This window comes from Podarcis raffonei, chromosome 14 (genome assembly GCF_027172205.1).
Source record: "Podarcis raffonei isolate rPodRaf1 chromosome 14, rPodRaf1.pri, whole genome shotgun sequence".
NCBI lineage: Eukaryota > Metazoa > Chordata > Lepidosauria > Squamata > Lacertidae > Podarcis > Podarcis raffonei.
The window spans coordinates 12493868-13070583 of NC_070615.1; the positions used below are offsets into that span (position 1 = coordinate 12493868).

Genomic DNA, 576716 nt, shown 5'->3' on the forward strand with positions numbered 1-576716 from the left:
TGTGGATTTAATATGTATTTTATGAGGAAATACAGATCTAAATTGTACAAAAGGATTTTTTAAAAATCATTAATGAAGAAATGTACCTGCATAAAATTGTGGAGGGTAGAAAAGGTGAAAGTAGCATAGGTTAGAGAACGGTACCGATTTGACTGTCCTGCAGTTGCCCCTCTATTTCAGTTGAAATTGGTTATGCCAAACTATTTCCACTAAATCAGGTGTGTGGGGGTCCTTTGGCTCACCAGATCCTGCTGAACTGCAACTCCTTGTATCTCTGGAGCTGATGGGAGTTGAAGTTCAGCAGCCTTTGGAGGCCCCAAGGCTCCCATGCCTGTGCTAAAAACATGTGTGATCTTGTGGGAAACTAGCAAAAAATATATATCAGGGTGGGACAGGCCTTTTGAAACATAATTCAGAATTATTAGGAAAGTGGACCTAGCCTCTTGGTAAATTTTTGGTTGGGCAAAGAATTCACTGAACTTTAGATGGGGCTTATTTAGCCATTGGGCCAACTACAATGTGTCTTAGAAAGAGAGGCTAGCTTTTACGGGTCTCAAATTCCCTTAAATATGTGCTTCTTGAACCTCCATCCCCACCCACCCTGATAATCCACACTGCCAATACAAATAATGTTGCAGATATTAATATTGCACAGTTTGAAGCTACTGGAAGTGTACGTTCTTACTCCTTTGAGAAGAAATCATTGTCCAGACCCATAAAGATACTATTCAAATTTTACTAGCAGAACTCTTCAAAGTAAAACCGAAAAATAAAAAATAAAATAAGCATCAAGTACACATCCAAAAATGTGAATACAATATCTCGTGCTGTCCAGCACAGGCTCAGTATCTAAGAAATAAAAGATTCCAAAAATCTAAACTGTGTGTCTCTCCTATTCTGGCCTGCTTTAGCTTGCCTCTAGCCCCAGGCTTTTGCAACTCTTGGAGAACCATTTACATGCATTGTTCTCCCTGTGGTGTTCAGAGAGTCTGAAAACCAGGCAACTCCCTTCAAAATGGAGATTTGCAACTCAGTCTCTTCATCACATGATCTAAGATTACAACACTCACATGTTAGCTACTAGAGAACAATTAACAGTTATTCATTAACTAGTTAGGGCAGGCACCTCCAGATTTTTGGGGGGGATTACACCTCCCATCATCCCTAGCTAACAGGACCAGTGGTCAGGGATGATGGGAATTGTAGTCCCAAAACATCTGGAGGGCCGAGTTTGGGGATGCCTTAGAAATAACTCTACTTGCTTTCAGTGCAGCCTCATGGGAAATCCCCATGTTAGCAACCCTTCATTAATACCCATTCCAATTCCAGTAAATTAAACAATATACTTGACAAATAACAGCTTCAGAAGAAGGATTTTCCTACAGCAAGATTTCCCCACTCCATGCCTGCTTTGATCTCATTAATTATCAGCTGGTGCTAGTTGCTTTTATATATACACCAATATATACGTATATACGTATATACAAAACTGTAACATTAAGTTGCAAGTCACATTCCGTGTCTAGTTTCTTCCTAAGTATGGCTACCTCCCTGCAGCTACATATTAAGGACAGCTAGGAAGGGTGGTTGGTGGCATCTCTTTGCCTCTTGAGGAACATAGGACCAGTGATTTTTTTCTAGGGGGACAAAGGGGTACACATACCCCTAAACATTTTGTGAATCTAAGTTTGGCCTCATTGAGGGGCAGTATTTCAATATAAGTAGGAAAATAAGAGTAGTACCCCTAAACATTTTTTTAGAAAAAAGCACTGCATAGGACGCACCGCTATACTGAGTTAGGCCCTTGCTCCATTCAGATCATAGGTTGTTTTTAGTTGCCACTGCCCTTATGGTTCATTTAAAAATATTTTTCTGGGAATATAAGGGAAGTTCTTTGATCTTGGTCACTAAGAGTTCATATTTGCCCATCAGTTGGGCAGCATGATGTACCCAGTTTTTAAGGGGTAATCCATTCAAGAGCTCAATCAGGCATTTTTTTGGTAGCCTAGTGTTGAATTCTAAACCAGTAGCAGAGGATTCTTTTATCTATTTGGCTCTCTATGCTCAACATACGAGTTTCCAACCTGACCATGGCAGATTGCACGTCTTTGGGTAAACCTAAAAGGACTCTTAAAAAATAATTCTGTGGGGGTTCCAAACCAGAGACCTTTGAGGTACCCCAAACCTCTGCACCATATAAAATCTGGGTCATTGTTTCCATCCAGATCAGTACTGTCAGCAGTGTCTGGAAGTGGCTTTCAAGGCTTTCTGATGGGGGCCTTTCCCAGGCCTACCTGCAGCAGTGGAGTGCAGTCGGTGGACTAGAGGAACTAGGCTAGTCCTCTAAATGTTCCCCGGTGCCTCCTTCCCAAAGCCCAGGAAGCTTCAGCCCAGCTTAGGGAAGGAGGCACGATGCTCAGCACATGACGACAGGATGTCAAGAAGTCACACGTGTGATGTCACCACCATCCTCAGTCCCCCATGCAAGCTGGTGCCTCTGGCCCTAACTGCTCCCCAATGAAACATTTCACTGCACGCCACTGACCTGAAAAAGCCAGGGATTGAAGCTAGAGCTGTGGCCCTTCCCGAAAACATGTGCCTGTGTGGGCCAGTGTTTCACATTAGAGGCAGCAGTCTAACTTTCCCTGAATCTGACCATTAATTGAGTTTCCCCCTAAACTGATTTTTGATTTTTGATTTTATTGTTATTCATGTTTTATACCATATTTTATACTGTTTTTTTTGTTGTATCACAATTAAGTGTTTTAATTTTGTTGTTAGCTGCCTGAGCCTGGTTTTCTGAACCGGGAAGGGCGGAGTATAAATAAAAAATTATTATTATTTATTATTATATTCCCACCACCCCTCCCCGCCTTTCCCAATGGCAGTGCAGAGCGAATTGTGTGGCAAGTTGAACGAAGTTGAATAAAGGCACTTGAGACCAGTATTTTAGGTTAATGGGCTAAAAAAAGGCCACAACTTTATTGGTTACAGGTGATGAGCGGTATTGGCTCAGGCATTGGGCCTAACCGACCATATCTGACTCCCCCCCCCCCGTCTGTGCAGAGTGCATGAAGGGTTAACCACCAGTAGGGGGAGTCCTGCTGATGCACATCAACTAGGAGCTCCCCCAGAGCCACCAATAGGGGTCGTGCCTTAGGCCCTAGCCTCCCCAGGCTTCAGACAGGGCCATGCCCCCATAATCCTTTAACGGAATACCCTTCAATGGGGGGGGGAGGCAATGGCGCTACCCCCCCTCTCTTCTCCAGCAATATTCCAATGACTAGCCGCCAAACCTTACAAAGCTGTGGCGATTTGCTACGAGGTAGGCGAAAACCAAGTAGCAGAGCCAATTTGCAAAGCTGGAAAAAATCCTACCAGGCCCCTCAATGGCGACCAACCAGAGTCCATAGCAAGGTCAAGAGATGAAATATAGTGATACCTTGGGTTACATACGCTTCAGGTTACAGACACTTCAGGTTACAGACTCCGCTAATCCAGAAATAGTACCTCGGGTTAAGAACTTTGCTTCAGGATGAGAACAGAAATCATGCTCCAGCGGCGCGGCAGCAGCAGGAGGCCGCATTAGCTAAAGTGGTGCTTCAGGTTAAGAACAGTTCAGGTTAAGAACAGACCTCTAGAACGAATTACCGTATTTTTTTGCTCTATAAGACGCACCAGACCACAAGACGCACCTAGTTTTTGGAGGAGGAAAACAAGAAAAAAAATATTCTGAATCTCAAAAGCCAGAACAGCAAAGGGATCACTGCGCAGTGAAAGCAGTAATCCCTCTTGCTGTTCTGGCTTCTGGGATAGCTGTGCAGCCTGCATTCGCTCCATAAGACGCGCACACATTTCTCCTTACTTTTTAGGAGGGAAAAAGTGAGTCTTATAGAGCAAAAAAATACGGTAAGTACTTAACCAGAGCTACCACTGTAATCTAAAGGGTGGGAGGGTGGGAAAACCAGAGCAGCTGGAAGTGCGAAAAGGGGTGAGATTCCCGCTGCGTCCTGCTTAAATCAAGCAGGCCACACCCCCAGAGCAATCAGCTTGTTTGCCTGGGCAGTGATGCAGGCGGGAATCCCCCCAATCGTGCAGGGCTGACCACACCCCTGTGCATGTGAGGGGGTCGTGAGTGCTTGTAACCCCACCTCCTGCTAAGGCGGAAGTGGTTTAACACTTCACCCAGGAGGCAAAGTTCTAATTTCCAAAAGTTGTGCAGATAATTTCCATTAGCGTGCTCTCTCACATATACACACACTCTCCAACTAATTACAAGAAACAGTTTAAAGCAGGCACCCTATAAGATGATGGAAATGCTGTATCCGAGGGCTGTTAGAAGGAACATCACATCCCGAAATAACCCAACCCCCCTTTGAATGACTCCGGCAGAATAACCAGTTAATTATGTGTTTCCAGAAAAAGAGCTATGTCGATTTAAAGGTATATTCTCTACACCCCCTCCCCAATAGCACCCTGGAGTTGGTCATAAATAGGAGCGGTAGATTGCATTATGCAAAGCCATTGTGAAGAACAGACATTGCTGCCGTTCAAAGTGGGTATTTAGGATGTATAATAGCAGTGTCACTTTTGTCATAGCATCCAAGAGATGGGTTAGATTAAATGCAAGGGAAAAGCTATTAGTGCCAAAAAGGTTTTCCCCACCTACCACCGCCATTCCTTTTCTTACTGGATCTTATAGCTGACGCTGATGCTTTTAAGTAAAAAAATGTCCCTGCGCTGATGAGGAAAAGGAAGCTGGAAGTCATCGGAGAACAATCAAATATGGTAAGTGGCTGCTAGGTGCTGTCGTTTTGCTGAGCAAAGGTGAAAATTTGCAACACCGGAGCTAAGACAAATGCGACTCGAAGCTGGAGGATGTAGCAAGCTGGATCCATTTTGATGGGTGTGATCCACTGCCTGTTTTCCAAACCAGGCCTGGAACATATCTAAGAGGAACGGAACACACTGATTTCAACAAAGAAGCCTCTTCCTATGGCGTTGCTCCTCTGTGTAATGGGATCCCCATCTGTCTAAGCCAAAGGTGAGGCACCTCTGGCCTGCAGGCCAAACGCAGCCCTCCAGGCCTCTCCAGGCAGCCCTCAGCACTTTCCTCAGGCCATGACTGCACTCTCAATGTCATATCCCGTCCTTCGAGGCCATGCTCCTCGCTGACCCTGTTCTGCAACCTCGACAGCTGCTTTTGCCTGACAAGAATTTGTTCTTCTGCTGTGATCATGCTTTTTGCTTGCCTAGACAGAGGATGGAGGGCGTGTTTGCATTTGGATGCAAGATAGGGACGCAGGTGGCACCGTGGTCTAAACCACAGAGCCTAGGACTTGCCGATCAGAAGGTCGGTGGTTCGAATCCCCGCGACGGGGTGAGCTCCCGTTGCTCAGGCCCTGTTCCTGCCAACCTAGCAGTTCGAAAGCACGTCAAAGTGCAAGTAAATAAATAGGTACTGCTCTGGAGGGAAGGTAAACAGCATTTCCGTGCGCTGCTCTGGTTCGCCAGAAGCAGCTTAGTCATCCTGGCCACATGACCCAGAAGCTGTCTGCACAAACGCCAGCTCCCTCGGCCAGTAAAGTGAGATGAGCGCTGCAACCCCAGAGTCATCCAAGACTGGACCTAATGGTCAGGGGTCCCTTTACTTTTACCTTTAAGGATACAGATACTTCTGGCTTTTGCATGACTGGAATGCAACCTACCAGTGGAGGGGGGTGCATTAGGGCAAATGGGGCACTGCCCCACCAACCTCATGCAACCTCTTAGTCCGCCCCCAGCCAGGAGATGGCACTGGCAGTCAGCGTCCTCCCCATTAAGTTCAGTTTTGCACTTGTTGGCTCCTTGTCATCTGCTCTAACTCCACCTACCGTTGAGCTCCCTGCTATACATCCTACTGGTCCATCAGTCGCTACCACTGTAGCCTACAGTGCAATGAGTCTCTTTAGGATCTTGAAGTGTAGCTTCACATAGAGCATGGGTAGGCAAGCTAAGGTCCGGGGGCTGGATCCAGCCCAATCACCTTCTAAATCTGGCCTGCGGACGATCCGGGAATCAGCATGTTTTTAAAGGTGTAGAATGTGTCCTTTTATTTAAAATGTATCTCTGGGTTATTTGTGGGGCATAGGAATTCATTCATTTTTGGATCTGGCCCTTTCCATTCTAGTATGTGGCCCCTAGATTGTTGCTTCTGGGCAAAAAGTTTCACACCCCCTGATTTAAGGCTTATTGCACTGAGTGGAAGAAGTCCCACTGAGCTTAGGATCTGTAACTGTGCTTAGGATCATAGCCCAAATGGATCAGTTTTAAATGATTAGCCACTCTGAGGACTGCTCAGAGTTGAAGAGCGGGATATAAAAATATAAAAGGAGTAGACAGGTAGACTAAAATACATGCCTGCTAAAATATCTTCATTTCTTTTGTGTGTTTCACACCTTTAGGAACATTCTGTATCCAAATGTTGCAAATATACCTAGGTGTTCTGATTGTGGGTGGGTTTGTTTTTCCCTTTCAAAGACAGAAAGAAAACACCTGTTTAGGAACCAATTCTGAACTCAAGGAACTATCGGTCCTAATTAATGAACAGCTATGGGATGCTCATTTAAGTCAAATCAGCGAGGCTTGAAGACCAAACTTGGAATGTAAATGATGCAATCAAGTTTTGATTCATTCTGCCATGCTACCTAGAGAAGGACAATTCAATTCAAATCAAAACTTCTTGTCAAATTTGCATTTATGAATGCTTCAGTGTACGCTGTAGCATAACTGTTGCCTTATTTTAGAAAGAAGTGTGGGGTGTGCCATTTAAAAGCAATGTTGCTTAACCATGCAAGCTTTGCTTAATTGCTTGTCTAGCAGTTTTCTTCAAAGTCATGCAATCCTTACATCTGTCTTCAACTTCCCCCTTATTCCAGATGATGGAGTTGGAATCATCACTGCAGTAAACATCACTCACAGCAACACAAGCTTGTCTCCATTGTTTGCCATATTTTGCACCTCTTATTGCATGGACAGGCGGAGTCCCCCAAACCCTGGGCAGCCCCCCCTCATGTGGAATAACGACTCAAGACAACATGCTATGGGATTAAATTGGCCACAACTTTATTATATTTCAGATGTGGGTAGACCTTGGCTCAGGCATTGGGCGTTTATCCCTCCTGGTCCCCAGCTGGGGATCTGGGTAACATCAGGGTTATCCAGTGTGTGGGGGAGATGGGCTTGCTCTGGAGAGCATATCTTCAAGCAGAGATAGCCGCCCCCGTTACGCCGCCGCTGCAGGGGAGAGCAATGACGACCTCTCAAAGCCTCCCCTCAAAAACCCCTTTAACAGGGAACACTGGTATCGCCGCTGCAAAGAGCAAGGGGGCGTGGGTCACCGCTTCACGCCCCCCCCCATTCAGGAAGATAGACTAAAGGATTCCGCCCAAGGCCTGATACCGCCAAAGTTGTGATGTTTTGCTACGGGAAAGGCAAAACCTGCCAATGCAGGGGAATTCCTTTCTGGCCCTTCAACAGCGACCTTGACGTAGCATCGCCCGCATACCTGTGAAGAAAAGGTTAACCTGCAAAATAAGTCTTAACTGAGGGTGGGTAGGGTAGGAGAAGCTCTGGAGCCAACTGAAGATTCCCAGGTAAGATCCTCCCTCTATTGTGTGGGCAGGTGGTCCCTCCCCTACCTGGCCTGGTCACCTTGGCAACGCTTCCCCAGGCAGGATTGGACAACTGACTGAGGTAGGCGGAGACCTCCAGATATCCCACCTGGGGGAAGGCGAAGCCAAGCCTGTGCTAATGGAGCCACACAGGGTCCAGGGGCTGCGCTAGTCCACGCAAAGGGCACCCCCATTTAATGTGGGGAGCGGTCATTCTGCTTGGACTAAACTAATGCATTCTATGTCAGGGGTCAGCAAACTTTTTCAGCAGGGGGCTGGTCCAGTGTGTCCCTCAGACCTTGGGGGTGGGGCCGGACCCTGTTCTTGACTTCTGTCAACTGAACATCTGAAGGCAACAGAGCAAGGAGACCCATCTCAGAGGATGACTGCAAGTGTGTAGATTGGTTGATGTGGGCAAAAGCATCCCTTCCTGCAACCTGATTACCTGGCACCAACTGCTTACATCAATGTCTCGTGATTTCTAGTTTTTCAACACCTTCTTCCATCTCTGTGGCTGCTCCCAGATTTTGGAACTCCCTTCCTAGAGATGCTAGACTGGCTCTTTGTCCTTTCACTGGGAACTGACTGGTTGTTGTTGTTTTTAGAATGCTTTTAATGAAGCTGTGCTGTTTTTATTGCTTTTATTATCTGTATTTTAATAGATTTGATTTTTTATGATGCTTTAATTCTATTATAATTTTATTACATTTTAATAATTTTCTTTCTCTCCCCCCCCCTTTTTTTGTATTTTATCTATGTTGTTCAAATGTAAGCCACCTTGAGTCCGAGTCTGGGGGAAAGGTGGGATATTCATCATCATCATCATCATCATGGATCCAGCGCAGCTGTTTACCAGCTCCATCTGGTATGCAGGCTGAGACCCTACCTGCCTTCAGACTGTCTCACCAGAGTGGTGCATGCTCTAGTTATATCCCGCTTGGACTACTGCAATGCTCTCTATGTGGGGCTACCTTTGAAGGTGACCCGGAAACTGCAATTAATTCAGAATGCGGCAGCTAGACTGGTGACTGGGAGTGGCTGCTGGGACCACATAACACCGGTTCTGAGAGATCTGCATTGGCTCCCAGTATGTTTCTGAGCACAATTCAAAGTGTTGGTGCTGACCTTTAAAGCCCTAAATGGCCTCAGCCCAGTATACCTGAAGGAGCATCTCCACCCCCATCGTTCAGCCCGGACACTAAGGTCCAGCTCTGAAGGCCTTCTGGCAGTTTCTTCCCTGAGAGAAGCAAAGCTACAGGGAACCAGGCAGAGGGCCTTCTCAGTGGTGGCACCAGCCCTTTGGAACGCCCTCCCATCAGATGTCAAGGAAAAAATGAACTACCTGACATTTAGAAGATATCTGAAGGCAGCCTTGTTTAGGGAAGTTTTTAATGTGTGATATTTTAATGTATTTTTAATCTTTTAGGAAGCCGCCCAGAGTGGCTGGGGAAACCCAGCCAGAAGGGCAGCGTACAAATAATAAATGATTATTATTAATATTATTTCTTTTTTCCCCTTTTTGTGTTTTATCCATGTTTTTAAATGTAAGCACCTTGAGTTCCACTCTGGGGAAAATATTTTTTCTTCTTCTTCTTTGCAATCTTTTTTATTCAGTTTTACACTACAGGTTTAAATTCAAACAATAAACATCCTCATCCTCATTTAGGATTCCCTGAATCCTTAGACTCCTGTTCACCTTTCCATGGTTTCCATTTTCAATCTCTTTTGACTGCATCACCTATTTTCTCTATTTTTCTTAGATAAGCCATTTTTACATTAGTTTTTAGTACATTGCATGCGTTACTCAAATCCTGCCAAAACAATTTAGTTGTTTACAATGTTCTCTTAAATAAGTTATAAATTTTTCCCATTCCTTATTAAAGTTCCTCTCTTCCTGGTCTCTGATTTTCCCGGTCATTTTGCCATTTCGGCGTAGTCCATCATCTTCATCAACCATTCTTCTCTGGTTGGAACTTTATCTCCTTTCCATTTCTAGACTTGATTTTTCAAAACAAAAATGAAAATGTTCTTTTTTTCCCCAGATTCCCCCCCCCCCAAAAAAAAATATGTCTGGTCAACAAAAGATACATACACAGCACATAAGCCAGCATCAACTCCCTTATGATCCATCCTCTAGACTTTAAGCAAGATCAATTGAGCTGGATGAGGAGGATAATTGACACTGCCCTTTAAAATGTGCAAAGTGGTTCACAATCATTATCTTTCTGGATCTTTACAACATTTCATTGATGGAGGTGCTATTAAAGTCTGTCCGCTTTCAGGGGTTTTTTGGGTTTTTTTTAACAGGTGGAGGGAGAGGCATAATGAGCCATCTTTCTCCTTCTGAAAACTCACCAATGATTTACATAATGGAAGGCTGGGGGGAAAAGCTCTTCCGGAAGTAGTTTTCATACACCCACTCTCACACACACATCATTTTAAATAATTCAGTGTGAAGGTTAAAATGCTGAGGAACCATTACTACATATAATCATTCATGTAACCAAAGTGAAAACCCCATTGTCTTCTTAGAGGAGGGTTAGAGGTGGCAAACAGAGGGAATAGACAGAAAGCGCTGTAGACCATCTATCTCTTGGCCTGATTGCTCTTTTGCGGATCAATTCTTAAATGCAAGCAGCACACACAAAAAGCATGTGCTTTAAGTGTTACATTTGCTATAAATCTTTGTCTGGCACGCATTAGGAAATCTGAAAAGGCAAGCTGAATCCCCACTATTCAATACCTTTAACCATTTATGAACAGCAGATTAATATTTGACTAAGCCATGCTATAAAGAACAGCAAGAGAACTAACCTTGCCAACTCAGAGAAAGCAAAGGATCGCTAGCTTGATGATTTAGCCTCTAACAGCCCATCCAAGACATCTGTTTTATCATGTATTCATGATGATTGGCACTCATGACAGTATCAGGCCAGTTGTACAACACAATCACACTTTCAATATCCTTTTCTCTTGCAAAGGGCTTTTTTTTTCCTGGTGGAGGGGTTCATACTGCTATGTTTCCAATTAGTGCACATCCCATAACTTCCTGCAGAAATCCTGCAACTTTTTATACCACAATCTGAAGAAGACCTGTTAGTTGTCCCCAGGCATTTAGTTGACAGGTCCCACATGCGTTGGAACACTCTTCCAGCAGAGATAGTGCAGGCATGATCACTTTTCATTTTCAGATGTCTCTTGAAGACTTTCTTATGCCAACATGCCTTTGAAGCCATTTACAATTTTTTTTCCTGATACAGGCACTCACTGTACTGATTATTTGCATTGTTTAATAATGGGGTTTGGGAGTTTATCATTGTAAACTTCCCTAAGTATAGAAATACTTAAATGAATGTTTCTGGGTTTGGGTGTTCCCCCCCCACACCATTTCTGGGTACCACTATGGTGCAAAAGTGTCCCTTCTGATGGCAATAATGCAGAATTATTGCAGAGCAACTCATAAAACAGAAGGATGTGTGGATGATCCTTCTTGGTAGTGGCACCCGCCCTGTGGAACACCCTCCCATCAGATGTCAAGGAAATAAACAACTACCTGACTTTTAGAAAACATCTGAAGGCAGCCCTGTTTAGGGAAGTTTTTTATGCTTGATGTATTTATCGTGTTTTTAATATTCTATTGGGAACTGCCCAGAGTGGGCAGATAGGTGGGGTATAAATATATTATTATTATTATTATTATTATTATTATTATTATTATTATTATTATATTATTATTATTATTATTATTATTATTATTATTATTATTATTATTATTCTACCACCGCTATTGCACTATTAGGGACGTGGGTGGCACTGTGGTCTAAACCACTGAGCCTTTGGGCTTGCCAATCAAAAGGTCAGCAGTTTGAATCCCCGCGATAGGGTGAGCTCCTGTTGCTCGATCCCAGATCCTGCCATCCCAGCAGTTCAAAAGCACGCCAAAAGTGCAAGTAGATTAATAGGTACCACTCCGGCGGGAAGGTAAATGGCATTTCTGTGCGCTGCTCTGGTGTCAGTGTTTTGTTGCTCCAGAAGTGGCTTAGTCATGCTGCCCACATGACCCAGGAAAACTGTCTGCGGAGCAGACAAACGCCAGCTCCCTCGGCCTGTAAAGTGAGATGAGCACCACAACCCCAGAGTCCTTCATGACTGGACTTAACTGTCAGGGGTCCCTTTACCTTTATTGCACTATTATTGAGGCAGGATGCAGTCACATGGCAGTTTATTCCATTTTCACGACATTTCCCGAACTGCTCATTTCCATATTACACTTAAGTTTTCTTGTGATATATTATGGTATGTATCACCACCCTGTGAGCTGTGATTCCACACACACACACCCAGACGCTAACAGAGAAATCAGCTCCAAACTTGCACGAAATTCCACTACAGTTACAGAAGTGGTTTTTATGTCATGTGAGAGCTCAAATATACTGTAATGCAGAACTTAACAGTTAGGGGAAGTCATGAAAATGGAATAAACTGCCATGTGAATGCAGCCTCAATGACATGTTGCAGAATATTCCTGGGGGTGGGGACACCCGTCTGGAGGAGCCCCAAGTGCCACAAAACATGAGATGGTATTGTAAGACAGTAACTACAACGTGATGGAAGATGTCTGTAAATGGAGCATGCTAAAGCAGGGGTAGAAAGCCATGGAACTGCAGGTGATGATGATGATGATGATTAATTTTATTGGTTTACAAAAGTATGAGCTGGATTATAAAGAAGGCTAATCGCCGAAGAATTGATACTTTTGAATTATGATGCTGGAGGAGACGCTTGAGAATCCCATGGACTGCAAGAAGATCAAACATGTCCATTCTGAAGGAAATCAGCCCTGAGTGCTCACTGGAATGACAGATCATGAAGCTGAGGCTCCAGTACTTTGGCCACCTCATGAGAAGAGAAGACTCCCTGGAAAAGACCCTGATGTTGGGAAAGATTGAGGGCACAAGGAGAAGGGGACAACAGAGGACAAGATGGTTGGACAGTGTTCTCGAAGCTACCAGCATGTGTTTGACCAAACTGCGGGAGGCAGTGGAAGACAGGAGTGCCTGGCGTGCTCTGGTCCATGGGGTCACGAAGAGTCAGACACGACTAAATGACTAAACAACAACAACAACAACAACAACAACAAAAAGTATGAGCAATGCCTCTCGCTTTTTTTTCAAGTAACATTTTTACAGATCAGTTTCATTTGTTGAGACATTAGTGTTATATTAGGAAGAAAAGGGGAAAAGGAAGTGATGGGGAGAAAGGTGAGTGGGGGTGGGGTCAGGTGGCAATGTTTCTGTTTTACTTAATATATGTGAGGGGTTTTGTGTCAGCGTCGCTTGTGCAGGTTCTCTTCTATTCATTTGTGTTCCTTTGGTGGTGAGACAGGTTGGGGTTGGCCTAGGCTGTGGTTGTTCATTTGTGATTGGCTGTGATGATCTTTGTTTTCATGTGTGAGTGGGATGGGTGGGTGTTTGGATCAGGTTAGCCATATTTATTCGTATGCTGTTGGTGGATTTTTTGTCGTTGTCTTGTTGGGCTGTGTGTGTGATAAAGGGGAGCCATTCCAGGTGTTGTTGAACTCCAACTCCCGTCAGCCCCAAGAAGTATGATCAATGGCCAGAGATGATGGGAGCTGTAGTCAAGCCATATCTGGAGGGATAACGGTTTACCACTCTTGTGCTGATTTATTTGTCAAGATCTATATGCTGCTTAATTGACAAAAAAATAAATAAGTGCTTTACAGTGTGGAGCACTTAAATGGGATGGTTGTAAACAACTCAGATGCATGTCATGATTCATAATGGTTGCGATCTAACAGTTAAGTGTTTAGGTCCATGCATAGATCTCACAAGCACTAGAACCAATAGGTTCCTAACGGAAATGCAAGGCAGCTTTAAAAGAGCCCAGTGGAGGGACCAGAAGAATCATATCCTCTAAGCAGAGCCTCTAATAAACCATAGAGGGACCCTAATCTCCCTGGAGTCCAATGCTATAGTGCACTTACCCAAGTAGTTATTGCAGACCTGTCAGCCCTGGTGAAATATAGTCCCTTCCTGTTATCGTGCTGCCATTGCGAGTCATTTTGCAAGCGCCTAATTGTTTCTTGCTGATGGAAGAACTCCAGGAATACAGCCTTTTTAATTGGCTCCATTTCCCCCCATTTATTTGTATACAAGTGTCACACACACACACACACACACACACACACACCATTGGGGGAGAATAATTACAAGATTTCTGACAGTAACATGAAGACTCCAAGTACCCCAAATCTCCTTCTTGATCCCAAAGCCCAAAACCAGGAGGACCAGAACCACCAATGCATCTAGAGCCAGCTTGCTTGTGAGGCTGGACAAAATGTGTGTAGTACAGTCAGCTACCTTCTGATGGGGCCCTGTTGTATGAGGTTGACAGGTTAGACCTCCTTTACTCATCTCATCTTCTAGGATCAACCCACCAGTGGTGGGAAGCCTCAGACCGTGGCCCTCCATGCCTTTCTGTCTGACCCTAAGAATCCTTTCACAGGCCACACACCCTTCCCAGGCCTACTGTACAAATGTAACATTAAATAAATTGTGCTGCACACTTTTAACTCCGACTGAACATACAGAAAAACTTTCTGATAGTAAGAGCTGTTTGACAGTGGAACAGTCTCCCTTGGGAGGTTGTGGACGCTCCTTCCTTGGAGGTTTTTAAGCAGAGGTTGGATGGCCATTGTAATGGATGCTTTAGCTGAGATTCCTACGTTGCAGGGGGTTGGACTAGATGACCCTTGGGGTCCCTTCCAGCCTTACAATTCTATGATTCTATGACTCTGGCAAGTGACCTACAGAAGGTTGCCCAGAAGGGAAAGTAGCTTTTAGACTGAAAAAGCTTCCCTGCTCCTGCAGCAAGGTAATGAGTATGCCACAGGCTTATATAAAAACAAACTGTCTGTAGGCACAGCTCTGTCTAAACAGATGTAATGTCAAGGAGCAGTTGAAAGCTCAGCAAAAAAATGGAGGTACTTTTCCACAATGACACAAACTAAACTAAAAAGATTGCTTCAGCTCAGCTCTAGGTTTATTTATGATGTCCTGCACTCACTGTTTCACAACAGCATCGTGGAGTCAGCAGGATATCTCATGCAGATAGCAGTGCCTAGGAACTTGTGTGTTGTAGTTCCGATGTGGAGCTATGGTTCGAGTGCTGGACTAGGTCATGGGAAGCCGGGGTTCGAATCCCCCCTCAGTCATGAAACTAACTGGTTGACCCTGTGTGAATAAAATGAGGAAGGGGAAACCATGTACACCACCTTGCGTTCCCTGCAAGAAAAGCAGAATATAAATTAAATAAAGAGTTTTATCCAACACAGTTGTATCCAAGTCACTTAGTAGTATACTTGTCCTGCTGGCGAATCTTTTGCACCAGCAGAAGATTGTTGCGCAAGTGAATACCTAAGCAAGTTGCTCATAACTTTGCTTTGCAAGAGATTGTGCAATCTGTTGCACAATAAATTCCCACCAGTGGAACTGTTGCTCTGAAGTCCTCTGTTGGGTAACATTAAAACTTACCTTTCCACTAGCACAAGAGCCCTTGTGCTAGTGGAAAGAGAACATGGGACACAGCCCAAAATAAATAAGATATGAAATTGGGAGAGGGAGATCATTAGAATGGATGTCAGCATGTAAGGTTAACAGAGGTCTGCTCTTAGATATATTTGATGTTTCTGTACCTCTATTTAGGAACTCCATCCCAACAGAGATGTATGAACACGTTTGCTATAATCCTTTAGCAAAGCACCTCTGCTGGACTGTGATGAGCCAGGGCAGAAGGTGAGAGAAGAGCTTGTTACCAGTTTTTCCTTCTTTTTCCTCATTGGTTGCTCTTAAAAAAACAAAAAAACAAAAACCAACTACTGTATGCTCAGATTCAGAGCCAATATAGCTGGTCCCTTGTTCTTGAATGAGGAATTTGGGGACTTACTATCCTCAGAACAAGGGACGCGGGTGGCGCTGTGGGTTAAACCACAGAGCCTAGGACTTGCCGATCAGAAGGTCAGTGGTTCGAATCCCAACAGTGGAGAGTCCCAACATCTAGTTTGGTATTGTCTTCAAAAAGAGTGGGGAACCTTTTTTCAGTTTGAGCACCACATTCCCTTGTAGGCATCCATCTGGATGCTGCATGACAATTGTGAGTGGAGCCAGAGGCAAAAGTGGGTAGACTCTTATCTTTTTACAGGGGGGTACATTCCAGCCAAAGGGACGCGGGTGGCGCTGTGGGTTAAACCACAGAGCCTAAGGCTTGCCGATTAGAAGGTCGGTGGTTCGAGTCCCTGCGATGGAGTGAGCTCCCATTGCTCGGTCCCTGCCCCTGCCAACCTAGCAGTTTGAAAGCACGTCAAAGTGCAAGTAGACAAATAGGTACTGCTCCGGCAGGAAGGTAAACGGCGTTTCCGTACGCTGCTCTGGTTCACCAGAAGTGGCTTAGTCATGCTGGCCACATGACCCGGAAGCTGTACGTCGGCTCCCTCGGCCTGTAAAGCGTGATGAGCGCTGCAACCCCAAAGTCGGTCATGACTGGACCTAATGGTCAGGGGTCCCTTTACCTTTATCCTCAGAACACCAAGGGCAGATTGGCAATGGTGGCAATGCTTTCCATCAGTGTCCCAGGAAGACCTTGTACCTTTCTGACTGCAGAACTCTCTCTTTGTGACTGTGGACAGGAAGGTCCACATCCTCCAGTGGCCACCAAACCACCCTTCCCAGAAGCTGAGGATTTCTTCCTGAACTGGTTTTCTGGGTTGCTCATTTTGCGTCTGCTACCTAGCAGCTGTTAAGGTCTGTGGCTCAGTACTAGAGCAAATGCTTTGCATGTAGACAGTCCAAGGCTGTTCCCAAGCAGTTCCTGGTAGGGCTGGGAGAGAACCCTGCCAGAAATCTGGAAGACCTTTGCTGGTCCAACAGAGTAGACAATACTGCGCTAGACAGAACAATGGTCAGAGTCAATATAAGACAGTTTCCTATGTTCCTAATGGTATTGCTTTCTGATTTTATTGCTTTTTATGTTTTTAGTATACTGGTTATTTTTTTAATGGGACTTTGCTAAGCTGCCATTTATGGCAATTATGGCAGAAAGGTACCATGTGTTGAAGTCCTGTTGACTTACCACATGATGGCCGCTGCTGCATATTGAACAAGTCACTCTGCTTATTTCATAGTTGGCTTCCACTGGAGGCCATTTAATTGACTGCTGCTTGAGGACATACCTGGCAGCTGTACAGCTCTTTAGATAGGGGATAAAAAAATAACGCATCACACCCGACAGGTGCAAATATAAAGAACCTGAAGTTTAAGTTGCTTATATACCGTGTTTTTCCGCCTATAAGCCCCCCCCCCATGTATAAAACACCCCCTGTTTTGGGGGACTCAGGTTTAAGAAAATGTGGGGAGATGTATCCATGTATAAGACACCCCCTAATTTTTGACATTATTTTTTAGGGGGGAAACCTAGTCTTATACACAGAAAAAAACGGTATATTTGCTCAGATTCTCCTATATTTTAGATTTAAAAGAAACTTATTTCCACCTGAAATCTTGTGTGTGTGTGTGTGTGTGTGCGCGCACAGACACATTCTATGGCTTTATATAAATCACAAGGATCAATGTATATCCATACTTGGTTTGGCTTTTCAATTACAGACATGGTGCTAAACCAGTCCACAGGCTGTTCTGCTTAATAAACATATCCCCAGCTTTTCCATATTATCACACTAATGTTTTTCACTTTTTATCTGCAAGGGAAAATTGAATTTCGTCTTGGTATCTGGTTTCCCAGCTAGTGGGTTGTCTACTTTTAACGGGTGCATGTTAGTCTGCTTTCAGCCATCTTGGCCTTCATAAAACATAGGTGGCATCTCCTGTCATGCCTTTGCAATTTTATGTCATCTCCAGAAAACGCCTTCATATAAACTAACTTCATATCCAGCCAGTTGCTTGAGAGAGAGACAGAGAGAGAGAGAGCAAAGGTGGTATATATCAGCATTTACAACCTGAAATTTATTACTGGTTACTGAATTTTAAAACAGGATTTTGCGGTTACTTGCTCTTTCAATGGCATTTAACATCTTGAGCAGGAAAACAGGCTTTGCCTGACTCTTCTGTATACTTTCCTTATCTGTACTGCGCAAAATTATATTCAGGATGATATTGCATTACAAAGTATTACCTTTTTTTTCAAATGGATGGAAGGATGCCTGGCTTTCAGTGATGCTCAGCCACACACCTGATTTTCTGGACACTCAAAATGGACCAGATTTTATTTTTTCTGATCAGGACTCTGCATCTTGCATTTGCAAAAGAACTGGCAAGGAAGTCAGAGAGGTGGGGTCAAACAAGCACAAAATCTAATGCAAAAAGCCCTACAAAGGTCAGAAGCTTTCGCTTTTCAAGTTCACTGCAAGAGCCTAGATGGTCGGTTGGTTAGAATGTGGTGCTTATATGTGTGATGCCAAGGTTGTAGGTTTGATCCCCATAAGGGACAGCTGCATATCCCTGCATTGCAAGAGGTTGGACTAGATGATCCTTAGGTTTCCTTCCAACTCTATGAATCTATTATTCAAGATAATGTCCATAAGCAGAGTTTGAGCAGATAAACAGGTGCTTTGAAAACAAAACAAACAGTGGATTGTTGGTCTGAAGCAGGCAGTGTCTCCCTGATCTCCCTTTAGACTCACTATGTATTCAAAAGGAGCCTCCGAATTTCATTGTAAGATAGGGAGTTGGGAGGGATATTCTTGAAAAAGGAATGCCAAAATGGGTGACAGGATAGTCAGAAAAAGAAAGAAGAGGAAAGGAGGAAGTAAGATTTGAAAAGGAATAATGGAGGGACCTGGATATCAGAAAGATATCTGGAATAGTTGCCCCAGCTATGAAGCCTGTTACTGCTATACATGCCATTGGCTTGTATATCGAGCCTGTTTACTATTATTATTATTATTATTATTATTATTATTATTATTATTATTATTATTAATAGCAGTGGTGGTAACAGTAGTATGTATTTAGTTTATATCCCACCCTTCCTCCCAAAGGTATCCAGGGCAGCAAGCACTCTAATACCAATAACATAACAACATTCTGAAAACAGGTTTTTTATTTTTTAAAAATTCTCTCAACCAGCAATTTCAGGGTTGCTAGGAACAGTTTCTTTCAGCCATCAAATTTCTGGATAAGCAGGAATGCTTTTTAGATTCCTCATGTAAGCCAATAATGAGAGGGAGGCAAGACACCTCTCCAGGGAGGGCATCTCACAAATGGAGAACCACTACTGTGAAGACCCCATCATGGGCCAATGCCACTTAGCTAGACCCCAGTGTTGGCACCACCACCAAGGTTTCACCTGTCAATGGCAGGGTCCAATATAGTTGATATTGAAGAAGGGGCTCTTTTAGGTACTTGCGGTCCCAAGCAGTTTAGTCCTTTATAAGCTAGTACAAACACCTAGTTATGAGGCATCAGCTCAAGTGCCAAAAGACTCTTCTGGGCCCCAGGCTTCTGCCTGGAGAACATTCAACTGCCTTTGTATCCTAAGGAAATGCAGGGCGGTGATGCAGAGAGGAAGAAAGGACCAGTTCCTTGTAATATGTGCATTCCTTGCAACATCTTTCACTCTTTTTTCGATGTTCAGAAGTGAGTGCCACTGTAATGCAGCCAAAACAGCACTGTCCACACACAAAAAGCTATCACTAGGCTCAGGAAAACACCAGGGTTTGTAGAAGTACAAAATAAATTGATAACACCCCCCAGCGCATGCTCACACACAGTCCCAAAACTGACTGAGCATACACAATCTGGATAGGAGGGTCAAATGGAAAACCAGGAGGGACGAAGGCGGAACGGAATACTGTATCCTGCACAGGAGTACTCCATGCTGCAACATTTTGTTTCAGATCCCTCTTGTTGCTAAGTTCGCATGAGCTCTGGTTTTGAAAAGGGGTTCCAAGGCAGAGCTATAACCCACAAGCCCCGTGTTGCATGTCTGCAGAGAGATGACTCTGCATCATGCTAAACATTGGCTAGGCAACAACAAATTCAGCTGGTTGTGATTATCCAAGCCTGCTACTTAAAATAATCTTTTTTCATTTGACAATTTATTAGGATTAATCTCCTTTCTGAATCAAAGCACGATCCACAGTTGGCACTGTACAAGCACTAGATCGCAAGGTCCTGGGAATGAGAGCTACACAGAAAAAAAAGAGGGGATGAGTTCTGCAGGACCAGAGACAGCTCCCAGTAGGAGCCGCTTCTTCTGCAAGACAGACATTTACCAGAATCCAAGGTTGCGTTCCAGCCCAGCGAAAGCCCTCTAAGAGGATTTGGGGAGAGTTGCCCAGAGGAGAGTTTTGAGGACCAAGGTACATGGCATATATAGTGTACAGAGGGCTTTTGGGGAACACACAACCATAAGACAACTATAGCCTATCTCCATTGACAGAAACATTATGCTTCTGAACACCAGTTGCTGGGAATCACAAGAGGAGAGAAGGCTGCTGCACTCATGCCCTGCTTGCAGACTTTCCATATTGCCACTGTGAGAACAGGATGAAGGGCCAAATGGATGGACATTTGCCTGATCCAGATGGGCTCTTCTTATAACCTTAAGAAGAGGCCTGGTGGATCAAACCTAGGGCCAATCTCGGCCAGCATCGTGTTTCCAATGTTGTTGTTGTTGTTGTTTAGTCATTTAGTCGTGTCCGACTCTTCGTGACCCCATGGACCAGAGCATGCCAGGCCCTCCTGTCTTCCACTGCCTCCCGCAGTTTGGTCAAACTCATGCTGGTAGCTTCGAGAACACTGTCCAACCATCTCGTCCGCTGTCGTCCCCTTCTCCTTGTGCCCTCCATCTTTCCCAACATCAGGGTCTTTTCCATGGAGTCTTCTCTTCTCATGAGGTGGCCAAAGTATTGGAGCCTTAGCTTCACGATCTGTCCTTCCAGTGAGCACTCAGGGCATTTTCAAGGGGGGGTTGCAGCACGGCTGAAAAGAGTTAAAAAAACCTCTCCCCATCACACAGTGGAACTCATCCGGATCACACACCTGCATCTGGCACCTTTTTAAGGAGAAAACAGGCCTATACAATACCCAATTACACATTTAACGTGTAGTTTGGCAGTCAGTGCTAGGGGAGTGAAACAGAGTCTTTTTGCTACAAATGGAAATTACAATTGAGACAGGCGTTGGACCAGAGTTTTGGGCTGGCATCTGGAAGGCTAGGGGTTTGGGGATTTGGATCAGCTGTGAATTCCTTCGGTTTACTTTCAGTGAGATACCAGTTCTTAGTCTCCCCCACCCCAATCTGTGGATTCAGAATGATTACAGCCAACCACACATGGCTGTTGCGAGAATGAATAGAACATTATGTTATATATCTATATATCTCCCCAAATCCATTTTGGATTTAAGCCAGCATAATCCAACAGACTTAAATGGGATATAGCTTGCTGTGCACACATACTGGGGAGTAAGCACCAGTGAGCACTGTGGGACTTACTGCCTAATAAGCCTGATAAGATTGGGTTGAGGGTGGTTTAAATCCAAGCACTCTGCTTGAACGGTTTTGGAGATCAGGCCCCTGGGCTGCTCAGCTGTTAAACAACCCAAAATACAATTGTCAGTGTTTACTTCTTTATCAGTGGAGGCATTTTGTCATGCGTTTGACTCCGCCGAAGCAAATGTGTGAAACAACAGCACTTGCAGTTTCTCGTGGCAGAAAATGTACCATCCAGTGGCCTTGGTCCTAAAACATTTTGATTTAACAACACACCCCACCAATGCTGATGGCCCTTCCAATTAAGACTGCCATCCCATGCAAAGCTGCCCACACCTTAAGATCTCCCATCAGGTGCCCTTGTCTGGGTATCACTCAACCACATTATCTGATGTATCCATCAAGTAGAAACCAATACTTTTTCTAAGGCAACTACTAAGCACAATCCATATACAGTGGAACCTCGGTTTTTGAACGTAATCCATTCCGGAAGACCGTTTGACTTCCGAAACGTTCGAAAACCAAAAATCAAAGGGCTGCCTGCAATTTCAATGGCGGGGGGAGGAGAAACGCGCTTTGGGAGCCGTTTGAGTTCCCAAAAACGTTCAAAAACCAGAACACTTACTTCCAGGTTTTCGGCATTCGGGAGCCGAAATGTTCCAAAACGGAGTGTTTGGGAACCGAGGTTTGACTGTAGCACTTTAGGTACCAAGTTGAGAATTTTTAATGACCTGGCTCAACGGTAACTGCTGAGATTTTAGCTGCTTGCCTTTCTTCCAAGGAGCTTGAGGCAGCATACATAAGTAACCACCCATATTTTATCATTGTAACAACCTGGTGGGGAAGGTTAGGCTGAGAGTTCATGACTGGCCCAATGAGCTTTAGGATCGATAGGGGATTAGAATAGGGGCCAGCTCAGTAATAGCCTGATACAACCAGTCAAGCCTTTCAGAAATTCAACAACTGTGGCCAGTGGCGTAGCGTGGGGGGTGCCAGGGGTGCCGGCCGCACCGGGCGCAACATCTGGGGGGGCGCAAGTCCAGAGGGCCCAGCCGCGTCGTGCCCTCGGCCCGCCCCTATTGTCAGAGCGGCCGGCCAGCCTCCGCCTGCTCCTACCTTGCCCACCCGAGGACTGCGGCAGCGCCCGCCCCCGTGGCCACCTACCCCCACCTCGCCCATTGGCTTGCCTCCCTCGGCCCCGCCTCTCTCCGATGGCCGCGGGGGTGTCCTGCTCGGCGCCGGTGCCTTTTTTCAGGAAGTAGGGAGGCTGGACGGGGAGGTGGGGTCGGAAGCGGGCCGGGGTCGTAGCCAAAAGGGCTGCGCCGGCCGGCAAAGGGCCGGGGAAAGTTTGGAGAGGAGAAACGCACCGTCATGATTTCCCGGTGGAAGCGGCAGGATTAGGGATGGCGAAGCGTAATTACGCACGAATTTCGCTGGGTGAGAGCTTCGGGGATCGATCGGCGGAAATGGGAATCAATTGGAATATGAGAAAGAGAGAGAGAGAGGGACCATCATTCATAGGCATAGATTTGTAGGGTTAGGGGGCGCAAATCCACGGGTTAGGGGGCGCAAATTACTTGCCTTGCCCCAGGTGCTGACAACCCACGCTACGCCGCTGACTGTGGCTTTCCACCATTGCACTCTCTCTCTCTCTCTCTTTCTCTCTCTCTCTCTCTCTCTCTCTCTCTCTCTCTCACACACACACACACACACACACACACACAATATTCCCACATCTCAGACTGGTATTCTTTTATTATGCATTTTAATTGTGGTTGTTTATATGTGAATGACTATGTAACTGGCTTTTATACTTGTAAACTGCTTAGAAGGGTATTTTGGCAGCAAATGACATCTAAATAAATAAGGGCTGTGGTTCAGTGGTAGGACATCTGACTTGCATGCAGAAGGCCCGAAATTCAATCCTCGGCATCATCAGGCAGGGCTTGGATAAACTCCTGCCTGGAACCCTGAAGAGCCTCTGCCAGTTAGTGTGCTGAGGTAGAGAGACCAATGGTCTGATTCAGTATAAGCTGGTTTCTTGTGTTCCTAAGTAAAAAATGTAATTATTCCTCAGGACCCACTGTACCTCTGGTGATTAAGACAGGGTGGGGGAGAATCATTTCAAGTGCTCTTGAAATACCATCTCTACTTTGCTGTGTTGGGATGTGGGTGGCGCTGTGGGTCCTGAGGAGCCTAGGACTTGCCGATCAGAAGGTCGGCGGTTCAAATCCCCGCGACGGGGTGAGCTCCCGTTGCTCAGTCCCTGCTCCTGCCAACCTAGCAGTTTGAATGCATGTCAAAGTGGAAGTAGATAAAGAGGTACCGCTCCAGCGAGAAGGTAAATGGTGTTTCCGTGCGCTGCTCTGCTTCACCAGAAGCGGCTTAATCATGCTGGCCACACGACCCGGAAGCTGTAAGCAGACTCCCTCGGCCAGTAAAGCAAGATGAGCACCGCAACCCCAGAGTCGGACACGACTGGACCTAATGGTCAGGGGTCCCTTTACCTTTACCTTACTTTGCCGTGTTAGTTTTGAACATGTCTAAGAAACAGACTTTGGAACTTTGTGCTATGAATCTTACCCCTCTCCTTGGACTTTTGTGCTCTCCACAAACCTGGAATATTCAACCCCCCTCCCCCCCCCTTGCTTCCTCTGTCCACAAACGCTGCTTTCAATCCAGATTTTATCATCTACCGCTTCTGAACCCACATGTGGATTTTCTGGCAGTGTGTACTACAAAGCAGCTGTAACCCAGCAGCCTTGAGTCCCAATTGCCTTTGTACTTTGCAATAGAGTAATACATTTTACACACCGAAACACAGATCCAGCTGGAATCTGTCATTCTCCCCACCACCACCCCACATTTGCCCATGAGAACAAGGAAGGGGGTGGGGAGAAAAAGGGAAGCCTCCCAAGTTTGAACTGAACAGGAAGCTTAGCACAGCACAGAGCGAAGCGAGCAAAACAATTCATTTTTAAAGAGGAAAATCTCTGCTTGATACCTTTCCCCCACAGCTAAGGCAAACCACTTCTTTATTGATTGCTGAAGAGCATTTGCAGTGTCAGCTGGGGATGGGAACTGGGGGAAAGGGGGTGGGGAGGGAGAGTTGCTTGGAGTCAAGAGGCTGTTGAATATCCCGAGATGGGGAGGAGGCAGTAAGTCAATGCACCCTCATTATGGATGGTGTCCCTAAGCCTCAGAGGAATAAAAAACCGGAGTGAATTGGATTGCATTACAGAGAGGGCAAAAGAGACATAGAAGGACTGGAAAAGACAAAGGAAGGGGAGGAGGCTCAGGGGAACCGCAAGGATTTGAAGAAGCAAACAAAAAAACCCTCAACACACCCTAGTATATGATTAGAGGAGGGCAAGGGAAAGCAAACAATAGGTGAGAAACTCGGGGGGGGGCACAGGAAGGAGGAAGGAGCGGTTGAAGGGATTGTAGGGCATGTGGTGCTTCTCAGAAGAACATCTGGAGGACAAAGGCTTCTAGAAGATTAGAAAAGAAATTAAAGGTAAAGGGAGAACAAGGAGATAAGGGTTCCCCATGGATCTAAGGGGAAGATAGCGCAGTTCAATAGGAAATAGATGCCACTCTGATATGAAGACAAGGTAAGCCACACTATGCCATGCCAAGGCAGGCTGAATTTGCAGGCTCCTGAAGAGGAACTTGTGGGCTTCTCTGGGGGAGGGCTGTGGCTCAGTGGCAGAGCTTCTGCCTTGGAGGCAGAAGGTCCCAGGTTCAATCCCTGCATCTCCAGTGGTCTGAAGACTTCTGATAGCCATCATCATTAGACATACAGACTGCATATATTAATCTAGACATTTAAATTAGGAATGATAGCATCTTCTTGTTATTGCCAGCTAGCAATGCCTTTATCTCTCCATCCATTTCTCTTTGTTATGTTTGCAAGTAAAAATTCTTAATGAAATAACGGGCAGCATCGAGCTCCATTTAGCTCAGACGCATCCATTTCTGTCAAGAATCTGAATACTTGTTTGTGGCAAAACACAAGGTGATTTAACAGCCTGGAAGGCCCATCTAGAACCCAGAAGTACGATCTTGAAAGAAGATGACAGCCCGTGGATTTTTCATCAGGCTCAATTTACACTTGTGATGTTCATGCAAAAATCCTTTTTGTTTTGTATGAGTCAAGTTCTCTGAAGTCCACAGGCTTTAAGGCAGCAATCTACTAGACACACCTTTTCTTTTTCATTTTTGGAGGGGGAGCCATTTAAACACCAAAGGGACTTACTTCTGAGTAGGCATGAGCAACATTACATTGTAAGCCCATGGATTTCCAAAGGCTTGATTGTCTCTTCTTCAGGGCTGGCCCAAGACATTTTGGCACCTGAGGCGAACCACAAAATGGCATCCCTGCTCCCCGCAGTCTGAAGACTGAAGGGTGAAGAGTGAAGATTGGCAACAAGGATGGAATAAAGATCTACATTGGGACATGCAGTGAAGCCCCTGTGGATCCTGATGCCTGAAGCAGTTGTCTCACCTTGCCACATAAGTGGGCTGGTCCTGCTCTCCTTTTCTGCCTGTAGGCACCTCCAACTTTGCCCATGGCTGGGTCCCAGTACAGCCAATGGCCGACGATGGTGGTAGACATAGGAACGAGCCATGGCTCACTGGCAAAGCACCCACCTTGCAAGCATGAGCCCGAGGGGCACAAATTAAGTCAGTTCACTTTGAAGGGACTTGGCTCGGGGTAAGAACTTCTGTTTTGCACACAGAAGCTCCCAGGTGATAGAGATTCCTGTCTGAAACCCTGGTGAGCCACTGCTAGTCTATGCAGACCTAGATGGACCCCTGGACAGCTCATGGTGCTGATGATGCCAAGGTTGCAGGTTCGATCCCCATGTGGGACAGCTGCATATTCCCGCATTGCAGGGGGTTGGACTAGATCCGTGGTTCCCAATGTGGGGCACACGCCCCACAGGGGGGCAATTTGATTTTTAAGGGGGCAGTTTGGAAGCTTGTACTAGCCTTAAGGTTTCCTCCACAGGAATAGGAGTTCACTTTTTTAATAATAAGAATGATGTGGGTGGGGTGGGAAATAAGGATTTTAGAGATGCTTAGGTGGAGCATAATAGGGACGCGGGTGGCGCTGTGGGTTAAACCACAGAGCCTAGGACTTGCTGATCAGAAGGTCGGCAGTTTGAATCCCCGTGATGGGGTGAGCTCCTGTTGCTCGGTCTCTGCTCCTGCCAACCTAGCAGTTCGAAAGCACGTCCAAGTGCAAGTAGGTAAATAGGTACCGCTCCGGCGGGAAGGTAGACGGCGTTTCCGTGAGCTGCTCTGGTTCACCAGAAGCGGCTTAGTCATGCTGGCCACATGACCCGGAAGCTGTACACCGGTTCCCTCGGCTAGTAAAGCGAGATGAGCGCCGCAACCCCAGAGTCGGTCACAACTGGATCTAATGTTCGGGGTCCCTTTACCTTTACTAGGTGGAGCATGGCCAAAAAAAGGTTGGGGACCACTGGATTGGTGATCCTCAGGGTCCCTTCCAACCTTACAGTTCTAGGGTTACGTTTCATGACCAATGCTCAGGATATTGCAGCATTCCGATGTCTGGAGGGCCACGCGTCCCCCACAGCTGCAATAAGAGGACCTTAAATCGCCCCTCACTGCGTATGTTCGTGTGTGGGTGTCTCGAGCACGTTTCGCAGCCGGATCCGAATCGAATCCACCTGCGTCCAGAGCTTGACGCGCGCCTAACTCGCGCAACCTTAGGAGCGGGCGGGCGAGGGAGAGCGCATGAGAGGTTGGGGTCTCCTGGCCGCGCGCGCGCCCGCTCGCCTGCCTGCCTCCCTCCTCGCCGGGAGCCGCCAGGCAGCCGCGAATGGCTGTGGGAGGGCCGAGGAGGCGGGCTCGGCTGAAGTGAAACCGCGAGGGGAGTTTGGCGCGGGCGGAGAGCCTCTTCGCCGCCAGCGGAGACAGACCTCGCCGGGCGGTCGGGGAAAACGACCCAACGACGCGGGGAGCGGAGCGAGAGCGAGGCCGGCTCCCCGTCGCGGCTGCCGCTGCTTCCCTTCCCTCGCTGCCGTCGGGGCTTCCAGGCGGACTTGGCCAGCCGGTGAGGCAGCGCTGTGGGTGTGGCCGGTGGCGGGTTGGCACCTGGGTCTATTCTTACGTGGGAATGCTCGCTAGAAGCGTTTGGACGGGGACCGGCGGGGGGGGGTGTCTTCTCTAAACGCGAATCAGCCGCGCTCACGAAGAGGGCCAAAGTGTTTTTATGCCGGACTCGGGCTGGGCGGCGTCTCCATATCCAGACGAGCTCGCCCGGGTCTACTCGGAAGTAAGTCCAATGGGACTGGCTCCCGCGTAAGCTTCGGTCCCATTTGCCGCAAAACTGAACAACCCACGCGCGATTTTAATAAGACGAACCCCCCCAACAAAAAATCCCTCGGTTCTTTTCTCAGCGTGACCCCCCCGCCCCATTTCTTTTCTCCTTTGTGATTGTTTCACTCTCTCTTTTCGCAGCCGTGTTATTCTTGCCCTTCCAAGAAGCTGTTGGGAGACGTTTTGTCTCCTTTCCAGACTTTACCAGCCATGATTTGTGCATCTTGCGTGAAGAGGGAGGGATGGGGGGGGTCGCTGTGGCTTCTCAACCTTCCCTTCCTCTCCGCTGCATCTGGAAACTATAGGACGCTGCATATAGAACACGTTGCATAGTATATACCATAATAATATCTGCTAGTAATTGACTCATAGTGGGGAAACGTCTAGCTTATTTTTAAGTGGGGAGGGAACAAAAAGAAGTGTCTCTGCTTGTGGGGGGCGAGGTGGGGTTTTTTGTTTTTGTTTTTTTGCACATTTTATAGCATCTCTAATTACAAAAACCTCCACCCTCCCTAATGCTGTGTTGCTGGCTCCCATGTCTGTGCACTGTTTTCAGCCAGGCAGTTCCTTCTAATAAATCTTCTGTGCTTTCTTCCTCCTTTCTTGCAATTCTTTTAAAGATGTTTCCACTTTCCAATTACTCTCCCAGCTGGGTACTCGGCAGCTCTATGGTTGATAGGCTGAAGAATTCTTATTCTCTCTTCTTCCTGCACGCCACCCCCCCCCCCCACGCGCCTTCCCCACCTCCTCTGGTGGTTTTCACTTCTCACATTCCCCATCCCTTCGAAGAACCCTGGAGATGGGCTGTTAAAGGTCTCTTCCCTCCCCTGACTGCCCCCATCCCCCAAAGCTTAAAGGGAGAGAAGCTCTTAGTTCAGACATAATCAATACTGCCTTCGCATCACATGTTCAACCATTCCAAATAGGGTGTGACTGAGAACACCCATTGGACAGTGTTCCCTTGCTGTTAACCCACAATTCTATTGCCTCTGTTACTTTGTCTTTGTATTCAGCCGAACGTGGTATTGGACCAAAATATTGCAGAAACGATTACACAACCCAGCATGTCTGCACAAAGTGACAGTGTCTGTGACTGCCACAGGACTTCCAATCCAACCAAACTGCCCTTCTGGGACATATATATTTTTTGAGTTTGACAGTTGTGGATGGAGTTGCTAAGCTCGCTGGTCTACTGAGGCGGAGAGTTCCTAAGCCGGCCTTCCTCCCTAGAGAGATGCAGTACATCAGAACATCTCTGTTGAAAGTCCCAGCTTGATTTCAAAGGGGAAATTTAGCTTGTGGGGGTGTGTGGCTGCAAGTGAGCTGTTAACTTTATACGGAGAATGGCGGTGGGAGGATAACACCGCTGGAGGTTGCCCTTAACATGGGAAATAAATACATTACAATTCACAGAGGGGTGATTTTGTTCATTTTTGTTGTAGCACCTTAAAGACCCAAGTGATTTATGTTGGCAGAAGCCTTTCTGTAGGGTTGGTGAAGTAGATTCTAGTCCATGAATGCTGATGCCATAATGAATGTGTTTAGTCTTTTGGGTGTTCTCCATACCGTTTGAAGTATTTCACAGGAGTTAAAGCTTCTTTTATTTTATTTTTTTCAAAGCTTGCATGTATGCACACTTTGATTCTTTTGTGGTGGCTGTTCTCTAACACCTCCTCTACTATCACCCTTTATTGGTTATCTAAATCCTCTGATTTCTTAACAGTCCAAGCTGAGTACCGCTTAAAACTGGTTAGAAATTGTATGCATTTGGGTGGTTTCCATTTTCACTGCCATTCTTACTTTAAAATCACAGCGTTTGGTTGACTTGCTATTGATCTTCTTTCGGTGTCTGTCCGGGCCCTGCATTCGTACTGCTTGAATGTAACAATAACATGGATTCTTTTTCAAGTGGATTTTGATTAGGAGAGAAACTGGGACATAAATGCATATGACTACCCAGCCTGAATGACCTTTTGACTTCCGAATTTCCAGCTTTAAATGCAAAATGGACTTGTCTAGCTTTTATTTCTGTTTGCTGTCTTTCTCTCTCTCTCTCTCTCTCTCTCTCTCTAAAATAGGAAAATTCAGTCAGCAAATTCTGTACATCTTTCGAGAATGTGGTGTAGCTGCATCTGATCAAAACACTTAGACTTGTCAACTAACAGTGCTTAGTACTTGTGTTATAAACTACGTTTTAAAGAAAGCATTCATTTTACTTAAATCCAGTCATTGCAGATATCTCCATATTTATGTATATGTTAGGTTGCTACAATCCTTTTCCCTTGGAGAAATTCCCATTGAACTCAATAGATATTATCCCCCCTCAGTTGATTCCACTGTAAAAACTGCAATTCAGTGCATACTGATAAGGATATCATTACAACGGGACTCAGTGAGTTGTACTTCTGTGTAGATGAGTTTAGGATTGCATTGCACAGAAAGACATGTAGAGGCTTATAAAATGATGCATCTTGTGGGGAAAGTGGATAGAGAGACATTCCGCCCCTCTCTCATGATACTAGAATGCCAAGTGGTTGTCCAAATTGATTGACAGTAGATCTGGGCAGATGAAAGTCATTTGTAATGGGTTTATAGGTGATGTGATGGCAGCTAGCTTAGGCAGCTGTAAAAGGTGGTTGGCCCAACTTATGAAAGAGGCTAGGGAGTGAGCACCACTGAATGAATGCATTGGACAGGTCAGTGTCAGTAACCTCCATTGGGATAGTCTGTGAAAGCTTACACCCAGGTTGAATGCGTTCGACTAGTCTTGTGAAAATGAAGAAATTCTGTACATTAGTTAGACTGAACTGGAAGAAATTTGGCCCTAGGAGTCTTCATAAGAGAGATGTTTCCAGATGAAGAACTGTGAGAGGAGAGAGGCTTTGCCAGCCATCAGGCAATGGCTTTTCCCACCTGTCTTGCCCCACCCTCCAGCCCTAAGAGCCTTTCCCAGACCATGACTTTGAGAACAGTAGAAGCAGTTGTGAAAAGGGATATTTTTTAAAAAATGATTTTATAAATTTTGTGTCCCCATTTCTCAATTTGACCCTTTTAGATGGTTTTCCATGCTTTGTGGTATTTTATGCATTGTGGTTGGTTGTTATTTTTATTGATTATAGTTTAGTAAGTCTTTTTTGTAATTGTATACTGTTTATTGTTTGCTGATATTTTATTTTACTGTTTACTATTCTAATGGATTGTTGAATATCGCTTTCTTTGATACAAGTTGTTTATTTAAAAGTTAAATTTTTATTAAGATTTACTGTAGTGGATCAGATTGTTTTCAGGTGTGTGCTTTCTGCTGTCTATTTTGTTGTTTCTTCAGCTTGTAAACTGCCTTGTGTATAGTAATATAGAAAGGCGAGATACAAATTAAAAGTGAAATGAAAAGAAAATATAGTTTGCTGTTTTGCAGCAGCAGACTAACAGAAGTCAAGCACACTGTGACTCTGACCTCATCTGCCCTTTCCATTTCAAGCAGTCGTATACCACTTTAAAAAGCCATGGCTCCCCCTCGACACCTGACAAAGAATTCTGGGAACTGTAGGTTGTTAGCGGTGCCAAGAGTTATTCGGAGACCCCCATTCCCCTCATAGAGTTACAGTTCCCAACGTGTTTTAACAACCAATCCTTCTTTTTAAGGAGCTCCAGGAATGGTAGCTCTGTGAGGCTAGTTGGGGTGTCCCACCAACTCTCAGGGACGCGGGTGGCGCTGTGGATTAAACCACAGAGCCTAGGGCTTGCCGATCAGAAGGTCAGCGGTTCAAATCCCCGCGATGGGGTGAGCTCCCATTGTTCGGTCCCTTCTCCTGCCAACCTAGCAGTTCGAAAGCACGTCAAAGTGCAAGTAGATAAATAGGTACCGCTCCGGCGGGAAGGTAAACGGCGTTTCTGTGTGCAGCTCTGGTTCACCAAAAGCAGCTTAGTCATGCTGGCCACATGACCCGGAAGCTGTCTGCGGACAAATGCCGGCTCCCTTGGCCTATAAAGCGAGATGAGCGCTGCAACCCCAGAGTCAGTCACGATGGTTAGGGGTCCCTTTACCTTTACCTTTAACTCTCAGCACCTTAAATAAAGACAGCTCCCAGGATTCTTTGGGGAAAGCCAGGAATGTTTGAAGTGGCATGGTACTGCTTTTAAGTGTATAGTGCAGAAGCTGCCTTAATTGCATAGGATCACATCTTTATCAACAGGTTCTTCAGAGGCTATCTGGAACCTCTGTGCCAGGGGTGGAGAACCTTTCCGAGTCCAGTGGCTGCACTCTCTGCTGGGCAAGCTTTTGTAGCCACTTGCCAGTAGAGAGCAGAGCCAGAGGCCAAAGGAGGTGGAGTGATAAATATAAACATTGTGTTCATACCGTAGAATTGTTTCTAAGCATCCTCACACGTTCTGCTCCATCTACCATCCAGGCAAGCAAGAGTTGTGATCAGAATTCAAGGATACTTTCCAACTTGGCAAACCCCCCCCACACCATTCAAAGCACATGAATTAAGGCGGGTGAGGGACATGGCCTCTTGAAGGAGGGTTTGGCTGGGGGCGGGATGTGTCCTGGAGAGAGTTTCTAAGGCCAGATAAAGAGGCATGAAGGGCAGAGCATTTGGGAAGGAGCTGAATTGGTGTCCCCATGTCCCTTGCAACCTTTGCAAGGACATCTCCTTGATCCTTAAAAAGAAGGATTGGTTGTTAAAATACTTTGGGAACTGTAACTCTGTGAGGGGAATGGGGTTCTCCGAATAACTCTTGGCACCGTTAACAACCTACAGTTCCCAGAATTCTTTGTCAGGTGTTGAGGGGGAGCCATGGCTGTTTAAAGTGGTATAAGACTGCTTGAAATGGAAAGTGCAGATGAGGTCAGAGTCACAGTGTGCTCGACTTCTGTTAGTCTGCTGCAGCGAAACAGCAAACAATATTTTCAGTGCCTCTCCCCACATCCCTTCAACCAGCCACCCAAAGAATTGGAGGAGCAGCCAAGGGAGTGACTAGGTGGCAAGGTGGAGAAGCACAATTTCTGCCCCCCCGTCTGCATTGTTGGCAGAAGTCAACCTGGCCAACTCCTATGCCTCTGATAAAGGGCTATGCTTGACAACTAGGCTCCTGGACATATGCATTGTGCCCCTGTATGGTATGCCAGTTGTGTGGTCCGAGGGGTGAAAGAGAGGGATATGAAAGAGATTTTGCCTTAAGGGCTCTGTTTGTGGGGTCCCTGGAGGTATCTAGCTAGCCACTCTGGAATACAATATGCTGGTCTAATCCAGTAGGACTCTACTTTCATGTTCTATCAAGGCACTCGTTGGCTATATATATAGTACCTGCTTTGCTTTAGAAGCGTTGCAGAATTGAATGTTCTCACACCATCCATAGCTGTGCACTTCAGGGTTCTGAAGCACTTTTGTTATCATTCTTGTAGCAGCCCTGCAATTTCAGCCAATGTTGTTCCCTTCAGATTGCATGATGGGGGAAAGTATCTGAACCTGAGAGAATAGTGACTGGCATGAGGGCCACCTAGTGATTTCGTGGCTGAAGAGAGATTTGAACTCTGTTCCCAGATCTTTCCATGATATCCTATGCATGTTTCCTCAGAAATAAGCTGTTCTGTGCCCAGTGAAGTTTGCTCCCTAGAACGTGTGTTTAGGATTTCTGTCTTAACTCAGTGTTCTCATGTTGAGAGCAGGAAAAGTGCCTTTGCTGAAACAGTTACTGGATTTGTGCTTCTGTTTGAAGAAAGGAACCATTGTTGACTTTCATTATCTAGCAGCCACGGGGAGATTGACAGGTTACAAATTGCCAATCCATAAAGGATTTGAGCAGGAGATAGTTTTATTACTTATTAAATTATATACGCAAAAGTGTTCATTTTTTGGCCATTATGTTGTCTGCTCCTAATTGAACTCACTGAGATAATTAGCAGATCCCAGGCAATCACAAGTTCTGCTATTCATATGGTCAATTGACACTTAAAAACAAACAAACCATTGCACAATTCAAACAGGTAAGCCTGCGAATAATCACTTCTTCCTGCTTTCCCTGGGACATATTATGAAACACAGCCTGCTTTTGTGGATAGCAAGGCAGTTGTTGATTTCACCCTGGGCCAATGTGATATAGTAGTTAGTCTGTTGGATTGGGATCTGGGAGGCCGTGTGATTCAAACCCTGCTCAGCCATGAAGCTCTCTGGGAAATCATGAGGCATTCATAGTCTCACATCCTAACCTAATTTGTTGGGTTCTTGTGAGGATGGGAAGTGGAGAACAATGTATGCCTCCATAAGTAAAAAGGTAAAGGTACCCCTGCCTGTTCGGGCCAGTCTTGCCAGACTCTAGGGTTGTGCGCTCATCTCACTCTATAGGCCGGGAGCCAGTACCTCACTATATTTCTTTATTGTTACATTTTATTGTGATAATAATAAAAGAAACACTCCTTGTTCCCTCACCCAACCATTTTATCCTTGCATCAACCTGCAAGGGGGGGGGCAAGGCTAAGAAAATGTATCAGGGTTCAAAATGCTTCACAGTGTAGACCTACATATGTCTATTTTGAAGTCAGCCATTGGGTTCATTGAGGCTTTGTTGTTGTTGTTTAGTCGTTTAGTCGTGTCCGACTTTTCATGACCCCATGGACCAGAGCACGCCAGGCACTCCTGTCTTCCACTGTCTCCCGCAGTTTGATCAAACTCATGCTGGTAGCTTCGAGAACACCATCCAACCATCTTGTCCTCTGTCGTCCCCTTCTCCTTGTGCCCTCCATCTTTCTCAACATCAGGGTCTTTTCCAGGGAGCCTTCTCTTCTTGTGAGGTGGCCATTGAGGCTTACTCCCAGGTAAATAGGATGGCAGCCGTGCTGCATTTCAATTCTCAGTAGAGCTTGTTGGCTCCAATCCAACACTTGAACCACTACAGTCCGTGAGAATTTCCTAAGCCTCTTCTTTCTTGATGAATAGCCTGGTTCTCATACCTGGAACTAAAAATAAAGCAGATTCTGTCTCTTATATCTTAAAAGCAGAGGCTGGAATCCCTGGTCAAACTTTACTTGGATGTAAGCCCCATTGAGGCTGTTTACTTATTATTCTTTATGTCCCACTTTTGCTCCAAGAAGTTCAAGGATGCTTCTCCCCATTGCCATTTTATCCTCACAGCAACCCTGTAAGGGAGATTAGTCTGAAGGACTGTGACTGGCCCAACGTAAGCTGGTCAGCTTGCATACTTGTATGGTGTCAGAGCCATAACTGGAGAGACTGCTGTGCCCTTGGCAGCCCTTGGCATGAACTGTATCTCTGCCCCAACCCTACCCCCCCAAAAAAAATCATTTTACCACAATAGCCACATTGGAAACTAATACATTTTACACAACCTACAGTAAGTAATGGGACACAGGTGGCGCTGTGGGTTAAACCACAGAGCCTAGGGCTTGCCGATCAGAAGGTCGGCGGTTCGAATCCCCGTGACGGGGTGAGCTCCTGCTGCTCGGTCCCAGCTCCTGCCAACCTAGCAGTTTGAAAGCACGTCAAAGTGCAAGTAGATAAATAGGTACCACTCCAGCGGGAAGGTAAACGGCGTTTCCGTTCGCTGCTCTGGTTCGTCAGAAGTGGCTTAGTCATGCTGGCCACATGACCCGGAAGCTGTACGCTGGCTCCCTTGGCCAATAAAGCGAGATGAGCGCCGCAACCCCAGAGTTGGTCACGACTGGACCTAATGGTCAGCGGTCCCTTAACCTTTACCTTACTGTAAGTACTCAGAAGCATCCAGAGTGAGGGTGAGGCGGGGAGGAAGGGTGAAAAAAAATGCACAAATTGTGCGAAATGCACAAATGTCACAATTGTGCAAAGGGGACAGGAATCTTTTCTTGTGTTTGATCTTGCCGCAACGGTGGTGGCTCGGTGGTGCACCCATGTACGTCACACACTCCATAGTCTCCAGCAGTCTGCCTTCATACCACCTTGCCATTTTTCCCACTGCTCAGCTCCCAGCTCTTGTTTAAACTCACAACCTTACACAGGTCACTGGAGGCAGATTTCTGGGGTGATTTTTTTTTGCAAAAAAACAAAAGACAAACAAACCACCTCTGCCACTGTGTGTAGTGCTTTGCAGAGTCCTTGCCCTAAAGAGTTTACAACCTGAAATTCAGCACAAAGGAAACAATGGAAGGAAATATTGGGAGGGATTAGATAGAGAAGCAATATATGCTTGTTTCTGTTCCTGCCTGGACTGATGGAATCACCCAGTGACTTTGGCCTCATCTGCACCATACATTTAAAGCACTGTTAGATCACTTTTAATGGTTATGGTTTTGTCAAAAGTGTCCCGGGAACTATAATTGTTTAAGGGAGCTGAGAGTTGCTAGGAGACCCCTCACATAGCTACAATTGCCAGCGCCCTTGACAAACTAGTTACCAGGATTCTTGGGAGAGAAACCATGACTGTTATACTACTGTTTGTGGAGGTGATCCGAGCCTACAGTAGATTGAAGGAACTAAGGCAGCGGTTCTCAACCTGTGGGTCCCCAGATGTTGTTGGACTGCAACTCCCATCATCCCTGAGCTCTGGCCTTGCTAGCTAGGAGTGATGGGAGTTGTAGTTCAACAACATCTGGGAACCCACAGGTTGAGAAAGGCTGAACTAAGGGCTGGTGCTAACTTTTCATAGAAATGTTGGGTTTTGAGAAGGGGTATGATGGAAGTAAGAGATGTAATGTCCCACAGGTGTTTTGGGAAGCAGCTCCAAACACACTGGGCAAGAGACTTTTGGATGACTGAGGATTATTCATTGATTACTTAATTTTTTTACTGATTAGTATATTAAAATATCTCTGAGTGGGGTACAAAAAACTGAAGCAGCAGCAGCAGCAGGCAACTTCAAAAAACTTCAAAAATACACAGTTGCATAAAAAATGTTTCATTGAGACAAAATTGCTAGTATATATAAATCAATATAAATTCATTTTCATTCTGACACACCCTCCCTTTCAGCCTATGGGCAAAACAATTTATTTATTTAAATTGAAATACTACCCTTCATCTGTAGATCTCAGGGTGGTTCGCAATATAATATTACAATATTTTTTAAAAAACACAAAATACATAATAAAAATAAGTACAAAAACAAATCAATAATCCTTCCCCATCCCAGAACACATTTAAAAGGGCATGGGATGCCAATCAGCCAAAGCTAGACCTGGTCTCCATTCTTATTTATATAAATACAGGGTTGTTAAGTTGAAATTAATGGGTCTGTGTTATTCATGCGTATTAAGTTCAGTGGGTCTACTCTAAGTAGGACTAGTATTGGATGCAACCCATGGTACTGGTTAATATAAGCAAACCAAACACAAAATCTCTCCTCCTCTCTCCTCCCCAAACACTAGCAACCTTGAATCAGAGGTCAGAGTAATAAGAAAATGAATGTGAGCAAACCTTGCATTCATTTCCAGGCAGTTCGGGTCTGGAAGCTTTCTGTTGAGCATGCCGAGACTGTTGCACCAGGGCGTGGAGGAAGAGCTCTGGTGCTGATTAAATCTGCTTAAGAGCAGAGGGCATGTCACATACACAAAGAGAGGTCGGGATTAACTAAATGAGAATGCTGACTGTTTCTTTTGACCTTGCAAAATCCAGCGAGGTGCTGATTTTCAAGGGCATCTGAGAAAAATTTAAGTGAGCCGGTTGCCAGGATTGCAAAGGTGGTAGAATTCTTTATGAAATAGATTGTTAAAGCAATTTATTTAATGCTTCATTTTAACTTGCAGGTATTCTTAAAATAATAATCATCATCTGCTTTTATTTGTGTAAAACATAATCCTTCTGATCTAAAGGTCCCGCTGGGTAGCACTATACAGTGTGAACAATATCTGCATGCCTGGCAATAGGAGGATTGATGGAGAAATTTGATTCAGTACACATAAAAAGCCAAATCTGTCAAATTCATACTTCCCAAAACAATATGTGAAACAGAAGCACAGCTGTCCTTCAAAATTTGCACTTTATCTGAATTTTGCGATGCAGTTCTCCAATCACTGTTTACAGAAGTGCATAACTTAAGGGTAAAGGTAAAGGTAAAGGGACCCCTGACCATTAGGTCCAGTCGTGGCCGACTCTGGGGTTGCGGCACTCATCTCGCTTTATTGGCCGAGGGAGCTGGCGTACAGCTTCTGGGTCATGTGGCCAGCATGACTAAGCCGCTTCTGGCAAACCAGAGTAGCACACAAAAATGCCATTTATCTTCCCACTGGAGCGGTACCTATTTATCTATTTGACGTGCTTTCGAACTGCTAGGTTGGCAGGAGCAGGGACCGAGCAACAGGAGCTCACCCCATCGTGGGGATTCGAACCACTGACCTTCTGATCAGCAAGTCCTAGGCTCTGTGGTTTAACCCACAGCGCCACCTGCACCCCCAACTTAAGGGTAGTCGTCCATAAAAATGAATATATTGGTGAAAATGACACACAAAAGTCCATTATATTATGGAACATTATTTGCAAAAGCATGTGCATCAGTCAGAGCTGTCTACAAAACATGACCATTAAGAGCAATTCGCACTGAAATGCTGGTGAATTTTCACGAGGACTTTTTAATGCAAATTGCTGCAAAAGGTGGAAAACTGAATTTAAAATTGAAAAAAATAGAACCAAAATTGACAGATACTTCCGTCCCCAGGGTAGAATAGCTTCTCCACAAGTGCAACAGCTTGTTGTTAGCAGCCTGTTCTTGTGGGCGAGATAATAATCTTTAAATTCCCATGTAGTAAGTAAATGGGATATTTTGTTGTTATTGTTGATTATTTAGATTTCTTTCCCACCTGTCATCATGATGGAAAACTAATCCTAACCCTAACCCAGGCTAATTGCAACAATTTAAAAATACAGTTGGTTAAAATCAATAACAGTCCAGTGAGTATGGTGGGCTCTAATATATAGTTTTTACAGGATTGGGTAAAGAGCTGTGTCTTCATCTTAGGGCAGAAACTGCACAGTGAAGGTGCCTTCTGTGGGGAAGGGGCTGCCACAAAGAATGTCCTCTCTTGGGCTGCCATGTCCTGAACTTCTAAAGGTGGTGACCAGAGGTCAATGAGGATAGGAACTGGAGTCCCAACACCATCAGGGGAACACCAGGTTAAAAAAGGCTGTCATATACAATCTTTTCAGATGTTTCCTTAAAACATTCTTAGAGCATGCACCTTGGGTCATAGCTCAGTAGTAGACTGCATTATTCATATGATTGTTGTTGTTTAGTCGTTTAGTTGTGTCTGACTCTTCGTGACCCCATGGACCAGAGCACACCAGGCACTCCTGTCTTCCACTGCCTCCCGCAGTTTGGTCAAACTCATGCTGGTAGCTTCTTTACAGCATTGGACTTTCCTTTCGTTTCCAGGCATATCCACAACTGAGCGTCCTTTCGGTTTTGGCCCAGCCGCCTCATCAGCTCTGAATCTACTTGTACTTGTCCTCCGCTCTTCCTCAGTAGCACGTTGGGCGCCTTCCGACCTGAGGGGCTCATCTTCCAGCATCATAACTTTTATATGCCTGTTGTCTTTGTCCATGGAGTTTTGTTGGCAGGGATACTGGAGTGGCTTGCCGGTTCCTGCTCCAGGTGGATCACGTTTGGTCAAAACTCTCCACTATGACCTGTCCATCTTGGGTGGCCCTGCACAACATAGCTCATAGCTTCTCTGAGTTATTCAAGCCCCTTCGCCACGGCAAGGCAGTGATCCATAAAGGGGGATTTATATGATAGAATCCTAGAATTGTAGAGTTGAAAGGGACTGTGAGGGCCATCTAGTCCAACCCCTTGCAATGTATGAATCTTTTGCCCAACGTGGGGCTTGAAGCCACAACCCTGAGATCAAGAGTCTTATGGTTTACCAACTGAGCTTAATCCCTGTCACTTATAGTTAAAGTATATTCAGCCTTTTGAAATAACAGTTCAATTATGCATTTGCAGCAAAAGAGCTTCTCTCCCATTTGCAAAATGCTCTTGATGGAATTTGTTACTTGCTTAATCCATAGCCACAGATGTCATACAATGCAATGATAGAGCGGGGCAAGACAGCTAATGGTTTGGTTCCACTTGCAACCATTTTGCTTGTTTTATAACTGTCACAGTTTTATCTGGTTTGGTTTTTTTAATTGTATCTTACGATGTTGTAACTTTGTGGGACCTTGCAATGAAATGCAAAATCAATCAATCAATCAAACAAACAAACGAATAGCAAATAAACACAGGGTTGCTATATTGTCGGGTTTTACCTACCGGTGTCCATTTGCGCCATGTTCAGGCCCAGATTCCCAGTGACCATTAAAGACAGAATGCTCGTCTTTAGTCTATGTAGAACCAGTGGTATGCACCTATTCAGGATTACATACTGGGTCTTTTTTTCTGTCTGATCAGAAAGGCTTAGTGCAGGTTACAATATCAAACCAAATCCCCTCTCAAGTAGCAAAGCTTATACCATTGTTACAAATGAAATTTTGGTGGCCACCCGGGCTAAGGTGGTAGGATGCTTAAGGTTACCAATGGCTGAGTGAGATCTGAACTAGGGACTCCTTTACTTCCAGCTTATTTTCTGAACCACTGAGAACAGAGCCAAACTATTGGTCAGTTGTGCTCAGTGTTGTCAACACTGACTGGTGCTACCACTGAGCTATGATCCTTCCTCTATCAGTGCTACACTACCTAGCTTTGCTAATTCATCTCATTGCCCGGCTTTTCTGTTTCCTGGCTCTGTGCACCTTACTCCCTATGCCCCAGGGATGTGGGTCTTTTTAGTGTCCAAGAGGAGAGACAGAGGGGTCAGAGGTGGCAGTAGAAGACCCAAACACCCACCTCCTGGCGTCAAGCTGTTACAGCTTGCATCTCTCTCTCAGCTTTGGGATGCTTAAAAGGACCTGCAGTCTTAGGTGTGGAAGGGAGAATTTGTTATTTCATGGGGGGCATCAAAGGAGCCTCTGTGTTGTATTATTATTTTTATCTAAGCTGTGTTGGATGATTCTTCAGGATTGAGAGGTCAGCTGGACATCAGATAAATAAATACCGCTATTAATTCCAACTTGGAAATACATTTTATAAAAGCATTGGGGTTGTTGTGCAATGCTTGTATCTCCCTTTTGCTCTTAATATCCTCCTCTCTCTCCCCTCCCCATTTTCTCTTAGTATCTCAGAGATCATAATATTTTATTCTCTTTCCTCTTTATTTACTCTCCCTTTTAATGCCATCTTCTAGTGTGCCCTACATTATGATTCCTCTTTGGTGCATCAGGCAATTCTTGGACGTTCTGAATATATTATTCCTACTGATCGTTATTTCATTTTCAATCTAATCAATTCCAAATCCAATGTTCCATTTGCTCCCAGGTTCCCATAGCTAACTTGATCAATTCTTTCTTCTGTTGCTCAATCAATCATGACTTGGGTCATCCTTCCAGTCCTTGAACAACATTAATTACATAGGAACCGTATCCAATATAGCCAACCATTCCTCACTGCGACTTTCCCACCGTGCACAATTAAGGACAAGTTAATGGCGTGATGGGACTGAACAAAGGGTGCCATGGTGTGATGGTGACTTGAGTCGCATTGATGCTTTGGACAGCTTCATAGTTATTTTCAACATCTGGTGCTTATTTTATGATTGATTGGCCACATTCCCTTATGGACATCCTTGTGGGGTCTGCATGTCAGTGTGGGCAGAGGCAAAAGTGAGTGAAGAACTAATGCAAAACTTCCCTTTGCGTGGCTGGAATGAAGCCTGCTGTGCAGTCAGAAAGACATCTCCCGCTATCTGGTCAAGCAAGAGGCAGCATCACAGTTCTGTGACATATTCCAGACAGGCTAAAGCGCTTAAGGAGGCGGTGGAGCAGGGCTTGTGAGGGATATGCTCAGGGGAGAATCGTGAGGGCCAGGCGGCCCTAAAACCAGAGGTTCCACACCCCTGTGTCAGCAGATAATATCCCATAATGCCATGTTAACCTTGGGCATGCCTTGTATGTATCTTTACTAGAAACGATAAACCAGAACAGACATTATTGCAATGCGCACAATTGCTCTATAAACAACAATATGACTTTGCTTCATTTGAGGAAATGGGTGAAAACTAATTAATGCTGATACTATCTTGCTCGCTTTGGGGGATTAGCGAGAACAGCACAGTATACTATTATGATGAAAAATACTGTGGTACATAAAATGGTGTGAATTAAGTGTGAGTGGCTGGGAGCGCCAGTTACAGAAATGTAGGGGAGCAAAATGGTGAGTTTTTAGAAATTACACAGGCCATGTAAACCACATTGTCTTGACCCTAAGCTTAAACAGTTCCCAATAGGGATACAGATAGATATTGTATATAGGTTGACCCTTGGGAGTTCTGTAGGACTATGGGGAAAGTGCAGCACACCAGGAACGGAGGAGGTATCACATGCAAATAGTGGAGGTTTGGGCCTTGTTAGAACTGTAGGTGAGCAAGGGGTCTGGCATTCAATAGTTACCGTATTTTTTGCACCATAACACTCACTTTTTTCCTCCTAGAAAGTAAGGGGAAATGTCTGTGCGTGTTATGGAGGGAATGCCTACGGGTGGCATGCCTACGGATTTTCCTCCTCTAAAAACTACGTGCGTGTTATGGTCGGGTGCATGTTATAGAGCGAAAAATACGGTACCTATTGATGGAGGAGGAGCAAAACGAAGCAGTTCCTTGATTTGTCCCTCTGATCTATGGCAACATGGGCAAAGTTGGGTCCAAGACCCAGTGATGGTTTTAGTGGTGGAATCTCTGAAAGTTATGAAGAATCTGTTTCTGCTTCCTGCCATGCAGATCCAGCTGGCCTTCAGACTTCCTTTGCCGGAAAGGCCCAGAGTTCTCCTACCTAGTACTTGGTTCCATCCTGGGCTCCTTAAGGTGGGAAGATTTCTTTCAGGAGACTCTGGCTTGTGCTTCCTTGCAAGGATCCTGCCTATCCAAAAAGTGTGTGTGTGTGTGTGTGTGTGTGTGTACACATACACACATGTCTGAGAAGCAAGGAGATGTGGAACTGAAATAAGGGGGTTTAGCTAGGCAGAAGGAAAAAATGTTTTCTGTCCACAAGGTTGGAGCAAGCTTGGAAAAGAATCACGCAGAGCTGTCTTCTGGAAAGAAGGATGGGCTGTGGAACAGCCTGAGTGGAAAAGATTGAGCTATTTCCATACCACCCTTCATCCAATGATCACAGGGTGGCTTACCATATAAAAACACAAAAATACATAACATAGTAACAAACAAAATCCAGCCCTCCTCCCAGCTACTGAGAGATATCTATTTATAGCAGGCATGGCCAAACTTGGCCCTCCAGTTGTTTTGGGACTACAATTCCCATTATCCCTGACCACTGGTCCTGTTAGCTAGGGATGATGGGAGTTGTAGTCCCAAACCAGCCTGAGGGCCAAGTTTCGGCATGCCTGATTTATAGGAAAGAGGCTTCCTGATGCGTATTAGCTCTAACACAGAAGGCAATCTCCTGAAGGACAGGGCTGGGTGACAGGGACATTTCATGGTAATTTAGCCAAAGTACTGAGTTTTTACAGTTGTACCAGTCCATCCTTCATGCTGCATAGTGGATGAGTAGTCATGAGGGTTGTCTGGCCAGTCACAGCCAGGTGACTGAAAGGTCTTTCACAGAGAATAGTGGAGGCATTTCCCCAAAAATGTAAATTGAGACTTAGTCCAGTCACTGGGAGAAGTGCTTTCTGAAGGATGCCTTATTGCTACTGTCCAGGGTTAACGAATGTTAAGTAAAGCCATCTTCTTGCATTCAATATGGCAGAGGTTCAAGGGAATGACTAATTCGTTTTGCACTGAGGTGATCCACTATGCATATATGTCGTCGCAGGGAAATTTATCTGTGCAGCAGCTACTATGGAGAGGATATCTGGTACAAACCAATAGTGCTTCCTCCAAGGACATGATGCCTTCAAGGCTTGAGCTTTGCTTATTAGTGCCATGCTTATTGCTCAGAACAAAGCCAAAAACATCACATGGATCCAGGGGATGATGTGCAGAATTCCAGCTGAACTGAGCTTCTCTGTAGCAATGGCTGGCTGGGGTCCTGTGCATGGCATGGCTCCCAAGCTTGGCAAGGAGTAGAGGTGAGATGGCAGAAATGTCATCCTAATATCCCACCAGCCAGGCAGCACCGGTCCTAATGCTACTTAGTGTGAGATAAACATGAAATGGCAGTAAACTGCCAGTGGCTGATATTGCTATTAGCTGATTTAGTACAATTGCTAAGACTAAAATTATGTGTCAGAAAATCCCTGGTTTGAGTCTTCTCTCTGTGCATTCTCTTGGACTCCCTCCCATTTGCAGTACGATGCTAATAATAAGCAGTAATAATTGCTGATTTGGCATAATGGCTAAGAGATGGATCAATGCATTGGGAAATCCCTTCCTTGAATCTTGTCTTTGCACTTGCACTCAGCCTCCCTCCCCTTGGTAGTATAGTGGCAATAGTAATAAATAATTAGAGCTGATTTAGCTAAGTGAATAATCTATGTTTCGGGAAATCCCTGGCTTTCATATTGTGTCAAAACGTCTTTTCTGTTGGTATTAGTACTAGTCTGTCTTGTTTATGTTGCATCTAGTGCTGGGCAGAAGTGTTCCGGCTCAGTGACTTTCACTAAAAAAAGGCAAAGGATGGAGAGGGGGATACCCCAAAGATTGGATTGATCTTAGGAGAAGTTCTAATGGATGTATCCAAAGTAGTGCTAAGTTGAAATCACTTAGCAGTATACTGATGGCAAAACATTTTATGCTAGTGAAATGTTGTAAGAAGAAGAAGAAGAGTTTGGATTTGATATCTCGCCTTTCACTCCCTTTAAGGAGTCTCAAAGCGGCTAACTTTCTCCTTTCCCTTCCTCCCCCACAACAAACACTCTGTGAGGTGAGTGGGGCTGAGAGACTTCAGAGAAGTGTGACTGGCCCAAGGTCACCCAGCAGCTGCATGTGGAGGAGCGGAGACGCGAACCCGGTTCCCCAGATTACGAGACTACCGCTCTTAACCACTACACCACACTAAGCAGGTTTCTGGCAACTTCATTGCACAAGAAATTGCACATTCAGTTGCACAATGAGTTTCTGCTTGCTGGTGCATTACATCCACCCATTGTACAACATTATAACTCACCTGTCCATTAGTGCGAGAGCCCTTGTGCTAGTGGACAGGGAACATTGGGTTACTTTTAAAAGTGGGTGACTAAGGTTCTCTCTCTCTCTCCCTCCCTCCCTCTCTCCCTCCCTCCCTCTTCCCCTTTCCCCCTCTCTTTTATCAGAAAAGCACCTTATCACTTCAAGCCATAACTTGGCTGCTCTCAGCAGCTCTGGCTTCCCTGGGGTATTCTTGGCGGGGGAGAAGGGAGATGGTTGCCTTCATTGGCCAATGGGCGCCAATCTGTCCCCACAATAATATCTCTGGGAACAATGCTGCTTCCTGAGTTAGTATCACTCTCACTGGTGTATTCTGCCCTGTAGCTTCTCTATCTGAAATACAGCATGCTTAATCCATCTAGAGGAGCTCCTGTGCCTCTAAATTCCATCTGCTTTGGCCAAAAGTTGAAAAGGTTACGGCCTTTCTTTTCTTCATTGTAGTGAATTCCTCACCCTTTATATTCCTCATTGCAGTGAATAAGGAGCATGGAGTCTTATTCTATACAAAGTAGATATTGCAAACTTTACCCTGCAGTAAAGCAATGCCATTTCGTGCCTCTATGGATCTTGTCACATAATTCAAGCCGTGCTTTGCTAAAATGTCATGTCAGTGCCCTGAAAAATACAAGCAGCATTGAAAAAGATGATAGCTGAGATGGTTCTTGTGCCAGATAAAAAGGACACATGCTTAAGTCATATAGGGTTGAGTGTACGTTCTCTGTCCCGATATTGTTACATGAATACAGTGGTACCTCGGGTTAAGAACTTAATTTGTTCTGGAGGTCCGTTCTTAACCTGAAACTGTTCTTAGCCTGAGGCACCACTGTAGCTAATGGGGCCTCCCACTGCCACTGTGCCGCCGCTGCACGGTTTCTGTTCTCATTCTGAAGCAAAGTTCTTAACCCGAGGTACTATTTCTGGGTTAGTGGAGTCTGTAACCTGAAGTGTCTTTAACCTGAAGTGTCTGTAACCCGAGGTATCACTGTATAGGAGTAAAGGAACACAGGAAGCTGTCTTAATATGAGCCAGACCATTGGTTTATCTAGCTCCGTGTCATCTGATGGACAGTGGCTTTCCAGGGTTTGGGGCAGGAGACTCAGCACTACCTGGAGATGCCAGGATTGAACCAGAGGCCTTCTGCTTGCAAGACAGATGTTCTACCATTGACCTATGGTCCCTGCATTCTGCTTTGCTCGCCTTCCTGTTTAACTCGGAGAACTTCTTAACATAATTTCAACACTGATGTGCGTATGCACAATTTACCTGCAGTTTTCATCTTTCATTCCCTCCCCCTTTCTCCTCACAGGCTACTGATGCGTCCGTGTGCACCTAACAGACATTGAACGAAACAGTACAAAAAAGGCACCTTGATGTGATCGCTGAAAACTGCGTGCACAGAACAGTCTGAACAAAGTTCAGCACTTGAGAACAGAAGAATGGCGGATAGCTAAAGGGTTGGTGTCACTCTGGAAAAGAGATCAGGTAATTTTATATATATATAAAAAAACCCTGAAGTCCTCAGCGAATTGGGGATGGGGAGAATGTCATAAGCATCCTTAAAATCACTGCCTTTCCCCTTTAAAATGTACGCATAGGCAGTCAGTGGGAAAGGGTGAACCTGCTGCTTGCATACATTTCTAAAATGAGAAGGTGGTGGTGTGGCTTGGCGTACATGCACACACCCTTTATATCTGATTTAATACACGTGTCAGTGGGATAAAATGTGAGGGTTAAAACACACACCCACAAACACTCACCTGCACTGAGATCCTTGGAAGAAGGGGCAGAACAAGCATGTACCGTATTTTTCGCTATGTAAGATGCACCAGACCACAAGACACACCTAGTTTTTGGAGGAGGAAAACAAGAAATAAAATATTCTGAATCTCAGAAGCCAAACAGAAAGAGGGATCACTGGGCAGTGAAAGCAGCAATCCCTCTTGCTGTTCTGGCTTCTGGGATAGCTGTGCAGCCTGCATTCACTCCATAAGACGCACACATATTTCCCCTTACTTTTTAGGAGGGAAAAAGTGAGTCTTATAGAGCAAAAAATACGGTAATTAAATCAACCAGTCATTGTCCTTTTGGAAGGAGATGCCAGGAACTGAATCTGGGACTTTCTGTATGCAGTTTGTGTGCTCTGCTATTGAGGTACACTATTTCTTTTTCAGGCTGAGCAACTGGTGTGTTTGAGGGGGGCACACATATGCACGCGCGTGCACACACACACACTCTCTCTCACTCTCCTTGACCAATGATGCCTCTGTCATGTTACTGTACTTTCATCTCTCTCTAAAAAAGTTATCAGTTGTCTCCATCATTAGGGGTTTTTTTTTTGTCATTTAAAAATTGGCAGTCATCCTGAGGCTGCTTCCCATATTGTGGCTTCTCCTGCCGGCTGCATGTTTAGTTTTTAAGTGGTGGAAAAGCTCCAGGGAAATTGATCTGTCTTCCAGCCCCAAACTCATGGAAAGATGAACATCTGGCAGTAACGGATGTGGGCAACCAGCCGGAAAGGATCCTGGTGTTCCATCCTGTTCCTGCCAGGTATAGGAATAAACATCCTAATCCACAGCACTTTCAGCTGTTGAATTTCGCCAAAAACGCTTTTGCAATGTCCTGTTGGTGTTGCAAGGACGCCGTCTTCCACATTGGATGGGACTGTTCCTAATTACTGGTTTCTTGGCAAGTCCAGTATTAAGATGGTGGGGTGGGTGGGATTTTAAGACTATAAACTTAGGGCACACATGAGCATCAAACTGATGGTGCAATAGGCAAGCTATTGTGAACACTGGAACAAATAGGTTTAGTATCTCAAGTAAACGTGGCCTGAAATTTTCATCTCACCAGTGGTTTTCTTTGGGAAAGGTTTTGGAAGGGGTCTGGTGAAAGGGAGGGTAAATAAATTGATGAGGAAGGGAGAAAGCTCCTAATTTTCTTCAAGTGAGGGCGAGGGTTTTCTGAAATAAGCAGGTGTAGTAACTCCCCACGAAAAAAATTAAACAAAAAAATGTATCCAGTTGCAAGTCAGTGTGGGTCTTCATGTTCCCATAACTCACCCTGGGAGCAGTGTTGCAAGAAGACATAAGGTCCCTGCAGATGTTCCTTTTATTGTGCAATCATGATTATTTGTGCCCATCACGGCAATCCCTCTTTTCAATACTGTTTACACTTGCAAAAGTTTTTGGGTGGACATACTGCTTGGTTTCCAACTGGTGCGTCCCTGCTGAAATCCTTTGGCGTCTCATACAACCAATTTGTTGTTGTTGGGGTTTTGTCCTGCTTTTGTTGCACTCTAGTGCAAGAGTTCCTGTCCGGATGGCAATAATGTGCCAACACGGGGAAGCATTGCAGAACAACTAAAGCAGAGTGATGTGTGGGCAGTCCAGTATCAGTCCCCCACTATTGTGGCGTGTTGCAGAATCCACCCACGAAACCCCACCACCACTCTGAAGGGGCTCATAGGAAGCAATATTGGGGGATGACTGCTTCCAGGCTGCTACTTGTTGTGAAGATAATAAGAGCCTGCTGGATCAGGCCAGGGGCTCACCTACTGCAACATCTTGTTCTTACATTGACCAGCCAGATGCCTGTGAGATGCCTTCAAACAGGACTTGAGTAAAACAGCACTCTCTTGCAATTTCCAGAATCACAGAATTCTAGAGTTGGAAGGGACCACAAGGGTCATCTAGTCCAACCCTTGCAATTCAGGAATATTTTGCCTAACATGGGAGTCAAACCCACGACCCCGAGATCAAGAGTCTCATGCTCTGCTAGCTGAGCTACCAAGTATTCAGGTGCATGCCACCTCCAACTGTAGAGGTAGAATGTATCCGCCAGGTTAGTAGCCATTGATAGCAACTGCAAATTTGTTGAATCGTCTTTCAAAGCCATCCAAGTTGGTTGCCATGACTACCTCTTCTGTCAGCAAATTCCGTAGTGTTAACTTTCTTTTCTTTCAAAGTCTTTCGACACTTGGCTTCCTTGTTATGCTCACAAGCTTTACTCTATCCACTTCTTCTACACCATGAAAAAATTTATACACTTCTATTGCGTCTCATATTACTCACCTTTTCTCTAAACTAAAAAGTCCCAAATTCCTCACAGGGGAGCTGTTCCATATCCTTGATCATTCTGGTTGCCCTTTTCTGAACTTCTTCCAACTCTACAGAATCCCCCCTTTTTCTTTTTCGAGATAGCGAGAGATCTTTCTTCTAAAAAAAGGAAAAGAAGAGCTACTGTCATTGTTTACCCCAGTAAACCTCCCTAAATTTTTTTTTAGCGCCCTGCACAGCCCACATGCCCAAATAGCTGAAATCTCCACCCACTTCCACAATTTGCAAAGATTTTCCCCTCCCTGCTCCAAACCTCCAACTAACTTCCTGCTTTCTGCTGTGCTGGCTGAGGCTGATGGGAGTTGTAGTCTTAAACATCCAGAGAGCGCCAGGTTGGGTAAGGCTGAAGTAAGCACTTGGGAATGTTCTGTGTGATTTGAGCAAGACTCAGCAAATACATGTGCATTTGGGGAAGAGGTTGAGGTGTGTGACATCAACAGCCAAGGATTTGGCAGTTTGTATTCTAGCTGAAATGTGTGGGGTTTTTTTTCTAAATTATTTATTATTTAAATTTATTACCTACCCTTTGACCCTAAGGTCCCAGGATGGATTGCAACAATTTAAAACACATTATTTATTTATTTTTAAATACAATCTAAAAGTAACATTGATAAAGAGCAACACAAGTTTTTGCAATTACTTTTAAAATTCCAATCTTTCTGCATTTAAAATCTTCATTTTTATTAAAATTGAGATTTCCTCTCCTATGTCATGGGATGCATCCGGTAGGGAAATGGTTTGGTAACATATCATATTATTTTATGCTTGAAAGTGAGATGGAGTAAGAATCCAAAACATCTAAATCTCCCCAAACCTATTTATCCGAGAGAATAGCATTTTGTGTTTTTATGCATGTAATCAAGTTTGCTATCTCTCCCCACACACCCAGCTTTGATTCACTCATCTCATTATTTGCTGCCTCTGAAACTTTACTTAGTTCCATTTATCCCCAAATTGGGGTGGTGGTTGTTCTTTCTCTGTGCTTAAAACTTGCAGAGATTGCTTTCTAAGTAGACTCTTTAATTTTTGCGTGCAACAGAAGGAGGAATGCGGCTCGTTTGGCTTTCTGCTTGCTTCTTAAGTGAAATGGTGCGCCTCCCTTCCTCCTCTTGTATTGCGTTTAATGTGCGGCAGCATGTCGCTCAACAGATGTGCCTGCACTCGGAGCTCTGCTGAACGCGTTGTCACAGTTTTTACACTCTGGCAGACAGTTCGACACTGGGAAAAAAACAGTGGCTGTCAAATGAATTTTCTTGATTGCTTTGCCGGATGTGCAAAGTAGTTTTTAAAATGTCATAATTACCTCTCTAAAGAAGAGGAGGAGAAAAGCCAATAATCTCCCTCCTCATTTTCATTTGGGTAGAAGAGAAATAATCTAAAGTTAGCTGGCATGTTTGCAGAAATGAAATCCTCTAATAAGTAAGGCTATCAACCAGATTTATAATTTATCTGATTTGTTGTTGTTTAGTCATTTAGTCGTGTCCAAGACTTCATGACTCCATGGACCAGAGCATGCCAGGCACTCCTGTCTTCCACTGCCTCCCGCAGTTTGGTCAAACTCATGTTATTAGTAACTTCGAGAACACTGTCCAACCATTTCATCCTCTGTTGTCCCCTTCTTTTTGTGCCCTCAATCTTTCCCAACATCAGGGTCTTTTCCAGGGAGTCTTCTCTTCTCATGAGGTGGCCAAAGTATTGGAGCTTCAGGATCTGTCCTTCCAGTGAGCACTCAGGGCTGATTTCCTTCAGAATGGATAGGTTTCATCTTCTTGCAGTCCATGGGACTCTCAAGAGTCTCCTCCAGCACCATTATTCAAAAGCATCAATTCTTCGGCGATCATGGTCCAGCTCTCGCTTCCATACATCACTACTGGGAAAACCATAGCTTTAACTATACGGACCTTTGTTGGCAAGGTGATGCCTCTGCTTTTTAAGATGCTGTCTAGGTTTGTCATTGCTTTTCTCCCAAGCAGGCTTATTTTAATTTCATGACTGCTGTAACCATCTGCATGTTTATTTAATCCAGGGTTTCACAAAGTGGTTAGTGATGACCCCCTGGGGTTGATAGGACCATGAAGGGGGCGGGATAAAGACCTAGAGGTCAAAAGGAGGGGGTCAAAAAGAGCCCTGTGGTGGAAAAGAGGTTTATGAAATGAGCCTCAGAATTCAAGAGCATGGACATGTACAGAGTGCACCTCCTTTGCCTGTGATGAACCAATGTATTTTTAATTTTCATTTATTTTCCATCTTTCCCTTAGAACCAGGACACAATGTATTTAATAAGACAAAATCCACAATACACTTCTCAGGCCATGCTGCTTTATTGTTAAACAGTTGTATAAGGTGCAGAGTTTCACTTTTTAAGGTAATTATATATGTTGATTAGATATTGATATTTCTCGAGTTAATTTCATTTACATTGCTAAGAATTTGGGTGTGGGGTCAACGACCACATTATACGCTCATCAAGAGGACAATGAATGCAGAAGTTTAGGAAATCCTGGTTTATATGTACTAACATTAAATAACAATGAACATTTTAAAGACAGAGTGTTAGCATCCTGTTAATCTGGGATTCCTTTTTTAGTTTATTAAAACTGTTTTTGATTGATGGACCTAGCTGATTAAAGACTGCAGCCCTAGCAACAAACAAAACTTAGAAAATGCTGAGCAGTAGTTTTAATCCCAGCAGTCTGCAGTTTACGAAGATGAATATGCATAAGAAAAGGTCATTTTCAACTTCAGGATAAGATGGCCAACAGACTTTTTGGCAGTTCTGAAAAGCACCTTCCTTTATTTTTAATTCATGCAGAAATGTTGACTTGCTTGTTCGGACTGGACTCGCTATGTATGTCCCTCAGTGGCATTGCCATCTAGCCAAATCAGATTTGACTCTGGATCATTATGAAATCCCATTTACTCAGATGCTTGAAAAGGGAGGATCAGCCGGGGCGCTAATCCAGAAAGGATCAGCACCTGGGACAGGGGTGGTGATGGAACTGAAACAGCAGACAATTCATAGAGCAGTGAACGTTTGCATGTAGAGACCCTGAAAACACCCCCTCATCAAAGAGTGAGCCAGAAGGACATGGATATTAGGTTAATGTTATTGGGCAAAATTTGGCCACAATTTTATTGGTTACAGAATGTGATCGGTATTGGCTTAGGCATTGGAATTCACCCGACTATATCTGACTCTTTTTCTTTTTCTTTTCTTTTTTTGCTGTTTGCTAAAGCCCTTTTTATTTATCAGGCAGACTGTTTTTACAGTACAACTTGTCAGTCTCGTTCACTTATTGTTTTACAGTAGTGTTTTGTGAAGCTGTAATTTTTAAATGTTGCAAGCCTCCATGAGTTGCGCTTTGGTGCTAGAGGGGTGGGGTATAAAGCAAATAAATAAATTTGCTATGTTACCCTTGCCCTGGAGCCAGGGTCATGTCTATTAAACTCTAACCAGTGCTTTCCCCTCTTCCATAACTGGGAGATCTTGCAATCATTCTGATGATTTACAGAAATTCCTCGTCAGCAATAGGAAAGTGCCACTGGCTTAGATCCTTGAATTATGGCTTTGCTTCAGTTCTTTCTAGGGATGCAGGGGAGAGATTCAATTTAGTGTGCATTTAAAGGGACACTTGGCTAATCATGGGATGCGGGTGGCGCTGTGGGTTAAACCACAGAGCCTAGGACTTGCTGATCTGAAGGTCGGCGGTTCGAATCCCCGCAACGGGGTGAGCTCCTGTTGTTCGGTCCCTGCTCCTGCCAACCTAGCAGAAAGCACGTCAAAGTGGAAGTAGATAAATAGGTACTGCTCCGGCGGGAAGGTAAACGGCGTTTCTGTGTGCTGCTCTGGTTCACCAGAAGCGGCTTAGTCATGCTGGCCACATGACCCGGAAGCTGTACGCTGGCTCCCTCGGCCAATAAAGTGAGATGAGCACTGCAACCCCAGAGTTGTCTGCGACTGGACCTAACGGTCAGGGGTCCCTTTACCTTGGCTAATCTATCCTCTCCCATACCATACACAAACCAAAGCACAACCATCCTTTGAAATGTACACGCCTCTGAATTTTGAAGGTCAGTTCTCTGGCCAAGTCATATGTACAAAGAAGCATAGTCTAGGGCAGTGGTTACCAAACTTTTTCAGGTTACTGCCCCCTTGGTTCCATAAACTCATCCCCAGTGCTCCCAACCCTGTAAAGAGGATTACTCAGAATAGCAGTTTGCATGACCTACTAAGGAAGATAATTCAAAACAGTGACAATTAATTGCACATTTATTCAAAATCCAATTAAAACTATTTAGTTTAATTAATTCAGCAAAATGGATTAACTTGATCCAGTGATACCGGCTTTTCCAAGTCTGGCAATCATTTACCGCCCACTTTGCAAACCACTATACTAAAGTGTGCAAATAAATGCATTATTTAGTGAAAATGACATATACACATATGCATTATATTAGAGAAAATTGCTTTGCAAAGTTGTATACATAGCCCAAACTACATAGAGTAATGTGTGTGTGTGTGTGTGTGTGTGTGGTAGGAGAAATTTGTACTAAGATGATTTTGCATTTTCATGAGGACTTAAAAAAAATCAGAAACTGATGTAGAAATGTGGAGAACAGAAGTTAAGATTTGAAAAATGAAAAACAGAGAGAAACCAAAATTGACAGATTGACCTATCCCTAGGGCTGTCGTGTATGGATTTTTATTACTGTTGATTATTTGCTTTGGAACATTCCCAAGTTCCTACACAAAATGTGAATTATTGTTATTGGGTTTTTTAAAAAGTCAGCAGAAAACCCTTTTTTGGTCTCCACCAGAAGGCTGAAGAAGGTCCCTCGCCTGCTTTGGGTGGGTGGGGAACGCACACGAAATGGACAAGAAAGTTCACAAGGAGGTAATGAAAACATTCTTAAGCCTCGTGTCTCTTACCAGGAGGTGTCACTGCAGTTCAGTAGGAACTCGAGAGACAAAATAGCTAATGCTGTCATCAGAGCTGTATTTTCTATCATATGCTGTTCTGGTGGTACAGCAAATGTCACCTCTGCTCCATCCTGAAAAACACACACAAGTAGTTTTTTAAAAGTATTTAATAGCAGAGAGGGCTCAAAGAATGAGATCCCGCTTACATAATCAGCTGAAATGGTGGTGATCATGAGATACATTTCTAATAAACATGCCTCTTTGTGTAGGTTCTCTATTGCTATTTGGTGAGGGCAGAAGAAGATACTAACACAAGCATGTGACTGACACTGAGAAAAATAGCCTTATGTTCAATTATCTTCCCCCATTTGCTGTACAGTGGTACCTCGGTTTACGAACTTAATCCGTTCCGGAAGTCCGTTCTTAAACCAAAACCGTTCTTAAACCAAGGTGCACTTTCCTTAATGAGGCCTCCCACCACCAGTGCCCTTCCACCATTCGGATTCCATTCTTAGACCCAGGTAAAGTTTGCAAACCTGGACGCTACTTTTGGTTTTGCGGAGTTCGTAAACCGAATGGTTCGTAAACTGAATAGTTCGTAAACAAGGCTGTTCTTAAACTGAGGTACCACTGTAATTGTCTTCTCTCTGCCTCCCTAAAGAGCAGGCAGTCGTGTGGAGTGGGATGTACCAAAACCCATAAGGTGGTGACGCACGAAACATTTAAGTGTAGTTATGCCTGAACATTACACAGAAAGATCCAAAACTAAGACTTTGTCAAAAATGTATAACTTGCTGCTGAAATGGAACACTCAGGATGAGACGGTTAAATCTGTAATGATTAAATGGGCACAAGACGTTGGACATAATATCATGTTTGCTGACTGGGAACAGTTGTGGACCACCGGGATTAAATTCACGGCATGTAATGCCTTAAGAGAGAATATTATGAAAATGATATACAGGTGGTACATGACCCCAGTCAAGCTTGCAAAAATCTATCATTTGCCCGACAATAAATGTTGGAAATGTAAGGAAAATGAAGGTACATTCTTTCACCTTTGGTGGACGTGCCCTAGGATTAAGGCTTTCTGGGAAATGATATATAATGAATTGAAAAAGGTATTTAAATATACCTTCTTGAAAAAACCAGAGGCCTTTCTCTTGGGCATGTCTGGCCAAGTGGTGCCAAAGAAGGACAGAACTTTTTTTATGTATGCTACAACAGCAGCAAGAATACTCATCGCAAAGTATTGGAAGTCGCAAGATTTACCCACTCTGGAAGAATGGCAGATGAAATTGATTGAATGTATGGGATTGGCAGAAATGACGAGCAGAATCCGTGACCAGGGAGAAGAGTCGGCTGAAGAAGATTGGAAAAAATTTAAGGACTATTTACAGAAATATTGTAAAAGTAAAGAAAGTTAGATGGTGTTGGACTGAAATTGAGAGGTTTCTAGCTGTAATGATACAAAGGAACATAGATGGGGGGAAAAAGGGTTTGAAAAATAAGGTAATGTTACAAGCTGTAACGCTTTAAATGAAGGATTTGCTGAACAAATAACCTTAATCGGGATACAAGAAGGAGAAGTATGAGGAGGTCTGAGAAATTTGTTATTTAAAAGTATGGTTTATGAATTTCATGCTTTTTTAAATGTTTTTGTTTGTTCTGTTTTTGTTTGTTTGTTTAAAAAATTGGAAAATCTAATAAATATTCTTTTTTTAAAAAAAGAACATTACACAGAAAGAACAGATAAAGAAGAAAGAGAGGAAAGCATCGAATACAAAGAGAGGCTGCATAGAAACCATACATTTAAAGGACATGGCTTCCTCCCCAAGAATATTGGAAACTGTAGTTAACCCCATGAAGAGGTACAGTTCCTAGGACCCTCAGCAAACTATATTTCCCAGTATTCTTTTGGGGGAAGCAATGTGCTTTAAATGTATGGTGTGTATGCACCGAGAGAGAGAGAGTGGGAGCGAAACACCCAGGACAAGCCTTGAAATGGTACTGAAACCTTCCTTGTTCACACTGAAAATGACAATTTATTTTCTTTAAAAAAAATCATAATGCAAAATGTATGTAATATACAAAGTCACTAATTACTTATTATATACAGCACGTGATGAGAATTTTATGAGATTTAAAAATTTGATTTCTTATTTGTTCTTTGAGTACCCTGTGGAAGATTTCCCCCTGAAACACATTGAGAGAGAGAGAGAGAGTTTATGTTATTGAGTGTTGTAAACATAAGAAATAAAATAATAGAATAATCAAAATAAAACCAGGTTTAAAACAAACAGGAGCTGCTGGCAGAAACATGTATTCAGCAAATAAACAAGTAGAGTACTATTAACTTAAATAAACTTAAAATCCCTGCTGCAATAAGTGTGGTCAAGCAGGGAGGGAGTTCCCTATAATTTTCTGTTTTGAAGCATGCCTCAATGTTGTTTATTTTGTCCTTGCATACATAGAGAGAATGCAACGTCATTGCACCTTTTTTGGCATCTTTCTTGTGTCCAATGTAATCTCTAGCTCCACACTAAGAAATCTGTATTTGTGGTGGCAGTTTCAGCACAACCAAAGGTGATGAACTATTGCAAGCAGAGTGGTGTCAGTTGGGTGCATGTGTCTGGAGAATGGGCCCAAACATCCTTGCTTAAGAGGGGAGCCAGAGTGACAACAAAGTTTCTGTTGGAAGTGCTACAGAAGGGATCATTCAGTTTTTAACTTAAGGGTTAATTAAGTTGTCAATAAGTCAGCTAACCAAGGGGGTTGGTGGAGCTGGTGCTTAGCAGGCATGTAGAGCAGCATGATGTTTGCATGATATGTGCCCTGATTGGCTGTGTAGTTCTGAGGGTGTTTTCCTGCTATGTATAAGGATTTAAGTTAGACAGACAAAAGCTCTTTGTTCCTTTCTCCTCGAATTATATGCTGTTTTTGTTCAGATTTCCTCAACAAAGTCATTATTAGGACTCCTTTTATCTCTGGACTCTGCATTATTCAAGGGACTCTGCTAACACATCCGACTTGCAAAGGCTTCAAAAGCACCATGCTGAAAAGTGGATTGTGATGTGTTGCAGAGAGTCATTATTTGGACATGTGTTGCTAAAACTCTTTTGAAGTTCGTTCAGTATTCCAGTACATCCTAAAGGGAACTTCCGTTGCAGTGGTGTGAGAGCATGCTGGCTCCGGTGGGAATAGAGAACAAAGGGCTGTATTGACTCCATTAGGCCAGGTGAGCGAGCGGCCACTTGCCAGACCTTGCAACAAAAGAGTCTCTGATGGCTTGCCTGGTGGTTGTGAGGATGTCTCATCCTCCCCCCCAAAAATGAAGACATTATTAGGATGTGCTTAAAGACCACAAGAGAGGTGGCCACGTGAAGTTCTCGGGGAAGGAGATTACAAAGTTGTGGGACCGCCTTTTCCCTTACCAACCTTAGTGGTGAGCTTAAGAGCAGAGCCTGATTTTCGGACCTGGGCATATGATGGTCCTTCAAATAAGCTGTTTGCACACTGTTCAGGCTTCAAAGATTATCGCTTGTATTTGAACCTGTAAATGGATCAACAATGGAACTGATGCAGGAATAGTGTGATATGATGAGACTGCCTAGCTCCCACAGATAAAGCTCAACAATGGCTTGCAGGGTGGGGCAATCACCAGGTTCCTGGCTGGTGGGTCCTTGTTGCTTACTGGGAGAGGTGAGGTGGTGGGGAGGTTTGCGCAGTGCATGACCTACCCACCTGGCATGTAAAAGTGACCCACCTTCTCAGAAAGCAGTGTAGCTATTCCACTGCATCTGGAAAGCTGCTTCTGGAAACCATGGTCTGGAAGCCCCTTCAAACCTTGGCTGAAAAAGCCTAGATTGCACATTTAACTGAAGTTTCCCCATGTGCATGTAGAATCATAGAATCATAGAGTTGGAAGAGACCACAAGGGCCATCGAGTCCAACCCCCTGCCAAGCAGGAAACACCATCAGAGCACTCCTGACATATGGTTGTCAAGCCTCTGCTTAAAGACCTCCAAAGAAGGAGACTCCACCACACTCCTTGGCAGCAAATTCCACTGTCGAACAGCTCTTACTGTCAGGAAGTTCTTCCTAATGTTTAGGTGGAATCTTCTTTCCTGCAGTTTGGATCCATTGCTCCGTGTCCGCTTCTCTGGAGCAGCAGAAAACAACCTTTCTCCCTCCTCTATGTGACATCCTTTTATATATTTGAACATGGCTATCATATCACCCCTTAACCTCCTTTTCTCCAGGCTAAACATGCCCAGCTCCCTTAGCCGTTCCTCATAAGGCATCATTTCCTGGCCTTTGACCATTTTGGTTGCCCTCCTCTGGACACGTTCCAGTTTGTCAGTGTCCTTCTTGAACTGTGGAGCCCAGAACTGGACACAGTACTCCAGGTGAGGTCTGACCAGAGCAGAATACAGTGGCACTATTACTTCCCTTGATCTAGATGCTATACTCCTATTGATGCAGCCCAGAATTGCATTGGCTTTTTTAGCTGCCGCGTCACACTGTTGGCTCATGTCAAGTTTGTGGTCAACCAAGACAACCAAGATGTGAACAATGAAACAATGGTCCTTATACAGTGGTACCTCGGGTTACATATGCTTCAGGTTACATACGCTTCAGGTTATAGACTCCGCTAACCCAGAAATAGTACCTTGGGTACTCTTCAGGATGAGAACAGAAATCGTGCTCCGGTGGCGCGGCAGCAGCAGGAGGCCCCATTAGCTAAAGTGGTGCTTCAGGTTAAGAACAGTTTCAGGTTAAGAATGGACCTCTGGAACAAATTAAGTACTTAACCCAAGGTCCCACTGTACTGGCTTGTTTGGAAGCCATGAACAATAATTTAAGAACCAATGTCCCCACTGTGGAAGGATGTGTGGATCCAGAATTGGCCTCCACAGTCACTTACGGACTCATTGTTAAAACCGTGTTTATGGAAGACCATCTTACTTGGCTATGAGTGATCGCCAAAGAAGAAGAAGAAGCTGTCCGGTTCCTGAGATTTTGGGGGGAGGCTCTTCTCCCTCACAGGACATGGGAGAGGGCTTTCTTGGTGGCTGCTCCCTCCTTGTTCTTCTGCTGACAGGTAAAGATCTTCTTGTTCCAACATGCTTTTGGAAACTGACTGCTTTTAATGAGAAGGCTGATGTTTGTGTTGTGAGTGTCTGTATGTTTTTAACAGATCATTTTAAATTCTGTTTATGTTTAATTGTTTTTAAATGACCCCCTTATGCTTTTAGCTGCTCTTATGTTATTTGTTAGCTGCCTCGAGTCCCAGTCATGAAAAAAGGTGGATCATAAATATATTATAATAATTGCTTAGGATTCAGCTCTTGATCAGTTGCTCATACAAAGGGAGGAACAGCGTGTTTGAGTGCTGATGCAGAGCTCTCATGCATCGTCTGCCACAAGTCAGGATTTTTGACTTTGCATTCTGTGCAAACAGGGCCACTGCCTTCCCAGGATTTATAGCGAGTCTAGAGCAAGGGAGTGTCTCCGATTCAGTCCTTGGTGGTGTTTGCGACACTGCTAATGCCAGCCTAACATCCTTTCTGTCACAGTTAGGATTCATAAAATATAAAAGCTGCTCTCTTTGCAGCGGCATCAACAACAACAAAATGTCTTTCAGAAGGCTGTCTATTTATATAGCTTTACAATATCTGATGGAAGTTTTTATGTTCTTTGTGAAATGAAAAATACCTAATAAAAGAAGTGTGAAATCTGGAATGATTTCAGTTTCTATTTTGGCTCTTTGGTTTATAACATAGTATATTTCTCTGCTTTAATACTGCTTTTCTTCTTGACCTGCCGAAAGTCATTCAATGGGGCATCTTTTTTTAATAGTGGTGTCTACTGGATTTTCTGCCATTGGTCTGTAAATATTCTGCAAATGTTTATCTTGGTACATCGTTATTCGTAAATGCTTCTAGTTCCTTTATTTTTAATCAACAGACCTTGCTGTTGCATGTAATGTTGGATGGCTTTTCTGCAATTTTAGCAAATCTTATTACAGTTAAGTCAATAGTCATATATAAATCAATTATACTAGGTAGGATCATAAGGAGTTATAACTATTATAGATCTAATGTTATGGATTTTAAGCTTCATATCCAGTTCTGAGTGTAACCAGTGGAAGCACGAATTTGTTGTGGTATTTGCAAAGCTTTCTTATTAAGCTTTCGTGTTTCTTCAACACTTGTATAAATCACTCATATCAAACAGATATGTATAAACAGCCCTGTTGGGTCAGGACAGTGGTCCATGTAGTTCATCATCCTACATCTTTCCTCAGTAATGGACTGGATGAGAACCAACAAGCTGAAGTTCAATCCAGATAAGACTGAGATGCCCTTGACTAGATGGTTGGAAAGTTGACTGCTCTTGATGGGGCTACACTCCCCATCCAAGCTACACAAATAGCTAGGATGAAGTTCTGGATCCTTTGCTGTCACTTAAGGCTCAGGTGGCCTCAATGGCATGGAATACCTTCCATCAGCTTTGGCTTGAGGCCCAGCTTGACCCCTATCTGGACCAGGATAGCCTAACTTCTGTCATCTATGCTCTGTAAGCTCTAGGTTAGATTACCACAACATGTTATACATGGGGCTGGTGCAGAAATCAGCGGCCGCTGGGATGAGACAGTTTGAGCATATGAAGAACGATCATGATACAGCTACACACCAAAGTGCAAGAAGACCTTTCCTTTCCCTTTCTCTCTCTTTTTTGCTTAGACAAGGGTCAACTGAAACAGAAAGCTCTTTTATTTTTCTTCCCACCCAGGAGAATCCAGTGGGCAGCCGGGTGTGTGGAATCGGTCCGGGGCCTGAAGGTGCTTTTATTGAGACAATGTCACCTGCAGTTCAGTGGTTCACCACATGGGGAGCTGCACATGGGTCCAGCAGTTCCTGAGATGAGGAAAGTAATGGAGAAATCCAGAAAAGATAGACCTATCAGCAACTTTTAGCAATGGTGGTTAAATAGAACCTCCAAACTTGAAGGCAGTATACAGTGGTGCCCCGCAAGACGAAAATAATCCGTTCTGCGGGAGCCTTCGTCTTGCAGGGATTTTCGTCTTGCGGAGCTCCGCTGTCAGCAGATCAGCTGATAAGCGGTAAAACAGCTGATAAGCGGCTTAGCGGCTTTTAGTGCTTAGCGGATTAGCGGATAAGCGGCAATTTAGAGATAAGGAGCTTAGCGCCTTTCAGAAAAGGCAAAAAAAAAAGGGAGACCACGGAAAAAAATTTGTTTTGCGAGTAAGCCCCATAGAAAAAAGTCTTGCGAAGCAGAAAAAATGTCGGAAAGCTCTTTCGTCTTGCGGGTTTTTCGTTTAGCGGGGCATTCGTCTAGCGGGGTACCACTGTACCTCTGAATATCAGAAACAGGAGGCAAAACAGATGAGGATTGCTGCCCTTCTGTCCTGCATCTGAGTTTCCCAGCGGCAGCATGCTGAACTACAAGGGCCTTTGGTCTGAGACAGCACGGCCTGCCTTGTAAGAAACCTTTGTTCAAATTCCTGCTGCAAGTGAAGGGGCTAACCACAGTCTCAGACTAGCCTATCTCAGTGGGCTGTAGTAAACTCCAGGAAGGAAATACTTCATCACATACTTCTTAGGTGTTCTTGAGTGCCACTACAACACTAGGAAGGGTGGAGATCCTGACAGATGTGCCCTATGGCTAAGAACCATTGCCTCAGGGAAGGGGGGACTCCACTCTCCCAAGCCCCAGCCAGCATGACCAATGGTCAGGGATGATGGGACTGTAGTCCAGCAACATCTAGAGAGCCACAGGTTCCTCATCCCTGTATCACACCCTCTCTATCCCCTGATTTCTGGTCTGTGACCTTAATAAATCCATCCACCCGTTCATTCATTCTCCATCCCGTGAAACTTTTTGTTTGGCTAGGTTGGCTTGGGTTTTAGCTCTGGCTTAGCTGTAGTCCTACAATGGTGTCTCTAGATCAGCAGAGCTATGATAGTCTTTTTAGTAAAGCTAGAACAGATTGGAAGCTCTTAAGCTACACCGCTCACCCCCATGGCTGAAGTGTGTGTGGGGGGGAATAATGACCCCTTCACTCAGCTGACCTTTGGTCATTTTTTTGTTTTAGGTTTCCCAGATGCCCTTAAAAAGAAAAAGAAGGATCTATGAACAGGGCTTGAAGCTTTGGATTAATCCTCAAAACACCAGAAGGGGAAATGTAAATAGATTCAAACTGACAGTCTCTGGGAGCATAGGAGTACATAAGCTTGATGTGCGTCTGTATCATTCCTGTGCTCTCTGTGGATCTTCTTGGCCCTTTACCCTTTGCTGGCTTACAAGCTGGGGGCATATGCCTGGATGTGAGTGTAGCATGGCAACTACTTTGCTCTTAAAACTTGATTCAGCTGATGCTTCGTGGCACACTTTGCACGCCATCAAAAGGTCTCACTGCACTGCTTTGTTTCAATGCAACACAATCGCTTAGTGCAATGAAACAGTTTTCTATTTCTTTAGCTGAGTGGTGGCCATCCTCCACGGTCTCCTGGATGCAACTTTTGGCAGCATACACGCCGTACATTGTTAGCACATCACTTCTCCCAAAGAATTATGGGAATGGTGGTTTCACACAGAGCGAGCTATAGTTCCTAGCACCCTTGCCAAATACAGTTCCCAGGATTCGTGGGGGAAACTGTGTGCTTTAAATTCATTTTGTAAATGCAGCTTTTGTCTTTCTATGGTAGGGAAGTCCTTGTCTTTTATGGCCCTCCAGATGATGTTGATCTCAAACACCCATCAGTCAAGCCAACATAGTCAATAGCCAGGGATGATGGGAGTTGTAGTTCAGCAATGTTTGGAGGGCCACAGATTCCCCGTCCCAGTTCTATGGAGAGCAGACCCTCCAAGTGTCCCTATTTTCCAGGGACAGTTCTGGATTTACAGAAGCCATCCCAGTTTCTGATTTGACCCAGGAATGCCCCACTTTTCCTTAGGATATCCCTATTTCCATCAGAGAAATGTTGGTGGGTATGGAGTTACCTGACCACCGAGCCATCTGAAGGCAGGTGTGTATAGGGAAGTCTTGTAATGTTTTGTGTTTTATTATGTTTTGATATGTTAGAAGCCACCCAGAGTGGCTGGGGCAACCCTGTCAGATGGGTGGGGTATACCGTATTTTTCCATGTATCAGATTATGGTTTTTGCTATAAAAAAGGGAGAAAAATGGGAGTCGTCTTGTACACAGATGATTGTCTTATACACAGGTTTTTTGCTTGGGTGGGCTGGAGCCTATATTCGGTGGGGCAATCGGGGGTTGTGGTTTGCCCGCTCGGACAAAAAAAGCTTAACAACTTTGAGGGCAATTGCCCCCCAAAAAAGCTCAAGAACTTTCTGCTGCTGCTTCTGATCGCCCCTGAAGATGGCGCTTTCTCAGTAGCTGTCACTGTTTGACAGCTACCACCGTGGCAGCAGCGAGATGCTCAGCTCCCCCATTCAAACCCCAGGCAGCAGCAGGAGAAGGAGGACAAGGAGCAAAATCCTTCGCCAACCCAAGCGCTGCTGCCATAAGTATCCAAACAAACCCCTGTGTTGCAAAGAGAACGTCACCAATGTCTAGGCAACACGATCACCATATACATACGTAATAGACAATCTTTATAGAAATTCCTTCAAACCATAAGAAGTACAAAATGAAATCTTTAGTCTCAAAGTCTCTGGAAATCTTTAAATGAAGCGAGATACCAAACTTTGTACAATGAAAGACAAGCTGTGAAGCTTTGTGTATTCAGCAAATATGATGTCCAACGCTGAGCAGTGATTCCAGGATATTGACCACTGATTCATAGAATTCTTTGTCAGTGTGGTGGGAGGATATAGAATTGCTTCATAAGCCCATCTTATTTCCAATGAATGTATGTAAATGAGACTAAATCAGCCAGCCGGCCAGTGTGGTTTTGGCAACCCTAGTTTAAAATATTGTTTTCTTAATTTTGGGTTCAAAAAATAGGGGGCGTCTTATACATGGGGGCGTCTCGTACATGGGAAAATACGGTAAATAGAAAAATTGTGGTGTTGATGACGTTGATGGATTAGGACGGGCATGTCCAACTCCCAAGAGACTGCAATCTACTCCCAGTATAAAAAAACTAGCAGTGATCTATCCATTGTCATTGGAGGGAAGAAGAGCGTGCGTGGGGTGGGTGGATTGCACAGAGTTGTTAAGCCTTTTTGGGGGGAGGATTGCACAGAATTTTTTAAGCTTTTTGTACACGATAAAGATCCCGCAATCTACCAGGATCAGCTGGGGATCTACCAGTAGATCGCAATCTCTTGGTTGGACATCCCTGGAATAGGACATCCCTGTTTTCATCAGCAAGGGACGCGGGTGGCGCTGTGGGTTAAACCACAGAGCCTAGGACTTGCCGATCGGAAGGTTGGCGGTTCGAATCCCCGCGACGGGGTGAGCTCCCGTTGCTCGGTCCCAGCTCCTGCCAACCTAGCAGTTCGAAAGCACATCAAAGTGCAAGTAGATAAATAGGTACCGCTCCGGCGGGAAGGTAAATGGCGTTTCCGTGCGCTGCTCTGGTTCGCCAGAAGTGGCTTAGTCATGCTGGCCACATGACCCGAAAGCTGTACACCGGCTCCCTTGGCCAGTAAAGCGAGATGAGCGCCGCAACCCCAGAGTCGGTCACGACTGGACCTAATGGTCAGGGGTCCCTTTACCTTTATTTTCATCAGAGAAATGTTGGAGGGTATGTGGATCGAGCCAGCTCTGTAGGAGTCATGGAACCACCCTGTATGGATGCTGCTGTCTTTGGGGACCGAGTGCTAAGTCCTAATAGCACTTCCTCTCCTGAACTAAACAGATCTTTAAGGATAGCAGAGAGAATTGGACCTCCACGAACAGCCTGCATAAAGCCAGTTCATGCAGACACTGACCTTTAGGGGGAAATGTACGGGCTATTCATTTAAGCTCTCTGGTGTGGTGTGGAGATGTTAATTCTGTGACCTGGTGCCTCTGTGTGTGACACTTTTACAGTTTGCGCAATCATGTATAGCATCAGGGGAGTGGGGTGCTGCTGATCAAGAAGCACAACTCCAAAGTAATGCTTGACACCGGAGTCACCTGGGCCATTTAGGTCTTGAATTGCAGCATATATCTTTGCACTACAGCCATTTTAAGCAGCTGCTTAAATCATTGTTGCAATGAGACAGGTCTGAGTGACTAGCGGGTAGAAATGGTGCCTGCTGGTATGCAGCGTGTCCTCAAGACAATGCCTTTTTACGGTGAGAAGATTCTCCATCTTCCCTTATCTGGTCCATCTGTTTTGTAGGAAGTGCATACAATTTGCCATTGCTTTATGATTTATATCCAAACAACGTTTAAGCGTCTCTGTCTGCTTTGGAACGATACTTAAGGTATTTTATTTTTTTAAGAGCAGTACATATTACACAGGAAATTTCATAGGAATAAATAGTGAGGGTGAGAGACGTGTATTAATATCAATATCTCTCCTACGCCTGGAGTGTACAAGCTGTAACAAAAGATGTTTAGTATTGTCCTGTAGACTAATTTTTTCCAGGTGAAAGGATGATATTTGCAAGGCTTTGTGCATGAGAGATTGGGACTGGGGGTGGGGTGGGGGTGGGGCAGAGAAGTGCTTCTCTTTCTGCCAGACTGATGGCCAAACCAGTCTGGAGCCTTTGCAAGAGTTCACTATGACCTTGGTTTTTGAATGCACTTTGTGGATTACGGTGAGCCAAATTATGTTTGATATCCAATACTAACTTTCATTTTGGAGAAAAGGCAGCAATGTCCCCATCTGGCCCTGATCCAGGACATGCTCCTGATGTAAGATCAGGGCCCAGCACTGGTTTTCTGCTGAAAATTTATTATAATTATAAAATTTATTATATTATAATTATAATTATTATCATCCAAGGCAGTTGTGGGGCAGTGGTGGCCATAAACATCAAGGAGGGTGTCAGTTAGCCCCCCCCCAACACATAGACACACAGACACCACAAGCAAAACTTAGGACCCTCTTTCGCCTCTTGTGATATATCAGTTATAGGCCACCTTGAATTTGATTTTTTTGTCACAGAAAGGTGGGGTATAAATAACTAAAGGCGAACGGCGGGGGTTACTGCCATTCTCCTGATGTTACTGGACTCCAAGTTCCATCTGTTAGGTAGTGGGTGAACTAATCAGACAACACAGTGATTCTTCAGACAGCTCTTGTTTATTCACAGGCCAGAACAGAACTGAACAGAAGGGTTCAGCCAACTTGCTTATATAGAGCTCAACTACAAAGCAACAGTAACAACTTTCTGTAACTATCCAATCATAGAATGCCACTTTCAATTCCTTATTTGCATATGCGGACCTGAATGAAAACTATCTACAGTATCCCCCTGCTGGCCCAGGGTGAGAACTTCAGTACATAACACTATCAGGCCCAGACATCATGGCCAGTGGTCATGGATGATAGGATTTGTAATTTAACAGCATCTCCAAGGAGCCGAGGGGTCTTCACCCCCCCCATAAAATATTTGAGCCCCTCTCCCCTACATTGTTGGGCCTTGCCATTCAAATGGTGTGTGCATGGGACATCATGTGATTGATTATGTTGGGCGGGGCTTGCCTGCCCCCCCATGTTTTATTCAAGTTGGCACCACTGACCTTTGCTATAATTTTTTATTAAAATGTTGTTTTATTTGCACATTTTAGATCATAGAATAAAAACAAAAAGAGCCAGGAAAGTCTACCTAGACTGTGCTCAGGCTTGGAACTGGTCCTTACATAAGTGTTAATGGGAGACAAAAATACCATCCCTCCCCAAAAGCTCACTTGCAGGAGTCACCTTCACCCCTGCTCAGCTTTCCCACGGGCACTGCCTTAAAACAGTCTCCTGTTGTTGTTGTTTAGTCATTTAGTCATGTCTGACTCTTTGTGACCCCGTGGACCAGAGCGCACCAAGCACTCCTGTCTTCCACTGCCTCCCACAGTTTGGTCAAACTCATGCTGGTAGCTTCGAGAACACCGCCCAACCATCTCGTCCTCTGTCGTCCCCTTCTCCTTGTGCCCTCCATCTTTCCCAACATCAGGGTCTTTTCCAGCGAGTCTTCTCTTCTCATGAGGTGGCCAAAGTATTGGAGCCTCAGCTTCAGGATCTGTCCTTCCAGTGAGCACTCAGGGCTGATTTCCTTAGGAATGGATAGGTTTGATCTTCTTGCAGTCCATGGGACTCTCAAGAGTCACCACCAGCACCATAATTCAAAACAGTCTCCTAGGCAGAGGAATTGAGATGCTTCTTCGTTGATCAACCTAGGAACCAATGGACCTTGTTTCACCACGAAGCTTCCTGGGTCGCCTTAGTTCATGTCTCTTTCACACTTGGCCTATCTTCATAGGCTTGACTAAAAATGATATCCCAGCCTGGTGGACTATGGAAATATGACGTCCTGAGCAAGGCTGCCCTTAAGACCTGGTGTGTTCACCTTGACGGACATAATGGCCAGTGTTTGCATGTTGAATTCACATATCCAAGGCTCCCGTAGAAGGGAGGGATAAATTTCCCCCAAACGCTGTCTCTGAGGAGCCATGGAATGCAGCTATTTACATGCCCCAAAGAGTGCTTCTGTCATATATGTCAATTAAATCCCACCTGCCTGTGCTTAAATAATTCTGGTTATTCTGCGGTTATATTTAAATAAAGATAACCTTTCCACCATTACTCTTTCTCTCCCGCCTTCTTCCATTGTGCGTTGGCAACAGGCACGCTGCAGGCTTATTGTCGGCTGATATTAGGATTCCACATTAGTTATAAGGAATTACAGTATTTAAATCCCCAGGCAATAAATCACTTGTTCTCTCCCACCTTGCCCTGTAACCACTTATTTTATCCTTTTTTATAGTAGCACAACTCTGTTTAAGAGGATTATTGCTGAAGTTAATTCTTCTTAAACATCCTCTCTGTCACTGATACACCACCCTTTCTAAAGGAAATTTAGGTGCTGCGAAATTGTAGAGGTTTGTAAAAGTTAAATAATGGTGGTTTCAGAAGTAATAGCTGACTGTACATGCAATGTCTGAGGGGGCATTTGTATATCTTCAGTCGCTGTACATCTTTAAGTAGCGACACACACTATGAAGTCTATTTCAGGTGGATTAAGATCTGCCTCAGGTATATTATCGGTAATGTTGGGTTGAACAACTCTACCAGAAAAGAAGGATAATCTGTCCTCAGAGGCATTACATGGGGTGCCTTATTGCTCTTAAGAGATGTAATGGGGTCCTTTCCCCCCCCCAAATATATATCACAAAACAACCACCTTTCTTCTATTTATTGTAGGCTTTGACAGAAGTGTGACAATTACAGTAAGTGCTAAAAATAGCCTACCTGTGTTTTTGCTGCAGACTAGAAAGCCTTTTTTTTTTTTTTTGGTTTGTTATTTAGTTGCATTTGGGGGAAGGAGTGGAGTGGAATGCACAAAGTCCAGAGCAGAGGCCCTCTTTCGAATCTTTAAATTGCAAACAAAGGGCAAGAAAAGCAGCATGTGCTAAAAGCATTTGCTGTTACCTTCTCTTCTATGTCTCACGCAAACTGCAAGACATGGTCTTTTGCCAAAGTCTCTCTTATTCATACAAATGCTTTATAAAACAAAGGAATCTGTGGCTTCGACATGTGCATCTAATAAAGGAAAAGGTAAAGGGACCCCTGACCATTTGGTCCAGTCGTGACTGACTCTGGGGTTGTGGCCCTCATCTCGCTTTATTGGCCGAGGGAGCCGGGGTACAGCTTCCAGGTCATGTGGCCAGCATGACTAAGCTGCTTCTGGTAAACCAGAGCAGCGCACGGAAACGCCGTTTACCTTCTCGCTGGAGAAGTACCTATTTATCTACTTGCACTTTGAGGTGCTTTAGAAGTGCTAGGTTGGCAGGAGCTGGGACAGAGCAACGGGAGCTCACCCCATCGCAGGGATTCGAACCGCCGACCTTCTGATTGGCAAGTTCTAGGCTCTGTGGTTTAACCCACAGCGCCACCCGCGTCCCGTGCATCTAATACAGCTTCGTAAAAATGACGAGAGACACATTTGCTCTTGGGTTTATGGGACACGGGTTTGGGTACATAGGAACTTGGGAAATTCCTTTATACCAGGCCAAACCTGGGAATTGTCTTGTATCAGGTTAGATTGTTTGTCCTCCTGGCCCTGCACTGGGCCTGGAAACTAACTGGCAACCACTGCAGTTGGGCCAGTATTGGAGTCTCAAACCGTCTTGCCCCGGTGAATAAGCTGGCTGCTGAATTTGCACCAGCTGAAGTTTCCAAACTGTCTTCAGAGGTAGCGCTATGTATAATGTCTTACAGTAAACTAGCCTAGAGGTTGCCAGAGAATAGACAACAGAAGTTAGGCTATCCCTGTCCAAATAGCTGATGGAAGGCAGTCCATGCTACTAGGGCTACCTGAGCCTCAGGTGACAGCAAAGGATCCAGAAGTAACCCCAAACTATATGCCCGCTCCTTCAGAGGGAGTGTAACCACATAAAGCTTGGTGGATCAGGGGGATGCTGTGGACATAGTGTATCTTGATTTCAGCAAGGCTTTTGACAAAGTCACCATGATATTCTTGTGAGGAAGCTGGTAAAATATGGGCTAGACAAGGTAACTGTTATGTGGATTTGTAGCTGGTTGACTGACCGAACCCAAGTAATACTCATTAATGGTTCATACAGACACACACACACACTTTTTTTAACATATCATTTCCAACAATCATTTAACATAAATTCTTATCTTTTACAATATTTTAGACTTCCATCAACAACCTCTGAAGATTTTCCATTCTTTATCACTTATTCTGCATTTCTTAATTTCTCTATTTCTTTTAATTATCGTTAACTAGTAATTTTCTTCATAATCTTCCTTGCAATATTTCACATAATCCTCCTTACAGAACTTCTTGCAGTCCTACTAGTGTAATCTGTTTATTACAATTGCTTTTTAGATAGTTCAAATATTTACTCCGGTCTTCTAGGAATCTCTGGTCCTGCAGGTTTCGAATCCTTCCTGTTAATTTGTCTAATTCTGCATAGTCCATTAATTTCATTTGCCACTCTTCTTTTGTCAGTAATTCTTCTTATTTCCATTTCTGTGCCAATAATTTTCTTGCTGCCGTTATTGCATATAAAAACATTTTACAATCCTGTCTGTCAATGTCCTCCCCTACAATGCCCAGTAAAAATTCTTCTGGTTTTTTAATAAATGTATATTTCAACATCTTTTTCATCTCATTGTATATCATTTCCCAGAAGTTTTTCACTTTCTTACATTCCCACCACATGTGATAAAAAGTTCCTTCTTTTTCTTTACATCTACATTAATGGTTCCTAGTCATCCCAGGAAAAAGTTACAAGTGGGGTGCTGCAGGGTTCCATCCTGCGCCCGTTGTTGTTCAATGTCTTTATAAATGTCTTGGATGAAGGAATTGAGGGGATGATCATCAAATTTGCAGATAACACCAAACTGGGAGGGGTGCAAGACAGAATAAGGGTGCAAAATGACCTTAACAGATTGGAGAACTGAGCCCAAACTAGCAAAATGAATTTCACTAGGGACAAATCTAAGGTTAGGCAGGAAGAACCAGCTGCACAAATGTAATATGTGGGGGGGGGGGACGGCACTTGGCTTACTAGTAGTACATCCAAAACCTTTGCTGGTCTTGGGTGGAGGAAGGATTTTCGTATCACCTACCACCATATCCTTTTAAAACTGGAGATGCCAGAGATCGAACTTGAGACTTCCGGGTTAGCGCCAGCGCTGAATGGCGGATTTCTCCCGGAGCTCCGGGAGAGATCTGCTTCGCGGGTTCGGGTCTTGTTGCTCACGGCGGAGCAAAGACCCTTAAAAGTCACAGGCGCGTAGCCTGTGAACCGGAGACTCGGCGGGCACCTTTGCCCCCCCCCCGACGTTGTGAAATAGCCTTTTTAAAGGCTATAGATCAGCGGAGGGGTGCGTGGAGCGGTGCTGAGAGTCGCTTTCACCCAGCCTGCGAAGCGAAGCCGCGTCGCCATCAGCGGAGAGCGCTGACTTCTTCCGAAGATTTTGGACTAAAAGAGAGCAACTTTCCGTGAGTAGGATTGAGTTTGCATTACAAATTGGACGTAAAAATTAATGAATTTGGGCACCGAGACGGATAAGTACTAAAAAGGAAGTCTGCTTACCGTCCTGCAGCAAGATTAAAGCGAAAGACAGTGAAGCTGTAACTTCTGACAGGAGCTTTTATGAGCCAAGAAACCCAACACCAAGCAAAGAACTCCCCCCCAAAAGGCAGGGGAGGGGGGGAAGAAGGCTTTAAAGAGATTTCCTGCCTAATTTAAAGGAGATTGAACTGATTACCGCTGCTTATCTACCTGGGGGTCGGACTGCCGGAGGAAAGACACCGGCTAAGGACGGTTGCTACAAATAAGGTTAGAAAGTAACTGACATATAGACTTTGGTTACTCTCAACTTGAAACATCGTATTTGGTTACATAGTAAGTCATTTGCAGGACACTTTTAATTTGGATCTTTTACAAAGTAAGGGACTTGGAGGGCTTTTGCTTTTTGGAAGTGTGGGAACAATTTAAAGTTCAGAAACTGATTTTGCGCCCTCTAGAGGATTTGGTCAGCTTCAGGAACTAAGTGGAATTTAAAACCTGAGAACTTTTTATTGTTGACAGTTTAAGAGTGTGGGAATGACCTTGAACGAAAGACTTTGTTATGGCAGATGGTAAACAGAAAGAAGATCCACAAGAAACAACTTTGAGATCTGGTAGACAATACAAAGTGGACTCTTCTATGCAAAGAAGGGCCTCTGTATCAGGGGCCCCGGGAACTGCAGCTGCAACAAAGGCAAGAGTGAAAACAATGTCTTCAGAAGATGCGTTTACAAAGGCCTTGGGAAAAATAAGTGATTCCTTAGAGGAATTAAAGAAGCAAGGTGCTGAAACAAATAAGAAAATTGAAGAAATCTCTGGGAAAATTGATTTGAATACAAAAAGTATAACTGACCTTGGAAATAAAGTGAACTCTAATGCAGAAGCAATTGGGAAACTATTGGAAGATTCATCTACAACGCGAAAGATAGCCGAAGAAGCTAAGGAAATTGCGACTGCTGTTGAAGGGAAACTTCCACCGGTGTACAGGAAATTGGATGAGTATGAACTGACACTTTCTATGCAGGATATGCTACGCAAGGAGAAAAACCTAAGGATTAGACTTGTGCCGGAAAAAGAAGGAGACAACTTGGTGGATTATTTGACAAAAGAGTTTTCTGACTTTTGGAAGCAAGATTTGAAAGAAGAAGAGCTCAAAATTGAGAGTGCATTTAGGTTGGGAACAAGGCAGAAGAAGAATAGACCCAGAGACTGCTTGATAACTCTAAGATCCAAAGAAGAGAGGGATAAAATATTGAACCTGCATTATCAAACAACCCTTCGGATTGAGGACTCTTATATTGAGATTTTTAAAGACATCCCTAAAAGTATCTTGGATGCAAGAGGTCCTTATAAGGATTTGGTGACACTACTGAAGAGGAACTACATACTATTCAGGTGGGAGTTTCCCCAAGGCTTGTCTTTTAAATACAAAGGCAAGAAAAGAAGAATAAAAACAGTGAGTGATAAAGACAAGTTCTTGGGAGAACACGAAGAAGACCTACAGAAAGAGACCCATCCAGGAGAAGGACATCCTTCAAGATTAGACAAAGACATAGAACCACCGACAAAGGACGAACAACAATTGGGAGCTGTAGGAGGAATTAAATAACCCCATCATGGCTTTGCAACTTCTAACTTGGAATTGTAATGGTCTAAACAACCCCCGAAAAAGAAAAAATATATTTCATGCTTTAAAGAAAGATCATTTGGACTTGATTTGTTTACAAGAGACCCATGTGACAAGAGCACATAGAAAATTGTTAATAAATAAGAGACTGGGACAAGAATTTATATCTTCAGATAAAGTAAAAAAGAGAGGAGTGGTGATCTACGTAAAGGAAAATTTGCAGCCGAAACAAATCTTTAAAGATGACCAAGGAAGATATTTGGCAATTGAAATTCAATTTCAAGGAGAAAAATTTCTGATAGTGGGGGTGTATGCACCAAATGAAGGGAAAACAGAATTCTTTAAGAAGTTGCATGAGACTTTAACGGACTATATGGACTATAAATTGATTATGATGGGAGACATGAATGGAGTAGTTTCAACAAATATGGACAAAGCACAAAGACAGGTAGTCACAAAAGATGGAAGACTACCAAAAACTTTTTTTGAAATGACTGACAACATGGATTTGATTGACATTTGGAGAACAAAACACCCACTAGAGAGAGAGGGAACCTTCTTTTCTGAAGCCAAAATGACATGGACTAGGATAGACCAAATTTGGGTGACTAGCGGTATGGCGTCGAAGATAAAGAAAGTGGAAATCTGCCCAAAAACTCTCTCCGACCATAATGCAGTAAAGATGGTGATGAAGCAAACAACAACTGGCTCTTTCAGATGGAGAATGAATGACACCTTATTTAGAGACGAGGAGATCTGTAAAAAGGCCCAAAAAACCCTGAAAGATTATTTTGAAATTAATCTAAGGACTAAAGTAGAAAAAAGAATAGTATGGGACGCAAGCAAAGCCGTGATGAGAGGGTTTTTGATACAACAAAATACATTAAAGAGAAGAAAGCAAAATGAGAGGAAGGAGAAAATTCTGGATAAGATAAAAGAAGGGGAAAGGAAATTAAGATTGAAGCCAAAATCGCAAGAGATTCTAAGAGAAATTAAATTGTACCAAACACAATATATGGAACTGATGAATCAAGAAATAGAATGGAAAATTAAACAAATGAGACAGAAGTCTTTTGAATCTGCAGACAAATGTGGCAAGTTATTGGCTTGGCAAATAAAGAAGAGACAAAAACTCAACACGGTAACAAACTTAGAAGTGGAAGGAAAGAACATATGCAACCCAGTAGAAATTAGGAATTGTTTTCAGAACTACTTTAGACAATTGTATACACAAGGGCCGCAGAATGAAACAGATATACAACAATTCCTCGAGAAAAATGGGCTGAAAAAGATTTCGCAGGAAAGTAAGACAATTTTGAATCAGGAGATATCAATACAGGAAATAGAAGATGCCATTCAAAACATGACGTTGGGCAAATCACCTGGACCAGATGGACTGACTTCCAAATATTACAAAGTTTTGAAGGAAGGACTTATACAACCTTTGAAGGAAGTCTGTAATGAGATCATGAAGGGGAAAAGGGCACCCGATACGTGGAGAGAGGCCTACATTACACTTATACCAAAGACAGAGACTGAAAAGACCCAACTTAAGAACTACCGACCCATCTCCTTACTAAATGTGGATTACAAAATCTTTGCTGATGTTTTAGCAAAGAGACTGAAAAGAGTTTTGATGGAGGAGATTCATGGGGACCAAGCGGGCTTTCTTCCGAAAAGGCATTTGTCGGACAATGTAAGGAATATAATTGACATTTTGGAGAAGTTGGAAGTGAATATAAACACTAAGGCTGTTTTGATATTTGTGGATGCCGAGAAAGCCTTTGACAACATTTCTTGGAGTTTTATGTTGAAGAACCTCCGGGGGATGGGGGTAGGCCAAGGGTTTGAAAATGGTATAGGTGCAATATATTCTGAACAGAAAGCAAAATTAATTGTAAATAATGTTGTAACAGAAGAGTTTAAGATTGAAAAAGGGACACGACAGGGGTGCCCTATTTCCCCATTACTTTTTATATCGGTCCTTGAGGTTTTGCTTAATATGATCAGGAGGGACCAGTTGGTTAAAGGCATTCAGGTCGGAGTCAAACAATACAAATTGAGAGCATTTGCAGATGACTTGGTACTTACATTACAGGAGCCAGAAGCTAGCACGAAAAGAGTTTTGGAAATAATCCAAGAGTTTGGTCAATTGGCAGGATTTAAATTGAATAAGTTAAAGACTAAGGTATTGGAGAAAAACCTAACACAGATTGAAAAAGAAAGGTTTCAGAATGAGACGGGGTTGACTGTGGCTAAAAAAGTGAAATATTTGGGTGTGAACATGACAGCTAAGAATGTGAATTTATTTAAAGACAATTATGAAAAAACTTGGACAGAAGTGAAAAAAGATCTAGAAATATGGTCAAACTTGAAGCTTTCCTTGTTAGGTCGAATTGCAGTTATAAAAATGAATGTTTTGCCAAGAATGTTGTTTTTGTTTCAAACATTACAAATAATGGATAAAATGGACTGTTTCAAGAAGTGGCAGAAAGATATATCTAAATTTGTCTGGCAGGGCAAGAAGCCCAGAATAAAATTTAAGATATTAACGGATTCAAAGGAAAGAGGGGGGTTTGCCCTGCCAGACTTTAAATTGTACTATGAAGCGGCAGCTTTCTGCTGGCTAAAAGAATGGCTGCTTCTTGAAAACACAGACATTTTGGATTTGGAAGGATTTAACAATATTTTTGGGTGGCATGCATATTTGTGGTATGACAAGGTTAAAGCGCATAAAAGTTTCAAAAACCATATTGTCAGAAAAGCACTGCTGAATGTCTGGGTTAAATATAAGGACTTGCTGGAAAATAAGACTCCAAGATGGTTATCACCAATGGAAGCTAAGGCAGTTAAAAAGCTAAATATGGAGTCGAAATGGCCAAGATATTGGGAAATCTTGGAAAAGGAAGGGGACAAACTGAGATTGCAGAGTTTTGAAAAATTAAAAGGGAAGGTGAGAGATTGGTTACATTATCATCAAATAAATGAAGTGTTTAAACTAGACAGAAAAATAGGCTTCCAGGTGGAAAAATCAAAATTAGAGACTGAACTGTTAGAATCCAGTACTAAGAATTTGTCAAAAATGTATGATCTGCTGCTGAAATGGAATACACAAGATGAAATGGTAAAATCAAGTATGATTAAATGGGCTCAGGACATTGGTCATAACATCATGTTTGCTGATTGGGAAAAGTTGTGGACCACCGGGTTGAAGTTTACGGCGTGTAACGCCTTAAGAGAAAATATAATGAAAATGATTTATAGGTGGTACATAACCCCAGTCAAGCTTGCAAAGATCTATCACTTGCCTGATAATAAATGTTGGAAATGTAAAGAAAAGGAAGGTACATTCTTTCACCTCTGGTGGACGTGCCCGAAGATTAAGGCATTCTGGGAAATGATTTATAACGAACTGAAAAAGGTATTTAAATATACTTTCCCCAAGAAACCAGAGGCCTTCCTCTTGGGTATTGTCGGCCAGGGGGTGTTAAAGACAGATACAACTTTTTTTATGTATGCTACAACAGCAGCTAGAATACTTATTGCAAAGTACTGGAAGACACAGGATCTACCCACACTGGAAGAATGGCAGATGAAGGTGATGGACTATATGAGCTTGGCAGAGATGACGAGCAGAATCCGAGACCAGGGAAGAGAAGCGGCGGAAGAAGAATGGAAAAAGTTCAAGGACTATTTAAAGAAATATTATAAAATTGGAGACAGTTAGAATGATGTTGGATTAAAACAAATGGTTACTATCAGTAATGGTTATGATAAAGAGAATAAGGGTGATTAGCATAAATTTATAATAAAATAAGGCTAGATTTCGCTGAACAACTGTAAGAATTTGGAATACAGAAACGGGAAGTAAGAGGAGGTCGAGGAAGTAAGGTTTAGAAATTGGGTTATGAAATGGTACTTGTTTTATGTTTTATTATTGTTGAATGTTTGTTCATGTATGTTCTGTTTCTGTTATATAAAAAATTGTTCAATAAAAATATTATGAAAAAAAAAAAAAAAACAGAGATCGAACTTGAAAATTAAATTGACTAGAACTGAATGAAAGGAGGATCTGGGATACTTCCGTACACCATTGGGACTGCAATACAGGGACACAGGAAGCTGCTTTTATATTGAATCAGACCACTCATCCATCTAACTCAGCACTGTCATCAGTGACCGCAGTGGCTCTCTGGGGCTTCAGATAGGAATTTTCCCCAGCCCTACCTGGAGATGCCAGGGACAGATTATGGGATGTTCTGCATGCAAAGCAGATGCTCTGCTGCTACACTGTGACCCTTCGCTGAATAACTTCTTTCCAATATCTGCAGTGGCAAGTCAACCTGCCAGATTGCCACAGCGTTCTCTACCTCTGCATAGCTCCAGTGCCTTGGTATTGCTTAAATTATGTGTGTTCAGTAGTTATACCTGGAGATGTAACAATTTGGGCACCCTGCAGTTTGTTTGCAGCACAAAAGAAAAGAATGAATGGCCCCTCCATACTTTTTTTTTATTGATATAAACCATCATATCCGTGGCAAATTAGTATTAACTACGTAGGAGTTTTGCTGAGCAAAGTGGTTTTTCTTTAAATTGTAGTCATGCTTGTGTGCTCCTTTTTAAATTCAAAGTGTATATAATTGAGGTTCATAATACGAGTTCTTTCACTCCTTTGCCCTTGAAGATTAGAGGGGGTGAAACACTTCTGGTACTTTCTTAAGAGAACATTTCAGTGCTATTTGTGAAACAAACAAACTGAGGATATTTTGAGGAAAGCGTGAACACTCTCGTGATTCAGGTATTATTCTTATTTCAAGGTAGCATGCATAGTTCTCTTCTTGCCCGTATTATCATCACAACCCCCCTATGAGGTAGTTTAGACTGAGAGACAGTGACTGACCCAAATCACCCTGGTGAGCTTCATGGCTAAGTTTGTATTTGAACTCTGGTCTCCCAGTTCCTAATCCAACACACTAACTGCTACACCATACTGGCAAGTATGACGAGTGTCAATCTTTCTGTACAGATTAAAATCTGATGAGTTCACATGACCGGTTCAAATAACAAGTATATTTCACCTGACATTTTTCTGATTAAAAATGTGACCAATTTCAGATACAGCCAGCTAACATAATGGGCAAAACAAAGCAATAGGTTGTCAGAACTCCGCTCGGCCAAGCCGATAGGGCCTCATCTTCCTCCGAGCCGAGTTTTTGAAATCGCCTCCGACATGTTTAATGACCTGAGCCTTTGATAAGGCCTCAAGCACATTCTATCCAGCAGGGTTCCCAGCACAGGGAAGAGACGAGAGGTTTGGCTACATTGTAAAGAGTTTTATTTCTAAACTACGCAGAACAGAAAAGACATCCTCTCTCTATGAAAGCAGAGAGCAACTGAACAAAGGAACAAAGGAAACAGGAAACCACTAACGTCACATCCCGTTTCCCTTTCCGTGAGACTGCAAGGTCTCTGGAATGTAAACAGAGTTCTGTGACTCCCGGCAGCTGCTCAGTGAGAAACAGAAACTAACAGTTGTTTGCACGATTGCAAGTCAGAAGTGGTAGCATTTGGGGGGGGGGACAGAGGAGGCTAGAGACCTACCCGCCCAAGAATGATTGCCCCCGGGGTTGATCAGACAAAAAAGTCTGCTCCTGTAAGTCAAAATGACAAAGAAGAGCAAGGCTTCCTTTCTGTTTCCACACTTCGCCAGGGTGGCATTGCCCCGTGGCAAGTATTTTATTCATTTATTTATTACTGCAATTATATCCCACCTTTCCTCCAAGTAGCCCAAAGTGGTTCACCCTGCCACTACCAGTTTTAATCCCCAGACTCTCCAGGTACAGTTGATAAAAATCTGGAGAGCCAGTTCCAATCAATATCAAACTTACTGAGCTGCATAGACCAGCAATCTGTATGAGGCAGTTTCCTATATCCCCAATCAGGTAAGGCAGAGAATTTTGGCTTGGGTAGCAAGGCCAGGCAAGGTGTACTATAAAACCTGGATTAGCAGTTAGGGTTTCAAGAAGGCTGGAGAAGAGGAGTCACCCCTGTGGCTCACCTCCAGCATTTTTCTTTTTGCTGATGTTAGAAGAGGGAGCCAGCTGTATGCCAGGTAGCCTGTGGTTGATTTTTCCCCTATTTGAATTTATAAATATATGTTCTGTAACCTGACTTCTTTCCCCACCCCTGCTAAGCACAGACTTGCTTCTCAGGAAGCATGCATAGGGTTGTGCCTTTAAATATGCAATGTTTGATGCTTAGCGGTTTGCCAGAGGCCCTTAAGAATTGCTCCGTCATTTCTGAATCACGTCGCCTCTTGGGGAGTGAAGAAATGGTTAAGAGTTTGTAATGGACAGAGCATAATTAGGTGTGGCGCATCATGCTGGTTCTCTGCTTTGCCTCAGCTACTTCTTCTAATTCATTTACAGAACAAATGGCGGCATCCCTCCTCCATGGCGCTTAGGAGGGACTCACATGCTGCTAAGTGCATGAGGCGCTAAGAGGGCTTTTTTGTTGGGTCGTGCAGAATTGGGAAAAGAAGAAGGGGGACGTAATCCCTGGAGATTAGGGCAGGTTGTGGAAAAGCTGCCCTCCAAGGAAGATTGTCACAGCAGCATGTGGCGGCGGCCTTTTCTTTAAGTGTGAAGTGAATACATGGACAAGGTTCTCAAAGAGCATTATCTGGAAGTAGCTTTTCTAATGGCTCTACGCTGCCCTGGAAATCCTTCTCATACCTGCGTTTAGGGACACGTGCCAAATGTATGGCTTCAGAGCTAAAATCTTTTACAGGACCTGATGCAGTGTGCAAGTTTTAAAAGTGGGATTTGATTCCAATTTAGAGGTATGTGGTACCTCAGGTTAAGAACTTAATTCGTTCTGGAGGTCCGTTCTTAACTTGAAACTGTTCTTAATCTGAAGTACCACTTTAGCTAATGGGGCCTCCCGCTGCCACCGTGTGATTTCTGTTCTCACCCTGAGGTAAAGTTCCTAACCCGAGGTACTATTTCTGGGTTAGCGGAGTCTGTAACCTGAAGCGTCTGTAACCTGAGGTACCACTGTATTTATGTGTTTGTGTATTGTGTACACACACACACAGTTACAGTGGTACTTTGGGTTACAGATGCTTCAGGTTACAGACGCTTCAGGTTACAGACTCTGCTAACCCATAAATAGTACCTCAGGTTAAGAACTTTGCTTCAGGATGAGAACAGAAATCATGCTCCGGCGGTGCGGCAGCAGCAGGAGGCCCCATTAGCTAAAGTGGTGCTTCAGGTTAAGAACAGTTTCAGGTTAAGAACGGACCTCCGGAATGAATTAAGTACGTAACCAGAGGTACCACTGTAATACATAATGACAGTAATTTCCCAACTCCCCTCCCCCCATGGACCGCTTCAGGTTATTGCTGGACTGCTTAATGATTTTTCTACTTGTTGTAGCAATTGCAGTGTACGATGCTTTCCACTGTTTTGCCATTTGAATGCTATAGAAATCAAATGGCAACACGGTGAAATAAAAGAAGCAATGAAAGTGCCATTAAAAATCAGTATGAATATTTAATGTAAGGAATGTGCCATCCTCCCATCTTCAACCACTAACGCACTGACATGCCATGGTCTGCCTCAATGAAGCTCAAGGACCTCTGGTGGACCATTGACCACTGCTTGGAAACTCGTGGCATATGGTATATTATGCTGCAGTAAAGGCAGTGTTTAACTATCTCAGTCCCTCTGAGCTCACAAGCCCACAGCTCCTTGTATAATACGATATCCAGTGATACGCTATCCAATAATGTAATGATTTAGGGCAGCGCCCACACTTGGCTGTACTATTCCAGCACTTGCTGGAAGCCTTCATGCATAAGGCAAGCCTGACCAGGCGTGTAAATTTGACGTGTACTTTAATATGTAATTTTGTTTTAGAATGTACTAACAGCTTCATACTTGGCCTTGCTCTGGAATTCTAAGCCACAACCACAGAACTGCACCCATGGAAATCAGAGACAAAAATCAGTGCAGTTTTGAAAGCTTCAGCCCGCCATCTTGATTCCATGCAGTGTCCAATTGTATTCTAACTTAGACAAAAACTTTTGATATCTTAAGAGGGGTTCAAATGCATTGTGAACAAACAACTTTCCAAAATATATGGTACATATATTTTAAACTGCAATTTTTTTTATATTTTGGAAATTTTTCAGTTAAGTTGTTTCTGACAAATTATTTTATCTGTAACTTTAATGTGAATTTTATGTAAAATTCTGATCGATTTTTGATTATTGAATAGTTTGTAAACCCCGTCAGAACACTGCTTCATGTCCAGTTCCTGTTGAAGAGAATGTGGCAGAATCTGGGTCCTGAGTTTGTTTGTTTCTTTGTTTTAATGTCTGTCGTTATTGAAAATGCTTCCTTAGATTTTGAAACAAATGACGACTGCAAGGACCTATCCCAGCTTCCTTGTGGGTCCATAATAAATCCTAAAAATGTAATGGTGAACAAATCTTTTGGTCAGATGTTGCAAAGGTCTGATAATCAGTAGGCTGTATTTCAGCTAAGTCCTACTCAGAGTAGGCCTAGTGAAATTAATGGAGTTCAGTAACTTTATTAATTTCTGTGAATCAACTGAGTAGGGCTAGCATGGGCTATGGCCCAGTATCTTTGACCATTGGAATAAAACAGATTTCACCTTCTTATTTCCCAAGGGAGGACATATTTTACTGATATGCCAGAAATGCAATATACTTCCACTGCTCATAGAAGCACCTTCCCCCCACTAAATATAACAAGTTAGAAATATATCCTTCAAAGATAAAAATCACAGCCAATAGGTTCCAGCTGAAAAGCAGGCCTGAAATAGAAACAGTTTCTGTCCTTAAGAAATTTCTGCTGATGGCACATATTTGGGCACACCAAGTATTTTGTGCGCACACGCAAAGAGAGATTGTTTGGTAAATGGCACAACTCTCTCAGGTCTTGCAGAATTAAATCAGATTTTATATTCAGATTCAACTTATTTGAATAGTGAAATGTGTTGGGTGTTAATTAACCTAGCTGAGAAGATTCAGCTGTGGTCTAATTATAGTATGAGAAACATCATTCATTTTGTTCTTACTTGTAGCATCCCGAATGTCACCAATAGTGTGTGTGCAAACACACACACACACACACACACACACACCCCACATATAATTTGACTTCCATGTAGGGCAGCCACTTATTCATTGTCAAAAGAAAAAAAACGCATCACCAAACAAGAGAACAAAAGAGAAGATAGATTTGTTGTGTGTGTGTGTGTGTGTGTGTGTGTGTGTGTGTGTGTGTGTAATGTAGGGAAGCAAATTTTAGAAATAGTCACTGTAATTTAAATAGAAATACAGCATATCTTCTCACACTGGGGCAGGCTGTGCCCTGAGTTCCCCCTCAGTCTGCTACCCCTTTACAGTGGTACCTCTGTTTTTGATCATAAGCTGTTCCGGAAGTCCGTTTGACTTCCGAAACGTTCGAAAACTCTGGATCAAAGGGCTGTCAGCAAGTTCAATGGGGAAAAAATGAAAAACGCACCTCGGAAGCCATTCGACTTCCAAGGCGTGTTCGAAAATGGAAGCATTCACTTCTGGGTTTTCAGTGTTCGGCTTCCGAAACATTTGGCAACTTAAGTCATCTCTAGTGGACTTCTCTTGACATTAATAAAATAAAATGTTATTATTAACAAGAGACTAGGGCCCTGCGGGACTTGACATCTTTCCGCAGGGCCTGCAAGACAGAGCTGTTCCACCAGGCCTTTGGCCAAGGCACAGCCTGACCCCCTCCTTTGGTAATCCTCACAGAACTCTAGCCCAATGGTTGCCATTAATTTGATTTTGAATTGATTTTAGAATGAATTGATTTTAGAATGCTGTATTACTTTTACTGTTGTTAGCTGCTCTGAGCCCAGCTTCAGCTGGGGAGGGCGGAATAAAATAAAATTTTATTATATTATAAATTTTATAAATTATTATTATTATTATTGTTATTATTACCTCCACCCATTTCCAGCAGGCTTGCCTGTTGTCAAAAGAGGACAGAGAGCCACTTGCTATTCTAAGCACTCACCATACCCCATAAGTTGCCTTGCTCTAGGGGTATTGTGGGTAATTCAGATGACCGCCCCATTCAGCTGTCCCTAGATAAAGGTTTTCTTCCCTTTCTCATCACATTAGAACTCAATGACATCCACTGAAGTTGAATGTTGACCAGCCACGTTTGCTATTACAGGGAATATGGTGTGAAAACTAAACCTGGCTCTGCAGTCTCCGAGCCCAACTCATTAACTTACTAGACCACTTATGGTCTGCCTAAGCCGTTCAGTTCTGTTCAATATGCAACTGCTTCAATCACAGCTGCTTTCAGTTGGTTAACACTGAAGCCAGTATATTCTCCCGCTTACGGAACCTTTTTTTTATGCAGGCGGTGAACTTATACGTTGGGAGGTTGCAATAATATTTCCGATGGTTATACTGCCTAATGCTACTTGAAAGAATTCAGCTTGAGTCAGGCAGTTAGCCATATTTGCTTGAAATATTGCTCGCAAACCACAAATCACGGTTGTTTCTTTGAAATGGAAGGGAATCCTAACCAGTAGCAAAAAGGCTATTATACCCATTCAGCAGCATAGTTGAAGCTCTGTCTCTTGTGACCCAATATGATTTATCATGCATGTTCAGGAATAACTCTTCTTGATATATATCTTGCTTTCTATTAGGGGACTGCTATTTTATTCTGGATCGTTGATGTGGTCTAGTTCAGCTATATATTTATTAGGAGTGGATTTGAACACCTTCACAAATAAACTAAAAGTCTGGTTTGCTTGTCTGGGCTTTGTGTGATTTCATGAAAGATGCAACCTCTTTTACCACGCCTGCCTGTCTGCTTGTTACCATACCCAGGTCTTCTCCTGGTGAAACAGGAATAATTATGGGAGGGGAGGAGGGGAAATGGAGCCATATAATATTATCAAAACATTTATCAAAGCGCTCTGCATATTAGTCAAGTGCAAATTAGTGCAAGTACTTTTTTCCTAATCACAGCTGCTATCAGGAGCCATAGTAGTAATGGCAGATAATTCGCAGCACTATTGTGTGGGAGAAAACAGTTATTTTAGTGAGCCTTGATTGAACGTTCACTTTAATTTCCTGCATTTTGCTCTGTGCAAACGGCTCTCAAAATGAAATGAAACACCTTTGTCATTATAGATAGGACTGCCTTAAGTGGGAAACCTGTGGGCCTCCGGATATTGTGGGCACCCAACTCTCATCACCTCCAGGGGGCTTGGCCAGTGGCCAGGGATGATAGGAGTTGGGTGCCAACAATATCTGGAGGGCTACAGTTTTCCCATCCCCGCTGTACAGTTGAGCCTCTGATTGGATAGGCATAGAGTTGCATCATAAAAAATACCTTATGTTAAGTTGTGGGTGAACAGATCAGACGACACAGCAATTCTTCAAACAGCTCTTGTTTATTCACAGACCCACAACAGAACTGAACTGAAGGGTTCAGCCAGCCTGCTTATATAGAGCTCCACTAGAATGCAACAGTAACCACTTTCTGTAACTATCCAATCACTGAACATCACTTTCAATTCCTTATTTGCATATGTGGAGTGAAAACTACAGTATCCCCCTGCTGGCCCAGGGTGAGAACAGTACATAACACCTTATTTGGTGTGATCCTGCTACTGAGTCTACTCTGAAGTAAGCCCCACTGAGTTCAGTGAGAGTTACTCCCGGGGAAGTGTGCCTGTATCATTGATAGGGACCTTGTGGGCCTCTGCATATTGTTGGATCCAGCTCCCATCAGCCCCAGCAAGCAAGGCACAATGGTTAGGAATAATGGGGGCAAACAACATCTGGAGGGCCGCAGGTTCCCCACCCCGTTAAATAGGGTGGCAGCCATAGATGTCTAATATCATTTCTGACCTCCTTCATTGTCCCTGCCTCTTTTGGATATATAATATCTCGCAACTGTCCTGGAAAAAATGGAACATCCCGTCTCCCCTCCCTGTGAGAGCATGGCGGCCATTTTGGGAGCCATGTCCTTGCATGATTTTGGGACACGTTCTCACCCCGAAAAATGTGCTTTCCGCCCCAAGGCTACAATCTTACATGTGTCACGTGAGTCACATGGGAGTGCAGCCCCGGAAGATGGGGTTCCGGTTTCCTCCCGCTTTGTGTGGGAAAGAAGAAGGTTGGGGAGGAGTGGGAACTTTTTTGTATGAAGCTGATGTGAGTTGATAGACCCACACATGCTACTGGAATTGCAGAGTTGGCACAGGCAATTGAAACATTGGGAGTGGGGGAGAGATTGCATCTAAGTACAATTAAGAAGGAGTTGGTGATAACCTAAAGAAAGAGCCGCATGTTCCTATTTATATATTCCCTACCCGCCCTCCCAGTTGCTCCTCCAACTTTTTTTTTTAATGGTTTGCACATAGGCACATGCATAATAGATGCACTCGTAGTATGCTGAGAAAATTAGTCATTTAAGTACTCCATATAATTAAGTACCACATTTATCCAGCGGACCAGAAGGGTTCTTAATTATACACATTACTTTTAACAAAGCAGGAAAGGCCTAAATGTAAAGATTTTAAAGAGGTACGCATCTGTTGGAGGAAAGACAAGTACTGCTGCAATCCCGGGACAGATTTCTAAAAAAAGTAATTAGCAGGGTCTGTGCCCTCTGACATCATCTCCTCTGTCGCCTTCTGTCTTGGCCATTAAATTTTTTACAACTCCATATTTTAGAACAGGGAGGGGAAAATGTTGCAAATGATGCTGTTTGACTCCAACTCCCATCATCCCTGACTACGCTGGCTGGGGTTGATGGGAGTTGGAGTCTACCAAAACCTTGAAGGCCATAACTTCTACATCTCTGCTGGAGAGAGAAGAGCCCAAGCTTTCTTGGGTGGATGAAGGAAGGGGTCTGATGTGAGGTGTCCTGCATGTTTGATTTTGATTTATTTATTTTTTTGAAAATTTGAGCTTGAACCAGTCTTGAGAGGGAAGATTGGTGAATCCTGTGACTCACTGATAAACAGAAGGTGATTTTGTGTGTGTGTGTTAATTGAAATGCTGGTTTCAGAGGATTGAAGGGAGATGTCTGGAGATCTTACTTAGCACCCCTCATGTTACATTGGTCATGCTTTTTAAAAGCTATGGAGGCCTGATCCAGAACATGCCCCATCTTCAACAGAAGTATAGTGTCCAGATCAGGGGAAGTAATAGTACCACTGTATTCTGCCTTGGTCAGACAACACCTGGGATACTGTATCCAGTTACGGGACCAGAATTTAAGAAGGATGTTGACAAGCTGGAACATGTGCAGAGAAGGGCAACCAAGATCATCAAAGGTCTGGAAACTAAGCCTAACAAGGAGTGCTTGAAAGAGCTGGGTATGTTTAGCCTGCAAAAGAGGAGACTGAGAGGAGATACAATAGCCATCTTCAGATATCTTAAGGGCAGTCCCATGGAAGAGGGAGCATGCTTGTTTTCTCCTGCTCTGGAGGGTAGGACTCAAACCAATGGCTTCAAGTTACAAGAAAGGAGATTCCGACTAAATATTCGAAAAAACTTTCTGATAGTAAGAGCTGTTCAGCAGTGGAACAGACTCCCGTGAGAAATGGTAGACTCTCCTTCCTTGGAGGTTTTTAGTAAGAGATTGGATGGCCATCTGTCATGGATGCTTTAGTTGAGATTCCTGCATTGCTGGGGGTTGGACTAGATGACCCTTGGGTCCCTTCCAACTCTATGATTCAGCCCATGCCAGTTTCTTGCTGAAAATCCCACCCCTGCCCGCAGTTGCTGCTTGCCCCCAGAAGACAGGACAGGGCCATTTTTAGCAGGAAACTGGCAGCTCCTTTTCCTGCTTTTTCATAATTCATCCATGTGCTTTTCAAAGAATTACTTTCTTTTCTCCATCCTGAATCGCCAGCATTCAGCTTCTTTGAATGTCCATGTTATGAGAGAGGGAGAAAACCTTTTCTCTATACACTTTCTTCATACCATGCATAATTTCATACACTTCTATCATTTCTCCTTGAGCTTGCCTTTTCTCTAATGCTGCTACAGCCATTCCTTTTAGGGGTATTGCTCCATCCCCTTGTTAATTTTTGGCTGCCCTTAGCTTTGTCCCTTAGCTTTTTCTTTGGGAGAAAAGCAATGACAAACCTAGACAGCATCTTAAAAAGTAGAGACATCACCTTGCCAACAAAGGTCCGTATAGTAAAAGCTATGGTTTTCCCAGTAGTGATGTATGGAAGTGAGAGCTGGACCACAAAGAAGGCTGATTGCCAAGGAATTGATGCTTTTGAATTATGGTGCTGGAGGAGACTCTTGAGAGTCCCATGGACTGCAAGAAGAACAAACCTATCTATTCTGAAGGAAATCAGCTCTGAGTGCTCACTGGAAGGACAGATCGTGGAGCTGAGGCTCCAATACTTTGGCCACCTCATGAGAAGAGAAGACTCCCTGGGAAAGACCCTGATGTTGGGAAAGATGAAGGGCACAAGGAGAAGGGGGTGACAGAGGACGAGATAGTTGGATAGTGTTCTCGAAGCTACCAGCATTAGTTTGACCAAACTGCGGGAGGCAGTGGAAGACAGAAGTGCCTGGCGTGCTCTGGTCCATGGGGTCACGAAGAGTCCGACACGACTAAACGACTAAACAACAACAACAACAACAGCTTTGTCCAACACTGCAGCATCATTTTCAAGGTGAGGCAACCAACCAGAAAAATTCCAAATGCAGTATTCCAAAGCAGAAAGCCGTAAATTTGCACAATGGCATTGTGATATTCACAGTTTTATTTTGGATTCCTTTCCTAGTGATCCTGAGCATGGAATTTCATCAAGCTTTCCACTACGACCTCAAGGTCTCATTGCTAATCGGTCATCACGAGTTCAGCCTCCTTGAGTGAAAATGTAAAATTAAGATTATTATTTTTTGCCCTGACATGGTTCTCTCCATCCCACCAGGTTTTCCATTATGCCTACTATATCAGTGCTGTCCTCTAAGACGAAGCTTCCCACCTTGTCCGTCTGGTCCATCTTGACTCTCAGAAGCATCTAACATAACCTTATAAACACTTATATACAGTGTTTCTCTTCAGCTGCTTTTGGCACACAAGCTTTGGCCTGCAGATTTGGCACTGTGTAATGTTGGAACACCTGGGCCAGGGATGAGAATAATATAACAGGTAGCTTGGCTCTGAGAGCTGCGAGGTAATAAATACGGTACTTGGATCTTCAGAAAACTCTCTTCATCAATCTCCACTAAAGCTTAAGTTTAAAACACAACACTGAGATGACCTTCTCCTATATCAGTGAGTCATGAGGACTCGGCAGTCTTCAAAAATTTCAAAACAAGAAAGACATACTTGATCACACCAGACTCCCTCCCTCCCTTCCTTCTTTCCTCTGCTCCTGAACTGGTGGTGGCCCATTCACCCAAGGTGGCCATCTTCCAGTGGCTACAGGTTTCCCATCCCTGCTATTTAATCTATTGCAGTGCATGACTGTGGACTATTTCTTTAAGACTAGTCACCTCTGAGCTCATGTAGAATGTGTCTTCTTGGGGATGCTCTTCCTTGTCATTGTGTTGTTGGTTCTGCTTTGTTCTCCCATCATTCCCCATACAGTCAGGCTGAAGTAGCTTCGGGTTGAGCGTTTTCGGGTTGCGCTTCACGGCAACCCAGAAGTAACGGAATGCGTTACTTCTGGGTTTTGCCGCTCGCGCATGCGCAGACGCTCAAAATGACATCACGCGCATGCGCGGAAGCAGTGAATTGCGACCCGCGCACGTGCATACGCGGGTTGTGTTCGCTTCAGGATGCGAACAGGGCTCCAGAATGGATCCCGTTCGCATCCAGAGGTACCACTGTATTATCAGACTGGCATAGTTTATTTCTCTCTCTTGCTGAAGTAAGGTTTGCTTTCCAAACTTGTGGCATCAATTACTTCCTTTATCCCCTCCCCTTTCTTTTAGACTTTATTTTTTTTGCTCCAGGTGCTTTTAAATGAGAATCCCAGAAATCTCAGCTAATAACCCGTGGTTTTAATTTCATGATATTTCAAACCACATGTTCAGAACCACCCCGTTTTCATATTGCAGTTATGATCGGCACTTTCTTGCATGAATAATAGAAGGGCCCTGAATGAATTCGCATAGGCTTTTGCCTCGGGGAGAAACACGAGCTTAGGTAGATGGCTCTGAGTATGATCCTTTGTCTGTTGACATTACTTCTTAAACTTTCCCTCCTCAGGCTGCGGCAATGCGTATTAAATAAATGATAACCATCATTTCTCATATGGAGACTGCGAGCCATTTTGAGTCACAAGGCATGCTTTGCAGGCAATGGAGAGGTTAAATAAATATGAATTATGTATTCTTGATGGTGTATATATATATATATATATATATATATATATATATATACTTCCCCACCCACAGCTACTGAGTGAATGAAATGGATGGTAGCCAGCATTACCATTAACTCAGAAACACTGCACTGATTGACGAATGATTACTCTGTGTGTCATTAACTGAATTTAAAGTAAGGGGAATGGTGCTTTGAAAAGAGAAAAGAAAAGAAAGAAATGGTTGCAGCTTAAGCCTTAGAATGTGGGGGTGCTGCAGTTAGGGGAGAAATTAGGTTTTGTTTGCATTTAAAGATGAGCTGACCCAATTTACACTTAAATAAAACAGTACGCGAACCGAAACACAGCCGTTCTTTGAAAGCACGTCAAAGTGCAAGGAGATAAACAGATACTGCTCCGGTGGGAAGGTAAACGGCATTTCCGTGCGCTGCTCTGGTTCGCCAGAAGCGGCTTAGTCATGCTGGCCACATGAACCGGAAGCTGTACGCCGGTTTCCTCGGGCAATAAAGCGAGATGAGCGCCGCAACCCCAGAGTCGTCCGCGACTGGACCTAACGGTCAGGGGTCCCTTTACCTTTACCTTTAACTTTTGCAATACAGTTCTCCAGCCAACTTCTGTGTGCAGGAATGCATATGCTGGGGTAAACTGTGCACATTAGTAAAAATAACATACAGTGATGTATTAAATGTGCAAAAAGAAATATGTATACAGGTAACTTGCATCTTACACAAGCGTTCGGTTCCAGGGGTCCATGCTTAAACACAAAAATGCATAAAGCCAGGAACCCCCAGCACCCCCACCCTACAAGGCGGAGGGCTGCTTACCTGGCTTTGAGAAGGTGGCGTTCAGGCTCTGGCAGAGCCTCACACCTCCAACCAGAGCCAGATAAGCCCGTGATCGCAGCTCTGCACAGGTGGGCTGGGGAAATAAATAAATGGTGAGTGGGCTTCTGCCTCTCTCCAATTTGAAATTTATTTTTTCCCCACCTGTGCAAAGCTGCAATCATATACCGTATTTTTTGCTCTATAAGACTCACTTTTCCCCTCCTAAAAAGTAAGGGGAAATGTGTGTGCGTCTTATGGAGCAAATGCAGGCTGCGCAGCTATCCCAGAAGCCAGAACAGCAAGAGGGATTGCTGCTTTCACTGTGAGATTCAGAATATTTTTTCCCCTGTTTTCCTCCTCCAAAAACTAGGTGCGTCTTGTGGTCTGGTGCATCTTATAGAGCGAAAAATACGATAAGTATAATAAGTGTAAGACGAGAGTTACCTGTATGAGGTGAAATTTGCACCCAAATGCTGATTAATTTTCATGAGGACTTTAATAATAATAATAATAATAAACTGATATGGAAATGTGGAGAACCCAATTTAGCATTGGTAACAAGAGAAGCTGAAATTGATAGATCTGACCACCCATAGCAGTTGTGTTGATACATGAACTGTAAGCAGTACCATCATTTCAGTGTTGTGATTAGATTTAAAAAGGTAAAGGTACCCCTGTCCATACGGGCCAGTCGTGTCCGACTCTAGGGTTGTGCGCCCATCTCACTTAAGAGGCCGGGGGCCAGCGCTCTCCGGAGACACTTCCGGGTCACGTGGCCAGCATGATGAAGCTGCTCTGGTGAGCCAGCACGAGCGCAGCACACGGAAACGCTGTTTACCTTCCCGCTATAAAGTGGTACCTATTTATCTACTTGCACTTAAGGGTGCTAGGTGGGCAGGAGCTGGGACCGAAAGACGGGAGCTCACCCCGCCGCGGGGATTCAAACCGCTGACCATGTGATCGGCAAGCCCTAGGCACTGAGGTTTTACCCACAGCGCCACCCGCGTCCCGACGTGATTAGATTTAGTCATGTCAAAAAGTTGGGGTGATTCTGTGTTGGATATGTGCTGCTTTTAATGTCTGATGTTTCACCGTGGTTTTATCATTTGTTGTAAGCTGACCAGAGTGGCTGGGGCAACCCAATCTGATGGGCAGCATGTAAATAACAAATAATTATTGTTGTGGAAGGTTGGTTCCAAGCGAAGCAAACTGTTGTGGTAGAATCACCTCATTTTGAGGGAATCGGGTGTGTGGAACCACTATGAGCAATGTATAGTCAAATACTTCTGAGCAAGTTTCATTTTTCTTTCTCTGCAAAACATCCAAGTCTAGCTCGAAGTTTAATAAGAGCATCTTCCTGATCGATGATGTCAGTAAAAATCACTTCACTTTCACTTGATGATATCCAGAGCAGCAAGTGTTTCAAGATGTTCGATTGCTCTGTTTAGTGTGACCTGAAAATTTCAGCTGAAACAATGACAGCAGGTGGTTGGCATTGTTCTGCGATTGATTCTTGGCTTGTGTCTCATTGTTTCAAGTTAATCAGAAAGATCATTTGAAAGGAGGAGAGCATATTGACCTTTCCGTGCTGTTGTCAAAAGGAGTTATCCATTCACCAGCAGAGGAGATTTCTTGTGTAAGCTGGAAGATGGCCACTGTTGTGGTTCGCCTATAATATTTTTATGCGTCACAGATTTGATTTCTTTTTGTTGTTGTGTTGTTTGCTTCAAACGTATCAGGAATATTCTCATGGAAAGGATTAGGCCCATTGTGTACCTTCAGCAACTTCAGAATCGCTGCAAAATACACCTGAAATACCCTAAGCTTTTATATTTTCAGAGAGAAAGCTTCAATTACTGCTTCATTCTAGCGTGTCATCATTCAGCTGAAAACTGGTTTGCACTATGCAAACTCTGAGTAAAGTTGAAATTTTAAGCACACTGAGGCTGCAGTCCTATACACACTTAGCAAGGGGGAAATCCCATTGAACTCAACTGGTCTTACTGCTGCATAGGCATATCTAGGATTACACTGTTACCTAGGAGTAAGTCCTACTAATCACAGTGGAGTTTATTTCTGAGTAAACATGCATCAGATTGTGCTGCAAGGCTACAGTTCTGTATGCACTTACCTGGGAGTAAGTCCCACTCAACCTAACATCTGAGAAGACATGCATAGGGTTGCATTGCTTGACTCTAAATTTCATCCTGTCACTGGTCCTGGAAAGTGCTGCATTGTTCTCAGTTCAAGGGGTTAGTACTAGCATGTTGTTGTTTAGTCATTTAGTCGTGTCTGACTCTTCGTGACCCCATGGGGTCACGCCAGGCATTCCTGTCTTCCACTGTCTCCCACAGTTTGGTCATACTCATGTTGGTAGCTTGGAGAACACTGTCCAACCATCTCATCCTCTGTCGTCCCCTTCTCCTTGTACCCTCCATCTTTCCCAACATCAGGGTCTTTTCCAGGGAGTCTTCTCTTCTAGTGAGGTGGCCAAAGTATTGGAGCCTCAGCTTCATGATCTGTCCTTCCAGTGAGCACTCAGGGCTGATTTCCTTAAGAATGGAGAAGTTTGATCTTCTAGCATACAAAGCTCTAAACAGCTTGGGAACCAAGAGAGGATCTGCCCCAATATCAGCCATCCGAAGCCCTGTGATTGGTAGGGTTGGGTCTGATGTTTTGGCAGCTCTTCTGGAATCACCCCTCTGCATCTTCTGTCTCCCTCATTATTGACTTTCAGGAGGGATTCAAAAACATTCCTGTTCACCCAGGCATTTGATGGCTGAAATATACTGTTTCCAGCAATTCAGAAATAATTAGCTACAAGAAATAATTAGCTGGTTTCAAATGTTTTTAGATGTCCTTAATGTCTTAAGTTGTTGTTGTTGTTGTATTGCTTTGCTGCTTTCGAGTTTGCTGCCCTGGACTCCTTTGTAAGGATGGATGTGACAGATATTTAATAAAATAAAGAAATCCTTCCATTAGGACATTTGAAGTTGACAGGTCTGGGCTCTTCCATTTTGCCCAACACATATTCTCCTTCTACCCACTACATTTGTTTTTTTGGTGGTTTTTCTGTTTTTTGTTTTGGCTTAAACATTCCAGTGGACCCGAAAGTGTGCTCATTAATTTGTGAGATTTTAGGTAAAGGTAAAGGGACCTCTGACCATTAGGTCCAAGTCGTGGCCGACTCTGGGGTTGCGGCACTCATCTCGCTTTATTGGCCGAGGAAGCCAGCGTACAGCTTCCGGGTCATGTGGCCAACATGATTAAGCCGCTTCTGGCGAACCAGAGCAGCGCATGGGAACACTGTTTACCTTCCCGCCAGAGCGGTACCTATTTATCTACTTGCACTTTGACGTGCATTCGAACTGCTAGGTTGGCAGGAGCAGGGACTGAGCAACGGGAGCTCACCCCGTCGCGAACTGCCGACCTTCTGATCAGCAAGCCCTAGGCTCTGTGGTTTAACCCACAGCACCACCCGCGTCCTAGCCTGTGAGATTTTAGTTGATTCTAAAACAGTTACTGCTTTTGAATTCTGTTTGCAATTGAGCTATCTTGGCTACATGCAGTTTTCAGCATCAAGCTGGTTGTCTTCTTCTGGATGAGAACTAGGCCATCTTCATACCATACATTTCCCTCTCCCCTCACCCACAAGCAAATCGGAATGAATGCTCACTAAAGAGCCCAAACCATCCAATCTCCCAGCAATCAAAGCAGGGAGAGTTTGCCGCCTGGGAGCAAAGTTTGCCTGGTCTCACATAGATGCAGTTCATTCTAGCTGCAGATGGGCATTTATATGCCTGCCTTAAAATAGTGATCGTTCCCTTCTTAGCTGTCAGGACCAATGTAAAGTATGGCTTTTGAAGAGCTGTGGTTGGAGAGCTATGGGATACTGTCCATGGCTGCTTTAGTGAATCATTTCAGAAAACACCCATGTCAATTAAATACCATCTGATACTATGTTTAGAGTCTGCAGCAACTAATTTTAAAGTCCTTCCAGTTCATTTGGTTTATCTGGCTGTGATCTGATTGACTTGATTGCGGTGGGTTTATGTAAAACTGGAGGCTTATAACAGGGCCATGAACCACTGGGCATTTGAAGATTGTTAAAACTTGGACATTTCAATTACTATAATGATGGCTCGCTGTCTAATCTTGCAGACTGCTTTGCTTAGCCTCTGTAGCTGGTGTTTGTCTTTGTTTTGTTTGTTTGTTCAGGGAGGGAGGGAATGAAATTAAACTGACTGGATGTCAAAGGATATCAGCCACTAGATCTCTGCAGATGAAGGCTATCCATCATTTTGCATCCTGGCTGCCCCTTTTCTAATAAATGTGTGTAAAAAGACTTTATAACCAGAAGTAAGTGCAGGCACCTGTGCTCAGTATTGAGATTAGGTTACCTGAATGGTCACCTTCCCACATGAACAATTTAAGTAGGGGTGGGAGTCAAATTCAGGTCACTTCCCATGTTCATGTCAACCTACATCAGACTTCCTCAACCTCGGCCCTCCAGATGTTTTTGGCCTACAACTCCCATGATCCCTAGCTAGCAGGACCAGTGGTCAGGAATGATGGGAATTGTAGTCTCAAAACATCTGGAGGGCCGAGTTTGAGGAAGCCTGACATGCATACTTTATGCTTTCCCCCCAAAAAACACAAACTGAAATGCAGTTTAGTTTTGAAACACACACTTCTGAGAAGTTTGTGATAGCTCACCAGTTGGTAGTTACCTCGGTCTCTTCCTCCACCCCCTCCCTTGAAGATGGGGACAACAGTCTGCAGGGACTTCACCTGTTCTGCAAGAATTCTCAAAGAATTATAGCCAGAGGCTCTGAGATTAGTACCCTCGAGTGCAACTCCTTAGGCCCTGGAGATTTGAATTCATTTAAAGTAGCAAGGTGTTCCCTTACCACCTCCTTTCCTATCTTGAGCTGCAGATCCCTCCTCACATTGTTTATTCTGTTATCACCAGGTTTCCTTTTTCACTGCTTTCCTTTTGGGTGAATACAGAGGCAAAGTAACTGCTGAGCAGTTCTGCCTCCTCTCTGTCACCCAATAGTATTTCATAGAATCATAGAATCATAGAGTTGGAAGAGACCACAAGGGCCATCGAGTCCAACCCCCTGCCAAGCAGGAAACACCATCAGAGGACTCCTGACATATGGTTGTCAAGCCTCTGCTTAAAGACCTCCAAAGAAGGAGACTCCACCACACTCCTTGGCAGCAAATTCCACTGTCGAACAGCTCTTACTGTCAGGAAGTTCTTCCTAATGTTTAGGTGGAATCTTCTTTCTTGTAGTTTGGATCCATTGCTCAGTGTCCGCTTCTCTGGAGCAGCAGAAAACAACCTTTCTCCCTCCTCTATGTGACATCCTTTTATATATTTGAACATGGCTATCATATCACCCCTTAGCCTCCTCTTCTCCAGGCTAAACATGCCCAGCTCCCTTAGCCGTTCCTCATAAGGCATCGTTTCCAGGCCTTTGACCATTTTGGTTGCCCTCCTCTGGACACGTTCCAGTTTGTCAGTGTCCTTCTTGAACTGTGGTGCCCAGAACTGGACACAGTACTCCAGGTGAGGTCTGACCAGAGCAGAATACAGTGGCACTATTACTTCCCTTGATCTAGATGCTATACTCCTATTGATGCAGCCCAGAATTGCATTGGCTTTTTTAGCTGCCGCGTCACACTGTTGGCTCATGTCAAGTTTGTGGTCAACCAAGACTCCTAGATATTTCTCTTATCTGCTCCACGCAGAGGACCTACCACTTGCTTGTTCTGTCTATGGCATTTTAAATGTGTTTGGGGAGGGTATTGGTTTGTTTTTCTTATGCATTTTGTGTTCTCATATGTATTTTTGTGTTGATAACGTGTTGTTTTTAAACAGCAGCTCAACTCTCTTGTCAGTTATTGGAGAAATGTAAATGCCCCCACATTAGACAAAGGGATTGTAAAAGCATGAGGTAATGTCCATTTGGTAAAATTAGCAAGTGTTGTAAGAGTAAGTGTAGGCAGGTAGATGGACGGTGCTTTTGTCAAGGAGTGGAGTCATTTTACGGCGACGTGTAATAAAATACAGGACAATGCTGAACCCCAGATTCTATTGGGAACACTGAAGCAACATGATGATAATTATGTTTTTATTGAGCTCTTGTTCTTTGGTTCTCCTTTCTCTATTTGTTAAGTCAATTTAGAGATTTTTTTGTTTTTGCATGTGGATTTACGCCTGTAATTTTTGTATCGGTATGAATAATTTTTTGAAAAAGCTTCCGATCATGAAAACATTTTAGGGATTTTTCTGATGCCGTGCAGACATCTAGCTCCAATAATAAGTAACTAATTATATTTCTTTTTCTTTCTTTAAAAAAGGGGAAGCGTAGTGAAGTGTAAAGTTATTGTCCCATCAGAGCAGACGCAGACCACGTAAATGTCAATTACAGTGGCGGCATGTTGGTTTAACACCTATTGGCCATATAAAAGAATTGCCTTTCCAACATTTCATGGTTCTTCATAAAACACAGGCTTATTAAACTTTGCCTTACAGCTGCCAAGTTAAGGTACAGCAAATGAAATAAGTTGCACGCAAGGTTTCTTTCTTTCTTTCTTTCTTTAAGGAAACTTTGGCAGCTTTCCTGTTTTCTATTTTAAGCCGGCGTGATTGAAAATAAAGATGGTAAATTCAGTTCCCTCACCACCACTCCTGATTTTTAATGGCAGGTGCCATGCTGTTTTGTTCTCTGGCCTTACTTGAATTTATGTTTATTTAAAAAATATATTGTTATTGGGAAAGGTAGGCTGAATGCATGGGCCCCTTTCTAATTCCTGGATCCAGCACGGGATTCAATTGATGGAATAGCCAAGCCAGCCTGGGTGATGGGCCATTAAGAAGAACAAACGAAAAGTGATGGTGCATTAAGAGAGGAAAAGGGAATAGTGCCAGCTCTCAGGTAGTAGGAAAAAGCAGGAGTTTGAGAGCAGAGTTTTGTTGTGATGTGACAGTCCTCACCTTCTAGCCAGGGCTTTCCCCAAGCAACTGGAGATGGCACCTGTGTGCAGCCAATCTCTCACCTGCCCTTTTCATTCCTCTTCTGCTTCTGGGAGATCAGGAGGGAGGGTAGCTTTTCACAGCAGCGAGAGGAGACATCAGTGACTCTTCACCAGTCCGACTCATCTCAGCCTTTTGGCTTCCCTCTTTCAGGAGTGTGTGCAAGAGCCAGGCCCTGTGACCAGTAGGACTTTGCAGTCCTGGGGCCTTTCTAAGTTTGTTTTGAAGAGGCAAGGCGCAGCTGCACAGGTGAGGCTGATTGGTAACTCAGAGCACCTGGTGGCAAGAGCCGGGAAGGGATATAAGGTCAGCATTTTACCTTCGGCTCTTTGCCACAGCAACACGTTCCCTGCCTTGCTGCGTTTGGTTCCTTGACTCCTTGCTTATTGATTCTTGGACCCTTGACTTTATGACTCCTTGCTTCATGATCCTCGGACCCTTGGCTTCTTGACTCCCAGCTCTCTCACCCTTGGACTCTTGGCTTCCTGACTCCCTGCTTCTGGACTCCTGTTCCTGCTCCCACCCCACCATCCTGCCCCTGGTCCCGACGTCACCAGCCGGGACTTTGATCGCCCATGAACTGGATCGTGACACCCTCATCCTACTCTTCTGCTTCTGCCTCTGATTCTGGGCTTCTTTCTGCCACAGATTCTCCCAGCTCACTAAGCCCTGTTACTCCTTCAGTTTCCAACACCACCTCCTCCTGGTCTTCTCCCTCTGAACACTCATTGTTGTCCCATCACCACTCCCTGGGCTTTAAGCCTTCTTCCCTTGGTGGTTCCCCAGATGGTCCTCCCACCATTCCTGTGTCCAGAGAGTCCATGACATTTGCTTAGTTTTGCCTTACAGGACAAAAATTCCTCAAGACAAGGGTGAGGAACTTGCCTGAGGGCCATATTAATTTCCAGCCCACTTCCTTATGGCCATATGACAGTGGTGGGCGGGGCCAAGATCAAAAGTGGGTGGAGCATTTACTCATCTTTCTCCTCCATCAACTCAAGCAAGGGGCATTATCAAAGTACAAAGACAGATTCTTGGCAAAACGAAGGGTGCTATTTATTTAATGTATTCATATCCCCTCCTTTCTTCCAACTGGGGATTCAAGGCCACTTACAGCATTTAAAAGCACCATTATGAAATGCACAGTAATAGAAACCAACTAGTTAAAAACAATTATTGTTGTTGTTGTTTAGTCGTTTAGTCGTGTCCGACTCTTCTTGACCCCGTGGACCAGAACACGCCAGGCATTCCTGTCTTCCACTGCCTCCTGCAGTTTGGTCAAACTCATGCTGGTAGCTTCGAGAACACCATCCAACCATCTCGTCCTCTGTCGTCCCCTTCTCCTTGTACCCTCCAACTTTCCCAACATCAGGGTCTTTTCCAGGGAGTCTTCTCTTCTCATGAGGTGGTCAAAGTATTGGAGCCTCAGTTTCACGATCTGTCCTTCCAGTGAGCACTCAGGGTTGATTTCCTTAAGAATGGAGAGGTTTGATCTGCTTGCTGTCCATGGGACTCTCAAGAGTCTCCTCCAGCACCATAATTCAAAAGCATCAATTCTTCGGCGATCAGCCTTCTTTATGGTCCAGCTCTCACTTCCATACATCACTACTGGGAAAGCCATAGCGTTTACTATATGGACCTTTAAAAACAATAGGTGCAATATATTAAAACATATTTAAAACCAGCCTTAAAGTATAGTTTACTCTGACAGCATCCCAGTGCCCAGTGGTACCTGCACCTTAGTTTTCAAAGCCTGTCTGAATAAGTAGGTCTTTGCCTGCTGTTGGAAGGATAACAGAGAGGGAGCCAGTCTAATAACCTCTCTTGGGACGGATTCCCACAACCTTTGTGAATCCGAGTACAGCAGGGTTAACAGCCTGATATCAGCCAACCCCTTATGCAAATATATATTGATGCTTTCTGTAGCTGAAACAAAATAAATGGAGAGATGTTAATTGGAAATGGGATTTATGGGTTTTAACAGTGTAAAAGCTGCAGACCGGTGTGCAGTATTTCAACAAGCCTGTTTCTTTAAGAAAGAAATAAAATATTGCAGTGGCCAAATTTCATCATCATGACTCTGGACTTTGGTGGCAAGGGAGGCTTCCTTTTGCTTAATAAATGAGCAAATTGTGCTGTAAATATCCTCACAGAGAACCAGGTGCAATTTTTAAACGTATTGCAAAAGATCTTCCTCCTCTTTTTGAAACACCTGTTTTCTCGCCCACACCAACCTCCCCTCATAATACCCCCATTCCATCTCAGCTGGGAAAAGTAAGTTAAAAGGAGCTGGATACTTCAGATCTGTGTCTTGTTTTAATTGCACTTAGCCTCATTTACTTCTAGCCTGAAATGGTTTTTTATTAGTAAGTCATGGAAGCTAGGCTGGCCTAGCCTCTAAAGGCCAAACTAGTAGAGTCACTAGTCACATAATGAGCTATGATGTGAACAGCTTTTATAAAGTGAAAGCAGGCATAAGCTGAAACCCTACCTGCCTGCACACTGTCTTACCAGGCTGGTCCATACTCTGGTTATCTCCTGCTTGGATTAATGCAAGGAGCTCCACGTGAGGCTACCTTTGTTTTTGTTTTTCCAAGATAATCTTTATTAGTTTTTTATTACATACTATACGTACACAAGGGACGCGGGTGGCGCTGTGGGTTAAGCCACAGAGCCTAGGACTTGCCGATCAGAGGGTCGGCGGTTCGAATCCCGTGACGGGGTGAGCTCCTGTTGCTCGGTCCCTACTCCTGCCAACCTAGCAGTTCGAAAGCACATCAAAGTGCAAGTAGATAAATAGGTACCGCTCTGGCAGGAAGGTAAACGGCGTTTCCGTGTGCTGCTCTGGTTCGCCAGAAGCAGCTTGGTCATGTACGCCGGCTCCCTCGGCCAATAAAGCGAGATGAGCGCCGCAACCCCAGAGTCAGCCACGACTGAACCTAATGGTCAGGGGTCCCTTTTGTTGAATGGTTTATTTAAATGTAAAGGTTCATCATTGTTGCACCCGATGTGTATGTCTTTAAGGGGCCAGAGCAAGGGCCAGAGTAAGATAACGAGACCCAGCTTTACAGCTGTGAAGCGTAGCAGGTGCTGCTGAGTTGTATTTGATTAAGGTGTGTCAGCATTTGGGTGTAGTATATAAGGAGCAGCACCTAGCTCTCCCATTACCCTGGGGGATGGGTTGGTGGTTGGGTCTGGTTTGGTTGTTAATGTACTTAGTGTAAAAGGAGTTTTTGTTTTTCTTATTAAAACCTAGTTTAAGTTATTTTTGAGTCCTTTATTTTTTAATGCATGGTCTCCCCAGCAAGCTCTCTGCGCTACTAAACTGCAAACAGCCAACATCTTTGGTTATGGGCCCAGCTGCTGAGTGGATGACTGCATATTTTGGACTCTGAGAAAGGTTTGAAAACTCCTTCTCCTGTTAGCGTAGTTCTGTGGGTCTGGAAGAGTTCCAGAATGGTTGACCGGGTTCCTGAAGCTGAGAAGGCTCTGCTCTTCCCACAGCTAACAGATGAGAACTATAGTTTATGGTCTTTTCGGGTGGAGGCGCTTTTGACCTCTAGAGAAGTATGGACCTATGTAACTGATGACCCTCCTGACCCTGTGACTAATGCTTGGTCGAAAGGAGATGCAAAAGCCAGGGCGATAATTAATTTGGCAGTCAGCGACCAGCAAGTAGTCTATATAAGAAATAAGAAAACTGCCAAAGAAATGTGGGACAGTCTTGCAGCAGTGCATGTTAGAAAAGAGTCAGCATCTGCATCGACGTTTTTCAAGCAGTTGTACCAGACGAAGTTGCAGCCTGGTGGTGATTTGGCAGCACACTTGAGACGTCTGGAGGCAATACGCGGCGAATTAATTCGAAGGGACATGGACATACCTGATATTCAGTATGTTTTTATCATTCTTTGTTCTCTTAATGAGGACTTCGATGGTATAGCTAGCCAGATATCTGCTGTTCCACCAGCACAATTAACTGTGGAAGGGGTAACGGCAAGATTAATGGGCGAGCTGGATAGAAGGGAGGCTTGTGCCATAAGCACTCCTATTTCCAGAAGTAATGAGGAACGCCATATGCAAACCTGTGGAGATACAACTGCATTTAAAGCTGCAAAGCGTTGTTGGTTCTGCAATAAGCAAGGACATTTTGCAAAGGACTGCAGATCCAAAAGAAAGCAAAGTACTCCCAAGCCTGTTTCTGTTCGTCAGTCACGGTTGTCAGCCCAGCAGCCGACATCGTATAGTAGAGACAGAAACGAGCCGCGAGTTTTCCATGCTAGGACAACAGATCGTAAAAGACTTAAACGTGCCAAGTGGAAGTCTTTTGTTGTGGACTCAGGAGCATCTCAGCATATTTGCAACGATCGAAGCTTGTTTATTTCTTTCGAAGAGGAAATTGGTAATGTACATTTAGCCAATTCACAAGTCTTGCAGTCGCTTGGCAGAGGTACTGTTAAACTTGACTCTTTAAACATTACGATAGCGAACTGCATTTACTGCCCGTCAGTGGACAATTTATTATCAGTAAGGTGTTTTGCTCATCAAGGCATAACTGTGTGTTTCTTAAAGTCAATGTGTGAGTTTTTCGATGGGAACAAACGTCTATTATATGCCCGGGAATCTGATGGTTTATATAGACTGTATTTTCGCACCTACTCCCAATCGCCTATAAATTGCAGAGCAGCACAGTCAAGCCAGGGGTTGAGGAATGTAAGGCCACATTCCGGGTGTGTCCATGAGGCACACAGAATTCTGGGACATCTGAATTTTGCTGATGTAATTAAGACAAAGAATATTGTTAATGGCCTCAACTTAAAACCATGTAAATTCTTTATGCAATGTCTATCCTGTTGCAAGAATAAGATTAAGGTTGCACGCAAGGGTAGGTGCTCAGATAGGAAAGTAACTGAGCCATTTGAGCGTGTACATTGTGATTTAGTTGGGCCACTCCCACCATCATTAGGAGGTTCTAAGTACTGGCTTACTCTGATAGACCAGTATAGTAGATATTGTTGGACTTATGCAATAGCTGAGAAGTCCCAAGCATTTGAGAAGTACAAAGTTTTTTGCAACTGGGTAAAAACGCACTTTAACAAACCAATTAAGAACCTGTTTTCTGACCGGGGCGGGGAATTTGTTTCTGAGGATTTTGAGAAATTCCTGGAAGCGCAGGGGACTACTCATGAGTTATCTTGCCCCCGAAGTCCCTGGCAAAATGGGCTTGTTGAAGTTGTGCAGCGTGACCTACAGGCAGGGGTTAAAACGTATCTGCACGATGCTAATCTGCCCAAAGACTTTTGGGCTGAAGCGCTTAATGCTTTTTGTTATGTTAGAAATCGCAGTTATCATTCTGGTTTAGATGTCACCCCCTATGAGAAGCTGTTTAAAAAACGCCCTAATCTGAAATACCTACGCATTTGGGGTTCAGATGTAATTATGCATTATCCCGCTAAGCAGAAATTGGGTGAACGTAGTGTCCAGGGAAAATTAATGGGCTACCAGCAGGGGGCGTACAGAATTTACATACCAGCAACTGGAAAATTTCATATTACCAGAAGCATGATACAAACTGTAAATTGGAATGGAGTTGCTGTCTTCCAAGATACTGATGGTATAGATAATACTGAGGAAGAAGGGGAAGAAGCAGCAGCAGCAGGAAATGGTGCTTCTGAATTAATGGGAAAAGACAAAAAGTCTGTTGAATCTGATTTGTTTGATTTAAAGTCAAAGGCACCCGAGGGGAGGTTAGATTCTCTTGATTTTTCTGACCATGAGCTTAGCTTACAGGCATCTCTTCAATCTGACAATGATTTACAACCTGAAACTAGTGGTTCACTTAGTCCCATTAAGTCTGAGGAGTCTGACTCTCCTTCCGGACTGAGACGTTCAGATAGAAAGAGACAGAAGCCACAATATTTTGCAGATGAACATTTTAATACTGTGTATGCCAATAAGGCAGTTTTTGAGCCAAAAAGCTACAATGATGTTCAGAAATTACCTTAAACACACCAAACGTTATAGGTTGCAGTTTACAAAATGTATTGACAAAGGTTTTGAAATTTTCTGCGATGCATCTCATGCAGTGGAACAAAATAATTGCAGGGGTGTGTCTGGTATGGTGTTTTGTTATAACGGTTGTCCATTTGAATGGAAGTCCCAGACACAAACCATTATTTGTCTCTCCACAACAGAGAGTGAATTATGTGCATGCGTTCAGGCCACTCGTGATGTAGAATGGTATCTGCAAGTATTTGCAGACCTACAGATGCAAGTAACACTACCAGTAAAAGTTTACCTTGATTCCCAGAGCGGACTTGCTATCCTGTGTTCAGAGACCAATACGCAGCGCACTAGAGTCTTAAGGTTACGCTTACAGTTTGTAAAGAAACTAATTGCTGACGAAATGATTGTATTTGAATATGTTCCAGGTGACAATCAAATTGCGGACATTTTTACTAAAGCACTTCCAAAGGTTACACATGAAAGACATGTACAAAATATGCTTTATGTTTTTGTTCCACAATGATGAACCGCAGGGGAAATGTTGAATGGTTTATTTAAATGTAAAGGTTCATCATTGTTGCACCCGATGTGTATGTCTTTAAGGGGCCAGAGCAAGGGCCAGAGTAAGATAACGAGACCCAGCTTTACAGCTGTGAAGCGTAGCAGGTGCTGCTGAGTTGTATTTGATTAAGGTGTGTCAGCATTTGGGTGTAGTATATAAGGAGCAGCACCTAGCTCTCCCATTACCCTGGGGGATGGGTTGGTGGTTGGGTCTGGTTTGGTTGTTAATGTACTTAGTGTAAAAGGAGTTTTTGTTTTTCTTATTAAAACCTAGTTTAAGTTATTTTTGAGTCCTTTATTTTTTAATGCATGGTCTCCCCAGCAAGCTCTCTGCGCTACTAAACTGCAAACAGCCAACACCTTTACCTTTTATACGTACACATATTACATTACATTTTACATTTATACTTGCTCCTAAGAGCTGACTTCCCTCCTTTCTTCTTCTGGCTTTTTTATATCGTCTCTAAATTTTTCGCATTGTCTTTATCCATTTTGTAATATAGTCGTTCTTCTTCCACATTTGTCCATAAAGTGTCTGTAAACAAATAAATCTTTCTATTTATACAATTCTTATTGTCTGTCTATATTCATTTACAAATACTGTTAGTTGCATTGGTCACATTATACATTTTTACTTCTTATTGTTATTATTGTCCAGTAACTTTTTTTGTATTTTCCCATTATGAGGTTTATTTCGATTCTACTGGTTTCACTATTTCACCTTATCTTTCCTATATATGACATAAATTTTTCCGATTCTTTTTGAAATGATTCGTCGCCCTGTTGTTGAATTTTCCCTGTTAATTTGGCTATTTCTGCATATTCCATAACCTTGTACTGCCACTCTTCTACTGTTGGCAATTGTTGCTGTTTCCACATCTGGGCCAGCAATAACCTTGCCGCTTTTGTTGCATATAGGAACAGTTTCTGGTCATTCTTATCAATATCCTCTCACACCATTCCCAACAAGAATGACTCTGGTTTTTTTCAAAAACGTATACCTGAAGATCTTCTTTGGTTCATTGTATATGTTTTCATGTGAGGCTACCTTTGAAGGTGACTCGGAAACTGCAGATAATTCAGAATACAGCAGCTATGCTAGTGGTTGGGAGCAGCCACTGGGACCATATAACACTGGTCCTAAAAACAGAGGGCCTTCTTGGTAGTGGTGCCCTCCCTTTGCAACACTTTCCCATCAGCTGTCAAACAGATAAACAACTACAGTGGTACCTCAGGTTAAGTACTTAATTCGTCCCGGAGGTCCGCTCTTAACCTGAAACTGTTCTTAACCTGAAGCACCACTTTAGCTAATGGGGCCTCCTGCTGCCGCCGCGCCGCCGGAGCACGATTTCTGTTCTCATCCTGAAGCAAAGTTCTTAACCTGAGGTAATATTTCTGGGTTAGCGGAGTCTGTAACTTGAAGCGTATGTAACCTGAAGCATATGTAACCCGAGGTACCACTGTATTTGACTTGTAGAAGATATATGAAGGCAGACCTGTTCAGGGAGGTTTTTTGTTAATGTTTTATTGTGTTTTAGTATTTTGTTGGGAGCTGCCCAGAGTGGCTGGGGAAACCCCATCAGATAGGTGGCATATTGTTACTGTTATTATTACCATTACCCAATTCTTGGATGTGTGTTTGGCGATTTCACACTTTGCTCTGCTCCAATCCATGTTGGACGATACTAAGCTAGAGTGACCTGATTCAGGATAAGACTGTTTCCTATGTGAATATGTTATTGAAATGTTTTCACTGCTATGGATGGTAAACCCTGCTGATTGCTCTGAAAGAAAAGCTTCCATTTGTACCCCGCCCGCTCCCAAATGCAAAATGCAAAGAGCTGGTGTGCGCAGCTCTTTCTGTATTGGGAATGCAGCAGTGGGAAATGGTTAAATGTATAAGATGCCCCCTACTTTCGGGGACCCCAAATTTAGAAAATGGGCATATGCACTATCTGTGTATAAGACGCCCCCAGACTTTTAACCTTATTTTAAAGTAAAAAAAAACACCCTAGTCTTATACACGGAAAAGTACGGTACTTTGTTTTTTTTTTTATAATATTTTTATTGAACAATTTTTTATATAACAGAAACAAAACATACATAAACATTCAACAGTAATAAAACATAGAACAAGTACCATTTCATAACCCAATTTCTAAAACCTTACTTCCTCGACCTCCTCTTACTTCCCGTTTCTGTATTCCAAAATCTTACAGTTATTCAGCGAAATCTTGCCTTATTTTATTATAAATTTATGCTAATCACCCTTATTCTCTTTGTCATAACCATTACTAATAGTAACCATTTGTTTTAATCCAACATCATTCTAACTGTCTCCAATTTTATAATATTTCTTTAAATAGTCCTTGAACTTTTTCCATTCTTCTTCCGCCGCTTCTCTTCCCTGGTCTCGGATTCTGCTCGTCATCTCTGCCAAGCTCATATAGTCCATCACCTTCATCTGCCATTCTTCCAGTGTGGGTAGATCCTGTGTCTTCCAGTACTTTGCAATAAGTATTCTAGCTGCTGTTGTAGCATACATAAAAAAAGTTGTATCTGTCTTTAACACCCCCTGGCCGACAATACCCAAGAGAAAGGCCTCTGGTTTCTTGGGGAAAGTATATTTAAATACCTTTTTCAGTTCGTTATAAATCATTTCCCAGAATGCCTTAATCTTCGGGCACGTCCACCAGAGGTGAAAGAATGTACCTTCCTTTTCTTTACATTTCCAACATTTATTATCAGGCAAGTGATAGATCTTTGCAAGCTTGACTGGGGTTATGTACCACCTATAAATCATTTTCATTATATTTTCTCTTAAGGCGTTACACGCCGTAAACTTCAACCCGGTGGTCCACAACTTTTCCCAATCAGCAAACATGATGTTATGACCAATGTCCTGAGCCCATTTAATCATACTTGATTTTACCATTTCATCTTGTGTATTCCATTTCAGCAGCAGATCATACATTTTTGACAAATTCTTAGTACTGGGTTCTAACAGTTCAGTCTCTAATTTTGATTTTTCCACCTGGAAGCCTATTTTTCTGTCTAGTTTAAACACTTCATTTATTTGGTGATAATGTAACCAGTCTCTCACCTTCCCTTTTAATTTTTCAAAACTCTGCAATCTCAGTTTGTCCCCTTCCTTTTCCAAGATTTCCCAGTATCTTGGCCATTTCGACTCCATATTTAGCTTTTTAACTGCCTTAGCTTCCATTGGTGATAACCATCTTGGAGTCTTATTTTCCAGCAAGTCCTTATATTTAACCCAGACATTCAGCAGTGCTTTTCTGACAATATGGTTTTTGAAACTTTTATGCGCTTTAACCTTGTCATACCACAAATATGCATGCCACCCAAAAATATTGTTAAATCCTTCCAAATCCAAAATGTCTGTGTTTTCAAGAAGCAGCCATTCTTTTAGCCAGCAGAAAGCTGCCGCTTCATAGTACAATTTAAAGTCTGGCAGGGCAAACCCCCCTCTTTCCTTTGAATCCGTTAATATCTTAAATTTTATTCTGGGCTTCTTGCCCTGCCAGACAAATTTAGATATATCTTTCTGCCACTTCTTGAAACAGTCCATTTTATCCATTATTTGTAATGTTTGAAACAAAAACAACATTCTTGGCAAAACATTCATTTTTATAACTGCAATTCGACCTAACAAGGAAAGTTTCAAGTTTGACCATATTTCTAGATCTTTTTTCACTTCTGTCCAAGTTTTTTCATAATTGTCTTTAAATAAATTCACATTCTTAGCTGTCATATTCACACCCAAATATTTCACTTTTTTAGCCACAGTCAACCCCGTCTCATTCTGAAACCTTTCTTTTTCAATCTGTGTTAGATTTTTCTCCAATACCTTAGTCTTTAACTTATTCAATTTAAATCCTGCCAATTGACCAAACTCTTGGATTATTTCCAAAACTCTTTTCGTGCTAGCTTCTGGCTCCTGTAATGTAAGTACCAAGTCATCTGCAAATGCTCTCAATTTGTATTGTTTGACTCCGACCTGAATGCCTTTAACCAACTGGTCCCTCCTGATCATATTAAGCAAAACCTCAAGGACCGATATAAAAAGTAATGGGGAAATAGGGCACCCCTGTCGTGTCCCTTTTTCAATCTTAAACTCTTCTGTTACAACATTATTTACAATTAATTTTGCTTTCTGTTCAGAATATATTGCACCTATACCATTTTCAAACCCTTGGCCTACCCCCATCCCCCGGAGGTTCTTCAACATAAAACTCCAAGAAATGTTGTCAAAGGCTTTCTCGGCATCCACAAATATCAAAACAGCCTTAGTGTTTATATTCACTTCCAACTTCTCCAAAATGTCAATTACATTCCTTACATTGTCCGACAAATGCCTTTTCGGGAGAAAGCCCGCTTGGTCCCCATGAATCTCCTCCATCAAAACTCTTTTCAGTCTCTTTGCTAAAACATCAGCAAAGATTTTGTAATCCACATTTAGTAGGGAGATGGGTCGGTAGTTCTTAAGTTGGGTCTTTTCAGTCTCTGTCTTTCGTATAAGTGTAATGTAGGCCTCTCTCCACGTATCGGGTGCCCTTTTCCCCTTCATGATCTCATTACAGACTTCCTTCAAAGGTTGTATAAGTCCTTCCTTCAAAACTTTGTAATATTTGGAAGTCAGTCCATCTGGTCCAGGTGATTTGCCCAACGTCATGTTTTGAATGGCATCTTCTATTTCCTGTATTGATATCTCCTGATTCAAGATTGTCTTACTTTCCTGCGAAATCTTTTTCAGCCCATTTTTCTCGAGGAATTGTTGTATATCTGTTTCATTCTGCGGCCCTTGTGTATACAATCGTCTAAAGTAGTTCTGAAAACAATTCCTAATTTCTACTGGGTTGCATATGTTCTTTCCTTCCACTTCTAAGTTTGTTACCGTGTTGAGTTTTTGTCTCTTCTTTATTTGCCAAGCCAATAACTTGCCACATTTGTCTGCAGATTCAAAAGACTTCTGTCTCATTTGTTTAATTTTCCATTCTATTTCTTGATTCATCAGTTCCATATATTGTGTTTGGTACAATTTAATTTCTCTTAGAATCTCTTGCGATTTTGGCTTCAATCTTAATTTCCTTTCCCCTTCTTTTATCTTATCCAGAATTTTCTCCTTCCTCTCATTTTGCTTTCTTCTCTTTAATGTATTTTGTTGTATCAAAAACCCTCTCATCACGGCTTTGCTTGCGTCCCATACTATTCTTTTTTCTACTTTAGTCCTTAGATTAATTTCAAAATAATCTTTCAGGGTTTTTTGGGCCTTTTTACAGATCTCCTCGTCTCTAAATAAGGTGTCATTCATTCTCCATCTGAAAGAGCCAGTTGTTGTTTGCTTCATCACCATCTTTACTGCATTATGGTCGGAGAGAGTTTTTGGGCAGATTTCCACTTTCTTTATATTCGACGCCATACCGCTAGTCACCCAAATTTGGTCGATCCTAGTCCATGTCATTTTGGCTTCAGAAAAGAAGGTTCCCTCTCTCTCTAGTGGGTGTTTTGTTCTCCAAATGTCAATCAAATCCATATTGTCAGTCATTTCAAAAAAAGTTTTTGGTAGTCTTCCATCTTTTGTGACTACCTGTCTTTGTGCTTTGTCCATATTTGTTGAAACTACTCCATTCATGTCTCCCATCATAATCAGTTTATAGTCCATATAGTCCATTAAAGTCTCATGCAACTTCTTAAAAAATTCTGTTTTCCCTTCATTTGGTGCATACACCCCCACTATTAGAAATTTTTCTCCTTGAAATTGAATTTCAATTGCCAAATATCTTCCTTGGTCATCTTTAAAGATTTGTTTCGGCTGCAAATTTTCCTTTACGTAGATCACCACTCCTCTCTTTTTTACTTTATCTGAAGATATAAATTCTTGTCCCAGTCTCTTATTTGTTAACAATTTTCTATGTGCTCTTGTCACATGGGTCTCTTGTAAACAAATCAAGTCCAAATGATCTTTCTTTAAAGCATGAAATATATTTTTTCTTTTTCGGGGGTTGTTTAGACCATTACAATTCCAAGTTAGAAGTTGCAAAGCCATGATGGGGTTATTTAATTCCTCCTACAGCTCCCAATTGTTGTTCGTCCTTTGTCGGTGGTTCTGTGTCTTTGTCTAATCTTGAAGGATGTCCTTCTCCTGGATGGGTCTCTTTCTGTAGGTCTTCTTCGTGTTCTCCCAAGAACTTGTCTTTGTCGCTCACTGTTTTTATTCTTCTTTTCTTGCCTTTATATTTAAAAGACAAGCCTTGGGGAAACTCCCACCTGAATAGTATGTAGTTCCTCTTCAGTAGTGTCACCAAATCCTTATAAGGACCTCTTGCATCCAAGATACTTTTAGGGATGTCTTTAAAAATCTCAATATAAGAATCCTCAATCCGAAGGGTTGTTTGATAATGCAGGTTCAGTATTTTATCCCTCTCTTCTTTGGATCTTAGAGTTATCAAGCAGTCTCTGGGTCTATTCTTCTTCTGCCTTGTTCCCAACCTAAATGCACTCTCAATTTTGAGCTCTTCTTCTTTCAAATCTTGCTTCCAAAAGTCAGAAAACTCTTTTGTCAAATAATCCACCAAGTTGTCTCCTTCTTTTTCCGGCACAAGTCTAATCCTTAGGTTTTTCTCCTTGCGTTGCATATCCTGCATTGAAAGTGTCAGATCATACTCATCCAATTTTCTGTACACCGGTGGAAGTTTCCCTTCAACAGCAGTGGCAATTTCCTTAGCTTCTTCGGCTATCTTTCGCGTTGTAGATGAATCTTCCAATAGTTTCCCAATTGCCTCTGCATTAGAGTTCACTTTATTTCCAAGGTCAGTTATACTTTTCGTATTCAGATCAATTTTCCCAGAGATTTCTTCAATTTTCTTATTTGTTTCAGCACCTTGCTTCTTTAATTCCTCTAAAGAGTCACTTATTTTTCCCAAGGCCTTTGTAAACGCATCTTCTGAAGACATTGTTTTCACTCTTGCCTTTGTTGCAGCTGCAGTTCCCGGGGCCCCTGATACAGAGGCCCTTCTTTGCATAGAAGAGTCCACTTTGTATTGTCTACCAGATCTCAAAGTTGTTTCTTGTGGATCTTCTTTCTGTTTACCATCTGCCATAACAAAATCTTTCGTTCAAGGTCATTCCCACAGTCTTAAACTGTCAACAATAAAAGTTCTCAGGTTTTAAATTCCACTTAGTTCCTGAAGCTGACCAAATCCTCTAGAGGGCGCAAAATCAGTTTCTGAAATTTAAATTGTTCCCACACTTTCAAAAAGCAAAAGCCCTCCAAGTCCCTTGCTTTGTAAAAGATCCAAATTAAAAGTGTCCTGCAAATGACTTACTATGTAGCCAAATACGATGTTTCAAGTTGAGAGTAACCAAAGTCTATATGTCAGTTACTTCTAACCTTATTTGTAGCAACCGTCCTTAGCCGGTGTCTTTCCTCCGGCAGTCCGACCCCCAGGTAGATAAGCAGCGGTAATCAGTTCAATCTCCTTTAAATTAGGCAGGAAATCCCTTTAAAGCCTTCTTCCCCCCCTCCCCTGCCTTTTGGGGGGGAGTTCTTTGCTTGGTGTTGGGTTTCTTAGCTCATAAAAGCTCCTGTCAGAAGTTACAGCTTCACTGTCTTTCGCTTTAATCTTGCTGCAGGACGGTAAGCAGACTTCCTTTTTAGTACTTATCCGTCTCGGTGCCCAAATTCATTAATTTTTACGTCCAATTTGTAATGCAAACTCAATCCTACTCACGGAAAGTTGCTCTCTTTTAGTCCAAAATCTTCGGAAGAAGTCAGCGCTCTCCGCTGATGGCGACGCGGCTTCGCTTCGCAGGCTGGGTGAAAGCGACTCTCAGCACCGCTCCACGCACCCCTCCGCTGATCTATAGCCTTTAAAAAGGCTATTTCACAACGTCGGGGGGGGGCAAAGGTGCCCGCCGAGTCTCCGGTTCACAGGCTACGCGCCTGTGACTTTTAAGGGTCTTTGCTCCGCCGTGAGCAACAAGACCCGAACCCGCGAAGCAGATCTCTCCCGGAGCTCCGGGAGAAATCCGCCATTCAGCGCTGGCGCTAACCCGGAAGTCGGAAAAGTACGGTACTTTGAAGCAGGAATGTTGTGTATGACCACAAGAAAGGACAAATAAGGTGTCATACTCCCCCACTTCCTTAAATGGTAGAAATGCTCATAGTTCCTCTCTTTGGAACTATAAGTACTAAAGATTTAGGCCCCATCTGCACTATGCATTTAAAGCAGTATCATACCTCTTTTAACTGTTGTGGCTTTCCCTAAAGAATTCTGGGAAATGTAGTTTGTTCAAGATGGTGAGGGTTGCTAAGAGACCCTTTTCCCTCTCACAGAGCTACAGTTCCCATGGTAATTTAACAGTCAATCCCTTTTCCTAGGGATCTCTGGAGAGCCATAGCTCTGTGAGGGGAAAAGGGGTCACTTAACAACTACCAGCACAAACTGGATGCTTTGGTGCAAACCCTATCTCCTTAAAGTGCCATAATAGTGCTTTAAATTAATAATAATAATAATAATAATAATAATAATAATAATAATAATAATAATTTATTATTTATACCCCGCCCATCTGGCTGGGCCTCCCCAGCCACTCTGGGCGGCTTCCATAAAAACCAAAAATACAGTAAAATATCACACGTTAAAAACTTCCCTGAACAGGGCTGCCTTAAGATGTCTTCTGAATGTCAGGTAGTTGTTTATCGCTTTGACATCTGCTGGAAGGGCGTTCCACAGGGCGGGCGCCACTACCGAGAAGGCCCTCTGCCTGGTTCCCTGTAGCTTTGCTTCTCGCAATGAGGGAACCGCCAGAAGGCCCTTATAGGGCAGATGGGGCTTAAAAATGTTTATGAATGGGTTTGTTGGCTTCAAAATTCTGATCACTACTATTGAGGAATTTGTAACTGAGCGTAGGGGAGCAGACAGTCAGACGAGACACAATCCTAGTCTTTGGAGCACCATTTATACTCCCAAAGGCAAACAGCGTGTTCCTGGAATGCCTCAGGTATCCTTCTGGCCATTGCACATGCAGAACTAAGGCTTCTGTTTCCGTGGCAGATTATACAGTATTGGCCAATTGATTTTTTTTCTCTAGGGCAGGTGTGGCTAGCCAGTGGTGCTCCAAATGTTGTTGGATATCAGCTTTCATCTGCCCCAGCCATCATGGCTAGTGGTCAGGGACAATGAGGGGTTCTAGCCCACCAACATCTCAAAAGCCACAGGTTCCCCCTCTTCAACATCTACTATTTCACCAAAGCAGGTAGCTACAAGTGCACATCTGAGCAAGCATCTTCTAGCCATCTGTGGGACTTAAAAGAAACCTTCCAAACTAGATTTCTTATTGGGTAGAGAGAGAGAAATGACAGAAAGCTAATCTCCTTATTGAGGAAGATGCAACAATATACTGATGGAGTGGAAAACATAAAGTAGCTTATTGCTGGCTACTGCTGACAGATAAGCAAATGGAGGGGGGGGACATTTACCCGAATTAAAGAGCAAATGATGCACATCCAGATTTTCATGCTGGGTAATTTTTAGATTGCTCTGGGATATTTAACTTTGGCATTAAGACTGAAGCTGATCAGCCCAGCAATGAAGCAACAGTTGTTCCTGTTGTACTTTCAGGAGTGCTTTGGTGTGGATAAATGATTAAAGCTACATCTAGGGAGACAGGGGTTAATCTGGGAAACCGAGAGTAGGTGAAGTGATATTTAGTGAGACTGCAGTGAATCAAGGATAATTAGAAATGCCGCTCTCCTGGGATGCTCTAACCACATGCAAACATTTCCCTTCCTTTGAATAATAATATTATTTTCTGACGTATTATTTAAGATAAGCAACGATGCGCAAAATGAACTACCACGGTGCTGGCTCTGATGCTCTTCTATTATGTGCAGATATGCTGGGAGGGGGGTGATACATCAGCGCTGAAACTGATCAGAGATATTTTCCCATTAGTTCTGTATTTAGCAGTGATTAGTAATGGTAGCTAACCAATCTCCTCAGGTTGTAATGGTCGGGAGTATGAGAGAAGCAGGAAATTGGAACGGAGGAGTATTAAAGAACTGCAGAAGGCAGTGGTGGAATAAGCAGCTTCTTGGTATTCAGTGGCAAGACCAGAATCTTTAGGCTGCTGTATTTGTGCATTATCAAATCCCCCCATTATCAAAACCTCACAAAAAGGCCCCATGTTGCTGAAGAGAGGAGCTGCAGCTGAAAAGGCCTCTGTGGTTTCTGTATCCTACAGTTCTTTGTTGGTGGAATTTAGTCCAAACATGTCATAGGGCAATCAAGGACCGTTGTGTTTTAAAGCAGGGGTAGCCAACCTATAAGTCACATGTGGCCCCCAAGAACCCTCAAATTTTATCATTTTTTATTCAATTAAATTAAGAGATTTATATTTTATCGTTCCTATCCGTGGTGGACCTTAGCGTCTCAAATTTCAACGGTGCTCTGTGCAATGCCAAAATCAGTTCCATACTTTTTTGACATGGGGGGCTTGGCCCCCACCCCTAAATATTGGGAGGGCTCAAAAGAGCTCAGCCCCAAGGAGTTGGAGCCCCTGATTAGGAGCTTCCCAGATGCATCTGGTTGTCCACCATAGGAAACAGGATGTGGGATTAGATAGACCATGGGTAGGCAAACTAAGACCCAGGGGCCGGAACTGGCCCAGTCGCCTTCTAAATCTGGCCCACGGACAGTCTGGGAATCACCGTGTTTTTACATGAGTAGAATGTGTCCTTTTATTTAAAATGCATCTCTGGGTTATTTGTGGGGCATAGGAATTCATTCATTATTTTTTTTTCCAAAATATAGTCCAGCCCCCCGCAAGGTCTGAGGGACAGTGGACAGGCCCCCTGCTGAAAAAGTTTTCTGACCCCTGAGATAGACCTTTGGTCTGATCTCGCAGGGCACTTCTGAATGTTCTCATTATCTCTTTTTTAATTTTATCCTGTGAGGATAAAATGTAGAGGGGAAATCATTATACACTGCTTTGAGGTTTTTGGAAGAGAGCGGAGACATACATACATACATACATACATACAGTGGTACCTCGCAAGACGAAATTAATTCGTTCCGCGAGTCTTTTCGTCTTGTGAGGTTTTTCGTCTTGCGAAGCACGGTCAGTCGCAACTGCACCTCTTCAAGCGGTTTTAAGAAAAAGGGAAAAAAAACTTGCAAGACGTTTTTGTCTTGCGAAGCAAGCCCATAGGGAAATTCGTCTTGCGAAGCAACTCAAAAAACGAAAAATTCTTTTGTCTTGCAAGTTTTTCGTCTTCCGAGGCATTCGTCTTGCGAGGTACCACTGTACATAGATAAATAGATAAATAGATAGATAAATAGATGATGTGTGGTCTTTGTGGTGTATAGCAAGTAGCGGTGTACAGCATACCTTGTACATTTTAAAATCCATCCATCTCTATGTCATGGATGCTTTAGTTGAGATTCCTGCATTGCAGCGTGTTGTACTAGATGACCGTCGGGGGCACCCTCTAACTTTTTGATTCCAACAAAGCTCAAGTTGAAATAGTTCAGAATTGGTTTAAGCACCACCTTCTGCATTCCCTGCTCCCTTTGTCTGTCCCTACTGGGTATAACTTATTGCTACTTCGGCAAAGCAGCAATTATCCTAATTACACTTCACCACTTAAAATCATCTTCCTGGAGATGATTTACAAGAATTACATAAAAGAGATCTATACATGATGACACACTTGCTTGTTTGGCCTGAAGCACTTCGTGTTTTTCAGCTTAATCGGAATTCTTATGATAAGGAGAGATGCTCTAATGAGTTTCTACGCGACTCATGAGCCTGAAGATATATTAAAGACAACACTGGTCCCTCTCTCTCTTTGCCCCTCCCGGTGCCCCCTTTTCCAGAGCACTTCTCGGAGGACAAATAGATCTTTATGTGATGATCACACTGCTGTGCTACTGTTTGTGAGATCATCGTGGCATTTCCCTGCCAGAAAAAAAATGGAATGCTGGAAAGCTTTTAAAAAATGCATCTGTATTGATGTCTCCCTACAGGCAAATTAGGGTCATAGCAATGAAATTATTAAGGAAAGTGTTGGGGTTCTGTCCTCACCCATGCAAGATGTTTCATGTGTTAATTGTTTCATGTGTCTATCTGTACACAAGCCTACACATGTGGGAGCTGCTGGTATCAGCGATGAGCAAATCCCCATCAGCGCCGTTCAGAATTGGCTCATCCATTCTCAGCAAGTGTTTGGAAAAGACACTTCTGTTTTCTCTCCCAGCTCGCAAAGCTGGCACAGTTGGCTTTGTTTGTTTAAAAAGTGCTCTTTAATTTTGCTGTTTGTTTGTTGACTTGTATATCCCTCTACGTTTCAACAGAAATCTCCAAGAGCTTTGCATATCCTCCTTCCCTCCCCCACCACAAATCTACATTCAGTACTGAACAATACTACTACCACTACTCATAGCTGTCAACTTACAGATTTGAAAATAAGGGACCAACAGCCTTGAAAATAAAGGACCAGCAGCGAAAATAAGGGACCTGCAGCCTCACCTGTTCCAGGCACTCCAGTCTTCCTGTCCTCCTGCAGTCTGGTCAAACTCATGCTGGTAGCTTCGAGAACACTGTCCAGCCAACTTTGTAACCAGAGGTTCAACTGAATAGAATCTGAATCACATGCACCACAAGGCCTATGCAGCCTCAACTTAAGATGGCTCCCCGGCCTGGCTTTGCACTGCAAAGTTTGCAGCAGCACATGCAACAAAATGGCGTTCAGCATTCAAAAACCTCCTCAGCTTGCATTAGCTAGCCACACACAAGGCATTCAAGCTCCACCCCCGAGTCGTTCTTAGACTTCTTATTGGGTGAGCAACACAGCCAAGCAACACAGTTGGAGCCTCCCTCCTCCCTGGCCGGCAGGGAGGGAGGGAGAGGAGCTGCTTCCTTTGAAATTTAAGGGACATCATTTAAGGGACATTTAAGGGACATCTATCAATAAGGGACAGCAGCAGGGCATGGCGCTGGAATAAGGGACTGTCCCTTCAAATAAGGGACACTTGACAGCTATGCCACTACTTAGAAGTTAGATTGGCTTCAACCAGAGCCAGGGCCTTTTCAACTCTGGCTCCAGCCTGGTGGAACGCTCTGCCTCATGAGGCCAGGGCCCTGCAGGATCTGATTTCTTTCCGCAGGGCCTGTAAGACAGAGTTGTTCCACCTGGCCTTTGGCTTGGAGCCAATTTGATTCCCTCCCCCTCTTTCTTTTTCCTTTTTCCTTTCTCCTCCTGCAATGAGGCTGCATTTTAATATTTTAATGTTTCAATATTTTAATGTTGTATTTTATTTTTGTTTTTAAGTTGCATTCATTCAACTTGTTTTTATTATTGCTTGTTAGCCCCCTGAGCCCAGCCTTGGCTGGGGAGGGCGGGGTATAAATAAAACTACTACTTCTTCTTCTTCTTCTTCTTCTTCTTCTTCTTCTTCTTCTTCTTCTTCTGATTACTTCTCATACTACTTATAAGAAGAGCCTGGCTGCTGGATCAGGGCAATAGTCCAGCATTCTGTTCTTGGAGGCATATTGCCTTCAGCAACAGATGTAGAACAGAGCCATCATAGTTAATGGCTATAGCTTTTTCTTCCATGAATTTGTTGAATCTTCTTTTAAATTGATGGCTATGTATACTATATATGTTTAGGGCAGCTTTTAATATTTGATGCATTACGGTATTTTAATATTTTGTTGGAAGCCGCCCAGAGTGGCTGGGGAAGCCTAGCCAGTTGGGCGGGGTATAAATATATTATTATTATTATTATTATTATTATTATTATTATTAATTATTAATTAACCACTTATGGGAACAAATTCTAGAGTTTAAAGGCACACTTCCTTTTGTGTGCTCTGAATCTTCCAACATTCTACATCAGAGCTTTACATACAAACTTTTCATGACACACTTTTTAGACACACATCATTTTGTGACACTGAATTCAATTTTACTAGCAAACCAGAGTTTAAACTAACCCCTTTCCAGCCCTAGGAAGAGTACAGGGAGCATTTGTGCGTCACCTGCAAGTTTGTAAAGCTCTGTTCTTCATCATTAGATGTCCCCTAGTTGTATTGTAAGAGGAGAATAAACTTCTCCCCCTTTCCACTTTCTTGGCTCTGTGCATAAATTTGTATCTCTCTATCATGTTCTCTCTTACCCAAATGTTTTCTAAATGAAAGACTAAATACTGTAATAAATGCACATTTTAGGTAACACAGGAAGTAACGTTTTAAGTAGCATATGCATTTTTTCAGTCGCCCTTCAAAAATTTCATCTGTTGCCCTGCCCCACACAGGGTCTGAACATGAATTGCAGGGCTGTGCAAAAGTTCCAAAGGCTGATTTTTAATCCTCCAGGAAACACTGCCATCCCTGACCTACTGTAGTCGGGTAGGAGAGCTGTCAACAAGTGCACCCCTTTGGTTTCAGATAGTACATGGGTAGATGAGTCTAACAAGCCCAGGACACAAATTTTTGTGGCCCTCTAGTGGCTCTGGCGGCTCATTTACCAGAAGTAATGAAATGGTTTGAAGCTCAACATCAAAAAAACGAAGATCATGGCCACTGGTCCCATCACCTCCTGGCAAATAGAAGGGGAAGAAATGGAGGCAGTGAGAGATTTTACTTTCTTGGGCTCCATGATCACTGCAGATGGTGACAGCAGCCATGAAATTAAAAGACCCCTGCTTCTTGGGAGAAAAGCAATGACAAACCTAGACAGCATCTTAAAAAGCAGAGACATCACCTTGCCAACAAAGGTCTGTATAGTTAAAGCTATGGTTTTCCCACTAGTGATGTATGGAAGTGAGAGCTGGACCATAAAGAAGGCTGATCGTCGAAGAATTGATGCTTTTGAATTATGGTGCTGGAGGAGGCTCTTGAGAGTCCCATGGACTGCAAGAAGATCAAACCTATCCATTCTTCAGGAAATCAGCCCAGAGTGCTCACTGGAAGGACAGATCCTGAAGCTGAGACTCCAATACTGTGGCCACCTCATGAGAAGAGAAGACTCCCTGGAAAAGACCCTGATGTTGGGAAAGATGGAGGGCACAAGGAGAAGGGGACGACAGAGGATGAGATGGTTGGACAGTGTTCTTGAAGCTACCAGCATGAGTTTGACCAAACTGCAGGAGGCAGTGGAAGACAGGAGTGCCTGGCGTGTTCTGGTCCACGGGGACACGAAGAGTCGGACACGACTAAACGACTAAACAACAACAACAACAATGTAATTAGCATTAACTCTGGAAGTGTATACTCAATTCTGACCAAACTAAACCTCCTAGAGGAAAATATACAGCAGGAAGCTCAATTTGAAAGGTGGCCTGTCATTATACTATCACACTCATCAAAATCCCTTGTGAGTGGTACGCACGCAGCTCACAGTTGGGCCCTTGGGCAGGGATGAGGGGCTTTGCTAGCCATATGTGTTGCAAGGCTTCCCATGCTGCTCCTTTAAAATTCTGGTGTCAGAAGTTTAAACGAACAGCTCACTGAGGCTTGCAATGGCAGTACTGGGAGGGAGAAGTGGCTTTCACTGAATGAAAACTGCATACTCCTCCTTGGATAAAATGTGTTACAGTGGTACCTCTGGTTAAGAACTTAATTCGTTCTGGAGGTCCGTTCTTAACCTGAAACTGTTCTTAACCTGAAGTACCACGTTAGATAATGGGGCCTCCCTCTGCCACCGCCATGAGATTTCTGTTCTCATCCTGAAGCAAAGTTCTTAACCCGAGGTACTATTTCTGGGTTAGCGGAGTCTGTAACCTGAAGCGTCTGTAACCCGAGGTACCACTGTATTACCATCCTTTCTGGTAACTCCACTTTAAGCTCCCAATTTTTCATTTGAAACACTGCTCTTACCTGCCCCACACCTGACTTTATGTTTGTGGTGTGTGTGTGTGGGGGGGGGTGTTCTGTTCCCCCTGCTTAGTCCCCCTGCTAAAGTTTCTATGTAACTCTGAAAATCTTACCGTTTTCTGAAGCCTGCTGATGCCTTTTTCCTTTGTGTGTGTGTGGTTTCTGTTTCGGCTCCATTGGCAGTGATACTCATCTCTGAAGATTGGAAATAATGATTTCACATTCTCAGCATGAGAAAAACTTTTGCACAGTTATGTTGCTATTTTATTTATAAACTCCATTGATTTTTTTTTACAAATAATTACTAAACACAAAGTGTTGTCTTCCAAGGCAAATCCAAGTACAAACATTAAGGCTTAAAAAAAAGAATGTAGTTTTCATTTGTATACATGTCAATAATTTAACAAAAACTGGAACATTTCAAACAATTCGACTTCCTTCCTCTTTCTGTGGTTCTGTAAATTTCTTTTTTCATTTCCTGCATATTTTAAATTAACTTAACTTATGCTTTTATTTATTTACTTATTTTAATTCTATATTTTTTTAAAAAATTGCAGGTTATTACAATAATCCCACCAATGTCATTATCTGTTTACAATTTGTTTGTAAATAAACCATATACATTTTTTCATTTAAAAATGTTGATCTCTTATTATTCCAGTAAGTTTTGCCATTTCTGCATATTCCATAAGTTTTTGTATCCATTCTTGCTTTGCTGGGACTTCTGCTCCTTTCTATTTTGGGGCCAGTAACATTCTTGCCACTGTGTAGCATACATGAAAAAGTTTCTGTACAGTTTAGGTAGTTATATCCCATTAATTCCCAAAAGAAAAGCTTCTGGGGTTTTTTTTTACAAACGTTATTTTAAGCATCCTTTTCATTTCATTATATATCATTTCCCAGTAAGCTTTAACCTTTCAACAAGACCACCACATGTGATGAAAATACCTTCCTTCTCTTTACATTTCCAGCACTTACTCAATTTTGATTTATACATTTTTGCCAATCTACTAGGTGTTAAATACCATTTATGTATCCTTTTCATATACTTTTCTCTTAAACCATAACATGCTGTAATTTTGTATCCCTATTCCACAATCGTTCCACAATTCTCTGACTGAGAATTGCAAAATAACGACTTCCGGTCGGCGCCAGCGTCTAATGGCTGCCTCCTGCTGAGCTCCGCTCAGGGAGGCTGCTTCGCGAGTTCGGGTCTGACCGCTACGGCGAAGCGGGGACCCCTAAAATCTCAGGCGCAGAAGCCTGAGAGCAAGGAGGCTCGGTGGGTACCTTAAGCGCCCCCCCTCACTGCAAAGGAGTCTTTTTAAAGGCTCCGGAGCGGCATCGGGGAGCGCGGTGCTGAGAGCCGCTACCCAGCCCGCGAAGTGAAGCCGTGCTGCCATTTGACGGAGAGCGTCGATTCCTTCCTGACATTTGGAACGTAATTGGATTATCCGTGAGTAAGAAGGAACAACAATTTTAAAAGAAAACATTTAGAAATTGGCTGAAAACGGAGAAGGCAAAAAATAAGGAAGTCTGCCTTCCTCGGACTGCATGTAACCAAAGCAACGAAATAGGAGGCTGCAATTTGACAGGAAGCAGCTTTAAAAATTGACGGACTCAGACATTGGACTTAATCCCCCCTCTAGCAGGCAGGGGCAGGGGGGGAAGACTTTTGATTTGTTTTTCCTGCATGGAGGAAGCATAGAAGGAGAAATTTCTGCCGTTTTGAACCCTTGGGGAGGGCTGCCTGGAAAGTGAGCCACCGGGACTGAGAGCTGTCACTAGAGGCTTGCTACAAAGTTGGTGCTTTGCCCTTTTATAACAAGTAAAGACTCTACTTGCTTCAAATCTGGTACTCTGGAAAGTTACAATTTGCTATTATTTGGACACAATTAACAATTGGTTGTTACTTTTGTTACCTTTGAAGGGAACCCTTGTTGTTTTGCATTAGGAACTTTGGACTGCTCCCTCTAGAGGTTGCAGGGAAATAGCTATTATCTTTACTGTAAGGAACAGGCTTGTGGAATTTTCCAACTGAAAGTAATTCCCGTGGGAACGACCTTGGGATGAGTGGCCCAACAGAAGAGAGAATAACAACAAGAGCTAAGAGTAAAGTTGAACACAAAAGAAGGGGATCAATTACAAATCCAGCTGCAGCTGCTACAACTTTTTCTATGGATACAGTGACAGTGACACGGGCATTAGTTAAAATAAACGAATCTTTGGAAGTGCTCACAAAGCAGAGCACTGAAAACTCCAAACAGCTGTCTGAGTTGTCAACAAAATTGGATTTAAATACAGAGACAATAAATAAATTAGTTCAAGAAAATGAAATAACTAGGAAGATTGCGGAGGAGGCCAAAATTTCCGCAGAAGAGGCAAAAAATTCTGCAGAAACTGCACAGGAAAAATTGGTACCAGTCAGTAAAAAGCTGGAAGAACATGATGCGGCCCTCTCTTTATTGGAATTACAGAGGAAAAGTAGAAACTTGAGATTAAGATTAATCCCAGAAAATGAAAAGGACAATTTGATAGACTTTCTTACAAAAGAATTTCTGGAATTTTGGCAGGACGATTTGAAGGAAGAGGAATTTAAGATAATAACTGCTTTCAGACTGGGCAGGAGACAAAACAAAAAGAGCCCAAGAGATTGCTTGATAACTCTGAGATCTCAGGAGGAGAGAGATAAGATATTAAATTTACATTTTCAAAGACCCCTTGAGATTGAAGATTTCCGTGCCCAGATTTTTAAAGACATTCCTAAATATATCCTGGAAGTGAGGACCTACTACAAGGATTTGGTCACCCTATTAAGAAAGAACAACATACCATTCAGATGGGAGTTCCCACAAGGCCTGTCTTTCAACTATAAGGGAAAGAAAATCAAGATAAAAACAGTGCAAGATAAAGAACAATTTTTGGCAAGGAACGAGGAGGATCTTTTGAAGGAAACGGCGGAACCTACGGACCTAGCAGAAGTACCAGACATTTCAAACCTATCTTTCGGGATCAAAACACCAACAGAAGAAGACTTGCTGGGAGCAGCTGGAGGAATAACCAAATAATATCAAGATGTCCCTGCAAGTTCTAAGTTGGAATTGTAATGGACTGAATCTCCCTAGAAAAAGACGTGAGGTTTTTCATATCTTGAAAAAAGAACAATTGGACTTGATTTGTTTACAAGAAACCCACGTGACCAGAGTTCACCGAAAATTACTTATTAACAAAAGATTAGGACAAGAAGTTGTTTCATCGGACAAAGTGAAGAAAAGAGGAGTGGTGATTTATGCAAAGGAAAAGTTGGTCCCTAAATTTGTATTTAAAGATGAACAAGGAAGATATTTGGCAATTGAAATTCAAGTTCAAGGAGAAAAATTATTGATTATAGGAGTTTATGCACCGAATGAAGGGAAGTCAGAATTTTTTAAGAAATTGCATGAGACATTAATGGACTATTTGGACTATAATGTAGTTTTAATGGGAGACATGAATGGAGTGGTCTCTACAAATATGGACAAAGCACAAAGACAGGTGGTCTCCAAAGATGGGAGACTACCTAAGACCTTTTTTGAAATGACTGACAACATGAACCTGATTGACATTTGGAGAACAAGGAACCCTCTTGAGAGAGAGGGAACTTTCTTTTCCGAGGCAAAAATGACCTGGACTCGAATTGACCAAATTTGGGTAACTAGTGGAATGGCATCTAAGATAAAGAAAGTGGAAATCTGCCCAAAGACTTGCTCCGACCATAACGCCATAAAGATGGAAATGAACATAACAACAGCTGGATCCTTTAGATGGAGGATGAATGACTCCCTGTTTAGAGATGCAGAGGTGTATAAAAAGGCCCAGAAGGTATTGAAGGATTACTTTGAGATAAATCTGAGAACACAAGTGGAAAAAAGAGTAATTTGGGACGCAAGTAAAGCCGTCATGCGAGGATTTTTAATACAACAGAATTCCATAAAAAGGAAGAGATATAATGAGAAGAAGGATAAGATCTTGGAAAAGATAAAAGAAGGGGGAAAAAATTGAGATCCAAACCAAAGTCACATGAAATCTTGAGAGAAATTAAGTTTTACCAGAGACAATATATGGATTTGATGAACCAAGAGATAGAATGGAAAATAAAACAAATGAGACAAAGGACATTTGAATCGGCTGATAAATGTGGGAAACTTCTGGCATGGCAATTGAAGAAGAGACAAAAACAGAATACGGTTACAAATCTAGAAGTGGAAGGAAAGAACATCTATAAACCAAATGAGATTAGAAACTGTTTTCAGAGTTATTTCAGGAGACTTTATGCACAAGGGCCAGTGGATGAAAAAGAAATAGAAGAATTTCTTAAAAAATACGGATTACAAAAAAATTCTGAACAAAGTAAAGTGATTTTAAACCAGAAGATTACTGATCAAGAAATTGAGGGAGCCATTCAAAGTATGCAATTGGGAAAATCTCCAGGACCTGATGGACTAACCTCCAGATATTCTAAAGCTTTGAAAGAATGGCTTATACAACCGTTGAAGGAGGTTTGTAATGAAATTTTAGAGGGGGAAAAGGCACCTGAATCGTGGAAAGAGGCTTATATCACACTTATACCAAAGCCAGAGACTGAGAAGAACCAGGTTAAGAACTACCGCCCTATATCATTACTCAATGTGGATTACAAAATTTTTGCAGACATTTTAGCAAAAAGATTGAAAAGAGTTTTGGTGGGGGAGATTCATAAAGACCAAGCGGGCTTTCTTCCAGGAAGACATTTGTCAGACAATGTGAGAAACATAATAGACATTATGGAGTTATTGGAAGTTAATATTAACACCAAGGCAGTACTAATATTTGTAGATGCGGAGAAAGCCTTTGACAATATTTCTTGGAGCTTTATGAAAAAGAATCTCCAAGGGATGGGGGTAGGCCAAGGTTTTGAGAATGGTATAAGTGCGATTTACTCTGAACAAAAAGCAAAACTGATTGTAAATAATGTGGTTACAGAAGAATTTGCTATTGAAAAAGGGACACGACAGGGATGCCCAATATCCCCACTGCTTTTTATATCGGTCCTGGAGGTTTTATTAAACATGATTAGAGGGGACCAGCTGGTTAAAGGGATTCAGGTCGGAGCTAAACAGTACAAACTGAGAGCATTTGCAAGAGCCAGACACTAGTACGAGAAGAGTTTTAGAGTTAATACAAGGATTTGGTCAAGTAGCAGGCTTTAAGTTGAACAAACAGAAAACGAAAGTACTGGATAAAAATTTAACAGTTGCAGAAAGAGAGAAATTCCAGAGTGATACTGGTTTATTGGTAGCAAAGAAGGTGAAATACCTGGGGATAAATTTGACATCCAAGAATGTGAATTTATTTAAAGATAACTATGAGAAATGCTGGGCAGAAGTGAAAAAAGACTTAGAAATATGGTCAAGTCTGAGACTTTCCTTGTTAGGCCGAATTGCTGTTATCAAGATGAATGTTTTGCCGAGAATGTTATTTCTGTTTCAAACATTGCAGATTGTGGACAAAATGGATTGTTTCAAGAGGTGGCAAAAAGATATATCTAGATTTGTCTGGCAGGGCAAAAAGCCCAGAATAAAATTTAAGATACTAACTGATGCAAAAGAAAGAGGGGGGTTTGCCCTGCCGGACTTAAAACTGTACTATGAATCAGCGGCTTTTTGCTGGCTGAAAAATTGGCTGCTTCTTGAAAATACAGATATTTTGGATTTGGAAGGGTTCAATAATAGATTTGGCTGGCATGCATATATATGGTATGACAAGGTTAAAATCCACCAAGGTTTTAAAAACCATATTGTTAGAAAAGCCCTTTACAATGTATGGATTAGGTATAAAGATTTGTTGGAAAACAAAACCCCCAGGTGGTTGTCACCGATGGAAGCTAAGGAAGTGAAAAAATTAAATATGGAATCCAAATGGCCGAAATATTGGGAAATTATAGAGTATGAGGAGGGAAAAGTTAAATTGCAGAGTTATGAGAAATTGAAGTCTAAAGTAAGAGACTGGCTTCATTATTACCAGATAAACGAAGTTTTTAAACAGGACAGGAAAATTGGCTTTCAGGTGGAGAGGTCGAAATTAGAAACAGAGCTTTTGGAACCCAGTACTAAGAATTTGTCAAGAATGTATAACTTGCTGTTGAAATGGAACACACAGGATGAGATGGTTAAATCAGTATGATTAAATGGGCACAGGACATTGGACATGACATTATGTTTGCAGACTGGGAACAGTTATGGACCACCGGTATAAAGTTCACGGCATGTAATGCCTTAAGAGAGAATATTATGAAAATGATTTATAGGTGGTACATGACCCCAGTCAAGCTTGCAAAAATTTATCATTTGCCCAATAACAAATGCTGGAAATGTAATGAAACTGAAGGTACTTTTTATCACCTTTGGTGGACGTGCCCAAAGATTAAGGCTTTCTGGGAAAGGATTTATAATGAAATGAAAAAGGTGCTTAAATGCACTTTTGTGAAGAAACCAGAAGCCTTCCTCCTGGGCATGGTAGGCCAATTGGTGTCAAAGAAAGATAGGACGTTTTTTATGTATGCGACAACAGCAGCAAGAGTACTTTTAGCAAAGTACTGGAAGACACAAGAACTACCCACACTGGAAGAATGGCAGACGAAGGTGATTGACTACATGGGACTGGCTGAGATGACCGGCAGAATCCGCGACCAAGGGAAAGAGACGGTGGAAGAAGATTGGAAGAAATTTAAAGTTTATCTTAAGAACTGTTGTAAAATTAATGAGTGTTAAAATGTTTTGAGTAATGCAAAATAGAATTGCAGCGATAAACAATCGGACATGAGAAAAAGGACTTAAAGGAAGTGTTATAAGTAATTAAAATTAGGGGTTGCTGGAAAGATTTAAAACAGGGATGCAGAAAAAGGAGGTATGGGGAAGTCGCTGAAAGAAGGCTTAAGGAAAAGAAGGTTAAGAAATTATACGTGTTTATATGTTTGTTTGTTTATGTATTGTTTTGTATTGTCTTTTAATATGTGTTGGAAAATTAATAAAAATTTATTAAAAAAAAATAAAAAAGAGAGAATTGCAAAATAACTAAAGGAACGAGACAAGGCTGCCCGTTGTCACCTTTGTTATTTAGTTTTAGAAGTTTTGGTGCAAAGAATAAGATGCAATCAAGAAATTAAAGATATAACATTGGGACAGAGGCAGTATAAATTAAAAGCATTTGCAGACAATGTGTTGATATCTGTGGAAGAACCAATAGAGTCAATCCCAAAAGCACTAGAAAAGATTTTTTTAAAAAAATGGAGAAGTAGCAGGTCTTAAAATTAATAAAGATAAAACCAAACTCCTGGTTAAAAAAAAATATGAATGATGAGAGTAAAAATAAACTACAAGATGAGTCAGGTTTAAAGATTGAAAGACAGACGTCACGTGACTCTGAGTATGAAGAGCATGATAGTTTTGTCTACAGAGCCAGCATATTCAACAATATTTTCACTTTAGCTTTTTTTTTAAAAAAAAGGAAATAATTGTTTTGTTTTTCAAAAAGCAGCAATAAGTGTTTGTGTGTGTGTGTGGTGATGGTCCCTTAAGAAAACTAATCTACTGTTAGGGAGGCACCAGCCAGGGAACCCCTTATGGAAGCCTGGTTGGTGGGACACTGAGGACAGGTCAGAGGATGAAGGGAGGGGTGCAGAATGGTTGCTGAAGAAGCAACAGGCTTGAGTGAGAGAGAAGAGTCAGATGCAGAAAGCAATTTAGACTCGGGACATGAAGCAGAACTGGAGGGGGCAGAGGCTGCAGAAGCATCCGTGGAGCTTGCCTTTTCTACTGTAGTAAGCTCCTCTCCCCCCTTATCTCCAAGGTCACAGAGCACTTTGTGTGTAGCAGAACAAAGAGCAGAGGTGCCCCCTCCCTGATGTAGTGTAAGGCTGCTTGGGAGACATCTGGCTGGAGAGAAGACTTAGTGGGAAGTAGAAGGCAAAGACCGTCAGTCCTGGCCCCTGTTTCATAGGGGCCAGTCCTGTTTGTAGGCATTGCTGCCTGATATGATATTTTCTTGAATAAAGAGCTAACCTTTATGCTTGGCTCTGGGTCTTGAGTGGTGACCTGCATCTGAACCAGCCCTGATACCTACCTCCAAGAGTTTTTAAGAGAATAAAGTAAGCTCACAGGGCGGGGGGGGGGGGGAATCTAAATAAATGAAGTAATATCATTAATATGCTGTGCCGTTCCTCAATCAGCTTGTTAAATGCTGTACATATTATTTTAGGATCCCCTGGAAACTAAGCCAAATAAAATCTGTGCAAAGAAATGTAATATCAACACATAGGTAGTAACGACGCTGCTCAGTCTTTTGCCAGCTGAGTCGCAGCTGTTATGTGATGCCCAACTTGGTGCTGAAGACTGAATGACTGCCAGATATTCACTAATACTGATATTTGTTTCAAATTAGTATATTCAATGCAACTGAACCAATTACCTGAAATACTCTGCTGGTCAAATATTTGCATGACTTCTGTGTTGCATGATGCCCCGGCTGCTGCTGTTCTCTGACCTCACTGTCCATCCATCACTTGACCCATGAGGCTGTCTAATCTGAACATATCCACTGGGGTGGTTTTGTGCCTAGATGACATCATCCCATCAGAATGTGACATCATTGGCAAGTACATGAATTGCCAATCAGATGAAATAACAGGACTAATGAGGGGAAGGACAGTGAAGGGAAAGGGAGTGTTGAGAAACTTGGCTCTCACCTGTGACTCCTAGAAGCTGTCTGTGACAGCAGCCACAACCCATGTGAGGGTAGTTGTTGTTGTTGTTTAGTCGTTTAGTCGTGTCCAACTCTTCGTGACCCCATGGACCAGAGCATGCCAGGCACTTCTGTCTTCCACTGCCTCCCACAGTTTGGTAGCATGTTGGATGCCTTCCGACCTGAGGGGCTCATCTTCCAGCATCATAACTTTTATATGCCTGTTGTCTTTGTCCATGGAGTTTTCTTGGCAGGGATACTGGAGTGGCTTGCCGGTTCCTCCTCCAGGTGGATCACGTTTGGTCAAAACTCTCCACTATGACCTGTTCATCTTGGGTGCCCTGCTTGGCATAGTTCATAGCTTCTCTGAGTTATTCAAGCCCCTTCGCCATGGCAAGGCAGTGATCCAGGGTAGTTAATGGCTCTCAAACCCTTGATGAGTTAGGGTCTTCTCCTGAATGTGAAGTCCGGCTCCAGTGGATTGAGCGGATGAGACCAATAGTGGGTCCAATGGTCAAGAAGGTGATTTCTAGACATGCTGTAGAGGGAAGTGAAGGGAAGATGGGGCTCATCAACCTGGGAAGGTAGCCCATCTAGGAAAACTCTGACCCTAAACTCTTGCCTTTTGGGATATCTTTGCGAGAAGAAAAGGGCTAATGAGTGAACCCAATACGAGTGGAGTAAAGTAGAGACAGTTGGGTGGTGCCTTGTACACCTCCTTCCAGCAACTCTTGCAGCCAAGCTGGTGCCAAACACATTGCTTTGCTTTCCTTTGGACCTCATCAGCAAGGCCAAGAGGGGAAGTCTTGTGGTCTGGGCAACCCAGCACTTCTATACACAATGGCCAGGCTTGCACCTTCCGGAGGGTGCCTTCAACAGCTCACTGGCTAGCTTCCTGGTAAAATCAGAGACTTGGAGAGCTTCTTTCAATGCTTTTATTTCAATCAATGAATACACACAGAGAGATGGAATGTACACTTCAATGCTTGAACTGACGTTGCTCAGAATGACGCTCCTCACCCCCTGGCAGTCACTTCCTAGCCCTCAGACTCCTCCTGCTGTCTACGGTGTCTTCGAAGGAAATCCCTCTGTCTCTGTTTGGCTTTCTGCTCTGAGACATGAAGGGCACGCCTGGTTCTAGGGGAAGAAGGGGGCTCTAGCATACTCTCTAGAGACAACGTGGCTGCTGTACGGTTTCTAATATATCTGACTCCAGGGCTGGTGCACCTGCTATCTCACTCTTGTTCTTCATCACCCATTCTTTCCCAGCTCCTTTCTTCTTCTGGGGTGTGTCCCATCCCAAACCACCATGATCCTGGTTCCGTACTCCTTCCTCTTCCTCCCCTCTCTAAGCCCCTTGGAGTGGTGGTCTCCACCACTCCTCCAAATCTGCCCAGTCTCTTGACAGCACCCCAGGGAGGTCACCTTGGTGCTGCTAATGCAGCAGTTTGACTTCACCCCTGGAGGCACACTCCATTGTCTCTTGAGACAGATGGATGCCAACAACATTCAGAGTGCGTGTGCACTTTTAAATGCAGTGGACCTGTGTCCTAAGAATGTTCCGTTGTGTCCCTGTATCAGTTAACATCAGCTGAGCTTTCCTTTAGTACACTGAAACTGATAAACAACCAATCACCTAAGTTCCTCCATGCTCCACCTTTGCTGATGATACAAAGAGAGCCCATCTTGGCACGCATGCATGTCTAATACACTGACTCATTTAACTGGAATGATAGTCACAGTGTATAGAACTAGTGAGATGGCCAGGAACACAGGTGCTCCTGAGGAATAACCTCATGTAGCCTAAGTAGTGAACTTAAGTGTTAAGTTGTAATGACCGCAATGTTTAAAAACATCATCAAGTGCACCCTCAAAGTTTGCAGATGTAGAAAAAAATATTTATTTCTAAACAAAAACTTAAGAAAGCAGCAAGGCCATATAACAAGGACTGAGTGTGCTTACTGGTCACATAATGCTGTCCTGTGGGGGGTGAAAAACCGGGGGAACAAGAAATGGGATGGAATATCCTGAAAGAGGGACACGGGTGGTGCTGTGGTCTAAACCGTTGAGCCTGTTGGGCTTGCTGATCAGAAGGTCGGCGGTTCGAATCCCTGTGACGGGGTGAGCTCCCATTGCTCTGTCCCAGCTCCTGCCAACCTAGCAGTTCGAAAGCACGCCAAAAGTGCAAGTAGATAAATAGGTAGCACTCCGGCAGGAAGGTAAATGGCATTTCATGCGCTGCTCTGGTTTTGATGTTCCATTGCACCAGAAGCGGCTTAGTCATCCTGGCCACATGACTTGGAAAAACTGTCTGCGGACAAACACTGGCTCCCTCGGTCTGTAAAGCGAGATGAGCGCTGCAACCCCAGAGTCATCTGCGACTGGACTTAACTGTCATGGGTCCTTTACCTTTTTTACCCTGAAGGAAGGTTTGGCTGGCTGGAACACTGTCAGATTTTGTTGCACATTCTAATTGTAATATGTAGCCTGAAATATGGGTGTGCAAGCTCATGCAAGCATGCCTGCCCACTCCAAATTTAATTAACACTTCCGTAGAATGGTTTTGCCAGATCAGATCAGAGGAATTGGCTGGGGGTGGGGGACAAAACAAGTTTTATATTTTAATTTCATTACTGGCTTTATTCTCCCTACCCCTCCCAATTTTGATGCTTCCCCCATCATTCCTCTTGGTTTTAGCAGTTCTGACCACAGCACATTGGGACGAAACATTTTTCATGTTTTGAATGAAAGCTTGAGTAGACAATGAGCTAGTGAAACTTCGCAAATGACGAGGAATTTAGGAATGTCCTGGGGAAGACTGCGAGGAACTTCAAAGACAACTGACAAAAATAAAAAAATAAAAGGATCGGCAAAGTGATGGGTGACATTTTGGCATTAAATAACACTAATTGGATTAGAAGGGATGTTTTTCGGCAAACACTGTTGGTGTCTCAATTAATTGTACCCCATCCTGTAAAACTGCCTGATTATATTTTTTAGTCAACTCATCGTAAGTGCCTGAAGCGTTTTAGGAGTTGTCAGGGTGGTGAGATGTAGCAGAGGAACGCTCTGCTTTCCGGAAGTTTGCTTATCTGTTAATTTTTACATGTTGTGTTATCTTTCACACAACACAAAATCCACTTCTGGAAATGTAACAGAAGTTTAGTGATTTTTTTTTCCTGTGTTAATTGTTTAGCGGGGGGTGGGGGTGGATTGCAACCCTGGAAACCCAGAATATCACAGGAATTTTGTCTTGTACGTTTTCATGGAGAACACCCCAATCACTTATGTAATGACATTTTGGGTGGTATTTGGGCCAAAACTATGGAAAAGAAGTGTGCATGCGCACAGAGGGTTGGGAGAGTGGCAGCATGTCCTATGCTCATTGTTATGTCATGCCAATGGTGTGAAATTAAGGCAACACGGTGGCATATTGATAAAAAAAAATCACAGTTCCATAATGCAGCAAGTACTGCAATGTGAAAGGAATGCTAGAAATTGTGAATGAAGTGCTGTAGCATTGTAGGTAGTAAAATAATGCAATAAACCCCACATCTGAATACAGCCTGTGCCTGCAGAGATTCGAACTGGACTGGTTGTCTGTTTCAAATGTGCAAATGTTTTTTGAATACAGTGGTACCTCAGTTTAAGAACAGCTTAGTTTATGAACAACTTGGATTAATAACGTTGCAAAGTGGGTGTTCTGGTTTGTGAACTTTGCCTTGGAAGCAGAACATGTTCCACTTCCTGTTGAGTGTGTTCCATTTGTAAATTGAGCCCCCCACTGCTATGGGAAAGCAGACCTTGGTTTAAGAACGCTTTGGTTTAAGAATGGACTTTCGGAACAGATTGAGTTCATAAACCAAGGTACCACTGTATTTGGTTTTTAAGGCCAAGTAGGGTTCCACACTTCCAATCTTCTGGGAACCTTTTCTGTACTGATTCGTCTGCCAAGGAATCTCTGTGCCATTGCAAAGGATTTAGCATGCTACCACTGCACACTTACAGACCATTAACTGCTGGAATTCTAGGTTGGGGGCCATAGCTTAGCAAAATGCCCTAGTTTCTGCTGACAGCAGTAAACACTGTATACTAAACTAGATGGACCAATCTTCTGGCTCTGCATATGACAGCTTCCTATTTTCCTAAATTAATGTGCAACTGGGCCAGTGTACAGTAAGTGCATTTAAACATGGCCAGCATGTATCAAATGTTTCTGCAGTAAATATTTTTTTCCATTCTGGCATGCATCCTGTAGAAATCAGGCCTCCATCCTTGCCTGGCACAACCTAAGAGAGTCACATAGAAAACTGCCCATCACTTGTTAGGGACTGTGCATGGCATGAGAAGAAAAATTCTAGCCAAGTTGTCTTTTGATTTATTATATTTCTATGCCACTTTTCATTCAAATGGACCCCAAAGCAGCTAACAAACAATAAATCATAGTAACATGACAGAACATAATAGAACATCACAAAAACAGTATAAATCATACAGAATAATTAGCAAACCATCAGTGACATCTATAAAACACTGTGAACAAAGTGAAAACTAAAAAATAAGCTAAACATCACAATTAAAGCAAAAGTTGTGTTATATGATTAACAAGTCAGTGCAGCATTTATAATCTATAAAAACAGTATTAATAATATTCACAGAATAGCAAGCAAAAAATAAACTAAGCGCTGCTAAATTAATACACATAATCTCCACGCCTTCCATTTTGGGTAAGCTTGTCCACTGTTATTCATATTCTGACCAAAGACCCCATCCCCACCCCAAATTATCTTTAACACGACTTGACAGGCACTTAAGAAAAATCCTTAAATCATAGCAGTGTTCATTAGGGATGGGATAGATTAGTTTTTTTCTGTTCTGTGTTAGTCTGGATACTTTCATGTATAAGTTTGTTGCATTCTGTTTCTGCATTAACCTCTCTCTCTCTCTGTATGTGTGTGTGTTTAAAAAAATCCATAGAAAAATTGTTTTTCACCAAGGTAGAATAGAGTGGTACTATTACTTCCCTTATGGGACGCGGGTGGCGCTGTGGGTAAAACCTCAGCGCCTAGGACTTGCCGATCATATGGTCGGCGGTTCGAATCCCCACGGTGGGGTGAGCTCCCGTCGTTCGGTCCCAGCTCCTGCCCACCTAGCAGTTCGAAAGCACCCTTAAGTGCAAGTAGATAAATAGGGACCGCTTTATAGCGGGAAGATAAACGGCGTTTCTGTGTGCTGCGCTGGTGCTGGTGCTGGTGCTGCAGCTTTGTCACGCTGGCCACGTGACCCGGAAGTGTCTTTGGACAGCGCCGGCTCACGGCCTCTAGAGCGAGATGAGCACGCAAGCCCAGAGTCGGATACGACTGGCCCGTACGGGCAGGGGTACCTTCACCTTTATTACTTCCCTTGATCTGGCAACTATGCTTCTGTTGATGCATTAGCTCTTTTTTTGCAGCTGCATCACACTGTTGACTCATTTTAAGCTTGGATCCTTTTCACCTGTACTACTGGTAAGCCAGGTGTTCCCATTAGTGCAGCTGGTTCTTCCTGCCTAAGTGCAAAACCTTACATTAGTCGCTATTGAAATTCATCTTGTTAGTTTTGGCCTAGTTCTCCAATATGTTAAGGTCATATTGAATCCCAGTTTTGTCTTCTGTGGCATTAGCTACACCTCCCAGTTTAGTGTCATCGGTAAATTTGGTGGTCATCCCCTCAATTCCTTCAAGTCGGCCACACCTGGAGTACTGTGTCCAGTTCTGGGCACCATAATTTAGTGGAATGCTTGCAGAGGAGGGTGACCAAGATGACCAAGGGTCTGGAAACCAAGTCTTATGAGGAACAGTTGAGGGAGTTGGGTATGATAACCTGGAAAAGAGGAGACTGGGAGGAAAAATGATCGCCAACTTCAGATATCTAAAGGGCTGTCACATGGAAGATGGAGCAAGCTTGTTTTGCTCTGGAGGCTGACCAGTCCAAACCAATGGATTCTGGTTACAAGAAAGGAGAGTCTTGACTAAACATCAGGAAGAACTTTCTGATGGGAAGAGCTGTTCAGCAGTGGACTCCCTCAGATGGTGCTGAACTCTCCTTCACTGGAAGTTTTTAAGCAGAGGTTGGGTGACCATCTGACATGTATGCTTCAGTTGAGATTTCTGCATTGTGAGGGGTTGGACTAGGTGACTCTCAGGGTCCCTTCCAACTCTGCAATATGATTCTTTGACCTATTTCATCAGAAAATAATGTTTGTTTAGACAATTTTACATTGGTTAAGGTAAAGGGTAAAGGGACCCCTAACCATTAGGTCCAGTCGTGACCGACTCTGGGGTTGCGGCGCTCATCTCACTTTAATGACCAAGGGAGCCAGCGTACAGCTTCTGGGTCATGTGGCCAGCATGACTAAGCCGCTTCTGGCGAACCAGAGCAGTGCACAGAAAGGCTGTTTACCTTCCCACCAGAGCGGTACCTATTTATCTACTTGCACTTTGACGTGCTTTCGAACTACTAGGTTGGCAGAGCAGGGACCGAGCAACGGGAGCTCACCCCGTCGCAGGGATTCGAACCGCCGACCTTCTGATCGGCAAGTCCTAGGCTCTGTGGTTTAACCCACAGCGCCACCTGCGTCCCTCTTTTACATTGGTTACATTGAAGCAAAACTGTTTAAGTGTTCTACAACACGTTTTGAAAAATATTAAATAAACAGCAAATACAACCCCCTCCCCCCAAGAATTTCCATGGTTTATAAAATGCAACTAATAACCAGTTAAAATATCTTCTTTTAATATGAAAATAAACAATACAACATAAAACCCAGCTACAAAAAGACAGAGTAAAAGCCATTAAAAAGTTAGCAAAATATATCCTATAAACAGCAGGAAGTGAAATATTAGAAATGAAAATCTCATATATATGTATATATATTTCACCTTTTTACATATTTTATCTCAATGCGCACACTTCTAGGATAAAATATGCATTTTGGTATATATTTTCTGAGACATGAAAAGTATTGCAAAACTTGGAAAAGTGCAGAATCCGAAGGATGATTACATTCCAGTCTGTGTTTTACCCACCCGGGAGTTGCAAATTAGCTGATTTGCTTAATAATGCAGACCGGACAAAATTCTACCCACGCCACATAGCAAAGGAATCCATTAAAGGCTCATCTTCATTTCTGCATATAGCACGAGCAGAGGAATAGAACCCAGCACTGTGCTCTCTTACCTGCCGGTAGACTGATAAAATAAGGCTACATTACCTGGCTAAATACAGGGAGGCAGTGAAATAAACTGTGGGTAGCATTCAATGACATATGATATCACTGAGCTCTATAAAAAGGCTTAGCAGGATTCCAAAGCGGATTAAGCATTTCTTTGTAGAATGACAACTTCCACACTTACAGTGAGCAGAGTAAAAAATAAATAAATTCTGGGATATGGATATTCTATAGCTTCAGGGCATAAGACAGCTGCTCACTGCAGCTCTATAGAAAGAAACTTTATCCTTCAGGCTAGAGTGGGATCACCCTACCCTGCTTCATTCCTTTGAGAAAACTGGTACTGGCCATTATCAGATGTTGGGTGATAGATGGACTATTTCTTCAGCCTGGCAGTTCTTACGGTCTCAGATCTTGCTCTGTTGCCTAGGGGTGCAGACTCTGCTTCTACCAAGGGCCCATTAAAACGAAGGGAGATACTACAGGAGCATCACTCAGTGGACTCGCCAGTGAAGGTTTCCTTCTTCCCTGCTATTAGCTCTGTAGATCAGTGGTTCTCAAACTTTTTTCTCTGGGCCACACTTTTCAGAATAAAAATTTGCTTGTGCCGCACTGAATTTTTTTTATTATTGATAAGAAATGCATTGGAAAACAAAAAGAAAACAACTCCTAGTAGTGTTTGTTTGGTTTTGAAAATGCACCTATCTATATTCTGCTATTGGGACATGGGTGGCGCTGTGGGTTAAACCACAGAGCCTAGGACTTGCCATTCAGAAGATCGGCGGTTCGAATCCCCATGACGGCGTGAGCTCCCGTTGCTCGGTCCCTACTCCTGCCAACCTAGCAGTTCGAAAGCACGTCAAAGTGCAAGTAGATAAATAGGTACCACTCCGGCGGGAAGGTAAACGGCGTTTCTGTGCGCTGCTCTGGTTCGCCAGAAGCAGCTTAGTCATGCTGGCCACATGACCCGGAAGCTGTACGCCGGCTCCTTCGGCCAGTAAAGCGAGATGAGCGCCGCAACCTCAGAGTCGGTCACGACTGGACCTAATGGTCAGGGGTCCCTTTACCTTTACCTTTATATTCTGCAAAAATAAAATAAAAATGATACTGTACTACACTGAAATGTTTAAAACTTTCTTGGGTTGGGTTTGAATCTTTCCACCACATGTGTCACACCACTGTGGCGTGCCACACCCTTTGAGAGCCACTTCTGTAGAGGAAGACATACCGTATTTTTCTGTGTATAAGTCATTTATTATTATTATTATTATTTAAATGTTAAAAATTGGGGGTCGTCTTATACATGGATAGTATGGAGGGGGGACGGGCGATTGGTGGCAGCCGCGAGCAGGAGATTGTCAGCGGTGATTGGGTGGGTGATTGGTGGCTGCAACAAGGCCTGCTGAAGATTGGCTGTGGCAGCCGCAACTGGGCGGGTGGTTGGTGACTGTGGCAAGGCCTGTTGGCAATTGGCTGCTGCTGTGGCAATTCGGCAGAAAATTGGTGGCTGCTGGTGGCGCGCGGGCAGAAAATTGGTGTCTTCAGCTAGGTGGGTGATTGGCAGCGGCGGTCAGTTGGGTGAGCGAATGTCAGCAACCCCCCCCCAAGAAGCTTAACAACTCAGGGCCATCTCCCCCCATTTCCTTGATTTGTGGTTCCTAAAAATAGGGGTGGTGCTGGAGGAGACTCTTGAGAGTCCCATGGACTGCAAGAAGATCAAACCTATCCATTCTGAAGGAAATCAGCCCGGAGTGCTCACTGGAAGGACAGATCCTGAAGCTGAGGCTCCAATACTTTGGCCACCTCATGAGAAGAGAAGACTCCCTGGAAAAGACCCTGATGTTGGGAAAGATGGAGGGCACAAGGAGAAGGGGACGACAGAGGACGAGATGGTTGGGCAGTGTTCTCGAAGCTACCAGCATGAGTTTGACCAAACTGCAGGAGGCAGTGGAAGACAGGAGGGCCTGGCGCGCTCTGGTCCATGGGGTCATGAGGAGTCGGACACGACTAAACAACTAAACAACAACAACAACAAAAGGGTCGTTTTATACATGGGAGCATGTTATACACTGAAAAATACGGTATTTTTAGTGATACCACTGTATTTCAAAGCTTTGTGGCTGCCACTGAAAATGCCATGTTTCTCATTGAGGTCAAGGATCCTAGGTAGCCCATATGCTTTGCACGCAGAAGGTCCCAGGTTTAGTCCCCATCATCTCCAGCTAAAGGTTTGTAGGGCTCCTATCTGATGAAATTTGAAGCAGAGCCTTCTGTAAGTGCTAGGAGGACTCATGTGGTCATTTAAATCCATCCCCATATATTTGTATACCACTTCTCCATAGTAATCCATGCTCAAAGCTACTTACAAGATCAAAAATGTTCACAGTTCGCTAGCAGTCGCAAGATGTAACACAATCCTAATAAGCAACAACCTAACGAAAACATCTTGAGTTAGTAATATACAATAATTGTATTGTGTGTTTATTAATATGAGATGTTTCCCACTAATCATACATAATATACCGATTATGCATATTATTCAAAATAAGGTCCAACAATAAAATACAAGAATATAATTCAAGTGGCAGAAAAAATAATAGCTCTTCAAAACTACACATTGACCCCAGCAATAACATTCTGTCTCTAGATTTGTGAGTGAAGCCTCGCTACAAATTCCATCTTACTTCATATTTGAATGGTTTGTGTAAATGCAACCTGGGAATTCCATCTGACCTTTGGATAATTTTTATTTTTCTGCCATAGCCAGGGGCACCAGTTGAGCTGTACTCTGATCTAATTCAGCTCTCCTACCAACAGATTTCGAGAAGCCTCCCTACCTGATTCCGTTCTTTTGAAAGCCGTGTGCCTCTGCAACTCATCAGCGCAACCCTTTTGTGCCATTTATATTTGTCATAGTCACAGCAAGTCTTAACCAAGTCCCTCTGCATTGTAGATTCAGCATTTCTGAAAGCAGTGCCTTCTTGTCAATCAATTGACAGAAAATATTGCTTCTAGGAGTGCTGATTAAGCAACAGAAGGGACTCAGGAAAGCTGGGAAGCAATTTTGCAGCTAACTGAGCACAATGTTTTGCTGCGTACAGGGCATCATGGGTAGAAGTGTAAAAGAAACTCTGTGTGTCCCTTCCACTCTTCACCTCACCCACATCTCACTAAATTGCTTAGAAATACATTGTTTTGCGGCAATATTGGCTATGCAAACATATTATTCAGCCTATTATTTGTTCAGTACGCACAGGGTTGTATCCAATATTAGTTATACTCAGAGTAGACCCATGGACCTTAATAGACATGAATAACTTGTGACCAGTCATTTAAGTGGATCTACTCGAGTAGAATTTAGTGGAATACAGCTCTTATTGCCCTGCCTTTTTTACATCATAAAACTGTCGTCCAGAGCAGGAAAAACTTAAATATGTTGCAGAGCTCCCAAAAATAGACCAGAGGCAATTGTACTTCATCCAACAGAGCTTTACTGCTACAGAAGGCAAATGAGCATAATGGTCACAAATCCTATATATCCATGATTGGCACAGTCCATAAGAAATCTAGTTGCAGCAGACTTAACTTAAAACTTAACAACTATACCACAACACTGTAGCCTACAGAACAGAACACCACACTAGAACAAAGAGATAGAAAGAAAAAGTGAAACCCAGGCTCCTTTTGGCCCTACTTTTATATTCAGCATGACCTTGACAGAAAGAAATAAGAGAACCAGTTTAAACCAGCTGTACTAAGATTCTCTGAAGGTATAACCCAAACAATAACCCAAGCATCATGAATTTTCTGTCACACAGAGAAGCTTCCAGAACCCTCTTGAACTAAGCAGATCAGCAAAGATCTCTACACATCAGAGCGATACTTTCTGTACTAAGAAATGCAAACCGACAACAACATGTGGATTTTTCTTGGTTTTACGGTTATGTTTTATAAAGCTCTTTGAGGTTGGTTGGTTGGTTGGTTGGCTGGTTTTTACAATCAAACACCATATGAATTTTATGAAATAAATAATTAAGTAAATAATATGGCACCAGGTGGTATAGCATTGGTCTCCCATTCAGGCACCGACTACAAAAATCTCTGCTTAACCTAGCAAAGTGGCTGTATCATGTGCCTTCAGGCCACTGCTTCTGAGGAGACCATCGTTCTTCTTCTCATACACCAGTGAAGACTGGTGCCCATTGGGATTGGTAGGGTGGATGTTGGGGAGGCCAACAGTAGGTGGAGCCAGAGCCAATGGAACCAGGCAGAGGGCCTTCTCGGTAGTGGCACCCGCCCTGAGGAATGCCCTCCCATCAGATGTCAAAGAAATAAACAACTATCTGACTTTTAGAAGACATCTGAAGGCAGCCCTGTTTAGGGAAGCTTTTAACATTTGATGAATCATTGTATTTTAATATTCTGCTGGAAGCCACCCAGAGTGGCTGGGGAAACCCAGCCAGATGGGTGGGGTATAAATGATTTGTTGGTGGTGGTGGTGGTCAGCAGAGCTAGAACCAATGATAGATGGAGCCAACTAATGCTGATGTTGTTCCCATCCTCCTCCCTGCTGATTTATATGAAGACAGTATTTAAAAAATAGACGATGTGAAGAAAGTGGACACAGAGAAGTTTTTCTCCCTATCTCATGATAGTAGAACCTCAGGGGTCATTAAAAGAAGCTGAATGATGAGCAATTTGGTACAAATAATTTCTTTACAAAGAAGTTTAAAAGTAGCAAGAAAAGAAAAAGAAAGTAACAATTAAAAGTACCAGATATTTATACAACATCATGTCTTATGCAATAAAGTCTTCTGTGGAAAACTTCCAATCGTTCTCATTATACTTTTTCTATTGTCTTGATTTTATCACACAGTTTGTTTTATATCTTTTTCCATATATTCCTCTAAGATGTTTATTCCATTTATTTATTATACACAAGTATCATTCAATTCTGCTAGGATGATATCATTTTTACAATATAGTCTTATATATTCCTTAAATATTTTCCATTCTCCGTATACTTTTTGATTTAAGGTTCCCCTGACTTTTCCAGTCAGCTTTGCTAATTGGAAATACTCTATCATGAGTGTTTGCCATTCTGTTATTGCTGGTGTTGTTTCGCATTTCCAACTTCTGGCCACCAGTATTTTCGCAGCTGTGATTGTGTAGATAAACACTGGTCTTGTGTTTTGCTTAATTTCTATTGGCAATATTCCTAATAGGAAGATCTCCGGCCTTTTTTTGACTGTAAATTTAAATAATTTATTAAATTTGTCATATATGTTATTCCAAAATTCGCCAGGTTTCCAATCTTAAATTCGCACCGCCACATTTCCACAGCAGTTTGCAATTTTTGTTTTTGAAGAAGAAAAAGTCCTTATGAACATTCATCAGCATTTTAGTGCAACTTTCTCTTAATTTATACATGTTTGCGTGCAGTTTTCATTGATAGACATATTTTTGCAAAGTGGTTTCCCCTAATGTACTGTACACACGATATACAAAACTGGATGAAATCGATCATCCTTCACCAATGTGATGCCCCCTAGATGTTTTCGACTGTGCTAGGCTGGAGATGATGGAAGTTGTGGTCCAAATGTCTGCAAGATAGGTTCAGAAACACGTCACTGTCTTGGGAATGGAGCAATTCTGCTAGGAGGAAAGGGACTTTTTGGTTAAAGAAAAGAGAGGGGTAACAGTTGACACGATAGAACAGGCATCCTCAACCTCAGCCCTCCAAATGTTTTGAGGCTACAATTCCCATCATCCCTGACCACTGGTCCTGCTAGCTAGGGATCATGGGAGTTGTAGGCCCAAAACATCTGGAGGGCAGAGGTTGAAGAAGCCAGAACTCCCATTGGAAGCAATGATTGGATGGCTTTAAAAGATGATTAGACAAATGACCTCCTGGCAAATAGAAGGGGAAGAAATGGAGGCAGTGAGAGATTTTACTTTCTTGGGCTCCATGATCACTGCAGATGGTGACAGCAGCCACGAAATTAAAAGATGCCTGCTTCTTGGGAGAAAAGCAATGACAAACCTAGACAGCATCTTAAAAAGTGGAGACATCACCTTGCCAACAAAGGTCCGTATAGTAAAAGTTATGGTTTTCCCAGTAGTGATGTATGGAAGTGAGAGCTGGACCATAAAGAAGGCTGATCGCCGAAGAATTGATGCTTTTGAATTCTGGTGCTGGAGGAGACTCTTGAGAGTCCCATGGACTGCAAGAAGATCAAACCTCTTCATTCTGAATGAAATCAGCCCTGAGTGCTCACTGGAAGGACAGATCGTGAAGCTAAGGCTCCAGTACTTTGGCCACCTCATGAGAAGAGAAGACTCCCTGGAAAAGACCCTGATGTTGGGAAAGATTGAGGGCACAAGGAAAAGGGGACGACAGAGGATGAGATGGTTGGATAGTGTTCTCGAAGCTACCAGTATGAGTTTGACCAAACTGCGGGAGGCAGTGGAAGACAGGAGTGCCTGGCGTGCTCTGGTCCATGGGGTCACGAAGAGTTGGACACGACTCAACAACAACAGACATATGAATGGAGGAGAAGGCTACTGATGATGACTTCTAGCCATGATACATGGCCGGAGGGGAGAGTGCTCTTGTGCTCAAGCCTTGCTTGCAGGTTGCCCACAGGCATCCCATTGGCCACTGATAGAAGAGGATGCGTGCATAGATGGGCTTTTGAGGATACCATGTTGGCAAAATCTGCAATTGACGTGTGGCTGGACTGGTCCAGCAAGGCAGTTCCTATAAATAGACAAGATAAAATGAATCTCTGGGGAAAGCTTTCTTTAAAAAAAAAATCATGCAGAGAGATTAAATATTTCCTGTAGGGTTTGTGAAAATATCCTCCAAGCTCCTTATCCTCTTGAGTGCTTGAACAGTATGAACTTGAGACTCCTACGTGTGAGCGGCCTTCAGGGCTCAAATCTTTAGTGTTAAACCCAGAGGATATATTGGCGAAGAAAGAGAATTTCGCTTGTTGAAATAAAGGGGGGGGGATCTTGTGCTGAAATACAAAGAACTTTGTGATGCTAAAGCATTAAGCTTTCCTTTGAAAACTCAGCTGGCACAACCCCCATAATTTTAACTTCAATTGCAGCTAAACTTTCCATTAATATGTGTTTGTGAGGGCCTGAGGTCTGTATACTGCTTGAATATTTTTTTTTGGTCTGCCTAATATAGAAAAAGGGATGCGGGTGGCGCTGTGGTCTAAACCACTGAGCCTCTTGGGCTTGCCGATCAGAAGGTCAGTGGTTCGAATCCTCGCGGCGGGGTGAGCTCCTATTGCTCGGTCCCAGCTCCTGCCAACCTAGCAGTTCGAAAGCACGCCAAAAGTGCAAGTAGATAAATAGGTACCGCTCTGGCGGGAAGGTCAATGGCATTTCCGTGTGTTGCTCTGGTTTCACCAGAAGCAGCTTAGTCATGCTGGCTGCATGACCCGGAAAAACTGTCTGCGGACAAATGCCGGCTCCCTTGGCCTGTAAAGTGAGATGAGCACCACAACCCCAGTGTTGTCTGCGACCGGACTTAACTGTCAGGGCTCCTTACCTTTACCTTTTGATATAGAAAAGTTGTGTTCACTGTAGCAATCACTCTGTCATGCTTCCTTCAAAGGAATACCATTTTTTTCCCTCTCTGGTCCAGTTTTATCTGCCCCCACCCCCAAGTCTGCCAGCATTCCATATCCACTGAGTAGGGCTGGGCTTTATCTGGTTTTCAACATCGTGATTTATCACCAGCTAAACATTGCGATAAACTGCTATATAACGATGTCTGAAATAAGGATGGAGCTAACGCATTGGCTGGCTTAATGGTTTCGCCCGCATTGTGATTTTTGCATAGCATGTGCGCGCACGCATAAACAAACACGTCTTGAGTTATAATATTTTGCCAGGTCAAAAAATTATGAAACCGCTATCACAATATAGAGTTCAAACCAGTTTTGGACGATATCTTGATATATCGCCCAACCCTAGTGATGTTAAATTCTCAAGAATAATCTTTTGGAGAATATTCTTGGGAATATTCTTGAGAATATTCTCGATTAATGAGAATATTAAAGAATTTTCATTTAAAGTAGGAAAATATTCATTTTAATGCATTGGAAATGATATAATTAGTTAATATACATACTTATTCATGGGTAAACTTGTTCAGATGGCAACCAAAAACTGTACAGATACTTTTATTCAATGGGGCAATGCAGTGAATTCATATTCTTTGAAGCATTAAAGCTACTTTCTGGAAGAAGAAAAATAACACTGTATGTCCAAGGGTATAGAATTGCTAAGAATAAGGTCACACCAAAATAGAAAAAATGGCTATTACATATAGTTGAAATACATACGAATTCAAATGTTCATCAGATTAAATGAATAGCATTTTTAAAACTAAAAAAAAAAAAAGTTTTCTGTAGCTCACATTTCAGAACTGCCAATGGTGAATGACACAATGCCCAGTAACGTATCTCGATCAGAAAAAAAAAATCATTCTTCATTACTTACACCGGCAATATCACAGCTTGACTTTTTATTTCCTAGATTTTTTGAAATGTGGGTTGCAAAACTGGTTCTTACATTAGAATTTACTGTTTGTGGAGAATATTCTCCGGAGAATTTACTGGCAGACAATGTTTTCGAGAATATTCTCATTCTCGAGAATATTCCCCAGACAATATTCTCAGCTCATATCACTACCCAGCCCTGCCACTGAGCATCCTCATTGGGTTATTTGGGTTACTATTTTGCCTCCTTCAAGGTTCCCCTGGGGCTCCCTTTGGCATTGCACCATTTCCCCAAATGGGCCTGCCTCTGCTGAAATAGAGGGAAACGCTGCGTCTTGCCATAGCTGTCAACTTACAGATTTGAAAATAAGGGACCAGCAGCCTCGAAAATAAGGGATCAGCAGCCAAAATAAGGGATTTTCCGGGCACAGGTATGTTCAACTTCTGAGCCCCTCCGAGCCAAAGGCAGAAAGCCCAGCCAGCAGCCAAACGAAGCCTCATCAATAAGGGACAGCAGTGGGACATGGCACTGGGATAAGGGACTGTCCCGCCAAATAAGGGACACTTGGCAGCTATGCGTCTTGCTTACCACCTACCCCAAAGAACAAACAAAAAAGCTCAAACCCAAACACTTAAAAAAAACACACACCATTTTTTTGGCATTTATAAATCCTGTATTTTAAAAGACCATTTAGAAATTTCCCATTCTCTCTCCCCGCCCCTGTCTCACATTTATGTTGGCTATTGAAAGCAAGTGCAACTCCGGGGTGAAAGGGATGTTCCCTGAAGACGATGACTTTGTGTGGGAGCATTTAAGCTCTTCAGATGGCTGTGATATTAAATGGCAGCTGAATCTCTAGCTGTGCTGCGGCAGGAAGTGGAGGAGACGATTTATTTTCTTTTAAGTGTATTACTACAAATCCGACTCTAATATGATTCACAAATGTTCCGCAAAAGCTTTTATTCTTCCAACGGTGCTGTCCTATAATCCTATATTGTTGATGAGCTTGGACAATGACAAATGGTGCCTGATCCAACATTTCCTTTCCCCCTCGCCCGCCTGCCTTGCTTTTGCTTCCCATTTGTATTTTCCTTTTATCTACTAGTGCAAATGGAACAGTTAAAAGCATAAGCTAGGTTCAGCTATGTAGAAAAGCTCAGCTATAAGATTTCTGGATGATGGACTCTTGAGATCCCATCTGTAATATTGAGGTAATAATTGTACCCAGACTCATCATGGAGTATAATTACTGCTTCATTGGTGGGGATAGATATTGGTGGCCCTTAATTAAACCCACAAGCCTAACTCCTATTGATTTTTAGCCAGATCCTAAGAACATAGGAAGGATGTAAGAACATAAGAAGGGCCTGCTGGATCAGGCCAGTGGCCCATCTAGTCCAGCATCCTGTTGCACCAGAAGTGGTTTAGTCATGCTGGCCACATGACCCGGAAAGCAGTCTGTGGACAAACGCCGGCTCCCTTGGCCTGAAAGCGAGATGAGCGCCGCAACCCCATAGTCACCTTTGACTGGACTTAACCATCCAGGGATCCTTCACCTTTACCATAATGTTTCCCAGTGCCTAACAAATCCAAACCCATTGAGAGCACAAAGCTGAACCTGACTGGCTGGCCCTGCATGTGGAACCAGTAGCATATCAGAGAAAGCTACCTTAGAGGTCCCAGTTTTCAGCATCCTATCTAGCAGCCTAAATTTGACTTCCAGGTCCTTTGGACTACATTTTCCCATGTCATTGGTACTTACATGCACCACAACCACTGATTCCTCACTGTCTACCAGGGTATCTAGGCGATGAGCAACATCTGCAGTCCTTGCACCAGACAGGCAATTCAGCTTGTTGTCTGTGTGCCCTTTGCAAACCCAACTATCTATGTTCCTAATGATCAAATCACCACTACCATGATTGCTCTACCCACCTATCCTTGGCACTCTGGGAAGTGGCCGGGACCCTGCTGTACCTTCCGCAGCCACTTCCATGCTCTCCAAGGCCTGCAGCTGCTGCCCTGCCTCCTACTAGGTTAATTGAACTGGGACATGCTGGAATTTTTTATTTCATTGGTGTTAAATTACTCTGAGCATTAGACATCCAAATTGGTGCAGCTGTTCGTCTGATCTCATGAAAAAGACCCAGTATGTAATCTGCTACGTACACCTGAGCGGAACTGTTTCATAATATGTCATTAGAGCAAATAGAATTGTTTTGAATGTGCTTACAGCTGATTTTTTGGGACTGTACTATACAGTACTGAGACGCTGGGAGATCTAAGTTTGGGATTCCCAACATATCTTTCAAAGCTTTCATGCCTCAGAATTACTTTTCAAAATTGCCCCCTCCCCTGCAAAACAAGATGGCTATGGCCTCATTCAGAGGAAAGTGGTACATATATTGTACCCTTTCACCCTCTCTGTCTCCAATGACACTATGAGCTATTTGAGGGATATGGTGTCAAGGTGGGATTTGAATTTGGGAAGACTGCCAGGCAAAATGATGGCTCTAGTCACTGAAGTTGGGAACCTTTTCAACAAGTAGCTAACGTGGTGTAAGCAACGTGTACATTCCAGATATGTTATTACACTCATTAACAAACTGTCCTAGTTTTTCACTTGGCCAAATGCCGTGGCTTTACATTGGGCAAGGTTCCATGTAGTTCTATAGCAGAGAGTGAGTGTTTTATTTGGCAGGCAAAGAACCACTCATCTGTGAAGACCGACTGACTTTGGTTAATTATTAAAATGGCTGTTCTTCTTCCTGCCCCCACTTTTTTTGGACATATTCCCAGGGTCCTTTTATGTATAGGGCAGGCTCTTTAATAAGCACTTTATCCCCCTCCGCCTGAATTGTTGGCGCTTTTTATCCATTATTCTGAAGCATAGGTGAATCTGTAAAATGAATGGGTCAGAGGGGGAAGTATTGAGTCCATAAACTCTTGCTTTCACTTCTCTTTCTGTCTGTCTCTTTCTCTGCTAGTGCATGTGTGGTCCAGCTGCCTCTTGCGGTCTGTACCCTTTTTGTTTATTCAGTTCAGCCACTTGTTACCTCTCTGGGCCTCTGAGACATAGGCCCCATCTGCACTATATATTGAAAGCAGTGCCTTGCCACTTTAAACAGTCATGCCTTCCACCAAAGAATCATGGGAAGGGTAGCTCATTATGGGTGTGGAGAATTTGGAGATCCCCAATTCGCCTCCGTGAGCTACAGTTCCCAGGGTTCCCTGATAAGAGGAATTGATTGTTAAATGACTCAGGGAATGGCAGCTCTGTGAGGAAAATTGGGGTCTCCTAACAGCTCTCCTCGGGACGTGGGTGGTGCTGTGGGTTAAACCACAGAGCCTAGGGCTTGCTGATCAGAAGGTTGGTGGTTCGAATCCCTGCAACTGGGTGAGCTCCCGTTGCTCGGTCCCTGCTCCTGCCAACCTAGCAGTTCGAAAGCACGTCAAAGTGCAAATAGATAAATAGGTACCACTCTGGTGGGAAGGTAAACGGCATTTCCGTGTGCTGCTCTGGTTCGCCAGAAGCAGCTTAGTCATGCTGGCCACATGACCTGGAAGCTGTACGCCGGCTCCCTCGGCCAATAAAGCAAGTTGAGCGCCGCGACCCCAGAGTCGGTCACGACTGGACCTAATGGTCAGGAGTCCCTTTACCTTTACCGTTAACAGCTCTCCTCACTTTTAACATCTGCACATCCCAAACTTTGAGGAGACTCTTGACTGTGCTTCTTTAAATTTGTAGCACATATGGAGCCTTAGAAACAGAAGTGGGAAGGTGATAATATTTTGTTATCCTGTATACCTGAAGGAGCGTCTCCAGCCCCATCATTCAGCCCAGAAACTGAGATCCAGCGCCGACGGTCTTCTGGCGGTTCCCTCATTGTGAGAAGTGAGGTTACAGGGAACCAGACAGAGGGCCTTCTCTGTAGTGGCGCCCACCCTGTGGAACAGCTTCCCTTCAGATGTGAAGGAAATAAGCAGCTATTTTTAAAAGACATCTGAAGGCAGCCCTGTTCAGGGAAGTTTTTAATATTTAATTCTGTACTGTTTTTAACATTTGATTGGGAGCCACCCAGAGTGGCTGGGGAAACTCAGCCAGATGGGCGGGGTATAAATAAATTATTATAATTATGATTATGATGATTATTATGATGATTATGATGATTATTATGATTATTATGATTATTAATATTATTATATTGTTGAATTGAGAGTGTATAAGCTCATTTGGAAGATCTTAAGTGGCTCATCTGAGATCTTAAAAGGGGTGATGGTTGGAACTTCCAACCAGGAGGCCAAATGTGGCCTTCCAGACCTATGTTTCTAGCCCTCAGGTCACTCCCCTGGCCACAAAACACACCCCTTCACCAGGTGATGTATTAACATTAGTCCTGCTTTGTCTGGCTGGAATGTGTCCTTGAACTCTGATGATGCCTCTTGCTTACCTAGATGGAGAACACAGAGAGGGTTATGCATCCTTGCTTTAGAGTTCCCCTCCTCTAGCGGTGCTGGCCCTGTCATTATGCAAAGCGACTCAGTTGCCTCAGGCAGCAATTGGTGGCAGCAGCAGCATTCCCACTCCATGTCTCCTGAACACTCCCACCCACAGGATAAAGTAAGATAAGCTTTGGTTGTAAGTCACTTTGGGTTGCCCTGGGCAAGATAAAGCAAGCAAGCAAGCATGTTAATGGGTAGACCTAGCAAAAAGGTAGAGGGTGCAAAGGGCATATAAATGCATAGTATATAGACAGATATATACATATGTGTGTGTGTGTGTGTGTGTGTGTTTGTGTTTATATATCTATATAAATCTATATATATATCATCTATCTATCTATCATCTATCTATCTATCTATCTATCTATCTATCTATCTATCTATCTGTCTCCATTCAGTTCTTTGGGTTTGCCTCCCCTGCCCCAGATCTGTAGCCTTATGGGAAGAGGGGCTAGTATAGAAAAGCAGATGGCATAATAGTATGGATTTTAGATAACATGCTCCTTTAAACATAGCAACCTCCTTTATATTGAGCCAGACCATTGATCCATCTAGTTCAGTATTAGCTACTCTGACTGGCAGTGGCTGTGCAGGGTTTCAGGCAAGGGACATTCCCAGAACTACCTGGAGATGCCAGGGATTTAACCAGAGACCTTCTGCATGCAATGGAAGTACTCCTGGACTGTGCTACAGTCCTTCCCATAGACAGACGCCCATTCTCCCTGTGATGCAGCCTTTTGCTCTTCTGCTTCAGGCAGTACAGTATCTCCTGCCAGCCTTGCTCCAAAGACATATTCTTTAGAGAGAGTCTTATAAGCTCCTCAGCATTACTCTTGCTTGAGCTGGGAAGGATACAAATGTCACTTCTGAAATGTCACCGTTGCCTCGAGAACTTCTGAGACCACCACAGTTGCAATCCTGTTGATGCATGCTTCCCACACTTGGCGCAAAGGTTCATTTACTATGTATATGTTTAAACGGCCCTTCACCATACAAACACAGGGCTGGTGACAATATATGTGTAAGGCAGTTGAATTGCATTTGGTGGGTTTCTGTTCTCGGATGTGCTAATCTCAGCCCGCTAAACTGATCATTGTTTAGTGTTGAATTGTGTACACACCGTGTATTTAAAGCTCACTCCCCACTCCCAAGAATATTGGGAACTGTAGTTCACCCCACACAGCTACAATTCCCAGCACCCTTCCGGGAACAGACTACAGTTCCCATGATTTTTGGGGGGGAGGGGTGTACTTTAAATGTACAGTGGTACCTTGGTTTTCGAGCATCTCAGAAGTTGAATGTTTTGGTTTTCAAACGCCAAAAATCTGGAAGTAAATGCTTCCGTTTTTGAATGCGCCTCGGAGGTTGAATGTCTTCCGCTGTGTCCCTCACCCCCATTTTCCCATTAAAATTACTCTTTCAATGGACTGCCCTTTGTGCCTTGGTTTTTGAAGGTTCTGGAGGTACCACTCTATTGGTTCTATGCAGCCAAGGGAGCAAATATTTTGCTACATTATTAGAGCTGCATGGCGCACACACAGTATCTTTAGTTGCTGCTGCCTAGTGGGGACACCACTTTGGCCATCTCATGAGAAGAGAAGACTCCCTGGAAAAAACCCTGATGTTGGGAAAGATTGAGGGCACAAGGAAAAGGGGACGACAGAGGATGAGATAGTTGGACAGTGTTCTCAAAGCTACCAGCATGAGTTTGACCAAACTGCAGGAAGACAGGAGTGCCTGGCGTGTTCTTGTCCATGGGGTCACAAAGAGTCGGACACGACTAAGCGACTAAACAACAACAGTGGGGACACCTGTGGGTTTTCTTCTGGTGTAAGCACGTGGCTGCAATGTGCTTTGATGTGCTGTAGAACTGCACTGTGATTCTCAACTATATTGCACTTGTTTCTGGAAGTACAGAGTAGCGTGAGCCATGCATCTGGATATGTCATGGTGGAACAGTGGCTTCACACAAGCAAAAAAAGGACAGTAAATTCCTAAGTTGGAGCCAAAAGATTTAGCAATATATGCCACTAAAAGCGATGGTGGTTGCTGCCCTAAGACATTGAACATCTCCTCTGGAACTAAAAAGGGGGGGAAAGGACGGGGGGAGATCTCTGTGTGGTGTAAATTTCATCATTTTAAAATAGATAGGAAAATGGATAGTCACCGCAAATAGCAAATTCCAAGTCCCTCTAGGGGCTCTGCCTACAATGAGAATGTTTTGAGTTGTTTATGTTCAAAAGCAGAGTACCGAGAGTGATATACTGCTATCAACTCACTCTGTGCTGTGGCCTTTTATTGTTGTTTATAATGGGCTGAAGATATTTTTTCCCCACTTACATTTTAACTGTAGCTTTGAAGAGCTGTAAGAGAAGAATTGAGCCTGAAAATCAGGGTTGGAAGATTAGGGGTTTTAGGTGGCCTGTTTTTCCTAGAAAACTATTGGTAATATATATTATTAGAAATTTGCATTTCCCACCTGAGTGCTACTGAAAAGCCGTATGAATCTATTAGGTGCTCACTAAAAAAAGAGGCTAAATCCTGTTATCCCAAGGCATTAAGGAAATATGTCTCTAATTGTATTATTAAAAGGTGTGTTATTGCTACAATAAATCATAATGGCCTGCTTTTACACACTGTATCCTGTATCCTACAGAGTTGGGTGTGTGTGTTTCGAGTATGGTATTGAGAGGAATGATGACTGGCAATGAAGCATGAATGGCAAAGAGGAAAGAGCAAAATGCTTCTTATGTGGCCTGATATGTAACAGCATGTTAACAAAATAGTAATTTTGGAGAGCACAACTGGAAATGGAAGAGAGTGGGTGAAGGAGATATCGGATGAGTTAATAAGGAGATGGTGGATGACAATGAAACCCAAAGGATTTAATTTTTGCAGTTAGTTTGAATCCAAATTGGTGTCTCTGTGTTAATGTAGGGCGCTGTGGGTTAAACCACAGAGCCTAGGACTTGCTGATCAGAAGGTTGGTGGTTCGAATCCCCGCGACGGGGTGAGCTCCTGTTGCTCGGTCCCTGCTCCTGCCAACCTAGCAGTTCGAAAGCATGTCAAAGTGCAAGTAGATAAATAGGTACTGCTCTGGCGGGAAGGTAAATGGTGTTTCCGTGCACGGCTCTGGTTCACCAGAAGCAGCTTAATCATGCTGGCCACATGACCCGGAAGCTGTACACCGGCTCCCTCGGCCAATAAAGTGAGATGAGCGCCACAACCCCAGAGTCGGTCACGACTGGACCTAATGGTCAGGGGTCCCTTTACCTTTACCTATAATACAGATAGATAGATGATAGATAGATAGATAGATGACAGACAGACAGATGATAGATAGATGATAGATAGATAGATAGATGATAGATGATAGATAGATAGATAGATAGATAGATGATAGATAGACAGATAGAAACAATGTCAGCTCACATTAGCAATAATCCATTGATCCTAAATTGAATATATATTAAGTAGTCCATATCTTCCAATAGATATTGAGATTGTTGATTATGAGCTATATGTTCAAATGTAGAGAAGGACAGGAAGATGTTCAGACCACTGAGCAATGAATGGTAGGTTTTTATCCTTCCATCCTTGGAGTAGACATCCCTTTGCAACCATAAGGGCTTGTAGGATCCACTTTTGTTACCCATCTGTTAGTCCCCACATCACAGGGATGGGTTGGATCCTAAATGAGATATCATTCTGGTGAGTAAGAACAGTTGACAAGTAAGATGTTTTAATTTTAAAAAATAGAATAGATTGGTGAGAAAAGGGTTGTGTGGGGAAACACTAGGTTATTGCGTGCATGGCAACATCTGTTTTATAAGAATTCACTGGGAAAAAATGAAAGGCAAAAAAACAGAGATGAGAGTTGTAAAGATCATGATGGGTTGCAGTACATTTCAGCTTAAAATGATATACAGGTATGCCTGGAGTCCATTGAGATATTAAGTCTGTATTGAGTTGGTCAGCTGGAAAATGTGGCGTCTTCCTTGGCTGTGCTCTGAAAAACCATTCATCTGGAAATGCAGAGAACAAGCAGGAAAAACACCAGCATGGGATGTGATGTTCGTTTGTTTTGATAACATATTTCCAGGACAGCCTCTGCCAGTGTAGTTGCAAGGAAGCAGAGGATTTGATGGAAACACAGAAGGGTCAAGGGCAAATTTGTGTGCCATGTTGGGGTTGCCGGGAGGTCTCAGGGGCCTCATGTTCCCATAAGCTATGTGGCACGTAAGATGGCAACTAAAGAGCCTCATGTCACTGATACACCAAGTATGTGCAAGAGCTCACAGAGGTTGCGGTGACATAGAGACTGTCACAGATGTAAAGCAGCCCAGTCTAGCTACCAGTGGTTGATCAGGTTAAAATACCCAGACCTGGAGATAATGAATTGAAATGGTTCTTAATTCTCATATCAAAGACAAGGTGAGCATTATGGAAGAAGAAGAAGAAGAAGAAGAAGAAGAAGAAGAAGAAGAAGAAGAAGAAGAAGAAGAAGAAGAGTTTGGATTTGATATCCTGCCTTTCACTCCCTTTAAGGAGTCTCAAAGCGGCTAACATTCTCCTTTCCCTTCCTCCCCCACAACAAACACTCTGCGAGGTGAGTGGGGCTGAGAGACTTCAAAGAAGTGTGACTAGCCCAAGGTCACCCAGCAGCTGCATGTGGAGGAGCGGAGACGCGAACCTGGTTCCCCAGATTACGAGACTACCGCTCTTAACCACTACACCCACACTGGCTCTCGTTACACATTATGGCCCCAAAAGTTCTTCAGCTTAAATGTTTCTGCAAGACAGAGAAAAACTTTCACCCTCTATCTTGCCCATGTGCTGACCACGGGGAGATCTCTCTTCTTCCCTCCCTTCTTCAGTGCATGGCATGCTGTGGTCCAAGCACCAAGAGTGTGGATTTAGAATATAGATTTGGAAACTAATCCCTATGGTCCTGGTGTCTGGCACACATCTGTAGCTGTGTGCCAGGTGTTAGAGAAGCAGGGAGAGGGGTCATTTTCTATTCTACTGAAGCAGAAAGCAAGGTGAGTTGGAAGAAAGCTTGGAGGGAGGGCAGTGGGTGGCTAGGGGAAGTCGAGGCTCACCAGTGTGGTTGTGGGAAGGACCACGCACCCTGTTACATTCCACATGACAACACCAAGGACGTGGCAGGACGTGGAAAACTGGCTTTGGAATCACCAGACCTATTCTTTTGTGGTAATGGAAATAGTTAGCTTTTTCTAAGAATCGTGGACTGATAGAATTGTAGAGTTGGAAAGGACCACTAGGATCATTTAGTTCAACCCCCTGCAATGCAAGAATCTTTTGCCCAATATGGGGCTCAAACCCACAAGCTTGAGATTAAGAGTCTCATGCTCTACTGACTGAGAAGTTTGCTCCAGCAGTACTCCAGTCTTTGTCATGGTTGAAAGACAGGAAATGGCTTGTGGGCTGGTCAACTTCCTCTTTTCTTGGATATGAATTGTAATGGGAATTGGGGTTGCTTGTGCGTAAATTCCAAACTGCTCCCAGTTGTTGGGGTAGCTAGACATTTCCCTGATTTGACAGCCCTTACGAGGCGACTGTCTCAGTCACTGGCAGAATCCGTCAGTGGGCATTCCCTAAACTTCTTCCAACATAAAAGCTGTTTGACGCCAAGTCTCCTCCTAGCCTCCCTGCGCGGAAGTCTCCTGCGCAGAGTGGGCGTGGCCAGCAGAGGTCCTGGGCTCTCCCCGCTGGACCCTGTGGAAGGGTCTTGGAGCCCTCTCTCCGAAGACCTTCCCTCCTCCCCTTCTTTCCTGGTGTCACGCCGATTTCCTTCCGCAATGGAAGTGTTCTCCCTCTCCCTGCTGGTCCCTTCTCCTGCATCATCGGAGAGCCCTACCTCCACTCTGGGCTCCGATGTCAGTTCCCTGACATGAATGATATCCATTTTCTGAGTTATTCCAGGTTAGCTTTATGTCTGTGCTGACATTTCACTAACCACAGGTTGCGGACATTAGCGACCCCATTTTTGCAGTTGAAATCCTATTCGAGGTTAGATCTGCAGCTTGGAATGGAAGAAGGAATCTATGCAAAAGAGGAAGAGGGGGAAATAATCTCATATCTAAGTGCATTTGCCTGCTAACTTGTGTAATACTCCATGCACCTGTTTCAGGAGGCTCCATTCTGTGCATGCTTACACTACAATCTTATATATGTATAGTGAGCTCATTCTCCTAAGTGTTGATCTTCCTGTAGCAAAACATAGAACAGAAAATCCACAAGGCAGAGGTATCAACAGGCTTGTGGGAACCCCAAGGTTTACATAGGTACAAAAAATATTAAAAAAAAACCAAAAGCAGGGGGAATGCCCAAACTGGGGGTGGGCGGAAAAACAACACGGTGCGGACTGAGCATGTTCAGTGGGTATGGAATGTCATTTGACAGTTGGGTGGGGGAGACAGAAAATGGGGGAGAATGGAGTGCAGTATTCTGAAAAAGGGCATCACTGTCGTCCCAGACTCCTGAAGAGGAACAATCAACATTGCAGCTTTTTGTTGTAGGTCATACTTGTAAATCTATTAGCCTTCAAGGTGCCACAAGACTCCTTTTTGTTTTTCTTATCACAGCTGCCATCAATAGCGAGGGAGTTAAGCATCCCAAGAAATTGTTTGGAATCTGGACCAAGACTACAGCTTGACTCCCACAACAGAAAAATATGACCAAAAAACTGATGATTAGCTGAGTGTAAGTGAGCTTCATCTGTGGGTTGAGCATTCCTTCAATATTTCTTTTACGCAGACACTTGCTTTTCCCATCAAAGAAATGAAAAAGACTTTAAAGGGATTTCTCCTACAGGCTGGGAATAAAGAAAGGGACAGATTGTTAATTCAATTATTTAAAAAATGTAAGTATTTTAGATATCCTCCCGGTAGCCGTTGAATGTGTACCCACGTAAATAGGGTTGTTCACATTATCATAAATAATTGTGAGCATTCACAATAAAATCATTGTGTAATTGCTATGGCAGAAATGTAAAAGGAAAGGAAAGGAAAGAAGAAGCATTTGTCAGATATCGAAGACAACTGTAGCTAAACATATCATGGGGAAATGTATCTGTGGTTGAAGAGCCACAACAGAAAGTGAACAGGGAGGTATACACAGTGCCGGATTTACATGTAAGCTAAACAAGTTATAGCTTAGGGCCCCACTCTCTTGCCCCCCCCAAAAAAAAAATTAAAGGAAAAAAACCTGAATGTACATTTCCAAAATATAAGATAAAAATAAAATAAAATAAAATAAAGCCTACATACAGCAACAGTGTTTTGTTTTGTGTTGTGTTGTGTTGTGTAGGCTCCTATGATGTAAGTAATGGGCCCCGCCTGCTAGCCTGCTCCCTAAAATATCACTGATTTGCTCATTTCTATATATAGGGTGGCTACATTCTGCATGTGCAAATGGCTTTAGATACCTATTAGGTCCATAAATTACCATATAGCATATATTCAACACAAAAAACAGTGACAATTTGTTGTTGACAAAGGACAGCTGGACATATAAAGGGCCCCATTACCTTCAGTAGCTTAGGGCCTCACCAAACCTAAATCCGGCCCTGGGCATAATGTAAGTCCCTGCTCATTTTCACAACAACTTCAGAAATCAATCCAAATAAGTTGGACTTGCAACAGTTTTGAGTGCTCCTATTCAGGATTCCCACCAACCAGTCTTGGCTTCTATCAGGATACTCCATTTCACCCTCCCTCCATACCTGTCAGTTTTCCATTTTCCCTGCCCCTCCAACACTCAGCCAACTTTACAGGACCACTCTCATTGAACTGTTGCTGGCTTCCCCCTTCCCCCTTAGGATACTTCCCTCCTAAAGATTTTGTGAGCTTCTACAAACCTTTGGGGTCACCCCCACATCTGCTGTATAGGTCCCCTTAGTGCATCAGTGGGGCCATTTTGGCTAAATAGGAACTGACAGTCAAATAATGAGTTTGGGAGAAGGGATGTAGGCTCAGGGGTAGAGCACCTGCTTTGCCCGCAGAAAGTCTCAGGTGTAATCCATGGAATCTTTCCCCAATTTGTGCATTTTTGTCAACACTGCTTGGTTCGAGAACTTCATCACAATGTTTGGATCAGTGCAGGTATTGCAGGATGGCTACGTTTTGGATCTCAGATTGTTTCAGATAGTGTGGATTTGATAGACATGGCTTTAAATGCAAATTGAATAATTTTTCTCCCCCATCCCTACTTGTGATACATGTTGTTGTTGTTTAGTCGTTTAGCCGTGTCCGACTCTTTGTGACCCCATGGACCAGAGCACACCAGGCACTCCTGTCTTCCACTGCCTCCCGCAGTTTGGTCAAACTCATGTTAGTAGCTTTGAGAACACTGTCCAACATCTCGCCCTCTGTCGTCCCCTTCTCCTTGTGCCCTCCATCTTTCCCAACATCAGGGTCTTTTTCCAGGGAGTCTTCTCTTCTCATGAGGTGGCCAAAGTATTGGAGCCTCAGCTTCACAATCTGTCCTTCCAGTGAGCACTCAGGGCTGATTTCCTTCAGAATGGATAGGTTTGATCTTCCTGCAGTCCATGGGACTCTCAAGAGTCTCCTCCAGCACCATAATTCAAAAGCATCAATTCTTCAGTGATCAGCCTTCTTTATTGTCCCCCTCTCACTTCCATGCATCAGTACTGTGATACATATCCATTGTCTATTAGTCACTACTAGTCTCAGGAAAAGACCATGGTAATATGGTGCTCTGTGTGAGACCATAATTTGACAACCCAGCTCTTGTGCCACCTTCCCAAAGTCAGGCAAGTGAGATGTTGGACATGGGAAAGGAGGCATTAGGGCTCTGGCAGGGTCCTAGAGCCCATCCCATCTCCTTTCCCAAGCTAGGCATGTGCTAACAAGTCTTTGGGAAGCAGGCAGGAAGGCACCCCCTCAGCTCAGCGTCCCATGCAGGGGAACCAGTTGTGCTGCCCTAAATCCACCTTTGCTGGTCTCATGCTAAATGGAAGCTTCAGATTCTCTGACTATGAGATGGTAGCAGCTGCTAGGTTGAGGAGCCGCTATGCACCTGACCTCCCACCAGCAGAATTGGTGCTATTTACTAGGATGGAGATGGGAGAGGTGGCAGGCTGGTGTGGGTGCACCAGCAGATCCAAATGCAACATGCAAAACACAGCACTGCCCCTCTCCACCAGCTACTGCCATCACATGGGAGGGACAAATGTCAGGCTGGGGCTATTTCCACCGTGCCACATTTGTGAGCTTTTCAAGAGCATCAAGGTCTGATTCAGCAAGGTGGTTACTATATCCTCGATGATAATCAACGTACTGTCACTGTTTGTTACCTAGAGGCGTAACATTCCCCTGGTTTTTTTTTCTGAGCCAGTGTAACAGGCTCCTGTTTCTGAATGGCGAATGGGCTAAATTGGAGGGGGTGGGGGGTTTAGCTTAGGTCCTCTTAGATCCTGCTCCCTCTGAGAACTGAGCAAGAGCAAGCAAATTGGATTCCAGTGTAAAATGAATTTTAAATCCCATGAAACCAAAGCGGAGCAACTCATGTGTGACATTGTGCGAGTTCATCTTGAGACAAAGGCATTCAAATTTGCTCCTCTTAATTTGGGCTATTAGCATAGTGAGAAAAGGTTAAGCTGACTATTATGAATCGGAGAACTCGAGACCATGTTATTGCAGAGGCTTGCTGGACCGCCCTACAGAATGTAGGTTAAAGGAGCCAATTCATAAACTATCAATTGGCTTGTTTCCATGGGATTCTTGAAGTATTTCTTCCTGATAGAACTCTTCTTTGTTTACGGTTTCTAAGACGGCTTTAGCCTTCCTAGAGCTCTTCCACTCCCTCTTTGTGATCTCGTTTTAAAACAAGCTTCTTTGTAGGAAACTTCCTTTCGGTGGGGGAACCCTCCAAACGTTGAAATGTTTGCATCTCCCTACATACGATACCGTGTCTTTGAGCCTTAATAAAAGCTTGCTTGTTTAGCGACGGCTGAGGAATCTGATCTTCGTCAGTTCTGATATGAACTGACTTGATCCGCGCTCCTTGGATGAATGCATGGATCAGAACAGAATTGTGTATTGGCTTTTGAACTTCCCAAATGTTCTGACACAGTTCTTGGCTCAAAAAGGTGTAAAAAAATATGTACAGAAACATGTATGTGTTGAGAGAAAATATGTTTACAAATAGCATTTAAATGTGAAGGTTTCTGTGGATTCACAGAGAAATGCAAAAATGGGACGAAACAGGCTTGTTCATTTGGATGTGTGAATCTGTCAGTTTCTGGTTTTCTTACTTGCTCAGTTTTTACCAGTCTTCAGTTCTCTTCATCTCTTAACCAGTTTTCTGCTGCTGCTGCTGCTGCTGTTGTTGTTGCTTTCATGAAAATTCACCAGCATTTTAGTGTAGATTTCATTTCCTAATATGCATACTTTTATATGACATTTTTCTCACATACACATTTTTGCAAGCATGTTTCCCTGACTAATCCATTGCATGCATTTTTCAGAATACTTTCAGCATACGGTGTACTTTCAGGATACAGTTTAGACCGAGGCTGTGAGAAGGATTGTATTCTCCCGTACAAACCTGCCCAGGCTCTGAGATTTTTGGAGGAGGCCTTTCTCTCAGCCCCACCACCCACATAGGTATCCTTCATTAGGACACAGGAGAGGGCCTTCTCAGTGGCTGCTCCCAGACTTTGGAACTCCCTAGAGAAGCTAGACTGGCTCCCTCCTTGTTTTCCTTCTACCAGAAGGTGAAGACTGTTTTAGGCTTTGGGGAGTGGCTGTTTTTAAAGTAAATGACTTATAAAAGTGCTGTGCTGTTTTTATCATCTGCATTTTAATAGTTTCATTGTTATATTATTTAATTATATTACAGTTTAATTACATTTACACTATTTAATATGTTTTTAGCTTTCTGTATTTTATCTGTGTTTCTGTATTTTATTAAGCTGCCTTGAGTTCTAGTCTGAGGAAAAGGCAGGATAATATTAATAATAATAGTAACAACAATACATGTACATGTACAATACATGTACAATACATGTTAAGGTGTCAGAGACACGCATCACAAAATTCATAGAAGTACTGTACTATGAATTTTTTCAGTACTTTTCAGTACTGGCCCCGACTTGGTGGAACGCTCTGTCACAAGAGACTAGGGTCCTGTGGAACTTGACATCTTTCTGCAGGGCTTGCAAGACAGAGCTGTTCTTCCTGGCCTTTGGTTTGGACTCAGTCTGACCCTTATTTTCCCCTCCCCTTATGGTTTTGATCTATGGGCTACTTTTAAAATGAGGCTGCATTTTAAATTGCATTTTAACCTGTATTTTAACCTGTATTTATGTTTTTACTGTAATTTTACTGGTGTTAGCTGCCCTGAGTCTGGCTCTGGCTGGGGAGGGCAGGGTATAAATAAAATTTATTATTATTATTACTAATTTCAAAGGTGGACTCCCATTTTGGTTCATGTGTAGATTCATTCCCATTGAATTTGGTAGGTTCACGTTAAAAGATGGGCCCAAACTATCTCTCCCACTGCTACTCTGGAGTAAACACAGGCAAAAATGTTATGAATCAGTAATAGGCTGATTTACCCATTCCTCTGCTTGTCAAGTTCAACTTTAAAACAACAACAACAAAATCCTATCTTTTTTATAACTATTTGAAGTATTGGACTGTATGTCCTATTTCCCCAGAACACTTTACTGCTGTGTTTGCTAATCAGTATAATCCGCTACATTCTGCAAAGTTACAATAGGCTGATTTGGCACAGTTCACAAAATAACATTTGGGAGGTCTGCACAGTGGCCCAATGTTTGCAGATATCCAATCTTGTGGTTTGTTTGGGGGTGGGAAGAAGAAGGGATGAAGGAAAACTGCTTTGCCCCCCTATTCCTTTCTCTTACCTCCAAGATTCCATGTGGTCAGACTTGCTGTTCATGCCTTGTCCTTTTGCTTTAAACAAGACATAGCTGAGCACATTGTCAATAGAACTGACAAGGCTGGAGCTGCAGGGCAGCTGGATTTCCTAGAACCAAAGCGAAACCCTATTTTAGCAATTCCCTTTGGGGGTTTCACCTTTAGTAGGCTAGTCCAAACCCTTGCATTCACTGTGCAAAATAACGGAACAGCAGGGTGAAAAAAGGATTTTGCAAATGTGTATGTAAACAGACCACCTCATAGCACTCCTTACACTTTCATATACGATTCCACTTCCATTTAGACCCATTTTGTTAGATTTCATAATCCTGTGTGCTTTTGTGCATGTGCACATGCAATTATTCTTGTAAAGTCTTTTCATGATTTCCCACTCAGAAAACTATTTCCACTTTAAAACAAAAACGGGTCTGGAGAAATGTTTCCTTTAAACATGACATTTTTGCTGAAAACACGTAGCCATCAACACTTGATATTGTGTGTTGTGGTGGCAGAACAGGACTTGCATGGTTGTCATTCAAGATAAAGGCCGGCTGCGATGGTTAGAAATGGCGGTTTGCCATCCTGTTTAAAAGAAAATTTTGTGTGGCTTTCAAAAGGGCTTTAAATCCACATTGTCCTTCTGTTTGCTGGCAGGAGACATATAGAAGAGATTGACAGAGTGGATTTTACTTAACAGCCTAATCTGTCTAAAATTTGCATGTGCAACTATCCATCCCCAGGAATGCTAAACAACAACAACAACAACCAGGGAACAAGGTTCTCGATTCTTCAAAATAAGTTTATCGTCAGATATTTGAGCACATCCTTCAGTGTCTGTTTAGTAGGCCAGTGGGGGACATGAAAGTAAAGTTTGAGTATTTGATTAGAGGTGGCAAAGGTTCTGGTGTTCCCATGAACTGTCCCAGATCATAGTCCAAGATGCCAACAGGGTTTCGTGTTCTCTGCTTTTCCTTTCAGAAAGACTTTGCAGACACTAATTATGAAGTATCTCACAAATGCCACTGACCTGTTTATTTAAAAATATGTATATCCTACCCTTCTTTCAGTAGGGCAGCTTTGGCTTACTGGTTTAGGACACGTTCATCTCTTAAAGGCATATGCACCGAAAAGCAAAATAATGAATCCTGCAATCACAAAATTACCGTATTTTTCACTCTATAAGACGCACCAGACCATAAGATGCACCTAGTTTTTGGAGGAGGAAAACAAGAAAAAAAATATTCTGAATCTCAGAAGCCAGAACAGCAAGAGGGATCGCTGCGCAGTGAAAACAATCCCTCTTGCTGTTCTGGCTTCTGTGATAGCTGCGCAGCCTGCATTCGCTCCATAAGACGCTCACACATTTCCCCTTAATTTTTATGAGTGAAAAAGTGAGTCTTATAGAGCAAAAAATACGGTAATTAAATACCTCTATTGAGGTTGCAATTGCTATCCTATGTGGGGGTTTTTATCGTTAAATTGCTTTAAAATGTTTCAGAAGTGATTCACAAATTAAATAAATGAAACTCAAGGCCCAGCCCTGTATAAAGTAAAGGTTTAATGTCAGGCTCTCAAATGTGATGCTTTATGCTGCCAAATGTGTGTTTTAGTCTGCGCATCAGCTCCAGTTGTTTGCTACCTCTGCTGTTTGATGTCCTGGGAACCTGTTCTTGATGTCCTGATCAGGGGCTCCAGAGGGGGCGGAATGAGTCTAGTTAGGGCACAATAGATACCCCATTTCTCCAGGATCTTTGAGTCGGGGCATCTTCCTGGATTGAGAGTTCCTCTTGGGACTCTGGGACTTCCACTGGTCCTGGTTGGTCGTGTAGCAGGATCTGGCACAAAGGAATGTTGCTCCAGGACTTTTTCAGAATGGAAGTGATTACATTGTCTGATAAAATGCTGGGCAATTGACAGGTCCTCCTCCTGTGGCAAGTGATAATGAAGCATTCATGTTTATTTGTGGGGCTGTGGGTTAAACCACAGAGCCTAGGGCTTGCTGATCAGAAGGTTGGCAGTTCGAATCCCTGTGATGGGGTGAGCTCCCGTTGCTCGGTCCCTACTCCTGCCAACCTAGCAGTTCAAAAGCACGTCAAAGTGCAAGTAGATAAATAGGTGGGAAGGTAAACGGCATTTCCGTGCGCTGCTCTGGTTCTCCAGAAGCAGCTTAGTCATGCCAGCCACTTGACCCGGAAGCTGTATGCCAGCTCCCTAGGCCAATAGAGCGAGATGAGCGCCGCAACCCCAGAGTCGGTCGCGACTGGACCTAATGGTCAAGGGTCCCTTTACCTTTACCTTTAACACAGAAGAAGTCAGAATGAGGGAAATGATCAAGCAGAAGATGGATACTTTCTTTTCCTTTGTATCAAGCTTAAATCAAAGCTTTCAAAACTGTGTGTCACGACACATTAGTGTGTCAGCTGCTGTGTGTAGGTATGTCACAAGAACGCTCCCTGTGGTCATCCCGGGGCTGGAAAGGGGTTAGTTTAACCTGCGGTTTGCTAGTAAAACTGAATTACTGTGTTGTGAAATGATGCATATCTAAAAAGTGTGTCACCGACATGAAAAGTTTGGAAAGCTCTGGCTTAAGTGATGACACTTCTTGGCAATATTGTGTTCCATTTCTCATCAAGAGTTTAAGACAGGCATAGGCAAACTGGGCCCTCCAGATGTTTTGGGACTACAACTCCCATCATCCATAGCTAACAGGACCAGTGGTCAGGGATGATGGGAATTGTAGTCCCAAAACATCTGGAGGGCTGAGTTTGCCTATGCCTGGTTTAAGACTACATTTCAGCTGGCTGAAGGTCTTTTGCTAAAGCCCAGGGTGTTTTAACCTATGCTGTCAGAAGTAAGCCCGCTGAGTAAAGTGAAGCTTACTCCCAGGAAACTCTGCATATGATTGCATTCATCTTGAGCCTGTTAAGCTGTGTGATATTACTTATTTATCATCATAATAATTTGTATATTGCAATTCCATAAGAAATATCACAGTGGTTTACAAAAAATTCATCCACATAAACATTTAAAATGGAGTAGATACTAGAATTTTTTTTTCTTTTCATAATGGTTCATTTAAACCTGGCAACAAAGAAAAGCATTTAAAGGTTAATAAAGATGACACCTGCTGAATTTCTTTTGGAAGAGCATCCCAGAAGGCTGGGCCAATTAGACTAAAGGCTCGGTATCATGCAGATGTCAAGTGAGCCTCACCAACTCAAGGAACAACCAGCGCTGCTTTTGCAGATGATCTCAGTGATCAAGCTGGAATATAAGTGATCAGCCAGTTCCTAAGGTACTTGGCTCTAAGTTGTTCAGGGCTTTGTATGTTAATACGAGGACCTTGAATCTGGCTCAGTAGTAGATGGGCAACCAGTACAAATGTTTCAACAATAGAGTCACATGTCGTTGGCTGTGCAACTCCATCAGCAGTCTGGCCGACATATTCTGCATCAGCTGCAACTTCCAAAAGAAGCCCAAGGGCAGCCTCATGTTATGCTCTCTACTGACGATCTTTTATATATGTGTATGCATGTACATGTACATATTTATACACATGTATATAATAATATCTCAACAGAGCTGTCTGCATTTTGGGGCTCTTTTTGGAGTCATGCATTACTGAAACAGTGTTCACTTACCATGGAAGGTCATTGGATAGAGTCATGCAAGCCACTTTGGGTTTTCCAAGGAAGAGGCAGAATATAATTAAAAATGAATTAATTTAAAACATAGGCTGTGTTGCTCAACTAAGCAGTGAATCATCCTATGTTCAGAAGTGAAGTCAAAGCCAGTTTTTTTAATTAACATAATTCTTCCTATTTTTAATGCACAAGGGGATCTAGCATATATATATATATATATATATATATATATATATATATATATGATAAAATTGTATTTTATCTCTTCCATGCATATGTACATTAATTAATAGCATAATGGTCCCTTGTACATTAATAGCATAATGGTCCAGGAGCTCCCAGTTCTACAGCACAGATATGAAGAGCTTGTGGCCCTCGCTTTGTCATTAGACTACAACTTCCATGTTCCCTGACCATTGGCAATGCATACTAGGGCTGATGGGAGTTGGGACTCCATGCTTATAGTATAGTGAAGCTAAGTGGTCAGTGAAGGCTGGTCCATAAGGGCAAGTGGAGCTCTGACCCACCAAGCTCATTCTGTCCCCACCTGCATCTGTCCTTACTTACAACCAGTCTAGGGAGTGGGACAAGCTGTCTGCCTCCTCTTCCTCCTTAGTTGTGGTCCTGCCTTTGTAGAACTCAACAGGGAGGAGGATGGAAACAAAAGCAGAGTTTGTTGGCACTGCCTCTCATTGCTTCTAGCTCTGCTAGCCATTTGCTCTGGCTCCTCCTACTGTTGGCTTTCCTCTCTGGTTTCATCTACTGTTGGCCAACCTACCAGCCCCAATGGTCACCAGCCTTGCCTGTAACCAGGTGTTCACTTAATCGGGATAGGATATAAGCCACTTCAGAGCTTCTTGGTTGATTAAATAAAAATGTACGCTGTATCGCCTAAATTGAGCAGTGAATAACAGTGTAATTCAGTGCTTGTTTACTCAGTAATAAGTCCTGGTTTGCGCCATAGAGCAGTTAAAGGGTAAAGGTAACAGACCCCTGACAGTCAAGTCCAGTTGCGAACAACTCTGGGGTTGTGGTGCTCATCTCGCTTTACTGGCTGAGGGAGCCGACATTTCTCCACAGACAGTCATGTGGCCAGCATGACTAAGCCGCTTCTGGTGAAACCAGAGCAGCACATCGAAACACTGTTTACCTTCCCACTGGAGCGGTACCTACTTATCTACTTGCACTTTGATGTGCTTTCAAACTGCTAGGTTGACAGGAGCTGGGACAGAGCAACGGGAGCTCACCCCGTCACGGCGATTCGAACTGCCGACCTTCCGATCGGCAAGCCCTAGGCTCAGTGGTTTAGACCACAGCGCCACCCGCTTTCCTTCCACAGCGCCACAGCACAGTTAAGTGAACATAATTCTGCAGCCTAAATCCTTTGGCCTTTGAACTGTACTCCCAGTTTGCTGCTTAATATGCATGCTGTACTTTTCAGAGTTGTGTGGAAGCTCTTATAAGATACAAGAACACCGCAGATTTCCCAGCTTGTATGAAATGTAGGGGTTTTTATTTGGGGTTGGAGAGTAAGAGATGGTTTCACACTGCTTAAAACAAGTGACAGCTGTACACCTTCAATGCCATTGAAAGGAAATGTTATGTTTTACAATGTCAAGAGGTATCTTCTCCATGTTTGGGTAAAACAGAAGCCTCTAAATACATTTTTAAAAACCCAACAACCTATTCTTCCACTTCCCTTTAGGCGCTTGCAACATCTGTGTGTTGTTGTTGTTGCTGCTGCTATTATGTTAGTAAAGAAATCGGAATGTTTTGTAAAATATTATGAGTGCAATCTGAAATATATCAAATGAAGTATTATTAAGATGCCATATTTAATGACAGATTCCAGCTGTTTGACACGGCATAGAACAGAAGTGAAGTTTTAAAGGTACTTAGAGCCATCATCATTAAACTTGCTCCAAAATGGCATTAAGGTACATCTAAGAGCTCACACCTGCTCAGACTTTACATACTATATTGTGAAATCTTCTTACCGTACTTCACATTTAATTAGCATTTAATACACAGCATTGCTCAGAATTTCAAGACCACCCCCTTCAAAAATAAGGGCAGTTTTGAAATCCGTGGTTAAAATAAGTGTTGTTCTGAAAGGTTCAGTCAACCATCTTGAATCCCAATGATATCCAGTTGTATCCAAATTGAGGCAAAAACCGATTGCTTCCTCTATTAATTTGTCTACTCTTTTAAAGATACCCAAGTTGGTGCCCATCACTGCAGATTCCATAGTTTAACTGTGTGCTTCGTGCAAAAGTGCTTTCTGTCCTGAATCTTCCAACATTCAGCTTCAATTGATGTCCTGTCTAGTCTAGTGTTACGAGAAACAAAGAAAACCTCTCTGTCTACTTTCTCTGCACCATTTAACTTTCTAATCTTTGGGATAATATACGCTTCTGTCTTTGGACACTTAGAAACCAACTTCCTGTGTTGTTATTTTACATTTTATTTCCTGGAAATTTGAAAGCCAATCTCACGGTATGTGAAAAGGTGACAGTAGTCATCTGGGGAAGGATTTGTATTTCGTTGGTTATGAGACTGGCCATTCTGTCCTAGCACTTCGTTTCTGAAATAAACTTGCATCTTCAGGTGAGTTGCTTTGAATGTATTCGGCAGCTTCACAGTCATTCTTAAATACACCACCTCAAATATTTAAAAAGCAGGACAGAACTTGACATGGAAAACATTGCGTGCTCCCCGTAAAAAAGTAAAAAAAAACTTTTAAAATATTGATATGAATACATTGGGTTGTAACCAATGCTAGTCCTACTCAAAGTAGAATCATTGATGACCATAGGCCAATTGTAAAGGTAAAGGTAAAGGGACCCCTGACCATTAGGTCCAGTCGTGACTGACTCTGGGGTTGTGGCGCTCATCTCGCTTTATTGGCCAAGGGAGCCGGCGTACATCTTCCGGGTCATGTGGCCAGCATGACTAAGCCGCTTCTGGCGAACCAAAGCAGTGCACAGAAACGCCGTTTACCTTCCCACCGGAGTGGTACCTATTTATCTACTTGTTCTTTTGAACTGCTAGATTGGCAGGAGCAGGGACTGAGCAACGGGAGCTCACCCCGTCGCGGGGATTCAAAATTGTAGTAGTAGTTAATTTCTTACACCCCACCCATCAGACTGGGCTACCCCAGCCACCCTCGGCAGTTTCCAACAAAAATACAGAGGGAAACAAACAAACAAACAAACAAACAAACAAACATCAAAAGCTTCCTGAAACAGAACTGCTTTCAGATGTCTATGAAAAGTTATATAGTTGTTTATCTTTTTGACATCTGATGGGAGGGCATTCCACAGGGAGGGCACCACTGCTAAAAAGGCCCTCTGCCTGGTTCCCTGTAACTTTGCTTCTTGCAGTGAGGGAACCGCCAGAAGGTCCTCAGAGCTGGACCTCAGTGATGGGGGGGGGGGTGCTCCTTCAGGCATACAGGGCCAAAGCCATTTAGGGCTTTAAAGGTCAACACCAACACTTTGAATTGTACTCAGAAACATACTGGGAGCCAATGTAGATCTTTTAGGACCAGTGTTGTGTGATTCCGGTGTCCACTTCCAGTCACCAGGCTAGCTGCCGCATTCTGGATTAATTGCAGTTTCCGGGTCACCTTCAAAGGTAGCCCAATGTAGAGAGCAACATTTCCATGAGTCTACCCCGAGTACAATTTAGCTGGATGCAGTCTATTGTCTGCTATACTGGATCATTGTGCTTTTATCATGCCAGTTTAGCTTTTTTTGGCAGACGTAAGCCAATCTGAACCTAGTGTTTGTGGTTGAAATATATTGTTTGCATTAACACAACATGAGGCGAGGTGTTTGTTTTTTTTGTTAGCAGAAACCTGGTTGCTCTCTGCCCTCCTCTCCTGTGAGTCTTAGCGCCAGCTATGCCTATCATTCAAGGCATTGCAGGACAGACATTACCTGAGATTCATGCCCTTTGGGCTGTATAAAAATAGGATTATGGAACATCTGGCAGCACAGTAGGAATATTTCACGCTTTAGTATAAAAATAAAACCACAGAAGAGCACAAGGAAAGCGTTGCAGGCAAGAAATTATCCTTTCTTTATCTCCCCAGCATCCATCAAGCAGCAGCAGCCGAGAAGGTGGAAAGCAAGGAGATGAAAAGGAAATGAAAGGGAGGAGGGGGAGAAAGTTGGGTGAGAATTAAAACAAGCTTCATGTCATTAGCACTTCGGCAGATTTCCCCCGCCTTAACTAGCATTAGCAAAGGCTGACATCTTTCAACCTTGGGGGCAATGAAGAGTCAAGAAGAAGAGTGCAAGTTTCTTGCCACTTTTTCTTTTTAATACCGTCTCGTTCATCTTTATAGTCACAAATCTACCCACTTTCTTAGAGGGGGAAATAGGTCTCTGGTTGACTCTCCAGACTGGGCAGGTGTTGTGTTGACAATAGCCACATGCATCATCCGAACACTCTTAACAACAGCCTTGTGCTGCTTCAGTAGCAGGGATGTGTTCCTCTTGCATTCAACGAATTCTGTTATGGTTTGTTTACATACAACTATGGTTTAGTTACATACAAATAATCCAGAATGCGGCAGCTAGACTGGTGACTGAGGGCGGCCGCCGAGACCACATAACACCAGTCTTGAAGACCTACATTGGCTCCCAGTACGTTTCCAAGCACAATTCAAAGTGTTGGTGCTGACCTTTAAAGCCCTAAACGGCCTCGGCCCAGTATACCTGAAGGAGTGTCTCCATCCCCATCGTTCTGCCCGGACGCTGAGGTCCAGCGCCGAGGGCCTTCTGGTGGTTCCCTCATTGCAAGAAGCAAAGCTACAGGGAACCAGGCAGAGGGCCTTCTCGGTAGTGGCACCCGCCCTGTGGAAAACCCTCCCATCAGATGTCAAAGCGATAAACAACTATCTGACATTCAGAAGACATCTTAAGGCAGCCCTGTTCAGGGAAGTTTTTAATGTGTGACATTTTAGTGTATTTTGGTCTCTGTGGAAGCCACCCAGAGTGGCTGGGGAAACCCAGCCAGATGGGCGGGGTACAAATAATAAATTATTATTATTATTATTATTATTATTATTATTATTATTATTACTGCTTTTGGGCCTAAACGGGCCCAAACCAATGGACAGGTTATTAATACAAAAGGAAGATACAGTCATACCTCGGGTTACAGATGCTTCAGGTTACGTTTTTCCGGGTTGCGGACCGCCAAAACCCAGAAGTACCAGAATGGGTTACTTCCGGATTTCGGCGGTCACGCATGCGCAGAAGCGCTAAATTGCACTTTGCACATGCGCAGACTCGCCGAATCGCAACCCGCACATGCGCAGACGCACTGCTGCAGGTTGTGGGCGCTGCGGGTTGCAAACGTGCATCTCGCACGGATCAAGTTCACAACCCGAGCATCCACTGTACAGCAAAAGGTCAAGCAAAATCACAACATACCAACCAATCACATTGGATATGGATTTGGGTCTTAGCTAGATCAAATGGGAATGATATGTTTCAAAGCCCATGTGTCCCCCGCAAAAGAAAATAAGAAGAAAAACACATTTTCAACCGAAAACCAGCTTCAAAGGCTGCATTTGAGAGCAGAAAGGCAGATTAATCCCAAGACAAGAAGGCTGATGGATCCTGCCCCCTCTTGGATATTTGGCCAAAATTGCTTTTTCCCTGAATTGTTTTTCCACCAGGAGGGGAAGCAGAGCCCCCTCTCTCCATCTTTTCTCTTGTGCGCAATTTTAAGAGGGAGGAGAAAGGTCTTAAGTAGACTGCCTCTACCACCACCAGACACTCACCAATACCATTTCCCTCCTGATATTGACAGCTTCCCAAAGCTGATTTTCTGATTTTTCACATTATGCTTTTCTGAAATGAAGTGAAAATGGAAATCTCTTTAGAATGAAATCACAGAGCTCTAATCACTAATCCAGAACTCTGTCACAATTTCTGTGGTAGTTAATATGTCTTGTATCTCAGGAAAATAATAATGCCTTCCCCGTATTTTAAGCTGCCAACAGTGACATCTCTTTAACGCTGCAATTAATTCATGCTGGGGCGTTCTGCAGAGTTATCTCATAGATGTATTATGGCCAGGCTTGGCAAACTGTCAGTGGGGTTCAGTAAGGCTGTAGCTCAGTGGCAGAGCTTTGTTGACAGAAGGTCCTAGGCTCAGTCTCCAGCATCTCCTGAAAGGACTAGGAGACACTTCTGTCAGTATAGGCCAAGACTACAACTCCCGTCATCTCTAGCTAGCAGGACCAGTGGTCAGGGATGATGGGAGATGTAGTCCAAAAACAGCTGAAGTTTGCAAAACCCTGGTGTAGACAATACTGAACAAGATGGACCAATGGTCTGACTCAGTATAACGCAGCTTCCTATACAGTGGTACCTCGGGTTAAGAACTTAATTCGTTCCGGAGGCCCGTTCTTAACCTGAAACTGTTCTTAACCTGAGGTACCACTTTAGCTAACGGGGCCTCCTGTTGCCATCGCGCTGCCGCCATGCGATTTCTGTTCTCATCCTGAAGCAAAGTTCTTAACCCGAGGTACTATTTCTGGGTTAGTGGAGTCTGTAACCTGAAGCGTCTGTAACCCGAGGTACCACTGTATTCCTATTTTAAAAGAGGGATGGAAAGACACCCATTTTCTTCGGAAGTAAAACCCTTCTGTTAGCATACTATTTTTCTCCTACTTTGTTGTGTTTTTCATGGTTTTAAAAAAATCTTTACAGTGATTTAATATATTGGTTGAGTCAATAGCACCCATTAAGGCACCCGGTTTCTTTCAAAGTAAAACCTTTCTGTTAGCATAGTATTTTTCTTCTTCACTACTTTGGTGCAGTTTGCTATGATTTTAAGAATCGTTACAGTGGTTTAATCTATTGGTGGTGAGTCAAGGCAATATGCTTTGGGCAACTCATTATTTCTCAGAGTCGGTTACAACCCCTGTTGTCAGTAAAACAGAATAACAAATGGCCTATGTCTAAAGATTCATGTGAGGATAAATTGTGATTGGTAGAATTCACACTTTCCAGAGCCATGATTCCATCTAACCCAACACCACAACTATTTTTATTCCCTCACTCTTTTACTTGTAACTTTGTCCAAACCATTTTCTGCATAAGAACTGGCATTTTCCACGAGGGAGAATCTTTTAACAGGGTTGGAAATTGGTACAAATTATGTCAGGTCTGTGACTTGGACAGCCATATTGGTCTGGAAGTTGGCATGTCAACAGCACCCAAGGGGGCTCTGTCTAGCTCTTTCTTCCGTAGGGTTGGACAGCTTCCCATTTCTTCTTCCTTCGGAAGTAGGAACTTCCCTACTCCTGACATATGAGAGCTGTACAGTTACCTCAATTCCTTGGACACTTGATGAAGAATATTTGGGAATTCTGTGTATTTCTTCTGCGAATAGCAGTCACAGGGCTGGCAGGCTCAGTTTGGGTTGAAATTCTCGCATGGGAGGTAAAGAGGCTTTAACCTTTTCCCCTCCTCTGCGTCTCATTCCATCTTCTGCTTGCTTTTGAGGGGGGAGTTCCCATGGAAGTTAATGGGATTTCTTTCCCCCAGTGCAGTGATCTCTTAATAATGGCAATGGTGCCCACCTGTGAGGTGCTAGAACTGAGTTCTGGTGAGTTCCATCTGAAAAAAGCCCTGCTAATACAAACATTTCATATTGTCAGGGAAGCCAAGTTACAGGGAACCAGGCAGAGGGCCTTCTCAGTAGTGGCACCTGCCCTGTGGAACGCCCTCCCACCAGATGTCAAAGAGAACAACAACTACCAAACTTTTAGAAGACATCTGAAGGCAGCCCTGTTTAGGGAAGCTTTTAATGTTTAGCAGACCACTGTATTTTAATACTTTGTTGGAAGAGACCCAGCCAGATGGGTGGGGTATAAATAAATTATTATTATTATTATCATTATTATTATTATTATTATTATTATTATTATTATTATTATTAATCAGTTGAGAGTCAGAGGACTAGAGACTGCCTTTGAAGGGGTTGGGGACCCTGTGGCCCTCTAGATGCCCTTGGACTACAATTTTCATTTGTCTTGACTTTGGACAAAGTTGGTTGGAACAGTTCCTTAGTCTAGGATAGCTTCTCGCCCTGGTTGGACAGGCAGGGTCCAGACTGAATATCCTACATGGAATTTGGAGCCAACCCTCTCACACCAGACAGGCCCTGCCTCACATCCTTGATGCTCAGAGTTCTAAGCCAACCCATTAAGAGCTCAGTTTTCCTAGCTACCTTAGCATTTTTCTTCATTCCCTACCATTTATTTATTTATTTATTTATTTATTTATTTATTTATTTGCACAATACCTTTCTTCTGTCAATGGATGATCACAGGTCATACCTATGAGATGAGAAGGTTTGTATTCCAAAGAAGATTCCCACTATCTCCCTCCCTCTCTATATATCTAATCATGGTTCTTTATTCTATTTTTCATTAATTCCTATTAAAACCGAGACACTCTTTCCCCCATGGTAGGTGTTAATTTTGTCATGCTGAGTTGTTTTGCGACCTATATTTTAACAAAACATTCAGCTGGATCTGAAACAAGCCGTTTGTCAGTACCTTTGACAGAAACTCAGACCGTGCCCTCTGACGAAAACAGCCTGACAAAATTGCATAGTAGAGGGATGGGCAGCGACAGCCATTGGCCCGAAAACACCATCCACCCAGTCTTTATATGAATGCATGTTTTTAGCTTGTGCTCAGCTAATTCCTATCCAATTCCTAACTTGGTCCTTGGTTCTTTGCAAAATTACTGCTTTTAGGAAAACACAAACGTTAATCTGCAAAACCCAAATCATCGTTTGACTCGAGCGGAGGCTATTATGCCTCTGTATGGATAGTTTGTCAAGGGACAGTAAGCAAATGTGTGCAGACAATATAAAAATGAGCAAAGCTGTGCCAGCTCTGGGTTTTCTTTCTCTCTCTCCTCTTTGCTTGTTCTGTTTTTTAAGGAAGTTACTTATTCAGGGCGAAACCGTGCAATGATTCCAGTAATGATGTCAGTTACTCATTAAACGTTATTCTCCACTGGTTTGCAGACTTTGTCTTCCTCTGGCCCCCTGTGTATAATGGAAGCATGCAATGTGGAGATGTTTTCTTCCTTCCTTTTCTGCGGACTCGCAGTGTGCAAACCAGAGGAGACCCTTTGCCTTTCTCTTGGCTCATAAAGAAGCATGCACAGCCAGCCACCTTAACTTGGGTGGGAGTGGAGTGGAGATTTGACAGGAGATGTGGAAAGAGTACAGAAAGAGCCTTTCCCGACTCCCCTTGCCCTCCCCAGCCCAGTAATTGCCTTTGCTGTTCTGCATTCTGTCATTCATCCCCAACAGAACGGAAAGAGAACACCTGTTGAGTTCCTAATGAGCAGAAGTTAAATTGCCAGTGCTGGTGAATTAAGAGCTTTGGGACTGTTTGGCAATTTTACAGGCACCTAAACGCGGGTGGCACTGTGGGTTAAACCGCAGAGCCTAGGACTTGCCGGTCAGAAGGTCAGCGGTTCGAATCCCCATGATGGGGTGAGCGCGGTCCCTGCTCCTGCCAACCTAGCAGTTCGAAAGCACGTCAAAGTGCAAGTAGATAAATAGGTACCGCTCCAGCGGGAAGGTAAACGGCGGTTCCGTGCGTTGCTCTGGTTCACCAGAAGTGGCTTAGTCATGCTGGCCACATGACCTGGAAGCTGTACACCGGCTCCCTCGGCCAATAAAGCGAGATGAGCGCCGCAACCCCAGAGTTGGTCACGACTGGACCTAATGGTCAGGGGTCCCTTTACCTTTAAATGCTTTGATCTATTCTGCCTCACCCCCAAACCTTGGATCCAGGGATGGTGCCAGGTTTCATGGGGGCCTCCATATGATACCACTGACAGGCCTCACACCCATAACATAGACACACATGGTGCATCAGATATAGACACATTTTCCCTGATGGCACAGTGATGGTGGCAGCAACACCACTTAGCTCTCTGCCTCTGAAGACTTGTTTTCATTAGGACAGGGGTGAAGACCCCATGACCTTTGTCCCTAGCTCCCATTAGCACCAGCCAGCATGCCCAATGGTCAAGGATGATAGGAGTTTTAGCCCCAACATCAGGAAGGCCACAGGTTGCCTACCCCATCATTAGAGTTTCAGCGGTTTGGTTACAGAACTGCTGGGCATGTGGTTGGTGGCTTTCTCCACCCCTCTTCCCTGATTACAAAGCAGACCATACAAGACAGGCGCTCCTCTGAAACATCAGATTCAATGGACCAGTTCTTACTTCGTAACCTGAAGACTTCTGTCCACAGTAGAATGATTGATTCTTTCTAAATGCATTGCTCTAGTGGTGGCCATTCATTCAGTGGTCTTGAGGAATCTCCCACCATCCATAACTCTTTCTAATAATAATAATAATAATAATAATAATAATAATAATAATAATAACAACAACAACAACAACAACAATAACAATAACAACAACAACAGCAACAATAATTTTATTTATACCCCGCCCTCCCCGGCCAGAGCCGGGCTCAGGGTGGCTAACACCAATAAAATTACAGTGGTACCTCGGGTTACATATGCTTCATTTTACAGACTCCGCTAACCCAGTAATATTACCTCGGGTTAATAACTTTTCTTCAGGATGAGAACAGAAATCGTGCTCCGGCGGCGCAGCAGGAGGAGGAGGCCCCATTAGCTAAAGCAGTGCTTCAGGTTAAGAACAGTTTCAAGTTAATAATGGACTTCCGGAATGAATTAAGTACTTAACCCAAGGTACCACTGTACAGTAAAAACATAATAGGGGAAAAAACCAATTTAAAATACAGGTTAGAATGCAATTTAAAATGCAGCCTCATTTTAAAAGTAGCCCATAGATCAAAACCAAAAGGGGAGGGAAACATAAGGGTCAGACTGAGTCCAAACCAAAGGCCAGGCGGAACAGCTCTGTCTTGCAGGCCCTGCGGAAAGATGTCAAGTCCCACAGGGCCCTGATCTCTTGTGAAAGAGCGTTCCACCAAGTTGGGGACAGTACTGAAAAGGCCCTGGCCCTAGTTGAGACCAATCTAACCACCTTGCGACTTTGGACCTCCAAAATGTTGTCATTTGTGGAGCTTAAGGTCCTCCGCAGGGCGTACCAGGAGGTTTGTTTTCATCCAAATAAGATGACTCCTTTTTGCCACAGTCCTGAGTGCTTCAGGCTTCTGGAGGGTGAAATTTGTTGAAGTTTGTGTTTTGCTTTTCAGGAGTCAACAAGGTAGAGTTGCAAAACAGTGATCTCGGTTGTTAATCCCTATCAGGCTCATGAGTCACTGAACAGCTGGCAATTCATGATAATGCTCAGCCCTATGGTGTATGTGTGACAGAGAGAGCCTATCTGTTGCTCTCAGCCGCTCTTCTTCCTAATATACTTTTATTTCTGAGCATGGACCTTACGCATGCTGAATGGAGCCCAGCTCTTTGCTGGCAATTGAAGGAAATGAAATGCCTTCTGGTGAACAATAGCTTGTTCTCTGGCACAACGCTTTCAGGTTTACTGGGTGATGCTTAAGTTTTTGTGTCTGGGTCTTAGTGGCACTGTGGGTTTGATACTCTGCTGTTTTGGATTTGCAAAAAAAAAGGAAAGAAAGATGAAGAGGCCATACGTTACATATATTTGCCTTTCCCCCCAATAATTTTGATCCCTTCCCAATTTAACTATACAGTGGTACCTCGGGTAAAGAACTTAATTCGTTCTGGAGGTCCGTTCTTATTATTTTTTTAAATTTTATTAGGTTTTCCACAATTATAACAAATATAACATAATGAAATAACAAACAAAAACAAAGACAAAAGAATACATCAAAAAAGAAAACAATAGACAAATAAACAATAAAAAACTTAATTCTTTAAAAATCCAACCTTATAAACATATTATTGACTTCCCCTAGTCACTCCCTTCTGAGTTTCCTTGTATCTGGATGTAACAGCTTTCCAATATCATTATTAAGCAAATATATTTCCAGTTGTAATCTAACTTATTCACTTTTCTTACTGTTGTAAATCCCACTTATTTAGTTAAATCCTAATTTGATCCAAGGCCTATTTGGTACTTTCAAGTAATTTCTAATTTTTTATATTACAATATTTATTCAAATAGTCCTTAAATTTCTTCCAATCTTCTTGATATTCCTCTTCTTTCTGGTCGCGGATTCTTCCAGTCAGGTCAGCTAGCTCTGAAAAGTCCACCATCTTCATCTGCCAATCTTCCACTGGAGGTCCGTTCTTAACCTGAAACTGTTCTTAACCTGAGGTACCACATTAGCTAATGGGGCCTACCGCTGCCGCCGTGCCACCGCCGCACGATTTCTGTTCTCATCCTGAAGCAAAGTTCTTAACCCAAGGTGCTATTTCTGGGTTAGCAGAGTCTGTAACCTGGAGCGTCTGTAACCTGAAGCGTCTGTAACCTGAGGTACCACTGTATAAACATTTCTAAAAACTGTAGGATGGGAGAATGATCAGGTGCTGAGGTCCTGCTTCTGGGTTTCACATGCGTGTCTGGTGGGTAGATGGACCATTGGCTTAATCCAGCAGACTGCTCTCATGTTCTTAACATAAGAACCTAACATAGATCAATCTCGTAACCCATCTGGTTCAGTGTCCTGCTCTCACAGTGGCCAAACTGATGCCTGTAGGTAGCCTGCAACAACACTCGCCCCTCTTGCGATTTCCCAGCAACTGGTATTCAGAAGTGTATTTCCTCTGGCAGTGGAAGTAGAATATAGTCATCATGGTTAGTAGCTATTGATAGCCTTATCAACCATGAATTTGTCTTTGTTGTTGTTATTTAGTTGTTTAGTCGTGTCCGACTCTTCGTGACCCCATGGACCAGAGCACACCAGGCACTTCTGTCTTCCCCTGCCTCCCGCAGTTCGGTCAAACTCATGCTGGTAGCTTCGAGAACACTGTCCAACCATCTCATCCTCTGTTGTCCCCTTCCCTTGTGCCCTCCATCTTTCCCAACATCAGGGTCTTTTCCAGGGAGTCTTCTCTTCTCATGAGGTGGCCAAAGTATTGGAGCCTCAGCTTCAGGATCTGTCCTTCCAGTGAGCACTCAGGGCTGATTTCCTTCAGAATGGATAGGTTGGATCTTCTTGCAGTCCATGGGACTCTCAAGAGTCTCCTCCAGCACCATAATTCAAAAGCATCAATTCTTCGGCGATCAGCCTTCTTTATGGTCCAGCTCTCACTTCCATACATCACTACTGGGAAAACCATAGCTTTTACTATATGGACCTTTGTTGGCAAGGTGATGTCTCTACTTTTTAAGATGCTGTCTAGGTTTGTCTAGTCTTCTTTAAAAGCCTCACAAGTTGGTGGCCATCACTCTCACTTGAGGGATCAAATTCCATAGCTTAACTATGTGTTGTGTGAAGAAAGGCGTCCTTTTTATCTTTCCTGAATCCCCCAACATTTCAGCTTCCTAGGAATTCTGCAAGTTCTACTGCTATGAGAGAGGGAGGGGAGAAATCTCCATTCATTTTCTGAATGCCATGCATAATTTTGTAAACTTCTACCGTGCAACTCCTACTCATCTTTTCTCTAAACTAAAAAGTCCTAAATGCTGCGATCTTTCCCCATCCTTTTGGTTGCCCTTTTCTGAAACTCTTCTCTAACTCTAGGATATCCTTTTTTAGGTGAGGCGAATAGAACTGTACATCGTATTCCGAGTGTGATTGCACCAAAGATTTGCATAACAGCATTATTGCAACTGTGCTTCCAAAAAGGTTTAGGAAATCCACAAACCTTCCATTTTCCATTTATTTCATGAGTTACTCTTTCCATTGCAGTTCCATTGCCCAGGAGAGATGTGTGTTCATGTATTTTTTTTCTTGTCCTTTTTTTCCATGCTAGATTAATGAATTCAGGCTAAGAAACCAATTTTATATTTAGCATGTGCTAATTCTGATTTAATTTACCTCCCAGCCAGCATATAATTATTTTCTGGTGATGGTTTAGAGATGCTTGTTCTAAAAAGGCAAGACTTATTTTTTGAAGCCAAGAAACAGAGGAATCTATAGCTCTAAATAGTGAAGCCTTATCTCAAGCAAACCTGCCTATGTAAGGCAAAACAGAGGCTTGCAGTAATGCAAAACAGGCAATGAATTTTGCTGAATCTTTGGGCAAGAAGTGGGGAATAAATCTGCATTGTACCTTTTGCTGAAGATGTGCAAAGAATGAGGGTGCTGCTGCTGTTGTTTCCTTAATTATAAATGTTAGGGAATATAATTAACAGGGGAAGTCACAGCAGTATCTTGCTAATTTGGTCCAGACCCAGAAAGGCATTGCAAATTAGGAATAGCATTCACAAATTACAAACAATATTAAATGTATTTCAAATATGTACCGTATATACTCAAGTATAAGCCGACCCGAATATAAGCCAAGGCACCTAATTTTACCACAAAAAACTGGGGAAACTTATTGACTTGAGTATAAGCCGATTCACCACACCACAAACCTGGTGGTGGCGGTAGCGGCAGAGGAAGAAGGAACAGCCTGAAAGGACCCTCATTCAAGTATAAGCCAAGGGGGGCTTTTTCAGCATTAAAAATGTGCTGAAAAAGTCGGCTTATACTTGAGTATATACAGTAATTGGGTTGTATAGGGGGAGGAGGAGAGTTTCCAGTAGGTGTTGCTCTAAAACCTTGTCAATGTAAACTTAAGGAAATATATGAATTTGCGTTATACTGATGGACCACAGTTTTGCCTCATCATTTGCCTGCTCTGATTATTGTGGTTTCCAGCCCTACTGCCTAGGAAGCTTTTAACTGGAAATGGTGAGGATCAAACCCACTATCCTAGGCTATACAAGAGCTGCCCATTTCATGCAGGACAGGAGGAAATGCATGCAGGTCAAAAAATATACCTGTAGGGTGTGTTCAGCTTCCTTACTCTAGGGGGTAATGTGCCTTCAAGCCATGAGCCAAGTTTGGTTCACCAGGCCGCCCATTGGGCTGTTTTTCCAAAATCCCATCTACCTGCCCCAACCCTGATGTCATATGTCATCTGATGACCTCCTTCTACCAGTCAACAATAGAAAGTGTCCTTTCATACTGCGTCACAGTGTGGTACGCTGGTTTGACATCAACTGATAGGAAGTGCCTACAGAGGGTGGTGAATACAGCACAAGATATTATGGGCTGTCCCGTGAATCCACTGGATGAAATAGCGGAAGAATGTTGCCTCAGGAGAGTGAGGAAAATTCTCAGGGATGATTCATACCCTGGCCAGCACTTTCTTGATCTCCTGCCCTCGGGCAGAAGATATAGAAGCATGATTAGCCGCACCAACAGGGTAAAGAACAGCTTCTATCTGTGGGCTGTTAGGCTGCTGAATGAAAAGATAACAACAGGGCAACTGACTTTTGGGTTTGGTGGGTGTGCGTCAGTAAATGAGGGGAATTAAGACTAAGAGAGCTGAGTGGGGGGTGCTTGTGTAATCTCACTGTATACAAGTTGTACAAGTGACAATAAAGTATTTCAATTTCAATATGTGAAGAGACGCCACCTGTCACCTTCTTCCTCTGTGTTTCAATGTTGCCCTAGTTGATTTCAGCGTGGGAGAGGATGGTGACAGAAATGGAATTAATGGGCAATGCCTAGCATTGGCTCTGTCTCTGCCTACTGTTGGGGGTCCCTGCCTTCCACCCTGCCAGCTCCAATGGGTAGCAGCAACCACTGGATCAAAGCAAACTGTAGCTTGGGTTAAACATGGAAGCAGAGGGGGGAATCAGTGTGTATGAAGGACAAAGGAGTCTTCAACACACTCCCGGCAGCAAAACCATGGTTTGCTTGTGATGACTCAACCATGCACTTCTGAGCATATGTACGCAGGGGCAGGATAGAGTTGAAGCAGGCAGACATTCGCTTCTATATCAGGCTATAGTTACCGTATTTTTTGCTCTATAAGACACACCAGACCATAAGACGCACCTAGTTTTTGGAGGAGGAAAACAAGAAAAAAATATTCTGAATCTCAGAAGCCAGAACAACAAGAGGGATCGCTGCGCAGCAAAAGCAGCGATCCCTCTTGCTGTTCTGGCTTCTGGGATAGCTGCACAGCCTGCATTCACTCCATAAGACGCACACACATTTCCCCTTACTTTTTAGGAGGGGAAAAAGTGAGTCTTATAGAGCAAAAAATACGGTAAATGGTGTTAGCTATTGGGCATGTCTTGCTTCTAAAATGATGATGTGCTACCCATCTAGGACAGGGATAGTGAATCGCGGCACTCCAGGTAATACTGGACTCTAACTCCCATCAACCCTCTCCAACATAGAGTTGTAGTCCAACAAACATTTTTATCTATTTTTTAAAAGAATTTTTATTGATTATTTTCACATAACAACTTATTCCAACAATTTCAACATTTATGTTTTCCCCCCATTTCCCCCCTCCCACCACCACAACCCCCGTCCCTCCCCTACGACTTCCCTCAGCTCCCCTCTCTGATTTATCAACACATATTGTTCTCTGCATATTGTAAAAATGTAAAGATCTCTAAAATATCCATCTATTATGTCAACAAATAAGTTTGTGTATGTTTATTCAAAACCTGCCAAGGAGTCCAATTTGTTTTGTTGTTTCTTTAAGTACTTTATAAAGGGTTCCCATTCTTCTTTAAAGTCACAGTTGTCCTTGTCCCGTAGTTTATGCGTCAATTTTGCCAGTTCCACATAGTCCATCAATTTTTCTTGCCACTGTTCTTTCGTTGGGGTTTCTTCATTCTTCCATTCTTGTGCTATTAAGACCCTTGCCGCTGTTGTTGCATACATAAATATATTTTTCATTTTCCTTGGCAGGTCTTTTCCTACAATCCCCAGCAGAAATGCTTCTGGGTTGTTGTTTTTTTACAAATGTCATTTTAAACATTTTATTCAATTAGTTATATATCATTTCCCATTTTTTTTAAGTTCTCTACATTCCCACCACATATGATACAAAGTACCTTCTTTTTCTTTACATTTCCAACATGTATTTGACCCATTTTTATCTATTTTTGTTTATTAGAATTTATATGTAACTTAATCATCAAAACCTCAAAGTGGTTTACACAAAACACCCATTAAAATACTAATGAAATCAGATATTGAAAACACGTTAGCCTAAAAAAATTCAAAACAAAACCAGTAGTTTTAAACATATACATTATGAAATGAAATTCCATATTAAAATATGTGTGAAAGGTACATCTCTGGGTAGGCTTGCTTAAACAAAATAGTTTTTAGTGGGCACTGAAAACAGTACAGCACAGGTGCCTTCCTGGTATCAATGGGCAGGGAGTTCCAACATGAAGGTGCAGGATCGATTCCTTGTAAGTGTGGAATGAACGTTGTGTGGAACTTGTAAAAGTGCCAGTTCCACAACTGGAGAACATCTGGAGAGCCACGTGTTCCTCATCCCTCATCTAGGACAAACAAAAGTAAAATAAAGGGACCGTATTTCATTTACAAATCCTGGAAAATTAATTCAAGTGACGCAATGAAATCAGATGTATAACGGAAGGGAGAGGAGAGTCATTAGGCAGTAGTTTGGCATTTACGCAAATAGGAAGTTAATAGAACTACTATATACATGCTTTCTTACCCCTGTTTCTTAGTCATATATAATCCAAGGCTTAATTAATACATGATTTAAAGAACGTTATGATAATTTTTAATGCTGCAGTCTTGCAATAACTTTCTAGGCACAAGAGAGTTAATTAGATAAGCAGATTTTTCTCAGTTACACTTTAACCTTGATTTAGCATGAGAATGAGACTTCTGTATTGCAGATATTAAAAATGTATCCTCATTACATGGGAGTAGAATGCCCAACCCATCTATATTGTCAAATGGCTCATAGAAAGACCTACAAGAAGGGGGCGGGAGGAGAGAGATCTACTTTTAGTGCATCTTATTCACCCCCAACCCCTTGTCATGCAGAATAGCTTACAGTGGCCTTAATAATTTATTCTATTCAGAGTATAAATTTAAAATTACAATCCTGGATTCTCTGGTTCATACACATCCCGTGCTTTATTAAGCACAGATTTAAATATTTTAGCAAAATAAATTGCAACTGCATTGAAATACTAAGTTTTCTGCCTGCCAATAGCATCCCGGCTATACACTGAGCGAGATGGTTTGGAAAGCATTTTGAGCAGTCGCTTGATATTGTCGTAAGTGTGTTGCAAGTTGTAAATAGTGGCTCGACAATGCATAAAGTTACCATACAGCACTCACTGATTGAACACTAGAATGTGCCCATAATAATGTATATTAATTCCACTGAAATAAATCAGCCTGATCCACAGCTCCATATGTGCTCTGGTGACAATCTTAACTGCAATGGTAATGTCCTCATGGGATTATTTTACTCTCTTCCATATGGGACAGTCCTTGCAGACAATTTGGAAAATGCAAATTGAGTAAGAACATGGCAGCCTTTCTAGATCCATCTATAGGTAAGGTAAAGGGACCCCTGACCATTAGGTCCAGTCATGACCGACTCTGGGGTTGCGGCGCTCATCTCGCTTTATTGGCCGAGGGAGCCGGCATGACTAAGCTGTTTCTGGCGAACCAGAGCAGCGCACAGAAACGCCGTTTACCTTCCCGCTGGAGCGGTACCTATTTATCTACTTGCACTTTTGACGGGCTTTCGAACTGCTAGGTTGGCAGGAGCAGGGACCGAGCAACGGGAGCTTACCCTGTCGCGGGGATTTGAACCGCCGACCTTCTGATCCGCAAGTCCTAGGCTTCTGTGGTTTAACCCACAGCACTACCCGCGTCCCTAGATCCAGCTATGGATGATATCTAATGTCAGCACTGAGAGAGCTTCATTGTTTCCTGGTAACTTTCCAGGGCCATCTTCAGAATACTGTGTGGCTGATAATCATCAAATCATAGAATTGTAGAGTTGGAAGGGATCCCATTGGTCATCTATTCCAACCCCCTGCATTGCAGAATCTCAGAATTTCATCCATGACAGATGGCCATCCAACCCCTGCTTAAAAACCTCCAAGCAACATCAGACCTAGTGTTAGATCTTCTGCAGAAGCCTACTATTCCGCTCTTGCCCTTGGGAGGTAGAAAGCTTGTTCACATGTTACACTGAACACAGGTTCAGGGTGTCTCTACAGGACAAGTGTTTGTGAGAGAGAGCATATACATTTAGCTTAAAGGGATCCCTAACCATTAGGTCCAGTCGTGGCCGACTCTGGGGTTGCGGCACTTATCTCGCTTTATTGGCCGAGGGAGCCGGCGTACAGCTTCTGGGTCATGTGGCCAGCATGACTAAGCCGGTTCTGGCAAACCAGAGCAGCGCACGAAAATGCCGTTTACCTTCCCACTGGAGCGGTACCTATTTATCTACTTGCACTTTGATGTGCTTTTGAACTGCTAGGTTGGCAGGAGCAGGGACCGCGCTCACCCCGTCGCAGGGATTCGAACTGCTGACCTTCTGATCAGCAAGTCCTAGGCTCTGTGGTTTAACCCACAGCGCTACCCGCGTCCCTTTTATATATTTAGCTTACTTTATTACTTATTATAACATTTATACCCCCCTTCCTGTAACCTGAGGTACCACTGTACTTATCCACTGTATTGGAGAGCCATTTGTTGGTGTTACCCAACAGAGATGGGTGTTGGGTATCAACCACAAATTTACCAGCTATGGGGCTTTCATAAGGCTTAAGAGGATGTACAAGTGGCCCCATCTTTGGAACCTTTTAAAGAAAGAAAGAAACCTTCAAAATATTTTCATTCCAGGCTGCTCTTTATTAATTGCTGTTGGTATTAATTGCTCTGTTTTAAGGGAGGTGTAATGTAGTTTTAATTGGATTGTGACTTTGTTCAGTTTCATAATGATTATTACTCTGTATATTTATGAAATCTTCTGTGCCCAGAAAGGTGGTCTATAAATCAGGTAATAAGTAGGTAATAAATCAGGAGCGAGTAAACTTTTCCAGCCCAAGGAACACATTCCATTTGCGTTAACCTTCCTGGCGGGAGTCACATGATCTTAGTAGGCAGGGTCAGAGGCAAAAGTGGGTGGGACAACGTATGTAAATTTCACCTGTGTATAGAAGGCTTGTTTCTACACACAGCCAAACACCCATCTCTATTCTCCATCTGGGCAAGCAAGAGGCATGATCAGAGAGCAAGGAGATATTCTAGCCAGGAATAAACCATTAGAGGATGGTGGAAAGTAAAGCCAATGAGGGGTTTGGCCTGGGGGAGAGTCCCAGGGGCCACATAGAGAGGCCAGGAGGGCCAAATTCAGCCCATGAGCCTGAGGCTTCCCCCCATTGAAATAAATCATGGTGGAATGTACAGACTCCTGGGAATGGGCCTGTACCTGTGGGCATGCAATGCCTCTCCTATGCACTGAGGCTTTTGAAAGGTTGTATTAATATCTGCCGAAAAACCCTAAAGTAAATCATTAAAATATGTAGTTAGGGATTTTGTTTGTTTGTTTTTCTACAGGCCTCTGACTTGTCTTCATTCATTGCTCCCTTGTAATGCTGAATTAGGGCACGCTTCACAAGGGCGAAAGAAACCATCGCGAGTCCCAAGTGGTGGGAGAAACATAACATAATTAGAACACCCGTAGCATATAAAAGAGTGTGGCTGCCTTCGCCGTTTATCTAGTTCTGAATAACAATCTGTTAAGAAAGCCACTTTCATTTTTAAATGTGTGTTTCCTGCCTTCCGTGTCAGATAATTTGTTCTTTTGCCTCTCGCATTCCCTTCGTGCATTTTAAAAACGCTTTAAGAGTGATTATATAGCAGGACGGGTCACATGGTTCTCTTGCGCCAGAAAGGTGATCAGTCAGGTCTAAGCGACAGCATAATTACATTCATAGAACCAGATGGTAATATATTTCTCTGCAGAACTCATGAGTCAGTGTCCAGGCTCCTATACAATCATTTAGGGAGCTGTCTGAATATTTTTCAAAGTTGTTTTTTTTTATTTATTTAAAGGCACGATGAGTATTTTTCAAATCATCAATAATGCAATTTTGCTTTAGAAAACAGGCTTTGAGATAAAGAATTCCAAACTTAATATGGTTGGGTAAAAGGTAAATGTGAAGGGACCCCTGACCATTAGGTCCAGTCATGGCCGACTCTGGGGTTGCGGCATTCATCTCGCTTTATTGGCCGAGGGAGCCGGCGTACAGCTTCCGGGTCATGTGGCCAGCATGACTAAGCCGCTTCTGGCAAACCAGAGCAGCACACAGAAATGTCGTTTACCTTCCCGCCGGAGCGGTACCTATTTATCTACTTGCACTTTGACGTGCTTTTGAACTGCTAGGTTGGCAGGAGCAGGGACCGAGCAACGGGAGCTCACCCCGTCACGGGGATTCAAACCGCCAACCTTCTGATCGGCAAACCCTAGGCTCTGTGGTTTAACCCACAGCGCCACCCACATCCCAATATGGTTGGGTAAGCAGCTGCAATTTCCCCAGACCATTTTTTCAAGGTAGGGTCTATCAAGGAATGTGTGTTGGGAAGGGGTGAGCTGCAAGAAAATGTTGCAGCATGTCTCCACCTCCTCCAGGTTGCATCGCTATATAGTGCAGGGAGGGCTTTCCGCACCACCACCTCAACTCACCCGCTCCACGAGGGCTGAAGTAGGTCAATGAGCAGACCTCCTCCCACTTCTCTACTTTCCTTTTTGTTCCCCCTCAATTGTCACCTCAAAGTGTGGAAAGGACTCTTTTGCCTGAGGTTGTCCCACACCACTTAGCTTTCTTATGGGCTCTGCTGGTCATGACCTCCTCTTTCAGACACCTAGGGTTTTATCCACCATTGGACATGGTCGAGAGTACAGCCATCAAGTCAAGGGCTTCTGGCTGTTCCCTCACTGCAAGAAGTGAGGTTACAGGGAACCAGGCAGAGGGCCTTCTCGGTAGTGGCACCCGCCCTGTGGAATGCCCTCCCATCAGATGTCAAGGAAATAAACAACTATCTGACTTTTAGAAGACATTGAAGGCAGCCCTGTTTAAGGAAGTTTTAATGTCTGATGTTTTATTGTGTTTTTAATATTCTGCTTGGAGCCACCCAAAGTTGTCGTCGTCTTCTTCTTCTTCTTCTTCTTCTTCTTCTTCTTCTTCTTCTTCTTCTTCTTCTTCTTCCACCTTTCCTCTAAGGAACTCAAGGTGGCATAACCCACACCCTCGCTACAGCCACGAACAGAGGATCCTGGTACTGTCCGTACGGCGCTGGAGCGGCGCCAGCGGCAAACTGCTATACAGCGTGTGTGCGGCGTCGCTACGTACAGTGCATGCGTTTGACACCGCACATGCACTGTACTTAGCGGTTTGCCACCAGCGCCGGGATCTTCTGCTCATGGTTGCAGCCACGAACGGAGGATCGTCCACATGCGGCTGCGGCGGCGCGATGGCTGCTTGCGCCACCATCAGCCCCCGCAGGGTGACTTCTTGTCACCCTCACAGACATGGAACCCAGGGCCAACCACCTCCCACCCCCGCCACCGGTTGTGACGCCACTGGTTGACGAGTCCCATCTGCCAATGTAGCACTAAGTTAAAGCCACTTAGTGGTATGCTTGTTCCATTAGTGAGATGTTTTGTACAAGCGGAATGCATAAGTGGCTGTGCTGGTAATTTTTCTGCACAATAGATTGCGCAGTCTGTTTCAGCTGCAGCTGTGATGTTGGGTTGCTCTGTTGGGCGACATTAAAATTTACCAGCCTGCTGGTGCAAAGAGCCCTTGCACTAGTGGACCGAGAACATTATTTATTTATTTGATGCATTTATATCCCTCCTTTTCCTCCAGGGGCCTCAAGGTGGCGTACATGGGTCTCTCGCTCCTCGTTTAACCCCTACAATAACCCTGTGAGATATAGGCTAGTCTGAGAGGCAGTGACTGGCCCAGGGTCACACAGAGCTTCATGGCCGAGTGGGGAGTTGAACCCTGGTCTCCCAGGTCTAATCCGATACTCTTAAGCACTATACCGCAACTGGCTCTCGTGGGGTACTGCCCTACCATTCCTTATCTTTCAACCAGGCTTTGATTGGGCAGCTCTTGAAAGAGAGAACTACCCTCTGCAGTGAAATACATGTGTGGGGCCTATGGGATCCTGCCTCTGTGCTGGCTGGTGTGCCTGCAGGGTGTTAACTTAGCATACCAGCGCCTGCGTGTCTCATCACCTCATCTGGGGACATTTCTAGTGCTGCCACCCCTGCCACATCCTTTTTCCTTGGGGGAAGGAGCAAACGGGAGAGAGTGAGAGAGCGTGTGTGTTTTAATTCATACTTGCCTTTCTTGCCCAGAAATTGTACTTAACTGTGTTCTACAAGCAGTTGCCAAGTCCAACATAAGGAAACAGCTGGCAACACTTTCAGAAATTCGGGTTTTATTTTGGGAGCTGGTGAGCTTAAATGCCGCCTTGATGTTAAAAAAGAAAGAAAGACAACAGCTGAAGGCCAATTTCTTCGTTTACTGGGGAGGCGATCGAGATCGAGTTCATCTTCCAAGTATGCAGAGTTTGGTTGGCTGCTTCTTTGCAGTTTGGGATTGTGAATGTCAACACTTAGGAGGAAAGAATGAAGCCAGCTTTGCTTTATGTGCCCATATCTCAGACAGGAGAGAGAGAGAGAGAGAGAGAGAGAGAGAGAGAGAGAGAGAGAGAGAGAGACTAGCAACCAAATTTGCACCTGAGTATCAAGCTTTTTTCTTTCTTTCACAAAAATTATCTACCACTTGATTGTAATAAAACCTCTAAGTAGTTTATGGGGTTTTTTTAAAAAAAAATCCAATAAAAGACACTTAAATACCAGTATTTTAAAAAGTTAAAACAGATTAAAATCAACAATAAGCTAGAAAAAGGTTTAAATGTATAACTTACCGTATTTTTCGCTCTATAGGACGCGCCGGACCATAGGAGGGGGAGAACAGGGGGAAAAAAATTCTCCCCCTCTCTGCTCAGCGCAGTGGCAGGAGAAACAGAGCCCCTTCAATTTCTCCTCCCGCTTCGCTGAAGGGGCGCTGCGCAGAGAGGGAAAATTGCGCAGCGCCTCTCCAGCGAAGCGAAGCCTGGAAAGCAAGAGGGATTGGTGTGCACCGACCCCTCTCGCTCTCCAGGCTTCAGGCAGCTATCCGCAAGCCTTTGGAGCGCAGCGGGAACGCCTGCTGCGCTCCGAAGGCTTGCGGATAGCTGCCTGAAGCCTCTGGAGTGCAGCAGGAACTCCCGCTGCGCTCCGGGGGCTTCAGGTGACTTCAGCAAAAGCAACGCGAAGCCTCCTGAGCGTGGAGGGAGCTCTCCCTCTGCGCTTCGGAGGCTTCACGTTGCTATCACTGAAGCCAAGGAGCCTGCATCCGCTCCATAAGATGCACACACATTTCCCCTTAATTTTTGAAGGGGGAAAAGTGTGTCTTATAGAGCGAAAAATATGGTATACAATTCTGAATAGACTTGCCCAAACAAAAACATTCTAAGTGGGCACCAGAAAGAGTACAGCAAGGACGCCTGCCTGGTGTCAAGAAGCAGGGAGTTCCAAAGTGTAGGTGTCGTTAGGCACCGGGCTTAACATTTGTGGAACTGAGACAAAATAAATTGATAAAATACAAACTAGTTAGGTCCATAGGAACACAGGAAGCTGCCTTATACCGAACCAGAACATAGGTCCATCTAATAATAATAATAATAATAATAATAATAATAATAATAATAATAATATTTTATTTATATCCCGCCCTCCCCAGCCGAAGCCAGGCTCAGGGCGGCTGACAACAATAAAATAGTACAACATTCTAAAATCGTTTCATTATAAAATTAATTCAACTCAAATTGACAGCAACCATTAGGCTAAAGTTCTGTGAAGATTGCCAAAGGAGGGAGTCAGGCTGTGCCCTGGCCAAAGGCCTGGTGGAACAGCTCTGTCTTGCAGGCCCCGCAGAAAGATGTCAAATCCTGCAGAGCCCTAGTCTCTTGTGACAGAGCATTCCACCAGATTGGATCCACAGCCAAAAAGCCCTGGCTGTGGTTGAGGCTAGCCTAACCTCTCTGTGGCCTGGGACCTTCAAGATGTTTTTGTTTGAAGACCGTAATTTCCTCTGTGGGACATACCAGGAGAGGCGGTCCCGTAGGTACGAGGGTCCTAAGCCGTATAGGGCTTTAAAGGTTAAAACCAGCACCTTAAACCTGATCCTGTACCCCACCGGGAGCCAGTGCAGCTGGTATAGCACCAGGTGAATGTGATCTCACAGCGAGGACCCCGTAAGGAGTCTCGACGCGGCATTCTGCACCTGCTGGAGTTTCTGGGTCAGTCTCAAGGGCAGCCCCACATAGAGCGAGTTACAATAATCCAGTCTGGAGGTGAACGTCGCATGGATCATGGTGGCTAGGTCAGGGCGAGAGAGGTAAGGAGCCAACTGCTTAGCTTGGCGGAGATGAAAAAACGCCGCCTTTGTTGTAGCTGCAATCTGCGCCTCCATGGAAAGGGAGGTGTTGAAGATTACACCCAAACTCTTAACGGACGATGCTGGCACTAATTGCACCCCTGCAAATCTAGTTCAGTATTGTTTGCACTGATCGGCGGTGGCTTCCCAGATTCCCCTACTTGGAGTTGTCGGGGATTGAACTTGGGGCGTTCTGCATGCCAGACAGCTGATCTACCACTGGGCTATGACCTTTCTTCACTTGCTCCACTCACTCTATTGGAGTTTTATTTCTGCCAACTGACTTGGGGGCTTAGTGGGAGAAGGCAAGGAATAATTAAATAAGTTAAGGGTCAAACAGCCCCCTTAGCTTTCATACATTTCTGCATTTCCACTGGAAATAATCTTCAGCTCTTTTACATTCACAAAGAAGGTCTCAGGAGCACTCGTAACTCTTAGTTCTTCCTTTCGGTTCAGGTTTGCCCCCTTCCCCACTCTGTTCCAGGTTGGCTCCTTTGTGGTACGTGCTGAACTGCTGCTTCTCTTTTTGATAAGTAGGCAGCTGTGGCTAAAGCAAAAGCAAACTGCATTTGGCACAACTGCCAAGCTGGGCCCGACGGAAAAATAATGACACCTCCTCTTCAGCGGCCATCTCTACAGATCGGCATCGCCTCCCACTCGCCAAAAGCCAAAACCGAAGGTTTTTGCTCCATGCTGGTTTGGATTTTTATGAGGAGAAGAAAATGATTTAAGTCCATGACATGTTTAGAAACCCTCACACAGAACATCCACAAGAACATTACCCGATTAAAGAGCTGGCAAGCATTGAATGAGTGTTCTTCCCTACACACACACACTTCAGTGGGATGTTTTATGTGAGAGCCTGCTGTTAAACTCCATTAAGCTGTGGGCTTTTTTATATATAATTTGGAGATACATGCAATATGCTTTTGTGGAGAAGAAAGAGGATGTGGCAGCTCTAATGAACGTGCCGCTTTAAACCGTCACAACTTCCCTAGTCATGGGAACTGTAGTATATTAAGGGTGCTGAGAGCCAGTGTGGTGTAGTGGTTAAGAGTGGTAGTCTTGTAATCTGGGGAACCGGGTTCGCGTCTCCGCTCCTCCACATGCAGCTGCTGGGTGACCTTGGGCTAGTCACACTTCTCTGAAGTTTCTCAGCCCCACTCACCTCACAGAGTGTTTGTTGTGGGGGAGGAAGGGAAAGGAGAATGTTAGCCGCTTTGAGACTCCTTCGGGTAGTGATAAAGCGGGATATCAAATCCAAATTCTTCTTCTTCTGCTGCGAGTTGTTAGCAATTCCACCCCCCCGAGAGCTACAATTCCCAGAGCTCCCTGAAAAGAGAAGTGTTACACCACTCTGAGAATTGGGTGCAACATACAGTCATACCTTTCAGGTTACATCCCGTGGTGACCCGGAAGTACCGGAAAGGGTTACTTCCGGGTTTCGCCGCTCATGCATGCGCAGAAGCACAAAATGATGTCATGTGCATGCGCAGAAGCCGCGAATTGCAACCCACGCGTGCGCACACGCTGCTGCGGATTGCGCTCTTTTCATGTTGCGGACAGGCCTCCGGAACGGATCCCGTTCGCAACCAGAGGGACCACTGTATATACATTTAAGGGTTGTTGTTGTTTTGCAGTGAAGGATTTGCACAGTGTTTGTGTTAGCACGTGAGTGGGACAAATGGAAATTAAATGTTTATCTGGTTCTTAAACCAATATTTTGTGCTGTTTGCCTATCAGCCTTTTGTACTCTTGGACTGAGTACACACATGGATTGAAGTGCATGCATGCATAAAAGAAGCAAATACATAAACATTACATAGCTCCTGGTTAACTGCATAAGTTCTGCATTTTAAACTGCCTCACACTGAGCCGGACCACTGATCCACCCAGGCCAGTATTGATTGGATGTACTGTCCATATAGTAAAAGCTATGGTTTTCCCAGTAGTGATGTATGGAAGTAAAAGCTGGACCATAAAGAAGGCTGATCGCCGAAGAATTGATGCTTTTGAATTATGGTCTGGAGGAGACTCTTGGACTCCCATGGACTGCAAGAAGATCAAACCTATCCATTCTTAAGGAAATCAGCCCTGAGTGCTCACTGGAAGGACAGACTGTGAAGCTGAGGCTCCAATACTTTGCCCACCTCATGAGAAGAGAAGACTCCCTGGAAAAGACCATGATGTTGGGAAAGATGGAGGGCACAAGGAGAAGGGGATGACAGAGGACGAGATGGTTGGACAGTGTTCTCGAAGCTACCAACATGAGTTTGACCAAACTGCAGGAGGCAGTGGAAGACAGGAATGCCTGGCGTGCTCTGGTCCATGGGGTCACGAAGAGTCAGACACGACTAAACAACAACAAAACTGTCCAGCAACCATTTCTCCAGGGCTTTAGCATCTTTCTCAGCCTTACATGAAATTCCCAGGGATGGGCCTTCAGATACAAGAGCACCCGGTCCACTTCTGAGCTGTGGTCTCAATGTTATGTATATATTTTGTCATTGCATATCTGGCAGAAAGAAAAGAGAGCATAATATCTCCATACATTTTTAAGTGTGTGGGGGTGTGTATGTTTTCACATGGAAGTGATAAAAGAAAGATGTTCCATTTTAGTATTGCATTAAAATATAACTTATGGGGTATAATCTCATACAGCAATAACGGTTTCATAAATTAATAACGCACCATTAATGTGCAATGCCCATAATAATTTTGAGCAGTTTGTGGATAGTTAGTCATTGTATGCTTTTCTGCTATCATATTTGCAAAGCGAAGCAGGGTCCGGTATGGTTTCAAATTGGATTGGGGACCATGTGTTGATATTCCTACAAGGGAAGGGGCTAGATGACCCTCGAGATCCCATCCAATTCTACAGTTCTGTGATTCTGTTATCCTGTGTCATGTGTCATTGCTTTCAAGTGGGTTTGATGAAACATCATCTGTGGGTTTCAGGTGCATTCCCACAGTGTGTTCCAACAAACCCTGTTCCAACAACTGGAAACAGAATACACTGATAAAACAGGGGGTTGGACATGAAAGCAGTGTGGTGCAGTGGTCAGAGTGTCAGACAAAGACTGGGGAGATTGAAGAGCAAATCCACACTCAGCCATTATAATCTTGGGAAAGTCACCATTGTTCAACTTAACCTGCCTCATTGGGCTGCTGAAAGGATGAAATGGGAAGGAAAGAGTAATGCAAACCACCTGGAGATCCCTGGAGGAAAGAAAGGCAGGATGGAAGTGTAAATAAATGAATGAGGGGAGTGGGATTACAGCAGAAGTCCCCATTCTTGAATTTCATGCCTGGTGATTCCTTGTGCATAGAGCCTGAATGCACTGAAATTGTAGACTCTTCATGCATGTTCTGGGACCTGAAAAAAAATGCAGAAGTCCCAGATTGCATGTGTAGCATTTATGGGTAAAGTCTGTAGGCACAAAGCACATGGATGGTTTTTTCCTCTGGGCCAGCAATATTTATTCACATTTCCCCATTAACATGTACATTTTTGTACATGTTGTTCGATAGTAAAATTGCTTCAGAAAATTTGGGGAATTGCAACTGTTGAAGAATTATTGTGTGCCTGGTTCAAAGACAACTCAAAGCTAGCTTTGAGGGGTACCTTAGACAAGAGCAGCATATTAAATTGAAATTGCCTCTCTAAGAACCCTCAAGGCTGGGTTTCAAGGGCCTGAAATTGTTCTCAAAATACCCAGTTCCCTTCTCTCCCATAGTCCACAAAAGCAGTTTATATTCCATGATATGCAATCATAGCTTTCTTAAGGAGTAGGAGGGTTGGGGGTTTTTTGTTTTTTTCTTTTGCTTTTAAGAAATTGTAAGTGTCTTATATCCATAGGCAGGGATTGGGGCCAATGAAGCTACATTTTCAGCTTTCTTCTTGAGCCTACAACTCTTGCTTAGGGATGAGCAAATCTGTCCATTTCAGTTTCTCCAGGTTTCTCGTTTTCCCCATCTTAAGTCCTGCTCTCCACATTGCAAACACATGATTGCAAATTCTTTTTTTAAGTCCTCATATCGTCAAAGAATTGATGCTTTTGAATTATGGTGCTGGAGGAGACTCTTGAGAGTCCCATGGACTGCAAGAAGATCAAACCTATCCATTCTGAAGGAAATCAGCCCTGAGTGCTCACTGGAAGGACAAATCCTGAAGCTGAGACTCCAAGACTTTGGCCACCTCATGAGAAGAGAAGACTCCCTTGAAAAGACCCTGATGTTGGGAAAAATTGAGGGCACAAGGAGAAGGCACAACAGAGGACAAGATGGTTGGACAGTGTTCTCGAAGCTACCAGCATAAGTTTGACCAAACTGCGGGAGGTAGTGGAAGACAGGAGTGCCTGGCGTGCTCTGGTCCATGGGGCCACAAAGAGTCAGACACGACTAAACGACTAAACAACAACAAAACTGTCCAGCAACCATTTCTCCAGGGCTTCAGCATCTTTCTCAGCCTTACATTTATCCTAGTATACACATTTCTGAAAAGTGGTTTTTCCTAAAGGAGGAAAGGGGAAGGGCCATAGCTCAGTGCTAGAGCATCTGCTTTGCATGTAGAAGGTCCCATGTTCAAAATCCAACATCGCCAGGTAGAGTCGGGAGAGAGTCCTGCCTGAAATCCTGGACTGCTGCTGCCAGTCAGTGAAGACAGTACTGAGCTAGATGGACCAGTGCTCTGACTTGGTATGCATAAGGCACCTTGCTGTGATCCTAAGATAGTGCATTTCTGTATGCTATTTTTCCCCCTAATATGCACATTTTGTATGCACTCTGTACCTAGTACAGTCATACGTTGGAAGTTGAACGCCTTGCAAGACGAACGTTTTGGCTCCCGAACAAAGCAAACCTGGAAGTGATTGTTCCAGTTTGTGAATGTTCTTTGGCACTCGAACGTCCACCATGGATTCCGATTGTAAGCCACGCCTTGGTTCCTGAACGTTTTGGAAGTCAAACGGACTTCCGGAACGGATTCCGTTCGACTTCCGAGGTATGACTGCATGTTCATTTTTGGGCTGCAAAATTTGGAGAAGTACAAATTTTAAGGGGTGACTGTGTTGCGGTTAATGCGTTCTTTTGGAAAGTGTGAATTAGGTAGGTTCACCTTTAAATGTGAACCTTTAAATGGGGACGTGGGTGGCACTGTGGGTTAAACCACAGAGCCTAGGACTTGCTGATCAGAAGGTCGGCGGTTCAAATCCCTGTGACGGGGTGAGCTCCCGTTGCTCGGTCCCTGCTCCTGCCAACCTAGCAGTTCGAAAGCATGTCAAAGTGCAAGTAGATAAATAAGTACCGCTCCGGCGGGAAGGTAAACGGCATTTCCATGCACTGCTCTGGCAAACCAGAAGCAGCTTAGTCATGCTGGCCACATGACCCGGAAGCTGTACACCGGCTCCCTCGGCCAATAAAGCGAGATGAGCGCTGCAACCCCAGAGTTGGCCATGACTGGACCTAATGGTCAGGGGTCCCTTTACCTTTACCTTTACCTTTAAATGTGTCCCCAGTTGAATTTCTCCCCATCCCTACTGCTTTCCACCTCCCTTTCTGTCCCCCTACAAATAAAAAATATTTTTGGGGGGCCATATCCTCTGACCAACTGATGGTCTCTTCCCCCAGCCTATCACATGATGTGTCCTGTTTTCCTACTGCATTAATTCTTCTTCTCTACCCCACCTCCCTAATGATTCTACAGTGGTACCTCGGGTTAAGTACTTAATTCGTTCTGGAGGTCCGTTCTTAACCTGAAACTGTTCTTAACCTGAAGCACCACTTTAGCTAATGGGGCCTCCTGCTGCCGCCACACCGCCGGAGCCCAATTTCTGTTCTTATCCTGAAGCAAAGTTCTTAACCTGAAGCACTATTTCTGGGTTAGCGGAGTGTGTAACCTGAAGCGTATGTAACCTGAAGCGTATGTAACCCGAGGTACCACTGTACATAGAATTTGCTTCCTTCAATTGGCCCTTGCTTAAGTTCAGTTTCTCCACTCATTTCCTTCTGCTGTCAAACACACAGCAAGGTTTAGGTTCTTAAATCTTCACTTCATTTGCACCCTAATGATAGAATAACATAATATGATTTCACTAGCAGGGTGATAAACTCCTTTTATGTGTAACGTAATCAGATTCTTCGACCCTCTCTAGAGAGAATTTCTAGATTGGGTATTAAAAACTCACTAGGATTTTAATTTAATACCACATAAAATCTTACTTAGGTTAATCAAATCTTCAGCTCAGTGGGGAAAACCTCCACCCCTGACCATGGAAACTTTTTACAGGTTTAGAAAAACATGCTAAGCAGCTCTGAGATCAAATGAGGAGGAAATAGCTGGGTCTGAATGCTATTTATTTACTTCAGGGGCTGGCACTGTTCTGCCCAGGAGTACGACCACCAGTTCACCCCATGGCACCTGTGAAATATCTCAGTAAACATCGATTCAGAAATCCACAATGCATTAGAGACTGTTTGCTCTTTCTGCACTCTTCCTGTTTGTACTAGCTGAGTCTCTTGCATTGAACATGCTCCCTTAAACATGCCCAATTTCATTGGAAGACAAAAGTGACCACCCATTCACCCTTCCTTTCTGAAGACCGGTTTCTCTCTGTGACTGAGCTTGGCAGTGGCTGCTGTAGGAGGAGGAGGAGGAGTTTGGATTTGATATCCCACTTTATCACTACCCGAAGGAGTCTCAAAGTGGCTAACATTCTCATTTCCCTTCCTCCCCCACAACAAACACTCTGTGAGGTGAGTGGGGCTGAGAGAATTCAGAGAAGTGTGACTGGACCAAGGTCACCCAGCAGCTGCAGGTGGAGGAGCAGGGAAGCGAACCCGGTTCACCAGATTACGAATCTACCGCTCTTAACCACTACACCACACTGGCTCTCCTGATGTAGGTGTATTTATTCCCTTTAATTGAAGGGGGGGACCGGGAGGCGTGTCTGCACCATATAGTGCTCCTGGCCCTTTTCCTGCTATGTTGTATTTTGTTACACGCACAATACAGCAGCCATCTTGTGCTACAGCAGCCATTTTCTGCCTGGTGCCCACATCGCTTTCTCAAAATTCAGTATGCAGACCCTCCAGGGACAGTCCCAGATCTACAGAAGCTGTCCCAGTTTCTGATTTGATAATGGAATGTCCCGCTTTTCCTTAGGACATCCCTGTTTTCAGTGGAGAAATATTGGAGGGTTTGCTGGATGCCCTATTTTCATCAGAGAAGTGTTGAAGGGCCCACAAATGTTTGCAACCCATAATTATGGTATTTTATTCCTAAATAAAACAGACAAGCCTATCTAGACTTGTAGAAGTTAGCATGTGTTTTAATATGTTAGCTTAATTATTGGTTTTTGAATTTTTGCCTGTTTTCAGCTGCTGCTTTTTATTACAACATTAATGTTTTGGGTTTTTGTGTAAACCTCTTAAAGGTTCTAGTTACAATTTCTCTTAGTATAATGCATTTTTGTATGTTATTTTCACTAATATGTGCATTTATATGCACACTTTCCCCTAGTATATGCATTTTTATATATGATACCTGGTTGGAGAATTACATTGCAAAATTTAAAGAAGTGCAAATTTCAGAGGATGGCTGTGTTTTGGTTTCCAAAAGTGCAAATTAGGTGGGTTCACTTTGAAATGCAAAGCAAATTTCTCTCCTACCCACCTGCTCCTTGAAAGTTAAAAAGGAAAGCAATAAAAAAGATTAATAGGTATTTTAAAATACTCAGACATACATGTGACTAAGATGACCAGAAATATAAGGTGCCTCCTTGACTTATATATGTCAAGCCTGGGTTTTTGTAACTAGTAGGGCAATTTTTGCAATTGATTGCCTCAAAGGAGAAAACATATGCAATGTGGAATGGACCCTGTATGCAAGTGACTACAGAATGCATGCAAAGAAATCTTCTCCTAAGATGACTGTATAAAGAACAAGCAAATACATACTGTGGTACCTCTGGTTGTGAACGGGATCTGTTCCAGAGCGTCGTTCGTAACCTGAAAGGAACGCAACCCGCGTCTGCGCACACGCGGGTCTCGATTCGCCGCTTCTGCGCATGCACGTGACGTCATTTTGTGCATCTGCGCATGCGCGAGCGGCAAAACCCGGAAGTAACCCTTTCTGGTACTTCCAGGTCACCACATGACGCAACCTGAAAAGACGTAACCTGAACCGAACGTAAAAAGAGGTATGGCTGTATGTAACAACAGCAGCTAGGATTCTTTACACACAGAAGTGGAAGGAAGAAGAAATTCCCCCCCACATAGAAAAATGGATAAACAAGGTTATGAACTGTTAAGTTGTGGGTGAACACATCAGACGACACAGCGATTCTTCAAACAGCTCTTGTTTATTCACAGGCCAGAACAGAACAGAACTGAACTGAAGGGTTCAGCCAGCCTGCTTATATAGAGCTCAACTACAAAGCAACAGTAACAACTTTCTGTAACTATCCAATCACTGAACATCACTTTCAATCCTGTATTTGCATATGTGGACCTGAGTGAAAACTATCTACAGTATCCCCCTGCTGGCCCAGGGTGAGAACTTCAGTACATTACATGAACTATGCAGAATTTGCAAAGCTAACAGCAAAATTAAGAGAACCTAATGGTGATTGCTTTGTGGAAGAAAGGAAGCCTTTTTCGGATTACTTAAAGAAACACTATAGTATGATGAACTTGTGAGTAGGATTTGAACTATGAGCAAACAGAAGGAATTAGAGATTATAGTATTGTGGTTATGAAATAAGAGTTAGAAAGTAAGATATAGCAAAGGGGGAGAAATAAAAACACAATGGAAAATGGGGTGGGAAGTCGACAAAAACAAAAGAAAAATTTACTATGTATTGAAATGTATATGTTAAATCTTTGGAAATTCAATAAACTATAACTTTTAAAAAAGAGCAGGCAAATATATTATTCTCTTCGTGCAGGGGTACAAATCCTTTGAACTATTGAATCCCTTTCCCCGGAAAGCCACTTCTGAGCTAGAGAGGAGGTGGGGTTCCGGGCTTCACACACACACCCACGTGCGCGGGGGCTGGCTTGCAGCCCCCGCCTGCTTAAAGGAACCCTCGGCCACGTCATTCTCCTTGCCAGCCAATCGGCTGACCTGGGAGGCGTGGCTCATGTTATTTAGGGCCGGCGCAGCCAAGGAGCTTCCTCTTTCAGCGCCTCAGCTGCTCCGGTCCCCCCCCCCCCGCCCTTTAGGTTTGGCTCTCTGACATTGCTATGGACCTCGGTTGGTCGCCATTAAGGGGCCTGGTAGGAATTTTTCCCACTTGGCAAATTGGCTCCAGCCATTTGGTTTTTCGCCTACCTCGTTGCAAATCGTCACAACTTCCTTGGCATTGGCGGTTAGGCATTGGTAAGGGTATTGTTATGTAGATGAGGGGGGAAGGAAGCACCATCACCTCCCCCCATAGCAAAGGGTAGTCCGGTAAAGGATTCCGGGGGGCATGGCCCTGTCCGAAGCCTATGGAGGTGTGGGCCTAAGGCACACCCCCGAGCGGTGACCCCAGGGGAGTTCCTAGTTGATGTGCATCAGCAGGACTCCCCCTACTGGTGGTTAACCCTTCCTGGACTTCAAGCAATCAGGCTGAAGCCGGGTAGTCGGTAGGACCAATGCCTAAGCCAATACCGCTCATTACCTGTAACCAATAAAGTTGTGGCCATTTTTCGCCCATTAACCTAAAATATTGGTGTCATGTGTTTTTATTTCTGATGGGAGGAAGCGGGAACTCGCCACGCAACAATAAAAACCCTTAATAATGCAATGTAGATTGTGGTGGCCAACCTGTAGCCCTCCAATGTTGTTGGACTACAGCTGTCCTGGTGACCATTGGCCATGCTGGTTGGAGCTGATGAGAGTAAGACTGCAGACAATTGGAGGCCAACATCTATTCTAGCCTAGCTACATATTCAGAGTTGAAAAGAATCTCCTAAAGCAGGGGTCTGCAACCTTTAAGACAAAAAGAGCCACTTTGACCAGTTTCCGAAGAAAAAACAACTGGGAGCCGCAAAACTCGTCATTATAAAAATAACGTTTTTGTCCCTTTTTTATTATTTCTTTGTTTGACCCCTCAGAATTACTCCTCCTCATAGAAATAAACGTTAAATTAACAAGTTATCTTTTTTTGTGTGTGTGTTCTTCACTCCCTTTCAATGCAGTGACCAGCGTACATGCCCCTTACAATGTAGCGGGCGGGCGGGAAGGAAGGTGACGTCGGGACGGTGCGTGACTAACGCACGCACCGCCCCCATGCAATGTCACAGCCAGTACAGCGCCCGCCACAGTGGGGAGTGTTGGGGCGCACAATGCGCCTCCTCCCCTCGCTAGTATCCGCCCCGGAGCCACGGCAAAGGTGTAAAAGAGCCACATGTGGCTCCGGAGCCACGGGTTGCAGACCCCTGTCCTAAAGGAAGGGACAATGGGTTTTTTCCCCAGCTAAATCCTACCCAGAATAGAGTAGACCGACCTATACACGTAATGAACCTAAGCTTGTCAAATCCTAAACTTGTCATACCCATTCACTTCATTTTTTTAAATATAATTTTTATTAGTTTTTTTAACATATCATTTTCAGCAGTAATTAAACATACTTTTACATCTTATTCAAATTTTTGACTTCCATCAATCCTGTCTGAAAATTTTCCAGTCTAATCTCTCAGTATGCATTTCTTTTCTTATCTTATCTTTCAAACTTATAACCAATATCTCTATCTTTTTATACTTTGTAACACTTCGTATATTTCTCCTTACAAAACTTCTTGTAGTCCTACTAGCGTAATTTGTTGATTACAGTTGCTCTTTAAATAATTCATAAACTTCTAACAATCTTCTGTAAATCTCTGGTCCCGCAGGTTTCGAATCCTTCCTGTCATTTTGTCCAATTCTGCATAGTCCATTAATTTTGTCTGCCATTCTTCTTTCATTGGAATTTCTTCTTGTTTCCATTTCTGGGCTAATAATACTCTTGCCGCAGTTGTTGCATATAAAAACAATTTAACATCTTGCCTATTAATGTCCTGACCTATAATGCCAAGTAAAAATGCTTCTGGTTTTTTTTAAGAATGTGTATTTCAACATCTTTTTCATCTCATTATATATCATTTCCCAGAACTTCTTTACTTCTTTACATTCCCACTACATATGATAAAACTTTCCTTCTTTTTCTTTACATATCCAACATTTATTATTTGTCTTATACATTTTAGCTAATTTCACTGGTGTAATATACCATCTATACATCATTTTCATCATATTCTCTTTCAAAGCATTTGTTGTTGTTGTTGTTTAGTCGTCTAGTCGTGTCGGACTCTTCGTGACCCCATGGACCAGAGCACGCCAGGCACTTCTGTCCTCCACTGCCTCCCGCAGTTTGGTCAGACTCATGTTTGTAGCTTTGAGAACACTGTCCAACCATCTCGTCCTCTGTCGTCCCCTTTTCCTTGTGCCCTCCATCTTTCCCAACATCAGGGTCTTTTCCAGGGAGTCTTCTCTTCTCATGAGGTGGCCAAAATATTGGACCCTCAGCTTCAGGATCTGTCCTTCCAGTGAGCACTCAGGGCTGATTTCCTTAAGAATGGATAGGTTTGATCTTCTTGCAGTCCATGGGACTCTCAAGAGTCTCCTCCAGCACCATAGTTCAAAAGCATCAATTCTTCGGCGATCAGCTTTCTTTATGGTCCAGCTCTCACTTCCATACATCACTACTGGGAAAACCATAGCTTTAACTATACGGATCTTTGTTGGCAATTCAAAGCATTACAGGCTGTAAATGTTATCCTTTCCTAGTCATATCCATTCACTTCAATGAGTCTCCTCTGAGCAGGACTAGCGTTGAATCAGTTTCAACATATGTCTTACAGCGACAAAGTAAAGCAAGTGAATTCACTTGCCCCACATTTTGCCTGGGATGAGTCAACTGTTATCTCCAGAGATGCAGAAGCAGATTCGGATCACTGGAACACTAATTGTACTGGTGGGCCATATTGCTGTCTTTTGAGCATGAAGATGAACTCGTCCACAAAAATGTTCCCTGGCGGCTGCCTCCTCTTCCTGTGCCGTTCCCTGGCAAGATATACCACTCTGCTGATGAAACCAGAGCGCAGCTCCTTGTTCATTTGCTTAAATTGCTGTTCGTTGGAGGGCTCTCGTCGTAGTACCAGATCCTGCAGAGATTTACATGACCCTCTACACTTGTAGGTATGTCTTCTTGATAGCAAAGCCCTCGAAGCTGCTATGTATATTACAGCATTAAAAGCAATCCAATGTTAAACATAGTTCACTCCCTGACCACCCCGACACATAAAAGTTTTAAATTGCAGAGTTCTCTTACTGTGACTGCGCAGCTCCTCTATGCTCTTCTCATATCAGATTTTGAGAGCACAGATATAATATTGCTTTCATTTTTTAAAAAAAAGGTATTAATTTCTTTCTGTGTCTGCGTGAGCATGAGTCAGTGGAACTCTAGGGTTCCAAGTCTGGAGATACCAAAAAATGAACCTGCAAACTTCTGCATGAAAGGCAGATGCTCTACCATTGAGCTGTTATGGTTGCCCCCCATTTTAGTTTTGTTTTTTTTAAAAAAAATATTTTATTAAACAATTTCAACATAACAAATTATCAATCCCTCCCTCTCCTCCCTCCCAGGACTTCCCTCAGCTCCCCTCTCTGATTTCTTTGCAGATATTATTCTCTGCATGCTATAAAATTACACATATCCTTGCCTTATCTATCATGTGTTCAACTAATAAATTTGTGGATATAAAATATACTCTGAGTCGAGAGTGGATTTCATGCTCTTTATTCAGCTCATAGTGGTGAGGAGGAATGGAAGTTCCCCCAGAATGCCTGCTTTATATACATTATTTACACAATGGGCCCCACGTGATTGGCTAATTCAGGGATTCTCCTGTAGGCCAATCAGGTTGCGGATTCACTTCCACCTGGAGCTGGATTGGGTGGCTCCTGTGTACCAATCAGACTGCTGCATTCTGAATCCTATTGTTCTAGGGCCAATCAGACTGCTGCATTTGGGATCCTATTCAACTCAGTACATAACACCATGTTTATTCAAAACCTGCCAAGGGGTCCAGATCATTTTGTTGTCTTTTTAAGTAATTTGTTAAAAGTTCCCATTCTTCCTTGAAGTCACGATTGTCCTTATCACACAGTTTGTATGTCAATTTGACCAATTCCGCATAGCTCATCAATTTTTCTTGCCACTGTTCTTTCGCTGGGATTTCCTCATTCTTCCATCCTTGTGCTAACAAGATTCTTGCCACTGTTGTAGCATACATAACGTTGCCCCCTATTTTTGCAGGTGATTTTTTTTCAAAAGCTATGATGACATGAAGTCAGGGATGCTGAGCAGTTTTATTTGTCTGTGGCACAGTGGCCATCACAAAACATGGGGATAGCGCAGGTACCGGCAATCACAAATCGGTAGCAAATCTAAACTCCTAGCAGGACAAGCAACAGGAAAGCAGGGGCAAAACATAGCACTAATAAGAACACTAATAACATGCAACCCTAATAATTATCAGTGCAAACCAAGATTGACTTTAGCATCAAAATACTATTGCAGATGGTCCTTGTTGCAGTCCATGGCAGACATCTTTGGAAAATCGTGGCAAATTTCTTGAGCCGCTGCTGTAAAAGGAGCCACCTTGTTTGTAAATATTTTATTGTGGTCTGTTAACAGATCACAAATATCAGTCAGGGTCCAGCAAGCTCTTGTTCTCAAATGGTCTTCCCCCAAAAATGAGCTCTAATGTACTACATTTTCCACCTCCACAAACACATGGACACTTGGCATAAGGAATCTCTTTATACTTTCCTTCCAGAGTGGCTGAAGGCATTATTTGGAAACCAAGGAAGGTAAAAAGGTGTGTGTGTGTGTGTGTAAAATTTAGTAAATATCTTAACTGCTTTATATTCAAAAGACTCTCAAAGCGATCTACAGAAAATCAAAATTAAATACAGTATAACAGAGTTTCAGAACATTGTACAAAGCAGAGGACAAGTACCGTACGAAAGAATATCAAAACTACATACAATACAAAGATTGATTATCAAACAAACAAAAACTCAAACTAATATACAATATAAAAATAAGACACAGTACAAAGGGATCAACCTAAAAAGCGCAGGTCAAATACAATACAAAACAGGTCTAGCAACATACCAAACTGAACTCAAAGACAACAAAATTAATAATTTCAGAACTCTATACAGAATAAAAAATCAAATACAGAGCAAACATTGACATTAAAAGCCAATCTTTTTAAAAATGACGTTATACTATTGAATGAGTAACACTTCCAAAATCCTAACCAATCATTTTGTAAAACAAAGCACAGCTGACCAGATAACAACTCAGGTAGCCTTGGAATTGAAGTAGAAATAAACCAGTGATGTATTCACTCTCCCTCATACCCAAAGGCAGGTTTGTGTTTCTAAGACTCGCGCTCTGAATAACAGTAAACAACTGTATTCTATCAGTAGAAGCTTTTCTAAGAGTAACCTTTTTCTAATTTGGGGTTGGGGGAATAACAGCTCAGCACCCTTAACAAACTTTTGATCCCAGGATTATTTTGGGGAAGTCCTGACTATTTAAAGTTGTTGTGCTATGTTGCTGTTTAGTCGTTTAGTCGTGTTCGACTCTTTGTGACCCCTTGGTCCAGAGCACACCCGGCACTCCTGTCTTCCACTGCCTCCCACAATGTTGTGCAATAGCTTTCGATTTATAGTGCGGATGAGGCTATTTTCACTAATTTATGCATATTTGTGCCCATTTCCCCTCAATATATGCATTTTTGTATGTGTTGTTTGGTTGGATAATGGCCTGGCAAAATTCAGAGAATGTTGAAGGATAATTGTGTTTCATGAAGGCTCACTTTGCCCCATACAAACATGCCTGAATCTTGATATCTTCTTTGGAGGCCCGTCTAAGGTTCCCCCACCTAATAAAGTGAAGTGGACTGCACCTAAAGAGAAGGCCTTTTGAGTGTTGGCACCCTGTTTAGGCAGCAGGTAAAGAGAGCCACTGCTGTTTTTATTAGAATCCACTGGTTGTGTTGGGGCTTTTTTTGCACTGTTGTCCCCTTGCTCAGCTTCATGCTGGTTTTACGATTTAGCTGCAGGGATTTATGCTGATTTTAGCTGGGGAGGGTGGGCAAGTTGCTTGGGTTTTTGCTTTTGTGGTTTATTTCATGTTCGCTTTTATTGTGAATTGTGCTTTATTGTTTATGTGAAATACCCAGAGAACCCACCTCACATCCACAGAATGCTCTTCTCCCAAAGAATGCTGGGAACTTTTGTTCATTAAGGGTGCTGGAAACTGGAGCTCTGTGAGGGCTTTCCTAACAGCTCTCAACACCCTTAACCAAGTGCAGTTCCCAAGGTTCTCTCGGGAGGGAACCAGGACTATTAAAGTGGTGTAAGAGGGCTTTAAAAGTGGTGCGGGTATGACCTTGGTTGGATGAGCAGCAACATCCCTCAGCCTGTGTGTAGGCCCCACATAATACGATCATAATTATTTATGTCAAAACATCCTTAGTGCATGCTCCTTGCTTTTATTTTTAAAGATGCAAAATGCCAGATCTTTATCCTTTTTTTTCTGATATTTGAAGATTCCCGAAGGAGAACTGAGAGGAATGAAATTTCTCTGAACTTGGAGGCATCTTGGGGATTTTAATGAAATAATTGGTACTTTATTGTCCCTCTCTGTGCTGACCTTTAATTTTTTTGTATGTATCTTTTAATGCTCTTTATTAAAACTAACCATGCCGTGCTCTGTTATTCCTTCCTGGTTGAGTGGTGGCGACTGCATGCATCAGGGCACAGTGCCTCTAATCAAAATACTCTCTGGGAAATCAGTAGCCAGGTTCTGTAGCTGCCGTGTGCTTGTTGTGGGTGTTCATTTCCCTCTTTTAGTGGTTTCATCCAGGGCCATCTTACCCTTAGGCACTAGGGGTGCGGGGCACCCGGGCGCCAAGCTCTTAGGGGCGCCAGGCTGAGAGTCTGGGGCCCGAGAGTTGAGTCCGGGGAAGATCCCGCCCGTCGGTCGGAGTGCCATGGAGCGCCATGGCGGGCTCTTCGGAGCGCCATGGTGGGCTCTTCTGCTGCGGGTAGCTCTGCAGTGCAAGTTCGGGGGCGACTGAGCCAGCAAGACGCCCTGGTTTCATCATTAAACGTCCTTCCAGCCATTGACAAGCCACACTTCCCATGTGTGCCTGAAGTTTGAAAACAAGCATCTATTTCATTAATATCCTTCTCTCCTCTCACTTCAACAGGTTTGCCTACATCTGAGCCGAGGTCAGCCCGTATGGGAGCATCAACGCCAACCGCTTAAGAATCAGTGGTAAGAGCTAGAGACATATGCTTGGTGCTTGTGGGGGAATAAAGACACATGGAAAATTCGACTTTTCCCCTTGACAGATGGAGATGGCATGCCTTCATAGCAGCACTGATCTGTTGCTAATTCTTTAAGGTCTGAGCCACCAATATTCTTATTATTTATTCAATTTATATACCGCCACTCATCCAAAGATCACAGGTTGGTTTACAGTGTAAAAATATTGAAGTTCAGTTGCCCGTTTCCTTACTTAGAAAAGAGATCCAAATCTATCAGGATATACCTTGAGTTGGAGGCAAGAAGATAGATCAGGATCTGCTGCCAGGTTTCTGGATGAGTTGCAGTATTTCCAAGGGGGCCACGTGTCCCGCTGTGCAGAGAGCATTCTCTGTTTGAATGAGTCCTCTGTTTGAAGGGCTCTCTGGTTTGGAGATAAGGAACTCCAAGATGGGATTGCTGGAGGGGCCTTGAAGTTGTCTTAACTGCTGGTTAGCACCAGGTCAGCAGGTTGAGCAGCTCGCCTGGTCCCAGTCTTCCCCTCTAGGGTGAGGGGCCTTTTGTTTCTATTTAAATTATAGCAGTATTTCTGTGCCTGCATATATACCTGTAAATTGGCATGTGCAACGTGGATGCTAATCAAAAACATATTCTGCACTGCCTTTTTGTTTTGGTGATGCATTCCCCTTTTTTCCATGTGTCCACCCTAAGTGTGAAAGTGGTCACCTTAAGTAGATTTAAGGGGGGAAACAACCTCATTTCCAGTTGTTTAAGAGGCAACAACCCCCTCCCCTTCACACACAGACACACACCTCTGCTGGAATAAAGGGGGTGAATGGAGTGGATTGTTCACTCTCTTATGAGAATCATGACCCATGTTCAGGAGCAGCTAGTGTCATGGTTTGATGCTACAGAGCTGCCCTTCCGACTCTGGCATTACTCCCACTTACCAGGATGGTGCAAGAGTCAGGCAGTAGGGAAGCAGTGAGGTCAGGACCGTACAGGGGCACCAGCTGAGCCAATCCATTTCTTCCCCTGGTGCATCTGTACAGCCCCGATGCCACTGCTGTTCTGCCCCATTTCAGCTGCTGATCTGCTGCACCATCTCTCTCTGCTGGCCTCTCCTACCCAGGTTAAACCTTAGCAACTCAAAGAAAGGTGTTGTGGAGGACCCCTTCTCTCCGAGTCGGCAGATATTAACACGGGATGGGCATTCCAAACAATGGGAAGTTTTCAAGTGAAAACTGGCACGGTACCATTTTGGAAGGACTGTACCATTTTAACTTTTAAAATTAGCCATTCACCATGTTCCCTAGCAACACATCCATTGAGATCAATGGAGGCTTGTCTCAAAGGCCTCACTCTGCAACTAGTCAGCCCCCACCTGCCTGCCTTCCTACTTACCATCAGTCCTGGGGGGTTGTCAGCTTCCTTTTCCTTAGTCTCAGTCTTGCCTTTGCAGTATTCAGCAGGGAGGAGGATGGGGACAAAACTAGAATGAGTTGGTTCTGCCTCTCAATGGCTCTGGCTTCACCTACTGTTTGCTGTCCCTGCCTTCTGCCGCAGCACCCTCAATGGGCACCAGCCACCACACATTGAGTCAACAGTCTCTTAAAAAGGCATTATTTCTTCAGTAACTTGACTGGGGGTTGTGGCACCCACATCATGCGCTCGTAGCAAGACTACATTATTTGTCCATCCCTTCACACTTCACTTCAGCATTTATGTGGCTTTTGAATTCACGCTTCAATATATTTTCTTGACACAAGAAAGGGCTTCAATGGGCATGTGATGAATGTCCATATTAAATTAATTCTCCCCTTTTAATTAAGTTCATCTAAATTTAATTTTGCAATTTTATTTCAGTAAACCAACCTGACTTCAACTGTTGAATGTGCTTTTTCTACCACTGTTCACTCATAATTGTACCTATGAAAGATTTATGACTTAGGGAGATAATTCTGAACCATTTTGAATGTGCTCGGCATATGCTTCATGGATGACTAGTAACTCAAGCAATTAGCATCTCAGAGGACTGTTCAATAAGAGTGACTATACACCAACCTCAAGATTCATTTCAGACCTAGAATCTGCACTTTGGGAAGCAGCGCGCCTCTTCCCCAGGTGCTTTGTATTCTGCTCAATTTGACTCAGGGTCAATTCTGCTTCAAGAAAAACAAACTCTAGTTCCCACCTTGTTCACTAATAAAATAGGTCTCTTTTTTCCCTTTGGACAGAAATGGATGAAATTTGCAGGCATGGTAGCCTCTCCATAGTAGATTAAGCTTATCATTATTATTACAGGAAAATCCATCTAGGAGTGGCTTTAACATTTTTTTGTTTTCTGGCAGAATTGGATTGAATTTTCAGGCATGGTTGTCCTTCTTGAGGCATTGAAGCAAATTACAGAATGATCCCTGCATTTGTTCTTCCCCCAACAGCAATTATAGGTTGCTGTTTTTTAAGGGTGTATTCAAATAAAAATCACTCTACACCCCCCCCCCTTGTGCTTCATTGGTATGGATATAGCAGGCCTGAGAAAGGAGCGCTTAGGTACAAAACTTCCAAACTTACAGACAGATGGGTTCATAGGAGTCACTTAGTTGACTGGAGGATGTGGGGGGAGGAGTAAAGAATATGCTTTCTCCCTGCAGCTTTTTATGGACACTGGAGTGGGTGCAGGTTCAATAGGTGGAGCTGCACCCCGAGATCTGAGAATTGCATGGCTTTAGTCACCTGGTGCGGCTGATACCAGATGTAGGAGATGCAGAGGCAGGTACTTGACACTGGCAGACATAAGGAGACACCAAGATACAGTTTAAATTAAGGTCCTTTTCAAAATCCAGGACAAAATTAGGGTTGATAAGAAATCTGTCTGAACCCAGGAATCTTAGTAGTTAATCCTCCATACCAACTGCTAAATTGGTTTTTAAAGAACTCTTTTCTGGAACCAAACAATGTATCTTTCATGTACTGTATATACAGATAGATATCCCCCCCCCCTTTCCTTTTCAAGTTCATTTTTGGCCTCTCAAGAAAGCTCTCGTTATTTAGCGACGGGCGAAAGTGTTGTTCTTTCCCAGACTCCTGAATGCCTCTGGATTAAATTAACTGCAGTGCGTAAGGCTGAGCAAGTCGACACTTAGAAAAGTTTCGCAAAGAAACTCAAGTGCCTCATTTAATCTCCTATGGAGGGAGGGGGAGGGAAGGGAAGTAGCAGTCTTTGGCATGATGAAACACATCTGAGCTTTAATGTGGGAGTCTGGATGAGGCCCAGAGAAGGAAGCACTTGAAAATTGCAAAATGGCACAGTTATGTTGTTGTTTGGTTTTAAGATAGTAACCACGTGAGGGGAATTTATTATTATTATTAGAACGAATGAATGGAAAGAAAAGAAAGATGCTAACTAGGGAAGGGGTATGTTAAACTTCCAGCATCTTAAGAATGTGTAATGACTGGCTGCCAGTACAGCTGATTCCTGCTGGGTAATGGGGGGTGCCTACCATGTAAATATAAAGGGGGTTATTTAGGAGACCCAGTGAGCTGTGAATTATTGCTTCGGTTGTCACAAAAAGAGGGGAAAATGAGTTACGAAAAGGAAAGGACGTGTGCTGGGTTCTGAAAAGCTTCACGAGATTTTTTGGGTGATGGGGGTGGTGGGAACTCATATGTACTTTTCCGTGAAAAGAAATATTTGTTTTGTCAGATTGCAGAGCTGCCAGCCCACTGCGATTGCTTTGTAAAATCCATTACGGAAACAAAAGGAATCTATTTTTATGCCACATGCAATGCAGAAATGAGAAGAAAATAGGCTTCCAAGCCCTACTTTCTTATCTTAACTTTTCTAATATTTGCCCACTTCCAAAAGTTAACAACTGGAGCTCCAGTCCCAAGCCAAATCAGTAGTGGGTTATTCTGTCATTAATGGGGGATGGAGGAGGGTGGATCCTGGATTCTTTTAGAATATGGTGGGTTGGGTCTGCTGCTTCACTGCTGGGTTTTGTTGTTTAAAATTAATGAGTGGTTTTAGAACTTTCTGGAAGTTGGTTCAAAACTAGAATTTAGGTGCACTTGTCATGAGTTTAGATGACCAGACTTCCCAACAAGAGATGGTTCTTCTTAACTGTAGGCATGCCAAGGTTGGAGAACATCAGGTCCCAGGGGTCAAATGTGGCCCTCTAAGCCTTTCTATCTGGCCCCCAGGCAGGAGCGAAACTAGGCTTTCTTTCACCCAAAGACTCTGTTCAGCATGTACACCTACACACGTTTGCATACACATGGAGACTGACGGAATGGGGATGGCCACTGGGCTCAACCCTGCTCTCCCACTCGTTCCATGGAAGTTGAATGACTAAAGAAGGCTATTGTTTGCCTTTGAAATGCGAAACCTTGTCCTATCCGATCGGTAAAACCTATGTTGAAGCTAGTACTTGCTGATATGGTACATTCCTGCTCTTGAGGGTCAAGGCGTAGGCGGTATTGAGGCAACACTTCATTCTGTTTTCCTGATGTTTCCTTGCCTGGCAATTTCCACATTTTGTGTCATCTTTCACACAATGTAAATGCTGCTTCTGGAAACCCAACAGAATATAAAGGGAGTTTAGTGCTCATTTCTGTATTGTTCGCTTCCATTTTTAAAAAAAAATCCATTTGCAAACACGTTAAACCTGGAAAATCATAGAGGTTTTGCATTGTAATTTCATACGACAAAATCAGGGGTTGTATTCCGGCATGCAGTTTCCTCCCACCATTGGAACTTCAGCGTAACATGGTGGTATATTGATCAATGAGCCACAGGTAACACAGCACAACACATAAATAAAGTGAAAAGAGAACATTGGGATCTGGGAAAGAAGGACTGGCGTTATAATCAGGAAATCTAATGCTACAGTCCCCATATCTGAATGCACCCCTAGTCTCCACCTGTGGCAGAATGAGGTGGTCAGAATCCTGAGGCTGTCATACTTGTCCTGTCGTTTTGTCCCCATTTTGAACATTTCACAATGTAAACGTGTTTGTTTGTTTTTTAAAGGCATATTGGGCTCATTCCTTGTTGAACTACTTTTATCTTTTAGGGAGAGTTTTTTTCACAGAGGGAGTCATTCAAAGTGTATCCCATAGCCCCAGCTGTATTTGAAGCGGCAAAGCCATTCCATCGCCAGATTTCCTGTATCTGTAAACCAGACACAAAATAAGTAGACTGCCCCCAAAATCTTGATTTATATAATTAGTTCATTACGTGTCTTCCAGTGCAGTCAGTGTTGAAAGGAAGATGGAGAAAAACCCAGTCTACTAGTTAATCCTCCACCTCCTGGGAAATGAATTTGCCTAGCGTAACTTGAAAGGCAGAAATAATAGATTTGCTTAATACTTCTGAAGTCTTTTTGAGGGTGGGCAGCCAATTCATACACCATGTTGGCTAGCCCCTATAGGGCCACTTGGGTGAACCCCAGACTACATAGTCAACATTCCTCTGCGGCAATGCATCACAGGAAATCCACCCATTTCTTGGCCCCATTCATAGATCACAAACAGCGAGACTTGTGAATGGAGTGGTCAGTCTGCGGCCCTCTAACTGTTGTTTCTTGACTAGTTAGAGATGGAGGAGAAATTTGATTCAGTTTGCAATTAAAGGCAAACCTACCTAATTCACAGGGACGCGAGTGGAGCTGTGGGTTAAACCACAGAGCATAGGACTCACCGATCAGAAGGTGAGCGGTTTGAATCCCCGCGACAGGGTGAGATACCATTGCTTGGTCCCTGCTCCTGCCAACCTAGCAGTTTGAAAGCACGGCAAAGTGCAAGTAGATAAATAGGTACCGCTCTGGCGGGAAGGTAAACGGCGTTTCCATGCACTGCTCTGGTTCGCCAGAAGCGGCTTAGTCATGCTGGCCACATGACCCGGAAGCTCCCCCGGCCAATAAAGCGAGATGAGCGCCGCAAGCCCAGAGTCGGCCATGACTGGACCTAATGGTCAGGGGTCCCTTTACCTTTACCTAATTTACACTTTCCAAAACAACAGGAAAACAGTCATCCTCATTTCCCCAAATTTCGCAATGCAGTTCTCTAGTCAAAATGCAACGTACAAAAAAATGCATCATACCAGCAAAAATTGCTTTGCAAAAAATGTGCATTTCAAGCAAAATGCATATTAGACCTGAATTTAGGATGGGGAAAATAGAGACTGGACTTGACAGATTCTCCTGTCCTTGGTCCCATCATCCTTGGCCATGCAAACTGGGGCGAATGAGAGTTGGAGCCCAACAACATCTAGTGGGTCCCAGATTCTCCTCTGCTGCCTTTAAAGCTTCTCAGGAAACCTCAGAAACAGTATGGAAATTAGTGGTTTACACAGTGTCCTCAAGCTAAAAACTATTTCTTGTTTTTCTGTGCTTATTGCCTGTTCCCCTGCTAAAGATCCAGCATCGCCAATAAAGAATACAAATTCCTTTTTACAGTTCCTTTTTAAAAAATGCCTAATGATCTTCCAAATTTATCTATGAGGATGCATTTGTGGATAAACAAATCTTTCCTTTCATAACCCTTTAGATTTCCCATAATGCAGTCATCTGCCCAGACCTCCCTCTAATGAGCTGAAAACCTCAATAGCGCCTTTTGTTTATAATAAATATTGCCTACTAATGTTACCAGCGCTATTGTACGATGTCTCAATAGAGGATTATTGCTTTGTGTAATACGTCAGCTTTATGCCTTCTCTTCTTGAGAGTGGAGCTGATACCAAGTGTTTAATCTGCAAATGATGCAATGAATAATGTACCCCAAATATAACATCAGCCTGTTGTCATTAAGGCTCCCAGTGAAGTCCTGGGGCATAAAATGTAGATTCGGCTCTTTGATCAGTGCAGTCTTCGACACTGAGGTTTAAGGCTGAAATCTGACTTGTAAGGAAGTATAAAGTAATATTTACAAAATAATATCAGTGATAAATCACTATTGGTCATTCATATTTATAACCCTTTCAAGGTGGCATGCACAGTTGTTCCCCTGCCCTTCCGCTGCCATATCTTCACAACAATCTTGTGAAACTGGGTCCTCCCTTAAAGAGGTGAGACCTGGACAACCGACACCCTGTGTTGTGGGTGGGTTCAATTGGTAAGCCACAACACCCGATTGGTAGGTCCCTTGAAGCTGGGTACAATCTGGCCAATGGGATGCAGTCCAAACAGTTCGAGGGACCTATTTATGCCCATGCACGTGACCCAGAGCTTCCTCTTTCGGCGCATGCATTCGGAACACCCGCCCACCTCTCCCTATATTTAGGGCTGTGCACTTGACCTTCCTATGCCATTGTGTGTTGTCTGTCGTTGGGACAGGAGCACAGCAGGGATTTTCCCCCCTTGGCTGATTGGCTGGTACCATTTGGGTTTCGCCTGCCGTGTAGCAAATCGTCACAACTTGTAAGGTTGTGGATAGGCTCTGGTTCAGGTGATAGGAATGGGAGAATGCTCTCGCCATCCTTATGTGAAGGGTATTCCATTAAAGGAATCCAGGGACTCGATGGTTTGGTCAACCCCTGAGAGGGGGTTGTGCCCGTGCCTAGGTCCAGGGTGACATTTGCGTGGCGGAGTTGGCCCATGCCAGGCTTTTCGCCTATCCAGGTGTTCACCCTTGGCTGACCTATGCTGGAACCCTGGGTCAGTGCTACCTGCATGGCAGGGAGCTAGTCGAACCAGAGCCTATGCAACCACTCACTTTCTGTAATCAATAAAGTTGTGGCCTAAATTCTGCCAAAAACCAAAACCAGAATTTGAGTCTTGTGTGAATTTATTTAGGGGGGAGGTTTCTGGGTCTGAACACGCAAATAGGCTAGCTAAGGCCACATACTGAGTATCATGTCTGAGTGCAGATTTGAACCTGGGTCTCCCCTGTCCAGTGTTTTTAATTTATACCCTCCCTCTTTCCACCATAGAGCTCAAAGCAGCTCCATGGGATATTGCTATCAGAGGCACCACCAGGTTTGAGAGGGACCTGGACAAAGTGTCTCCCCACACAGACTGACTCCACTCACCCCCTAGCCACCAATCCCCATCAATGCCCAGTGCCTTCATAAGTCATCACAGCATTTATTTTATTTTTAAAAAATCCTGTTTTATATATGTCTCAATTATCTCTTACTGCCAGCCTTTTTGGAGATTCATTTTTAGGAAAAGAGGCGGTGTATAGATATAAATATTTTAAGTAAATATAGTACAATAATAATTGAACCAGGTTTCAAAGGTGTGACTGCATGCGCTTATGTGCTTTGCCATTAAAGCTTAGAAGTTTGGCCCAACTAGAATCAATATCCAGTGCTATTTAAACACTCTAAAAATGATTATGCCATTACCTCTTCCATCCAGTTAATACAAATTATACAGTGATATTAAATTTACTGCAAACAGATCCTTAGCACTTGGATACTTCCAAAGAGAATTATTTTGCAGTTTATAAAACCAGATCTGGTTTTGGAAGGAAAGAACAGAAATATGTTATTAAATTCCATTTTGTGGTACAATATAATCAGCAAAGCAATTGATACGCTACCTCGTGGCAAGAATTTAAGGAAGAAAAATAATCAGAACACAGCTTAATTGAGGGAAAGCTTGCTCTCCCCTTAAATGAATACTTCAACTTTTTGTTAATGCAGTTTTACAGAGCCAGGGAGTGAATGGAAATTGTTGAACAGCTGCGTAAGAAGCAAGTTACGCTACGACAACACACAAAAATGGAAATTGTTGACATGGCAAGCAGGATTCTGCTAGGAAGAATTGTTTGAATTCGTATTTGTTAGATAATAGCAAAGTTTCTTTTTTACATACTGTAAAAGCTGAGGTTCTGCAGAAACATTATGTGCAACATTTATGGAGAATCCTTAGGCTCTTCTGCGCTACACATTTAAAGCAGTACGATAGACGAGAGAGCAGTGTGTGACTGGGAGCAACTTCTCCTGGGGAAGCACAACAGGTAACAACAGGTCTGAGGTTTCCCTGTCCATTCCTCTCTGCGTGTTCCAGTTGCTACTCAGATGGACTCTGCTTTCTCCATGGGCATTTTAAAGCAAGCAGAACAGACTAGTCTCAACATCTGTATGAATCGGCCTCTTCCAGGAAGAAGAATGTAGGGTCCACAGGCTGTTCGCTCTCTGAAAACACTGAATATGGGGCCAACTTTGACAGGTGGGTAAGGATACCCACTGCCAACCACCTAGCGCCATTGAGACATAAGACAGAAACTTCAAAGGGGTTCAATCTCTGTTAAGTTGTGGGTGAACATATCAGACAACACAGCGATTCTTCAAACAGCTCTTGTTTATTCACAGGCCAGAACAGAACTGAACTGAAGGGTTCAGCCAGCCTGCTTATATAGAGCTCCACTGGAACGCAACAGTAACCATTTTCTGTAACTATCCAATCACTGAACATCACTTCCAATCCCTTATTTGCATATGTGGACCTGAGTGAAAACTATCTACAGTATCCCCCTGCTGGCCCAGGGTGAGAACTTCAGTACATAACAATCTCCACACTGTAACCAATGGGGAGCTCCCTAGCGCAGCCAATCAGAGCTGTCAGCAAGCGTTTGCTTGCTGAGGAATAATTGGAAGTGCACTTTAGGCACCTGTTACTTTGCAGCCATGTTCTTGCCCAACCTACAGCTGATGTTGCAGATGGGTGTGGTGTCAGGGAAATTGCCTCAGGTCCAAATAGGACCCCACTGCTCGACCTAATTACATCCATGGGCCAGAGGTTCCTCATAGAATCATAGACTCCTGTGAGAGTTGGTCATCTAGTCATGTCCCTGCAATACAGGAATCTTTTGCACAACGTAGGGCTCAAACCCAAGACCCTGAGATTAAGAGTCTCCTGCTCTACCGACTGAGCATATCCACAGCACAAAGTAAATCCCATTGAGTTTAATAGGGTTCACTCCCAGGTGAGTGGGTATAGGATTGCCGCCTGAATCCCTGAATGATTGACGCTTAGATTTCCTTCAAGTGGGAGAAAGGTTTTTGCTATTAGAAACTCAACATGCAGTCAAGCAATTGAGCCAGGCAAACTGTATGGATTATTTACGCTGATAAAACTGGAGCAGGGGAAAAAGCAATGAATTCACTAAACACATAAACAGAGCAAACTTGGGTGTATTTATTTTTCCATAGAAATTATTTTTGTTGAGGAGGGAGTCTTTGGGGGAGAGAGAGTTTCCCGATAGTGGGATCAGATTGATGGGTGCAGCATGTGTACATGATTTTCCCGTGACTTAAAGAACAGGGCTAAATTAATATTTGCAGAGATAATATTGAGTTGCATTAGCCGTACCTCTGGCCTATCTCGAAAAGCCCATTAAACCTATATGATCCCATTTTAACCCCGCTGATGGCAGCTGAAGTCTGAACTTGTCTTTTGCACAGCAGAACAGAACTGTGTTGGTGTGCGCCAAAGAGATCATTATCCCCTTTCAGACAACCAATGTACCGTGAGTGATCTGGGGAGGGGAGATAGATTGCAGCTGTTGGCCGTGTCCCAGAATTCTGCACGTTCAGTAGACTGTGAGTAGGCCCTGGGCAAGTGCAAACTGTTTTGCAACCCGAAATTTTAAAAAGAGCAGGATCTGCAATTATGTAGACAACCCATGCATGCCATTTTTTATGCACGAAGGGCCGGTTCACATATTCCTCTGAATGTTCATAGATCAAGGAGGGAGCCTACTGGTGCACAACCTTGCCTCTCCTCCTTTAAGCACATTCACTTAAATGCCTAAGATGAGCCCTTCTGGGTTTGAGCATATTACACCGATCCTGGTCCGACCGCACTGGCTACTAATTAGTTTCCGGACCCAATTCAAAGTGCTGGTTTTGACCTAGGAGTCTTGGTTGACCACAAACTAGACATGAGCCAACAGTGTGATGCGGCAGCTAAAAAAGCCAATGCAATTCTGGGCTGCATCAATAGGAGTATAGCATCTAGATCAAGGGAAGTAATAGTGCCACTGTATTCTGCTCCGGTCAGACCTCACCTGGAGTACTGTGTCCAGTTCTGGGCACCACAGTTCAAGAAGGACACTGACAAACTGGAACGTGTCCAGAGGAGGGCAACCAAAATGGTCAAAGGCCTGGAAACGATGTCTTATGAGGAACGGCTAAGGGAGCTGGGCATGTTTAGCCTGGAGAAGAGGAGGTTAAGGGGTGATATGATAGCCATGTTCAAATATATAAAAGGATGTCACATAGAGGAGGGAGAAAGGTTGTTTTCTGCTGCTCCAGAGAAGCGGACACGGAGCAATGGATCCAAACTACAAGAAAGAAGATTCCACCTAAACATTAGGAAGAACTTCCTGACAGTAAGAGCTGTTCGACGGTGGAATTTGCTGCCAAGGAGTGTGGTGGAGTCTCCTTCTTTGGAGGTCTTTAAGCAAAGGCTTGACAACCATATGTCAGGAGTGCTCTGATGGTGTTTCCTGCTTGGCAGGGGGTTGGACCCGATGGCCCTTGTGGTCTCTTCCAACTCTATGATTCTATGATTCTATTCTATGATTCTATGACCTATAAAGGCTTAAACGGCTCAGGACCACAATACCTCAAGGACTGCCTCTTTCCATATGAACCTACCCGGACCCTAAGATCACCTTCTGAGGCCCATCTTCATGGGCCTCCTCCTCGAGAGGTCTGGAGGGTGGCAACACGAGAACAGGACCTTCTCTGCAGCGGCTCCCCCTCTGTGAAATGCTCTCCCTGGGGAAGTTTGCCTGGCGCCTTCATTACACATTTTAGGTGCCAGGCAAAAATGTTCCTTTTTAACCAGGCCTTTAGTTGACCTGATTGACATCCTATACCCTTTTAAAAGGTGGCTCTTTTTTGGGGGGGTGGTATTGGGTTATTGTTTTAATTTTAATTTTATATATTGTGATCTTTTCTGTGAACTGCCCTGAGGCCTCCAGGTATAGGGTGGTATAATACAGTGATACCTCGGGTTAAGTACTTAATTCGTTCCGGAGGTCTGTTCTTAACCTGAAACTGTTCTTAACCTGAAGCACCACTTTAGCTAATGGGGCCTCCTGCTGCTGCTGCGCCGCCAGAGCACGATTTCTGTTCTCATCCTGAGGTAAAGTTCTTAACCAGGCAGAGGGCCTTCTCGGTAGTGGCTCCTGCCTTGTGGAACGCCCTCCCATCAGATGTCAAAGCGATAAACATCTACCTGACATTCAGAAGACATCTGAAGGCAGCCCTGTTCAGGGAAGTTTTTAATATGTGACATTTTAGTGTATCTTTCATCTTTGTTGGAAGCCGCCCAGAGTGGCTGGGGAAACCCAGCCAGATGGGCGGGGTACAAATAATAAATTATTATTATTATTATTATTATTATTATTATTATTATTATTATTATTAACCCAAAGTACTATTTCTCAGTTAGCGGAGTCTGTAACCTGAAGCGTCTGTAACCCGAGTTACCACTGTAGTAATAATAATAATAATAATAATAATAATAATAATAATAATAATAGAAAGGATGGGTGCATTTTTGTTTCGGGAAGGGGAAACTATATATGCTTGTCTTTAAGTGCAAGCTGACCTGATTTTGTCCCTCAGCCCTACACTCCATACAACTGCCTGCATTGCTGATACCTTTGAGCTCATAGACCTTGTTCCAACCGAAAAGAAAATTGTTCCTTCCCTCTTCTTATATTCTGCCCCCCATCCCAGGTGCATGTCAAACTTTCAGAAACACTTCGGTATCCACACGTTTAATCCTAACTTTAAAAATGATAGCCTTACCTTGCTTTAAAATATCATTCATATCTCAAAACGAAAATCTTTTAATAGTAGGAGGACTAAAGTGGTGGGATGGGGGGGGGCGGGTTTGAAGAAAAAGGCTTTTTTCAAGATGACCAGAGAGAAATGAGGAAGAGTGGTATAATTAGGCTGTGGTCATGTTCTGGGGAAAATTGGGTTTCCTTGGGTAATATAAATCTCTTTTTTATTATTAATTCATTGTGTATGATTAGAATCAGGTCACGCAAAAGGGCACAGTGTCCTGATCCCTGTCTAAAATGAAGTTCTGGGCTGCACAGAAGAATAAAGTAACGTATTTGACTGGGCTGGAGATAACAGAAAGTGCAACGCTGCTAATTAGCAGACATGGCAAAGTTGCTTTCTGCCATTTTTAAAGAGTGGGTTCCAAATTTAGCATTCTGCTTTAAGATTTTGAAAATGCCAGATCATTCTATGGTAGTTCTAAGTGAAAGTACCAAGAATTCTAATCCAGTAACAAAAAATATGTTGGGAGCCAACCAGAACTTCGTTGGCTGGGTTTTTAAACCTGAAAATAGGAAGTAGGGGAAATTGTATGTCACTTTCAATTACACTTTCCTTTACTTCCTATTATAAGGTTAAAAAACCCAGCCAACTGTGCACCTCCCTGTCAGTCCAATTCAGTTCCATTGCCTCCCCAACCTGATACATCTGCAGCACTCTCCTTTTCCCCCCTTTTTAAATATGGGTTGTTGTTGTTTAGTCGTTTAGTCGTGTCCGACTCTTCGTGACCCCATGGACCAGAGCACACCAGGCACTCCTGTCTTCCACTGCCTCCCGCAGTTTGGTCAAACTCATGCTGGTAGCTTCGAGAACACTGTCCAACCATCTCGTCCTCTGTCGTCCCCTTCTCCTTGTGCCCTCCATCTTTCCCAACATCAGGGTCTTTTCCAGGGAGTCTTCTCTTCTCATGAGGTGACCAAAGTATTGGAGCCTCAGCTTCATGATCTGTCTTTCCAGTGAGCATTCAGGGCTGATTTTCCCTGAATCAGTCATGTGGCTTATTCCACCCAATTAAGGATCACAAAGTGAATGTAATGATATCATGACTTCATGTAGACAGACAGGGTTGCATCATATCAGGAAGAGAAACTGAAATTGAGAATTATTTAAATAGATAAGTGTTGTGGTTGTTTGAAGAGCTCCCAAAATATCACTCAAAAATGGGTTGGGTTTTTTTGGCACTGCTGGGGAAAAAATAAAGTATTATGTAGGGATGCATGGATCAGTCCATTTCCAGACAGTGTCAATTTGACGTGAATCATAAGTCAGTTCTGTTTTTGAATTAATGGCCCCATCGCATGCCATTTTAAACAGTCATGACTTCCCTCAAAGAATCCTGGGAACTGTGGTTTGTTAAAGGTGGCTGGAGCTGTTGGGAGACCCCTTACAGCAAGCACCCCCAAACTCGGCCCTCCAGATGTTTTGGGACTGCAACTCCCATCATCTCTGACCATTGGTCCTGTTAGCTAGGGATGATGGGAGTTGTAGTCTCAAAACATCTGGAGGGCAGAGTTTGGGGATGCCTGCCTTACAACCTTCACAGAACTGCAGTTGTTCTGTAAGAAGAGAGATGGACTGCCAAACCACTCTCTGAACAGTATAACTTTGTGAGGAGACTACAGCATCCTAACATTTCTCCCACCACCCTTAACAAACTGGTTCTCATGGTTCTTTTAGAGAAGCCACACCTGTCCAAGTGGTATCAAAGAGCTTTCAATGTATGGTGCAGTTCTTTACACATTCTGTTAGAATTTTGGGGCTGAAATTTATACCACAGTATCCAGAACAGTAGGGGTGCGGGTGGTGCTGTGGTCTAAACCACGGAGCCTAGGGCTTGCTGATCAGAAGGTCGGCGGTTCAAATCCCCGCAACGGGGTGAGCTCCCGTTGCTCGGTCCCTGCTCCTGCCCACCTAGCAGTTCGAAAGCACGTCAAAGTGCAAGTAGATAAATAGGAACCACTCTGGCAGGAAGGTAAACGGTGTTTCCGTGCGCTGCTCTGGTTTGCCAGAAGCGGCTTGGTCATGCTGGCCACATGACCCGGAAGCTGTACGCCGGCTCCCTCGGCCAATAAAGCGAGATGAGCACCGCAACCCCAGAGTCGGCCACGACTGGACCTAACGGTCAGGGGCCCCTTTACCTTTACCTATCCAGAACAGTATGAAACCCAAAGGATTGTTGCGTTCCAATCCATGCATTAGTCCAGGAGATGATAATTTGGATGGTTTTCCTTACAACATTTTGCATCCCTAGGGGTGTCTAATTTCTAGAGATATCATTCCCAAAGTGTATGAAATCACCAGCGTCTGTGTCATTGACTTGAATGGAGTCTGCATAGCGCCAAGGGGATTATAACTATAACCTTAATAGTAGGGATGGGGATGGGAAGAAATTTGATTCAGTTCTCATTTAAAGGTGAACCCACTGAATATGAGCTTCCTGCAACAGGATTGGAACCAAACGCAGACATCCTTAGAAAACTGTACTTCTCACAATCGTGCAGTGCAGTTCTCTAGCCAAGTAATATGTCACAAAAAAATGCTCGTGCTGGAGTAAAGTGTGGATAAAAATGCACCTGTTGGGGAAAACAACATGTAAAGGAGTGTTTTATTAGGGGAAATCTCTCTGCAAAAATGTGTATATTAGGCAAGATCACAAAGCAAATAAGTATACAAGGCGAAATTTGCACTAAAACACTGGTGGATGTTCAAGAGGATTTTTAAAATGGCATAAAGGTAAAGGTAAAGGGACCCCTGACCATTAGGTCCAGTCGTGGCCAACTCTGGGGTTGCGGCGCTCATCTTGCTTTACTGGTTGAGGGAGCCGGCATACAGCTTCCGGGTCATGTGGCCAGCATGACTAAGCTGCTTCTGGCGAACCAGAGCAGCGCATGGAAATGGTGTTTACCTTCCCGCCGGAGTGGTACCTATTTGTCTACTTGCACTTTGAGGTGTTTTCAAACTGCTAGGTTGGCAGGAGCAGGGACCGAGCAACGGGAGCTCACCCCGTCACGGGGATTCAAACCGCCAACCTTCTGATCGGCAAGCCCTAGGCTCTGTGGTTTAACCCACAGTGCCACCCGCGTCCCAAAAATGTGGAGAACTGGATAAATTGAGAGGCATCTGAAATCAACAGATTTACCTATCTCTAAGTGATGGGAGCTTAATTCTTCAGTGGCGTGAAATCATCACGGCACAAAGATGAATGTGAAATATTACCGTGGGCAAGAAAGGCAGCTTCTCAACAGTGCTCGGTTATCCTCCACCCCAGTTGTGTTTGATTCTTGCCTGAAGTGAACATGCCAAGTGTTGCTATTAAGTAATTTGTGCCCCCAGGGGTAACCCTCCCCATCGACACACACGGAGGGCTTGGGTTTTAAGCAAAGTTAATCACCAAACTTGGAAAACAGAAACACCTGCAGTTCTACTTGACTTAAATCCACCGCTGAGCAGACTTCAACCTATTCTGTAATGATTGCCCTGCTTCTAAAGTTATTACAGTTAAAGCGCAAAATCTGCCTCACAATGCTATCTCTATTCATATATGAGCCTTGTAGTACAGATTGGAGCGGGGCGGGGGGAGCAGATAATTAAGATGGTGAGAGCTATACATTTTGCCAGCAGCTGCATTAAAATGGAGCCGTTTGAAGTTGGCTTTCAGCAATTACATCAGAGTACTTGTTTGAGAACTTTTAAGAAATAAAGCAGAATTCTCTAAGCCACCATTGTAGTCCCCACCCCACCCCCAGTAAGTATTGTTTATCATGTCTAATGACAGATTGATTTAAATTAGCTCTGGCTGGGAAAGCAGACTTCCTTTGACAAGGGATAATTCAAGATGCATGGGGAAAATGGTGCCACTTATTCATTTTCCCCCTTTGTTCCACAAAATACCATGATTAAGATAAAGTGGGTGAGATATATATTATGGCGGCATTTAGAAGCTTAAACACAAACCTGATCTCTGTGGGCGCGAAATGGAATCGCGGCTTCCTTCAAAGTGCAGCTGGGATCTCAGGGGTCGGGTGCTTTTGCATAGGTCTTGGGGATGGCTGAGTCCTGCCACAAGGCTTCCAGGTAAACAGGAGCCTCTGAGGACAAGGTACATACCCCGCATACCATCTCTGTGGGTCAGCAGGTGGCACTGTGGTCTAAACCACTGAGCCTCTTGGGCTTGCCGATCGGAAGGTTGGCAGTTCTAATCCCCATGACGGGGTGAGCTCCCATTGTTCGGTCCCAGCTCCCCCAACCTAGCAGTTGGGAAGCATACCAGTGCAAGTAAATAAATAGGTATTGCTGCGGGGGGTAGGTAAATGGCTGGGGAAGCTCAGCCAGATGGGCAGGGTATAATTAATAAATTGTTGTTGTTGTTGTTGTTGTTGTTGTTGTTGTTGTTGTTTCCCTGCTCAAAGAATTCTGGGTACTGTAGCTTGTTTAAGAGTTGCTGGGATTTGTAACTCTGTGAACTCTGTGAACTCTCATGCTCAGGATTTTTTTTAGGAAAAGAATGTGCTTCTGTTGTACTTTAAAGGTATAGTGTCTACCCAGCCTTAGTGTTTCTCGTTTTTCCAGTCTGGGTCCATTAAATGCAATGGGTCTACTTTGAGTAGAAGTTACTTGGCTATAGCCTTTCCCTCTTCAGCACTTTTTCAGAAAGACCTCTGCTTCCCCCATCTCCCAATATATGGAAGAAAGCTTTGCAGGGGGCAGGTGACATTAATTGCAATATGAGCCGAGGAACACTCATCCATCATGACTACTTTACTTAAAGCCAAGTAAATGGGCCTATTTTCTTCTGTCAGATGTTGAAGGGAACGAGGTGTCCCACAGAGCTGGAATGCTGAAAGTTACGCTACAACTGAGGATAATTTGGGAAAGTGGCGAAATTACCTGGCAACTATATCTGAGATAATGTGATTCCTGATCCATTTCGAAGCACTTTGGAAACACCCCAGGAAAGCAGGTGGGGGTGGAGAGGCTCCACACAGATGTTTGATACACTAGACAACCACCAGCTCTGCTTCCTGTGTTGCAACTAAAGTAACCATCAATGCCTTTGAAGGCACACCTGTGCTGAAGTAAGCAATTGCATTAGGAGGGAGGGAGGGAGAGAGATTGGGATCCAGGAATAGCATCCTTCAAGCAGCAGGTTGAAAGCTCCCCAAAGGCCAGCTCTCATTTACTTTAGTGGAACTGAGTTTGTTTCTGTGTTCTTCAAGAAGGTGTTTGTTGAACTTAACTCATAAACAAGACCATCTCATTTGAAAGATGTACTTTATATTGTTTCCACTTGACGTAAATGTTTACTTTTACAAGGCAGTCCCATACGTCTCTGCATAGAAGGAAATCTCATTGAATTCAATTGAGCATTTTCTCAGGCAAATGGGAATAATAATAATAATAATAATAATAATAATAATAATAATAATAGTGGCTTCCCAATGGAGCCCATAGTGGCAAATAACCAAAATAATAGATTTTTTTTAAAAAAAACAACACGAAACTATTCTGCAAACAACAGACTTACCAGCTGCAAAAAAAAGGAGAGTCTTACAAATTTCACACAGAAGCACATTATTGTTTATTTCAACTTGCGTATGGAGATAACTCAGAGGCCACGAAAGAAGGAAGGATAACAACAGGAAGATTTAAAGACGGAACTATTGGAAACTCAAGGCAGTAGAAACATCATTCTGCCCGGACGCTGAGGTCCAGCGCCGAGGGCCTTCTGGCGGTTCCCTCATTGGGAGAAGCAAAGCTACAGGGAACCAGGCAGAGGGCCTTCTTGGTAGTGGCGCCCGCCCTGTGGAACGCCCTTCCAGCAGATGTCAAAGCGATAAACAACTACCTGACATTCAGAAGACATCTTAAGGCAGCCCTGTTCAGGGAAGTTTTTAACGTGTGATATTTTACTGTATTTTTGGTTTCTATGGAAGCCGCCCAGAGTGGCTGGGAAGGCCCAGCCAGATGGGCGGGGTATAAATAATAAATTATTATTATTATTATTATAAGATGATTAGAACCCCACTGAACTTGAGGTATGGGAAGCCCCAACAAAAATTTATAATTTGGCAGAATATTTGGACTATATGATATGTATTTGTATAATTTGGAATACTTAATGTGATTTGATTGGATTGTTATAATGGAAATTTAATAAAAAATATTTATAAAAAAACCAGAAATGAAACTTTTAAACAAACCACATATTATCCTCACATCCATTGATTTCAAAGTTCACTGCCGTCAAGCTGCCAAATGCTTGGATGAATGGGAATGCTTTAAAATTTCACCTGAACATTGATAATGAAGGGAACAGATGCAGCACAGTAGACAGGCTGTTCCATAAGTGGAGGACCATTATGAAGAAGACCCTGCTATGGGTCAGCATCAGTTAGGCGACACGCAGTGGCACCAGCAGCAGGGTTCCCCCTGGCAATCATAAGCGCCAGGATGCTTGAGACTTGGAAATGTGATTTTTAGGGCTTTCTATGCTAGCCGGTGGGACGCGGGTGGTGCTGTGGGTTAAACCGCAGAGCCTAGGACTTGCCGATCAGAAGGTCGGTGGTTCGAATCCCCGCAACGGGGTGAGCTCCTGTTGCTCGGTCCCTGCTCCTGCCAACCTAGCAGTTCGAAAACACCTGGTCAATTGAATCCTGCTTCCAAAGTGTTCTTTTGGAGATATTTATTCTATTTACAGTAGTAATTGCTGATGCTGCAGTTTTAAGGCTACATGTAATGTGATTCGAAGACACTTACAGAGACTCAACGCTTCTCTTGGAAAAGGATGGTTCTTTAAATGGGCGTAAGGCAGAGGGAGAGGCAAACATATGTGCAATTTAGTCACCCTCTAGATATATTTCACAATATTGTACCCTTGAATGTTATTTTTGATGTCTGTTCACCTGCCTCATTACCGTTTGGATTATGATGTTTCTTGTAAAATATATATATTGGTATTTAGCCTTCTGCCCAAGTGGGCAGATCTGGCAACTCTTCCATTCTCCAAAAGATCACCACCAAAACTCATCAGTATTTTAGTATGCATGTATCCTAATAGAAGGACGCAGGTGGCGCTGTGGGTTAAACCACAGAGCCTAGGACTTGCCGATAAGAAGGTCAGCGGTTCAAATCCCTGGGTGAGCTCCTGTTGCTCGGTCCCTGCTCCTGCCAACCTAGCAGTTCGAAAGCACGTCAAAGTGCAAGTAGATAAATAGGTACTGCTCCAGCGGGAAGGTAAACGGTGTTTCCGTGCACTGCTCTGCTTCGCCAGAAGCGACTTAGTCATGCTGGCCACATGACCCAGAAGCTGTATGCTGGCTCCCTTGGCCAATAAAGCGAGATGAGCGCCGCAACCCCAGAGTCGGTCATGACTGGACCTAATGGTCAAGGGTCCTTTACCTTTTTATGCTAGCCAGTGCAGCACTTTCAAGACCAGTGATGCATGATCCCGTCAGAATGTCATGGAAGTCTACTCCATACTGATGCAGAGCAGATTCCAATGTATAGTTAGCAGAGTAAAAACTTAAACACATTGCAGGATTCCCACCTCCCAAATAGACCAGAGGCAATTGTATTTCATCCAGCAGAGCTTTACTGCTGCTGAAGGCAAATGAGCATAACGGTCTCAAAGCCGATGCATTCAGGATTGGCACTGTCCATAAGAAATCCAGTTGCAGCAAACTTAAGTTAAACTTACAATAACTTATACAGTGGTGCCTCGCAAGACGAAATTAATTCGTTCCGCAAGTTTTTTCTTCTTGCGAGTTTTTCGTCTTGCGAAGCACGGTTTCCCATAGGAATGCATTGAAAATCAATCAATGCGTTCCTAGGGAAACCGCCTTCAGACCAGGTCCGGGGACAGTCTGTCCCCCAACCTCTTCTGAAGGCTGGGGGGGGCAAGGACTTCTCCGCTGTCCCGGGGCGATCTGAAAATGCTGGCCGGCGGCAGCGCAGCCTTCGCTGCCGCCCGCCAGCATTTTCAGATCGCCCCGGGACAGCGGAGAAGTCTCCGCTGTCTTGGCGCTTTTAAAATGCTGGCGGGCGGCAGCGCAGCCTTTGCTGCCGCTCGCCAGCATTTTCAGATCGCCCGGGACAGCGGAGAAGTCTCCGCTGTCCCGGGAAGGCAGGCGGGGGGAGCAAAGACTTTTGCCCCCCGCCGGCCTTCAGAAGAGGTCCAGGACGAAGCAAGCGCATAGGGAAATTCGTTTTGCGAAGCACCTCCAAAACGGAAAACTCTTTCGTCTTGCGAGTTTTTCGTTTTGCGAGGCGTTCTTCTTGCGGGGCACCACTGTAATATGACTAAACCTTAACACTATACAGTGGTAATTTGGGTTACAAACGCTTCGGGTTACAACCATTTTGGGTTACAGACTCTGCTAACCCGGAAGTGGTACCTCAGGTTGAGAAATTTGCCCCAGGATTAGAACGGAAATCGCATGCCGGCGGCAGCGGGAGGCCCCATTAGCGAAAGCACACCTCATGTTAAGAACGATTTTGGGTTAAGAACGGACCTCAGGAACGAATTAAGTTTGTAACCCAAGGTACCACTGTATACAGAACACCACACCAGAAGGAAATGAGATATAAAGAGAAAGTGAAACCTAGGCTCCTTCTGGCCTTATTATTATAGTCAGCATGACTTGACAGAAGAGATAACAGAACCAGTTTCACCCAGCTGCTCTGAAGGAATAATCCACACATCATGGACCTTCTGCTTGTTTCTTTCCCACAGAGAAGCTTCGAGAACCCCCTTGAATTAATTAGAATAGGAAAAATCTCTGCACACCACACCAATGCTTTCTGCACCAAAAATGCAAACTGACCCAGAATTACCCACTCCCCAACCTGGCAACCATATTCTGCACTGGCTGAGCTTCCAGGCCATCCTTATTGGCTGGCCTAAGGAAAAGTGGGGTATTCCAGGATCAAATAAGAAACCAGGACTGCTTTTGTAAATGTGGGATTTTCCCTGGAAAATAGGAACATTTGGAGCATCTGAGAGAGTCCAAGGGGCCGGAGATAGAGGTGGAGGGGGGCACATTTGGCCCCTGGGCCTGAGTTTGCTAATCCCTAAAGGTAAAGGGTAAAGGGACCCCTGACCATTAGGTCCAGTCATGGCTGACTCTGGGGTTGCGGCGCTCATCTCGCTTTATTGGCCGAGGGAGCCGGCGTACAGCTTCCGGGTCATGTGGCCAGCATGACTAAGCCGCTTCTGGCGAACCAGAGCAGCACACGGAAACGCCGTTTACCTTCCCACTGGAGTGGTACCTATTTATCTACTTGCAGTTTGACGTGCTTTCGAACTGCTAGGTTGGCAGGAGCAGGGACCGAGCAACGGGAGCTCACCCCGTCATGGGGATTTGAACCGCCAACCTTCTGATTGGCAAGTTCCTAGGCTCTGTGCTTTAACCCACAGCACCACCCGCGTTCCTTAATTGCTAATCCCTACTTTCATGGTAAATACCAGCACTTTGAATTGGCCCCAGAAACGGATGGGAAGCCAGCAATTCTATAATTTAAGGATCATATTGTAGGAGAAATGTAAGATAACACAAGTCTGCTAACACTTCTCTGCGTAGCTTCCGCTCAAAAGAGTCACAAGCAATCCCATCTGAGCATGGAGGAAAGTGAGATGTCTTTTGTGTTATTTGCCTAGAAGTGTGTGTTTCCCCCCCTCCACCTCACTATGGGTAGCAGCTGTGACAATGTGAACATCTGGGACGAGCGCAGTAGCTGTGAGACACGCTTAAGTGTCACAGACCCACCCTCGAGCGAGGCCGGTTCTTTTCATTTCTGCCACAGAGAAGCGTCAAAAACAGCTCAAATGAACCTCGGGTTTCAATTTGGCATGAAATGTATAGCTCTGAATAGGAGCGACAGATAATTTCCTCCTTGGGTTCTGCCACCTAGCATTATTTTTTCACAGTTTCAAATTAATATTTGTGAAGGGAAAATAGGGATGCCTCAGAAGAAGAAGAAGGCGAAAAATAGGATGGCACGATTTCTCTCTTTCACCTTGCAGGACTTAACTTTCCAAACTGATTATTCTGCAGAGTTAAAGAGAGAGAGAGAGAGAGAAAAGGAAGAAAAAGTTATGTTGATTAGTTAACTCGTTGCCATCCTTCAGCAGAGAATGTATCACACCGGCCCAGTCCAAGTTGCTCAGATGAGCTCTGCTTTAATCAACCTTTGTAAGACCAGCTCTAGATTTGAATGGACTCTTCCTGCATCGGTGAGCTTGCCTGGCACTGGGAGCAAAGGATTTATGTTTCCCACAATGCCCTGGGAGAGAACAATGTTGGGCAAGGAAATTCACATGGTGGCTTGAGAAGCCAGGGAAGGTGCGAGTACTTGGAATCAGCCTTGGCATTTGCCCGAGGTTGCCAGGTGTTGGTGCCAAACCTGATTTCAGTAGTTTATGTGCTGTAGTGTGATGTAATGGATAGAGAGTTGACTTGGGTCACATGAAGAGCGTGCATTTAAAGCACTCTTGTGCCACTTGAACACACATGGCTTCACCCAGAGAATCCTGGGAACTGCAGTTTATTAAGGATGCTGGGAATCATAATTCCTAACAGCTCTCAGCATCCACAACAAACTCCACAACAAACAAGAGCTCTTTAGGTGTATGGTATGGATGTGGTGGAGGGACGCGGGTGGCGCTGTGGGTTAAACCACAGAGCCTAGGACTTGCCAATCAGAAGGTTGGCGGTTCGAATCCCCGCGACAGGGTGAGCTCCCGTTGCTCAGTCCCAGCTCCTGCCAACCTAGCAGTTCGAAAGTGCAAATAGATAAATAGGTACCGCTCCGGCAGGAAGGTAAACGGCGTTTCCGTGCGCTGCTCTGGTTCGCCAGAAGCGGCTTAGTCATGCTGGCCACATGACCCAGAAGCTGTACACCGGCTCCCTCGGCCAATAAAGCGAGATGAGCGCCGCAACCCCAGAGTCAGCCACGACTGGACCTAATGGTCAGGGGTCCCTTTACCTTTACCTTTTATGGATGTAGTAGCCTGGGATAGCTCAGTTGGTAGAGCATGGGACTCTTAATCTTAGGGCCATGGGTTCAAGCCCCACGTTGGGCAAAAGATTCCTGCTTTGCAGGGAGTTGAACTAGATGACGCTCCTGGTCCCCTCCAACTCTTCAGTTCTGTGATTCTATGATTCCATGACCCTTGTCCTGAGAGGCTTCCAATCTCAGAAATCAGAAAGAAGAGACAACTGAGAAATAAGGAAAGGAAATAGAAGGAAGGAGTAATCAGGGAAAGAACGTGTGATTATTTCAGTTACACGTACAGAGGCTGAGCTATGGTAGGTCACGTGGATCAGCAGGGCAGAGGTAGACAAGAGGCTGCATGGTTCAGTAGTAATGTACATGTTTTGTAGTGCATTGAATAACAGTACACACACACATATCTAAGACTGCTTCACCTGGAGCCTTATTTGCTATCATTATGGCAATAAAGACATTTTTGTCCGGAGCAGGGGGGGGCCCCATGCCTTTTAAACAACTGTAGGTGGCCTTTTCACGTGGCCTATTCAGTGATGGCCCCCTGTTTTAATTACATATATTATTTATATGCTACTTACTGACCACTTCAAACTTTCTAAGTTGTTTACAAAACATAAAACCAATTGCGTTTGTGAAACGCTCTTCCGAAAGAGTCTGTCCTGGGGCTTATCTTAGTGGGTTTCCACTTGCACAATGGAACTTGCCCCACTTCCTCACCCCTCACCGTCCCCACATCAGCTCTGAAGGCTTGGGAAAAACCCTAGAATGGATTTAGGAGGCCCAAGAGGGGGAAGAGAGGGGGAAAGTTCCACTGCACAAAGAGAAATCATTGGGTTGACAGAACGAGTTAGTTGGACACCACCCAACGTTTTTCCCCCTCCTTTGGTACCAGGCAAAACTTTTTATTTTCCCTGCCCTATAAATTTTTATTTTATTTTAATCAGTGTATTCTTATCTCAGTTGTTAAATTTTAAACCCCTTCTGGACATTCTGCTTGGATGTAAAATCCACACTTGAACAGAGAATGGGAGAAAAAATGCTAAATTCCTTCCAACCCATGGCAGCTGAAGGTTTTGAAATGTGAAACCGTGCTTCCCTGTAGGGACACCCAGTGTGGTTTAGAACCAAAATCATGTAGGGTTCTAAATGATGCAGGAACCCCCATAGTCCTACTCTGGAGAAACTTCTAACCCAATGGGTTCCAGGGCTGCAACCCCTGGGGGTACTCAGAGGTAAGCCAATGGAGGTCGCTGGAGGTATAAATGACTATCAGACTTTGAAAAGCTGGTCTCACTGGATTAAGTCCATTGATTTTGTTGAATTAATTAAACTAAATAGTTTTGATTGGGTTTTTAATACATGTGCTATTAATTGTCCCTGTGTTGAATTTTATTGCATTATTATCTTCCTCAGTGGGTCATGCAAACAGGTATTCTGAATGATTTTTGTAGGGTAGGGAACTCTGGAGTTAAATTTGTGGAACCAAGGGAGCATAGCCACAAAAGGTTTGGGAATGACTGCTCCTAACGGCTAAGTCCACCAACCTTCTGTTTACAGTGGCATTTCGATGTTAAGGGAGGCAAAACAGTTGTTCGATCATTGATGTTGTTTTTAGCAGGAGCAATAGATCCTCAAATCTTCTCCCTATGGTTTACATATTGTGTGTGTTGGCAATAGACCAGTGATATATATATATATATATCTTAATTGCCCTTTAAAATAAGAAAAATAAAAAAATGAGCAATTGCATTTGACATCCGTACAGCTGGCAAAGATGCACAAGAGTCGGCAAAAGAGGTGCTAAAAATGTAATATAGCATATTGCTTCCCTTGGCTGCACCACGAGAATAGTCCTGAAAGAATATGTTTGCTTATTTTGTTTACGTCCTAGGGGAATCTCAAGCACAGTAAGGGTTGCCTAGAAAAATTAGATCATTTTAAAGCCAGGAACACAGACAAATTGTAGGCTGTAATATGTACACACACACACACACACACAAAATATAACCTGTACGTGGATGCATGCGCACACACAAATACTATTTCAAAATATATGTAATATGCATGACTATATGTAATTCAATAGATATAGATACATAATACATAAATTCATTTTGCTTAGCAAAATTCCAGCGAGCAAATGAGATACAATGCTGCCTCATTCAGTAGGAGTATGAGCTGCAGAAATCAATTTCTTTTAATATGATTTTGTCAAACGAGTGGAGTGCAGGGGGGAGGCTGGTTCAATAACAAATGAGCAGTTCTGTTTTTTCAGGAGGGAGAGGTTTAAAGGATTAGGATCAATTTATGGAACTTGATTCAGCAAGAAAAATGTTTCAGTTCTGCAACTTAATTGTAGTGGTGGCTGGGTATAGCTGAGCTGGTGTCTATATAGACCCTGAAGGCAGCACTTTATGTTTAAGAAACTGTGTTGTTGGTTTTCAGACCTGCAAGGAATGGCACTCTTAAAAATACCATGAGTGAGTTTCCCCTCTTGTGCCTGTATGTCTATTACTACTTTGTTTTGTAAAACAATGACTTGGACTGTGGTCGGGGGAATCTGGCTGAGTAATGGAACTATGCACCAACGAGATTTGGCTCAAATCCCACTCCAGCACTCTGAAAAAGAGCAAGATTCAGTCTGAAGCACCTGGGAGGTTGCACAGTTCGCCCAATTGTCTATATCACAATTCAGGGGAAACACAAACGAAAGCTTTGTGTCTCCTCCATATGCTATTGGAGGTAAACTGCTATACAGTGTTACCTCAGGTTAAGTACTTAATTTGTTCCGGAGGTCCGTTCTTAACCTGAAACTGTTCTTAACCTGAAGCACCACTTTAGCTAATGGGGCCTCCTCCTGCCGCTGCGCTGCCGGAACACAATTTCTGTTCTCATCCTGAAGCAAAGTTATTAACCTGAAGCACTATTTCTGGGTTAGCGGAGTCTGTAACCTGAAGCGTATGTAACCTGAAGCGTATGTAACCTGAGGTACCACTGTAACTTCTTTCCTTTCGACAAAAGTACATGAAATTTTCAGGCATGGCTATCCTGTCCGAAGTGAATAAAGTGTCCCAAATTTCAGACATAAAGGAGTTTACTGGTCACCTTCGAAGTTTACCACCCCACAAAAAAGAAGCATCTGCAACTCTATTTTTTTTTAGCAGCAAAAGATGAAATTTACAAGCATAATAGCTGCTTTTGAGGAGATGAATCCTGCCAAATTTCAGAGGGATAACTGCAGCAATTTTTCTGCAAGGGCAGCCGTTATAGTTCTGGGATGCTTAAAGCGGAATTGTTCAGTTAATTTCCCCTATTGTTTGGGGAGCAATTTATATGAAAATAGAAATCATGAGAGAAGCATCCCTCCTTCACAATTTACACACCTAAGAAGACACCATGTAAATGTGTTGAATGACAGCCACCATGGACCAAAGGCTAATATCTCAGCGATGGATTTGCTCTGTACAGATGTACTGTGGCACCTTCTCCTTGCTAGTCTGCTCCAAAGCATATGGCTATTATAACACACCTTGGGGAATACAAAAGGTGTGTTATAATAGCCATATGCTTTGGAGCAGACTAAACGTACATAGTACAGTTTCGTAGGTGTATGCTGCTTACCATCTTTCTCATGGAGGCATAGTTCTTAATGAAAACTTAGAGCGAGCGTAAAATATGGATGGTCAAGCAATTTAATGATTGCAAATTCTGATCTGAAGTAACTATGATGATGACATTCTTATCCAGCCTTCTCCATGAGGTCTTAGGGTGGAATACACACACACACACACACACATCCATTGGCAGCCTTCTTTCTCTTAAGAATAATTTTTTATTAACTGACCAATCACATCAAATCAAACCAAATTACATAAATTCCAAATTACACAGCCGAATTTTAAATTTTTGTTGGGGGTACCCATATTTCAAGTTCCGAAGGGGATCCAATCAACTTCTTGCTTCTTACTGCTGTTTTAATGTCCACAAATCTAACCTTATGATGTTCACAGTACTATCCAGTCCTTTCTTATTGTTTTTCCACATCTCTTGTTGTTATTTTCATATATTTTCCCTTTCTCTTTGTGACCTCTGATAGTCTCCACAAGCTGGTTAGAACAGTTTGTAATCCTGCGTGGGTATTATTTTTTTTATCCAGTAGCCATATTCAGACGTTTTCCATATAACATCACTTCCATACATCAAAACAGTCTTAGTGTCATTAATCTTCACCAATCTGCCTCCTTTCTCAAAACCTCTGAGGAGATTCACCAGGAATGCAGTCTGAAAGCAAGTCCGTTCCTCCTCCCGGCTTCTAGGCTATAAATCCTTTGGCAAGATGGCGACTCCGAATTAATTGCTGCGCCATTCCAAAAGCTCTTATTGCTTCTCGATCTCCATAAAGCATACTTTTGGTTAAAGTTTATCTCCACACAGACCTTAATCATCCTGCTTGGGTCAGTTCAACCGACGATTCTAATGAGGAGGGGTTCTTGTAAATCACATAGAAGGAAAGTAAAAAAGGTCCCCCCCCCCATTCAGTCCCATTGTCAACATACCCAGCCTTTGGTGTATCTTCATCGTAAAATATTGCTGATTCTCCAACCCGTCGACTTCTTTCGCAGAGGTCACTTAAATGAGCAGACTTCACTCCCCTTCTTCACTTGAAATATGTGCATTTGCTTCTTTTGTAATTAATTATTCCAAATTGCTGCAGCTAGTGAGCAATCAGAGACAGCGTCCAGGAGAACCGAGGTCCACACGGGGGCATTCTGCCTAGGGCCCTCACCCCCTTCTTTCGAATTAGGGGGTGATTTATGGGCACAGCAGGCAAGGGCAGTGTTCCCCATTTCCTTGGGGCAACAAGGGAGGCTGCCTATTCCCATAACAGCCTCTTAATTACCCCGTGTGGGTCGGAGAGATGGTATTGTCGGCCATCTTCCAATGCGCCCCTAGTGCCCCCCCAGCAGCCTTCTTTCTCTGAATGTGTTGGTGCAATTCTCAGCAATTTAAGTGTATCAAAGTACAAATTGATATACAGTCATACTTCGGGTTACAGGCACTTCAGGTTGTGTTTTTTTGGGTTACAGACCGCTGAAACTTGGAAGTACCGGAATGGGTTGCTTCCGGGTTTCTGCAGTCGCTCATGCACAGAAGCGCTAAAATCGCGCTTTGTGCATGCGCAGAAAAACAACCCACGCGTGCGCAGACGCACCGCTGCGGGTTGCAAACACTGCGGGTTGTGAACATGCACGTTCACAACCCGAGCATCCACTGTACATGTTTTTGAGAGCAAACACACTTTAAATGCATATTTTTGAGAGGTTTGTTTTTATTAAACAAACAAACCACAGGAAAAGGAACAGAATTGGATTATGGGTGAAAACAGGCTGGAAATTGCTGGATTTGTCTCTTCCCCGGAATGGTGTCTCTTGTGCATGATGCCTGCACGCATAACATGATCACGCACAGTTCTTTGTGTGTTCTCTTTACAGCACACCCCATTCTGTGGGCTTGCAGAGGCGTGCATCAATTTCTTCAATATCTAGCTCTCTGTTCTCAAAGTATCTGGATGGCTGGAGGGAACAAAGGAGGGCACATTTAAAATAATCCTCTCTGCTCAGTTTTTAATTTCAGTGCTAGTCAATGCACTCTGTGGAAGTTGCCCTTAATGACTTTTGGGAATGATCTAGTGGCTCTTGAGTTTTAAGTGTGTATAGGTAGCAAAAGCCCAATGCTGATCTGACCAGGTTTGTTTGTGTGCTGTGTTTGTTTGTTTTGCATTGCTGCAAATCATTCTCTTGTCATGCTTTGCCCTGATCCTATGCATGTTTACTTGGAGATAAGTTCCACTAAGAAGAAGAAAAATATGTAAAAGATTATTATAGACACTCAATCTCAGATGTAGAGTGTTAAGTTGTGGGTGAACATATCAGACGACACAGCGATTCTTCAAACAGCTCTTGTTTATTCACAGGCCAGAACAGAACTGAACTGAAGGGTTCAGCCAGCCTGCTTATATAGAGCTCCACTAGAATGCAACAGTAACCATTTTCTGTAACTATCCAATCACTGAACGTCACTTTCGCTTCTTCATTTGCATACAAACTATCCAATCACTGAACGTCACTTTCGATCCTTCATTTGCATAACTATCTACAGTATCCCCCTGCTGGCCCAGGGTGAGAACTTCAGTACATAACATAGAGTATGTATTAATACAACCGAATCACGTTTTTTATTACCATGTACAATTCAATGGTATTGTTTACACACACAAAACCCCTAAATACTGTACACATATAAGCACACAGTCATATGTTAGTTGTATATGCAGTGTCACCATAAAATATCCCAAATGCAGAAACTGTCAACATTGTCTTATCTGCATATGGCGATTGTCTGAAATACAAACAGGAACCAGGGAATGTAGACAATCTTCTAATGGTAACTCCATACTTTTCAGGCAGGCAAGAGACTACTGAGGACATGTGTATTTTTATTTCTCAAGCTTTGGGATTTTTTAAAGCTCTGGACCCTAGCAGTAGAAATTAAAAATGCCAATGGCTCCGTTCTGACATCATGTGAAACCATAGTTGGCATTAACCACAGTTTAGGATTGAAACCCTTTTGAACCCAAGAGGTTTGAGCTTCAAGCATGCAGCAGGGCAAGCCATGGTTTAAAATTGAGTGTCTGCTTCGATTTCCATCCTCTCAGGACTGAGTTCAATAAGATCACTCTCATGTCTGTTGTGGCGTATTGGCTGTAACTATGGTTCATCCATTCAGACAACACATCAAGGCATAGCTGCCATAAGCCTTGGTTTGCAAACATGCATCAGATGAAGATTTCTCTCTTTTTTTTTTAAGATATTTATTAAAATTTCCAATTTTTATACAAACAAAAAGCAAAAAAGTTTAAAAAACACATATAGTTCACAATACTTAGTTTTCAATGACATATTTCCCTGACCTCCTCATACCTCCCCTTCTTGTAGTCCAATTCAAATTATTTATTCAGCAAATCCTTATCTCAAAGCATTACAGCTAAAAAAAAACCTTAATTTCTATCCGACATCATTCAACATTCATTATTTTACAATATTTCTGTAAATAGTCCTTGAATTTCTTCCAATCTTCTTCCGCCGACTCTTCTCCCTGGTCACGGATTCTGCCAGTCATTTCTGCCAATCCCATGCAGTCAATCATCTTCATCTGCCATTCTTCCAGAGTGGGTAAATCTTGCATCTTCCAGTACTTTGCAATAAGTATTCTTGCTGCTGTTGTAGCATACATAAAGAAAGTTCTATCCTTTTTTGACACCAACTGGCCGACCATACCCAAGAGAAAGGCCTCTGGTTTCTTCAAGAAGGTATATTTAAATACCTTTTTCAATTCATTATAGATCATTTCCCAGAAAGCCTTAATCTTAGGGCACGTCCACCAAAGGTGAAAAAATGTACCTTCATTTTCTTTACATTTCCAACATTTATTATCGGGCAAATGGTAAATTTTTGCAAGCTTGACTGGGGTCATGTACCACCTGTATATCATTTTCATAATATTTTTTCTTAAGGCATTACATGCCGTAAATTTCATCCCAGTGGTCCACAACTGTTCCCAGTCAGCAAACATAATGAAGATTTCTCATTCTGACTTGTGGGCTGTTCACCAACCATGGCTTGCCTGTGTGGACATCCATAGTTAAGTCTCCTTTTAACCATTGCACAGGCATAATGCATAACAAATCAGTTTGCTAGAAAAAAGGTTAAATTTGAGTAAAACATGGAAGACTCTGTGCATTGTCTTCTGCTTCACAATTGTAAGTCTCTGTGCATAGTCTAATAATCACATTTCAATCGTTGGTTTGCCTCTCCTGCAGTAGCCTTGCCACAGTCAGTCCTTTGCAGGTCAAATTGTGGCCTTTCAGAACAACTAAACAAAAGCAAATGTTTTGAAGTTGATTATAACTTTTCTGAGGAACGCATTACGTAAACTTGTGTGAAAAAAGGGTTTTGTTGGTGTGTTAATTCTATCTCCATTCAAAACACAGGGGAGAAAACAATCAATGTTTGCCTAATGGAAAAAGACAATATCAGGAGGAAGAAAATTATATTTCCAAGTTTCTAAGACAGCATTACAAACATTGGGAGGAGAAAAGGGGACAAAGCAGAATGGAGGGGGGAACAATCAAATCTATAAAAATTAATTCAGTTTCTGCTTCTAGAATTGTATGACATTCTTCCAACAGCACACTAATAGAATTTTAAATGTAACTCAGAAGGATGGAAGGCATGATGAATGTGTGTGTGCTTGTGTATGTGTGCATGTACACACATTTTATTTTTCCCCAGCAGCTAAGAACGTTAGTAAAGGACAAGATCGATTTTCTTTCTTTTAATTCTTATATTTTGAAGCTTTACAGCTTAAAGCAATAATGACTTTTTCTTTAACGAGTAAAATAAGTTAGAACACCAAACTTATTTGCATTGCAAGAGAATTTTTAATATATATAGATATATAGATAAAGAAACTGTTGTCCTGATTGTGACTTGTCTGTTACAGGCTTTTAGAGAGAGTAGTAATTAGGAATGATTTCTCATAGAAATAGCATTCAGCTGTTGAAAGACATTCAAAGAATTTGACACATTTTCTTTATTTTTATTTTGTTTCTTTTTATTTTTCTCTTTTTTGAGTAGGAAGGCAAAGTCTTCTTCAAGAAGAAATTGAATCTAACAAAACTTTGTTTAAAAAGGGATGTATAGCAAGCAGGCCTTTAAAAAAAAAGTTTCTGTAAAATATCACAGAAAAAAAGAAGTACATAGAGTTGTTGCCAACTCAGTTTTGCTCAGAGTAGCACCATTGAAATTAATGGACGCAGCTAACGTAGATCCATTCATTAGAATAGATCTATTGTAAGTAGGTCTAATAAAAGGGATGCGGGTGGCGCTGTGGGTTAAACCACAGAGCCTAGGACTTGCCGATCAGAAGGTCGGCGGTTGAAATCCCCGCGACGGGGTGAGCTCCCGTTGCTCGGTCCCTGCTCCTGCCAACCTAGCAGTTCAAAAGGAGGTCAAAGTGCAAGTAGATAAATAGGTACTGCTCCGGCAGGAAGGTAAATGGCGTTTCCATGTGCTGCTCTGGTTCGCCAGAAGCGGCTTAGTCATGCTGGCTACATGACCCGGAAGCTGTACGCCGGCTCCCGGCTCCCTCGGCCAATAAAGCGAGATGAGCACCGTAACCCCAGAGTCGGCCACGACTGGACCTAATGGTCAGGGGTCACTTTACCTTTACTTTTAAGTAGGTCTAATATTGTATAAAACCCATAAGAAGGGTAAACTATGAAACTTTTACAGGAGTTTCTCAGACTCCATTCCTGAGAAAGTTTTACCTCTGGTGCCATCTACCTTTGGCATGTGGTCTTCAGTAGGTTCTCCAGAAAGGAGAGTGGCCCTCAGGCTGAGAAAGGAGTCCTACCCCTGCTATAAACCCTCCCTTTCTTCAAATGCAACATACATTGACTTCTTCTAAACAAAACAACTGTTTTCCCTAACCCATTGGAGGACAGCAACTCCCGTAATCCCTCATCATTGTGCATGTTCGGTGAGGCCAATAAGAGTTGTAGTCCAAAATATCCAGAGGGCACCACGTTGGGGGAGACTGCAGTTACACTTTGCTATGCATCCCCAATTGCATGACTGGTGAGGAGTTCCACTGGGAATGTCACCAACTTCAGTTTCGTTTAGATGAGAGGCTTTTGCTGTCTTTGTAGTATTTGCTTTTATTTGCAAATATGCAACCAGGGCATGAATGAAGATAAACAGGCACTGCTATAAGGCCAAATAAACATCATTTAGAAAACAGCTTGTGCAGCCTCCAGGCTTCACGCTGAGTTTAAGCTCAATCCAGCTAGAAGCTTGGGCTGGCCCAAACTTTTGAACTAAGGCAAACTTTGTGAAACTGAAAACTGAAAAATATAGAGTGGGGACACAAATGCACACACTCATTTTATTTTACACGCCTTCGTTTTGTTTTCTTAAAATGCATGATCCATGATATTTTCAGCCCCAAAGGATGCAGGTTGGTATTTTACGTGCCAGAGATGATTGCCACCGTCCAGCCCAGAGTGATTTCAGAGAGTTCAAGTGTGCCCATCTCTCTGGTGGGTGGCGGCCAAAGTATTTACTTCCCATCATTAGCTGGGAATATTAGCAAAGAGAAAGATCATGTCTTTTAAGTAGGGCTACAGTGTTTAGTCAATTCTTTAGTTTAAGCCAGTCCTCTGCCCTCGCAGGTGATGGAGGATCACTGCTATTGTCCTGTCATTAATGTCTGAAGTAAGATTCAAGGTAGAATGTGAAGGCAAATTGTCATTTACCCCAGCCAGCAAAATATCTTGAACCAGGAAAGGTGGCACTGGTTTGAGATGAATGAAAATTCTGGCCACAGTATTTGATCTGTGATGGGACTATTTTGACTTCATTAAGAGGGTATATTTATTTATTTATTTTATTTAAACAATTTATATGTCACTTAACTACAGTGGTACCTCTGGTTGCGAACAGGATCCGTTCCAGAGCCCCGTTCGCAACCTGAGCAGAACACAACCCGCATCTGCGCGTCGTATTTCGCTGCTTCTGCGCATACGTATGATGTCATTTTGAGCGACACAGTCGGCGAAACCCGGAAGTAACCCATTCTGTTACTTCCAGGTCGCCGCAGGACGTATCCTGAAAGAACGTAACTGAACCAAACGTAGCAAGAGGTATGACTGTACAATGATTTCTAAGCAATGTGAAACAGCTTAGAGCAACTTTTGCCAGGCTGATCCCCCTCCAGGTCTTTGTTTGATTACAACTCTCATCAGACCCAGACTGCACAGCTAGTGGTCAGGAATGGTAATAGTCCAAAGTTTCTGGAAGACACCAAAGACTAGAAAGCTGGTTGGTGGGAACCAAAGTTCAGGCCACTTCAGGCCTTGTGTAGAGGAGGTGCCAGCTTGCCAACTCTCACTTGGTTCTCAAAATGTTGGCATCCGTCCGTCTCAGGAGGCAATGGTGGGGTAGGCCTTTGGTGGTGAAGTCAAACTGTTGGAGGGTTACAGCACCTGCTTGTGGCTGCAAAGACCGATATGGGAGAAGCATGTTTTGTTACAGCTGGGGCAGATGAAGGCGACTGGTTGTGCTGCTGCCAATGCACTATGGTGTTTCTTGTCTCTGTGTTCTTCCCAGCAGTCATTTCTCCTCTAGTCATTGCTGTGGATACATGACCTGACACTCTGTCAGACAGTCTCAAAAAGACCCTCCAGGAAAGCAAGTAGTTGCCATCTTCTGCTTGTTGCTATTTTTTGCTTTCCGCAAGTTCCCCCTGGCCCTCTTCAGCTGATGAAAGTTTCTAAGCATCACCGCTAATCCGATTACAGATCTCAAGCCAGGACTGTGGGTCTTATTTCATTTGCTTTTTAAAAAAATAAATAAAAATAAATAAAAGCCATCTGATTTTCTGAACTTGCTGGTTCTGATCTATTCAAACAAAAGTGCATTAAATAAGTGAGCTTGGCTTTTTTTAAAAAAAAAATGCTCATATAATCTTAAAATAGCAAAACCAATTTATGTGGAAGGTTTTTGTGTGGTTGGTTGTTTTTTTCTTTCCTGGAAAGCCAAAAGTGTGGGGGGGGGGGAGAAAAACCAGCCTGAGATTTTCTGTGCAGCACCTTTCATCTCAGAGTGTGCTTTTATAGCTCGCATTATAAACCTCTCATAAATGGGTTTTATAGTAAAAGTGCTGACACAACCTTTAACTATAGCATCTTGAGCAGCCTGCGTGCCAATAAAAGATCAGAGTTTGAAGACTGGAGTATTAGAGAAGCAAGATATGAGGGAAGGTTTAAGGGGAAGGGAAAACATGCTCAACCCTGAATGCTTGATCCCATAGGCTGCTTGGTCATCCACAATATGTCCTTGTTGGGGCCAATTTACCTATGAGGATCGCCTTGTCCCATATATGTCCAAGGTTCCAAGTTGTTAAAAATGGGTCACCTGACATCAGGTGGTCGACAGGTAGGCAGTCCTACATTGGAGACATCAGGATCCATACCGCCAGCCCAGCCAGACCCAGTCCCCCTCCCTCCTTTGGAATAGTTGAAGCCTATTGAATATTGAAGCAAGTCAGTGGATGATACCAGATATTTGGGAACTGGGTGGCGCTTAGAAGTTTGATTCTAACAACCTGCAGTCCCCGTGTACTTTTGGCTATTAGGTTAGCTTGGCGGTGACTGCAGCAGCATCTACATTCCAGTAAGAAATGGCTGAAAGAAGAAGAAGAGGAGGAGGAGGAGGAGGAGGAGGAGGAGGAGGAGGAGGAGGAGGAGTTCATAGAATCATAGAATCATAGAGTTGGAAGAGACCACAAGGGCCATCGAGTCCAACCCCCTGCCAAGCAGGAAACACCATCAGAGCACTCCTGACATATGGTTGTCAAGCCTCTGCTTAAAGACCTCCAAAGAAGGAGACTCCACCACACTCCTTGGCAGCAAATTCCACTGTCGAACAGCTCTTACTGTCAGGAAGTTCTTCCTAATGTTTAGGTGGAATCTTCTTTCTTGTAGTTTGGATCCATTGCTCCGTGTCCGCTTCTCTGGAGCAGCAGAAAACAACCTTTCTCCCTCCTCTATGTGACATCCTTTTATATATTTGAACATGGCTATCATATCACCCCTTAACCTCCTCTTCTCCAGGCTAAACATGCCCAGCTCCCTTAGCCGTTCCTCATAAGGCATCGTTTCCAGGCCTTTGACCATTTTGGTTGCCCTCCTCTGGACACGTTCCAGTTTGTCAATGTCCTTCTTGAACTGTGGTGCCCAGAACTGGACACAGTACTCCAGGTGAGGTCTGACCAGAGCAGAATACAGTGGCACTATTACTTCCCTTGATCTAGATGCTATACTCCTATTGATGCAGCCCAGAATTGCATTGGCTTTTTTAGCTGCCGCGTCACACTGTTGGCTCATGTCAAGTTTGTGGTCAACCAAGACTCCTAGATCCTTTTCACATGTAGTGCTCTCAAGCCAGGTGTCACCCATCTTGTATTTGTGCCTCTCATTTTTTTTGCCCAAGTGCAATACTTTACATTTCTCCCTGTTAAAATTCATCTTGTTTGTTTTGGCCCAGTTCTCTAATCTGTCAAGGTCGTTTTGAAGTGTGATCCTGTCCTCTGGGGTGTTAGCCACCCCTCCCAGTTTGGTGTCATCTGCAAATTTGATCAGGATGCCCTTGAGTCCATCATCCAAGTCGTTGATAAAGATGTTGAATAAGACCGGGCCCAAGACAGAACCCTGTGGCACCCCACTAGTCACTCTTCTCCAGGATGAAGAGGAACCATTGATGAGCACCCTTTGGGTTCGGTCAGTCAGCCAGTTACAAATCCACTGAGTGGTAGCATAGTCAAGACCGCATTTTACCAGCTTCTTTACAAGAATATCATGGGGCACCTTGTCAAATGCCTTGCTGAAATCAAGGTAGGCTACATCCACTGCGTTCCCTTCACACCCACTTTATCACTACCCTAAGGAGTCTCAAAGCGGCTAATATTCTCCTTTCCCTTCCTCCCCCACAACAAACACTCTGTGAGGTGAGTGGGGCTGAGAGACTTCAAAGAAGTGTGACTAGCCCAAGGTCACCCAGCAGCTGCATGTGGAGGAGCGGGGAAGCGAACCCGGTTCACCAGATTACGAGTCTACCACTCTTAACCACTACACCACACTGGTGAATGGAGTACCACAAGGAGCAATGAGTCTGCTTCAGTGGCTTCAGTAGTCTAGTAATGTAACTTTGGTCTTTCCATTCAAGTTGGATGGAGTATGTGAAACTCAGCAGTAGCCAAGGAAGTGAAAACGTCTGCAGCAGACTGGCTTTGCTGACTGGGAAACAACTGGATGAGGGGTTGCAAAAGGAGTTTGCAAATGTCCTGGAAGAAATCCTGAACAACATTAAATTTGCAGACAGCAAACCTGACAGGCGCTCAGAGCGTTCCTTTTGAAGTTTGTTTGTTTTGTTTAATATTAGCTGTGTGGATCATTTCTGTAATTTAGTAATAGACCATTTGGCTGCAGACCAGTTAATGCAACTTCTTTTCACAACAAACAGCTGCTGTTGGCTTTCACCAACAACGGTTGCCTTCTGTATCATTCAGCAAGCATACTTCTATTGCAACTGTATTTCTTCTTCTTTTCCTCTTGTCCTAAAATACCATAAGATGCTGTACTTACAAGTTAAAGGTAAAGGTAAAGGGATCCCTGACCATTAGGTCCAGTCATGACTGACTCTGGGGTTGTGGCGCTCATCTCGCTTTATTGGCCGAGGCAGCCAGCGTACAGCTTCCAGGTCATGTGGCCAGCATGACTAAGCCGCTTCTGGTGAACCAGAGTAGCGCACGGAAATGCCATTTACCTTCCCGCCGGAGCAGTACCTATTTATCTACTTGCACTTTGATGTGCTTTTGAACTGCTGGGTTGGCAGAAGCAGGGACTGAGCAACGGGAGCTCACCCCGTCGCGGGGATTCAAACCGCCAACCTTCTGATCAGCAAGCCCAAAGCTCAGTGGTTTAGACCACAGCACTACCCGCGTCCCTACTTATGAGTTACTCAGTGACTTTTTCTCAGCTGAAATAGTTGTGTAGTTTTGATGACCAATGTCTGAATTTGCGTCTTCAGTGATGCAGACCACAGGGCCACATGGAGAGGATTGTGGGTAAAATTAAACAATTTGGCAGTATCCTGCACCTGCTGCAGCTTTCAAACTGCCCTCAGGAGGCTAAGTGCTTTAATGTAGGGGTGCAGAATCTTTACAGCCCAGGGGCCACATCCCCTTCTGGGTGACCTTCCAGGAGTCATGTGCCAGTGGAGGGCAGGTCTGGAGGCAAAAGTGGGCAGAGCAATAAATGAAAATATTAGTTTTGTGCAGGTGTTGTCTGACCAAAGTAGAATGGAGCAGTACTATTACTTCCCTTGATCTTGACACTATACTTCAGTTGATGCAGCTTAGAATAGCATTAGCCTTTTTTGCTGCTGCATCACACTGTTGATTCATGTTAAGCTTGGGATCTACTAAGAACCCTAGATCCTTTCCAAAAGTTCTGCTAGTAAGCCAAGTGTTCCCCATCTTATATTTGTGCCGGTTTGTGTTGTCTGCAAATTTGAGGAGCATCCCCTTAATTCAGGCATGTCCAAAGTCCATCTTGGGGGCCTAATCTGGCATACCTGTCAGTTTAATCCGGCCCCCACAGGCAGTTCCTTCTCATGGTTCTAAAAAAGGCCAACAACTTTGGGCGGCCCTCATTCATGTTCACTTCATCAAATCTGGCCCTCTTTGAAAAAAATTTGGACACCCCTGCCCTTAATTCCTCCCTCCAAGTCGTTTATAAAAATTGTTGAGCAACAACGGCCCAGGACAGAACCCTGCAGCATCCCACTTGTCAATTTTTTCCAGGTTGATGAGGAAACATTAATGAGCGCTGTTTGGGTTTGGTCCAGCCCACATTTTCCAGCTTCGCTGCAAGGATATCATGGGAGACTTTGTCAAAAGCCTTACTGAAATAACTACAGTGGTACCTCAGTTTCTGAAGGTAATCCGTTCCAGAAGACTGTTCGAGTTCGAAAACGTTTGAAGACTGAAACTCAATAGCCGACAGCTAGGCTTCAGGGTCTTTCACTCTCCGGAAGCTGCGTTTTCTGTTCGACTTCCGAGGCATGTTCAAAAAACGAAGCATTTCCTTCCGGGTTTATGGTGTTTGAGTTCTGAAACGTTAGTCAACGGAGACGTTCGAAAACCGAGGTACCACTGTATCTCTAACCTGACTGCCATGGTGCAAAAAGGTCACACAAATGGATACTGGATGGGTAAAGGACATTGGTAGGCTTCATGTTCTAGGCCAGGGATGATTTAGATCAGATGTTGTTTGAATGCAGCTGCCTTTATCTTGAGCATTGGCAATGATGGCCAGGCCTGATGCCAAGTGAAATCCCAGCAACATCTGGGATTTTGGATCAGGGATGGTCCCCCATTCCTGATCCAAGCAGTATGGAATCTCCATCTTGCGTTTTCGGCAATTTTGCTTGCAAACCATTGACCACCATCCCTGGTAAAATGTGGATGTTTTCATCTTTCCCAACTACTGGGCTTGTAGCGGTTGGCAGTGCAAATCCATTACTGACTTCTAGAGGCATTAAGCCCTCTCTATGGCCTGTGTTTCACATCTGAATTTCTTTATGAGCAGTAAAACAAGTTTATGGCTGTGTAAGAAAGTGTCAGGCTGTGTATACGCCTCCCCGCAGTGCGAACACAAAAAGAGGCTTGTAGCTAGTGGCTGTGTTTTGAATTCTGAAACCCAAAACCCACGTTCCATCATACATTTACATAATGAAACTGAGAGGTGGTTGCAAGGTGCCTTTCGTTTAGCATAAAAGGTGTCTTTCAGCTCCAGAGGGTGGTGAGAGAGAACCAGCAAATGGTCTTAACGGAGGACAATCAAATTTAATAAGCTTGTTAAAGTAATCAATATATATTTTATAGACACACTTTGTATTTGGCCTGAAACACACTGAGTCTCGGAGGACCACCAATGTAAGGATCAAGTGTGAAGGAAAAAAATAATCAAACGGCCAGGGAACAACCAGCAATTTTCCATTATATGCCCCTGCTGGCTTTCCAGCTTACATACTAATATTTCACGTCCGCACACAATTGAGTCAACACAAATCTCACACTGACGCCAACTGAAGTCAGCAGCAAAACTTCTTTTCTTGGCTACATTTGCTCTGCTCTGTAATTAACATCTGTGTGGAGCACAATGCAACATTTGAGTTTTGGCAATCAGGTTGGCTGTTCGGATGTCAGGCACAACCTAGAATTGGATGAAACACCATTCCGCAAGCATTTCTGACTCCTACATGGTGCTTTGAGAATCCAGCAGAGCAGGTACCAGGACTGAATGCCCTACTGCTAAGGATGGGGAAAGATAATCAATTCAGTTTGCATATAAAAGCCAACTTACCTAATTCACACTCTCTGAAACAATATACTAACTGAAATGCAGCCACCCTTTGAAATTCATGTCTCTGGATTTTGCTAAGCAGTTAGCCAGCCAAGTAACCTGTGAAGAGATGTGACATTTGCAGGGAAACCAAAATGCTTGTTTACAATGCTATTGTACTACCAACCTTACTGTATGCTTGTGAAACATGGACCACTTATAAAAGCCATCTCCAACTCCTCAAAAGATTCCATCAACGGTGTCTCCGAAAAATCTTACACATCGCTTGGGAAGACAGGCAAACTAATGCCAGTGTACTGGAAGAAGCAAAGATCACCAGTGTTGAAGCAATGATTCTTCAACATCAACTTCGTTGGACTGGTCATGTTGTGCAGATGCCTGATTATCATCTTCCAAAGCAACTACTCTATTCCAAACTTTAAAATGGAAAGCATAATGCTGGTGGTCAACAAAAGAGGTTTAAAGACTGTCTCAAGGCGAATCTAAAAAAAAAAAATGTAGTATAAACACCAACAACTGGGAAACACTGGCCTGCGAGTGCTCCAATTGGAGAACAGCCTTTACCAAAGGTGTCATGGGCTTTGAAGACACTCAAACTCGGGACACAAGGGAGAAACGTGCTAAGAGGAAGGCACACTTGGCAAATCCGCACCGTGATCAACTCGCGCCCAGAAACCAATACCCCCACTGTGGAAGGATGTATGGATCCAGAATTGGCCTCCAAAGTCAATTAGGGACTCATTGTTAAAACCGTGTTTATGGAAGACAATCTTACTTGACTATGAGTGATCACCAAAGAAGAAGAAGAAGATACCAGAGTAAAAACAGCATACAAGAATGCATTCTATCAGGGAAAATTGTTTGGCAAAAATGTGTATATGAGGGGAAATTGCAGCATATTTTATGAGATATTTGCACTAACATTCTGATGAATCTTCATGAGGATGTGTTTTAAGAAATGGTGAATTGATGTGGAAATGTGGCGGGGAGGGAGGCCCCACTTTGTGGCTTGCCTCAGGTTCAAAATGCATTGGGCCGGCCCTGGCAACTAGTATATAGAGGCATGCCTCTCACAGTGGAGACTGAGCATAGACATCATGGATAGTAGCCATTGACAGCTGAATCCTTAATGAATTTGTCTAATCTTCCTTTAAAGTCATCCAAGATGGTGGACATCCCTGCCTCCTGTAGGAGTAATTGCCATAGTCCTGAGTGAAGAAGTACTTCATCCCTCCGGAATCTTCCAATGTTCAGCTTCTTTGGATGCCCATGAAGTATTATGAGAGGGAGAAAAGCATTCCTCTATCCACTTTCTACATGTCATGCATCATTTTATTCAGCTCTCTAATTGGCCTTCAGCCTCTGCCTTAAGCACCAGCTATGAGCTCTGAGGTAAAGGAGTTGAGGCTGACTAGCTGAAACTCACTCAGCTCTTGTGTCAGGTGTGCGTGCAGGAGCCAGGCCCTGTGACCAATAAGACTTTGCAGGACTGGGGCCCTCCTAAGTTTGTTCTGAAGAGGCAAGGCCGATTGGTAACTCACAGCACCTAGTGGCAAGAGCTGGGAAGGGATATAAGGTCAGCATTTCCCTTCAGCTCTTTGCCACAGCAACACGCTTCCTGCCTTGGGCTTCTTGCTTCCTGATCCTTGAACTTCGACTTCTTGACTCCCTGCTTCTTGACTCCTTGCTTCCTGACCCTTGGACCCTTGGCTTCTTGACTCCCGGCTCTCTGACCCTTGGACTCTTGGCTTCCTGAATCCTGGCTTCTGGATCCCCATTCCTGCTCCCATCCTGCCATCTTGCCCCCGGTCCTGAAGTCCCCTGCTGGGACTTTGATCGCCCATGAACCAGACCATGACATCTTGAAGGAAAAGCATCTGATCTATCCATCTGTGTGTGCTCATGTAGAACATGAAGTTTTACATCGGGAACAAGGAAGGGGTGATGATCTACCTCAGAATCTGCTGCCCCTGTGGATCCTGCCACCCGAGGCAGTTGCCTCAGCTTGTCTCATGGGTGGCCCAGCCCTGATGGCTGCAGAGAGTCACAAGTGTAGGGAGTGCTTCTGCACTCACATTCTGTTTATGGGCTTCCTGGTGGGAAGTGGTAGGCCACTGTGAGAACAGAAAGCTGTGTTAGATCTTCTAAAGGGGGTCTTCTGACGTGAACACTAGGGAAGCCCAATGATAAGGGCAAGCAATGCCACCTGAATAATTCTGGCACCATAGGGAAACCATGTTATTTCTCTTCCTGGCAAAAGACTTGAGTGTGAGATTCTTCTGTAAGCTGCTTTGCGAAGCTTCCAAGGCTCTAAAGTGGATCATAAGTATTCTTAACAAATAAACAAATAAAATCTTTTGCATGTAAAACAAGGACATGACTTTCAGCAGTACCAGAAATTCAAAACAAAATGTCAATCAATGTGATAAAATTGGGTGGAACAGTCAACCCTAGGAAAGCCTCCACAGCAAATGTGAAATTATGGTTGGTCATTTTAACTTTCCAGATGTTCTTAATGGTGCTTTTAGTGTTTATCACCAGAGTTCCTCACCCCTCCCATATTTCCAGCACATGTAACTCCAGCTTATAGAACAGGAAGTATTCCTCACTTTGATAGCGCTCCAATTCCTCTGTATTTCCTTTCTTGGAAAGAGAAACCCCCTCATTTGACTAACATGCATTGCCCAAAGCGCCATCCTGTCCTCACACAGTGAAAGTTACTGGTTTACTTTAAAATTTGATCAGAAAGGAGCCAGGTAAGTCCAAGAGGGCTGGTTTATCAGCAACTCACACCATCTTCTGTAAAGGAAATGAGCAAATTCCCAAGCTATTAAAAAGCTCCCTGTCTTCCATCATCCCTATAAATGTCTGCAACAGGATCATTTAGTCTATCAAGCAGCTATTTATTTTACTGTTTCTTTTCTTTTACCACATTGCACTTTTGAACTGGTCCAAAAAGGACACACACACTCACCAAGTGCTGTCCCAACGTGGCAGGTACTTGCATTTGCTATAACCTACAGAGACAGTTTGTTTACCTTTGGTTTCAAATTGGAAATGACATTGAGGTGCAGGGGGAAAAGCCATCGAAATGACCAGTGGGCTAGAGCAACTTCCCAACGAGGAAAGTCGAAGATCACATACCGTATTTTTTGCTCTATAAGACTCACTTTTTCCCTCCTAAAAAGTAAGGGGAAATGTTTGTGCGTCTTATGGAGCGAATGCAGGCTGCACAGCTATCCCAGAAGCCAGAACAGCAAGAGGGATTGCTGCTTTCACTGTGCAGCAATCCCTCTTGCTGTTCTGGCTTCTGAGATTCAGAATATTTTTTTCTTGTTTTCCTCCTCCAAAAACTAGGTGCGTCTTGTGGTCTGGTACGTCTTATAGAGCAAAAAATACGGTACTTATCTACATTTGAGAGCATCACCCAGATAGGGTGCTTGTGGACCAAGCTGCACTATACATTTAAAACAGTATCATGTCACTTTAGATAGTCATGCCTTCCCCCTAAGAATCCTGGGATTGATTGCTAAACCACTCTGAAAATTGTAGCTCTGTGTGGGAAATGGGAGTCTCCTAACAACTCTTAGCGCCCTTAACAATTGCCAGGATTGTAAGGGGCAAGCCCTAACTGTTTAAAATGATATGATATTGCTTTATATGTATAGTACAGATAGGCCCTGAGTCTCTCCAGATAATATAAACAGAAGTTAGCCAAATTCTCTCTCTCTTCCGGCCCCCCCCCCTTTGACAACTGTTTGACAGCTTCCGTCAGCTGTCTTCCAAGATGGTTATTATCGTTATTTGTGGCCTGCTTGCTAAGCTTTTCTCAGATAATTTTAGTTGTTATATATATATGATGGTTGTTCCATTTTGTATCTTGAAAACTGCTCTGAACTATCAGGGTGGGGGCAGGAAATGGTGTGTAATTTATAATAATAATAATAATAATAATAATAATAATAATAATAATGTGTAACTGGTAACCTCAGCTGTGGGTATGGATTCCAAGAAATAACTTCGAATGAATACAGATGTAATGTAACAACAACAACAACAACAACTTTATTATTTATACTCCACCCACCTGGCTGGGTTCCCCCAGCCACTCTGGGCGGCTTCCAACACATATAAAAAACATAATAAGACGTCAAACATTAAAAACTTCTTGATACAGGTTGGCCTTCAGATGTCTTCTGAAAGCTGTGTAGTTCTTTATCTCCTTGATATCTGATGGGAAGGCACTCTAGAACTCTTTGTTACTCCATCAGCCACAGTGTGTCCAAAGTGTGTGTCACTGTCACCAAATCAGACATCTCCAGGAAACAGTCTAGCCGGCACAAAAGCTTTAACTGTGCAAATGCACTCAACTGCAAAGTTGTGTCTTTAGTTTGCATTTCTCCTAATATGCACGTTTGCACAAGCTATTTCCCCTAAGATAATTCATTTTATGTTATTTTCATTATTCGTATGCACACTCTAGTACATGAATTTTTGTACACATTACTTGATTGAAGTGTGCTGCAGAATTTAGAGTTCTGTGAATTTTGAAGCATAGCTGCATTTGACTACATTGCATTTGTTTTCGTCAGCTCAAATTAGGTATGTTCACAGTAAATTGCAAACCAAACTAGACTTCTCCCACATCCCTACCTACTTCGGAGAGAGGGAGAAAGAGAGAGAGGGGCACATATAAGTTTATACGATTATTTAGAGTTTCTTCACCTTAAAAAAAAAGTAAGATTTTTTTTCCAGTGCATGACTGCTATGGGGATTTCTCGGTGACATCATGGAACTAGCCAATCAGTGTCAGGCTGCTTCTGTCATATGAGCACTAGCCAATCAGCATCAGGTTACTTCTAACACATGAACACTGGTCAATCAGCCTCAGACTAGTTCTGCTACAAACTTCAACCACACACCCCCAGACACACACACTGGAGAGACCAGAATATTTGGACAGGATGCAGGGAGAGTATTTATATATCAACCCCACTGACCTAAAAATACTACACATCTCTTCATTTTTACAAACTTCCCTGTGAGGCAACATGGTGCTAGCCTGTAGCTCAGAGAACTATTAAAACTCACTGCATGGGCCTAAGTCTGATCTAGTAGGCAGTGCACACATTCGGGAAGAACCCAGTAATATTGTGTCTGTCAACAAAACCATTGCCCTCTTCTCTCTGTGTTCCTGCAGGATTCAGCACAAAGTTGGGCAATAGGCAAAGAACCCCCAGAACTCTCTCCAGCTGTCCTCAGTCCTCACTGAAGTCATATCGCATATTATTTCCAGTTGTTTCACAGGCCTGTTGCAGTTCAGGTCCAAATATGTGTAGCATATGTGAGCCTATTTATAGGGCTGCAATTACCTCAACAGGCTGAGTCAGGCAGATGGTAAACATTACTATAGGCATAAGTACACTCAGAATTAGACATTTAAATGACTTCAGGTCTGTCTCAAGCTTACTTAAGGGAATTTATTTCTTAAGCCATTTTAGGTGTCTGGTGAAAATAGGTTATTTATTTTATTTATTTAACAGAAGTTGTGTGCTGTTTAGTTGGTAAATAAAACCCAAGTACTTTACAAAAGAGCATAAAGTATGCATTAAACTTGTCAATAGAAGTAAAAGTTAAAAACAAGTTTATATAGGAAGGGATGATGGGAGTTGTAGTCCGACAACTTCTGAGGGGCACCATATTGGTTACTCCTGTTTTAGGACTGTAGACAGTTTGGTGCAGACAAAGTTGTGTTTGGTTCTGGGGTTTGGTTCATTTTGAGTTTAAACTTTGCACATAAACACATGATAGAGTAGAGCCAATCATCTTTATTAACTGGAAAATGAGACTTTAAGTGGTGTTCTTTGGCTGCTTTGATTGCTCTGAAAGGAGATGCGCATTCTAGAGAGGACTAATTGGGGATTCCGGAATATTGGTAAGAGATTGGAAAGTGTGATATTCCCCTCCTCAGCAGCCCATAATATCTTCACTTGAAAACTTTGGTCTAAGGGGCTGGGGGTGAGATTTCTAACACAAATTCCCCATGAGGAAAACACACACACACACACACACACACGTCAAATCAGAAATAGGAATAAAGGTTAGAAGCAAATATGAGAATTTGGTGTATCTTTATTGAGCAGACTTAGAGATTTCCACAGCAGCATTTAAAGAAACAAAACATTATTAGCTTCTGTGTAGCCTTATTAGTCTGAGACATTTCCAGGATGGATTGAGAGTAAAACTGCTTTGCAGAGAGCAACAAAAACAAGGTCATAAAAGCAGGCTTTGGCATTTGAATTAACTTAGTCCATGATTTGGTTTTAACTGCCAGGGTGCATTTGTGGTGAGCTTTCAGACTTTCTTAGCTGCTGTACTGCGAGGCAAACACAAACGTTTCTCTCTCTCTCTCTTTCACTGCTCATTTACAGAACGAGGGAGAAGCTGGCCCTAATTTGGCTTTTATATTATACTTTACCAGTAAATTCTGCCATTGTAGAAAGAATTACTTCCTAGGCAGTTGTGGCAGGAGACAGAAGGGACGGTTTTGTTCTTCCCCAATGCTGCCTAATCTGGAGGCCCAGCTCTTGCTGAAGACGAGATGTACGATAAATGTGAAGACAGAGGGTGTAGTTCAGTTCACATCTCCTTGCTTTCCCTGTAGATTAACATTACAGTGGTACCTCGGGTTACAGATGCTTCAGGTTACAGACTCCGCTAACCCAGAAATAGTACCTCGGGTTAAGAACTTGGCTTCAGAATGAGAACAGAAATCGTGTGGCGGCGGCACAGCGGCAGCGGGAGGCCCCATTAGCTAAAGTGGTGCTTCAGGTTAAGAACAGGTTCAGGTTAAGAATGGACCTCCAGAACGAATTAAGTTCTTAACCTGAGGTACCACTATGCACACAAGCATATCCAGGTATTGACTGATGGATGCCCAGAGCCAAATGTGATTCATTAAATCACAGGGGAACATTTGAAGCAAGACCATTACCTCCCTCCCCCCCCCCATTTACCTCAGTATTATCAGCCCTGACAGGCAACAGCTTGCTGGGAAATGAACCCGAGTATTATGAGGGGAAAACTGCTCCTTTTCCCTTATGGCGTATCTAAGCGCCCATATAGAGTCCTTAAGTGGGTTCCCTGTTGGTAGGAGAAAATAACAGAGGCCAACCAGTGTATATTGAGAATCAAAGCGGCTAGTAAGCCTGATCTTTATTAAACTGTATTAAATGTAGTATAAAAAGGTAAAGGTACCCCTGCCCGTACGGGCCAGTCTTGACAGACTCTAGGGTTGTGCGCCCATCTCACTCAAGAGGCCGTGGGCCAGCGCTGTCCGGAGACACTTCCGGGTCACGTGGCCAGCGTGACATCGCTGCTCTGGCAAGCCAGAGCCGCACACGGAAACGCCGTTTACCTTCCCGCTAGTAAGCGGTCCCTATTTATCTACTTGCACCCGGGGGTGCTTTCGAACTGCTAGGTTGGCAGGCGCTGGGACCGAACAACGGGAGCGCACCCCGCCACGGGCATTCAAACCGCCGACCTTTCGATCGGCAAGCCCTAGGCGCTGAGGCTTTTACCCACAGCGCCATCCGCATCCCAAATGTAGTATAAACACCAACAATTGGGAAACACTGGCCTGTTAGCGCTCCAATTGGAGAACAGCCTTTGCCAAAGGTGTTGTGGGCTTTGAAGACATTCGAACTCAGGATGCAAGGGAGAAACGTGCTAAGAGGAAGGGACACTTGGCAAACCCTCACCACGATCAATTCCCGCCACAGTGTCCCCACTGTGGAAGGACGTGTGGATCCAGAATTGGCCTCCACAGTTGCTTACGGACTCATTGTTAAATAAGGTTACCAGATTTTTTTCAATGAATCCAGGGACACTTTTCAACTTCAATGGATTTTGTATGGGGACTGATTTGTAAATCTGGGGACTGTCCTCAGGAAATGGGGACATCTGGTAACCTTATGTTAAAACCGTGTTTATGGAAGACAATCTTACTCAGCTACGAGTGATTGCCAAAAAAGATAGAGTCCTTAAGTGGGTTCCCTGTTGGTAGGAGAAAATTACAGAGGCCAACCAGAGTATATTGAGAAGCAAAGCAGCTAGTAAGCCTGATCTTTATTAAACTGTTGCAACAGGGACCCCACTCACCCCACGCAGGAGGGAGGAGAACCTTGAACAATGGTGTGCAAGCCCTTATATGGACTTTTGAAATTGCCCACCCTGTAGCCCAAGACCACCCCCCCTAAAACATCATACATACATCACAGAAGGAGGCGGTCTACAGCAGAAATCCTGTTTGCCAGGATACCTGACAATGGTCACTGATTGCATTACCTGGGCAGCCTGGCCATTCTTTTGTGATGGATAATACTTCAGCTCCTGAATAGGCTCACCCTATTCATACACAAATACAACCTTAAGACAGGATGTGTAAGCAAAAAGACAACGGGGAGACTTTCCCATTTCCTTCCTCCTTGCAGAGAAATGTGTGAGGTCAATTTCAGAGAGTCAAAATGGCTTCAGGATTGTTCTCCTGTACTATTTCAGACACATGGTTTATATACTTATCACGTATGTGTCTGCCTTGTGCATTTATGAACATTTAATTTATATTTGAGACCTTAGAATTCTTATAACAATCTGAGGCTGTACCACTGAGCTACGGTCCTTGCAGAACTTCTGCAAGCGACTTAATTTTGTATGCCTCCCCACTTGCTGCAGACTTTTGGGCTGTTGTGTTTTGCTCCAATATGACTGCTATATTTCTAGGTGAATAATCTCTCTCCGAGCAGCTTTGCAAGATTATAGCCGGGTTAATCTTAAATCCACTTATTCATGATTAGGTCAGTATGTCTTCCTTATGAGTAAGCATGATTATAATTCTAGGCTTTGTCTGCAACTTTTAATTTATTTGTTTACATTCCTAAATTGCACTCTCCCTCGGGACAGACGGGAGGTAGCAGCTATTTCGGAACAGAACAAATGCTGCAAGTGCATGCATTTATGGAGTTGTATCCAACTGAGCCTCTCCACTAATGGGAGGCTATTTGATCCAGCACAGGCTGGATCACCCCCGGGCCTTAGTTTGCCTACCCATACTCAAGGGCTTCTTCTCTTCGTCCCAGTCTACACTGACTGGTAGCAGCTCTCCAGGGTTTCAGACATGGTTTTCTCCTGGCCTTACCTGGAGATTGAATTTGGGACCTTCTACACGCAAGGCAGTAGCTAAATAGGTACCGCTCCAGCGGGAAGGTAAACGGTGTTTCCGTGCGCTGCTTTGGTTCGCCAGAAGCGGCTTAGTCATGCTGGCCACATGACCCGGAAGCTGTACGCCGGCTCCCTCGGCCAATAAAGCGAGATGAGCACTGCAACCCCAGAGTCGGCCACGACTGGACCTAATGGTCAGGGGTCCCTTTACCTTTAAAAGATATCTTAAAAATGGTTCCTCCTTCCCTATAATCCAGACATCCCCAAACTCGGCCCTCCAAATGTTTTGGGACTACAACTCCCATCATCCCTAGCTAACAGGAACAGTGGTCAGGGATGATGGGAACTGTAGCCCAAAACATCTGGAGGGCCGAGTTTGGGGATGCCTGCTATAATCCTTCTTGTGTGTTACCGGTGCTTTTTTTCTAGAAAAAGAGGTGCCAGAATTCACCATGAACGCCTCCCTTGTTCTCTTATAATGGCAATGGCACCCAACTGAGATGTACTGGAATTGAGCCCCAGCTGGCTGTCAAAAAGCCCTTTGTGTTACGATTGGCAAAAGAGGTACCTTGGTAGTTCTGCCACCTGGAAGTTCAAGAGGTGGTAGCTCAGCAGAGGGCCTTCTCTGTGGCAGCCCCTAAGTTGTAGATTTCCCTTCCTGAACCTGATACCTTCATTGTATAACTGCCATATGCTGAAGACACATCTCTTTACCCTGGCCTTTGACACCTTGGATACTTGTTTCTAAGACCCAGTGTATTATTTGGATTGTAAATTATTTCAACTGGTTTTAATATTGTGTTACGTTGTTGTTGTTGTTGATGATGATGTTGATGGTGATGGTGATACTTTCTTGTGGTCTTAGACAGAGGGAGTTCTTCCCCACCCTGTGCTTCCTGATCCTTTTGGGGAGATGCCAGGGATTTAATGTGGGCCCTTCTGAACACAAAGCATCTGTTCTGACACTGAGCTGCAGTCGCATCACAACCACAAACCTGTGACTCTGCCTTTTGGACTGTTGCAACAGGACTGACGTGCAGTTGTTAGCTTCATTCAAAGTACAGGAGCCCTCTAACTTGTTCCTGTATGTGCATTTTAAATTAAAAAACAACAACCTATGACCCCAAAAAACCGGGACATGCAGAATAAAATTAGAAGATTTGTTCACAAATTACCTAGGCAGAGATTTAGAAAGGGTACAAAGAGGCGTTTGTGCGTAATTTCATGGGATGGCCATCCAAATCTGGTCTGACATATAACTGAATGCATTTGCCTTGTAATTAATCTCTAATAGGCTACTTTGAATCCCGCCTTCCTCTGTAACCCCCCGTAAACCTACATAGGAAACACCAGTGGTTCATTACCACACACATTTCTGCAAGATGGACATGCATGCCTCCTGATCTCTCTTTTGTCCATCAGCGTGTTATTAAATCTTAGGCAGTCTGAATGCAAATAAGGTTTCTGTTGGATTTATCAGGCAGAGAGCAATGAATGCAAAGAAATAGTTTGCCCACCATCGTTGCAAAGGGGGAAGCAATTGGGGTCGCTGTGTAATTTCAATATATAGCTTTTTTTTTTTTTTGTTACCTCTTGCAAATGACAAGAATTCTCACAAGAATATGCAGCCAGTCTTAGAAAGGGGTATGGAATTACTTTCAGGGCTTGAAGTCGATCCATTCCACACTGAATTAAAATATTAAACTTAATGCCTTATTCCTCGGGAGATGGAAAATGAACACAATTCTGTTATTGCAAGTGGCTCATTTGGTTCTTCATTGCCTGAATTTTATATATATAGAAATGTCCCCTTCTTGGCTAGTATTGGTGTTGTAATAACTGAAGCCATGTCATCAAATATCCAAATTAATAAGGTTTCTGTAGGTTAAAAAAGAAAAGAAAAAGAAACTTACCCAGCGCCAAGGAGAAACTGAGGTGAAACAGCAAAGGTGTTGTTAGTTACTATTCCAAACTCATGAGCTATTGTAATGCCTACCTTTTTTTAAAAAAAGAATTTTCATTGCAAAGTAAATACATCAATAACAAACCATACATAAAGAATAATATAAAGGAAAATGAAAAAGTAAAAATAAAGACGAAAAGGGAAAAAATGCAAAGAAAAGTAGACAGTAAAAGAATAAAGAAAAATATAATATTTCAATACAATAAACACTATTTTACAAAATAATAATAGTAATAGACTTCCATCACTCTCACAATACTTCCTTTCACATTTCATATTTTATCTGTATTTCAGTATTATTTTCATCTTAATATATAGATGTGTGTGTGTGTGTGTGTGTACATATATATATGCTCCTGCCCACCTAGCAGTTCGAAAGCACGTGAAAGTGCAAGTAGATAAATAGGTACCGCTCCAGTGGGAAGGTAAATGGCATTTCCTTGCGCTGCTCTGGTTCACCAGAAGAGGCTTAGTCATGCTGGCCATATGACCCGGAAGCTATACACCTGCTCCCTTGGCCAATAAAGCAAGATGAGCGCCGCAACCCCAGAGTCAGCCATGACTGGACCTAATGGTTTACCTTTACCTTTATATGTTTCCCCTTTTCCATTTACCAGGTTATTCTAGACACAGCCAAATTTTTACATCAGAACCTTGTCTTTCTAAATAATCATTGAAGCACTTCCATTCCTTCTTGACTGTATTCATTGTAATGCCTACCATATTGAGTTGGATGTAGAATACACGTGTTCAAATTCCCAAGCAGTTATGATTCTCACTGGGTGGCCTGAGCATGTCATTCTCTTTGCAGTGTAGTCCACATTACAGGGTTGTTGGTAGGCTAAACTACTACCTTTCTGAGCTCCTTGAAGTTTGGGCTCATCCATACTTCCACTTGTCCCATGCCAAGAAAGCATGGGTCCAAGAAGTTCTGACTGAGCACCAAAGAGCAATTTTCCCTGAGGGAAAGCAGTGGGACAAGAAGAAGTGTGGACAATCCCTTCGATTAGAACATAGATCATGATTAGTTTTAACCGCATGCATAGTGGACCAACAGAAATTGCCTTGTGCTGGGTCAGACTGTCTGTCCGTTTTGTCCAGGGGTAGCCAATGCAGAGCCTTCCAGAATTTTTTTTCGGCCCTGTATCCCTAAGGAGTGTCTCCACCCCCACCGTTCAGCCAGGACACTGAGGTCCAGCTCCAAGGGCCTTCTGGTGGTTCCCTCACCGCAAGAAGTGAAGCTACAGGGAACCAGGCAGAGGGCCTTCTTGGTAGTGGTGCCTGCCCTGTGGCATGCCCTCCTGTCAGATTTCAAGGAAATAAACAACTATTTGACTTTTAGAAGACATCTGAAGGCAGCCCTGTTTAGAGAAGTTTTTAATGTCTGATGTTTTAAAGTGGTTTCATGAATTGTTGGAAGGCACCCAGAGTGACTGGGCAACCCAGTCAGATGGGTGGCATATAAATAATAAATAATTATTGGTAGCTGAAGAAGATACCAGATATTGGTATCTGAAGAAGTGTGCATGCGCACAAAAGCTCATACCAATAACAAACTTAGTTGGTCTCTAAGGTGCTACTGGAAGGAATTTTTTTATTTTTTATTTTGTTTCAACTACAGCAGACCAACACGGCTACCTACCTGTAACTAGAAATAATTACAGAACCTCCAAGTGTCCCTATTTTCCAGGGACAGTCGTAGATTTACAGAAGCTGTCCAAGTTTCTGATTTGATTCTGAAATGTCACACTTTTCCTTAGGATGTCCCTTAGGGCAACCACCGAGCCAAGGAGTTAAGTAATTATACAACCTTTAGAAGACATCTGAAGACAGCCCTCTAGAGGAAGTTGTTTAATGTTTAATGTTTTATTATGTTTTTATATATGTTGGAAGCTGCCCAGAGTGGCTGGGGCAACACAGTTAGAAGGGCGAGGTATAGATAATAATAGTAACACCAACAGCAGCAGCAGAAATTTTATTAATTATATCCCACTTATTATTATTACTGCTATTAAGGATGTCCCTATTTTCATCATAGAAATGTTGGAGAGTTTGTTGTTGTTGTTGTTTTGTACTACAACTCCCAACAGCCCCAGACACCGTGATCAATGGCAAGAGATGATGAGAGCCATAGTCCAACATATGTCTGCAGGACACTTCCTTGCGTACCTTTGGACTAGTGCAATAAAATCTATTCTTCAGGGTCTGAGGCAGAAGTTCTTTCTTTCCCACCAACTGCTACCTGAGCCATATAAACTAGAGATTGAATCTGAGACCTTCCGAATGCAAAATGTGTGCTCTATGGTGACATTATGGGACGCGCGTGGCGCTGTGGGTTAAACCTGTGGGTTAAACGCCTTGGCTTTTTGATGGTGTGACACAGCGATTTTAAAAAATGAGCTGAGAATTAGAAGCCTCTCTTCAAAGCTCAGCCATGAGCTCGGAGGAGTTCATTTAACTTTTCAACCTTACATTAAGGCTGTGTACACACCATATATTTACAGTGGGTGGCACTGTGGTCTAAACCACTGAGCCTCTTTGGGTTTGCCAATCAGAAGGTCGGCGGTTCGAATCCCTGCGACGGGGTGAGTTCCCGTTGCTTGGTCCCAACTCCTGCCAACCTAGCAGTTCAAAAGCACGTCAAAGTGCAAGTAGATAAATAGGTACTGCTCCAGTGGGAAGGTAAACGGCGTTTCCGTGCACTGCTCTGGTTCACCAGAAGTGGCTTAGTCATGCTGTACGCTGGCTCCTCAGCCAATAAAGCGAGATGAGCACCGCAACCCCTGAGTCGGCCACGACTGGACCTAATGGTTAGGGGTCCCTTTACCTTTACCTTTACCTTTACCCTACCTGTTGCTTTCATCTTTCGTGGACTGCAAACCAGCTTACAACAGAAAAGCCAATAAAAAGTACATTAAAACATTTAAGCCACAAAATGATCCTGAAAGCATAATGATAGAACAATAAACAGAATAAACAGCAAAGCAAAGAGAGCAATAGGAAGAAAATATTTTTAATGAAGCAGTGATCCGTACCATAAGCGCGACACAGCAAGGATGAATCATCCAGTAAACATTAAGATGGCAGAGTCGTAAAACAGGAAATCACAGTTTTAACTGTGAAAGATTTTGATAAATAAAATAGTCTTGACCTGGTGCCAAACTGAGGCTTATGTTGGTGCTTCCCAAATTTGTCTGGGGAGGGATTTTACAGTTATAATGTGTACCTTATATTCTCTTATGGGCTGGAGAACCACATTGCTGGTAAGAAGAGTTTTCTCTCTGTGTTCTGGAACGAGCTGTCAAAAGAGATGCTAAAAGAGCCCAACATTTCAACCTACATTCAGCTTCCATCAGAGGAAAAAGTGCTATATGGCTGTGTTCCACTTGCACAGTCGGAGGCAGTGTGCCTCTGAAGACTAGTTGCTGGGAGAGTGCTCTTGCACTCAAATCCAGCTTTCAAGTTTCCCAAGGGAACCATTCTGAGACCAGGGTGCTGAGTTAGGTGGGCCATTGGCCGGATACAGCGGGCTCATCTTATATTCTTATGTTCCTAATTAAAAAAAAAACCCAAGCAAATCCGAATTGTTTTTCTCCCTGCACCAACCAAGAGTCGGTGATAATACAACTGAAGCATTGTTACACGTAGAGATGTTCTAAGGAGTTTTGGTGCCCGAGGCCAAAATCTGAATAGCATCCCCAGGTGCTAAAAATATAAAGATGATCGGGGCTTTTTTTGTGACTTTACTGACCAATCCAGAGTACTGGCACTTTTTAATTTATTTTACTGCCCATGGTAGCCATTTTGTGCTGACACCCAAAGCACTTTTATCAATATATGAGTACTGGCACCTCATTTTTTATAGCCCCTCCAAATACACTAATGATGATGGTGATAAATGATAATACAGTGGTACCTCAGGTTACATACGCTTCAGGTTACAGACTCCACTAACCCAGAAATAGTACCTCGGGTTAAGAACTTTACCTCAGGATGAGAACAGAAAACGTGCTCCGGCGGCGTGGCAGCAGTGGGAGGCTTCATTAGCTAAAGTGGTACCTCAGGTTAAGAACAGTTTCAGGTTAAGAATGGGCCTCCGGAATGAATTAAGTTCTTAACCCAAGGTACCACTGTACTGATATGGACTGACTGGGCACCCTCTTCTTTCTATTCAACATACTTATACCACATGGAACATGGAGTGATAACAGACCCTCCAAGTGTCCCTATTTTCCAGGGACATCCCAGATTTACAGAAGCCATCCTGGTTTTCTGATTTGATCCCGGAATGTCCTACTTTTCCTCTGAACATCCCTATTTTCATCAGAGAAATGTTGGAGGGTACGAAGTTATGCAACACACACACAACCCAAAGCCAAGGAGATAAGTAACTATACAACCCTTAGAAGACATCTGAAGGCAGCCCTGTAGAGGGAAGTTCAATGTTTTATTATGCTTTTATATATGTTGGTAGCTGCTCAGGGTGGACTGGGCAACCCAGTCAGATGGGCAAGGTGTAAATAATAAATTGTTGTTATTGTTGTTATTGTTATTATTTATAATAATAATAAATAGGGTGTTCCTATTTTCATTGGAGAAATGTTTGAAGGTATGTGCTAATACTGTCCTACCAGTCTTACACGGATGATGTAAGATTGACTTAAGCAACGTACTTTTGAGCACTCAGGAAAAGCACTGCATAAATAAGTATATTATTCTTATTATTATTTTACCATTTTTATGACTGCCACATGGCTTCCATTGTAAAATATGGCTATTTTAAATTTAGCACTGTGAATACCCATGTGTTCAGTGTGCTAATATTGAGAAACGTCTTGCAAGTTTAGAAACCCAAGTTATTTATGAACGGAAGGCTTTTTGTTCATCCCTTGTTGCCTGCAAATAGGGTGCAGCTGTTTTCAGCAAATCAGTTTAATTCCTTTTTCTAAATGATCTCTTGGCCTTTAGAAAAAGGCCTTTCAAGAGTGAGCATTGTTGCTGGGGAAATGTGATTGTTCATAAACTTTGCCTACGCCACTTATTGTGGTCGCAGACATTGTGCCCCTGCTTTGCTTATTTGAACTGTTTTATTATTTCTTCAGTTGTTAGTTCTTTTTATCTTCGATCTCTGCTTCTCTTCAGTGTCTTTAGATTTGTAGAGGAGTATAAAACTTTTTGATGCTAAGAACAACAAAAAAACCAAGAGCTTGTACCAGAATCTTCAGGAGTCAGGGAACAAAATGGGCCTGAAGGGAGCTAATTTGGGATTTTCTAATAGCAGGTTTATTTGCAGGAGGGAGGTTTGAGGCTACTCTAGAGTAGAAACCCTGAAAAAAGGAGATGAAAAAGCTTGCATTTGGAAGGTTTATGAGTAGGAATGACAACTTCAAAACAAGCAAAGCAGGCTTGGATGTTTGTTTGTTTGTTTGTTTGTTTGTTTGTTTGTGATTTTTTGGCTACTTGTCACAAAGATAAGGAAATCCATTGCTTTATAAATAGGAAGGAAGTTAACTTACACTGATTCAGCCCATTGGTCCATCTAGCTCAGTATTTTCAACCCAAACCTTCCCCCTGCTAGTGCGTGATTAATTCACATATTCTTTTGTGCATGCATGTACTGTGCACATAAGTGTACTGGGCATAAAGGAACCAGGCTTGGATGGGTCCAGAAGAAGCGCTCCATTGCATCCAATGGGCATATCTCACAAATGATATTGTTAAGCTGGAAAAGGTGCAGAATAGGGCAACTCAAAGAGCACAAGAGCAGGTGCATCTTTCTCAAGAGGAAAGGGTACAATGTTTGGGGCTTTTGTGCAAGTGGGGGGAAGCCAACTAAGGAGGGAACATGGTCAGGCTTTACAAAATGATGTACAGTGTAGAGAAAGTACATAGAAGATGTTCACACTTGTGCAGTGCAGTTCTTCCAACCACATAATGTGGGCAAAAATGAATATACTGGGGTAAAGTGTGCTTTAAAATGTGTATATTTGTGAAAATAACAAACAAACAAATAACAAACAAACAAAAAAAAGGTCATAGCTAAAATGCTGGTTTAAAAAAAAACGACTTAAAAAGAAAAGCAAACTGTTGTGGAAATGTGGAGAGCTAAGTTTAAAAGGTAGAGGTGAAGGACCCCTGCCAGCTAAATCCAATCGCGAACGACTCTGGGGTTGCGGCGCTCATCTCGCTTTACTGGTCAAGGGAGCCGACATTTGTCTGCAGACAGTTTTTCCAGGTCATGTGACCAGCATGACTAAGCCGCTTCTGGAGAAACCAGGGCAGCGCACGGAAACACTGTTTTCGGGAAGATAAAATATGAGAAACCAAGAGAGATTGAAATAAGCAGATTTGCCCATCCCTGAGCAGAACTCTTGGTCATCCAATGACAATTGGTGGGAGATTATTATATTTTATTATATTTCATTATTATTTGTACCTTGCCCACATGACCCTGGGTTTCAATGGAACTGCTCAGTGTTCTGTCTGAACTGTGAGTGCAACCCAGAAGGTGTTGCAGAGGCTTCTTAAGCACATACAGGTCACTTTGCAGAAAAGTCTGCTGCATGTAGGAAGAGTTCCGTGAAAATAAAGGGAGGGGCGCCACCATTCCTGTCCACTCCAGATTCCATGGAAATGAAAAGAGCATTCTTCCAAAGCTTCCATTCTTCTCAATGAGCTTTGAGCAGAAGTCCACAGTGGATTGTATTTTTCTGTGTTTTTCCCCTCCGTGGCATCCCATCATGTTGCAATTGAGTCGTTTTAAATTACGATGTGACCATTTTTTGAACTTTACAAAGCTGCCTATACTTTCTGCCACTGTGCCAAAGTCCTAAAGGGAATAGAAATGAAGCAGGTGAAGACATCCCAACATTTCAGCTCTCTCGCTGCATGTGGAAAATCAATCTGAAGAAATCCCAGCTCAGAGTCTGGGAAGACGTTGTCCTTCCAACAAAACATGCCCAACATTTGATGAGGATTGGTGCAGAGACGCAAGTGTTTTTTGGCACTACATCAATCTCAGCAGGTAAGAGAACTCCCTCCAGATCTTAGAAAGATATTGCATGTCGGCGCACTAATGCAATGTTTTTCTTGTTGCCTTTGAAAGCTTGACTTCCTCCTGTTTTTGCACCAAAAAGAAAAGAGAGAGAAGGAGGGAGGGTGGAAGAATTATTCCCCCTTAGAAATGAGGAACTGCTCCTGTACCTCCGCAAAGGAAATACAGTTTCAGACTGGAAAGAAGATGTTGGTTTTCTGCCATGGAGATGCCTTCTAGGATTCATTCTATAGATCGAACTTACTGAAGTGACATAATCCTGGCTCCCAGTTCAGAACTGTGAGGGGCGAGTGGTACGATGGAGTGCGCGTCCGCTTTTGGCAAAGGCTGCCTGATGTCATGTCTTCCTTAGCTGCAGTAACTCATTGCCCAGGTGCAGGCCAACTTTTTGTAGTGATAAGAAAGCTACACCTAGTTTTGCTGCTGGAACTGAAACCTTAAACTGCAGACTGGCCTTCTTCTGAAGCATGTTTATGCTTATCTTGATGTTTGGGCTCCATATGCCTGTGGGTAGCTCAGTTGTGTGAAGAGTTTTTGGATTTGATATCCCACTTTATCACTACCCAAAGGAGTCTCAAAGTGGCTAACATTCTCCTTTCCCTTCCTCCCCCAAAACACACACTCTGTGAGGTGAGTGGGGCTGAGAGACTTCAGAGAAGTGTGACTGGCCCAAGGTCACCCAGCAGCTGCATGTGGAGGAGCGGAGACGCGAACCCGGTTCACCAGATTATGAGACTACCGCTCTTAACCACTACACCACACTGGCTCTCAGTTTGTGGCGAGTTCCTGACCACCCCCCCAGGTAGAATAATGACACATGACACAATTATTAAGGTTAATAGGCTAAAAAAGGCCACAACTTTATTGGTTACAGGTGATGAGCGGTATTGGCTTAGGCATTGAACCTAACAGACTATATCTGACTCCAGCCCGTCTGCTTGAAGTCTGGGAAGGATTAACCACCAGGAGGGGGAGTTCTGCTGATGCATATCAACTAGGAGCTCCCCAGGGGTCACTGATAGGGGGCGTGCCTTAGGTCCTAACCTCCCTAGGCTTTGGACAGGGCCACACCCCCTGGAATCCTTTAACGGACTACCCTTCAATATGCGGGGCAGGTGATGACCCTACCTCCCCTCTTTCCATCTACAAACCTATTCCAATGCCTTACCGCCAATATCCAGAAAGTTGTGACGATTTGCTAAGAGGTAGGTGAAAACCAAGGGGCTGGTGCCAACTTGCCAAGTGGAAAAATTCCTACTAGGCCCCTCAACGGCGACCAACCAAGGTCCACAGCAAGTTCAAAGAGAGCAAACCTTAGAGGGCGGGAGGGTGGGAAAACCGGAGCAGCTGGCGGGCGGACAAAGAGGGAGATCCCCGGCTGCGTCCTGCCTTTAAGGGGCAGGCCACACCCCCAGAGCAACCCGATTGGCTGGCCAAGGGGTGACGCAGCTGGGAATCCCCCAATCGTGCAGGGGCTGGCCTCCCACCCCCTGGGCATGTGGAGGGGCTGTGAAGCCTGCAACCCCACCTCCTCCTCAAGGTGGAAGTGGCTTTGGTAGATCACAAGATGCTTAATCTCGGGGCTGTGGGTTCGAGCCCCATGTGGGGCAAAAGATTCTTGCATTGCAAGGGGTTGGACCAGATGACCCTTGTGGTCCCTTCCAACTCTACAGTTCTATGATTCTCTGAACCAATGAACTAGGGAAAACAGACACCCTGCCTTAAGGCAGAAGTGAAAGGAGTAAGCATGAAAACTAAGGGGAAGTTTGTGCAACTGACTCTGGCTTTGTGCTTTAGATTTTCTACTTGGTTCTGGCTTTTGTGCATATAGGCTACCTCTAGCAATTGATATGCATGGATAATCAACAAGCGGCACTTGAGAAAAAGGGGAAGCAATGAGGCACCTGCCAGAACAGCGGCAATTACACATCAATGAATATGTAAATAATGTATATTGCAAAGCAATTTGTGTTACTATTTATGTATAGTGTGTGTGTGTGTGTGTGTGTGTTTAAAAAACTTTCATTGTGGAGAATGAAGGCAAAGCCATTCATAGCAAGAATCTTTGCCATGATGGGGGCTTTGAATTGACGGGAGGGAAATCTGCTTTATAGTCCATTTTGAATGGATTCCTTACCTACTTTGAAGTATTTTGTAGGAAGCAATTTTAAAAAGTTGGAAATAAATAAGCAGAACAACTAAACTGGATCCCATCAGGAGAAACTGGTACCAGTAATGGTTCTTTGAGTGACTGAGGAATGGCTCCTCCTCACAGGTGACTTATCAGCCGAGTACTATTTTTCTGAACAATTCAATAAGAGACCATGATTCCTGCTTAGGGACATAAAAAGATGACTTATACAAAGCCAGACCATTGGTCCATCCAGAGGCATAGCGTGGGGGGGCTGGGGGGCCCGTCATCCCGGGCACAGGTTTTTTGGGGGGGGAAGTATTCCTCACAGCTAGGGATGCGGGTGGTGCTGTGGGTTAAACCACAGAGCCTAGGACTTGCCGATAAGAAGGTCAGCGGTTCGAATCCCTGGGTGAGCTCCCATTGCTCGGTCCCTGCTCCTGCCAACCTAGCAGTTCAAAAGCATGGCAAAGTGCAAGTAGATAAATAGGTACTGCTCCGGCGGGAAGGTAAACGGCGTTTCCATGCGCTGCTCTGGTTCACCAGAAGCGGCTTAGTCATGCTGGCCACATGATCCGGAAGCTGTACGCCGGATCCCTCAGCCAATAAAGCGAAATGAGCGCCGCAACCCCAGAGTCGGCCACGACTGGACCTAATGGTCAGGGGTCCCTTTACCTTTACCTTATTCCTCACAGCTGGCAGGACGTGGCGTGCTGTTGAGTACTTCTCATGAGAAGGACGCAACAGGCATGTGCCCTGCCAGCCTCACACCACTTTTGTGAGTCTCGCAAAGCAGCACTGGGCTCACAGGGTGCCGTGAGTGTGACCCCCAAATGGCTGGGCTCCCCACTGTGTGGTGTAGCATGGCCCCGCTTGGCTCCACTGGGAGTGGGTTGCTCTGGCACATGCCCTGGGCGCCAGCAGGAAACGCTACTGCTGGGTCCATCTAATATTGTCTACACTTACTGGCACTGGCTCTCTGGGGATTCAGACGGGGTCCAACCCCAGCCCTACCTGCAGCTGCTAGGGAATGAACCTGGAACCTGGAACTACCGCTGAGCTATGACCTTTTGTTATGCAATGGGCACGGTCAAGGGGATCAAGAGGGTTATTTTACTTTTATCTCCCCCAGAGGATTTACTAGCACCACAGATTATATCCTAACATCTAATAATGCGCCAATTAACCAAGATACCTCCAGGATCATTCCCAGAGCTGAAAGTGACCACTTTCCACTTGAGTTATCTCTGACATCATTCGTTTCTCCTGCCTTTCCTAAATTATTGGATGAAACGGAATATCTGATACTTGGAAATAGAAGGTTAAAATGGAATGCACAGGTCCAAGAAAAAATGATTCAGATCCTGGAATCCCATGAATTTGCTTTATTAAAGGGGGAAATGTTGTTAGAAACAGTAATAATAATAATAATAATAATAATAATAATAATAATAATAATAATTTATTATTTATACCCCGCCCATCTGGCAGGGCCTCCCCAGCCACTCTGGGCGGCTTCCATAAAAACCAAAAATACAGTAAAATATCACACGTTAAAAACTTCCCTGAACAGGGCTGCCTTAAGATGTCTTCTGAATGTCAGGTAGTTGTTTATCGCTTTGACATCTGGTGGGAGGGCATTCCACAGGGCGGGCGCCACTACCGAGAAGGCCCTCTGCCTGGTTCCCTGTAGCTTTGCTTCTCGCAATGAGGGAACCGCCAGAAGGCCCTCAGCGCTGGACCTCTGCGTCCGGGCAGAATGATGGGGGTGGAGACGCTCCTTCAGGTATACTGGACCGAGGCCATTTAGGGCTTTAAAGGTCAGCACCAACACTTTGAATTGTGCTCGGAAATGTACTGGGAAACAGGAAACATAATCGGACTTTATGAGAACATAATCAACCGAATGCGCCCACTGATGACCACAACCGGTATGATAAAAAACAAAAAGTTTAAAAGACAGACTTGGTTTGATAAGGAATTCAGAATAGCAAAAAATGCCTAGCTAGGGAACTTAGAAAATTGAAGTTAAAACAGGATAAACAGTGAGCTATGGCCCCTTCTTTATGTTGCAAGGCTTCCTCCTCCAACCTGGTGCCCTCCAGGTGCTGCTGAACCAGCTCCCTCCAGCCCTGACTATTGGCCATGCTGCTTGAGGCTGGTAGGATTTGTGATCTAAAACATCTGAAGGGCACCAGGTTGGGGGAAGGCTGCTTTGAGGCATCATCCTTCTTCTCATTTCCGCCGTCTATAAACATTCCTTCCTCTTCTTTATAATTTCATTTTTTTAATGAACCAGCTGCTTCAATAGAAGTACAGTGGTGCCTCGCAAGACGAAATTAATTCGTTCCGCAAGTTTTTTCTTCTTGCGAGTTTTTCGTCTTGCGAAGCACGGTTTCCCATAGGAATGCATTGAAAATCAATTAATGCGTTCCTATGGAGACCGCTTGCCAGGCTGGCGGTGCGGAGAAGGGCTTTTCTCCCCACCGCAAGCCTTCAGGACAGGTACGGGAACAGAGGGGAAGGCGCGCAGCGCTTCACCTCTGTTCCCGGGGCTTGCGGTGGGAGGAGGGTTTTTCCTCCCCACCGCCAACATTCAGAACAGCATTCTGAATGTTGGCGGTGGGAAGGAAAGCCCTCCTCCCACCGCAAGTCTTCAGGACAGCCATCCGAAGGCTGGCGGTGGGAGGAGGTCTCTCCGCCCCACCGCCAGCCTTTGGAGGAGGTCCGAGGACAGTGGGGAAGACACGCTGCGCTTCCCCGCTGTCCCAGAGATTTCCCTATGGGCTTTCATCTTGCGAAGGAAGCCCATAGGGAAATTCGTTTTGTGAAGCGCCTCCAAAACGGAAAACCCTTTCGTCTAGCGGGTTTTCCGTCTTGTGAGGTGTTTGTCTTGCGGGGCACCACTGTATTGTGTGAGAGATCAGGTAGGCAATCCCCAAAGAATGTGAAGACAAGTTGTTTACCTTTCTCTCGCAATCTCTCTCTCTCTCCACCTTTCACTGAACTTCATATTGTTTCTGGGTTGGTTTGTTTTTTCATTGCTGCTCAGTTCTCTTCTCGCGCTTTCTAATTTTGCATCTTTTCTCCAAATAACTCTCCCCTTCCCACCTGACTAGACCTGACCTTTGCCATGTCTTCCTTTTCATTTTTCCTTTTATATACACTCTTCTTGGCACAACATATTCAGCAGATAAACTGCTTCTTCAATAATTGATACAGGGATAATTTAACAGGAAGGCACGGAAAGCACCACACAAGCAGATCATGATGTTGTATAACCTGCCCACATTGTCATATAAACTCCCCATAAACAGATCAGAACAAATTCTCAATAAAGGCTTGATATAGTCTAATCTCCAAGTAAACAATGTGTAAGCAAATCAGGATAAATGTTCAATAACCTGGCGGTCTGGAGGAGCCCTTAAAAGCACTTTTAATCATTGATACTGGTAGGGTGCTATGTCCCGTGTTCATATTCAAACCAAGTTTGCTGACTCCTTGACTAAAGAATAATTACTTTAATTTTATTTATTTCTTAAATATGTCCCTGCTGGAATAACCTCTTGAAGGCATTACTGTTTCAGTTTTTAAGGAGGTCCAAAGGGACATGAGCAAATGTATTCATATGTTTCCATCATGAATGCTAAATCAGCTAATTAAAGGATCAAAATTAGGCTCTTTTATGATCAGATAGTTAAGGCTCCTTAAAATAATTACCTTAATGCAGCTGGCTGTTATTATGTGATATGTATCTACAACCACTTCACAAAAAAAGGTTTAACATAACAACATGCCATAATTAATTTTGATATTGATAGTTGATTAGCTGCCGCAGTGAAAAAGTCAGACAGATATTGCTGTTTCAGCATAATGTAGATTAGAGAGTAATGTATAAGGACACACAGAGCTGGGGAAATGTTCTGCACATACCTTCAGATATGGTGTAGGTCAGGAGTGGGGAACCTCAGGTCTGGGGCTCAAATGTCGCCCTCCTGACCTTGGGATAAACCCCCAGCCGTGGCATAGCATGGGGGGCAGATGCCCTGGGCACAAAATTTTTAGGGGGTACAAAATTTCAACACCCACTTCCATCACTAGGCTTCACTGAAAACCACTTCTCCATGCAAACCAGGAAGTGAACTTTCCAGACGACAGAATGACTTTTCTTTTCTTATCTCTTCAGCTGTGATTTCCTGGGTGACGCAGACGCCATTAGGCAGTTGAATGTGCATGCATACTCCATCCGTTTCCCTCCCTGCCACATGGTTCAGGGCGCTGGCAACCCACACTATGCCACTGACCCTCACAATTCTACTGTCCTGACTACCATTCATGGAATCTTGGTGCAGTTGTTTCCAAATGCTTTATTCTAGAATTCATTACAATGCTCAAACATCACATTGCAAGGTGTGTGGATCACTGATTAAAACAGAGCTCTAGAGTTGATGGCTAGGTGTAAGCTAAGACGTCATCCCAACACTTGGCGCACCTCCTTAGCTCGCCTTCGCAAGAGGAGGGTGGACACTGTCATTTGTGCAGTGCGGAACCACAATCTGGCCAAGCAAACAATTCTACAAGTAGGCTGGGTCTGCTCAAGCTGGCACAACCAGCACAGCATCCTTTGCAATGGAGGCGGGGTCAGTTTTGAAACTGGTCCTCACCTGTATCAGATAAACAGCAATGAATTAAACTGTACAATACCATTGACTTTAGAGGTATATCTGGGGGTCATGTAGGTTGGAGAAGGATGTATACCAGGGTTAGGCAACCTAAGGCCTGGGGGCCGGATGTGGCCCAATCGCCTTCTGAATTCAGCCCATGGATGGTCAGGGAATCGGTGTGATTTTACATGAGTAGAATGTGTCCTTTTATTTAAAATGCATCTCTGGGTTATTTGTGGGGCATAGGAATTCATTCATTTCCCCCCCCCCATTTATAGTCCGGCCCACCACATAGTCTGAGGGACGGTGGACTGGCCCAGGGCTAACCCCTGATGTACACAGTCACGTCCTTTTTTAAAAAAAAGTTTCAAGTCATGATTGCTTTGTTGCTGTTGTTTAGTTGTTTAGTTGTGTCTGACTCTTCGTGACCCCATGGACCAGAGCATGCCAGGCACTCCTGTCTTCCACTGCCTCCCGCAGTTTGGTCAAACTCATGCTGGTAGCTTCAAGAACACTGTCCAACCATCTGGTCCTCTGTCGTCCCCTTCTCCTTGTGCCCTCCATCTTTCCCAACATCAGGGTCTTTTCCAGGGAGTCTTCTCTTCTCATGAGGTGGCCAAAGTATCATTCCAGTGAGCACTCAGGGCTGATTTCCTTAAGGATGGATAGGTTTGGTCTTCTTGCAGTCCATGGGACTCTCAAGAGTCTCCTCCAGCACCATAATTCAAAAGCATCAATTCTTCGGCGATCAGCCTTCTTTATGGTCCAGCTCTCACTTCCATACATCACTACTTGGAAAACCATAGCTTTAACTATACGGACCTTTGTTGGCAAGGTGATGTCTCTGCTTTTTAAGCTGCTGTCTAGGTTTGTCATTGCTTTTCTCCCAAGAAGTAGGCGTCTTTTAATTTCGTGATTGCTTGGGAAGTGCTAAATGAAAGCATTAGAAGGAAATCCAGATTCTCTGTGACTAAACTCACCATTATGAACTTTCTTTGCCTGGTTTCCTTTCACTGGCTTTGCACTGGTATCATGGATCAATCTTTTTTAAAAAAAAAAAACAAGAACACCAAGATAATGACCCGAACGTTAGCATTGCCATGAGACCAGGCAAGTGTTGTACTGTAAAGACATCTGAAGCTTGGGAAGGGGATCAGTCGGATGACCTTGAATCATCTGCACCATCCATCACCTATTCTGTTGCCTCTGCTGGCGGGACTTCATCACAGGAACGGTACAGTCTAGCAACAGATGCTACTATAGACACCAGGAGCTGGGAGCCAAGCATCAGGTAGAGAAAAGGCAGGGAGAACAAAAAGAGATATAATGCTTAGCAAAACAAAAGGCATAACTGCAGTGGATGCAGTGGGAGTCAGGCAATTCCAGTCGCTGGTTATTGGCAGAAGAAGCACTGCCTGTCATCACAATAGTGAGCCTTCTCCTGCCTTAAAATTGGTAAATCTTGCATCTGTGATCCTATAATTCAACGGTATTATTATTCAAGCCGGAACTGTTCTTCTCCTTTATAGCTGTGCACTGTTATTAACCCTCTGAGAGGTGAGGATAAAAGGAAAAAGAAATATCTTCTAAGGGAGTCCAGTCAACAGCCTGGATGCACGCAATACAGACGTATTTCTGAAGTTTAATCAGGATGGGAGCAGAGTGAGTGGTGCCTATTGGGACTGACAGGACAGAAGGCAAGGAGCCAGTGTAGCATAGTGGTGAGTGCATTGGACTAGGACCTGGGAGACCAGAGTTCAAATCCACACTCTGCCATGAAGCTCACTGGGTGATATTGGCCAGCCACTACCTCACATGGTTCTTGTGTGGATAACGTAGGGAGGCTAACCTTGGGTTCCTTGTAGGAAAGGTAAGAGCCCAAGCCAAAGATTGGTTGGAGTCAACTAATTATGGTTTTGACCTCCTCCCTGCTGAATTCTACAAAGACAACCTGAGACACAGGAGGTGGAAAGAGCTGGACTGTTTGCAAGTAAGGAAGACAGCAGGTAGGGGCTGGCTGAGGGCAGAGTGAGGTTGGAGGGGCAGAGCCCCATTTGCCTGCCACCACCTGGATGGGAGATGGCCAGAAGAACCTTGAAACTCAAGGTGGGGATACGAAGGAAGAGACCAGGATAAAAAAAAGAAGATTCTTCTTTTGCAGCCACATCTTGAACTGTCAAACACTTTGTATGCCACCAACCAGTCGAAATGGTCAGCAGAGGGTGGGTTCGTTCTGGATATGGCCCTTTGGCTGCCAAATATATCCAGCACCCCACCCCTGAAGCCCAGGTTGGATGGCCACCAATCAGGAATCCTGTAGCAGCCTACTAACCACATCAGCAGGAGGTTGGACAAGAGGACTTATGAGGATCCTCCCAGTTGTGCTGTTCTACTTCTGAGAAGACATGTACCCATAGCTGTCAACTGTCCCTTATTTGGCAGGAAACTCCCTTATCCCAGAGCCATGTCCTGCTGCTGTCCCTTATTGATGATGTCCCTTAAATTTCCCGGGTTTCAAAGGAAGCAGCTCCTCTCCCTCCCTCCCTTCTGGCCAGGGAGGAGGGAGGCTCCAACTGTGTTGCTTGGCTGCATTGCTCACCCAATAAGGAGTCTAAGAACGACTGGGGGGTGGAGCTTGCATGCCTTGTGCCGATCAAATCGGCCGCATTGCCTGGGGACTCGCCTTTGCTCAGCGCTTCCCAGCAGAGAGGTGACAGTGGTTTTCCTTGCTGCATCCCCTTTGCCGGGTTGCTGCACTGTGGGAACCACTGCCTGAGGCTTTGTTTGGCTGCTGGCTGGGCTTTCTGCCTTTGGCTCGGAGGGGCTCAGAAGTCCCTTATTTTGGCTGCTGGTCCCTTATTTTCAAATCGGTAAGTTGACAGCTATGCATGTACCGTATTGGTCCGAATATAAGCCGCACTCGAATATAAGCCGCACCTTTAAAATTGGAGGGGGAGAGAGAGAGAGAGAGAGAGAAATACTTGGATATAAGCCGCTCCATTCCTTGCTGTTCCTGGCTGCATACTTGGGGGGGGGGGAGCCACACTGCATTGCCGACGGCCTTTCCCCTTCCTCGCTCTCTCCCTTCCTGGCCTTGGGGGAGAGGACAGGGGACTTTGTTGTCTCCTGTCACTGTTTGCCCCGCGCCCCAAGCTGCATATCGTAAGGTCGCAAATATAAGCCGCACTTTAACTTTCCACAGTCGGAATTTGGGAAAAAGTGAGGCTTCTATTCAGGCCAATATGGTATAAGATTGCCCTGTAAAGTGTGGTAGAAATGCTAAAGGATGCTGCTGGAGCTACTATTACTCATACAAGCTTCTATCATGTGCTAGTTTTTAATACTCAAGACTCTTCTAAAAACAGCAGATAACTAGGAGGCACTGATTTATTGTGGTATAACTGTTATGGGTCAGAGTTTTTTGCATCATGTGCATATTTATCCAAATTTCTGGGTTAGCAGAGTCTGTAACCTGAAGCGTCTGTAACCTGAAGTGTCTGTAACCCGAGGTACCACTGTATTTTGCTTTTGTTTTTGTTTTGTCAGTTTCTCCCAGGATTGTTGACACCTGGAGTCACCCTCAGTTTTTGCTTTATAAGGCCAGACCACAGATAGCTTAAAACACATATATAGGTACACAGAACAATGGGCAAACACTTTCTCCTTCAAATACTGCTTAATAAGTCCTGACCACAAACACCTTCCGAAAGAAAAAAGAAAATGAAATAACTCACCCATGCTGTCCGGGTTATGAAAGATCATTTTGACTATGCTTGTTGCTCTCGCTGTGTTTCAATTAATTTTGATCTAAAATTGATTAGCAGTTTTTCATAAGTGTGAAGCCAATTGATTTGCAAATTAAGGTAAATCAAGTCAGTCTTGCTACGTTATCCATCACACTGTGAATAATGTGGATAGATATTGATTTGCCTTTTTAACATATTCATAGCTAGGTAGTCCATAGGTAACTTAATATTGGCGTTCCCTCCTGCAAGGGGATGTATGGCCTCCCATAAAGCTTTTGGATCTTGCTGTTTCAGAAGTGAGGAACCTTTTTCAGCCTGAAGGTTTCATGCATTTCTGGGCAAAATTCTGGAGTCACATGCTGGTGATGGGTGGGGCCAGAAGCAAAAGTGGACAGAGCGACAAATGCAAATGTTCCTTTCGTACTGTAGCTAATCTCTATGTACAGTGGTACCTCGGGTTAAGTACTTAATTCGTTCTGGAGGTCTGTTCTTAACCTGAAACTGTCCTTAACCTCAAGCACCACTTTAGCTAATGGGGTCTCCTGCTGCTGCTGCGCCGCTGGAGCACGATTTCTGTTCTCATCCTGAAGCAAAGTGCTTAACCCGAGGTACTATTTCTGGGTTAGCGGAGTTTGTAACCTGAAGCATATGTAACCTGAAGCATATGTAATCCGAGGTACCACTGTACATGCATTATCAGAGTTATTTATTCCATTCAGATAAAATTATTCAAGGAGGGTGTGAAGCAGCCCCATTGAGGGTGGAAAGGGGTACTTAACTCTTTACTTAGCCACAAGTCAGTTTTTCGCTCAAAATTGCCGCTTCCCCGTTGCCCTGTTTCTCCCATGCAGTTTCAAATGTGTGTTCCCCCAGAAAATACAGCTTGTCATCATGTTTCTGCCTCCTTTCTTGAGCACTGTATTAATGCACAGATCATTCTGGAAAAGATTTGCTAACTGTAAATAAATTTGCTCTCTGCGTATATTCACAGCAACTTCTAATGTGCATGTAATATCCAAATTTGAGTGCTGCCAGTGATTTGGACTGTAGAAATCTAGCAGGATAGGAATTGTTGATGTTAGAAGCTCTTTGGCATAACTGTATTACATACACACACAAACACAAACATATACTTTCAGTCTTTCTGAAAGGACCTTCGTGTTCAGTCAGAAATAAAGACCAGTTCAGGCAAGCATAATAGTCTTTGTTGGCACGTTGACAAGTCAGGACCTGGGATCTTCCTTAATAATAGGAGTTCAAAATCCAGTTTTGCAACACCTCCAGAATGGGGCAGGGGCAAGGAGGTAGGTGAGTTAAAAGACTGTAAAAGGTGTGAGCCATACTCCAGTAGAAGTCAGTAGTATTTGGGCATAGTGAATTAACCATGCACTGATTCCCTCCTACGTTGAGAACATAGAGAACTGGGGTGTTTCCAAAGGTGTTTGCATGAATTAGGCATGCTCACCTGATGCACACAAACCACAGTGGTAGAGTAGGGTCAATTCCAAGAGCTTTCCAAAAAGAAGCAGCTAGATGGTTGTGGATGACATAGGTATCCGCAATTGTATCATCAGAGAATTCTAGTGGGAATGGGAATTGCTGATGTTTGCTTATATTCTTTAAATGTGATCAGTATTTGCTGTTGTGGTTGTCAGCAGTCTGGAAACAGTCTGAGTTGGGGGCTTTTCTTAATGTTGAAATGATTGATGTGGAGTAACATAATAAATTACACGACGTTTTATCATAGCGGGCAGCAAGACAAATAGTTATTAGCCCAGACGACTAGACTATTAATTGGTTAAATAGTCACAGGCCCAGAATAAGAGAGTGGGGGCTGACCAAGTCAGGATGATGTAAAGAGGTGGAGTGGGTTTCTAGCAGGCTTGGGAGGTGACTGCCTGATTCAGTGGAGCCTGATGCTGTGGATCCGGGGAGGACCCAAGTGTGTGTGTGTGTGTATGTGTGTGTGTTGCCCTCACTGCGGCTGTCAGAGGCCATCTCTGATGCTTCCACTGTGCCTGTTATGCCACCCACTTTACCTATGGAGTTGTCTAGCCCTGCTACTGTGGCATCCACCTCCATCACCTAGTTCCCAGAGATGCTAATGGAGGCACAAACAGCTAGAACAGGTTCTGCCCTCCTCCAGGTAGCGTGCTAGATTGCTCACTAAGGAACAGAGCCACTTGCCATGCTAAATCCTGTTCCTTTATAAGGGGATTGCAGGGGACGTGTTATTGGATCAGTGGCTTTGCTTAAGTATCCACAGCACCTGATGTGCCTTTGTGTATCTGCGCCTTGTGAGTAGCTAGGTGCTGTGCCTTTGAATAGCATTTTGCATAGTCTTGCACTGACTTGAGCAGTAAAGCTTTTGGGGCAAAACCATCCTCTTGAGCTTGAGTGCATCATCTTGTAGGAACCAGGACAACAATGTAGTTTTCTCAGAAACTGAAATGCAGCGGAATGAAAACAGTGCTGCATGCAATTTCTATAATTTCTATAATTCCGAAAGGAAATTGATGTGAAATTGATTGGGGCGAAACCATCCTGTTTAGCTTGAGTGCATCATCTTGTAGGAACCAGGACAACAATGTAGTTTTCTCAGAAACTGAAATGCAGCGGAACAAAAACAGTGCTGCATGCAATTTCTATAATTCCAAAAGGAAATTGATGCCTTCTTAACACCTCTAAACATCCCACACTTTTTGATATATTTTCAGGTGAGAGGCTCAGACAACCACTCGTCTTGCACTGAAAGAGCATGTGTGCTGGTCCCGGGGGGAAGGTTATCATTGGCGTAGTCAAAGTCCGGTCCTGGGTCACTAGCCTGGAAACAGTTCACAAGGAGCGGGGCGAGGTCCGAAGCAGGAAGCCTGGCGGGGACAGGAACACTGGAGGATCAGGTCTGGGTCCGGGCAGAAACAGGTACTCAACAACGACATTGCTCCCGCAACCTGGGACCGGGCTGACTGGCCTTTATCTTCTCTGAGGCCAGGGGCGGTCCCGGCCCCCAGGAGACCCGCCTCTCCTGGCCTTAAGGCGAGCACTCCTCCTGGGAGAAACCAGTTCCCTTCGCCTCTCTGCCCTGAGCCTCTGCAGTTCAGGAGAGGCTGAAGGGTTACTGGGCCCAGGGGGAGACTCACCTGTAGGCACTGAGTCCTCAACCACCTCTGGAGCCAGAGTGGATTCACCTGGTGCCTGCTCCTGAGGATCCGGCACAGGTGCAGGCGCTTCAGAATCAAGGTCCTGCCCCAGTTCAGCCGGCCCTGGAGGCGGGGACTCCTGTGCAGGCTGGGATTCCTCCAGTTCAGCCTCTGAATCGGATTCCCAGGCCATCACAGCATGTGAGGTAGAGAGTCATCAATGCACTTTCCCAAGCCTTATTAAAAGTTGTTAAAGGGATGGGGAGGAAGGTCAGGCAATATTTGAAGGTGGAAAATACTTCAGATTCAGATGTAGTAAGTAAGACTATTTATTAAGTTTCCATCAAAGCTATGATAGTACTGTCTGGCTTTCATTTATGCTTCTCAGAATGCAAATATTTGCTTTAATGTATCATCTCTCTGCTGCCGACTGCCAATTAATTTGTTTAACCAGCCACTTGTTAAAAGCTGCTTCAGAAGTAACAGTGATATGATTTTATTTTGGGGACACACACACACACACACACACACACACACTCACACACACATCTACCTGGGTATATTGTAGGATTCATTGTAGTTTCTTGGTGTGCTGTGACTTTGTTTGTACTCCTTTGATAATTGCTAAGTAGACAACCTGCTTATTGAACTTCTAGAAAGTTAAATTGTATTGAATTTTAAATACCAAACGATCACAGCAAAAGGGAAAACCAAGACAATGCATATAATTTGCGAGATAATTGTTGGTTGTAAAGGGTTTTGCTCCAATCAGTATCTGTATCCGTCTGTTTCTGTAACCATAATCCACATAAAACACCCATAGTATCCATATAATACACTAATGATAATAATAATAATAATAATAATAATAATAATAATAATAATAATAAGGTTTCCAGTGTACAAAGTGAAACATGCTCTTACTTCCCCCACCTTCTCTCTTAACACACTCTGCCTCAAACTGCCATCTAAGTTTTTAGGGAATGATTGAATCATTTCCAAAATTAATAGAAAGGAGCAAACTAAACATAAAACGCAAATTGGGGCAGTGGGGAAACCTTTTCACCCTGAGGCCACTTTGCCTTATGGGTCGCCTTCCAGGAGGCAAAGTGGGTAGAGTAACAGGTGTGAATCTTACCTTCACGCAATAGGATACATCCCAAAAGCCAGCGGTTTCTATACATGCCTCTCCCACTATAGTTCAAGACCACATCTCAGCCAGGCAGAAGCACTCAAGGAGGGGTGAACCTGAAGAAGGGATGTTGTCTGAATAAAATCTCAACGCCCAATTAGAGGGGCCTGAGGTTCAACCCCCCAGGACTGAGGGTTTTGTATGCTTATTTGTTTTATTTACCAAATTTCTTTTTTAAAAAATACTTTTCAAATTTAAACATTTCACTGATTTTACAGTCATTTTGACATTTCAAAACTTGGCTTCCTTCCCACACTTTCTGCTGTTCCTTAAATTTATTTTTAATAGCTTCTGCATATCCAAATAAACTTAATTTGTTCATTTATTCATCTTCTTTAAATATATGCTCTTATGAAACTTATGAAACTGCAGGTTATTACAACAATCCTGCCAATGTTTTTATCTGTTTACCATTTATCTGTAAATATTCAGCAAACCATTTCCGTTCTTTTATAAAAAGTTTGCTATCTTGATTTCTTATTCTTCCGGTAAGTTTCGCCATTCCTGCATATTCCATAAGTTTTTGTATCCATTCCGTTTTGAGCAAGTAATATTCTTGATGCTGTAGTTGCATACATGAATAAGTTTGTATACATTTTAGGTAGTATAGAACAGAACTATTTATCAAATTTCTATACCACTTTTCATCCAAGGATCACAGGGCAGTTTACAATATAGAAGCACCCCCTGGTATACATGCATGAATGGCTTCTCTCCTCATCCCTTCAATATCTGACACAGAACTGGGCGGCAGAATTCTGCCCTGTACTCATTTAGGCTGCAGTCGGGGGCAGCAGTGAGGGTGTTCATATTTCTGAAAATTCTCCCTGCATTTATACAGTGGTACCTCGGGTTACAGACACTTCAGGTTACAGACTCGGCTAACCCAGAAATAGTACCTCGGGTTAAGAACTTTGCTTCAGGGTGAGAACAAAAATCGTGCTCTGGTGGCATGGCGGCAGCGGGAGGCCCCATTAGCTAAGTGGTACCTCAGGTTAAGAAGAGACCTCCAGAATGAATTAAGTTCTTATCCCGAGGTACCACTGTACACAGAAACCTTTTTGCATTTAGAAAAGTGGCGCAATCGGGGAGGATTAGTGTAGCCCAGTCTCTGAACCTGTCAGTGTTTACTACATGCCGAAGGCTTTCTGTGTGGGGAAGAGTTCGGAAATGGGAGGGGAGTCTGAAGTGGCTCAGCCCAAAATGTCACTACTTTGTTCTGCCTAGCACGTAGAATGACTTCACAGGGGTCTCAGGAGGTCACTGTGGGGTGCCGTGTTTGGTTCTGAGAAGGAAATCCAAGGTGGGCTGAACTTGGAATATATTTCCCTCATGAGCTCTGCACACTATTATCCTGTGGTTCTGCTCCACCCTCCAACCATTCTATTTAGGGGCACAGCTCAGGTTGGCATTGCATGTGAACCAAGACCACAGGTTTATTTTTAAGGGCAACAAATGGAAAAGGAAATGAATATGTATGGGGTTATGCTAAGGCCAGATCCGAAATCTGACACCAGTCCGATATTTTTATTTTTGCAGTGGTGTTATGTTGCCGCACAGCTAGATTTGTCATCTTAAAGCCTTGATGGATATCTTTTCGCATGGCACATTATGTTTGCATTAGCCTGGGCTGTTAGCCTGGCTGTGTGCTTTACTGCTCTCCTGAGCATGTTGCTCAACTCTGTCTTGGTAGAGGGCTGTACGCAAGCCCCTCCTAGCTTGGCTTTTACCTTTCACTTGAAAAGGTCAGGAGTTTGCTTCCCAGGGCAGCTGACTTGCTAACCTCCTTATCTGGAATACAGTACTGCCTTTTTCAGTTGCTCGTCCATGGAGGACGAGCAAAACAAAGGAAGTAACACTTTGAGAAACCAAAAAAACGGATCTTTCCTAAGGTCAAGTTGCCTGAGATATATAAAACCTTTCTTCTTCCCCCTGCCCTCTTGACAAATATGCAGAATACATGTCAATGGCAGCTTCCCAAACACTGATCACATGCTTTAATCACTTGTGCTGGACCTAGAAAGCACGCGTCTGAGCAGTTTTCTGTTTCCCCTTCCAATTGTCCTGGGAAAACCTGCTCTTTACCGCTGAATCAGAGCATACTTCAATCCGCTGAAAACCTGATTGATGTTTGCTCCGACTGAGCGACAAAGAGTGGGTTTTCCTGGGAGGAAGCGACAGGACAAGACAAAGTGTGGATGAGCCCTTGGCCATAGGAAATGTACTCAAGGACTCGCAACGGAACTCATGGCTATGAGTTCCTGGTATGCCCCACGGAAAGCCTCAAGGTCCATAAATAGCAACACCCTAGTGGTCCCAGGCCCTAAGGAAGTTAGATTAGCTTCAGCCAGAACCAGGGCCTTTTCAAAACTGGCTCCAGCCTGGTGGAACGCTCTGCCTCATGAGACCAGGGCCCTGCAGGATCCGATTTCTTTCTGCAGGGCCTGTAAGACAGAGTTGTTCCACCTGGCCTTTGGCTTGGAGCCAATTTGATTCCCTCCCCCTCTTTGTTTTTTTCTTTTTCCTTTCTCCTCCTGTGATGAGGCTGCATTTTAATATTTAAATGTTTCAGTATTTTAATTGTTGTATTTTAATCTTGTTTTTAAGTTGTATTCATTCAACTTGTTTTTATTATTGCTTGTTAGCCACCCTGAGCCCGGCCTTGTCTGGGGAGGGCAGGGTATAAATAAAAATTATTATTATTATTATTATTATTATTATTATTATTATTATTATTATGGCTGAGTAGAATTTGAGTCTGGTTGTCCAACATTCTTTTTCCTATTTGCATGCTTGAATGTAAAGAAGACCTGTAAGAGAGGGTGCTATTGCCTTGTTATTTGCTGGAGTCCCAGACCTATGACAAGAGGATCCTAGTGCATTGTTAGTTGCAGGAATCCCATTAATTTAATTATTTTATGCACCTAAAAGTATTTCCTTGCCACTTGTCATATGAAACACATCCAGGCAGTGTAAAAAGACAAAAGCGAATTGTACACAGTCACTAGTTAAAACACTTAAAATCACAATGGCTGACACCATGGCTGATGGGATAATCTGTGGGGTGACCAATGGTGAAGTATCACATGCAGCCCTGCAAATAAATGCGCACATAAAAAACCCAAAGTGACCCATTTGTCCACAGGTGAATGCTAGTACTTTAAGCACTACCCAACCAAGCTCAGTCTGGCCTCGGCCAGCTCTCACCTGCTTATCTCCTTACCTACAACCAGTCTAGGGGCTAGCATTTCCTCTCAGCTTACTCCTCCTCCTTAGAACTCAGTGTTGTCTTTGCAGAACTCAGCAGAGGGAAGGAGGAGGAGCATGGGGACAAAGCCAGATTTAGTTAGCTTGGTCTGCCCTTGGTGTGTGCAGCACATGCTGTTGGCTTCCCCATCTTCTGCCCAGTGGGCACAAACCTCCACTGACTATATGGGGCACTGAAGGTCTGTGAGAAAAAGAGCATATTTTATTCCTCTTTCCTCCTGCTTTGCATGATGGAGCATAAAGTTCAGTCCTTTGCACCTCAAATTTAATGAATAAAAAAAAGTATTTGGGTGCTAGACAGACCAGTGGCCTGTTCAATTCCAATTCAAGGCAGCTCCATTTTTTCATGTACATGCATCACATTCTGCTGGTGTTTACACTGCCTCAGTCTCCAGGGATAAAAATCACAAAGCCTAGAGAAAGCGTCCTGAGCCCATGTTATGCTCCCACATGCTGTGAGAGACCTGGAACGCTCCCAGGAGTAACAATAGACTGGCTGCCAAACAGTCCGAAAGTTTGTGTCTTCGGTCAGCCATAATCTATGCCCAGTTCCCCCCAACCCGGCACTGTCTGCCCCTCTTGTGGGAAGGAACTGCAAATTAAGCAGAAACACAACAAGCCAAAGTGACTGAATTAAAATATCCATTTTCTCCAGAAACCATACCTTTGGGGGATTTGGTATTTATCTGTTGCTGTAGTTTTACTTCCCTTCAATGTCTGAAGTTAATGTTTTATGCCACAGGGGCAGCGGATGGGAGTGGGAGGCAAAAGACCTTGGGATGAGCATGAGAGAGGCTGAATAAATAGGTATCCAGTGTGGGGTTTCATCAGCATAAATTGGTTGATGAGGGATCATTTAAAAATTCCATTATGTGGCTGGTAATTATATTCACACACTGTCACACTTTGAAATTACCATACTTTTCTGTGTATAAGACTAGGGGTTTTTTTCTACTAAAAATAATGTTAAAAGGGGGGTAGTCTTATACACAGGGGCAATCTCCCCCCATTTTCTTAATTTTGAGTCCCCCAAAATAGGGGGCATCTTATACATGGAAAAATACAGTAATTGTTTGGGTTTATTTTATTTTTTAAAGCTGTCCTATTGCCCCATAAGATAAATGTATTTTGCTAAAGCCGTCATCTCCATTGTGTCCAAAATTCACCATTAAGCTACAAGTGATATTTCAATCCTACTAATTATTTTAACTGTTTACAGTGGTTTTTAAGATAAGTTACAAATTTTCCCCATTATTAAAAGGAATTAAAAGTTGTTCAGTTCTTTTGTCCTTCATCCAAAACAATCTTTTCCAACTTCAGATGTTGTTGTTCTATCCCTGACTATTGTCCATGCTGGCTGGGACTGTTGAGAGTTGGGTGACCAACAACCTCTGGAGGTCAGCAGGTCAGAGATGGCTGTGTTAAGTATGTGTGCGCATTTAGCACATCTGATTTGCTTCCTAATCTAAGAAGCGGTCATGGGAGGGAGAATCAGGGTTGGGACTGTCAGTAGCTGTCATCAGGAAGGCCCTGGCTTCCTGGCCCTGACAGCGCTGCCATGTACCGATTGTTCAGCAATGGGACAGCAGGTCAGACAGCATAGGAGTACCTGTAGGAGCACTGGATTGACTCCATCATGCACTAGCAGTGCCCTGAGCATGTTAGTGTGCATTCCTCTCCCTAGCTCTCTGGTGCCCCTGCTCCTAATCTTCCATAGCCTGAAGCAATACTAGGAGAAATAGTTTCACATAAGGAAGGGTTACTGACAAGCTGCACCAGCATCAGATTTGGGTAACTCTGGGGGTTGGGTGTTATCTTTGTCCAGGCCAGATGGACCACCCAAGCGATGCTATTCTGGGACTAGAACTGGGTGCTCATGGCTCTGTGTAAATCAGTTTTTCCCAAACTTAGGTCTCCAGCTGTTGTTGGACTACAGCTCCCATCATCCTTAGCTAGCAGGACCAGGATGAGGGGAACTGTAGTCCAAAAACAGATGGAGACCCAAGTTTGGGAAACCCTGGTGTAGACCATGCCTTGGCCAGTCCAAGACGCTTAGCTACCTGGCCCAAGTAGAAGGCACTGTACAGAACTGCAGGTTGAATCTAGTGGTGTGTTATCCAGAAACTGACAGAATTGCCCTTCCATCCTCTCAGCTCAGCTCTCAGTAAGGCCAGCCCACAACATAATTCAGAAATGTTTCCTCCAATGAATGAAGGGAAGGAGGACAGAATCCACAGTAAAGCAAGATCAAAGCCCTACAATTTGGTGCCATGAGCTTTATGACACATACCTTTCTGTGTCTGGTGTGATCCTTTGAGTGCATTTTGTGGTCTAAATAAAAGGTGGAGTTGTCACCTTCCAACACCACCTTGAAAGGGACCCTGCTGGACTTGAGTGTGTTGTGATGGGAGGTTATTGATTGCACTTCTAAGCCATTGTTTTGCTGCAGTTCACAGCTGTGGGGAACAATTCCCCCCCCCCTTGCTGGCACATTTCCCCTTGAAGATTTATGCTTTTGATAAAAGCTCACAATGTTGTCGTGTTTGTTCCATAAATCAGGTTTCTTCAACCTGGTTCACTTTGATGAAGAAGGCTCGCGTGCCCAACAGAATTGCAGAAACCATCAAATTCAGGGGAATGAATGTTGGCTTTTATGAAAATCTTAGCTCCCATTGAATGGCCATAGACCAAAAATTCCGCAGACAAGTTTGAGGAAAGACAGCTGCTTCCCATTGATAAATTTTTTAGCCTCAAGCACCGAAACAGAGTTTTGGCTTTCCTTCCTTATTCCCTGAGCAATGGGAAGTTTAATAACAGAAGGGTACTGAAACAGAGATGAAGAGCATCTTCAAACTTTGTACTATCATTATGAAGCACTGAGGTTGCTTTCAAAGTGTGCTCTGAGGGGGCAGGAGTCCTTTGGGGGTTCATCAGGGGTTCCTCAGTGAACAAATCACTGGTAGTGAACAAACCTCCTCAAAAGACAGCTTGTCCTCTAGTATTAAATCACGTCATCAACAACCCTCTCCCAAGCTATTACTGGTCCTACAAAGAAAAATATGTTGATGTGCTTAATCCACAAGACTAGTTACAACGTCTGGGGGATGATATTGAGAAAATGGCAAGATATGGCTCTTGCTCTGGCACCATAGCTCTGATCTAGGTTGTACACATACCAGTGGTGACTGGTGTGCATTAGGACTGATAGGGAAGAAGGCAGAGATGTCAACAGTAGATGGAAGTATTGTACATGTTCATTCAGTACAACAGCAAGGACAATCTGGTCCCGTTACCACCAGCTGCCCATGGCTTCCCTTGGGACAATCTCTTAAGATGGAGAGCTGGTCAGTTCTCAAACACAACAAAAATGTGCACATGTTTCTCCTCATAAAGTCATATTAATATGCCTACACTTTCCCGCAAATGGATTCATTTATAGTATCACAGAATTGTCATCCAGGCCAACCCCCTGCAATGCAGGAATCTCAACTAGATCATACATGACAAGTGGCCATCAAACCTCTGCTTAAAAACCCTCTCATGGGAGCCTATTCCACTATCAAACAGCTCTTACTGTCAGAAAGTTCTTCCTGATGTTTAGTCAGAATCTCCTTTCAGGTTAAAGAAGGCATATTAATGAGGCCTCTTAATATGAGTGTATTAGGAGAAAGATTAGCTAAAATGCTGGTGAATTTTTGTGAAAACTTTAAAAAAAAAACATAAATGGGTTCAGAAATGTAACATACCAGACATAAGCTTGAAAAAACAAGAAACTGATCAAAGATCCTGTTGCATGTCTCAATCACAGAACTTAAAATAGGAAAAAAGAGAGTGATAACAAAAATTGACAGATTCATGCATCCCTTACACAGAGTGTCACCAAAGAGAAGATTCTGTTGTGTATATTAATAGCTGAAATTATTCAGTCACTAAGGAAAAAAGTTTTCAAAAAGAAATTAATCATCTTCCCAGATACTAATTGGTGTCCAAGTCTAGTTCATTGCCAATAACAAAACTTTGGCCCACATAAAACATAGGAATTTGGGGTCGGGTTGGGCCTTGCTGCAAAGTGCAATGGAGATTAGAAATTTGCAGAGTCCAACTTTGGAGGACCAGAGGGAGAGATAGAATTTATCTGTATCACAGAACTAAGGATTTTTCCAGAGTAACAGTTGTTATGAAACTTGGAAGTGACCGTAGTAAATAAAATGCTTGGTATACAGCATCGGATTTTCTTGAGAGACATTCTTTTTTTTGCGTTGAGGAAGATGCAGAAGTTTCCAACTAGACGTCAATCTTCTTTATCAGGTTAACCTTAAAATCGAAACTGCACATGGCCGCAGCGGTTTCTTTAAAAACGCTTAGTAATAAATGTGGAAGCTATAAATCAGGTCATGTCCTCCCCATGCACTCTGCTACTGGATGCCTGAGGATTCCATGCTTTGTTCTTTCAAGGCCTGCCAACATTTCTTCAGTAGCGCCGAGTCGAAGTTTTCATCCAAGTTCTTTGCTTTACGTTTTGGGTGGGGAAGTGAAATGCCCCTCAAAATGTGAAACAGCGGAATATGTAAATTTTCAAGGGGTGCTGGCTTACCTTATGGGATGGGGGACAAGTTCATTTCAGTGTGTATTTAAAGGGTTCAGTCTTTTCGGAACAATAAGTAAACAGAAACACAGTCGTCATTTGAAATTTTCACTTCTCTGAATTCAGCTCTCCAGTCTGTTAATGGGAACAAAACTGCATATACTGGGGTAAAGTGTTGAACATATATCAATGGAAATAGCATAAAAAAAAGTTTTGGGGGATAATGTGTAGATTTTGGCAAAGCTGCATAGAACAATTTGCATATCAGGAGAAACTCATACTAATTTGTTGATGGCATTCATGCAGACATTTTTTTTTTAAGGCCCAAACAGATTAGGAAATATGGAACGCTGGACATAAGATTGAGAAACCAAGGGCAACCAAAATTGACAGATTCATCCATCCCTAGGTAGCAGTGTTGAGGTGTCTCTTTGGAAAACTTTCTGGCATGTTTCTCCCATGAGAAGACCTATGGGAATGACACAGCGTAGCTTCATTCTCATAGGCATTCTTACTTAAGAAATGTGCCTTGAGAATCTGCAATCTGCAACAAGGTTTTTAAAACTGGGAGAGCCCCCAGCACCCTTGTAAAAATAAGATCACCCAACTGCCACCCCACATTTGCCCCCACAGAAATCTGCTCAACTGCAAGTGCTGAGCTATAGGAGAGCAAAGCTCTGATAATGCTTCACCAACAATCAAACTGTACTTTATAGAGATAGGAGTAGCCACTCCACCTCTGTTATTAGCCCCATCATTACTGAAAAGTGCTTATTCGATTATAGGTGCCCAACTGCTCCAGCAGTCTGCTAACCAGATGGAGTGAGGAAGACACTGATTGTTCAGGGACTTCTGAGACAGAGGATAGAAATGTGCTATCCTTTGCCCAGAAGGGTACTGGGCTATGGGCTCATCATGTGCACTTTCTTCTGGGTTGCTGTTGCCCTTCTGATGCCAATAAATCATCCATTTTATCAACCGAAGAATGGGGATTGGGGATTTCGGCCCAGCTTCTTTGTTCGCTCTCCTTTGGATGTTGTATTTGGAATGCCACAAAGAGGTTGCAACAGCACAGGGGAAGGGGCTTTGCACAGAATATAAGGAGAGCCCTGCTGGACGAGGCCAATGGCCCATGTAATCCAGCAATGGGAATCCCACTAGCAAGACCCAAGCACAAGAGCGCTCTCCCCTCCTACGATATGCAGCAACTGGTGTTCCAAAGCATACTGCCTCCAACCATGTAGGCCAGGCATAGGCAAACTCGGCCCTCCAGATGTTTGGGACTACAGTTCCCATCATCCCTGGCCACTGGTCCTGTTAGCTAGGGATCATGGGAGTTGTAGTCCCAAAACATCTGGAGGGCCGAGTTTGCCTATGCCTGATGTAGCCAAAGCACAACCATCATGTTGAGTCCCTAGTGTCTCCAGCTAGGGAACCGCGAGGTTGCAAAATAGCTCTTTTTTGATGTCCTGGGTACGAACCATGTCTCCAGTTCAAGATTAGAAAGGCCAATGTTCTAACTGGACAGAAAATTGCTCTTTGAAAAGGTGAAGCCAGGAAGCCTGCTGTGTTTGGAGGCCGCATGGCCTTGCTGAGCTTATTTATGTATTTATTTAGAGCATTTGTAGCCCAATCTTCAGCCAGAAAGGATCCCAGAGCAACTTACAAACAATCAGAACAGGACAGTCCCTACCTGCAGGCTTACAATATTTTCAAAAAAGCCACGCAAGGGAAAAGAGGCAGGGCAGGGAGCCTGATGAATATGAGAAATGCAACTCAGTGACTTCTGCATCCTGATGATTCCCTAAATCACAGTGGAAGACCTCAAGCCCAGGGGCCAGGTGCACCCCTCCAAATCTCTCTACCTGGCCTTTAGGACTTTCCCCAGGCCAGAACTCTTCATCCATGCCCCAACCAGCCTTTCTTCAGGACTTTTGCCCAACTGGAAGGAGTCCTTCAACTTTGACAATGCCTCTTGCCTCCCTAAATTACAGAGGGATGTGTGACTGTGTGTAAAACAGAGCCTACTGTACAAATGTAACATTTTATATTCATTGTTCCAGCCACTTTTGTCTCTGTTAATTAAAAAGAAGTTTTATTCCGTGTTTTAAAGGGCTGTGTTGTCTGAACCTCTACCCTCGTCCCCACCCAAGAGCAAGGCGAATCCTGTTCCTATTTTATCCATGAACAAAAAAGCAAACAGATGATGGCAAAACTAATCTTGAGAAACTATGGCACCAAATTATTTCTCTTCCTTGTGCTAGATTTGGTCAGGGCAGCTGTTGCTATTCTTGATATTAATTTTTTGTATCTTTGTTTGAGATCTTATTATGTTTTATGTGGAAATGGTTTCAGTTTGGTTGTGTGCTTTCTGATGTCTTATTTATTGTCTATGACTGCTTTTGTTATGTTTGCAAGTATGTAGTTTTTTTCATGTTGTAAGCCGCCTTGAGCATGGGCTTAACTATGGAAAGCTGGCTTACAAACAAAAGGATGTGCTTATCTGTGTGTATTTTGATCATTCATTGTAAGCAGCATTGAGAACACATTGAGCTGCCTTCTCCAAGTGGGTCAACCCTTGAGATGTTTTGGACTTCAGTTTCCATGACCCATGACCATTGTCAACACCAGTTGGGTTCATGGATATTAGATTCCAAAAAGCCTGGACAGCACCAGGTTAGAGAAATTAGCTCTTGGTTCTACAAACCAGGATATAAATATCCTAAACAATGTGAGCACAAGGTCTTGTATTGCTGTCAATGAATAGCGCTAAGTATCTGGAAAGGCTCTTAATTTACTCTTGATAACTTCCCTTCTCTTAGGTCTTTCGGTAGTTTCAGCTATTAATTTTAATGTTTCATAACTGTGTGTTTCCCTGTCTCTGTTAATGGAAGACATCTGTGCCCTTAGATTTAATTGGGTGGTAATTATCTAAATAACATCTCTGGCTTCCTGAATATGAACCTGTTACCACATTAATTCTTTTAAACATGCCCCTTTTTGAAGGCACAAGTGCAGATTTGCTGCAGGGAGGGAGTAGGGTGCCTGGGCTTTGCGCCACCAAATATTCTAGCTAAGCACATTGTTGTAGATAGCCTTTATTCTCGTATCCTGAATGTATAAGGAGATGGTTTAAAAAAAACAAAACCTGCACACAAAGAACAATTTAGATACCAAGTTGCAACTTATTCCAAGTCAGATTCTTGGTCCCTGAAGCTCACTATTGTCTACAACATGGGTAGACGAACTATGGCCCAGGGGCCAAATCCGGCCAAATTGCCTTCTAAATCCGGCCTGCGGATGGTTTGGGAATCAGCGTGTTTTTACATGAGTAGAATGTGTCCTTTTATTTAAAATGCATCTCTGGGTTATTTGTGGGACATAGGAATTTGTTCATTTCCCTCCCAAAAAATATAGTCCGGCCCCCCCACAAGGTCTGAGGGACAGTGGACTGCCCCCTGCTGAAAAAGTTTGCTGACCCCTGGTCTACAATGACTGACTCCAGGATTTCTGACAACTAATTTTTTCATTGGGCTCTGGGATTTGAATCAGATTGTGGCCTTTGGGCTGTACACTCAGGTGTCAGAACTCTGTCCAGACACACACACACACACAAAAAGAATGGAGCATTGACATACCATATAGAATCACAGAGTTGGACGTGATTCAAAAGTCATCTACTCCTGCCTATGCCAATACAGGAAATTTTCTGCTTGCAAAAATACCAGGCGTGTAGACTTCCTCAGACAAGTTTGACTGCAACATTTCAGTTTCCTCCTCCACCACAGCCACTGGGCCTTAGGGACTCTGGGTTTAGGAATGCGGGGCAATAAAAAGTTAGGATAGTACAGTAACTCTTAGCTGTGCCATGTCATTTTCCTTCTCATCCCTCCCCAAATCTGCTGTGGGGTTTCTTCCCAACTCCCTTAGATTTAGAGAGGACATGTGGAGAGAGAAAAGGGTGGGGAAGTCACATTGCATAGCTAAAAGTCATTGTGTTGTCACAACTATGTAGCTGGATAGCACCCATGGCCTCCAGGTCTCCATTCAAGGATGGCTACTCACAGCCTTGGCCTGGCCTTAACCATTTTACACTTAAGTAACATTAATGGTTTTGGTGATGTTGACAGGCCTTGTGTGAGTCCTTACGATTCCCTTCTTTGTGATGAATTGAATTAGCCTTAGCTTACTGCTATATGGGAGTGTCCCACTGCGCATTCTATTTATTATACGGTGCCTAGATTTTTCACATATACATTTTTATTGACTGCCTCCCTATGATGTGTCATTTGCCATGTTTGTTTTTGTGATTGAATGGAACAGCAGCAAGGTAGCAATAAATTTTGTCTAGACAATTTAGTGACAAGTTGGTGTGATGAGCATTAATCTCCCCAAACTCATCCATGCAATGAATAAAATATGGATTACAAACCTTCCAGAACACACGAAGGTTGTAGTGTCCTTCTAACTAACCTACCCAAGAGCTAAACTAAGCAGTCTGGATAGCCTCATTGCTGTTCAGGCTTGATTCCAATTACATCAAATCTTTTGTTCCACACAGGCCAAAAAGAAAGGAAGAAAGAATTGCAATCTAGTAATTCTGTAAACCAAAGATTTGGGATTTCCTTTGTTTTGATTGTTTCTAAAGTAACTTTTGAAATGTTCTGACTAAAAGTATCAAAGGAATTGGCTAGCACATTCCTTCTCCGGTGCATAAAGAGCAAAACTTTAAAGATATTTCAGTCTCATTGTGTATCATGCCAGAGGGAACGTTCCTCATTCATACTGTTAAGGGAAGGTTAATTTCAAAATCTCGTCCGTGAAAATTTGAGAGAAGATACATTTTAAAGCTTAGTTTTAAATGAAAAGGAAAATATATTTCTTTTTCCAGATTTCAACAACCGCTGGAGCATTATCAAAGGGCATCCCTAGTTAATCATCATGCCTCGAGATTCCTATATTCAAAAAGGGTTCGATCCAATGGGAAGTTCCATTAAAACCTGTGGGAGATGCTGTGAGTTGCGTAGGAACATAGAAAGCAGTATTGTCTGCACTAACTGGAAGCAGCTTTCCAGGATATCAGACAGGGTTATCTTCCATGGAATATTAGCTATGTATATTGCCACAGATGGACTCTGTTTTTAGTCCTACTTTTAGAGAAAACAGTTACCAAAGTTTCAGATAAATTCTTGAGGCTGCAAAACTGTCTTGTTGCTCACATCTTTTAAAGCACAATAAAAAGAAAGCATTTAAACCACCTCTGGCATACTTCTTAATAATTTTTGCAGGGAAGATCAGTACAGTTAACAAAGAAATGTTTTAATTTTAATTAGATCTAAATAGGATTATATAAAACACAAAATATTATGCAAAGAAGCTTACGGATGTTAGATTTGCCACTATGGAATGCCCATGCTACAATGAATTGATGGTATTAAAATTCATTGTGTAAATGAGCAAAGGGGGTGGCGGTACTTATTTATTCTATCTAGCAAATACTGTGTCCCTGTAAAAGTACCCTCTAAAGTGTTTAATTCATTCATTACTGCTAAATGAATGGATCTAGGAGCAAGTCCAAGAGTCTAGATCAGGAATGGTGAACTCTTGAACCACCAGACCTTGTTGGACTACAGCTCCCATCATCCCTGGCCAATGGCCAAACTGGCTGGGTCTTATGGGAGTTGCCATCCACCCACATCTGGAGGGCCCCAGGTTTGCCATCCCTGGTCTAGAACATGATCAATCAGAGATGCAATAAATAAAATTTAGAACAAACTCAGGGGGAAATTGGTTCTTGAAATATCTATAGAATGCCGTTACTTGCAACCAATACATTTTGACCAGCAAGGGTTTATCATAAGAGAAAGAACGGAAAACTAGGAAGAACTGATGATTTATTTACAGACAATACTTTTACTTTGTGTGATGAGTTGCTTCAACAGGGGTTATGCATTTCTTTTCTTTTTCTTTCTACAATTTCAAGGCTGTCTGGTATCTATTTAGGCTAATCGGAATCTGCTCAGACCACCTACTGAATTTGAAACACTACATCTTAAAAGGGGTTACTGTCCAAAATATGTGGCATCTTATCAGAAATTCAAGATATATAAGCACAGGAGTTAAAAATAGGTGGGGAAATGTTTTGAGCAACTATCGCTGATAGGGGCTTCTTTGCTATATGTAATGATGATTTCAACATTTGGAGAAAGGTGAATTTTGAAGGGTGGGCATGCTCTGGTTCACAGCTTCCCCATCAAATCTCTTCCCCATCCCTATGAAGATTTTATTTTTATTTTTTTGCAAAAAAATTATTAGTTTTTACAATATCAACGACAAACAAAAACATAAACAAAACATAACAAACATAAATCATAACCTTATTGAAAATAACAGTTATTTACTTTGTAGAATGACTTCCTCGTTTCCCCTTAGTTGAATTTCATTGCATATCCTTATAATGGTTTTCCAAATCCCAATTTTAATACCCTTTAAATTAAACATTAACATCTTTAAATCTTCTCCTTCTTGTATTAAACATATTATTTTATCAGTTAACATACATACAATCCTAAGCCCATTAAGTATCTGGAGGCTATTTCCAGTTATTTTAGCTTAACAAATTTAGCTAAATAATCATTAAATTTCTTCCATTCTTCGTGGTGTTCCTCCTCCTTCTGGTCGCAGACTCTTCCGGTTAGATCGGCTAGCTCCATAAAATCCATCATCTTCATCTGCCATTCTTCTACTGTTGGTAATTCTTGGGTTTTCCACTTTTTAGCTAACAAAATATGAGCTGCATTTGTGGCATACAAAAATAAATTAACATCTTTCTTGGGCAATTCCGAACCTGTTATTCCAAGAAGAAAGGCCTCTGGTTTCTTTATAAATGATCCCTATGAAGATTTTAAGTGCATTTAGCTGAATTGTCTTAGGACCACTGGGATGCACATTTAGACCCATTCCTGAGGTCATGCGAATTATCTGAACTACTCACACAATAAAAGTAAACTTCTGTATCTCAGGGAGCTTTTGTATCCATGATGACTCTGCATGCGACTCAGAACCCTGATCCTCCAGAATTCTCAGTCAAGTGAAGACCTTCTGTGGATACACAAATCTCCCTGCTGCAGAAGTTTCATTTCATCACACAGTTGCAGTGCCTGTGGCATGTCTCTACAGTGCCACACTACTTGTCTTCCAGCTTAGGGTGATAATGTCCGAAGAGGACTACAACCTCTTCGCATTCATTCATTAATTTACAGACAATCAAAATCTATAGCACCAATTTTGGGGGTGGGATATCATAGCAGTGCACAGCATAAAATCAACAAGAAAGTTTCTTTCATAAAACAAGTATAAAACACCACAAAAATCTGTAAATCAGTTTAATACATCTCTGGAGCTCTCCCCTGGGAACGTATGAGTGAGCAGGCATCTAAAACTTGTTCCATGGCAAGATGTTAATCTTCGTGGATTATTCATGTACTTGGATACATTATGCTCTAAACAAAAGTGTGCTAATTGATATCATCACATTTAGTCGGCATTGTTACATCTTGAAATATAATTTGTTTCTTTTAAGGGTTTGGAGAGGGAAACTAAATCTAAAGAGGACCCTGAGCTTTAAACTGAACTTAATAGCTTGTATATTCTTGCAGCAGTTTTTTTTTTAAAGGTTGAAATACTTCATTATCCCTGAACTATTTAAAATGAAAGGATTCTATATCTAGTCACAAAGTATAAAAAGGATATGTATTTATATATCTGGGTCTGTGTAGTTGATTGTGCCAAAGGAGTTGATACATCTGCAGGCTTTGTTGCAAAATGCGTTGAAATTCAGGGATGAATAAGATCTGCAAGGGAAGGGCTTTCCCAACAGCTGGTCTTGGAGATTTGTCTTTGCATAAAAGTTACGGAGCAAAACTTACCCAAAGCACAAGTTACTTCATCCGACATTGGCTCCAGCAAGAAATGCTGCTGTTTTCATGGTGACAGTCATTACCTCTGAAGCTGATGCAATTTGTCAGCCTGGATAGCTCAGTTAGTTAGAACATGGTGCTGATAACCCCAAGGTTGCAGGTTCGATTCCCATATGGGACAGCTGCATATTCCTGCATTGCAGGGAGCGGGACTTAATGATCTCAGGGTCCCTTCCAACTTTATGATTCTGTGACCACTTTTGAGAGAGAGATGTCAACAGTTGAAATCCCACTGCATAACACCTGTGGATTTTTGAGAGCCAGTCCTCAAACATTTTGGAGACTCTGTCCTTGAGGCTCTTAAATTAATGTCAGAAGCATGCACACACCTACATTCTGGACCCTTCTCACTGGTGGCTGCTGCACATGAAGATACGTAGGACAGAAGGCATGGGAGGCCAACAGTAGGTGGCGCTAGAACAAATGACAGGCAGAATCAACTAATTCTAAATTTATCCCTATCCTCCTCCCACCTGAGTTCTACAAGGACAGTACAGTGGTACCTCGGGTTACAGACGCTTCAAGTTACAGACGCTTCAGGTTACAGACTCCGCTAACCCAGAAATAGTACATTGGATTAAGAACTGTACTTCAGGATGAGAACAGAAATCACACTGCAGTGGCGGCAGCGGGAGGCCCCATTAGCTAAAGGTTAAGAACAGTTTCAAGTTAAGAACGGACCTCCAGAATGAATTAAGTTCTTAACCAAGGTACCACTGTACTGATACTGAGGGGGAAGCTGGCAGCCAGGCCTACCCGCCTGGAACTGTTATAAATAAGAAGGCAGGCAGGTGGGGGCTGGTTGAGATCAGTACCCCCATCAGCCCAAATGGGCCATCCTTTGCTGAACTCACTTGCATCAGTAAAGACTTAGGACATTGATGTGAACCAATATATTGGAGCATCTCCACCAAACATACCAGAAACAACAATCCAAGGACAAATCTGGGCTAGAGTATGTGCTTTGTCTAGAGCAAAACAAACCACGAGCCAGGGTTCAACATACTGCTAAGGCAAACTATGGTTTGATAGCATGGCAGCCAGAAAAACAGGGGAGTGGCAGAGCAGATGAATTTTTTTGCTGCAGGTATCTGCACACTCATGCATCCATGCTCAGCTTAGCATTGCATCCCAAACCAGCCTTTCTGTGTTTTAGTTAACATTCCAATTTCATTTAAATGGGGAAGTTATCCTAACAAAAACTGAAATCCCATTGATTTGTATAAAGCAGACTGTATAAACCAGATTATGTTCATGTCAGTTTTACGTCAGTTCAGTTCTAGTTGTAGGTGCAACTGCAACTGCGTAGAACAAATCATAGCTGCACATGAATGAGATTGTATGAATTGCTTCATTTCTTCCCTCTCTCTCTCTCTCTCCATTCTAGTTTCAACATTTAACATCTGAAGGAGGTAAGTACTGTCCATCTTTAATAATGGATGAGCCACTGTTTCCAACATTTTAAGCATGCATGTATGTGTTTCTCAAAGTCAGCCTAATGAAAATGTTTCCACTATGGGGATGTGCTAATGCTCTGCGATCAGTATTACCTAAATAAATGGCATACAAGTGGTACTTCTTCTACATTACCCAGAGATGTTAAATCAAGAGAAATTCCGTCTGGCAAGGTGCATGCAAAGCTGCCTGTGCTGAGTGCCTGTGCCAAGTCTGGCATCCCTTTGCAGCCCAGTATCATCTATTCTGGGACACGGGTGGCGCTGTGGGTTAAACCACAGAGCCTAGGACTTGCCGATCAAAAGTCGGCAGTTCGAATCCCCACGACGGGGTGAGCTCCCGTTGCTCGGTCCCTGCTCCTGCCCACCTGGTAGTTCGAAAGCACATCAAAGTGCAAGTAGATAAATAGGTCCCGCTCCGGTGGGAAGGTAAACGGCGTTTCCGTGTGCTGCTCTGGTTTGCCAGAAGCAGCTTAGTAATGCTGGCCACATGACCCGGAAGCTGTACGCCGGCTCCCTCGGCCAATAAAGCGAGATGAGCGCCGCAACCCCAGAGTCGTCCGCGACTGGACCTAATGGTCAGGGGTCCCTTTACCTTTACCTTTTATCATCTATTCTGACTAGCAGTAACTCTTTCAGGCGCTGCCACTGGCATCCCTCATCCATGCTGAATGGGATCTAGTAACATCTGGCAGGCCACAGGTTACCCACCTCAGAAGGAGTTTGTGCCCTATATAGTAATAGAGGACATATCTGTAGAATGTCTAGTAGTACAGTTCCCCACCCCTAATCTGTCTGAAACCTCGCATGAATGCAGCCTTCTTGGTGACTTCTCTCGGGCTCTGAAACTCCTTGCCCAGGGAGGCCCAACTAACCCCATCTCCAATGACCTTCCATTGTAGGCGACATCCTTACTTAGAAAGGCAAAATAAAGATCAATAAACAGACTTGTAAATATACTGACATTGGGTTTTTATCAAAAAGCAAAAGACCACAGGTTGCTTTTACTGACGTTTTACAAGACTCATTTTTGTGTTATTTATTTTGTACTGTACTGCTGTCTTATTGCATTTTCTTATAGTTTATTGTATTCACGCCATTGGCATCAGCTGCCTTCTCGCCATTGGTAGAAAGGCAGGATGCAAATTGTAACAGAGGGAGATTTGCAAGTGTACCTCCGTGGCTTTCGCTTTCCCCTGGTGTGCAAAGAACTCCCACAAATGACCTCTGTAATGCTTGGTTCTGTGAACACTCCCAGGAAGTGTCAAAGTTAGCGATGCATCATAAATGCTGCATGCTGGTGACACCCATTCCATCAGAATCAGGAGAGACTGTTAAGGTGCTGGACAGGTGTGGAAGCAGTGATGGATTGGATAGGGGCTATGGAACTGAGCCTGAATGCTGATAAGATAGAAGTACTGTGGATTGTGTACAATCTTTTCTGGGAAGGGTTGCATTCAGGTTCATAGGCTGGGAGTAATAATAATAATAATGATAATAATAATATAAATTATATATTTTAATATTATATTATAATATTAAAATATTTAATATAATTTACTATTATATTATAATATTATAAATATAAATGATAATAAATAATAATAATAAATAATAATTATTATGTTTATTATTATTATTATTTATACCCGCCCATCTGGCTGGGTTTCCCCAGTACTGTGCTCTGTGGCTTGGGGAGCCTATGCCCGACTTAGCCTGATTCGTCAGCTACAGCCTTTCGTAGACCAGCTTTTAAAAATGTTTTCAGTAGTGATCATTGGCTCCTTTAGGAGGAAGGGCAGGAAACAAGTTAAACTACTTAGAGATTTTATTACAATAAAGAGATAATTATTTTTAAAAATTATAATTATCACTGGTGCTCTGTTATCAGAAAAGAAACATATATACACAGTGAAAAGGGTCAAATGTAGTCAATCATGTATTGTTCCTGTTGATCCCTCCCCCCTATATATATATATATATATATGCCCTGAAATTAAGTATATTTTGTAAATGGCATCAGTTCTATAAACTGGAACAGTCACAATTCCTTGGTTGTGTTTGGGATTTAAAAGATCCAGAGATCAAGCAGGAAGTGACCCGCTGGAGCTTAGATCCTTAACAAGAGAGGTGTTTTATCTTTCTTTCTTATAACAAAAGGACAAGCACCTAACCTCTGAAGCTAGATCACAAAGGATGGGTGCTTTGTAGAGGACTACGAGAATAGCAGAGCACCTTTGGGAAAGAATGTTTTTTAGGCTTAGAATTTTTTTTAAAGAGAAGGAGAGAGAGAGAGAGAGAGAGAGAGAGAGAGAGAGAGAGAGAGGAAAAAGAAAAGTAGATTGCCTTCTCATACTGCTGTAATGTAATATTTTAATTATAGTTTTCAGTGCACTTCAGAGAGTGCCCCTACAGGACTGCTAATTAACCAAGTTGTTCAGCTTTCAAATAGTATCAATCAAAGGATTGCTGGAAATGTCTGGATCTCATTTTCAGAGATTAGAGCATAAAAGAAGGACACTTTGCTCCATTGTTACTCAACTTAAGAGGTCATATATAATGGGCACCACTTGTGTTATTAAAATCTCAGGTGACGTCAGGATGCTGTGCCTGCTCTGGAAAGAGTTTAGGCATTGTGCCTTTTTAAAAAGCATGAAAAATATCCTATTCCTTTTTAAGACTCTTCCAAAAATTTGTGCTGAAGGCCAAAGTGAACTGGACAGCCGTGGGCCTCCAAGACATTTCAAAACTAATTTTGCATGCCCTATCCCAGGTAGTGGTCATCGTTCAAATATGAGTTGGGCATATATCTTTCATGTAATGAAATGGAGGGGATAATTTATATGGTGAATATCAAATAAATTGTAATATATTTAAATGTACCACTCTTAGTATTAAAAAACTGCAGAAGCCAGTGTGGTTAAGAGCAGTGGTTAAGAGCAGTGGACTCGTAATCTGGTGAACTGGGTTCACGTCTCCGCTCCTCCACATGGAGCTGCTGGGTGACCTTGGGCCAGTCGCACTTCTCTGAAGTCTCTCAGCCCCACTCACCTCTCAGAGTGTTTGTTGTGGGGGAGGAAGGGAAAGGAGAATGTTATCCGTTTTGAGACTCCTTCGGGTAGTGATAAAGCGGGATATCAAATCCAAACTCTTCTTCTTCTCCTGCACCCCAGCTGAGCCGTAAAAGCAAGCTTCCTTATCCCAACCCTCTAGGCGCTGGGGTGAAATTGCCTCAGCTCCCAAGGTGAGAGCTGCGGCAATTTCACCTGGCGCCTTGCAGGCTGAGGCCAACGCAGCTTGTTTTTTCAACATTGCGGTATATCACCAGGTCTGGCGATATACCGCAATGTTGAAAAGCTGATATCGCCCAGCCGTAGACCAGGGTTATTATAATGTCAATGGTGCTGATCTATCCCTGCACAGCTCTGGATTTGGACCACAGTCTGTTATACCAGCAATTCTGGTATAAACACATTCCAGGTACAGATGAGTACAATCCAAATTCCCTTATTGCCCTCCTGTGTCCTTTCAGTTAAAATAACAATTTACTTGTAAGCATTAAGCAAATTCTGAATCCCAGTTATTGGTAAGACATGAGTTTCTGTTCTGCAGAGGTTTTGTACGGGTAGCAAATATTTAAATGTTGGGACCTATACCTACATGCAAAAGCTCATTACAGTATTTCAAACTATTCCCATCTTTAATGTGTATTTTGGAAATAAAAAGTCATTTCTTCTTTAAACAACGTAATAACAAAAAATGGCATTGCAATGCTCTTGAGTAATTTGTAATTCTTTAGGTTAAAAAAAAATCCTTTCAATTCCTCAGTAGTGTGTTTATCTTGCTAAGCCACGTAGCGGTAAAGCTTTGTGGATTAATGCCTTTGAATCTGGAAAGTTGCTTCTGATTAGACATTCTCTTGGCTGCTGCTGCCATTTCTTTACTTCTTCTACACAATAACAAACATGATTAGTTCCAATATATCATGCTCTCCTTAACCTGCTTATAATTGGGAGAATCTACTGTACATATCCTTAAAGTCAAACTCACTCCGAAGATTGACAAGTAATTACAAGAGAAGCGGTCTCATCTCTGGTAATTACAGTTGTCACCATCAATCCAATTAACCAGGATAACTAACTCAATGGACTGTAGTCATCAAAGCTTTGCTGCTAAATCCAGATTGCTTTGTAAGGGGTTTTGTTGTAGAGGGAGGGTATTCTTCGAGATTTTTCAGTTTCCCAAAATAGTTTAAAGTGAGAGGATAATGGAAGTTTTTGAAGAGAAATCACACACACACACCCCGCCTCCACAATAATGGGCCTTTTTTTGGTCTTCTCATTCTGTCTCTCTGACTAGCCCTCCTCTCTAGTTGCCATTGGTTGATCTTCTCTGACATCACAGAGAGTCTAGGCAGCCTTGGGCCAGGGAAGTGAGATCTTAGAATTCAAATTACACAGTCCATGAGGAGTTTTAAATTAAGTCATAGAAGCATTGTCCATACACTGTGGGTTGTATCAAATATTACTCCCGCTCAAAGTGGATCTGTTCCAATTAATGGACACAACTAACTCAGGTCATTTAATTTCTATGGGTCTACTCTGAGTACATGGTTGTCAGAGGAGTGTTGGGAACCAGGTCCTGACAGCAGACATGTAAAGATAATTAATTCACCTGTCGGCCACACAACTTGTCAACTGCAATCCATGGCCACGTCCCACAGATGATGGATCTGTCTTGCCAGAAATCGTTCATTTGTTTGCACCCTTCAGAAAACATTCCGAAAGCTAGCCCATTTCATTTGAAGGAGAAGCCTTCATCTTGCTTTCAGTTGGGTCTAATCTGCTGTCCTGCAATCTTCCATGTTTACCCAAGGCAATGACAAAGCTGGCCTGGTTGACAGGCTCTCCCATCCCCCTCCTTCCCCCGACCCGTCTCCATCTGCTACTCATCGATTTCCTGTTATATTTTTAGCTACGTTCATTTTAAATAGAGTGCGCCATAATGACATCGGGGGGGGGGAGACTGTCTAGGCCTACTGTGTACATCATTGCACACCCCACACAAGCACTATTCTTTACCGTATTTTTTGCTCTATAAGACTCACTTTTTCCCTCCTAAAAAGTAAGGGGAAATGTGTGTGTGTCTTATGGAGTGAATGCAGGCTGCGCAGCTATCCCAGAAGCCAGAACAGCAAGAGGGATTGCTGCTTTCACTGTGCAGCGATCCCTCTTGCTGTTCTGGCTTTCGAGATTCAGAATATTTTTTTTCTTGTTTTCCTCCTCCAAAAACTAGGTGCGTATGGTGGTCTGGTGTATCTTATAGAGCAAAAAATACGGTATATACCAAGCCGGAAAGAACTGCAACCCCTTTTGCGTCAACTCGCTAGCCTTGTTTGGGAATTCAAGAAAGGCAGCATTAATTGTTCTAGGAAGGAGAGTGGAACCCCAGACTCTCATTCTGCTAATGTTACCCTATCCCCTGGGTTGCCCCCCCCCAATTCTGCCCACAGGTCAGTGGAGGCTGGTCAGTTATGGCATATGTGACAGTACCCTACCAACCCCTGTTTACCCTCAGCCAATCCCTACCCGCCGATCTTCTAACTTACAACCAGTCCAGGGAGTTCAAAAGCATTGCCTGCCAACTTCCTTCGTTATTAGTACAGCAGTACCTCGGGTCACATACATTTCAGGTTACAGACACCGCTAACCCAGAAGTATTCCCTCAGGTTAAGAACTTTGCTTCAGGATGAGAACAGAAATCGGGCTCTGGCGGTGCGGCAGCAGCAGGAGGCCCCATTAGCTAAAGTAGTGCTTCAGGTTAAGAACAGTTTCAGGGTAAGAACGGACCTCCAGAACGAGTTAAGTACTTAACCCGAGGTACCACTGTATTAGCATTAGTATTAGTATTTATATTTATATACGGTGGTACCTCGGGTTACATACGCTTCAGGTTACATACGCTTCAGGTTACAGACTCCGCTAACCCAGAAGTAGTACCTCAGGTTAAGAACTTTGCTTCAGGATGAGAACAGAACGGCAGCAGCGGGAGGCCCCATTAGCTAAAGTGAGCTTCAGGTTAATAACAGTTTCAGGTTAAGTACAGACCTCCGGAACGAATTAAGCACTTAACCTGAGGTACCACGGTACTGCACCATATCCACAGGTCTTAGGGCAGTTCACAAGATAAAATCAGAATATAAAACAACAAAATACATAATCAAAACTTTAAAAAAATCCAATAACACACCCACCCACCACACACACTTTAAAAGGGCATAGGATGTCAGTCAAACCAACCAAAGGCCTGTTTAAAAAGGAACGTTTTTGCCTGGCGCCTAAAGGTGTGTAATGAAAGTGACAAGCAAACTTCCCTGGGGAGAGCATTTCACAGAGGGGGAGCCGCTGCAGAGAAGGCCCCGTTCTTGTGTTGCCACCCTCTGGACCTCTCAAGGAGGAGGCACACGAAGGAGGGCCTCAGAAGATGATATCAGGGTCTGGGGTAGGTTCCTATGGAAAGAGGCGGTCCTTGAGGTTTGGTGGTCCTGAGCTATTTAAGGCTTTATAGGTCAAAACCAGCACTTTGAATTGGGCCCGGAAAGTAATTGGTAGCCACTGCAGTCGGACCAGGATTGGTGTAATGTGCTCAAACCGTCTTGCTCGGGTGAGCAGCCTGGCCGCTGAATTCTGCACTAGCTGAAGTTTCCAAACTGTCTTCAGAGGCAGCCCTACGTATAACACATTACAGTAATCTAACCGTGAGGTTACCAGAGCATAGACAACCGTAGTTAGGCTATTCCTGTCCAGATAGGGGCATAGCTGGGTCACCAGCCGAAGCTGATGGAAGGCACTCTGGGGCACTGAGGTCACCTGGGTCTCAAACTACAGCAAAAGATCCAGGAGTACCCCCCCCAAGCTACGAACTGTCCTTCAGAAGAAGCATAACCCCATCAAGAGCAAGCAACCTCCCACCCAATCTGCTTTTTGAAACTAGAAGGGACTTTAAAAGCTATTTATAGCAGGGCACGTGATGGATGCCACTTGTGTCGACGCACGTGTTCTTTGTGGGACAAGGAATGAAAAGAAGACCTGTTGAGGGTACACGAGCGTCCACACAGGTAGACTGCTTTGTTTGTTAATGTCGAATTTGAAAGCTCACGGTGCACGCTGTAAGATAAATGCACAAGTTTCACAAAGGCCTCACTTTGGGGGAGCAACCAATAGGGGGCACCCTCAGAATCCTTGTCGTCATGAAAACACTAACATTGCAGCATATGTCTTGGCGCGTTGGTGTGCGTTTTGCAACAAGTATCTGTTATGTACTGAAGTTCTCACCCTGGGCCAGCAGGGGGATACTGTAGATAGTTATGCAAATAAGAGATCGAAAGTGACGTTCAGTGATTGGATACTTTTAGAAAATTGTTACAGTTACGTTATACTGGAGCTCTATATAAGCAGGCTGACTGAACCCTTCAGTTCAGTTCTGTTCTGGCCTGTGAATAAACAAGAGCTGTTTGAAGAATCGCTGGGTCGTCTGATATGTTCACCCACAACTTAACAGTATCCTCCGGCTCAGGGCCCCAAACCCAAAGGAAACATTACCGTTCTGGGAGTCCAAGAAAAATGCTCTATTTAAGAATGGGTGTTCTGCCACAAAAGCTGTGACACTTCCTCAAATGGTTGGGGGAAGTTGTCCTTTCATCTTTTGTTACTTTGCTATGCCTTTATGAAGTGCAGCACCATACGTATCTTTCGGCATTCCCTCCTCTGTGTTGATATAGCTATAAATAAGGGAAACTACAGCAAGCGAGGCTTGAAAATGCAAGGCCTCATATCAGCTGTTTTTTCTTTAGTTCCTTCGGCAATATAACCCGTGCACAGTAGATAAAAACCCTGGAGTCACTCTGCTCTCTTATTGACCTCATTGGTAGCGAAATTTATTACAGCAAATCCCCTATAAAAATGGCTCCAATCATTTCTAGACTTTACAGGGGGAAAATATTGCTACTAAATTGTTTTTTTGTTTGTTCCTTTCCTTCAGCCTCAGCATCACTGTACTCTAACTCTCCCGGCTGAGTCTAAGCCATGCCTGTCTTAGCTGTATGGCAGGTTTATGAGGCCCCCTTGACAGGTTTCTGACTCTACTTCTGTTTGCATGGTTGCCACGGAAAATATAGCAGAGCTGGTGGGTATGATGATGATGTGCTACATGTAATGTCAAAGCGTGTTCTCATTAATAGAGAGCACGTGTTGCAGTGGGGTCTGGAAGGCCACCCCTCTGTTGCTGGGTGGGTTAGTTTGGATGATCATCTGCAGTGATTGCACAGTTGGGTTGTTGGGCAAATTTTGGTGTTGCCAGTTAGGGGGTTGGACCAAAGGTTATAAAATGAAGTCATGCAGCTCTGACTAGGCACTTTTGCTGTGTGCATCAGATCACCTGCCCACCCCCACCCCTAATTTTAGGAATCTTGGTTGACCTTACTATGCCTGTCATGGGGTCGCCTGATTTTGGGGCAGGGGCCTGGTAGGAATTTTGTCCAATTGACTGATTGGCTGGTGCCATTTGGTTTTTGCCTACTGCGTAGCAAATCTTCACAACTTGTAAGGTTGTGGTTAGGCAGTGGTTAAAAAATTGGTTGGTGGAGGGGTAAGGAATGGCGGTGCCTGCCCCTCCAATGCTGCTGTGGAAAGGGAATTCCATTAAAGGAATCCAGGGGCTTGGCATTCTTTCGTCTGTACCCCTGAAGGGGGCTTAGGGCCGTGCAAGCCCCAGGGAGCATTGGGGGGGGTGAGGGTCTGGTGCCCAGCTCCATTCTCTCCCCAATATTGTTTTCCCTTACTGGCTTTCGCTGGAATCCGGAAGTCAGTTCTGTCCCTAGGCGTGGGGACAGACAGTCATAACCAATGCCTAAGCAACCACTCACATTTATGTATTTTAATAAAGCTGTGGCCAAAATTATGCCAAAAACCTTAAACAAAAATTATGTGTGAAGTGTGAATCATTTGGGGGTGGATTGGAGGACCTCGACATGCAAACAAAGTGTGTAGTGCCCTAGAATCATAGGAAGCTGACATACGCTATGTAGGACCATTGGTGCATCTAGTTCAGTACTGTCTACACAAACTGGCAGTAGCTTTCCAGGATTGCAGACAGGGGTCTGTCGCAGTCCTACCTGGAGATGGTGTTGGTTTAAACTGGGAAGCTCTGCATACAAAGCAAATGGTTTGTGAGGCTTCAGGGAATCCTGTCCCTCTCGTGGTGGCAGCCAAGAAGCAGATAAATGAGAAGAGTTCTTACCAAGTACTTTATTCAATATTCACAGTGAGAGACAAGGGAATGCAATCTATCTTAAATAATGGCATTGCTCTGAGTAAAGTCCCATCCCCTCTCCTATTCTGCGGCGTCCCTGTGCTGGCTGATCTGAGCTTTCTGCCTCTGAGCTTTCTGTTCTCCTACTCTCAATGCACGCCAGGTCCTGAGAGGGTGTGTGTGTCAGGGATGCTTTCCAAAGACACTGAGTCTGTCAGCTGTCTCTTCCCTGGTGCTTCTTCTTCCTGCTGCTCCTCTGCCAATATTTCCCAGCTTCTCCCCTTTGCAGCCTCTGAACTACTGTTGCAAATCACTGTTGCAAATCTCCTCCTGTTCTCGGGAAGATTCGGGGAGGGCGGTCCCAACCATTCCTCCTCAGTCCAGCCCCTGACATGCTTTGACACTGAGCTACATCCCCTTCCCAAATAGGAAGCTGCCTTATACGGAGTCGGAGCCATTGCTTCATATAGCTTGATATTGTCAACACTGGCTGGTAGCACCTCTCAAGCTTTTGAGACAGGGTCTCTCCAACTCCTCTGTGGAGATGCTCAACATTCTGCAAGCACTGAGTATTTTCAGTCATTATTGGATGGTTTTAGAGGGGTTCCCCCCCTTCTTTAAAGAGAAGAGACTGGCAGGCTCAGAGTTTTCTCCCCAACCTGCTGGTACCACCTTCTTGTGTGTGGTGGTGGGAATCATGCATATATCTGTGTGTGTGTGTGTATGTGTGTGTGTATACAGTCGTACCTCGTTTTGCAGCCGGGATCTGTTCCGGAGCCCCAGCCACTAGCCAAAAAGGATGCAGGACAAAGCACCACATCTGCGCACGTGCGCGGAGCAGTTTGCGCTTCTGCGCATGCACGAGCGGCAAACCCAGAAGTAACCCATTCTGGTTTGCCGCAGACATTCACTGGAATGGACGCTAGACAAGGCAGACGTTCGTGGAGTTATTACTCACTCTGTATGTGTGTGTGTGTGTGTGTGTGTGTGTGTGTGTGTGTTCATCACTTTTTCAATATGTCTTAAAGTGATGTGCACAAAATTAAAATGCAGAATGACTGAAGCATTTCAAATCCCAAACACAGCATAAAATAAATGTTGCTGATAATGATCATAGAATAGCAGAATCATAAAGATGGAAGGGACCCTGAGGGTCATTAAGTCCAACCCCTTGTGGTGCAGGAATATGCAGATGACCCAAATGGGTATCGAACCTGCAACCTTGGTGTTGTCAGCACCATGCTCTAACTGACAGCACCACAGGATATATCCTGCCCCCCCCAAGAATTTCAGATGGTCCCAGGTTTAATCCTCAGCACCTCCAAGCAGGGCTGGGAGAAAACCCTACCCAGAATCCTGGAGCGTCACTGCCAGTCAGTGTATATAAGACTGAGCTAGATGGACCAATGCTCTGATTTGTTGTAAGACAGCTTCCTATCTTCCTATGCTCCTAAGTTATAGAATCATAGAGTTGGAAGAGACCACAAGGGCCATCGAGTCCAACCCCCCGCCAAGCAGGAAACACCATCAGAGCACTCCTGACATATGGTTGTCAAGCCTTTGCTTAAAGACCTCCAAAGAAGGAGACTCCACCACACTCCTTGGCAGCAAATTCCACTGTCGAACAGCTCTTACTGTCAGGAAGTTCTTCCTAATGTTTAGGTGGAATCTTCTTTCTTGTAGTTTGGATCCATTGCTCCGTGTCCGCTTCTCTGGAGCAGCAGAAAACAACCTTTCTCCCTCCTCTATGTGACATCCTTTTATATATTTGAACATGGCTATCATATCACCCCTTAACCTTATAGCAGTTGCCCTGTAGGAAGGAACTGTGAAATCGGCTCCTGACTTTGTGGGGCTGGTTGTTCTGTTTTGGGTGTTTTTGAGCAGGTGCTTCTTGGTGTATCTTTCTTGGACTACTGCAATGTGCTCTATGTGGGGCTACCTTTGAAGGTGACCCGGAAACTACAACTAATCCAGAACGCGGCAGCTAGACTGGTGACTGGGAGCAGCCATATAACACCGGTCTTGAAAGACCTACATTGGCTCCCAGTACGTTTCCAAGCACAATTCAAAGTGTTGGTGCTGACCTTTAAAGCCCTAAACGGCCTCGGTCCAGTATATCTGAAGGAGCATCTCCACCCCCATCATTCTGCCCGGACGCTGAGGTCCAGCTTCAAGGGCCTTTTGGCGGTTCCCTCGCTGTGAGAAGCCAAGTTACAAGGAACCAGGCAGAGGGCCTTCTCGGTAGTGGCGCCTGCCCTGTGGAACACCTTCCCACCAGATGTCAAAGAGAACAACAACTACCAGACTTTTAGAAGACATCTGAAGGCAGCCCTGTTTAGGGAAGCTTTTAATGTTTGATGTATTACAGTATTTTAATGTTTTTTGGAAGCCGCCCAGAGTGGCTGGGGAAGTCCAGCCAGATGGGTGGGGTATAAATAATAAATTATTATTATTATTATTATTATTATTATTATTATTATTATTATTCAGTTCATAAGTGCTGTGAGCCACTTTGTTGTTGCTTCTAGTAAAAAAGCAGAATATAAATCTTCTACAGTAAATAAAATAAAGAAAACATAAGGAACTCTATAGCAATGGAATCTCCAGATGCCCAAATGACCTTTGCTTACTTATCTATTTTATTTGTTTGTTGCATTTATATCCCACTTTTTCACTAAATAATAATAATAATAGTAATAATAATTTAATTAAATTTGTATACTGCCCTATACCCGCAAGTCTCAGGGCGGTTACAACATAAAATCACAAAATACAAACACAAAATACATAATAAAAAGTAAAAAAGGAGCTCGTGGTGATGTACTTGGGTCTCCCACTCCTCAGTTAGTCCACAGAACAACCCTGTGAGGTGGGTTGAACTGAGAAACCGGTCCAAGGTCACGCAGCAAGCAGAGGTGCCAGCTTCTCCATAGGATCGGGTGGGCTGATGCACTCAACGCCTTTGAATATTGGCAGGGCCCGGCCCCCTCATGAAAAAAAAATGGGGGGACCAAAACTGCCTTGGCCCCCCAGGAGTCAGCCCCTATGGCAGTGAGCTTCCTAGCTGAGTGGGGATTTCAACACTGGTGTTCCATGTCCTAGTCTCATGCTCTTAACCAGTACAGTGGTACCTCGGATTAAGTACTTAATTCATTCCGGAGGTCCGTTCTTAACCTGAAACTGTTCTTAACCTGAAGCACCACTTTAGCTAATGGGGCCTCCTGCTGCCGCTGTGCCGCCAGAGCACGATTTCTGTTCTCACCCTGAAGCAAAGTTCTTAATCCGAGGTACTATTTCTGGATTAGTGGAGTCTGTAACCTGAAGCGTATGTAACCCGAGGTACCACTGTATATCATATTGGCTCTCTTACACAAAGGTGTAGGTTTCACTTACAAGCACCCCGAACGTTGATGGTTCAGGATCAATCACTGGTTGACCACCTGTCCACCTTGGTTTTTTATTTTTAAAAATTGGTAATAGATAAATTTGTCACCCGTCTTTTTTTCCCTTTGTATGTGGAAGGCCTTGCAAAGTGACCTGCTTTTTTTACACCTGCTAAATGGCTGGGGAGTGATTTTGTTCACATAAAGAATGAATGAGCTCAGGAAAGTGTGTTTTGGTGCAGGTGGGGGGCGAAAGGACGTCCAGCAAGGATGCAGCTGTCCTTGTTGAAATCCCCGCCTGTTAGCAGCCCCAACCATCATCGCCGCAAAGTGGCAAAGATTCCCTACCTCCTCCCCTTCCCCCTTCAGACACCAGATGGCCCACAAAGGAACCATATGGGAAGCTTTGATAGTGGATAAATTTACCTATCCGAAGACAGACAAACACATGGCCCATTTTGGAATATGAGCTCCTTTATTCACAAGACTGTAAATTGAATGAGTCCAAACAACCCATATCCTTGGCATCCTTCGCGCCTTACCAGAGGGATTGAGTTACTTTATGTACTATGTTTCCTCACGGTAGTGTTTATAGTGCCAATGAAGGGGGAAGACCTTTGGACGTCATCATTATGGAGCCATATGTACTATCATGCCTGATACAAAAATATTCCCATCTGTAGCGTGATGGTACTCTAGGCTCACCGTAAAATCAAGGGGAGTGGGGTGTATAAGAAGAAAATACAGACCATTGACTGATGGGTAACGCACAATGCATCTAGGTTTTTCTTTTCCTCAATTTGGACTGATGCTGGTTTGGGGGGGGGGGGACTTAAGAAATGACAGCACAGATATGGCTTACATTGTGTCTACACCGCTTCCCAAACCAGTGGGAGTGAAGAAACATGAGTGTCCATGCCATGGGTAGGCAAACTAAGGCCCGGGGGCCAGATCCAGCCCAATTGCCTTCTAAATCCAGCCCGCAGACGGTCCGGGAATCAGAGTGTTTTTACATGAGTAGAATATGTGCCTTTATTTAAAATGCATCTCTGGCTTATTTGTGGGGCATAGGAATTTGTTCATTTTCCCCTTCAAAATATAGTCCAGCCCTCTAAAAGGTCTGAGGGACAGTGGACTGGCCCCCTGCTGAGAAAGTTTGCTGACCCCTGGTCTACGCAGCCTTATATAGGTGTGACAAGCAGAAATATGTGGATTTTCCCCTCCAAAATATGAGCCTTAGTACGCAAGTAGCTCAAGAGAGGCTGGAATAATTTTGCAATTTTATTTACAAAAAAACCCCCCCTTTTAACTCCCTTGCAACAAACAGCACTATTAAATTTTTGAGATCCATGGTTCTTTAGGTGTGAAACAGGACGCCCAAAGAGAGTCAAGGACAGATATGATACAGACACAAACTTCTCCCTCCCCTAATTCTCACTAGTTAACCCATTCCCATGGCAACAATCTGATGGCGTGTAAACTTTCCTCCTATTGATAGGTACAGCTTGATGGGGGGGAAACATAGTTGGAGAATCACTGTGAAGCAAAAGCTCCAAGCAGTGTTATGTGATGACTGTGATCACATTTTGAATAACTGCAGCTTGCACGATTGTACAAGCCAAGTACCACTCTGTGATTTCTTTCTCTCTTTATTAATGTAGATATAAATTAATTGCTTGCTTTTTCTACTTTAACAGCACAGAAAGCCACTTGCAGGCAAAGAGGCAGGTAAAAAAAAAAAAGGGATGGCAGTGTTCAACTCTAATGTTAAAAGCATATGCAAGACTGTTTAATTGAAACATCATATCTGCATAAGGCAGAAACCACATGGCATTAGTATATTGGAAAAGGCAAAATGCCACCAGTATCTCACCATCTAACACATGGGTAGGCAAACTAAGGCCCGGGGGGCCGGATCCGGGGCAATGCAGTCAGATGGATGGCATATAAATAATAAAATTATCATCATCACCACCACCCACAGTGTTTCTGTGGAGGAGTCTGTCCCTTTTGAGATTTCTTTTTTTAAAAAAAAGTTTTTTATTAACAAATTTCACGTAACAAATTATTCAAACAAATCACCTTCATTATTCCCCCTCCATTTTTTTCTCCCACCTCCCCAACAAACCCTCCCTCCCTCCCCCCTACGACTTCCCTCAGCTCCTCTCTCTGATTTCTCAACCAATTTTATCTTCTGCATATTATAAAATGGTATACATCCTTATATTATCTGTCTACTATATTAACCCTCAATAAATTTGTGTATGTTTATTCAAAACCTGCCAAGGAGTCCAATTCATTTTGTTGTCTTTTTAAATAATTTATAAAAGGTTCCCATTCTTCTTTAAAGTCACAGTTGTCCTTGTCTCATAGTTTGCATGTCAATTTCACCAGTTCTGCATAGTTCATTAATTTCTCTTGCCACTGTTCTTTTGTCGGGGTTTCCTCATTCTTCCATCCTTGTGCATTCAAGACTCTTGCCGCTATTGTTGCATACATAAATAAATTCTTTCTTTTCCTTGGCAGGTGTTGTCCTACAATCCCTAACAGAAAAACCTCCGGTTTTTAAATAAATGTTATTTTGAACATCTTCTTCAGCTCGTTATATATCATTTCCCAGAATTTTTTGATTTCTCTGCATTCCCACCACATATGATAAAAGGTCCCTTCCTTTTCTTTACATTTCCAGCATGTGTTTGACCCAGTTTTATATATTTTTGCAATCTGTACTGGTGTTACATACCATCTATACGTCATTTTCATGCAATTTTCTTTCAGAAGAGAGCAATCTGTGAATTTTAAGTCTATTTTCCACAGTTTTTCCCAGTCTTCAAATTGTATGTTCCCTTCTGAGATTTCTAACTTGCTGGTCTCATTGCTGTCTTTGATGATCAATGCCACCTCTGGCAAATCCTTCCCTCCTGGTTCTCTCCATTCTGCCAGCTTTCTCTTATGCCCACTATATCAATGCCGTCCTACAAAACCAAACACTCCATTTCACCCATCTATGCTTGGAGCCTTCTAGCCTTGGCGTATAAACACTTGTGTGCTGCCTCTGTCTTCATGTCTCTTTGGCACTTGCATTTTGATAGCACGATCTGTTAGCCAGCACACTGCACCAGCTCCCTAGAAAAAGCCATTCTCTATCTCTAAAGAAGGCAGGGCATCTATCTGATAGTGAGGCTGGAAGCAGGCCCCAAACTAAGTGACTATTAGCCTCTCCACCTTGCAGTTTCCACCCTATCCGCCCCCCTCTTTCCCATGACAGGCACAAAGTGGAAAGTGGTGTCCTTATCAAAAAGTGGAGAATCAGATCTAGTGAAAATTCTATTATTTTTCTTCCTCCCTCCACCCCCTTAATTTTAGGCATAGGACCTGGATGGAAAAGCAATATGACCACTTTTAGTTCTATATCACTCACTGGTGTTTTCCTTTGCTGTTCTGAGATTCTATTGTGCAAATAACGCACAGCCTTGCATAATGTGAATAAAGACCCTTCCTCTATATATTTTTTTTCATTTCTTTGGTTCCGTGAAATGCAGTCCATAAGCACTCCTGCTGGAGATCTGGGGGTGGGGAGAGGCGAGGAAGAAAATTCACCACATGTGCTAATCTTGAAAAGGTCACAGACTAATTTAGCTGAACTTCGTAAAACTAAACCGTGTTCACCCTAAGTAGTCTAGGAGGACATGGTGTGACTGGAGGTGAAAACCCTTGCATGGCTAATGGCCGGTTTATAGCTAGACAAGCTCACTCGGAATCTGGGGTTGATTCGGTAATCCTGCCCACAGCTGCTTCGTTAATTGGGATGGTCTTTTAATATGACTTGGTCTGGGGAAGCTTCTTGAGTTACAAAACTCGCCAGCTGAAGCTTTGCTTCGGAGGTGGATCAGCCCTAAACACAGACCCTCTAAACATTTGGCAAAGGGAAATAAGACACACTAAGGCTGCAGTTCTGTGCACACCGACGGGTAATCTGAAAATCCCCCTGAGATCAGCAGGGCATAGCCCCAAATGCGCCTGCATAACATCAGACTGGGACAAAGAGCTCATCAGCAAACAAGGAGAGTGAAGCATTGCTCACATGCTGCACCAGACAAAGGTGCAAGCTGTCTCTACATATGTGTAAGTGTTTGTGCGAAAGAATGCACGCTTGATATGTGTAACTCTGCAATTGTGTGCACAGATACCCAGACTGTGTGTTCATTGAATGCTCTGCATGAATAACAGCATGAGTGCCTACACAGATTGCACACTTGTTGAATGTAATGTTTGGACCATGGGGATCTGTGTTAATTATTCAGGGGAGCAAGGTTTTTTTAATTATTATTGATTATTTATACCCCGCCCATCTGACCAGGTCTCCCCAGCCACTCTGAGTGGCTCCCAACAGAATATTAAAAACACAATATAACATCAAACGTTAAAAACTTCCCTAAACAGGGCTGCCTTCAGATGTCTTCTAAAAGTCAGATAGTTGTATATTTCCTTGACATCTGATGGGAGGGCATTCCACAGGGCGGGCGCCACCACCGAGAAGGCCCTCTGCCTGGTTCCCTGTAACTTTGCTTCTCGCAGGGAGGGAACCGCCAGAAGGCCCTCGGAGCTGGACCTCAGTGTCTGGGCTGAACAATGGGGGTGGAGACGCTCCTTCAGGTATACTGAAGGGAGGGGGAAGCAGGCTAATTTTTCACACACAAAATTTGAGAAAAATAGTGCCTGTACCTGTGAAGAGCATAAGAAGCGGCTGCAGGATGAGGCCAATAGAATCATAGAGTTGGAAGAGACCCTAAGGATCATCTAATCCAATACCCTGGAATGCAGGACTATGCAGCTGTCTCATATGGGGATCAAATCTGCAACCTTGATGTTATCAGCACCACGCTCTAATCAATGGAGCTATCCAGACTTCAGCAATAGCCCATATTGTCCTCCCAGTAGCCAACCAGATGCCTCTGGGAAGCGTTGCAGGAACTCCCAGAAGGCCCACCAGGTGAGGATTCTTGAAGGCAGTCATCAGCATTCTTGGTCTGCAGAAGCCCTGGGTCATGCTCAGGTCACAACAGCGTTCTTTCACAATTTATGTGTGATATATAAACCAACCAGTGGCCAACCAGTGGCCTCTGGGAAATACACAAGCAAGGACCTGAGCATAAAAGCACTCTTACTTCCTGCAGTTTCAAGCAATGGTTATTCAGAAGCGCTGCTGCCTTTGACCATGGAGGCAGAGTAAAGCCATCAGAGCTAGCAGCCATGAATTTGTCTAGTTCCTCTGTACATCCACAGAATATGGTGGCCATCACTGCCTCCTCTGCAAGCAAGTTCCATAGTTTAACTAGGAGTGTCTTTGTAGAACTCAGCAGAGAGCAGGATGGGGACAAAACTGGAATTAATTGGTTCTGCCTGTGATTGCCTCTATCCAGTCCCAGCGGATACTAGCCACAACATGACCAACGGCGTTCACAGCCTGAACGTTGGAAATAAAAGGAAAGATGAAATTTAGAGCAGGATGATCACAGAGAAAAATGGAGAGAATGTCTCACCCCTGCTTTGCAGAGAAATGCCACAGGCTGTATTTCTTAACAGTTCATTCATCTGATGAAGTGAGGTCTAGGCCACGAAAGCTTCTGCCACAATAAATCTGTTAGTCTTTAAGGTGCCACAAGGCTCTCTGCGATGTTTTATTGCTGCACATACTCTCACTAACCGCTGAAAGACAAATTATCCAAGGATTCCAAAACCTGGTGCATAACATTAGATTCTTGGGGGAGCCCATTGCCCTAAAGTGGCCTACTTTACAGGGGAAAGTCTTCTGTTTTAATGAATCCTCTATATCAGGGATGGAGAACCTGCAGCCTTCTGAATACTTTTGGACTCCAACTCCCATCAACCACAGCCAGCAAAATCATAGAATCATAGAACTGTAGAGTTGGAAGGGAACCCAGGGGTCATTTAGTCCAACCCCCTGCAATGCAGGAATCTTCGCTAAAGCATCCATGACGGATGGCCATCCAACCTCTGCTTAAAAACCTCCAAGGAAAGAGAGTCCACCACTTCTTGTGGGAATCCATTCCACTGTCAAACAGCTCTTACTGTCAGAAAGTTCTTCCTAGTGTTTAGTCTGAATCTCCTTTGCTGTAACTTGAAGCCAATGGTTCAAATCCTACCTTCCAGAGCAGGAGAAAACAAGCTTGTTCCCTCTTTTCATGTGACAGCCCTTGAGGTATTTGAAGATGGCTATCATATCTCCTCTCACTCTCCTCTTTTCCAGGCTAAACATAGCGACCGGGTGAGCTCCCGTTGTTCGGCCCCAGCTCCTGCCCACCTAGCAGTTTGAAAGCACATCAAGTGCAAGTAGATAAATAGGTACCGCTCCGGTGGGAAGGTAAACAGCGTTGCCATGCGCTGCTCTGGTTCGCCAGAAGCGGCTTAGTCATGCTGGCTACATGACCCGGAAGCTGTCTGCAGACAAACGCCGGCTCCCTCGGCCAGTAAAGCGAGATGAGCGTCGCAACCCCAGAGTCGTTCACGACTGGATCTAACGGTCAGGGGTCCCTTTACCTTTAACAAATACAATTGGTAGGTAATCTGCTGTATGGAACACATCACTATATGGGGGGATATAGGCACATGTAGAGGAGGTATGAAAAACCCACCTTCTTCAAGAAGGAGCCTGTCCCAGTGCATGTTACAGTAATGCTCATATCAAAGGGACCATCAAGACCTTTTGCATTCGTAAATGATGTCCTCAGCGGCTTATGCTCAAGGGAAGCATTGCAGGAACTCCCAGAAGGCCCACCCAGGTGAAGATTCTTGAAGGCAGTCATCAGCATACTTGGTCTGCAGAAGCCCTGGGTCATGCTCAGGTCACAACAGCTTTCTTTCACAATTTATGTGTGTAACTTCAATTACGCTCTTTCCCAACTCAACCATTTGTTCATGTCTATATGCCCAACTCTGGTCAAGAGAACTGATTCCGGAAATTCTCAATACGTGGGAAATACTTGTGGCCCTCCAAATGTTGTTGGACTTCCAACTGCCATCAACCCCAGCCAGCATAGCCAATGGTCAGGAGTGATGGGAGGTGGAGTCCAACAGTTGCTGCAGGGCCACAGCTCAGAAGCATTGCAAGCGAGTGGCTCAGGGAACCTGAGTTCCCCATCTTTAGAGCCCAAAATGGCTGCAGTCTGGATTATCTGATGGAACACTTCTCTCATCTCCTCTTGGAACATCCTTCAGTCGAGATCTTTAAGAGAACCTCCGCTCCAGAAATTTCATTTAGAGTAGGGAAAGGCTTTGTTGAGGGGGCAGGTTATTGCAGTCATATCCTGCAAATGGGCTTCCCATATGCACCTGATTGGCCACAAGGAACAGAATGCCTAGATGGGGCCTTTGGTCCATTCCAGCAGGACCCTTCTTATGATCTTATGGTTGCTGCTCCTGTTTTGTGGAGTTTCCCCTCCCTCAGAACCATGGGCCCAGTCCAACTTCCTCTTCTCTGCAACCTTACTTCATTTTTGAGATACAACCGCTGATCTCCCAGTGTGTCAACTCACTGCACCTTAATTTTCCTTTGAAGTAGGATACAGAATATGGTATGGTCAGGAGACATTAAGCCTGGGGCCCATAATACATACTTTGCAAGTGGCCCGGAAAAACAGGGACACCCTGTGTTTCCTGTGAGAGTACGGTGGACATTTGATGATCTCATGAAACTGAAACTGAGATCTCACCCTGAAAAAGCGCTTTTTCGAGGCTGCAATCTTGCATGGTGCTCCAAAACACCTGGTTTTTGGTGTTGTGAGAGCACAGCCCAAAAAAATGCACATCCGTTGGGCTCCATGATTTTGCGTGGGTCATGTGACTCGCATGGGAGCACGGACAAGAAGACATGGATCCTGGTTTTGATATGATGCTTCCAAGCCCCTCTGCCTGTCCCTCAGGACTCTCACCAGGCCACACCCTCTCCCTCACCTCATCCACCTTTCCCAAACCACAACCCTCACTGTGGACCTGCTTTGCCCTCTCCAGCATTTTGACTTGACTTCAAGGTTGTCTGTTACTCAGATCCTTGGAATTTTAGAGTTCTAGGGTCCCCAAGGGAAGGAGTAAATTCTCAGGTTCAGGAGCCAGAAGCTAAAGAGCAAGCACTTTTACCCAAAACCCTCACACATTCAATTGACATTTTAACCAAGAAAGAAAGTCCAAAAGGTACCGTACTTTTCCATCTATAAGATGCCCCCATGTATAAGACGCCCCCTATTTGGGGGGACTCAAATTTCAGAAAACAGGAGGGGAGGGTTCTCCAGAGTTGTTGAGCTTTTCTTGAGGGGGATTGCCAAAAATTGCTCAACCGCACACGTCGCTAAATCCACCTCTGTCCTCTCGCTGGCAGAAGCTGGTGATCGCCCGCCAAATTGCCTCAGCGTCAGCCAGTCAACAACACCCACTGATGTAGCAAACATGAACAATAGCCGCTAGCAGCTGCAGCAGCAACCAATCAAATGTCCAACCTATCCACTACCCATGTATAAGACAACCCCCATTTTTGGGAATGATTTCTCAAGAATTAAAACATAGTCTTATACACAGTAACTATTCCCATTTGCTATGGCCCTGAGATACAACTGCCATGTTGGTGGTATGTGGTACCTCGGGTTACATACGCTTCAGGTTACAGACTCCGCTAACCCAGAAATAGTACCTCGGGTTAAGAACTTTGCTTCAGGATGAGAACAGAAATCATGCAGCGGCGGCACGGCGGCAGCGGGAGGCCCCATTAGCTAAAGTGGTACCTCAGGTTAAGAACAGTTTCAGGTTAAGAACGGACCTCCAGAACGAATTAAGTTCTTAACCCGAGGTACCACTGTATGAATTAACACATGACATCACCTTACACTGAGTCAGTCTGCTGATCCAGCTCTACTAGTATTGTTTACTCTGGCTGGCAGCAGTACTGTAAGGTTTGGGACAGGGATGGAGAACCTCAAGGCCAGAGGTCAAATGCTGCCCTCCAAGTGTCTTTGCCTGACCTTTGGGAATCTCCCCTCACCATAACCCTCACCAGCCCTGCTCTGCACCCTCCTTGAGAGTTTTTTGCCTGGCCGGAATGTGTGCTTGAACCCTGACCATGTAAAAAGTAACCCATTGTAAGAAGGTGAAATTCTCATTTGTTACTCTCCCAACGTTTGCCTCAGGCTTTGCCTGCCACTAGCATAGATTTGAGTGATTTGCCATTTTGACCTAAATTGCTTACATGCAGTATTTGAACTGCTGGCAGATAAGGCATGGCCCTCTTTCCTTCCAGGTGAATTTCCATCATGAACTCGGAGAAACACCTGAGATAACAGATCTTGGATGACTAGACTCAGTCCACCAATTCTTGGCCTCAATCCAATTCTCTTGTGTAATTCAACATCAGGCACCAGACAAACTATCCGCAAAACTTATTGACTCTACTAATGTGGTTTCCTTTCCTCTCCATTTATTTGCGAGGAGTTTATTACTTGTTTTGATTCATTCATTATTCACAATTAGTGGAGGTCTAATTTTGGCAAATAAACCTTGGATTTTACAGGGATGTCCCAGTTTTCCCCCTCTTTTTTCGCCTCTCAAAATATCAGCTGTGTTGGTGGTTTGGACTGAACCTAAGAGGAGTCCTACTGGACTAGACCAAAGGCCCATCTGGAAAGCCAGTGTGGTGTAGTGGTTAGAGAGTCTAGGAGATGGAAGACCAGGGTTCAAACCCCACTCAGCCATGAAGCTCAGTGGTTGACCTTGCGCCAATCACTGCCTCTCAGCCTAACATACCTCACAGGCTTGTTGTGGGGATTAAAGGAGGGGGGCAGAGACATGTACACCACCTTGCACTCCTTGGAGCAAAAGGTGGGATAAAAATCAAACAAATAAATACAATAATAATCCAACATCCTATCCCATCTCCCACAACCACATAGGTGAGATGAGCCCCTTGTTTTCCCTTAACAAATGGTACTGTGATGCATTCTCCCTCTGAGACAAGCCATTATGACTTGCAGCTAGGGATGTTGGAGATTTCCAACAGAAACAGAAGTGGAAGTTGCCGGCTTTCACCTATTTGTTCCATGTTCAGAATGGAAATCAGTTCAGCAAGCACCAATCACTATTTGCTGGTTGAGGGAGGGTCCCCAATTGATGGGTAATTGATGGTGTTTTTTGTTTTTCACTTAAATTCCCTAGCACTGAAAAGAATGACGTAGAAATAATTACAAAATTGATTATGTTGAATTCTTAACTCACATAAATAATTAACATAAATGACACTAGCAGAAACCGAACCGCAGCAGAATGGAAACAGTGCTGGTTGTGACAAAGACAAATAGGAACAGAACTCGCTGCCTTCTTCTGTCACTGTTTGTAGCCATTGATGGAACTTTCTAGTTGAATTTGTCTAATCCCATAATGTGGCCAATGTGGTGACCTCCAGGTGTCACTGGACTACAATTCCCATCACCCCTGACCACTGTTCATGCTGCCACCACAATGTCTTCTGACACCTGATTCCATAAATGCATTACATACTGTGTGATGTCCTTCCTGTTGTCTGCACTAAACTTCCCGTCTGTTTCATTGGATGGCTGAGGGAGGAAACCCTCAGTGAGGTTGAAAATGAAGTTAGGTTTGGAGCGTTAGAGATTATTTAAAGTAACTAGCTCACAAACAACTAAAATAAATGAATCTTTAGTGATCAACAATAGGGCTACAGTAGCATGGGACGCGGGTGGTGCTGTGGGTTAAAGCCTCAGCACCTAGGACTTGCCGATCGAAAGGTCGGCGGTTCGAATCCCCGCGGCGGGATGCGCTCCTGTCGCTCGGTCCCAGCGCCTGCCAACCTAGCAGTTCGAAAGCACCCCCGGGAGCAAGTAGATAAATAGGGGCCGCTTACCAGCGGGAAGGTAAACGGCGTTCCGTGTGCTGCGCTGGCTCACCAGATGCAGCTTCGTCACACTGGCCACGTGACCCGGAAGTGTCTGCAGACAGCGCTGGCTCCCGACCTATAGAGTGAGATGGGCGCACAACCCTAGAGTCTGTCAAGACTGGCCCGTATGGGCAGGGGTACCTTTACCTTTACCTTTAGCATGGGAGCACCCAGCAAAACTTTTTTAAATCTTAATTTTACTTTCTTTATGGAAAACTGATATGTGGATAATCAGTGTTTCTCCCGTGTTGAGGTTTTTTTAAAAAAATAGTTGTTGTCTAAAAACCCTGCATCTTTTTTTCAACCCCCCCCCCTTTTTTGAACTATACAATTTTCTGTGAGTCAGCCAAGAGTAATCTGCTGTTACAATCACAGCTCTTGGGTAATGGATATTTTCCAGTCATAGATTATAAGCACTTTAAAGAACATAAGCCCAGGAAAAAAATGGCATTAAAATGGCTTTCTCATGAGCGATGGCTGCAGAGAAACTGTAACGGTTGGGTGCCGGCAGTGAAAATGAAGCAAGGGCCTCGTTGGGGAAAGGGCATGATCCTGAGATCAAGCACGTGAGGAACAGGAAGGCAGCACGGTTATTACTATTCACGTCCTTGAGTTCTTTCCTGCCCTGCAGAAGCGAAAAAGTATGTCAGTCATGCATTGTGGGGTGATGGAGTTTGACAAGGATGGTTATGACTTGTTTTAGCAAATACTCTTTAACCCTCACTTGCAATCCATTCTTTTTTATTAAAAAAAAAGTTCACAATAAATTCACTTTGGTCTTGTGCCGCTTGACTATTTTTAAATGAGAAGATATTTGGAACTAACTTGTTTTGTGGCATTTTACCATTTATTGAATGATGGTGGTTTTTGCTGGCCTTGCAAACACGAAGTTAACTTGCCCACCCGCCCAGTCTCAGATGTGAGGTCTTTCTACTGATCAGGAGAGCCCTGATCTACTCCATATGGCACACCTGGTCAATTGAATCCTGCTTCCATAGTGTTCTTTTGGAGATATTTATTCTATTTACAGTAGTAATTGCTGATGCTGCAGTTTTAAGGCTACATGTAATGTGATTCGAAGACACTTACAGAGACTCAACGCTTCTCTTGGAAAAGGATGGTTCTTTAAATGGGCGTAAGGCAGAGGGAGAGGCAAACATATGTGCAATTTAGTCACCCTCTAGATATATTTCACAATATTGTACCCTTGAATGTTATTTTTGATGCATCAAATGTCTGTTCACCTGCCTCATTACCGTTTGGATTATGATGTTTCTTGTAAAATATATATATTGGTATTTAGCCTTCTGCCCAAGTGGGCAGATCTGGCAACTCTTCCATTCTCCAAAAGATCACCACCAAAACTCATCAGTATTTTAGTATGCATGTATCCTAATAGAAGGACGCAGGTGGCGCTGTGGGTTAAACCACAGAGCCTAGGGCTTGCCGAGCAGAAGGTCGGCGGTTTGAATCCCCACGATGGGGTAAGCTCCCATTGCTCGGTCCCTGCTCCTGCCAACCTAGCAGTTCGAAAGCACATCAAAGTGCAAGTAGATAAATAGGTACCGCTCCAGCGGGAAGGTAAACGGCGTTTCCGTGCGCTGCTCTGGTTCGCCAGAAGCAGCTTAGTCATGCTGGCCACATGACCCGGAAGCTGGACGCCGGCTCCATCAGCCAATAAAGCGAGATGAGCGCCGCAACCCTAGAGTCAGCCACGACTGGACCTAATGGTCAGGGGTCCCTTTACCTTTACCATCCTAATAGCATGCAATTTTGCCTGATATAATGCATTTTTTGGCATTTTGCTCCATGGATATGTACATTTTTATGCACGCATTCTCCTAATATAGAACAAGTTGGAGGACAAGGCTACCAGTGTCTGCCAGCAACGATGGCTGTTTTCTTGCTCCACTGTCGGAGGCAATATGCCTCAGTACTAGTTGCAAGAATGGCAGGAGAGGGTTGTTGCACTCAGATCCTTCTTGGGGGCTTCCCATGGACCGCTGTGAGGACAGGATCCTGGACCAGATGGGCCACTGGCCTGATCATGGAATCATAGAATTGAGGGTAATCTACTCCAACCCCCTGCTGGCTCTTCTTGGTGTTCCTTTGCGTACACGTTTTTGGCTGGAGAACTGCACTGCAAAATTTGGAGAAGTGCAAATTTTCAAGGATACAGTGGTACCTCTGGTTGCGAACGGGATCCGTTCCGGAGGCCTGTTCGCAACATGAAAAGAACGCAACCAGCGCCTGCATGTCTGCGCACATGTGGGTTGCGATTCACAGCTTCTGCGCATGCGCGTGACATCATTTTGCGCGTCTGCGCATGCGCAAGCGGCGAAACCTGGAAGTAACCCTTTCCGGTACTTCCAAGTTGCCGTGGGCCATATCCTGAAAGAATGTAACATGAAGCGGATGTAACATGAGGTATGACTGTACTAGGTCGGTCCATTGTTCTGCCTAGCCGTCATGGTTTGCACTGACTTGCAGAGTTCCTTCTGTTTGAGGTCCTTTAACTGGAAATGCTGGTAATTGAACCTGAGACTATTGGCAAAGCGCAGCTCTGCCAATGAGCAATGGACCTTCCCTTTGAAAGTGTCAGCCACTGTTTCTTTGACTGGTGGAGGGGAGGGGGCAGCAGAATAACAAAAGCTCTCCTTATTTATTTAGATGGCGTGCTCTCGCGTTATGCAGTCATTTGAATACGCTTGATTGGAGGCTGCCAATATCTTCTTTTCTTTCCTTTCTTTTTTAACCACACTGCATTAATTTCTTAAAGTCGGCGCATTAAAAATGCAGGCACGGGCAGCAAATGCTGTGATTCATGGATGCGGCTTTTGCTATCAAACAATGTTTGACAATAATCACATGATAATGAAATGTATAATTAATAATAAAAGTGCCAACATCTGTTAGTCTGTTATTACAGACTCATTCTGAGTGCGCTATTTTAAAGATGTCACCATTGACTTAATTTATATTAAAATGCCTTAAATACAGCCTGCTTTCTTTAGCTTCTAATTTAGGGTGGAACATGTCAGGCTGTGGAAGTTGTTTTGCACATCTCTCCTCCCCTCGCTGCTCCCCCACCCACCCCCATGCTGCTTCCTTTGTCTCTTTTGAAATTTCACAAATGAATGCAGTCCTGCCAAAGCAACTCAAAAGTCACATCGGCAGATGGGTCCAACATTTGACTGGACTCCAAGTCAGCAGACTGGACATCCGATTCTCCGCTAGTGACCGTCTTCTCTGTCGACAGCCGTCTGTCTCCGCATATCCGCCTGTCCTCTAGCAGGTCTATTGATTGGACATGCTTTCTTCCTTGCCAAAAGAAGACTCCTCTTAGAGGCCAGAACTGCTCCCAGTGGAAGCATGAATTTCTTTGAATGTAAACACTAGTTTACGCAGCCCTACAATATGCATCCAGAAACCGACGTCTCAATAAAACTGGCTTTACGGCTTGGAAGTTGGATTTCCTGAAAGCCTTTGGCTGGCGAACCAGATGTCTTTGCTACATTTAAGACATTTGGTGACACTTAACAAGAGAATTATAGGACACCAGGGATAATCTGTTGTGCGCTGAACAAACGAAAGGGGCAGCAGCTTTTTGGAGACATTCCCATGCATGCTCTGTCATGCCATCTGCGGGGGAAATTCTACATACGGGGCTCTGTTTGGAGAAGGAAGCAAAGCAACTAAGAAAGCCAGGCTGCTTCTTTTTAGATGCAAATAGAAGCCATTCTCTGACCTTCTGGAAAACCATCCCGAGGCTCGTGGTGACCATCTGAGGGCTACCTAGCCCCACAATGGCACAGTGACCCTTTGGAACTTTTGAGGAAGATCGCCATTTGACAATGAACAGCAACAAACCATTTTGACAGCTTTGCTCTGGGCAGGAAATGTTTTGTCTCTCAAGGCTAACAGCCACTGGACGAGTTTTTTAAAAAATTAAAGGCAGGGCAGGACTGAGCCAGCTTTGAGGAGGACCCAGGTGTATCCCCTGCTCTGCCCAAATATCAAAAATGGCCTGCAAAGGGTGGGCGAGTTCTGGATTCAGCCCCCCAGCTGGATCAAGTTCTCAACCCCGATTCTGGGTTCATGTTTGCCAAGTGGGCTATTTTAAACAGACAAGTCCCCAATTTTTACAAGAATGCTCTCTTCATATTTCAACAAGAGGACTATGTATTTTGTCCTTGGGTATACCTGAGTCCAAATGTAAAATGGCCTTCAGCTATAAGGAACAAGCCAGCTTGGTATAGTGATGTGATTGGACCAGGATAACTCCCAATAAAATAAAAATTGAAACAACTTTTGTGTATACAGTGGTACCTCAGGTTAAATATTTAATTCATTCCGGAGGTCTGTTCTTAACCTGAAACTGTTCTTAACCTGAAGCATCACTTTAGCTAATGGGGCCTCCCGCTTCTGCTGTGCCGCCAGAGCATGATTTCTGTTCTCATCCTGAAGCAAAGTTCTTAACCTGAGGCACTATTTCTGGGTTAGCAGAGTCTGTAACCTGAAGCGTATGTAACCTGAAGCATATGTAACCTGAAGTACCACTTTACTACCTTGAGCTCATTGGGGGGAAGAGCAAAATTAGGCATGGGGAAGAAATGCAATTCAGGTTGCAATTAAAGGCAAACCAACCTAATTTGTATTTTCCAAGATGTTGGATGAACCAAAACCCAAGCATCCTTGGAAATTTGCACTTATCCAAATTTTGCAGTTCTCCAACCAAGTAACATGCAGACAGGGTGGAAGTTTGCATAAAATTAGCATGTATTAGTGAAAATATCATTAAACTGCATTATATTAGAGAAGGTGGCCTTTCAAAAATGTGGACAATGGGCAAACTTGCATACAAAACTGTGTATATTAAGTGAAATTCGCATTTAAATGCTGGTGGATTTTCATAAGGACTTTCTTTAAAAATCACAAACTGATGTGGAACTGTGAAGAACTGAACAAAATTGGGGCAGAGGGGTGGGGAGAGAGAATGAGAGAAACTGAAATTGACAGACATGCCTGTCCCTAGGCAATGATGCAAATGGTGACACAGAAATGAGTGCGGAAATGTTGGTTGTGAATGCAGTTTTTTTTATCAGTGAATTTGTACAGCTAATGAACTAAAATTAGATCCCTGTAGCGCTTCAAGCACCTCTTATGCAAGGACCAGGCAGTGGTTAGAGGGCGCTATCATTATCTATAACCTCCACTGGGCGACATTCCATTCACCCTGGCGAAAGAGATCTGTGGAGCACTTTCTACCTGACATGCCGTTTATTCTTCCTATATTAGTACACAGCTAAACTCTGTGATTATAGCTCTCCTAATATTTTGTGTATAGAGGGCACTTTACAAGGTATTGGATTTTAACTACAAAGATATATGCTTCCATAAGTGCAGGCTATTAAAACAATTTAATAGCATGTCAACAAGCGCTGATTTGTACATAAAAAAACAGGATTGTTTTGTTTTTAATTCATCGAGCCAATTCGGCTACGCACCATCGAGAGCTATTGAGAATCACTTTGTGCTAACAGGATTACATGACTAGGACTGCGAGTTGCTTCCATCTTAATTCTCCCAAAGGCCGCCCGCAGGTTAAAGAGAGACTGACTGAGTGACATTCGGTGAATGGAAGGAATGAGGCGGCTCTGTGGCCGGTTTGGCACCGGCAGTATTTGACGTCCCCTCCCCTCCATGTAGAGAGGAGCCTGAGCTAATGGGTGTCCCCATTCACGGAGGTGGGCAAGACAAGTGGAGCCAAAAGAATAATACACAATAAATAATTCATCCAACCAAGTTGGACATGCTTTCCTTCTTCCCTGAAGATCTGGGAGTCCGTCGCAGTTTTCCAAATGAATTTATTACTTGCCATTAATTAAAAGCAATCGTTCTCAGCCCTTTCAGACTCAGGGACTGAGCACTGGACTCCCCCCCCCCCCCATTTTCTTATTCTGAGTATTCCCAGCCAACTTCCTGCTTCTATCTACCTTCCTCTGAGTGTAACCAGACAAAATGGAGAGCATCGGCTCCTGTACTTTTTGTTGTTGCACAGGAGACGGCATGTTGGTAGGTACAGCTTTTCAGCGTAGCGTGAAAGCGCTGTACTTGCAGAAAGTTCCCTTTCTACACAACCAGGGGCATCGTCTAGGAGGGCTGGGGAGCCGAGTCCCCTCCCCAAAATTCTCAAGGAGGGGGCCGGGACCCCTCAATATTCTGTGGCAACCATGTGCACATCCATTGTGCATGCCACACGGCATGCTGATGTCACACGCCCAACCCACGCAGCATGCATGCAACACATCGTGTTGCGCAGCATGCGTGAGTGACATCACTCAATTGCAGTGGCAAGCTAGCATGCTTGTACACAGCTAACAGTGCAATCCTATACAGGTATACTTTAAAGCAAGTCCCGTTTACTACTTATTTATTTATTTTTGCTTAAGCACCAACAAAATGCAAAAAAAGAAAATATTTACATCACTTGTTACAAATTACACCATTCACCAAAAAGGATAAATTTATATAATTGACAATAAACCTTCTTGTAGTTCATTGACTTCCCATCTTCTCCATACTTCATTTCTAATTTACTAACCTTTTGCATAAACCTATCTATTCATTTTACAGTAAAATATTATTTCTCCTGTATCCTTATTTCTTACTTGGTACGACTACAGAGGTTATTCAAAAGCAACGACCGAGTTCAGACTTCCAAAGTTCTTTTTAAGATACGTTTTAAGAGGTTCCCATTTTGTACTTTTTGTAAATACACTGTATTTTTCGCTCTATAGGACGCACCCAACCATAGGATGCACCTTGTTTTAGAGGGGGAGAACAAGGAAAAAAATTCTCTCCCTCTCCGTGCAGCTCGCCTTCAGCGAAGCGGCAGGAGAAATGGAGCCCCTTCCATTTCTCCTCCCGCTTTGCTGAAGGGGCGCTGCGCAGAGAGGGAAAGCTGCGCAGCGCCTCTCCAGCGAAGCAAAGCCAAGAGAGCAAGAGGGATCAGTGTGCACCGACCCCTCTCGCTCTCCAGGCTTCAGCAAAACCAACGCGAAGCCTCCGGAGTGCAGCCGGAGCACTCCCACCTCGCTTCGGAGGCTTTGCGTTGCTATCGCTGAAGCCATGGAACCTGCATTCGCTCCATAAGACGCACACACATTTCCTGTTAATTTTTGGAGGGGAAAAAGTGCGTCTTACAGAATTAAAAATACGGTACTTGTTTGGACTTACCTTTCATTCTTTCAGTTAATTTCGCTAATTCTGCATATTTGACTAATTTCTGTAGCCATTCTGACTTCGAAGGGGTTTTATCACTTTTCCAGTTACTCGCAATTAAAATTCTCGTGGCAAGGGTACCATATAAAAAGATATCTTTCATCTTTGGAGGAATATCCAATCCTGTGATTCCCAGTAAGAAGGCCTCTGGTGTTTTTTGTTTGTTAAAGAGGCCCCTAACAATTTTTAAAGTTCTAAATAGACATCATCCCAAAAAGGTTTAATTTTTTTACATAGCCCCATTTACCTCAGTGACTTTACTCACAGGCAAATGGGTGTGTATGTTTGCTGTTTCTGTTGGTTAATTGTATGTGTATAGTCAGCTGCTCAGTCAAAGATGTGTTGCAGCTTAAACAGCTAGGAGGCCTGTTTCCCTTGGCACCTGGTCAGTCTTGCTCTAAATTAAGATTAAGGAACATCTGGCTCTCCAGAGTTTGTTGGACTCCATCTCCCATCAGCTACATGCAGTAGTTAGTGATTACGATTTTTTTTTTAATGATAATCTTTATTGTCATTGTCCCATACAGAACAACGAAATTGAAAAAATCTACATCAGACATTCAGAAACCAACAAGCCTGCTATCCCAGCTATCCCAGCTTGGTTAACCCCCTAAAAACTCTGATACCCCATAATTAAATACAATATACTCCCACAGAGACTACCTTACACTGTGTTTAAAACCAACATTGCATTTGGATAAAAACTGTTTCTCAGGTGGCTAGTCCTAGTCTTTATAACCCTGTGCCTTCTTCCAGAAGGCAGAAGCTGAAAGAGATCATTTCCGGGGTGCATACTATCCTGCACTATCTCTGCAGCTTTCTTATGGCACCTGGAAGCATAGATTTGATCCAAGGTGGGAAGTGTGTGCCCAATTATTCTCTCTGCAGTCTTTACAACCCTGGACAGCATTGTTTTTTCCCTGACCGTGCAGCTCCCAAACCACACACAGAGACCATAAGTTAATACACTCTCAACAGTACAATGGTAAAATGCCATCAACAGGTCCTTTGAGAGATAATTTTTCCAGAGGATTCTCAGAAAATATAACCTCTGCGGTTCTCTCTTTATCAGGTCTTTACTGTTTTTTCCCCAGGTTAGGTCACCTCTCAACTCCATTCCCAGAAATCGAAACACCGAGACCTGTTCCACACACTTCCCCTCAACAATGAGTGGCTGAATATTCAATTTACATTTCCTAAAGTCCACAACAATCTCTTTTGTTTTCTTTAAGTAAAGGAGTAAGTTGTTTTTCCTGCACCACTCCCCCAACTGCTCAACTTCCTTCCTATAGGCCGCCTCCCCCTCTCCAGCCGTGATTAAACCAACCACCGTTGTATCAACTGCAAACTTAATGATCTTATTACTGGGGTATTTGGGGGCACAGTCAGCTGTATAGAGCGTATTAGGAATAGGAACATGAGAAGAGCCCTTTTGGATCAAGCCAAAGGCTCATCTAGCCGAGCATCCTGTGCCAAACAGATGCCCATGGGAAGCCTAGTGGGAGCTCGGCATTCACTGTCGAAGTAGAATAATAGCCTTTCGTAGCCCAATCCTCCATGAATTTGCCTAATCTTCTTTTAAAGCTTATCTAAGTTGGCAGCCATCACTGTCTGCTGTGGGAGCAAGTTCCATAGTTTATGCAGTGATCCATCTTCAGCATGCCAGGCCTTCGGAATTTTTGAATACCTCTATGATGTTTCTGATTCATCTTCTCCTTCTTCAGTCTTAACATCCCCAGCTATTTTCACAGTTCATCCATAGGACTTTGCTTCCAGGTTCATCGCTGTCCTAGTCACCTATCAGGCTTCGGGGGCTCAGCTTCTCCCCCTTGTCCGTAGATAAGCAGTACAAAGAGAAAGCAGTCTCTTACTACCAGTAACAGAAATGTTTAATAAACCCAGCAAAAGAACAAGCGACCATTCTTGGAGTGCAGGTGCTCCCCAATTAAGGTTCCTCCCACTTCCCTCTAGTCACTTCCATCCTCGCGTCTCCTAGCTACCTGATCTCTCAACCATTGAGTCTTTTGTGCAGCCACCTTATCTAATCTCCTAGCCTTGGGACTGAGACCCGGCTAGCTCATTCTCTTCCCATTCTTCCTCTTGCTGTTCAACTCCCAGATCTGTCCAGCTATTGCCTTCCGAACTGTGCCCCTCAGTGAGCCATTGTTCCAAATCAACACTGCTCCTGTGGAGTTTCAGGATCGTGGCCATGTTGGTGGAGGCCCCCACCATTCCTCATCAGAGTTGTACTCCTCAGCCTGGTCTCTGACATCACCCTACTCTGTTGTCATCTCTCATTAGTCAACATCCTGCTGAAGTAGTGGTGCCCAGAGCTAGGAGTGGGAGGGGAAATTCTACTTTGTTTGCATTTTAATAAGAAACTACCTATTTTGCACTTTCCAAAACTGCATGTAATAGACGTAACAAATTAATATGTGAACCAAAGCACAGCTATCCTTTGAAATTTGCATTTCTCCAAATTTTATGATTCTGTTCACGACTCAAAATGCATATATTAGTGAAAATGGCATGGAAAAGAGCATAATATTGGGGGGGGGGTTGATTGAAAAATCTGTTTATTAGTCATTTGTTGTTTAGTTGTTTAGTCGTTTAGTCGTGTCCGACTCTTCGTGTCCCCATGGACCAGAGCATGCCAGGCACTCCTGTCTTCCACTGCCTCCCGCAGTTTGGTCAAACTCATGTTGGTAGCTTTGAGAACACTGTCCAACCATCTCATCCTCTGTCGTCCCCTTCTTCTTGTGCCCTCAATCTTTCCCAACATTAGGGTCTTTTCCAGGGAGTCTTCTCTTCTCATGAGGTGGCCAAAGTATTGGAGCCTCAGCTTCAGGATCTGTCCTTCCAGTGAGCACTCAGGGCTGATTTCCTTAAGGATGGATAGGTTTGTTCTTCTTGCAGTCCATGGGACTCTCAAGAGTCACCTCCAGCCCCATAATACAAAATTATTAGTCATAACTGCATACAAAGCTGTTTATTGGGAGAAATCCATACAAAAATGCTGAGAAGTTTTCATGAGGTTTTTTCAGGGAGGAATTGGAAATTTCAGCAAAAATCTTAGCTTTTTGATTTAAAAAATGAGAAACATAGAAAACTGAATTTGACAAATTTGCCCATCTGAACTGAATACTAAAATGCAGACTGACCACCACAAGACAGAGTGGAATGATGACTGAGGATACTGGCATGCTCTTCCTTAGTGTTCACAGGAAGGAGTGGTAAATTTATTATCAGAGCCATCTCAGCTCTTCAAAATGGGGTCACTTTCTAACCTTGACCGTAGGTTCCCAAGAAAGGACTCAGAAAGGTTTCTTCTGGGACAGTATTCACATGCATCCCTTAGCAGAGGTGATCCATTGTCTTGCAAGGTACTGAGAAGGCAGCCAGCATAGTTTATTGCCATCCCAGACAATGCAAAGTGATTTTCACTGCTCTCCTGTGTAGGATCAAAGTACGTAATCTTACCTTCTTGAAAATGCAAGAAATAATCTGTGTAAATTGCCTTGCCTTATTGAAGAGCTACATTAATAATTATTATATCCTTGCTGGAACTTACACCCGTCCACCAGGTTAGAGCTTATAAAATTAAATTTAGAGGAGTGCAGAAGCAATATTCCAGGCACTCTGGACCCCAGCAACCACACAGCAAGCACCTGGTGTTTAGAAGCATAATAAAACTTCTTCAGGTCTCTCATCGTTTGCCAGCAGTTATGTCTGTACGTTCTGATGCAATAAAACATGCCTGTGCACCCAGCAAAACAAGCAAGGTGTATTTCTTGTGTGTTAGAAGTTGATCTAATTGCAGGAGATGGGAGGGGGACACTGGTTGGGGAAATCCTCGTGCAGCGTGACTGGGTCATTTTTAAAGAGCAAGCTGCCGCCTGATAATTTTTGGAATGTGCACAAGTGCTTTGCAAGAGTATTGCTTGGGTATTCTCTCTCTCCATCAGGAGAACTTTTAAATCCTTGGTCAACAACTTGTTTGCTTTGAGTGCTTTGCGTGTGTGTGTGTGTGTGTGTGTGTGTAGCGGTCCATAGACCCACAAAACAGTTTCAAAACAAGATACAGTTAAGACAACCAAACAACAGGCGAAAGAGATCAATTAATAGAATAGGGTCAGAAAGCAAAGCAAAAGATGTCAAAGATGTATAACTTGCTGTTGAAATGGAATACTCAGGATGAAACGGTGAAATCTGCTATGATTAAATGGGCACAAGATGTTGGACATAACATTATGTTTGCTGACTGGGAACAGTTGTGGACCACAGGTATGAAATTCACGGCATGCAATGCCTTAAGAGAGAATATTATGAAAATGATTTACAGGTGGTACATGACCCCAGTCAAGCTTGCAAAAATATATCATTTGCCCGATAATAAATGCTGGAAATGCAAAGAAACTGAAGGTACATTCTTTCACCTTTGGTGGACGTGCCCAAGAATTAAGGCTTTCTGGGAAATGATCTATAATGAAATGAAAAAGGTATATAAGTATACCTTCCTGAAGAAACCAGAGGCCTTCCTTCTGGGCACTGTCGGCCAATTGGTGTCAAAGAAGGACAGAACTTTTTTTATGTACGCTACAACAGCAGCAAGAATACTTATTGCAAAGTATTGGAAGACACAAGATCTACCCACTTTGGAAGAATGGCAGATGAAGATGATGGACTATATGGGATTGGCAGAAATGACCGGCAGAATCCGAGACCAGGGAGAAGAGTCGGTGGAAGAAGATTGGAAGAAATTTAAAGACTATCTACAGAAATATTGTAAAATCAATGAATGCTAGAATGATGTTGGATTGAAATTAAGTGGTTTCCAGCTGTAATGCTTTAAGAGAATATGAAAAAAAAAGGATTATAAATAGGTAATAATATATTGGTAAGGATTTGCTGAACTAATAATTTGTGGTGGAATACAAAAAAGGGAGGTATGAAGAGGTCCGGGAAACAAGTTAAAGGAAAATAAGCAATTGAAAATTTATGTGTTCTTAAATTTTTTTATTCTGTATTTTTGTTATATATCTGGTTTTTTTAAATTTTATTTTATTGTAACATCTTAAAAAATCTTAATAAATATCTTATAAAAAGAAAAAAGAAAGCAAAGCAAAAGAATCGCATCCACATCATTTGAGGATGTGCTCAACAGATACAGTGGTGCCTCAGGTTAAGTACTTAATTCGTTCCGGAGGTCCGTTCTTAACCTGAAACTGTTCTTAACCTGAAGCACCACTTTAGCTAATGGGGCCTCCTGCTGCTGCCGCACCTCCGGAGCATGATTTCTGTTCTCATCCTGAAGCAAAGTTCTTAACCTGAGGTACTATTTCTGGGTTAGCGGTGCCTGTAACCTGAAGCGTATGTAACCCGAGGTACCACTGTATTGTAGAATTTCACAGGCGTATTTTTTTAAACACACACACACAATTACACCTGTGAAATTATATGTAATTCACTGAGCACATAAAGGAATCATCCCAAAATAATGTGTGTGCCTTATACTCTGTATGTCTTAAGGAGCTAAAGAACCACATCTTGTTTGACGCACTCAAGAAAACATTGTAGCTTGATAATCAGCATAATGGGGGGGCTATTGGGTTGTTTTTGTTTTTATTTTGTGGTTTTATATCTTAATTTTATTCTGTGAACTGCCCTGAGACCCCCTGGGTATAGGGCGTTATATAAATTCAATAAATCATCGTAATCTCAGGCCACATGGCTCAACTCTTTAAGCCCGTGGCAAGTCTTTCAATAGTGTTTTCTATCAAGAAACTTAACTGTGTCCAAGCCATTGGTTGCACCTGGAACATATGAAGTCCAGGGATAATCAAACTGTAGAGAAGGGAACAGGATCACATCTAGTGAGCTGGTTTTCTGTGCATTCATCAGGTTCTCCACAATGAACCTGCTACCTTCTCCAACTTAGATTATCTCCAGGTTTCATATCATGTGCAAAGGTGTGAAGGTACTCAATGGTAGACTTTTGGATTTAATGGTTTTATAGGGTCCCCCTTTAATGAGAGCAGTGAGAGGGTGGCCCAAGATCCCTCAGCCCCCTCCTCCATTGCTCTTATTCACCCCATGAGACCCTGAAGATGGTGCCTGATATTCAGAGACCACTGCCACTCTTGCCCTGGGGTCAGAATGTTTTGAAATTGAAATAGTTGGTAGCTGCCTCAGCTGCCATAGCATCTATTTGCTTCCTCTCATATCGCTGCCTGCTGCTGTGTGTTATTTTGAGGGTCATTTGACACAGCGAGGTACTAAGGAGCATGGTAAATGACGATCACTTTGAAAAAGTGTGGCTCCCATTTGTGTCTTTCACGAACAGGAATTTGCAGACCATTACCCTTCCGGCATCTTATACGCCATAGATCATATCCATGCCATACATTTAAAGCACACAACTTCCTCAAAAAAGCCTGGGAACTATAGTTTACCACACACACACACACACACACAGTTCTCAACATCCTTAAAAAACAACTGTTCCCATGATTTTTTGGGGGAAACCATATGCTTTAAATGTATAAAGGTAAATGGTAAAGAACTACTGGACGGTTAAGTCCAGCCAAAGGCGACTATAGGGTGTGTGGTGCTCATCTCGCTTTTCAGGCTGAGGGATCCGGCGTTTGTCCACAGACAACTTTCCAGGTCATGTGGCCACCAGGACTAAACTGCTTCTGGTGCAATGGGACATCGTGACAGAAACGCTGTTTACCTTACCACTGCAGTGGTACCTATTTATTTACTTGCACTGGTGTGCTTTCGAACTGCTAGGTTGGCAGGAGCTGGGACAGAATAATGGGAGCTCACCCCATTTCGAACTGCCAACTTTCCGATCAGCAAACCCAAGAGCCTCAGTGGTTTAGACCACAGCGCCACCCACGTCCCTTTTAAGTGTATGGTGTGGATGTGACCTCACTGGTGGGAGCTGATAACATGGTGTCAAAGTTACAGGGTTGCAAAGACTCTCTGTTAAGGAAGACAAGAGCATTAGTAGTAATTTGAGGCAAAATTTATTTCTGTGTATTTGTGGAAATTGTGGCTTTCTATGATTTGCTTTCATCAGACCGTTCAGTTCTGTTCGTATTTGCTGTTTGAAATAATGGAATACATTTACAAAGAAGAATACAGTGGTACCTCGGGTTACATACGCTTCAGGTTACAGACGCTTCAGGTTACAGACTCCGCTAACCCAGAAATAGTGCTTCAGGTTAAGAACTTTGCTTCAGGATGAGAACAGAAATCGTGCTCCGGCGGCGCAGCAGCAGCAGGAGGCCCCATTAGCTAAAGTGGTGCTTCAGGTTAAGAACAGTTTCAGGTTAAGAACGGACCTCCGGAACGAATTAAGTTCTTAACCCGAGGTACCACTGTAGATGTGGCTGTTTTAAACATTGTGGTATACAGGGGGGGGGAGGTGTTTCTCAGGTGGGCACTATTGCCATTCTAAGAGAACAAGAGAGGCATTCATGGTGAATTCCGGCACCTCTTTTTCTAGAAAAATAGCACTGGTGGTGCATATAATAATAATAATTTATTATTAATACCCCACCCATCTGGCTGGGTTTCCCCAGCCACTCTGGGTGGCTTCCAACAAAATATTAAAATACAGTAATGCATCAAACATTAAAAGCTTTCCTAAACAGAGCTGCCTTCAGATGTCTTTTAAAAGCCTGGTAGTTGTTTTGAGCAAGCTCAGATAGCTCTGAGTTCATATAAAACAATGGAAAAATGGCTGTGGTGACTTAAAAATTAAAACCCAGAGAGCAAATTATTATTATTTTTGTGAAAGAAAGGGGGGAAAGGTTCACGTGTTAGGAGTGGGAAAGTTTTTAGAAGTCTGAGTTTTAATTACAAACTTATATGATTTAGAGAAAGCCTTTTCCACAAGATGATAGATAGATAGATTTATGGTGGCCAGTTATGTACAGCTGGCAGATTCTGCTTAGTTTGTTCATAGTAAGGTGTGCAAACAGGAAGAACTGTGGGGGTGGGTACCTGCTGAACGCTGTGAATTGGTGAGCTCAGTGGGGCTGCCATTTCATGTGGTCTCCCTATTTGTTGGCCCGAAAGGTAATGAGGGCAAATGGCGAGGAGGCCTCCATAGAGCGCCAGAGCTGTTGCTAAATTAATCATGTATTACTCAGAGCTAATTTAGAAGAAATAAAAGTGTGACAAAAGGGCATGCTGAATTCTGCCTCAATATGCCCTGTGGTAAAATAATAATAGTAGTAATAACAGTCAGGTGATGGAATGGCTTTCTCAACAACTCACTGCTATTCAGACTCTGGAAAGCAAAGCTGGTTGCCAGACAAGACGAATTACATATAATGAACCAGAACAGAGGCCAGATACGTTTCCATCTAGAGCAGGGATGGGGAACATGGGAAGCTGCCTTATATTCAGTCGGACTGTTGGCCCATCTAGACGTTGTCTACACCGACTGGCATCAGCTCTCCAGAGAAGGAGGGACATTCCCCGCCTCACCTGAAGATGATGGGGAACCTCTGGTCCTTCAAATACTGTGGAATTTTGGTTCCCATCAGCTCCAGACAGCATAGCCAATGATCAAAGATTATAGGAGTTGTAGGAGTTGTAGGGACGCGGGTGGTGCTGTGGGTTAAACCACAGAGCCTAGGACTTGCCGATCAGAAGGTTGACGGTTCGAATCCCCGCGACGGGGTGAGCTCCCGTTGCTCGGTCCCTGCTCCTGCCCACCTAGCAGTTCGAAAGCACGTCAAAGTGCAAGTAGATAAATAGGTACCGCTTTGGTGGGAAGGTAAATGGCATGTCCATGTGCTGCTCTGGTTCGCCAGAAGCGGCTTAGTCATGCTGGCCACATGACCCGGAAGCCGTATGCCGGCTCCCTCGGCCAATAAAGCAAGATGAGCGCCGCAACCCCAGAGTCGGCCACGACTGGACCTAATGGTCAGGGGTCCCTTTACCTTTAGGCCAGGAATATCTGGAGAGATAAAGGATCCCTCCCCTGTTCTAGAAAATATAATGGGTGCAGTTATTTGGTTCTGGCATTCTAAATATCCACTGTAAGTTAAAAGACGCGCAAAATAAAGTTTTGCTCACAGAGCTTTAAGGAATGAAATACCGTATTTTTCGCCCCATAGGGCGCACCGGCCCATAGGGTGCACCTAGTTTTTTGGGGGGGAAATAAAGAAAAAAAATTATTTCCCCCCCAGGTGCGGGGCTGGGGCGGGGGAAGCCCGAGCTTCCCCAGCCCCCAGAACAGGCTGCTCTCCGCAAGCCGTGGGAGCCCTCCCACGGCTTACGGAGAGCTACCCAAAGCCCAGGGCACGACTGCTCAGCGCGCCCCAGGCTTCGGGATAGAGGCAGCTCTGCGCAAGCCGTGGGAACTCCCGCGGGCTCCCAAGTCTTGCGGATAGCTTCCTGAAGCCTGGAGAGCGAGAGGGGTCGGTGCGCACCGACCCCTCTCGGTCTCCCGGCTTCAGCGAAAGCCTGCATTCGCCCCATAGGATGCACACACATTTCCCCTTCATTTTTGGAGGGGAAAGAGTGCATTCTATAGGGCGAAAAATACGGTATAAGAACTCAGGCTTACATAATTGAGGGGGTGGAGTACTGAATTGAGCTGGTGGACAAATTCATGAAGGATAAGGCTATCAGTAGCTACTAGCCGTGATGTTTGTGTCCTACCTCCACTGCTGGAGGCAATCTGCCTCTGAATACCATTTGCCGAAGATCTCAAGTGGGGAGAGTCCTCCTGCATTCAGGTCTTCAGCGTGGTCTTCCCTGCCGTGAGAACAGATTGCTGGACTAGATGAGCCTTTTGCCCAATCTAGCCAGGCTGTTCTTAGGTGCTTATATTCTTTCTCCAGATACTGAACTCTGCACAGCTCTAGCCGACCCACTTTCTCAATGTGCTAATTTTGTTCGCTTGAACTCGCTTCCACTTGGCTGGATTTGGCATCTGAAAGAAAGCTATCTAGAGCCCAGGGTCTCTCTTTTTTCCCTTGTGATGAGTCTTTATTTCTCCCCCCCCCCCCCTTTTAAAAATCATTTTTATTTGGTTTTACAAATGGAAAGTTATAAAAATCCAAATATATATCCATATACATAGATTCCTGCCAATCTAGGGGCTTCCCTCCATGGCCTCCATGGGGGTCTTATTTTGAACATTAAAACTGCATATTCTTCCGTACTCTAACTTTTATATCAATCCATATTATCCATGGCAATTGTTACACTACAAATGAGATCAGAATCCTTCCCATTTTCCATCTCCTTACAGTGGTCTCCTAAACAACTTATAATTTTTTCCCATTCTTTATAAAGTTTTTATCCTCTTGGTTTCTGAGTTTTCCAGCCAGTTTTGCCATTTTGGCATAATCCATAGGCTTGGTTTGCCATTCCTCTCTGGTAGAGACCTTGTCTTCTTTCCATCTCTGGGCTAGTAACATCTGGGCGGCTGTTGTTCCATACATGAAAAGTCTTTTCTGCTCCTTTGGAATGTCGGTACCTGTAATTCCTAATAAAAAAGCTTCTGGCTTCTTAACAAAGGTTATTTTAAACATTTTTTTCATTTCACTATATATCATCTCCCAGAAAGCTTGCTCATGCGCCTGTTGGCGTTGAAGATCTAATGGCCCTGGAGTTTTATGTTAGCTTTGCTGTTGATACAGAAATGTCTTTTTTTGCACCTTCTAACACGGGTGGCGCTGTGATGTAAGCCACTGAGCCTCTGGGCTTGCCGATCGTAAGGTCAGCGGTTCGAATCCCCGCGGTGGGGTGAGCTCCCGTTGCTCGGTCCCTGCTCCTGCCAACCTAGCAGTTTGAAAGCATGTCAAAGTGCAAGTAGATAAATAGGTACCACTCTGGCAGGAAGGTAAACGGCTTTTCCGTGCTCTGCTCTGGTTTCACCAGAAGTGGCTTAGTCATGCTGGCTACATGACCTGGAAAAACTGTCTGCGGACAAACGCCAGCTCCCTCAGCCTGTAAAGCGAGATGAGCACCACAACCCCAGAGTTGTCCGCGACTGGACTTAATTGTAAGGTGTCCTTTACCTTTAAATGGGGCGTGTGCTGAACAGGTAGTGTGGGAGCAGGATTATGCTCTGGCCACACTGACTGAGCCTTGTTCATCCACCAGCCTGGCAGAAGATGTGAGTGCATATACAACATTTGCTTGAAGTCCATCTAGCTCAGTATTTTCTGTACCAACTGGTAACAAGTCTCCGGGATTTCAGACAGGGGTCCCTCCCTGGAGATGCAGGAAATTGAGCTATGGCCATTCCCAGTGTTCTTTATCCTGGGTCAGGAGGTGACCCTGACGAATCTCACAAAAGCAGCAAATGTACAAGGACTGCATCTGGCTAAGTCTCACTCAGAGTGGGCACACTGAAATTAATGGGCCTAAGTTGTGCTCATTAGATTCAATGAGTCTACTCTGAGTAGGCCAAGAAAATGACATGGTTGCAAGCCCCTTTCATACTCACCAACATTTCTTCAATGAAAATAGGGATGTCCTATTCCATAACAATAATAGTTTTATTATTTATACCCTGCCCATCTGACTGGGCTGCCCCAGCTATTCTGGGCAGCTTCCAACATATATAAAAACATAATAAAATATTAAATGTTAAAAAATTCCCTATACAGGGCTGCCTTCAGATGTCTTCCAAAGGTTGTATAGTTAACTTATCCCCTTGACTCAGGAGTCACATGACTCCTTACCCTCCAATCAAAATAGGGACATCCTACCATACCCTCCAACATTTCTAACATTTATCTGATGAAAATAGGGACATCCAAAGAAAAAGTTGGACATTCTGGTATCAACTCAGAAACTGGGATGGCTTCTGTGAATCCAAGACTGTCCCTGGAAAATAGGGACACTTGGAGGGTCTGGATTTCATTGTAGACCTTGGCCCATGTTCTGGCTCTTGCTGGATGAAGAGTTCAATCTTGGGTTTTTGGTTTTTCTGCCGAAGCTTCAGTGGTCAAATCAGTGCAATACACTGGCAAGGGATAAAAGTTACAGCAGGTGGAATGTGTATGGCTAGGATTGCCCTTTTTAAGCATAGAGTTGCTTGTTTCAATTACATTCTCTTTCCCCAATAACTTCCTTTGCTCCACAACACAACAAAGGGACTGTTGCAGCGAGTCAGCCAAACTTTGATAGCAGAAGTGTACATCTGGAGCCGAGAAATGACTGCAGAGCCAAAGCTGCAATCCAAGGAGGTGTTTGCTTAGGGTTGCAACCCCAGAAACAGAAGTTGGCGAGAACTCGGCCAGATGTGCTTTTTCTCCTCGGAGAATCTTCTTTCAAGCTGTCTCCGGTGGAGCTATCTCAGCAGAAGATCTCCATATACAAATACAAGAGAGGGACAGGAAAAACACTTTGGTGGGAAAATGTATTAAAATATTACAACTGCTCATCTGAAACAAAGAATCCATAAATCATTATTTCAGCAAGTCACCAGCTTCCAGCCGTGTGCTCTCCTTCCAGCAACTTCATTACAGCAGAATCTCTTTTGTTTCCTTACACTCGAAAATGGCCTTCATCTTGCAATAACAAAATGTGCTTTCCCTTCCACGGTAGCTGACAACATTACCGATAACGCCTTTTTAGAAAACGAAAAACATACTTGCAATTTTACAAGGTCAAATGATTTCCTGGAAGTAAGCAAAAGAATAGCGGAGATGGTCCCACACTCGCTGAGAAGTTTTCGTTGGCGATAAAGGAAGGTGGTGGCAGACCCAAGATAAGTTGTCCTGCTTTTATTAAGGGACGCACAAACTCTGCCTCAGCCTGCAGTTCAACTCCTAACAGCTACTTAAAGATTTCATGACTCCCATGTCCTTGGGCCAGGGCAGGGATATTAACTGATAGCTTTCTCACAAATGTGTCAAATGCATGGACTGATGCCATTGGGTTCAAGAGCCAGTGTTTGCTGATATGGTCCAAATATGTCTGATTAGAATTAGGAACATAGGAAACTTCCTTGTGCTGACGCAGACCCACCTTGCTTAATATAGTTTGCACTGGCTGATAGAAGCTCCTCAGAATTGCAGACAGCTGTCACTCCCAGACCTACCTGGGGATTGAACCTGGGACCTTCTGCATGCAAAGCAGATGCTCTGCTGCTGAGCCACAACCTTTCCCCATTCTTTACACTGGGCTAGGAGATGACCCTGCTGAATACCACAAAGCAAAGGTTGTTTTCTGCCAAGTCAGAGCAAGTATCTCCCTTCCTTTCAATGCAATGTCCACCTGTACAGCAAGAAAGTCTAATTATGTGTGCTGGTCCCGGGGGCTAACCAAGAGGCAAGGTCCGAGTCCAGTCCGAGGTCGATGGTGCAAAATGAAGGCAGTCCACAGAAGTTGAAGCTGGGTGCAGGGCAGGGCGTCGGGTGAGGTCAAGAGCTTCAGCAGGGAAGCAGATCAGGGATCAGGCTGGAACTGACAACCAACGATGTTGCTCCCACCACTTGGGACTGGGGCTGGCTGGCTTTTATCTCCCCTGAGGCATAGGGCGGCCCCGATCCTCAGGTGATTCGCCTCTCCTGGCCGGGAGGTGAGCACTCCTCCTGCGGGAACTTAGTTCCCTCCGCCTCTGCCCTGAGCCTCTGTAACTCAGGAGAGGCTAGAGGGTTACCCGACCCAGAGGCAACCTCAGCTTCCTCTTACGGGGCCGAGAGTGGAGCACCTGCAGGCAACGTGTCCTCCAACACCTCAGGCGCCAGAGCGGACTCAGCTGATGCCTGCACCTGAGGATCCAGCACAGGTGAGGACCCTTCAGGCTCAGGCCCCAGCCCCGGCTCAGCTGGTTCTGGAGGTGGGGAATCCTGTGCAGGCTGGGATTCCTCAGGTTCAGCATCCGAATCCGATTCCCAGGCCATCACAGCATGATTCTCCCTCATTATCCTCTGGTCCTTAAGGTGGAAGATGGCAACAGGAAGCCCAGAGTCACTCACACCAGGGGTCTACTCTGGTTGGAAGGAGGGATCTACTTGGAAGGAAGAAGATACAACTGCAAGCAGTGTTTCAGCAGATGACCAGGTAGAGGAGGATCTGACTCTAGAAGGCTGTGTTCACACTCCCATTTACTACAGTGTTTCCACTGCTGGGTCGTCAGGCTATGTTGACATGACATTTCCCAAAATGCACATGTATCCTCTAATTTGTTGCCACTGTTTGATGCATTGCTTCTCAAATCATCATCACACCAGCTGGAGTCGCTAAGCCATTCCTAGATTGTCTCTAACTGTGGTGTGAACATCGTTGCATAGGGTAAAGACATTCCTACGCGTCAACATCCTCTTGTGTGTAGACAAACAGAAACAAACCTGATGCGAAGAGCTAGCAGGGAAAGACCTGTGAAACACCAGAGAAATACAAAAACTTCACTGCACTCTAAGGTGGTAATGTGAAGACACCATAAGTGTCTCCAACTGCTCTTTGATGGGTTCACAGTTCCTGTTTTGTTCATTAGTCTCCAGCTTTGGAAATCTTCCTGACTCTGACCTCCACAACAAGTTCTGGCCAGGGACTTGTTTGATAGCATTGGCCAACCTGGTGTCCTTCAGATGTCCCATCATCCAGCACATCATCTCTTTCCCTGTCTTTTTTTTCCTTTCCTTTTTACATTGACTGGAGCCATTAGGCATAGACCACTGGCAGTGCGGGTGGGGAGATCACCGCTTGTTTTTGTGATGAGTAAAAGCTGGGTGTTTGTTGCTGGGGTTAAAGCTGCAGTAGCAGGTTATAAACTCTCAGCAAGACAATGGACTGTCATGCGATATTAAATCCATCAAATCTTTTCTTAGGCGCTCTATAAAAAGTAATGCATCCTTCGGTGTAGTAAACATTACGGCTAATGATGAAGTACGGTGCAGAGCATTCCGGCCTTGAGAGCCTGAAGCTGCCATATCTATTGGGGCCTTGTTGTGTGTCAAACAAGTTTTTTGTAGATTTTTGAAGCACTGCAGAACCCCTGGAAAAGCTCTGCACCAGAGATGACAGTGGGATGTGTGTGGAACAGAGCCCTCCGCGATAGGAACATAGGGGACCTGAAGCAGAAAATTGCACCAGCTCTTCTTCCCCCTCCTTGGCAGTAAAACTTCAATAATAATAAATTAAATATCTAGTAATTTGTTGCCCTTTCGTGATATGCAGTGGCAGATGTCTCACCCTGAAGAGGAGACATGCTCTGCTCCCAAGTAAAAGAGAAACAGATACACACACACACCTGTACATCTATGTAGAGTTGGCAGGTAGGTAGAAGTCTTACCTTTGTGCAGCAGCCAACCTGATCAACAGGTTCTCCTGCCATCATGTCTGGCTGATTTTCTGTTACTAACAATACATCAAGAGGGTAGTTAAGATCCCCTTTTTAAAAGTCTGTGCTCATGTGTAATTATTTTTCTGCCTAATGTATGATCATAAGTGCAGTTTTCATCATTAATGGTTTTCAGGTCTGGTGGACACGTCATCTAGCAGCCATTTATTGCTTCACATGCTACTGGTGACCTTACATTATCATTTAATGATGCTGAAATAAAGTAGAGTTCTCCGAACGAGTGCTGGGATGTGACAAGAGTTTCAGAATCGGCAGTGGCATGCTGGATTTCAGTAGCTATTTGGCAGAAGTTGTCCTACATAAAGTTACATGCTGATGGTTGTGTCCAGACTACCAGATGAGGTTGTGGCATCTCCCAAAGGTGTGCTTGCTTAGATTGTTTCAATTTATTTGCATGAGGGGAAAGGCTCAACAGGATTCAAAGATCTTGGGTAGCCATGCTAGACCATCAGGTGCAAAAAAGAGGAAGTGCAGGGCCTTTAGTGGGACGAATTAAAATATCCCAAAGCACAGGTGGCACTGTGGGTTAAACCACAGAGCCTAGGGCTTGCCGATCAGAAGGTCGGCAGTTTGAATCCCTGCGATGGGGTGAGCTCCCATTGCTCGGTCCCAGCTCCTGCCAACCTAGCAGTTTGAAAGCACGTCAAAAGTGCAAGTAGATAAATAGGTAGCGCTCTGGCGGGAAGGTAAACGGCATTTCCGTGCGCTGCTCTGATTCGCCAGAAGCGGCTTAGTCATGTTGGCCACATGACCCGGAAGCTGTACGCCGGCTCCCTCGGCCAGTAAAGCGGGATGAGCACCTCAACCCCAGAGGCGGCCATGACTGGACCTAATGGTCAGGGGTCCCTTTACCTTTAGTGGGCAAGCTGTCGGGTTTTCCGGGGAAGGGAGGGGAGTTTTTTATGGTGGTGAAACCCAAAAGTCTGCAGATTTCTATATTCATTTGAATCAGGGATGGGGAATCTTTTTTTTCCATCCTAGGAAATCTTTCAATGACCACATCCTGGTCGTGAGCAAGGCCAGAGGCAAGACTGGGCACAGCCATAGGTCAAACAGTGGGTGGAACAATTGCCACAGCTTTTACCTTTGCTCAATAGGTCATTTTTCCAACCACCAAGAAAACAAACCAGGATTTTCTACACCCACAGTTATACATGCTTCTCTCTCCATCCTCCATCCAGGCAAGTAAAGGACCTTATCAAACTTCCAGAAAACAGTCTAGCTGGACAAAAGCCCTTGAAGAGGTCTCAGGGTAGTAGTTCTTGTGGGAGAGATATGGCCTAAGGAGCTGGATCTGGTCTGAGGACAGCCCCGAGGGTTGATCAGAGAGGACCACAGGGTTATATTTACCTCCCAGGGTTGCCCAACCTAATTTAATTGTTTTATATACCACCCTTTGCTCAAGCCGTGATCTGAGTGTGGATGAAGGAGGAAGAGTCATTGCAGTTCTTTGGCTCAGGTGGAAAGCAGGCTGCTGGAGGTGGGGGCCCTATAAGAGCATGAAATCCAGAGTCTACAATTAATTGCTTTCACAACGGTCTCGCTGCAGATGATACGAAATGCAGAAATAAACAAAAACCAGGCGCACAGGGGCAAATCATGTCCTTAAGATCTCTTCTATTTTGGCGGGTGGCACTGTGGGTTAAACCACAGAGCCTAGGTCTTGCCAATCAGAAGGTCGGCGGTTCGAATCCCCGCAACAAGGTGAGCTCCCGTTGCTCGGTCCCTGCTCCTGCCAACCTAGCAGTTCAAAAGCACCTCAAAGTGCAAGTAGATAAATAGGTACCGCTCCAGTGGGAAGGTAAACGGCGTTTCCGTGCGCTGCTCTGGTTCACCAGAAGTGGCTTATTCATGCTGGCCACATGACCCGGAAGCTATACGCCGGCTCCCTTGGCCAATAAAGCGAGATGAGCGCCGCAACCCCAGAGTCGGTCACGACTGGACCTAATGGTCAGGGGTCCCTTTACCTTTATCTATTTTGGCTCTCTTGCTCCTGCTCCATAGATCAGCCTTCCCCAATTTTGTGCCCTCCAGCTGTTTTGGACCACAGTTCCCATCAGCCACTGCTGACATGCTGCCAGCTGTGGTCGGAAACCTCCAATGGGCACCAGGTTGAGAAAGGCTGATGTAGGAACAAAAGATGTTCTCCCTCCCTCACCCCAACTCTCTTGTGCTGCGCATCGGGCCCAGCCAGTGTGGGTTTATCTCTGGAAGCTGTAGCATTACAGTAAGGCATTTAATGTTTAGTTTGGGAAATGAAAGGGGTTGTATAAATGTGGGATGATACCATTATAAGAGCAGTGCATCTCTCTGTAAATAATCTCTGTGGGGAAGCCAAACAATAGAAGTAGCAGTTAAAACAGTTGTGTCTGTGTGCTTTCTTCAGAGAAGGGCAGTAGCAGGATCTGGATGGGCCACAGTGCGATACATGGAATTATTTGGGGTATGAACCGCGGCAGCAAAATTAAACCTCAGAGGCTGTTGCAGATTATTTTTCACTAAGACTGGTGGGGCGAGGAGGAGATTGTGTTTGAAGATAATTGCCATTTTATTGCACAGATGACTTTTCCCCTTGCATCTGTTTCACAGATATCAACCTTTAAATTTTATTTAATTTGTATTGATATTCCCCCCCCTGCACTTTTACAAGCCAGCATCACACATCTCAGCATAGGCAGAAAATGATTACTTAAGTGATGATTTTAAAAAAAATAAAAATGGATGTACATTAGCACATGAATGATTAATTCTTGTTGGTGACTGTAAGCATCCCAGCTACGGTTGAGTAAAATATTGATGGCACAAAGGAAATGAGCTGCTGCTTAATTTAGTTTTTGTTCTGGTAATGTGTAACTAATGTTGTTTCCTCCTAGCAATATGCATTTAGGGGCCCTTTTTAAATGTTAATTCCTGGCGGTGGTGGCGGAACCAGGTGCTATGGAAGGATATGCAGAAGGTGACAGGCATGTGGGGGGGGGGCATTACTCTGAGAACCCGTTAGCCAATTTATTAAAACCAAAGGGACTTCCACAACATCTACAAAATGCCGTGGCATGGAGTGCCCCTCTTCACTCTGCCGGCTAGCCAGCCATTCCACCTTCCATGGCACACTCTTCCATTTCCCCAGTGGTGGCTAGTGTCCAATGGGGCTGGTGGGGCGGAAGAGGGGAGGCCGTCAGTAGGTGGCGCCAGAGCCAACAAGAGGCAGAGGCAACTCGCTCTACTTTTGTCCCCTTGCTCTCACTCCCCCTGAGTTCTACAAGAGCAACACTGAGACTTAAGTCGGAGGAAGCAGAGAGCCAGGACTGCCCTCTGGACTGGTTATAAGTCAGAAGTCAGGCAGGTGCGGACTGGCTGAGATTGGTGCCCCATTTGCCCACATGGACCATCCTCTGTTGTATTTCCCCTCGCCACTCATTTTTCTTTCCCCTCCAACAGCCAGCCAGCATTCTGTGGCCATTGAGGATGCTCAGTTCTTGTTTTATGGTTCATTGGGTTGTTGGGGGTTCTGTAAACCTTGGGGTTCCCACAGACCTGCTGATACCTCCTTTTCGTTGAATGGGTGGTGTCTTTGGGGGTACATAAGGAGCAGCACACATGTCCTGAACATCAGAAATAGAGGGAATGATAGATTGCTGAGATGTTAACTGAACCACGTGCTACATACTGCAATTCTTCTAAATTGTGGTCCACACCATACATTTAACACATGTTTAAAGAATATGGCTTTCCCCAAAAGAATCATGGGAACTGTAGTTTGTTAAGGGTGCTGGGCGCTGTGGCCCCGTGAGAGGTAAACATCTCCCAGTGTTCATTGGAGGAAGCTATGTGCGTTAAATGTGCTTTAAATGTATGTTGTAGGTGTGACCTATGTTTGCATATTGGGTGAAGTTGTTTGTTTGTTTGTTTGTTTGTTTGTTTGTTGAATTTATAATTTATAAAGGGGCCCTGGGTAGCAAACAGATATACAGTTTACAAAGGAAAACGAAGGAAAGGCATTCTAAAAGAGATTAAAACATTCTAACAACAAATACAATGAAAAACATCTCAAAGCTGTTACAGTTAAAAACAGTCGAAAAGCAATTGCAGTTATAAACATGCTTCTATCCAGTGATCTCGAGGTTGCCAGGAGCAGTATTCTCCAGCCACCAAAGGCCTGGGTAAACAGGAATGTTTTCAGATTCCTCCTGAAGGATAGTAATGATGGAGACAGGTAGGATGACATTCCACATATTAGTGAAAATAAAATACAACAGTGCAAGGGGAAATTGCATGGAGAAATGTGTGCATTAGTCAAAACTGCATATAAAAGTGTGTGCTTATTAGGAGAGATTCACAGTAAAATGCTGACAAATTTTCATGAGGGTTTTGAAAAATAACAATGAATGCAAACTGCTGTGGAAATGTGGAGAACCACGCTTAAGAATTGGAGAAACGGAAAACAGAGAGAAAGCGAAACTGGCCTATTCTTCCGCCCTTTCAGTGTCACAAGTATTGCCTTGCCAAGACAGCCTTTTATCAAATGATCTGGGGCCATTCCTGCTAGATGTGGAGAAGGTAGAGGGGCCTGCATGATATTCTACCCCTCCTCTCGCAGAGCAGGGATGAGAGGCTTCGCTTTCCTCAGCTCCGAGAGCCGCTTGGAGCGGCAACAGCAGTGCCTCGCCTGCTAAGCCGTTGGCCATGGCAGCAATTTTGCCACCAGACATTTTGACATTCTTGGCCCGGGCTCCAGCTCCCTATTACTCAGGGTTGATGTACCGACTGGGTCTTTGGCATGGCTCTCTCTGCCTGTCCATCTGTCAGAGTGGCGTTTTGCCCACTGTGGTGACATGCCTGTTTTGATTTGGAAAGGGATGCTCCTTAGCAATGAATTCAGGAAACTCGTCTCGTCTTCCTTTAGTAGGTTGCCTTTTGGATAGCGGCCGTCACGCTTGCCAGTGCACAACGCCAGTAGCACAGTGAGAAAGTTGACTGCGAAAGTCCCAGGACAGGGGGAACTCTGTTCTGATGGGGGGAGAATTATTGGCTGAGTCAAACATAGCCAACTCTGCCTGTATTTGGCTATATCAGTCATACTTGTTGGGCAGGGGGCATTTCCTTAGGCAAGCTGGGTGACTTTAGGGTTGGCACCTAATAGCTGGAAGCCTGATAGTCCTTGGCAAGCAGAACGGTACCCAAATAAGCCCCACAATTAGTATCATTCATCCCTTTGTTTGTAAGGTTGCCGCATGAGCCATTCTCAAGCAGCCCATCTGTTGGGATATCTAGACATGGGGACGTTTTCAATGTGCATGTATTTAAATGAAGTAACAAATGCAAATGAACACAAATCAGCATCTGCACTTTTCTCCTTATTTTGCACACTCTGTCTGGATTGGCTGCGTGGTTTTGGTTTCCTCTTTCTTTTGTTGCTTGTTCATTGAGCTTCTTAGGGACAGTGCAACCTCTTTTTTTATCCTGAGGGCCACATTCTCTTCTGCACAATCTTCTGAGGGCCAAATGTCCATGGTGGGCAGAGCCAGAGGCAAATTGGGCAGAGCAACAGTGGAGGCTGCCCTGTTAGGGAGAACTGGGCACTGCCCTACCAGTCATCAGTTTGCCCTCAGCAAAATCCCACCCGCTTGCCATCTGACTTACAAGCAGCCCAAGAGTAGCATTGCCTGTGGCAGTTTCCTCTTCCTTAGTCTTAGTGCTGTCTTTGTAGAACTCAGCAGGGAGGAGGAGAGTGAGAAGAGCGCTAGAATTAGTTAGTTTTGCCTGTCGTCGACTCTGGCTATCCCCAATGTTATCCTCCTTGCCTTCTGCCCTACCAGTCTCAGTAGGCACTAGCCACCACTGCAGAGCAATGAATACAAATTTCACCTTTGTAATAATAATAATAATTTATTATTTATACCCCACCCATCTGGCTAGGCTTCCCCAGCCACTCTGGGCGGCTTCCAACAAAATATAAAAATACAGTAATGCATCAAACATTAAAAGCTTCCCTAAACAGGGCTGCCTTCAGATGTCTTCTAAAAGTCTGGTAGTTGTTGTTCTCTTTGACATCTGGTGGGAGGGAGTTCCACAGGGCGGGCACCACTACTGAGAAGGCCCTCTCCCTGGTTCCCTGTAACTTGGCTTCTCACAGTGAGGGAACTGCCAGAAGGCCCTCGGCTCTGGACCTCAGTGTCCAGGTAGAACGATGGGGGTGGAGATGCTCCTTCAGATATACTGGATCAAGGCCGTTTAAGGCTTTAAAGGTCAGCACCAACACTTTGAATTGTGGTCGGAAACAGTACAGTGCAGTGCATCCTAGGGACATTTATCTTATTTATTTTATATATTGCATTTATACAGCTGTGGAGCCATTGGGTGTGTTCTGTGTGTCTTTATTTATTATTATTTATTGTCCATCAGTTTGTGGGGGCACCTTCCCCCCCAAGGGATCTAGGCACCTTAGAGTTGGTACCCCTGGCTCTTACACTGTTTACCCTGTGGATATGTTGGTCAATATCTTGGATGCATGTTTGAAGTGTGATGCAGCCTTGAGATTGCACTTCCCATGAGGGGCAAAATACAAAGAGAGAGAGTTCTGTATCCTTTGCCAAATATAGAGCTGTTCGGTCTGCTTTTGCCTCACTTTCTCTTTCTATCTATCTATCTATCTATCATCTATCTATCTATCTATCTATCTAATCTCTCACCCCTTTCTTTCTTTCTTTCTTTCTTTCTTTCTTTCTTTCTCCCTCCCTCCCTCCCTCCCTATTTCTCTCTCTCTCTCTCTCTCTCTCTCCATCACATTAGATATTAGGTCTATTACCTTGACCTTTCCCCCCCAACTAAACACTGTTTGGCAGACTTTGTAATAACTTCAGCATGGTTCAGTTGCTTATTGTACAATTTGCTATGCTAATAATCCCAGCGCATTCTGCGAATGTGAGCAGATTTTCTAAGTTAAGGCCGGATGCCCTTGGCAATGTGCTACCAACATGAACTGCCAACCTCTTGATTTCCTTTGGCTTTTCCCAAAACCAGATCACACCCAGCAGCATGTGTGCATTCCCACTTTCTTGAAGTGCTGTCATGTTCTTCTCATAGCACACCCTGACACCCCTAGAGGCTTTGCTTTTTGCAAAGAAAAAAATAAAGGATCAGTAAGCAAATGTGAGCAACAGAACCAGAAAACTGTTTGGAGTGCCCTGATGCTAGTGCTTTTGTAAGGACTGGGGATAAACCAGAGCAGTCTGGTAATTTATCTAGAGGCAAGCTGTGTTGCATAGTGGTTGGTCCAGAATGGTAAGAGATCAGCCACAGCCATTGAAACAAGCCTGCTGATGCATTTCAAAGTTTGGTTTGAACCATTCAGTTTTAGTTTCTCCCTGTTTCTCCTTTTCCAAGTCTTATGTTCAGTTCTTCACATTTCTGCATGAGTTGGGCAATTTTTTTTTAAGAAGTCCACATGAAAATTGCTTATGTGCAGATTTCTCTTAATATTCATATTTTTAATGCAATTTTGCACACATATATATTTTTTGCAAGCAATTTCTCCTAATACTATAATGGATTCTATGTTTCTATGATCCATACAATCGACAGCCTGAGAACATAAGCAGTGTCTGTTCTGATAAGGCATACCAGTCAGTCTGCTGTTTAGAACTTCAGATGGAAATACATTTAATCTGGCTTTGGTAAACAGTCGGCGATAATTGGGCACTGACAAATTCATAAGATACGAAGGTAATTGAAAATCATGCCCAAACTGAATTCCGGACACGAACGGTCCTAAGGTTCCATATGATCGAGAGTGAAGATGGCTGTATGCAATATCCCATAACCTCTGCCTCAAGGGTTTAAAATCTGACTCAGTAGAAGGAAGCTTCCTATATTCCATTTTGAGCTATGTGAAGAAGTACACACCAGAACATTAAGTCCAAGGCTTTAAATTACCCAGTCATTTGTTAAAGCTTCTCAGAGCTGGAGCTCTGTGAGGGGTAGGCTACAACATGCTTTGGGAAGTGTTTTAAATGTGCTTCAAATGTATGGGGTGGATGCAGCCTAAGTGCCCCACTGGCTGTTGTATGGGCAAAGTGGCATAACCTAGAAGATAAGATGCACTTGCGATTATCTTAGTCATGCTGGCCACATGACCAGAAAGCTGTACGCCGGCTCCCTCGGCCAATAAAGCGAGATGAGCACCGCAACCCCAGACTGGACCTATTGGTCAGGGGTCCCTTTACCTTTACTCTTGCAAATTGTACACTGGAAGAGGTATTGTCATGCTCACAAGGAGATGCTGTACGTGCCTTTCTCCTTCCCCTCCCCCCAACCTGGATCCCACTTTACAGGTGGTGATATTCCTAAGACAGGTTAAGTGATGGCTGGCTGAATCTCAATTTTTCATGGTGACAACCCTACAGCCGATCCTTTCGTTAGGATGGAATGAAGGCTGAACGCATGTTTGCTCATAGTATGGCTCTGCACATTAGCTCTTGGCAACTGAAAAATAATCATGCTACCTATAGATTATTTTATGTGACTATACTATGGAATTGTTTCTTCAGGGCAGTGGTAAAATATAGAACGGGGGGAAAAATATTATTTCCCTACCAAAAAACAAAAACCCAAAACAACCAGGAATAATTTTCCAAACAAACTGTCATTTCTGATAAGGTTAGCACTGTTGACAGCTCATTAGAGGGACCTACCAGTGTCCCGCAGAATCAGACTCTGGAGGGTAAAACTTTCCTATTGACACCAATGTAGGCATCGTTCTATGTGGACAACCCACTGTGTATCGCCAAGGGCGAAAACCTATATGTCATCACAGATTACGGACGTACTGTGGGCTGTATTATGCATTGCAAGAGTTTAAGGAAATCCATTTCATCTCATTTATCTGCATCTGATTGAAGGAGTTTAGACAAAAGTTCGCATTTGCTTGGTTAAGACTGCCATGAGAAACCCAAGGCAAAGTTCTCTTTCTTAATATGAAAGCTACCAGGTGTTTTATTTTTCTCTTGTCCTTGATCTTAAGCAACCATTTCCCCCCAAACGTAACACGTACGTTGACTTCCACATGGGATGTGTTCCATTACGACCGTAACACGTTTTATCTTTGAAATCCTCTGCAGCTCAATGGCATTAAAATTGAAATTAAAATCCCACCTTCCTATTCATCAACATCATACTTTGCTGTAGCTGAGGTCAGGAGCAGTTAAAAACAACAACTTCTTGTCTCTGAAATATGTTTTGGTAACTTAAGCAAAAAGCCCAAACAGCTTGCCCTGTCTTTGCTTATGAAAATCAAATTGCAATAAATGAGGCTTGGGAGGATGCAGGCGGCTCTGAATTTCAGCCACACTGAGATTCTCTCTGCAACCAAAGTCTGCTTAATAGGGATTTAGGGTACTTTTGCACACAGCCCCTGTGGCCTTGGCAAATAAATCCTGGGGAGCCATCCTTCCAAGGCAGGCGCCAGGAGTCAGCATTGTTGGGAGTGTGCCAGTGTTCATGCTAAAGCAGAGGCTTCGCTGCTGACCCTGTCTCTGCTCTGGCAGCCTGTTCAGCCACCCTCTCCAACCATGCAGTCATTGGCCCTCCTTCACACGTCATGGCAGAAATTGGGGGTGAAATTGGATTGAATTCCTATTTAGAGTCGAACTTATCTTATGGGCACTTTCTGAAACAACACACAAAGTGAAACCCAGCAGTCCTTTGAAATTTGCACTTTTCCAAATTCTGCGACGCAATTCTCCAGCCAAGTAGCGTGTACAAAAATGCACATGCCTGAGTAAAATCTGCATGTTGATGCATGTATCAGGGAAAGTAACATTTCAAAATGCATCATTATTCCATTTTATAATGTGTATAAAACAGAGAGAACAATTATAACAACAGAAAAAGATTAAAAGATTAAAAAAAAGTACAGTGGTGCCCCGCAAGACGAATGCCTCGCAAGATGGAAAACCCGCTAGACGAAAGGGTTTTCCGTTTTGGAGGTGCTTCGCAAAATGAATTTCCTATGGGCTTGCTTCGCAAGACGAAAATGTCTTGCGAGTTCCTGCGGGGGTTTTTTCCTCCCCCCCCCTTTTCCCAAGCCGCTAAGCCACTTATTAGCTGATCCGCTAAGCCGCTAAGCCGCTTAACAGCTGATCCGCTAAGCCGCTTAACAGCTGATCGCTAAGCCGCTTATCAGCTGATCCGCTAAGCCCGCTAAGCCGCTAATAGCACTAATCCGCTAAGCCGCTAATGGGCTTGCTTCGCAAGACAAAAAAACCGCAAGACGAAGAGACTCGCGGAACGGATTCTTTTCGTCTTGCGAAGCACCACTGTATAGACACAAAGAATGTGAGATGCACATGAGTAAAAATAAGTCCAAGTAAACATAAAACAAAGGAAAAGGACCCCTGGACGGTTAAGTCCAGTCAAAGGAGACTATGGGATTGTGGGCCTCATCTCACTTTGAGGCCGAGGGAGCTGGTGTTTGTCCACAGACAGCTTTCCGGGTCATGTGGTCAGCAGGACTAAACCACTTCTGGTGCAATGGAACACCATGATGGAAATCAGAGTGCATGGAAACACCATTTACCTTCCTGCCACAGTGGTACCTATTTATCTACTTGCACTGGTATGCTTTTGAACTGCTAGGTTGGCAGGAGCTGGGACAGAGCAATGGGAGCTCACCCCTTCTCAGGGATTCGAACTGCCAACCAAGAGGGGGAGGAAAATCTGCCACACTCACTCGCTCATAACAGTGACACATGGCCAAAGGTGTAGACAGTCAGCTGCAAAGTCACTCTTAAAAATGCCTTATCGAAAATCCAGTGTGCCAAATCTAAATGGTAAGTGCAGAAAGGCCCTCGGTCATCATTCTGCATCTTCTAAGCATGCTCAATTCTCACTGGGCCATTTTGAAGGGAATTTTTTCTCTCTCCAAAGATGATGATGATATTATTATTATTATTATTATTATTATTATTATTATTATTATTATTATTATCTTTTGCAAAATATGGGCTTTCCTTGTGGCTGTGAATCCCTTTGTGAATGGATTGTGCCATTTGCTGTGTAAGGGTCCACACTTGGAGAAGGACTTTGGTATTAGAATAGAGGATCCTCAACATAGCATAGAGATATGTTTGTTATAAAACCTGGACACCATTTCTTGGCAAGTCAATAATGCATTTAACTGTAAAGCAAATGCAAAATAATTAAATTAGTGCATATATGCTGGAGGCAATCATCTCCTCCTTTATAGTCCGGTCTTGCTCTCAGCTTCATTCTATAATAAATTCTTTCAGTGTGAGAAGAAGGGTCCTTTCATCGTTGTGAAGAAATCCAGTCTGGGGCTGGGGGGAGTTGGTAACAGAAAGAACTAAAACCCAATCACAAAATCATGAAAAATGTGACAGACAGAACACAAAACATGCTATATCTCCCAAATAGAAACCTTCAAAGCCCTTCTTTCAGTTCAGCTGTGAAATGATTTCCCAAAAACGCTGTCCCAGAACATTCAGGGTCTTATCCAAATGCCTCGCCCGTCTCATCTGCCTGCCAACCATTTGCCTCAGGAAAAGTCCTTCAATGGTTTCCTTCAAAATACCAAACTTTCTAGGCATGTGAAACTCAAATGCACACTTCTCTTGAACCGTGAAAGGGGAAGGGCCATAGCTCAGTAATGGAGCGTCTACTCTGTATGCAAAAGGTCCTGGGTTCAATCTCTACCATTTCCAGGTAGGGCTGGGAGAGAACCCTGTTGAAGTCCTGGAGAGCCTCTTGTCAGTCTGGGTAGACAAGACTGAACTTGTTGTTGTTTAGTCGTGTCCGACTCTTCGTGACCCCATGGACCAGAGCATGCCAGGCACTCTTGTCTTCCACTGCCTCCCGCAGTTTGGCCAAACTCATGCTGGTAGCTTCAAGAACACCGTCCAACCATCTCGTGCTCTGTCGTCCCCTTCTCCTTGTGCCCTCCATCTTTCCCAACACCAGGGTCTTTTCCAGGGAGTCTTCTCTTCTCATGAGGTGGCCAAAGTATTGGAGCCTCAGCTTCAGGATCTGTCCTTCCAGTGAGCACTCAGGGCTCCTTAAGAATGGATACGTTTGATCTTCTTGCAGTCCATGGGACTCTCAAGAGTTTCCTCCAGCACCATAATTCAAAAGCATCAATTCTCCGGCGATCAGCCTTCTTTATGGTCCAGCTCTCACTTCCATACATCACTACTGGGAAACCATAGCTTTAACTATACAGACCTTTGTTGGCAAGATGATGTCTCTACTTTTTAAGATGCTGTCTAGGTTTGTCAGTGCTTTTCTCCCAAGAAGACTGAACTAGATGAGCCCAAAATATGACTTGGTATAAGTCAGCTTTCTATGTTCCCAGGTCTCTATGTTTATTTGCCACGGAGGTTGCAGAAGCCACTGTATGTATCTTAGCATATCTTTGTATGTCACGCATACCAAGTGGGGATCTCAGGGCTTTCCAGATGTTGATGGATTCCAGCTCCCATCAACCACATCTGGCATGGCCATCAGTCCAAGATGATGGGAGCTGCAGCCCAACAACATCCAGATGGCCAGTTCTCCATTCCTACTACATACCAGTAGTAAACTAATTCTTGGATCCTTATGGTAGCCAAAACAGCACCATTCATGCACGAGAAAGAGAGAGAGAGAGATGAATGGACTCATTAAGGTTCAATTGACCCCAATCCGCCTCACCATACTTTTAAAGCAATCTTACGCCACTTTCACAATCATAGCAACCCCAGGAAGAATCGTGAGGATTGTAGCTTATTAAGGGTGCTGAGAGCTGTTGGGAGACCACTTGGATTTCATGACTGAATTATGTGGTATAAAGGTGCTTTGCAGATATGGCATGGATGTGGCCACATTACACATGGCACACAAACTCCAGTTTGTCCATCTTCTTTGAGATACCTCCTTTACTCTCCCCTCCAGTTTCAATGATACTCAATCCGTTATGAAGATGCTGTGGTTTGGACAAAGCTCAGTTCAGTCAAATATGTTTGGGAGAGCATTCCACAACACAGGTGCTACCACTGAAAAAGCTCCTCTCTATGTTACTACAAGCTGATCACCATCAGCCCATGCCAAAACAAGCTGGATTCCATCTGCTGATCTTAATGCCCTTACTGGGCAGTGGAGAAGACTCTCTTTTAGGTAACCTTGTCCAGAGGTTTATGAAGACCTCCCTTGGTTCTAATGATGTTCTTTGTGGAACTCTTTATATGGAAGCTACTAACTTCAGAATGCAGTAACCCCCTCTCCTCTGCGTTTGGTGGGTCTGCCTGCTCATTCTGCACTTCCTTCCAATTGCCTGCCAGCGTTTGGCACCACCAGATGACACCATCCTTTGTGCTAGGCGTTAACTGGCTTGGTGTGACAGAATTATTCTTTCATAACTTCTGTGTTTATCCCACTGGGTGATTCCAAGTTCTCAGCATACAGCCCAGGACCAGGTTTCTTTAGAGACCATTTCCCCCCCTTATATAACTGGTAGGTCCCATCATTCATGTTTCTCCTTGAAGTTCCTAAAATCCCAGAAGCCCACCCCACAGTAAGAGTCAGAACAGGAATTTCAGTGTAGCTGTTCCTGTCTGTTGAGAAATGGCAGGTGCTCACTGTGTGTACCTTCTGGAAACAATCGAAGACATTTTCATTATGGCAAACATTTCCAGATGATTGCCAGATGAAAGACACCTAAGGTCTTTCTGCCTTAGGTGTTCATTTTGAATTTTTTTTTAAACCTATCTTCAGTTATTGTTTCTACTGTTTTGAAAACTGTCAGGCTGTTTTTACTGTATGTTTATAAGTCTTTGAGACAGCTAAAAGGCTAATAATAATAATAATATAGAAGGGTGAGAGAAACCCTCTATCTTCACTTTTCCTAACATCTGCATTTCCCCCTGCCTCACAAACACACAAACACAATATTTGGGGCCATCCAGACTAGTGTTTTATTGTGGGTGTGTTCTCCAGTATGCTGTTGACACAGAGTGAATTAGCGGTAGATATATTTTGCTTTCTGTATTGGGCCCAGGCTACCTGAAACATTATCTCTCCCTATATGAACCTGCCCAGGTGCTAAGATCCTCAGGTGAGCACCTCCTCATGGTCCCATCAATATCAGAAGCGCAGTTGGTAGTGACACAAGACAGAGCCTTTTCTGTGACTGCTCCCATATTATGGAATTTCCTCCCCAAAGAGGTTAGATTGGTTCTGTCTTTGTTGTCTTTCTGCTGGCAGGATAAGACTTTCCAGTTGAGACAGGCTTTTGGAAACCAAGGTGCAGATGATGCTGACCACTGGGCAGGTGTCAGGGCAAATTGTATTTTAATTGTCGGTTCTAGATGCGATGTCTTTTCATTCTTTTTAAACGAGTTTTTAATACCCTGACTCTGTATTACCTTTCCTGGGATGGGGCAGCCAAAATGGTGCTCCTCCCTATTGTAAATGTTTTAGACTATGGTTCAGTTTGAAAAATGAAACCGCAGCCTAAGTACCTAATCTGTTGGGTGGGGGAGTGGAGCATATTCTTTTTAAAAGTTTGCTGAAAGATAGAAAAGAATGGAGGGAGACCTGAGACATCGCTTGTTATCCCTTTTGTGGCTTTGTGCAATGCTTGAAATCCGAGCTTTCCAACCAAGATTATTCATATTGAATTGTGTAATGTAACCAGAGTAATGTGATGCTAATCTGCAGATAAATGTATCTTGTGGTATTTATATGCAGTGAGTAATCGCCTGTCCTACTAACCACAGGTTTGAGTGTGAGATGGTTGCAGAAAAATGCTGGGTTTCCTACTCATTGTTGGAGCTGTTTCCTGCTGTTTCTGACAGCTGTGCTACTGACTTCTTCAAGGGGAAAACCCTATTGTTTCTTAATGTTTCCTGTGTGTCTACAATTCAACATGCATAGGCAATTTACTTGCACATATCCATTCCTGCATGTACAGGCAAGCTTGTAGAGTCAGGGATGGCATACTACGTGTGTGAGGAAGCACCAAGCCTGCCTGCTACACTCCATACTCCTTATATACCCAGTTGATCACCATGTTCTGAGGGACTCCTGCAGGTACCATCATATCAGGAGCTCCATTCTGCACAAGGTAGGAATCTGGCCTTAAGTGTCCTGGGGAATTCCCTCCCCTTGAATATTGGACAGACATCGTCTCTGTTGCCTTTCCAGCACCAACTGAATACCTTCCTCTTTCCACAAGTATTTTTTTATCTATGTTACTGTTTGTAGTTTCAAACCCTGAGTTCCTTCTGGAGGACGTGGATAGCTCAGATGGTTCAGAGCTCAGAGCATGGTGCTGATAATTGGATCCCTGTATGGGATAGCTGAGGGACGTGGGTGGTTCTGTGGTCTAAACCACTGAGCCTAGGGCTTACCGGTCAGAAGGTCGGTGGTTTGAATCCTCGCGATGGGGTGAGTTCCCATTGTTCGGTCCCAGCTCCTGCCCACCTAGCAGTTCGAAAGCACGTCAAAGTGCAAGTAGATAAATAGGTACCACTCCGGTGGGAAGGTAAACGTCGTTTCCATTCGCTGCTCTGGTTCGCCAGAAGCGGCTTAGTCATGTTGGCAACATGACCTGGAAGCTGTCTGCAGACAAACGCCGGCTCCCTTGGCCTATCGAGCGAGATGAGTGTGCAACCCCAGAGTAATCCGCGACTGGACCTAACAGTCAGGGGTACCTTTACCTTTACCTATGGGGCAGCTGCATCTTTCCTGCATTGCAGATGGTTGGATCAGTTGATCCCACGGTCCATTCCAACTCTACAATCTATGGAGAGCACAGTATAAATTTTAATTAATAAATAATGTTGGAATACAACAACAACATAATAAACAATATTAGAATGTGACAACAACATAACAGCCACCCAGAGTGGCTGGGGAAACCCAGCCAGATGGATGGGGTATAAAAAAATAATTATTATTATTACATAGGAAGAACCAGCTGGATGGCCCATCTATTCCAGCATTGTGTTCCCACCATGGCCAACCAGAAACCCATGGTAAGACCCCAAGCAGTACCTGAGCACAACAGCAACCCTCTCCCCCCTTGCAGCTTTCAGCTACTGGTATTCAGAAACATATTGCCTTCGACCGTGGAAGGAGAACATAGCCATCAGTTTCTACTCACTTTGTCACGCACCCCTCCAAATCCTCCATCCAGGCAAGCGAGAAACGTTATCCAAGTTTAAGCTGATATTCTGAATGGAGAATATTTGTGTGTTCATGTGTGCTGGGCATGAGACGGCATTATGCTGTAGAATGAAAAAGGACCCTTTCAACCACCTCTGCTTGTTATAATGATGGACAGTTTGGACATAGCGCATACTCTTATAAATCATGTTCCATGAACTATATGAGAAGGATAATTTCTGCCCTCTCTCACAACAGGAAGCTGGGGCCGTGCTGCAAATTTTCAAAACAGCAGCCTGTTAGTTACATATCAGGGATGCGGAACCACAGCCCCGAGGGCCAAATGTGGCCCTGCAGGCCTCTCTATCTGACCCTGGCCACACCCTCTCCCAAGCCACACCCATCGCCAGTGAAGGTAGAGAGGATTGTGCAAGTGTAAAGGAAATGGCCTACTGTGCAAAGGTAATCTGATCTGAGGATATGCTCCCTGTTACAGTCTTTCAAGGCCATAGCAGAATGCCTTCTTGGTGCACACCAAATTCCAAGAGCAGGAAAGGGATTTTCTTGGTGAAACTCCCACAAAGGTCTTGACAAAGCAGTGCCTGGGAATTGAATTCTGCCAGAGTGCAATCAGATTTGGGGATTCATTTGGCAAATTCCGTAAAGCAAGGGAATAAGAATCAACCAGTGTACATTTTCCTCTATATAAACTGTTGGTCTGAAAGTTTTGTGTATGTGTGGGGGTTTTTTATGGCAGAATTCAAGGAGCTTTCTCCTTACTGTAAACCCTTTGCTCACTTATTATAAAACAAGTGTGAGTTCTCTCTCTCTCTCTCTCTCTCTCTCTCTCTCTCTCTCTCTCTCTCTCATCTTGAAGGATTTAAGGATTCCTGCCTTGGCTGTAGAGGTTGACCACCCTTGTTTATTGGATACAATGAGTTCTGAAATTAACGGAGGCTTTTCCTGCTGATTCAAACCATTTCAGGATCAAGTCCCGAGAGAATGAGTTAATTCACCACAGCTGGGCTGTGCCCTCTGTTTGTTCCAGTGTGTCGTGGACAGTCCTCCTACTGAAACCATGCAGCTGGCGCCCTTCCCTCTCAGAACGAGGGAGCCCTTTCTCTGCCAGACACTATACATCCCCTCACACTCGTCCCTTTATACAGCAGCTCTGTTTACTGATGTTGGGGGTGGGTTACATAATGTTTATCGCCATCACATTCCTCATGGCCCTGTGGCTGGGGTGTTCACGCTGAGCCAAAAATGTTTGCGTTCTAAAACAGAGAAAACACAAACGGGCACAGTGCTCCAAAGGGTGATAAGATGCATTCCCCCACAGTCTTTGTTCTGTGTGTGTCTCTTTATAAATACCTGGGAAAACTTGTCTAAAGCATTATTTTCACTGCTTGGAGAAATCAAAAGTAGAGGAAGGGTCATTGCTCAGTGTTAGAACTGCTGGAGGCTGGTCCATTAGAGCAGCCCCACCAACCTCAGTTGTGATTCCTCCAGGCCCACTTTGTTTCTTATTCCTAACCAGTCCAGAGGGTGGCCTGGCTATCTGCTTCCTCCTTCTTCATCTCAGTGTGGCCCTTTAGAAGTCATCAGGGAGGACAATAAAGACAAAATTAGATGGTTCTGCCTGTCATGTAAAGGTGGCGCTGTGGGTTAAACCACAGGGTCTAGGACTTACCAATCGGAAGGTCGGCGGTTCGAATCCCTGTGACGGGGTGAGCTCCCGTTGCTCGGTCCCTGCTCCTGCCAACCTAGCAGTTCGAAAGCACGTCAAAGTACAAGTAGATAAATAGGTACCGCTCCGGTGGGAAGGTAAACAGCATTTCCGTGCGCTGCTCTGGTTCGCCAGAAGCGGCTTAGTCATGCTGGCCACATGACCCGGAAGCCAATAAAGCAAGATGAGTGCCGCAACCCCAGAGTCGGCCACGACTGGACCTAAGGGGTCCCTTTACCTTTACCTTATGCCTGTCATTACTTCTGCCTCTATATACTGTTTGGCTCCCTATCTTCTGCTCTGTCGGTCTCCAGCCATCACTAGGAAGTTCCAGTCTTTGTGTGCAGAAAGTCCCACATCTCCAAATAGGGCTAGGATCGTCTCTGGTGCAAACCTCTGGAGTGCCAGTGCCAGCCAATGTGGATCAAGGATGGGGAAACTTTGATGGCTTTTCAGTTGCTTCTAAATGACAACGCCCATAACTCCTGATCATTGGCCATGCTGATGGGAGCTGCTGTTCAGCAACTTTAAGGGGGCCACAAGTTCCCTACCCTGATACAGACAATTCTGAGCTAGATCAGTCAACAGTCTGACTCAGTATAAAGCAGCTTTCTCTGATGAGTAGTCCTGCAACGTTGTTAGAAATTTCTTCATCGTTTTCTTCTGCTGCGCTGTCAATTCTTAGGTGTTGTTGTGTTGTTGGTTTTTTTAGTGCTTCAAACTGTCAAGCTATCATTTGGAAAACAACACCTCTCCCTGTTTCTTGTTTTCCCAGCCATTCTCCCATCTTTAGATTTGCAGAAAGTGCAAGTGACGCGTCTGCCGTCTCAGTGATACGGCAGTAGGTTTCTGCCGACACCTGTGGCACTTGTGCTGTCACTCTGGTTTGGCAGCAGTAAACTGGCATCGAGTGTACTCTGGAAAATCTTTGCTGTTGATATGTATGTTTGGATAGCATGGCATTCAGTCCATTGCTGTACTTAGCCAAGGAACAGCAAATCAAACTCAAATGCTGAAGAACGCCCAGTGTGTATAGTTATAGGATTGTGGTCTGATTGCTGTGAGACAGTCTGGGTACAGATAAGAGATGGTTGGCAGGGGACAGAATGAGCTCCAGACCTCAGGCACACAGAGGCAGGGTGTGAATGATTGAGGGAGTCACCACCACAACCACAAACCCATTGCTCAGGCCAGTTAGGGCAGAAGGCAGGGTCAAGCAAATCATCCTTCCATCTACCTTGAAGCTGGTGGCTATGTCCAGACCAGGCCTGATGTAATGAAGGATGGGAGAGCCATTTGATTCAGTTCACATTTAAAAGCAAACCTACCAGCTTCGCACATTTCAAAACAGTATGCGACATGAAACACAGCCAGACTTTGAAAATTCACAGTTCTCTGAATTTTGCAATGAAGTTCTCTAGCCAAGTAAGGTGTACAAAATGCATTTAGTAGGGGGACGTGGTGCATCAAAATGCATAGGTTGGTGACAATATTGAACAACAATGCATTACAGTAGAATAAATTGTTTGGCAAAGATGCACACCATAGACAATCCAAAAAATATGTTTAGTAGAAGGTTGCACTAAAATGCTGATGAATTTTCATGAGGGCTTTATGAAAATTATAAAAAAAATCACAGCTTCTTACAGAAATGGGAAGAACTGAATATGCGATTGGAAGAACGAGAAACTTGGAGAAGTGAAGTTGACAGATAAGTGAGAGCAGTTCTGCCGGCAGTGGGGCCAATGGATTCCAGGCTTCTTCAGCCCCTTCCCACTCCTGCAGTGCACAGCTTTGAAGCTTTCGGCGGGTTACCAGCAGCAGGGATCCTGCCACTAGTATTCCACCTGTTCACACATTCAGCAGGTGGAACAGGGAGTTGTCTGCTGGTGGAGTGATGCTTGCCCTGCTCTGTGGGCTGAGGCTGAGTGGAGACACACCTCTGCTCAATCCAAACCCAACTCCACCAAATCAGGAAGGTTGTTTAGATTTCAGCCTTACCTCTGAGCACACCTGTACAGGATTGCGCTAGAAAGCTCCTTGATAGTCAGTGACCAGGCATGCCTACCACTTCTGTTGTCAGAGAAATTGCAAGTAAATGCCCCCAGAAATTGAAATAGCTGGAGACACCTCCCTGCTCCCTGCTCAGCTAAGGATGATGCAATGTGTGAAATCATTTTGAAACTGAGGCAGAGCGAAGGGAGGGAGCATTGAGCTCTGGCAGGTAGCTGGCGGGCTGCCTGGGCTGCATCTCTGGCGATCTAATGTGAGCCAGTGGATTTTCTGCTGGCAGGAACATCAAGCTTGCACCCCTCCACCTATGCATGCCATATGCCTTGGTAAATAAACCCAGATGATACCAGAAGTGTTTAATCAGTAGAATCTTATAAATGTCTACTTTGAAAGGAGCCCTCTTGAATTCACTGGGGCATACTCTGAGTAGGATTCATCTTGGCTACCTCTAATGGCTGAAATACCTGTCCCTGATTTTTTGGCTGTGAGAGTAGATGTTTTAATTGTTTTCAAATATGGCATTAATGCCCTTCTTTCAGATTAGTCTGGTCTCCAGACTACCCATTTTTAATTAATAAATACATTTTACAATAGAAGTTTCTCTCTTTTTCCAAAACACAGGTCAATCTACAGAACACAATGCACACCCAAATTATAACAATACAAGGGCTACACATTAAAAGAGAGATTAAGCTGTTTGGGGAGCTGTTGTGGGCAGATACCACAGGGCACTTTGACCACAACAGCTTTAGCAGAAGAGGATAAAGGTAATGGGACCCCTGACCATTAGGTCCAGTCATGGACAACTCTGGGGTTGCAGCGCTCATCTTGCTTTACTGGCCGAGGGAGCCGGCATACAGCTTCCGGGTCATGTGGCCAGCATGACTAAGCCACTTCTGGCGAACCAGAGCAGCGCATGGAAACGCCATTTACCTTCCCACCGGAGTGGTACCTATTTATCTACTTGCACTTTGACGTGCTTTCGAACTGCTACATTAGCAGGAGCAGGGACCAAGCAACGGAAACTCACCCCGTCACGGGGATTCGAACCACCAACCTTCCGATCGGCAAGCCCTAGGCTCTGTGGTTTAACCCACAGCGCCACTTTGACCACAGCAGCTTTAGCAGAAGAGGATACGAGGATGCTTTTAGAGAACCCATAAGCTTCATTGCCCCATTCTGAGTCATTGCATGCATGGTAAGTGGGTACCAAGTGCTAACAAATGTGCCCTTTACATTCCTTCCTCTGCTAATCCTACTTACATCAGTCTAGCAGAAGTTCTAGCCCCAGGAGTTGAATTTTGTATATTTTATATGCCAGTTAATAGTCAGAAGTTCTACTGGATTCAGTTTTCCACTCTCCCTAAGTTTGGACCTCCACCTTGCAGCAAACCATTCAGATTGATCCCTGTAAAGCTCGCTTGAGTAGCTGGACCCTCGGGACAGATAGAGTAGAGAAGCCTCCTTCAACCTGGTACACTCATACCTTGGGTTACAGCCGCTTCAGGTTGCGTTTTTTCAGGTTATGGACTGCCGAAACCCAGAAGTACCGGAACAGGTTACTTCCGGGTTTTGGTGGTCGCGCATGTGCAGAAGCGCTAAATTGTGCTTTGCGCAGAAGCACTGAATCATAACCCACGTGTGCACAGATGCGGATTGCGAACGCTGCGGGTTGCGAATATGCATCCTGCACGGATCACGTTCGCAACCTGAGCTTCCACTGTACACTCCAGATGGACCACCCTTCCCATAAACCGTGGCCATTGGCTATGCTAGATAGAGCTGGTAGGAGTTGGGAGTCCAACTAGCAACATCTGGAGCGTACCAGGTCAGGGAAGGCTGGAGTAGCATAAAGTCTGAATGTAGACGGGCCAATATGGAGAGAAACCCAAGAGGTCATGGATGAGATGCACAGCCAGATGCCAGAAAAGGGCCCATGAGCTTGCCTCCCCTAAGCATCCTTTCAAGTATTTTTCTCCACTGACAAAAACAACAACACTGAAGAGATTGTTCTACCGGATTTAGCGGAGTGTTTACATGAGATACCGGCTATTTACCCTGATGATCCTTAGTCCTGTGCCTGCTTTCAGGGATGTCTTCAAGTACGAAGTGGGGTGTCTGGTGTGGGGATTACATGCTTTTGTGAATACGGGGCTCAGAAGGCTACCTTGGTTGCAATGACCTGCCCATAATTCAGCAACAGACACAGCCCCCTGCCTCGCTTTCCCATTCTCCCAGGTGGCAGGGATTAGGAACAATGAACAGGAAGCTTGGATCAAGTCCCTTATGGCAGATTTAAGATCAGGCTTATTGCTTCCAAGGGGAATTTGACATAATTGCCAATAAACAGGATAATGGCTGTGACGTCAGTAGAGAAGGTGGGCAGCTGCACCATTGGGACATGGGTTTCAACTCCTGCATTTGATCTTACCGTATTGGCCCGAATATAAGCTGCATCCGAATATAAGCCACACCTTTAAAATGGGGGAGGGGAATACCCGAATATAAGCCACTCCATTCCTCGCTGCTCCTGGCTGCATACTGGGGGGGAGGGGCAGTGCATTGCCAGTGGCCTTTCCCCTTCCTCGCTCTCTTCCTTCCCAGCCTTGGGGGAGAAGACAGGGAACTACGCACAGGGCAGACACCACTTTTCCACACTCCTGGCTGCATACTGTAAGGTCGCGAATATAAGCCGCACTTTAACTTTTCAAGGTCGGAATTTGGGGGAAAGGTGAGGCTTATATTCAGGCCAATACGGCATTTTAGTCTGCATATGCACCATTCAGTGGTGTCCAAACTTTTTTCAAAGAGGGCCAGATTTGATGAAGTGAAGGGCCGTGAGAGCTGACCAAAGTTGTTAACCTTTTTTTTAGGATTGAAGTTGTTTTTTCAGGATTTTACCCCAGGAAATAAACTGCCACAGGGGCCAGATTAGGCCCCCGAAACAGACTTTGGTCTTGCCATCTAAAGCACATCATCCCCCCCCCAAGGTATATACAGTGGTACCTCAGGTTACAGACGCTTCAGGTTACAGACTCTGCTAACCTGGAAGTAGTACCTTGGGTTAAGAACTTTGCTTCAGGGTGAGAACAGAAATTGGGCGGTGGCGGCAGCGGGAGGCCCCATTAGCTAAATTGGTACCTCAGGCTAAGAACAGTTTCGGGTTAAGAACGGACCTCCAGAATGAATTAAGTTCTTAACCCTAGGTACCACTGTATTAGCAGTTGTACCTTGTTAAGGGTGCTGGGAATTGCAGTTCTGTGCAGGGTCAACTGCAGTTCCCATGATTCATTGGGGGAAGTCATGTGTTTAAAATGCACAGTGTGTACACAGCCCGAGAGTCTCTCCCACCATGACATCCCACCACACCCAAACTCCTCTTCCACAGGAGTATCAAAGCTCCTGCTTCCCTGAAGAGAAAGCCAAACAAATAATTGCATGGGTCTGATGGTTGGTTGGTTGGTTTGTTTAATACAGTATCGTATCCCGCCCTTCAGTTCAATTACGATGCCAGGGTGGCTCACAATTATAAGTAAAACAATCAGAAGACGACAAATTACAATGCAGTAACTTAAAAAAAAAAAAAGCAAACAGGACACCCGACCCTCCAAATCTCACAGTGGCAGTCAGCAGCATTAACCAATCTAACAGCAGATTAAAAGATTTTTTAAAAAGCTTTTCAGATAAGTGTTGTCGCGCAAAACAGCTCACATCAGTTAATGAGCCCCGGTCTCAGGATTGCAAGCTCGAAAAGCAAAAAGTAGGCAAAGGAAGCGCGGCGAAAAGCAGAGGGGAAAGGTTTTCAAAGCAAAGAATGACAACTAGGTCACATCCACGCCATAGCACCAAAGCACTGTGATGCCACCTTAACAAGTCATGGAGAATCCTGGGAACTATAGTCTGTTATGGGTGCTGCTAATTGCAGCTCTGCAAGGTCAGCAGCTTTAACAAACTACAGTTTCCAGGATCCTCCGTGACTTGTTAAGGTGGCATAACAGTGCCTAAAATGTAAGGTGTGGATGTGATCCTGGAAAAAACAAGTTCCACGGTATAGGTTTATTACTATTATGCTCTTACATCTCTATCCCATCTTTCTTCTATCATGGAGTCCAAGGCAGCATGCATGTATTTCCCTGGTAGCCCCCCATCTAGGCACTGACCAAACTTAGACCTGCTCAGCTTCATCCACCAGCTTCATGTGCTATCAGGTCATACCCCTGGACCCATCCCATGCTCTCCAACATTCCACTGGCAAAAACTTTTGTTGTTTAGTCGTTGAATCGTGTCCGACTCTTCGTGACCCCATGGACCAGAGCACGCCAGGCACTCCTGTCTTCCACTGCCTCCCACAGTATGGTCTAACTCATGCTGGTAGCTTCGAGGACACTGTCCAACCATCTTGTCCTCTGTCGTCCCCTTCTCCCTGTGCCCTCCATCTTTCCCAACATCAGGGTCTTTTCCAAGGAGTCTTCTCTTCTCATGAGGTGGCCAAAGTATTGGAGCCTCAGCTTCAGGATCTGTCCTTCCAGTGAGCACTCAGGGCTGATTTCCTTCAGAATCGATAGGTTTGATCTTCTTGCAGTTCATGGGACTCTCAAGAGTCTCCTCCAGCACCATAATTCAAAAGCATCAGTTCTTTGGCGATCAGCCTTCTTTATGGTCCAGCTCTCACCTCCATACATCACTACTGGGAAAGCCATAGCTTTAACTATATGGACCTTTGTCGGCAAGGTGATGTTTCTGCTTTTTAAGATGCTGTCTAGGTTTGTCATTGCTAAATGGCAAAAATTAGGACGCAGGTATTTCGGTGCCGCGCGCCTGTGGAAGCCAGCTGATTCGTGTGAGAGTGCGGCACCAAAAGGGACACATCTTCTGGTGCCAGAGAGCGCGGCACCACTGCAAGCGCCAGTGCTGGCTTATCCTCCTTCCCAAGTTCAGTGGCAGCAGTGCTGGAGCAGGGAAGTGGGACATTCCAGGATCCAATCAGAAGCTTCTGTAATTCCGGCATGTCCTGGGAAAATTGGGACAGTTGACAATGTGTTGTGTTTTTCACACAATAGTCCAGATCAGAGTTTATCAAACTTAGGTCTCCAGCTGTTTTTGGACTACAACTCCCATTATCCCTAGCTAGCAGGACCAATGGTCAGGGATGATGGGAACTGTAGTCCATAAACAGCTGGGGACCCAAGTTTGGGAAACCCTGGTCTAGATTACCTGTTTAACACAAGATCCCTTGATGGGGTCTTGTCCATGGGTTGGCAAACTAAGGCCCACGGGCTGGATCAGGCCCAATAGCCTTCTAAATCTGGCCTGCGTACGGTCCGGGAATCGCTGTGTGGATCGCCAGCGCATGCGTTCTTTCCCTCTCCCTCCCTGTCCCTTACATGGTGGCTGCGGCAGCAGCACCTCCCTCCCTCCCTCCTCATGGCTTCTCCCCGCCCTGCCTAGAGGAGGAAAGGGGCTGGGCTTTGTTGGTGCCAGCCCCTCTTCGGAGCCCTTTTGCGTGCCGCTCATCATACATTTCCCCCCAAAAAATATAGTCCGGCCCCCACAAGGTCTGAGGGACAGTGGACCAGCCCCCTGCTGAAAAAGTTTGAGGACCACTGGGCTTGTCTGAGCTTCTCTTGGTTAGGATTCCACTTTCTTAAGTAGAAGAGAGTAAAACCGGTTTGTTTATTTAATAAATCAACGAAGATAAAGGGACATTTCCCAATGATTCCCCGCTCCATACTCACTAACTCTCTGTTCCACCTCTCAGCATTTCTTCACCACATCAGACCCACCAGGGGCCAAGGAAACCAAGCTCTCTATGATTATCCTGATTGAAGGTTAGCAGTCCACACTAAACTAATATTATCAGTTAAGGATTGATATTTACCAGTAACTCCGCTTGTGGATTGCAAATTAGTCTCTAAATACCAGTTTGAATGCTAATTTTTAGCCCTAATTATATGCAGCCTTAATAATTACATCCTATTTCATTGTTATAATTACCATAGTTCATGGCAAGACTCTTCGTGCGTCGTTTTGCAAGTGTGACTCCAAAGCCGTTACTGTGATAAACAAGTATTAAAGCTACACAGTAATTAGTTACATACCAATTTACATTTGAATTGTGTATACTTGGGGAGAAAATAGCGTGAAAAGATTTCCAACAGCACCAAAATGCACTGGGACAGAAGCAGTGCTTTATGGGAGGAAAAATAAGGGAGAAACAGAGCCACTTTCTTTCCATAAGGGCAACCAATTGGCAGCTATATAAAAGGGCAGTTCCACATGGCAGTTTATTCTGAATTCAGGGCTGCTCACGAATATAAGTTTTGCAGCGTCCACACTACAGTACAGTGGTACCTCTGGTTATGAACTTAATTCATTCCGGAGGTCTGTTATTAACCTGAAACCGTTCTTAACCTGCGGTACCACTTTAGCTAACAGGGCCTCCCGCTGCAGCCACACGATTTCTGTTCTCATCCCAAGGTAAAGTTCTTAACCCGAGGTACTACTTCCAGGTTAGCAGAGTCTGTAACCCGAAATATTTGTAACTGGAGGTGTTTGTAACCCAAGGTACCACTGTATCCTCATCAAAATGCCATTCCATCATTTGCCTCCTGTTTAATCCGGACTTACCATTTCTGCAGGGCGTTTATTTATTTGTTTATTGGATTTTCTGCAGAAACGGTAAATCTGGATTAAATGAGAAAGCAATATGGCCTGGATTTTATTTTATTTTTATGATCCGATGCCACACAAACCTTGTACGTATGAACAGCGCTGAGCAGAATGAAACTGACATGTGAAGATGTTGAGTACATTTGCAGAGTAACCAAGATCGACAGTATTGTTCTTATACCAAATGGACATCAGGTATCAAATGGTATCAGTGGATCCGTAAAACCTGCCCTGTTTTTTTGCAGTATGTAGATGCGGTAAGTTATTTTATCCTTGTGCTGAAGGATCACAAGTGTGCAATGAAATATACGGCTCAGTGATGTTAAGGCTGCTCTCATATCTCGGTGAATGATGATAAGCCAAGGTCTGCTATCACCTCAATTGCTCAGAAGATCCATACTGTGTGCGGTGCTTTGTATCCATCCTTGATTATATCCAGATCAGGGTTGGAGAACCTGTGGCCTTCTAGATATTGCTGAATTACAATTCCTAATATCCCTGACCATTGGCTGGGCTAGATGAAGTTGGTGGGAATTGGCCATAACTCAGTGAGTTCCAGGTCCAGCATCTCCAGGAAGAGCTAGGATAGAACCCGGTCCAAAAAACTGGACAGTTGTTGCCAATCATGTTGCCCATTCCTCATCTAAGCTTTGTATCCAATTAAGTCCTACTCAGAGTATACCTGCTGAAATTAATGAAGCAAAACTAGCAATGCTCGTTGACTTCAGTGGGTCAAATCTGAGTAGGACTACCATTGAAGACCACTCTAAATGGGTCAATGCACCGGTAATTTTATCAGCACAGAATATTATACAGGGCACATTATTCCCAACTGCTCATGATAATTTAGACTACTAAGACCTTAAAATGGGAGGAAGGGGGACTAGGGCTATCTATCAATGGGACCCCATTCCTGTTGGCTGGTCACCAACTGGATGCCACCAGGTGTGGGGGCCGCCAATAAGGAGAGGGCTACATAGAGATACGTGGAGGTAGAGCAGCTCTCCATTACCAAGGATAACTTTCAGTTGGGAAGCAGAAGTGCAAGGAAGAAGAAGAAGATGAAAATGAAGATGATGACGAAGAAGAGTTTGGATTTGATATCCCGCTTTATCACTACCCGAAGGAGTCTCAAAGCGGCTAACATTCTCCTTTCCCTTCCTCCCCCACAACAAACACTCTGTGAGGTGAATGGGGCTGAGAGACTTCAGAGAAGCGTGACTAGCCCAAGGTCACCCAGCAGCTGCATGTGGAGGAGCGGAGATGCGAACCCGGTTCCCCAGATTACAAGACTACCACTCTTAACGACTACACCACACTGGCTCCCTGGTGTGACAACATGTTACATTCTTATGTATATAGGAAGAAGTGTTGATGGCTAGTTATCTTTCAGTGGTTGAGCCATCTGCTTTGCCTGCAGAAGGCCCCAAGTTCAACCCAACGCCCTGCCTTGTCAGTCCATTTGGACAATATGGAGCAAGGGGGATGAATGGTCTGACTCAGTTTAAGGCAGCTTCCGAGATTCAGATAGTTTTAAAAGAGGATTTGGTATCTTCAGGGAAGGGGGGAGAAGAGGAAGAGGAAGAGGAAGAGGAAGAGGAAGAAGAAGAAGAAGAAGAAGAAGAAGAAGAAGAAGAAGAAGAAGAAGAAGAAAAGTTTGGATTTGATATCTCACTTTATCACTACCCGAAGGAGTCTCAAAGCGGCTAACATTCTCCTTTCCCTTCCTCCCCCACAAGAAACACTCTGTGAGGTGAGTGGGGCTGAGAGACTTCAGAGAAGCATGACTAGCCCAAGGTCACCCAGCACTGCATGTGGAGAAGCGGAGACGCGAACCCAGTTCACCAGATTACGAGTCTACCGCTCTTAACCACTACACCACACTGGCTCTCTGGATGTGTGTAACACGAAGACCTGAGCCAATGGGTTCAAGTTACAAGGAAGGAGATTCTGACTAAACAACAGGAAGAACTTTCTGACAGTAGGAGCTGTTCAACAGTGGAACAGGCTCCCAGAGGAGGTGGTGGACTCTCCTTCCTTGGAGGTTTTTTAGCAGAGGTTGGGTAGCCATCTGTCAGGGATGCTTTAGTTGAGATGTCTGCACTGCAAGGAGTTGTACTAGGTGACCCTTGGGATCCCTTCCAACTCCACAAATCTGTGATTCTCTGATTCTACAGCTAGAGCCACCAGCAGCTGTTGCATGGTTGCACTAAGCACCCTTTCTAGCAGCTGCTGGTCTCCTCAGCCTCAGCCTACTTTGTCTCACCAGTGATCAGGACATGACTCACCGCCAAGGCTTAGGAGATGTCTGTCAGCATTTCTGAGATGCTGAGTCAGTGCTGACAGACAGGGACATGCTGCTGCTCAATGAATCAGCACACCCAGAATTCCAACCACATCATCGTATTGCGGAGATTTTGTCACCATCTCACCATCACCATAATGCTGGCGAGACACTGGGACATCATTTATCTATTTATTGAATTAATACACCACCCTACACCCAGAGGTCTCAGGGCAGTTCACAGAACAAAATCAGAATACAAAACCACAGCATATACCAGTTGTAGGCAACCTAAGTCCCAGGGGCTGGATGTGGCCCAATCGCCATCTCAATCCGGCCCACGGACGGCCCGGGAACCAGCGTGTTTTTACACGAGTAGAATGTGTGCTTTTATTTAAAATGCATCTCTGGGGTATTTGTGGGGCAAAATAATTTGTTCATTTCCCCCCCAAAAAAATATAGTCTGGCCCACCATATGGTCTGAGGGACAGCGGGCCGGCCCATGGCTGGAAAAGGTTGCTGACCCCTGGCATATACAATCAAAACAAAAACAACAACCCAATAACACCCCCACCAAAAAAAGGAACCACATTTTAAAAGGGCATAGGATGTCAATCAAATCAACCAAAGGAAGGCCTGATTAGAAAGGAACGTTTTTTGCCTAATGGCATGTGAACTGGCCGTGAATGACCAGCAACAAGGCCTTGAGGTTGTAATGGGCAGCTTCATGAAGATGTGAATCCAGTGTGTCGTAGCTGTAAGAAAGGCAAATTCCATATCAGGGATCATTAGGGAGGGACTGAAAGTACAACTGTCAATCGCATAATGCCATTATGCAGATATAACATGAGACTGCCCTTCCAATATTGTGTACAGTTCTCACCACCTCACCTCGAAAGGAATATTGCAGAAGTGGAAAAAGATCAGATAAAAGCAACCAAATGATCAAGGGACTAGAACAAATCCCCTATGATAAAAGGTTAAAGCAAAAAATCGCAGGGCGTTGGACTAGATTAGGCATAGGCGAACTCTGGCCTTCCAGATGGTTGGGACTACAATTCCCATCATCCCTGACCACTGGTCCTAGTAGCTAGGGATGATGGGAGTTGTAGTCCCAAACATCTAGAGGGCCAGAGTTTGCCTATGCCTAGACTAGATGACCCTTGGGATGATGATGATGATGATGATGATGTAATTGTTGTTGTCAACAAGAACAACAATAATAATATATTTACAGTATTTATACCCCCCACCAGCCGCTGGTTTCCCCAGCCGCTCTGGGCGGCTCACAGCAGAATATTAAAAACACGATAAAACATCAAACATTAAAAACTTCCCTAAACAGGGATTCCTTCTAACACCACAATACTGTGATTCTGTGATTTGGTACTTTTGAGTTTGGGGGTGGGGAGGGGGGGCATGATAGAGGTATATTAAATTATCTAGGATGTGAAGAAAGTGGATACAGATAGGTTTTTTTCCCTCTTCCTTACATTTTAGAACTCAGGGCCATCTAATGAAAGTGAACATGGGAAGATTCAGGGCAGGCGAGCAAAGTTATTTTTCACACTGCAGGTACAGTGTGAACTTAATTTTTTCTGGAGGTCCGTTCTTAACCTGAAACTGTTCTTAACCTGAGGTACCACTTTAGCTAATGGGGCCTCCTGCTGCCACCATGCCACTGGAGCACAATTTCTGTTCTCATCCTGAAGCAAAGTTCTTAACCTGAGGTACTATTTCTGGGTTAGCGGAGTCTGTAACCTGAAGCGTCTGTAACCTGAAGCGTCTGTAACCCGAGGTACCACTGTACTTAAAATGATGGAATTTGCAACTATAAAGGGCAGTGATGGCCACCAACCTGGATGGCTGTAAAAGAGGTATAGACAAAGTTATGGAGGATGACACTATAAGCAGCTCCCAAGCACAATGGCCATGTTCTCCCTCCACTGTCAGAGGATGTGAGTCTCTGTATACCAGTGGCTGGGAATCACAAGTTGGGAGAGCGCTCTTGTTGGCTTCCCATATGTATCTGCTTGGTCATAGTGTGTGCTGGACTGGATGCAGCTTAATCCAGCAGGGCTCTTCTCATGTCCACATTGTGGTTTGCTAGGTGTGTTTTTATATGCCTGTTGTCTTTGTCCATGGAGTTTTCTTGGCAAGGATACTGGAGTGGCTTGCTGGTTCCTCCTCCAGGTGGATCACGTTTGGTCAAAACTCTCCACTATGACCTGTTCATCTTGTGTGCCCTGCTCGGCGTAGTTCATAGCTTCTCTGAGTTCTTCAAGCCCCTTCGCCACGGCAAGGCAGTGATCCATGAAGGGGATCACTGATCCATGATCACTGCAGATGGTGACAGCAGCCACGAAATTAAAAGACGCCTGCTTCTTGGGAGAAGGGCAATGACAGGCCTAGACAGCATCTTGAGAAGTAGAGACGTCACCTTGCCAACAAAGGTCCGTATAGTTAAAGCCATGGTTTTCCCAGTAGTGATGTATGGAAGTGAGAGCTGGGCCATAAAGAAGGCTGATCGCCGAAGAATTGATGCTTTTGAATTATGGTGCTGGAGAAGACTCTTGAGAGTCCCATGGACTGCAAGAAGATCAAACGCATCCATTCTTAATGAAATCAGCCCTGAGTGCTCACTGGAAGGACAGATCGTGAAGCTGAGGCTCCAGTACTTTGGCCACCTCATGAGAAGAGAAGACTCCCTGGAGAAGACACTGATGCTGGGAAAGATGGAGGGCACAAGGAGAAGGGGGCGACAGAGGACGAGATGGTTGGATAGTGTTTTCGAGGTTACCAGCATGAGTTTGACCAAACTGCGGGAGGTAGTGGAGGACAGAGGTGCCTGGCATGCTTTGGTCCATGGGGTCACGAAGAGTCGGACACGACTAAACGACTAAACAACAACAACAAAGGTGTGTTTATTCACTTAGCTAGCATCCAGTTCCACTCTTACTCGGTTCAAGCTGTCAAATTAAAAGAGACAGGCCCACCCCACCTGCATCACAAATGTGTTGAAGTGTGTGCCTTTTTTTAAAAAAAAAAAGCTTTTCCAAGATAAACAAGCATTCAACAGCCCTCTGCTTCTAATTTTCTTAAAACATTCCTTCCTAAAAGTTGTCAGAATGGGGGTCGGGTTAAGAGTTGCAGTGAGGAACAACTTCCAGGATAATTCAAAGATAAGGCTAAATAGCTTCACAATGTGCTCTTTAATCTGCTTGCTATTGACACAATGCTGGCATATTATGTCTGCAGGATTTAAGGAGCTTTCCTCCCCATGTAGCTGATGGTTTATCATGTCAATAGAGGCCTGAATTTACAAGCAATTGTTGTGCAGAATTTGTGCCTACACACACACACACACACAGAGAGAGAGAGAGAGAGAGAGAGAGAGAGAGGCCTTTTTCAATGTTTTCAAGATTATGAAGCTTCAAAAACCTTTAAGAATATAGGTTATATATATAGAATATAGAATATAGGTTTACTACACTGTTGCTTGTTGCATATAAAATTATTGCTATTATTAATTGTATTTATTAGTCACTTCTTCACCAAAGCAACCCAAAGTGACTTATAAAAATGGTACAAACATTAAAACCAATACAGTGGTACCTCGGGTTACATACACTTCAGGTTACAGACTCCGCTAACCCAGAAATAGTACCTCGGGTTAAGAACTTTGCTTCAGGATGAGAACAGAAATTGTGCTCCGGTGGCGCAGCAGCAGCAGGAGACCCCATTAGCTAAAGTGGTGCTTCAGGTTAAGAACAGTTTCAGGTTAAGAACGGACCCTCAGAACGAATTAAGTTCTTAACCCGAGGTACCACTGTAATAAAAACTGAAGCAGAATGAGATATATATACAGTGGATGCTCAGGTTGCGAATGTGATCCATGCGGGATGCAAGTTCACAGCCTGCAGCATTTGCAACCTGCAGCTGCGCATCTGCGCACGCGCGGGTTGTGATTCGGTGCTTCTGCGCATGCGCAACCACTGAAACCCGGAAGTAACCCGTTCCGGTGGTCCGTAACCCAAAAAAATGCAACCTGAAGCATAGGAGAGAGAGAGAGAGAGAGAGAGAGAGAGAGAGAGAGAGAGAGAGAGCCTATCCCACTAAGAGAGGCCACAAACAGCTACAACCTTCCAGGGCCAAAATCCTGGTTACAAAGTAACATTTTCCCCTGGCGTGATGTGTCATGTGTGCCTCCCTAAGAATTGCCTCCCATATGCTGGGAGCCACCACTAAAAAGGTCTGTTCTCCTGTTCCTACCCTCTGCTCTACCCTCAAAGGGTATGTTGACGGCATCTCAACGCAAACAATACAACTTCTTGCTCAAGTCTTCAAATGCAAACTAGATTGTCTTCCTTTCCAAAGGGGCAGCCAATATAGGCTGCAATCTTAGTCACACTTCTGTAGGACTAAAACCCAGTGGGACTTTCTTCTGGAGACACTTACCATTGCAGCCAAAATAGCAAAGAGTCTTTGCAGAGTCTTAAAGACTGCCACATCGATTATGGCATGAGCTTTAGTGGGCCAGAGTGAACTTCATCAGACACATGGCGTTGTTTGTTTATTTTTCCAAAAAGGGGGGGGGGCTTCTAAGTGGTTTACAAGTAGAAAAACCAATTACAGGAGCATTAAAGTATAAGCATCCATAATTAAAGTACACAGTTAAAATACACGGTGAAACAATCCCATTAAAACATTTAAATATAAACATTCATAATTAAAAGATCCAATAAAACAATCCCATTAGAATAACACAGTAATTAAAACAGGAGACTCGGGCGGAGAAGTCACAGGGGTGTCTGTGTAAGCAGGTACAGCTTCAGAAGTCAGCAGAATTCAATTCAGATGGGGGCCTCTCCTGTCTCACCAGGGAACACGTTCCATAACATGGGTGCCACCAGTGAAAAGGCCCACTTCCATGTCACCACGAGCCAATTATTATCAGATTGTGGTACGGCTAAATGGTATATATGCATATACAGTGGTACCTCGGTTTAAGAACAGTCCAGTTTAAGAATGATTTGGTTTACAAACTCTGCAAAACCAGAAATAGTGTCTTGGTTTGAGAACTTTACCTTGGTCTAAGAACAGAATCCGAACGGTGGAAGGGCACTGGCGGTGGGAGGCCTCATTAGGGAAAGCGTGCCTCGCTTTAAGAATGGTTTTGGTTTAAGAACAGACTTCCGGAACAGATTAAGTTCGTAAACCAAGGTACCACTGTAAATAAAAACCAAAAAATAAAAAAAATGTGTCGGGTGTGTGTAGAGAGAGGGGGAAATGTTAGCAGTGAGATCAGAGGGAAATGAAATTGATAGCTCACCATGGTTAGCATGGTGTTGATAATGGTGTTGATTTGATCCTTGAATGGGACAGCTGCATATTCCTGCACTGCAGAAGGCTGGATTATAAGGTCCTTTCCAACTCTACAATTCTATGAAATACAACTGTTATAAGTACTTTAAAACCTAAATGTAAAAATAATAATAGTGACCCCACACAAAGCTTTGTCCCCCACATTAAACAGTTGGCCTGCCATTCCTCATGATGTCTCTGGCAGCCATGCAAACTGCAGAAGAGGAAGAGGAAGAGGAAGAGGAAGAGGAAGAAGAAGAAGAAGAAGAAGAAGAAGAAGAAGAAGAAGAAGAAAAGTTTGGATTTGATATCCCGCTTTATCACTACCCGAACGAGTCTCAAAGCGGCTAACATTCTCCTTTCCCTTCCTCCCCCACAACAAACACTCTGTGAGGTGAGTGAGGCTGAGAGACTTCAGAGAAGTGTGACTAGCCCAAGGTCACCCAGCAGCTGCATGTGGAGGAGCGGAGACACGAACCCAGTTCACCAGATTACAAGACTACCACTCTTAACCACTACACCACACTGGCTCCCTGGTGTGACAACATGTTACATTCTTATGTATATAGGAAGAAGTGTTGATGGCTAGTTATCATTCAGTGGTTGAGCCATCTGCTTTGCCTGCAGAAGGCCCCAAGTTCAACCCAACCCCCTGCCTTGTCAGTCCATTTGGACAATATGGAGCAAGGGGGATGAATGGTCTGACTCAGTTTAAGGCAGCTTCCGAGATTCAGATAGTTTTAAAAGAGGATTTGGTATCTTCAGGGAAGGGGGGAGAAGCGATTGGGAGTCTCCCCTACCATCCTTAAAATTACAGCTAGATCAGGCTTCAAAGAGAAGGGAAGAGACTTCTCCATACTTCCCTTCAAGTACTGAGTTTGGGCACACCCGAGAGTTGGCATGCCTGATCACTGTTGTTAAGGTAAAGGTAAAGGGACCCCTGACCATTAGGTCCAGTCGTGGCCGACTCTGGGGTTGTGGCGCTCATCTCGCTTTATTGACCGAGGGAGCCGGCGTACAGCTTCCGGGTCATGTGGCCAGCATGACTAAGCCGCTTCTGGCGAACCAGAGCAGCACACGGAAACACCATTTACTTTCCCGCCGGAGTGGTACCTATTTATCTACTTGCACTTTGACGTGCTTTCGAACTGCTAGGTTGGCAGGAACAGGGACCGAGCAACGGGAGCTCACCCCATCGCGGGGATTTGAACTGCTGACCTTCTGATCGGCAAGTCCAATGCTCTGTCGTTTAACCCATAGCGCCACCCATGTCCCTGATCACTCTTGTAAGCCCAGCACTAAGAACGATCTCGCCCTCTGCCAATGGGGGAGAGCAATCCTGCTTAGTGCTGAGAGCTCTCTGCAAGGGCTGCTGTCCCCTTGCATCTGCTTCTTTGAAGCTTCAAAGCCACAATTCTGAGTGCTTTAACAATGAACCCATCTTCCCAGGAAACTCTGGGAAATGTAGCTCCGCAAGGGATCAAGGGGTCTCCTAGCAACACTCAGCACTCTTAATAAACTACACTTCCCAGGGTTCTTTGGGAGATTGTTGAAAGTGGAACGATGCCAGTTTAAACGTAGTGTACCCCACCTTCTGAGATGCTCTGACACACTGTCATTCATACTGTCAGCTCTTCCTAATGTTTTGTCCAAATCCACTTTTCTTTTCATTTGAACATACTGGTTTGGATCCTGCCCTCTGGAGCAACAAGAAACAGATTTGTTCCATCATTTATCGGGCAGCCCTTCCAATATTTCATAGTGGCTATCGTACTGCCCCTAAATTATCTCTTCCTCATTGCTTTCTAAGGGACGCGGGTGGTGCTGTGGGTTAAACCACAGAGCCTAGGACTTGCCAATCAGAAGGTCGGCAGTTTGAATCCCCGCGATGGGGTGAGCTCCCATTGCTCGGTCCCTGCTCCTGCCAACCTAGCAGTTCGAAAGCACACAGTGCAAGTAGATAAATAGGTACCGCTCTGGCGGAAAGGTAAACGGCGTTTCCGTGTGCTGCTCTGGTGTGCCAGAAGCGGCTTAGTCATCCTGGCCACATGACCCGGAAGCTGTACGCCGGCTCCCTCGGCCAATAAAGCGAGATGAGCAGTGCAACCCCAGAGTCAGTCACGACTGGACCTAATGGTCAGGGGTCCCTTTACCTTTACATTGCTTTCTAGGTGACACTGCTTTAGGAAAAGCCAGTGGGGTGTATTTGGGCTTTGCGGCTGTCAGGGTTTTGCAATGTTCATGCCATATATATATATATATATATATATATATATATATATATATCCTTCTGGTTTGCAGTTTGATTCTTAGATGACATATGCGGTTACCACCCTAGTTTCTACACTGAGCGTGCAGATTTTGACACCCGCATCGTTTGGGTTGCTCCCTTGGAAGGAGAGACGTGAAGAATACCCTTATGCTTCTAAAGAGGCAAAAGCTTCTGGTGTCAGAAAATGGGTCTGTTGAATGTCAGCTGTACAGAAGGCCGCAGTGATGTAGTCTTCAGTCTGTCACCACCCGAAAACATCAGAGTGAAATATCCAAAGGTTTGCCTGCCAAAAATGGCCCATTCCCATGGCTGGGAAACTTTGTTGGCAGTCACTGAAGAGAATGTACTGTGGGCCAAACCTTTAAACCTCTCTCTCTTCCTCTACCCCACAATCACATCAGTTGTTAACTCTCTAAGCAAAACTCCCATCGAAATAAAAGGAGTTTTTGTCAGCTTCTGCTTTTTGCGCGGGGAGAATTGTGCCACAAATATTTCTTGCAAGTAAATATGAGATCTTGACCAGGTCTGTGAAAGGAGAAGCCAAGCGCTTTTTAAGGCAAAGTTACAAGTGCGATTTAACAACTTTGCAGAGTTAGTGAATAACCACGGGGAGTAATATATTGAAGCCTTGGGGTGCATTGCTGCTCCTGTGGCCAAACTCCCGGTGATTTTACTTAGCAGGTTTTCAGCCTTGGACTTGATAGAGAAAATCAGTTTTTGCTGCAATATGTTTTTTGAAATGAAATTCTGCTTTCCCTCCAAGCTCAAATAATAAAGCTCAGAGAAACATCCCCCTCCCCAATTTTCCAAGTGGTGCATTTCCCCCCCCCTACCATTCTATGCCTTCAATGATTCATGTTTCAGCAGAAAAATTAATAAATCATCGTCAATTCTTGGCATTTATTTCCAAGATTAAACCCATGGTACTTAAAAAAACAAAAAACCCTATATATTACTCCCCCATTTTATTGAAGACATTTCAGATCTCCCACACCCCTCCTTTCCCATTTTTTTTTTACCTTGTCTGTGAAAATGGACTCTCATTATCCTGCCAAATTACAGTGTACTGAAGGACTGTCATTTAAAGAAGGAATGAGAAATTTTGAGCAAGCAATCTTTGAGAAAAAGGAAACGTGTTCGTGTGTGTGTGTGTGTGTGTGTGATTTGATGGGAGTTATTTCCCCCACCTGTCTGACTTCTGATAACTTATACCTGTTTATAAAGTTGTGTGATTGGAGAATAGTTGTGGGCTCGCTGGTGAAGGACGAGAAAAAAAACGTGTTGAGGGGAGAAGCTTAGAGACAGAAAGAGAGGGAGGGAGGGAGGGAGGGAGGAAGGAAGGGAGAAAGGAAGGAAGGAAGGAAGGAAGGAAGGAAGGAAGGAACCAAAGAAAGAGAGAGAGAGAGAGAGAGAGAGAGAGAGAAAGAAAGAAAGAAAGAAAGTTTTTAAAGCCCACCTTATTTCTGTGATTTCACATTGCGTTTTTAACATTGTGTTTAAATTGTTGTAACCTGTCCTGGAACCTCAGGAGGAGGGCAGGTAACCAACGTATTATTAGCAACAGCATTGTAAGTACTATTGACGCGCTGTTGCGCAGAGAAAAAGAGAAGGAAGGAAGGGACTGCAGGGAAGATTGGGGACAAAGACAAAGCGAATGATTTGAGAAGGGGAAGAAAGAATTGGGTCTTAACTTTCTTAACTTTCCTGGAGGGCTGTGTGCATTCAGAGCCTGTTGGCAGCTATTGTTTGTCCTCAGGATGTCTGAAATAAGGCTTGAATAATAAAAGAGGAGAGGAGAGGGAGGGGAAAACGAGAGAGAGAAAGACGGCTCCTTCATGACCACTGCGCGAGCTTTGCCAGTGTAACGGAGGTGTTTGGAGTTGTAGCAGCTCCTTGGAAGCGGGGGTGGTGGTGGGGAGGCCACTGAAGGGTCAGAGGGAAAGAGACAGGGAAGGAGGGAGCGATGGAGGGGCGGAGGGAGAGATGGGGGCCTCGCCGCAGCCAGTGAGGGCGAGCTGCCCAAATCTGCTCGCCTTATCCCAGCCTGTTGGGGGTGGGACCCTGAGCTCTCCAGCCGCCTGATGGTTGGGAGGGAAGCGGCGGCGGCGGCGGCAGCTGCCTCCCCCCTCTCGGCTCCTTTTGCCGGAGCGACTGGAGATGGATCGTATTACACCATTTGCCTCGCTCGGGTTTGTTTTGCTGCCGGCGCGTCCCGGCGCTGCTGCCGCCGCCGCGAGTTTTTGCAGGAGGAGGTTTGCGAGGATGAGGACGGCCAGACGCGACGCTCGCGGGGAAGCGCCGAGCTGGAGCTCGACTCTTGATTCGATTCTGATATTTTGATCGCAGATATTATTATTATTATTCTACTACCATTCTTTCTCCACCCTTCGCTCTTGGTATTCCCGCGGCGGCTTCCTTCTCCATCTCCCCTCCACCAAGCCCGTGGATGAGGTAAGGAGATCTACGTTTCCACAAACACACACAAGCCGATTGCAAAAGCCATTCTCCCCCCCCCCTTCCTCCTCCCCCGGTTTGCTTGGCAGAAGCCGAGCTGCGACAGCGCGTCTCAGCATCTCACGGCTGGCTAGTTATTGTCTGAATGGCGTGCACACGCAGGACAGCTGATCGGCTTGCAACGCGCGTCGCGGAGGAGCTTCGCTGAGGGAGGAAAATGGTGTTGGGGGTTTATATATAGGTCTATGCGTGCACAGGGAGGCAGGACGGGAAGAGTCCTGAGACGAAACCGGGTGTTGGTTAAGGCGCAATCCTGCAACAATACTTTCCCGGGAGTCAGTCGCATTGGAGTCAATGGTGCTTCTGAGCAGAGACGTGTGGATATCCGCGCCCCCCCCCCGTCCCTGGGTTATTTTCTTTTTGACTCGTTGCTTGCAGGCGCTGCAGCTTGTGGGGAGGTGAGGGCTGCCGAAAAGCGTCTCGGAGGCGACGATCTGCGTGTTAGATGGTCGTTTGAAAAGTTGCAAGGTCTGCCAGTGTCGGATGCGCTCTTGCGCTTTTCTTTTCTTTTTTTTGCCTTCCCCTTTTTTCTGTGCGTATGTGGTTTTTCCTTTCTTTCTTAACGCTTATTTCGTTGTGAGTTAATTCGGTTTGGACGAATCGGACCGAGAAGATCGCGTTGTCGGCTGCAGGCGAGAAAGCAAACGTGCGGGTTTAGGGCTGGGAGAGCGAACCAGCCAAGTTTGGATTCGGAGCGGTTCCCTTCGCAAGGGCTGGCTGGGCTTTGGGAAGAAAGCGGCGGCTGCGGAGGGAGGGGTGCTGGGCGACAAGGAGACGGAGAGAGATGCTGCTCTCTTGAAGGGCCAGCCGAGCAGGAGAGAAGGAACAGGAGGAGGATGAAGGAGCCAAGAGCCCTGCGGACAGCTGGGGGGCTTTGGTCGCAAGACGGTTTTGCAGCACGGGCAGGGGTGGGAGTGCTTGTTTTTACCCCTCTGGCGGTACAGAGGATTAGAGGAGGGCTGGAAATCGGTTATGAACCGGCAGGGAACGGAGAGCAGCAACTGGCACCTGGTTTTGTGCTGGTGTGTCAGATCTGAGCAGCAGCAGGTAAAACCTTGGAGATCCGCAGAGCATTGGCTGGCCAGATTGATTTGGAATTCCTGAAAACTCAGGCTTGCCATTGCTTGGAGAGCCTAGGAGCACAGGAACTTTGGCCCATCAAGCTCAGTACTGTCCACACTGGCTGGTAGCAGCTTTCCAGAGTTTCAGGAAGGGGTCTCTCCAGCCCTACTTGGGGACTGAACCAGGGACCTTCTTCAGATGTTTCACCACTGAGCTGCAACCCTTCCTCTAGGAAGCAGGTCCTCTCCATCCCAGGATGGGTGAGTCACAAGGCTGTGATGCATCTGGGGTTTTTTTAGGGGCACGGGAGCATTGAGACTTTGCAAACGCTTAGAAGCTGCTTAGCACTCCAAGGCTTTAGCATTGGCATTGCAAATAGGTTCCGGTGGTGCAGACCTGGCAAACCTTGAGATGGGTGATGTGCCCACCTGTCGGTTTCTGCTCAGCCCAGGGGCATCTTATCCTCCTGGAGGGGCTGGCGATCTGGGCAGAAAAGGGTGCTGACCCACACTGCCATGAGATGGTTGTGTGAGTGTGAGTATTTGGGATATGGGGAAAAGGGGGTGGTTTGAAAAACTCCCATGTAGGCATTGCTTGACAAATTGGTTGCAGGGATCCTGGAGGTCCCTGGATCACCGTCCTCTGTTGCTCTCCTCCTCTGTAGATCTTTGTATCTGGGAACTTTGTCAACTGGAGAGGCAGGGACACACACACACACACACACACACGAATAAATCAAATGAAAAGGTCTGGCCCCATGACACTAGCAACTACCTGGGTCACTTGGGAACGGCTGTATTTGTCTGAGAGCATCACATACACCCAGTGGCGTAGCGTGGGTTGTCAGCACCCGGGGCAAGGCAAGTAATTTGTGCCCCCTAACCCGTGGATTTGCGCCCCCTAACCCTAACCCCCAGATGTTGTGCCTGGTGCGGCCGGCCCCCCCTGCACCCCCCACGCTACACCACTGCATACACCGACTCCATGAGCATCATTGTAAATGACATTGCCAGGGATGCTGGTGGGACAGCTCTCCTCTCCTCAGTTTTGGAGCTGTGCATAAGTTGCTTGGATTAGTTTGCATGCAGGAAAAGACAGGCTTGGACCCCTGTTTCTCTGTACGTATGTGTGTCACCCCTACTCTCTCCAGCCCACCTGCTAAGTGCAAGCCAAACTCTGAATGATTTAGTGGCTAGCCTTGGTGGAAGCAGTCTGCTGCTTCCCGTGCTCCATAGTAGCCAAGCTCTGGGAGATAGAGGGAGCTCTATTACAAGCTACCCATCAATTATGGATAGAAACAAATAAGGGAGTCAGTTCTGAATTAGCCCCGCGTAGTGGCAAGGACTGCCTTTCCTCCTCCCTTCCATCTCAGTCTCCTGTTGAAATGGAAAGAAGTGAAACTTCTCCTTTCATTCCCCCTCCACACCTATTTGCTTTATATATTTCTAGAGCAGCCACATCTGATCCAGCCGCCTTAACAGAGTAATTAGAAAAAGCGTTCAAGAAGCTTCCCCCCCCACTCCTTCACTGTCCACCACCCCCCTTCATAATTTGTAAATCTTGCATAGAAATTCTGACTCCACCAGCTCCTCTGAAGTGGAAAATGTTTCATCGTTCTTAAAGGGAGCTCCTTCCTCAGTCTTATTTGATTTGGGTGGTTGCAAGACAACTGCAAATAATTCAGAACAAAGATGAATATGTTCGGAACAAAGCAGCTGAATGGGTTGCCCCCCTGGAAATGCTACCCTGAAACTGGAGGTACTCGCTTGCAAGTGAACAGGCTTTGGTTGGGGGTAGCTTGCAGGCAGAGGATGCTACTGAGTCACTATGCTGCAGTTTGTAGCTGCTCTCCTGCTTAGTCCCATTAACAGTGCAGTTCCAGAATAGCACAAGTTTCCTGGTCTCCGAATTGCCTGATATGATTGATAAAGCTGCATTTGCCATACTATGATTTCTGTTGAACATATATTAATAGTGTTCCTCTTCTTATGCACACAAACACACACACAAACCCATCTCTGTTAGGAGAGATAGGGGCGAGAGATGTAGCGGGAATAGACTGGGGTAGGCATTTTTATTCGCTTTTGCATACATCAGCAGTAATGTGACTGACTGGTCACTGGCTGAATGTGATATATAGATATAGATATAGTATGCAATTAAGACTGTAGTTTCTGTGTACTGTGCAATTAGAACTGCTGGTTTAAAGAGATTCATCCTTTATACCAAGAGCAGCCACAGCAAATGCTCGCTTACCAGAATGACTCACACTGTGAACGGCTATAAACATTGTCTTTAACAGATTTAGAGATGCTTTGCTGACTTGAGATCCGCACTGAAAGTTCTTACCAAGCAATCCTATGCATGTTTACTCAGATGCAAGCCCAACTGGGCTTACTCCCAGATAAATGTGCAGAGGACTGAAGCTTTAGTGCTAGAAAAGAAGGTTGTTGTTGTTGATGATGATGTTCATGTTTTTATTTTAAAAATTACATTGCTATTGTCTGGGATTGCTCCCAAACTGATGAAATGATTAAAAAAAAATCTGAAAACACTTTTCTTCGGCAAAGGTCTTTTAGAGAACGTTTGCTATACGGAAAAAAGGTCTCTTCACCAAACTGCTGCAATATTACTTTTGTTGTGAAAGAGGGTTAGCTGTTTTTAAGTTCTGCTAGGGGGAGTTTTGAAAACCTCAGCACCCTGTATGTAGCATTGCATATCTGACTCAGTAAATGAAGCTGTGCATAGCCATGTATAATGGGGTGAATGACAGGCATATTCTGTTTGGTTGGCAGATATCTCATAAACATTTACTCTGGCTCAAAAAAAGCAGAAATTTCCAGATGAGTTCTGTAATCTCCCCCCGCCCCCATTTTCTGTCGTAAACCTTAAATGCGTTTTGTAGTATCTAATCGAAAACTCAGCTGCTTAAAAAAAAAAGCTGTTCCATTTGAAATCCATTAACATGTAGAAATGTTGAATTTATGTTCAAAAGGAGAGCCAAAAGTATAAGCCAGAGGCTGTTTAAGCATCTGCTTGATTTCATTGGCATCCTTAGTTACACCAAACACTTCCCCAGCCACCTCCTCTTAACTCTGCAGTCTGTCACTACCTGTGCTCTTCAGGCCGGGACAACATCATCTTCAAAACCTGCTTTGTGTGATGCAGCCATCTCTGCCAGGAATCCAGCGACAGCCTCAGCCTCTGTTGTGCTAGCCAGCTATCTGAATGCATCGGGGGGGTTTTCCAAAACACCAGAGCACTTTATAGTGGTCCATCTGAACATTTTTAGTACAGTTTAGGCTGCACAAACACCAAATATTTAAAGTACATTCAACCTACGCACACCCCCCCAACAATCCTGGGAATTGTAGTTTACCCTCCACAGGGCTGCGATTCTGGCACCCTTAAACTACAGTTTTCAATATTCTTTTTTTGTGGGGGGGGGTCCTTAAAGGTACAGCATGTACACAGCCTTTGCTTGTTTGTTTGGCAGCTTGATCTCAGCAGTTTGTTACAGCAGCGGGTCCTGTGTGCTGCGTTCTTGCATTTTCCTGAAAACAGCCAGTCTGAACACGTCCCATCCATTTGTGCAAAATCGAGTTACTGTATTTGGTTAAAAGGAATACAGTGCAGCAAAAGAGTGGTTGGGGGGGGGAACGACACCTCTTCCAGCTTTTTAATTTTTTTAAAAAAATCAATGTCGCCGTACCTGTGTTGGTTACAGTCAACCCAACCCATGGCTTGGAACATCTGGATTTATTCTGTAATGAATCACAATTTAATACCTTGGTTTCCAAGGTGCGATGCTTTTAAAAATTGCTTCCATAAGTAGGCAGCCAGCCAGCCAGATGCTTGTGGAAAGCTCACAATCTGGATGGGAATGCCACTGCTCACCTGCATCGATGGTCTCCAACATCTGCTATTCCACAATTTAGCTGATGCTGTCAATGATAGCCATTGATTGACCTCTCCTGCATGAACCTGCCCAATCCTATCTTTTTTTTTTAAAAAAAAAAAGAGTCTGGATAGCTCTGTTTAATTAGAGTGTGGTGCTGATAATGCCAAGGTTGCAGGTTCAATCCCTGTATGGGACACCTGCGTATTCCTGCAATTGTAGGGGGCTGGACCAGATAATACTCAGGGTCTCTTCCAACTCTACAATTCCATGATTCTAAGCCAAGGGTCAGCAAACTTTTCAGCAGGGGGCCAGTCCACTGTCCCTCAGACCTTGTGGGGGGCCGGACTATCTATCTATCTGTCTGTCTATCTATCTATAATGAACCAATTCCTATGCCCCACAAATAACCCATAGATGTATTTTAAATAAAAGGACACATTCTACTCATGTAAAAACACACTGATTCCAGACTATCCGCAGACCGGATTTAGAAGGCGATTGGGCCAGATCCAGCCCCCGGGCCTTAGTTTGCCTACCCATGTTCTAAGCCAGTCTTTCTCAACCTGTGGGTCCCCAGATGTTGTTGGACTACAACTCCCATCACCCCTAGCTAGCAAGGCCAGAGTTCAGGGATGATGGGAGTTGTAGTCCAACAATATATGGGGACCCACAGGTTGAGAACCACTGTATAAGCTATCTGTGGTACTGGCTATAACCACAACCTTGTGGCTGTGAGTTCCACAAGCTGGTTGTGACACGTTGCTTCTTTTTGTTTGTACTCCTGTCTCTGTCACCAATAAACTTTGCTGGGTAAGCCCGATTATCCTGGAAGGGAGAAAACAATGTTTCTGTTCTGTTGTAGATTTTACAGAAAAGCCAACATTAAAATGAAAAAAACACCCCCGTTCAATCACTTCCATTCTCCCTTAGGATTCTTAGATTTAAGACAAGAGCTTTGGGAATTCCCATTCGATTCCTTCCCGTACTCAGCAAGAGAACGCTTCAAGCCCAGCACTTCTCCATGCCATGTAAAATATGGGAAACATTTACATTGTAGTCTGTCTATTTCTTGCATTCTTTCTTAACTGACATTTTCAGCTTTGTTGGGTTGTAAAGTACTTTTCTTTTTTGGCAAAGTAAAGAGAAAACGAGAAGGCGGCTGCATATTTACTTATTAAACATACCTATAATTCTAGTCCAGAAAGTCAACACACATCTCATGGCTGCAGAAATTAATAATTTACCCCAAGAGCAGCTAAGGAGAAAGGGGACAGGAGAATGTTTACTGTAGTGGAGTGTGGTGTTAATTTCAGTCTGAAAAATCCTGAATCTAATTAAAACAGCCCAAATGTTGCTTTCATCAAAACTACTGGGAGGACAGATGATCTCTCTTTATGCCTTCGATAAGCTGCAGCAGTTGCCATTAAAATCCATCTAAGCTGTTTTATTAAGTTGTTACTCTTCTCAGTGAATAGCTGCCAACTTCAGGCTGAAAAGAAAGTATGTTCAGATTTGTTCCCATGTCACATGGAAGAACAGTTCAGTGAAAAATCACATTACTAGCTTTATCAAACTGTTTTTCAATAGGAGTGTGTGTGTGTGTGTGTGTGTGTGTGAGAGAGAGAGAGAGAGAGAGAGAGAGAGAGAGAGAGAGAGAGAGATGTCTGTTTTCTGTTCCTGGTCATGCCTTAAAGCAGCTGTTGGCTCATTTATTGTGAAAAAAAATATTAAAAGAGAGGAGAAGATGCTTCCGTTCCAAATGTCAGTGTTTATATAACAACAAAGATTAAATCTGAGGGTTCAGTGTGGATTTGTTACAGTAAATTTAAGAACATTAATTGGGAAAGCCAGGGAACATGCACAGTATCTGGTAACTGTTGCACATTAACAAGGAGGATTTGGGAAATGTGCATAAATTTATACACATAATTAATTGCCGTTAACTGAAATTTAAAGTAAAGATAAAATTAAAACAAATTCTATCAGGAATACAGTAGCAATATGGTTGTTGTATGGAGTCGTACGCATCAGTGAATGTGTGCATTATCCAAAAGATGTGTTTCATTTCTCCCACAATGGAGGAAATTGCTGTTTGTGCTATTAACAGCACAATTCTATTCATGCCTACTCAGAAGTAGGTGCATGTAGGCTTGCCACCCAGTGTAGGCAAACTCTCTAGCATATCATGTTAATATGCACGCATATTGGTTATTCTGCACATTCTCCAGCTGTTCTCATTCACTGGGGCTAATATTAACTCCACTTAAACTTGCATATATAAATATTTGCGAGTGCATAATAAGATATCGAGGTGTGCTTCTTTCCTTAATTTTTTTCTATGCCCGTCACGCTTTGGTTAACTAAACTAGATTTGCATTTTAACAACCCTGAAGTGAACTTCTGCCATTCTTTTGACTTGGACACTCTGTGTTGCTCATCCATCATCCTGTCTTTGGCCACACCAGGCTACTGGCTCTATAACCATTTGAAGAAACCATCCGACTGTGAACAACACAGCTGGCAACAGCCATTTTTTCTTCCACACCACTGGCAGCATTGTCTGGCTATGGTAACTAAAGTTAACATCCAGAACGGGCAGTTTCTTTTGTGCTGGGTACTTCTAGGCCTGCCTCAACGCAGCTTAGCAGGCACATCTGCCGAGGGGAAGAGGAAGGCCACACCCACGCCATCCATTTAAAGCACCCTTATAACCACTTCAACAGTTGTGGCTTTCTCCAAAGAGTCTTGGGAACTGTAGTTGGTCAAGGGTTCTGGTCTCACAAAGCTACAGTTCCCAGCACCCTTTAAAAAACTACCATTCCCAGGATTATCCATGACTGGTGAAAGTGGCGTAAGAGCGCTTTCAATGGATGGTGTTGATGAGACCACAGTTACAAAATGATTACTAGAAAACATAAGGCGCGATGGAACTCTCAGGGAGTAAGCATCGATTCTGCTGGTGATATGGTGTTTTCTAAATCAAATTATTTTAAGTCAGTTCCCCATACCTATTCAGGATTGAGTTTGGAAGTCGAGGGCCTTATTTTGGAATGTATAAAAGAGGCACAACTTGATTTAGGCTGCTAACCCTAGCCCAAACGATGTCCTCTCAAAGGTAAATCCTGTTGGGTTGTAGTCAACGTTAGTCTTACTCCAAGTAGACCCATTCAAATTAATGAACACAACTAGCTTAAGTTCGTTCATTCCAATGGGCCTAGCCAGTTGGATAAATCCCATTTAATTTAATGGGACTTACTCCCAGGTAACCCTTTTCTCCTTAGACTGCAGTTGGGTGCATGCTTAATCTGGGAATAAGTCCCATTAAATTCATTTGGGCTCACCTCTGAGTAGACATGGATAGGGTTACATTGTTAGGTCCACCATTTTAGACCAGAGTAGAACACCCAACAAGATGCAATGTTTCTTAGTGTCTTGCTCCCAGTTCTGGGAATATTGGATTCAGAATCATTTATGATGGAAGGGAACTTTATTACATGTTTTCTTTTGGTGTATTTGTATCCCTACTCTCTCAAATGAGCCTGGAGGTGATGTAGCCCTCATTTTCTCCTCAGGACAGCCTTGTGAGTGAGGTCAATACTTGAATTCAGGTTTATGGCCAAGCAGGGATTTCTCAGGGCTAGGCCTTTGTATGGAGAGCAGCCCAAGGCAAGCCAGGAAGCAAAATCATAGAATTGTAGAGTTGGAAGGCACCCTGAGGAACATCTGGTCCAACATCCTACAATACAGGAATATGCAGCTGTTCCATACGGGGACTGAACCTGCAATCTTGGCATTATCAGCAACATGCTCTAATCAACTGAGCTGCTGAAGCAGCAGGGCATGTTATTGGTTGGGACCAAAGAAAAAAGTCGAGGGCAAATCGGGGGCAGGCCTGAGGTGCAAGCCAAGATGCAGCAGGAAGCAGAACTGAAGACTAATTGAGGAGGCAGGATCAGGCACAACAGGAAGGCTTATTTGCTTCTTCCTGCCCAGGAAAATCCAGTGGGTGGGTGGAGTCAGGAAAGTGCATCACCGGGAAAGCTGCAATAATAAATAATAATAATAATAAAATTTTATTTATATCCCGCCCTCCCCAGCCGAAGCCGGGCTCAGAGCAGCTTACAACAGTAGAATAATACAGCATTCTAAAATCAATTCATTATAAAATCAGTTCAAATCAAATTGATGGCAACCATTGGGATAGAGTTCTGTGAAGAATGTAGCACCAAGCCATAGTTTAGCATTGCATGAGTCCGGTCCCTGCTCCCCTCTCCTTTGGTAAGGCCACGAAGAGCTGATAAGCATCAGCATCCATTTTAAACTAACCACGGTTGTTTTGTCTAAACCCAGACCAATAATTAGTTTTAATTCTGGTTTATCCAAACAAGCCAAGATCATAACCAGCATTTTAAAGTTGGCCTGTTTGGATACGTTGTTTCATTCTGGTTCAGACACAACAACAAACTGTGGTTAGTTGAAACCAGAAGCAGATGCTTCCGGTCTCCTTGAGGATGTTCCCAAAGGCTTCTTCATGTATTACTGAACTTCAGTTTAACTTTCTGGCTGATTCAGTCCTTGGGGAGTTCATGTCAAAAAAGAATTAGCTTCACTTCCAGTTTATCCTCTCCAAAAATATATTACTTCCAGTTCAAGTCCCTGTCCTGCCCTCCAAAAAGGAACTAATTTTATTCCAGTTCGATTTGCTTCCCAATTCATTAATGGGAAACTTGACCACAAACTTGACATGAGCCAACAGTGTGACGCGGCAGCTAAAAAAGCCAATGCAATTCTGGGCTGCATCAATAGGAGTATAGCATCTAGATCAAGGGAAGTAATAGTGCCACTGTATTCTGCTCTGGTCAGACCTCACCTGGAGTACTGTGTCCAGTTCTGGGCACCACAGTTCAAGAAGGACACTGACAAACTGGAACGTGTCCAGAGGAGCGCAACCAAAATGGTCAAAGGCCTGGAAACGATGCCTTATGAGGAACGGCTAAGGGAGCTGGGCATGTTTAGCCTGGAGAAAAGGAGGTTAAGGGGTGATATGATAGCCATGTTCAAATATATAAAAGGATGTCACATAGAGGAGGGAGAAAGGTTGTTTTCTTGTTTTCTGCTGCTCCAGAGAAGCGGACACGGAGCAATGGATCCAAACTACAAGAAAGAAGATTCCACCTAACATTAGGAAGAACTTCCTGACAGTAAGAGCTGTTCGACAGTGGAATTTGCTGCCAAGGAGTGTGGTGGAGTCTCCTTCTTTGGAGGTCTTCAAGCAGAGGCTTGACAACCATATGTCAGGAGTGCTCTGATGCTGTTTCCTGCTTGGCAGGGGGTTGGACTCGATGGCCCTTGTGGTCTCTTCCAACTCTATGATTCTAATGTGGTCCTCAGCAATTTTTTCAGCTCTTTGAATTTTTCAAGCTGCTCTGCTATACTTCAGAAGATTAAGGAGGCACCAAAACACACCCACAGTGTAATGTGAGCAATTGTTTTATTTATCCCCCCCCCAATATTACAATATTTAAGCTTAAATATCAGCATTACTTGTCAGGTTGGTAAAAATTATAAATGCAATGGCCACAGTCAGACACAGAGTTAAGCATGATGAAGACTCTCAATTTATAAATTATTGAATTGAATTAGAAATCAGCCAAAGTTCCACTGAAAAGGAACTTAATTCATGTTCAGTTCATTCAGAAATTACAGAAAATTATACTTTCAGGTGTAATCCAGAGATGTTTGAACCAATGAATTAATTTCTCTGAGTTAGTTGTAAGTGAACTGATCTGAAAGCTTCCACAGTCTGCTTTGGCTTCCCCTTTTAACAACACAAGTTGTAAAGCACTTTAGGAAAATTACTACTTGGAATTAAGGTGTATGTTGGAAGAAACCAAATTAAACCTGAGAACATTGGTTTTACTGTTTCTGGATTTAGGACGTTGAGTGTCCTATATGAAAAAAGGAAAAAAGTTAATTACTGCGTTTAGTTTTTCAATATACCATTCACAAGCCTGATCCATTGTAAAATTGGGTCTAAGCTAGTTTAGGCCCATTGAATTAAGCCATAAACTTAACCAACCAAATAACTGGTATGCTGCAATGGATCTGGTGTTTGTGCTCAGAGGTAGAAGCCCCAAATTCAAACAACCCCTACTCAGCCGTGAAGTGGCTCCTTCATATTACCCAAAATTTATTTTGCACCGACAGTATCCTAAGTTCTCTACAAAATCTGGAAACTTCCCTGTTCAGAGGGGCTCGAAACCTTTGTTAGACAAAGGGAACAAGGGAAGAAGTTTGGGGAAATGAAAGTAAACAGGTCAGGAAATAAATCTTTAAAATGAATCGATCCGTTTACAACCAAGCCGTGAGGTCTTAACTGGTTTATTTAACTGAATTGGAAATGAACAAACTGCTGCCACTGGATCGCAATTCTAAGAGCTGCTTCATGAGTTTCCACTGAATGTCCAGGTCAAGAATTAATGTAAGTCCTACAGAACCTCAGATGATTGCATCTCCCCAACAAACACCACCTGTATAAGCTCTGAGAAGCTGTGATGTGTTGCAGTTCCTATGTGGCCAATTCACTGTATTGCATATGCATTTATTTTGGGAAGGAAGGTAGTTGGGTTGCAGAGCAGATGCACTGCATGCAGAAAAATCCCAGTTCCAGTCTCCGGCACTCCAAGTGTTGTTGTTTCACCCTCCAGATGTTGCTAGACTCCAACTCCCCTTGCCAACCTGGCTATGGGTCAAGGATGCTGAGAGCTGAAATCCAGGAACATCTGGAGGACCACAAGTGCCCCATCTCTGCTCTAAAGGGTCTTGTTGGCAGGTGAAGACCCTGTCTCAGACCCTGCAGAGCTACTGCCAGTACTGAACTAGAGAGATTTACAGACCTCCTAAGAGGCACTTGCTTTGGCTCTAAGGCAGTTAGGGATGAGAAAACCTTTGATTCTCCAGATGATGTTAGACTACAACTTCCACTAGCCCTGACCATGCTGGCTGGAAGTGATGGGAGCTATATATCTGACAATATCTGAAATGTCAGAGGTTCCTTACCTCTGATCCTAGTATAATTCCTTGAGTTAGGTACAAGGGAAGCTGCTAGGGCTGGGCGATATATCAATATATTGTCCAGAACCAGTCTCAAGTCCATATTGTGATAATCAGTTTCATCATTTTTTACCTGGCAATATATTGTGAATCATGGTGTGTGTGTGTGTACATGTGTGCGCTACACAAAAAAACACAATGTGGGATAAGTAAGTAAGTAAATTTTTATTTATACCCCGCCCTCCCTGGCCAAGACCGGGCTCAGGGTGGCTAACATCAAATACATTAAAACACAATCAAACAATTGATTAAAATATAGCTTAAAAATTAGAATCAGGATACAATTAAATGACTGCCCACGAATTACAACCATAGTCCCAAGGCCCTGGTCTCCTGCGATAGAGCGTTCCACCAGGCTGGGGCCAAAGCCAAAAAGGCCTTGGCCCTGGTTGAGGCCAGTTTAACCTCCTTGAGGCCCGGGACCTCCAGCCAGCCAATGCCTCTACATTGCTCCATCCTTATTTCAGACATTGTTATATATTAGCATATTGTGATGTTTAGCTGGTGATTTATCACAATGCTGAAAACCAGGGGTGGACACTGAGGTCCAGCTCCCAGGGCCTTCTGGCAGTTCCCTCACTGCGAGAAGCCAAGTTACAGGGAACCAAGCAGAGGGCCTTCTCGGTAGTGGCACCTGCCCTGTGGAACGCTCTCCCACCAGATGTCAAAGAGAACAACAACTACCAGACTTTTAGAAGACATCTGAAGGCAGCCCTGTTTAGGGAAGATTTTAATGTTTGGTGCATTACTGTATTTTAATATTGTGTTGGAAGCCGCCCAGAGTGGCTGGGGAAGCCCAGCCAGATGGGCGGGGTATAAATAATAATAATAATAATAATAATAATAATAATAATAATAATAATTTATTATTATTTTATTATTTTTATTTTTATTATGTTGTTATTGTTATTATTATTATTATTATTACAATCGTGGTTTTTAACGTTAAATAGGTGTTAAATAGGGACACGGGTGGCGCTGTGGGTAAAACCTCAGCGCCTAGGACTTGCCGATCGCATGGTCGGCGGTTCGAATCCCCGCGGCGGGGTGCGCTCCCGTCGTTCGGTCCCAGCGCCTGCCAACCTAGCAGTTGGAAAGCACGTCAAAGTGCAAGTAGTTAAATAGGGACTGCTTACCAGCGGGAAGGTAAACAGCGTTCCGTGTGCTGCGCTGGCTCGCCAGATGCAGCTTGTCACGCTGGCCACGTGACCCGGAAGTGTCTGCGGACAGCGCTGGCTCTCGGCCTATAGAGTGAGATGAGCGCACAACCCTAGAGTCTGGCAAGACTGGCCCGTACGGGCAGGGGTGCCTTTACCTTTTACCTAGGTGTTATTAACATGAGACACCAGAGGGTGCTGCAGAGCAGCTAGCCAATGTCAATGGGAAAATGCACTGAACGTTATATAATTGTATGTTTAATAACGTTTAACTGGTCAATGTAGATCCAGCCTAGATATCGCCCAGCCCTAGAAGCTGCCTTATATCAAGTCAGAGCATTAGTCCATCTGGCTCAATATTATGTATCCTTGAGCAGCAGTGTCTCTCAGAGCAGGAGTCTTTTCCAGCTCTACCCAGAGACACCTGAGATTGAACCTGAAACATTTTGCATGCAAAGCATAGACTCAACCACTGAGTTATGGCTGTAGCATGTGAATAGTTCCCTCCATTCCTGCAGTCAACTTGTAGAGAGGCTGGGCAACTTAAAAATAAAACAAAAAATAAATATGTATTTCTTTTTTAAAAATCAAAACAATTCATTATATTGTTCTTGTCATGTTGCCATGGGAACAAAGGATTATTATCCCTAAGAACAATGCAAAAATCCAAATTAATGACACTGGAAATGACCCAAACAGGCAGGTGACATTTGGATCGTGCCTAAATGTTTACAGATTAAATTGGCCCCTTGGAAGCTTTGATTAATACATTTAACACAGCACAATTACCCTCGGACTTTTTGACCTTGGCAATATTAATGCATCGTATTTGCCTGCATAACCCCCCCCCCCCCGGTCAATGGCTAGTTGCTGAAGGATGAGCTCTTCCCTCTCTCCCGCTGTTTGCATTATTTTTATAATTATCAATCAGATCCACAGTCCAGTTAAGCAGTAGGTACTTAGAATTAAGCCGGCTCAAAGGCAGTGGAACTAAATCAGCTTTAATGCAAATAATAGACCACACTGCAGTAGGCTGCCTTTCCTCTCTCCATTTGTTTTTCTTTTTAAAAAACCGCCGAAGTCATGCCACTCATTTCTTTTCTTCGAAAGGAATAATTTTGTCAGCCGGTCCTGCTGCGTTTCCCCAAGCAATAATGTCCTGGAACAGATTCCAGGTCCTCTGTCTGGTAAGCCTGTGAAGCAAATGGTCCTTAACACATTGCCAAAAGGACCTCTGCACATGGGCGATATCAGGCACTCCTTTCTGTCACCTTGGCACTTGAAAGATCCGCGGCAGACCCTCTCCACCCTATCCCTGAGGGGAAACTTGCAAAATCCAGCTCTCTTCTCTTCTCAGGAAGTGGAACCAATGAACAACGTGAAGAATGCAGACTTAACAGCTGCAATATTGCTCACACTATGTAGATCAGTGTTTCCCAAAGTTGGGTCTCCAGCTGGTTTTTTTGGACTACAACTCCCATCATCCCTGATCACTGCTCCTGCTAGCTAGGGCTGATGGGAGTTGTGGTCCAAAAACAGATGGAGACCCAACTTTGGGAAACAGTGCCCTATTCCAACAACCCAATGTGGCCGTTAGGCCATGTCCACAAATTCCCAACTTTTAGGGAATGTCACTAATGTATGAACTACAGTACAGTGGTACCTCGGGTTAAGTACTTAATTCATTCCAGAGGTCTGTTCTTAACCTGAAACTGTTCTTAACCTGAAGCACCACTTTAGCTAATGGGGCCTCCTGCTGCCGCCGTGCCACCAGAGCACGATTTCTGTTCTCATCCTGAAGCAAAGTTCTTAACCCGAGGTACTATTTCTGGGTTAGTGGAGTCTGTAACCTGAAGTGTATGTAACCCGAGGTACCACTGTACAGTCATACCTCTTGTTACGTTCGGTTCAGGTTACGTCTTTTCAGGTTGCATCCCGCGGCGACCCGGAAGTACCGGAAAGGGTTACTTCCGGGTTTCACCGCTTGCACATGCGCAGACACGCAAAATGATGTCATGCGCAGAAGCGGGTTGCGTTCCTTTCAGGTTGCGAATGGGGCTCCGGAACGGATCCCATTCACAACCAGAAATACCACTGTATTACCACAGGGCAGAGAACACATCAGCATCATTTATGCCATGACCTGGCCTGGATAAATACTTGTGCTTGGGGATACAGATGGAGCAGTCAGAGGCATTAATGCTTCTGCATACTAGCTGCTGAAAGTTGCAGGAGGGACAAGTGCTCTTGTGCTTAGGCCCTGCTTGTAGGTTTACCGCAGGCACCTGGTTGGCCACTGTGAGGACAGGATACTGGAATGGATGAGCCATCAACCTGATCCAGCAGACCCATATGTGGCCAAGCAGCCTACTTCAGAGATGCTGGCCCTCTGTTGGATGACTGTCTAGTTGAAAGATGCCCTAAGAAGGGAAGCAAGAGGTGTCTTGGAAGCTGCCCATCAACAGTTTAACTCCTGAACACAGGACTAGGCAGGCACACCAGTCACCTGGCCAACAGACTTCCCACTACGGTGAGATGTCTTGCATTTCTGTTTGAAGTCTAGTAATTAATTCTTAAGTTTGCATTCATGCATAGAAATTAGCACGTGCAAATTTTATGTCTTGCCCCTTTGCTGTCATCTTTTGTGATGCATTTCCTCTTTTGTGCGGTGGGGTCATGCGTAAGTGACCACTCACCCATTTTGAGCCAAACTGTCTCATGTAGAGCTTGGGTTGGCAGTGAGGTTCCCAAGAGTTTTAAACCTCAAGATTGTTCCTGAATTCATTGGAATGAAGCCAAATTTTTGAACGGGTGGGTTCTGAATATCACGAGGAGGCCTTCTGCCTTGAATGGGCTGTTGCGGTGCTTCCGAGTTCCTCCCTCGACAACTAAGGGTTGTGAGCTTGTTGTACAATCACCTTCCCTTCTGCACCCGCTAAACTCTTAACGTTAAGGCTTGGAAGTCAAGGTCTTCATGGTTCTCTAGCAAAAATAGCCATGTATTATTTTATCAGCAGTTTTTCTGTTGCAAGAAGTGCTCAGTGTGGTTTAAAAATGTTGAGTAAAATTAGAGCAACAACAAATGCTCGTTACAAATGTGTGTGTATGTGTATATATATATTAGCATTAGCATTAGTGCAATCATCTTAGTACAATTGTATTAGTACAATCATCTGCATTTTTACTCAGAAGTAAAACCCTACTGCATTCAAGGGGGCATATGATTGGTGCTGAAATGTCCATAACTATGGGTTAAACGGTGTCAATGTTTGAAGGAGGTGAGAGGTCCACGAACTCATCGCTCATCTGTACTTTAGCAAAAGTATGTAGGTCAGCTGTTCCCAACCTGGTGGCCTCCAGGTGTTTCACATTACTGCTCGCAACATCCCAGACCAGGCATCCCCAACCTTCAGCCCTCCAGATGTTTTGGATTCCCATCATCCCTGACCACTGGTCCTGTTAGCTAGGGATCATGGGAGTTGTAGGCCAAAACATCTGGAGGGCTGCAGGTTGGGGATGCCTGTCCCAGATCATTGGTTATACTGGCTGGGGACTGATGGGATTTGGAGTCCAACCCTTGCTTTATGACCTTAAGGCAAGGGAAGGGTTTAGAGATTGCAGTGAAACCAGAGATGTAGTTCGGGAACAAGAGAAGGTTTAAGAGCAGTGGATCATTAGGAGACGAGGGAAAATGCTAGACTCTGAAAAATTGCACATCTTAAAAGACAGTTAATAGTGTTAGGGACCCAATAAAATACCCCGCTTCCCCTCTGTTCGTTAAGAGTTAAAGCTGGGTTAAAAATTAAGGCAAGAATATAATTTACTGTACCTGCCTTCACATTTATAACAGCAGTGAAATAATAACAGCTTGGACACACAGAGACCCAAGAGAGAACAGGCTTGGCATTGTTCTTAAGTGGCACATTCACTCCCTAGGACTGGATAATCAGCAAGCCAGCAGAGGCTCGCTTTCCACTGCTGGTTGACTGCCAGCTTTGGCACGGGACGCAGAGGTAGCTGGTCTCTGTTATTTTTCCACCTGAAGAAAGAGATCTGTGGGAGGAGGAGGTGGGGTGTGTGTGTGTGTGTGTGTGTGTGAAAACAGTGGAAAAATCTGTCAAGGGGGAAAAAAGAGCCGAGTTTCAGGTGATCCATAAAAGGAACAATATAAAATCTTCTGCCTCTCAGACTCTAATGGTTTTCTTCAGGTTGCAGAGAGATCAGCTGCTGGGCGGTAATTTCTTGGCTCCGATATGTGTGCATATCAGAAATGAAAAATGAGACATTTCTTAATTCTTTGTTAATGGCGGGCTGGTGCACACATGCAGCAGAACGAGCTGTTCCCGTTTCATAGGGGTTTTTTTAAATTGCTTTTGTGTTTGTTTGTTTAAAAAATCAGCTCCTTGCAAGTGGAAAATGAGCACGCAGGTCACAGACTAGGCAGATCTTTCTCCTTGATGTACGTACTAGATTATTATTTCTTTAGGGGTTTTTGGTGGGGAGGGTAAACAAGAAAAAATGTAGCAATTAGAAGTGTCCAACTGAAGCTAGAAGTGGTACAGTCCATTACACCACCTCATTTTGCTACACAGAATCATGGAATTGTAGAGTTGCAAGGGACCCCATGGAGCATCTAGTCTAACCCTCTGCAATGCAGGAATATTCAGCTGTCCCATACGGGGATCAAACCTGCAACATTGGCATCATCAGCACCACGCTCTAACCAACTGTTCTATCCAGGCTCTGCATGTGTAGAACATGGCTTAATAATAGGAGGTGACTTGCAGATATTTTAGCCACATGACTTTTGATAATCTTGGACAACGCTGATCAAATTACACATTTTGCAGCTTAATTATATTTCCAGCAGGGGTCAAGCTGAAAGGTTTTGATGCTTGCTTTTTTTAAAAAATAAAAAAATGGAGATTTCAAAGATGTGTCTCTGAAAAGTGTTTCATTTTCCCCATCCAGAAGCACAAAATCTTGCAGCCGTGGCCATGAACAACCCGACTGCATCACCTCTTAGTTTATGGAATATATTTTTTTCAGTAACAGGCGAAGCAGAGCTTGTTACTAATGTGTCTTTTATGAGTTGCTTTTACAGTGGTTGAGCAAACCATTCTAAGCCTGCTTTGTCTGCTTCCATTGTCAAGTCTAGACCTTTTAAAGCCTGTGCTGCTTTTTAGAAAGTTTTTTTGTTTGTTTTTTTGCATTGCATCAGAGTGAATGAGAACTTACCCAGGATGCAGACCAGATCAGAGAATAAGAAGAAACCTTTCTTGGACCCTACCTGTCCTATACAAGGCTGCTACCTATGCATTGCTGCTGTTCAGGTGCTAGCTACTGATAGACACCTTGAGGCCTCTCACCTCCCTTGTTACAATTATTCAGCTTTAAAGCAGATTTACACTGGATGCTCTGCAAACAGATGTCTTCAGCAGAGCAAGTGTAGGGAACCCTTTTCAGCCAGAGGGATGCATTCCCTTCTTTGCAAGCTGCTGGGGGCCATGTGCCATTGAGGATGGGGCCACAGGCAAAAGTGGGTGAGGCAACAGCTATGGATTTTAGTTGTTAGCCTATGTACAGTAGGCTAGTATCTAAATAAACCCCATCAGCCTTCAGCCAGGCAAGAGTTCTGTTCAGTTCACTTTTAATTTGTATACAGTGGTACCTCAGGTTAAGTGCTTAATTTGTTCCGGAGGTCCGTACTTAACCTGAAACTGTTCTTAACCTGAAGCACCACTTTAACTAATGGGGCCTCCTGCTGCTGACGCGCCGCCAGAACATGATTTCTGTTCTCATCCTGAAGCAAAGTTCTTAACCTGAAGCACTATTTCTGGGTTAGTGGAGTCTGTAACCTGAAGCGTATGTAACCTGAAGCGTATGTAACCCGAGGTACCACTGTATTGCCTTTCCATATTACCACACGCAAGGCGGTTCACAAGCTGAAGAAATCCCCCAAAATAAAATAAAAAACACACAGCAGATATCACACAATTCATAACAATCTGACCCAATACAAAAAGTTGCAATATAAACAAAACTTTAAAACATGCAACTTATATCAGATAAAGCAATATTCAATAAGCCATTAGAATATAATGGTAAACAGTAAAATTAAATGTCATCAAATAATAATGAAGCAGTTTACACTTAACAATTGCAATAAATAATATAATAAGCAAACAAACTATGAACAATAAAAATAACAGCAAGTCTCGATGCATAATTACATACAAGACCATGTAAAAGGACTGTGTAAATTACTCAGTTACGTACAAGACCATGTAAAAGGATCAAAATTGAGAAACAAAGACTCACAACTTTATAAAATTGTTTTCTCCCTTCTCAGCTGCTTCTGCTATTCTTAAAGGCATGGTCAGGGAAATGTTGCTGGGTCTGGAGGGTGGGGCAAAGCAGATGGGAAAAGCCATTGCCTGGTGGCCAGCACAAAGTCACAGTTCTTCACACATTGCAGCCAGGCAAAAACTCTGAAGGGAGGGTGTTGTCTGCATGGAGCTTCCGGCTCGGAGGGCCACATTTGGTCCACAGGCTCAAGGCTCCCCACCCCTAAAATAGAGGACTATCCTCCTCTGTAAAGTAGGGCACATCGCCACCCCTTTGTACATAGAAAACTAGCATGTTAGCGATTTGGTTTCAGCCTAATTAACACACCGTTTTCTACAACCAGCCAGAAGCAATCCAGGAAAAACCTTTACCATTTGATCCTACTGGTGGCGGAAAATGACCTTGAAGGTTGCAAGCAAGGAGGAAGGGTTTATTCCTAGCATTTCCCCCTCATTAAAATAATAAGACTGTTGCATCATGGGACATGTTCCTATGATGCTGTAGTGCTTTTATGATGTAACTGGAGAGGCAGAAACGGGGAACCAGAGACCAGGGGGAAATGACTTGCGGAGGGGAAGACCTTGGGATTAAATCCAAAGCAAAATAATGGAAAAGTTAATAGGATGCAGATATCATAATGACCTTATAACCTCAGACAACAGGGATTGTGAATTCATCTGGGATGGAAAGAAAGCAGGCCATCAATGTTCTGTTTTGTCAAACCACGAGAGGTTTAACAGTCAATCACTCTTTACAGGGAACTCGGGGAATTGTAGCTCTTAGCTAACAAGTCTCCACACTCTTGAACTAAAGTTCCCAGGATTCTTTCAGGAAAAGCCATGACTGGTTAAAATGGTATAATAATGCTTTAAATGTATGGTGTGGATGCATTGTAGCAATCCCAACTTTGCAGACTTTTTATTATTATTATTAATAATAATAATAACAGAGCGGAGCAAACATTTCCTGCTGTAGCAATTGTGTGGTTCACACCAGTACAAAATGCGTTTGCAAATGCACAGTCCCAAAGTTAAAGAAAAAACAAAAACCACACAGTAGCAAATGTAATAATGTGATCCAAATGCCCGGCGCTCGGCTAGAAAGAAATGTTCTCCTGCCATTATGTGAAAATTTAGCGTGACTGGAACAGCGTCTGCATTTGATTAGGCAATTTTTTTAAAAAAAGAAAATGTAAGAGTCTTTACATTTGAGGGCTATGCTGCAAAACAATTGCTCAGTCTGTGTTGTAAAATTGGTTTTGCCTTTCCCTGACTTCCATGTTTTTATTGCACTTTGTCTCAGATGAGAAATATGAGCTGTCCACATGGCAGATTAATGCCTTTTGATGTAAAACAGTAAATAAGAGTGACGGTGCAAACAAATGCTTCTAAAGTTTTAATCTTCTTTGAGCAAGGAGAGACCGTGAAACGCTCGCAGCAGAAGCTGTTTTCCAGCACGAAAGAAGCATTTACAGATCTGTTATTGCAGCACATTAGCTAATTGTTTCACAATTAAAACCAATACAGTGTGTTAAATTTGAATCTGGTACCCTGACCCCACGAGACCAGCTTATGTCACAATGTTGTTGATTCAGATATGATTCTGGTCACATCCATACCATACAATTAAAACACTATTGAGCCACTTTAAACAGACATGGCTTCCCTCAAAGAACCCTGGAAACTGAAGTTTGCTAAAGGTGCTGAGAGTTCTTAAAAAGGTAAAGGTAAAGGTACCCCTGCCAGTCTTGACAGACTCTGGGGTTGTGCGCCCATCTCACTTAAGAGGCCAGGGGCCAGCGCTGTCCGGAGACACTTCCGGGTCATGTGGCCAGCGTGACAAAGCTGCATCTGGCGAGCCAGCGCAGCACACGGAAGCGCCGTTTACCTTCCCGCCAGTAAGCGGTGCCTATTTATCTACTTGCACCTGGGGGTGCTTTCGAACTGCTAGGTTGGCAGGCGCTGGGACGGAGCAACGGGAGCGCACCCCGCCGCGGGGATTCGAACCGCCAACCTTTCGATCGGCAAGCCCTAGGCGCTGAGGCTTTTACCCACAGCGCCACCCGCGTCCCTGCTGAGTTCTTAGGAGACCCCTATTCTCCTCAGAGAGCTTCAGTATCCAGAGTAGTTTTAACAACCAGTCCTTCTTCCCAGGAAAGTCTCTCCATTGGATTTCACACTGATCCAAACATTGTGATTCTGTTCTCAGTAGTTTAAACATATCAAAACACATATCTACATATTGATAGAGATTAATATGGAAACTATATGGGACACGGGTGGCGCTGTGGGTTAAACCACAGAGCCTAGGGCTTGCCAATCAGAAGGTCGGCGGTTCGAATCCCCGCAACGGGGTGAGCTCCCGTTGCTCGGTCCCTGCTCCTGCCAACCTAGCAGTTCGAAAGCACAAAGTGCAAGTAGATAAATAGGTACCACTCCAGCGGGAAGGTAAGCGACATTTCTGTGCACTGCTCTGGTTCACCAGAAGTGGCGTAGTCATGCTGGCCACATGACCTGGGAGCTGTACACCAGCTTGCTCGGCCAATAAGGCAAGATGAGCGCCGCAACCCCAGAACTGTCCACGACTGGACCTAATGGTCAGGGGTCCCTTTACCTTTTATATGGAAACTAGATGGAATTGTTAGCAAAATCATGTAATAGAAGAATGGTCCTTGGCCAGGCTGGAAGTGCTTCCTCCTTGCTCCCAGAAGATTTTATCCCCACAACACTGCGAGGTAGCTTCTCAACTCCTATCAGCTCCAGCCAGCATGACTAATGGTCAGAGTCCGACAACATCCCGAGGGCCACAGGTTCTACATTCCTGAGCTAAGAGATAAAACAGACTTGCCCAGCATCACCCCATGAGCTTTATGGCTCATAGTCCTTCCAGGTTTTTGTTTCCATACTGGCTCTCGGGATTAAATGGAGTTAATGTTATAGCGGCTGAGAGCATGTGTATTCTACACAAATCAATATATTGTGGGAGAGGGTGCTTTCTCAACCAGAGAACCAAAATAACTCATCACAGCTATTGTCAATTAAATTTGAGAAGGTGGCTGGTTCCCATTTAGCAACCAGCCAGATTTTACTAGAAGTCAGAGTGCAATGGTGAAAATATTCTTCACCCCCATTGTCTGATTTACAGAGGTATATTGGGCATTCCACTTTTTCATTGTCACATTGAATAGCTACTGCTAGGGTGTAGCCATATTTACTCTTAACTGGGAGTAAGCTGCATTGAAAATAATGGGATCCTAGAGCTGGAGAAAGCCCCAAAGTTCCAAGGGTGGAGAACCACAGGACCTCAGGACCTCATCTGGTCCACAGGACTCTCCTTAGACCATATTCCTCTCCCCAGGCCTCACTAGCGCTGCCTGGCTAGCATGTATCATTGCAGCCTGATATTGCTGCTTCCTGGCCTGGATGGAGAGGGCTGTGTTTAAAAACTGGCACACAGATAATTTTTGCATTTGTTGCTCTGCCCATTTATGTCGCTCTCTCCCGACACTTAACATGTGGCCCCGGGAAGATTGCCCCAAAAGGAATGTGGCCCTTAGACTGGAAATGGTTCCACAACCTGACGATGCAAGAAGCCCACTACTGCGGTATCCTTGACAGCAGGGCTGGGCGGTATTTCAATATATTGCCTGAAACCGGTTTGAAGTTCAGAGCGTGATAACGGTTTCAGAATTTTTGAGGAGGTAATATATTGCATCTGAAACTCCCTCCAGCGCCAGGATTGTTCCGTAAGCCGGTGTGGCAAGCGGGCTTGCTCAGCTGTGGGGCTGGGTAATATATCTCTGCTGCTTCGTCCATAATAATAATAATAATAATAATAATAATAATAATTTTGTTATTTATGCTCCGCCCATCTGGCTGTGTTCACCCAGCCACTCTGGGCAGCTTACAGCACATAAAAAATTGTAAAACATTAAACATTTAAAATTTCCCGATACATGGTTCCCCTCAGGTGTCTTCTAGAAGTCAGATGGTTGTTTATTTCCTTGACATCTGATGGGAGGGCGTTCCACAGGGCGGGTGCCACTACCGAGAAGACCCTCTGCCTGGTTCCCTACCTTATTTCATCCTTAAGGAGGCAGAAGGAAATAAGGTGGAGAGGAAGAAGCAGCCAAGATACATTTCAGACATTGTGATATATCAGTATATTTCGATATTTAGCTGGTGATATATCACGATGTTGAAAACCAGATACCACCCAGCCCTACTTGATAGGTGTGCACCCACCCTTTGCTTAATCATGAATACCTTCTGAGGCAGCCTCTCAAACAACTTGTACCACCAGGAAGTTCTCTCTAACGTCTGCACATACGGGATTGCACTGTTATTCTCCGTACATTTGTCTGATCCATTTTATAGCCTCAAGAGATTCACAACAGTTAGAGAAACCTGAAAACCACATTCATCGGCACCCCACCCCATGCCTTAGGTTCCCCACAACTGCATTAACACATCTCCTGGAAGAGTTTGGTTGAGATCAAAGTTCCTTCTAATCTAGGCCTCAGAACCAGTGGCCCTTCAGATGCTTCCTAGACTGCTACTCCCATCGCCCCTTGACCATTGGCCATACTGACTGGGGCTGATGGGAGTTGGAGTCCAGCAGGATCTGGAGGGCTACAAGCTCCCCATTCCTGTTCTAATCCCTGGAAGCAATGGGACAGCTGGTGCCGAGGGTCCTTCCCCTAGTTGTTTACTGCAGCTAAAGCTAAAGGGACCCCTGACAGTTAGAACCAGTTGCGGACGACTCTGGGGTTGCGGCGCTCATCTTGCTTTAATGGCCGAGGGAGCCGGCATACAGCTTCCGGGTCATGTGGCCAGCATGACGAAGCCGCTTCTGGCGAACCAGAGCAGCGCACGGAAATGCCGTTTACCTTCCTGCCAGAGCGGTACCTATTTATCTACTTGCACTGTGTGCTTTCGAACTGCTAGGTGGGCAGGAGCAGGGACCAAGCAACAGGAGCTCACCCCGTCGCGGGGATTCAACCACCGACCTTCTGATCGGCATGTCCTAGGCTCTGTGGTTTAACCCACAGCATGGTCTTATTCCTGCTCCCAGCATTGTCTCCTGAAACTGGCAGAAGCTCTCCAGGGTCTTAGAAGTAGGTCCTTCTTACCATCTGTTTCCTGAGCCTTCTATCAAGAGGAGCCAGGGACTGAACATGGGACCTTCTGCATGCAAACCCATGGGCGCTGCCCCTTGAACCTTGCTACCTTCCATTGTTGCTCTGATCCCGTTCAGTTTCAGGGCTCATGTAGACATGTCATCCACTGTTATCTGGGCAGCACCCGTTGTGTGATTAAATGCAAGGCCCCCCCAGACCCCCCAGGAGTTGCCATTATGTCTTCTGGAGTGGAATGAGGGGCGAGGCTTGTGAAAACGCAGCATACATAGGCTTGAACTTCCATTGTGTTCATCTGGGGCTCATGGGGTGCCTCTGATGCAAAAATAAAATAAAATGACATAATGATCTGAGGGGCGCAGTGTGAGGCAGTCAGTTTAAATTAACAGTATATAGACCTGTCAGGATAGTTAATCAGAAGCCTGCATAAACAACGGTACCTTGCACTTTGTCCTAGAAACCCAGCGAGAGCGGAGACCCTGGCAAACTGTCAAGAGCAGCTTTGTCCCGCAGGAGTGATATAAAACAGAGAGGACTTTTGACAGTAGATTTATCCGTGGAAACAAAAGGCTGCTTTCGGCTGGAAGATTTTTCACTTCGCCCCGGCGAAAGATGGAGGGGGGTTGGCGGTGGTAGGGATGGGATGGGAAAACGGAGCAAAATGGACCTGTCAAAAAATGAATTTTAAATCAATTTAATTGAAGCCATCACTTATGGTTTAGGATGGTGCCTTGGTTTCCTTTCCAGCTGGAGCGGAGTATTTTTATTTATTTATTTTACCACAAGAGACTTCTTGTCCTCAAAGTGTGTCTAATCAAGCAGTCAATATTTGCATCATTAAAAGTCACCCTATCCGCTTCCAAGCGTTCTGTCAGCTTGGAGGGATTGTGGGGAGGCGAGAGAGAGAGAGAGAGAGAGAGAGAGAGAGAGAGAGAGAGAGAGATGTAGTGCTCTCCCAGAAAAGTTAAAAGCTTGCAAATAACTGAAGCCAATTAAGATCAAAGCTGTGATATTCAGTAGTAGTTTCATTATAAACCTTTTTTTAAAAAAAAAATGATAAATGAAACCACAACAACTTTGAAACAGATCAAGAGGTGTTAATACATAGCTCTTTTTTGTTGTTCTTTAAAGCTTGCGCAGTATCTTAAAGCAACAGATTGCTTATTTGCTCTTTATCATGCGCGGAGTTCCCCCCCTCCCCATGGAATTGTCGGTGTTAAAAAACAACCCATGTTCTGAGTAATTTAGGAGCTAGCGGATTAAAAGCTTTCATTTACATGCAAAATGTACATTTGTTAGTAGGGAGGCCAACTTAAGGCGGTACAATAATTTATCGGACCCTACAGAGTTGCCAACTGCGCCTTGGCAAAAAAAGAAAGAAAGAAATCGGAAGGTGTGGTTTTTCGCCTGGTGAGTTGCAAGCCTCTTACTTCCAGGTAAAGGTAAATGGACCCCTGACTCCAGTCGTGACCGACTCTGGGGTTGCGGTGCTCATCTCACTTTACTGGCCGAGGGAGCTTCCGGGTCATGTGGCCAGCATGACTAAGCCACTTCTGGCGAACCAGAGCAGCACACAGAAACGCCGTTTACCTCCCCGCCGGAGCGGTACCTATTTATCTACTTGCACTTTGACATGCTTTCGAACTGCTAGGTTGGCAGGAGCAGGGACCAAGCAACAGGAGCTCACCCCATTGCGGGGATTCGAACCACCAACCTTCTGAACGGCAAGTCCTAGGCTCTGTGGTTTAACCCACCGCGCCACCCGCGTCCTACCTCCAGGGGGAACTTTCCATTTTCACTTGCAGGAAAAGGAGCTCCTGAATATTTGTTGTGAAGCATTTGCCATTCTTAGAGCACAATGGTCATGGATGGCCACTCAGGCCAGGTCTATATCTGCCAAGGCAGGAAGCACCCCTCTTGCCATTGGTCCTCACAGTAGTCGTGCATAGAATGTGAGCCTTGGAAAACGCCCAGTGCTCAATTCCATTCTGCACATCGTTGGGTATTCTCGGTAGCGGTGGGCAAGTGATCTTTCAGGGAGGCTTGAACATGATCACAACATGATCACATGATCTCAGCATTCTCCAAGATGCTCTGTGGAAACCACTGCTCCAAATAGATAGGTGGTAGCCTTGCAAAGGATCCCTAACAAATTTTGGGGGAGGCAAATGTGGAGAGGGGCGTTCTGGGGTGTATGTGTGTGTGTGTGTATATGTTTGTGTGTGTGTGTGTGTGTGTATAGCGGTACCTCAGGTTAAGTACTTAATTCGTTCCGGAGGTCCGTACTTAACCTGAAACTGTTCTTAACCTGAAGCACCACTTTAGCCTCCTGTTGCTGCCGCGCCGCCAAAACCCAATTTCTGTTCTCATCCTGAAGCAAAGTTCTTAACCTGAAGCACTATTTCTGGCTTAGTGGAGTGTGTAACCTGAAGCGTATGTAACCCGAGGTACCACTGTGTATAGATATAGATATAGATATAGATATAGATATAGATATAGATATATTGCACAAACCAGAACATACAGGATATTTCTGTTGTGCATATAACTTCTTGCTACATATACAGGATCATTTTCCATAGCTGTTTAGAAGTTGAATTTATTCACTAAACTTGTGAGTGTTGCTGCTGCTCCTCCAACCACTACTCAGCTGTTTCATACCTCATAACTAATTTGAAAGGCACGACAGACTGCAAATTAAACAAAGGCCCATGTGCTTTATTTCCCTCCCTCTCTTTCCACTCACTCCTGAGTCCTCTTTTTGGGAACGTCGCTATTCCTGTTTCACTCAGACCGTGCCAGGATCTATTAACAAACAAAAACTTAAGAGCTAGGCGATATTTGTGGATCAGTTCCTCTTGCTGAGGGCCCTTGAGGATTTCGCATTTACCAGGTTAGGAATGAGGAATCTGTGGGCTTCCAAATATTTTTGGACTCCCAGCTCTAGTATCAGGGAGCCGAGGGGAAGAAAAGACATCATCTCCAAGGGTCAATCTGAGAAGTCTGGCAGGTTGGATGTGGTCCATAGGCTGCCTAATGAAGAATGAAGGGTGGTATTCTATAGCCTCTGCCCAACTAATGTTGTGCTGTAATCCAAGATTGATCGACGGTAATCACAATAGCCCTGCAGCTAATGGTGTGAGTCATTGTCTTGTTTATAGATTTCCCCAACCAGTTGACCCAGGGGATCTGTACCCTGTTGTGAATAATAGCTAGTTTGAATGAAGAGTCCACTTCGTTTTTGTATGACAAGTATGGACCTTCCTCACTGTTGTAAATTATGCATTTTTGTTGATGTCCAGACCATTCACAGAGTGGTGTTGTGGTTAGAGTAGGAGACCAAGGTTTGAATCCTCACTTGGCCACAAAGCTGGGTGACATTTGGGGCAGTCCCAGTCTCTCAGCCCAACTTTCTTTGTTGTAAGAATAAAATGGGGAAGGGGGGAGAGTTATGTTGCACTACCATGATCTTCTTGGATGAAAGGTGGGATATAAATGTGTTTTATTAATTTGGATGTAACAGTCCTAGTGGCAGTGATTAAAAACATTTTCTTCAGAATAGTCCTACTAAAATTAATGGAAATGATCTAATATAAGTAGATCATGTCTTACAACCTACCATTAGTTAGGGTTCATTCAACTCCAGTGATATGCAGAAGGATTCGTGGAGCTTAGTGAGACCCAGTTCCATTGTCCTAGCTCCAAACATCTGCTTGTTCAAATTCTGGCCAGATCCGTGAGACTGTCGTTCCTTCAAAATCACTAGTTGCTTGCTTCAGCTGAAAGTCCGTTGTACATCTGTTTTACTCATAGTTGGGTTGCATCATTGGTGGTTTTGTAGCATTAAATAGGACTTGTTGCAGTTCCTGCAATAATGTGAGTTGTTTGCTTCAGTGAAAGGTCCTGATCATATGTGTATTTTGTTCAGTGTTGCATTGCACCATTGGTTTTGCAGTCTTAGGCAAAAGTTGTTGCCATTCCTTCAATAGCATGAGTTGCTTGCTTCTCCTGGCCGCATGGGTGTTTCACTCATAAATGAGAACCCTCGTTGGTGTCACAGTACAATTTCTGTTTAAGACTATGATATAAGTTTCCAGGTTGGTTGACCCAGTATTCTTCATAGCTTATTGTGTAAAGTAGCTGGTTTTCAATGTGACCAATATTCCACAGAAACGTTGGTAGATTTGTGCAAAAGAAAAATACTTTTGCAGATGTGCGAAAAAGGAGAATGCAGAATTGTGGCAATATCAGATGTTGATTTATATAAGTGTTGCATAAACAAATTAATTGAAATACGATAATTTTGGAATGGCCACAAGTATATTGGAATCAGTCGTGAAAATGATGGTGTTGCATTCATTATTAATACTACTACAGTGGTACCTTGGTTTAAGAACAGCTTAGTTTATGAGCAACTTGGATTAAGAACGCTGCAAACCCGGAAGTAGGTGTTTTGGTTTGTGACCTTTGCCTTGGATTAAGAACATGTTTCTCTTCCTGATGAGTGTGTTCCATTTGTAAATTGAGTCCCCCGCTGCTATGGGAAAGCACGCCTTGGTTTAAGAATGCTTTGGTTTGAGAACAGACTTCCAGAACAGATTAAGTTTATAAACCAAGGTACCACCGTACTACTGTTTCACATAAATATTATTTGCAAAATAATTTGAAGCATGCCCTGAAATCAGAAAAAGAAAAATGTATTACAATAAAAGCAGCTGAAACTTAAACAGCAAAACTAATCATCAGTAGACCCCAAAATCTTCATAATCCATCAGATGTCTGGGAGAAGAGATAAGTTTTTAGCTAGAACTGAAAGGATATTAATGATGGCACCAGGCGGACCTCACTGGAGAGAACCTGCCACAAGCGAGGATTCACCACTGAAAAGCCCTCTCTCTTTCAACCACCCTCTGAACCTCAGAGGGGGCACCCTGGGAAGAGCCTCAGATGAAAATTGAAGGGTCCTCATGGTTCACATTGGTAGAGGTCCTCTGAAGCCATACAGAACTACACAGGAATAGTATGTTACGGCCCAGTCGACCTACTTCAGAGACAGACAGACAAAAATGATGGGCTTGATAAAAGACTAGGTAGAACAAAATAGACACTGTTAGCCTTGACATATGAGAAGGAAGGGAAGAGACTCCAATGCCTCGGTTGCTTTAGCAAGTTTTCCTAGTTCTTTGAAGTCATGACTTAGAGGAGAGCACAGAATGTAAATTTTACATTAGCACAGTACACCACTGTGCACATAAACATGTCTCTATATCCTTCATTCAGGCAAGCAAGAGGCAAAATCGGAGCTCAAGGACTCATTCCCTCCAGGCAAAAATGCTCAGGGTAAGAAGCAGGTCCATTGAGGGGAGTGGCCTAGCAAAGGAGGTGTGGCCTCAGGAGATCTTAAAGGGACAGGTAGCTGTTGCATTTGACCGCACCCCCAGGTCTGAAGTTCTTCATCCTTGTCTTAAGCATTACTTCTGTGAAATTATTTAAACAGACTGCTCAACCATATTGCAAATAAGTTAAGGAAAGATACAGATGAGCAAGTTGGTGATCAATAGTCTGGAAATGCTTGCATAATTTTTTTAAAGTATTCAGTTGCCAGTGGAAACATACTAGTGAAGGTTTCCATCACATTCCCAGGGCAGAAATATTGTATTATAATTGTTGTTATTACTATTATTAATCAGGCACCTTTGCTGTGCTGTTTTCAGTGCATGCTAAAACTTCTTTTGTTTAGGCAACCATACCCAGACAAACTTTATTATGTACATTTGTCAATTTTATTCTGTCTGTCTATATTTGATACACGTTTTAATGTCTACTTGATTTTAAAGTTTTGTTTTATTGGCAGTTTCTTATTGCTAAGACACACCTCCCCCATCCCATTCCTGGCTAGTTTACTTCAAAAATTACATAATTAACCCTTAAGCTACAAATGGAATGATCTGTGCTGTTGCACTTCCAAAAAATATAACCTACGCTCTCTAGTGCAGGGGTTGGCAGTGCCATGCCTGTGGGCACACTTGGGCCTGCAGAGATGTTCCTTGGTGCCTGCAGGGTATCTGCCCCACTCCTCCCCCCCCCCTACTGAAATTAGGCTTGAAAGAAGCATTATTCTGCAACCAGTGTATAAAGTGGGATGCCTACAACAGTTTTTCCACTTTGTAAATGTGCACACAGACCCAAAAAGCATGGTGGCCCTCTTCACTAGTGCCTCAGCAACAATATGCTCCAATTTGAGGGTGGACAAGCTTGTTACTTAACAGATCAAGTAGGCTAATCTGGATAGACTCTGAGCAGATTTATTCCTGTTCATTGTCGCGCCTTATCCCGCCCCGCCCCCACACAAAAAAAGCTAACATAAATTACAGGACAGGGTTTGCAGACTTAATCTGGCTCAGATCAGACTTTTTCATCTCCTGCACTGGGCAAGATCTTTCTTCTCTGCAGTTATAGGCACTTTCCTTGACAGAATGAGAGAGCAAAAGGTGAGAGTTATTTAAAAGGGATTACCAGGAATAAAAAGATCTCACCTTCATGTTCCCATGAAACTTTTTGCCTTTGTTGCAGGTTTTTCTTCCACTCAGGAGGTCTTTAATGAGAGTGTGCCAGGATGTGTTCTCCGAGGTCAGGTCCTTGCCACTAGTGAGCTCAGAGACAAACATGTTCTCAAAGTAATTCTCTTAGAGATTTAACAACTTAAGGCTGCATCGCTTTTCAAAGAGGGCCACATGATTCTGGGAAATTGAAGAATCAATGAAAATAGTATCTAAAAGGGGTTCGAGGAGCTGCTGGGCCTCAAGAAGGGACTCTGGGCAACTCAACGGTTTGCTCAGCAGAATTGTGAAGTATTCCATCTATTCACCAAGTCAGAATTGCAACAGCAGGCAGAGAGAGAGAGAGAGAGAGAGAGAGATTCTCAGTGACTGCATTCTAAGTTTTCTTTCCTGAGACTTGCCAAAGTCTGAGCCTCTGCATCTCTTTTCATTCAAGCTGAAAGAACATAAGGAAAGCCCCACAGAATCAGGCCATAATCCCATCATGTTCCACACCTTCTTCTTACAGTGGCTACTCAGATGCCTAGGTGAAGCCCATAAGCAGAGCCCAAGGGCAACAGTGCTTTTCCTACCTACAACTTAGGATGCAATCCTATAGATGTCTTAAGATTTCATTGGGATCAGTGGTCAGTTCATGCAATGGCAGCTTGACTGTGCTCCTGGTATTGCATACGTCTACCACTGCTCGGGTGGCGCTGTGGGTTAAACCACAGAGCCTAGGACTTGCCGATCAGAAGGTTGGCAGTTCGAATCCCCGTGACGGGGTGAGCCCCCGTTACTCAGTCCTTGCTCCTGCCAACCTAGCAGTTCAAAAGCACATCAAAGTGCAAGTAGATAAATAGGTACCACTCCGGCGGGAAGGTAAAATGGTGTTTCCGTGTGCTGCTCTGGTTCGCCAGAAGCGGCTTAGTCATGCTGGCCACGTGACCTGGAAGCTGTACGCTGGCTTCCTCGGTCAGTAAAGCGAGATGAGCACCGCAACCCCAGAGTCGGTCACGACTGGACCTAATGGTCACGGGTCCCTTTACCTTTACCTTTACCACTGCTCATAGGAAAGGGAACATTCATGTAATATACAGTACACCATATTTGCCCTCAAATCCCAGTTTTTATTTTCCTGTAAACCTCCCTGGGTTCAGTCGTTATGTAAAATGCTGTAATAAAATGGCATCATTTGAACTCGTTTGGCTTCTGTCAAACCTTTTTTGCAGGGGTCTTTTTCTCTGACTTGATAATTTAGCCATTGCAATCAGAACATGCGCAGTATGGTGACCGAATGTGTACGAAATGCTTTCGTGAGGCTGTTGTCCCAACCTCCTTGATGGCTGCAATGGAGCGCTGCCCAATTGCAGTGATAAGAACCTGGCATATGCAGGCATGAAATCATTCTGTGCAACTTTACCATCTGACTCTCTGGCCGCAGTGTACAGAAGTGCGCCCCACCAACTGTTCCAATGTCAGTCAACCAATTTATACAGCTCTCCAAGGGCAAGAAGAGCAACTCGCAATCCATAAGTGTGGTTAACTCAGAGAAGATCAATTGGTTCTTCTCTGATGTCTGCTGATTTTCTGTTTATTCGAAACAAATGACTCCAGGACTTAACTTGAAAGGTTACTCTTTTGGACGGCAGTTTGGAATTCTTATCTGAATTAACTTATTGGTAGGTTTGTCCGTGGTACAGCAGTTTGATCATGACCATCTAATGACCTCCATGGTTGTTCAAGGATTTGAACCTCAAAAAGATCTTCCAGGAGGGATCAAATGAGAAGTCCATTTAGTCTAGCACGCTGCCTATTACCCAATTATTCCTGGGAAAATCACAACCCATCAGTTGTTGTAGTTGTTGTTGATATCCTGTCTTTCCCCCAAGAAACCCCAAAATGGAATACCTGGTTCTTTACATCTGCAGTTTATCCACACAGCAGCTCTGTGTGGTTGGTTAGGCAGAGAGACAGTGACCTGCCCAAGGTCATAATAACACCATGGAAGATAGCTGTGGCTGAAAAATCAACTCCTCAAATGAGGCTACTAGAGGAACAAGATAAACCTTGGACAGCAGCTGGAGGAGGAGGAGGAGGAGAGGATGAAGAAAGAGCTGTGATTACCAATGAAAGAAGAGTGGCAGGTGAAATTACTGGACTATGCCGAATTGGCGAAATTGACAGGGAAAATTCGGAACCAACAGGACCAGACATTCCTGAAAGACTGGAATAAATTTATGTTATATTTGAAAGACAACTGTAAACAACTGACATCACTAGTAGGGCTACAAGAAGCTTTGTGAGGTTAGAATTACAACTTAGAAATCATTTATATAAGATTATGATTTAATAGTAATAAAAATATAAGAAAATGCAGTAATAGAGAATAAGTTTGGAAACCATCAGCCGGGGAAGAGGGAAGTTCCAGGCTTATATAGCCAAAATTTTATTATATTGTTATATGAAAATGTTATTATGTTTGAAAATATTTGTAAAAACCAATAAAAATTATTATTAAAAAAAGAAAGAGCTGTGAGCGGAGGGAGGCGCTCTTCCCATCCTTAGGACCCTCTGATAAGCTCAACAAACTTGCTGTACCTGGAACTGAGTGTGGAGAGTGCAGTTGAATGGGAAATAGCATTGGGCAGCCAGAAGAAGTACCATCCATTTTGGGCCTGCCCATAAAAAGCAAGTCTAGTGAGAAAGACTAAGGCAATGCCTGCTTTTCCCAGGAACTTTTCTCAGTGTTAGATTTTTTTTGTGGGTGAGCTGAGGGATTGTTTGGGTTTGAACCTGGAGGCTGAGAGGGAAGGTGTGTCAGTAGGAAAAAGAATTGACATCAATTTATATATACAGGCAACCCCCAATTTGCATGGGGGTTGTGTTCCAAGTCATCACACATGATGGTGGAGTGGCATAAGCCTGCCATGCCCCATTATGGCCCCACCCCTTTTCCAACCACTTCCAGGTCACTATGATGCACTTCCAGGTCACATGTCAGTTGGATACACGTAAATCGTTCATTGCCTTTATATTAACCTTTGTATTAATGTAGCATTTTTTAAGTGTGTGTTTTTGCAATATTTTGTTTAAGTGGTCTGTTGTTGCTTCAGTTTTCTGTACACTGCTTAGTGGTGTGTTTTTTAAAAAATATTAAGCAGTATAGAAATTAAATAATAAACAATCAATCATCCAGTGAGCTTCATGGCTAAGTGGGTATTTGAAACCAGGCCCTAGTCAAACTCTCTAACTCAGAGCTTTCCAAACTATGCATTGGCTGCAATTTGTAGGTGTGTCGCGCAAAAGCTCCCCGCTCTCCTCCCGGGGTTAGAAAAGGGTTTGTTTAACCTTTGGTTTGCTAGTAAATCTGAATGACTGTGTTGCGAAATAATGCAAAACTGAATTGCTGCATTGCAAAATGACACAAAACTGAATGTGTCGCGAAATGATACAAAACTGAATTACTGTGTCGCGAAATAATGCATGTCTAAAAAGTGTGTCACCAACATGAATAGTTTGGAAAGCTCTACTCTAACTACTACAGCCCACTGCTTTCCTAAGTGGCTAATTGGCTTCAGAGAAAGACAGTAGCAAGGACACATTGGGTTGAATCCAGGCTAGACCAATTGAACTTAGGATGCATTGAAATCAATGAGACAAGGTAGTTATGCCTTAAGTTCTGTATCTAGCACAAAGAGTATTCTGAAGGCACATAATGTAGTGGAAACTATCCTGAACCCCTTGAAAGCATAAGTGTAAATAACTAGGCAGATGGTATGGGAAAAACTCTGAGTCAATAGGAATGGGGTTTCATTCATGTCCCGTGTGTGGCTCCTTCTTTTTTCCTAAATCAGTGCATGCTGCCTTTATATACCCTCTTTTATTGTTAATTTATTATTTTTATTCTTAAAAAAATGTATAGACCACATTCCATATCACTCCTGAGGCAATTTACAACCCTTAGAAGAAGAGTCAACAAACATAATTTAAATTGTTCTTGTTGGTGGTGGTGTTACTCATTTACATTCCGCCTTTCTCCGAGAAGACGCCTCACAAATATTAAAACAAATGTGAATGAAGCACAGAATGCTAAAAAATATATCAAAGATAATAGCTGTAAAGTAATTAAAGTAGCTCCTGCCCACCTAGCAGTTCAAAAGCACGTCAAAGTGCAAGTAGATAAATAGGTACCGCTCTGGTGGGAAGGTAAACGGCGTTTCCGTGCGCTGCTCTGGTTCACCAGAAGCGGCTTAGTCATGCTGGCCACATGACCCGGAAGCTGTATGCCGGCTCCCTCGGCCAATAAAGCGAGATGAGCGCCGCAACCCCAGAGTCGGCCACGACTGGACCTAATGGTCAGGGGTCCCTTTACCTTTTTAATTAAAGTAGAATTAAAACAATATAAAAACAGATTTATTAAAATACATGTAGAAGAACAAAATTTAAAGCCAATAAAAGTGATAAATGCAAATTCAAATGCATCAGTACATTTAATAAGCAGAACAGTGTCAAGACCATAGTGTGCCCCCCCCCCCAATACTGGGAAGTCAAAATAAAAGGTTCAACAATGGTAATATAAAGTTTCATGTAGGCGCTTTGTGCAAATTGTGCAAGTAACCTTTACAATAGCCTTGCCAGGTAGGGCAGTCCTATTATTACTTCCATACTTCAGGTGCCTGGGCTGTGGTGACTGAGGTGGGGTTGTGGTTGTTGTATTTTTTAACTCCTTATACTAAGCGACCTCCTAGATTTGGTTGCAAATTCATGTCTAGACAGTCCATTCGTCATAGCTGGTGTTAGAGTACATAGTGTGCCTCGTGAATCAAGAGCAGTTTGGTGGGTGACAGCCCAGGCCTGCACAAATACCACTCCCTGATTCATTGCACAGCCTACACCTCTGCCTTCAGTATGGATTGCACTTCGGTTGTCCCCTGAGCGCACTTGCAAAAAGAAACTGACCTGCAGGTTTTGTGCTGATGCAGGTAACTGCCTCGATGAGAATTTCACAAGGCCTTGTTGTTCTCTTTAGGCAACCAGGATGATATTTATGCTGTCCTTCCAAGTGATACATTATTCTCAGTAAATCTCAGAACAACTCTTTGAGGTCTATCAATATTACTATCCAGGGCTGCGGCTGTGAAATGGAGTATGGAATATTTTGTCCGTTTCCCGCAAAATGGGGGAAGTCGTTTCTCTGTTGGCACTAAACACACACACACACACACACACACACACACACACACACATATTAGGACCGACACTAGTTGAGATTGTGATTTGCTTTCAACTTTTTAATGCTGTATTCTATAATGCTGTAAGAATTCCTAAGATCTTCTGTTGAAGGACAGGTTGTTGTTGTTATTTGAGGGGGTTTTTAACCACCAAGATTTGTTTTTGTTTTTTAAATCAAGTGGTATATAAATTTTATAGTGTGTTGTGGTTGTTGTGGTTGTTTTAGCCACAGAGCAAAGCTCTTCAAAGTTTCATCAGGTAGGCAGTTGCCTGTTTAGATTTCCTGTAGAGATTAGTCTCCATTTATTCCCGGGGGGGCATGTTCCGAACCCCTGTGCCCATATGCAAAGTTCCATAAAATGGGGTGGACCCTAGAGAGCCCTCCTGGTTCCTGCGGAGACCCACCCTGGAGCCCAAAGAGGACCTCTTAGGGCTCTGCAGAGGGTCTCCTCATGAGCTGGTGGGCCAGTGGGGCTTTGCTGAGGGTGCTCAGCCTCCCCGCCTAACAGCTGGCATGTGGGGTGGCGCAGCAGTAGCAACAGCCACTGCCCTGCACGTCAGCTGAGGAAGTCCTGTTGCCCCTGCAGCTCATGCAGAGACCCTCCTCGGAGTACAAAGAGGACATCCTCTTCAGGCTCTCAGGAGGGTCTCCTCGCAAGCCAGAGGCTTGTTGAGGCTCCTCAGCTGATGCACAGGAAAGCTCTCCAGGCCTATCTGTCCAACCCCCAGGACTCTTAGTGGACCATTCTTTCTCCCCGGGTTCTCCCCACACTTGGTCCACAGCCTTCTTGAGTGTTTTGCTGACATGACTGACATGTGTCTTTGAACTGTGATCATTCCTCATGGAGGATAGAAAAGTGTGTGTGTGTGGTTTTTGCATTACTGGAATTTTGCACGTGCAAAGCTAAGACCACATGAATTGCTCTGCCCACTTTTGACTCTGGCCACATCCATCACTGGCTTGTGGCCCCTGGAAGGAAATGTGACCCTTGGACCAAAAATGTCTCTCCACCCCAGAGAAGGACAGCAGAGTCCTTCTTACGTGCTTTACTGCCTCCCGCTCTGAAACGGTCATGTTACAAAATACCTTGTGTTTGGCTGCATTTGCGTTGCGCTGTTTCTTTCTCCTTCCAGCTTAGTCCTTCTGGTTTGTTTACGTTTATTCATTAGCAATTTAATGTTAGATGCTTCATCATGGGAGGCTGTCGGGACGGGGAAGAGCAGAGGGAAAATGCCAGGAATCATTAGTGTCTGTTAGCCACCGCTGCTCATCAATCTTGGCAAAGAGGGCAGCCCATCAGTTCTGGACTGGTGGACCTGTGATGCAGAAACATCATTAACAGTTAGAAATGCATCTTTTTCGGGTCAGCTCTTAATGGCTAAGAACTCCCTCGCAATTTGCTTTGCCAAGTAGTACCCCCATCCGGGCTGATTCCAAAATGACCTCATTCAAGCAAGCCGGCCCAGAAATCAATTAAGGACTGGGATGAGCTCAAGCTTGCAATGGTAGCCAGGTCTAGAATCACATCCTGCATTCCCGTGAATAGTCTTGTAAAACCAGTGCTCATCTGGGGCAAAAAAAAAAAAGGGGGGGATTACGAAAGTTTTCCAATTGTACGCTTTACAAATGTTGACCCCTTTTCCCCTCTGCTCAAATCACAGACCATCTCTCCTTAGCTACGATTTTTAGAAGACTATAAGAGGTGTGTGATTCAGCTAAAACTGAGCAGGGGATCTAGGAGTCGGGCTTAAGAATTTCATTAAAGGCTGTTTGCATTAAAGGGACGCGGGTGGCGCTGTGGGTTAAAGCCTCAGCGCCTAGGACTTGCCGATCGAAAGGTCGGCGGTTTGAATCCCCGCGGCGGGGTGCGCTCCCACTGCTCGGTCCCAGCGCCTGCCAACCTAGCAGTTCGAAAGCACCCCCGGGTGCAAGTAGATAAATAGGGACCGCTTACTAGCGGGAAGGTAAACGGCGTTCCGTGTGCTGCGCTGGCTCGCCAGATGCAGCTTGTCACGCTGGCCACGTGACCCGGAAGTGTCTGCGGACAGTGCTGGCCCCCCAGCCTATAGAGTGAGATGGGCGCACAACCCTAGAGTCTGGCAAGACTGGCCCGTACGGGCAGGGGTACCTTTACCTTTACCTTTTACCTTGCCTACCCACATAGTAGCTTAGACACTGGGTTTGAAGGCACAAATGGACCAACACAGGAATAGGGAACCAGTAGCTTTCCAGATGTTGCTGAACTCCAATTGCAATCCCTTCCAATTGAGGGGAGAGACTCCCATCAGGCAAGCCCTCCTTCCACCTGCCTTGCTCTACCCTCTGCTTCTCAATGTGTATTGTATTTTTTTATGTACTGTGGCTTGCCGTTGTTTTATTGATTATAGTTTAGATGTTATTGTAACTGTTGAGTGGATTTCTGTTTAACTTTTATATGTTGATATTATTATTTTATACTATTCTAATGATTGTTGAATGTTACTTTTTTGATGGAAGTTGCCTATTTTAAAGTTATGTTTTATTATCACATTTTTGTATTGCATTAGATTCACATCGACTCGAATTTATTCGTGCAAGGTTCAATGTCTTTCCATCAAACCTGCTGAGCCACAGATTTTCCAAGGGTTTGGTGTCTCCGCTATGCGTGTGTGACGGGAAAACTGTTGAATCTCTTCCACATATAATGTTCAACTGTCCCCTACATAGCATAGCCAGGACTAAATTCCTGGGTCCTGCTTTACTGCGCTTGGTTGGCAGGCCTGTTGAGTTACACGCCGCACTGCTTTTGCAGGATACAGATCCTTCTGTAACTCTGCAGGTGGCGAGATTCCTGAATGCGGTTATCTCACACACAAAAACCACCAAAAAACAACAAAAACACCAAAACTAATCAGACTGTTATGATGAGAGTGCATGTCAGATCTCGTCTTCAGTTTTTCTTTTTCTGTGAACCGTCCCTTGGAGCTCTCCTGGCCCCAAGCTGTCATTCGGCTCTGCTCAATGACCCACCCTTGCATCGTGGTGTTCACCTTCTGTTGTCGGATATATCGGTTTTTATGTCTCTGTGTTTTTATGTTTGTACATATTTTATGGGCTAATAGCCGTAAATAAATAAATAAATAAATATTGCATTAGATTGTTACAAGATGTACATTTTTTGTTTCTTCAGCATGTAAACCACCTTGAGTATTGTAAGATAGAAAGGCGGTATACAAATTAAAAATGGTGATGATGATCTCTGAAGACTGGCTGAATGAGGGCTAATTAACTGAGACAATCCTAGCAAGACAGAGACCCTGAGGGTGGGGGATCTCTGGATCTAGGTATTGCCAGTTTTGGATGGGGTTGCGTACCCCGTGATGGAGCAGGTACACAGTGTGCCTGGAGTCAGCTCTGCCACTGGAGGCCCAAGTGGCCTTGGTGGCAGGGAGCAACCACCACCAGTTTTGGGTTTTGATGCCCATTCCTAGATAGGAACAATCAGGCTACTTTGGTTCATGCATTGGTAGCCCCATGGTAACACTACTGTAATATACTGTGTATAGGGCTGCACTTGTTTAATAAGCTGTAGCCAGTGCAGAAGGAAGCAGCTAGCATGCTCAAGGCTATACACGTATTACACCCGTGGTGAAAGATCTGCACTTGCCTGCCTGTTAGGTACTGAGCTGCAATCAAGGTTTTATCACATAAAAAGCCCTAAACAGCTTGAAACCAGGTTGCCTAGCAGAACATTTCCCCCACTATTCCCTCGGTAAAATCCTCAGACCTTTCAAGGAGGCCTTATGGCTCATACCCTGGAAAGCCACTGCCAGTCAATACTGAACTAGCCCTGTTTTGTGTGGGGCTACCTTTGAAGGTGACCCAGAAAGTACAACTAATCCAGAATGTGGCTGCAAGACTGGTGACTGGGAACAGCTGCCGGGACCATGTAACATTGATCTGCGTTGGTTCCCAGTACATTTCCGAGCACAATTCAAAATGTTGGTGCTGACCTTTAAAGCCCTAAGCGGCTTTGGCCCTGTATACCTGGGCCAAAGCCATTTCCTTCCCCATCGTTCAGCCCTGAGATCCATCTCCAAGGGCTTTCTGGAGGTTTCCTCAGAAGTAAAGCTATAGGGAACCAGGTAGAGGGCCTTCTTGGTGGTGGCGCCCGCCCTGTGGAACGCCCTCCCATCAGATATCAAGGAAACAAAGAACTATTTTAGAAGACATCTGAAGGCCCCCTATAGGAAAGTTTTAATCTTTTACTGGGTTTGATGTTTTAATTTGTTGGAAGCCACCCAAAGTGGCTGGAGCCGCCCTGTCAGTTGGGTGGCATATAATAATTTGTCATCATCATTATTATTACATGGACCAATTGTCCAGTTCTGTACAGGGCAGCTTTCTGTGTTCCTAATGTTCCAGGTTCAATCCATGCCCTTTCTAGTTATTTATCTAGATGATTTATATACTGCCCTTTGCATAGGCCAAAAGTCACAACAGGTAGATAAGAATCCATAAAATCCATAAAAATGCAATCCATTAAAAATGCACAATAGCATCAATTGCTGCCAGTTACTAATAGCAACAGGCCTCTTCTCCTCCAAAATGATGTACCCTAAAAGGATCTGGTAGCAGATAATGGGAAAGATTTCAGTCTCAGAGCCTGGACAGCCTCTGCTGGTCAGAGCAGACAGTATTGGTCTAGCAAGTTGCATAATCTGACCTGTTTTATGGCGGCTTCCTATATTCCTTAAGTTTTGTGGGGCAAAACAACAATTGTTGCAGCTTTAGCATAAACTGAGGTGGTTGATTTGTGAAACGCACAAGTTTGGTCATCTAGCTCAGTTTTGTTAGGCGACCTGGGATATTAAGTATTCAAATGATAATTTGGAACAAGAAAATACTCTTACAGAGAATCACCACCCCCCCCCCAGGTAAAAATAAAAACTTGGCTTGGAGTTTACATGGATTTGGATGTGCCTTGAATTTTGTAAAGGAGCTTTGGTTAACTTACAGGCAAAGGCTTTATTGGGTACCATGTGGCAATTAGTTGGAGAAGGGAAAGAGATTGCAGTTTAATTAATATTCTAATCCCAACGTTAACAATCTTCCTGCCAAGTCAGCAAGGCTGCATGTTCTGTTTGCAATCCTTGTGATTCAGCCGGGGTGACATTCGTCAGCTCCCTCCAGAAAAGAAACCCACTTGTAAATTTAGCTCAAAAATTAGCAAATGTCAATATGTCGCAGAAAAGTTTTAATCAGGGCTGTCACATAGCAGTTTTTCTGTCGACAAACACAAAGAGACCTTTCATGCAACATAATTTACACAATCTTCACTAGCATAAAGTGTGAATTAAGGAGTCGCTCATTGGCTCAGGGCATTGAAGTAGAATCAACCTCCCTCTGTGTGTTTTATTGTTATTTTGAGAGGGTTTTTTTGTTTTTTTAAACCCTGCAGGTAAATAGTATTACCAAGTGGCTCATTCTACACCCTCCATACACACCAGTCATGAGGCTCTTTCTGCTTTCTGCTTGCGTGATGCTATTGACCGCCTCCCGAAGTGCTGCCGTCAGCTTCCCAGAAGACGACGACCCTATTAATGTTGTCGACTACCACTGTGAGTAACCGGCGGGAACAAACTTGCCATTTATTTTTTGTTGTTGTTGAGGGAAAGCAGTTGTTCCTTCTGAGATTGACTTGGCTTTTCACTTATTAGGCAATTCCATCATTATTAATAATAATAATAATAATAACAATAATAATAGCATTCAAAAGTGTGCAGTAAGTTCAAGTTTGTTTGTTTTAAAGCGTGTTTGCAGAGTTCCTGCCATTTATTCATTTATATTCAGCGCATTATGCAAGGAATTTAGTTTAAGCCTTCTGCTCCCAGTATATACAGCTAATCAATGTTGTCTATTGATTCTTTAGCTCTATAATCCTGAGTGATGGCGTAACCCATTTTTACTTGCAGATTCAAGGCAATATCCAGTATTTAAAGGACGCCCTTCAGGCAATGAATCCCAGCATAGGCTGGACTTTCAACTGATGTTGAAAATTCGAGACACACTTTATATTGCTGGCAGGTAATTTTCCCGCAGTCAGTTGATTAAATTAAAATTCTCTCTCCCTCCCTCCCTCCTACCCACCCCTGCCCTGGTTGGTTTTGCATTTAATCTGTGCACCTTGTTTAAAAGTAATCTGTAGAGAATGGGATCGGGAAATAGAATTGGAAGGGGGAAATGAATGCACAGAGGGAGAGGGACGCAATATATTACAGAAGAGAAGCCCTGCTAGATCAGACCATCTAATTCAGCCACCTCGTTTGAACAGGGTTCATACAGATACCCCCAAGAAGCCCAATAGGGTTAAATGGTAATGCATGTATGAGATACACATTTCTAGACTGGAAACCAGGTATGTGCGAGTGTATCAGTCCCTGGCACTGCCAACTGCCTCCCTTGAGCAGGTGTCCTTTGTACTAGGGAAGGAGGAGAAATGCAATTAAGTTGGCAATTAAAGGGGAACTTGCCTAATTCTCACTTTCTGAAACAATAAACGAACCGGAATGCCTCCAAAATGTGCACTTTTTCAAATTTATAGAGATGCAAATAATGTGTCCCCAAACCCCTTATATTATGGTAAAGCATGCATAAAAATGTATGTATTGGTTGAAAATAACATGCTAAAGTGCATTATTTAATGGCTTGAAAAATGGTCAGAAATTGTGTTTATTCGGGGAAATTAGCACTAAAATGCTGACAATTTTTCAAAAAATGTATTTTTTGAAAAGTGGCAAATCACTGCACGAATCACGGCACAAATGTGGAGTACTGTAATGAAATGAGAAACTGACAGAAGCCAAATTGACATATTCTTCCACCCCTAGTTGATACCCAAATGCTTCTCCTCCCAGTGTAGTATGACCCAGCTATATGGTGTGGAGGTTTTATGGATCTGTTCCAGAACTGCAGCTGCAGGGAGAGGGAGTTGTAGGATCAAACTCCTTTGAGGAGTATTCCTGGCCGCTATCTGAATTGTTTGTTTTCGTTTTTCCCCATTTTTGTTCTCTGTCCCATTAACTTATAGAAAAGCAAGCAAGCTCATACAGACATTATTTTACCCAGTTGACAGTAGTTTACGCAATTGCTTCATCAGTAGTAAATGCAGACTTGCCTTCTGCTATTCTGCCCAATTGGTGCCCTGGGATAACTGGATTTTTAAAAATTTAACTAGTATATAACTCGATTCTTTGTAACTTTGAGAAAACTATTTGACTTTAAAATAAATGTGTGACTGTTGTTCTGCACTTATTCTTCACTATGGGCCTTCTCTGTGGCATAGCAGAGAGGGTCCTTCTGCAAGATAGTCACCCCGGTAAGTGAGCTTTGGTGCCATTACGAAGTCCTCCTTCATAATGCTGGTGGCACAGTATCCCCATTTCACAGAACGAGGAGGGTGCTATTTGGATATTCATTCTCTTTTATATAAATATTATTATTTATTGGTTTTCCAAATTAATACAAATCGGTCCAAATTATTTAAATTTAATACAATTTCTTTTTAAAAAAATAGGTTTCCCACTCCTGTTGCAAACATATGTTCATTGCTTCCTGATGAAGAATTACTTCATTCTTCTTTAATCTCCTCTTCATCCTTCTCTTGATGTTAGTCCATTCTCACAGCTGACCTCTGTAACTTACATCAATATAAAGTCCATTTCATGTGTGTCGTCCTTCATAAACGCTCTCAGACCTGGTGTGTTGAGAGTAAATGTTCGTTTCCTATTTGGATGTTCATTCTCAGTGAGTTGAGGGGGTTTGATGGTGTCTTATTCCTGCTTTTCCCTCTGCTCTTACAGGGATCAAGTTTACACTGTGAACTTGAACGACATTCCAAAGGGAGAAGTTGCTCCAAGCAAGGTATTGGAAAAACAGCCTAATTTGGGGGTTGTTGTTGTTGTTGTTGTTTTAAAAAAGAAACAAGAATAATATTTCTACATTAAACATTATAATGTTCTTATTTTCGTTTCTTCATTTTATTGGAACAGAAATTAACATGGCGGTCAAGGCAACAGGACAGAGAGAACTGCGCCATGAAGGGAAAACACAAAGTACGTTTTGTCCCTCCCCTCCCCCATACACGCCTTTTTTTTTAAGCAGAAAAATATTTAAATCCTTGTTTATGTTTTTAAAAGTTGGGCTTGAAGCCAATGTACAACTGATAATGAATGAGGTCCCATCTGAATAGTATGTTCAAAGCAGTATCACGTCATTTTTAAACTGTCATTGCTGCCCCCAAAGAATCCCGGGAACTGTAGTTTTTTAACGGTGCTTATTCCCCTCACAGAACTACAATTCCCAGAGACCCCTGGAAAGAGGGATTGATTGTGTTAAACCACTTTGGGAACCGCAGCTCTGTGAGGAGAGTAGAGGTTTCCTAACAACTCTTTGCACCCACACAAACAACGGCACTGGGTTTTTTCCCCTTACAATCAAGCCGTATTAGTGCATAAAAAATACATACATACAGTTCCTAGGATTCTTTGGCTGTTTCAGGTGATATGATACTGCTTTAAATGTATTGTGGAGATGGGACTTGGATTCTACAAGAATTTGCATTTTATGCAACTGCCCCTGAATGCTCAGGTGGCCTCAGTATATAGGAGCATCTGTTGTCTGCTTCAGCTGATATGATAACTGTGTCTGCTCCTGGTCCATACTAGCTTTTTCCTCAGTACTCCAGGCATAACCAGCTCCCAAGACTGGATTACTGCAATACACACCATGTGCAACTTCTCTTACGCTCGGTACAGAAACTGCAGTTATTGCAGCATGATTCCTGGCAGGAGTGAGATTTCGCCAGCGCTGTGCTCAAAGATCTGCACACAGCCTGCTGATCTGTTAGAAGTCCAAGTTCTAACAGGTTACAATTCGAGGTGTTACTGTTAATATATGAACCCCTTAACAGTTTCGGCTCAGTTTTCTTGAAGGCCTTTTCCTATGTGCTCACTCAACCCCTTCATATATAGAACTGGCATTTTGACAAGTGTCAGCCAATGTGCAAGAAATCAAATATTTTAGTATGGCAGTGCTTTCACTTTGGAACTCCCTGCCAATTGATATCAGGCATAAACTGTACTGTTTATGACATCTCCTAAAATCTCTTTTGCTTATGCAAACCTACCTAGACATGTAATTTTATTGTGCATCTTTGTTTCAAAACTGTTGATTTTATCATGATTCATTCACTTTTATTATGTTGTACTTGTTGTCAAAGCGACAGCTACTTTATATTTTTATGTAAACGGCTTACAGGTTTTTCTGATTAAGTGGTATATAAAATGTGTGTGTGTGTGTGTGTGTGTGTGTGTGCGTGTATTCATAATAAATCACACCAGAAACAGGGATGTTGCAATATAAATGTCAGGATCTTTTGAATTTTTATCTCTTTTAGTTTTGTTCTTGTGTCATTCAAAATTTGTCATCTTGACGTTCTACTTCTCTAATAAACAAACCGTATTTGTGAGTAAATGGTAACGTAAACCAGTCTCTCTCCTTCTTTTCCAGGACGAATGCCATAATTTTATTAAAGTCTTTGTCCCCAGGAATGATGAGATGGTATTTGTCTGTGGAACCAATGCTTTTAACCCCATGTGCCGCTACCTTAGGGTAAGGACCTCAGCACAGTAACACAGAAGCTTCTCTACGTGTTGCTGTTTTGGTTATCTTCCTCATCATTGCCTCCAAGGAGATGAGGGTGATGTTCATGGTACTCTTCCCTCTTGTGAGATATATGAGGCTGACTTGATAGGAACCGGCCCAGATTTAACCAGTGTACCTGATCAACCCCAGCTAGCATGGTCCATAACCAGGGATGATGGGAGTTGTAGTCCGAAACCAGCTGGGGTTGATGAGAGTTGGAGTCCATCAGCATCTGTTAGGCTATCTCTGTTCACCCACTGAGCTTCATAGCTAAGTGAGGAATTGAACCTTGTTCTCCCAGGCCCTAATCTAGCATTCTAGCCACACTGGTTCACTTTTATGAGCGATCCTCAGCCAAAGCCCTGCTCATCTGGCTGGACGTACAGTGGTGCCTCGCAAGACGAAATTAATTTGTTCCGCAAGTTTTTTCTTCTTGCGAGTTTTTCGTCTTGCGAAGCACGGTTTCCCATAGGAATGCATTGAAAATCAATTAATGCGTTCCTATGGAGACCGCCTTCAGACCAGGTCCAGGGACAGTCTGTCCCCGGACCTCTTCTGAAGGCTGGTGGGGGGAAGAAGGACTTTTCTCCCCACCGCCAGCCTTCAGAACAGCCTTCTGAATGTTGGCGGTGGGGAGGAAAGCCCTCCTCCCACCGCAAGCCTTCAGGACAGGTCCGGGAACAGAGGGGAAGGCGCGCAGCGCTTCTCCTCTGTTTCCAGGGCTTGCGGTGGGAGGAGGGTTTTTCCTCCCCACCGCCAACATTCAGAACAGCCTTCTGAATGTTGGCGGTGGGGAGGAAAACCTTCCTCCCACCGCAAGTCTTCAAGACAGGTCCGGGAACAGAGGAGAAGGCGCGCTGCGCTTCCCCGCTGTCCCCGGAGATTTCCCTATGGGCTTTCGTCTTGCGAAGCAAGCCCATAGGGAAATTCGTCTTGCGAAGCCGCTAAAAGTCAGAAAACCCTTTCGTCTTGCGGGCTTTTCGTTTAGCGAGGCATTCGTCTTGCGGGGCACCACTGTAACGTGAACCAGGGAGCACATCAGCAAGCAGGGCTGGCAGTTGTTTTTTTAGCCATGACTAGTGGCTCATCACTGCAGAAAGCTCTGCTCCATGCCGGTTGCAGAACCAATGGCGAGAAAGCTGTTCTGACCTCTGGCACCATGTCTGAGGACTGAGGGCTCCTGAGGTGAGGATTTACGTTTTGTGTCATTGCAGCCTGTTGTGATCTGCATTTGAGAATCGTTTGCTTGAAAGGTGGGATCTAAACCCTCCGATCTCCTGTACTGCTCCTTTTAGTGTGACTAGTGTAAAAATCTTTATCAAATTTTCTAGGATGATCAGATGCATTTTATGTCCTTTCAAATCAACTTGCATTCCAATTCGACCAAAGGCTGTGTTGCGGCAGACAGCCAGGAACTGATCCCAGACACTTGGAGTTGATGAGAGGATTATGATACCCATTTTATTTTACTCTGTGTTGCTTTTTGTCTGCCTTACCTAATTTTATTCTCTTTTACTCTGCTATACACATTCAGTTAATGTGTGTTACGTGCTTCCTATTTTGTTTCCTTAGTGCTGGCCATTGACTGTAGCAATATAAACGTGGTCTTCATTTGGTGTCGAGCTGAGAACTGGGGGTTGATCCAGTGCTAGTCCTCCTCAGAGTAGACCCATTGAAGTTAACGGTCATACTAATTTAGGTTCATTAATTTCAATGGGTTTGCTCTGAGTAGCATCGGAAAGAACCCTGTATCACAAAATTTGGAGGGATGCAAAATTCCAATGATTATTACGTTCCAGTACCATATATTTGGAGGGGAAGATGTGAATTAGGTTAGTTTGCTTAAAAATGTGGACTGAATGAAATTTTCTCCCGCTGTTGTCCCCCAGCACTGATAATTTAGTGGCATTCTGCCTCCCTGAACCTGGAGGTCACATATAGACATCATGACGCATAGCCTTGTGGATGTCAAAGCTATCGTCCTTTGCACAGCTCCTTGAGGACCGGTTCTTAAGCATTAAATGGAAGATTAGATCAAGTCTGACAGAGTGAATGATGGTGTATGCAAAGCAGCATTGTCCCCCCCCCCCAAAAAAAAACCACGCTTCCTGCAGAGCTTGATGTGACACCGCCAAATAATTTATTTTTCTTCCACAGCTGAATACCTTGGAGTACGATGGAGAAGAATTCAGCGGCTTAGCCAGGTGCCCGTTCGACGCCAGGCAAACCAACGTCGCCCTCTTTGCTGGTAAGAACATTTTCTCTCATGAATCCTGGTGAAAAATGATACAGAGAGTGATGCGGAGAGGACTGGAGATTTTAAAGAAACTGTATCACATCAATGTGCCTCTGCAGAGGATTTTTTCTTTAAAGTCTAATGCATCTTTTGGGGGAATTAGTAATCACATTGTCAACTGGTTTACGTTGAGATGACTAAATGACACACACCCCTGTCCTGGAACAGTTCTGGCCCCAAAGTAGTTTCTTTTTCTGGAGCTCTGGTGGTTCCATCAACTTTTAATTAAGTTATGTTGGGGGTGGAGGACAGAATCCTGCTCACACTTCCATTTGACTGAAGAAATCTTACACTGCAATCCTATAGCTTAAATGAAGCATATGTCTGAGTAGAACTGCACTGTTAATTGATTCATGAATCAATTAATTCTGCACAGATTTGCACACTTGTGGAGGGGCGGGGGATGGCATTTCTAATTAGAAAAGGAGTGGTAGAGGTTCTCCATAGTGTTTGTCTTCAAGTAGAGGCTGGGCAGTCATCTGTTGAGCACAGTGGTGCCTCAGGTTACAGATGCTTCAGGTTTCAGATGCTTCAGGTTACAGACTCCGCTAACCCAGAAATAGTACCTTGGGTTAAGAACTTTGCTTCAGGATGAGAACAGAAATCGTGTGGCGGCAGTGGGAGGCCCCATTAGCTAAGTGGTGCTTCAGGTTAAGAACAGTTTCAGGCTAAGAACGGACCTCCAGAATGAATTAAGTTCTTAACCCGAGGTACCACTGTATGTTCTAGCTCTGGAATTCCCAGGGGCTGGTGGACTGGGTTGCTCTGATTCCTTGGGTTGCATCCAACATTCTCCATCCTCTAGCGCAAGGGATCTTGAGCGGACAGACAGGCGAGTTTTCATTTTGGGAAAATTGCACCAGCAAAAACTCACTGCGCAGTCTGTTGTGCAACAAAGTTGCCAGCAAACCTGCTTAGACATTTTCTTGCACAACAGCAAAACATTTCGCCAGCAGAAGTATGCCACTGAGTGACCTTGACTTGGTGCTAAATTGGAGACAACCCTTGGTTTTTAGATGAAGCACATATACATTTATTTATTTATTTATCTATCTATCTATCTATCAATCAATCAATCAATCAATCATTGTTACGTTGTGAGGATGCTACAGTTGTGCATGCTTAAAGGTAAAGGGACCCCTGACAGTTAAGTCCAGTCGCAGACAACTCTGGGGTTGTGGCGTTCATCTCGCTTTACTGACCGAGGAAGCCAGCGTTTGTCCACAGACAGTTTTTCCGGGTCATGTGGCAAACACGACTGAGCCGCTGCTGGCAAAACCAAAGCAGCGCACAGAAATGCCGTTTACCTTCCCGCGGGAGTGATACCTATTTATCTACTTGCACTTTGACGTGCTTTCGAACTGCTAGGTTGGCAGGAGCAGGGACTGAACAATGGGAGCTCACCCCATCGCGGGGATTCGAACCGCCGACCTTCTGATCGGCAAGTCCTAGGCTCAGTGGTTTAATCCACAGCACCACCTGTGTCCCTAGGCTTGGCTAAATGATGCAGTAGGCATTATCTTAAAAGATGCATACCTTTTTCGCACAGGAGAGAATGCTTCTTCTAAGATGGTGGTTGCCCTCTGTAGCTTTTTTCTATGTTGCTGCATTCTTTCTGCCTGTCTGTCTGTCAGTCAGTCCACGGAGAAAGAGAGAGAAAAATCTATTTTAATCGAAGGCACCTTTCTTCATTGGTCATGAGATGTTGTTTATTATTTCACATATAAACAATAGGCAATATTAATCCAAGAGCGCGAAAGTGAAGTAATGAAAAGTATGTTAATGGAAGCTTATAATATATATTGTTTTCTTGATCTGCATAAAGTCTCTATATAATTATACAAGGATCCATTATAACATACCTAATAAAATGTGTGGATTTACATTTTCCTGTACTTTATGACACCAGTACATTTTAAATGCACTGTTTTTCAATAAAATTATCATAAGATTGGACGTAAGGTTTCATTTGACTAATTTGACCCAGGGAAGTCCCACCAGATGTTGCTCGACTTGCCTTTCCCATCAGCCTCAGCCAGCATGGCCAATGGTCAGTTAAGCAAAAAGAGTTTCCATATGTGTTTTGTGTGAATATTACCATGTTCCTTTTTGAAAGCAAAGCACTTTTGCCAGTTGATCTTTTGAGAAGCCCATTCCAAGTACCCCCTCTAACCAATAGCCCCAACCTGGTGCCCTCCAGATACAGTTGGACCACAGCTCCCATTACCCCCGACCATCAGCTATGCTGCCTGGAACTGATAGATACTAGCTGCAATGGCTTAATTCTACCCACAGTGTTGGAGCTAGTATGCTTCTGAATCAGTGGCATGTGTTGAAACTTTTCATGGGGGAACGGTTAGGGCCAGAGGCACCTGTTTGTGAGGGCAATGTCACATGTGTGAGCATCGAGCCTCTCTCCCTGTCGGAGCATCGCCCCTCCCTCCCTAAGCTGGGCAGAAGCTTCTTGGGCTTTGGGCTGGAGGCACCAGGCTTCAATACTTTAATAATCTGATTTTCCAGGAGGCTCTGCTCAGCGCTCCCTTTAAAGAGCCACATGGAGCGTATGTGCGGCTCTTGGGGGCTTTTCCCCGAGGAGGGAGAAGGGCTGCCCTACACACGCTCTGTGTGCTCTTTAAAGGGAGCGTGGCTCTTGGGGAGAGGGAGAGGCTGCATGGCTAAGCCATAAGCCAGGACAGCAAGCAGGGTTGCTGCACAGAGATCCCTCTTGCTGAACTGGCTTCGCTGTGCGAAGCATCTTGAGGGCAGGGGGAGCCTTCATCCCACTGCCCTGAAAAGGCATCGCACGGCTATCCCAGAAGCCACATCCCTCTTGCTGTTCTGGCTTCTGTGATTCAGAATTTCCCCCCGCTTGTTTTCCTCCTCCAAAAACTAGGTGCGTCTGAGTCTGGTGCATCTTATAGAGCGAAAAATACGGCAATCCCGAGGATACCAGATTTAAACGGACAGGATGGAAAAGGACTAATTAGTTGAAATGGACTTTCAACCAGTGCTTTGTCTTCTAATATATTTTTCATCCTCTGTTGTTTCAGTGTAGTATTTTTTAAAAATATATACATTAAGAGTTCAATACAGTACCGTTTTCATATTTTGGGTCTTGTTTGTGCACTCTTACATAAACCAGAACATATGGTGGACACCAGTTTGGGGGAGCTTGCATCATGCAGTCCAAACAGATGGGTTCCATGTCTGTGAAACCGTTGCAATGAAGGGATGCCAACTTTCAGAGCCTGACCACCCAAGAGGGAGCTGGATTGTTCCAGCCTCTGGTGTGTGCATAACCCCCGTGGCCCAAAGAATATGAAAATGATAAGAGGTTACTCAGAATTAAAACGGATACTAAATGCCTCATTGGTTCTATTGTTTCAGATGGCAAACTCTATTCTGCAACGGTTGCAGATTTTCTGGCAAGTGATGCGGTAATTTACCGAAGCATGGGGGACGGGTCGGCATTGAGAACAATAAAATATGACTCCAAGTGGATTAAAGGTACTTATAGTGAAATACTAATAATTGCAGCTTGTAATGTCTTTGTAGGCCCCTAGCTGGAGATTGTGTGCATTGTGGAGTGGTGATATTCTCCATTTCGTTTAACCCAGTAATTACAAAGCAATCACTCTTTTTGCTGATGACTAGACTTTCTCAGTGTTCAAATCTTTAGCTCACTCTTTGAGGACTGAGGCACATTTAAAAATAAAAATTGGAGGTACACGCGTAAGAGTATACTTGTTTGACTTTTTTCACTGATTTGTCTGGACCTAACCATGGTTTATGGTTACATGCACAAGCCTTGGGACCATGCTCCTTGTTCCCTCCCTCTTCTGACACAGCCATGCGGAAATCAGAAGCTTTCACTGCAGATTTCAATCACCCACAATTCCGCACTGCATCCAAACCACCTATACCATGGTTAATGATAACTTCAATGGGTTGAAGCACAAACTTTGCTTTGTAAACTATGGTTTGAAGTTGTCTTGCTTCAAACAAACCATAGCTAAAACTACACACAGTTTGTGCAGGTTCAAACATAGCATTTAACTGAAGTGAATCTAAAATAGGCATAGTGGTAAATCCTCTAATCTGTGTCCCAGTACGCAGTCTGGGAATAACTTATTTAGCCCCTTAAGACTCCAATCCTAGGGGAAAGTACCATTGATTTCAGTGGGCCTTACTTCTGAGTAGCCATGTATAAGATTGCTCTGCATTAGTTATATCAAAATTTGATATAATTCTATATACAGTTGCACATAAAATTAAAATTGCATCTTTTTCTTCTGTAAGCTCTTTTAAATGAAAGAGCTACAACCACCCATGTCCCGATACGTGGCATGAAGGATCCCATATTATATATAACCAGCTGCAGTTTGTGGGTGTGTGAAAAAGAATCAGGGCAAGCTCCATGGCTGTGAGCATATATTCTCCTTTCAGTGGAGCACAACCCAAAGCCCACTTCTTCTTTTTGTCTTCATCCAGAAAAAGATCTGGCCCAGGAATGAAACCCTTTCCCACCCACACCCACACCCCAATCCGCAATAAGTTAATGAATGAAGCTGTAGTAACAAAAGGCCGGAGCTGCAATACAATTCCTTGGAGGCCTTTTTACAGTCCATTAGCCGACATTAAAGTCTGCACATTCATTGAAGCTCAACTCCATCTGTACTTGGATGTCCTAAAGTGCCTTGAATAGTGGATTTCACTTTGTAACTACAGGATACACTTTGGCATCCGTACGCACCAGATCTGCATAGCAGCTGCAACAGCAGCCTGTTTGTAGCACTAATGAAGACTGTAATGCCTGTAACCTTAAGAGAACTTTCTAGTGAGTTGCTGCAAAAGAGCATCTCACGAGAGGCACATGGAACAGGCTGGACCCATTGATTCCTCCCATAATATACCCTACCTTTCCTCCAAGGAACTCTAGGCTTCCCCAGTCAAATAAGCCAAAAGGTAGTGACTGGCCCAAGATCACAGATTTTAACTGTTTTGATGTGTTTGATGTGTAAATCCCTTGAGATGGTGGTTGAGAAGGCAATTGATAAATTAACTGAAATCATACCACTGTGTGTGCTTCATGGCTGAACTGGGACTTGGATATGGGCAGCCCAGTTCTTGGTCCAAGACTCTAACCACGGTATCATACGCTCGATCTGATAGGTTTGTCCCTCTTTGGGGCATATGCAGACATTCTTTACTCTGAAGGAAATGCACCCCCCTCCCCCTTCATTGCAAAAAGGAAGTAGTAGCTGATCTAGTATGTGCCAGGTTTATCTGAATGCTGTTTTCCTTCCTCTGCAATAGCATAAATGTTGGCAGAGCCAATACTGCAGGGACGGGGGACTTTGGTATTCCAGATGTTCCTGGACCGCAGTTCCCATCATCCCTGACTGTTGGGCAATGTTGGTTGGAGCTGATGGGAATTGGGTGATTGGGAGAAGCCATGGGTTCCTCATCTCTGCAATACTGCCTTTCATTCTTTGGCACCTCCAATTAAAAAGGACTTTGGGTACCAAGCTCTGGGAGAAGTCCCTGCCTGAGAATTCTGGAGAGCTGGTGCCAGTTACAGCTGGCCATCACTGGGCTAGATGAACCAATGGTCTAACTCCAGCATAGAAAACTACTCCAGTTCAGACCATTGGTCCATCTAATTCAGAGTTGTCTACACCAGGCATAGCTAGTGTGGTGCCTTACAAATATTTTTGGACTACAGCTAATATCATCCCATGTTGGCTGGGGCTGATGGGATTTGGAGTCCAACAACATATGGAAGGCACAATGTGTGCTACTCCTGGTCTGCACTACCAGCAACTTTCCTGGTGTATAGAGAAGGTTCATTTCCAGTCCTCCGTGGAGGTGCCTGGGATTGACCCTGTGACCTTTTACATGCAAACGATGTGTTCCAGTACCACTGAGCTCCAGTCCTTCCCCTTAAACATGGTATGAGACAACTTTATGCATTCCTTTTCCATTGAGATCCTATGGTGGTGATTTGTTTCTGACAGAATAACTCTGAACTGATGTGCCAGCAGCTCTTGGAAGAACTTCCTTTTTAAAAAATGATGGTCTCTTATTCTTACATGGGGTCTTCTAATGCTTTCCAGAGCCACACCTGCACAGTGTCAGTAATGCTTCATTGTTTGCCTATAATTCACTGTTATGATGTTGTGCTAGACAGGGGTTGGCAAGGTTTATCTTGCCTGGGCCGGATCAGTCCCGCAGAGATCCCTCCGTGGGCTGGATCGCGTGTGCATGCCCACGATTTTCAGACGTGATTTTCGGCGCCGCAGTATAGCACAGCGTGCGAGCGGGCAGCTTGGTTCGGGAGCAGCTCAGGGGCCAGTCAAACAACCTCAACGGGCCACTTCTGGCCTATGGGCCTTATGTTGCTGACCCCTGTGCTAGCATGGTGGCCATTACAAAGTTTCCAAGCAACTTTCACTCAGAGTGGACACATTGAAATGAATGGACCTAAGTTAGTCATGCCATTGGGTCTACTCTGAGTAATACTTGGTTGGTTGCAACCCCATGCCTCTTTCTCATGCCATATTGGGCTGTTAACCTAGATGTAGCAAGGTGCTTCCTTTTTTCACCAAGCAAAATCCTCCCAACATAGATCTCCTCTTCCTTGAATCTTGCAGAGCCCCATTTCCTTCATGCCATTGAATACGGGAACTTTGTGTATTTCTTCTTTCGAGAGATTGCCGTGGAACATAATAACTTAGGCAAGGTAAGAGTAAATACAGCTGTTTGTTATGATAAGCCACAAAGTCTCAGGGTGATTTGTAGTGGGCTGAAAATATGCTTGCTATGGAGTGGCTTGCAATCGTTTCTGCTCAACGACTGGTTTTGAAAATAATAAGCTGGCACTTCTCATACTTCTAATTGCTGAAGGAAGTGGTGGAATTTGTGTTCCCCACCCCCAACCCCGAGTCTCATAGCTTTGTTCTCTAGAGCTGGACTTCATCTGTAAAGAGGTTCACCCTGTCAGTGAAAATCCAAATTGGCCTCCTCCCTCCCCAAACACTTGGAACACAATCGCTTGGAAAGTTCACCTGTGAATCAAATGAACCTCCTGCTCTTATTTTAGTGCTGCAACTTGAAGTACACAGATATAGACAAGACCAGGATTTATTATGGGTTGTCTCTAAAACTGGTCGGCAACTAGATTTGCTGGAGGACTAATTTGACGTGGCAGGGCAAATCTCAAAAAGACCTGGGGCTCATCTACACCCCATTTCTGAGCTGGGCAATTGGAGAGATAGGTAGTATGGGGCTAGTTTTAACCCAAGGTTTTCATAGTTGCTGAGCCCTAATCAAAACATGACTTCCTTTTTCTGTGGCGGCAATGAGAAATCTTAGATCCGGTGGCATCTGTCTCTGGCCCTCAAGACTCCGAAGCCCACTCCTAACCCACACGACACCCTTTAGCGAGACTGCTTCACGCCTTCCATGAGTGTTTTCACCTCGCTGGAATGTAACCTTGAACTCTGATAATTCCTCTTGTTTGCCAGGATGGAGGATAGAAAATGTGTGTAGAAACTAGCCTATTGTACAATGGTTAAGAAAAGCAGGAAAGTCTGGAGAAGCTTGCATGACAAGTCTTATATAAATATTGAAAGTAAACCTCCAGGTTGGACAACAGGCATGCATTATACATTGGGCTGCCTTTAGAGACCATTTGGAAACCGCAGATGGTGCAGAATTCAACAGCCATATTCCCGACCAGAGCAGGGCAGTCTGAACACATAACGCCAGCTCTGGCACAACTGCCTATCAATTTTTCCCCAGGTTTTGACCAACAAAGCCTTGTGCAGTTCAAGACTCCAGTTCTTCAAGGTCCACCTCTCCCCACATGAACTGACCTGGGCTTTGCAATCATCATCTGAGGCCCTTCTTCATGTGTCCCTTCCATAGGAGGTTCGGGGGGGGGGGGGGACATGAGATCAAGCTTTTTCAGTGGTTGCCTCTTCCTCCCCCCCCCACTTCTGTAATGCCCCCTCAGGGACGCACTTCTAGTGCCATCTTTATCCATTTTTAGATGCCAAGCAAATACTTTTCTCTTTAGCTGGGCTTTTGGACCTTAATTTGATGGGTGGCATTGTGGTCCATTGCCTAAGTCCTGCCTTTTATTTGTATAATTGTGTGTCCTTACATGGATGTTCTTGATTCCCCCCACCCTGTTATTTTTATTTACAAATATGAATTTATAACTATACCAAATAGACATCCATGTAAAGAGATCACTCTGAATCTTGGGACTCGCCCCCCTCCCCAATCCCCTCTATGGGTCCTATTGTCAACATTTTCATCTTGATTCATTTTAATATAAGTTGCTTTGGGTCACTTGGTGAGAAAAGCGACTAACAAAAATAATGGATAAATAATGAATACATTGAGAAAGGTTCCCCACCCCTGCCAATGGGGTTGGCATAGGGAATCTACAAGCAGTTGGTTTCCTTTTACCAAAGTTGCTGTTATAACAGTGGTGGTTTTCCAGATGGATTAGTTGCCAGCCTGACTTTCCTCCTTTCCTGTTGTCCCCCACTCAAGGCTGTGTACTCCCGCGTAGCTCGCATATGCAAAAACGACATGGGTGGCTCTCAGAGGGTGCTGGAGAAGCACTGGACGTCATTCCTGAAAGCGCGTCTCAACTGTTCCGTCCCCGGGGATTCGTTTTTCTACTTTGACGTGCTCCAGTCGATCACAGACATAATAGAAATCAACGGAGCCCCTACTGTTGTCGGCGTATTCACTACGCAGCTTAACAGGTAAGAGATGAGCAACCCGGCGTCAAAAAGAGAGGGAGGTTCTCTGGTTCACTGCCGACGCTTAATCCGTCGCTGCTTTGTCGCCTGGCTTCCCTGCAACTTCTTCTGCTGTGTGTCTTTTACAGCATCCCCGGCTCAGCGGTGTGTGCCTTTAGCATGGAGGACATTGAGAAAGTCTTCAAAGGAAGATTTAAGGAACAAAAGACTCCAGATTCTGTTTGGACAGCTGTACCTGAAGACAAAGTACCAAGGCCGAGGTAAAGGAAATAAATGGATGATAATCTGTTATCAGAATGTTGTTGTCATGGCCCCATCTGTACAGCTGCTTTGGAATCAGTGAAGAACATGTTGGCCCATCCATGTGCCTCTGGCTGGGAATTGTGAGCTGCTTTGAGCTCAAATTGGTTGATGGAAAAGCAGCAGACAAATAACAGATAAAATCAGTGTTTATGTTTAATTTCAAACTGCACCTTGCACATGGCAAGGGGGCAAGGCCTTTGTCTTGCATGCAGAAGTACCTAGGTTCAATCACTGACATCTCCAATTAGGACTGGAAGGGACCCTTGCCTGAAACCTTGGGAAACAGCAGCCAGTTAGGGTGGACAGTGCTGAGATAGATGACCCAATGGTCTGACTTGGGGTAAGACAGCTTCTTGTGTTCTTATATTCCGATGACAAATGGCTCAACTAAAGAATTTGTTTGCCCGCCATGTTCCTCCTAGAAAACCCGTAGTTTAGTGCTGAATCAGAACAAACAGCAACCGGGTTTTCTGATAGCAGATTGCCATTTATTCTGATTTAGTGCAAAAGAGCAGGTTTTCTGGGGGCAAAGGCAAAACAGCTGAAACCCAAGCTTAGAAAGCAGGAAATGGCTCAATATATATAAAAGGCAAGCACTGAGACGCGTGTGGAAAGTGAGACATGCACTAATTAAAGTACAAATACAGAGATTTTTGAAAGACTTGTTGGAGTAGGAAGTTCTTTAGTAGGCAATGAGAAGATAATAGAGATTGCACCTGTCTGATATTTAATGGAAGAACATTTCCCCCACCTGTCCAGATGTCGAGAATGAGCCAGGAGTGGGGAATCAAAGGCTTGGAACCTCAGCATGCTACAAATAAACCTTCCTAAAAATGTGCAAAACCCCCAAATATAGACAGAAATTCAGATGACTCCCTCATCATGAACATGGAGTAACAAAGCAATTGGCCAGCCTTGTGCTGAGTGATTGTCCCAAATGGTTTTCGTTTGGACTCCAAATTCATTTTGCCTTGGCTGTTCGCGCTGCTCCTTCAGAATTCTGCCCCTTCCCTTCACTTTAAAAAAAAAATGGGAAAAAAATGTTGCTTTCCTTTCAGACCTGGGTGCTGTGCAAAACACGGCCTAGCAGAGGCTTACAAAACCTCCATTGATTTCCCAGATGAAACCCTCTCTTTCATCAAATCCCACCCTTTGATGGATTCTGCCGTTCCCTCCGTCATTGAGGAGCCTTGGTTTACAAAGACAAGGGTCAGGTAAGGAAGGAGGCCTTGTTGCGACACGAAGCTCAGCTGCTGCACATCTGAAACATAATACTATCCCAGCCACACCGGGCAGGACTTTGGGGAGATCAGGTTTTCCCACATGGGACTGATTAAGGCCTCATCTGTGCTATACATTTAAAGCAGTGCCATGCCACAGTCATGGCTTCCTCAAAGAATCGCAGGAACTGTTAAGACTGTTAAGGCTGCTGACAGTTGTTAGGATACCCCCTGTCCCCCTTACAGAGCTGCTGTTTTCACAGTGGTTTAACAGTCAATCCCTCTTCCCAGGGAACTCTGCAATTCGTAGATCTGTTGTTGAGGGTTTCCATGTGCCCTCTTTTTTCTCCAGGACACGTCCTCTTTTTCACGGGTAGAATCATCACAGCGATCCATAGTTAAAAGTAAGGTAAAGGGACCCCTGACCATTAGGTCCAGTTGTGACCGACTCTGGGGTTGCGGTGCTCATCTCACTTTATTGGCCAAGGGAGCCGGAGTACAGCTTCCGGGTCATGTGGCCAGCATGACTAAGCTGCTTCTGGCGAACCAGAGCAGCACACGGAAACGCTGTTTACCTTCCCGCTGGGAAGTATTTATCTACTTGCACTTTGACGTGCTTTCAAACTGCTAGGTTGGCAGGAGCTGGGACAGAGCAACAGGAGCAACGGGGATTTGAACCGCCGACCTTCTGATCGGCAAGTCCTAGGCTCTGTGGTTTAACCCACAGCGCCACCCGCGTCCCTTATAGTTAAAAGTAGAAGTCTTCAAATGTGTCCTCTTTTTTGCTCTTCAAAATATGCCAACCCTACATCATGTTCCAGCCATTTTTGCCTCTGTCCCCACCACTGGTATGTGCCACCCACAAAAGCTTGCCCCAAAGGGTGATGCTCTTCTCTGATTTAAACAAGCAAATAATTACACACTTCTTTGGATCTAACCAGAGGTTGTGCAGTATAGGAGAGCTGGTTCTCGCAGGTGTCACAAAGAGCAGGACTATGTGTGATAGCAACCCATGGCTGGCCATGCGCAGGGCAGAGTGTACATGTCTGGCATAATGTTGTGCTCTGCTTTCCTGCCCCTGTGGCCAATGATGTGAAGCCCGGGGTTGCGGTGGGAGGGCAGGGAGATGCAAAATGCAACGTTGTCAGACGTGGGATCTTTATCTTATTTACCGTTTCTTCTATATTGCTTTGCATTTCCAAACAAATAAAAATCTCAATGTGTTTTTGCAACCCAGCCCCAAGCATATGACATAACATTGCAAAATACAAAAAAAAAACAACCCCACCCTTGCAAATGAAGGTCAAATAATGGAGAATAGACATTTAAGATGGCATGATGAACAGGAAAACAAAATAAGCATTGGCAAAACATGTTACAGAATTGGTTTTGTTAGATTTTCTATACAAAAATGCCATAAAATTCCATCGGAGAGCATCATTAGCAACTGAACAAAATAAGAGGCAGCTCTGCCCCTCCACTCCAGTAACCTCTCCCAAGTACATTCTTGAAAACGTTCCACATGCAAACCTCACTCTTAAGCATTCCCAGCAACCACGCAGATAACACAGCCAATCCCCGGCCAAATATTTGTTGCAAAGCAAACATCTGGTCTAGAAAAAATGCCTGGCGGCATTAAGCGTGATTTACACTCGGCTCTTCACCTACCTCCATCTAGGATGGTACAACATTGTATAAACAGCAACATAGCTATGAGGTTCTCCTCCTCTTCATATCATCCCACAACCCTATGATGGAAGTTAGGTTGATTGACAGGGATTGGCCCAAGGTCTCCTAGTGAGCTTTGTGGCTGAGTAGGGGCTTGAACCCTTGAACCACTAGCACCACACTGGCTCAAATTGCCCTGCAGAGTTTCTGAGTGAATCATTCCAGCTGAGTAGGGGCTTGAACCCTTGAACCACTAGCACCACACTGGCTCAAATTGCCCTGCAGAGTTTCTGAGTGAATCATTCCAACCACAACCCATTGGCTTTGGTGGAGAAAGGAAACACGGCGCAACCCTAGATATACCTACTCAGAGGCAAGTTTCACTGAGTTCAAGGATTGCCACATCAGCAGAGCACTTATTCTAGTCCCACTTGAACGGGTATCAGGTTTCTTGTCATTGACACACTAGCAAATTGGCCACCAAGCTGTGGGGGATGTCTATGGAAGCATGAGCTAGCATGAGTGGGATTTGATGACAGTTGCCAAAACCATAAATGGTTCTCCAAAACCACTTTGGAGAATGACTCCGAGTCTTTGACTGTCACTCAGTTGTGTTTCCAGACAGTGACTATTCCGGTTGTTACTCAACTGTTCACAACATTTGGCTTGTTAAACATAGCATTCCTTCCCTCTCATTCCATAGTGCAAAGGATGGGGAACCTTTGCCCCTCCAGATGTCTCAAGACTGCAACTCCCTACATTCCTGGCCATAGGGCCATTGGGACCTAAAAGCATCCCCCAAAGTGTTGATTGAAAACAGCATAAATAGAGATGAGTGTATAATTTGATGTTTTTAGCTGCTGCCTCCCCAAACCAGGCAAAAGCAGTGGTACTTCCGTATTCAGGACCAAGGAGGAACAAGTTTTGGGGGTCTCTAATGTGGAGGAATTATTATACAGGAGATCTTGGTCTTGACAGGTATCGGTTGACAGCGATCGCAGTGGACCACTCTGCCGGCCCGTATCAAAACTACACAGTCATCTTTGTTGGCTCTGAAGCTGGAATGGTACTTAAAATCTTGGCAAAGACCAAACCTTCTTCTTTGAATGACAGCGTGTTACTGGAAGAGATTGATGCTTACAATCATGCAAAGTAGGTATACTTTTACAAGAACTGCTCAGTGACATTGTCTGTCTCGTTTGAGTCACTTGCTGCTTTGCCACCTGATTTAAATGTGTTTCCCACCTCACCTCCTTGTGATGCTTTCCCAGCGCTTAGGGGAATGTTTATTTGAGCAACATCTGAAAATATTTGTGTGCTTGCCTTGCATTCTAATTCTGTGTGCATGCCGCTCTTAAGTCAGAAAAAACTGCCCTATTCCTCAGTGTAGGAGCAGTCCCTTGTTTGCTGACGAACACACCCAAAACACATTGGTTGATACGTACCAGAATAAAAGAAAGAGTACGGGGCCCATCAGAACATTCAATCAGAAAACAATTGAGGGACAGTTTCCCTGTGGAAATTGTAGTGTTTGTCCAGATTGCAGTTGGTATCATTCCAAGGGATAACAAGGGATATCAGAGCAAAGGTTTTTATGTGGATGAAAGCCTTTTTTACTGGGCTTCTTATGGAGGAAGGGTGGGATATAAACATGGTACTGATGATAATAATAATAATATATGTATGTAATACAAAATAAGTGATCTATATAGTGGCAAAGGGACGCGGGTGGCGCTGTGGGTTAAACCACAGAGCCTAGGGCTTGCCGATCAGAAGGTCGGCGGTTCGAATCCCCGCGACAGGGTGAGCTCTCATTGTTCAGTCCCTGCTCCTGCCCACCTAGCAGTTCGAAAGCACACCAGTGCAAGTAGATAAATAGGTACCGCTCTGGCAGGAAGGTAAATGGCATTTCCGTGCACTGCTCTGGTTTGCCAGAAGCGGCTTAGTCATGCTGGCCACATAACCCGGAAGCTGTACGCCGGCCCCCTCGGCCAATAAAGCGAGATGAGCGCCGCAACCCCAGAGTCGTCCGCGACCGGACCTAATGGTCAGGGGTCCCTTTACCTTTACCTTCATAGTGGCAAAGGACCCACCAGGCACCACCTTGCCAATGGCTCCCTCCACCCTGTATGAATTTGGGAATCTGTTCTAGCATCATAAATCAGCAGTTTGCCATATTTTCTCTCCCACCCTTAATTCTATCGAGATCAACCCATATGTCTTCCTAAAAGCTCTGAGGAAATTGGGCTTTTCTTATTCCTGGCATGCAGCTTTTTCATAGATGGATGTAACCCACCTCATAGTAAATTCAGAAGTGATAAACTGGATTAAAGTTTAGCCAAGTTACAGGGAACCAGTAGTGGCACCCGCCCTGTGGACCAGATGTCAAAGAGAAAAATAACTACCAAACTTTTAGAATACATCTAAAGGCAGCCCTGTTTAGGGAAGCTTTTAATGTTTAATAGGTTATTGTATTTTAGTGTTTTGTTGGAAGCCGCCCAGAGTGGACGGGGTATAAATAACATTATTATTATTATTATTATTATTATTATTATTATTATTATTATTATTATTTAAAGGGGGTCAAAAGAAATAACAGCGTCCAAATTTCTTGTGTAATTGAACAGGTGTAACGGGGATGGTGAAGAGGACAAGAAGGTCATCTCCCTGCAACTGGACAAAGAGCACCATGCCTTATTTGTTGCATTCTCCAGCTGCGTCATTAGAATTCCACTCAGCCGTTGCGAGCGTCACGGGTCGTGCAAAAAGTAAGCCCTCTCTGTCCAAACATGTCTATACAATGGAGTGCACCAAGGTTAGGAGGCGGTTAAAAAGGTTAATTTCCTCTCGCCGCAGGTCTTGCATTGCGTCTCGAGATCCTTACTGTGGCTGGCTGAACCATGGGACCTGTGGAAGAGTGAAATCAAGCATGTTGTAAGTAGCAGGATTTTTAATAAATAAATGGCAATGTGTTAGTCAACCCCAGCACCTTTAAATAGGTTTTAATATGCAGCATGGGTCAGGTGTTCTTGAAACAGAAAGTCATTGGTTGAGATGTGCAGAATGGACCTCATAAAATCATCTTAACTACCAACTACCGTATTTTTTGCTCTATAAGACTCACTTTTTCCCTCCTAAAAAGTAAGGGGAAATGTGTGTGCATCTTATGGAGTGAATGCAGGCTGCGCAGCTATCCCAGGAGCCAGAACAGCAAGAGGGATTGCTGCTTTCACTGCACAGTGATCCGTCTTGCTGTTCTGGCTTCTGAGATTCAGAATTTTTTTTTTTTGCCTTCAAAAACTAGGTGCGTCTTGTGGTCTGGTGCGTCTTATAGAGCGAAAAATACAGTCATTTCTGGGCTCTGAGGGGTTAATAATCTTGTGAAGCTTTCAACCATCTGGGACCAGGTTGTCTGAAGGGCCATTTTCACCCATATGAACCAGCTGGACAAATAAAATTTAACTTTGCTCTGTGGCCCATCATTAACTAATATCTGATGGGGTGGTACAAGATACAGGACCATCTCAATGATGACAGCACAGTTGTGGACATTTCTCCCTGGGTAAGTCCCAACATGGGATCAGGGTTGTGTGAGCGTAGGATCTAGCCCTGCTAGATCAGACCAAAGGATTACCAGTATCCCGTTTGACATAGAAGCCAACCTAATGTCTCTGGAAGCAGGACATGAGTGGCAGGGTGGTGGCAATAGACCTCACATTGCAATAACTCAGCAACTGATAATTCATAGCCATACTGCCTCTGAATCTGGACATGATATTTGTCCAACGTGGCCTACATTTCCACTCCCCAATACCATGATCAGAGGAGCTAGTAAAAGTATAAAAGGTTTTATGGTGCCTCGTTGCCAGGGAAAGCAGGGCAGGGAACTATGGGTCAGATTGTGTTGAACAGTTCTGTCGTTAGATAATTTGGGAGGCATAGTGTTAAGTTCTTCTGAGCAAGACCCTTTGGGATGAATAGAAGTCATAAGCCAGGCATAGGCAAACTCGGCCCTCCAGATGTTTTGGGACTACAACTCCCATCATCCCTAGCTAACAGGACCAGTGGTCAAGGATGATGGGAATTGTAGTCCCAAAACATCTGGAGGGCCGAGTTTGCCTATGCCTGTCGTAAGCAGATACAACACCACGTGGTCGTATTCATCTCTGCTTCCCATTCGTTTCACTGGGGCCTGTGTAGGAAATCTTCCCTGTGGGTTGGGTATTATTTGGCCGTGGCTATTTAACCCGCTTGAAGTTACAAGGATTATTGTGAAGAAGGCATAGCCATTAAATGGTTGAGATTCTAAGCAGAGGTTGCTGAAGACAAAATCTCTTCCCTTCATTGTATATCTAGCGCCCAGCTCCCCTTAGCAGCAGCCTTTCTCAACCTTTGGGTCCCCAGATGTTGTTGGACTACAACTCCCATCACCCCCAGCTAGCAAGTCCAGAGCTCAGGGATGATGGGAGTCGTAGTCCAACAACATCTAGGGAGGGACCCACAGGTTGAGAACCGCTGCTTAGCAAATGCTGAATGAACATGTTTTGCGGCTTTTGTGTTTCTTTTGAGAATGACGGTGGCCATTGGTTTCTTCCCCAACTAATGCTGTTAATTGCAGGTTATCTTTGTTTGTTTCATACAACCACAGCGTTGGAGGATATGAGCAAGATGTGGAATATGGCAACACCGCACAACTCGGGGATTGCCATGGTAAGCACAAGTCCCAGGGGCCAACTTGAGAATGTGGCATGGTTTGGTTTGCGGGCCACACTCTTGTCGGTGTGGATGTCACAAAAAAATGGCACGGAGCACCCCGCCCCCTTGTAAACCATTTAGCACAAACCTAAGCCACTTGATCTTGGGTGGTGGAACCCCCCCTCCCTTGGCCATTTTTCTCCCAGCCTTCATGTATTGTTCATGAAGGTCTAGATGTCAACTTATTAAAACAGGTATTCCCCACCCCTTTTCCTTTTTTTTCTTCTTCCTTTTGGGTGAACCTATTGTGTTTTGTTTTCTGATTTTCAGCTTTGGAAATCTATTTTGCTTTTGCTTTCGGTTACTTTTCACTGATTACGTGTTCCTTTAATTCTTTTAGAAATTTTGCCTACTACAACTACACCAGATTACAAAATATTTGGCGATCCAACATCTGGTTAGTTTTTTTCAATCATTTTTTTCTCCTCCCCCCAGTTAATGGAACTTTTCTTTCCTTCAGTTCGGCATTTTCAGACAGCCTCGCCCCCCTTTTCTTTTTTACTTTTCTTTTCCTCCTCCCTTTTTCTTTCCTTTGGTGCAGTTGGCAAGACCTCCATATTTTTTGCTTTTCTGCTTTTACTCATCTCTCTTCTGATGGTCAAGGAACAGCCAAGACTTTCTCTCACTCTTAGCACTTTCCACCTTGTGTATCTGCATGCTTAAGAGCTCATTGTTAATTGAGACACATCTTTTATTAAGTGAAAGAGCCTGATTAACATAGATGACATTCTCACTGCACGAAATGTCCACTAAGCTTCTACTCTTTCCCCCTCCACTCAACCATGTCTTCATGAATGCTACCCTAGCAGTTAGATGCCTGGTCCACTTCATCTCCTCCCTTTCCTCCTCCTTCTCCGTCGTCCCGGCTATTTATAAAAAGCAAATGCACATTTCCCCCCTGAAATGTGTATTTCTGAAATGTTGGAAATGTGTTGATATCTTCAAAGGTTTTCAGAAATGCATTTGTGCTAATAGCATCATATCCACTAATAGGTGGCATTTAGCATCAGATCGCTTCAAGTTTTATGTGCTTCTTCCAGAAAAATTACAGAGCAAATGAGGGGACGTCTTTGCCTTTAATAAGCTGTTGGCAAGAATGAGAAGGATGGGGGTTTTTCCCCCCTCCCACTCGCATCACAGGACTTGTCTTTGTGCTTCCTTTACAGAGGAAACCCAACCATTCTCCAAACAACAGGCAAACTTACAATAGGCTTTTCATGTCTGCAACATTATTTCAATTGCCTACATAAGGATTTTCCTCCTCCTAAACTCTGATCCCTCAGCTCTCATGCGGCAAGAGAAATTATACAATAGCTTTCCAAGAGGTGTCTTGGTTTAGGTACTGAAACATAGAGTTCAGTTCCAAAAATCGGTGGTCTGGGATTTTGTGTGTCGTTACTGAAATCTCAGCATCTTACCTGAAGAGGAAAAGTAACAACAGTAAGGAAAGTGGTTGTAATATACCGCACAGTTAGATATGTAAACTTAGAATTAAAAACTGAATACAAAAAGAATTTCCTTGCCTGGATCATTAGGAAAGGGATCAAAGATAAAACTGCTAATATTACAATGCCTTTTGCACATTGTAATTTACTATGGCATGGCCACAGTTTAATAATAATAATAATAATAATAATAATAATAATAATAATAATAATAATAAATAATAATAATTTATTATTTATACCCCGCCCATCTGGCTGGGTTTCCCCAGCTACTCTGGGCAGCTTCCAACAGAACACTAAAATACAATAACCTATTAAACATTAAAAGCTTCCCTAAACAGGGCTGCCTGTGTGGACATCTGGTGGGAGGGTGTTCCACAGGGCGGGCGCCACTACCAAGAAGGCCCTCTGCCTGGTTCCCTGTAACTTGGCTTCTCGTAGTGAGGGAACCGCCAGAAGGCCCTCGGCGCTGGACCTCAGTGTCTGGGCAGAATGATGGAAGTGGAGACGCTCCTTCAGGTATAGTGGACTGAGGCCATTTAGGGCTTTAAAGGTTTTGGTTCAGTTCTGGTTGCCACACCTCAGGAAGGATACTGTAGAGCTGGAAAAGGTACAGTCCAGATTATCATTTGGGGGCTGAAAGAAAGGTTGCAGCTTACACTGAGTAAGAGGGGTAATATGACCAAACTATGGAGAAAATGTAGAAGGGGAAGTTTTTCTTCCTCTCTCAAAATACTATAATGTATGTGTTATATACATTTACAGTGGTACCTCGGGTTAAGTACTTAATTCGCTCCGGAGGTCCGTACTTAACCTGAAACTGTTCTTAACCTAAAGCACCGCTTTAGCTAATGGGGCCTCCTGCTGCTGCTGCACCGCCGGAGCCCAATTTCTGTTCTTAACCTGAAGCAAAGTTCTTAACCTGAAGCACTATTTCTGGGTTAACGGAGTGTGTAACCTGAAGCGTATGTAACCTGAAGCGTATGTAACCTGAGGTACCACTGTATAATAATAAAGTCAATATTTTAATGGAGACCACTTTGAGGTATACATAGAGCGATATATGTAAAACTATGACAAATAAATACTAGAACTCAAGACCATCCAATGGTGTGGTAGAATATTCAGACCAAATCTTCACACTGCATATTTGCCATCTTGGGCAGCCCTAAAAGCAAATTAGACAAATCCATGGAGGCTGAGCGGATTAATGGCTACTAATCATAATGGCTAGTTCGTATGGATTAGAGGCAATGCATCTCTGAATAGAGGTTGTTAGAGGACACAAGTGGTAGAGGAACAGCACTTTTCCTACTTTGGCTTCTCATAGACATCTGGTTGGCCACTATGGGAACAGTGTTTGGTCTGATCCATCAGGAATCTTACTTTTTAGTCCAACATTCAGTTTCCCACCAAGGTTAGCTAGCTGCCCACTGTCTCTGTATGTGGCGGTATTATGTATCATCATCATCATTAGCTCTTATACCTGACATAGCTGAGTTGTGGTTTGTCTGTCCGTCTGTCTGTCTGTCCACTCGCTGTGCATTCAGACACCTCTTGAGATATCGCTGCCAAACTTAACACAATGATTCCCAAGAGAGAGGAACTGGTTTCCCATCTATGTTTGGCTACTGTTGTGACACCGCTTTACATCAAGATGCTGGACTGCAACATTTTGGACGCCTCTTAAGATAAGGTCACCAGATTTTGCATGATGGTGCCTGAGATGCAAAGAGAAGTAGCAGGACTGTTTGTAAAAGTGCTTTCAAACAGCCCTGCACTGTGCTTTGACTGTGTGTTCTTGTCGCCAGAAGGAGAAGAGACATAGCATTGCCTTGCTGCTCCCAACTATGTTGGACATTAAAAGCCTTACCGTATTTTTCGCTCTATTACACGCACCCGACCATAACACGCACGTAGATTTTAGAGGAGGAAAATCTGTAGGCATGCCACCCGTAGGCATTCACTCCATAACACGCACAGACATTTCCCCTTACTTTTTAGGAGGAAAAAAGTGAGTGTTATGGTGCAAAAAATACGGTAATTAGCACAACTCCCAAGGCCAGATTCTGGTTTATCGTTGCCTGGGAAGGGCACACACAGCCCTAGAAACTGACAGAGTGCATTTATAATCTCAGTATTAATAATAATAATAATAATAATAATAATAATAATAATAATAATAATAATAATTTGTTTCTGAGAATTCTCAAGCAAGACCGGGCCCTTTCAATTGGTAGGTTTGAAGGGTTGTTGGCATGTCTGTTCACTATGCATTTGGACTTAAGACCTTGTAACCAAATTATGCAACTTGCTTTTGATAATTTAAATTTGATAATTTAAAATAAGGCAGGCTATTTCAAGGGGCTGGTCTGCAGGGCAAGCCTTGCAGGGGGTTGGGACCAGATGATCACCAGAGTCCCCTTCCAACTCTACAATTCTGTGATTTGAATGGTTCCTGGGAGCAGGGGTCTTGTCCATGTTTGGATACAATGGGACACCATTTTGAATCAAGATGGCAGATTGAACCTTTCAGAGCTGCAGCAGTGCTTTGGTTTCCCAGAATTCCTGAGCAGCACAGGAGGGAAATTATCAAGGAGGCAGGTGTCAGAATATGAACCTAAGAAGAGTGTGCTGGATCAGACCAGTGGCCAACCAAGGTGTTTGTGGCAAACCTGCAAGCAGAGCCCAAGCACACTTTCCCCTCCTGCAGTTTCCAGCAACTGATAATCGGAAGTATTACTGCATCCAGCTGTGAAGTCAAGCATAGCCATTGATAACCTAATCATGAACTTGTTTAATCCTCTTTTAAAGCCATCCAAGATGGAGGCAATCTCTGCCTCCTGAGGGAGTTCCACAGTTCAACTTTGTGCTGTGTGAAGCAGTACAGTGGTACCTCGGGTTAAGTACTTAATTCGTTCTGGAGGTCCGTTCTTAAGCTGAAACTGTTCTTAACCTTAGGCACCACTTTAGCTAATGGGGCCTCCCGCTGCTGCCGCCCTGCTGGAGCACGATTTCTGTTCTCATCCTGAAGCAAAATTCTTAACCCGAGGTACTATTTCTGGGTTAGCGGAGTCTGTAACCTGAAGCGTATGTAACCTGAGGTACCACTGTACTTTCTTTTATCTTCTCCCAATAGAAGCTTTGAAGCCCTGTTTGCAACAGGGGCACCAGTTCCCTTCTGGTGGTGGTTTTTTTTAGCATTTCCATCCCAAATTCCTCCTAAATGGTTAGACTGCTGCTTTTTTCTTTAATTCAAAAGGCAAAATTCCATGTTGGACTTCAATGAGAGCACAGTCCAGTACAGAGTACGCTCCTCTGATGTTTCCTTAATTCTATCTGCCAATTACAATTTTTTTCCACATGCTTTTTAATGCTTCTGGAAGTTTGACAGCAGACGATTCTTTGATGCTATTTGCACTTCTGTAATGAAACAAGAATGGTGTTTGATGGATTTTGTTTGTCCGAGAACTAATTCTGGTGGGGAGGGAGGAAAGTCGCAGTTCCCTTGTGTGAAAAATACGCCCTTTCTGCCTGTGCATGAATGGATGGGGGGGGGGAATCAGGTTTACTTTTAAATGTTGACATGATTCACTTGATTCCACACTGTCGATTAACAGGGATTTGTAAGTCACGTTCACCAACAGCTTTCCACTGCAGATATGAACAGGAGGTTTAGAAATTGACACCACCCCTGATGTCAACATGAATTGTGGCATATGAGCTATAGAATGCTATGAATTCCAAGTTTTGCTTTTGTCCAGTTATATCAAGCTCCTGGCCCTCATGATTACAAATCAATTGCCTGAAAGCTCACACCCAATTCTATGAATCCACCGTAGCTATACAGTAACTGGTATTGCTGTAGCTCAAGGCACAATCCTTTTTTCCTTTTCCTTTTTACAAGTGAGAGTGAGACATCCAGAACACCCACACCTGCCATATTCTTCCCAAGGCCCATTAGAAGAGGCCATGTTGGCACTGCAAGAGGCTGGACCTCATTGATGCCATAACACTAAATGTTACACACTCTAGAAGGTCTGGGAGGAGATCTCAGTGAGACCTTTGCTCAGTCAGCATGACTCTTAAGTCTGTGAGCTCCTTACCTCTCTATACATACTGTATTTTTTGCTTTATAAGACTCACTTTTCCCCTCCTAAAAAGTGAGGGGAAATGTGTGTGCGTCTTATGGAGCGAACGCAGGCTGCGCAGCTATCCCAGAAGCCAGAACAGCAATAGGGATCGCTGCTTTCGCTGCGCAGCGATCCCTCTTGTTGTTCTGGCTTCTGAGATTCAGAATATCTTTTTTCTTGTTTTCCTCCTCCAAAAACTAGGTGCGTCACAGTCTGGTGCGTCTTAGAGAGCAAAAAATACGGTATATTGTTTCTAGTCAAAATGTCTTAAACACACACACACAGAAGTATGGGAAATAAAGTCGTAATAAAGGTATTACAAGCATTCCGTACTGTCTTGTCTCAATTCTGCACCCAGAGGATTGTGTGCATAGTATATAAATCTATGCAGAGCTTTGTTTTGCCAAGTTAGATGCAAAGCAAGACACTCAAGTTTAGAATGAATCCCCCCATCATAAATGTGTTAGAGAAAGGGGATTAGCTCTTCAAATGCCTTTTCTGTGGTGGCTCCCCAAATGTGGAATGCTCTCCCCCCCAGAGAAGCTTGCCTGGCGCCTTCATTACATATCTTTAGGCGCCAGGCAAAAAATTCCTTTTTACCCAGGCATTTGGCTAATGAAACAATCGATGACCTTTTAAACTTGGGGAGGCAGGGGGAGGTTATGATTTTATTTTTTATTATGTTACGTGTTTTTATGCTGTAACCTGCCCTGTGATCTTGGGATGAAAGGCAGTATATAAATGTAATAAATAATAATAAATTGACAGAAACAAAAATCAGAAACCCAGCCTGACACAGAAAAAGGCAGCTTCCTCCATTCCTAAATTCTGCTTCCCACCCACCCCTCCATTTTCCATCTTCCTTACTGATTTTATTTAAGCACCACAGTCATTGAATAATTCGCAATACATTTCCTGTCCCTGACTTGAAATCTGATTTTAAAGAGCAAGTCACAGTATAATGCTGTTGTTCCGCATGCAACTCCTATTAAGCCAATTTTCCAAATACAATTTAGCAGTCATTGTGCAAAGTCACTAGCTGTTGAGGGTTTCATATAAAAAAAGAAACACACACACACACACACACCATAGAGTGGGGGGCAGGAACCGGACTGCAATGCACATTAATAAAAGCAAAATCTGTTTGCCACCACAGACATGGCGTTACCCTCAACTTCTGTTACCACAGTGGAAAGTATCCCAGTTTTCTCACCCAAAGTGATTGGTTCCTGGAAACCTAAAGTGACTGGCTCCCGGAAATTTGTAGCCCAAGATGACCCAAACACCTCTGATTACTCTGATTCATTATCAGGGGTCCCGAAGGGTAAGGCCTAACCAGGGGTTTTATTACGGTTGAAAGGAAACCTGATAGCTTCAGCAGTTTCAAATTCAAACGCTTGTTCTTATCAAAATGTGCATGCAGTATCATCCTTTGTATGTAATAAAAAGGTGTAATTTTGGCTAACAGAGCAGGGAGGAGGGGGGATTTGGGAGACAAGATGAGCAGCAAAACAGAGTTTTGTGTGTTGAACACTTTGTTGAAAACTCCTGCTCATCCTGTTATTCTCACCCCCAGCCAAATTTTGTTGGCATACGCATTTTGTTTTGCATACGCATTTATTGCATGCTCAACAGCGCATGTCAGCCGAGCATCAAATCCCATTGAGTTCAATGGGGCTTACTCCCGGAAAACTGTCCTCCTGCACCACACTGCCTTACGTGTACTTTGTTATGGGTCTGCGATATTCCTTCTGGCTGGCCCACAAAGTTTTACTCTCTCGCATAAGGCTCGCCGCAGCATAGCTTTGCAAAAAGCCTTTGCACGGAGTAACCGCATTAATCCACCACAGCAGAAACGAAAGCATTCTGGCTTTTAACAAAAGTCTCTCAAAAACTCTTGCAGCACAAGCTTCCTTCCAATTGCTGCATCCTTTATCGGCGCTAAGGTGTCTTTCTGTGAGATACACCTCAAAACTGTGGGAGTTTGAGTTTCCTAAATCTCTCCCGCTAAGAACAACTCCACATGTTAACATCATCACAAACAGTGGGTTAATCGCCACGTAAGAAGAATCATGTACTCCATAAAGGGCAGTGTGGTGCTGCATGGTTGACCGTAGGTACATAGATCAGGCAGCCAGTGCATATACTGTGACTGTTTGATCTGTGTATCCATGAGGAAGTTGGAGAGGGAGAAATCCCTGCAAATATCAGCTTCTGCATTATGAGGTGTCAGTTGGACACAGATTGGAGAGGCCTCAAAGCACGCTGGACTATTGAGTCCTTTGAGTGATGCTCTCTCTCTCTCTCTCTGCCTAATCCAGCACATAGGATTGTTGTGAAGATAAAAATGGAATAGCCCATTTCATCCTCACAATTGAAAAATAAATGAGAGAGTGTGTGGGGCCCTGGGTCACCAGTGAGCTTCACGTCTGAACAGGCCCCTCATCTTCTCATCCAAACTGGCTCGTCCTCTGTTATCTGGATACCCAAACTGGACACCTCATAGTAAATGGCACATATCTGCATGATCCTGTCTTTTCTTTTCTCAAAAAGAGAAAAAATAAGTCATAAGTTCTCAAGCAAAGCTTTCACATTCAAGTATTCAGCGAAACGTATCAGGTTTCCTTTTGGCCATTGTGGCAGCGCATTCGTAATTTGCTTCAGGTGTTTCTTATCGCTTGGTTGTCCTTTAAAACGAGTCTGCTTTTGCCAGGATTTGCTCATGTGCTCTCTCAGTCACGCTCGGTAGCGTTTTCTGTAGTAAGCCTTTCCCCTCCTTTTCCCTCTTCTGCACAATGCCATTAAAACCAATAACCCTGAACCTTTCAACTCTCTTCAAAGGCCTTGCCTCTTAACACACACACAAACCACACGTAACACTCTTCTTTGTTTTAACTTTCCCACTGTGCCGAATAACACAATTAGGTGCATTCTGCCAAACTAACATTTTCTTAACGGTGCAATGTCTGTGGTTGCTTTAAATAAAAACAAAAACCTGCAAGCTCTGATATTAACGTGCGAGTTTGATATTTTTTCCTTTTTTAATACTATTGTTTGATCTTCTAGTGCAAAATTTAATGCATTCTATATTATGAAAACTACTAATACCTCTCATTAGCCGGATGGTTTTTAAATGATGCTCTGTTTCCAAAAGTTCATTACTCACTGAAGTCTAGGCCTTAAAATGCGTGGGTAATCTTGACTTCTTTTTTTAAGCTGTAGAGAATACCACTTCCAAAATAGCAAAGTGAGAAAGCGTTCCTTCTGGAGGGGGGTAAAAATATTAGCATAGTTCTAACAATGCAAATCTGCACATTATAGAGTTTTGCACAATATTTGCATAATCCTATCTCACTTTTGATTCTGATTCATGAGTCGGGCAGGAAATTGAAAGAGAAATCCTTCCACGAGTTATTAATTGCAGCTTGGCAGTGTAGCACCTTCTAACCTCAATTTTCTAGCAGAAATCGTTAAAGTTAACACCACACCAGCTACTATTTGTGAGTCTTAAAAGGATATTTCAGGACAGAGTGTGTGCATTTGGACTGGCAGAGTGTAGTAATGCTACTCATATAGTCCAGTTCTCCAGATTAATAGACACAGAGGTGCAGGTCAGAGATTGCCAGCCTGACAAGGGAAGTCTCCTTATGCTTGTGATGGCATCTAGAACTGACAGCCAATAAAGGCAGCCATGGAAAGAGAGCCTTCCTTCTAGCCTTCCTGGCCTGCAGAGAGGTAGTTCTGCTGTCTACTCGCCCCCATAACTATGATTTGCTTCCATTTGCAAAAGAAAATGACCTCTCCAAACTGGTAGCATTCCTTTTTCTCTCTTGTGGTGGCTCCTCTTGCCTGCAGTTGGGAAGGCAGCGTAGCAGAGAGGTTGGCTATTTTCTCAGTCATTTAGGAATTGTTAACTCTGCTGTGTAACAATAAGCCACCCTGTGGGTTTTTTAAAAGCTTATTGTTCATTGTTTTATCTTATGAACTGAACGGTTGTTTAAAATATCTTCTTATACTCTGCCCTGAGATCAATTTGATAGAGGGCAGGTCATGAATGCTTTCATAAATAAAATAAAAACCAGCTGCCAGACAGAACAAGGAAGGCAAACAGCTGCTGATATTGTAGTTTCCTTGAGCAAGGAAAAGCATGGCACTGCTATAAGGACGAGTAGGCAACATCAGTGCGCTCTCTCCTATCAGAAGTATCGATAGACCTAAGTAAGAGCTTGAACAGGTCTCTGCAGGTGCCTGTAATAGCTGTAAGATCCAGAGCAGAGGTGGAGACCATGTGGCCTCCAGATGTTGGACTACGTCTCCCATCATTCCTGTTTGTTGGCCATGCTGGCTGGGGCTGGTGATAGTTGGAAGTCCAACAACATCTGGAGGGCCCCTGATCCCAAGAGCCAAGCAGGCGTCAGTGAGGGGTGCAACTGTAGAACAATACCCCTATTAAGAGGGCAACGTGAACTGGTCAGCAGGGTTCCTCCAACAGCCATGCCCTGCTTGATGCCTGTGGTCAGCTTTGATAAGTTAGCTAAGAGCAAGGGGCCCAGAAAGGATGAGTGGAAAGACCAAACTGCAGCACAGTACTGCAGCAAGCCCATGCCATCATTTCACATCCTTCTGATCTGACAGCCCGGCATAACGGCACTGCAGTCTCCTGAGCCAGCAGAAATATTTATCTGGGCACAGGGGGCAAGACCTCCATTAAGAATGAAGGGCAAAATCTCCAAAATTGGGGGGGGCTGTATCAGTGTTGTGGGGTTGCTCCACCAAACTGGACAGCTGGAGCGCTTTCATTGGATTGAAATGATGGGCAAATGCATTAGACATCCATATTATCACAGAGATACTGCATATTAATGTAGATGCATGATGCTGGTGGTGTAAATTGGGGAAAATATAACACATCAAATGTAGGATAAATTATGGTGGAGGCCAACCCTAAACACGTTCAGATTTCAATGAGGACTGTTTCATACATGGGCTGCAATCATGCAACTTCAAGCAATTTCAGGTTAGGATTAGGGGTCAAGGTTAGGGTTAATGTGAGAGTTATGAACGTGCTTCAACTTTCTCCCATTAAAATAAATAGAAATTGTGCTGGATTGTGCCTGCCATGTTTTTAGTCTCCACCTGAATTAGATACATCAGAAACCACTTAGCACTTAAAAACATCTGTTGGTATATGTATATATACACCACTAATGACTCCCTGAGGAGGATATCCATGTCAGAAGACTAGTGATTCCTACCCCTACTGTGCAAATCTCTCTCTCTCTCAAGTGCAGTGGTACTAGGTTTCTGTTATGTCTGGTTAGTACTGCAGCTTAAGATAAGCAAGCTTTGTTTTACGGTCATGCAGAATAAAACACGCTCTAATCTCTCCATACCACATGTGTTTGTTGTAGGTGTCAGGTGGGAAGTCCAGTCAGGAGATTCTAACCAAATGGTGCACATGAATGTCCTGATTACATGCGTCTTTGCTGCCTTCCTGCTGGGAGCCTTTATTGCAGGCGTGGCTGTTTACTGTTACCGGGATATGTTTGTGAGAAAGTCCAGGAAGATTCACAAAGACGCAGAGTCAGCTCAGTCCTGTACGGACTCGAGCGGGAGTTTCGCCAAGCTGAATGGCCTCTTCGATAGCCCAGTCAAGGAGTATCAACAGAATATCGATTCTCCCAAGCTGTATTCAAACTTGTTAACAAGCAGAAAAGAGATGCCGCCAACGGCCGACACAAAGTCCATGATGATGGTGGACCACAGAGGCCAACCGCCAGAACTGGCAGCTCTTCCAACACCAGAATCCACGCCAGTGCTGCAGCAAAAGACTTTGCAGTCTATGAAAAGTCAGATGGACAAAGCGCAGAACAACCTCAGTGCTTCTAGAAAAGAAACTCCTCTGAAGAGCCCTCAGTTTTTCCCGTCCAGTCCTCCACCTCATTCTCCTCTAAGTCACGGACACATCCCCAGCGCTATTGTTCTTCCAAACGCCACCCACGACTACAACATGTCCTTCTCAAATTCCAACGCACACAAAGCAGACAAGAAGATGCAGAACATGGACCACCCGCACACAAAGTCATCGGGCAAGAGAGACCACAGGAGGTCTGTGGATTCCAGGAACACCTTGAACGATTTCCTGAAACATTTGAACGAAATGCCTAGCAACCCCAAAGCCATTATGGGAGACCTCCAGGTGGCTCACCAAACTTTAATGCTGGATCCCATGGGAAACATGACTGAGATCCCGCCTAAAGTTCCCAACAGGGAAGCCTCTTTGTATTCTCCTCCATCCACCCTTCCGCGAAACAGTCCGACGAAACGGGTGGACGTCCCTACCACGCCGGCGGTACCCATGACCTCTTTGGAAAGACAGAGGGGCTACCACAAAAATTCATCGCAGCGGCATTCTATATCAGCCCTCCCTAAAAACTTAAACTCGCCCAACGGCGTGCTGCTGTCGCGGCAGCCTAGTATTAACCGCGGGGGATACATACCTCCCGGAGGAGGCTCAAAGATGGACTACATGCAAGGGGCACCAGTGAGTGTCCATCTACAGCCTTCCTTGTCTAGGCAAAGCAGTTACACGAGCAATGGAACGCTCCCTCGGACAGGGATAAAGAGGACGCCCTCCCTCAAACCAGACGTGCCGCCCAAACCCTCGTTCGCTCCCCAGACGCCTTCAGTCAGACCACTGAACAAATACAGCTACTGAGACTTGCGTATTCTGTCAAGAGGTGTGGGATGATGTTGCAGGACAGACAATAAGACAGTGACTCGCTTGTCATGAGAAACACACACACACGGAGAGAGAGAGAATGAACAAGCCGCCAAAGAACCTGTTCTTACTCCAGCAACATCTGGGCTTTTGCCACACACCTGGCTTAAAGCAAGGCTCAGCTTGCTAAACAGATTATAACAAAAGAAGGTGCTGGCCCTTCACATTTCTTTTGTTTGGAGCAGAGGAGACATGTAGCACAATGGGAGGGGGAACTACCTGAGCAAACGTACTTGGGGAGGAAAGGGGGAGGGGGAAAAGATCTGCGAGCAAAAATACTTGAAGATAATAATAATAATAATAACGATAACAATAAAATGGGGTTCATTTTTAGACTGCCATAATGTGTAGTCTTCCCATGAAATGTGAACATTTTAATATGTATGCATTTGCCTTGCCTCTTGCACAAATGTCAGCAAATGATAATGTCTCAACAAGTATGTTGGTTAATAAGCAACTTGCTGAACTTTGGTCTCTAGTCCAACTGTAGCATTTTTCTTTTCCTCCAAAGGATGACATTTTTGTTTATGATGAGAATAAAGGTGTTTGTGTGTGAGGGTGTGAGGGTGTGTGTGCGTGCACAAAGCTGGGAGGTATTCAATCTCGTTGCATCTTTTAAGTTACAGAAACGTTTACATTTGAGTTTGACTAAACCGACAGATGGCTCTGGTTCAGATTATTTTGGATTGCATGAGGTGTACAGCAGATCTCATGTGGGAAGCTTTGTGCTGTCAGATTTCTGCACTGGGCAGAACTAGTTACTATGTGAAATGATGCAAATGTGCTCATTCTAAATTATGCTGCTATAGAGTCAGATGTCTAAATTCCAAGTGTAGCATTAATAGAGGTCCACGGCAGTAGGGATGGTTAAATCAGTCCATTTTGGTTTCTTGTTTTCCTGATATTCAGTTCGGCCAATTTCTGCAGCAGTTTGGAAATTTTTACTTCAGAGAAATGCAAATTCCAAAGGGTTTGCATGGTGCTTTGGGAAGCACAAATTAAGGTAGGTTAACATGAAAACGCGAACCAAATTGATTTCTCCCCCATCTCCAGTGCTCAGCTGGTCTTTCAATCCACCTGACTTCCCAGCCTGAATGCAAACTTTAGAACTTCTAACTGTTCTTCATCCAGAACAAAGTTTCCATTATGGTCAGACTTTCTAGTTCAAAAAGTAGTTCATTTGTTTGTTTTTAAACACCGCCTTCCCCCAAACTGAGACAAAATAAAGGCAGGGAGAATGAGAAGGGCAACGAAAGGGGGAAATACAACATTCCCAAGTAGAAAAGACCCTAAGAGAAAAAAGGAAGTAAGAATTGCTTCATTGGCCCCCAACAAGCCAGGGCTGTTCATGTACCCACCTGTATTTAGCGAACAAGGAATTGAGGAGCAAACCTATGGCTTGTATATTTGCTTAGCCCAATGTGGGATAAGATGAACTACTGCTCCCTGCATCCATGGCAAGTGCTTACACCAGCCTCTCCTACGCTGGTGTCCTCTGGTTGTTTTGGAGGACAAAACAGCCGTGCTGGCTGGGGCTGATGGGACTTGCAGACCAGAACATCTGGAGAGCACCAGGTGGAGGAAGGCTGGTTTACACCATCATAGGGTGGCCCTTCCTCACTCTGAGATGTTTACGTGTGAGGCATATGTGAGCCATGTCCCTTTTCTACAAAAGAAAAGACAGAAGAGAAATGTAGAATAAGATGTTCACATTATTAATATTATTTTGTAGCCCTTTCCAACTGAAATGAAGATACATCAGTAAGGCTTGGCAGGATCCGCCCAAGGAAAATTTGACAGTAGTGCAATCAATTTCTTTAGCTTGTGGTTTCTCCATAGTCATGCCGGTAATGACAATATTCTGTAAATATTCTGTGTGTTTACCTGGATCTGTGCATTTTGTGCCTTATTCATGAAAATGATTTTCTTTCCTTTTTTTAAAAGAAAACCCTACTAAACCCCTGTCAAGTGTTCTCGGTAACAGCACATCACAATTCCCCACATGCCAGCTGTAAGTTCTCTCAACAGTATCCGAAAAGATGAAAGAAAGAGGGGGGGATATCCCCACAAGAACAATTAATTAACAATGAAAAGGCAGCCTCTAAGCTGAGGAGACAGCAGCATTAAATCAACCTTTTTCGCGCTAAACACTCCACCCCTAACTAGCTTAAGGATCAAACAGTTATAATGTGAAATCATATGAGGTTTCTGGGGTAATGGAACACCTGCTAAAGCTGAGCATGCTTCTTACTGGGCTGCTATGGTACGTGTTTGCAGCTGATGTTCATCACAGATGGTGATCTTAGCTTGCAAATGATGCCCTAGTACTTGTATGCTGAACGTTGCCATCAGCATATAGCCCACACAGGGGGATAGTCGTGAGCCGATAGGACAAGTACCTTCCATCCAAAACACTGGCTTCTATTTCATGTTAAGGGGGGAAAATAAAATATCTTAGTCTCTCTCTGTCTCAGATAAAAGGGATCCTTGTTCCTTAATATATAGAATTATTCTCCCTTTTCCATTTTGTATGTTGACCATTGAAGACCTTTACTTCCCCCTCCAAAAATACTTAGGATCGTTTTCCCCCCACCTAAAAATATTTTTACTCTTGCAACTAATAATTTTAAAATGAGAATCAAATGACAAAAAAAAAGAATTGACTTCACTTTACAAATAGTAATGAATAATACATACTTGTGTGAAACGGAAACATAAATGTTATGTGAACCCAAATAACTTTCTGTAACATTGTGCTGCCTTGTTAGATGGTAATGTGAGTTCGCTCAGTATTTATGTTGAAATCTTTTTAACATTCAACATAGTCTTTATTCTGTTAATTTATAATTTTTGTTGGGTTTTGGGTTGGGGTTTGTTTTTTTTTAATTAAAAAATAAATAAAAAACATGCTTTATCCATTTGTGCAAAGGTAAATGCAGATTGTATCTTTTTTAATGGTACAGCTTATAAAAGTAACCCTAAAAAAAATGAAAGCTGCTCTATATGGTCTATAGAGTACTTTAACATGTATAGATATCTTGTAAACTTGTATTGTGGATGTGTAAATAATACGTCCTTTTGGGTTTTTAACACCGCATGTAAAGTCAAAATAAACTATTCAAAAGTAGCAAGCATCTCACTTGATTATACGTTTAAAAGCAGTGAGCATAACCCAATCCCTATGCTAAGCTTTTGGGAATGAATGGGAAACTGCACATAGGTAGCTGCAGCCCATTACCACTGCCCTCTGGTCAGGAACCATCTACCGAAGTGAGTAAAGCCATCCATGCTGGGGGGAGGAGTTCATTTCATACAACACAGCACCTGCCATCTCCAAGAACCCACTGAATTGGTGGCATTACGTCTTTTAATGCAGCTTGCTGTTATTTTCCTAGGACTTGCACATACAACCTACACATGCAAGTCTTTAAACCCTGCTTCTGAAGTTTCAAAATGGGCAACTGCATTTACCTCTGTGTCTTTTCACTGTTCATACCTGATGCATAGAATAGGCAGGGATACCGGGCATATTATGACACCCCGACCCAATGGTCCTCCAGATTACAGGCGTCGATTCATATTTGGCCCACGGCATCCTTGGGCAGCTGCTGGAGCCACATCACCCTGACAGTGTGATTGTCACCACCTGTCACCAGTCCTCATTGTCACCACCAGTATTGAATCCCAGCTGACATTTTGTTTTCCCCTCGATGCGCCAAAATAAACATGCTGTCTGGATCATCATGGGAATGATGAATGACAGCTGGCATCTTCTTACAGTTAAAGAAAACAGCCTACCACTCTGCTATGCTACAGGTAATCCGTCTACACGGGAGAGCACCCATCAAAGTCTCCTTCAAACATGGAGCCAGTCCTGTCCATAGTAATCAGTTGGAGTCATTCAGAGATTAGCCAGCCCCTATCTGTGGCGCTGTGGTCTAAACCACTGAGCCTTGGGCTTGCCGATCAGAAGGTCGGCAGTTCGAATCCCAACGACGGAGTAAACTCCTGTTGCTCAGTCCCAGCTCCTGCCATCCTAGCAGTTCAAAAGCATGTCAAAATGCAAGTAGATAAATAGGTACCACTCCAGCGGGAAAGTAAACGGTGTTTCCGTGTGCTGCTCTGGTTCGCCAGAAGTGGCTTAGTCATGCTGGCCACATGACCCAGAAAAACTGGCTGCGGACAAACGCCGGCTCCCTCGGCCAGTAAAGCGAAGTGAGCGCCACAACTCCAGAGTCGTCCGCGACTGGACCTAATGGTCAGGGGTCCCTTTACCTTTATCTGCATCATCCAATCCATTTGTCTGTGGATCCATTCCCCACTCCAGATTATCTATCTATCTATGGAAAATAATTCTTTTTGAATACTCGCCCACACATATACACAAAAGCCTTTATGAAAGTTTTTAAAAAATAAATAAATAAAAGAATTAGCCCATTGGGGAACAAGGTTCTTCAGCCCAGTCTGTCCCCTGCTGTGCTAACTTTCTGTTTGCACTGAGTTGCTCACATAAGGGAGCATTCATAAATGTGTTCCGCCATCTGCATGCGGTGTGAAGTGGCACAGTCTATTCTCCCACCTCTGAATTCTCCTGGCCTCATTCTGCTGCTTAAGGCTTAAAAAGGGGTTTTGTAGCACCAGTTGCACAGTGTTCCCTGAATCTGAAATGCTAACAAATCCTGACTGTGTGAGTGGAATGTCTATACTGAGCCTTAAATAAAATTCGTGGAGAGTTCTGATTTTATTAATGTACGCTGAGCTGCCACAATCTCAATGACTTGTAGAACAAGCATGCATTTGATCCCACGGGCACCCACATTTGTTGTGGGAGGCACATAATTTGTACAAGCAGTGAACACAAATTCCCAATACCGCCTCCCAGGGCTCTCTTGGCCAGCTTTTGACAGCTGCTGTGTCACCCATTTCATCCAGTTTCTTCAGTGGTGCTGAATTTTACTGGTATAATTCTTATAGAAGCAAAGGTAAATCTACCAAAGGGATCAAATTTCCTGGTTCCTTTGACAACAAGCACTGCATACTTTCAGGAGGGAGAAGAAAGAAGGAGGGATGCTAACCTGAGGAGGCGGGCTGAGTATGAAATGTAAATACATGGAAGCTTAACCTACAACTTTTTACAGGCCAAGAAATGTGCACTTGTTTAAAATTAAGTTCATAATACTGTTCTGTTCATACATACACCATCTGAGCAGCAGGGTACTAAGAACTGCTATTAAAATGTCAGTTTCCTTTACAGAAGAGACATCGGAGTATTTATGGTGTCTTTCCACTGATCTATTTATTTCAGAAGTCACCAACATCGTACCCCCAAAGCAAATATGCTTGCAAAAATCCACAAAGCATGAGACCTTATTTACTCTTCTACATTAAGCATGGCTTATCAAACATGACCATATTTCAGTAAATGTGCAGATTGGGTACCTGCCCACCCACCCATCTGAGACAGAGTTGTGCAAAGAGCTGCTTTCTGTGAGTATGGTGAACAATGTCTACACCATTTTGTAGTCCTGCTTGTTTGGATGTGGCAGCCATGTGTTATGCCGCACCCCCATTTTTTGTGCCCATGACACTGTCTCAAATTTACATATGTGCCCACTGACCCCCAAAAGTTGGCAGCATGTAGTGTATTTACAGCTGGTACATCTCAAAGAAGTAAAAAAAGCCCTGGACAGTTAAGTCCAGTCAACGGTAACTATGGGTTTGCGGCGCTCATCTCGCTTTCAGGCCGAGGGAGCCAACGTTTGTCCACAGACATTTTTCTGGATCATGTGGCCAGCATGACTAAACCACTTCTGGCACAACGGAACACCGTGACGGAAGCCAGAGCGCATGGAAATGCCGTTTACCTTCCCGCCACAGTGGTACCTATTTATCTACTTGTACTGGCGTGCTTTCGAACTGCTAGGTTGGCAGGAGCTGGGACAGAGCAATGGGAGCTCACCCCGTCGCGGGGATTCGAACTGCCGACCTTCCAATCGTCAAGCCCAAGAGACTCAGTGGTTTAGAACATAGTGCCACCCACATCTGTATCAAAGAAGCATGATACAGAGATGCAGAAGGAAGCACATAAGCATTGCCAGTTTCTCACCAACATCAGGGTCAAACTTAATTATTCCCCTCAAAACTCTAGTTGTAGTTCATCTATTGCTATTTTTTAAAAAATGCAAAATAATGAGGGCTATCCTCTTGGGGAAATAGCAGCTTCAGTTGGGTACTTTTTGTAAACACAGCATCATGGGGGAAGAGGAGGTTCACCCATCCTTCACACACAGCATAACTCCCACTCTGATTCTCCACTGCCACCAGCAAATTTAATCTCAAGCAACAGCAACGTGGGATTTCACTACATGCATCATCTGATTTGGCCCTTAGTCCTGTCCTTGTGCTTTCAATCCCTGTTCCAGAAACCAAACACTGCCACTCTTGCAAAATTAATTTCAGACCAGAGAAAATCTACACAGAAACACACTTTTAAAAAAGGTAAGTTATTTGACCTTTAGGGTCTCAACCCAAAGACTAACAGAGCAGCAGACAGAGGAGGAAATTCCATGGCAGAGCAAGCACCAGAACCAAAGCCCTAACAGCTTATTTATGGTACTTCCTTCCACCACCAGCCCCAGAGGGGCAGAGGGCCTTCTCGGTAGTGGCACCCTCCCACCAGATGTCAAAGAGAATAACAACTACCAGACTTTTAGAAGACATCTGAAGGCAGCCCTGTATAGGGAAACTTTTAATGTTTGATGTATTACAGTATTTTAATATTTTTTTGGGAAGCCGCCCAGAGTGGCTGGGGAAGCCCAGCCAGATGGATGGGGTATAAATAATATATTATTATTATTATTATTATTATTATTATTATTATTATTATTATTGGTAAGGAACAAGTTCCAGATTTAGTGTAGTTTAGAGCACAGTGTCTGGCTTAGTTCATGTGTGGTGAGGGAGTCCTTTTCCATCACATTTGGTCTTCTCTCAAAAAAACCAAGGGGCATGGGCTTATTCCACTTCTCCTCTCACAGCAACCCTGGGAGAGGAAATATCTGAAGGGGAGAAAGAGGCTCAAACTCCTTCTGGGATCTAACCAAGTGTGCAACATGCATCCTGATTGGAAACACTGGGTCACAGAATACCCCACTTATCCCGATACTCGCAGTCTTGCTCTCCACTGAGATGATTACATAAAGATTCTGCAGCTTAAGGTCAGGGTGATAATAGGGCCCTAGCGATGCTTTTTGTCAGATTCCGACCTTGCCCAATGTCAGAGACGGGAAACAGAGCCTTGAGTTTTGCTTCTTTTCAGCGCTCGTCTGGCAATTTTGAGAGCCTCCCGTCCCTGATATGTGAAGGCCTTCATCATCTTGTCTGATAGAGGCATAACGTACTCCAAGCAAGACAAATATTAGAGGGGACATTTCAGGAAATTTTTATTGATTGCATGCATACTCTGCTCTTTCCTCCTAGAATTCCCCTCACAGAACTACTACAGAGTAGTTTAACAGTCAATCCTTCTTCCCAGGGAACGGCAGGGGGTCCCCTAACCGCTTTCAGAACCCTTTACAAACTACAGATTCCAGGATTCTTTGAGGGAAGCCATGGCGGTTCAAAGTGGTATGCTACTACTTCAGATGTACAGTGCACATGGGGCCTGAATTCAGTAGCAGTTAGTATGTAATTACATCTAAAATTCTCATGGTAATGGGTGCAGGGTGACCACGTGCACTAGTATAGACAGTTCTCTTTTTGAAGGGCTGACAGTCCTCCATTAGAAGGAGTCCTATGTTTGAAGGTCCTGTATACCTGCAGGAGTGTCTCCATCCCCATCATCCAGCCCGGACACTGAGCTCCAGCGCAGAGGGCCTTCTGGTGGTTCCCTCGCTGTGAGAAGTGAGGTTACAGGGAACCAGGCAGAGGGCCTTATTGGTAGTGGCACCCGCCCTGTGGAACGCCCTCCCACCAGATGTCACGGCAATAAACAACTATTTTACTTTTAAAAGACAACTGAAGGCAGCCCTGTTTAGGGAAGTTTTTAATGTCTGGTGCTGTATTGTTTGTAATATTTGGTTGGAAGCCGCCCAGAGTGGCTGGGGAAACCCAGCCAGATGGGCGGGGTATAAATTGATGATGAAGATGATGATGAAGGGCCATTCAGTAAGAAATAATTGTAAGAGGGGGGCAGGCACCAGCAGTTAGCAGTTGCACAGTGGACTGAAAAGGGACACACATTGGCTGGTCCCAATCTTCTCCGCTAAAGGAGTACAGTGGTACCTCTGGTTATGTACTTAATTCGTTCCGGAGGTCCATCCTGAAACCATTCTTAACCTGAAGCAGCACTTTAGCTAATGGGGCCTCCCACTGCTGCCGTGCCACCGGAGCACGATTTCTGTTCTCATCCTGAAGCAAAGTTCTTAACCTAAGGTACTATTTCTGGGTTAGCGGAGTCTGTAACCTGAAGTGTATGTAACCTGAGGTACCACTGTAATTATTTCTAAATCTGCATCTGGGGCAGGCCATGGGAACATCTCAGCTGGTAGAGCACGAGACTCTTAATCTCAGGGCTGTGGGTTCAAACCCAATGTTGGTCGAAAGATTCCTGCATTGTGTAGGGGGTTGGATTGGATGATCCCAGCGGTTTCTTCCAGCTCTAGAGTTCTATGATTCTAGGATGCAAGTCTTAGCTGCAAGTATTTAAAAGCAGGCAAGGCAAGGCTAACGACTGAAGCACAGAGATGGGTGGAGGGGGAATAACAGTGTGAACAATGTCAGAATCAATAAAATAATGTTTTGATGCCTCCAAAAACTCCTGTGGAGAAGGATCATTAGCAGAGACCCTTCTATGTGTGTGCCAACTTCTGCAGTGAGGTGGATGGCAGCTGGCGAGAAGGCGCTCTCAGTTGTGGCACCCCATCCATGCACTTTTGTCCCCTTGCAAGTTTACCTGGCACTACTTTTTAAATCATTTTTTGTGCCAAGCGAAGACATTTTCTCATTTTTCCAGCTGCGAATGGTTTTCATTGCTTAGAACTTTTAGCCCTGTTTACTGCACTTTTATTGTTCTAATTGAAGATAATAACAAAATAATGCTTTTAGTTTATTTATTTATTATTCTTATAAAGGAAAAGTGGGGGGGTGGAATGGAACCCGCATGCAAATCAAGCAATTGTTGTCTAAAACCACTACGTGTCCTTGACCCTATAATTGTAATGGGCTTAGTTTCATTTAGTTTTGCTTTATTTAGCTAAAAGGAGGACAGGTCTTGCTTACTGATTATATAGTCTTCTCGTCCCATGCTAGCATTGTTTCTGTAACCAGCATGAGAACTGACAGCCTGACCTCCGCCATTTCTCTTATTTGTAATGTTTCCGCTAGGCCATTAGTAGCAATTTCGCACTGCTTCGGTTAAATTGTTCACAGACATTTGTAAGAGGTGAAATATATTTTAATGCACAATTACTCACTCTGTTTCAGCCAGAGTATACATATGTATATTTGACCCTGTAACTACTGCTGGCTGTCTGTGAAGGGGCCATTAAGGCCTTTCAACTCAATGAGTACTAAGGGACTCATTAATATACAGGCAAACGACATGATAGACGACGGAAGGTATTACTCTCTATCCTGTTATTGTGACACTAAATCCAGGTAACTGGAAAATTTAAGCAAAGGTTGCAGCCCACACAGTAACTCTTCCAAAAGGAATAAAATGGGTGTTTGGACCCAATGGCAGCTGGCATCGGTCCACCACGATCAACTACCTGTTTAATGCCAGTTTAAAAACAAACTGTTCCATATATCTCTCACAACCACCACTCCCTCCTTACCTCCTGAACCATTCACTATATTTAGTTTGTATTTTGTACAACAAAAAAGTATCAGAGGGCTAATCCATGGGTAGGCAAACTAAGGCCCGGGAGCCGGATCTGGCCCAATTGCCTTCTAAATCCAGTCTGCGGACAGTCCGGGAATCAGTGTGTTTTTACATGAGTAGAATGTGTCCTTTTATTTAAAATGCATCTCTGGGTTATTTGTGGGGCCTGCCTGGTGTTTTTACATGAGTAGAATGTGTGCTTTAATTTAAAATGCATCTCTGAGTTATTTGTGGGGCATAGGAATTCGTTCATTTTTTCCCCCTTCAAAATATAGTCCGGCCCTCCACAAGGTCTGAGGGACAGTGGACTGGCCCCCTGCTGAAAAAGTTTGCTGACCCCTGGGCTAATCCAACAGATATGCATGTGCTTGGCAAATTAATATTTCAACCAACTATCTGGTCCAAAACCTACTGTTTGAGAAGCGACTCCTAGGTGACATTGAAATTTTGCACTGGCTCACCTGAGCTTCGTGAAGTCTTGATGCAGAACTGCGGCATCCGTTGCCAAATGCATGTATGATCCACTACCACCCACAGAATAAAGCCAATGCATGGACTTAAAATAGCCATCACACACAATGTCAGACATAATGCTGTCCAACAGCTTTGTGTTTGATAGTTTGAAATCCCTTTTTGTACCAATGTATTCTTGCCATGTGAAAAAGAACAACAGTGAATTAAGTGTTCCACTGGTTTTTAAAGTCACAGGACAAAGGGGATTAAGTTTGTATAAGCTGTCTCCAGCAAAAAAGAAGGGGGGCAAGTTAAATGGCATACTAAGTCAACAAAAAAGAGGGGGAGGAAAGCAATTTGGATTGGTCTGGAAGTGGAGCATCTTAGACAGCATCTTAAAAAGCAGAGACATCACCTTGCCAACAAAGGTCCGTATAGTTAAAGCTATGGTTTTCCCAGTAGTGATGTATATAAGTGACAGCGGGACCATAAAGAAGGCTGATCGCTGAATAATTGATGCTTTTGAATTATGGTGCTGGAGGAGACTCTTGAGAGTCCCATGGACTGCAAGAAGATAAAACCTATCTCTTCTGAAGGAAATCAGCCCTGAGTGCTCACTGGAAGGACAGATCGTGAAGCTGAGGCTGTTATGTACTGAAGTTCTCACCCTGGGCCAGCAGGGGGATACTGTAGATAGTTATGCAAATAAGGGATTGAAAATGGCGTTCAGTGATTGGATAGTTTTAGAAAATTGTTACAGTTACATTGTACTGGAGCTCTATATAAGCAGGCTGACTGAACCCTTCTGTTCTAGCCTGTGAATAAACAAGAGCTGTTTGAAGAATCGCTGTGTCGTCTGATATGTTCACCCACAACTTAACAGAGGCTCCAATACTTTGGCCACCTCATGAGAAGAGAAGCCTCCCTGGAAAAGACCCTGATGTTGGGAAAGATTGAGGGCACAAGGAGAAGGGGACGACAGAGGACAAGATGGTTGGATAGTGTTCTCGAAGCTACCAGCATGAGTTTGACCAAACTGCGGGAGGCAGTGGAAGACAGGAGTGCCTGGTGTGCTCTGGTCCAGGGGGTCACGAAGAGTCTGACACAACTAAACGAATAAACAACAAGAAGTCAACAAAAAAGAGGGGGAGGAAAGCAATTTGGATTGGTCTGGAAGTGGAGCAAGACCACTAAAGATTTATAGCAGGAGTGGGAAACCTTTATGTTAAGTAGAATTCCCATCAGCTCTAGCAGGCAAGGCCAGTGGCCAGGAATTATGCAAGCTGTAGTTTAGCAACATCTGGAGGGACAAAAGTTACCTACATCTGATTTAGGAAATGGATGGATAATTTTTTTTAAAAAAGAGCAGTCAAATCCAGATGGTTCCCCCACACACACTTTGATGAAGAGGGTTCAACTTTAACTGAGGAGAACAAATAAAGTCCACAGGTAACAAAGAGATAATTTCTCTCCATGTGGGAAAAAACAACAACAAATGCCGAAAGATCTGTGTTGGGCGCTTATTAGCTACTAAGCTGAGTTCAAGGTTTTGTTGCTGAGATTTAAAGCCCTAAACTACTTAGGGCCAACATACCCTATTTGTTGCTCTATAAGACTCACTTTTTCCCTCCTAAAAAGTAAGGGGAAATGTGTGTGCGTCTTATGGAGTGAATGCAGGCTGCGCAGCTATCCCAGAAGCCAGAACAGCAAGAGGGATTGCTGCTTTCACTGCGCAGTGATCCCTCTTGTTGTTCTGGCTTCTCAGATTCAGAATATTTTTTTTCTTGTTTTCCTCCTCCAAAAACTAGGTGCGTCTTATGGTCTGGTGCATCTTATAGAGTGAAAAATACGGTACCTAGCAGACCACCTCCTCGAGTACAAACCAAACTGAGCTTAAATATACTGTAACGAAACCCTTAAGGGTTCTCCAAAAGCAGTGGGTTATCATTTGTTGACAGTTCAGAAGTGGGCCTTCTCAGTGATCACAGCTGCTTTTCAGAATACCCTACTCCAGGTAATTTGGGAGACAACAACAACAACGGCCTCTAAACATCTCTTAAAAACTTATATGTTTACCCAAGCTTTCCTGAACTCTAACTCGTTTTATTAGGCTTGCCATATTCCCAAAAGTGAAAACTCCCCGCCCAAGTTGTTGAACTTTTTTGGGAAACTTCTCTCCCAAGAAGAATAGTTCTAGGGCTTATTTTTTGTAATTCTTATGGATTTATTTATTTTTTAAATTACTCCCCTTGCCACATATCCGGGTTATCCTGGGCATTTTGCTAATTCAGCAAAAATCTGCCTGCATCCCTGTTGTGTCCAGGAAAGTCTGAACGTATGGCAGCCATAGTTTTATTCTCTATACACTGCTCAAAGCTATGATAAATTGTTTTCTTCTGCTTTAAGGAGATTTTATTTAATGTTACTGTTTCTATTTTGTTGTTCTTGTGCAAAGCACTTGGGGATTTTTATTATATAAAGTGCTTGGCAAAGACCTTTTTAAAATTTCAGGGAGCATTTTAAGTAATTGTTTCTGGTTTTATGGCTAATTTCAACTGATTTCCATCCTGTTGCAACCCTGTTGTGGGCACTGCTTGGAAACAGCATATGCATTGTTGAAGTAAGTAGGTAAACAGATCGTGAATAAATGAATGAATAAGTTTATAGGTATCACAACCTAAGGCTGGCTTCAACGCTCCGTTTCCAGTTGGGAATAGTTGGTGAGCGAATAGTGGTTGTGTGGCTCAGCCCTTATAGACAAGTTTGCAGGGAAGGAGGAGATTAGCATAGACTCGATTTAGGACATGTGGGGCCTATGGACATTAATTGTGCTGAAACACAACACAGCAACCTAATTTAAATGGTGACAGATCAAGCAGGAACCACCCAACTAACCATAGCTCTTACTAGGTTCTTGCTCAAGTAAACAGGAATAGTGTATCTGAAAAGCACTCCAAGAGGGGGGGAGGGGGAGAGATTTATTTATTTATTTGTAAGGTGCCTGACTCATAAAAGCATTTCAATTAGGTTCATTAAGAAAGTTATTACTTGTTAATTGAATAGCAACAGACTGCTAAGGATCACTTATGGTGCCCTAATAAGTATGTAAGAGAGAAATCTTCTTGTGTAATTCCATCAGCAGTAAACTAGTGTAATTAGAATCTTACTAACAAACTCAAATTGCCAGAATGTTGAACCAGATAATTGGCATTTAGGAAGATACCTGGAGATATTCCTTGCAATATCAATTAACATACTTACTAAATGACAGCTTAAACCCTTAACAAGTGATTTAGACCCATGGGCTTCTGGTAATCTGGATAGATGATCATTAAGTGCTTAAACAGCACCAGGAGTGGGGGAATGCAAAAGGACAACTGCTCTGGTCACTCATATCAACGGGGACAGCCAAACATGGAGCATTCCAGCTCTGATGGAAAATGCAAGCCATGGCCTAGCCCAGTGATGACCAAACTTGGCCCTCCAGCTGTTTTTGGACTACAACGCCCATCATCCATAGCTAATGTAGGGATGATGGGAATTGTAGTCCCAAAACAGCTTAGAGGGCCAAGTTTGGCCATCACTGGCCTAGCCAAACAGTCTTGCACAGATGCTGCCATTCATCCATGCTCAAGTCCTCATTTGTAGAGTGGGAATGGTGCACTTTTACTCATGCACTTTTACTGAGCAAATACAATGCAGCTAAGAGAAGCAACAGCACTGTCACTGCTTCAAAGGGCACAGTTAGAAGCATTCTCAGAAGTTGTTCCAAAGCTGTGAGACCCCCTTCCTCCAGAGATTGATCTACACATGCAGCAATGAGGTGGCAGAATTTTGTGGTGTGGTAGAACGGACTGCATTGACTGGGGAATGCTATTTTTGAATGCTGCTCTGGGTACGTGGCTTGCCTATAAGTAGAAAACTAGGGTGTCACTCTTTCATGTGATCGAGTTTTGTTTTTAAACTTGAAATGGGGTGGTTTTAAAGAAAAATAGGAGTGTGTTCAAAATGGCAGCTTCAGTGTCCATTCTACCACTTGTTCTATTGCATGTGTTCCTATGGCCTGGTAACCAATTGGTTAGACTACTGAAATGCATTATCATTAAACACTATATTCCCCTGGAGAGGCCTTGGGATACTGTAGGCCTTCCCTGACCACTGGTCCTGTTAGCTAGGGATCATGGGAGTTATAATCCCAAAACATCTGGAGGGCCGAGTTTGCCTATGACTGCTGTAGGCCGTAGACCACCTGGTCTACATACCCATTGGGCCACAGCTCCAATTATTGTGGTGGAAGTGGTATGCCAACCGGGGCAAATAACAACCCCCCCCCCTTTTTTTAAAAAACTAGAGTCATTCAAACTAGGTCATCACAGACAGGGTTGTGTGATAAACACTCACTTCACATATAACCTAATGTGCATGGTGGAAGGAAGGGACTGGTGTCTCTCCTCTTCCATGAACATGAAAAGCATAAGAAGCGCCTCCTGGATCAGGCCTATGGGCCATCCAGTATGGCATTGTCTTCTCAAAGTGGCCAACCAGATGCTTATAGGAAGCCCACCAGGCACAACACAGACTTGCTTGAAATGAGTTGCCTAACCAGCGGCTTTGGCCTTGCTTTTGTGTACCCTCCAAGCATTTAAAGCACACCTGATGTCGTGGTCCCATTGCCGAGCAACAATGTGTAGAGCGCCGTAGAGCGGGAGACCAGACAACTAGAAGAGTCTCTGATGTGTACTTGCCTAGGTATAGAGTCAGCATCCAAAGTCAGGTCCAGTCCCAGGGTCAGGTGAACAGCAATCTACATGGTCAGACAGTCCAGGAATCAGGGAATCTGGTGATTATGAGGTCAACAATCAAGACGAGCAGGAAGCAGCAAGTGTTGTTACCAGCGTCTGACTGCTGCTGCAAGCTCTGCTTCAGAAGGCTGAAGCCAGATGGTTCTCATCAGCAACTTCTCCTCTGCGCCCTGGAAGGCTGATCAGCTGCAGGTGGAATCACTTGCGTGGTGAGTTCCCGCCTCCCACCAGTAGGAATAAAGACACATGACATTGTTATTTTAGGTTAATGGGCTAAAATTGGCCACAACTTTATTGGTTACAGGTGATGAGTGGTATTGGCTTAGGCATTGGTCCTATCCGACTAACCTGGCTTCAGCCTGTTTGCTTGAAGGGTTAACACCAGCAGGGGGAGCCCTGCTGGTGCACATCAACTAGGAACTCCCCCGGGGTCACCGCTTGGGGGTGGACTTTAGGCCCTGACCTCCATAGGCTTCGGACGAGGCCACGCCCCCCGCAATCCTTTATCGGACTACCCTTTAATATCCGGGGGAGGTGATGGCACTCCTCCCCCCCACACATCTACATAACAATACCCATGCCAAAACCGAGAAAGTTGTGACGATTTGCTACCAGGTAGGCAAAAAACCAAATGGCCGGTGCCAATTTGCCAAGTGGAAAAAAATCCTACCAGGCCCCTTAACGGCGAGCAACCGAGGTCCATAGCAAGGTCAGAAGGGGAACCTTGAAGGGCGGGCGGGTGGGAAACCGAAGCAGCGAGCGGCCAAAGGGGGAGATCCCTGGCCGCACTTGCCTTAAATGGGGCAAGCCACATCCCCTGAGCCAGCCGATTGGCTAGCCAGGAGATAACGTAGATTCCCTAGATCCGCACACGTGTTGGGGGCGTGAAGCCCTCAACACCACCTTCTCCCGAGGTTGGAAGTGGCTTTCTCCCCCTTCAGGCTGCTGTTCAGCAGGCAAAGCTGACTCCTAGCCCATGACTCTTGAGAACTTCATTCTTTTTTGTTTTTTCCCTAAGAAAAGCCTAGCCAGTGGTGCATCTAGTCTCGTAGTGGCTAGCCAGATGTCTATGGGAAGCCCACAAGCAGACTCCACATCTGTAAAGGTAAAGGTAAAGGTACCCCTGCCCGTACGGGCCAGTCTTGACAGACTCTAGGGTTGTACGCCCATCTCACTCAAGAGGCCGGGGGCCAGCGCTGTCCGCAGACACTTCCGGGTCACATGGCCAGCGTGACAAAGCTGCATCTGGCGAGCCAGCGCAGCACACGGAAACGCCGTTTACCTTCCCGCCAGTAAGCGGTCCCTATTTATCTACTTGCACCCGGGGGTGCTTTCGAACTGCTAGGTTGGCAGGCGCTGGGACCGAGCAACGGGAGCGCACCCCGCTGCGGGGATTCGAACCGCCGACCTTTCGATCGGCAAGCCCTAGGCGCTGAGGCTTTTACCCACAGCGCCACCTGCGTCCCGATAACCCACATCTGTAGTTTGCAGCAACTGGTATTCAGAAACATACTGTCTCCAGCAGTGGAGGCAGAACTACCACTACAGCAGCAGCCAGTCCGGAAAACCAACTGTACATCCAAAACTGTTATCTGCTACCCATTCTCCACCTCCCCTGAATGCTTTTATGTTTCAGATTTTGTTAGCAGAAACTGACAGAAGTTCTCTTTGGAGAAAACAACGCCCCCCTCCCCGGAAAAAAATCAATCTACTTTTCAAAGAGACAAATTGTGGGCTATGCATTCCTAATATAGCAAGACATTATGATGCCTGTAAACTAGTTGCTATGGTGTCTCAGGTGAAAACAAGAGAGACTTTTGCATAGCAGGGGGGGGGGGGGAAATATGTGTTTGAAATGTTCTCTCTCAAATATCTGGAGAGTGCCGCAAAGTTTGGCTGTATTCAGAAGTCACAGTCTCATCCAAATGAACCCATGAAGGTGTTTCTGACCGAGTCAGACTATTAGGCTGTCTATTCCAATGCAGTCTACTCTGACTGGCAGCTCTGTAGTCCTAGCCCAGCTATCTTAGATGCACAGAACTGAACCTTTAGGTGCTTACCACAAAGTCACAGTCTCTCCCCACAGGGACCTCATGCACCCTCTGGAAACCAAACCCACATCTTTCTATTCTTACCAGTTAGAAAAGGGATATAAGGAAAATGAGGATCTGATATCCACTTGGAGTATCTCTCAATGGCTTTAAGTACAGTCATACCTTGGCTCCCCAATGCCTTTGAAGTCGAACATTTCCGCTCCCAAACAAACAAAAGCCAGAAGAGAGTGTTCTGGTTTTCAAACGTTCTTTTGGAAGCCAAAATCCGACGGGGCTTCTGACTGGCTGCAGGAGCTTCCTGCAGCCAATCAGAAGCCGCGCTTTGGAAGTCAAACGGACTTCCGGAACGGATTCTGTTTGACTTCCGAGGTACGACTGTATTATTAATGGGAGATGGGAAGGGCTCAAATATGTGAGGAAGAGCTGGACAGCCCTTGTTTCAGAAACAGATTGGATCCAGTCCAGTCTCCACAGTTCCAGTGTTAGTCAAAGCAGACCCACTGATATCAATGGACATGACTAACTTATGCCCGACTTCCGGGTTGGCGCCATTGTTTAATGGCGGATTCCCTCCGAGCTCCGGAGGGAATCGGCTCCGTAGCGTCTGGGTCTGGCCGCTGCGGCGAAGCGGGGACCCTTAAAATCACAGGCGCGGATGCCTGTGAACACAGAGACTCGGCGGGCACCATTTGCGCCCCCCCCAATCCGCGACGGAGCCTTTTTAAAGGCTTCGGAACAGAGGCAGGGTGAGGCGTGGTGCTGAGAGTACTCCCTCGCCTACGGAGTGAAGCCGCAAGCCATTGACAGAGAGCGCCAACTTCTTCCAAGACCGATTGGACTCTAAAATATAAACCCGTGAGTAATACGGAGATTGGAACTTTAAAAATTTTTAATTTTGGATTTGGAACGAGCGGGAAGGGGCTAAAAAGGAAGTTCACCCCCCCCCCCTCTTTGTAAACAATCTAAAGCAAAGGACTGGGCAGCTAAGGTCGAGAGAATCTGCTTTTGTTTTTTAATGAAAGATCCTGACTTCACGGTTTTGATACTATAAGAAGATTTACTGGAGGATAAAAAGAATTTTGGGAGCTGAAATTTCACACCCCCCCCGAGACCCGGGAACGTCCTATGAGAAAGCCTGTTGCATTGAAGATTTTGACAGCTGTCAAGTGAGCTGCTAGTCAGCTAGTTGTCAGCTGGAAAAAGAGAACATTGTTTCTGCTGTTTTTGCTGGTTTACTTGGTATAACTTGTTGAAAATAAGGAGGGCTGATACAAAATAACTGGACTTTTGGTTTTGAGCTGAAAGAAATAACAAGGAACTAAAATCCCCCTAGAGGGGTAATAGGGACATTACATCACAAAAATGGCTGGAGTATGCAAAATCCAAGCGGAATTGGACAGAGCACTCGTTCTCTTGGGAAACTTGCAAGATGAGTACAATGCTTTGTCTACAAAGGTATCATTACTACACTGGACAGTAAACAACAGTTTTGAGCCTGATAAGGACTTGAAACAGGAAGCCCATCCAACTGAACAAATAAATGAAACTGAAAGTGTAGATACGATGGAGCAATATGTTGTTTTTGAAGAAAATGAAGGAGGAGCAGGAGATTTGCAGGAGTCAAAGGAGAGCTACAATATGAGGCCTGACATGATGATAAAAAAGGATAATAAAAAGTGGATGTGGAAAGCCTGGTCTGAATGGGAGTATGGAAAATGGAGAGATCCTTTTTGGAGGAGATCTGAAGACCTGAGGATTACAAATTTGTTGGTGAAAGCTGGAGCTTTGGGGACATCTGGATTTGAAAGAAATTTGAAACAAGAGTTGGAGCACCCCATAGGCTTTGCCTTTAAGTATGGAGGACTGGCTGGAAGCGACATGGATTCTGTTGGGCCGGAGCCCCTCCGAGACTTGGGGTTTAACATCAAGGACTATCAAAGAGACCGGCAGAAAGGAACTGAGAGAGATATAAGGGCCTCGGATGTGAGATCTCCAGGCTAAATAAATAATATAAAGACTGATGGATATTGGTTGGGGACTGGAACCGGGAAAAGGGTGGGTGGAGGTTGGGAATCCAAAGGGTACATAAGGATAATTTGCTTTTTATATTTTTTGTTAGCGGTAAGGAAATTGGGTAAATCGTGGAAGGGAAATTTTGGTCGACTTTAGGAAAAAGGTTAAAGAATAATCAATGAGGTATAAATATTGATGTGTAATTTTAATAAGGTAAAATTGGTTTCTTCTCTTTTTAAATTAATTGAAAATAAGGCTGTTAAAAATAAATTGAAGAAATGGAAAAAAGAAGTAAAGTAAAGCAATAGTATGTTAGAACAAATGTTTAAGCTAAGGTAAAGAAATAAGTTAAGGACTTGCTGAACTGACAATTTAAATTGGAATACAAGAAGGGGAGGTGTGAGGAAGTCTGAGAAATAAGGTTAAGAATAATAAGTATTAGAAACTTTATGTGTTTTTTCTATTTTTTCTTTTTTGTTTAGTTTTGAATGTTATGTATTTTTGTGTTTGGTGTTTTGTTTATTTTTTGGTTTTTGTTTGTTGTGTGTTATTTGAAAATGCTAATAAATATTTAATTAAAAAAAAAATGACTAACTTATGCCCATTAATTTCAATAGGTCTACTGTGAGTAAAACCTAGTTGGATACAATCCTCTGCCACAGGGAGACAGCGTGGCATGGTGCAGGAGGAGCATCGATCTAACAAGCTCATCCTCTGATCCTGCCAAGCAGGACCTCCGTGGAAGATGCTTTAGGCTAGGCTTGCCAAACCTGGTGCCCTCCAGATGTTGTTGGACTACAGATCCTTTCATTCCTAACCACTGGCTGTGCTGACTGGGGCTGATCGGAATTGGGAGTCCAGCAACACGTTCTTCGCATATGGAACTACTCAGCCCTGGGCCTTTCCAGTTAAAACTGGCAGGTCTGTGAAAGGCATCGTTGTGGGATGTTGCAGAGATGAGCTACCCATCAGGATGGAGCAATAAGTCCTGCACAGTGGTGTGGTGGAGCAGCAGCAGCACCACAGGGGAGCACAACAGGACCACTGGTGTCATCTAGCTCAGTAGAGTGGTACATACGCTTCAGGTTACATACGCTTCAGGTTACAGAGTCCGCTAACCCAGAAATAGTGCTTCAGGTTAAGAACTTTGCTTCAGGATGAGAACAGAAATTGTGCTCCGGTGGCGTGGCGGCAGCAGGAAGCCCCATTAGCTAAAGTGGTGCTTCAGGTTAAGTACAGTTTCAGGTTAAGTACGGACCTCCAGAACGAATTAAGTACTTAACCCGAGGTACCACTGTATTGTCCACACTGACTGACAGCAACTGTCCTTACCTGGAGATGTCCAAGATTGAACCTGACACCTTCTGCATGCAGAGCAGATGCTGCATCATGTTAGGGAACCATTCTGCAAAGAAACAAGTAGAAAGTTTCTAGAAGGTTCCAGAGTTTTCCCTTTAAATTTGGGAGTGGCACTCTGAGCTTAATTGGCACCAGCTGGAAGGGCCAATAAGAAGAAGACCACTTGGCTTTGTTGTTGCAGATGCCTGATAGCAAATGTCTGTCCGAAGATTGTTGCCTGTGAATTCTGTTGAAGGACGGTTGCTGTGATTTGCAACATGCTGGAGATGAGACTTTTGTTTGATACTGTACCGTTAATTGCTGTTTATGTTAACAGTCGAAAGATTTCTTTTGCAACTGTAATGCTTGTACCCGGTCTGGGAATAAAATCTCTTGACCGAGACTTTACAGTTTGGTGAGTCATCTTTAAAACAACTTTGTCATTGTTCACCACTTCCGCACACGAGAGAGAAAGAAGCTAAGCTCTGCTAAAACAGTTTAAAAGAGGTTTTAGCAGTATCTGCGCAGCGAAGGTGTGTGGATGGTAACCTCTAATATATCACTGAGCTAAATCAAGATTGTTGTTTGTGTTTCTAAACAGTGAGAAATGCAACATCAAACGACACATTCAACACGGCCTTAGTCCAGTCTCTAAATCCCTCCATCGGATATTGAAGGTTACATTTGCCATACGGAGAATTAACCTCAGGGCTCGCATTAAAGCCAAGGGGGCAGCGAACGGCTGCGTTTCTCTAGAAACACTTTGAAGATGTGCTTGCTCTTTATTCCGCTGGATCCATAAGGGAGGCTCATCAGAAAGGAACCTAAGGCGGCTAGTTATACACCAAGAAGAATCTGGATCATGTGGAGTTCAAAGGTGCTCAGTTTAAGCAAGTGATCTTCAGAAAGGAGTTGGAAATTCAGAAGTACCCTGCAGTTTTCTTTCCTTTTTTTAAAAAAAATAGCACCATGCTGATAATAAACATCTCTCTGCCTTTCTCAAGAACTCCCATACCAAATACTCCATTCATTTCTCTGCACTGCTGTCCCCTGTGCTACTTAGAAGTTGAAGGACCGCAAATTTAAAAATACTGTCAGAAAACTTCACAGCTCTTAATGACCAAACAGGATGAATATATATATACACGTGTGGTTCCTGTTGCAAGAGCACCGTGCAGGTAGTTAAATGGTCGATTAGCCTTTTATACGTGTGGATAAATTGGAAGCCTTTCTGAATAAGCCTTCAGCTCGAAAAAGGCTCCCAGTGCAGTGAGTGGCAGCCCAAACAGCCACAATTGTGCAGAGAATGAGAGAATTAAAGTATGACAGGAATGGGCCTGAGGTGAGGAATTGCCTCTCCAAGGAAAAAATAGTTCTTCAAGTAATAACAACAACACCGCCATTTTGTTTCTGTTGTTTTATTAATTGAAAACATTTGCATGCCTTCATCATAGACATTACAGTTGGGCATTTTGTTGTTTTAATGCCCCCCAACACAGGGCTGGGGGAGAAACGTAGCTTGGTATGCATTTAAATATGAACCTGCCTAATTCTCACTTCCCAAAACGACACACAAACAGCAACACAGCTCTCCTTTGAAATTCACACTTTTGTGGTGCAGCTCAATGACAACAAGAAGTATTGTTGCACAACACTCCAGTCTCCAAGGTTCCAGCGGTTCAAGGGTGCCAACCTGAATAAAATATTGGGGGGCCCAGGTAAGCCTCACCCTCACATAATTGATCACAAGACACGGCATGTGCACACCATTTGAATGGCAATGCCCATCAACTTGGGGGGGCAGCCCCCTCAAATATTTTACTTTACTCCCTCAGCTCCTAGGAGAGGGCTTCTGTGCTTACTCAGTTGCTAGCATGTCTCTTTGTCCTCTGGTTTCCCAAAGTTCTTAATTCTAGTAGATCAACAGCTACTTCAGGGCTTAAGTGGCAGGTTCAGTCTTTGTGGGGCCCATTGATTTCTCTCTGGCCTCCCCTCTGGTTGCAGATCAGAGGCTCCAAAGTCACACTCCAGTCCCAAAACAGTCTCTGCAGCTGCACACAGGGTCGCAATATACAACTCCACTTCCTTTATTCCTTTAATGGAATAGACTATCACCTCCCCAGGAAGCTAGCCTGGCTATTCCAGGAATCAGAAGGTGGCCCAGGCATGAGAAGGGTCTCAGCAGACAGCTTACCCCCCCCCCCCCGCCACTCATAACAGTATGCAAACTGGTGGATGCACCCCGGTTTCCTCTGCTCACAACCCCCCTGCAATTCTCCCTACATTAACCCCTAATGCCTCCCCTTCCCACCTCATGCAATTTCTAAGCTCCCTTTTCACCTTCCCAAACCTGTTTCTGCAGCCCTACTTTGGCCTCCCTGTTTTCACTTTCACACCCAGCTATGCCTCCTCCTTCATCATTTTTACAACCACTCTTTTATGCAGGCCAACCCCATGGTAACCTGCTGCATCCTACCCCTGCCACACACTGCAGCTGCTAAACACCCTTCTCACCCAATTATGAAGCCACCATCCCCTCCCTTGCATGCCCTTACTTTGATCTCTACAGTGGTACCTCAGGTTAAGAACTTAATTCATTCCGGAGGTCCGTTCTTAACCTGAAACTGTTCTTGAAGCACCACTTTAGCTAATGGGGCCTCCTGCTGCTGTTGCGCTGCCGCCACCCAATTTCTGTTCTCATCCTGAAGGAAAGTTCTTAACCCGAGGTACTATTTCTGGGTTATCGGAGTCTGTAACCTGAAGCATCACTAACCTGAAGTGTCTGTAACCCGAGGTACCACTGTATTCCCATACCTTCTTAAAGCAACCCCTGTTTTCCTTTCCGTCTTCCTCCATTCTTGCTGTACTCAAACAATGGCAGACATTTGAGTACATTGTGGTGGGAAAAAGCAGACAGAAATTGTAGTTGTATACAATGGCAGAGGTTGAAGTAAAGAAGGGATGGGGGGACGTTGAGAGGTTGCCGGGTTGTTGTTTTTTGAACCAATTCTATCAAGGATAAATAAGAGAAATGCGTAAACATAAGATGCTAACTCAACAGATCCTTACCCAATTTCCTTCTCACTGTACTCAAAACATTGTTTTAAATTGCCACTTTTGTTCCCTCAGTGTCACTCCTGCTCACTCTATTAAAATTTCTGCCATGGTTTAAAATTATCACTTTTCCCCTCTCAAGATCCCCTCCATCCCTGCTTTTCTCAGACCTCTGCTCTTTACTCTGATCCACTGAAACCTTTTGGAGCATAATGGGATGAAGACTTGAGAGAAAGTATTTCATGAGATCAACTAGTTAAAGGCTTGCTGAATTATAGCAGTTTCACCTAAAGATTCATAGGCAGGAAGTTACAGCTGCCAATCCAAGCAGCGACCCAAGGGACAGGCTTCTGTGGACTTAGGGGGGGGGGGGGAATTGAGAAACTTGAACATGGGATACGGTGTATTGTTTAAGGTCCAGAATTGCTCCAATGGGAAATAAGTTCAGGTAAAAACATGAGTGAAATATTTAAAACTAGAATGGTGAAGTCTGAGCCTCACAAGGGAGTAAAGTAAAATTAAAAATATCTGTACAAACTGCATTTATTCAAAACTGTTCATGAGCCAAATATCCAGGCCCCAAAAGGGCTGACTTAGAGAAAGTAGTCAAGATCAGATTCAAAAACTGAAGGCGGAGCATGAAGGCATGAAGGCAAACTGGGTCCCAAGCGCCTTTGAAGAAGCAACAATCTATTAGGAACACTTGCAGCTATGCAAAAATAAAGCCAAACAAGGAAGACTGCAGGCTCTTTTTGATCCCAAAACTTCATCATTCTGATTTGTCTCACCCCACCTTTTTGGATCCGATCTATCTCACCCCACCAGGGACGTGGGTGGCGCTGTGGGTTAAACCACAGAGCCTAGGACTTGCCGATCAGAAGGTCAGCAGTTCAAATCCCCGCGATGACGGGGTGAGCTCCCGTTGCTCGGTCCCTGCTCCTGCCAACCTAGCAGTTCGAAAGCACATCAAAGTGCAAGTAGATAAATAGGTACCACTCCGGCGGGAAGGTAAACGGCGTTTCCGTGCACTGCTCTGGTTTGCCAGAAGTGGCTTAGTCATGCTGGCCACATGACCCGGAAGCTGTACGCCGGCTCCCTCGGCCAATAAAGCGAGATGAGCGCCGCAACCCCAGAGTTGGTCACGACTGGACCTAATGGTCAGGGGTCCCTTTACCCTTTACCTATCTCACCCCACCACCCCGTTTCCCACCGAATTCAGTTCTGTATTGGTAAATGACAAAGCACAGGATAAAACACTTGCAAGAAACAACTTTTCATTGTTTGGGGAATTGGCATCATCTCAAGTCTTATCAGGGCACAGATGCACGAAGGTCTCCCAGCCCTACTAGCAACACAGAGTAACAGTTCTTATATCTTCTTCAGATTGGTTATTGTCTTAGCTCGACTAAGGCTTTGACAGCATTTCTGCTTCTCACACTCCAGACGGGGGAGGGGAGATATTTCTGCTCTCAGGACAGACATTCAGGTCTACTTTAATCAACTTTTGTGTGGCGAGTTCCCGCCCCCCCCCGGTGGAAATAACGACACATGACACAACTATTTAAGCTTAATGGGCTAAATAAGGCCACAACTTTATTGGTTACAGGTGATGAGCGGTATTGGCTTAGACATTGGTTCTAACCGACTATTTTCTGACTCCAGCCCATCTGATTGAAGTCCGCGAAGGGTTAACCACCGTTAGGGGGAGTCCTGCCGATGCACATCCACTAGGAGCTCCCCCAAGGTCACTGATAGGGGGTGTGCCTTAAGCCCAAACCTCCCTAGACTTCGGACAGGGCATACCCCTGGGATCCTTTAATGGACTACCCTTCAATATGCGGGGCAGGTGATGGCGCTACCTTCCCTTTTTCCATCTACAAAACTATTCCAATGCCTTACCGCCAATACCCAGAAAGTTGTGACGATTTTGCTATGAGATAGGCGAAAACCAAGTGGCTGGTGCCAATTTGCCAAGTGGAAAAATTCCTACCAGGCCCCTCAACAGTGACCAACCAAAGTCCATAGCAAGGTCAAAGAAGAAAACCTTTAAAGGGCAGGATGGTGGGGAAACCAGAGCAGCTGGAAGGCAGAAAAGAAGGACATCCCAGCTTTATGGGGCTGGCCACACCCCCGGACCAACCCGATTGGCTGGCTAGGGGAGTGACACAGCCAGGAACCCCCCAGTCGCGCAGGGCTGGCCTCCCACCCCCTGCGCACGTGGAGGGACCGTGAAGCCCGCAACCCCACCTCCTCCTTAAGGCGGAAGTAGCTTTCCTTCTCTTCCATGTCACAAGCATCTGCAGGGATCACCTTCACCACGAATGCAAATCTGCAACCACAATTCAGCTCAGTAACAGTTTGGTCCCAATTAGCAGCACCGTGTCCTTCCCTGGCACCAGGGCACCACGCAGGACCAGGGGCTGGGCACAGAGGGTGAACAGAACTCACAGTGCCAGCCTAACCCTCGCCACTGTCTGGCGGGCACAGGGCACAGATAATTGATGCAGCCACGTTGTGCTGTGACATGCCACCTGCCCGCCCACCCATGCCGGGGGGAGCCTGGCCAGCCAACATGGCCCTTGTTGGGCACATGCTCCCAACCCTGACTGGGTGGCCATTTAGCAAGGGGACTGGGGGCATAGCGGCAAGGCAAGGCCGTCGTCTGGAGCCCAGAGACCGCTGGCAGCAGGCAGTGTGGGGATCCCTGGGGGGGGACAAGCCAGGAGCCCCCTCAAAAACATGCGCCTGGGGCTATTACACCCTGGGCCCTCCCCACGCTACGCCCCTGGTCCCAATAGGAAGTGCACCTGTCAGTCATCTTCTAGGAATGCTCTATCTCTGGATTGGGCTAGATGGCATACACAGAAAGATGAGGGAGAAGCTTAATTCAGTTTGCGCTTAAATGCAAATCTACGTAATTTGCACTTCCCAAAACAATATGAAAACCAGAAGACACCCATTCTTCAAAATCCACGCATCCCTGAATTTTGCAATGCAGTTCTCTGCCCAAGCAATGTTAACAAAAAAGTGCATATATTATGCAAAATAACATTAAAAACGCAATATATTGTGGGGAATTGCTTTGCAAAAAAAATATATACAGTGGTACCTCTGGTTACGTACTTAATTCGTTCCGGAGGTCCGTTCTTAACCTGAAACTGTTCTTAACCTGAAGCACCACTTTAGCAAATGGGGCCTCCCGCTGCTGCCGTGCCGCCGCCGCCCAATTTCTGTTCTCATCCTGAAGCAAAGTTCTTAACCTGAGGTACTATTTCTGGGTTAGCGGAGTCTGTAACCTGAAGCATATGTAACCTGAAGCGTATGTAACCCGAGGTACCACTGTATTGGGCAAAATTGCATACAAACATGTGTATATTAGGAGAGGTTCATACTCAGATGGTGATGAATTTTTATGAGGACTTAAATTGCCAGCTGATGAAGAAAGAGGTGGAGAGATGAAACCGGGAAAAATGAGAAACTGAAATGGACAGAGTTGGCTGTCCCTGCATACCAGGCCCTCTGCTACTCTGCTTCTACTCAGAAGTAAGTCCTGCTGCGTTCAAGGAGGCTTATTCCTCAGCTTTGCAGCATCTGAGACTCAAGAGACAGGTTTCGCTTACTTCTCCGATAGGAGAGCTCATACTGGGAAGAAAGAAGCTATTTTCTAGGCCACATGAGCTAAACGTTCCAAAGAAAATAGCATGGTTATACAACATAAAGGAATTAGGATGTCTTTCTTGCCAGCCCACCTCAGCAGAAATATCTGCAGGAAATAGTGGGGAATCACTTTCTCACTGGGCAAAGGCAGTACGTTCTTATTTTCTGACATGGATTAAAAGAACAAATGGAGAACATGGGGAGGCAGGCAGCAGGGAGCACAGTTCATGTTTCACTGTAGTTAAATTCAACCAGAGCTTATCTTTCCAACACGACAATGTATTAGTTAAACTACTGTGCGTGGGAACATACCTTAAGACCTTTAGATTTCAGCAGGTATTTGAAGTTTTCTGATTTCATGCTTAGTTTTATCTCATTGTATTTTCTTTTAACCTTGCTGCACACAGTTTAGAGGCAAAGGCTGCATTCTTGACCACAGTACCCTGGGAGCAAACCCCACTGAATTCAATAGGATTGAAGACCGAGTGGACAGAATTAGGATAAAGGCGTTGAGTGGGACAAACCTATTCAGAGTGGTTGCAAATTGGGAATTATGAGCGCAGTTAAATCTACTCACATCAAGCTCTGCTTTCAGTCTAGAGAATTTTGTTTCCCCTCACTTTGGTAAAAAGGTAAAGGTAAAGGGACCCCTGACCATTAGGTCCAGTCGTGGCCGACTCTGGGGTTGCGGCGCTCATCTCGCTTTACTGGCCAAGGGAGCTGGCGTACAGCTTCTGGGTCATGTGGTCAGCATGACTAAGCCGCTTCTGGCGAACCAGAGCAGCGCACGGAAATGCCGTTTACCTTCCCGCCGGAGCGGTACCTATTCATCTACTTGCACTTTGACGTGCTTTCGAACTGCTAGGTTGGCAGGAGCAGGGACCGAGCAACGGGAGCTCACCCCGTCATCGCGGGGATTTGAACCGCCGACCTTCTGATCGGCAAGTCCTAGGCTCTGTGGTTTAACCCACAGCGCCACCCGCGTCCCACTTTGGTACATTTAAAATATATCTTTCCCCCCACCATCATGGGGTCTGCTCTCCAGGCAGTGGCCAGACCCAAACCTACTGAGCTCCAGCAAGGCAAGTTGATGACATGCATGCATAGTTCACTTGCACGTTAAGTGTGTATGATGCAGTTGTAGCATAAGCAAATTGTAGCCCTGCCCCAAGGACATTACGTTTTTTTGTTTTTTGCAATTGTGTGCTTTCAGAGGCAGGTAAATGAGTAGCAGGTCCAAATGATAGAATATCTGCAGCTGGCTATGATGCCAGGGAGAGTTAGAGGGTATCCAATACAGAAGGTACAGAAAGAATGGAAATTTTAAAAAAGAGTATTTGAAAAATTATTGTAACAACAAAAATCTCCTGGCAGAACTTGAATGATTCTTATAAATAAAAAGTATCGATATCATCTTTCTCTCTCTTTCTCTCTCTCTCTGATAAGAACAAAATGGTAATTTGAAACTGTGTAAAACAATAATAGGAACAACAGTACAATGAGTCTAATCGGAAGTCAAATTTATTTTCCCTCTCGATTTTTTCTTCTCTTTTTTGTATATTTTCATTTTCTTTCCTTTCCTTTCCTTTCCTTTCCTTTCCTTTCCTTTCCTTTCTTTCCTTTCCTTTTCTTTTCTTTTCTTTTCTTTCTCTTTTCCTTTCCCTTTTTTGGTGGTGTAAAGCAGATACAGTGGTACCTCGGGTTACAGACGCTTCAGGTTACAGGCGCTTCAGGTTACAGACTCCGCTAACCCAGAAATAGTACCTCGAGTTAAAAACTTTGCTTCAGGATGAGAACAGAAATCATGCTCTGGCGCAGCGGCGGCAGCGGGAGGCCCCATTAGCTAAAGTGGTGCTTCAGGTTAAGAACAGTTCCCGGTTAAGAATGGACCTCAGGAATGAATTAAGTTCTTAACCCGAGGTACCACTGTACGGATAAAGGACTATGGGATGCTGATTTAGTTGTTGCGACGTTTTGTAATGTTATGTATTGCTAAGGACGGTTGACTGTAGTGAATGGTGAATGGTTGTGTTAGTTATTGTTGATGTTGATTGCTAATAAAAAAATAAAAATAAAAAGAGATATTTGGTTGGCTTCTGTCAGAAACAGAACGTGGGGTTACATGCACCTCGGTCAGATCCAGGTACGCAATTTTTATTGCTTTCCTTTTTTTGTAACAAGCAATAGGAGGGGAACAAGGATCCATGATTGGTTGGAGCCACACAGTCTGCAGAGGATCAGAAGATTTTATTTGCTGGTAGGAGGCAAATTAGAGAGGTAGGTTTTCTTGGCCACTTTCTACCATATTACTGCTGAGCATATCAAAGTCGTAACAGTGACGCATTACTGCCCCCTTTCTCTCTCCCTCTTTCTATGTGTAACTGTCTAAAAACACAGAGATACTCCCAGAATGGAGAAAAAGCAGCCCAAGGTCAAATTTACTGGCAATCGGATCTTCATCTGAAGGAATGTTTTAGTGATACCAACTTATTGGTGATGCTCAATATATAAAATGTTAAGGTCAGGGCAAAGCTGAGCTGCTACTCATAAAGGTTTCTTCTAAGTCTTTGTGCTTAAAGGTAAAGGTAAAGGTACCTGACCGTTAGGTCCAGTCACGGACGACTCTGGGGTTGCGCGCTCATCTCGCTCTATAGGCCGAGGGAGCCGGTGTTTGTCCGCAGACAGTTTTTCCAGGTCATGTGGCCAGCATGACTAAGCCACTTCTGGCGAACCAGAGCAGCGCACGGAAATGCCGGAGTGGTACCTATTTATCTACTTGCACTTGATGTGCTTTTGAACTGCTAGGTGGGCAGGAGCTGGGACCGAACAACAACCCCGTCACGGGGATTTGAACCGCCGACCTTCTGATCAGCAAGCCCAAGAGGCTCAGTGGTTTAGACCACAGCACCACCCGCGTCCCTTTGTGCTTAGATCCAGCATTAAACACTACAGTGGTACCTCAGATTACATACGCTTCAGGTTACATACGCTTCAGGTTACAGACTCTGCTAACCCAGAAATAGTGCTTCAGGTTAAGAACTTTGCTTCAGGATGAGAACAGAAATCATGTTCCGGCAACGTGGTGGCAGTAGGTGGCCACATTAGCTAAAGTGGTGCTTCAGGCTAAGAACAGTTTCAGGTTAAGAACGGACCTCAGGAACGAATTAAGTACTTAACCCGAGGTACCACTGTATTTCCTAATGTTTTGACATTAATGCAATGAGTAACATATTAGATTATGATGATCAGATTTTTTTTCAGCCAGAACTCACTGGAACTCAGTTCCGGCACCTCTCAGGTGGGCGCCATTGCCATGATATGAGAACAAGGGAGGCATTCATGGTGGGTTCCGGCACCTCTTTTTCTAGAAAAATAGCACTGATGATGATGACGATGATGATGTACGGCTGCTTGCTGTACCAAACAACAGCTACAAAACCTTAACAATGGATGGCGAAATCCTATGAGATACCATGTAGGCATATGAGCTCACAGGATCAGGTGGCATAGACTAAATGCAAAGCACGTCTCTCAGTAAGAGCCCCAATCCAGAAGCAGTTACCATCAGCCATCTGCCACGAGCAGATAAATCGTGAACATAAGCAGCTGGTTCATCTTGCCCAAGTGTTGTCTGCTGTGACAGACAGAAGCTTTTTTTGGCAGCCGGGCTAGAGGACACAGGCAGCAGTTCCTCTCATCCTGCCACTTTTCCCTTTCGGGCTGGAGATGTCTGGGATGAATGCATGAAAAACATATGTCCTAGCATTAAGCGATAGGATCTCATCTAATAGGTACCTCGGGTAACCGGGACGTGGGTGGCGCTGTGGGTTAAACCACAGAGCCTAGGACTTGCCGATCAGAAGGTCGGCGGTTCAAATCCCCATGACGGGGTGAGCTCCCGTTGCTCGGTCCCTGCTCCTGCCCACCTAGCAGTTCAAAAGCACATCAAAGTGCAAGTAGATAAATAGGTACCGCTCCGGCAGGAAAGTAAACAGCGTTTCCATGCTCTGCTCTGCTCTGGTTCGCCAGAAGCAGCTTAGTCATGCTGGCTACATGACCCAGAAGCTGTACGCCGGCTCCCTCGGCCAATAAAGCGAGATGAGCATCGCAACCCCAGAGTTTGCCACGACTGGACCTAATGGTTAGGGGTCCCTTTACCTTTACCTTTACCTTGTGTTACAGGTGCTTCAGGTTACAGACTCTGCTAAACCAGAAATAGTACCTCGGGTTAAGAACTTTGCTTTAGGACGAGAACAGAAATCACACGGCAGTGCGGCTGCAGTGGGAGGCCCCATTAGCTAAAGTGGTACCTCAGGTTAAGAATGGTTTCAGGTTAAGAACGGACCTCCGGTACGAATTAAGTTTGTAACCAGAGGTACCACTGTATGTGCATGAACGCTTTGAACATAATGAAACTCCCTTATACTGGGCTCAGTACTGTCCACTCTTGACTGGACGTAGTTCTGCAGGTATGCAACCAGAGATCTTTTGAATTGGGCATACCAGGGATTGCACTGTGCCTTCTGCAAGCCAAGTTTCATTTATATGGGGGACAGGGGGCAGGCAGGTGTGGGGGACTCCCTGGTCCTGAATGGGGTAACTGTGCCCCTGAAGGACCAGCTGTGCAGCCTGGGAGTCATTCTGGACTCACAGCTGCCCATGGAGGCGCAGGTCAATTCTGTGTCCAGGGCAGCTGTCTACCAGCTCCATCTGGTACGCAGCCTGAGACCCTACCTGCCCACAGTCTGTCTCACCAGAGTAGTGCATGCTCTGGTTATCTCTCGCTTGGACTACTGCCATGTGCACTACGTGGGGCTACCTTTGAAGGTGACCTGAAAACTACAACTAATCCAGAATACGGCAGCTAGGCTGGTGTCTGGGAGTGGCCACCGAGACCATATCACACCGGTCCTGAAAGACCTACATTGGCTCCCAGTACGTTTCCGAGCACAATTCAAAGTCTTTAAAGCTCTAAACAGCCTCGGCCCAGTATACCTGAAGAAGCATCTCCACCCTCATCATTCAGCCTGGACACTGAGGACCTCCTCTGAGGGCCTTCTGGCAGTTCCCTCACTACAAGAAGTGAGGTTACAGGGAACCAGACAGAGGGCCTTCTCGGTGGTGGCACCCGCCCTGTGGAACACCCTCCCATCAGATGTCAAGGAAATAAACAACTATCTGACTTTTAGAAGATAGCTGAAGGCAGCCCTGCTTAGGGAAGTTATTAATATTTGATGTTTTACTGTATTTTTAATATTTTGTTGGAAGCCACCCAGAGTGGCTGGGGAAGCTCAGCCAGATGGGTGGGGCATAAATAACAAATTATTATTATTATTATTATTATTATTATTATTATTATTATTATTATTATTATCCCAGATCCACTCCTCTCAAGAGCCCTTCTCTATTGCCAATTGGCTCCTGAGAATTTGAGAGTATTCCTCACCTCCTCACAAAGCATGGGGGCTGCCACCCTCAGAGCACTGAGGCCAGAAATACTGGCTGTTCTCCACACACACAACCACCTGGCTGGGCCACAAAGGCGATATGAGGAATGGGGATTATCAGAATTCAAGACCACATTCCAGCCAGGCAAAAACACTCCAAGTAGAACTGGTGAGAGGTTTGGTCTAGGGATGGCATGTGACCTGTAGAGAGTTTTGAGGGCCAAATAAAGAGGTTCCCCATTCCTGCATTATATCCTGGGGTGCCTCAGGGTTCTGTCCTCTCCCCCATGCTTTTTAATATCTATATGAAGCCGCTGGGAGAGATCATCAGGGGGTTTGGGCTGGGTGTTCATCAGTATGCAGATGACACCCAGCTCTACCTCTCCTTTAAATCAGAACCAGTGAAGGCGGTGAAGGTCCTGTCTGAGTGCCTGGAGGCAGTTGGAGGATGGATGGCGGCTAACTGAGAAGTACTGTTTTTGGGTGACAGGGGGCAGGCAGGTGTGTGGGATTCCCTGGTCCTGAATGGGGTAACTGTGCCCCTGAAGGACCAGGTGCACAGCCTGGGAGTCATTCTGGACTCACAGCTGTCCATGGAGGCACAGGTTAATTCTGTGTCCAGGACGGCTATCTACCAACTCCACCTGGTACGCAAGCTAAGAGTCTACCTGCCCGCAGACTGTCTCGCCAGAGTGGTGCATGCTCTAGTTATCTCCTGCTTGAACTACTGCAATGCGCTCTACGTGGGGCTACCTTTGAAGGTGACCCGGAAACTGCAATTAATCCAGAATGCGGCAGCTAGACTGGTGACTGGGAGTGGCCGCCGGGACCACATAGCACCGGTCCTGAGAGATCTGCATTGGCTCCCAGTATGTTTCTGAGCACAATTCAAAGTGTTGGTGCTGACTTTTAGAGCCCTAAACAGCCTCAGTCCTGTATACCTGAAGGAGCATCTCCACCCCCATCGTTCAGCCCGGACACTGAGATCCAGCGCCGAGGGCCTTCTGGCGGTTCCCTCCCTGCGAGAAGTGAGGTTACAGGGAACCAGACAGAGGGCCTTCTCGGTAGTGGCGCCCACCCTGTGGAACGCCCTCCCTTCAGATGTGAAGGAAATAAGCAGCTATCCTATCTTTAAAAGACATCTGAAGGCAGCCCTGTTTAGGGAAGTTTTTAATATTTAATGTTGTACTGTTTTTAATACTTGATTGGAAGCTGCCCAGAGTGGTTGGGGAAACTCAGCCAGATGGGCGGGGTATAAATTATTATTATTATTATTATTATTATTATTATTATTATTATTATTATTATCCTTACGTCCTTGAGCGCATGGAAGGGCTATGTGAGGTGGGATCTGAACCATTCGCATTCCCCAGCTGCCACATGGCGCCAGCTCTCCAAATTAATGAACAACAATCCGCGCGTAGTTTGCAAACAAGTTATTCTTCTTTGAAATGGTAACATTATCTGAGATACAGAAATTCACTTAGAAATCCTTATAAATGAGTTCTTTTCCCCTAGAATGGAGAAGGAAGAAAGACTCTTCGCCTACGTGAATGCAAGATTATATTTTTCTCTGTTCACTTAACCCTGTGTACCATTCACGAAGCTTTAATCCCCATGAACATTTCCCATTTTGGCAGTATCATTCTTTTCCGTCGTGAGTGCATTTGCTCTTAATAGAAAATTTCTTTTTGAGGCTCATTTATATTCAAGGAAATAGTTCTGGTCACCTCAAGAAATATTTTTGGTTCATTGGTGATACTATTGCCCAGAATCATGTTCACTCTCCTCTTCCCACTTCTAAAAATGAATGCACCACACATGGAGTGACAGGGGAAAAAAAAAATCTTTGTTCTTATTCATCATATGTTATTTCACTTCTTCTTTTTTAACTGAGGAAATAAAAACACCAAGACTTGAAGTCTGATTTGCATGAAATTATGTTCATTCCTAACTAATGTAGGATAAGCTTAGGGAACAGAAAGTCTTAGAGATCTCCAGGTTTTACAGTCTAGGCTTTAAATCATTTTCATTTGGAAAATAGATGCACATTTTCATTTCTACACCATCATAGATTCGTCCATCAAAAATCATATAGCCTAGTAAGAAATGTTAACTGCCACACTTTATGAATACTGTGGCTTGCTTGTTAAGAGCCATTTAAAATTAATAATAATAATAATGGATACAACTCTGTGCATTTCCCCCCCCCCCACACACACACACTAAGGATTATGGTGTTTTTGTCCATGGAGTTTTCTTGGCAGGGATACTGCAGTGGCTTGCCAGTTCCTGCTCCAGGTGGATCACGTTTGGTCAAAACTCTCCACTATGACCTGTCCATCTTGGGTGCCCTGCATGGCATAGTTCATAGCTTCTCTGAGTTATTCAAGCCCCTTCGCCACAGCAAGGCAGTGATCCATGAAGGGTATGTATGGAAGTGAGAGCTGGACCATAAAGAAGGCTGATCGCCGAAGAATTGATGCTTTTGAATTATGGTGCTGGAGGAGACTCTTGAGAGTCCCATGGACTGCAAGAAGATCAAACCTATCCATTCTTCAGGAAATCAGCCCTGAGTGCTCACTGGAAGGACAGATCCTGAAGCTGAGGCTCCAATACTTTGGCCACCTCATGAGAAGAGAAGACTCCCTGGAAAAGACCCTGATGTTGGGAAAGATGGAGGGCACAAGGAGAAGGGGACAGCAGAGGACGAGATGGTTGGACAGTGTTCTTGAAGCTACCAGCATGAGTTTGACCAAACTGCGGGAGGCAGTGGAAGACAGGAATGGCTGGCGTGCTCTGGTCCATGGGGTCACAAAGAGTCGGACACAACTAAACAACAACAAGGATTATGGTGTTTCCCCAGTCTCCAGATTTGACCCTGAGACTAAGGGTTTGGGGTTTATTTTCAAGGCATCAAGGCAGCAGATTTAAATCTCAGGGTCATCAGCTAGCCTCCGCTTTGAATCTTGGGACTAGGAGTTTCACACTAATGTGATTCACAGCAACACTGCCCAGAGGATCCTTAGTGTGGACTCACAGGCATGGCAAATTGTAAAACTTTGACACTTTCTCCTGTACCTCTAGAGGTTAAATATGAAGCGACCCAGACCCTGAGATAATCATCTGAGAGCATCCCTCTCATCTACTCACTTGGCAGAAGTAGTATTAAGCCCTTCTTCCTGAGACTCCTCCACAATAGGTCTGGAGGGCGGCTACATGAGAACGGGCCTTTTCTGTGGTGGCTCCCCATTTGTGAAATGCTCTCTTCAGTGAGGCTTTCCTGGCTCCTCCCTTACATATCTTTAGGCAGATTAACCTTCTATGGCTTTTTAAAGGTGTTTATGGGCTAGGGGTGTTATTGGTTTGGTTTGGTTTTTGTTTTCTTGTGTATTTTGTATTCTTTTTTGGTATTTTTCTATTGTGAACTGGTTCAGGATCTTTGGATGAAGAGATCCTGCAATGCAACCCTGTCTCAAAGCTCCGTGGCAGAGGAGCTGCTTGGTGTATTTTGCAGGTATGTAGAATTAGAGGAAACCATTGGTCCTTCATCCAAGCTCAATGTTGTCTACACTGCTCTGATGTAAAAAAATCACATCTGCATATAATTAAAATATTGTCTATGTTGACTGGCAGTGACATACACGCACACACACAAAACACACACACCACATTTCAGACCACAACCTCCCACAGCCCAACATGAAGATGCTATGTATTAGGGATGGGGGACAAATTTGACTCAGTACACATTTAAATCCGAATCTATCAAATTCACATTTTACAAAACAGAAACACAGCTGCCCTTTGAAATTCACTCTTATCTGAATTTTGCAATGCAGTTCTCCAACCAATGTTTACAGAAATGCACATATTGCGGGAAATTGTGGGTTGAACGACATCGGCAAAAATTACATACACAAATGCATTGCATTAGGGGGAAATGCAACTATTATGGAAAATACATTTTGAAAAAACGCACATGTTCATCAAAAACAGCATATTAAATGTGTTTATTGGGAGAAATTTTCACCAAAATGCTGATTGTTTTTTTAAAAAAAAAATCAAAAATTGCTGCAAAATGTGGAAAACTGAATTTAAGAGAAATGATAAACAGAGAGAACTGAAATTTGCAGGTCCATCTTTCCCAGGGACTGAACCTGGGACCTTCTGCACTCCTACTGAGCTGTGGCCCTGGCAGGATAGCTGTCAGTCAGAGTAAGCAACCCTAACCCTGAAACAAATGTGCACTAGGTCATTTGTACAAAAAAATTAAGAAGAATCCAATCCAATATTAAAATACAAGAGCAAAACAAATAAATAGCAACACAGAAAGATGTTTAACCCACAGAGAAAAGAAGAAGAAAAACCAATTACATATCAAACATAAAGAGCCCTGATTTTTAAGATCACAAATTATTTAAAAGCTCTGAATGAATAATAAACACCCCTTTCCCAAATACTGTAGCTCCAATAAAAATGGCTGCTTTACAGTTTAACCAAAAGGAAAAAGAAAGGTTAAGATATCCAATCACACATCCCCTGTGTCAAGTGTGTTTAGGCCCTTGAGGTGGGAAATTGGGCGTCTATAAATGTATATTTAAAAATATGGTTATTTTGATATATGGAGCTGAGCAAAGCGGTGTCATTTCAGCCGTAACTATAGCATTGTTATAGTTAAGTCTGTGAGAAAAGCAGCTGTTAAGGGGGGGGGGGAACAGTCCTTTTAAGATCTGTTTTTTCCTGGCCTCTTGTTCATCTTTAAAGAGCAGCTGCAGCGGGAACCAGGCCAATTTTTTGGTCTCACTCATCAGGCTGCAGGGCTGGTTTTGAAAATACTAGAGGGGGTTTTCTTTTCAGGAGGGGAAGAGGGGAAGAGGCTGTCCCAAAGGGCAGTCAACTTTTCCTTATTTGTTCCAAGATAAATAACCCTTGCAGTTCTGGAGAGTTATTTTCAAAGCCAAGTAGCCACACACAATCATAAAAAAAAGATTATCAGGCACACACGAGCCTGACAGTAGTTGAAAACTGATGACCTCACAACGTTGCCCTCAGCAGTTGTGGCAGGAGAAATAAATATTAGGGGAAGGAGTACCAAACGGGAATAATGCAGCAAAACACACCACAGGTGAAGCACAGGTGAGTAAGAACAGCAAACTGTGCTGACTTTAAACTAGAAAACCCGCAAAGAAATTCCTACTTTAGGATTAGCACATCCCTGTCATCACTGAATAGGCACTGAGCATACAAAACATGTTCAGAGGCACCCTCATGCTACAAATTCCATGATATTAGTTTTTCAATGCAAAAGTTCCCAACTTCATAGAATTCTTTTTATTTTTTACTTAGTGTAATATTTCTCACCCACCCTTTAACATGTTGTTTATAATATCTTCTTTATGCACTTTTGTAAACCACAAGGGAAGCTCTGATGAGAGGCGGTATATACTGTTTTTAAAAAATAAGCATACATTTCTACTCCAATATTGAATGGTGACAGTAAAGGAAAGCACTCTTTGTGAAAATTGTACAGTGGTACCTCGGGTTAAGAACTTAATTGGTTCTTAACCTGAAACTGTTCTTAACCTGAGGTACCATTTTAGCTAATGGGGCCTCCCGCCATGCGATTTCTGTTCTCATCCTGAAGCAAACTTCTGAACCTGAGGTACTATTTCTGGGTTAGTGGAGTCTGTAACCTGAAGCGTCTGTAACCCGAGGTACCACTGTATTTTCTTCAAACTACCACAAGGCTCCAGTTACTTCTTTTGAGGGGGGAAGTCTTCCTTCTGGCATTGCCTATGGCACACCTGACAATAAGCTTCTAGCCATTCCTATAGGCACTATAGCAATGGGAGGTGGGTGGGGCTGTGGTCTAAACCACTGAGCCTCTTGGGCTTGCCGATCAGAAGGTTGGTGGTTTGAATCCGCGCAAAGGGGTGAGGTCCCCTTACTCTGTCCCAGCTCCTGCCAACCTAGCAGTTGGAAAACATACCAGTACAAGTACGGCTAAGGGAGCTGGGCATGTTTAGCCTGGAGAAGAGGAGGCTAAGGGGTGATATGATAGCCATGTTCAAATATATAAAAGGATGTCACATAGAGGAGGGAGAAAGGTTGTTTTCTGCTGCTCCAGAGAAGCAGACACGGAGCAATGGATCCAAACTACAAGAAAGAAGATTCCACCTAAACATTAGGAAGAACTTCCTGACAGTAAGAGCTGTTCGACAGTGGAATTTGCTGCCAAAGAGTGTGGTGGAGTCTCCTTCTTTGGAGGTCTTTAAGCAGAGGCTTGACAACCATATGTCAGGAGTGCTCTGATGGTGTTTCCTGCTTGGCAGGGGGTTGGACTCGATGGCCCTTGTGGTCTCTTCCAACTCTATGATTCTATGATTCTATGATTCTAAGTAGATAAATAGGTACCACTGCGGCAGGAAGGTAAATGGCATTTACATGCGCTCACGGTGTTCCGTTGTGGTAGAAGCGGTTTAGTCCTGCTGGCCACATGACCCGGAAAGCTGTCTGTGGACAAATGCCGGCTCCCTTGGCCTAAAAGTGAGATGAGCGCCACAACCCCACAGTCACCTTTGATAGGACTTAACCATCCAGGGGTCCTTTAGCTTTGCCTTTTACCTATAGGCACTATTGTTCAGGATTGTGTGTGAGCCACGATGGGCAGGGGGTGGCAGGATTTGGTATTCAGTCAGGGGTGCAGAAGTATGACAATTTCAGACCCTCCAAGTGTCCCTATTTTCCAAGGGCAGTCCTGGATTTACAGAAGCCATCCCAGTTTCTGATTAGATCCCGCAATGTCCTGCTTTTCTTTAGGACGTCCCTATTTTCATCAGAGAAATGTCAGAGGGTAAAGAGTTATGCAATCCCCGAGCCAAGGAGATAAGTAACTATACAACCTTTAGCAGACATCTGAAGACAGCCCTGTATAGGGAAGTCATTAAAAAAAATGTTTAATGTTTTACTATGTTTTTATGTAAGTTGGAAGCTGCTCAGAGTGGCTGGGGCAAGCCAGTCAAATGGGTGGGATATAAATAATATTGTTATTGCTATACAATACTATTTTATTACTATACAATAAGTAACTATACAATCTTTAGAAGACACCTAAAGACAGCCCTGTATAGGGAAGTTTTAAAAAAATGTTTAATGTTTTACTATGTTTTTATATATGTTGGAAGCTGCCCAGAATGGCTGGGACAACCCAGTCAGATGGGCTGGATATAGATAAGAAAATTATTATTATTATTATTATTATTATTATTATTATTATTATTATTATTATCATTGAATAGAACGCCCCCAATTTCAGCAGATGAATGTTGGAGGGTATGCAGTTTTGATTTCTCACAGGTTCTCATTCTTCCAGCCTTAAGCTCTGCTGCCTACACTTCTACATCACTTTTTAAAATCCTCACGGAAATCAATGACTATTTCAGCGTGAATTCTTCATAATACACAAACACATTTCCATACACCTAACACAAGGGACGCGGGTGGCGCTGTGGGTTAAACCACAGAGCCTAGGACTTGCCGATCAGAAGGTCGGCAGTTCAAATCCCCGCGACAGGGTGAGCTCCCGTTGCTCAGTCCCTGCTCCTGCCCACCTAGCACTTCGAAAGCACATGAAAGTGCAAGTAGATAAATAGGTACCACTCCAGTGGGAAGATAAACGGTGCTTCCATGCGCTGCTCTGGTTCGCCAGAAGCGGCTTAGTCAAAATGGCCACAAGACCCAGAAGCTGTACGCCGGCTCCCTCGGCCAATAAAGCGAGATGAGCGCCGCAACCCCAGAGTCGGCCACAACTGGACCTAATGGTCAAGGGTCCCTTTACCCCTTTACCTTTACCTAACACAAGCACTCCTGCAAAGCTATTTTCCCTGATGTAATACAGTTCTGTACGTGATATCACTAACATATGCACCCCTACAAACACTTTAGCCCAGTGTTTGCATCTTTGCGTCAGCTGCTAGAGAACTGCATTACAAAATGCAGAAAAGTGGAAAAATTGAAGGATGGCTAGATATTGGCTTGGGTGTTGCTTCAGAACATGACAATCAGTCAAGATTGCCTTCAAATGCGAAGTGAGTCCAAATTTCTCTCCCACCTCTAGGGGTGGGCAACCTTTTTCGCGTCAAGGGTCATCTTCCCTCAGAGGTAATATCTCAGGGACCTCCAGTTGTTGAAGCAAAGCCACATGTGGGTGGGGACACCCCAATTCCTCTCTTTTTCTGCCACTCCTTCCTCCCTCTCGCCCTTTTTTCCATGCCAACCTTTCCCTGCTTCATTTCCCCCCCCTTACCACCCACATGAACATAGGCCAAGGACATAAAATTACACTGAGGGCTAGGCGCACTAACTCCAGGGGGCCAGAGGTACTTCGGTCCCCTCAATATTTGTTTTCAGGGGACCAGGGCCCCAGAATGCGGCAGCTAGACTGGTGGCTGGGAGTGGCCGCTGAGACCATATAACACCGGTCCTGAAAGATCTTCATTAGCTCTCAGTACGTTTCCGAGCACAATTCAAAGTGTTGGTGCTGACTTTTAAAGCCCTAAATGGCCTCGGTCCAGTATACCTGAAGGAGTATCTCCATCCCCATCACCCAGCCCGGACACTGAGGTCCAGCGCCGAGGGCCTTCTGGCGGTTCCCTCACTGAGAGAAGTGCGGTTACAGGGAACCAGGCAAAGGGCCTTCTCAGTAGTGGCGCCTGCCCTGAATGCCCTCCCTGCCCTGAACACCCTCCCAGCAGATGTCAAGGCAATAAACAACTATTTTACTTTTAAAAGACAACTGAAGGAGGCCCTGTTTAGGGAAGTTTTTAATGTCTGACGTTGTATTGTTTTTAATGTTCGGTTGGAAGCCACCCAGAGTGGCTGGGGAAACCCAGCCAGATGGGCGGGGTATAAATAATAAATTATTATTATTAATATTAATCTTGAGGCAGCCCTGTGCGCATAAGTGACATCACATGTGCGACGTGCGCTGTGCAACACAGGTCCAGTGGCTGGCTCCTCCAGAGTGCTTGGCCTCCTCTGTCGTCATACATCGCAGGTGCGACATCACACACACTACACACTGGGGCCCCAAATCTTGGGGTCAAGATGGCGCCTCTGCTGATGGCTGTACGTAGGGCTCTTGGTTGCCCATCCTTGTACTAGCTGAAAAATTCAGGGTGGGGCTTTCTCCCACCCGTCTGCATTTTCTTTTTTAAGGTTCGTTTCGGATCCAAAGAGGAAAATCCTTACACAAAACCTTTAAAACACTATCCAAAATGTTTACAGCTTAAAATATAATTGTACCTTGAAGCGCTTTTTTTTTTAACCTTCCCAGAAGCATGTTGAGCAATGGTTGTTTCCAGAATGTTGGCAATAGCTCTGGTTAGTTAGTTTAGCAAGAGGCATTTGAGGCGAGGCTTTGTATGTGCAAGAGCCTCTACAACCCACATAAACACTCTTGCAGTGTTTTCCCGGCATGCTTCCAGTTTTAATTATCCCCTGCCTACGATAAACTCCCACTGCAAGCCCTGTCTACACTTGCCTGCGAAGACCGCCTGACCTTGCAATTTATGCCTTAAGTCAGTCCATGTGGAATCTGGTCAAAATCAACTTGTATCCCTACAGATTCAAAGGTCACTTAGACCTTGTTCCAGGGAAATACTTCCCATGATACCCTTGAGTTGCTCCACGTCTGGTGGACCAACGTCAACCTCTTAATGAAGCTCTATGGTTTAATCTTGGCAGAATACTTATTTATTCATTACAATTTTCATCTCACCCTTCTTCTAAGGAGGTCAGGGTGGTGTGCTTGGTTCCTCACTGTCTCCCCCCCCCCATCCTCACAACCCTGTGAGGTAGAGAACAATTATTATTATTATTATTATTATTATTATTATTATTATTATTACAATTGTGACAGATCCAAGTCCACCCAGCTCAATGGTCAAGTTGAGAGCCAACACTGGCTTTTCTGTGTTCTGTGTTTTTGAAACATTTGTACCACACGGTCTACTCCTCTAAATCAGTCTCCCCCAACCTCAAAACCACGAGGTGTTTTGGACATCAACTCCCATAATTCTCAGCCATTGGCCATGCAGGGGAATTAGAATCCAACAGCATCTTGAGGGCACCAATTCAGGGAAGATTGCTCCAAATAATAAGATATGGTAGCATTTTCTGGATTCCCAGAAAATAGTAGTATGAATACCATGGTACCTCAGGTTACAGACACTTCAGGTTACAGACACTTCAGGTTACAGACTCCGCGAACTCAGAAATAGTACCTGAGGTTAAGAACTTTGCTTCAGGATGAGAACAAAAATCGTGCGGCGGTGACGCAGCAGCAGTGGGAGGCCCCATTAGCTAAAGTGGTACCTCAGGTTAAGAACAGTTTCAGGTTAAGAACAGACCTCCAGAACAAATTAAGTTCTTAACCCGAGGTACCTCTGTAGTAGGTACTGATATCCCAAAGGAGCAGAAAAGACTTTTTATGTATGCAACAACAGCCACACAGATTCTACTAGCCCAAAGATGAAAAGAAGACAAAGTCCCTACCAGAGAGGAATGGCAAACCAAGCTGATGGGCTATGCCAAAATGGCAAAATTGACTGGAAAGCTGAGGAACCGAGAAGAGAAAAACTTCAAGAAAGAATGGGGGGAAATTATAATTTATTTCGGAGACCACTGTAAGCAGATGAAAACATTAGCAGGATTTTAATAACACTTGTAATGTAACAATCACTAAGGACAATATGGAGAGATACAAAATATGAATCATGAAATAATATGCAGTTGAATATAACTTTACACTTGTAAAATCAAATAAGAATTATTTTCAAACAACTGAAGGGTTATCATCCCCATTGATGGGGATGATTATAGGGTATTATTTCAACAACAAATTAGGGAAAGAGCCATAGCAGTATGGTGGAGCTTTGCATGCCAAACATCCTGGATTCATTCTCCAGGTAGGGCTGGAAGATATCCCTGTACTGAGCTTTGTGGACCAATGGTTTGCCCTTTTATTGGTAGCTTCCTATGTTCCTAAGCAACAAGGAGAAAGTAAAATTGCCATTAATATAGATACTGTCCTACTGAACACAGCCAGGGTTGGCAGATCTGGGTTAGGAAAGCATAAGCCCATTCAGTGTACCAATTTGTTTCAATCTGGCACCCAACCATCCACTGGAACAACTCCTTGTTTGAAATAACCCTTGGCCGCACCAAGCCACATTCCATCTGTCTACCAGATCCCAATAAATCTTCATTTCTGACCACTGCAGACTTTTGTGGGTAAGCAGGTTGCACAAGCTGGCTTCAGTGGGAATATTCTGCATGTACATATCTTTCAGGAGACAGCCGACTCCAGCAGTTCCAGTTCCAATGCCACATGGCAATGTAAATGGATTGTAAAATCTGGCGGGGGAAAGTGGGTGTAAATTAGGCAGCCAGGAGTAACAAAGGAAGCTGCCTTCTACCAAGTCAAACCATCGGTCCATGGAGCTGAGTACAGTGGTACCTCAGGTTAAGTACTTAATTCGTTCCAGAAGTCCATACTTAACCCGAAACTGTTCTTAACCTGAAGCACCACTTTAGCTAATGGGGCCTCCTGCTGCTGCCATGCCGCCGGAGCACGATTTCTGTTCTCATCCTGAAGCAAAGTTTTTTTTTTTTTTATAAAGATATTTATTAAGTTTCCAATTTTATACAAACAAAAAGAAAAAAGAAAAAAGCAAAAAAAACCACATACAGTTCTCAATCCTTAATTTTCAATGACATATTTCCCTGACCTCCTCATACCTCCCCTTCTTGTATTCCAATTCAAATTATTTACTCAGCAAATCCTTATCTCAAAACATTACAGCTGGAAACCCCTTAATTTCAATCCAACATCATTCAACATTCTTTAATTTTCTGAAGCAAAGTTCTTAACCTGTAGCACTATTTCTGGGTTAGTGGAGTCTGTAACCTGAAGCGTATGTAACCTGAAGTGTATGTAACCTGAGGTACCACTGTACTTAATTCGTTCCAGAGGTCCGTTCTTAACCTGAAGCACCACTTTAGCTAATGGGGCCTCCTGCTGCCGCCGTGCCACCGGAGCACAATTTCTGTTCTCATCCTGAAGCACTATTTCTGCGTTAGTGGAGTCTGTAACCTGAAGCGTATGTAACCTGAAGCATATGTAACCCGAGGTATCACTGTATTGTCTACATTGGTTGAAAGCAGCTCCCAGGTTTCAGATGGAATTCCTTTGGTCCTACCCACAGATTCAGGAATTCAACCTGCAACCTTTGGCATCCAAAGCAGATGCTCTACCATTGAGCTATGGCCTTCTCCAAAAATTTGAGAAGAAATCAAGGATTTGGAAAGATTTGTGGTGTGGTACAGAGAGGCTATGCAGAATGACATTCTTGATATCAGTTAACAGGCATTGCTAAGGGGAAGTCAGCAATGAGGTCAACTCCTGGGATGACCAGCTCTTAAGGGCAGGCTGAGGACAGATGGGAAGCAAACTCTGCTGGAGACCAGGCCTGTAGCTACATGACTTTGCTTCAAGCAAATTCCAGCTCTATCCCCCTCTAGTCACTCATACCAAAGTCTTTTGAGGTATATGAGTTAGTTAAAATGCATCTGAAATGTAATATAGTAAGAATAAAAACCATTGGTTTTCCAATAAACCAAAAGAAGAAGCAAACCATCATATATTATTGCTTCTTCTTTTTTTAAAAAAGCAGTGCTGCTCCTTAGACACATAATGAGCAAAAACAGTCAAGATCTACTTGATACTCCCAGCCTGTGCGAAAGACGGAGAAAATGAGAGAGGCAAAGGGAGGGTTGTTAATCTTTCTCTAGTGCTACATCCTGCTTCTAGTGGGTCACATTCAGCCTTTGAAAAAGTGCCGCATGTTCAGATTTCTCACATTTTCCCAGCTGGAGAGAGCACTGCTTGACTCAAGAAATCTTATATTTCTCTATCTTTCTGTTTTGTTTAGTATTGCTATGAACGTGATCTCCAGCGCAAGCACAGAAAGAACCTCTCAGAAAACCTTCTCACTTTAGGGGTATAACAAAAGAACACGGCTCCCTCTCCCTACAACCCCCTCCCCAATACACATACACACCATGGTGCATTTGAAATAAACCTCTAAAGAAAACAGAGGAAACATAAGGCTAGCCAAACCGTGAATGGGAATAGGTCTATCCTTATGTGGTCACACAGGCCAATGAAGCGCTGCATCCCTCAGCCTCTCTTGTTCAGATTGATTTACTAGCTGCATTCGTAGTCCGGCTCCGCCGCCAGAAGAACACAAAGGGAGTCAAACATCTGGCAAATTTGCTCCAATTGTCGTGTGAAATATCTCTGGTTCGGGTTTCATTGAACAGTAAACAAGTCATTGTCTCTGAAAAGTGATTTGCTCGGCTGTCAGAACGAAACCCTGACAATCAACAATAGATGTCAAGCATTTGTTGCTGTTGTTGCTGCTGCTGTTGTTGTTGCCGCAGCTGCATTCTCCTCGCTCTCCCGCCACCACCTCTCCTCCGTTGGGTTTGTTGGTATTTCAAGACAGACAAATGAGCGCCGTTTCTGCGGCGGGTGATGGATGGGAGGTGGTCATGTGACTCTGCTGGTTCCGTGAAAAATGCACTGGGCTTGCAAAGTGTTGCATCAAATTTAGCCCAGTCTCCACGGCATCGCTCACATCCCTGCATACCCAGAGGAGACGTAGGAAACAGACTTGACAAAGTATGCGCCCTGAATGAAGCCCTTTTCATGCATTACACACTGAGAGCCTCGCTCCTACTTCAGCATGAGCTGTACATACATGTAACCTGTGAACAGGACAGAGGATCTTTTGGCTCCCACCTCCCCATTGATGGTGCATACAACATCATTTTCTTAGGCTATGCATGTGTGTGAGTTTGTGTGCATGAGTTCAGAATTTGGGGTGGAATAGGGGGCCCTCAGCAGTCTGCCAGCCAAGGCCCCATCATGGCCTTAATAAGGCAATTCTAAGTAGGGCCAGCCCACTCATGAGGCAAAATGAGGTGACTGCCTCAGGTGGCACAATCCACAGGGGCAGCAAATCTGGCCTCCAAAGAATTCATCGCCTCCTCCTGCTGCTGCTGCTGCTGCCACTGTTACAGGGTTAGCGACGGCTGTGGCACACTCCTTGGAGGCTAGATCTTCTGCCTCCTCTGAAGCCCCCCACTCCATGCTTCTTGCCTGCTGGTCTCCCCCCACGACCACCACCTTTGTTCTTCATGTAGATATTTCCTCCATGTTCCAATATAGCTCTTCATTCACCCCTTCTTTTCTGGTGGGTGCTTCACCGCAGGTGCCAAAATGTCTTGGGCTACTTGTAAGTGACAAAAGGTCATGTGAAATGTATATCCCTGAAGGAGCGTCTCCACCTCCATCGTCCAGCTCTGAGGGCCTTCTGGCGGTTCCCTCCCTGTGAGAAGTGAGGTTACAGAGAACCAGGCAGAGGGCCTTCTCGGTAGTGGCGCCTGCCCTGTGGAATGCCCTCCCATCAGATGTCAAGGAAATAAACAACTAACTGACTTTTAGAAGACATCTGATGGCAGCCCTGTTTAGGGAAGTTTTTAATGTTAGATTTTTTATCATATTTTTAATGTTCTGTTGGGAGCCTCCCAGAGTGGCTGGGGAAGCCCAGCCAGATGGGCAGGGTATAAATAAGTTGTTGTTTTGCTTTGTTTTATCTAACTATCTCTTATCAAGAATTATACACCACTTAGTCAGAAAAACCTCTAACTAGTTTATATAAAAATAATATAAAATATCAATTAAAATACTGATAAAGTACTCATAATTAAATGTATCAGATATAGATAGGATCAACTGCATATATACATATTAAATGACATGTCTGGGTAGGCTTGCCTAAACAAAAGGGTTTTTAGCAAGGTGTCAAAAAGCGTACAGTGGAGATGCCTGCCTAATACCACCTGCGATGATTTCAAATCTAGATCAATAAAGAAGGAGCCAGAGGCTGTGGCTCTATTTGTAGATAAGCTGCTCCTGTTTCTGAGCCTTTCTTTTCTTTTTTCTTTTTGTTTGTTGCTTTCTTTACACTATTAGCAATTGCAGTTGCATCTCAGTCACTTATACAGTGGTACCTCGGGTTACAGACGCTTCAGGTTACAGACTCCGCTAACCCAGAAATAGTACCTCGGGTTAATAACTTTGCTTCAGGATGGAAGCAGCAGAAGAAGAATGGAAAAAATTTAAGGACTATTTAAAGAAATATTATAAAATTAATGAAAGTTAAAATGATGTTGGATTAGAAAATAAATGGTTACTATTGGTAATGGATAAGATAAGGAGAATAAGTAAGATCAAACTAAGTTAAATTAAGGGAAGATTTGCTGAATAAATGATTAGAAATTGGAATACAGAAAAGGGAGGCATGAGGAAGTCGGAGAAGTAAGGTACAAGAAAATAAGATCTGAAATTGTACTTGTTTTTTTGTTTGTTTGTTGTGTTTATTGTATTGTATTGTTTTGTTTTTGTTGTTATAAAAAAAACCCTTTAATAAAAAATTATAAAAAAAAAAGAACTTTGCTTCAGGATGAGAACATAAATCGCATGGTGGCGGCGCGGCAGCAACGGGAGGCCCCATTAGCTAAAGTGGTGCTTCAGGTTAAGAACAGTTTCAGGTTAAGAACAGACCTCTGGAACGAATTAAGTTCTTAACCCGAGGTACCACTGTATAGGAAATAGTTTTAGGCGTTCCCACACAGGGTAGCAATACAGGGCCTGGATGCTGCACCCAGGGACTTGCTGCTATCTTTTTGATCAGATGTTGGGAATCTTTGGCTCATTGGCCACGCTTGTCAATTCTAGCATTGCAGGGGGCTGGACCACAAGTCCCTTCAAGTCCTTTCCAACTCTACGATTGCACAAATCTTTAGAGGCTCATAGCACAGCACATGCATCCTCTCTCCGTTAAATTAATTCCACAGACACCCAGCAAAAGAGGGCAAGACCTTTATTAGAAGGGGTCTGGTTCCAGCCCCTTCTGGGGCAAAACTAAAGCTGTTTCTGTACAGGCATTCAATTCAAGACATCTTGAGTTTGGCTTCCCTTCCCTTAACATTGCTTTTGATATGTTTGCAGCCCAGTGGATTGAATTTTGATTCAATTTGATACTTTGCCTCTGCATCAGATGGGCTTGCCACCTTTATTTTTAAAAGCACTACAGTTATTCACATGCAATCTGCTATGTTTTAAGGGAAAGCGCAGAAACGTTTTAAAAAGAGAGAAGTTTCAATAAGGCTCTGACATACGATGCTGCCTTTGACTAACAGCCAAGGACACAGGAACTAGCCAGACCATGTTTCTCAAGCAATGCTCAGCTGGCACAGGAAGGTCTTCTTGCCCAGCAGGAACCAGCAAAGCTAGTCCAGGAAGAGTTGGATTTAGGGCCGTCTAGCAGTGTGATCACACTGGGTATGCAGCCGAGGAGGGTGCCTTCTCAGAACCTGCTAAGCGCTTGCCTGGCATCGGGAAGGAGGCGTGAGGGCTCTGACAGGGTCCTAGAGTCCTCCTGTCTCCTTCCCAAAGCAGAGCAAGTGCATACCCCCCAACATTTCTCCAATGAAAATAGGAACGTCCTATTTCACCATCCTAGTCCTAGTCCTAGTCCTAGTCCTAGTCCTGCCCACCTAGCAGTTCGAAAGCACGTCAAAGCGCAAGTAGATAAATAGGTACCGCTCCAGCGGGAAGGTAAATGGCGTTTCCGTGCGCTGCTCTGGTTCTCCAGAAGCGGCTTAGTCATGCTGGCCACATGACCCGGAAGCTGTACGCCGGCTCCCTCGGCCGGTAAAGCAAGATGAGTGCTGCAACCCCAGAGTCGGTCACGACTGGACCTAATGGTCAGGGGTCCCTTTAGCTTTACTTATATTTATATCAGGAGAAAATTGCACTAAAAAGCTGGTGAATTTTCACGAGGATTTTTTTTTAAAAAAAGCAAACTGATGTGGAAATGTGCAGAACTGAATTTCATATGGGACATATGAGAGAACCCGAAATTGGCAGATCCGCTGGTCCCTACTTATGGGGGTACAGATCACTAAGACCATCCAGAGTCAAAGAACAATGGAAAGAAAGGGAAAGTGTCAGAGTTGAGCTAGACGGGGAAGTGGAGAATAAAAGCATGAAGTGTCAAAATTGAAGGACGTGAAAATGGCACAAAAGAATGAAGGGGAAATTGCGCAGAGAACAAAACCAAGATGAATCTTCATTCCACCACCACCACCCCAAGCATACAAGTATCAAAAGGTCAGCTAAGCTGTGGTTGGATTTCAAGGGTATTTTGTGACGAAAGGGAGGGAAAAAGGAGAGATTGCAGATAATTGAAATAAATTCTTTTCCCCAAGTGTCTCTGAGAAAGAATGGCGCCTGAGTTGTGAGGGACAGTGGAGGGAGAATTTTGGAGAAAGAATTACATTTTCCACCAGAGTGAATAATAAAATACTAAAGGGACCCGGGGAGTCACATGAGAGCAGGAAATAAAGAATTCCCCGGTGACTGCAGCTGTGCCAAGTAGAGATAAGCCCCTTTCATAGAATTATAAAGCAGCCGAGAGGATCCTTGACTGCGATGCTGAAAAGGGTTAAAGAAAAACAGGGAAAGAGAAGAATCCATTCATATCAAATCCTTCCATAGAGTCCTTGTTGGTGGTCAAAAAGCCTAGGAAGGCCATGTTGGCCAATTAAATGGGACGTGAGGGATTGCGTTAAGGCAATACCTTTATCAAGTAAAATGTCACAAAATAGCAAGCCAGCTTTCAGATCCCCATAACCCTTCATCCTGCTGGAAATTAAACAAAACTGGGAAAAGAGGGAGAAAGAGCTGGGGTCATGTAGTTGCTCCTCAAGTAATAATAATAATAATAATAATAATAATAATAATAATAATAATTTATTTATATCCCGCCCTCCCCAGCCGAAGCTGGGCTCAGAGCGGCTAACAACATTAAAATGATACAACATTCTGTGAGGATTGCCAAAGGAGGGGGTCAGGCTGTGCCCTGGCCAAAGGCCTGGTAGAACAGCTCTGTCTTGCAGGCCCTGCGGAAAGATGTCAAGACCCGCCCGCAGGGCCCTAGTCTCTTGTGACAGAGCGTTCCACCAGATCGGAGCCACAGCCAAAAAAGCTGAAAAAGCCCTGGCTCTGGTTGAGGCCAGCCTAACCTCTCTGTGGTTCGGGACCTCCAAGATGTTTTTGTTTGAGGACTGTAAGGTCCTCTGTGGGACATACCAGGAGAGGCGGTCCGGTAGGTACTAGGGCCCTAGGCCGTATAAGGCTTTAAAGGTCTACAGATTATCGCCGCCTCTCACTGGAACGCAGGAGGAATTGTGCAGACATTATTGGACTGGCTTCTCAAGGCGAGAGGGAAGATTGTAAAATGCCTCCAGGGAGCAGGACTATTGAGGGAAAGCCACAAAAATGGGTGTTGAGGGTGTGGCCATTCTTGGTACCACTGATGTTCACAGCTGATAGAAGATGAAGGGCTGAGACTTGGGAGATGAGAAGCCTGTGATACAGAAAAAGAGCAAACATCACTGGAGGAGGTTGTTCAGATCAATGGTGAAGTTTGGGCTCTCAAATTTCAACGGCGCCCTGTGTGATGCTAAAATTTGGCATCCTCCTTCTCCCGCGCTCTGTTCTGCAGAGGTTCTGGAAGGTAAACGGCATTTCCATGCACTGCTCTGGTTCGCCAGAAGCGGCTTAGTTATGCTGGCCACATGACCTGGAAGCTGTACGCCGGCTCCCTTGGCCAATAAAGCGAGATGAGCGCCGCAACCCCAAAGACGGTCACGACTGGACCTAATGGTCAAGGGTCCCTTTACCTAGGTCATTTGAATCTTTAAACATTAATGTAAATATCCTGAATCGGGTCTGGAAACAACCTGAAAACCAGAATCATTTTTTAAAGCCACAGTTGCCCGAGTTCTAAATGGAACCCCAACCAAGAATCTGGCTGCTGTATTTTGGACCGGATGAATTTTTTTGAATATGTTTCGGATGGAAATATTAATGTACTATAATTTCTCTTTGGGGAATCTAACATGTGGGAGGAAGTTTGTCTTCCCCATCAACAGAAACATCCTGCCGCCAATCGGAAGCCACGCCGGACATTCGGCTTCTGAAAATCGTTCGAAAACTGGATCACTCACTTCCAGTTTTTGATCGTTCGAGAGCCGAAACATACAAGTACCAAGGCATTCCGCAACCAAGGTATGACTGTAACTCAATTGCTCAATTAACAAGGAATATGCTTAGTCTGTCTCTGCCCTGCATGTCGCAGATGATGAGCAGTGGTTATTGAATGACTGGACCGGCGCTATGCATTTCCCAGGCACTAAAATGCTCCAGGCAAAGAAGTAATTAGATCTCTGTTTTTGGAAACTGAACAGGGCAGTGCTTAAAACACACACACACTTTGATTCCCACACAGCTCCCAATGGTGCTATTTGCTGTTCATTCAGAGCGAGTAAAACAAAATGCAGGAGCATAATAAAAGAATCGATATATTTTAGCATCTTGGGGAAACAAGATGACAAGGAAGTCAAAATGGAGATGTTTGCCTCTCTGATTGACTATTTTGTTTACCATGAAGCCCCTCTTAGCCAGCTTCCCATGTCTGAGACTAGTGTACAAGGTGACCTTTCTTGTGCATAATTACCCGGCCACAACTCACAGAAAATTAATGCTAAAAATGGCCCTTTTCTGTATTCCGGTTGTTGCTGCTGTTAGAAACGAGCCATTCAAAACACACTTTGGTGCTATTTGGGGCATTGCTACTTAGAAATAAAAGTACAAACAGGCAAGAAGAAGAAGAAAATGTAGCAGAAGTGGGGCCACTGTTCAAAATATACACACCATTTGGCACTGATCCAGCACTAATTACTTGCATCTAGTCATGCACAATAACTAAAGGATTCTCACAGAGGTGCATATTCCACAACCATAACAAAGATGCACGCAGCCAGTTCAATGCAAAGCAGATGCCAATGTGAATCTGCATCAGCATCAGTTTCTGCAAGCCTCCTTGCTAAATCGAGGTGAAAGCCTGCAAGAATCTTGCCCACAACTCGACTACTCAAATCAGGAGGAGCCAGTGTGGTGCCCTCTGAATGTTGCTGGACTACAATTCCCATCATTCCCTTCCATTGGCCATGTTGGGTGGGACTGATGGGAACTGGAGTCCATCAACATCTGGGAAGCACCACATTGGCCACCCATGGGTTGAATGATGAAACCCCATCTTTTTTCAACAAGTAAACCATGCAGCTTAGAAAACATAACCTCATAATAACATGGAAGTCATCAAAATGCAAAAACAAAGGGAACAGCATTAAAATAATGGTTGGAGAAACTTTTGGACAAATGTCCTTTTTTTGGTGGGGAGGTATGCCATCAAATCAAATCAAATTTATTAAAACGGTCACAGACCAGATTAACTCGTACAGCTAGTCAGCAAATCATAACACCGGAAAAAACAAAGGACAATTTCAATACAGATTAGGCCATAACAGCAATTTAAAATTAGACAGCATAAATAAAATTAAGTATTTGCCTTTGCCTGCATATTTGAGGCATCTGATCATAGCCTGCATTTTTAATCAAGGCTTATATTTTGATCAGATTCCTGTATTCTAAAAATGAGCTTAAATTCACAAATGTTTCTTTTCGAGACAGGAAACCAGCAGGCAAGGTCTTTGTCGCAGGCAAGGTCTTTGTCAGAGGCCCCTTTGGTTTATTGCGGTCATAAAACAGGCTGGGAGCAAAAGGTCACACTGACCATACAAATGATAGAATACAATCAAGGTTGCAAAAACACAATTAATTATTGTGCCTCCCATTAAACTTGAGCCACATCTTCCTAAGGTTAAAAGGGCAAGAGCTAATACAAACAGCAGCTGGCTAGGGAAGAGGCCTCTCTCTCTGAAGCTGCTTTGAAGCTTCAGAGAATTTAGAGAACTTATAGAACTTAGCTTTTACTAAGTTCCTTTTTTACTTAGACAAGATCTTTGCTTCTAAAAATCTATATATGTTATGTATGAAATATTGGCTTAAATGTAATTATGCAAAGGATTTAGAAAGTAAGAAATTATAGAATCATAGAAGAGTTGGAATAGACCACGAGGGCCATTGGGTCCGGACCCCTGCCAGACAGAGAGACGCCATCGGAGCACTCCTGACATATGGTTGTCAAGCCTCTGCTTAATGACCTCCAAAGATAAAATTAGCCACCATCTGTTTTGGAGTGAATAGGGCAATAGGGCAAAAGATGAAATGTTAGTTAAGGCGCCTAGTCTAGGGCAAAAGGTTATCTGGTAATTAAGGTGCCTTGTAGAGGTTAATGGCTATTTTTTGCCAATTATAAATAGAAGGAAATATAGCTCTTTGTCTCCCATAAAAGGTAATAGGAAATGGGTGTATCTTTTATGATTAGTTCTAGCAAACAGCCAATAGGAATTTTAACCAGGCTGATTGGACAGAGGCAGCCAAAGGAGGAGCAAGGGGGCTGAGCTGAGGGAATATAAGTGCTGGCCATAAGGGCAGAAGGCCAGGCCAGAGCTTGGTAACCATATACCACTGTGCCTCTTATTTATTTGTCCGACAAATAAATTATTATTTTAATTTCTCTATTGCTGCGTTGAATATTTCATTCCAGCTAAGCGTTAACCACAAGCAGGGTGCTACATTTTATGGTGCCTCTGTGACTCGGATAAGTGGTCTGCTGGAACGCAGCCCCTTCGCCTTACTGGGCAGGGTACAAGAGGGAGGACCACTAACTGCTTACCCAGCGCGCACTGGAACATTTTTTCCAGGGGAACGCAGAAGTCTCGTCTGTCTGATACCCTGCCCACCGACAGCGACGGACCGGGGGGAACCAGAGAAATAAACTGGGAACCAGCTAAGGGTAAGTGCACAAAGGGTTTGGCCCTCCAATTAATTAGGAGGAAGAGAAGTCCTGATCAAACTTCTGCGTCTCAGTAAGGGGAAACTGAGTACGCTACATGGCTGGGTACATCAGATGGTGATCTGATGTAGGGAAAAGGGAAAGGTTGGGAGGTAGAGTGTGGTGAAGTATCCAGCGCATTGTATGTGTGAGAAAGTACAATCTGTAAGTGTGGAGTGGGTACTACTTCGTTTCCCAGTAAGGCGAGTGTGTGAGTGACTGAGTGGATACTTCACAGGCCCATATAATGGGAGTTGGAGGTTCAAAGGGGGGAAATACACCTCTTGAATGTATGTTAAATAATTTTAAGAAAGCCTTCTCAGGGGCATATGGAGTCAAAATGACGCCAGAGCGCTTGAGAACGTTATGTGAATTAGAGTGGCCGAAACAAAATACTGAATGGCCATCTCAGGGAACCTTTGATATAAATTTAGTAAGCAAACTTTGGTCTAATATCGCCAAAGAAACGGGAGGGTGCCCAGAACAATTTTCATATATAGATTCTTGGCTGAGCACATTAAATAAAAATCCTCCATGGATAAGGGAATGCAAAGTCCAACGATGCAAATTATTGGCTGTAAAAGCCGAAGCTAGGAAAGGAATCTTGCCAAATAAACTCAAACCCATTTTTGAGGGACCAGAGGAAGAGGTGCTTCCACCTCCACCCTATGCTCCACATCGAAGGGAGCCTAATCCAAAAACTCCACCAGTTGTAACCCCAAGGCAAGAAAGTGGAACGAATAATGGGGGTGGAGTCACAGAACTTGATTCCTTGATAGATTATGATAAATATCTTCAGGAGGCCTTGGAGTCCTATAATAAAGCCCAAGCAGAAGTGGTTATTCCACCTGTGAGTCCCAGTAGAACTCCATCTACAGTCTCCTTTAGTGGAACAACCAATTGCCCACCCCAAACCCCTGTACATCCAAATCCTAGAGAACTATTACAGAAGTTACAGGAAGACCTTGATCGGTCAGCAAGCAATACAGCAAGGCGTATAAAGCTGCTAAAAGAACGCCTTGGGACAGATACCATCCCCTATGATTTGAGGCCCCTAGAGCAAAGCGAAGAGAAAGGTCACGTAGTAGCCCCTCTTAGAAGAGTATTTGATGCACTTGAGGAGCCTGTGCTGGTTAACGGGCAACCCGGACCACGGCCACCTCAAACTTCGACCCTCCAGTACATTCCATTCACAACTACGGATCTGATGAATTGGAAAACACACACCCCATCTTTCGCAGAAAAACCTCAGGCTATGATGGACTTGGTGACTTCAATAGTAAATACTCATAGTCCTACTTGGACAGATTGCCGCCAACTCCTGAATACTCTGTTCACCACTGAGGAAAGAAGAGACATAATTGAAAAGGCACAGATATATTTGCGTGAGCAGGCCAGAGTGGGAAATATTTTTAATATTGACCGTCATCTCCAGGATAACTTTCCTTTGGAAGATCCTAATTGGGATCCAAACAATGCAATTCACCTGGCCAGGCTTACCACCTACCGCCAGACGCTTGTGCAAGGTATCCGCAGGGCATGCCAGAAGCCCACTAATATGTCTAAAGTCTCAGAAGTAGAACAGAAACCAAATGAGAGTCCGGGAGACTTTTTAGAGAGGCTGCAGGAAGCCTATCGTATATGGACTCCTTTTGACCCTGAAGCCCCTGAAAACAGCAGAATGATTACTGCTACATTTGTGGCCCAGTGTGCTTCTGATATTCGTAAGAAAATTCAGAAATCAGAAGGATGGGAAGGGATGCTGATGAGCCAAATTATGGCCATTGCACGCCGAGTTTATCGGAATAGGGATGAGGCTGAGAAACAAGAGAAGAAGAAGTGGCAGAAGGAAAAGATGGTAATGCTGGCCACAGCAGTGATGTGTTACCCATAACACTGTTTCGTGTTCAGTGTGCACCCACAAAAGACTTAAGTTGTCACCTTTTGAGCTCCTGTATGGGAGGCCGCCCTCCTTTGTTCAGGATATTCCAGCTGACCTCAAACAAATAGGAGACCATGTGACACAGGGACAAGTGCAATCTCTCTCCCGTGTTTTTGTCTCTCTCCCGTGTTTTTTGTTGTTGTTTATCTTAACAGGTGGGCCCTCAAGCACACGCCGTGCAGCATTGCCGAGCCGATTCATCAGTTCCAGGCTGGCGATAGCGTATGGGTGAAAGAGTGGAAACATGATCCACTTGCACCTAAGTGGCGTGGACCTTACACCATCTTGCTCTCTACTCCAACAGCGGTGAAGGTAGCTGAGGTGACCCCCTGGATTCATCACTCCCGTTTGAAGAAATCCGAAGGCAGTTGGACGTGCAAAGGTGACCCCTCTAATCCTTTAAAACTGACTCTCTCCAAAAACCCCTGTATCTAGCCCTACGGGGAACGGGCTAGGTCACGGGCAACATTAGACGACTGGCCTGCTGCAGCCACAACCTGGAAGCTGGCTGACCTGCGCACGCCGGAAGCTTGAGGAGCATCTGAACCAGCGATTGTGAACGGGAAGATTCTCTTATACAATTGATTGACTGCCCCCCCCTGTGGAACAATTATCAGAGATATTACTCATTGGGGATCCTTGGGATATATGTTTTGGTCTTGGTGGTTCCCCATTTCTGTCACTGGAGGAATTATATTGGGGCTAATATTTTTTTGTTATCACAATAAGGTAATCTTTTGTGGAAGGAATGCATATACTAGACATCAACATGATTTTATTATTAATCCTGATCCCTTGGGAAGGGGAAGGGTCCTTGAATTTGAGCAAATTTGCTAAATATGGATTCAGTCAAAACCACAATATGTGGGTAGGCTTAGCTGAGATGGTAGCCAATGTTACAAATAGGACCAATTGTCTTGTTTGCTCTCTTGGGCCAGATGATTCAGAGGGAGGTATGCCCTTATTACCGATACCATTAAATGCCATTGGTATGGTAAGCGAAATGCCACACCAAACAGAAGTACAGAATTTCCCCGGATGGAACTCAACTAAACCAATACGAGTTATACCTGTACAAGGGGAATTCTGTGTACATAAATCATCAGAGGCAGCTGATTCTACCATGATAGGCTCTTCTCATTGCCACTATACTTGGGATTATATTAAGAATAGTCAAACCTGGGCAAACGGTACTACCTATCGAACTCGGAATACCTTGCCCTGTGCACCTCCTTTTATTCATGCATGGAAAATGGTGTGGAACATAACTGTGACAGAAAAAGGCAATCTAACATACTGCACTGTGAACTCTGTACCCCTTTTGATATTTCGCCTTATGCACTCCACGTACCAAAAACCTCAGACCCGATGGTTGTGGTGGATATGTGGAGAATGGGCATACAAGAAACTCCCTTCCAAATGGAGTGGGACTTGTTTCCTGGGATGGGTATTACCACCAATGTGGATTATGCCCACTAGTTCAGCCAAGCGTACACGAAGAAACGCTGATATTTCTCATATAGCAGGAGGAAGTACCCAAAGTTGGAGCGATACTGATGATTGGCCACCAGAGCGCATTATAGCCTATTATGAACCTGCCTCCTGGAATCCTGATGAGCTCATACAAGGGGCTCGGGATCCTATTTATAATCTAAACAGAATAATTTGATTGCAAGCAGTAGTGGAACTTGTAACCAATGCAACGGCCCAGAGTTTGAGACTTATTGCACAACAGTTGGATGAAAGTAGAGCCGCCATTTTGCAGCTGAAAATGGGAATGGATTATGTACTTGCCAGGCAGGGAGGCCTATGTGGAGTCTTGAACTTGACAGGGAATGCCTGTTGCTTTAACATTTCTGATAATGGTGAGGCAATCCGTGTGTTGGCCACAAAGATGGAGAATATAGCACATGTCCCAGTACAAACATGGGAAGGATGGGATATGGGATGGCTCACCAACTGGTTACCAAATGTCGCAGGACTCAAAGGGATACTATTGTCTTGCTTGTTTTTCTTGACGGTAGTAGTAATGGTTTTGTGTATGGTGCCATGTATCATTTCATGTTTTAGAAGTACAATTAGCAAGATGATTTCAAATGAAACTCTACCTCATATCATGGCCCTATACAGAGCTTTACCTCAGGAATATGATGAAGGTCAAGCTATCAAGGACACTTGGGATGAAGGTCCTTGAGCTTGAAAGGGGGGAATGAGGCATCTGATCATAGCCTGCATTTTTAATCAAGGCTTATATTTTGATCAGATTCCTGTATTCTAAAAATGAGCTTAAATTCACAAATGTTTCTTTTCGAGACAGGAAACCAGCAGGCAAGGTCTTTGTCGCAGGCAAGGTCTTTGTCAGAGGCCCCTTTGGTTTATTGCGGTCATAAAACAGGCTGGGAGCAAAAGGTCACACTGACCATACAAATGATAGAATACAATCAAGGTTGCAAAAACACAATTAATTATTGTGCCTCCCATTAAACTTGAGCCACATCTTCCTAAGGTTAAAAGGGCAAGAGCTAATACAAACAGCAGCTGGCTAGGGAAGAGGCCTCTCTCTCTGAAGCTGCTTTGAAGCTTCAGAGAATTTAGAGAACTTATAGAACTTAGCTTTTACTAAGTTCCTTTTTTACTTAGACAAGATCTTTGCTTCTAAAAATCTATATATGTTATGTATGAAATATTGGCTTAAATGTAATTATGCAAAGGATTTAGAAAGTAAGAAATTATAGAATCATAGAAGAGTTGGAATAGACCACGAGGGCCATTGGGTCCGGACCCCTGCCAGACAGAGAGACGCCATCGGAGCACTCCTGACATATGGTTGTCAAGCCTCTGCTTAATGACCTCCAAAGATAAAATTAGCCACCATCTGTTTTGGAGTGAATAGGGCAATAGGGCAAAAGATGAAATGTTAGTTAAGGCGCCTAGTCTAGGGCAAAAGGTTATCTGGTAATTAAGGTGCCTTGTAGAGGTTAATGGCTATTTTTTGCCAATTATAAATAGAAGGAAATATAGCTCTTTGTCTCCCATAAAAGGTAATAGGAAATGGGTGTATCTTTTATGATTGGTTCTAGCAAACAGCCAATAGGAATTTTAACCAGGCTGATTGGACAGAGGCAGCCAAAGGAGGAGCAAGGGGGCTGAGCTGAGGGAATATAAGTGCTGGCCATAAGGGCAGAAGGCCAGGCCAGAGCTTGGTAACCATATACCACTGTGCCTCTTATTTATTTGTCCGACAAATAAATTATTATTTTAATTTCTCTATTGCTGCGTTGAATATTTCATTCCAGCTAAGCGTTAACCACAAGCAGGGTGCTACATATTGGCATTGGAAAGCTCTTGTTTCCTGCGCCTAATAGCGGCTACACAGAATTTGGCAACATTGATCGTAATTTCAGGAACCTTATCTTCTACCAAGGCTCTCATACGTTGGAGTTCTGGTTCATTTTTAAGCTTTTGTAGAACTGGGGCAATAAAGGTCAGGCGTAGATCCTCGTAGTAACTACAGTGCAGCAATACATGCAGACTTGTTTCCACTTCCGATGAGCCACATGGGCAAACACGTGACTCATATGGTTTGCCCTCATATCTGCCTAGCAGCAGGGCAGAGGGCAGAACGTTAAATCTGGCCAGGGTAAAGGAGTGTCTGTACTTGGGTATTTGTAAATCAGCCAGATAATTTGCAGGTGAGAACCCTCTCCCAAAGTCTCTAATTGTGGCATGTTTCTCCATTTTGCCCATATGACATTGCAGCTCTATGTCCCTAATGCATTGAAGCACTTGACTTCTGGCTCTCTCATATCCTGCCGCTATCAAGATCTGCGGGGAGAATCCCAAGCTTCTTATCTTTTCAAACAGGGAAGCTTTCCAGGTAGAATGAAAGGTGTCTAAGAGTGTTAAAGGAGCCAAACCGGCCGGGAAAAAAATAAGTTTTAACCAGTAGTGTATCTTTAGAATCCACAACCGCGCGTTAATGGGTGGTTGTCCAACTTCTAAGCGGACAGCTATATTAGATACACAGGGGGGGATCCCCAATAAACACCGATAGAATTTTGTTTGAAATGCCTCCATAGGCGCAAAATTTTTAAAACTGCAAACCTGGGATCCATAAGTGAGTTGTGGGAGTATTTTTGCAGCAAAAACCTGGGAGGCCGCTGGAATATATTTACCCCCTTTCCCGTGAAAAAATCTTATAAGGGCTTTATTGGCCCTTCCTGCGTTGGCAATGGCGTTTTTCATCTGTTGGTGCCACGAGACCCTTTCCTGAAAAGTTATTCCCAGGTATTTGAAAGTTGCTACCTGGTCAATAGGTTGACCATTAATTCTCCATTTGTGTTTCCTTCTTTTTTTTGAAAACACCATAATTTTAGATTTGCTGTAATTTATTGATAGTTGTTCCGCTTGACAATAGTCAGCAAGTGATCTCAAAAGCTTCCTCAAGCCAACGCAGGAAAAGGAGAGTAGGACTGCGTCGTCCGCATACAGAAGCACCGGGAGGGGCATACCTGCCAGATTGGGAGGGTGGGCATTTTCTTTCGCCATATTTACTGCTAGAGAGTTGATATAAAAATTAAATAGCGTTGGCGCGAGGACACATCCTTGTTTAACCCCATAGTGCGTTTGAATTTCTTTAGTTAGATGGCCTGACCGATCGCCATCATCACAGCTACAACTGCTTCCACTTGTGGTGGCAAAAAGATTTTAAAAAAACACCTTAGGGGTTGGGAAGGAAAAAAGTTATGTTGCTGTCTTTGGTGAGCCCCAACCCCAAGCAACTGTTGGATAATTTATCCTCCCAACATTTAGTAAAATGGTCCCCTCTGTAATTTCTCTACCCACAAATAAAGCAGCCACTTGCTTACAGCCCTACCAAGTTCCAAAGATGTATTAAAAATGGGGGCAGGAATGCACTTGTCTGGCTCCTCCCCATTCCATCACATTCTTGCATTCCTACAGCCCTCCAAGAAGCTCAGTGGTTCTACCTGCATTTACCCTCCCAACAACCCTGTGAAGCAGGTTACGCAGAGAACGATAGGGATTGGCCCAAGGTCATCCAGCAAGCTTAGTGGCTGAGTGATGATTTGAACCTGGGTCTCTCTACTCCTGGGACGCGGGTGGCACTGTGGGTTAAACCACAGATCCTAGGGCTTGCAGATCGGAGGGTCAGCGGTTCGAATCCCCGCAACGGGGTGAGCTCCCGTTGCTCGGTCCCTGCTCCTGCCAACCTAGCAGTTCGAAAGCACATCAAAGTGCAGGTAGATAAATAGGTACCACTCCGGTGGGAAGGTAAACGGCATTTCCATGCGCTGCTCTGGTTCACCAGAAGCGGATTAGTCAAAATGGCCACAAGACCCGGAAGCTGTACGCCGGCTCCCTCGGCCAATAAAGCAAGATGAGCGCCGCAACCCCAGAGTCGGCCACGACTGGACCTAATGGACAGGGGTCCCTTTAACCTTTACTTTACTCTCTACTCCTAGACCGGCAGTCACAGGAATATACAGTAGGAAGTTGACTTATAGCAAATTGGACCATTGGTCTATCTAGCCCAGTATCATCTACAGAGGCAGAGGCTCTCCGAGTTTTCCGTCCAGAAGTCTTCCCTAGCCCTACTTGGGGAACCTTGGACCTTCTGTATGCAGAACAGATGCCCTGCCTCTGAGCTATTGCTCATCCTTTGCTCAAATCAATGGCACTTTTAAAACCACAACTGTGCAGCCCAGTGGTGAACAATGGAAAAGAAGGCGGCATCTTTACAGCCATGACTTGGGCGAACTAAGTGGAGTTAAAAGGTTAAAAATCAGCCACCTCCATGTTGAGACACTTAAATAGTTCTTCCAATTAGACTGCTTGATTGGCTGACATTCCTAGAACCATCATTTTGAACACAAGGGTGCCTTTCGCATGAATGGGTACGGCTGTGGTTTGGAGGCTTCGCTCGTCCACAGTCTTGCAAGCGTTCTCCCCCCAACCCTGCTCTGAAATGAGCATGCAATATTCATTTCACTAACATTGTTCCATTTCTATCATAAGTGCTTGAGGCATCTAATAAATAAAATTAGGCTCCCTCCATTTAGTTACTCTTCAGTTACTTTAGTGCTTTGCAATAAACATACAAAGTAGACTGGATGAACTCCTTCCTTGAGTTATAAAGACTTCTCATTTGCAGTTTAGTTGGGATGGAACAGTTGGAGTTCCATTTCACATGGGCCAATCAACTTGGTTCAAATGAATATCCTTCCCAGGGGGCCCATCTGCACTTTGCAGGGCACAACTGAAAATGAGAGGGACGTTTAATAGAGTAATTCCTTTATATCAAGAATGTGCAAAGCTTTAGAGATCTTCCCAACATATTCAGCTTAGAATGTAAACATGTATGCTGTGTGCATCCCCAGATACCTTAGAATGACCCCCTTTCCAGTCATTCTCACGCACGTAAATTCAGTCACTTGAATTCCAATGCACTTGTTTTGGCCATCTTCACTGTTGCATCTCTGGACCCCTACAAATTCAGGCTGAACCCATGCAGTGGGAAGTCTTGTTTAAGTTCCTTCTGCAGTTTAGTACCTGGCTACCTTTGAAGATGACCTGGAAACTGCAACTAATCCAGAATGCGGCAGCTAGACTGGGGACTGGGAGTGGCCGCCAAGACCACATAACACTGGTCCTGAAAGACCTACATTGGCTCCCAGTATGTCTCCAAGCACAATTCAAAGGGTTGGTGCTGGCCTTTAAAGCCCTAAATGGTCTCAGCCCAGAATACCTGAAGGAGCGTCTCCACCCCCATCCTTCAGCCCGATCCAGTGCTGAGGGCCTTCTGGAGGTTTCCCCACTGCGAAAAGTGAGATTACTGGGAACCAGGCAGAGGGCCTTCTCTGTAGTGGCACCCACCCTGTGGAACGCCCCCCATCAGATGTCAAGGAGATAAACAACTACCTGACTTTTAGAAGACATCTGAAGGCAGCCCTGTTTAGGAAAGTTTTCAATTTTGAAGTTTTATTCTGTCTAATATTCTGTTGGGAGCTGCCCAGAGTGGCTGGGGAAACACAGCCAGATGGGCAGGCTATAAATAATTTATTATTATTACAGTGGTACCTCAGGTTAAGTACTTAATTCATTCCAGAGATCCATACTTAACCTGAAACTGTTCTTAACTTGAAGCACCACTTTACCTAATGGGGCCTCCTGCTGTTGCCGCGCTGGAGCACGATTTCTGTTCTCAACCTGAAGCAAAGTTCTTAACCTGAAGCCTTATTTCTGGGTTAGCGGAGTAGGTAACCTGAAGCGTATGTAACCTGAAGCATATGTAACCTGAGGTACCACTGTATTATTATTTCTTGGGAGGAAAGCAATGACAAACCTAGACAGCATCTTAAAAAGCAGAGACATCACCTTGCCAACAAAGGCCCGTATAGTTAAAGCTATGGTTTTCCCAGTACTGATGTATGGAAGTGAGAGCTGGAACATTAAAGAAGGCTGATCGCCGAAGAATTGATGCTTTTGAATTATGGTGCTGGAGGAGACTCTTGAGAGTCCCATGGACTGCAAGAAGATCAAACCTCTCCATTCTGAAGGAAATCAGCCCTGAGTGCTCACTGGAAGGACAGATTGTGAGGCTGAGACTCCAATACTTTGGCCACCTCATGAGAAGAGAAGACTCCCTGGAAAAGACCCTGATGTTGGGGAAGATGGAGGGCACAAGGAGAAGGGGACGACAGAGGACGAGATGGTTGGATAGTGTTTTCGAAGGTACCAGCATGTGTTTGACCAAACTGCGGGAGGCGGTGGAAGACAGGAGTGCCTGGCGTGCTCTGGTCCATGGGGTCACGAAGAGTTGGGTACGACTAAATGACTAAACAACATTATTATTATTATTATTATTATTATTATTATTATTATTATTATTTGTGAAGGAGCTAAAACTCAGTGGCAGAGCATCTGCTTTTCATGCAGAAGTTCTCAGGTTCAATCCCTGGTATCTCCAGGTAATGCTAGGACAGACCTCTGGAGACCCACCACCTGTCAGTGTAGACAATCCCAAGCTAGATGTGTCCTTGTGCCAGGAGCCTCCTCAAGGACAGTAGATTCCCTGTTGCCAAAGTTCAGCTGAAACACATGAAGAGCAGCAGGAATGGGCCGTATGGAATTCAGCAGTGGGGTCAAGACCAATGAGCATCTCCTCAGTCCTCACCTCAGTCCTATCATGTAACTGGAATGTGTTGGAGGAAATGAGCGAACAGAGATTTTGTGGCTCCATTTCTTTTTCCCCCTGAGGAGGGAGAGTTGAAGAAAAGACCATTTTGCCTTTTGCCTTAACGAGGGATATAATACGATGACAGGGAAATCTAATAAGCTAGGGAAATTACTGAAAAATCTAGATATTGGAATAAGTCATAAACACCTCTACCAATTACAAAGCAATCACCTTCTGCACACCAGTCGGCTCAATCTAAAAAACACATTCTTCCTCAGTTGCAACCTATCCCCAGAAAATTTCTTCCCTGAGAAAATGTCCCTTGGATAGGGACATTTTACAGTCAAATCAAATCGGGCATAACAAACTTTGTCTCATTAAGCTGTACGGTTCCCATGATGGGTGAATCTGTTCATTTTGGTTTCTCTCAGTTTCTAGTCATTCCCATCTCTTAGGCCAGCTTCTGCACTGGTTAGCTAGTTGTCTTTTCTTTTCTTTTTTTAAAGCCCACATGGAAATTTGTACATGTTTTCTTTCTTTTTTTAAAAAGATATTTATTAGAATTTTCAAAAAATAAAAAAAAGAAAAAGAAAAAAGAAAAAACAGAAAAAAGAACAATTAAAAACTCATACAGTTTACATTTCTTGCTTTCAATAACCAATTTCCTTGACCTCCCCACACCTCCCCTTCTTGTATTCCAATTCCAATTTTTAGCTCAGCAAATTCTTGTCCCCACACTTTACCTTATTTTCTCTAATTCATTTTAATTAACCAATTTTAACTTATAAACCTCAATCTTTATACATCAATACTTATTCTTAAAAAACTTTTTCTAGATTCACCCCATCAATTTAATTAACCAGTTTTAACTTAAAAGCCTCAATCTTTATACGTCAATACTTATTCTTAAAAATCTTTTTCTAAGGTCGGCCCCAATTCCCTCCCAAAATCCCCATTTTTATGTCAGTGGCAAAACCAAATTAATTAAAACAGAATATAGTTATACACGCTTTGGATTCCCAAAGCCCCCCCACCCCCTTTCCCGGTTTCGAACCCCAACATAAGGTCCATCAGTCCATCTGCAATCAGCCTGGCGACCTCACGTCCGAGGCTCTCAACTCTCTCTCAATTCCTCTCTGCCGGTTTTTTTGATAGTCCTTTATTTTAAACTCCGAATCTCGAAGGAGCTCTGTCCCAATAAGGTCCATATTTCTTCCAGCTAGGCCTCCATATTTAAAAATGGAGCCAAGATCTTGTTTCTTACTTCTCTTAAGTCCAAGTGTCCCAAAAGCTCCAGTTTCCACTTTAACCAGGTTTGTATTCCATATGTCTTCAGATCTCCATATAGGGAGATCTCTCCATTTTCCATTCTTCAATTCAAACCAAATTTCCATCATCCTGATCTTGTTTTCCTTTATATCCATCTTAACCGGCCTCTGGCTCTCCTCAACCATCTGTAACATTATAGCTCCTCCTTCTTTTTCCTTCAAATCATCATGTTCCTCTTTCATCACATTCTCAGATTTCTCAAATTTCTTTTCTTGTTCGGCTGCAAAGATTTTTAGGTCAACTGCAAAACTTTCCTGTTCATCTGCAAGAACTTGAGTCAATTCCCTCCCAGGCTCAGCAACTTTATTTACTGTTCCCTTCAGTATTGTAATGTTTATAGTCAAAACATCAGTCTGTTCCTGCAATTTTCCCAAGAGAGAAAAAGTCTTCTCCAGTTCAGCCAGTATTTTTCCACTTACAGCCATTTTTGTAATGTCCTAAACCCCCTCTAGAGGGATTCTAGTTTCTTAATGTCTTCCAGTTCCAACCCAAAAGTCAAGTTAACCTTTTCTTCTTTATTTTTAACAATTTGTTACCAAATTGTAACGAATATAACCAGCAAAGACAGCAGAAACAAAGTTCTCCTTTTTTTCCAACTTTGACAGCTAGTTTGACAGCTGTCAAAGTCTTTATGTCTCTTCCGCAGGCTCTCTCACCGATCGCTCCCGGGTCTTGGGGGAGGGGTGAATTCCGTTCTCAATGTTAGCTCTTATCCTCCAGCACAATCACTTAAATTGCCCCAACGTAGAGTTAATTGCTTTTCTCCACAAAGATGAAAGGTATTCTCACAACCTTAGTAATAAAATCTTTGCTTTACGATGTTTACAAGGCGGGTAGGCGGACTTCCTCTTTACACCTTACCCGATCGTGCCTAATTCCCAAAGAAAATTTCCCTTTTAAGTCCAATTTCCGTGTTACTCACGGGTTGTTGCTTTTAATCCAAATGTTCAGAGAAAGAAGTCAGCGCTCTCCGTCCATGGCATGCGGCTTCACTCAGCAGGGGAAGCAGTCGACTCACAGCACCACGCCACTCTCCGTCCCCCGTTCCAGAGCCTTTAAAAAGGCTCCTTTGCGGGTCGGGGGGGGCGCAAATGGTGCCCGCCGAGTCACCAGGTCCACAGGCTTCAGCGCCTGTGGTTTCTGAGGGTCCCCGCGTCGCCGCCGTGGCAGAACCCAACCCCTGCTGAGCCGATTCCCTCCGGAGCTCGGAGGGAATCCGCCATTAGGCGATGGCGCTAACCCGGAAGTCTCGGAATTTTGTACATGTTTTCATCTACATGTCTCCTAATGGATGCAGTTCTGCATGTAGTTTTGACTAAATTGTGAGGCACTTCCCATGTTGTTTTCATGAATTTTACATTTTTACCTGAACTTTCCTTAACATGCACATTTTGTAGTCTTTTTCCTTTCATGCTGTGCCTGTGCAGGCAAGGACTCTATTGCTTGCTGTTGTTTTTAATTAATCTAATATACCGTATTTTTTGCTCTATAAGACTCACTTTTTCCCTCCTAAAAAGTAAGGGGAAATGTGTGTGTGTGTTATGGAGCGAATGCAGGCTGCGCAGCTATCCCAGAAGCCAGAACAGCAAGAGGGATTGCTGCTTTCACTGCACAGTGATCCCTCTTGCTGTTCTGGCTTCTGGGATTCAGTATATTTTTCTTGTTTTCCTCCTCCAAAAACTAGGCGCGTCTTATGGTCTTATAGAGTGAAAAATACGGTAATTCAACCTGGAAGCCTTATTGGCTGAAAACTAAGGTGAAAACTGAGGTGAATTAATCAAATAAATATAACATGCATAAAGGCATTTGAAGTTTGTTCCTTGGACCTAGATATCTGATGGAGTCAACACAGTTATATCAGCATACATTAGAAATTCTAGAATGAAATCCTCTCCCAATGGATGGCAATGGAAATAAATTTCTCTTATTAGGAGTAGGGTTCACATTCCACCCAAAGAGGTTTGCGCTGGTAGAAAACAGCAGCCATAGACTAGATCAAGGGTTTGTGTCCTTTGTTTTCGGTTGCTGTTGTTGTTTCCAGCAAAGCCCTTGATTGAAGTCATATGCTTGCTAATATCTCACAGAATGGATTTCTCTTTGCAGACTGCAGAGGACTAATTACAAGAGCGCTTTCCAGCACTCAGTGATTGTAGGCTAATTTTCTGTTGTGAATCAGAAGCCGGGGTTAATGAGGCTAATTGTGTTTACTAGTGCTTCGAACAAAAAGGAAGCCAACTCAATTTTGAAAAGACTTCTTTGTCAGCGACAAATTGGTAGAAATTGTATCACCGTTTGCTGAAACGGCTGGAGTTCTCCAGCCTGGGAAGCCAATGTTGTGCAGAATACGAGAGCCAGCAATACGGAAAATAAAACCTATAAGCCAGGAGTTTTATCCAGAACTGGATCATATGCTATTGGGAGCTGTGGCAAGAGCCAATTTGATCACAGAAGTGCAATGGCGAGCTGTTAATAAATACCAAAAACTGTACAGTGTTAGGTAGTTATTAAACCCCTGACTGTTTCAGAAGGTTTTGACATAGCTGTCCTCTTTTATGATTGCTGTATATTGAGCATTCATCCCGACCTACTGGCAGAGAGCTTACACAAAGGTTAGACTACATCCTGTCTTTTAAAAGCATTCATTTTGGTTTGCTTGTGGGGTGTTGAGACCTCCTCCCGTTGACCATTCATTCATCCCACACTTTCCAGTGTGATTCACTGTCACTTTCCTAATTGTAAAAAGCATCTTTTTTAAAAAGTGATTGAATCCACTTTGGTTGTGCAAACCAGTGAAAGTCTGGAAGGAGCCTGTTATGTACTAAAGTTCTCACCCTGAGCCAGCAGGGGGATACTGTAGATAGTTTTCACTCAGGTCCCCACATAAGGGGTTGAAAGTGACGTTCAGTGATTGGATAGTTACAGAAAGTGGTACAGTTGCGTTGTACTGGAGCTCTATATAAGCAGGCTGGCTGAACCCTTCAGTTCAATTCTGTTCTGGCCTGTGAATAAACAAGAGCTGTTTGAAGAATCGCTGTGTCGTCTGATATGTTCACCCACAACTTAACAGAGTCCATATGAGAAAAACATGGCTGCCTCCATGGGATTTTCAACCTGTGTGGCAGGAACAGAGAAAGGAAGGAAGGAAGGAAGGAAGGAAGGAAGGAAGGAAGGAAGGAAGGAAGGAAGGAAGGAAGGAAATCATCCTTTAATCAATCTTTAAGTAAATTAACATTTTTTTAAATTACTAAATCCATGCAGATTTTTCCCCCCCAGCATGGAAACAGGACAGAACTGACTTATCTTTGAATGAATGCAAAATGGAAGGGGGAAAAAACACCCCGATGTGGGTCTTTCTTGCCATCTCCTAGCAATGCACCCCCTTCTGTGAAAACCTCTTTCTGGGTTTGCACATTTCCCCTGCTTCATCTCTTTGAAGGTTCATGGGAGTTGTAAATCTCAGGAGCTAGCAGCATGGCCATCGTTAAAGCAGGTGAAGTGTGCACTGGAGAAAGGCTTAGACTCCTCACAGACACACTCCACCCATTCTAATGATGGACATGCTGCCACTTCCTGAGATTTACAGTGTTCATGGAAAATTCAAAAAAGGTTGAGCTGAACATTTTTGTTTTTGCAAAACTCAGAAAGTGGGTTTGCACCAGAGGTGAATGGCCTCGCGACTCCTTTTTCCTGGGTTCACAGCAACAACAATGTGGCATTCCAAGAGCCCAGTGTTGGCTAGGAACATAGGCAGCTGCCTTAGATGGAGTCAAACACCTGGTCCATCCTGCTTAATATTGTCTACACTGACTGACAGCAGTTCTCCAGGTTTCCAGACGGCTCCAGTCCTACCTGGAGGTTGAAAACAGGACCTTTTGTGTGCAAAGCAAGGCTCTACAGCTAAGCCGCAACTCTTGTCCAAGAGGACTGGAGGAAGCAGTGCAATATGTAGGAAAGAAATAAACGATGTCATGAATACAATTTTAAAAGATGTGTTTAATCTCAGAGGAAGGTGCAATAAAAAAATAAAAAATGATGAAGTAGAGAAAAGCCGGATGAAGGATGCAGCCCTTTTTAAAAGAGTAAAATGGGATGGAGATGGAAAAGTGGGGGATGCCCAGATTTAATGCACATCGTTAAGGTCAGAACGGGTTGCATAACAGCATCATGTTTCCTTGAAGGGAAGTGGGTAGATAAATGATTTTTTTTGCAGGGAAGGGGGAACAGCTTGAATTCCTGGAGCAAACCAACACCTGCAGATCTGACCCAGGCTCAGATCTAAACCCAGGTGCTGAAAGCTTATTTGATCTCTTGCTGTTTAAAGTGATAGCTGGCGGCTCTCCAAATCCTTCAGCACTGCTGATCTGGGGCCTTTTTGCAAACTCTGCTCTATTCTCTTGAAACACAAAGCTTTTCCCTTCAGGGGGGAAAACATACACACACACACAGGTCTTCTGGCTCTCTCTTCTCTGTCTCTATATACACAGTATGTAAATAACAGAGCACTGCCTTGGTTGAATCTACAGCCCCAAGGTATGAACATCACCTATTCATCTTAATGGGACGTTGAACCCAAAGACTCATTGTGACAGACTGAATGCTAATGCTATAATCAAACAAGTTTTCTCACACAGATGCCCAGGCTCAGATCTGTGCCTTTTTTGCTTTGTAAGGGAGGTTTCAAAGATGGGTTGGGTTTTTTGCATCTGAAGATCCATTCAAAAACCCAGTTGAAATGCAGAGAGAGAGAGCAAAGCCTCAATTTGATCTTTGCCACCTTTAATTCCACTTAAAATGAAAAACTATGAACAATGTTTATTGTAACTGAATCACTACACCTAACTAGCTTGCATACAAAGCAGTGGGTTTCAGGTACAGGTGTCCAGTGCTCACAAGATTTAGGTTCAGAACCTGCTTTGGGACTTCAGATGTCCCAATTTTGCACTTCAGGAAACAGCCTGCCTTGGTCTGTAGCATATTGTAGACTGTGTGATTCGTAGGGGGTGGGCATCCATGTTCATTTTGTCCCCCACCCATAATTCACCATAGCGATTATAACTCTCCCACCCACCCTGCAACCTGCTTGTCTGTTTGTTTTAAATAAAAACAGTTGGGTAATCATCACATGTAGAAACCTAGCATTTAATGGTCTAGATTTCTTCCTAACATACTAGTTTTCTATGTGATTTTAAAAATAATAATAATAGCAGAGCATTATGTCACATGCAGCCTGAAATGGTGAAGCCCAGAGACAGGTTTCCCAATACACATGACCTGGTTCTACTTATCTTAAGGAGTCTTTGGTACATCTCATTTTTCTGCACTGCAGCTATCTCTGAAATCAAGCTTTGGACAAGATCAGACAAATAGGTTAATGGGATCTTTAAAACTATATGAGTCAGGGACTCTTTCTAACAACAACAACAACAAAACAGTCTGTGCAAATTATTGTGTTGTTGTACTGGCTTTCAAATACTCCAGGTAGTTGGGGAGGGCAACAGTTATTTATCCCTCTCTAATATTCTTCACACGTTCTGGCCATTGCGATCCATTTCTTGAAAACAGCAGCTTTCCCCCTACAGAGCAGAGATGGGGAACCTGTTTTAGCCTAAGGGATGCAGGCTCTTCTGAGCAACTTTCTGTGGGCCATTGGTGGGCAGGGCCAAAGACAAAAGTATAGTGTTGGCATCCGAGTGTCTCAAGAGACAATGGAGTGCACCTCCAGGGGTGAAGTCAAGCCGCTGGAGAATCACAGCACCTGCTGTGGCTGCAGAGGCCAGTAACATGTAATTGCTACCTCCCACATTCTTTTTGTCCATGGAGTTTTCTTGGCAGGGATACTGGAGTGGCTTGCCGGTTCCTCCTCCAGGTGGATCACGTTTGGTCAAAACTCTCCACTATGACCTGTCTATCTTGGGTGCCCTGATTGGCATAGTTCATAGCTTCTCTGAGTTATTCAAGCCCCTTCACCACGGCAAGGCAGTGATCCATGAAGGGGATCCTGAAGATCCTGAAGCTGAGGCTCCAATACTTTGGCGACCTCATGAGAAGAGAAGACTCCCTGGAAAAGACCCTGATGTTGGGAAAGGGCACAAGGAGAAGGGGAAGACAGAGGATGAGATGGTTGGATGGTGTTCGTGAAGCTACCAGCATGAGTTTGACCAAACTGTGGGAGGCAGTGGAAGACAGGAGTGCCTGGTGTGCTCTGGTCCACGGGGTCACGAAGAGTCGGACATGACTAAACGACTAAACAACAACAACAACAACAACAACAACAACAACAACAACACACTCTTTTTGCTTCAATAGCAGCACCGAAGTGACTTCCCTGGGGTGCAAGGCTGGGCAATGTGTATGGAAGTCCTGGGCTCTCCAGACAACAAGACTGATGTGGTCCAAAGGAAAGGAACACAAGACTTTTGGCACCAGCTCAGCTACAGGAGTTGGAGGCAAAAGTAGTTGTACTTTCACATCCATCTCTTCCCTCCATCCAGACAAGCAGAAGCATTCAGGGAGAATGTGAAGCAGCATCAGCGACTGTGACCTGGGGAGAGTCTCCTGAGGACCACATAGAGATGTTGGGAGCAAAGGGACACATTTGACCCCAGAGTCTGAGCTTCCCCACCTCTGGCATGGAATATTGTTATTGGCTTGCCAGCCATTAGCTGCCGTTTTTTCCGACATGCAAAATGTCAAGCAGGTAAAACTTTTGCTGTTACAGTGGCAATTTGTGGGGAAGTTTTGACTATTTCTGTGTGCTGGGGTGCTGAGACGCTTCATCTCAGGGTCATGGATTTGAGCCCCGCATTGGACAAAAAAGATTCCTGCATTTAAACACCACTGTACGGTCTCTGGACTCTTCATTCAACTCTGCGTCAATAATTTTGCATGGGAACTTTTGCTGTAAACACATCCTCAGACTTTCAAAAGCTAGTGTGCAAAGAAGGAAGATCAAACGGTGGGGTGGGGGGAGAAAGCAATGAAATGGGACCATCACCCCAGATATCATACTTACACTGAAACATATGAGGGAGGTTGACAGAAAAGAGGGGGGAGATCTGAAGAAATACCTATAAGAAGATTAAATAAGCATGATACTGTGTAAGAGGAGAATACAATGAAAGGGAAAACCCAGTGCAGATGGATCAAGTGAAAGCAAGCCTCATTATTAATTACAGGATAGATCACTTGCTCTTGTGTATAATTAGAAGCTCACATGCACACAAAGAGATAAAAGTGACCAGGAAACCCAGCTGAATCCAGCAAGAAGATAGCATTGTTTTGTTTTATTTTTGAGAGAGCAAAAACATCCAACACACTCCAAAAAAGAAAAAAGAAGAAAAAAACACCAGGAATAAAAGAGTTCATTAATAGAGTCTTCATTTGAACTAGACAAGTTCCCTTTTATTAACATGTTCATTTTTCTTTCTTTGGCTGAGCCAAGAGAAAATCCTCCACAGACATCTCATCGTAAGTTCTGGCTCCTTCCCACCCCCAATCATTGCCTATTAGGCAGAGTTAAGCTTGGGGCAGCAGCAACTGGGCTATCCTGAGAAGATAGCTCAGATTTCAAAGGCCTTTGTGTTTTCCCTTCTCTCCAGTGTAGGGCACTCAGGCTGCTGGTGGAAATACTGGGCGGGGAAGAATGGGGGTACTCATTTTCAGCATCTCTGATCTGTATTCAACACATTCCTTATCACAGATTTGGAAATGCATGTCACAGATGGAGTATGTCCAGAACAGAGGAATGAGTGTGATAAAGGGACCGTGCAGCGGAAAAGGACGAGGGAATAAAATAAAATTTCCAAACTGGACCAACTTCCTTCTAATTTATATTTTACTAAATGACTTTTTAGGTAGTGATGTGTTCCTGCCTCCACTACATCACAACTCCTTTTCTCTATCCTTTTCACCAATGGGTAGGGCTGCCATACATCTGGGATTTCCCGGACATATCCGGGATTCATCCGTCGGAAATAGCATCTGGGAGGAATTTTTGAAAATTGGTTAAAATGCCCAGGAAAACATGGACGTATAGCAACTCATGTTGGAAGTGCTGATTTTTTGGCGGATTTCCTTTTTTTAAAAAAAGCTCAAAAACGTCTTCTTTTTTGGAGATTTTGCAAAAGAAGCTCATCAACTTTGCCATATTTCACTTTTTGAAATATGGCAACCCTACCAATGGGGAAAGTGGAAGGGCTGGTTCCTTGTCAACTGCATTTTCATCAATGGGGAGACTCCTAGGGCTTCTTCTCTTCCATACATAGGCAGTCCTCTTGACCAGTCCAAGTTATGTATAATGTAAAAGGTAAAGGACGCTCTTCTTGCTTTCAGGCTGAGGGAGCCAGCATTTGTCCACAGACAGCTTTCCGGGTCATGTGGTCAGCATGACCAAACCGCTTCTGGTGCAAGGGGGAACCGTGACGGAAACTAGAGCACACGGAAACGCCATTTACCTTCCTGCCACAGCAGTACCTATTTATCTACTGGCACTGGTGTGATTTCGAATGCTACGTTGGCAAGAGCTGAGACAGAGCAATGGGAGCTCGAACTGTCATGGGGATTCGAACCACCAACCTTCTGATCAGCAAGCCCAAGAGGCTCAGTGGTTTAGACCACAGCGCCACCCGCAAGGATGATCTGTATCTCTCCCTACTGGCAGGATGCCTTCTGGGCGAGAAAGACTCGTGATCTACCTCATTCACAGTTGGGAGTATTTAACTTACCAAAGACGTAAGATGCTCCCATGTGGGTTGGCATGTGGGGCAGCTGAGAGAAAGAGCCATTTGACGGTGATGAACTGGGAACAGCTAAGTTGGAAAACTTTACTAAACCTGTAGTCTTGCTTCAGGCTTCCGGGAAACTGTTTCAATTCAAACCACGGTTTGTGCCAACCACTGTGTAGAGCCCAAGCTGTGGTTTGAGCATCCAAAGATTCTGCAAGCAAACCAGGGGTGAGCTAAGTAATTTTCATAGACTTAGGGGGATGGAAGCTCTTGAGTTAGGAATGTGTATCGCTTCAAAATGCAGTAAGCCAGCCCTGTTGTGTTTGGGGACCCACCTCTTCATTCCACTGAGTGAAGCCGTGAACCTCTGCCCCAAATCCTAGCCTGACAGTGCCATTGAGGTGAACAGCCATTTTAGATCTGCTGGCCTGCTTTTACACCCCTTCGTCTCTGCTATCAGCTTCCTACATTTCTAAGCAGTGGTGGCTGGTAGGGCAGAAGATAGGGAGCAAAAGAAAGGGAGACCAACAGTAGGAAGAGCCAGAGAGCCAATGACCGGTCAAGTTTTGTCCCTATCCCCCACCATGCTGAGTCTTACAACCAGCAACACAGGAGAACAAAGTTGACAAGGCAATGCCAATGCCTGGGCTGGTTATAAGGAAGAAAATTAGCAAGAATACTCATTGCAAAGTATTGGAAGACACAAGAATTACCCACCTTGGAAGAATGGCAGATGCAAGTAATCGACTATATGGAAATGGCTGAGATGACTGGCAGAATCCGAGACCAGGGAGAAGAGTTGGTGGAAGAAGATTGGAGGAAATTTAAAACTTATTTACAGAAGTATTGTAAAATGTATGAATGCTGATGACATTGAATTAAAATGAAGGGGTTCTAGTAATAAGAGATAAAAATTTGAAATTTGGGAGGTAAAATAAATAAGGATAAAGTAGTAGGATACGAATTTGCTGAACTAATTGTTAAAAAGGGATATAAAAAAGGGAGGCGTGAGGAAGTCAGGAAAATAAGTTAATTGAAGATGAATAATTGGAAAAGAGTGATTTGTGTTTTTCTTATTCTACTTTTTGAGTATTGATTGTCTTTTTTGTTTTCTTGTTAAATGTTTGTATTTTATGTATCGTGAAAGTTTGTATTGTTATGTTTTATATTTTCTTTGTGTTTTTATTGTTCTACTTTTTTATTGTTAAACTTAATAAAATATTATTTTTAAAAAAAGAAAAGAAAATTAGCCTATGGGGCTGACTGAGGGAAGAATGAGGTTGATGGGGCAGTGCCCCATTTGCCCTCATGGATCAGCCTTCAAGGCTATGGAGGTGGAGCAACAGTTGTAAGTGGTCTCCTTTGAGAGGCTGTGAACTCTCCTTACTTGGAGGTTTTTAATCAGAGGTTGAATGGCCATCTGGTTAGGATGCTTTAGTTGAGATTCTTGCCTTTCAGGGGTTTGGACTAGATGAGCCTTGGGGTCCCTTGCAACTCTACAATTCTATGGGAGAAAAGCAATGACAAATCTAGACAGCATCTTAAAAAGCAGAGACATCACCTTGCCAACAAAGGTCCGTATAGTTAAAGCTATGGTTTTCCCAGTAGTGATGTATGGAAGTGAGAGCTGGACCATAAAGAAGGCTGATCACCGAAGAATTGATGCTTTTGAATTATGGTGCTGGAGGAGACTCTTGAGAGTCCCATGGACTGCAAGAAGATCCAACCTTTCCATTCTGAAGGAAATCAGCCCTGAGTGCTCACTGGAAGGACAGATCCTGAAGCTGAGGCTCCAATACTTTGGCCACCTCGTGAGAAGAGAAGACTCCCTGGAAAAGACCCTGATGTTCGGAAAGATTGAGGGCACAAGGAGAAGGGGACGACAGAGGATGAGATGGTTGGACAGTGTTCTCGAAGCTACCAGCATGAGTTTGACCAAACTGCGGGAGGCAGTGGAAGACAGGAGTGTCTGGCGTGCTCTGGTCCATGGGGTCACGAAGAGTCATACACGACTAAACGACTAAACAACAAAATGCTTTTTTGATCCAGGAATTACAGCAAACTCCCTGTGCCATAGTCCTAATCTAGATCACACACACACACACACACACACACACACACACACCACACACAGGGATCATTTCCTTTTCTAAAGACAGAATACAGGTCTAAGCACACATTCAACAAACAAACAAAAATGTGCTCAGATACAGTTTCCTCATTTACCCCCCCCCACCTGTTAAAGAAAAAATGTTACTGCTTAGCTGAAGAGCACAATTCAGGCTGAGTACATATAGTAATGACCACTGATGGAAACAAAGTCCGCTTGAGTCAGATTTTTATATTTCATGCCGTATTCCCAAAGGAGACATTTTTTAGATCTCATTGTGTTCCACGGGAGAACAACTGGGAGCTAAGCATCAGAACTTAAATTATTGATGACTAATTTTCCGAGCGAGATTTGCTTTTTGAAAGTGAAAAATTCCTGCTGTCCGATGATTAATGGGGGGTTGGTTAACTGAGCTTTAGTTAGAAGAGAGTGGGGGGGGGGACCAGAGTAGTGCATTCCAGACAGGTAAAAGCACTTGGGATGCCAAGCACACAGCCAGTTGGAAGTGCAGCCTTGAGAGCGAGGGTGCGGCTGGATGAGGAATAATAATAATAATAAAAATAAAAATAAATTTTATTTATATCCTGCCCTCCCCAGCCGAAGCCGGGCTCAGGGCGGCTAACAACAATAAATAGTACAACATTCTAAAAACATTTCATTATAAAAATTAATTAAAATCAAATTGATGGCAACCATTAAGCTAAAGTTCTGTGAAGATTGCCAAAGGAGGGAGTCAGGCTGCACCCTGACCAAAGGCCTGGTGGAACAGTTCTGTCTTGCAGGCCCTGCGGAAAGATGTCAAGTCCCGCAGGGCCTTAGTCTCTTGTGACAGAGCATTCCACCAGATTGGAGCCGCAGCCGAAAAAGCCCTGGCTCTAGTTGAGGCCAGCCTAACCTCTCTGTGGCCTGGGACCTTCAGGATATTTTTGTCTGAAGACCCTAAGTTCCTCCGTGGGACATACCAGGAGAGGCGGTCCCGTAGGTACGAGGGTCCTAAGCTGTATAGGGCTTTAAAGGTTAAAACCAGCACCTTAAACCTGATCCTGTACTCCACCGGGAGCCAGTGCAGCTGGTATATGGTGCAGGGAGAGTCCTGAGGGCCAAATAGGGGGGTTTCAGGGCCACATTTGGCCCCCTGGCCTGACATTTCCAACCCCTGTAGGAGGGAAGATTCAGTGCCTCTCTCCCCTCCATTCCTGTGCAGGAACAGAGAAAGCTGCCTTATCACAAGTCGAACTATTGGTCCTTCTAGTACTGTCTGCACTGACCCACAGCAGCCCTGTGGGGCTTCAGAGAGGGAGCCTCTTCCAGCCCTTACCTGGAGATGCAAGGGATTGATCCAGGAACCCACTGCATGCAAAGCAGATTATCTACCCCTGATTATCTCTCTCTTTCTCCCAGTGACTGAATTTTGCGTGACTGGGGTACAATTTTGCCATGCAGGGCTGCAGGCATAGCTGCTCACTTCCTCAAAATCACATGTACCGTGAAGCCAAATAAAACATTCGCCGGGACAGGCAGAAGGCAATGAGCTGTTCATCTTGAAGACTTAACTCTACCTACACACCTAGGATTGTAAACATCGCCGCATTGTCAGAACACGCAGAAAGCGGGCGTTCCTCATCCTCAAAAGCTGTTGCTTCACAAGAGATCTGTTTGAGATCCTCCTCTGAACGTTTTGCTGCCTCTTGCCGTTTACACCATGAAAGCATCTCTTTGTGGGATCTGCATGCGTCCGTGCAAAGATAAGTTCTAATTGGCATGTGATCAATTACCAAAGATGTCAAGTGCATCATCGAAATTAATCGAGTGTGAAATACTACGGAAGGAAAGGGGGGGGATCTTTCAAAGCAGCTCTAAACTGACCTACTTTCACAGCCTATTGTTCCAGATAATCAGGATTTCGCTAACGATTATATTTGTTTCATCTCGACAGGCCAACTTGCAGTTTCTGAAATCCATTGATCTACAGGCAAGAACTAATTGTGGAACTCAGTGACTTCTGTCAAAGTAATATTCTTGGTGGAGCCAGTCTATCGTGTGTGTGTGTGTGTGTGTGTGTGTGTGTGTGTGTGTGTGTGTTGATGTCTCCCAATTTAAAATTCAAAAACTCAGCAAAGCAGTGCAAACTCCCTGGGAATATTTCAAGTGTCAGCTTGAACTTTTTAATGCTTCTCTCTCTTATTTTGCATTCCATGCTGAGCCCAAGGTCAGCTCTCAAAAATATATTCTGCGAATAAAGGCATAATTACTGAAGTTATTTGCAGCCTAAATGAAAGGAAATCACGACAGTATAATTAACACCACATATGTCAGGAATCTAGTATTGGGGAGAGGAAACAAAAATAAAATCAAAGGCGCGATAGCAGGGAAGCTTTTCTTTTAAAAAAACAACAAAACAAAGCCCTTCTCCCCCCCCCCCCGACAAACAAAAGCCAGAAACACTGACTGTTCCCAAAATTATTTATTAAAATGATCTATTCTAAATTTTGGGTGTCTGTTGTGACTTCTTAAAAGAAAGAATCACAGGGAAGCCTATAGCGCCAAAGGAAAAAAAAGGAATTTAATTAATCATTTTCTTCGTTTCATGTTCCTTGAAGCTACATTTTCTTTTAAGAAGAAGAAGAAGAAAGCAGAAGGCAGAAGGAAAAGTAATTTCCGCTTCAATTCTTAGAACAGAACTTTTATTAATATGTTTCTTGTGGAGAGTTTGGAATCTTTTCCTCCCTTGCTATTGAGGACTAAGTGTGGCATGTAAGTCAGTGCACTCAAAGAACCTCTAAAGAGGTTTGTATGAGTCCAGAGGAACTTTGACTTCCTTCAAACAGCTTCACAACCACTTTGAGATGCCGCATTGCTGAGCGAAGGGGAGGGAAGGTTGCTGTTAAAGAAAGGCTATTCTAAAGCCCTTTGCAACTTCTGGAATCAGTTTCATTGCAAGTGCTTTTTGTGGGCATAACGGCTCATTTGTGAGTTAACCAGTACTGAGATTATTCTCCTGCTTTCCATTTGGGACTGCAAGGCTCTGTTTCGAAGTCAAAATCTTTTTTTCCTAATGCAAAGTCATCGTGGCACAGTGGCTTGAGCAGGGCCGTCCCTATCATTAGGCAGAAGAAAGTGGTTGCCTCAAGCGGCAGATGCTGGTGAGCAGTTGGAAGGAAGAGCTCTGTGTGCCCTGACCTGTTGCACCCCCTAAGCCAGGGGTCTGCAACCTTTTTCAGCCGTGGGCCAGTCCACTGTCCCTCAGACCATGTGGGGGTCCGGGCTATATTTTGAAAAATAAATATGAACAAATTCCTATGCCCCACAAATAACCCAGAGATGCACTTTAAATAAAAGGACACATTCTACTCATGTAAAAACACCAGGCAGGCCCCACAAATAACCCAGAGATGCATTTTAAATAAAAGGACACATTCTACTCATGTAAAAACACCAGGCAGGCCCCATAATATGTCGTGTGTTGTCTGTCGTTGGGACAGGGGCACGGCAGGAATTTCCCCCACTTGGCTGATTGGCTGTTGCCATTTGGGTTTCACCTGCCACGTAGCAAATCGTCACAACTTGTAAGGTTGCGGATAGGCTCTGGTTCAGGTGATAGGGATGGGAGAACACTCTCGCCATCCCTATGTGAAGGGTATTCCGGTAAAGGAATCCAGGGACTCGATGGTTTGGTCAATCCCTGTGAGGGGGTTGTGCCCATGCCTGAGTCCAGGAGGACATTCGGGTGGCGGAGATAGCCTGTGCCCGGCTTTCCGCTTATCCAGGTGTTCACCCTTGGCTGACCTATGCTGGAATCCTGGGTCAGCGCTACCTGCATGGCAGGGAGCTAGTCGAACCAGAGCCTATGCAACCACTCACTTTCTGTAATCAATAAAGTTGTGGCCTAAATTCTGCCAAAAACAAAATTGGAGTCTTGTGTGACTTGTTTAGGGGGGAGGTTTCTGGCTCTGAACACGCAAAAGATGCAGCAAATTTAATCTTAAAGATGGAACCCATGGAAGGAGGGAAGGAGGTCTGAAGGTTCAGAAGAACCTTGTACTTTAGTGTTTGAAATGGTTATGTTAAAATGTATAAAATTATGGGGGGAAACCAATTTTTAAAATTATTTTAAAAAGGAATATGACCATACTCATTGGATTGCCTTGAGATAGCTGTGCGCCTCAATCCAGAGGTATTCTTCCACATAGGGACACCACAACATATATGGAAACAGCTAGAAACTCTCCCCATTTCTGCTCCCCAGCAACTGGTATTTAGCATCTTGCTGCCTCCAGCACTGCAGGTGGCATACTGCCATCATGACTAATAGCCATCAATAGCGATATCCTTTAAACTCCTTTTAAAGCATCCTAGTCGGTGGCCATTTACGGGAGTCAGACAATGGATGCTGATTTCAAGGACAATGTGGGGTTTTTGTCCGGTGTGATAATTTAAGTGCGGGTGGGGTGGAGAGTGTGAGCAGTTGAGACCTACCAGGGAAGGCAAAGGACTCCTTGTCTCATTTCTTGTGTTAAAAACTGAAACTAGTTCTGAAACTGAAATCTGAAACTTTTAAATTGGACTCAGGTCTCCCTTACTTTTAAATTAATAGACTGGGCTGAAGCAAAGACTGAGCCTGAGCTAAAAGTGGACTTTCCCCATCACTAAGGGCTTGGTGCTTTTGAATGATGGTGCTGGAGGAGACTCTTGAGAGTCCCATGGACTGCAAGAAGATCAAACCTATCCATTCTTCAGGAAATCAGCCCTGAGTGCTCACTGGAAGGACAGATCCTGAAGCTGAGGCTCCAATACTTTGGCCACCTCATGAGAAGAGAAGACTCCCTGGAAAAGACCCTGATGTTGGGAAAGATGGAGGGCACAAGGAGAAGGGGACGACAGAGAACGAGATGGTTGGACAGTGTTCTCAAAGCTACCAGCATGAGTTTGACCAAACTGCGGGAGGCAGTGGAAGACAGGAGTGCCTGGCGTGCTCTGGTCCATGGGGTCACGAAGAGTTGGACACGACTAAACGACTAAACAACAACAACAACAAAGGGCTTGTCAACACTTCCACTGGCCCCATGCCTAAAAAAGCACGGGTCTGACCGGTTTTCATCTTGACCCACACTTCCTAGGCACAGGTCCGAGTTGTTTCCCCCTTTCCCAGAGAAAACCCTCTCTTTAGCGCTAAATCAGAGCAAACGTCAATCTAGAGAAAACCCAAATTATCATTTGTACCGCTGAGTGCCAAAGAGTGGTTTTCCCTGGGGAAAAACCAACAGGACAAGAAGAAGTATGGATAAGCCCTATGCATGCATTGTGTGTAACTATATATTCTTGGGCGTGGCTTTATACCCTCTCAAAAAATCGAATTTTATCTAGTCTTCTGGTTGTGGCTCCTCAAGGCTTCTCTGCTAGGGCAGAACTGAAAAACAGTTTCTATAGGATCATCACCTGTAGAATTTGTCTCCTGAGCTATATGTTTCTATGGGATTTACCTCAGTGGGATATAGCTCTCAACATATATGCCTTTGCTATGTCCTTCATAATCAGTTCAACTGATGCCAGGGCTTTTTTTCAGCTGAAGCTCACCTGCACCTCTCACGTGGGCATCATTGCCATTCTAAGAGAACAAGGGAGAAGTTCATGGTGAGCTCTGGCACCTCTTTTTCTAGAAATATATCACTGACTGATGCTATAATGAATTAAATGAATAAATGGGTGGTAATTATCGGCTCCTCACACAGCTATCTACGTAACTCACGTGTGTGTGTTTTTAAATACTTTTTTAATTAGTTTTCCAATATACCCCCCAATAATAGCCAAATTATAACAATAACAATTAATTCATACAATTATCAAAATGCTAATCAACTTCCAGTTAATACATTTTAGTTAAAGTGGCTCCCCGCATGGTGGTTTGGGTGCATTTCTGATCTTATATCACTGTGTTCCATGATCTTAATTAATGTTAGTTACATTTCAGTTATAATAATAATCCCGTAGTCAACAGCTACATAATGAATGCTTGCCATTCGTGATGTTATAATATATAAATTTATAAAGCTTCAAGTGAGGAACTCAAACTATTATCTTGATTCTGTCCTGTGTGTGAAAACTGTTATGTCCATATATCTGTCAATATATGGTGTTGTCTCTTTCACTTCTCAGCTGTTGTTTTCTCCCATTATGACTTGGGGGCGGGGCTAGCCACCCACGGGGGCATGGTAAGCATCCCAGGGGGGCAGGGCAGCGATGTCACCCCCTCTCAGGGATGACACCCGGGGCAGACTGCACCCACCGTGTCCATTAAACTTTAATGAGTTTAATGTTAAGTAAACGTCCAGTGCGCTTCCAACGCCATAAATCTTATCTCAGCAGAGAATTTCGTGCAGCGGTTGAAGAAGGCAGGAGAGTCAGTACCTTTCAATGAAGAATCCTGGAGCAAGCACTTTGGAACTCAGGAAAAAACTTTATTTACCAAAGAAAAACCCTGGCGATAAAGCACACATGCTTTTATCTCTGGCATAAAGAAAACTTTACTCTAAACTTAACTCATATCAGCAAACATGCCCATGGCCACAAACTGAGTCTGCGAGTCAGGTCAAGCGGGGGGGAAACACATGGGTGAACTGACTATTTATACAAACTAACTCACATTCCTGGATGCTTAATGACTTCCAGCTGCTCAGTGATTAGAGCGACTTGTTACCTCTTAACCCTTTAGTACCAACACACCGCACCCCTCTTCCTCTGCCAGTGGCTTTAGGGGCAGGGAACCTGTGGCCCTGCAGAAATCACTAGACAACAATTACCATCATCCTTAACCATTGGCCAGGCTAGGTGGGACTCATGGGAGTTAAGAACCTAATAACGACTTCTGCATGGCCAGAGGTTGCACCTGCCTGCTCCTCTACATTGTTACGGAGTGAGGGAGGGGCACTTAATGTCGGGATCTCCGCTCGGCCAAGCTGATAAGACTCATCTTCCTCCGGCCGAGCCTTCCGAATCGCCTCCCGACGAATAATTAACGACCTGAGCCTTTGATGAGGCTCCAAGGCACGTTCCCCCATTCAGCAGAGAATCAAAGCAGCAGAAGTGATGAGATTTATGGCTACATGCTATGCTTTATTACTCAGCTACGCAGACAGCAAAGAAAAATACATCCTCTCTCTGTGAAAGCAGAGAGCAACTGAAATAAAGGAACAAAGGAGACAGGAAACCACTAACGTCATATCAGTCTCCTGTGAGACTTCCAACAGTCTGGAAGGTCTCTGGAATGTAAACAGAGTCCTGTGACTCTAAGCAGCTGCTCAGTGGAAACAGAAACTAACACTTAGAGCAAAGAATCCTAGAGCTGGAAGGGACCCTAAGGGTCATTTAATCCAACCCCCTGCAAGGCAGGAATATGCAGCTGCCCCATATGGGGATCGAACCTGCAACCTTAGTATTATCAGCACCACGCTCTAACCAACTGAGCTATCCAGGCTGATATGACGTGGGATTGCTCTTTCGGCGGCAGCCTTGTGTTTCTTATGTGTCGTTCCAGATTCTACATCAGTCTTTGCCTTCTTATAGTGGGATAAACTGACGGCATTATCGTTCACTACAGTACTGGGCATTGTTCTCCCCAAAGTGAAGCAAGTTGAGTGGAGGGTTTTGTGTTTTGTTTTGTTTTTTGCCCAGATTAGCCACCACAATTAAGAAAGACACAGGGCTGCATACTGAAAACCAAGAGACAGTGTTTCACAGCTAGGAAGGGACAGGGTGCTATTTTATTATTTTGCACAATCCCTGTATTATCTTACACTAGCATGTTTTTTAAAAATGAAAAAAGAAAGAAATGCTAGTGGGAGGCGTACTCTATGTGACAGTTTAAATTTGCGCCTTAGGGCATCGTGGAATACCAAAGCCAAGTGGTACTAAAATCCACTGACCAGATGACCTCAGCTGTAGTCCTGAAAAAAAAAAGAAAAACCTACTTTGTTGAGCAAGTGCTTAAAAAGAGAGAGAAAATATCCCCTTTAAAAACCCATCAAGTGCCTTATTAACATATTTTAGTAATAGTCTCTTAGAAGCTTAGAGTTCTTTCCTTTTTTAACTTTTCCCTGCAGCACTTTTGAAATAATATCATTTGATTTGTATGGTTTTGTTTGACTTTCTTAAAAAAAGATGTATGAGATGCACCAAAAAATAATAACATGATTATACGCAGCTGTATTAATGGGTGGGGTGAACACAAGTTAAGTGGATTTTGAGCTAAAGGATGTCATTGTGTGCTTTGCCAGCCAAGAGCATTAGGAGAAAGGGATAAGAAAGAGTTGATAGAAAGATCCGAGCGTGACTACATGGTAAAGATAAAAGAGCTGGTTATCAGAAAGTTTTAACTAGGGCTGTTGAGCTGCAATCACTTGAGAGTATTTTGTGCACATATTAAGCTGTGCTACAAAAAGAAAAAATCATTTTAAATGGTTATGGCACAGCTTGTCAAAATAGTCACCCATTCTCTGACAATATGGTACCCTGATCAAGGGAAGTAATAGTACTCTATCCTGCCTTGGTCAGACCACACCTGGAGTACTGTGTCCAGTTCTGGATACCACAGTTTAAGAAGGATGTTGACAAGCTGGAATGTGTGAAGAGGAGAAGAAGAAGAAGAAGAGTTTGGATTTGATATCCCACTTTATCACTACCCAAAGGAGTCTCAAAGTGGCTAACATTCTCCTTCCCCTTCCTCCCCCACAACAAACACTCTGTGAGGTGAGTGGGGCTGAGAGACTTCAAAGAAGTGTGACTGGCCCAAGGTCACCCAGCAGCTGCATGTGGAGGAGCGGAGATGGGAACCTGGTTCACCAGATTACAAGTCTACCGCTCTTAACCACTACACCACACTGGCTCTCCAAGATGACCAAGGGTCTGGAAACCAAACCTTAGGAGGAATGGTTAAAGAAGCTGGGTCTGTTTAGCCTGGAAAAGAGCAGACTAAGAAGTGATGGTCATCTTCAAATGTCTAAAGGACTGTTACATAGAGGATGGAGCAAATATGTTTTCTTCTGCTGGAAGGTAGGACTCGAACCAATGGCTTCAAGTTACAAGAAAGGAGATTCCGACTAAAAGCAGAAAGAACTTTCTGGCAGCAAGAGCTGATTGACAGTGGAACGGTCTCCCTTGGGAGGTTGTGGACTCTCCTTCCTTTTTTTTCAAATTTTCAAATTAATTTTCCATTTGTTATATAACAAATATAACACAACACAAAGTAAAACAACAGAAAAACAAACAAACATATAAAATTTCTTTCCATTAAAGATCTGAATTAATTTCCATGATTAAATGACTTCCTCGAATCCTTCCTAACTGATTTTCATTGAATCACATTTTAGCAATTTTCCAATATCCACTTTCTAATAAAATTAACTAGTTCAAATTATTAACTTCCTTTCTTTTCATCATAATCTCAATCCATAGTATTATACCATTCAACATAATTTAATCCTAAACCAATTTAATACTTGCAAGTATTTCCACTTATATTATATTATAATATTTAGCTAAATATTTCTTGAATTTCTTCCAGTCTTCTTGATGTTTCTCCTCTTTCTGATTGCGGATTCTTCCAGTAAGGTCGGCCAGCTCCAAGAAATCCAACATTTTCATCTGCCATGTGGACTCTCCTTCCTTGGAGGGGTTTAAGAACAGGTTGGATGGCCATCTATCATGGACGCTTTAGTTGAGATTCCTGCATTGCAGAGGGTTGGACTAAATAACCCTCAAGGTCTCTTCCAACACTACAATTCTATGATTCTATTATTCCTAAGCTGATCACCTTGCTGACAAAGGTCTGTATAGTTAAAGCTATGGTTTTCCCAGTAGTGATGTATGGAAGTGAGAGCTGGACCATAAAGAAGGCTGACCGCCAAAGAATTGATGCTTTTGAATTATGGTGCTGGAGGAGACTCTTGAGAGTCCCATGGACTGCAAGAAGATCAAGCCTATCCATTCTTAAGGAAAGCAGCCCTGAGTGTTCACTGGAAGGACAGATCCTGAAGCTGAGGCTCCAATACTTTGGCCACCTCATGAGAAGAGAAGACTCCCTGGAAAAGACCCTGATGTTGGGAAAGATGGAGGGCACAAGGAGAAGGGGACGACAGAGGACAAGATGGTTGGACAGTGTTCTCGAAGCTACCAGCATGTGTTTGACCAAACTGCGGGAGGCAGTGGAAGACAGGAGGGCCTGGCGTGCTCTGGTCCAGGGGGTCACGAAGAGTCGGACATGACTAAACCACAAAAACAACGATAAGCTGATCAGGCTGACCAGCAAGGCCTTAGACCTGAAAATGTACAATAAGCCTTTCCACATTGCCCCCCACTTTTTGTTTTGCAAGCTCTTGCTTTCTTCTGTGGAATTCTAATCCATTTTTGAGCAAGTCACAGATCTGGAAAGTGTCAGCTTAAATTCTACCTGGAGAAGACGCTCGAACGACTCTTTGGAATTGCAGTGATTGTTATTACAAGCACACGCAGCCCACATTGTGTATTGCCTTTCTCACTAGAAGGTTTTCTGATAGCTAACAAGTTACAGCTGTTGCAAAGCTTTAAATAACGCTTCCAAGTGCTACTCTGAATTCTAGTGCAAATCCGTCCAGGCACCTGGATTTTCTGTGCAGTCACAATGATTTATGACAAGCGATCCAGCTATTACAGCTTGCAAGGGGAATCTGGGGATTAGGAGAAATTGGGATTTCCACCTTACTCTAAGAACTGTCCTACTAAGCTGGGCATGTGCCATCATTGGATATGCTCCCTGTATTATACAAAACTCAAGAGATTTATAGCTGGCCTTCACTGGGCTTCTTTGGAGCAAATCTGAGAGAAATGAAAGAGCTTAGTGCCGGACCATAAGCTGCAAAAGATTGCCAGTGACTTAAAACAGCACTTCACCAATGGAAGACGTATTTTCCCCACTATATATTTTGGGAAATGGTTTTTCTGCCTGTCCGCCCATCCATCTGGATGCCTCTTGAGATATCATCACCCAATTTGACACAACAGCTCTTGAGATGGAGGAGCCAGTTTTATTTATCTGCATTTGGATGCTACCGGGTGGCATTTTGGACCAACATTGGTAACGTATCATTAACTGCACTGATTTGGACACCTTCAAATATACTGTATCGTCACCCAGTTTGTCATGGCGGATCCTGGGATGGAGCAGCAGATTTTGGCCTATGTTTAGAAACAGGTGGCCATTATTTTGAATCACAATGGTGGACTGCATTCCAAACTGCATTCCATATATATGTGTGTGTTTTTTATAATACACAAAGAAAAAAGAAAACACCCATTACACCTATACCTTACAAAAACGAATAGACTTAATACAAACTGACTCAAAGACACAAATGACTTCCCGTCTACTCCTTAATTCAGGTACACAAACTTATTGCCAATACAAACTGTTATCATAATTGAGAGATTTTACTTACTTGGGTTCTATGATCACTGCAGATGGTGACAGTAGTCATGAAATTAAAAGATGCCTGCTTCTTGGGAGAAAAGCAATGACAAACCTAGACAGCATCTTAAAAAGCAGAGACATCACCTTGTTGACAAAGGTCCATATAGTAAAAGCTATGGTTTTCTCAGGAGTGATGTATGGAAATGAGAGCTGGACCATAAAGAATTGATGCTTTTGAATTATGGTGCTGGAGGAGACTCTTGAGAGTCCCATGGACTGCAAGAAGATCCAACCTATCCATTCTGAAGGAAATCAGCCCTGAGTGCTCACTGGAAGGACAGATCCTGAAGCTGAGGTTCCAATACTTTGGCCACCTCATGAGAAGAGAAGACTCCCTGGAAAAGACCCTGATGTTGGGAAAGATTGAGGGCACAAGGAGAAGGGGATGACAGAGGACGAGATGGTTGGACAGTGTTCTCGAAGCTACCAACATGAGTTTCACCAAACTGCGGGAGGCAGTGGCAGGCAGCAGTTTCTGGCAGACGAAGAGTCGGACACGACTAAACGACTAACAATGACATAATTTATCTTAGGTCTCACATCATTCTTAAAGCTACTACTGAAGTTAACCAAATGCTGTGACAGAGTTTAAGCTACTGTAATTATTTTTCAATATGTTTTGAAGACTTCCCATTTGGACACAAATACCTGTTTTGGTTTGTTCTTTATTTTTTCAGACATAGTTTTTCAGACATAGTTTTTTCAGACGTAGATGGAAGTTTATCAGATTTCCAATTTGCAGCAATTAGGACTCTTGCTGCCACTGTAGTGTATAAAAAGATATCATTTTTTTTTTAAAGGAAAGTTCAAGTCCGTAATTCCCACAAGATAAGCTTCTGGTTTTTTACTGAAAGAGATTTTCAACAGTTTTTGCAATTCTAAATGGATGCCCTCCCAAAACACCTCAATTTTCTTGCATTGCCACCACATATGGTAAAAAGTGCCTGGTTTTTCTCCAAATTTCCAGCAATCGCCTAGGGTACCTTTATACATCTTAGAAAGTTTCCAAGGTGCCAAACTGCATTCCAAATGGCACTAATTTGGACAGAAGTTATCATCACCTAGGGATGCAGTATTTCAAAAAGTGAAAAGTTGTTGAACTCCCCCCCCCCCACAAAAATGTTAAAAAACCCAACCAACAAGTTTTAAAGCTATTTTTAAGGGGAATGGCCAAAAACGACACTGCTGACATGGGTTGCCATACGTCCAGATTTTCCCAGACGTTTAAGCGACTTCTACCAGGACACTGTTTCCGACAGCTGATTGCTGGCTATATCCGGGAAATTCTGGACGTACGGCAACCCTACAATTTGGCATGATAAAATACAAAGATCTCTTAGAAAGAAAGACGCCCAGATGGCTTTCACCAATGGAGGCAAAGGCCCAGAAAAAATTAAATATGGATACCAAATGGTTGAGATATTATGATTTATTAATAGAGGAAGAGGAAGGTTACAAATTAAAACCATTTGACCAAGTTAAAGATAAGCTAAATTGGCTACATTACCACCAGATCAATGAATTATATAAATTGGATAAGAAAAATGGTTTTGCTTATGAAAAATCTAAGTTAGAGACGGAGTTGTTGGATACTAAAGGTAAAAATTTATCTAAAATGTACAAGCTATTGTTGGAGTGGCATACAAAAGATGAACAAGTTAAATCTGTGGTGATAGATTGGGCAAGAGATGTAGGACACAATATAATCTTTGAGGACTGGGAAAGATTGTGGAAGAAAGGGGTCAAGTTCACTGCATGTACTTTGCTAAAGGAAAATATAATGAAAATGATGCATAGATGGTATTTGACTCCTGTAAAATTAGCAAAGATATATCATAATTGTGACAATATATGTTGGAAATGTAAAGAAAACGAAGGAACCTTTTATCACATGTGGTGGACCTGTCCCAAGGTGAAAGACTTCTGGGAAAAGATTTATAATGAATTGAAAAAAAATGTTGAAATATACATTTATAAAGAAACCAAAGGCCTTTCTTCTTGGAATAACAGGTTTGGAATTGCCCAAGAAAGATGTTAAATTATTTTTGCATGCCACAACTGCTGCTCGTATTTTGTTAGCTAAAAAGTGGAAAACCCAAGAATTACCAACAGTAGAAGAATGGCAGATGAAGGATTTTTCAGAGCTAGCCGACCTAACCGGAAGAGTCCGTGACCAGAAGAAGGAGGAATATCAGGAAGAATGGAATAAATTTAATGATTATTTAGTTAAATTTGTTAAGTTAAATTAACCGGAAATAGCTTGCAGATATTTAATAGGCTTAGGATTTTATTTATGTTAAGTGATGAATTACGGTAATATGTGTCAGGGAACTGCCATCGGAGCCTAGGGTAGAGGTAAGGCTCCCTGACGATGCAGGAGAAGGAACCAGCAGGGAGAGAGAGAGAACTTCCTTGGAGGAAGGAAATAGGAGGGACACCAGGAAGAAAGAGGAGGATGCGGAGGGAGGGCTCCGAGACTCTTCCACAGAGAGCAGCAGGGAGAGCCCAGGACCTCCGTTGGGCACGCCCACTCTGCGCAGGAGACTTCCGCGCAGAGAGGCTAGGCGGAGACTTGGAGTGAAGGAATTTTTATGTTGGAAGAAGTTTAGAAAACGCCCACTGACTGATTCTGCCAGTGACTGAGACAGTCATGGAGAAAGGGCTGTCCAGCCAGGGAAAGGTTTATCCAGGCAACGCTGCCTAGAGCTGCAGCACCCTTTACACACAAGCAACCCCAATTCCCTTTACAATATGTTTAATTATATAAGGTGAAGATTTAAGGATGTTAATGTTTAAGTTAAATTTCATAAAAATTGGGATTTGGAAAACCGTTAAAAGGACATACAATTAAATTCAACCAAGGGGAAGTGAGGAAGTCACTTAACAAAGTTAATAAGGTGGTGGTGGAAGCCATTCCAAATTTTACTGATTTGGACACCTCTGAAGATATCATTACCATTTGGCATGATGGTTTCTTAGATGGAGGAGATGGACGAAATGTTGGAGGAGGCAAAGCAGCCCTTCCACCTTCCTCACTTACAACCCTGACTACTTTGTCCTAAGACCAATGCCCGCTTTTGTCCTGCCACTCACCGTAGTGAATCTCTTCTTGCCAGATAAACAGCAACCAATGAGATTTTCTTCTGCATTAGTTTCTTGAGGGTTGATTTGTGATCCTGATTTGCAAGGCAAGCACAAACCATGGTTTGCCAGTTTAGCACAGGAAAAGCCATCAAAAAGAGAAGCGGGCAAATATTTCTGTACTTAGTACAATTATATATTTTTAAAAAACAACAACAGGAAGGGAGAAAAATTATGGTAAAGAAATTATTGTGCAGAAGCAGACAAGAGTTGAGGGGGAGATTAACTGAATTAGGAGAGTCAAGCACCATCAGATATCCCATCACAGCCCTATATAGTCAAAGCGAACTGGCCCGTTTTTCATATTGGCAAGTGAAATTTGCTTTTATAATGGCACCAGGATAGAAAAATGTATTGCAGCATAATTGCTGCCTGCCCACTCAGCTCATTTAAGACGTTTGCCAATTGCAGTCAGCCAATTAACTACACCTCCACGAGCTCCAAAATAACAGATCAGTTTTATTTTTATTTTTTATTTAAAGAGAGAACAAAACGGGTAATGTTGGTGAACGGATTCCCCCAGTTCTGCTCCATTTTCCTTTCCGTGGGTTGGCCCTGCCTTGCAAACAGCTCTTCCAGCGTACTGAGAGAAAATGTAGAAATTCTCAAATTATGTTTAGGAATTGAGACATGGGCAGTTCTGCCCATAATTAACTTCTCTCTCTCTCTCTCTCTCTCTCTCTCTCTCTCTCTCTCTCTCTCTCTCTCTCTGTGTGTGTGTGTGTGTGTGTGTATGCAGATATATTCCCTCAACTCACAGATGGAAAAAGCAGGGAAATTTTGAACTGTAAAAGTGACAGATAGGGAAAGAGGCCATTTTGACACCTTCCATTTAAAGCACTAATATACCACTTTAAACTGTCCGCATAGCAGACAGATCTAGTGGAGGCTGTTGGAACCTAGACCTCCGGGTGAGGTTCCTAGGAGGTTGCACGGGCAGCACCTAGATGATGGGGCAGCACCAAGGAAGTTTCAGGAGCAGGGTCACTTCTCTGCTAAATGCAGAAGGCTGTGTTAGTAACCACATACGCCATCAGGTCAGAAGGACCAGAAACTATGACCGATCTATTTTAAATCAGCAATAAGCAAAAATCAAAGTCGGCAGTGCTTCAACAGAGAGACATACACAAATAGGCTACTTCTCAAAGCAAATTATTATTATTATTATTATTATTATTATTATTATTATTATTATTAATTTATACCCTGCCCTCCCCGGCCAGGGCCCCTGCTCAGGGTTGGTCCAAATATAAATTACAATAAAACGTAACGGAAAAAACCAAAAAAAGTTAATTAAAATACAGCTTAAAATACAGCCTTATTTTAGTAGCAGCCCATAAATCAAGACCATAAAGGGAGGAAACATCAGATATTCACCCGAGCCAGCTATCTATGTTGGTCCTACATGGGCCAGCAAAAAAGCCAAGGGAAAATTTATATACCAAATCCCATGTCAGAGTGAGTCTATGCTGAAGGCCAGGCAGAACAGCTCCGTCTTGCAGACCCTGCGGAAAGATGTCAAATCCCACAGGGCGCTGGTCTCTTGTGACAGAGCGTTCCACCAAGTCGGGGCCAGGGCTGAAAAGGCCCTGGCCCTAGTTGAGACCAATCTAACCTCCTTGAGGCTCAGAACCTCCAAAGTGTTGTTATTTATGGACCTTAAGGTCCTCCACGGGGCATACCAGGAGAGGCGGTCTTGTAGGTACGAGGGTCCTAGGCCACATGGGGCTTTAAAGGTCAATACCAATTAAAGCTGAATTCTGTGGCCAGGAGGATGATGAAGATAGTGGGAGGTGGGACCTACAGGTAGGAGGGTCTTCTCCTTTTGTTCATCATTGGAGGGTTTTTCACATTTTTTAACTGAAGGGGCGGCAGAGACAAGTTGGTGTGCTCAGAGTTTTGAAGGGGTATTGTGTTCTTTGGACATGCTCAGGGTGAGGAGTATTGGCTCGTAATGCAGTGATGTTTGTGGGGTGGAGAATGCCTGGCTTTCTACACATGCCCCTGGGGACCATGGTAATATAGAGGGGAAAGGCAAATTGTGCTTCTGTTTTACAGGATGTTTTTATCAGAGTTTTCCCCATTTATTCATATGTCTGCTGTGGCTGAAGAACCAAATGAGGCACACCAAATTTCAGTTTTCTCTTTGTCGCTGAAGCACCCTAACAATTTTGATGCCCAAAGATGATGGATTTTATGGAGCTGGCTGATCTCACTGGGAGAATCCGCAACCAGAAAGAAGAGGAATATCAAGAAGACTGGAAGAAATTTAAATATTATTTGAATAAATATTATAATATTGAAGATTAGTAGTTACTTGAAGGTACTAAATAGGCCTAGGACTAAATTAGGACTAAATAAATAAATGTGACAGAGAATGTTAAGAAATTTGATTATAATCGGAATATTGTTTTTTGAATAATGATGTTGGAAAACTGCTATATTCAGTTACAAGGAAATTCAGATGGAAGGAATAAGAGGAAGTCAAGTAATATGCTTATGAAGTTGGAAGTTTAATTAATTAATTAACTTTTATTGTCTATGTGTTGGTGGTTATCATTTGCTATATCTGTTTTATTTCTTTTTTCTTTTTCTTTTCTTTTTGTTTCATTGATTGTATAGTATGTGTTGTATTTGTATGAAATTTAATAAATATTATTGGGGGGGAACAATTTTGATGCCCAGTCTATGAGTGATTGACGCTCGATCTTTTGATACACAGAATAATAATTAATACTTGGTTATTCCAGAAAATCTGTAATGTTAATTTCCAGTGTAGATTTATAAACTAGAGATATGAGTAGTAGTTTGATGAGACTGCGGGCTCTGGAATGTTTTAAAAAGCCAGTTTCTGCTCTTGAATAATTCCCAAACTGCAACTAAGGCACATTAAAAGTTCTGGATATTCAAGGGAAACCTTCTGCGGACAATGATGCCATCCAATTCTTCCTTGATAGCAACACTCAGCGAAAGTGGCAGAATGCAAAAGACATGACTAAAGGAAGTGTTTGCTCAGACATGCTGGGGATTGCTAATGGCAGCTGGGGTTGGCCAAGGAGAACAGAGCAAGCATAAGGAAGAAATTGCATTTCTGTGTACAGTAACCTCTGACCGGTGAGATAAATCATCACCAGTCAGAAGCTATTCTGAGCTGGCAGAAGCAAGGTTGAGTTCCAGGTAGAGACTGAGATGATGATGAGATGGCGGGGTGTGTATGTGTGCGTGTCTCGAGCAAAACCTACAAGAAAACAATCCCTTTGATTGGAGCCAAATCAAAGGGATTGTGTGTACTTTGTGATTTTGTGGCATTAACCTGGGGTAGATGTTGACTCCATGTCACAGCAAAGGATGCTGCTTATTTATCCTTTTGTAGGATCGGGAAAAGCCTTGCAACCTACAATTTGACACGGGGGCAACAACACAGGAAGAGAAGGAAAGCAAAGGCAAACAGGGAGGCAATTCGCTGTTGCTTTATTTGCTGAAACCTAATCTACGGGCTAAGGGACGCGGGTGGCGCTGTGGGTTAAACCACAGAGCCTAGGACTTGCCGATCACAAGGTCGGCGGTTCGAATCCCCGTGACGGGGTGAGCTCCAGTTGCTCGGTCCCTGCTCCTGCTAACCTAGCAGTTTGAAAGCACGTCAAAGTGCAAGTAGATAAATAGGTACCGCTCCGGCGGGAAGGTAAACGGCGTTTCCGTGCGCTGCTCTGGTTTGCCAGATGCGGCTTAGTCATGCTGGCCACATGACCCGGAAGCTGTACATCGGCTCCCTCGGCCAATAAAGCGAGATGAGCGCCGCAACCCCAGAGTCATCTGCGACTGGACCTAATGGTCAGGGGTCCCTTTACCTTTAATCTACGGGCTGATGTTACAGTAGGGCTTAGGAACTACCTGCTGGCAGTGCAGTTCGAAAGCACATCAAAGTGCAAGTAGATAAATAGGTATTGCTCCAGCGGGAAGGTAAACCGTGTTACTGTGCGCTGCTCTGGTTCGCCAGAAGCGGCTTAGTCATGCTGGCCACATGACCCGGAAGCTGTACGCTGGCTTCCTCGGCCAGTAAAGCGAGATGAGCGCCACAACCCCAGAGTCATCTGCGAGTGGACCTAATGGTCACGGGTCCCTTTACCTTAACCTGTTCACTGTAAAAAGGGAGATGCTGTAATGTAAAGACAATGCCATTTAATTAATTGTGTGAGTTAAGCAACGTAACAACATCAGCTATGCAATTTCTCAGACAGTGAGATGAATAATGCTTTGTTTTGCTTTTTGGGTGGAAGACAATAACCAAATAAAATACAAGGAGGAACAGGAAATAATGTCCTAACATTCCTACTACTGACAGCATCCAATCTTTTCTCAATCACACCTTCTTCCCTCCCACGCACCCCACCATTCTAGAACTGGCCAAAAAAAAGTATGAAATTGAAATTCCACACCCTGCACCCCAGACTGTATTACATCAAAAGACAATCACACTGCAGCTAAGTAAGTGTGTGGAAACCTGTTCAGCTTACAATTTTGTGCTGTGAGAAAACTAGGCATTTTTGAAAATGTTAACTGGAGGGGGATTGCTCCTGCACAACTATAATGGAACCCCTGGTGATCAAAGTTAACATCTCGGCAGCATCGACTGAATTCTCGTGCCATAAAACCGCATGACTGACAATGTTTGGCGTGTGCTTCAGAATATTTCCTTCTCCTCGGTGCCGTTGTATAGGTTAAGTATACTTTCCCCAGTGTTCTTATTTGTCTCCCCTCTCGATGCTTCAAAGGCTACCTTTGCATCCGCTGGTAACTGTTCCAAAGTTGCATCGCTGATGAATATTGTTACTTGGGCCTTTTCTTTTTTGACTAAATGGGATTGGGACGGAGTAGGAGGGAAGGAGATGCTATTTGACCAAATTGCAAGATGAAATAAGCTTCAATTTCCACGGCAATGCCTCTCTCTCTCTCTCTCTCTCTCTCTCTCTCTCTCTCTCTCTCTCGTTCTCCAGCTTTATCCAATCTCCTGTCAGAAGTAATGAACACAACATGTCCGCAGCCTCGTTCCACAGCGTGTGGGTATACAAGCATTCGCTTGCTTTCTCCTCTGGCTTTTTTTTGCAGCCTGCCCCAGCCCAGGATAACCTGCAGCAAGCCTCTCAAATCATCAAAGCTATTTTCCACTCAAGCCCTCTGATGGAGTTAAACTTGCTCGGAAGTGGGAGGGCTTGGAACACAGCTGCAGCCGACTGGGGCGAAAGAGAGAGAGCAAGAGAGAGTCAAAAACCACATGGGGTTCCTTCTCACTCTGCCAATTAAGATATTAGCACGGATAGGGAGGACATATCTGCTCTCACTTAGCCTCCCTGCTATCTTTTATGGTTACTCCTCGGTTAGGGTTACTGTTCAATCAGGGAGGGGTCAGCGCAGGCTCTGCTAACGGGAAGCCCCAGCCCAGGCACCTCCAGTTAAAAGCTCTCAGGTGGCATGACTGGGAATGTTCAGGCCTCCATCTGAGACCCAGGAATGATAGAAGGCAAGGCAAGAGGCATGCATTTGCTGAGTCCTTGGCACCTCCAGTTTTTAGGGAGTGAGTGGGTTTTTCTAAAAAAAGAAATTTATATACTGCTCCATAATTCAAGGGAATCTCTGATAAATAAATAACAAAAAGTTCACAATTTTTTTAAAAAAACCCTGCATTTCCAAAGCAGCACAAAGCAATTACAGTCGTACCTTGGAAGTCGAACAGAATCGTTCGGTTTCCAAAATGGTCAGAAACCCAAGCGCGGCTTCTGATTGGCCACAGGAAGCTCCTGCAGCCAATCAGAGGCCGCGGAAGACCTGCTGGACGTTCGACTTCCAAAAGTAGTTCGCAAACTGGAACAGTCACTTCCAGGTTTACGGCGTTCAGGGGCCAAAACGTCCGAGAACTAAGCTGTTTGAAAACCACGGTATGACTGTAGATAAAATATCCTCTTAAAACCTCAAAGGACTTATCCAAGTCATTCTGACACAACCCCCTACACTAACACCAGGCAAAATATGAAAGAACAACACACCCACCAATATCTCCTCTCTTTACCCCCAATCATACTTTTCTCTGCTTATTTGTTTGTTTGGTAACACAATAAAATATTCAATAAAAAACGATTTTAAAAAGCTTCATACATTTGAAGCACATTCAAGGCACAGTTAAAGCATGTGGCTTCCCACAAAGAATCCTGGGACAGCGTAGTTTGTTAAGGGTGCTGGGAATTGTAGTTCGGGGAAAACTACGGCTTCCAGGAATCTCTTGGGAAAGCTATGAGCTTTAAAGGTCTGGTGTGGACATGACCTTAAACAAGCAACCCGCCCCAGGAACTTCTGGCTAGACATGCCTGCTGCAGCTAATGATCCTTTTATTTTAGTCCTGCTCCAATCAAAAGGTCATAGCAAAGAGCCAATCATTTATCGGATTAGCATTTAGTGGGTGACATGTATGGCGTGGCGTTGCCTTATGCGCGCAGATGTCACGTCAGGTCTCTCTGTGCAGACATTTGATGTGATGCGCTAGAATCCCATCTGATACCATGTGCTGTGCTGGAGACCCATCTTAAAAATGTATTTAATGAGCTACTTTATTCATTACTGCTGCTTTCAGAATATCGGGCAGCCGTGTGCCACTGTCCGGCACCTTACAAAGAAGCTTGCCACCGACTGGACCGCACAGTTCTTTGTCCCACAGCGACCACCTTGCGAGGTGGGCTAATGTGCCTTCCTTATCCGGAATGGCCTGTGACATGACTGATAGTTAACTCGCTGCTGGCAACAGAAACACTTGCAGCAGCTTCCATAGAGCTGTCTACAGGTCTGAGCTCTATGGAGGAATGGCAACAACAGAAGGAGGGCCCTCCCCTCTGCCAACTTATATACTCTCCTGTGACGGGTTGCAGGCCCGTAACCTGAGACTTCTCCTGCATGGAAGTCATCACTGCTCTTCCCTTTTCAAGCCCCTCCTGGTTGCGTGGCAAGTCCCCCTCCCCCCTTGTGAAATAAAGACAAAGGGCACTTTAATTAAGGTTAATGGGCGTAAAAGGTCACAACTTTATTGATTACAGGAATTGAGAGGTATTGGCTTAGGCATTGGTTCCTATCGACTAACCGGCTTCAGCCCAATTGCATGAAGACCGGTAAGGGTTAACCACCAGCGGGGAGAGTCCAGCTGAAGTACGTCAACTAGGATCCCCCGGGTGTCACCGCTCGGGGGCGTACCTTAGGCCCACACCTCCATAGGCTTCGGACAGGGCAACGCCCCCCGGAATCCTTTACCGGACTACCCTTAACTTTGGGGGAAGGTGATGGCGCTTCCTTTCCCCCCTTCATTTGCATAACAATAGCCCTGCCAATGCCTAACCACCAATCGAGCAAAAGCTCGCCGCCAATACCCTCAAACGTGTAACCAACAGCTGGAACGGGGAAGAGAAGAAAGTCCTCAGGCGCACCAGCCTTAAATGTTCTAGGCCACACCTCCCCAGCCTGCCGATTGGCTGACCGGGGCGATGACACGCCCGAGGATTCCCTCACTCTCGCGGGGGGAAGGCGTGAGCCCGCAACCCCACCTCCTCTCCAGCTCGGACGTGGCTTTCTAGGAGACAGTGAGTTGGGAGAAGGTGGGGAATCTACTGATCCATCCCTTGCCTGAACCCTCTCTTCTGCTTCCGCCTGTCATGAACTGGCAGGACGACGGGGAGGAGGAAAAGGAGAGAGGACTAGGTACAGTGGTACTTCGGGTTACATACGCTTCAGGTTACAGATTCTGCTAACCTAGAAGTAGTACCTCGGGTTAAGAACTTTGCTTCAGGATGAGAACAAGAAATCGTGCTCCGGTGACGCAGTGGCAGCGGGAGGCCCCATTAGCTAAAGTGGTACTTCAGGTTAAGAACAGTTTCAGGTTAAGAACGAACCTCTGGAACGAATTAAGTTCTTAACCCGAGGTACCACTGTAAAGGTAAAAGGTAAAGGACCCCTGGACAGTTAAGTTATGGGGTTGCGGCACTCATCTCGCTTTCAGGCCGAGGGAGCCAGCGTTTGTCCACAGACAGCTTTCTGGGTCATGTGGCCAGCAGGACTAAACTGCTTCTGGCGCAACAGAACACTGTGACGGAAACCAGAGCACATGGAAATGCCGTTTACCTTCCCGCCGCAGTGGTGCCTACTTATCTACTTGCACTGGCATGCTTTTGAACTGCTAGGTTGGCAGGAGCTGGGACAGAGCAACGGGAGCTCTCACCCCGTCGCGGGGATTCGAACCACCGACCTTCTGATCGACAAGCCCAAGAGGTTCAGGGGATGTGTAAGGAAGTACTGACAGGTAGACAGAGCATGGCAAGGGAATGGAGGTCAATGCACAGGAACCAGAGCAGTGGGACCCATCACCAGAGCCAGAGGGGACCCTGTCCCCATGAACAAGCAGGCTCTGGGGTATAAGAAGCAGAAGGAGGGATGCTCTAGGAGGCTGAAACTGGTCAGGGCTTACAGCCCAGCTCACTAGCTGGCCAGTCAGATGGGCGGGACATAAAGAATAAAATTATTATTAGTGTTATGGAACAGGACATCCAGATTTTCATCAGAGAAATGTTGGAGGGCCTTTTAGCTTGTGTGTTTACATTGTTTTCTTTTTGTAGAAAACCAAAGGACTGGGAATACGGCTGAAGGGTGATATAAAAAGACTTACAATAAAAACCTTCATTGTTGTTTAGCTCATACATTTATTCTGGCTACTGTCCCCACTTTCATCTCTTCTGAAAACGTAACAGGCATTGGATACATCTTTGGGTGCCAAAAATCAACATTCGCAATGTTGTCACCTGAGTACAGGAGGAGGGATGCTGGGGTGGAATCTGCACACATGTTAAAAACATTGTGAAATTAATTGTTTTAAAAAAAAGTTTTGAAAAATGCATTGGATTTGCTATAGCTCACCATCGCCTTCTAGTGTCACAATTGTACATTGCACTTTACAACACATTCAAAACCTTTTACTTGCAGCTGTATAGCTGAGTCTCGGGTTTGAAGAACAAGGCCTCCAGGAGCCTCAGCTGTCATTTCATACGCACAAACTCGTTTTCCCCAGGATACAGAAAACGCTGAGGTATATCAGCAAAGAGCATGGCCAAATGCTGAAATAGATTTGCTAGGGTGAAGTTGATATCTCTACCTAGCAAGCTGTCAATTACAAGTTTCCATGTGGGAGAATGGAGAACAGATTTCATTGACCTCAGAGCAGCGCTGCTAAACATGCGGAATCCTTTGTGGCATTTTGCTACCCGGGTGGTCTCTCGGCATTCTCCATAGCAGCTACTTTTGACAGGCAGGCAAGAAGGGAAGCCTTTTTTCTTGCTTTGCATGGCTGACACACTTCCATGAAAAACCTCTGTCTTCTCCATGTAATCTCATTGATAATGACTTTTCAGGCCGTATCTAGAGCATGTTCTTATTCCTAGAGCAATGGTTAGGGCCCTCTGGTCAGCAAGCGGTAGTATCAGGGGTTTGCATGCTTGAGAAATTCAATTCCTGTTGCTTCTGATGTGAACTGACCACATCCACAGCTCCCGGGGTAATGTGCAGAGTGGAACGCAATTAATATTTGGGTTTTGCACTTCTCCAGATTTTGCAATATAGCGCTCAGCTCAAAATGGTACCGAAACATTTTGCTTTTTTTCCAAGGGGATAAAATTTGTAACAAAATTGCAAGGCATTTTAGAGTCTGCTGCAGTCTATTAAATGGTGGGTGGGTTGCTTTTGATTGAAATAAAATACAGTGGTACCTCGAGTTAAGTACTTAATTCGTTCCGGAGGTCCGTTCTTAACCTGAAACTGTTCTTAACCTGAAACACCACTTTAGCTAGTGGGGCCTCCTGCTGCTGCCGCGCCGCCGGAGCCCAATTTCTGTTCTCATCCTGAAGCAAAGTTCTTAACCTGAAGCACTTTTTCTGGGTTAGCGGAGCCTGTAACCTGAAGCGTATGTAACCTGAAGCGAATGTAACCCGAGGTACCACTGTACAAATAAGCCAAAATGTAATTTCCCTAATATTTCTATTGCTTTATATCCATGTATTGCAATTAGAAAGCTAGTTAGAAAAAGCTAGTTAGTTAAATTAACTAAAGGAGAAGCAAAAACCCTAGTAAATGTTTAAATGCTGAAATCCCATAATAACAACAACAACTAGGTAGGCTGAGCCCACCTTTCAAAACACATAGGTAAACCAGGAACAGGGGATTTCCACCCCTTCCTCAAAATTTAATAACTAAGTTATTAAGAGCCTCCTTCGGGGATTAGGTGGAAATTCTTCCACACTGAAGGGTGGAATTTCCAGATAGATTTTTCGCCCTTAGAAACAAAGCATTATTCAGTTCAGATCCAGTTCACAGAAAAAGCCCAAAAGTGATATTTCCCCCAGACCAATGCATAGGAATATAAGAGCTCTGCTGGATCAGACCAAAGGCTGATCTATTCCAGCAAACAGCTTATCAGAGCAGCCAGTCAGATGCTTCTAAGAAGTCCACACAGATAAGGCTAAGAAGTTCACCTGTCAGGAACGGTTCTTCAGATACCTACAGCATCTAACAATTGAACATTCTGTTAAGCTATCATAGCCAACAGCTGATTATAAACGTACAAATTTGTCTGAATCCCTTTTTAAAAAAATCATCTAAGCCAGTTGCTATCACTGCCACGTCTTATGGACAGAGGTGTAGCGATCTGGGGACAAAAACCTGTTATTATTCCTGCAGCAGCGTCCCAGCAGTGTCCCTGACTCCAGCATCCTAGAGATTCACAATCACATGAAAATCGAGCTTTTTAACCACTGAGAAGTCTTCATACCCTTGGTGCTGATTAGGGGCAATCAGAGGGAAAGGCGGCAAGCCAGCTATGGAAGATGGGCTCCTACGGTCACTCTGCAGAAGACACATGGGAGGAACACAGAGCAGTTGTTCTCTATGCTTCAAAGCAAAGCATTGGGTTTTTCCAAGGCAATGCTATTGAACAGTGAGAAAAGCTACTGGGCCCACGGGGTTAACTGGTGCACAATGCAATCAAAATTCAGGTCAAGCAAAAATGGTGAGCTCAACACCTCAGTAGCAACATCCTGATATTTTTCAAATTAAAAGATGTGCACCCAGAAAACACCAGTTCAAGCTAGCAATGTTCTAAGTTGCTCCACAAGTCAGAGTGGGACAACTTGGTACACAGGAGGGATTTTTAAGCCAGCTAAAGAGCAGATCTTAAAAAGTAGAGACATCACCTTGCCAACAAAGGTCCGTTTAGTAAAAGCTATGGTTTTCCCAGTAGTGATGTATGGAAGTGAAAGCTGGACCATAAAGAAGGCTGATCGCCGAAGAATTGATGCTTTTGAATTATGGTGCTGGAGGAGACTCTTGAGAGTCCCATGGACTGCAAGAAGATCAAACCTATCCATTCTGAAGGAAATCAGCCCTGAGTGCTTACTGGAAGGACAGATCCTGAAGCTGAGGCTCCAATACTTTGGCTACCTCACGAGAAGAGAAGACTCCCTGGAAAAGACCCTGATGTTGAGAAAGATGGAGGGCACAAGGAGAAGGGGACAACAGAGGACGAGCTGGTTGGACAGTGTTCTCGAAGCTACCAGCATGAGTTTGACCGAGCTATGGGAGGCAGTGGAAGACAGGAGTGCTTGGCGTGCTCTGGTCCATGGGGTCACGAAGAGTCGGACACGACTAAACAGCTAAACAACAACAAAGAGCAAATTCGAAGGCAGCTTGAAATTTTTGGACAATGATGGCCAGACAGGCCAATTTTGCCATACCCCACAGTGAGACAGATAATGTTTCTGGTGGAAGATGAACTGCAGTGGAACAGAAACAGTACTGTGTGTAGTGAATGCAGGGCAGAATGCAAAACAATACATTCTTCCATCCCTGCTCCTGATACTCAGTTCCTATGGGACACCAAGGAGTCCCAACCGGCTTGGCTAGGGTCCTGCCTGGAAGGTGAAAGCACTGGGTATAGATTATTTCAAAATCACCACAAACCCTTCAGGCAAACTGGGGAAGAGGGAGCTGTTTGCAAACAATTCAACCAGCATGTTTCTTCCCCCTTGTAGTTTCGTGTTTTGAGGCGGGGGGTATCGTGTTGTTCTTTTGCACACACACCCCCTTCCAGTCTTTTAATATCAACATTTATTTCCAGACAAAGCCATTGCCTTAGGAAAGCTCATCTGCTCAGGACACTGCTCTGTTGGAGATGCCATAATCATCTGCAGAGGCCACCAGCTGGGATGTCATATTCAGAAGATTTGAATGGAAGGTATGGGCAGCAACATCAGGGGTAGGACAAGCTCTTGGGGCTCAGCAAAATCTGTTGTTGTGCAAGCATCCTTGGTTAATAAGGAGTAAGAATAAAGAGATTTCTGTTATCCTGGCTAGCGTCAGCAAATCCTTTCCTAAAAAAAATATCGAGGGGTGGGTTGAGAACTGTGGAGATGAGCCGGCACCGCTTTAATGACCTTGTCTCGCTGGCAAGAATATTAGTCAGATTATTAGTTTTTGGAAATAGATTTAGTTCATCAGAAGTTCTCCTTGAGGTCAGATTGGAAGGAAATGTTGGCAGAGATATGCTTTTTTTTCAGTCTACTGCCTCGGAGTCTTTTTTGCAGTATCTGGCATTGTCTTTCAGAGCTCTCGTTTTCTGAGCACCGATACCCACTTGAGCTATATCCGATATAATGACCCCCAGTTGCAACGTAAGAAGCCCCTCTGAATTATTACATCTAATGAGTACTATATGGCATTGCAGTCCTGAAGGAAGTCCCACAGTGTTGTTATGACAAGAAAGCTGCCACATTGATCTCCAAGTTTTGGCTCCTCCAAATGATCTATTTATTGAGCTCCCACCCCACTTTTCACAACAAAGCTTGCCTGAGCCTCAGTGCTTTTTTTGAATTATCTCCTGGCACTCAGTGGTGGCTGGTGCCCATTGGCACAGGAAGGGTGAAAGCAAGGAGGCCAGCAGAGCCAATGCTAGGCTAAAGCACCTGAAATATACTCAGAGTTGAGAGTGGATTTCATGCTCTTTATTCAGCTCATAGTGGTGAGGAGGAATGGAAGCTCCCCCAGAATGTCTGCTTTATATATATTATTTACACAATGGGCCCCATGTGATTGGCTAGTTCTGGGATTCACCTGTAGGCCAATCAGGTTGCGGATTCACTTCCACCTGGAGCTGGATTGGGTGGCTCCTGTGGACCAATCAGACTGCTGCATTCTGGACCCTATTGTTCTAGGACCAATCAGACTGCTGCATTCTGAATCCTATTGTTCTAGGACCAATCAGACTGCTGCATTCTGAATCCTATTGTTCTAGGACCAATCAGATTGCTGCCTTTTGGATCCTATTCAACTCAGTACATAACAGCACCCCTGGTTGCTTGGAAGACAGCAGGCAGGTAGGAAGTGGCTGATGGCACACTAAGCTGCCAGGGCAGTGCCCTGCTTGTCCTAATGTTGCAACCTCCACTGTTTCCAATTAATCCATGTCAGCTGTCAGGAGCTAGAGTCAAGCAGAGGTCAGCAATAAAACAATAAAGTCAACACCCACCTGCCTGCCTTCTTTCTTACATCCATATCCCTGGCTGTCAACACCCCCTCCCCTTAGCTCCAGTGACACTTTGATAGAACACAGCAGGGAGGAAGATGGAAGCAAAGCTAGAATTAGTTGCCACTGTCTGTCACTGCCTCTGACTCCATCTGTTTTGCTCTCTCCGCCTTCTGCCCAAGAGTCTCAATGGGCACAGTGGATTAGTACTGCGACTTACACATTTGGGGCTGACCACAAACTCCTGAACTCAGCCGCATCTAGTTCCTTCATCTTAGAGGCTCACCTGGGTGAACATAGACTATGGCTCTGGTTGGTGGACATCAGATTTCTAGTAAATAAATGGAAAAAGGAGATGCAAGCCCACCCCTGTTTTAGGTTATGTGGCCTTTGGGCTTGGGTGGCCTCAAAGCCCAGACAAATGATATGTTGGCTGTATCATCTTTAAACAGCACTTATAATTACCAGTAGGTTATATTGTGCAAAAGTCTTTGGCAAAGTCAGGCACAGAGAACCCCTATGTATCAATTAAGCTGCTTAACCACAAAGCTGGCATCCATGCCAGTAAAAACAAACACTGCTCCTTGTCTCGCTGAAGCTGGCGAACTTTTGCAAGCCGAAGTTAAACAATAACATTTCACAGAATCAGCATGGATTATGTGGCAGCTCCATTGTGCGCAGCTTAACTGTTCGAGCCCAAGGATAAGAAGAGTCTTTGCACTTTCTTGCAGAGGTGATATAACTTTTAACTGAGAAAGGTAACAGGTTATATAAAAAGCTGTTGGGGTGACAAAAAGGACGGTGTGATGGATGATGCAGATTGAAAGCGAGCTGGTACAAAGCTTCTGTGTGCTCTCTGCGGCTATGTGATTTGCCCTGAGAAAAAAACGCACTAGTTAGCAGCATGAACAGAGGCGAAAGTAACATATTAAAAAACCCTTTGCTGTCATCAAGTTTTGAAGGGTTTGCGGCCATTCTACGGCCATGTAATAGTCTCCTTTATACTTTGGGCTTCCACTTTGGACGTGTTACATCCACAAGACTTAATGTAAACACCATATGTTTATGGTTTTAAAGGAGAGGGGGGGGGATGAACAAAAGGCCTGAACATCTACTGAAAAATAACTTCCCAGTGGCTAGTGCTTCAGCCTGCAAGGTCAACAATATTTATCTGGCCTAGATGCCAAGAGGCGTCCTTCACTCAATGTCACAATGACACTTGATGGCTAAAGTTGAGGGCACTCCCATTCAACATGCCCAGACCTTTGCTGTTAGCAAGTTCAACCCCATTCTCCTCCACTTCCATTTGTCCCTTGGCATCGTCAACAAGCTGTCCAGTCCACAGCTACAGTGCATTAGCAGTTATGGCTTGAAAGCCAGCTATGACCTTTCTTGGAAATGGATACCGTATTTTTCGCTCCATAAGATGCACCTGACCATAAGACAAACCTAGTTTTTAGAGGGGGAATGCAAGAAAAAAAATATTCTTTAAAGGGAGCGCTGAGCAGAGCCTGTATGCAACCCAGGCTCTACTTAGCGCTCCCTTTCATGAGCCGCGTGGAGCATGTTTGCGGCTCTTGGGGGCTTTTCCCGCCTGCCTACCGCCTGCATTAGCTCCATAAGATGCACACACATTTCCCCTTACTTTTTAGGAGGGAAAGGGTGCGTCTTATGGAGCAAAAAATATGGTAGCCTGGCCACAATGATTCATGCATTCATGCACCCAAAACAAACTACAGTTCCCAGGATTTGGGGAGGGGGGTATGCCATGCACATTAAATTTATGGTGGGCATGCAACCTTGGAAACAGAAGAAGCCCCTGGTTATAAGATGCCACCTCTGCACACTTATTGCTCAACAGTAACACTCATCCAAGGGATTGCAAAAACACACTCAACTGCTGGATTGCAAAAGCACTTCTGGAAAAAGGTCTTTGTGTGGCATTTCTGTCTTTAGTCCAACAAGAACAAAAGTTAACAAGTTTGTTTCCAAATAAAAACCGCACGTTATTCATTCACCTCTGCCACTCCTAAGCATGTTTGCTCAGACACAACTCCCACTGGACTGAAGCCAGCCCCGGCAGGCGCAACTGCACCAGGCAAACCAAATGCCTTCGACACAACACAGAATCTAAGAACCGGCAGATTCATGCTGGTAGTAAATGGTGGCAGAATCAACCTCAGACTTCAGATGAAACCCCGGCTAGTTGCCCCCCTCACATGGGATTCCCAAAGTGACCACAGATTTCTCATCAATGAGAGAGGGGGATTCTCTGATATGTTCTGCACAACATTTTCTCTAGCAAAACCAGAATAAATTGCACAAAAGCATTTTTTTAAAAATACCATACAGAAAAAAAATGCAAAACAATATAAATCACATATAATTATGTCCAATCTGCATGCTATATACAGATTGCCAAACTCAACTTATTACAGAGCATGGGTTTTCAGAAAGCAGAATTTTTTCTTTACTTCTTTTACATTCAGGAAGGGGCGAGTGAATCTGTCGATTTCAGTTTCTCGTTTTTCCAATCTTAAATTCAGTTCTCTACATTTCTGCATCAGTTTCCTTTCCTTTCAAGCCTCATGGAATTTTTCAGCATTTTAGTGCATAATTCTCCTAACAAGGATTTTAGTATGCAACTGTTCCTAATATAATTGAAGTACAGTGGTACCTTGGGTTACAGACGCTTCAGGTTACAGACGCTTCAGGTTACAGACGCTTCAGGTTACAGACTCTGCTAACCCAGAAATAGTACCTCGGGTTAAGAACTTTGCTTCAGGATGAGAACAGAAATCGCGTGGCGGTGGTGGAGTGGTGGAAGCGGGAGGCCCCATTAGCTAAAGTGGTACCTCAGGTTAAGAACAGTTTCAGGTTAAGAATGGACCTCCAGAACGTTCTTAACCCGAGGTACCACTGTATACATGATTTCCAGTGGCATATGCATTTTTACACACGTTGTTTGGTTGGAGTTCATCGCAAAATACAGGGACAACATATTTGCCTATTGTTTGGGGAACTGCAAATTAGGTAAGATTCACCTTTCAGTGTGAACTTGAATGAGTTTCCCCCCTCTCCTTGCATTAAGGCTGCATTAAGGATATGCTAATGTTGTTGAATAAAAGCTGCCTAGCATCTAAAGGATACACACGAGCTCATAGGAGGGTCACCCCTTTGCAGCCTGAGCACTGCTTTATATTTTAGCCAGAACAATTTCCTGTGGCTACAAAATAAACAGGCTTTTTAAATTGAAAAGTGTCTTGGCTCCTTGGCTCAGGAAACAGCCATGGTAGGGGGGGGGGGAAACAGCAAGGAAAGATCTGCTGTTGTGGTGCTGAAAATCCATTTCTTGGATCCTGGACAGCATTAATAGATCACCACAGCATTTTGCCTCAGTTTTACAGTCAGGGGTGTGTTGTGTGTCAGAACTGATTATCGGCAACTATTCATCTATACATTTTTCAGTGAGGTTTTCCCACCCTTTTTAAGTACTATATGGCTCCTGGTATAAAGAAAACTCAAAAACCAAGCCAGAACTTTTGCTCAATAAGTGATCATATTGACTACATCAATCAACTGATTCAGCTGTTTTCAGACTCATTGCCAATGAACTTGTAATTTCATGGGAATCATTTTAGAGTTTCATTAGTGGCTATATTCATTATCTTCCTAGAAACAAGGAATTCATCCTAATTTGTTACACCTAGAAAATTCAATTAAGTTAGTGCAATGCCACTAACACATGCCCAGCATATTTGGCAACCTTCTGGAGGCAGCAAAATGAACTTCAGCAGACATGAACACTAATGAGCAGTGAACAAAAATTTAATGGAAGATAAATGGTGGTTGGACATTAACTGTATAGCTCTGTGTTAAGAGTTGCTCAGGGGAATCCCTGAACTTGACCTCATGCAGAAATAAATGAGCTTTCCACCCCAATAATGAGTTTCAAAGCTTTGCTGCAGAACAGTCTTAAAACTAGTTACATAAAGATAAATGTTTCAAGAACAAAACACAAAGCAACACATTGCTCTTAAGTAGCAGGCAATGCAGTTCAGTCTTTTAAGTCCTTTATGCAGTTCAATAAACTTTCCTCTCTCTGGTCCCAGAGAGAGATGCTAAGTTTGTTTATCACTGTGCAGTTTAGCTTCATCTGCCACTGCAAGTACAAACCATCACAGACTTCTCAAGTTTCCTCTCTGGCTGTGAGATATCTGCAATTCAGATTTCTGGGGCAATGAGTAATTAGGTAGCCTAATCCTGTGAAATGGAAAAACACCAGTTTTCCACTTTCACCTAGAATGGAACCTCTTGCTTAGCATAAACTTATCTGCTTTGCAAATACAAACCTTTGCATAAGTTTTAACTTCAATGCATACAAACATTACCTTTTATACATATTAAACTTTTAACTTTAACAACAACAACAACAACAACAACAACAGCAACAATTTTATTATTTATATGCCACGCATCTAATTGGGTTGCCCCAGTCACTCTGGGCAACTCCCAACAAAATATTAAAAACACAATAAAACCTCAAATATTTGAGACTTCCCTAAACAGAGCTGCCTTCAGATGTCTTCTAAAAGTCAGATAGTTGTTTATCTGTTTGACATATGATGGGACGGTGTTCCACAGGATGGGCACCATTACCAAGAAGGCCCTCTGCCTGGTTCCCTGTAACTTCATTTCTCACAGTGAGGGAACCACCAGAAGGCCCTCAGCGCTGGACCTCAGTGTCCGGGCTGAACGTTGGGGGTGGAGATGCTCCTTCAGGTATACTGGGCCGAGGCCATTTAGGGCTTTAAAGGTCAGCACCAACACTTTGAATTATGCACGCCGGTTCTATGCCACAAAGTAAATAAACCACAAAGCTGAGTGGAAAAGAAAACCTGATTCTCACATTGAAGGGTGATTATGAACTAGGTTACCTCCTCAACAGGGTGGGTTCGAGAACAGCCCTCTTCTTTGTGCTCTGTTGCAAAGCATTAAACATGAGGAAAAGGCTGCTGGGGAGCCTGACCAGCCCTCTGAAGACTTGCTGGTCCATGGATTTGTGAGCAGAGACATTTGTATTTCACCACAAGGTTGGGAGCCAGCATGGTGTAGTGGTTAGGAGCGGTGGACCTCGTAATCTGGTGAACCGGGTTCGCTTCCCCGCTCCTCCACCTGCAACGTGACCTTGGGCTAGTCACACTTCTCTGAAGTCTCTGAGCCTCACTCACCTCACAGAGTGTTTGTTGTGGGGGAGGAAGGGAAAGGAGATTGTTAGCTGCTTTGAGACTCCTTAAGGGGTGTGAAAGGTGGGATATCAAGTCCAAACTCCTCCTCCTCCTCCTTGCAAAACACAGGCTCTCTACACAGGAGGGAGTGCCATGGATCAGTGTCACAGCACCTGTTTTGCATATGAAAGGTCCTAAATTCAAACCCTGAGTCAGTGAGTTAGATGGGCCAATGCTCTCTGTATAAGACAGCTTCCTATGTTCCGCGCACACCAAACAATTAAGAATGTTACCAGTCAATTACATCTAGAAATAATTACAAACCAATACCTTGCTTCCAATGGGGACAGGGGAGTAACAGTGAGTTGTAACACACCACAAAACCACTAATGTTTCTTCAGCATAGTACCTGGCTCTTAACCTGAAAGGTAATCTACCATGACCACAGTTGCCCAAAGCTTCTTTGAGCAAGCTTTATTGACCACCTGTCACGAAGTTACTGAAAATTGCTTATCCCATAAATACCCCAGCTCAGTTCTGTTCGGCGTGAATTAATGCCAATGTTATCTTCATGCCAGTCCTGGTCTTCCCCCAAACTTTTAGTTTAATCTGTGATGGGGGTTGGGGAGTTGTGCATTCCAGCCTTTAATGATTCGGAGTACTTTAAAACATGCTTTATTTATTCATTCATTTTTTAAATACAGTGGTACCTTGGGTTACATACGCTTCAGGTTACATACGCTTCAGGTTACAGCCTCCGCTAACCCAGAAATAGTGCTTCAGGTTAAGAACTTTGCTTCAGGATGAGAACAGAAATCGTGCTCCGGCGGCACGGCAGCAGCAGGAGGCCCCATTAGCTAAAGTGGTGCTTCAGGTTAAGAACAGTTTCAGGTTAAGTATGGACTGCCGGAAGAAATTAAGTACTTAACCCGAGGTACCACTGTAATAATAAAAAAAGCCTGATATCCCAACTTCAGGAGCAATTCAAAGTTATTATCAGTTTTTAAAAGAGTAATAAAAACAATCCACAGCTGAACCAAAGAATAAATCAAAATATTAGCATAAGAATAGGAATTTTCAAGGCAGCCATCAGAATTAAACCATCAAATATATATCATCTATTTATGGAACTTGCCATTATGAATGCCCAGTATTTACAAAGGAGCCCTCCCACACTTCTAATTCGCTAACCTTCTATGCGGGAAACTCTTTATCCCCGCCACCCCGAATTAACAGAGACATTTAAACTCACTGGGATATTTTGCACTGATTGAAAGCAGAGGCACCAAAAACTGACACAGATGCTTACAGCGTTAACTAAATCAGTTTTTTAACACCGTTGAATAGACGGCTTACACTGTCAGGTGTGATCATTGCTGTGTTAGTGGCACTCACAGTGCTAAATACCGAGTTAAAAATGAACTCCAAAAAATAAAAGCCAGCAGGAATAGAGACTCAAAGACAGAAACATTTACAATACAGCTTTTTAGATCTGGTAGCAGAAGAATCGAGTAACAGAAAATACCAGGGGAAAGAGTAATAAATTAAACTGTCTTAGTAGAATCAAAGGAAACTGCGTTAGACTGTTTAACGTAGGATAAGGTTACCAAATGTCCCCGTTTCCGTGGACAGTCCCCAGATTTACAAATCAGTCCCCATACAAAATCCATCTATTTAGTAGGAATTTGAAAAGTGTCCCCGGATTCATTGAAAAAAATCTAGTAACCTGAACACAGAGGGATTCCAGCACTGTGTCTGTGGGGTCCAATACACTCACAGTTACATCCTATGGCATCCGCAAAAGGGGCAGTCATTAGGAGTTTGGGAGCAAAGTGTCCCTGGTTTGCTAATGACACCCAGCTCTATTAAACCAGGAAAGGCTGTAAAAGCCTGGATTGGCGTCTGAAGGCAGTAGTGGACTGGATCCTGGGACAATGGAGACTCTTGGGTAGGTGGCTTCTGTGTCTGGGAGATAGATAAATTACATGATCTGGAAGGGGTAGTGAAATACACTCGGAGTCGAGTGTGAATTTCATGCTCTTTATTCAGCTCATAGTAGCAATGAATGAAACTTGCCCCCAAAACATCTAGCTATATATACATTATTTACACAATGGGCCCCACGTGATTGGCTAATTCCGGGCTGCTCCTGTAGGCCAATCAGGTTGTGGATTCACCTCCTCCAGAAGCCTGACTGGCTGCTCCTGCAGGCCAATCAGGTCGCTGATTCACTTCCACCTGGAGCTGGATTGGGTGGCTCCTGCGGACCAATCAGACTGCTGCATTCTGAATCCTATTGTTCTAGCATTCAGCTCAGTACATAACAGGAAGTGTATGGGCAATCTATCCAGAAGATAATTGTATATCAAGGGGTCAGTGATCTGACATGGTTGCCCTCTTCCTGCCTCTGTTCCTTCCTTTTTCTCCTTGTCTCTTAAGTTCTTTGATGGCATGAGAACAGCCTAGAATGTCCTAATCAGTTAGAAGGAAGTGATAGTGATGAGTACCTTCTTTGATGTTGGACATTACCTGTAGAAAGTGATGCATTGGGAGGGGTTGGCTAATGAATAATCTGCACACAGCCAGTCGGGCAAGCCACTTGTGTATTTAGTACTACTTCTGAATCTCATTTTTAAAAGAGCCACCTTGAATTTTGCAAGACAGGTGGCACCCCCTCTGAAGGGATACATGCGTCGCTTGGGGATACTCTTGAGACACCTTCATCACTCAAGGCCCAAATGTCCTCTGTGCCTAAAAAGGTAAAGGTAAAGGACCCCTGACAGTTAAGTCCAGTTGCGAACGACTCTGGGGTTGCGGCGCTCATCTCGCTTTACAGGCCAAGGGAGTCGGCGTTTGTCCGCTCCGCAGACAGTTTTTCCGGGTCATGTGGCCAGCATGACTAAGCCGCTTCTGGCACAATGGAATACCAAAACCAGAGCAGTGCACAGAAACGCCATTTACCTTCCTGCTGGAGTGGTACCTATTTATCTAGTTGCACTTTTTGGGGTGCTTTCAAACTGCTAGGTTGACAGGAGCTGGGACCGAGCAATGGGAGCTCACCCCGTTGTGGGGATTCAAACCACCGACTTCCTGATCGGCAAGCCTAAGAGCTCAGTGGTTTAGACCACAGCACCACCCACGCCCCCGCATCTCCTCTGTGGCTAGGAGTGCCTTTTACAAGCTTCATCTGGTTCACCAGCTACAGCTGTTCCTGCACAGGGATAGCCTAACCACCATAGTCAATGTGTTAGTAACATCACAGCTAGATTAATGTAATGCGCTCCACCCACCTTGGTCTCTAGATGGGTCCACTGTTGGCATGTGGCACCTCAATGGTTGATTAGAAGTGAATGCAGCCTTTGGACTGAAAAAGGTTTTCCACCCCTGCTTCCAGACTCCTCCACCAAACGTGCTACTTCATCCATTTAAATTGAAAGCACCAGGGACTGAACCCAGGACCTTCTGCGTTCAAAGCAGGTGTTCTACTACTGAGCCATGAACCTCCTTAGCCAAAAGGTAGACAAAAGGCTTTATCTGGCCCCATCAAATCAAACTGCATTGCAACCTCATACAGTCGTATGTTGGAAGTCGAATGGAATCCGTTCCGGAAGTCCGTTCGACTTCCAAAATGCAAATCGCGGCTTATGATTGGCTGCAGGAAGCTCCAGCAGCCAATCAGAAGCCCCGTCAGATGTTTGGCTTCCAAAAATAGTTTGCAAACCAGAACAGTCACTTCCAGGTTTGCGACATTCGGGAGCCAAAACATTCAGGAATTAAGCTGTTCAAAAGCCAAGGTATGACTATTTACTTTGGAAAAGGGAGTGAGAAAACGTCAGTCTACCTCTTGCGGGGAATGCAAATTGCAGGCATATGCCCGCAACAGGGACAAGGAGTGAAAGCCCCCTACCAGAATGGGTGCTTCTCATTGGTTATTTACACACACAGCCAAGAAAAATATTCCTGCACTAAAGGGTAAAGCTATGGTCTGAAGCTCAACATCAAAAAAAAGATCATGGCCACTGGGCCCATCACCTCCTGGCAAATAGAAGGGGAAGAAATGGAGGCAGTGATAGATTTTACCTTCTTGGGCTCCATGATCACTGCAGATGGTGACAACAGTCATGAAATTAAAAGACGCCTGCTTCTTGGGAGAAAAGCAATGACAAACCTAGACAGCATCTTAAAAAGCAGAGACATCACCTTGCCAACAAAGGTCCGTATAGTTAAAGCCCAGTAGTGATGTATGGAAGTGAGAGCTGATCGCCGAAGAATTGATAAAGAAGGCTGATCACCGCAGAATTGATGCTTTTGAATTATGGTGCTGGAGGAGACCCTTGAGAGTCCCATGGACTGCAAGAAGATCAAACCTATCCATTCTGAAGGAAATCAGCCCTGAGTGCTCACTGGAAGGACAGATCCTGAAGCTGAGGCTCCAATACTTTGGCCATCTCATGCGAAGAGAAGACTCCCTGGAAAAGACCCTGATGTTGGGAAAGATTGAGGGTACAAGGAGAAGGGGACGACAGAGGACGAGATGGCTGGACAGTGTTCTCAAAGCTACCAGCATGAGTTTGACCAAACTGCGGGAGGCAGTGGAAGACAGGAGTGCCTGGCGTGCTCTGGTCCATGGGGTCATGAAGAGTCGGACACGACTAAACAACAATAACATGTGATTTATGTCCTGTTACATGTATTGGCAAATACACACCACTGTGCAATTGATGCCTTTCTACTGTCTTAACGCACAAGCCCCACACTGGCAAAGCTTTTACTGCTAAGTGATGATGCAGGCCAACCCCACAGTAGACTAACAGCCTTATTCATATTGGAGATCAAAATGCTTTTGCAAGAAACTCAGTAAATGCAGCTATTCTATATTTAAAGTGTGCCGTGTCACAGTGATTTTTACTTTTTTGACGAGGTCAACCAGCCACATGGCATGCCTCCAGCAAAGTGAAGAAACTGAACTGATCTTTCTTTAAATTTCATCCCCCAATCACTATTCATAACTATCTCTGTGCAATATTTTTTTTTAAGCCTTGCTAGGAACAGAGGAGTATCACTGAGATACATGACTCATATCAGCTTACATGACAGTGGCTTGATGACATTCAAAACTCTGCTCGCTTTGAGTCGAGAAGCTGAACACCAGAGGCAGGGGGCTAAGAAACATTAGGTAAATTTAGAGAATTCGAAGAGACTAGAACCCTGTCTCTGGGCGCCTACAAACCGTCAAGCCAGAGGTGGCCCAATCTGTTCCACCACCTGAGGTGAAACAATGAGGTGTCACGACACTGTCAGAGCCGGGGTCTGGCAGCAACCGCTGGTGAAATCTTGATGAAGGCTGCCAATACTCCTCGTGTCTCCAGTGGAAGGGCAGGGCCTAGCAGGGCATTCAGTGAGTGCCGCTCCATAGGATTCCACCACCTGAGGCAGCTGCCTCAGTCTGCCTCATAGGCGGGCTGGACTTGCTGTCAGCATTTTGTCAGAAGGATTCAACTACATTGCAGCTCAACAAATCCAGAGAGAGAGAGAGAGAGAGAGAGAGAGAGAGAGAGAGAGAGAGAGAGAAAGAAAGAAAGAAAGAAAGAGAGAGAGAGAGAAGAAAGAAAGAAAGAAAGAAAGAAAGAAAGAAAGAAAGAAAGAAAGAAAGAAAGAAAGAAAGAAAGAAATTTCTTGTACTTCAGAAAAGGATGGGGAAATTAATGAAAAAGTGTGGGATGAAGGAATGATATATGAGAAGGAGTCTAAACACCCCACAAACACATCAGGATGAATGCTCCTTGTCATATTACCTCCCCCAAAACAAACCAGAACAAATGCTCAATACAGGAATTTGATGTCTATGCAACTTTTCCGCAAGGATGGACGCTCAATAAATAAATCAGGATAAATACTCAATAAATAGGTCATCTGGAGTTCTCTCTCTCCTTAGAGAGAGACATTTTCAAATGCTGAATTCAGACACATATTCCAGTTCCCTTAATAACCCACAAATTGATTTCTGAGAGAGGTTAAGAGTCAATGGAAATTGTACCTGTCATATATAGACCAATTGAGGTGGCCATGTATCCAACTTTCCAGAGTGGACATCATAGAACCATATTTTCTCCCCAGGTTTATGGAAAGACAGCATGGTATAGAAACGAAGGTTTTAGGTTTAAATATTGTAAACTCCCAGGTTCGTATGCCTACTGATTTATTCCTACTGAATTTGAATACTGAATACGGAAGTACTTCTGACTTGTTTGATGCTTCATGTATAATTTTGCAAAGGTGTGAGTTACTGGTAAGGATGGATGAATCTGTCAATTTTAGTTTATCTCAGCTTCTTATTTTTCCCCAATCTTTGATTGAGTTCTCAACATTTCTCCAAAAGCTTGTAATTTATCCACATGGATTTTTTTTTTTAGTGTGACGTCCTTATAATATATACACATCGTTGCAAGCAATTTCCCCTAATAAAATGCATTTCTGTATGGTTCCCCAC

General features: G+C 44.0%; 1 protein-coding gene across 11 annotated transcripts; it reads left to right on the top strand.

The window, feature by feature from the left end:
* The first annotated feature begins 27009 nt into the window (after nt 1-27009).
* On the top strand, nt 27010-460322 carry SEMA6D (semaphorin 6D). 11 transcript variants are annotated; one of them, XM_053365699.1, is made up of 22 exons: nt 27011-27264; nt 45995-46170; nt 205609-205676; nt 296860-296884; nt 424142-424301; nt 424656-424767; nt 426543-426603; nt 426732-426794; nt 428251-428352; nt 430543-430633; nt 434069-434188; nt 437335-437423; nt 439247-439464; nt 439590-439721; nt 440823-440978; nt 443631-443804; nt 445280-445420; nt 445509-445586; nt 447271-447362; nt 447748-447804; nt 454142-454309; nt 458397-460322. In XM_053365699.1, the coding sequence occupies exons 5-22, from the start codon at nt 424193-424195 to the stop codon at nt 459701-459703; spliced, it is 3270 nt and encodes a 1089-aa protein (XP_053221674.1). In that variant the 5' UTR covers nt 27011-27264; nt 45995-46170; nt 205609-205676; nt 296860-296884; nt 424142-424192; the 3' UTR covers nt 459704-460322. The 11 variants fall into 11 exon arrangements, with proteins under 11 accessions (XP_053221680.1, XP_053221674.1, XP_053221677.1 ...); XM_053365702.1 differs by having other exon boundaries at nt 447301-447362; XM_053365705.1 differs by lacking the exon at nt 440823-440978 and having other exon boundaries at nt 27010-27264.
* Nucleotides 460323-576716: the final 116394 nt, after the last annotated feature.

What these genes read in the sequence shown, in the direction of transcription:
- SEMA6D (XM_053365699.1), top strand. Translation starts at nt 424,193, where the DNA reads ATGAGGCTCTTTCTGCTTTCTGCTTGCGTGATGCTATTGACCGCCTCC. An exon ending in CAACGTCGCCCTCTTTGCTG is followed by an intron (nt 430,634 to 434,068) that starts GTAAGAACATTT and finishes CTATTGTTTCAG; the next exon opens with ATGGCAAACTCTATTCTGCA. An exon ending in AGAGTGAAATCAAGCATGTT is followed by an intron (nt 445,587 to 447,270) that starts GTAAGTAGCAGG and finishes TGTTAATTGCAG; the next exon opens with GTTATCTTTGTTTGTTTCAT.